The sequence below is a fragment of the Nuphar pumila genome, chromosome 15 (assembly GCF_984573655.1).
Source record: "Nuphar pumila chromosome 15, dmNupPumi1.hap1.1, whole genome shotgun sequence".
Taxonomy (NCBI): Eukaryota; Viridiplantae; Streptophyta; class Magnoliopsida; order Nymphaeales; family Nymphaeaceae; genus Nuphar; species Nuphar pumila.
This window is the reverse complement of record NC_143263.1, coordinates 7,815,974-8,392,689: the sequence shown is the minus strand read 5'-3', so window position 1 is coordinate 8,392,689 and position 576,716 is coordinate 7,815,974. Positions and strand designations below refer to the sequence as shown.

The 576,716-nt window shown below is 37.6% G+C and overlaps 13 protein-coding genes, 2 long non-coding RNA genes and 4 pseudogenes across 23 annotated transcripts; 10 read left to right on the top strand and 9 right to left on the bottom strand.

Moving 5' to 3' along the window:
• The first annotated feature begins 2,277 nt into the window (after window positions 1–2,277).
• Window positions 2,278–3,879, top strand: LOC149814376 (uncharacterized). Its single transcript, XM_089989949.1, has 2 exons — window positions 2,278–2,427; window positions 3,241–3,879. Exons 1-2 carry the CDS (start codon window positions 2,278–2,280, stop codon window positions 3,877–3,879), a joined length of 789 nt encoding a protein of 262 aa, XP_089846075.1.
• Window positions 3,880–7,901: 4,022 nt separating this feature from the next.
• On the bottom strand, window positions 7,902–8,552 carry LOC149814375 (uncharacterized). The gene has a single exon (XM_089989948.1). It carries the CDS (start codon window positions 8,550–8,552, stop codon window positions 7,902–7,904), a length of 651 nt encoding a protein of 216 aa, XP_089846074.1.
• A 10,972-nt stretch (window positions 8,553–19,524) lies between these two features.
• LOC149814374 (uncharacterized) lies at window positions 19,525–26,787 on the top strand (annotated as a pseudogene). The gene is made up of 6 exons (XR_016428047.1): window positions 19,525–19,623; window positions 22,060–22,232; window positions 22,427–23,218; window positions 23,336–23,422; window positions 26,100–26,328; window positions 26,548–26,787. The product of XR_016428047.1 is annotated as an uncharacterized LOC149814374 (transcript).
• Window positions 26,788–91,080: 64,293 nt separating this feature from the next.
• LOC149814373 (uncharacterized) lies at window positions 91,081–92,202 on the bottom strand. Its single transcript, XM_089989976.1, has one exon. It carries the CDS (start codon window positions 92,157–92,159, stop codon window positions 91,446–91,448), a length of 714 nt encoding a protein of 237 aa, XP_089846102.1. The 5' UTR covers window positions 92,160–92,202; the 3' UTR covers window positions 91,081–91,445.
• A 31,904-nt stretch (window positions 92,203–124,106) lies between these two features.
• LOC149814372 (pentatricopeptide repeat-containing protein At2g03880, mitochondrial pseudogene) lies at window positions 124,107–126,428 on the bottom strand (annotated as a pseudogene).
• An 11,180-nt stretch (window positions 126,429–137,608) lies between these two features.
• Window positions 137,609–139,564, bottom strand: LOC149814371 (UDP-glucuronate 4-epimerase 1 pseudogene; annotated as a pseudogene). Its single transcript, XR_016427847.1, has 2 exons — window positions 139,335–139,564; window positions 137,609–139,250 (listed from the first exon to the last, which is right to left on the bottom strand). The product of XR_016427847.1 is annotated as a UDP-glucuronate 4-epimerase 1 pseudogene (transcript).
• A 34,475-nt stretch (window positions 139,565–174,039) lies between these two features.
• On the top strand, window positions 174,040–178,323 carry LOC149814370 (serine/arginine-rich splicing factor RS31-like). 2 transcript variants are annotated; one of them, XM_089988263.1, is made up of 6 exons: window positions 174,040–174,187; window positions 174,874–176,816; window positions 176,953–177,065; window positions 177,148–177,386; window positions 177,757–178,008; window positions 178,112–178,323. In XM_089988263.1, exons 2-6 carry the CDS (start codon window positions 176,669–176,671, stop codon window positions 178,140–178,142), a joined length of 783 nt encoding a protein of 260 aa, XP_089844389.1. In that variant the 5' UTR covers window positions 174,040–174,187; window positions 174,874–176,668; the 3' UTR covers window positions 178,143–178,323. The 2 variants fall into 2 exon arrangements, with proteins under 2 accessions (XP_089844389.1, XP_089844390.1); XM_089988264.1 differs by having other exon boundaries at window positions 174,047–174,187; window positions 174,874–175,011.
• Window positions 178,324–199,674: 21,351 nt separating this feature from the next.
• Window positions 199,675–201,777, top strand: LOC149814369 (uncharacterized). The gene is made up of 3 exons (XR_016428059.1): window positions 199,675–199,848; window positions 200,069–200,185; window positions 201,542–201,777. It is a non-coding gene; the product is annotated as an uncharacterized LOC149814369 (long non-coding RNA).
• A 183-nt stretch (window positions 201,778–201,960) lies between these two features.
• Window positions 201,961–202,722, top strand: LOC149814368 (xylan glycosyltransferase MUCI21 pseudogene; annotated as a pseudogene).
• Window positions 202,723–207,335: 4,613 nt separating this feature from the next.
• LOC149814367 (protein MIZU-KUSSEI 1-like) lies at window positions 207,336–208,113 on the bottom strand. The gene is made up of 2 exons (XM_089989946.1): window positions 208,096–208,113; window positions 207,336–207,743 (listed from the first exon to the last, which is right to left on the bottom strand). The coding sequence occupies exons 1-2, from the start codon at window positions 208,111–208,113 to the stop codon at window positions 207,336–207,338; spliced, it is 426 nt and encodes a 141-aa protein (XP_089846072.1).
• Window positions 208,114–229,337: 21,224 nt separating this feature from the next.
• LOC149814366 (xylan glycosyltransferase MUCI21-like) lies at window positions 229,338–231,733 on the top strand. The gene is made up of 3 exons (XM_089989142.1): window positions 229,338–229,943; window positions 230,034–230,105; window positions 230,265–231,733. The coding sequence occupies exons 1-3, from the start codon at window positions 229,742–229,744 to the stop codon at window positions 231,515–231,517; spliced, it is 1,527 nt and encodes a 508-aa protein (XP_089845268.1). The 5' UTR covers window positions 229,338–229,741; the 3' UTR covers window positions 231,518–231,733.
• A 19,907-nt stretch (window positions 231,734–251,640) lies between these two features.
• Window positions 251,641–272,652, bottom strand: LOC149814365 (protein FAR1-RELATED SEQUENCE 6-like). The gene is made up of 3 exons (XM_089988980.1): window positions 272,552–272,652; window positions 269,156–271,493; window positions 251,641–252,152 (listed from the first exon to the last, which is right to left on the bottom strand). Exon 2 carries the CDS (start codon window positions 271,457–271,459, stop codon window positions 269,204–269,206), a length of 2,256 nt encoding a protein of 751 aa, XP_089845106.1. The 5' UTR covers window positions 271,460–271,493; window positions 272,552–272,652; the 3' UTR covers window positions 251,641–252,152; window positions 269,156–269,203.
• Window positions 272,653–281,676: 9,024 nt separating this feature from the next.
• ATG18B (autophagy 18 B-like protein) lies at window positions 281,677–312,062 on the top strand. 2 transcript variants are annotated; one of them, XM_089988979.1, is made up of 11 exons: window positions 281,677–281,925; window positions 282,051–282,124; window positions 283,440–283,513; window positions 284,573–284,682; window positions 294,376–294,467; window positions 296,198–296,310; window positions 308,233–308,352; window positions 308,439–308,584; window positions 310,468–310,581; window positions 310,683–310,751; window positions 311,763–312,062. In XM_089988979.1, the coding sequence occupies exons 1-11, from the start codon at window positions 281,822–281,824 to the stop codon at window positions 311,881–311,883; spliced, it is 1,137 nt and encodes a 378-aa protein (XP_089845105.1). In that variant the 5' UTR covers window positions 281,677–281,821; the 3' UTR covers window positions 311,884–312,062. The 2 variants fall into 2 exon arrangements, 1 of the variants encoding a protein (XP_089845105.1); XR_016427911.1 differs by having other exon boundaries at window positions 281,681–281,925; window positions 308,439–308,573.
• Window positions 312,063–313,957: 1,895 nt separating this feature from the next.
• Window positions 313,958–316,680, top strand: LOC149814363 (uncharacterized). Its single transcript, XM_089989941.1, has 4 exons — window positions 313,958–314,242; window positions 314,758–314,857; window positions 315,369–315,434; window positions 316,623–316,680. The coding sequence occupies exons 1-4, from the start codon at window positions 314,038–314,040 to the stop codon at window positions 316,678–316,680; spliced, it is 429 nt and encodes a 142-aa protein (XP_089846067.1). The 5' UTR covers window positions 313,958–314,037.
• A 1,867-nt stretch (window positions 316,681–318,547) lies between these two features.
• ABCA1 (ATP-binding cassette A1) lies at window positions 318,548–516,988 on the bottom strand. Of its 5 annotated transcripts, none has more exons than XR_016428135.1 (41): window positions 516,771–516,988; window positions 516,551–516,630; window positions 510,156–510,327; window positions 509,494–509,576; window positions 509,194–509,410; window positions 508,071–508,342; window positions 507,489–507,549; window positions 493,116–493,202; window positions 470,078–470,310; window positions 469,841–469,955; window positions 469,666–469,755; window positions 462,914–463,128; window positions 462,702–462,814; window positions 453,783–453,889; window positions 453,173–453,235; window positions 433,367–433,453; window positions 428,398–428,496; window positions 428,133–428,317; window positions 426,648–426,702; window positions 426,464–426,535; window positions 401,585–402,295; window positions 401,281–401,459; window positions 376,663–376,873; window positions 372,905–372,988; window positions 356,506–356,547; window positions 356,307–356,403; window positions 355,962–356,089; window positions 355,768–355,872; window positions 354,124–354,264; window positions 353,301–353,567; window positions 353,072–353,207; window positions 333,086–333,165; window positions 332,877–332,984; window positions 332,616–332,766; window positions 331,326–331,462; window positions 331,156–331,230; window positions 330,756–331,053; window positions 326,564–326,697; window positions 319,164–319,211; window positions 318,997–319,085; window positions 318,548–318,835 (listed from the first exon to the last, which is right to left on the bottom strand). XR_016428135.1 is itself a non-coding variant. In XM_089990662.1 (41 exons), the coding sequence occupies exons 1-40, from the start codon at window positions 516,858–516,860 to the stop codon at window positions 319,004–319,006; spliced, it is 5,721 nt and encodes a 1,906-aa protein (XP_089846788.1). In that variant the 5' UTR covers window positions 516,861–516,988; the 3' UTR covers window positions 318,548–318,835; window positions 318,997–319,003. The 5 variants fall into 5 exon arrangements, 3 of the variants coding, with proteins under 3 accessions (XP_089846788.1, XP_089846789.1, XP_089846790.1); XR_016428136.1 differs by having other exon boundaries at window positions 319,164–319,222; window positions 330,756–330,965; XM_089990662.1 differs by having other exon boundaries at window positions 319,164–319,222.
• Window positions 516,989–524,857: 7,869 nt separating this feature from the next.
• On the bottom strand, window positions 524,858–529,710 carry LOC149814361 (serine carboxypeptidase II-3-like). Its single transcript, XM_089989940.1, has 8 exons — window positions 529,512–529,710; window positions 528,769–528,876; window positions 527,719–527,996; window positions 526,674–526,922; window positions 526,409–526,524; window positions 526,159–526,251; window positions 525,641–525,746; window positions 524,858–525,031 (listed from the first exon to the last, which is right to left on the bottom strand). Exons 1-8 carry the CDS (start codon window positions 529,663–529,665, stop codon window positions 524,858–524,860), a joined length of 1,278 nt encoding a protein of 425 aa, XP_089846066.1. The 5' UTR covers window positions 529,666–529,710.
• Window positions 529,711–549,562: 19,852 nt separating this feature from the next.
• LOC149814360 (protein BPS1, chloroplastic-like) lies at window positions 549,563–550,627 on the top strand. The gene has a single exon (XM_089989938.1). The coding sequence runs from the start codon at window positions 549,563–549,565 to the stop codon at window positions 550,625–550,627; it is 1,065 nt and encodes a 354-aa protein (XP_089846064.1).
• An 11,136-nt stretch (window positions 550,628–561,763) lies between these two features.
• Window positions 561,764–572,256, top strand: LOC149814359 (short integuments 2, mitochondrial-like). Its single transcript, XM_089989153.1, has 8 exons — window positions 561,764–561,975; window positions 562,437–562,541; window positions 563,572–563,649; window positions 565,617–565,758; window positions 565,870–565,940; window positions 571,234–571,330; window positions 571,517–571,701; window positions 571,900–572,256. The coding sequence occupies exons 1-8, from the start codon at window positions 561,799–561,801 to the stop codon at window positions 572,155–572,157; spliced, it is 1,113 nt and encodes a 370-aa protein (XP_089845279.1). The 5' UTR covers window positions 561,764–561,798; the 3' UTR covers window positions 572,158–572,256.
• Window positions 568,965–574,261, bottom strand: LOC149814358 (uncharacterized). The gene is made up of 3 exons (XR_016427935.1): window positions 574,126–574,261; window positions 573,671–573,854; window positions 568,965–569,149 (listed from the first exon to the last, which is right to left on the bottom strand). It is a non-coding gene; the product is annotated as an uncharacterized LOC149814358 (long non-coding RNA).
• Window positions 574,262–576,716: the final 2,455 nt, after the last annotated feature.

The following is a 576,716-nucleotide window of genomic DNA, read 5'->3' as shown; positions in this document are numbered from 1 at the left end:
TAAACTGTGTTGCCTATTGGGTGTATCCCCTATTTGATAAAGTGCAGAAGTTGAAGGTTATCTGATTAAGAAGAAAAACACAAAAAAACAGAGTTTTTTCTTTCAAATGCAATGAATGCCTGCCGTAAACATGGGCAAAAAAAAAGGGCTTAAAAGGGCAAAGACTAGAGGTTTAAATGCAAGGGATGCCTGCCCTAACATGAGTGCATGACCACAAAAAATAAGGGACAAATTACACGTAAAAAAGAAGTCTAGGCTCAAGAGAGCATGTTGGTTTATTTGTGTCAACTTTTTTGAGTTTGACTTGGGTGATCTAAAATGGTTGGCTACTTTTCACGCTTATATGTCTTTATGTGCAGATGTTGGTGCAGATATACTTGTGTAATTATGTATGTGCTTAATACATCAGCTTATGCACCATAGATGACAGATGCTGTTTGGTGACCAACCTTTCCTATGGACTCGTTCACCCAAAAGGAAGATGAAGCATTTGCTATATGCAGAGATCATGAAAATGAATGAGAGTTATATTTATGAGTACTGCAGCATTGATATCACATTAGATAGCGAATCTTGGCACTTATAGATTAACACCATATACACCTTGATTCTGATGTTGAAAGGGTAGGTTTCTGACACTTTTTTCAATACAGTATGAACTGTCTGATTTTGACAGAAGCTTAGAACCCCCCCATATTGACTCAGAGAGCAGCCAGATCTTTGACAGGTTCATCTTTAAAACAGTGGGAGGGTTGAAAAAAGCCTTGTGATACAGTGGATTTATGGAGGGGCCCAGCCAAACTGCTCTCATGAGGGCTGCTGCTACAATGGACTGTCATGTGGATGGTGGGAAGCAGGTCACTTTTGGTAGAAAGAAAAGAAAATTTTCGAAAATTGGAATATAATGTCTCTGAATTTTTTAACATGAACTTATGTTTTCAAGAAAACTGTCCAAGAAAGGCCTCCCTTTAGTATTATCTTTTAACTCAGGTTATATCATAAATCAAATTATGATTATAACCTTCCTAATCAAATGTTAAAGCTATTTACCCTTTAGGATGAATGTGCATCTTTCAACTCCAATGAACAATACAGTTGACAAAAAAATTCATGTTTTTCAACATGAACGATGTTAATCAGAGGTAGGGCTGGTAAATGATCCGAGCTTCAGTTGATCGGGCTTGGCTCATTAGCTCCTCATGAGCTGAGCTTGTTACGAGCTGATTATGAGATGACCCAGTGTCTTAAAAAAATATTTTTAAAGTGTTTTTTAAAACTTGATAATATATAATAATATATATGTATAATACATATAATATTAAAATATACATAATGCATATATAATATGTAGAACGAGACTACACAAGTCGAGCCGAGCTTGCTATATTTATGCTTGGCTCATTTACCTAAATGATCTGGCTTGTAGCTCGGCTCCCAAGCTCAATTTCTAAGCTGGCCCAAGCCAAACAGCTAGCTGCTTGTCCAGTCTCCCAGCCCTAAATCAGAGGATCCATTTTGACAGTTTTTAAGAAACTTATGATCCACATCAGGAATTCCAGAAAAACGAGACCCATTTTTTAGATCAGTGGCAAAAGCTTGGTCCTAAATGAAATTTCTCCTAACAAAAATGACACGTTCTGTGGGTTCCACTTTGGTAGCACTAGTTTATCTAAACATTGGAGCCGTTCTCCACCATCCACCCCTTTTTTTTGTTTTTTGTTTTGGTGTAGCGCAGGCTTTTGGATCAGATTCTTTTCTGTAGTTAAAAAGGCATCTGCAGAATGCGTCATCCGTGATATAAATTACACGAACCTGCAGATGGATGGAATTGGCCACTCCCACCTTATTAATTGAAAATGACAACTACCACCTTATTAACTCAAAGTATCAAGAATAAATAATGGCTACAATGAGCACAAGAATATAGTGAAGTGGATTCATCTTTTTCATCAAATCCCCCTCCACCACAATTAGACCCAATGTTTTAGTGCAAAGTAGCACACTAGTTTCCAACTAAGCTACCAAATTGCCCACAATTTCTTTCTGTTTCGCAATGATAGGGTTGTCAGATTGTATCATGGGCATCAAGATAGCATTTGGATGCAACTTCTCGTCCAAGGTCTTGGAACAGGACACCATGTCGGCACACACACACACACACACACACACACACACACACACATATATATATATATATATATATATATATATATATATATATATATATATATATATATATATATATATATATATATACAAAGGGTTAGAGAGAGAAAGATGGCGAAATTGTTCATCAAGCAGGCTGGCTTGTATGCAGAGGCCCGGCCAAGTTACCCACCGGAGCTTTTCCTCTTCATTGCATCAAATACACCAAATCATGGCCTGGCGTGGGATGTAGGAACAGGAAACGGTCAAGCTGCTGTGTCGGTAAGCATCAACATCTATGCTGCCTTGCAGACTTCCTTACTCCGTGGTCATCTGCAGATTGCTATATGAAATTCAGTTTTTTTTTTATGGGTCATGGAGATTGATATGGGATCAACCTCTTCTGCAGATGAACTGTGGTGCCCATATCCAATCTCTACTTATGTACTGAAAATGGTGCTTCTAGGCCATGTTTAGTATGGATAAGGATCTCTGCCCTCTTCTGTATTTTGGAAAACAAGTTTTGGAAATCATGTTGGTCTTGTCAATATTTTGTTCTATCTTTGAAGATGGAATGATTGCAACAGAGAGGGGCACTTGATAATGCAAATCTGCACTCTTATCTTTGAAGATGGAATGTTTGCAACAGAGAGGGGCACTTGATACTGCAAGTCTGCACCAACTGTTTGAGGCCTGCTCTTCTGTGCAATAAAACACTTGGTTCCACATATTTCTGTTACATTGAGTTGCCTACCAAGTTCTAAACTTGTGTGGCATTGAAACAAATACATTGATTCTGTCTAAAACCCATTTTGTGATTGTATCTGGTTTTAGACCTTTTAGGTTGAAAGTTACAAATCATGATGGCAACTATGTAGTCATCCGAACGCATCATTTCTAAGATGGGTACCATCCATGTCAAAAATGGATAATGTGCTCATTCCACTTGTGGTGAGGCAGTATCTGCTGAGAGGATCATTTGTTTTGCATATGCAACTTTCCAAATTGTGCTGCTAGTGGTAGCATAGATCATTAATATTACCCTTATTAGTTTTTTTTTGGGGGTTTCACTTTTTGCTTGGTTTTGTTTTCTAGCTTGCTGGGATCTACAGGAATGTGGTAGCCACAGATACTAGCCCCACACAGTTGGCCTTGGCACACAGGCTGCCCAACATAAGGTACCAACTCACCCCACCTTCAATGACCCTAGATGAGCTCACCCAGTTGGTGGCCCCGCAGTCAAGTGTTGACCTCGTGACTGCGGCCCAGGCCATTCATTGGTTTGACCTACCAGCCTTCTACAAACAAGTCAAACACGTCCTTAGAAGACCAGGTGGAGTGCTAGCTGCATGGTGCTATACTAAGGCACACGTTAATGATGCTGTTGATGCAGTCTTCCAGCGTGTTTTTGAGAGGTCCATACCTTTCTCAGCACCCGAATGCAAGCTTATCAATGATAACTACATAAATCTGGACATCCCGTTTGACCCGATCCAGGCCGAAGAGCACACGGGTCCGTTTACTTTCGAGGCCGTAAAGATTATGGATCTGGACATGTATCTAACATATATACGGTCATGGTCCGTATACCAAAGCGCCTACCAGAAGGGGGTTGATCTCTTGAATAAGCAGGTGGTGAGGGATTTTGAGAATGCATGGGGAGTCAATGAGATCAAACCGGTTAGGTTTCCTGTTCATCTCAGGATTGGTAGGGTTGGAGGCAACCATTGCTAGGGATGTATAACATGTTTTTTACTTGTATTTAAGTTAAAATGGTGCTTAATTCGTAACTGATGTTTTTGGAGTGAACGTAGAACAATTTTCCATGCCTAATAGATGTTGGTTTTGCCTTCAACACAATCTGGTACGTTCGAACTCATGTGAGTCCAAACACTAATCTGATTCTGAGGTGTGGGTACTGGGTCCAATCGGACTTTTCATAAGAAAACCCATACCCAAGTCCTATAAGGATTACATGAACCAGACCGGGTAAAATAATATATTTTTTCTTTTTTATGAGGATCCATATACTAATCGGACCCATTAGATCAGACCCGATTTCTAGTCAGACCTCCTTCTTTATCACCAAATTCTGACCCTATAGGGTTTGGTAGGGGTCAGGTCGGGGTCAAACCTGACCCATTGGCACCCCTACCTCCTCCGCATTCAAAGACATGGAATTGGGGTGAACTCTGCGTATATGAGGGATCTCATTTGAAGCTACTCAGGTTTTGGTGTGGGGCCCATGCCACATTAACAAGTCTCACACTAATGTTGGCATTTGGTTGTTCAAATTACTGTTGCAAATATTATGGGAACCCAGCAAGAACATGTAAGGCTCTGTTTGGGAGCTCGTATTGGGAATGGATATGCCAAATCCTAGATTAGGGAAATATGGGATTTGAGAGCTACGGTCTTTGCCAAATCCTACAACTGTTTGGTAAGCCAAATCCCCTCTCATCTCATGTATTTTCCAACTACAGTATCCCAAGCAGCGGAGGTTGAAGGGGATTCTGTAAACCCCCCATGACGTGCTCTCCCCAAACCAACCCCCAAACAGAGGCCATTTGGTCTTCACATCTCCCAGTTAAGGAGACATATGGGGTTTGTGTAAATGTGGGTATTTGCTTGTGACCTGTGAGGCATGTGAAAAAATTAGAGACTATGCAACAGGAGCTTAATTGCTAGTACTTTTTATAACCTTATAAAGACAAAGAATATTGCCTGGATCTTCTTCTTTTTTTTTTTATAGACGCCCAGTATAGGCCCTGAGAGAGGATCCTAGCTTCGGAGTTTTAAGCCTCCTGGACAACGACCATAGGTATGGTAAGCTGATCCAGCATGACCAGGTCTTCTATCTCAGATGCGGAGTAATAAATTGAAACAAAAAAGAAATCATCACTTGTTCTTTGTAGAACCATCGCTAGCAGACTTTCCCAAAAAGTTCATTTGTTGTGGAGGCCTTTCTCCATTGGCAATCATACAAAAGGTGATAATATAAATGCACACACACACACACACATTTTAATTTTTACCGTTTCATTAGGTGATTTTAATAGATACAGTAGCATATGAAAACTAATTATATTTCCTTCAGAATTGAATAGCACATATAACAAGCTTTTATTTGCAGCAGCTTTACATAAGAAGTTTACATTATTGATTTGCTTTTTAATTCCTGCGTTTAGTTTAAGTAGAAAAACTTGCTTATATATCTTGACATTAGCTTTGTTTTTTAGCCAATTAGGGTTAAAAAAGATTGAATTAGACATCATCTACCTAGGAGCATAACACCTGATATGATGGAGTAAATATATCCAATTATCAAACACACACACACACACACACACACACACGTTTGTGGCGAAATGCGACACTAATTCCACAGATTATATAATAATAGTCCATTGGCTCAGAAATGAACTTGAAGGAATTTATGTATAAACTTCATGATCCATGTTTTGTTGTTGAATGGTGGTGGCATGTTTTGTTCGCTTGTATCACATTCTGATTTGTTTTGGATTACATAATTTATAAAATGTACAATGCCATACCTCATGGGATGTGGTGGCAAATATCTAACTCTTTGCGGCATAGATCACATGGATTGTCACCATGTGGAAGCATGTTTGGGTGCCACTAACAGGAAGCCGGTCTTGCTGCGTATTAGTAGGGAGTGCAGAGAATGGATGAAGCTAAAGCTTGGTAGTTTTTTTTTTTTTCTGAAAGGCAATTTGAGCTTAGGCAGACCCGTACCAGATTCCATTCAAGAATTATAAACAGGTACAATTGCTATATGGAGCCCCTATGTGGGGACACTCTTGGGGTGGTCTTTCCATGATTTGTGGACACGCCCATTTGCAAGTTTAGCTAGGAATTTAGCTATGTAGTTCGAATTATAAAGAGCTCTTTTGATGCCATTAGTTGGGGAAGATACCATGGCAGCTAACTAATACCCCCACCCTTCAGAGGGAAGAAACCAATAGTTCAATCTGCGCCATCGAGTAGCAGTCTCACTGGGTGACTTTTGCAGAATCTGGAGCACACTCTCACTGATTGATATGATACCCTCATGCTGCATTTGTTGTTTTCTCTATTGACGTTCTTCAAAAATCAGAGCATTCCGACATTTCCACAAAAACCAAACGATCACCTGAAAGGATCTTTCCCAACTCTATCGCACTAGCTTATCAGAGAGTCTAACGTTGCACCAGGAGATTAAATCATGTTTTATATTCCCTAAAGCAGACCATCTAACCCCCAAAAAATTCGTCACACATCTCCATAGCTGACGACTGATAGGGCAGAGCAGTAGGAGATGAATTGCATCTTCCGTTGCTTCGCCACAAAGATAACACCGATTGGGGGAATTGAATTTCGAATTTATGCAACCTGTCATGAGTCGGAAGGCGACCCCTCATAAGCCCATCTCAATGTCAGAACTGCTCGTGGATGGTTCTTCTTTGTTCTAATGAATCGCATCTCCTGAATCTTCTGGACCCTGCTGCGAGTTGCATCCCAAGAAGATCTGACTGAAAATTGCTTACTTGGCAGCCATGAGACTTGGTCCGCTGCGAGCGGATCCCAATTCTGCGAGTTGACCATTTTCTTAACAGAATCTGAGACCTGGAGTACCGATTCAATGAGTCGGCAGCCCAGGAAATTGTTAATATCAATATTATATCTGACAGTAATCCATCGAAGACTGTTGTACATGATCTTAGTTGTGTTTGGCGGTAACTAGTGAATAAGTAGGCCCTGAGAATACCAAGGGTCATACCAAAATTCGACTGTAGCACCATTGCCTAACGACCATATGATTAGATCATGCACACTTCAAGCCCTGATTTCTACACCATGCCACCCATAGGAGCGGCGGTTGGGCTGTGTTGGAACCCACAAGGATTCCACCCTTAGATGCTTGCGGGTGATCAGTTGAACCCAGGGGGGACTGAAGGTCCTTTAGCACTTTCCAAGCTAATTTGATCAAGAAAGCTCTGTTGGTGTCCCCCATTCTCCGCAAACCAAGGCCCTTTATTCACCAGGGGCACATACTTTATCCCATGCTAGATAATGGGAGTGCTGGGAATCTGAAGTACCTCCCCAAAGAAAATGGCATAATGTTTTTTTCCATACACGAAATGACCGAAGTCGGGAGCATAAATGCACCTAACCAATATGATGGTAAGAACTGGAGAACCGCTTTGATCAAAACAATGCGGCCCACCATAGATTTATTTTTTCCAGACCACTTTTCCAAATTAGATCTAAATTTAGACATGAAGGGTTCACACATTGTCTTACTCAAACGACCATGAAACAGAGGTAATCCAAGGTAAGTGATCAGAAGCTTCTTGTTATTCCAACCGCTTAAGTGGGCAATCATTTCTACCATCTGAGGAGGCAGGTTGAAGGGGATAAAAATTGATTTCTCCTTGCTGACCTGGAGAACCGTGGCTTTCTCAAAAAATTTAAGGGTTTCCTCTAGAAACTCCCAATCAATCTTATCATATGCCTTAGCCAGGTCCGTTTTGAAGATGATCCTTTTCATCTTGCTAGAATGCAGTGAGTCGACCAGCTAGTGAGCCAAGAGAATGATGTCCTGAATGCTCCGACCCTTTAGGAATGCTTGTTGGTGTTGACTTATGATACGCTCTAATATGCTCTTCATCTTATTAACCATGATTTTATAAACGAAGTTGCACAACCGGATGGGGCGAAATTGAGCCAAACTGGTGGCACCCTCTAACTAGGAATCAGGGCAATGTTCGTGCAGTAAGAAGCTTACCAGTTTGGAAGAAGTTCTGAATGGCTCTCGATGTATCCTGACCCACGATGTGCCAGTAGTGGTGGGAAAAGCACCTCGGGAAGCCATCAGGGCCGGGGGAGCTATACCCATCGAGCTCAAAAACTGTTTTTTTTTTAATCTCCTCCCATGAAACTTCCTTCAAAAGCTCTTTGTTTTCCTCCAAAATACCAGGGTTGCTTGAGCCTTCAAGATAAGAGACTTCCCTGTTCGACTTACTGAATAGCTCAGAATAGAATCTGACAGCCTCTTGTTTTAATTCCTCAGCCTCATAGAACATGGATCCATCGTCTCTAGTGAGAGACGAGATGCGATTACGTTCAATATTTCCTTTGTAGATATAGTGAAAAAAGGTGGCGTCTCTGTACCCTTCCTTTAACCATCTGCAACGAGACTTCTGGCTCCACATATCTTCCTGAATTTCCTGAAGGGTTTTGAGTTCATCTTGAAGCTCAAGTTCTTTAGAGATGCTTTCATCATCACCATTCAGCATGATATGACAGGTGTTGCCAAGTTCGACAATGATGACTTTGATGCGACTTGCAATATCGTCTAAGGAGGATCTCACCCATCTAGTGAGATTTTTTTTAACAACTTCCATCTTGGTTACTAGAACATACATGAGGCAACATCTGACTGACATGTCCCAACTATTCTGAATCTCAATTTCACAATCTTCCTTCTGGGTCTATCTTGACAAGAACTTGAACGCGGACCTTGATTTGGAAAACGTTGCTGCCGAAATGAGTCTGTTGTGATCTGAGATTTTCGGGATCAGCTTACCAGATGAATTAGAGAAGAGCCCCACCCAAGCCTCGTTAACCAAACAACCATCAGTCTACCCGCCTTGAAGCCTGCACCGATCTGTTTGTTGTGCCAGGTGAAGCATGCATTTGGAATTGATAATTCTGTCACACCGCATCTCGCAATCAACTCGTTGAAGGCTTCGATGTCTACGTGCCCGTATTGCGATCCAATCTAATCAGAAACGCTCCTGATGGAGTTCCATTCTCCAGAAAGAATCCAAAGCATCTCTCTGGGGTGCAACATCAGCTGGGACCATAATTCTGAGCGTCTCCAGGATTCATTGAAACCATATAGGTTCCCTTTTTCAACTAGAACCGTAAAAACTTGCTCAGATTTGAACATGACCTCTACTTTAATACGGCATGCATCCCACATACAAATTTCTGAAGCTCTGATCATCCTCGCAATTCCCCAGCATTTTAAATCCAGGGAATTCCGATTAAATTTGGTGAATCTTGCTACCTGAGATTTTAGTCTCTACCAAGAAGGCTAAATCAACACTTTGGTTCTTCAAAAGGTCCCGCATTTAATGTCAGGCTCAACGGTGGCCTAAACATCTAATATTTCAGGTTAAGAGATTCATTGACAAGATTCGGGGTAAGAAAAACAACCGCAGGTCATCAAACCTGTCTTGTTTTGGGGATGATGGAGTCGCCATCTCTCTCTGCAACTTTTTGAAAACCCCTCTCATCTCCACCGGCTCTGACGCACCCCCTTTCTTTCCTTGTGAATCTTGTGAGTCAACACCCTGCATTTCGTAACAGACCCCATTGCTGATAGAGTGGTTTTTTCGTGATGGTCCGACCTAAACCGACTTCTTCCAATATATCTGCCACGAGTTGTTTCAGGACGATGGGGAACCCCTGCGCTTTTGGGCCCTCCGCACCCCTGTCCTTCTGGTTCACTTGAGACAGGACATCCCTATTCTCCCCTTGGTTCGGTCATGGATGGGAGCGGCGAGAGAGACTTTAACCGTCGGCCACCCTTGCGACTGATCTTCTTCTGTTTGCGAGACAGGTTTTGGGTGTTTATTGCAGGAGACTGTGGCATGAGAGATCGATCTGCACCTGATACAGTAACAAATTGAGTTTTCATAAACGACTTCCTGCGTGTGGGAACCGCCTCCCTCCACCTCTATGGTCACTAATGACTTCGGCGTAAGGTCGAGAGGAATTTTCATGCGAAATGACGTTGTTCTTTTGTTTTCTTATGCATATCAGTTTCGAGGAACTCCCTACCCAAAGCAGCAGAAATACACATAAAGATGGATTTCGACCATATTTCAAGCGGTAAATCTGGTAGTTGGAACCAGATAGGGATTTTGGTCTGCACCTCTAGTTTGATAGGTGAACCCGGCCGGCCTCCATCGATTCGTAGCGAGGGTGAGTCCCGCCACCCTCCAAGCACTTCTTCTGGTAATTTATTACTAGGAAATGAGCCCCTTGTGGCTTCGCTAATTCAAACTTGTGAAATATGCTCAGCAAGCTGAACGTAGCCCAGTGTTCATGTCGGAGCTGCTCATATAGGCTCATTAACTAGTAATAAATTATAGAATTCTAATGATTTATAATCAATATATTTTTTCATATATTTCAAATCAATTAAGCAGTGTCTTGCAAGGAATAGGTTTAGAGTTCAAATCCTATTGCTTAGAGCTTTGAAACAATGTACTTATTCTTTAAATGAGCCAGTTTGAACTTAATTTCTAAAGGAAACATTAAGTATTGGATGTCAGCAGGTGCAGTCCAAATTTTATTATTTCCAATATAGAAATGAATATTTGAAAACTAGTCATCTTGAATTCGGCTTATCTAACAGGGGCTTACCATGACCTTGTACTTCGCTTGGCTCGCGATAAGTATGAGTCAAGCTTGAACACTCTCTCTCTGTTCAGTTTGTTTGGCTCATTTGCCGTTATGGCCACCCCCAAAACCAGCATTTCTTTGCTGGTTTCAATGCCAAATTCTTTGCAGCAAGTCATTAAGGCGTTCAATTAGAATGGTTTCAATTAAAATAGTTATTCTTCCCCAAACAGTTTTTTTTGTTTGTTTGAATTATCTATGGAAGAACCCCAACATCGCCAATTGCATGTGGCAGGCCTCCGATTGGTAACCTTGGGGCATGTTTGATGGCTTGTCCATTAAGTTATGAAACAGAAGAACAAAACAAAACGAACATAACACTGGTTCTGTTCGTTATGATTCCAATATTTGTTTATACCGTGAATGCTGTGTTTCAATTATCCGTTGTTTGATGATGATGTGCGGACAACTTGAACAATTATGGATAATGAGTCGGATTACTTTGTTTTGGATTGTATGACCCGAACCATCCACCATTTTACATGTTTTAACAAGTTTATTATGAATTTTTGTCCCGAATATGGATTCCATTTTGTCTGAAATCATGGATTTTTGTTTCGAATATGGATCTCGAATTGGATCCAAATACCAAAACATAAAAAAATGACTTAATTAAAAAAATGTGATTCAAAGCCCTAATCATAGAAAATAAAAATAAAAACACCAATCAAATCAAAGAAAACCCTAATCAAAATAACTATAAAAAACCTTAATTTAAAATCATATTTTTTGAGAAAAGGGTAATTTGAGAAAAAATAACAATTCATATTTTTTTATATACAAACCAAAAACACCAAAATAAATATTCATATTCATTTTATATAAAAACCAAGAATAAAAAATGCAAGAAAATAAATCATATTCATATGTTTATACCAAAAACCAAAATGAAAGAATTCATATTGATAAAATAAACCAAAAACCAAATTGCAATATATTTATATGCAAAGCAAAAATAAAAAAAATAAGATAAGAATTTATATTCATATTTTTATAAATAAATCACAAAAACCTAAAATGCAAGAAAATAAATCATAAATAAATAAAAAAAACCTTAAGTATAAGAAAAATAAACCATAAATTAAATATCTAAAACCCTAATTAATCAATAAAAATAAAAAACCTCCTAATCAATGAAAATCAAAGAAGTAAAACCATAATCAATGAAAATAAAAGAAAATTCTTAATTAAAGAAAATAAAAAAAGCCCTAATCAACATATAAGCACCCAATATTAACTTGAAGATAATACCCACCCAATATCAACCTCAAAATAAATTAAAAAAAGAAGAACAAGAACAAAGAAGAATAATAAGAAGAAGAAGGAAGGGGAGAGAGAGAGGAACGAAGCCTCATCATTGCCCTCACCTCTGCCAGCCGCCCCTCAGCCTAGCGGAAACACCATCTGCCCCTCCTCCCATCTAAACGCTGCGCAAGAGAGAGAGAGAGAGAAGAGCGCTCCCGTCAAGGTGGGTCTCATTTGTTTTTAAACTTTGTTCTCCGTCCATGTTCATTTCATAACATGAGGGGTGGAAAGGTGTTTAAGCAATTTTCTGGATGCAGCGGATGGTGTTTCGTACGTCCACGACATCCCACGTTTGTTAAAAAATATGATTCCATCGCGGCGTCCCACGCAACGCGCGATCAAATAAACCCTTGAGATCCCCATGCCCACTAGGGAGTGCACCCAACAATGGCAAGGGACACCACCTATGGGTTTCGAACTTGTGACCTCTCGTCAACTTGGTGACATTCACAAGTCACCCCTATCAGATGAGCAGAGCCCTTTTGGGCTTTTCCCCAAACAATTGATAGAGAAAGAGAGAGCTAAAAGGCACAAAGCTTTTGCCTCAAAATTGTTTTTTGTTTTTTTATTGGTAAGCTGAGGTTAGGCAGACCGCTACCAGTACAAAAGAAGAAGGATATTACAATGTAATCACAGTGAAAGTAACCAGCAGGATAATCAAGGAGTCGTATTCAAGGTTGGGAACCAATCAGGTGGTTTCTCCTTCCATACTTTGTCCTGCAATATGCAGCCTTTACCAGCTAAATGTCTGACTGTGTAGTTGCACTCTTTATCTACCAAAATGCATTGGATTTTGTCAAACCTCAATAACGTGCTTATCAGTTCTGGATCCATCCACCAGGCATTACCTTTCCCTTCAAGAAGACAATTAGTAGCCTTTACAATATCTCTTCTCGACGATTCAATAACTTTTTCCTGAACATTCACCGATCTTAAAATTTGTTTCCAATTCGCCCATTCCCTCGGGTGAACTTGATGACCCTTTGTGATCCATCCCATGGCCAGGTTATCCCCAGAGGAATTCCTCATGTGAAAACCAACACCCCATTTCTGGGTGAAGATACTATAGATGTTTTTTATCCACCCTGACTTCGGAGGTTGCCATCTTCACGCATACACCCAATTCAAAAAAATGAAGTGATTACACCCTTTACCGACCTGAAGTGCTTTTCACGAAGTCTTGTTGCATTCAGGACAGATTGAACTATCTTGGTCATGTTTGATGGCTTGTCCATTAAATTATGTAACATAAGAACAAAACGTACATAACACTGGTTCTGTTCGTTCTGATTCCAATATTTGTTTATACCGTGGATGTTGTATTTCAATTATCCGTTGTTTGATGACGATGTGCGGACAACTTGAACAATTATAGATAATGGGTCAGATTACTTTGTTTTGGATTGTATGACCCGATTCATTCACCATTTTGCATGTTTTAACAAGTTTATTATGATTTTTTAGCCTGAATATGGATTCGATTTTATCTAAAATCATGAATTTTTGCTTCAAATTGGATCCAAATACCAAAATATAAAAAATGGCTTAATTAAAAAAAATGTGATTCAAAGCCCTAATCATAGAAAATAAAAATAAAAACTCTAATCAAATCAAAGAAAACCCCATTCAAAATAACTATACAAAACATTAATTTAAAATCATATTTTTTGAGAAATGGGTAATTTGAGAAAAAATAACAAATCATATTTTTTATATACAAACCAAAAACCCCAAAATAAATATTCATATTCATATTCATTTTATATAAAAAACAAGAATAAAAATGCAAGAAAATAAATCATATTCATATATTTATACCAAAAACCAAAATGCAAGAATTCATATTGATAAAAATAATTCAAAAACCAAAAACCAAAAACCAAAAACCAAAAACCAAAAACCAAAAACCAAAAACCAAAAACCAAAAACCAAAATGAAATATATTTATACACAAAGAAAAAACCAAAAAAATAAGATAAGAATTCATATTCATATTTTTATAAATAAATCATAAAAACCTAAAATGCAATAAAATAAATCATAAATAAATAAATAAAACCCTAAAATACAAGAAAAATAAACCATAAATTAAATATCTAAAACCTTAATCAATAAAAATAAAAAACCTCCTAATCAATGAAAATCAAAGAAGTAAAACCATAATCAATGAAAATCAAAGAAAAATCATAATTAAAGAAAAGAAGAAGCCCTAATCAACAAATAAGCACCCAATGTTAACTTGAAGATAATACCCGCCCAATATCAACCTCAAAATAAATTAAAAAAAAAAGAAGAACAACAAAGAAGAATAAGAAAAAGTAGAAGAAGAAGAAGGAAGGGGGAGAGACAGAGAGAAAGAGAGAGGTAGGAGCCCTCACCTCTGCCCCTCCTCCCATCTAAACTCTGCACAGGAGAGAGAGAGAGAGAGAGGTGGGTCTCATTTTTTTTTTAAACTTTGTTCCCCCGTCCCTGTTCATTTCGTAACATGGGGGGTGGAAAGGTGTTTAAGCAATTTTCTGGACGCAGCGGATGGTGTTCCACGCGTCCACCGCATCCCACATTTGTTAAAAAATGTGATCCGGCCGCGGAGTCATCAAACAACCCCTTGAGGTTCCTCTGCCCACTAGGGAGTACACCCAACTTTGACCTAACAGCAAGGGACACCACCTATGGGTTTCAAACCTGAGACCTCTCATCAACTTGGTGACATTCACAAGTCACCCCTACCAGATGAGCAGAGCCCTTTTGGGCTTCTTCCCCAAACAATTGATAGAGAAAGAGAGAGCTACAAAGGCACAAAGCTTTTGCCTCAAAATTGTTTTTTGTTTTTTTATTGGTAAGCTGGGGTTAGGCAGACCGCTACCAGTACAGAAGAAGAAGGATATTACAATGTAATCACAGTGAAAGTAACCAGCAGGATAATCAAGGAGTCGTATTCAAGGTTGGGAACCAATCAGGTGGTTTCTCCTTCCATACTTTGTCCTGCAATATGCAGCCTTTACCAGCTAAATGTCTGACTGCGTAGTTGCACTCTTTATCTACCAAAATGCAATGGATTCTGTCAAACCTCAATAACGTGCTTATCAGTTCTGGATCCATTCACCAGGCATTACCTTTCCCTTCAAGAAGACAATTAGTAGCCTTTACAATATCTCTTCTCGACGATTCAATAACTTTTTTTCTGAACATTCACCGATCTTAAAATTTGTTTCCAATTCGCCCATTCCCTCGGGTGAACTTGATGACCCTTTGTGATCCATCCCATGGCCAGGTTATCCCCAGAGGAATTCCTCATGTGAAAACCAACACTCCATTTCTGGGTGAAGACACTATAGATGTTTTTTATCCACTTTGACTTCGGAGGTTGCCATCTTCACGCATACACCCAATTCAAAAAAATGAAGTGATTGCACCCTTTACCGACCTGAAGTGCTTTTCAAGTCTTGTTGCATTCAGGACAAATTGAACTATCTTGGTCATGGGTGTCCCTCCCTCTTCAACAAGGATTTTATTCTCCATTCCCATATGCATCGAACAATAATCCGAAAAGCATTAATCCATGCTGCCTGAAGTTGCTTATATTTTTTAATTTTCGGTGACCACACCACTCCAACGCTTCTCTAACACTGACTCTGTTAGGATACTTACAACTACCAAAGAGTCTCACTGTCTTCCTCCAAATAGTAGAAGCTATGCCACAATTGAAGAAAATGTGTTCAGGGGACTCCTCATACTTCCTACAGAAACAACACCAACTGGCCAAGTGAAACCTCATTCTTTGCATCCGATCCATAGTTAATAATCTGTCTTCACAAGTGAATCTCATGGCAAGGGCCGCTCTAGGGGAGTGATTATAATACACTTGGACAATGGGAATGCAGAGCCCTTCTCCGTAATAGCTTCCCATGCTTCCTTGGAAGTAATTGCATCCTTCTGCTGCCATTTAACTTCATCTGAACCAGCTTTCTTAATTTGAACTGCCACAAATTCCTTTAGTTGACCTGCTACTACCTGGTGAATGTCTTGTAAGGATCTCTCAACACAAGAGTCATCAATCATATCCACAGCCTTAACCTCCCTAATGCGTCTCATCTCCTCGACCGTAATATTTCTCTCAAATAAACAGATTAGAAAAACAATGTTTGCACCAAGGATCGAACCATAACTCGATCTTTTGGCCATCCCCAATAAACCATTTTTTTTCTCTTCCTCAAATACTCATAAACTCTCAATGATGCTTCTCCAACCCCAAGAGCTACCTCTAGTGTTCCATCAAAACCAAATTGACCCATGATGCTATTTAACCCCAACTAACTGAGTCCAGTAGTTTATCTCTTTCTCCACTAACGATCATATATGCCACTTGTACCGCCCCCTGACTCCCGCTCTTTGGCTACCGCCCCCCTCCTGCTCTCCATCGACCGCCCCCTCCCTCTCTCCAGTTGCCGCCCCCTCCTTCCCTCTCTCCGATCGTCGATTGCCCCCTCCTTTGCTCTGCCTCTCGTCTCCGACCCCCTTCCTTGCGGAAGCCGGCGACTGAAGCCGACGATGGCCACCCAGCTCGGCGACCCATCGCCTCCTCCCCTGTCAACTCCCTCTCTCCGGCGACCGCCCCCTATAAGATCTATTGTTTGGGTCAAGATTGGATCTGATCGGTACTAGATCAAATGTTTGGATCTAGTAAGTTGACACATACCTTGATTTGATCCAGTAAAATATTATGAATATAGTTAAACATATATGGATCTAGTTTGATCCAGATTGGATCCGATTGAGTGATATCCCCAGATATAGAATATGCATCTAGTTTGATCCAGTTTTGATATTGGATTCAGATGAGTGTTATGCCCGGATATGAGATATGGATCTAGTTTGATTCAGTTTTATGATGGATCTGAATGAGTATGGATTCAAAATTGATATAGAGACAAATCTAAATATATATACATATACTATATGGATCTAGATTTGATACAAGTTTTATGCTGAATCTGGATAGTATCAGGTCAGATATTTAGATCTAATAATGATATATATCTTATATGGATCCAAAATTTACACGGTTAGATCCAGATAAGTAGAATACTGGATGTATAATATGGATCTATTGGCATTTGAAATATATGGTTTCAGATATGAATTTGGATTATGGTCAAATCATGCAAGATCCATGGTTTTATGGAGATTCATTTTAATATGGATTGTGTTGGACTTGATAGATAACATCTCAAGTCAGATTTGGATATAAAATTTTATAAATCCAATAAAATTGGATATATATATGATTCTGGTAATGATTTTAAACTTAAATGTTCAAACTTATTGTCAGATTAAAGCCTTGGAATTGGCTTATCATATTTGGCATATCTAAATGATATAATGGATATGGTGCATATCCAAATTGTATTTGGGTATGAGATTTATGACTTAATTCATGATAAAAAAATAACCTAGTTTGCAAATAATCTCATGATAGGGATATATCATGAAGGAAAAATCCAACTAGTGTATATAAAACTACATGATATCATGGATTAATGCAAATATTGCTTAAATATAATGCATTGGAAAAGTAGGAGTGAAATTATAATTTTACACATGCATGTGAATATATTTATGAGTATATAATGATAAATAATAATGTTGGCTATGGTATGTATAAATGCATGAAGGGATATTTTATTTTTTCATGCATAAAATGCTAGATGATGTTGATCAATTACATTTATAACTATTTGGATCCGGATATGCTGATTTAAAATGATCAGTTAGTGATCAACATGTGATAATGTACATGGAAAGTGAAAGTATTTGCTATGTTTGGCAAATCATAGATTTATGAATTTAATAAATTTCATATTACTCCACTAGTGTGCATGCCTATGGTATAGTCATAGAAGAGTCAAAGAACACTATGACTATGTGAAACCCACATTATAATGCATTTATCTTTTATCTATAGACTGCATGACTTAGTATACAGTGAATGATGAATACTTGAAATTTATGACATGATGAAAAATAACCTAGTTTGTGAATAACCTTAAGATAGAGATATATTATGAAGAAAAAATCTAACTAGCATATGTAAACTTCATAATGTTATGAGTGCAATACATAATGCATTGGTTAAGATAAAATATGGGTGTTTGCCCCATATGAACAAGTGAGAGATGTTGAATCTTGGTATAGATCCAGTGTGATCAAATGGGTCTCGCATGGAATCCAATGACCCACTTAGTGGGTCATTAAGATATGCACCACTAGGATAATGGTGGAGCTCATTACACATTAGATTCCCAACATGTTTGAAAATTCAATGAGATAGTTACGCTAGATAACAGCTACCCAGGGGAGGTTAAATTCTCCGGCCCCTGCTTCTGCATACAACTGAAGAGGTTCAAAGATCCCCCTGATGGCCGTTAATCAATTTTCAATTTTCAATTTTCAATCCTCAATACTCTTCTCCCATCATTCATAAGAATAAAAAATCTCCGCTTCTAGTGGACTCTGATTTTGGTGGCCAGCATTCTGATCAGTCTTCTTGCTGACCATCCTCAACTCTGGCAGTGGTTTCCGGCCAAGCTTTTCTTACTCGGACGGTTACTCATCTTCAACCAACCCATAACGGCCCATCTACTCAAGTGTTGCTACGTCTACCATTTCGGGAGCCACAAATTTCGAGCTCAGAATGACCGAATGACCAAGATCATCTTTCTTTCATTTTCAACGCATGCAGCCACTCAGATAAAGAAAATGTTGTTTATGTAGAAGATACTTCTCTTGCTATGGAGTTGCAGAAATCGAAAACTCGAAGGCGATACAAGTCTGGAGCCTTTGATGGTGGTTGGACCCCACTGAGAGTCTCATCAGTCGATGTCCTCAAGTCGGTCTGCTCGCCTTCAACACAGCCGTGGACTGGGTATTACAACCCCAACAATTTCCACAGTTTCTGATTCAGGTCAGTTGGGTATAACCAAGAGTGGCTCTGTGGGGGTTACCAAAAGTCCTTATGAAGTTAATTATACTACTTTGTTAGATATGAACCAAGATTAAGTTCCTTCTTTGTAATTATGTATAGTTAATTTTCTGATTTCTAATAAATTGGTAGGGGTCTGCCTAACCCCAGCTTTCTCTGTAAAAAAAAAGAATAACTATCTTACCTGAAGGAGCATCCACTCGATCTCTTGATGGCACTAACTGTAATACTGACGACTCCATGCACACTTTCGGCGACCCACTATCCTCTGTAATTGCAAGCTGATGAGATTCAGAACTATTTGTCTCTTCATCGGCCCTAGTCATATCTTTAATGACATGCATGTCCTCAACACTATTCATGAAAACCCTCATCTCAGTAGTCATCTCTGTAACCACACTCCCAATAGCCTCAACCTCCATATCCTCCACGTTCAAGATGCGAACCAATAATTGGATGTGTTTGGGCCTTTAGAGCTGGACTTTAGCCTCCAAACCTTCTTAGGTTTAAATTGAGTCCATCCATCATCTACCTTCTCCTTGCCAGCATCCATAGTGACCTTACTCTTGATGCATGCTCCATTAATGTGACTTTCCTACTCTATCTTTTGCACTAACACCATGGCTCCTTCAATCTCCACTTCTATAACAGGAATGGGATCAAAGGAGGTTGGCAACCCTATACACATCCTTGAGAATAACACACGATCAAAGCTCTTGGTAATAGCATTGATATCCTGCAGCTTCCTCCCCAAATACTTTGCCTTTAACCGAGTCAAAAATTTAGTAAAACTCTGTCTGGGCTAAACTTGGCCGAGACAATGCTTTTACTCGATCGAGTCAGCAGAGAATCGACCGAGTCAGTAGGGTTTTGTTGGGACTCGCCTGAGAGAGTCTCATCTACTTTTTTTAATAATGACTAATTAAATGCATTTAAGAAGTTTAATTAGGCATTGTCCCTTACACCCAATTAAGCACTCACTTTTAATGACATTTTTTTTCATTGCATGCAGTTTTTATTTTTTTGTAACGAGAGTTACTTTCTTAATTAAGTTTAACAAAAAATGTCCGTACTGTCCTTATAAAATGAGACAATTTTGAAAATGTCTCTAAATTTGCCAAAATCCACTTCATGCCCAAAATTTTGATTCTTAACTTTTTATGACATTTTTACCGTTTGAATAAGCAAACCTGTTGATGTTCGTGCGGTAGATACATATGCTGGATGAAGCTCGCAATATCTCAATAAGGAGATTTGCATAAACATTTCACAGACTTGATGAAATTGGCATAAAAGAATCTGTGAACTTGGCAAAGTTGAATCTTATCAAAGTTGATTTGCATATCAAATGCACGCATTTTTTGAGGTTCACGAGCCTTATGTGAACCTTCTAAAATTTTAAAGTTTTAGCTCATTAGTATATTTATGAGAGTCCTAACATTTGTGCAGACATTATGAAAACTTTAACTAAAAGCTCACTTAAAGTCAAGACATATGTCTACAAATGTTTGTATGACATTCAGAAATATGTGTTGTGAATATCCTTACCTTTGCATGTTTACATTCACATATTTGCAAAAGTCATGACTCTCATGTGGATACCAAGTGAACCTCTTTTAACTAAAAACTCACATAAAATCTGGATGTACATTCACACATATGTATCCTGACTTTCACAAACGTGTTGTGAATCTTCTTTCCTTCACATGTTTACTGACTTAATGCAGGTTTGTGTCACATATTTGTGATATGAATAAGTAAGCACAAGTTTTGCTCTTTGTAAAAGTTGAATCAGTTATTTGAAATTGTGACATGAATCAGTTATTGTGTGAAACAATGACATGGTTCTCAAGTTATTTTTGCATATTTAGTAGCTTATTATGTTTTTTGTTTAATTCAATTTCATATGAGGTTTTGTTTTCTTATTTTTTTCCTTAATTTGATATGCCTCTATACTTGGTGTTTTTCTTTTTTTATCTTGTATTATAGAGATGGCTATGAAACAATGGCATAATTTTTAAAATATTTTTGTATTTTTAATATCCTATTCTATTGTTTTTGTAATTTGATTTCATGTGGGTCTCTTTTGCCAACTTGTTTATTTGTATTCTCAAATTTGATTGTGTAGGAGATTATTTATCCTTTATTATAAAGATGACGAGTGAAGAAACTATCATCGAGGTAGAAACTGCAATGAAGGAACCAACTCCTACTTCACGATCAAAGAAAGATGTAGGATATATGCATGCTACAAAAAGGCCATTTAAATTTGCTCTTTGTCATAAACCTTGTGTAATATTATGAAGTTGTTCTCTCTTGAATACTATTTTTTTTCATAAACAATATCCATTGAGTAATCCTTCATACTATGTGGTACTAAAGCGGGTTCATACGTGGATAGACATGAAACATGGTTTGTAGCCAAGAGCATGGGTTTCCAATATAATTCACAAAAAAACAACATTACTATGATGAGGTTGAGATATTGCGATCAAATAAAAAGCTTCAGACATATTTACTGAAAAATGAGGCTTCAGAAAATAAAATTTTTGCTGCCAAAACAATTGATTTGTTTGTATTCACAATCATATCTCTCATTCAGAAAGCATTTAAAGAGGAGGTTATTAGTCAGTTATTACAGTATGTAAGAAGCCATTGACTTTGGATTCCTCGATAGTTGCTAACCTACAGGCCTGGAGGACATAGTCAGCTATAGTGGTAATGTTTAGATGCACTACAAAATCAAGTAATAATAGATACGAAGTATTAACTATGGCGACTGAAAATCATAGTTAAAAATAGTTATTAAGTACGGTTTCGTAAAAAAAGTCACTAACTAATAATGAATCGTGAGACTCTTAATTATGACCCTTAAACCTTTAACTACAGTTTTCGATCGTAGTTAATAATCCTGCCAAATTTTTGACGAAATAGATAAAAATAAAATATTAACTATAATTTCTTAAAAGTCAAATAATCATAGTTAATACTCCCACTAAACTTTTAACTGCACTCTTTATATTATTAACTGCCGTCCACAGCCATAATTAATACTTTGATACTTTCCACCAAATTTTTTTCGAAGCTGTTAAAAAAACCCTTTCCCTTTTTCTTTCTCCTCTCCCTCTCCCACTTGCTCTCCTTCCCTGGCTGAGCTCATTCCCCACCCGCGTTGCCAAGAAGTCACTACGAGAAAAAAGTGCCTCGTCTCTGCGTGTGTCTGTATTCGCCCTCATCCCTCGTCTCTGCGTGTTTTCCCTCTCTACGCCATCAATGATCGAAAGAGAGAGTTAATTCTATTGATCGTCTCCTCCTTTGCAGAGATTGAGTAAGATTCTTCCTCCATTTCTTCTTCTTCTTCTTCCTCCTCCTCCTTTCTTCGACTCATCATCAACATCATTTGCTTCTTCCTTTTTTCTTCTTCTTCCTCTTTCTCCTTATTCTCCAAGTCTTCTTCTTCTTTTTTTCTCCTTTCTTTTATTAACATTTTTTTGTTTCCTCCTCTCACGTCTCCTGCGTTAGACTAGGCCTCAGGATCCTGTGCCACGAGGGCCTCGCCGGCCTCTATAGGGGCTTCAAGACCTCCCTCATGGGGACCATCCTAGCCTGGGCACTCTACATGACTTCCCTCGAGATCACCAAGAGCAACGTCGCGGTCGGGATGAGCATCGTTGTGGCGGCACAGCTCGTGTGGACACTGGTGGACATCGTGAGCCAGCGGCTGATGGTCCGAGGTGGGAAAGGGTTGAAGACCAAGTGCAGGGGAGGGATCAATGCCTTCTGGACGATCCTATGTACGAGCGGATTAAGGGGCCTTTATAGACGGTTCGGGATGTCCATCCTCACCTACGCCCCTTCCAATGCGGTGTGGTGGGTGTCCTACTCAGTGACGCAAGAGGGGTTAATTTCTTGTACAATAAGGAGGAGGAGGAGGAGGAGGAGGAGGGTGGAAGCCTGGTTTGAAGGCGGCGGTGGTGGTGCAGGGGATGAGCATGGCCGTGGCGGCAGGGGTGACCGCCCTCATAACCACGCTCTTTGACACCATAAAGACGAGGCTGCAGGTGTTGGATGGGGAAGAGAATAGGAGGTTGACGGTGGGGCAGACGCTCAAGAACCTGGTGAAGGAAGGTGGATGGACTGCCTATTACAGAGGGTTAGGGCCGAGGTGGGCTTCAATGTCCTTATCCGCCACCACCATGATCACTACCTACGAGTTCCTCATGCATCTATCGGCTAAGAATCTGGAGAGATCGACTTAATGAGAAGATTAGGATAGGATGAAGAAAAAAGAAAGAAGTGAAAGAAGAGTTTTATGTAAGTTCTTCCATTTTTTTTTTACATCGCTTGCTTCATTTGGGCTTCTCCCCATCTGTTAATGTAAACATCAAATCATCTCATTTTCCTCTTTCTCTTTTTGTTTTGTAAATTAAGCGGGTATTCCCCATGAAGAATGTTTCCCAACCTCCACCAAAGCATGCTTTTGTGCGGGTCAATTCAAGTCGGGTGCAGCTGGAAGCGGTAAACTCCTTGCTTCCTCTTTAATTCTTTATTTACTAATCGCATATGTTTAGTTTTCTTGTTGATCTAATCTGCTTGTGAGCCATTATATTTTGTGCTTAAGTCTCTCATTTGATGAATGAAATGAAATCTTATTGCTCATCCATAGAGCATCACTATCTTTTATTGTAGACAGGCTTGCCTTTTGTTTTTTTCGAGAATAAGATACACAAGTTTGCTTTATTGATGAACATAGACTGAAAGAGGATGTTCATTTCTTATTTGGTGTTTACTCGTAAAAAGAAAATTGTTGCCTTCACCATCTATATAAGGCAACAAATAGCTTGGCCATTGTGTATGACTTGTTTGCTCTTTTTATGGTTATAGCCTAGGAAAAGCGTGGTGATTCCTTTTCTATTGCTCTTTCTATAATTTTATCATTATTTTGTTTGTCATAGGTTTCTCTTTCCAATGTGCTTCGCAGCTTCCTCGGCAACAATACTCTCTCTCATTGTGTCTCCTCATCACTATGGTCTTGAATTAGAGTTAGAAATTTTGGGTTTTGCATGATTCATTTTTTTCTTTGATTTCATGGTGTATTTGATGTGAATAACATGAATTTTGAATTGAATATCATCGTGGCTGGATTTTTACTGATTTAGGATTGACTTATTTCATATTATTTCCTACAAATTTTGTGCCTTTCTTAATTGATATCAATGATATGATGTTTGAGTACAAATATGAATCTTTGATACTTCTGTTTAATATAGGTAAATTCTTTTATGATTTTTGCTCTTTTCTGTAGTAGTACTGGAAGTGCCACTATATATATAGAGGGATTTTTCATGAACATCGACTACCGGTGGTTTGCTCATATCCCGTGGATTATGGGTGTGCAACGTTGCATCACCTTGCCATGAAGAAGAAAAAATTCTTTACCGTTGAATCAATTTTTTTCTGTTAAATGTTTTTGCTTCTTTTTTGTTTTTGAGCTCTTTTTCACGTGCACACATTGGTGTAAACTATCCAAACATGGGCCAACACTAGGCTGCAGGATTCATGTTATAGTTGTGCTTGTATTTGTAGGCTTTTGTTTTTATTTTTTCTCTTTCATAGCTTGTTTTCTTTGAAAAAGACTATGTACATATGCGATTGAAAAGTGTATGATGCCTGACCTTTTCCCTCAAGATAAATGTCCTAACCACTAGGAAGGGCCTAACCATCAGAGAAAGGAATTTAGACAGAGAGATGAATGGTCCAACCTTGACCAGTTGAGTCTTTGATTTCTTGAACATGAATTGTGAGCTGAGTGACCAAGTCTGGACAATTTCATAACAAGCCAAGCTCATGCTGCTTTTGAACAACTGATCTCATTGATCGTCTTAAAATTGTTTACTCCCATAAGTAGGATCTAATGAATCCACTACTTTCTCTTTCTATACCCAGGGCATTGAAAACTCGCAGAAATATCCCCAAATATGGTCTTATCTTTCATTCATCTTTTATTGGTTGTGCTTCTGCTCGGAACACGGATCACTTGTTTTGATACCTTGCAAATAAGTGTTTAATTGCATCCCGTATAGACTGCTTTTCTGGTAAGCTTTTACTTGTATATTATAGTTAGCCTTGTCTCTGTATAATGTTTTTCAAAGTTGTTCCATCCATAGTATTGGCTGACATTGACCCATGTAAATAGAGACCAACACCAACATTTTTGGTGAAAAACTCCAAGAACAAGTCAAGGCGAGGTTAGACTTTTATGACATTGATTTGTTGCTTGAAAGAATGTTGATGTGATGAAAGCAGCGATTGATAGTGCACTCAACCAAAACAAGTTATGTTACACATGCAGGTTATGGCTGTAATAAAAGTACCATCAATTATTTTAGCCGATACTAGGTCTCATATGCTACTCAAGAATTGTTAAGGGTAACACACAAGATGTGTTTATGTCCTCTGAACCTCACAAGAATTATCATATCAATAGCTTCCTCTCTAGTTTTCTGCACTTGCTTACCTTTCATGACTCTTTGTGCCAGGGCAATGCAGTTAAATGAGAAAGAAGCATAGGTTGTTCTGGAAGAATACAGGGGTCCACAATATGAAATCAAGAAGAATATGACCGTATCATGTCTGACAAAACCATGGTGTAGATGCTTACACAAGCGATTCTAAGGACTTGAGATAGATGCTTAAATGTGCTGTAGAGTAAAATTCTAATTCTCTTCTGCTTTATTCATGTAACTTCATGGATTCTTTTGCTTAAGAACTATCTTATGACATATGGAAATTTTAAAACCATGTCATAGACAGTTGTTATTCAGTTGAGTTCTACTTGATATTGTGTTTTTGTTTTATAGCTGCTGGGTTGAATATCCTTCGTGAAAACAATATTCTTCATTGTGATCTGAAGCCCCGGGTTGGTTGTGATGTTTTACTTATTCTATGACTCATGACTTGATCAATCATGTGCATTATGTTACGAAAATGCTTTTTCAAGTATAATTATTGGTTAATTTGTAGTTGTTGATATTTCTAAATCTTGTTTGTGTTATTCTCATGGACATATCTACCTTGTGCTCTCATGATTTTTGGTGTACCATTTTCAATTTGACTATAGTATTCATGTGGTATTGATGAACTAGTATCTTGATGAGCATTGTAGTGATTTAACCTTTTTTGGGTTAACTTTCAGATGTTGGGTGAAAGTCTTTTCCCTCTTGTGGAGCACCTGAAACATGACCATGCTGCCAAAGTGACTAACATGCTACTTGAGATGGACCAGCCGGAGGTGCTGCACTTGTTGGAGTCTCCAGAGGCCTTGAGAGCAAAAGTTGTGGAGGCAATGGAAGTCCTGCGGAAAGTTCAGCAGCAGCAAAGAACCCCCCCAACTGATCAGTTTGCTGGGTTGCTATGTCACATAGGTGCGGGTGTGGATGCAGCAATGCGGCACTTTGAAAAAACTTGGGTGCGGGGGTGCGGGAAGGATATATATATATATATATATATATATATATATATATATATATATATATATATATATATATATATATATATATATATATATATATATATATATATATATATATATATATATATATATATGAACTTGACTAGGGTTAACTGAATCTACTTTTGGATAGAAATGGACCTCGGTGTGGTTGACTTCACGTAACACAAAGGAAGCTGTGTCCAAGTGTTGTACCTGCCTGGGTGCGACGCGGGTGCGGTGCCCTGTTAGAAGAGTTCGTGTGACATAGCTGGGCTGTTTTGGTTGTCTTTGAATGACTCTAATTTCTTGAGCATGGTAGGTTGTCTTGGCTAATCTTACATTGCTACACTTCAATCTAGTCATCCTTGAGCAGACATTTTAGTAGCTAACTATTTAGGGATCTATTTGCTTGCTTTTGGATTATTTTTTTCTTTCTTTTTGATCATTTTAGATAAACATTGCATCTAGTTGTTGCTCAAAGTTTTGGATTGAGTATCCAGAGATTTATATTTGCTGGTTATTTGGTATTTGTCTTTGTTTATGCTTTTGTGGATTTCTTTACATTTTCATAATTAAATATTTGTTTTGTTGACAAGGACGACATGTACTGTGCCATTTGGTAAATGAATAACTAAAAAAAATATCATTAATCAATGACTAATGTTATTAACTATGGCTCTTGGCCATACTTACCATTAACTACGTCTACCAGCCATAGTTAATGTTATGCTCATTTACTACAGCCATATTCACTATCGCTCAGCCGTAGTTAATGGTATTAGGCACAATACCATTCACTACAGCCATTGGCTGTAGTTAAAAAGTATTTACTACAGTTTTTTTAGCATTAATTACAGCCAACGATCGTAGTTAATAGTACAAAATTTTGTAGCGATGGAGAAAGAGAGGGTGAACACCGTGAGGGCGAAAGAAGAACCTCACCAAGGGAAAGATGTCAAGGCCAAGGTAGAAGAGAGTGGCGAAGAGAGAATATCTGCCTTGATCAAATAAAGAGGTCAATATTGAGGTGGAGAGTGAGGTTGGTAGTGAGAGAGTAGAGGGGAAACATCAATGGAGAGAGGAGGCAAAGGATGAGGTGGAGAGTGAGAGTATGGTTGGTGAGAGGGTACAAGAAGTATATGATCCCATGAAGAGATCATGGACAAATACTTTCTAAATTTGTTGATACAGGCAATAGTAAAATATGTTTGTGAGTTGTTTGGAATCAATTTTAATGTTATATTCAATGATTAAATTTTGATATGTGAGTACGTGTGAAGTATGCTTGTAAGATAATCAATTCGAATATTGCAATTCATGACCATATATTCAATAATTGATGTGTATGCAATAATAGGTTAGTATTTTGTTGATGTGTGCAGTTCTAGAAAAAACACTCTTACACTAAAGTTTTAGGTGTTAGATTAAAAGGGTCTGACCTTTATTTATAGGTTTTTTGATAGATTGTAGACCCTGAAAACTAGATTGAATAGATATTTATATTCAATTATTTAGATATAGGTTTTTGGTTTTATGCTAAATTATAGAGCTTTATTTATAGGTTTTTGGTTGTGAATTTTGATTTGATTATATAATAAAAGTGATTTTTATTGTGTAAGAATACTAACTGTCATGGGCTTACTTTTTCAATAAGCCAGTGCAGCGTGACAGTCCTTTTCTTATCGTCGCCTTTCTATTGCTCTGTCAGAGGCATAGAATGCTTCACAAACTCGCGACATGCTAAGTTGCCCAATCTGGCCAGCCTAACTGCCAAAGGTCGCATACCAACACCTTTCCATGTGCTGAATCATTTTCATTAGCCCTGCGCATCACCTTATGCGCAACTGCCTAGTGAAAGCTGATCAAGCGCATTTTCAAATGCGTATTCTATGTATTTTATGCCACTTAATACGTAGTCGTCCCATACCAACTATCACTTTTGAAAGAGACTCAAACTTGCTTTAGCCTTGCGTGCCATGGAGCATATTACGACTTCATGCACACGACACAACAAAATCTTGCTACCGAAGGAACAAGACTTTGCGACCTCTAATTCGAAAACCAATTGATGATTGAACACCAAAGCAAAGAGCACCACCCAAACTCATTCACCAGTGCCTAGGCATTCACTCGCCTAGCCCTGAGTCACCATACTCGGTTGGAATCACCTAATGTGATGCTTGGAAAAATTAGTCCTAACCCACACGCACCCCCGTGCGTCCAACCGCTACGTGTGAGACCATTGCAAGTTGAGAGGTCCTTAACCAAATCTCCAAAGGAAACATCCCTCGATCTACTGACACTGTTTAACCAAACAATGCTCTATGTTTGTGTCGTCATACTGTGATGCACTAACAATGATACTGAATCCTATCGTGTGCCATGCTACCATCGCATGCCAACGATCAAGCCAACGCACACTGCGTGTTCTTACATTTGCATTTTTTACTCAGTCGAGCTTCACATTGCAACTGCTCCATTCTGAAAGATCGGTCTGAGACATTCTTCTCCACCCAAATCATTGTCGTCCTTGGCAATGCTGGTGCAGGTAAGAACACAGTCTTCACTGATATGTCAGTTTCTCTTTGTACTTATCTTTGGTTTACTCTTTTTCTTCAGCCTACTCAACTTTTTCTGGTTTACATCCACCATCGCCACAACTTTTAACATGCCAAGTCTCATTCCTTTAATGCATCTTCGATCACTTAGACAACGATCTTCTGCTTTATCAACATTGAGTATTTTCTGCTTGTGAGACTTCAATGCAATTTCATACACAAGCAGATCATCTTCGCTTGCATGACAAACTTGTCGTCTTCAAACTCATGGCAGGGGTGCCTTCCAACCCCAGCAAGGGCAATTTCAAGCTCTTCGTAGTCCTTACAGAGAAAGATGACCACCAATGCGTGCCACAAAGATATCAATTTCTTTAAGCACCAACTTGCAGTTTTTCAATGGTCCAAACTAGTCCTTAAGTAGGGGATGTCTTCTTGTATATCACCTCGAAGTGGTCCTTCAAAGTATCTTCCTGGGCACTCGTCCTCACAAGGACACCTTGGCCCTGCAACTCTCCTCCCGGAGCCAGCACACTGTAACTCTCATCAAGAGTTAGCAAAATGTTTTCGCAGGAACCGATGAGCCACAAACAACTTTTTCGCGCACACAATCCATAGATGATATGCCAACTCAAGGGACAAAATCAAGGAGCATTATGCTAAACGTGGGCACTCCGCTAACCCACAATCTTGGGAGAATCTAGAAGTTTAGTTGAGTCTTTCATACCCAAAGGTGCAAATCCATCCAGCCGAATCCAACATGCATTCTTTCTATGCACAAGTCAAACATCACGCTCCACCTGCGAGCCTAATGCACAACTGGTAGAAGTCTCTGACTTATGTACGTTTTCTTAGTCAATTGCTTTGCGTACCACCTTGTATGCAGCTGCTTAGCGAAATCTAATCAAGTGCATTTTTAAATATTTTTTCTATGTAGTTCATACCGCTTAGTGCATAGCCGTCTCATACTAGCTATCACTTTCGAAAGGGGCACAAACTTTTCTTAGCCTTGTGTGGCATGGCGTGTATTGCGACTCTATGTGCACGACACAACAAAACCTCGCCACCGAAAGAACAAGACCTTGCGGCCTGAGTCGAAAGACCAATTGATGATTGGACACCATAGCGAAGAGCACTACCTAGACTCATTCAGACTCATTCGTCAATGCTTAGGCATTCACTCGCCTAGCCTCTAGTCACCATACTCGGTTGGAATCACCTAATGTGATCTCTGGAGGAATTAGCCTTAACCCACATACACCCTCGTGCATCCAACTACTACGCGTGAGACCACTGCAAGCCGAGAGGTCCTTAACCAAATCTTCAAAGGCAACATCATCTGATCCGCAGACACTGCTTAACCAAACAACACTCCACATTTGTGCCACCATACAGTGATGCACTAATGACAATACCGATGCTATCACATGTCATGCTACCACCACACGTCACCGATCAAGCCAACACACAGTGTGCATTCTTACACTCAATGCATTTTGCACTCAGTACCCATTCCGAAAGATTGGTCTGAGACACTAACATTGTCTACTTTAATTATTCCTTTAATTGAAAAATATATAATTAAATTTTGGTGATTAGAATTGTATATAATTGCATTAAAAATTATGATTCTTAAAAAAATGATTTTTCATGATAATTTTTAACTCACTATCTGAAAAATAAATACAATATGTGGCATGTGTGTTGTGAATGTTTCGTTCTAATCACTAAAATAAATCAATTTTGGTGTTAGATTCAATGAATGATGTGTGATATGTGACTGATTTCATGCAAATTCTTGTTAATGTGTGCAGTTGTAACTAGCCTATTAAAATAAATCAATTTTAGTGTTATATTCAATGATTGATGTGTGATATAACTAATTTCATGCAAATTCTATTGTCGTTATAAGATACACAACCACGAATAGCAGAGGACCCGCAATGTTTGTCACATTGGTTCTATTGGTTCCAAGCATATGAGTGGTTCTTAACACTATCAAATGATGTTGGGACTGGTTGGATCAAATGCAACCAATTCCTAAAGGTTGAACCATGAACTATTGGTTTTACTCTTGTAGATTCTATGGTGTAATTTTAAAATTTTGTAACGAACATGTTTCAATTATTTGATTATGAGTTGGCCATCACCTTGAAAGATGTAACATACATCACATGATTAAAATGCTACAAAGAGCCAATAAATGCACCTTGGTTTCAAATTTTCAAGTATGAATGTAAAGTTTTATTGGGAGCATGGATGCATTCAAAGGTGATAAGTTGAAAATGTCATAATTAAGGAAGACATATGACAATAACAAAATGAGGAGACTGAAGGGGAAGAAACCTTGTGTGGTAGGGAAGGTTGATTATGGTTTGAATCAAATCAATTTTTGAAATTGATTTTGACTCAAAACTCGTGGTGTGATATGAACCTAATTATAGTCTGAACAAAATTTGTACATGATACAAGTGAGTTGGATCTATATTGGCACTATGATATCTAATAACGTTTTATAAAATTGCATATTACTTTATTGCATATGCTTATGGATAGCCCTTGTTTGGTCCTATAATATATGGATTTATTGTGGTTTTAAAATAAGTATAATGGCATTCAAGTTTATTTAACTTGGTTATGTGAAACTATGAATGTTTTGATGCATGTTTAATTTTGTGTAGTTTCTTATTCCTCTTATTAAGTGAATTCAGAGATGGATTCGAAAAAGTCTAATGCTAGATATGTTGTATGGATTCATTTTAAATTTGAAACCTAAGGATATGGATTTGGACAATAGTCATATTCTATGTAACCCATGGTTTTCTTGAGCTATTTAAACTTGCATGAAGACTCATTTTTTACTATGAATCATATTGAATTTGATGATAACATCTCAAGTCGGTTTTGGATATGGACTCTTATAAATCCAATAGATTTGGATATAGTTTTTTGTTAGCATACTCGCAGTTTAACTGCTTATTATCATATTTGATAAAATTAAAGACTTGAAAAAGAACGAGCTTATAATGTTTGGCATACCCAAATGGTAATAAGACAAAAAAATAACTCTCATTGATTATGGATCTGGTGCATATCCAAATTGAATATGGATATGAAGACTTAAGTTTTATTACTAATGCATATTGCTTATAGTTTGTGATGTCTTAATGCACATATTGCTTAATTGCAATACGTTAGAAAAGTGGGAGTTGAATTATAAGTTGCATATGTATATTGATATTTATTTGCAAATGATGATAAATAATAATCATAAATCATGTTTCATGTAGTTTGCTTGTATGAATGCATGAATGAATGTTTTTCATGCTTTAGAAGCTTTTTGTATGGTGTGCAACATGGTTATATTCATGTTTTTAGTAACTATTTGGATTTGAATAATTTTATCCAAAATGATCAAGTAGTGGTTAACTTTATGAGAATGAAAACATATTGCATGTGATGATAATGATGATGTACATGGATAGTGAAAGTACTGTCTATGGTGAAATTTTGAATAAAGAGAGTATTTACTATATTTGATAAATCATAATTTATCATAAATTCATAGTACTCCATTAGTATGCATAAAGACTTTGTGCAAGGTTATTAGCACATGATGATATCATAAAATATGGTCATGAAAGAGCTATAAGAATTTTATAACTAACTAAGAAAATGTGACCCGAGTTATAAAGTATTGGAATGAATATGACAATCTTCTGATATATGTACAAAATAATTTACCATGGTTTACTCTTGAAATATAGCTTGCATAATTGAGGATATAGCGAATCGTAAAAATTAGAATTTCTTTTCTTGCATGTTAAGTGTTATGATTAAAAAAATTGATGTGATGAGAAACCTGTGTGGTTAAGTGAAATGAGTGCATGAAATGATTATGATGAAAAAAAATCAACCTACTTTGTGAATATCACATGATATGGATATCATGAAGGAAAAGTTTGCCTAGTGTATGTAAAACATCATAATGTCACAGCTAAACCTATATTATATATGAAAATAATCATGGTTCATATAATGATGAAAAATGCATGTTGGTATGTAATAAATAACTCAGATGTGTGAAAACCTTATACTTGCAAATGAGTGATGAAAAAATTCACATAATTATGTGAGAAATAACTCATAGTATGAAAGAAAAATATCTTACTTAAATATTGATATAGCCTAAAGAATTGTGCAAGTTTATTTGGTGCATGTTTTATCTTGAAGTATGTTTGTTTGCCTCGTATGACCAAGTGGGAGATGTTTGATTCATGTAACGGATCCAATGTGATCATAGGGTATCACAAATGGAAATTTAATAGTGACAAAATTTTGGGGGTCCATACCTCACAAGATACCCAACACATGAATGAAAAATATATGTTTAGAGTTTGGAACTAAAACAGCTACGCCAAGGGGGAACTATTTATCGCAGCACATACACTAAAAAAATTTGATTGTCACAAAACAACCCTAAGAAGGCTGTTTTTCAATCAACCATTGGCTTCTAGCTTTTGTCTCTCTGGTTCTTCTCTCTCACTGCACACATCTACAGTCAAGTAAAACCAATAGAAAGTTGGCCTGTTGTTAAAGTGCCCATAAGGGCTCTGCTTATCTAGTAGCAGCTCATAAGCATCACCAAGTTGAAGAGAAGTTACAAGTTACAAACCCATAGATGCACGTCCCTTGACATAAGGTCAATGTTGGGTGTACTCCGTGCAATCACATTGCACAAGAGAAGTGTGCTGCTGCACCTGGCTACCCTCCATCTCTGAGTACAGCCTGTCAGCTGTGGGGCCCAACAGTGAGATGGAGGGCAGCAAGGTGCAGTGGCACACTTAGTATGCAATGTGATTTCACCTGTAACCAAGGGGGACGTGGGATTATTTTTACACCAATGAACTTGCAAATAAGTGAGGTAGTTTTCCTCGGTTATCTAAAAAAGAAAGTCTTTGTATAACTCTGAAATTATTTTTGGATCTTGTCCCATGGTTTTGCTTTCACGTTCATTGGATCTCCTCAGTGATCATACCATTATCTTTATTTTTGAGACCATATTTTTTGGATAAATGCGACCACAGTTTGTGATTTCTTTACTATTTAGACTTTGTTCAATTTTAATATTATTCATCAAGATTTCTAAATATATTTGCAAAAGAAATATCCAAAAATCTTATCTATGGCACTGCATAGAAAATTGCAAAAAAGGATGATACCCAGATGTGTCCAAATGATATTCAATGTATTCGATGACACAATGGAAGCATCTTTCTTGGTAACAGAGAACCCAGATAGAGATGTAAACACTAGGGATTTGGGTTGGATATCTAACTGAACCATAATTCAGTTAGTAAGATTTAATTTAGTATGCTTGCATCCAAATCCAAACCCGAATCCCCGCTGCCACTCAAATTTGACAAGATCCATCCAAACCATGTATATGTAAATTCCCATATTAGATTAACTGATTAAGACATACCTCAATCTGATTAACCTACATCCTTCTTTAAAAAAAAACAAACTGGTTAACCTACATCCAACTATACCGGACCCAAGTCCGATCCCGAATGCCAGGGTGCACAAGTTTTAAGCATACTGAATTCCTAGCAAACAGTGCTATCCTCACCCTACCATGTAAGATTCTCTTTCATGGGTGTGGAGTGAATTTAAGCCTCTGTCAAGGTGGTTAAAACCCATCTGGTACAGCCATGCCACCCCTATCTGCATGAGGTTAAGAATAATACTGTCATTGCAGTCTGCCTATATGTACCATCCAAGCCAATATGAAATTGCTATGCTTGTAATACATCATGTACTTGGATGAACCTAAAATAAGGAATGGGCTCACCATATTCATGACACAACCCAGCTCAGGCTCTGCCATGTACTTGGAATTCAAGTGCATGTACTGGCATAAGCTTTATTAGGCATGGCCAACTAAGCTCATATAAATGAAGAGGGTGTGGAAAGAGAAATACGCTACTAGGACTCTTGTGGACCTGCCAAAGCTTTGATTATCCTCTAGAAATTAAGAGAGGAGATCCAGTGATCCAACCAAGCGCCATGCATCCAACCGGGGCAGGGGAGGGTGGGGTCTGTGGCAACCAGTCATTGGGCCAAGTACCTTTGCATTGGATCTGTTATCACAAATTAAAGGGGAGTTGGATGTCACCCAACTCCCACCTCCCTCTCTATCTGCAGAATTGAAACTTCACACAAGAAAGATGGGTGGCCTAATCTCCTAGCCTGTTAGTAGGATGGTTGGATAACAAAAAAGACGACCAATTATCTTCATAAATGTCCACCCCTCCAACCAAGGTGAGTGGATGGATTCCTTGGAGGCTTGCTCATGAATCGGTTGCAAATGTCTCATTTCGAGATGAGAATTCTTTTCAAGTCCACCCCTCATAGCATAGGGAGGGAGGGCCAGGCTGGTAGGAGTTTCTAGAAACTGGTGCCAGTCCCATGAAAGGTGCTTCCTTTCAACGGGAAAGACACGATAAGCTGTCTTTTGTACAAGCGATACATTTTCATATGAAAATGGGTTGTTTTGCGCAAAGTTACCACGAAGCGAAATGGATACGGGAAGCAATGCGTGAAAGTGAGTGTTAAAAAGTAACATGAAGCGTGAAGCGAGATTTATTTTGGAAGTGATTGTCTAAGCATGTGAGAAGCAAAAACAAAAGCGTGAAAGAAACGATTTGGAAATGAAAAAGATGTGATAGGGAAGCAATTTGAAAAGCAAGTAGGAAGTGCGCTTCTCACAAATGGGAAGCAGGTTTCCCTTGGGGGAAGCATGGTTCTTCCCGCTCCAGAAGCTTGTTTTCTCCTTTAGGAAGGCGCTTCCGGTAACTATGGTTTTACCACAATGAGTGAAAAAAACACACCTGGGCAGAAAATGAAATGCCCCCAATGTGGGCCTGTCCTCCCCTATGGGGTTTTCACAGGAAAACACCAACCCACCCTCGTCGCGGGGGTAAGCTTCCCTGAGGGAAACGTGAGCTCCACGTGGGGCACCACAGTTTTCTCGGTGGGTGTGCCTTTCATACCAAAGGCACTTCCGGCCATAATGGTATGGATAGGTTACATTATCATGCAGTGTCTCTGTGCAAGCAAAGCCTAGATGCATTTCAGTAACTCCAATCTAGCTGCAGGTCCACTCTAAAAATTAGGGACCACAACTAGGGTCTGGTGAGACCACTGATCAAGAACCCAGTCCCTAGACCAGAAAGGCTTTTGGTAAAGTGACTTGATTACCTACCTCAGTGGAAGTACCTGAAGAGAAGGCTTGGTTCTAAATTTCCCTGTTTTAGTTTAACATGAAAAACAAAAAAACAAGTCACGAGGACAGTTTGGTTTGAGCTCTTGTTAAAAAAACCATTCCAAATATGTTCATTGTTGATGTAACTAGCCTTCATTTAGGAAAATAAGTGGGAGAGATAGGTGATAGATACGGTCACAAGGACTCGGCACACCAGGCTAGGTGGGTCAGCTTAAGGCATTCAAGTTAAACCTATGTAGACCCTAGCAATCCAACTGACGCAACTGGACCGCTGGGATCAGTCCACATCCAAGTGAAAATGTTGACCAATCTTAGCCGTTGATTGGATGGCTGGGATTAAATGTAGGATGGTACCCATCCTGTGTCAAGTGATGGGATCCTTACTATAGGTTTTCACTCGATAAACATATTTACAATGGGGCTAACCATCTGTTTGCATACAGCCACCTCAAATAAATCTCGTGATGCATGCCATGACACAAGATCAACACATGCACTCTTATATGATTCATAACCCCACACAATATAGTTTTGAAATTAATCTCAACCGATTTGGTAGGCAAATACAGTAAACGGATATGCATTGTACTTGTTTGACAAAATGCCCTAATGAGCCTGCAGACATAGGAAAATGAAGGTAGTGTGCTTTCAAAGTGTTATGCTTAATGATGTTAAATGATACTTGGTACATAATAGAATTGGCCAGCAATTAGAAAATTAGCAATCAATAATTGTCTCCTACCCTATCCTTTGAGTTGTCATGGTTATGTACTGGTTGGCAATAGTTAACTAGAGACAGCCACCCCAATATTTTATTATCCATTTAGAATTCAAGTGCATCTTGAACTTCTCGAGTGGTTGTTCAAGCCACTGATGTTGGACATTCTTATGTGGTGTATTTTTGGTACAAAGTATGTTTTTGGATTCATTTGTATGTTGAAGTAAAGGATTAAGAATCCCAAATGTTTCACAGTTTCATTCCGTGCAAAAGTAGAAAATGTGTAACATGAAATGGTCAAGCTTTAATTGCAAAAGGTTTAAGTCTCTGTTTGGATGACAGGGGCCTCAAACCAGGTTTTGGCAAACATGGTTTGCGAAAAAACAACCCCATATGGGCTGTTGGGTGACCAAAAACCTTTTTTCAGGTCTTTGGTTACAAAAAACCAATAAAAGGGTCAGGCATTTTCCGGCCAGCCACCTGCCGGAAAATGGACTGGCCAGTGTTGCCCGACAAGATGACATTACATCATGACCCTTGCTTCGTTGCTTGAAGGGCTAACAGGCCAGTTGGTTGGCATACCGACTGTGGACATAAATGTTTAATCACAAGGCACAAGTCCAGGGGGGACATGGATAATGGTTTGGCAGGGTACTGGATCATTAATTTAACTAGTTTGTTACTGGATTCTATCCAAGTCCTAACCATATATCCAAATTCAATGTGACTAAGCAGGCTTGAATCCATCATCCTAACATTCAACTTGGACTCTTTTAATATGCCTATCAAGGCCAGTGGTTATGCCCCCATCACCGCAATCAGAACCTACTGGGTCTGGTTTATCTACAACCATAAGTTCATCTTATGTCACTACTGTAAATAGTTGGGAATAAAAACACAGTTGTTTTCAGCACACTACCTCCCCTAGCTCAAAATGATCATAGATGGTGGCTAGAGTACCAACTTGGCCATTTTCATTAAGGGTACGAGATTCCAGTTCTCATGAGATTTAAAAAGTGAATCTTACTTGCACAACACCCCAAAAGCAACCAAGAGTAAAAAGTGAGTTGTGCACAGCACCCCAAAAGCAAGTTTTTGCAAATGAGACCTCGTGAGATTCCACTTGTGGTGAGATTTAGAAAGTGAATCTCATTTGCACAGCACCCCACAAGCAACCAAAAGTCCCCTAAGAGTTTAGGATTGGTGGAACCTGGTGAAGATATATCTAATTTTACAAAACATTTTCTTTATTGGAAGAAATTTGACGGAATAATTTTTTTTATATCAATCACTACATGTAAACATGTTATTGAACATCCTCCAAATACATGACCAGTCATTTTTCCTTGTACATAAATCAGACGTGTAATATGCAAGTAAACACACACTAAAAAGCTGATCATTTTTCATCCTGCATTATCCATTCAATCAGCAAACACAGAGGATTTGATTGAAAACAAATATTGAGCCAAATCCCACTTGAGAACAACATGCTAAAATATTTGCACCTTTCTTGGCTTCTAATCTTCTTTGAATGCATATTTTCACCAATCCTGCAAGTGCAGAGAATAAAGATATGAACCCACAGACATTTGTTGTAATAATAAACCAAACCTGAGAAAAAATAAAAGGTAGAGATACCTTTCTGTCTATTTATTGAATAGATGACCTGAAGTTTATTAAGAGATGTTATATAACAATCAGATCATGTTATCTTTTGTAGGAAAATAGAGTGGAGAATACCAAAAAGTGCTATTGAATCATTGAGCTTACAGTGTTAGCAAGATACAACGGGTGTGTGTATATATATATATACACACACACACACTACACACAGCTTAAGAAAGAAGAAATGATTACATAATCATTATCTCTAATTATTTTCACATTTGTTTCTTGAATGTCGATAATCAAGGAAACCGTTTTCCTTGATTATCGATGTCTATCTTCACATTTGATCGATGAACGATAATCTGATTATTGAAGTTATCTTCACAAGATAGTTAATATTCTTCATATTTGACGATATTGTTTTCCTGTTACGAGTTACACATGCACATTTACGTGTATCTCGTAAACTCTTTTACTTTCCCTCAAGTTAGAGAGTGCAGATTAAGGATGCCCAACTTGGTTTTGAGACGACAGAAGTGATCGGTGCCGAGCACCTTGGTGAAAAGATCTGCATACTGGGAGTGTGTGAGAATAAAAAGTGTTTGAATTAGACAACTCTGAATTTCTCCTGTATGAGGTGACAATCAATCTTGATATGTTTAGTGCGCTCGTGATAAACTGGATTTACGACAATGTGAAGTGTTGCTTGGTTATCACAATACAACATCATGGGTTGAGAATGATTAATGCCGAAGTCCATCAGGAGGTACTTGATTCATGTGAGTTCGCAACATGCTAGGGCCATGGATCGGTACTCAGCTTCGGCCAATGATCGTAATACGGTGAATTTCTTTTGTCTTTCAAGAAATCGTGTTGTCCCCAATTATGATGCAGTAACCAGATGTAGATCTACAAGTCATCGGGTAAGAGACCTAGTTGGAATCACAATAACCCAACACTTTAATCTTACTAGTGGACGACATTAAAATTCCTTATCCTGAGGAACACTTGATATATCGAAGGACCTGTATGACAACATCCATCTGAGGCTGTCATGACTGACTACTGAACTGACTTAAAATATTGACTGCGAAAACAATATCAGGTCGGGTTATAGTAAGGTATACAACATTAGGTCAGGTTACAATAAGGTATAATAACTTACCCACTAGGCGCCTATACGATCTTGGATCCTCCAACAAAGCTCCATTGTTGTTACTGAGTTTGATATGCGGTTTCATGAAAAATTGGCTTGGCTTGACTCTAAGAAAACCCATGTCCTGCATAATATCAAGAGCATATTTTTACTGAAATAAAAAATACCATTTTTAGATCTTGCAATCTTAATGCCGAGAAAATATTTTAGTTGTCCAAGGTCCTTCAATTGGAATTGTTGATTGATGTAAAAATTAATTTGCTCAATGTATGTAATATCAACTCCTATAATAATGATGTCATCCACATAAACTAGAATAAAGATATGTGACTTATTAGTAGTCTTTGAAAATAAAGAATAGTCAATTTTAGATTGGACGAAACTTTCTTGGAGTAGATAGTGTGAGAGCTTGGCAAACCAATTTCTAGAAGATTGTTTAAGTTCGTACAAAGATTTGTGTAACTTGCAAACCTTACACTCTCCCTAAACAGAAAAACCTGGTGGCAAGTTCATGTACACTTTTTCATCAAGGTCCCCGTGGAGAAAGGCATTGTTAACATATATTTGATAGAGATGCCAATTCTTTATTGCTGCAATAGCTATTAAGCATTCACTACAAGAAAAACGTTAATTAGCAACATAAATTTGCTACGAAAATAATCCGTCATAAATTTACGACGGATTAGCTAGAGAAAACTAATCGTCCATAAAATTGGAATTACTTGCAGAATTAGCAACAAAAAAATTCTGTCTCAAAATCCATCGCTAATTAGCAACAAAAATATTCTGTTGCAACTTTACGACGGATAAGCGGAAAATTTTTTCTGTCGCTAATTTGCAATGACGTTTGAGACAAAATATTTTCGTCATTACTTTTCGATATAAAACGGCCAACTAGGGTGCAAAATTCTCCCTCCCTCCCTTCCCCCCCCCCCCCCCCCTCTCTCTCTCTGATTAGCCCCAAATCGACTTCCCTATGGGGAAGAGGGTGGCCTGTACTGTAAGAGAAAGTAAATAAAGATATCACTTTAAATCGAGTTAAAAATGTATTTTCATCCTTTATTGTAAATTTGATGTGTTTTATTTGCTTAATTTGATCTTTTTGACAAAGAAAAGTAAAACGGTCATTTCAATAATTTACGTAAATAAATTATTATTAAAATATTCAATTTAATTGTTTTAATGATTCACAAACTCATTTAAGCATTTTTGAGGTGTTTCAAACTTAATGAAAGATATTTTAATGGTTCTCAAAATATTTTATTAAAAAAGATATTTGGTTCATAAATTTGGTTTGGAAACATTTTAATTTAATAGAATATCAACTTTAAAATCAAGATTTTGTCTAAAATAGGATTATTAATCTTTAATTAAATTAAATTTATTATTATTATATTTATACTTGATCCATTTCATCATGAAAATCCCGGTTTAAATTTTAAATGACTTTTGTTTGCATTTTTTTAATATATATATATATTATCATTTTTTTTCTTGTGATCTTTGGGTCGGGCTCGAACCAGACCCGAACTGGGTCCGAATTGGACCTGATAAAACCCCCCATAAAATCCTAATGCGAGCCCCTTTCTTTCCCTTTCTATTTCATCCCTCGCACGCAACCGCCACCCGTCGCCCGAGTTCTCTTCTTCACCTCCTCCTTCTTCCCTCACTCCATCTCTCTCTCCGTTGTGTGCTGTCGCCAAGAGCCCTGTCTGCGGTGCCACCTCCTCTCTCTTCTCTTTTGACTTTCCCCGTCTGTGGCCTCACCGGAGCAGCGTCGTCGCTGACACCCCCAATCGACCCCTCTTCTCACCTCCTTTCTCCTTCGTTCCTTCTCCATTCGAGAGTCGGCCTGAGGGCACCTCAGTTGTGAGTCGTGTCATTGCTGAAACCTGCAACATCGCTTCACCATTTCGGCAATTCCCTCTCTTTCGAAACCCTCCACCACTGACACCGAAAATTGGGTGAGCCACCACCGTGAAGTGTCAGTTTGGACGCCTGTCAGAGACCAACGTGGTTGTCACCATTGTGACCTCCTCCTTCTTCCTTCACCATTTGTTGATCGGTCGGAGCCACAACGCCGCCATGACCACCATCGTCTCCTCCTCTGTTTCCATTTCCCCTTTTCTTCTTTTCCCCTTTTCTTTCTTGTGTTGTTCTAGTGTCTCCCCTTTGTCCGAACGCCGACTAGAGGCCGCCACCATCATGACCCACCATGACACCTTCTCCCCTTCCCCGTTCGTAGTCGGATGCCATCGTCGTCAACCATCGCTAGAGCCGCATCGTCGCTGACACCCCTGCTTGCTGAAGGGCACCACCATTGCGGGCCCTCACCGACCTTCCCTTCCTTTCTCCTTCCCTCTTCCCTCATTTCACTCTGCACCACCGTCGTAACCCTCACTACCTTCCCTGCTTTTGGTGCGTGGCTACAGTTCTGTGTTGTCGTTGACCACCCTCGCCATCAGTTCCTCTACTTGCCGGACATCAGTGCTATACCATTGAGAGGCCCAACTTTTGTTAGGTAACTCGTCCTCTCTTTATGCATTGCAGATGAAGTTTCTTAAACTTCTGATAGGGTTTACACATTGGGGATACTGAGTCCCTTTTTCCTTTTGATTTCTGAGAACAAGGGTGGATCTCTATAAGCAACTTATGAAATCCATTTTGTTGTTTATTCCATCCGTGATCCTAAACAGACCAATTAATTGTAGTTTTTGTTTTCTGGGGGAGATTTCACCGACCTGGGTAGAACCTGAGCCACCGTAGGTGGCTTGACCTTTGTTTTTGTGGGAAGAATGGCCCCAACCAGGGATTTTATTGCTTCATAAAATGTCATTTAGATTGTCCTTCTGTCCTTAGCCGCATGACCCTAATCAGGGTTTTCTCGAATGTTTGCATGTTACCCTCTTAGAAAATCGAAGTCCCTAATCGATCATGATCATTTTCTTTTCGAGCTGAATTGTATATATGCGCTAGTTTTGAATTATTGTTTACTATTTGGCTGCTTTAAACTTCCGTTGAGTTTGTTTTTGCTTCTGTGTTTTGGTGAACGCCTCGTTTGTGTGCCAATTCTCAACATTGAGAATCATGCAGAGCTGTTGTTGCGGACAATAAGGGGTATCCTTTGCGTTGTCAGATTATGTTTTGTTCCTTTGGGTTGGTTTTGGTTCCAATGAGTATATATTAAGTTGAAATTGATTATCTCGATGGTTGTGTCATCACTAGGGCGATGCACGGGGCAGCATGCAGCCCATGGACCTGCACCATACGGTTGTTCAATCTGTTTTGGACTTGTTAGGGTATCACTTCGGGGTTTCGCAAATCGGGTTATCGAAGTTCATTTTTGTTTATATCGTTCATGTGCGAGATCATATCTAGATAAGTTGGTAATTGTGTGTGCAATTGTAGCGCTCTCTCCTTGTGAGAGGGACGAGTAGATTGCGTTGTGTAGCACTTGCATTGGACTTTTAGGACATCGAGTTTCATTTTACTTTTTGTCGCATAAAAATGTAGGATTCCTAAACTAAAATTTTAGAATGTTATTCATGTTGTATAATAAGAATCTAAATGTTATAAATTGCATTGTATTGCATATATAAATGTGCATTGCAGGTGCATAGCAGAGCAAAATGCATGATATTTAATGCTAAGCATCACATGCGGCTTAAAATGCCATGCAAAAAGAAACAAGAAAAATGCAAATACAAAAGCATGCAAATCGGGTAAATATTCGTGGTAAGTGATGCAAGCGCATCACATGTTATTTACTTTCTTGGATGCAATACTTTTCTGCTCACACACTCACTTAGTTGTGGATATGTATGACTGTTTTGCTAGAGTTTGGATATCATGCTGAACATGATTTGAATGTATGAGAATAGAAGTGCTCTTATTTTTGTAGTTCGGAGACCGTGCTAGTCATCGTTGTAGTTAGTAGGATATTGGATTATGTTTGTTGCAGGTACATATTTGACATTGTTGTGATATGAATGATTGAATGTATTGCAATGTTTGACATGACTATCCATACTTGCATGAAGTTATTTTTTATTTGATTATGCATTTCACATAAAATTGTATTATGAAAACATGCTTAAAATGAATGTATTGTGTTTGTGAATGCAATTTCATCTTTCTAAATATCCTTGTGATATATGTAAATATATTGTGATGGTATTACACATGACAATATTGAATTATCAATGCATGCATAATGGTTCGTGGAATTATATTTTATGTTAAGCATGTTTGTGGTAGAGATGAGAAAATTTTTATGCATTAACTGAAACAAAAAAATTATTCATCAACAATCACCAAACAAGAATTTCTAGCAGATTTGTAAACCACAACAAAGTGTTAACCAACTCAACACAAGCAACAAGCAACAAGCAAAATGATGATTTTATGACCTACAATATACAATGAGCAAGGAAGGGAGGTCGACCAACCCTCTTTCTTTTTGCGCATTGGGCTGCAAAGGCAAGCCCAAGGCCTTACCTTAGCTAGACCCAAACCCATTATAGGAGTGGTGAGCCTAAGGGGGGTGTCCCACCTTATTTTTCTCTCTCTTTCTACTATCTCTTATCTCTCTCTCTTCTTCTTTAAGCATTGGAGAAAGGTTTCAACAACTATTATAGTTGCTACAAGGTGCTACATCTAGAGACGAAGGCTTGTAAATTGGTCAAAAATTATTTTTGAGGTAGGTACCTCTATCGTATAGGCTTTAAAAGATATTTCGGGTATATAGAGAATGCAATATTGAGTTCTAAAGTGATCCATGGTGGATCAACCATAAAACTAGCATAAGTGAGTTTCTAAATGTCCATAATGGACATGCCTCATACCTAAGATTTTCAAAAAAATAATTTCTTTGAAAACCTAGGTTTGTTTCTAGGATTTACAAAAATGGTTTTGGAAAAATCATGTAGTTGTGTAGAATATATGTAAATCGGTTTCAAAAATGTTTATTTATTGATTTATGTACATGTTTAAATGATGTGAATGAGGGTTTAAATAGATCTAAAAAAATAATTTTATTAAATTTTATGTTTGTGAATGAAAAACATGTTTTTTTCCAAAGACATAGTTTGAGATCTTGGCAAAAATGTATATTGAGTTATAATTTAATATACATAGAGATTTCTTTTATATGTTACAACATTATGTTTGCCTTATGTATGTACCATGCTTACAAATTCATGATGTGCTTGAATGAATGCTTTCATAAAATCTGAAAATTTACTACATGTTTATATTTTTTTAACTTATCGATGTTGGTAGAAAAATCATAACGCTCAAACAATTCAGTTTTTTATGAAACACTTTTACGTGAATCATGTAGACATATACACAATGTATCAGTAAATAAGTTTTGATCATAAAGTCATTCTTAGGAGGGTTGTAGCTTCTGCAACATGAGCCAGCGAGAGAGTCTGACTTGTGAGCACAAAAAATCAGTTTTATGAATTGTTCTGCTGATGTATTATTAGACAATTTGTAGAACCTATACAAAATAATTAAAAATTTATAACTCTTACCAATAACTAAGTACCAGTACTTCGGTCTGGTGAAGAATAAATTAAAAAATAATGGCAATAATTTTTACCGCAATAATGAACTTTATTAAAAGCTAACAGATAAAGCATTATAAAAAAATAGAGAAAATTATAAGCAAAAGGTATCGAATCATTGTTTCTTCTGATAATAGAATTTTTTACCTGTATAATTTGATCGAAAGATGAGTCTGTCTGTGAGTTTTTACAGTAAAAATATAATAGATTTTTCAAATCCGTCAATTAGAGATGTTAAAGGAACACGTGTAACCGTCACTGGAAATTTTGTACAGACCTATGGTGCTCTCTGTATATCATAGCAGAGCTTCGACTTCTTTCTAGAAATGCACGATTTCCAGAGTTCACCTCATGATTATCTTCCCTAAATCCATTTTTTCTGGCCAACATCTTTCCGGTGAGCCAAGCCTGAAGTCGCCAACCAGCTTGTTTCTGCTTCAATGTCTTGATTGTGTTGGCCCTGTTCTTGATTGGCATCGTTGTGAATCTCTAATCCCAGGGAGTTTGCATCTTATCAAACCGAAAAAGATGCGCCTGATGAAGTTGTGTACCCACACCCACAACATACCCAATCCAAATGCATTGGAGCCGAGAAGAGATTTGAGTTACATTGGTCCCTCTGGAATGCACACCATAAACAATTTTCCATGCCTATTACATTGGAAGTTGCACAAAACACACACCACCATCCACTCTCCTCCGGCTTAAATCTGCTCGCAAGTTGCGCCAATGCTGTCTACTTAGTGCTCCCAGGCATAGATTCCTTACCGACGACCGATTTCAATCCTCTAAGGAGATGCCTTACATCTTCCCAAAGAAGCCCCCTCGATTGAACACATCTAATCAAAGTAGGCAACCATTACTCTCTGAATTTCCCCCGGTCTCTCCGCAAGAGGAAATCAATACGTGGCAGAAACCTTATATTTACGTCTCTTGACTGTTGCAAATGGAGCCCTTCAACCGACGCTTCAATCTTATCGACATCTTCGTGCTTAAAGATCCAAAATTGAATCCTTTTCCCCGCTGATTGATTCCACCAGATCATTCTCACTCCTTTGGCCAATGCAATATCATCCACTGAGGTTTCACTCAGGACTTCTGCATGTTCTTTAAGCACTTTCGCATATCTCTTTCTATGATTCCCCCTGATATCAGCATCCTCCTTAAACTCATAGCGAGGGGTCTGTCGATAATCTTTATCATTCTGTCAATATGGTTCTAACTGCACGGTAATCCTTCCTTGCACCATCTTGAGACGATGGCGATACAAGTTCAGTACATTCCCATTACCTATTTCCCCTTCCAAAGCAGCCTCCATCACTGCGAAGCAGGTTATATGTCCCCCCCCCCCCAACAAGGTAGTTAGCTACATCTCATGTTCGGGGGTCCCAAATAACATCACATATGTAAGCATGTGTGTCTCGTATCCTCATGTTTGTCAGCATTAATTAGCGTTGGAGTTTGATGTGATTGCAAAGACTTAAGTACCCTCTCTTCCATTGGTGCAAAAAAAAATAACGATTCTTGAAAAGGAGTGGTTGTAAAGACTTAAGTGCCCCGAAAATGATTATTTAAGACCCAGTCTCTGTACTGCAGGATTATCTGAGAAAGAAATCTCTCCTGGAGGAGGTCATGAACATCAACCCTCTCACTCTCTCTCTCCCTTCTTTTTATGCTTCTATGTACATCCAACAGAAGATCTTACATTGCTCCATCAAACACCGACTGACCTGCACATTGACTGTTGTGGAGCCTGATTCAGAGTTTTTACCCTTACAGAATGAGGGTTTGGGGGCTCATCCCAGCGTGGGTAGCATCATTCAACTAAATGAGTTGTATATCCTGATTCAGAGTTTTTACTCTTACAGGAGAGGGGTCTGGGGGCTCCTCCCAATGTGGGTAACATCATTCAACTTGAGGAGTTGTGGAGTCTGATTCAAAGTTTTTACCCTTACAAAAAAAGGGGGTCTGAGGGTTTCTCCCAGCGTGGGTAGCATCATTCAACTTGAAGAGTTGTTGAGTCTAATTCAGAGTTTTTACCCTTACAGAAGGGGGGTCTGAGGGCTCCTCCCAGCGTGGGTAGCATCATTCAACTTGATGAGTTGTGGAGTCTGATTCAGAGTTTTTACCTTTATAGGAGGAGGGTTTGGGGCCTCCTCCCAACGTGGATAGCATCGTTCAACTTGATTCGTTGTGGAGCCTGATTCAGAGTTTTTGCTCTTACAGGAGAAGGGTTTGGGGGCTCCTCTCAGCTTGGATAGCATCGTTCAACTTGATTCGTTGTGGAGCCTGATTTAGAGTTTTTGCTCTTACAGGAGGGGGGTCCCACAATGAATCAAGTTGAACAATGCTACCCACGCTCGAAGGAGCCCCCAAACCCTTCTCCTGTAAGGGCAAAAACTCTGAATCAAACTCCATAACTCTTCAAGTTGAACGATGCTACAGTGAGTGTGCAGGTCAGTCGGTGTTTGATGAAGCAATGTAGGATCGTCTGTTGAATTGCAATCATACAGTAGTTCTCATATTTTCAATTCTCTCTCTCTCTCTCTCTCTATATATATATATATATATATATATATATATATATATATATATATATATATATATATATATATGTATATAACACCCCATAAAAATTGTTTTCATCACATAATTTTTGCAACAAAAATGAATATTCTCAAAACAAGTGATATTTTGAAATGTCAGATTTTCATGGTATTGTATGGTCTTTTGCAAATAATATCGTTGATACTGGTAACACGGATTTAAATACTGTGATCAACAGGCTTGCTTTCATTGATAAGCAACATTTGTTTTTTTTACTCAGAGAAACCACCCCAAATTGCAGAGACCTAGCCACCTGCCGTACTTAGTCTGAGGGCTTACCCCTCGACCCCACGAAGTCGCCAAGCTTCTGCTTATGCAGGGAGGTGATGCCCATGGGACTTGAACCTAGGCTTCCCATCAAACGTCCTAGGCTCCATCCCACTACACCAACCCCCTTGGGTCTATTGATGAGCAACAATTATTGAGCAACTCAAATAGCGGAGGTGCATGCTTTCTTCTTTATATTTTTATCTATAATAACATAGCAAACTTATTTTCCTCAAACAAAAGAAAAAAAGAAAAAAAAAAGTGAGCCTGTGCCTTGGATTTCTCATGATCTTTGTAGCACTATCTTTTGCCCACATAATTCCTTATTAATTGTTCTCTATTGGGAAGTCTAAAAACTAAGTTCATTGCCACTCAAAAAACGTTTTCTCCAAGTTCCTAACAACCTTACATTCGAGCTAAAAATCAGTACAAAGTAGAGCCCTTAGTCGTGTACACCAGGCTGAGCACACAGTCCCAGTCCAGGATGTGCCAGGTTTAGACTGCTTCAAACCCTGTAAGACCTGAGCCAGGCCGATATACACTGTCGTACATTGTGATCCCGAGCCTATAAGACTCAGGCCAGACCCGAACCTGATAAGCTCCAGGTTGGACTGTTGATGAGGCTCTAACGGCCCCGATTCGATTACATATCCAAAAATATATCTTGGGAATGGAAGGATTCCCAAGATTTTTTTTTATGACGAGGACCCTCACCGAAGCGAGGGAAAACCCGGGTGGGATCCATGACCACCCTGCCTTACGTGGCCTACCTATGAATCCTAAGAAATTTATCTATGTTTTCAAGGTAGCATATATCTTGGGAGTGCAAGGAAATCAATGGCACTTGTTGGATGGTAAAAATAAATAAATAGAGGGTTGCTGTGTAGTTCGACATCCACATATATATATATATATATATATATATATATATATATATATATATATATATATATATATATATATATATATATATATTGGGTTGTTGTGTGGAGGGAAAGGGGAACCCCCTTGGAATTTGATCTCAATACCCCTCTGATTATGATAGTGCAACCTAACTATCTATGTCATTCAACCCTGCTGTCTTAGTCATATCAAAGTCGTGACCACTTCTCTAAAAGTTTGCATATTTTTCTATCTTTTGAAAATTAGTTATGCATAATGTCAATGATAGCCTAAAGTACTTCCATCATTTTCTTTTAGATAATTCAAGGGAAAATCCTTCCATCACCCACCGCACCTTGGCTGGTCTCCGGTTGGTAAAACCCTTAAGGTCCTCCCTGCCCATCGAGAAGTACACCTAGCTTCAACACCACCCGTGTGTTTCAAAGTACTCCTATCTCTTTGTTACAAAACTTTGGTTCAAACGTTGCACCCAAGCAGCAACTTTGGTGGGCAAGGGGGTTGGCTGAAAAGTTTAATGCTATTAATACATTTTTCTTTCATTCTTCAACTTTTTCTTTAAAAGGCAGATCTCTTTCTTTAGAGAAAAAAACACGATCAAGTATCCACAAGCAAGGACGAGACCTAAACTCATACACAAGTAAAACCGGTCTAACATATGATCTTGAATTGAGGAATCATTGAATCCAATCTAAGAGAATGGACCCGATCTAAATATTTGGAGTAGAAGTGGATCCAAACTGAAGTCTTTAAGAATGCCTCATCTCCCTCTAAGCTGCCTCTAAGATAGCATCTGACATTTTAAGTTTTTATTTTTTATGACCAAGTTCCCTGCTGAAGCAGGTAGTCTCTGATGGATCATAAATCGGATCACACAGTTTCACAATCGTCATCATGATATAAAACACGAAATAAATCAAGGAATAGATCAGTGTAATTAACATGATTAACAGGCGACCGAAACAGTAACAGGGAGCAAGCATGACATTTTCCGCATCAGACCAAAATCCAGACGTAAGCATATAAACAAACACAGGCACAGAACATAAAGAAAACAACATGTTTAGAATATGCAGCAGGCTAAGGCGTACTAAAGTACTCCCCTTAGAGAAGATTCGCCCCCACATACTGTGCAGATCAGGGTCCGGCGTCCTTCCCCCAGGATACAATAGCCACGACGAACCGAACGGTGCACTCCGGCGGATCGTCCTTCGAAAACAGCCTCTTCTAACCACAGTTGCAGAACAACCACAGTTGCAGAACAACCCCTTTCGGGATAACTCACAGGAAAAAAGAGAGAGAGAAGGGAAATCGCAGAATGCTCCTTCAGAAATCGTCTGTCTCAGTCTCTTCGTAACCCCACCCCTGACCACGCTTTTATAACCCACGAACGGTTATGAAACGTGGAAGGAGCCCGTTACGGAATCCGAGGGGACGTGATCCGTTAACGGTCTTCGAAAGATCGAGACCCGTTATGGAATCCGAAGCGTCATAACGGGCACGGAATACGAAAAGTCGTGACCCGTTATCCATTCCCATAACCCGTTACTGAATCCAAATCCAAAGAAACTTTGGGTAAAAAGATACTTGTCTTGATTGGATATGGCCATAAAGGGCCAATTACCCGAACCCGAACCCGAACCGGCCCGGCGGGCGAGCGCGCGCGTGTGTGGTGGTCATCCCACTCTATTGTTCTCAAGAACAAGTGTATGAGTTCTCAAGTGGCTTATAAATCCCACAGAAAACTCAAGCACAAGCAATGTGGGACTATTCCACCTAATCAAGACCACTTCTTTCAAAACAGCCCAGTTTCTCTTTTGAATTCTCTCTATCATCCTTCTTACACCTAACAGTCTCTGGGTGGGGTCACTGGCACCCAAGCCCTTGTGGAGCCCACCAGTTTAAATGCTTGAAAATGGTTCGTATGGTAAGGCATCAATCTCTCCCCAGCCCCACGACCTGAACTAGGGTTTCCCATGTTGGATATCCCCTCCAAAAAATTGCAAAATCTGTAAATTATAACGTATGGTGGGGATAGCCCATTGGGTCTCACTGTACGAATTGTAAGAAGAAGTGACACTTGGACCCCAAAGATAAAGCGTGACGTTGGATTTGATAGGTGAAACCTGGCCAAGTTCATGAACTCAGATATTTGTGCTCATAGTGGAAGACGTTGAACATCATGATCACAACCTTGGTCATAAATAATAAATGTAAGTATGGGCATGCAACGAAAAGCTAACATCCGATGCATATGTGATGCAGATTGAGAGCGAGACGCTATAGGGTTCATAGGGTCAATTTGGATCCATTTTTATTATTTGGTTTTGTGTAATGATTTAGTTTGTATTTTAATTTAGGGTCTTGTTTTGAATCTTATTTCATATATCAGATTCATATTTCATATTGATTCTTGATTATGATTTTTTTTTTTCAATAGGATTCTGTTTTCAAACAAGTGATATCTCATTACTAGATGTATTGTAGTAATTCTGCCAATTATTAATGAAATATTCTCTTGCCTTTCTTTCAAAAAAAGCAAAAAAGCTAACATCAACCAACACCCATAGATTTAAATACAACGCAGGTGCCCACATTTCACACCACTTTTTTGGTAATCGATCAAATTTACTTTACACACACATGCAGAGACTTGAAGATAACTTGTGATGATTTAAAACTTTACAATTTATAACTATACAAAAAAAATACCAATATGAAGCCCCAACATGAAAGTCTGTTGTTAGTAGGGTTAGGAAACGAGATGAGGGGCTCGACTCACAAAATAGGCCGACAACCAATTTTCATCTCGGTTCCGCTGGTAAATGATAAAACATTATATATATGTTTTATATGCATTTGGCTTGCAAGCAATAAGTTTAGAATTCAATGCCTATTGCTTACAAGTTTGAAACAATTACTTATTTTGCAAATGAGCTAGTTTGAGCGTGGCTAGGATTTGGGTCTAAATTACATTGTTTTTAACTTTTAAAATATATATATTTTTAAATGAGCTTGCTCATGCTCCGCTCATTTAGTTCAGACTTTTCGTGAGCTCGAGCTTAGCTCGACTCAACATAAGACGTAAGCCAAGCTTGAACACCTTTTAGACACTACAAGAAAAACTCTAATTAGCGACAAATTTGCGATGGATTTTTTCCGTCGCAAATTTGAGACGGATTAGCTAGAGGAAACTATCCATCGCTAACATTTGAATTATTTGTGGAATTAACGATGGACCAAATTCCATCGAGAATCCATCGCGAATTAGCGACGGATTCACGATAAAAATATTTTGTCTCAAACTTCGTTGTAACTTCGCGACAGATCATCAGCATAAATTTTCTATCGCTACTCCATCGCAAATTTGCGACGAATGCAAGACAAAATTTTGCCATCGCGAATCCGTCGCTAAATTTTTCGTAAATCCCTAATGCGAGCTCATTTTCTCTTTCTGTTTCATTTGTCGCCCGCCTGTCGTCTGTCGACCTCCCGTCACCCGCCGCCCACCTCTCGTTGACCTCCTGTCGCCCGCCCGACCGCCGCCCACCTCTCGTTGACCTTCTGTCGCTCGCCTACTGCCCGTCGCCCGCCCGCTGCCCGTTGACCGCTCGCTGCCCTCCTGTCGCCCGACGACCTCCTCTATCGACAATCTTTTGTTCCCTCTCCCATTTCCGGAGGGCCGACGACCCCAGCCTGCGATGACCCCAGCCTGCCGACAGGTAACCCTCCCCATTTCCCCTATGCTGGAGCCCCCCCTAGACATCGATTAAAGATAGAATAAGAAATAAAATTGAATCATGAAAAGCTAAGGTCGTTATCTTAAGCTAGAAGTAAAATTTTGGTAAAGCATGCTCTCACTACAGTAGCACAACATTTTATGGGCATTTTTTCTATCCCAGCTTCAGGTTTGGAGAAAATAAATCAGACCCTTAAAAAATTTATGGGCAGGCCATGTTCACAAGTCGGGTAGAACGCCCATTAGTTGGGAGCTCTTCACAATGCCACTGACACATAGGGGACTTGGGATCAAAGACCTACGACATTTTATTGATCAAATGATGGTGGTTGATAGCAACAGAAGAGGGTATGAGAGTTTTATGATGCAAATACAAACTTCAAGAATCGCTTTGGAAAAGGTTCAAAATTGTTAAGTGAAAGTCGGGGTCTGGATTTTGGAAAGGGTTGGCAAAGGTACTTCAGATGTTCTTATAAAACATGAGAGTGGAGGTGGGAAACAGAATGAGCACAAGTTTTTGGCAAGACACTTGGGTTGCAGAGGCTTCCCTAAGGCACACGCTTCTGAACTAGATTTCAAACTTTCCAGAACTACAAAACTCTTGAAGACCCCCTCACGTGGATCTAGGGATGCACACGAGCCGAGTTCGAGCCAAGCCTGGGTTGTTCGAACTCGGTTTTGTTCAAAATAACTTTGTCCAAGCTCGGAACAGAGCTTGTAAGGCATTGTTCGAATGCTCAGTTTCGAGCTTGAGCTCAGCAGAGCTTAAACATGACTTATTAAAAAAAATTGAGGAGGGATTTAATCCTCTGACCTCTTTAACATTAACCAAGGGACCTACCATTAAGCCAAAACATGTCTTCTCATTATTATTACTAAAAAAATTCTATGCATACTAAAAATTTTCATCGAAAAAGGTGCAAAATGCGAGATTTAATATAGACTAATGCCCTACCCTTTACAGCAACAATACAGTTATGATTTTTTTTCAAAGATATTATATATATGGAGTTTGCAATGAACTGAGACTTACCAGGCTCGACAAGTCGTTCAAGCTTGACTCGATAGCTCGTCTAAGCTTCATACACTGGTTCAAGCTTGACTCATTTATGAAGTGGACGAACCCAAGCCAAGTTTTAAATGAGCTGAGACCGAACCAGATCAATTCGGTGTGCATCCCTAAATGGATCCTTGATTTTGATGTCGTGTGGTGGATCTTCAACATCTTTAACACACCTTGCAAGCTCATCTCTCCTCGGTGAGATTTAGCTTGGTTCTAAGAGCTTCAAAACATCTAATGGATAGAGGCTTAGTCAAAATATCAGTTAATTGTTCTTCTGATGCAATAAATCAGACTTCCAGCTCAAACTTCCTGAACGAAGTAAAAATCTATTTCAATGTGTTTCATGAGATTATGGAAAACTGCAGCAAGATATGTTGCTCCAAGATTATCACACCATATGATTGGTGTCTCTTTTTATTCAATATGCCACTCAAGTAATAGAAATCCCAACTATGTGAGTTCAAAAACGACTCCTACTAAGGCTTTGTACTATGCTTCATTGCTAAATTTTACAACAATTTGTTGTTTTGATGAATTCCAAGCTCTTTCTATCTCTCCCAAGTGTGCAGTCTAAGCCCAATGTTTGGCGGACTCTCCATTGAAAAGGGGGTGGTGGGCATTTCATCTTGGATCTTTTTTGTAAGTTTTTTTTAAAGCTTTAGGACTTTAGGGTTTTTTAGATGTTTTTGCTATTAGCAATTAGGTTTTTTATTTTATTTTTGCAAATGAAAAGAATGCAACATTTGCTTCTATGTTTTTATTTTCAATCAACATTAAATATGATTGATGATTCCACATACTTGATTTTAGTTAGAAACAAAAAAGTTTAGGTTTTTTAGTTAGCATATATATATATATATATATATATATATATATATATATATATATATATATATATATATATATATATATATATATATATACACACACACACGTGAATGATGTTTGTTTAGGATTTAGGTTTTTGATTTATTTTAATTTTTTAAATAGAATCGGTCATGGGTATTTCATTAGGTTTTATGGAGTTTTGTGCATTTTTTCAAATTAGCATTTAGGTACTTAAACACATGCTTGATATTTTAGGGTTCTTTTTCAATTAGTGTGTGCGTATATATATATATATATATATATATATATATATATATATATATATATATATATGATGTTGATTTAGGATTTAGGATTTTGATTTAGTTTTTATATTGTAAACAACATGAACCATGAATGTTCATTAGGTTTTAGGGTTTTTTGTGTTTTTTTTTTCAATTAGCATTTTTGTATTTTTGTGTTTTCATGTCAATCAACATGAAACTTGATTCTACATGCTTGATTTTAGTTACAAACTTAGAATTTTAAGTTTTTTTAATTATTATATATGTAAATTATATTTGTTAGGATTTAGGTTTTATATTTAGTTTTTCAATTAGCATGAATATTTAATTAGGTTTTAGGTTTTTTGCTTTTTTCAATTAGCATTTAGGTGTTTGATTTTGGTTTTTAAAATGAGGTGAATATTTAATTAGGTATTTTAGTGTTTTTATTTTTAATCAACATTAAGCATGATTCTGCATGCTTAATTTTAGTTAGAAACTTAGATTTTTTTGTTTTTTGTTTTCAATTAACATATATATGTGAATGATGTTTGTTTAGGATTTAGGTTTTTGGTTTAGTTTTTATTTTTTAAATAGCATGAACCACGAATATTTTATTAGGTTTTGGGTTTTTTATATTTTTTTTCAATTTGTGTTGAGGTATTTATGTATTTTTTCTTTTTAATCAACATTGAACTTGATTCCATAGGCTTGATTTTAGTTTTATATATATATATATATATATATATATATATATATATATATATATATATATATATATATATATATATATATATATATATATATATATATATATATATATATATATATATATGATGTTTGTTAGGATTCCATTTTTTTATAGCATGAATATTTATTTAGGTTTTATATTTTTTGTGCTTTTATTTTTCCTTTTCACTAAGCATTTGTGTCCACCCTAGTTTGGATCTCCCCCACTGATTCAGCACCATCAAATATGTAGAAACACCACAAATTTAAATCTCGGCCATCTCACTCGTCATGGGCAATGAGCAAAGACTACTTTTTTTTTGTTCGAGATAACTCAAAAAGAAAACAGCCTCACTCATGGGACCTATGGTTTCGAACTCGTGATGTTCTGTCATTGGTGACTTTCACGGGTGGCATCTGCCCACCTGATAAACCAAGCTCTTGTGGGCATCACTACTCTTAGTTAACCAGTGGATTTGCTACCAAGTGGCACATATCTACGTGCATAAATTATTGGTTTTCACAGGATTTTCATTAACAAGATAAACAGATTTGCACATGTCAATAACTCCAAGATGAATGCAAAATGGGAAATGAACAGAAAACTATGACAAGGCCAATCATCTTTTTGGAGTGAAGCCTTCATTATGCATGTTCTCTAAGCAAGGGAATGGCAACGTGGCAATGTTGGCATACACAAACCCTCAAACTTATGTCCCAAATCTTAACCAATAGAGAACAAAAACCCCATAAAGAAAAGGAAGAAAGCAGAGCTGCTAATGGTATTCCTTGCTTCTTGGTCTTAGATGAGTTCCCCTCCACTTGACAAAGTCAACCCAATAAACAAGAAACTAATAATAACAACAATAAGTCTTTTCAAAAAGAAGAAAACCAACAATAATTTTATCATTAATTGTGTATCACCACTGAAAGCAAATGTTGTTATATTGTTTTCATAGTAAATTGTTACCAACCATAGCAGAGCAGAGCAGAGAAGAGCAGACTAGAAAAGAAGGTGATTCCCACAAATTCCTAAAATGGGCAGGAGGGAAAAAGTGAGTAAATGATACGGAGTTGGCCAGAAAACTAATTAGTTAAAAAGATTCTCAGCCAACGAGGTGGTAGGAGTGCAGTGAGATAGCACGCACGTAGGGATGCCCTTTCTTGTGCCTTCACTCTCTCTACATCACTTGTTTCACAGACAAAAAGAAGGGAAAAAGACGAATAGAGAGAGAAAGGAGGGATGGTATTTTAGGAGTGTGTGGTGGATGGTACGGCTGCCTTCTGGTGGGGCTCGGTCTGAGCGAATCGCGGCTCACATGGCTCGAGGCGTTTCGAAAATTGGGTTCATTGTTATTAATGAAAGGAAAGAAGAGAGAGAGAGAGTTTTGGTGAATTAGCTGTGGTGGTTTTCAATGCTGAGGAGCTTGTCTAGGGCTTTGTACCGTCGATTCCTAGTGATGCAGATCATTGTCATCGGATGGAACTCAGTGGGGAGTTGCCGTATGGTCATGGAACTCATATAAGCATGCATGAGACCAGCTATCCAATACCACATGAGGCTGGCCAAGCCGTTTGACCTTTGTGCTCATATGCTCGTGGTGCCCCTGTATGCACTCATTAGAACTGTACCAATCACTAAATGGGGGCGTTCGATTGCTGGATGCACTTGTCCATGACACACTCATCTCAGACTAGTGCGTCCAGGATAAAAATGTCCTGGTAACCGAATTGGCGTTTGTCCGGGTAGCTACCGTGACAAATCAAAAGTATTATTTGTGGAACACAGCCATTCCTCATTTGGTGCGGGATGCAGAGGCGCAATGGTCCCTGCTGTACTGCCAATCAAACGCGCCTTAAAAGATCAATGTATACAGCCCAAGAAACTAAGCACTTGGTTTACCAATTACCATTGCCCTTTCAGCTGAAGCAAACGGAAGCTTGACGACTCCTTAGGGTCAATGGGTAAGCCTTCTGAGTTTTACGTTGACAGAACAACGATAGTAAGTACGAAAGACTGAGCCAGCGTGACTAAGTCTCTGTGCTTGAGCCTGTTTTTCTGAGTAAAGTATCAATAAAAAAAGTGTACGGGCTGCATTGATCTCCTCATCCAATCTATGTGAGGCAGCATCCTATGATACCAACTCCCTACCACAAAATTTAAAATCAGATTTAGAAAACCCATAAAAAAGGAAACAGCAGAGCTGTTTCTCTCTCTATAATGGTCATATAAATTCACAGCCTTCGGACAATCTCTGGAGAGCGCCGCTTTTTCGCTGACGACTCTGCTTTCTTTCTGATTCCTATTTTCAAACATTTCCTCACCTTATTTGACGCCTCGGTAAAGCAATAAATAATGTCCGGATCACAAGAGACCCACCCCTTCTCTCGCTCTCTTCTGGGGATGGCAGTAGAAGGGAAGAAAACGGGGTCCCGCCCCGCCGTGTTTGTTTGGACCAAGGACATGTAACGAAGATGGAGGCGGGGGATGAAGGTTAAAATCAAAACCAGTCTAGAGATGGAGCCGGGGATGGACTTACGCTCTCCCCCCTCTGTCCCGATCTCCGCCTTGTCCCGTCCTCAATCCTGCTAAAGATGACAATGGACAGAGGGGGAACGGGTCACCACCCAGACTCACCCTGTTTGGACTGGAGATGGAGAACATGAAACGAGGATGGAGGTTAAAATCCAAACCCGTGCAGGAATGAAGGCAAGGAAGGATGGAGGCAGGAATAGAGGTTAAAATCAAAACTCGTGCAGGGATGAAAGCGAAGATGGAGGTCCAGATTTTGAGACAGGTGGGGGGTAGAGACCTTGTCCCCTCCCCTGTCCACTGACATCCCTACTTTCTTCTTTCTAATAAGAGCCAGGATCAGATGCCATCACATGGCATACTTTGAATGTGCCCTGGTACAAAGGCACACTCAAAGTATGCCATGTGATGGCACCTAATTAAAACTAGGATTGGTCATGACTAAAAGTTATTAATATTTTATTGTCTAACCCTTGTTTTAAAAATAAATCGTATACTCTTATCCAATGAAATTGCATTACTTGGTCTTATTCAAAGTTTCAGAAGCCAGGGACATAGTTGACATTGTTTTTTGAACAATGTTGTCAATATCGGTGCGATTACCTTGAATAGCTTATTTTTTGATAAATATAAAAGAATTTAAAATTAATTTTTAATATTATTTTAATGGTTTTAACACGGTCACGTTCTGATTGACACAATATTTTTTAATTATTTTTTATCCGATTCACTTGAGAATTAGTATCAGCCAATTCACCTGAATCGTTGGCCAAACCATTTGATAGCCTATACGATTTTCACAACATTGGTTTGAACAATTCGTCTATGACCCCAGCAGAAATGGGTGGGTCCGGATCCGAATCTGACTAATAGGTGTTGGGGCTGGATCCCGATTACATATCAACCATAGGAAAAGCCATACCCCGGTCCGACCAAGAGTAGGTAAATCAGACCCGGCTCATACTCAGAAAAATAATATCCTTGTAATTTTTACATTGAAAAATTGTGGATCTTAATCAGAATAGGTTGGATACAGATCTAATATGAAATTTCATAAACCATACCTCGTCGGTATATTAATCGGATCCTATAAGTCTAACATGAATTCTTAATCAAACCTCCTTCTTTCATACCAAACCCGGATCTAGTTAGACCATAGACAGGTCGGGATCAAGTCATACACGACCCTTGATAGATCTAGGAATCACTGATCTTTTCTAGCATAGAGATTCATGAGCTTGGTCACGTTGAGTACCACCTCCACATCCACATGTATAATGACTCATGGCTTTTAATATCATGATTGGGCTAGGATTAGGGGTGTCAACGATCGGGTTTGGTTCGAACTCATGTGGAACTAGACTTGGACCAGATTTTCAGGTATGGTATCTGATCTACTATAAGGAAAACCATTCCCGAACCCGATAAGAACTACATGAACCAAACTCGGACCATACTCGGTAAAACCATATTTTTTTATCATTTTTACTTTGAAAAATTGCGAGTCTTAATCGAAACTCAGGTCGGGTCCGGTTCTGGTATAAAATTTCACAAACTTTAACGAGGCGGGTCCGGATAAACCAGGCCCGTTGACACCCCTAGCTAGGATAGGTTGGAGGTTGGCACTTTGATGCAGTGCTGCAAGATCGTTCTGGAAACCTGCATATTTGATACCAAAACCAAACTACTAACTATATAATATTTAATTTTTTAAAAAAATTCATTAAAAATAAATTAATTTAAAGAAATTGAAAAACAAAAACTGAATAACAACGGGGGAGGGGGGCTCCGCTTTGGCTGGTGGGAGCAGTTATTGCACATCACTTGTTCAAAACCCAAATGATATGGTTGTGTAACTGGTAGGGGTCTGCCTAACCCCAGTTTGCCTATTTAAAAAAAACTGAAAACTTACTTGTAGCGTCAACTTCATCTCTTGAGAGTACCTAATTATACTTCTCATTTATTTAGAAACAAGAGATTCTAATTCTGATAAGTTATCTAATTACAATAAACTTTTAAATTGTAACAAACTTTTAAATTCTATGTATGGATCAGATATACAGACCCAATACCCGCTACATCTTGAAGACCAAGATATAAAATAAATAATCCAAACAATAAAATGAATCCTATCGACTAGGAACGCATCCAATCTACATCAGCTAGATATCCAAACAATAAAATGAATCCTATCGACTAGGAACGCATCCAATCTACATCAGCCAGATATCCAAAACAATAAAATGAACCACCAGAATGAATCCAATCTACGTCAGAAAGATACCGGACCCATTGACAGCCCTTTCAATATCCAGTCAAAGAATGCAAGGAAAAGCCCATCGGATAAGTAAGATAGATTGTTTAATCATCTTTATTAGTGGGGTTCGTTCCTGCTAATTGTGTATTAAAAGAAAGAAGATGTACGGAATGTCTTTATGTAACTTTATAGTAAACAATATCATCCATTAATAAGCATCGATACCATGATTTTTTTAATACGAATGCATCCATTCTTTTATTAAATGATACCACGCGAGATCTAACGTGTTTGCAATCCCAAGGTGCACAGACAAAGAAGGGAAGGGCTTCAAAATGTGCACCCCCCCCCCTCTTGACAACCGAGTGAATGACCCTCAATTCTTATTTTAATTAACTAATAATTACAATCATTACAAACACTTATAACCAGCATTAATCAATTATCAATGAGTAACCAGTTACTACTTAGAAGCAATTTTTCTGTGTTTTTTTTTTTCTGTGTGATAAGATTGGTGAATGTGTTGTCACTGATGAAAGAACATCATGCTACAATCATGACCATTAACAAGAATAATTACAAAAAGCTCCTAAACTACTAGTTGTTTACAAATCGCCATCTAACATTTTTCTTAATGCAATTAGCTTCTCTGCATCTATGACCCCTTCGCCCTAGGTTCGACTCCCATTGAGTGTGTGGGTGCCTTTTACTTGTGGGCTTTATAAGGGCTTGGGTGTCGGTAACCCCACCACGAGGTTTCCTGCTTTAGAGGAGAACTTTGTTATAAAAAGATGAAAAATAAAAAAAAAAAGCTCTCTAGGTCGACCTAAACTCATTGAGTTGCCCAAAAGAGTTTAGCTCATCTGGTAAGAGCAACTTGTGAGATTTGCAAAGCCAGAGGTTGAAGTTGGGTGTACTCTCTATAAGAGGCATGAGATGATTTGTTTTACAAGAAAATGATAAAAAGATCATTTTATACTTTGGCGGATATATATAAAAACCCAAAGACTCAAGTAAATCATAGATCGACTTTCTAGAGGAGAAAACTCTGCAGCTAGGACCCTCACCAGGGCCTATGCTGGGTGTGGGCTCGTGCAGGGAGGTGATGCCCATATGAACTGAACAATGACCCCCGTACCAAGGCCCATCCCCACTACGCCAACTCCCCTTGGGGCACATGAGCGGATAATTGAAATGAATTCAAATCAAGTATGGGGTTTAATGTAATAATACAAATGCTAGGTGAGTTTATGTAAATAGTTGAAAGGTTTGGCAGCCTTTTTGCAAATTCAAAAAATAACCACCTACATTTGTTCATTAAACCGTGTGATTTTCAAATGAGCCAATAGGATGGAGATTGAACAACAAAGTAAATCTTTCGTTGCATGTAGGGCTAGTAATTTAGACTAACTAACCAAACTGGGCATGTTTGGTCTCAGCTCGCTTACAAGTAAATTGAGCTTGTGACTTGGCTGGTGTTCGTGTTTAGCAGAATCGAGTTCGCCCTCAGCTTGTCTTTGAATTAGACTAGCTGAACACCAGTTGGGTCGTGTAAAAATATATCATGTTATTTATACATAATATATTTTATATTATTACAGTTAAATTATATATTATATATTATATTTAATAGTGCATATTTTATTTTTTATTTACTCGAATAAACCACCTTAGGATCAAATACCTAGCTGTGCTGGCTTTGCCTATTTTTCTTTTCTTTTTTAAGAAAAAGTATTTAAAATGAATTAAACATGTAAAAAATTTACAGCAATAGCGGGGAGTAGTGAGAGACCACTCAATGTGGATTACAAAAAAAAAATTTAATGCGAAAATTGATATTAAAAGGTATTAAGAGTGGTTGTTATTGCTTACCCAATAGCAATCACTAATGTGATTGCAGTAGATTATCGAAGGCCACTTGAAAAAGTGGTTGTTAATACCTATATATCAGCAACCATTTGTAATGTCGCTATTGCCCACCAAATAACAGCCATTTTTTAAAATCGCTTCTATTGCTACCTATTCTTGTAGTGTGGCCCAAAACACAACTTGACGAATGTGCATATCCAAAATAAGTGCACGGCGCATAGATACAACTTGTGTAAAGAGTGACATCTATAGGATTTGAACCTAAACCACTTGCCTAGCTGCTTAGGTCCCATCCCACTATGCCAAACCCCTCTAGGGTATATATATATATATATATAATGCATTTTTTCATATATTATATTTAAAACGAGCTCTCTAGAATCAGCTGAGCTGAACACCCTGTGCTCATGAGTCGACTATATGAACCGATGAAGAATGACAAGCCAAACCAAGCCGAGTCACGAGCTACTTGGTTCATTTACCAGCTCTAGTTGCATGGACCAACCAAGGAAAATCTCAGAAGGGAATAATTACCATAATGAAAATCGGGAAACGCACAACAAAGACAAAACGAGCTCTAGTTGCATGGAGCAACCAAGGAAAATCTCAGAAGGAAATAATTACCATAGTGAAAACTGGGAAAATGCACAACAAAGGCAAAACGAGATAAATAGTGGAGAGAGAGAGAGAGAGAGAGCTAAAATCACGGAAGAGAAAATGGTGTCTTGGTGTTTGTACGGACGAGGATATGGGTGGGGGCCCAACACAACCCTCCAATAATTTTTTCCAATAATCAATTATTAATTTCAATTTTGTTTTTGTCGATATTTTAGAAATAATTAACTTTGCATTCGGGTTAAAAAAACAATTCAGGAAAAGTGACACGCCCCATCACATGACTCCAATCGTTTAGATCCTTCCAAGCAGCAGACAGAAATATATATATATATATATATATATATATATATATATATATATATATAGAGAGAGAGAGAGAGAGAGAGAGAGAGAGAGAGAGAGACTCACTCGCCCCCGCCCCACCACACACACACTGGCACGCTCGAAAAGAGTGCTCTCTTCATGGGGGTTGTGTAGTAGTGAGGTCCACAGCCTTTTTTTGCATTTTTAACGTAGCAAAGCAGAAGAAAGGCACTGTCATGCAATGTAGAAGCTATGGACCTTTCAGTTTTTCATGAGGAAAAAGAAAAGAAAAGAACACAGGCCGATCTTAAGAGAAAGGACAAAGCACATGCGATTTCAACCTTTTTAAAGTTTCTCACTGCAATAAGAATCACTCTCCCATTTGAATGAGAGAGTGATTCTCATTTGGCCCCAAATCTCATGCCTAACCAAACAAAAAAAAAAGATGGTAGGTATGAGAAACTGAATCAAATATGATTCGGTTTTTCTCCATCCGTGAGATTTGAAATCTCAGGTTAAATGTGTGATTTGTAATCACATGATTCAAAATCACACGATCACATACTTTCCCAAAAATGTGAGTGTTGGAGTAGAACCCCAACGTTCTTCCCAAAAGTGAATGGTAGACGTTGCAGCATGGTGTAGTTCGCCAGAATCAAGATTCCGACGAGCTCCACTTCTCACCCAATGACTGAACATGGGCTCTTGCTGGCAAGCCCCTGTTTTGGTCTCCATTGATCATTGTCGCCCCTGACTCGGCCTCGCAACCGCGGAAGAAAAGAGTCAATGACCTCCTGTTGGAGTCTGGACCATCCCGATGTAATTGTGAGGCTTCAGTGTCTGGCCAATGTCTTTTTTTTTAAAGAAGATATATTGATGAGCATATAGGATCACAGTAGGTCCATAGTCCGGTGTGATGAGGTATCACGCCCACTATGACAAGTATAAAAATAAACAAAAATACGAAGGAGACCCCAAACAATCTGATACGACCAGACCCAGCAAATTGGGGAAAAATGAAAAAAAAAACATAATATAGGATAAGAAGCATGGTCCAGATCAGCGAATCGACCCCTCAAATCCGTCATAGGAACGCTCGATTCCCCCCGATGCATTCAACGGAGTGCTCAAGCTATTTATAGTGGGCCATGTCGGAAACTTCCTACCTCAACTTGCCCAAAGTGGATGTACAATCACTAAAAGGATGAGGGTCAATAGCGATAACTCTTTTCTAGTGAGACAAAATCTCATCGCTATTGATAAAGCAATAATGACAAAATTTTTATCCCCGCTAATTGATAGCTAATAGCAATGACATAAATATCTCGTCATTACTACTTTACTACGGTCATGAATCTCGACATTATTAGCTTATTAATAATAGCGAGTTAGATATTCCCTCGAATGCCTTGCCCCTGCACATGTCTCACCCTTATAGGTTTTACTTTATAACGATGATAGTTATAGTGTTGTTATAGGATTTCAATGATAGTTATGTCACCGTTATAGAGTTTATAAATAACGGTGAGATTACTTGACCGTTAGATATTGTCGTTCAAACACTTTATGACTATATTTAATGACCAGTATATCTTACTATTATAGATCAATAGCGGTGATGATGTTGCCCTTATATAGTTTATAAAAGGGGCCCGATAAGCCCTTTTCATATTTCTCTTTGTCTCTTTGTGATCTTTCTATTTTTTCCTCTCTAACACTCCACCCGTCGAACCACCGTCAACTGCCTCTACCCAATGCTAGATTTTGGCCACCCTCCATGGAGCTGCTATTGTTCATCCCCACCCTTAGGTCTGCTTCCTCCCTCACTCGAATCCCTCTCTCTCTAACCCTCCACCTGAATCCCTATATCTCTAATCTCTTTCTCTCTCTAACCCACCACCCATCAAACCACCTTTATAGGTATTTTTTGTTAGAATTTTACTTTGAGATTTCATGCTTGATTTTAGTTAGAATTTCAGGGTTTTGTTTTTTTTTAATTAATATATCTATGAGTGTTGTTTGTTAGGTTTTAGGAATTTGATTTGTTTTTTTAATGACATAAATGTTGAGCTAAGGTTTTAGGTTTTTTTGTGTTTTTTCTATTTTTTTATTTTATAATTGTTTGTATTGTTCTTCTTGGTCAGAGTTCTAGAACCAAATGTGAGTGCACATTAGTTAGTTCTACCATGATTGAGTTATATAGTTTTTATTGATGGTGGTACCTTTGAAGTTGTTGCTTGATGGTTGGATGTGTTTCCACGAGGAGTTGTATGCAGGGCTGGCTGGCCTCATTGAGATTTGAATATATATATATATATATATATATATATATATATATATATATATATATATATATATATATATATATATATATATATATGTTAGAACCCTCTTAATGTTGAAGTATATTTTTGTTTCATAATCCAAATAGTATTGGACACCCACATATTTTCTGCTTCAATCTACTTGAGATGCAAATTAGAGTGTTTTGGAATATGCTTCTTCAGAAGTGATCTTCCTTTGGTTAATAGCAGGCATTAAAGAAAAATTTGGCCAATAGAGCAAAATAGACAGTCCTACGTACTAGTGGATTGTCTTTATACCTCCAGAAGTATCATACGAGGGTAAGTTTCTTATTTTATAAGTTTATTTTTTTATATAGTATAGTGCTAAATATGTTCGATATAATAAATTCTTAATTTGTTATTTGAGGATTGAAATAGATGGGCAGAAACCAACGGTGAGGGTGTTCTACAAAGAGATGCACACCTATTCAAACTGCAAGACATTCATCTATAGGGAAACAAAAGACACTTTTATAAGTAACTCACACTTTATAGTGCCACATTCATTCATCCTATATTGTTTGTTCTATTAGTTACTCATAACCATTTATGAATGACGTGTAGACGAAGCTGCAATCTATGAAAAAGGAAAGTTCAATATCTTTTTTATAAGGAGGTTTGTCGATGATGCGGCGAGATGCCTTTGCCAAGATCTTCGAAAAGTGGTACGAACATGTGAGGGGGATGGGTGAATTTGCCATTCTATCTAAACCATCATCCTGTAGCTAGGTCTAAGTTTCAGAACTATTTTCTCAGCTTAAGACGATGCAAGTAGAGCTTCAACAATTAAGAGAAGAACAAAAAATGAACCGAGAAGAACGAGAGCAAAAAAGAGTAGAAATGAAGCGAGAAAGACATGAAATATAGCGAGAAAGAGCAGAAAGAGAGCAAAAAAGATAGAAAATAGAGCGACAAAGAGAAATAAGTAGGAAGTTTATGGAGGAGATGCAAGCCTTTATGGATGTGCACATACAGAACCCCCCCCCCCCCCCATCTTAAATCCAAAATTTTCGGAGTTATGTAGCATTTAAGTAAGAAACTTGACACTATTGTGTATTTTAACTCATTCTTATTACTTATATGTGTTCACACTCTTGAAATTTATGTGTTCTTTTAATGTGTTTGACAATTTTGATTGTCTCTTTTTGCAAGGATGGGCTGTTACTATCCTGGTTTGTGATCTCAGAACTATAAGATGTCACTCTCTTTAATGTATTTTGGACATATGAAACTTTTTTTTAATCATTTTTTTGTAGCCAAATTTGAATAGAATTTTTTATAAGCTTTGTATATATGAATACTGTTTGTGAATTTTCAATTCTTATGAGCTTTTTTTAATCATTTTTATAAGCTTTTTATTTTTTCATTTTGCTTGTGGAAAAGTCCCCAATTCGATCAATCTTCTTGTTGGTACTTATTAGTGCTAAATTTTTTACTGAAACTATTTGTGATGTTCCTTCATTGTTTGAGTTTTGATGTATACTAATTGAGTGTATCTTTCAATATGGTTTCTTCTTTTTTTTTAGTGTTTTTTGTGGCCTTCAGAAAAAGTGAGATGCATCCTCGGTGAGTGTGTTTGAAAATTGGTTATTGATGTGATGAATTCTAGCAAGCTGATTTTTTTGTTTTTGTTTTAGAATTGTGTTTGTTCATAGCAACTGGATACGAGTGGTTTTAGCTCTCTGTTAGTGTTCCATCATTGAAATTTCAGTGTTATAGCATGGTAGCTGCAGTAAAGACGAAAAAATGTATCCATTTTTTTCCATGTGTTGTCAATTAACAATCATGCTTGGTTTGCTTTTGTTCATGTGAAAAAATATCAAAATAGTGTTTGGTTTGTAAAGAGCTTGTTTTAGTGCTTCTGAACTCTGAAGAACGTTATGTAGTTATTGTGGTGCCAAGTTATACAATTGTAGGTTTGTGTTAACTAGTATATTGGCACTAAATGGTTGTTTGGTTCAATATTATTGAAAAGAATATAGATGTTGCTCTAACTTGGTAGAACACATGGCAGTTGTCCTTTGTCTCATTGCCTTGTTATTCCCTTTTGTTTTAATTCTTGTTTGTCATTGATTCTTTGCTTGCCTTTTGGGCCTTGAGTAATCATTGTAATGCTGAATCTCTTTGTTGTAATTTTTTTTTTTGAAAACAAATTTTTAGTTTTTTATTTTAAGGTTTATAGTGTATAACGATGAGATCCATGTCTTGCCGTTATAGGCGAGATCCCTGTCTCACCATAGTCTATTCCAGCGAGTTAATTATTCCTGTATAGCCTATTACAGCTAGTAGGGATCTCACTGTGATAGGCTATATCGGCGAGAATAATAACTCTTTGTTATAACCTATACGTAGCCTATAACAACGATCCAAGTATCTCACCGTTAAGACAACCTCATCGTTAAAGATTGCCACACCGCTATTGGTGTTCTCATTTTTGGCAAGATTGTTCGCTATTGTTGGTTCACCCTTTAATGGTGAACTATAAATATGATCATTATTACTCAACAAAGGTCATTTCTTTTTGGTGACTTTTCGATGAGAATTCTTGCCATTATAGGCCTATAACGGTGAGAAATAGGGCAATAATGGTGAGATATATCGCCACTATTAATCTGCATCCTTATAGTGAATCATCAAGTAGTCCCTTAAAGATGTGCTTATTGTGCTCAGTCCACATAAGCCTTCACGCAAATAGCAACCAGATACACAGATGTCAATGGTGACATTCAACTGAATGGTAGCACGGGTGTGGCTCACCAGAGTACCACCTCTAGCAAGTTCCACCGCACCTCTGTGCCCTCCCTCTGATGAAGGAGGGGTTCATGCCATAGAGCCCCTCATTTAGTTTTTGTTTTTTGTTTTATTTTTTATATTTTTTGTTGTTTCTCAACCAACCGTCTAAATGGCATCATGAGTGGAGCTCACCGGAGTACCACCTCCGGCGAGCCACCACACATCTTCCATGACCGAAACCGAGCCTCATGCCAGAGAGCACCAATTCCAGTTTTGCTATTTTTTATCTTGTTCTATGTTTTTTGAGATTTCGTTAAACAAACATGATAATTGGAATCACATGAGATTCTAAATCACATGATTTGAATCTCATGAGGTTTTAAATCTCATATGATTTACTTTAACTTATGAAAAACACAACCAAAACATGCTCATATAGAAAAGTGAAATGAGAAAAAAAAGCTACACATTTTACTTCCAAATATATTTTTTGTTGCACTACAAGAAATCTGCAGATTAGCGACAGACGTGATCCATCGCTAATTCATTGCAAATCCGTCGCTAAACAGTTTAGCAATGGATTAGCGATGGATAACTTTCATTGTAATTTCCTAGTCGCTAATTAGCGATGAAACATATATGTCGCTACTTCCGTCACTAATTTGCAATGGATTAGCAAATGCCATGATCCGTAGCGAGTTTGTCGCTAATCCGCAAAGATTTGGTTTTACGATAGATACACATCCGTCACTAATTTCGTCACTACTGTAGCGACGGATTGTAATCCATCGCAAAACATCGGCTGATTCAGTTTTGCAATGAATAAATATATGTCCCTAATTCGTCGCTAAATTGGAGGTCGTTACTAATTAGCGATGGATATTATCCATCACAAAAATTAAAAAAAAAATTGTTTCAAATATAAATATCGAGAAAAAATTTCTCGTTATACAATTTATATAACTTGTGTATAAAAAATAAAGTACACATAAAAAATATAAATACAAAGTAGGTAAAGCAAATTTAACACAAGTTATAAGTGAAACAAAATTAACAACCCAATATAATCCTCGCCAAGTTCTAATTTGTTACAAGTGAACATATACAAAGAGTTTCGTTCGAAACAAATTCAACAGATGAAGCTAATCCTCGCCAAGATTTTGAGCATCGTCCTCTTCATTGTCTTGATCTGCCCCTCCATCCATGCCTCCATTAGCTCATTTACGTTGATCATGTCCAACATCCTACAAGAGAACCGAAATGTTAGTCTTGATAAACAAAATATAATGAAATAAATTATATGCAATGCACCTAATCTAAGGCAATCAAAGTAACATGATTGAATGACACATAGACTAACAATAAAGTGAAGGACAGTAATAGAATTCAGAGGTTGTCAGAAAAAATTTATAGTGATGAAATCATGCTTATATGTGTTCTAAGGTTGTCAAAAAACTTCCATAATGATTCAATTATGCATATATGTGTTATAAGGTAGTCAAAAAAATTTCATACTGATTCAATCATTTATATATTTGTTCTAATGAAGGCTGACAAAAAAATTCATAGTGATTCAATCATGCAGTTATGTGTTCTAAGGTTGTCAAAAGAATGTTATAGTGATTCAAGCATGCATATATGTGCTCTAAGGTTGTCAAAAAAACTTTCATAGTGATTCAATCATGCATATAAGTGTTATAAGGCAGTCAAAAAGTTTCATAGTGATGAAATCACGCTTATATGTGTTCTATGGTTCTGAAAAAACTTTCATAGTGATTCAATCATGCATATATGCGTTTTAAGGTTGTCAAAAAAAATTCATAATGATTCAATCATGTATATATGTGTTCTAAGGGTTGTAAAAAAAAAATCATAGTGATTCAATCATGCATATATGTGTTCTAAGGCTGTCATAAAAATTGTATAGTGATTCAATCATGCATATATGTGTTCTAAAGGTGTAAAAAAAATTTAGAGTAATTCAATCATGCATATATGTGTTCTAAGGTTGTCAAATAAACTTTCATAGTGATTCAATCATGCATATATGTGTTCTAAGGTTGTCAAAAAAAATTATAGTGATTCAATCATATATATATGTTCTAAAGGTTGTCAAAAAAAATCTATAGTGATTCAATCATGCATATATGTGTTATAAGGCTGTCATAAAAATTGTATAGTGATTCAATCATGCATATATGTGTTATAAGGCAGTCAACTTTTTTTATAGTGATTCAATCATGCATATATGTGTTCTAAGGTTGTCAAATACACTTTCATAGTGATTCAATCATGCATATATGTGCTCTAAAGGTGTCAAAAAAAATCATAGTGAATCAGTCATGCATATATGTTTTCTAAGGTTGTCAAATAAACTTTCATTGTGATTAAATCATGCATATATGTGTTATAAGGCAGTCAAAATTTTTTTATAGTGATTCAATCATGCATATATGTGTTATAAGGCAGTACAAAAAAATTTATAGTGATTCAATCATGCATATATGTGTTCTATGGTTGTCAAAAAACTTTCATAGTGATTCAATCATGCATATATGTGTTATAAGGCAGTCAAAAAACTTTCATAGTGATGAAATCATGCTTATATGTGTTTTAAGCTTGTGCAAAAACTTTCATAGTGGTTCAATCATGCATATATGTGTTATAAGGCAGTAAAAAAACTTTCATAGTGATGAAATCATGCATACATGTGTTCTAATGCTAGCAATAAAAATTTATGGTGATTCAATCATGCATATATGTGTTTTAAGGCAGTCAATTTTTTTTTATAGTGATTCAATCATGCATACATGTGTTTTAATGCTAGCAATAAAAATTAATAGTGTTTTAATCATTCATACCTGATGGGCACCAGAGCTCATGTTGAATGCAGATTAAGTTTTCTTGTACTGAAAAAAGCTGCATAACTCATTATGTTTAACGTCGAAAATTACATCATGTAAAAAGTCACGCACTGTATCCTTAACAAGCTGGCAGACACCATCCCAAGAATTAGCAGGGTCAATCGGACGCTGAGAGTTAATGCTGACGTAAAAAACGCTGAGAGTCCTTGCTAGAGTAGAGGAGACAACGACTGGTGTGGTGTTCATATTACTCCCAAACTCGAATACACGACCCTTTTTGGGTTCACTGGTTGCAGTCACCTATGCTGCAGGATCAAAAGGCAGATGTTGAGTGGAGTCATCGCCATATCGCTCTACCATTTGCTGCTCGTATGACTCCTACAAAGTAATGATTACAGTATGCATTAATAATTAAGAATTATAATATTTATGATAATGTAATTCATGGTAACTTGTATATTCCAATGTTCATTAATACAATAAATACATACTATTGTCGCTCTCACCTCCTCTGATACAAACTCTCCCGTGGTCTTACGTTTATGTGTTTCAACAAATACATCATTGTAAGGCACAATGTCTTTTTTTTTGGGCTTCCTGTAAGGTTAAATAATAAAAAAATCAATTACAAAGTATGCAGAATTATGAATAAATTTGAGAATATATATATATATATATATATATATATATATATATATATATATATATATATTGATGAGTTACCATTTTCTTCTAGTGGCTCCCAAAAGTCATAAAACCACCTGTGTGTAGATGGGCATCGGGCATCGTCGCTCGATTTTGTGCAGCCTTTGTTGAGCGGTTTCAAAATTCATGGCTCGCCCACTTATCAACATTGCATCTTAATAATCTATCCTGATAGCAGAAGGGTTATGACTCTTCCACTGCTGTGGATCATCTATCCCACCAGCTGCTTTTTTTGTTGCAGTCTTCATATTGTAAAGCATATCGACAAATCGACTGACAACCACCTTCTATCATACTATCCTTGCATCTTACTCCTCCTTCGCAGTCGCGAAGCGATTCAATGCCTATAAATAATTTCATAAAGTTAGTGCACATGACTATAACAAAAAATTAAATATGAAACACATTAGCTATGATAAATGATTGTATACCATGAATGAAGACCATAATCTTTCCAACACCTCCTTCGAGTACTCTTTTCATTGAGCGACTGATCCTGGTAGATGCTGAAGTAGTGACTTCATAATTTCTTGTATTACTTCTTGTAGCTCGAACCTCGCACTGCACATGAATTTATATACATTAATAGTTGACTATCGATACACATTATCGACATACACTATTTGAATGAGTCATTGTGTGTCAGACTGAGAAGACTCTGTTTCTGGCATTGTCTCATGATGTGTATGAGTAGCTGGTGTAAGTGGGTCATGTGCAGGCAAAACATCATCTAAAGAACAATAAGTTAGAAATTCACATAATGTACATATAAACTAATCAACTGTACATTTATTTAAATGATATACCTATTGAAGCATTGCGTGAAGACGAAAGCTAAGACTGACTATCACTGAGCTGAGATCCTATAAAGACGATTAATAAGTAACAATTTTTATATTAACATATAAGCAAAAACATAATGAATTCTTATATTTAAATATAACACAAAAACATCTACCTAATGATGTCCCACAACCTCCACTTAGTCCTCGACCATTGGGTGTTCGACCACTGTGACCTCCATAAACCATATTCTAACAAATAAAAATGTTATTTGGATCAGTTATATAACTCTTGATTTTAGCAAGTTCTTGTCATGATCCTATCATGTTTGGTGATTGTTGATGATCAATTTTTTTGTTTCAGTTAATGCATAAATTTTCGTGCATGATCCTATCATGTTATGATTTATTATATATGCTACATGCATGATTCACTTTTTAACATGTTTGCATACATGGTTTAATCTCAATCATGCTTAACATAAAATGCAATCATAAGAACTATGATGCATGCATTGATAACTTAATATTTTTATGTGCAAAACCATCACATCATATTTACACTCATCACAAGAATATTTAGAATGATAAAATCACATTCATTAAAACAATACATTAATTTGAAGCATGTTTTCATGATACAATTTCACATGGAAAGCATAATCAAATTGAAAATAATTTCATGCAAGAATAGATACAACCACATCAAATATAACAATACAATCACTCATTCATACCACAACAATGTCAAACATGTACCTGCAATAATCATACTCCAATATCCTGCTAATTACTACCATGACTAGTCTGGAATCCGAACTTCAAAAATTAGAGCACTTCTATTTTCATACATTCAAATCATGCTCAACATAATCTCCGAACTCCAACAAAGTAGTCCTAGATATCCACAACTAAGTGAGTGTGTGAACAAAAAAGTGTTGCATCCAAGAAAGTAAATAACCTGTGATGCGACAACAACACTTACTCACCACGGGTATTCACCCGATTTGCATGCTTTTGCCTTTGCATTTTTCTTATTTTTTTTGTATGGCATTTTTAGCCGCATGCGATGCTTTGCACTAAGCATTGCACAATTAGCTCAACTACGCACCTGCAAAGCACAAATATACAAACGAAAACTCGGTTTCTCCAAATAAAAAAGGAAACTGATCCCACAAATCAAAGAGGAACAAGGACTCTCTTTCGAGACAGGAAGGGGGCCAAACACCTCGTGGAAAAAGCACAACTCATAGCCATAACGGTGCTAGGTACCAAAGCCAACCTCACTCATGCCCAAAGTATGCATAGCAGGCTTGAAGCTCCCCGCACTAGCCGACACAACCGCCAAATGAGTGAGCAAGCAAGCCGGGGGCACAGGCACGCTGAACATGAGAGAGGGGGAGCGCAAGGAGCTGGGAGGGTCTCGCCCTCCCCTGCCACAATAGGGAGGCAGAGAATACTGGCAGGGGCTTTAGCCCCTGCTGAACTGCCATGGCTGCCCACTTGATGGAATACTGGCAGGGGCTTTAGCCCCTGCCAAACTGCCATGGTTGCCGAAAAAGACAGACAGGCAGGGCTTTAACCACTGTTGGTCGACAGGAAAGAAAAAGGAGGACAAGAAGAAGAAGACACGCAAAGAGGAAAGCGGTTACCTGCGGAGGTGACTGGCGTCACGGGTTACCCGACAAGGGTCGTCGGTGAGAGCACACGAGGGAGGCAAGTAGGCAGCCGACAGGGTTGCCTGCATCGATCCTGGTAAACAAAAGAAGAGGACGAAGGAGCGGGAAGCAGTGTTGGTGGCGCTGTCGCCTGGCGGCGGGTCGGGAAAGGCGACGAGAGGGAGAGTGCTCGGGGGTCGTCAGCAGTGGCACACGACGACAAGAGAGATGGAGTAAGGAAAGAAGGAGGAGGTGAAGGAGAGGGGGGGGGGGGACATGATGAAACAAAAAGGAAAAAGAAAGGGGCTCGCATTAGGGTTTTATGAAAAATTTAGCGACAGATTAGCGACGAAAAAATTCTGTCGTAAACACCATCATAAATTTGTGATGAAAAAATGTTGTCGCTCATCCGTCGCGAAGTTGCAATGGAGTTTGAGACATAATTTTTTCGTCGCTAATTAACAACGGATTTTGAGACAAAATTTTTTCGTCGCTAATTCTACAACTAATTCCAATTTTAAGAAATAGTTTTCTCTCACTAATCCGTCGCACCTTTGCGACGAATTATTTCTATCGCAAATTTCCATCGCTAAATAAAAATTTTCTTGTAGTGTTGTTTGTACCACCTCGTTAATTCTCAATGTCCGTGGAGGGAAAAGATATGTTAAGTGCAACATCAAAGGGTGTTGTAATCTCCCCTTTATGGTTACATACATTAAAAGAGAAGTAAAACTGTATATAAGTTCTCAACCATAATATGTATACTTTTTGTTTGCTACTTACGTGCCTTTTCGTGAACATGAATAGTGATGAATTTTTAAATCTTCTTATCTGATATTATTTTCAGATTAAACCATTTACAATATACTGGAATAAGTTTACCTTGATGATCATAAAAAACAACTGTTTTTCTGCTTATTTTTTCCCATTTTTTCATATTTTTTCTTTTTCTTATTTAAGTGTATTGTTAGCAGAAATATATGCCATCCTGTTATTGTTGTAGGGCTACCCGCTGCCCGGATTATCCTTTAGTTCACTTGCATTTATCATCGTAATAACCACAGAGAGAGAGAGAGAGAGAGAGAGAGAGAGAGAGAGAGAGAGAGAGAGAGATTTATCATAACTTTTTTCAACAACCAAAAGAAAAGTTGCTTTTGTTACGAGGTCCTCCACTCGAACTCACGTTCTCTACGGTGTTCTCATATGACTACTTGTTTAGACCACCATGAAGAAAATTTATTAGTATGTTATGATTTCGTAGCCACACTATCCCTTGTCCCCAAGCAAATGACGTCTAAAATGATCTTTGGAGATGATAAAAAACAAAAGAAAACAAAAATATCACCCGCCTGATATTGCCCATCTCCCCTTTCGTATTTATGCTATTTTTGTTTTTTTGGTTGATGATTGTATTCTAAAAAAGATTCAATTTAGAGTTCTAATAATATCTCTCTCTCTCTTTCTTTGCTCTTAAATTTGAAATGACAAAAACACCCTTGATGTGTTTTTGTTTTCTAAATAGTTACGACCACCAACAAAATCCACTACTCATTAGACAAGTCATATCTAGGTGAACCATGCTAACCCTAGTCTCTTTATTCTTATCCCTTGAAAGAATCCACGTTAATCATAGTCATTAAACCAACTATCAACCTCATTAGACCTTGGGTCTTGGAGTACGTGTATATCTAAAGACTATGCCTTTGATTTCTGCCATAGAAAAGCACACGATCAATTAATAAGGTTCACTGGTTCCCCAAACATGATCATTTCTTCTCAATAAACATCAAATAACCTTTTAAACAAGCACCAACTTACAAAACAAATTAGCCAAACTCAACACCAAAATCCAAGAAGCCCATGGTCATATGTTCTCAAGAGTCAAGACAAAAGGCCCTCAATAGCCCTTTAACACAAGAACCACCACCAAGGATCATTTCCCCCACAATCTCTTTTTGTTTTAACATTTAAAAAAAAGAACACCAAAAGCACTATGATGATGATGATGGTAGTAGTAGCATGTACCATGTAAATCGAATGATAGATATCATTAACGAAATATGGATTCTCTCTCTCTCTCTCTCTTTTACGCGTGCGTGTGAGAAGTAGGGGTGTTGGTGTGGGCAGGCCTCCCTACGTCCACAGAGGGGCAGCTGCAGGCACCAATATATTTTTCCTCTAATTATTTTTTTTCTGTTTTATTTCCTCATTTCCATCCCCCACCCTCCCCTCCCCTCCCCTCCCTATTATTCTAATTCCAATTTTCTCTTTTCTTCGTGGCTAGATAGGCAGAGTGCAGAGAGAATTTCAGTCACTCGAAGCAGGAGAGAAACAAACCGCGATATTTTCTCTCTCTCTCTCTCTAAAGCCCGGCCCCCCTAAGCCTAGCAGTGGCTGCCTCAAGGAGACCCGGTCTCGACGGTGGTGCCTCCGACTGGCTCCCCACTCTCTCCGACTCGAGAATCGCCGGAGATCTCTGCCTCGGCTTCAATGGAGGACTCGGAGGAGGATGGCCTAGCGCCACCACTCCCACCACTGCTGCTGCTGTTGGTGGTGGTGGTGGTGGTCATCATAACACCTCTAGTGGTGGTGGCAGTAGCGGTAGCTCTAGGCCCTTTCACCAACAAATCATTAACTACAACAGCATACCCCTACCCCTCTCCCTACCCCTCCCTCCCGAGATAAGTATGCTCGGCCTCCGCGACGTCTTCCTCTTCCACTCCGCCGATCCTCAGGCCTCCATTTTCCCCGTTCTCCCGCAGCCGGTGCTGCCGCCGCCGCAGCAGCAGCAGCCGAGCACGGCAGCGTTGCACTCGCTGCCGCAACAACTAGCTGCGATACCATGTGAGGACAATGACGAGAACGATTGGCGGAGAGCGGCCGAGATCCATCTATGGCACCACAACCAGAGGGCGGTGGCCGGGATGCCGATGGAAGCCGTCGGGGGAGGCGCCACCACCTGCCAGGACTGTGGCAACCAGGCCAAGAAGGGCTGCAGCCACCGGCGGTGCCGTACGTGCTGCAAGAGCCGGGGGTTCGAGTGCGCCACCCACGTGAAGAGCACGTGGGTGCCCGCGGCTCGGCGCCGGGAGAAGCAGCATCTCCTCCACTCCTCCGCCACCACCGGCAAGAAGCCCCGGCTCGGCTCCTCCTCCGCCGGGGCCGCCACCGCCTCCCTCACCTCCACTTCCGCCACCACCCCCTCCCGCAGCTTCGACACCGGCTCTAGCCACCAAGGTGAATTTTCCTTGCCCAATTCTAGTTTCTTCTTCTTCTCTTTTCTCCTTTGATAATATCAAGCTTGTGGGGATGTTTCTTCCACCTCCTCTTCTTCACGATGCCATTATTCTTCTTTGTTTTCTCCAGAAATGGAGATGGGAGGGGGTGGATTGCCGGGGCACGTCACCGCCCCGGCCGTGTTCAAGTGCGTCCGGGTGACCTCGATCGAAGACGGAGACGACGAGTACGCTTATCAGGCAGCGGTGAAGATTGGCGGGCGCGTATTCAAGGGCTTTCTCTACGATCAAGGCCTGGACGATTCATCTTCGTCGCTTCCCAATCTCTCCGAGCTTCATCTCGGCGATCTTGGTGGTGGTGGTGGTGGTGGTAAGAATGCGAATGCTTCATCTTTGTCCTCAATTCTCGACGCTAGCGATGCTTACGCGGTCGCGGCAGCAGCCGCGGCCGCCGCTGCTGCGGCTTCTTCTTCCAGCGGGATGCTTGGTGGTTCGAATTATGGCAACCAGATGAATTGAAGTTGGTGGGTATAGCAGAAACAAGAAGAATTAGAGGAACCATGATGATTGGTGTTACACTTTGTCAAGCATATAGTTTGATATAGATAGATCCGTAGATTAGATTGGTAGATAGATGATCATGGTCATTTATCGTCTGTCTAGTGTGCTAGCATGCATCCATCCTTGTTGCCATTGTTTTCTCCACGAGTCTGTGTAGCTCTCTAACGTCTCTAAGATAAGGCAGGTGCAGGTCTGGTCGATAGAAAGGTTTCGCTTTCTTCTCATTTTTTGAAATGGGGGGTGGTTGTGATTCATGGAGGGAGATTTGAGTCTTTGTTTGGAATCCTCAAACATATAATAATCATCGATTTATGATAAGTTTAAGAGAGTTTTATCTTCATAAGACTGTACCTTGCTTTCTTTTTATCTTTTGTTGGGCTCAAGAAATAATAATTTTCCCGTGGTTTGCATTTATCTGTTCCATTGAAATGACATTGGTTTGATATATGGAGCAAGATGAACAGTAGGAGACGATTGGGGTTGTGTGTGTGTGCTGGTGATTTGACACATACCTGCCGGTATAGTACACGTCTCTTCCATTGGGGTGAGGAGGTGCATTGCTAGCACGGTGTTAATGAGTGCTAGCATCCTTTGCTTTTTTTACTTTTGTTTGTGGGACTATAGTTGACAGATGAGTCAGACGGCGCCTTGGCTCTCATTATTGTTCTTATTATTGTCATTCTTTTTTTGGTTATCTTTTTAGTTTCCGTGGCATTTTTTGCTTTTGGTTTCCTTTCTTCGTTGGAACTCTTTTTCCTTGCTGGTTTTGATGGTTGAGTGTTTGAAAGAGACCGGCATTAGAATGAAAATAGTTGCTCATTCATGCCACACTTATTTTTTCTTCTTCCCCGATACCTTTTTTTCCCCTCTTTCTCTTTCATTGATTGATGTTCTTTATGCCAGTGTTTTGTGCCAATGAAGTTACCTTTGACTTATCAGCTCTTGAAGGTATGCCATGAAATTATTTTGTTGCTTTACTTTTGCCAAATTCTTATTAAGATTAAATCCATACAAACCTCCTTTGGATATCTGTGCTTAAGTTCTTGTTTATATCTTATTCATACTTTTGTTTTATTGTAATACTGATTGATCTTTGTTTTGTTGGTTAATAGTGCTTAATCTTTCTTTAATGTTGATCATTCTTTATATTTCATAAAATTTGACGTATTCAGTTAAATTGTCTATCCTCATTTGTTCATTTTTCATGTTTTCCCAAAAAAAATCAGATTATGATGAATCCATTGCTATGGGATTGGTGTTTTTGTAACCTAGTTGTGCCAAGTACTCATGAGTCTTGGGTGTTTGATTGAGGGCATACTGGCATAGTGACTTTACGTGTCCTAATGATGCAACTTTATCCAAGTTGTTGATGACATAGATCTTTTCTTTAATTTCTTTAATCAACTTATCATGGGAGATGATACGCCACCATTTTGCATTGAGTTGTTATCACCTGTTACGCTAGAGGATTGATCTATGTTCGTATTTAAGTGCTATGCTGTTAAGGCTTCTAGAGGCATATGTTTTATCTCATCCCATTTGCATCATACTTTCATTTGATTAGTTGGTGCTAAATGAGTTTTGGCACTTGATTTGGCTTAATTTATTATTTGATTAATCATGTCATGATCAGATAGATTCTTACAGATGCAAATGATGCTCTTAATATATAGTGTGACAATGGTTGACATATTTGATTATAAATTCATTTTAAAATACAAAAATGTGTGTGGTTTTTTGTATTTCCGTTTTTTATTATGTAAAACATATATAATTAAGGTAAACCTCACTTTTGTCAACGTCCTTGTTATTGTAAATCTTCCAACTATGACACATTTTGATGTCCATATCTTTATAATATGGTTCTTGATGTTCTCTCAGTTCTGCATATATTTAGGAATATGAACTTGTAAATGTTCTTTTTACTCTTTATTTTGACCTTTTGTTTTTTGGTTTTTTTTTTAGAGAGATTTTGTTGTTTGATTATTCCTTTTATGAATTTTACAAGTATGCAGTTGTGCATTTAGAAAGTGATTTTAAACAACACGTACTTGTCTTTGGCTTTTCAAGAAATTTTCTAAAAGAATTAGACTGGGTTTTTATGATGTCAAATTGTGTAATGCTTGAAAGAGATTTTTTTTTCTTACAGAAAAAAAGAAAGAGAAAACATTTCTGTTTGCATTATAGATGAAATTTAAAGAATTATATCACGAAAACATGAAAGCCAACCTGACAAGTCATCCAGAACTCGGTGTCTTGAAAATATGGCGGCTAGAGGTAGATATGAAGCAAGGCAAAAAAGACGTATTACCAAGAGGGGTTTGATGATCAAAGGTACGGGAAAGAAATTACAGATGCTAAGATGGAATCACTTAAACTTGTTCTTCAGTAACTGGATACTTCGATTATATTGTGATCTTTAGGGCTTGATTTCTTTTTTATTTTTTCAAATTCCCAGTTTCTATTATTTCTTTTGGCATTACATCGTACCTTAAGGACTGTCGCAGACAATATGATCTACTAATGCAACAAAGAATGGATTAGGATGGATATGAGCTTATTAAATTTTTTTATGATTATCCATAACTGCCTTTTTTATTTACTTGGGTTTCTTGGACATCAATTCAGGGATTTTGAACAAGCCTTTTATTTATTTAATGTGTTAAATGGAGTCGTGAAACCTCTCTAAACTCTTCTTCAGTAATTTGTTGCTTAATTTTCATTAGTTTTTCTACAGTATAGCAAAGGATCAAACACTTGAGGGCTTCAGTCTTGTCATTTGTGTTAATTTTATTAGTTGAAATTTGTTTCCTTTTCTTTTTCATGATATATCTGGATTTTAAAAAGAGTGGTTTTAGCTGTCATTAGTATAATTTGATTCTTTTGAACACATGGACATGATGTATCTAAAAAGAGTTTGTTACTAACTTGGCTGAGCTAATCTGAATTTTATTAGGTTCCTTCGATTCAGACTATCCCTGTAAAAGTTTGCCTGATGTTTAGACGCTTTTCAGTTTGAATGTATTAGTCAATTACAAAGTAGCAGAGAAAACATAAAAAAATACGTTGATATTTTATGGCTACAAAGATGTAGGCCTGAGTAAGAAATATAACCACTTTAGTTGATACATGAAGATTAATCGAATTCAACCTACTGTATTAATCGTCGTGCTAAATATAATATCACTTTAGTCGTGTCCTTGAATATATTCTGCCTTGGGGGATAAATATGTTCATGTCTGTGCTGTTAGACAGACTTTTTCTTCATGTGCACACATTTTACTGATAGAATGAACAGCAAACCACTCATGAGTGCTCATGTCTAGATAATTCAATGCACATCAGTAGTTGTTCTGAACAAACCAATCATTCAAGGTACCCCGTGTATTAGCTCTCTGATGAAAGTGTTGATTTAGCTACTTGATAGATTGGGCTTTGAGTGCCACAAACACACTGTTTTTTTCTTATTATGCCTGCATAGCTGGGACTGCTTTATAATACATCCTATCTGTTCCTCTCACGAAGTTGAAACCAGAAAACAGTCATTCAGTGCAAGACATGTTAATAACTTTAGTGTCCTCACTTTGGTACTAATTGATAGTAAATAGATGGTTATCAGTTTTTGCAAGATTTGTTATTAATTTGCTTTTGTTTAATAGGTTTTTGACTTCTGTTTTAAATCCTAATATCCTATCATTCTAATTTCAAGACATGCATATTTCTTATTCAGGGTGGCTGCATTATCCTTGGATTTTTATTTTCCAACTTGTGCTAGTCAAAGCTTTTGTTGAGAACATTTTTCACTTCGTATTTTTCTCATTTGTTTTTCATATGATGCACTTCTTTTATCTTAATGCCCGTTACTTTTAGTTGCGAATGCACTTGTTCTTCTCCTACTTGCGTGATCTATGCTTTGCAATTGTTCTAAACATTCTGCTGAGCAATTTTTGGCATGCGTGCATGCAAAAGATCCAGTTCTCCTATAACGGCATTTATGCAAATCCGAAATCGATGAAATTTCTTACTTAGCATGGTTTGTCCTATACCAACTTCTCATAAGTTCTATCTCTGATTGCTGTCTATAATTTTGGTTTCGAGGATTTCCCAGAGTATAAATTGGCTACTTGTCTATATTGTCATGTTTATACTGAATTGCAACTCTCATGCTTGCTTTCAATCTATTTTTTGTTGGATGAGTTTCATTCTTGACAATTCTGTGTGAACTACAATGCAGTGTATGATTTGTTACTGTCTTGTGTATTACCATTAATTTCCCCAAGTCGATTTGCCCATGGGATGGAATTAAATCAATCAGCCTAGAGTAATCAGATCGTTGTTTGTGAGAACTGGCTGGGTATTTATAATAACCATTAAGAACATCTGAATCGGCTGAGCCTGATGTAGATTCAGGGTCCAGGATCAGTCCAATGCAAAGCAAGTCCTAACCATGGTCACAAATATCTGTGATATTCCAAGAAATCATGATTTCATGGTGACAAATGATAAAATTCTGATAAAATTGTGATATATATTTTTAAAATACTCTTGATTTCAAAGTATCATGATTTTATATTGAAATGAACATGTTTTCAATTTGATTTTATGTATTTTATTATTTTTCAGAAACCTGAATATGTTGATGTTTTGGAGATTTGCTCAAAAATTTTAAATTATTGTGAGGTTGTCATCGCAAAAATCCTGATACTCCGCTCATCTGGTAGGGTCGACTTGTTATGACGGGACGTCACAAGTTAGAAATCCATGGGTGGTGTCCCTTGCCGCAAGGTGGATGGGTGGGCAGCGGTGACCTCAAGGGTTTTACCAACTGGAGGCCAGCCAATGTCTGGTCGGTGATAAGGGTCAGGAAAAAATCCCAATACTGAGATTGGTGAAATTGGTACCAACTCTCAAGTCTAAGATTCTTGGCAAAATAAAAGGCGTTTGTGATGTTTGACAGTCACCATCATATAATAAGATCATTGCATTTGAAGATGATGGTGATCATGATAATAAGTTTTTGTTTTTGTTAATGCAACCATGTCTAGAACCTAGACTCCAAATGTAAAATAGAATGACTATAGGTCTTTGTGCTATGGACTGAAACAATTTCTTATTTTGAGAAGGGTGTGTTGACTTGTATTTTGGGGTAAAAGTGTAACTTTTAAAATCTATTATTGAACAAAATTGACAAAAACACTAGGGATGAGGGTCATCACTGATCTTGTAGGGTGGTAGGAATTCCGCCTAACATGAGCTTCCCTGTCAAAAGGAGAGAAAATGATGGCCATTAATAGCATTAACGGCAAAAGACCTGCAACAGTTTACATGACACACAATATGTTACAAATATGAGGGGGTGTCACAATTCAACTGTGAAAACGAGATAGCCATCTTTAAGAATCAAAACTTATCTAAAAACGTTTGTGTCATTCAGTGAAGAGCAATCAATGTTGGTTAGAGTTTCTTATTTCTAAAAGGCTACTTTTTTCTACATAAGGTGCACTATTTGTTATCCTTGATTTGATATATGTATTATTCAGTGTTTCTACTTTCTTATGGACCGTCCAGGTCACGAATCTATTCCTACATGAGCAAAAGGTCAAGGCATATCTTCCAAACTCTTGAGTGGCATCTTCATCAATAATATAATCAAGATAAATATTAAAAAACCCCAATATGTAAGGGCTTTTCACATCCATCTTGTTAGACAAAAAGCTTGATTTGCACGCGTTTGAAACTCCTTGTGATTCTTGTGTTTTCTCAACTTCCTATGATTGTAACTCGCAATTACTTCCTTGAGCCGGGTGAACCATATGAGAAAGTTCAAAGTTGTGATTGTAATTCTCACTTGAGAATGCTTCTCCATTGAATCTTGTGAAAGTTGGTCACAAGACTGACCTAGTGACTAGCAATCACAATTGTTGGATTCTCAGCTATGATTGTTCATCCCACTTGTGACCGAAGCAAACATGCCCTAAATGATCCATACGGAACCCGTTCATATGCATTCATATGAAAAGACAGGTCTTAAATGAAAAAATGGGGCCCATCATAGAGCCACATGCACCGATCGTCTTGCTGCATGGTATGTTTTTTCTTCATGTCCTGCAGGAAAATGGCTCTTTTGCCATGAGAAAGAGCTTGATTTTACGGAAACAAACGTGCCGTATTGAATATGGATGCCAAGGGCCAAAACAAAATTCTCGAATCGGGAATTGAATTTCAATGCTACAATCCAAACAAGCTTTAAAAGAGTTGCAAAATCCATAGATTCCTAGAAACGATGAATCTGAAGTAGTGCTGTGTTTGATGTAATTTAAAGTGCCTCGGTAAGTATGTTCAATGCTATAGAGATACGGACATCAGCCAACCCGTAACAGCCTGGATGTTATCCAGTGAGCCTGGGATACCGAAGGGCTTTGCATGTGAGTGCTACTACTATTATTTCAAGGGAGCTTGGATCACGCTATTGACTTTTTTTGCTGAAGTTGTTTGTTACAATGTAGTTTTCTTGGAGGCATCTACCTTGAAATATGCATCACCAACCAACTCTTTTCCAGCAGCCTGTAATTCAGAAGCACATATCCCAATACTGAAATACCAGAGAGAGATTCTGAGGTGCAGATGTGCTCATCAGTAGTTTGCAGGGATAGGAGAGTTTGGTAGCATCGTCCAAGTTGTGCGTACGAAGACAGAAAGAGTGTATATATATATATATATATATATATATATATATATATATATATATATATATATATATATATATATATATATAGAGAGAGAGAGAGAGAGAGAGAGAGAGAGAGAGAGGGGCATGGTGCACCCCTTGTCCTCTTCAAAATCTCCATGTTAAATATGTTTTTTTGGCAAATCTAATCATATGAATGTGATCTTCATAGTTGAAAACATATGAATACTCTTAGATCAAACCTTTTTGACGTGTATATAGGATTTTATGAGGTTCCAAAAATCAACGGCTTTAAAATTTCTGAATTTTTTTATTTTATAAAATCTTACTGATCAATTCCAAGAGTTTATTCATATGTTTTCAACCATGCAGATCACATCCGTATGATCGGATTCTCCAAAAAACACATTTAACGTAGAGATTTTGAAGGGGAGAACAAGGGGTGAACCGTTTTTTGGTAGTCCATATATATATATATAAAGAGAGAGAGAGAGAGAGCAAAAATCAATGATGGGATTTGAGCTTTTCGAGGAATGGGAATGTAAGGATCATCCTTGCCTTTTGTTAATGCTCAGTAGCAGCAACCCCTATAAAAATTTTCCAAGTTCAACTTTCCTACCAGCGGATAGCATCATTTAGATGTTAGAATAGGTCTACCCTACAATTGATGAATTTCCTCTTCTTTTCGATCGAGTCAAAAAAGTGAGGCCTACAAGTTGGCTAACTTTTGAGGAGTAAATCATATGCCTCTTTAACATTTTTTGCTTCAAATCCAATCACCCACTGTACCCTTCTGGCCTTCTCCATAACATACATGCTTATTATTCTCTCTTATAAAAAGTTGGAAAAATCCATTAGGAAGATCCATTGTTAGGCATCACTGGAGAAAGGAAAGTAGTTTCTAGGCCATGGTTTGAAAATTTCACTACATTAGGTGTCAAAAGAACTCTTTGACTAGGGTTTTTTACTTTTTTTTTTAAATTTTTTGCTGTCAATCACCCAGGGAATCCTTTTTAAAGGGTTACAAAACCTTTTCGCGACCAAAAGTTTGGCCATGGTTGATGCTTGAAAGGATACTCTTGGTTTCTCTCTCAGTAAATTAAGTCTCTTTGAATTGATGCATGGAGAGATACTATTCGTTCCACTCTTTCGGTACTCTCGAGTTAGTGCACCATTTGATGACTTGAGAGTCAAGCTACATAGATATGAAGAAGGCCACATCTTTGTTGTACATCACCTCCAAAGTATAAAGGAACAGAAGCTGCTTATTTTAGATGGCTCTAGAAACTCGAATTTGTAGCATCCAGCCCAAATGGATGCCTTCATTCCAGGAAATGAAAAGATCGATGAGAAATATCTGTCATAAGACTTGAAAATATGAGGCATAGAGGATAAAGATCCCAAAGATCCAATTCCTAAAGCCACTGAAAATCAATATTTCAAAGCCTAAAGGAAAATGGCATGGCTTTTATTTATCCTTTCATTTTCTTTTGGAAATGGATTCTCTCTCTCTATTCAAAGTTTTTCATTTTCTTTTGGAAATGGATTCTCTCTCTCTATTCAAAGTTATGGAAGCGATAAATTGGCAGTTAGCTTGACTCCAGTAGAGCAGGATTACATCACCCATTTGTTTCCTTTTTTTTGTTTTTCATTTGGTGCTATGGTAAACTTGTAATATAGGCTGCCCATTCACTTTTGAAAGATTATTTCACCTGCAAACCAAACTGTACATAATTTATGGGGTCAATAAGGAAAGCCTATCTTAGGCCTTAAAGGATGCTATGATGTCACAACATTAGCTTTGCCAAACTCCTGGCAAACATGGCGACCCCCACCCTACCACCCGCAGGCATGGTCTTACAAATGGCAAGAGGAAGATTTCAAACTTGATAAGTGTCAAATCCCATCTGGCCTAACTGCTTTACACCACTTGCACATCTATGTAGACATGAACAAAGGCCTTTTATCATAGGGAAATAGGCATTCATTGTTGTATTTGGCCTGTTAATAAGTATTATTGGCTCCGAACTAACATCACCTTCAATCAAAACAAATAGCCATAAAGCATGGGAAAAGACTCACCACGGTAGCTTACATCCATGACTTCAACTTCTCTTGAAAATTTCTTATTCAGAAAAGCCTAATAAGCACAGGTTACACTTTATGTGCTCACATGTTTCCTTTATGGAAAAACTACTTTCTTCTCCTCTTTCTCCTTTTGATGAAAGGATGGTGTTGGAATCTTGTTATTTTTGGTCCTATTTTTTCTTATAAATTTTGACTGTTATGCATGCTAAAGAGTGCCAGACACTTTTGCTTTCCCTCTTGGGAGATACGGTCACCACAGTCTCTGCCACTCTTGTTTAGGTTTTCCTCTTGTGATTGTGGAATATGGATCAATGTTGTCAATATCGTATCAGGTGAATTTGGCCTATTCTGATTCGAAGCTGAATCGGCCAACTTTTATTTAGAAAATAATATGTATCATAAAATATTAAAATAATATTACAAATATATTTTTAATCTTTTTTTTTTTTAAATAAACCAAATCAGCCCTGAGATGGATAACTTCTTTGTTGATAAACGTCACAGTCCACTGATCCCATGTCCATTCAGCATCCACACACCCTCCAATAGGTGAAATATGTTGCCTTTTTTACAAAACTCATGCATGGTTCTGTTCTTAGTGGGTTGCGGTGGTTTTCTTTTGAAGGATGCACCAACTAGTAGAACTCATTGAAGAAAATTATACCATGGTAGCCATTCATTTAATGAAAATTAGGTTTTTCTTTTTCATAACAAGGGGAAACTACGGTTCTGATGACGGGGACGGGGCCTGGAGAGATGACCCACCCTCAAGCAGTTTTAACCCTTTGGCTCCGAGGACAGACGAGGTGATTTGACAAAAATACAAATTTTTGTGTTTTGAAATCACCACTGTCCATCATTTCAATCACTTCATTGTAAAATGATGACATCAGCACTTTTTGGTAGACCCCACTGAGAATGGTGGTGATTTCAAAACACAAAAAATTGTGTTTTGTCAAATCACTTGATCTGTCCTGCTCCCCCCTTACCCACTAGGGAGTCTACTAGTTCGACCTTGCAGTAAGGGCTGAGTATCACCAACGCAGGAGCAGTTAGTGCACATCACCTTGTGTTGAGACTTTTCAAGTTTGAAACCCATTGGTATAGTTGTATAATTGGTACGGGTAGGACTAACCCCAGTTTTCTCTCTCGAAAGGAAAAGGACCAGTATCAAACTCTCTAAGTCCTTCAGCTTGAATGCCTTAAGCCAATTCACTTAGAAAGGGGTATAGAGTCCTCATGGGTGGACACAAAAGGTTGTTACAATAGGAATGCATAAATATAGTAAATTTTATGTTATCGATTGGCCTCAATTCTTCATCAAAGCTTCGATCCTATCATCAAATAACGATTCAATGAATATAGTTTGGCTGAGGATCTTTAAATAACGATTCAGTAAACAAGTGAACTAAAAATTGTTGGTGAATCAATCAATTTTAGGTTCACCTTTTTTTTTTACAAAAAAATATTTTATTAAATGCAGTCATAATACAACAGCAATTCGTCTATTGTAAAATGATAAACAACAAAACAGATTAATGGCGAAAAAGAAAAACCAGAAAACCATAACAGCAAAGATAGCAGAAAAAAAACAACAGAAAGACCGTGAGTGGCTTGTTAACAACTATAGGATTTGCTGCTCTCAATCCATTACAGGTCCTATTCAGGCCCTGCGTGCTCTACAGAAAATCTCCCATCTCAAATGCTGCAACAGCTGACCTACCCTAGAGCTCTCATTTTTGGAAATATATCTATTGCACTCAAACCAAATAAAATACCAGGCCGTCAATACCTAGCATCTCTAAACAAACCTCCATCTCATGTCGTTAGACTTGAGGGAGTCAGTAATCAACACGTGTCTAGGGAATAAGATATCATTCCAGGAGATGTTGAAGTCATCCCATGGGTGTCGAATGATCATCTTCGAAAATGGGTACTCCCAAAACAGGTGCCCAGTTGATTTTTCATGGGAAAAACAAAGGGAACGCCTTCTGGCCAGGTGGAAACCACACTACTGTAACCTTTCTTCTGTCAGCAATTTTCCATGAACAATTAGCCAAGGTGTGAGTGAACCTCGCAAAGGTAACCCTCACCCTATAAAACTTATTTTGTCATTCAAATAGGGGAAGGGGAACCCAATGCAGTGTTGAAGGAGGTGTCAGAAAACTGACCATCATGTGTCAAGGTCCATCTAATCTCCTCATGAAGATTGGATAGAGAAAACATACCTAGGTCCGACGTAAGGGTAATCCACTATTGCAACGCCTCCTCATAAGGATTCCTCCTTAAAACTAGGGGTGGCAATCGGGTCGGGTTGGCGGGTTGGCGTGTCAGCATACCTCAACCCGAACCCGACCCGTTTATTAAACGGGTCAGCTGTAGCAAACACGAACCCGACCCGTTTAATAAACGGGTAACCCGACACAACCCGCCAACCCATTTAATAAATGGGTTGGGTCGGGTAAACGGGTTTTCAGGTTCGCGGGTCAGATTGGCGGGTCGGGCAGACAGGTTGGCAGGTTGGCGGGTTGACCCACCCGCCTAACCCGTTTATTAAACGGGTCAGCCGGGTTGGCGGGTTGGCATACCCCCAACCCGAACCCGACCTGTTTAATAAACGGGTTACGCGGGTCGACCCGTTTATTAAACGGGTTGGCTAAAGCCCAACCCGAACCCGCCTAAGAGGCGGGTTGGCGGGTCGTGTCAGCCCTACTTAAAACCACAGTCCAAATGGAAGAATTAATATAGCCAAAATCCCTTACCTTGCTAAATTTGCAACGTGCCACGTGATACAAATATGAAAAATCATCTCGAAGTGAAAACCCAAAGCACCACTTGTCTTGCCAAAATAAAGTTGGTGATCCATCACCAACATGTATTTTAATGAATTGACAAAAAATATCAATGACCGACATTTCCCCGAATCACCATGCCACTTCAAACTTTCTGACCAATTCCACGGCCACTCTCCCAAGTCATATTTTTCTAAAAAGACAATGGAAGGGATACCCTCTTTTTAGTAAATGAGTCATACCCATTTAGCAAGTAAGGCCAAATTAAAAGAGTGGGTATCATGAATACCCAATCCCCCCAACTCCAATGGCTTTGAGATATCCTTCCAACTGACCAAAGCCCTTGAACTACTTTCTAAGTTCTCCCTCCAAATGAACCTTTGAAAAATCTTGATGAACCCAATTATACCCGATTGAACTATAATATTTTTTATATTTACACAAAAAGGATCAGAGACCTAGCTGTGTTGGCTTTGCTTGTCGTACTTATAACAATCGTTGTCCTAGCATCGTCAAACTTTGTGGGTTTATCCCTTGCCCCCAGGGAGTCACCATGCTTCGGCTTACCAAAGGTGTGACGCCATGGGATTTGAACCTAGACTACCTGCCTAGCAGCCTAGGTCCCATCCCACTATGCCAAACCCCTTTGAGGCGAATTGAACTATGAATTGGCTATGCCAAACATATAGGATGAATCATATATAAATTTTGATTATTGGATCTATGCAAATCTCTCTCTCTCATGGTACTGAACTACCATAACAACTTATCAGTAGACTTATGCAGATCAAGCCTCTAAAAGCAAAAAGTGACCTTTGGAATATATCTATTTTTTTTTATTCACTATTTTCATATGCCAAAGTTGATTCCAAGATTATATTTTGGGCTGTTTTAAGTTGTCTTGATGAATTGTGAGCCATCTATCTTTCGCCATCTTGGAAACTAAATCTTATGGTATACGCTAGATATGGTTAAACTTACTAACATAGCAAGTAAACCATGTTCATTATATCTGCATGGTTAGATCTAACACTTGGTAGCTAACCCCGTGCAAAAGTGTGCACCAACGTATTGTATTATAGTTTAAAGTCAGAATACATAATATATATATAGCCAAAATGGCTTATTACCACAAAAGAGACGATATCTTACACATGTGAGAGTTCTTGATATAGTATGTATGTATGACTCACGAATATGGTTATCGGTATAACACGGAAAAAAAATTTGCCAACAAGAAGGAAAACCAAAGCGGGAGAAAAAAGCGATTGAAAGTAGCCATGTCTTGGTACGTCTCCTTTCTCTTGTATAAGACTGCTCGACCACATTCCCGTGACAATTGAGGTAACACAATTAGATTGTTATACCAACTCGTTTCCTCTTTGTTCACTTCATGATAAAAGATGATCTATTTTCTTTCAAGATAATAATTAGATTGACAAATTCAAACTAAAGAGAGAAGTTAACACAAATAAACTTTGAAATTATTGGAGGAATGCCTATAATAAGTGACCTCCATAACTCCAGAATTCTAAATAATTACACCATCTCAAAGTTCAAGCAAGTTTTTTTGTCTTCCATTAACAATTGAAGAAAAAACCACTAAAAATATATCTGTACCAAGTTAAGCTCATATTCGCATTCCCAGACAAAAACCCCATGATACAAAAAAAAAAGAGAACAAAATCAAGATAAGTTGCTGTGCAGAGAGAGAGAGACATTATCAATAATTTGCTCTGGTACATCTCTCCATATGTCTCTGTCTCCGTTCAAAGACAAACCCTAAGAAGGAGGCATAGGGAGACCTACACTTACAGCTACTGCTGCCCTTATTCTGATTATTATGGTTAAGGCCACCCTCCCTGATGGTCTCCAGCTTAGGCGACCAACCCTGGCTCTTGGAGCCCACCAGCATGTCGTACTGCTTCTGCAGCTCCGGCGAGCTGCACAGCGACCCTCCGGCGGCGGCCGAAGACGGCTCGCCGCCCTTCCTGAGCACCCCAACGATGAACTCGGGGCAGACCTTGATGGCCCGCCTGCCGTCTGATCCCTTCACGTACTCGAACGGACGGTCGCCGAGGCTCCAGATGTTGCTGGTGGTGGTGGTGGGGGAGGAGAGGGAGAAGAGGGAGGAGGCGGAGAGGATGGCGGAGTCGAAGCGGTCAACGGGGAGGACGAAGTAGGTGTGGCCAGGCTGGAGGACGTCAGAGAGTGAGACGGCGGGGACGGGGCGGCCGATGAAGAAGGACTCCGCGTTGTAGACGTTGCAGTCGGGGAACTCCACCATGACGGCGTTCGCCGGCTGGCTACCCGACAGCAGCCTCGCCTTCCCGTCCCGGAATATCAACCTGACGGTGGTAGAGGAGTCCAATTCCGGCGACGATGCACCGCTGCCGCTGGCAGGCGGAATAAAGCATGGAGAGATAGAGTTGCCCATGTGGGTGACGGGTGGTGCTGGTGTTGCTGATGGCAGAGAGAGAGAGAGAGAGAGAGAGAGAGAGAGAGAGAGAGAGAGAGAGGGTGTGGTTTGGTGGTCTGTTGCTTTGTATTTGCCGGCGAGATTTGGCCTGAAATTGGGTTATATAGGGGGAAGGGTGAGATGCAGGAAAAAGTCCTAGAGGTTGTGTCAGTTTAATGAGAGGGTCGGTGGTCAGGGTAGATTGCGTTGAATGGGTTCTGGTTGATACGAGAGAGAGAGAGATGCATGATCAGTAGTAATATAATCCACGATATTCACAATTTGGGTCGTTAATGACGTATATATATATATATATATATATATATATATATATATATATATATATATATATATATAGAGAGAGAGAGAGAGAGAGAGAGAGAGAGAGAGAGAGAGAGAGAGAGAGAGAGAGATTAAATAATGGTGTTTGACTTTGTGAAACTTTAACGTGATGTTTGGTAAAAGACTCAAGACTAATCGGTGTCCAGAAGAACGTGAGGAGTGAAGCAGCATAACGTGGAAAATTGGCTTGCATGTATGTCATGCAAGCCCTTGACATTTAAAAAATGTGTCTGCTTCTTTGACCAAAAATTGGACTTGGCTTTAAATTGAATCGAGTTTGGTAAGACATTAGATCCGAACAATTGACACCTCGTTTTTTGATTCAGATAGCTGAGTAAGATCTAAGATCAATTCGGATTTCCTTAAACAAATTATTTTCGGGTTCAAACCCACATTTCATAATCCATGTGCGCATTCAAATAAAATTCAGTTCATTTGATTTTTTTTTTTTACATGTAAAAGCTTGTTTCAGCCTTCTCTTACAATATCCAGTATCACCATATACATTTTGAAACTGGATTCATCCCTACTTCATCGGATCTCATCCTGATTTGAACTCGTGATCCAAATCTATTGAAAACAATTAGGATTCAGATTCGGTTCAAGCATAATCCAGCTCATATACCATCTGTTTGCCCCTAGTGTCAGACCCCATGTATACTCTACTATTTTTGTGTAATGAAAGTTGATGAATTGGATTAAAGGATCCGATGCTTATATAGTATGGACATGCAATCATTAATGATAATATACATTTTTTCTATTTTTATAATACTAAAATACTTTGTCTTAGATAAGATAGAATTTCATTGTCGATATAAACGTATATTTTATAATCTTTTTTTTTTATCCTATGCATGGTATAAAAGAGGATTCAACGTTTATTTGTAAGATGAATTTAACAAGGAATAAATTTATTTCTCTTTTTGTTTTTATGTATTTAGGAAGTCTTCCTTAACAGATTCAAGGAACGCTTATGGATTAAAAGGAAGAAGATGGTATTCTCGCTCTTCTTTGGAGAAGATGGTACTCTGTACTGGCACAACGACTGCGCCAATAAATACTTTTACTGACACAAAAGCTGCGCAGTAAAAATCCAATTTCTTGTAGTGCTTGCTACCTCTGATTTTCGACATAAACGAACACTGATCCCATCATTTGAAATAGGATGGATTCCATCATACATTCAATCCTAGCCATCCAACAGAACCATCTAGCCGTTGATTGGATGGCTAGGATTGAATGTATGATGGAACCCATCCTATTTCAAATGATGGGATCAGTGCTCCTTGTTCTTGGCTTAAGTAGTTCAAGGTCTATTTCAAACTGAATATTGATCCAATTGGTCCAAATTACTCCTGGATCCGCCTCAATCAACTATACTATTTTAATGGACTAAGACCCCTATATGTTTATGGAAAATTTGCATGTTTAAACTTTTGGCTCTTAATCAGATCTTTCGATAGACTAGCTATAGTTTATAAACATTTAAATCAGATCTGACTCTGCTAGTTATTCGCCTCCCCTTGGCCCCACCAATCAACTAATCAGATGTAGTTTGGTGTGTTCAGATCCCAATATCAAGAGGTTGGCGTTGGGCCTGGTTAGGTCAGACTCAGCTTGTTGACAGTCCTAGATGGCAGGCAAATATCTAATTGTGCCAGTATTTGATGCATCCATACGTCTTAGCTTATAAATTCAAAACAGTTTATTGAAAGATGAGGTCTGAATACCATTTATTTGAAAGACAACAGCTATATTTCAACCAGTCATGTTTCTATGATACAAAATATCATGTTCCAAGGAATCTCTTTTCCGATTAGGGAAAAAAAACCGCATGTTTGTTGGTTGCTTGTTTGATCATCTCTTAGGATGAAATATACTCAATGCTTGTTGGTTGCTTCTTAGAGAGAGAGAGAGAGAGGTGAGGGGGCTGTCAATGGGTGGGGTTAGGGCCGGGTCAGGGTTGACCTGGACCAGCCTATATAACTAATAACCGGGGTCAGGTTTTGTCGGGTCCCAAAAATAGAATCCCAAACCTAGACCTGCATAATTTTAGAAATTTATTTTATTAAAAAACATATATTATACTTGGGTCGGGTCAGGTACCAGGCAAAAATCATGACCCCCTTGCATCTTTCCATGCCCATACTTGGGAATTCGGGCAGGTTGAGTACCCGATACAAATGGGACCCGTTGACAGTTTGGGTATAGTTTTTTCAATCATTTCTTGCATTTGAAATTGGATTGAGCCTGCAGTATTTTATGGAATGTGTAGGCAGAGGATAAGGCATTAAGTATCCTGTGTCTCTTCTTTTGAGAGTGAGTTTGTTGATCTTGCCAAACATAACGAAGTTTATGAATTCAAAACACAGTTCTCCTATAGCACCAGTCAAGTTCATGAACTCATTTTTGCTACCTAAACATGGTTTTCTTGAAGAAAATCAGGCCGTTCCTGAAACAGGAACACAAACTCTATGGAGTCCAAGAAATCGGCCACTTCAGCAATATGGTAAGATAAGATAAATATTGAAATATTCCCAAGAAAACTTGGAATTTCTCAACATACCAAATGTAAGAAAAGGGATATTGCTCTCTCTCTCTCTCTCTCTCTCTCTCTCTCTCTCTCTCTATATATATATATATATATATATATATATATATATATATATATATATATATATATATATATATATATATATATGGAATGAAAACCTTCCCAATGAATTTTTTTTGATATTTTTTTCAAAATTATTACCGTACAGATGTGTTCAACATGATTGATTTACTATAAATTGAAACTTGGATCATGAATTTTGGATAGAAAAAATAGTATTTGGAGCCTCAAAAAATTATGAAAATTGTACGCCGTTGATTTTGAAACTCATAAAAACCTATCCATGCATCGGAATCAAATGCTTCAAGAACCAATTCCTATAAAAACAAGCATACAGATCACATCCGTGCGGTCAGAATTAAAAAAAAATATCAAAAATCCAATAAAATACCCATTAGAGAGGTTTGGGAGGGTTTTCCATTGGGGAGGTTTTCATTTTCCTTCATAGCCGTTGATTTTGGATCATAAAAAAGAACTGTATGCAGGTCAGATTTCGGCGATCCAAAAGCCGATTCCCACTAAACAAAACCTATAGATCACATCTACGATGTTAGACCGTGTAACTTAGACGTAAGAAAAAATACTTAAAACTATGATTTTTGAAGGGGCCTAATGAGATCTAACGAAAAACAAAAAGCCTAAGGAACACATTACTATATGTATATCAATGAAAATTCATGATACAAATTAACATAGATGTAAGAAAAAGGATAGTTGTTATTGATGAACAAGTTTATGTTGGAGTCACCCACGTAATGTGGGCGTTACCCAAATTAAAGGACTCCCATGAAGGTGTCCCTATCGAATAAACTTCACGTTTTTGGAAGGGAACAATTATCATATATAATTGTTCCCTAATAAAGATTTACATTATATAAACGGGTGTCAATGAGAAACCCATATCAAGAGAAAAACACAATAAAAGGGTTAAGGAAAAAATTACCTATTTCTGAGTTTTTCGACTAAAGAGAGAAAGAGGGATCCTACTCACCGACTGCTGAAGGAGACTTCGCTAATTGGAGAGCTGCAGTCCGACTGAGGAGCGAAGCTCACCTTGTTCCAACCATTAGAGCCAACCACCAGCCATCATCTGATTCTTCGATGGCTGCCTCAGGTATGCTCACCCTTCGCTGTGGTTTTGTTATACGCAGCAAAGGATCCCAACATTGGGTTATGGGCCCACATCCCATACCGCTATGTGTGGCTGTACTTTATACCCATCTGATGTTGCTTTTCCACAGTTAGGTCCATGTTCGGCTACAAGGCGTCGACGCCTCCCCCCTTGAAGAAATCGAACCTATAGGATTCGTGGAGAGAGATGCATCACTGTGCTAGACACTTTCTCTACCGAGTTTCGGGAATGCCCGACGTTATGCCAGCCATTTCTCGAAACACCCAAATCGAAGATCTTACTGATCACCGCCGGGTGTTTTCCTTTCTTCTGCGAGGAGCCTTCCAGAACCACCATCGACTGATAGCCATGAAGAAGGCAACCAGTCGATCTTCACTGGTAGTGAAGATCGACCGGCCGGTCGTGGTCGCTGGCTCCCGATCGTCGCCTGTTTCGGTTTCCCTATCGTGACAGATCTCTGCCTTTCTTTCAGGGTCGGCCAGAATAGGGTGCAGTCCACCCCCATTTTCCGTCTGCAACAGAAGTCGTCGGCCTCTGGCCGCTGGCAACATCTTTTGGCGACGAGGTTTTGAAAGGAGGCAGCGGCAACGATCTTTTAAAAAGAAAGAGAAAGACTGGAGGGTTACGGATTTTTGAAACCCTAATCCAGAAAAAAGTGGATTTTTATAGCTTCAAGTCGGGTCCATATTTGGATTCAGACCCGCCCCACCCGAATCGATCCATAAGGATCAACTGGATCGGGTCTATTCTTTGAGTGAGGGATCCAATTTTTTCAGAAACCTAGACCCATGTCATTTTTCGGATTTGGATCAGTCCATAACTGGATCCGAATCCAACTTATCTGTACTGATCCATAAAGGTTCTTTGAATTGGATCCGGTTCTCGGGTAAGTGATCCAAAATCCTTGTGACCCAGACCCATTTTGGTTTTTGGATTCGGATCGGGTTTATGAAACCCAATTTAGGGTTCTGGATCTATACCCGATCCACTATTTTTTTTGGATTGGATTACTGTGCGGATCCGAATCAGTTGACCAGTACCAACCCATAATCGGGTTGGATTTGGATATGGGGTTGCGAGTCTCAGAACCCGAATCTGAATACCTATGAGTCTTTGGATCGGATCCGGGTAAGCTGGATCTGGTTTTGTGTGTGATAGATCCAGAATTTGGTTAAAACCAGATTATATGATTCTGGATCTGACAACATGACAGAACCGGATCCACTACATTGTAACAGTGCCAGAACCGTTTCAGCCAGTTCATATTGTTTCTGGACCGATCCGGCTTTCTCTGGAACTGGTTCTTAGTCATCTAAGACTGGTTCACTGTTGCAGAGACTGGTTTAGACTATTACAGACCCGGTTCAATGATTTTTTGAGCTGATTCAGAGTCTACATGACTGGTTCATTCGGTTTTAGAATCAGTTCAGGGGGTCTTTCAACTGGTTCATTCAGTTTTAGGACTGGTTCGTGGGGTTTTTTGACTGGTTCATTCGGTTTTAGGACCAGTTCAAGGATTTTATCGCCAGTTCATATGGTTTTAGGACTAGTTCAAGGGGTTTTATCGTTGGTTCATAAGGATTAAGAACTAATACAATTAATTAATGACTGATTCAAGCCTTTATTTCACAAGCTCATTATATGGATTATTGTTTTTCTTCGGTTCACGGGCATAAACATTAAGTTACAGCATGTTAAAAGCTTTATTTTTATCATATTCATGCATTTTATTTGTAATTATGCATGCTTAAATGAATATATAATATTGGCATCAATGACAGCTAGATGATTTAGTGAATTCATGTCACCAAAGTAATTGAATACACATATGTTATCAAATTTTTGTTCTATCATGTACTTTTAGCCGATATGAATAACAACAAACAACAACAACTACGCCTTCATCCCAAAACAATTGGGGTCAGCGATATGAACCAACAAAGAAAATCATTATGGGTCTTCCACATGAATCCTTCTCCTCCATTCATTTCTATCCAATGCCATGTCCTCGGTGAGGTTCAAAGCATTCATATCCTTTTTTATCACCTCCATCCATGTCTTCCTAGGCCTAACCCGACCTCTTTTAACTAATATTTTTAGCCGATATGAATGTTGTACTTAAATTCATGAAATGGTAAACGACTCAAAGAAAGTTTTGTCGTGTTTGGAATTTAGATAGGGTAAAATGAGGCAAATGTGTTGAGATACATCGCACATGTGTATCCAAAGGTACCATATGTTGATGATCTAGCTTTACATGAACCTTAGTTTTACCAACTATGGTCGGTAGGCGTAGTAATTACGTGTGTCAAAACTCTTACCAAAGTAGGACTCCGATGACCCCTACACTCGCCCAAAAATAAGCATATTTAGGGCTTTTATTTATTGCTTTTTCCATCAGGTTTGTCTTGTACATGCTTTCTTTTGATACATATCTTTTGTCATGCAGTTTCTAGCTCTATGATTCGAGATGGCTTAAGTTCTATTCATTTTCTTGATGGATCTAATTTTAGTGATTGAAAAAAAACTGTCTTTTTCATATTAGGGTATATGGATCTAGATTTGACCTTAAGAATGAATGAGCATGCTGCCCTGACAGATCAAAGCACTGTTGAACAAAAGAGTACTTTTGAGAAGTGAGAGCGCTCGAATAGACTTAGCATATTGCTTTTGCAATCTAAGATGAGTAAGAATACTCGTAGTGTTATTCCATAATGCAGGATAGTGAAAGAATTTTTGAGTGTCATTTAGGCACAGTTTGTTAGTTTCAATAAGGCCAGGGCCAGTCCCTAACGTCAAAACTCATAACTATAAAATATTCTGAAGGGGGTAATAATCGTCAGCACATTTTAAAAATAAGGAATATAGCATCTCAGCTGAATGACATAAAGTTGACCATTTCTGACTCAATTCTAGTGCATTTGATTTTGGCGCCCTTACCTTTGGAGTATGGACCTTTCAAAATCTCTTATAACACACATAATGATGAATGAATATTCAATAAACTTATATTCAAGTGTGTTGAAGAGGAAGAAAGATTGAAAGGAGAGAAGGTGCAAAGTGCACATATGACTTCTCATAGCTCTAAGGTAGGACCAAAGAAGAATGCATTTAAGAGAACTGCTAGGAAGAAGTTAGCAGAAGATAAGTCATCTCAGAGCAAGCAACCTGATTCTGCTCCCATAAAATATTTCTTTTGCAAGAAGAAGGGACACAAGAAGGCAGATTGCATAAAGTATAAGAAATTGTTAGAAAAGAAAGGTAATTTATTAATTGTTTTTTATAAATATAATTTATTATAAATTCCTGAAAATAGCTGGTGGATTGACTCTGGTGCTACTGTTCATATTTCCAACTGTCTACAGTCGTTTTTGAACAGAAGAGAATCAACAATGCATGAAAAGAGCATTTATTTAGAGAACAAGATGTGTTCGCATGTGAAGGGTGTTGGGACCTGCAGGATCACTTTAGATACAAGCATAGATTTGGATCTTCATGATGTCTTTTATATTTCATCATATAGTGAAAACTTAATTTCAATTTCAAGATTGGATAAATTTGGATATTGTTTTAAATTTGAAAATTCCAAGTTATTCATTTACAGAAATTCTATTGAAATTGGTTCTGCATTAGCTTACGATGGTCTGTATAAATTAAACATAAAGATCTAAACTCAAGAGTCTTTGACTTCTAAATACGCATTGATTGAGAATAAACGTAGCATGATTAATGATAAATCATATATGCTTTGGCATCGAAGGTTGGGTCATATCTCTGAAAAGAGAATAAAGAGACTTGTAAATGAAGGAATCTTGAAATCTATAGATTTTACCGACAATGACCCGTGTGTTGATTGCATAAAGGCTAAGCATACAAACACATATAAAGATGGTGTCAAACGTAGTAGTGAGATGTTGAAGATAGTCCATACGGATGTATGTAAACCTTTTACCTCTTGTTACATAAGCAAAAAATATTTTGTCATATTTATTAATGACTATTCACAGTATATGTATCTCTACTTGATTTACGAAAAATCTGATGTTTTTCAGATGTTTAAGAAATTTAAGAAGGAAGTAAAAAAACAAATCGAAAAAGTTATTAAGATAGTCAGGTCTGATAGAGGTGGCAAATATTATGATAGGTGTACTGAGATGGGGCAAAGGGAAGGACCATTAGCGTAATTTCTTAAAGAGGAAGGCATCGTGCCTCAATATATCATGCCTGGTAGTGTCTACACTAATGGTGTAGCTGAAAGAAGAAATTATATGCTTAAAAAAAATGGTCAGGGACATGTTGAATTATTCAACACTTCCCATGAAGTTATGGGGTGAAGCCTTAAGGACTATTGTACATATTTTGAATAAGGTTCCTACGAAATCTGTGCCTAAAACTTCCTACGAGTTGTGGATAGGTAGGAAATCATCACTATCTTATATGAACATATGGAGATGTCCTGCAGAGGCTAAGTTGTATAACCCCCACATTAAAGCCTTTGATCCAAGAACAACCAGTGGATATTTCATTGGTTATCCAGAGAGATCAAAATGATACAAGTTTTATTTCCCATCTCATTCACCACAGATTATTGAAACGGATAAGGCAAAATTTCTTGAAGATGATTCAGTTAGATTAAGTGTACTTCAAAACCTTGGTTTTAAAAAAATACAGGATTCAGTTTCATTGCCTATTAAGAAAAACACTGAAAGATACCATATTATTATCCCTAATGATGATGTGGTTGATCACCCGGTTGTTGATGCGTAAATCCAAAATGAACCTATTGTGCATAATGCAGAAGAGCACGAACATGTTCAATCTGAACCTGTAGAATGACCTGTTTAGAGATCCACAAGAATTAGGAAATCCGCCATACATCCTGACTATGTGGTGTACCTCCAGAAGCATGATGATTTCATAGATATAGATGATGACCCGTTGACTTTAATGAAAGTTGTTGAAAGCAAACAATCTTTGCATTGGATAAAAGCCATGAAAGAAGAGTTGGATTCTATGGCTAAGAATTAAGTGTGAGATCTTGTCGAGTTACCTAAAGAAGTAAAACTCATACGGTGTAAATGTGTCTTTAAGATAAAAAGGGACTCCAAAGGTGACATTGAGAGACATAAAGCAAGAATGGTTGCTAAAGGATTTACCCAGATGGAGGGCATTGACTATAATGAGACATTCTCGCTTGTCTCAACTAAGGAGTCAATGAGGATAATTTTGGCCCTCGTAGCTCATTATGACTTCGAGCTACATCAGCTGGATGTGAAAATAACATTCCTCAATAGGGATCTGAATGAAGAGGTATACATAGAACAACCTCTTGGTTTCTCTAAAGATGATCGTTTGGTTTACAAGTTTAATAAATCAATATATAAACTTAAACAAGCCTCTCGACAGTGGTATAATAAAATTTCCCAAGTCATCATGACTTTCGAGTTTACAGAAAATATTATTGATCAATGTATATACCTTAAGAAAAGTGGGAGTAAATTCATTATATTGATGTTATATGTGGATGACATTTTGCTGGCAACCAACGATATAAAGTTATTTACAGAGACAATATAGTTTCTTGGATCACATTTTGATATGAAAGACATGGGTGAGGCTGCTTATGTACTTGGCATAGAGATCCACCGAGACAGAGCAAAAGGCTTTCTAGGCCTCTCCCAAAGATCCTACATAAATAAGGTATTAAAGCGATATGGGATGAAAAATTATTCTCCTGGTACAACACCCATATCAAAAGGTGATAAATTTAGCCTAAAGGATTGTCCACAGAATGAAATTGACAAAGCACATATGAGTGTTTATCCATATGCATCAATTGTTGGCAGCTTGTAATACATGCAGACTTGTTCACATCTAGATATTCCTTTGTAGTAGGGATGCTTGATAGATTTCAGTCTAACCCAGACATATTCCATTAGAAGCCTGATAAGAAAGTCTTGCGGTATTTTCAAGGAACAAAATACTATATGTTGACATATCATAAGGTTAATCACCTCGAGGTCATTGGCTACTCAGATACGGACTTAAGAGGATGCCTTGATAGTAGAAAGCCTACTACTGGGTATGTCTTCTTACTTGTTGAGGGAGCGATCTCTTGGATGAGTGGGAAGCAGACGACCACTGTTGCTCACACCATAGAGGCAGAATTTATAGCATTGTACAAGACTACTTCGCAAGCCATATGGTTGAAGAACTTTATATCACTGTTAAAGGTGGTTGATTCCATTGAGAAGCCACTGAAGGTCTACTGTGATAATGAAGCTGCAATGTCCTTTTCGAATAAAAATAGAAGTACTACGTCATGTAAGCATATGAAATTAAAATACTTTGTTGTTAAAAAAAGGACAAAGAATCATCTAGTGCATATTGTTAATATTGGTACCAAAGAGATGATTGTTGATCCTCTTACTAAAGGGCTAGCACTGGGATTGTATTCCGAACATGTATTGAGGATGGGCTTGTTAAACTCTTTTTGACATATGCATATGAATAAAGTGATCACATACAGATTTGATTCTCATTATGGTTGTTTATTGTTAATCTCATAAGGATTAAAGATTTAACTTAGAATCTGTAAAATAGATTTTAAAGACTAATCTATTCATCATGCAATTCCCATAAGGTATTCGGTCGAGGGTTTATCGCTGAGACAAGTGGAAGAATGTTGGAGTCACCCACATAATATGGGTGTTACCTGAATTAAAGGACTCCCATGAAGGTTTCCCTATCAGATAAACTTCACATTTTTGGAAGGAAACAATTATTGTAATTGTTCCATGATAAAGATTTACATTATATAAATGAGTGTCAATGAGAAACCTGTATCAAAAGAAAAACACAGAAAAAGGGTTAAGGAAGAAATTACCTATTTTTGAGTTTTTTGACTAAAGAGGGATCCTGCTCACCGACTGCTGAAAGAGCCTGCGCTCATTAGACGGTTGCAGTCCGGTTGAGTTGCGAAGCTCACCCTGTTCCAGCCACCAGCGTCAACCATCAGCCATCATCTGGTTCTTCGATGGCTGCCTCAGGTACGCTCACCCTTCGCTCTGGTTTTGTTATGTGCAACAAAGGATCCCACCAGTTTTCTCATAGAATCCCTTTAGGTAGGAATTTCACTGCATCTGAACATAATGCCCCGTAACAAGATTTCACCGAATAACACCCATCCGAAGAGTGCTTCCAAATGATCTTATCATTTCAATCCCGCATAACAACATGAGAGGAAAGTGTAATGAATGAAGGTTGCTCATCAAGTGCAACATGTGAGGGGGTTCTTCGAAAATCAAAGCACTAACTGTCATGCTGGGACCACATTGACAACCGAGCAGTTTGTGCCAGTCACTACTTGAAAGAGATTACATGTTCTCTCAAGGTCTAATCCTCCAACAAGACATCCCAGAGCCTCCGTCACCTAAATCCACTTTTATGTATTCCATAAAAACGGTAAAATCAAAATAAGTCATTTCCAAAAAGGTGAGTCATTTTTCCACCTTGTGTCTTGAACCCATTGCCATTGTCAAACTTGTAAGCCAAGCATTTTGCCACCATGCCTTCACTACAATGATGAGGGTCAATAGCATTGACTCCTTTCTAGCTAGAAAAAAATCTCATCGTTATTGATAAAGCAATAACAACAAGATTTTTGTCTTCGCTATTAGCCTCATCAATAATAACGGGTCATGAATCTCACTGTTATTGCTCTACTACGACCATTAATCTCGCCACTATTAGTTTTGTCAATAATGACGAGTTGAATATCCCCTGAAATGCCTTGCCCCTGCACACATCTCGTAGTTAAAGACATATGCATGACGACAAGATTCTCTGGCCATTAGATATTACCGTTAGAACACTTTAATAGCCAAAAGATCTCATTGTTATAGATCAGTAACGGTGAAATCTGACTCTTGCTATTATAGGGTTTTACTCTATAACAATGACAATTATGTCGTCGTTATAGAGTGACGTTAGTGTTGTCAAAAATGTGTCTCAATGCGCAAAAAGTGTGCCTCGTCTTAAGGCAATGACCTTATCTAATATCCAAAGAATTTCACCATTATAGATCAATAACAGTGTGATATGACTAGCACAGTGATAGGGTTTTACTCTATAACGATGATAGTTATGTCACCATTATAGAGTAAAGTCAATAAAAAGTTTTTGATGAACCCTTTTTATATTTCTCTCTCTCTCTCTAGCATTGTTTGTTTAGATTATAGAGTGTAATAACTGAAGCTTTGAGCAGGTTTTCATAAATAGATGATTGGGTTGAATCTGGAACATCGTCTGGTAACCCATTCTCCCTTCCGTAAATTCTCAGATGCCTCAAATATGTTTCAGTAATTTTATGCCAATCCTCCACCAACAACAAAAGGAAAACCTTAGCTCAACATTTCGCTTTGCATTCCCAAACCCTAGATCGGAGGAACATAGGCTAGAGAGATAGAGAGGGAGGCAAATATGGTGAAGTTTCTGAACCATAACAAGGCAGTGATCATACTGCTTCATGGTTTTGGGTCCCCACGTTATCAAGGTCTATAAAAAATTCAATCCTTAGAGATCTGGTTTTGGGTCCCCACTTTATCAAGGTCAGTAAAAGATGGCGTTGGGTTTGGAATTGTTGGATCTCTTCTGCTTGGTGGTAGATTTGGAAGGAAAGAAATTATAGGTTTTTTTTGGAAAGAAGCATGACGTGAAATGTGTAATCCTGGCTATACAATCAGACATGTTTCATTCGGCTCATGTTGTTTGGCCCAATCAGGATCACTCATGGATTGGATCTGGGTTACTCGGTCCATTTCTTGGAAGGACAACATTTTAAATTTTCTTTTATAATTTTTTCTTTCCAGGTTCAGTAATTCCTGTTGTATGATGATTCTACATCGTCTATGCTTCTGGTTCTAATATAATCTTTATCATTTATCTTCAAATAAAAAATACTTTTGTTGTTTCTTTTCTTGTCCTACTGTTTGTCTTGTTTCATATGTTGCTCAATTGTTTTCTTCTATTATTAGTTAACACATAACTCTATCATGAGTTATCGTGTTATCGTTTGGTGGTTACAACATGTTATCGAATAACTCATACTGAGTTATCGTCCAACTCCAACTCTTAACCATCGGCCTACATTTGTGCATCTAGATCAAGATTGTTGCTAATGAAGATCTTTGTAGAATATCATACTCTTCTATTTCTTGTTATTGTATATTTTGTAATACATTGTAGCTTATCAATGCAATATGAGAAACAACATTATCATTTTTCCAGAATTATCATTTTCCCTGTTTATCAATTATTGTTTTCCTGTTTTTCCTTTTATCATGGTATCAGAGCAGGGATGTTGATCTTGTGTGCTTCCTCGCATCTGACTTGTTGATTTGGTCAGTTCCTCACACGTCTCTTTTCTCTTTTGTGCTCTATCTTCAATGGTGTTGAATAGCATTAACAATGTGATAGCCTCATCGGAGAACACCCAAGAATTGATGCTTAATCCATTTTTTCTTCATCATTCAGATAATCCAGGGATATCTCTAGTTTCGCAACAGCTTGTTGGAGACAACTACTCAATGTGGAGTAGGGCTATGGTTATGACACTAAGTGCCAAAAATAAAATAGGTTTCGTTGATGGATCCATCGCAAAACCTGATACTTCATCACCAAATATTGTCATATGGGAGTGATGCAACAATATGGTGCTATCTTGGCTGCTTTACCCTATGCATAAGGATCTCGCAACCAATGTCATCTATGCCCAAACTGCAGCTGAGGTATGGGTAGAGCTCCACAAAAGGTTTTCTCAATCTAACGCTCCCAGGATATATCAAATCCAACAGGTGATAATCAATTTTAAGCAAAATCAATCTCCCATAATCGTGTACTTCACCAAGCTAAAAGGTCTATGGGATTAGATGTCCACTTACATCGAGATCCTACCATGCTCATGTGGAGCCATGCGAGTTATTTAAGACCTCCAACAGCGTGAACGACTCATCCAATTTTTGATGGGCCTCAATGATAGTTTCAGTGCCATCTGGAGTCAATTACTCCTTATGACACCCTTACCGAGTATATCCAAGGCATACTTGTTGATCATCCAAGAGGAGCGGCAACGCGACCTTCGCCTTATACCATCACATGCACCAGCTACTGCAACAGTCGATAGAAATAATATTCATGTCAAAGTTGATACACCAAGGACAGGACAGATGTGCCCACGACCAAAATGTGATCATTGTGGTTGCCTTGGACACATCAAGCCAAAGTGTTATTATCTTCATGGTTTTCCTAGTCAGCCAAGAGGTCCTCCCAAAGCTCAATTCAATAGTCAGACTAATGCTTGTGTTTCCACTATAGAACCCCAAAAACCAGTTTCAAGTTCATCTCTTCCTAAACACACCCAAGAACAATATGATAAAATTATGGCCATTATCAATCTAAGTAACCAACCAAATCCATCCATGGCCAACTTTGCAGATAATATACCCACATCCTCTATGTGTCTGTTTGCATCTTATAGTTGGATCATAGACTCAGGGTGCCTTCAATTTGCTGACTTCACAAGTCTCTTTACAGTCTCAAACAGTCCTCGTGGAACTGGTTTGCTAAGCTTTCTTCCTATTTACAAGGAATTGGTTTTGTTTAATCGAAAGCTGACTATTCTTTATTTTCCAAAATAGGGGATGGTTCTCACTTATTTCTCTTGATATATGTAGATGACATCGTTATTGTAGGTGATAATCTCAATCAGATCTGTGCCCTCAAGGAGAATATCCATCGACAATTTTGCCTTAAAGATCTCGATATTCTCAAATACTTCTTAGGCATTGAAGTGGCTTGCTCTCAATCCAAAATTTGTATATCTCAACGCAAGTATGCTCTAGATGTCTTGGATGTCATGGGCTATCTTGGTTCTAAGCCATGCTCTTTTTCCATGGAGCAACATTCGAAGTTCAACAGTACTGAAGGTTCGATCTTAGAAGACCCGAGCATGTTTCGTCAGTTGATTGGTAGATTAATCTATCTCGCCATTACTCTCCCTAACATCACCTATGTTGGCCCAGGTAAAGTCCCATTAGGCTCAACTAAACTTGATTAGAATCTAATTGAGTTATAAATTTTCAGCCAGAGCCCAGTTCATATTGAGCCAGGCACCCAATGTCTACCTATGCTTGAGGTCCCTCCTGCCCACCAAAGAGTACAACTAATGCCTAGTTTTAGTCTTACGGCAAAAGATATGCACCTATGAATTTTGAACTCATAATGCCCTGTCAACTTGGTGGCCGTTCTCCAGTCAACTACACACTCCTCACATGGATGCCACCCTCCGGATTCTGCGCTATCTTAAAGGCACCCCAGGTCACGGCATCTTAATAAATGCATCCTGCCCACTGGATATTATCGGATATTCCGACTGTGATTGGGCCTCTTGCTCCATCACTCGTAGGTCCACCTTTGGGTATTGCATCATGCTTGGCTTGATCCCAATTTCCTAAAAGCCTATGTAATAGTCCACTGTCTCTCGCTCTTCTACAAAAACCGAGTATCGTTCCATGGCTCTCGTCACTTGTGAGCTTATTTGGATCAAATCCCTACTCTTTGACTTCGGCATCTCTCATCCTCAGCCCATGACTCTATTTTGCTATAATCAAGCAGCTCTACATATTGCAGCCAATCGCGTCTACCATGAACGCACCAAACACATTAAAGTTGATTGTCACCTTATTCAAGAGAAAATTCAAAGTGGGCTCCTTACTACTCAGTTAGTTCTGACTCACTCCCAGTGTGCCAATATTTTTACCAAAGCCTTGGGCAATGCACACTTATCACTTTCGAAGACCAAGTTGGGCATGCTCAATCCACTTGCTCCAACTTGAGGGGGCGTATTAGTTAACACATAACTCTATCATGAGTTATCGTGTTATCGTCTGGTGGTTACAACATGTTATCGGATAACTCATACCGAGTTATTGTCCAACTCCAACTCTTAACCACCGGCCTACATTTTTGCATCTAGATCAGGATTGTTGCTAATGAAGATCTCTATAGAATATCGCACTCTTCTCTTTCTTGTTATCGTATATATTGTAATACATTGTAGCTTATCAATGCAATTTGAGAAACATCATTATCTTTTTTCTAGAATTATCATTTTCCCCGTTTATCAATTATCATTTTCCTTTTTTTCCTTTTATCATATATTTTCAAAGGGCCTTTTATCAATCCGTCTATTCAGTATCTTTAAGTTTAATTTGCGGTAGCACAGAGAGATTTTTAAAATAATATTTACACTTAATTTGCCAGGATGGACACTTTAAAAAAAAAAGATCATAGGATATGAATAGGGAGTGGGAACATCATTGGTTTCTATCAATGTAGTGTAATACATTTAGATAATAGATGAACTAGCCTCTTGAAAAAAATTAAAAACTGAATGTAAGTGAAGAAACAAGAGAACCTCATAAATACCAGGGAGCTTTGTTGACATTATTTGAAGTTTTGAACTCCACATTGTCATATATATCATTGTGAAGAATTGCATGAGAACTAAGGTTTCATGATTGTGCTGATTATTATATTTTTTTGTTCATTTTTCTTGTTTGTTTTGTTTAAATTTGTGATATTTCACTTGTTTTTTGTTGTGTTTAAGTTGAAGTGGGCGAGATTGTGCTCTGTGGAAATTTTGGATAATTTTGTTAATAGTGATGTATTTTTACAAATGGTGCAGGAAAATCTTGTCTTCAGACGAGAGATCTCAATTGGTATTTTTATTGCCCTCAAAATAGAAAATATACAAATGGGCCTTAGAACAAATAGGGTGGCATCCATTAATTTTTTGTTTTTTTGCAGGTTTATAGCCTATAACGGTGAAATCTCTGTCTCACAGTTATAGGAGAGATCTTCGTCTCGCCATTATAACCAATAACAGTGAGTCAATTCTCTCTGTTACAGTGGCGAGCCAGAGATCTCACCATTTTAGCGGCGAGCTAGGGGTCTCACTGTTATATCCTATCTTGCCATTAAAACAACCTAGTCATTAAAGATTGTCACATCGCTATTGGTGTTTTCAGTTCCATTGAGATTCGTCACTGGTGTTGGTTCACCCTTTAAAAGAGATCTATAAATTTCTTAGTTATAAATCAACAAAGGCCAATTTTTTTCGGTGACTTATCGAAGAGAATTCTTGCCGTTATAAACCTATAGCGGCAAAAAATAAGGCAATAACGGCGAGATATATCGCAGCTATAGACCTGCATCATTGTAGTGCTTCTTCTGTGCATATCACCCACCACCACTTAATAAGAAAGGCTATGTTGGTTCAGTGGATATCCTGTATTGCAAGCCCACCTATTTTCGTGGGTAACAAAATTGTTTGCCAATTCACTAGACTTTTTGAATGTTCTTCCTTTTTCTTGGCCACAAATTTTTTTTGAATGTTTTTTGCAATCTTCTCCGTGTTTTCTTAGGCATCACAAACATAATTGTAAGGTGTTGCGCTATGGTGACAAGTATTTGTTTAACCAATGTAGTTCTACCCGCAAGCGAAAAAAACTTTGCAGACCACATGTTCAACCTTCCATTTACCATATCTTTCACTCCTGTCCAATATCGGTCTCTTGACACACCATGATGCATCAGAATACCTAAGTATTTTAAGGGTAAGCGCCCCCTTCCACATTCAAAGATACATGAAGCCATGTCTCTAAAAAAATCCACCATCTTCATTGAAAAACAAAGGCCCGACTCTTGTCCCCATTTATTTGGGGTCCTACTATTTATGAGAAACAACATAAAATCAGCCAAAGGATTTGAAATTTTCTTGTCTCTTCATTAAAAATTGTTGATACTCTGAAGTCTCTTATATATTAGTGGTAGCTGCCGGACCACTTTTTGAGCCTACCACAAGCCTACCAGGCTTTGAAAGGATTTTTCTTAATTTTTTTAAAATCTGACCATACAAATGTGATCTACATTCTTGATTTTATAGGAATTGACTCTTGGATTGCGTTTGATTACTACACCCAGTTAAGTTTTTATAAGATTTAAAAATCAATGATCTACCATTTTAAAAATATTCAATAATTAAAAATCATATTTTTATCAAAAAAACATGATCCAATATCATTTCTTAGAAAACCAACCATGCCGAAAACATCTGCAGGGTCAGATTTGCAAAAACATCCCAAAAACCCCTATTCACTGGTAGTAGGCTGAGGGTCAGGCTCAAAAGTAGCTACCACTTTTCCTATATATATATATATATATATATATATATATATATATATATATATATATATATATATATATATATATATATATATATATATATAATAGTGCGTAGGTGCTTGAACATTAGGTACTTAACACATACTTGAGCATGCTGGCGGTCCATCGCGCACTTGATGAATGGCCAGTGTCAGAAATAAGTTTTTCGCCAAACAAGCAATAGCTGCAACAAAAATCATCACTAAATGTCAATAGCAGCCATTTTTGACGCTGCTATTGCTCATTTAGCCATAAAAACTTGTTTTGGTGTTTATTATTTTCAAAAGAGTGATATTTCCTTGTACCTTAAATAAGTGATGCTTGGGATGATCTTGCCCTATCGCCATATATACTGATAATACATGAAAGGGACACCCTATCGAGGGATCTCTTAACTGATCCCTTATGTGCTCCCACAGTGTTGCATAGGCCCCACAGAAACAGAACGTAGACGGTAGACCCCACTCAAAATGCTGTCGTAATTAGCCGGGGCACATAAGCAGTCAGTTAAGAGATTACTAGGTCCTTCATTAAAAAAAAAGAGATCACTAGGTCCCAAGTTTATACAGTGCAAGTGGCTTTCCGTGTTGGAGCTTGCGAGTAAAAATGGTTTAGATGAGTTAGAGCTGATGCAGGGGTTGCAAAGTGAGACTGCTATGCACCAATGACTAATCTGTGGTGAACTAATATTTAAGAAAATTAACGGAAAAAATAATTGCCAATAATCAATCCAACTTTCCTAAAGAGTCACTGTAATTGCTACTTATAAGGAAAAATATATAAAAGAAACCCTAATTTTAATTTGGATTCAAGATAGATTCAATATTCAATTAAAATCTAAAATTTAAATATAAAAATACTATAGCAAAAATCCATCTGAATAGATCATGTAGGTCCATGTCACATCTCGCTCCCAATATGCACAAAAAACCACAAGAGAGAGAGAGAGGTTTGAACAGTTCACTTTTGATACTTTAAAAGTGGACCATAAGGGACCCTGGGTGACAGCCTAGTTGGAACGGGCCTCGACTGTTAGATGGGCAGTCAGGGTTCGATTCCTGTGGGCGTTATTCTCCTTATGTAAGTCGAAGCCGGTGGCTCCCTTGGGTCAAGGGGTGCGCCCGGGTTTAAACTCTTCTGGGGTGGTTTTCCCGTTCTTATATGGAAAAAAAAAAGTGGACCAAAAAGGCTCTGCTCATCTGGTAAGGGCAACTTATGTGCACCATCAAGTTGACAAGGCATCTCGATTTCAAAACCTATAAAGGGTGTCCCTTGCTGCAAGGCCGAAACTGGGTGTACTCCCAAGTGAGCAGATGGGACCTCAAGGGTTTTACCCACCGGAGACCAGTCAATGTGCAGTCAATGATCGGAATGTTTCTTATTGGCTTAGCCAAAAAAAATGCGGCACCTTTCAATTTTTGCATGATAAAAGTTGGATAGAGCTGTTTGAGTTTAGAAACAAAGGAACAATAATTCAAAATATCAACCTTACAATGGGTGTCAATGCTATGGGTTTGAACCAGTTTTGCACATGCATCTTTGGCCACAATATATGGTAAAAATGTAGGCTATATATGGCCTATATATAGCGATATATCGCCATTTGCTTCAAAACCAATAATTTTTTCAAAAAATAGCTAGGTATAGTGATATATCATGAGAAGTTTTGAATGAAAACCACGATATTTTCCTTTCTTTTGTTTTTTTCCAGATTTTATCTTCCAAAAATGATCTTGGTTTAAGAAGAGGCTGATTTTTAAGGTATTCATTTGGGAGGTTCATAATTAATTGATATTTTGTCTTCCATTGTTATAAAAGGTAATTATTTTTTATTTTCCCACTATTATCTTTATTTGTTTTCGTTCTACATTTTTCTTTTCACTTTATGGGGTTCGTCGTAGTTGGCAGTTTAGTCTTCTTAATTTTGTGCAATTTTTTGCAGACTTCACTCTATTTACATTTTTTTTCCTCGTCATTTCTTTCTGTTTAAGCCCAAATTCCTTTAATTCACAGTATAATCTAAATTTTCCTTTGTGCGTTCCAATATTTTGATAGTTTTTATTTTTCATTTCTGTTTCAATTAAACACTTTCTGCTGCAGTGAACATTTCCTTCTAAAAAAACATACTTTTGCAGTTTTTTTCTTCATCTTTCACTTGGGTTTGTGTATAAACATTCTTTCTTAAATAAGATTAATTGATAGTTGCAGTTAATGAAATTAAATTAGTGCCTCAAATTTACTAATTTTCTTGTATTTTTTTAATAGTAACTAAGTTGCCGGTAAATTAACGATATATATATATATATAGTCGCTATGAGATATGAGTGGCAAACTTGTGACCATTCTAAACTGCCGGAGATGGTTGATACGAATATGTGAGAAAGAAACTTAATTGGAAATAAACAGTTATGATAATGAAAGGGTCGCCAAGATTGAACTTGGAAGGCTTCTTTTTTGTAGTGCATATGAATTTCTCAATTTCCATGGCCACTTCATATTTGTTGATGGGAGAAAACAATTGGTCATCGCATTTATCATATGGAAAGTCTTCATGGAACAATGCACTAGTTGGGGGACTTTCTCTCATTGTTTTTTTTTTAGAGATCTTTAAAGACACACTTAAAGTTTTGGCATTAATTAAAAACACACCTAAATTTTGATATTATTAAAAACACACCTAAATTTATGTTTTTTTAATCAAAAACACAATTCCGCCAATTTAAATTGAAGAGGGAACATATGGTGGGACTAGGGATGGCAGTGGACCGGGGAAAAGTGGGGCCCCGCCCCTTCCCGCCCCGTTTGGACCGAGGATGAAGGGTATGAAACGGGGATGGAGGTGGGGACGAAGGTTAAAATCCATCCCCGTTCGGAGATGGAGGTGGGGATGGACTTACACTTTTCCCTGCCCCGCCCCGTCCCCGCCATGATCCCTGCCTAGCCCCATCCCCAGTCCTTCTAAAGGATGGCAATAGACTACGGGGAAACGGGGCCCGTCCCGCCTCATCCCCATTTGAACCGGGGATGGAGGACATGAAACGGGGATGAAGGCAGGGGTGGAGGTTAAAATCCATCCCCGTGCGGGGATGGAGGCGGGGATGGAGGTTCTAATCTTGAGACGGGGTGGGGGTGGAGACCCTGTCCCCCGCCCCGGTCCATTGCCATCCCTATGTGGGACCGATATATTTAACAGCAAATTAATCCATGTTTTCATATGAAAACTGGGCCACACCTCCCCCCTTAAGGAAGCACTTTCCTGCACCGGCATGCCATTCATGGGAAAATTGATTCCCATGGGACAAACGCACCAAAAGAGTGCTAATCTGACGACGTGTAACCTGAATTCTTCATCACTGGTGTCCCTAATTCCACTGGTGTGCTTGGATTCTAAGAACTCGGTATCAATTCTACTAAATTCCTATTCATGGCTAGAAAGCAACCAAGGGTTTAATGAAATTGGTTTCCAACTGCACTAAATTCCTCAAATCCAAACGCAACCTTGGCAGAGAAAATGCCACGCTAGCTGTATCTCAAAGGTATCACAACCATGTAGGGGAAACCTTTTTTCTGTCCTGAAGTCACCTCTCATTTACATCATATACAATGGTAACCTTTTTTGGATTTATAACCTCAAGAAACCGCACCCGGCACAAAGACCTGGTCATGCTGGCTCAGCCTGCCATACCTATGGTCGTCATGCTGGCAATGTAAAACTCCGAAGCTAGGACCCCTGCCCCTGGGGCCTATGCTACGCGCTGGCTTGTGCAGAAAGGCAACACTCATGAGAATCGAATCTTGACTGCCCCTCTAGCAGCCAAGGCTTCCACCCCACTAAGCCAACCCCCCTTGTGGCCATATGATGGTAACCTGCTGTAAGTAATTCTTCAGATCTCCTATCCCAACAGGCTTTATCAAATAGGTGTGGGCCCACTTGTACATGTTAAATCGAAAGCCGGACTTGGCTTGACCTTGTAGACCTAGGCCTTTAAAATATTTTAAAATAGTTTGTAGTTTTAAACTATTATGTTGTACTTGAGTTTTAATGCATGAAAATATTAAGTGAACGCGACAACATGATACAAAGGTTAAATTTTGCTTTGAAAAAGATGACATAAAATCATTACCACTATAAGTTATCATGGCGCATGTTACCGAACCATGATAAAGCGATACTCTTTTGGTTTATAGATATCTAATCTTCAAAAGCAAACAATTAACTTTTGAATATAACGTTTGGCATGTTCTGTTATTATCTTCATATGTTGAAATCAATTTGAACATCATTCATTGGGCCATTCTCAAACCATCCTGATCTTCATGAATTATGAAAATTGATTTCTAAACACCATGAAAATAATTCATGCTAAACAGTTCTGTACCGTAAGATCTAACATTTGGTGGTTGGATTTATGCAAAAAAATAAGTGTACCACCATGGCTCATGACCGCAATATATTTCCTTATATATTTAAAAAAATGTTGGCCATAATCAACTATACTGTGCTCTCTAGTAAAACCCACCATATGTGTGTATGTGGAAAAGTATTTGCCAACCTCATGGGTAAGGAACCCCTTAGTTGGAACTCATAAAGAGAGGTTATTTGGACCAAATTTGATCCTATAGATGTGTATCAAAATAATATAAATCAACACTTTGATCATATTTTCTCAACCTGAAAATGTGATTTTTTGAGTGTTGAAAAATCATAATATTGTAAGACATTGATTTTTTTAATCCATGGAAAATCTGATATATACATCTGAAAGACATGATCCAAAGGCCAGATTCTAGGAAACCCAACATATAGATCGTGTTTGAGTTTGAATGGTCAGATGTGCAAAAAAGATATATATACCATTAAAAGATGACATTTTTTGAAAAATGTATGGTTACTTCTTTGAGTCTTTTTATAGGTATTTTAGTCATTTTAATGTCGTTTAATATATCTAATGTTAGATACAACTATTTTAATGATATATATATATATATATATATATACATACATGTTTTTTCACAATGAGGTTCCTTACCCATGAGGGTAGTAAACATTACCCTTATATATAGGGTTAATGTTTGCTAAAATCAATTATGCCTATAACTGATTTAGCAAACACCAATTTTCTTGTCTTTTTGTTTGCTACCCTCATAGGTAAGAAACATCTTGGTATTTTTTGCATGTCTAACCTTTCCTAAGTGATCTACATGTTTGGTTTAGTAGAAACTGGCCTTTGAATAATTTTTTTTCAATGTATACGTCAGAATCTATATGTGACCGTGCGCCCATCGACCAGCACATGCCAGTGATGACAAAGTAAAGTCGAGAGAAAGCCACCAGAAACTTCTTTTCTCTTTCCAGAGCAACTAACAAAGTTGATACAGCAGACTTTGCCAGAGCACCCCTCTGCAATGGGGATAGTCGGATCATTATGGAAGGTAAAAGAAGCAGTACACCACAATCCTTTGATTGCTGGATCTTCCCTCTCACTGACAAAAGCACTGCTCACAGCAAGGCCTGCTGCCAACGAAAGCGGTTCAGCGGGGCCATGAAAGCCGTTTTTCAGATCGTACAAAGCCTTGCTGCTGCTGAAAAAAGCAGAAGGTTTCTGTTCTGAATGAATGCTTTCATGAACATATACGTATTGATGACTGTAGTAACTAGTTTGCACCCAAAGACTAAACCATTATTGTTCTGCTGCCATGAGTTTATGATGAGGGGCATTAATAGAATTCAAAGAAGTTTCAAGGAGCAGATGTTTGGTAAAAATCCAACACCTTTGCATGTGGCGCTTGACCTTATTTGCCAACTTTTTTGGGCAGATTGAGCAATCGTACATTTCCTTTTTTTTTATAATTACTATTCTTTGTGAACCACTGTCGCCCAAAGGCAGTAGATATGATTAAGATTACAGCCAAGATGGATGGTCATGATTAGTAGCACCATTTTCATCCATCTTACGATGGATGTGGGCCATGTGGCTCATTTCTTATGTACAAAAAGTATCCCATCCTTTGACATATGGCGATCCTAACCGTTCATCAGAAGCATTTAGACGGTTAGGCCACATTCAGGTGAAAATGTGAACCAGTCTTAGCCGTTGATTGGACTGTTAAGATTGAATGTAGGATGGTAAGATTGAATGTAGGATGGAACCCATCCTATGTCAAATGATGGGATCCGTACTCCATTATGTACAGTACTGTTCTAAACAGCGGGGCTGCTTTTGAAAACGGTATTCTATGTTTAATTATTTTTCATTTCCTGCTACAAGGTCCGAGACTCTGAGGGCTCCCTTATCTGGTGGGGGGAGACTGTAAATGTTATCAAGTTAAAGGATGTCACAAGTTCGAAACCCACAAGTCTGGGTCAATTTACTGCAAGAACGAATAGGTAAGTGTGACCTGCGGTTTTTACACCAATGAAATTATGGGTGAGCAAGGCGATCTTCTGCAGCTATCCAAAAAAAAAAATGTATTCATCTGGTGTACTCCCTAATAGGTAAGGAAGACCGGTGGGTTTTACACCAATGAGATTATGAGTGCAAAAAAAAAAAAAATCATTCCCCACAGTGTGTTGCTTATGCTCAGGAAGGCAGCCAACCATCTTGACATTTCTCGAGATGGGTACAGTGTCCATCTCCAGATACTTTGAGATTGATGGTCAGCAGTAGTGGAGTAAGCATGCAGAGCTCCGCTGCATAAAAAATTACCTCGCACATAAAATGTTGAAACTCTTCCCTTTCCACTTCAGTATTTTGCAAAACAAAGATAACTTCTAGAAGGGCGTTAAATTTCATTGTGGGCAAGGAGCCGTTTTGGATGACGCTCAAAAAGAGGTTTTGGAAACTTTTTTTTATCCAAAACTTCATTTTGACGATGTTTGGGTGATGTTGCTATCAAAAATATCATTTTCAAAATAGTTTTTTGAGCCACTAAAATGAAGTTTTAGAAAAACGAGTTAGATCTTTTTTTCATAAAGATAATTATTTTATGGGGGGTTGGCTCTCTTCCATCGGCATCCCTTACTTTTCGGTCTCATTGCAAGACTGTTACCAAATACTCCCCTTCTATTTTTGGCACTGATTTGGCCATAGTTTGGCCGGAAAATGAGAGAGATGTAGTTACTTCTTCACCATGTTTCGACGAACATATATTTAACGGCCGCACATGTCACCCTTAATAATGCTGTTATTCATCAATAACGGCGATATTTAATGGCTGTTAAATATTGCCGTCAAAAGTATTTTAACAGCAATATTTAACAGCCACGTATGTCACCGTTAAAGACAATATATAACAGTGATATTTATTAATTATCGTTAGAGACATATCTTTAACGGCCACATATGTTCACCGTTAAAAACAATCTATAACTGTGATATTTATTAATTGCTGTTAGAGACATATCTTTAATGGCAAAATATAAAGTTGCTGTTATAGATAGACATATCTATAACCGCGATATATAAAGTCTTTATTGTGGCAGTTCAACTCCGCGACATTTTGTATCGTCGTTAATGAGTCACCGCTATTGACCCATATTCTTGTAGTGATAAGCGTCGACAAAGATTTCATTCCTTGAGTGTGGATTGGATGAGAGATACAGGATAACCTATCAGAGGTCAATCCATCTATTTAACGATTGCAAATTCATGAGGGATAAGGCAAACAGTGTGCGGGGAGTCTGATCAGCCGATAGCAATCGACCATTCTTTTAGGGATATAGTTTTGGCACGTGACTTTCATAGGAAAGGCTCCAAATGGGTCTTTGTGAGGTGCTGCTGGTTCTTGATAGCTTGGAGGGCGAATTGGCTTGAAAGAAAATGTTCCAAGCCGATGATGATACAATAGGAGCCCAAGGCAAAGAAGTAAATTTAAATGACCTGAATCAGATTTGACCTGGATTGACCTCCCCAAGTTGGGTCGTCCGTGAAGATGAGAGGATTTTTTGGGGTCTGTTTTAGTTTATTTTATTTGCACTGCTTCAAGCTTGGCCTTGGGGTGACACCTCGTCCTCCTTTATCCCTATGTATGTGATATGATTGTTGATTTTATGCTAATGAAATGAATGTTTTCTTTTAAAAAAAAATATCAGAGGTGAGCCTAGGTGCAACTTAGCGACAAAAGCAAAACTCGGTTTCTTACAACAAAAGCAAGAAAGCTGGTGAGCCTTGATTTTTCAGAACCCAAATGGAAACGGAGACACCCATCATTATAAAGCTTTATGAGAAGCTCACGTCTACGAAATTCAGCCCTTGAGTGTGGATCAGGTGTCAGAGTGATCTCTGACGGTACCTGTTGCTGTTCATATATAGATGCGATAAACGGCAAACACTATGGTTGGACTCAGCATCCCCTAGATCGGTTCCACTTTTTTTTTTTTTAATTGATGCCCTAGATGAACGGCATCTAGAGTTTGCAAAATGAATGGCTGAAAGATGGTATTTTGGATGTCCTACATCGCATGGATGAACGGCATCAGGGTGATCTCTGACGGTTTGCTCTGACCCGATATGCACTCTCAGCCCTTTTACCTATTCTCACATGGACTACTACATGCTACTTTGAGGCAAAAGCAAAACTCAGTTTCTTACAACCAAAGAGCTAGTCAACTTTAATTTTTCAGAACCCAAATGGAGACACCCAACATTCGGAAACTTAACGAGAAGCTCACATCTTCGAAATTAAAGCTTGTTTCTCTTGATAAATCAAGTTGTTTTGATATTTTAAATATAGTTTTTATCTTAAAAAGAACTATACTTCCTTTTTAGAAATTGAGCTCTAATAAAACCTACTTATATGACCACCGAGGTGGTATCCCATGTGGTAAGCGGGGTCCTGTGCCAAGGCTCAGGTTCGAATCCCTCTGCCACATGGGGCTTAAGAGATATCTGGTAGGGGTCTGCCTAACCCCACATCGCCTATCAAAAACAAAAACCTTACTTATATGACTACTACTGGTAAAAGGTTAAAAAGATAACATGTAAGTGAGACACATTTTAATTACTAAAAGCATATATTGTAATTATTTTTATCATGTCATTTTTTTTTATTTTTACTCGGAGAAACCACCCCAGGTGCATAGACCTAGCTGTGCTGGCTCAGCCTACTATACTTACCGTCATTGTCCTGTCAGTGTAAAACTCTGAGGGCTTACCCCTTGACCCCAAGGAGTCGTCAAAGCTTCGGTTTACGCAGGGAGTGACGCCCATGGGATTTGAACCTAGACTGCCCATCAAACAGTCTAGGCCCCATCCCACTACACCAAACCCATTGGGTCTTTTTTATCATGTCACTTGCTACATGCTTTCGTTGTCGATTCCCAGTAGTTCTAGCACTACAAGAAAAATGTGGATTAGCGATGGACGCTATCCATCACTAATCCATTTAGCGATGGATAACATTCGTCGCAATTTTTTTATCGCTAATTAGCGACAGAACTAATTTGTCGTTATTTTCGTCGCTAATTTGTGACGGATTAGCAAATGCCATGATTCGTCGTGAGTTCGTCGCTAAATTTGGTTTTGCGATAGATAAATATTCATCCCTAATCCATCGCTAAATTGGCGAAAGATATTAGCGACGGATATTATCTGTCACTAATCCGTCACAAAATTAAAAAATTAAAAAAAAATCCTTGCTTTTTCTTTCTCCTTTTCAGTAAAATTTCGAATCTGACCGGGCATCTTGGTCTTCTTCTTGTTCACCGCAAGAACTAAAGGTAGATCAACGATAGGAATCACGTCCTCCAAATCCCAATTGTAGAGTCCCTCCCGTGTACTCCCTTAGCTAACAGTAATAGAAGCCATCTATCTAGATACCGTATTTACATTTAAATGGATCACAGAAAAATCTGCCATTTCTATACACCAAAACTCTCTCTGATCAAAAAAATATTTTCAAACTTGAGAAGGAAAATAAAAAATAAAAAAATTGATTGCTACAAAGCATGCATCCAACGGGGGTTTGAAAGAGGGGACACACTGTCAGAGAAACACCGGGCTGGAATCTTCTTGTTTCAAGCGTCAACACTAAATTTTGACGAGTAGGCGCTGGGGGGATTGGAGCTGGCCGGAGAGTTGGGGGTGGAGCTTACGGCGATGGCTGAGACGGCCTTAGATGCTACATCAGCAACTGATTGAGTGATTGACCGAAAAATCTTGGCCTTTATCTGGCCTCTCCTCGACGGAGGGTTCCAAATTTTCTTCCTCCTCTCCACATTGGAGACGAGACAGGGATATGACTCCTCTTCTAGCACCATTAAGAAGTGGACATCCTCTTCTGGTTGTCCTCGTCCCTGCACCTTCGACCTCCTGCAGTTCCTTCCCTCCACTCTATTCGCCTCCACCACCGGATAAACATGCTCCCCAAGCTTCAACGCTAGAAGCCCACCGCCCTCCGCCTCCTCAGCCAGAACTCACTGCCGCTTCTCTGCCTCGCCCTTACCCTCATCCAAAGATGGTGATATACTTATAGCGTTGCCGCACATGGATTGCCAACGTGGCAACCAATATGAATTTCGACTACAAATTAGCGACGAAAAAAATTCCGTCGTGAATTAGAGACAGATTTTGAGACAGAAAAAATCCTTCGTTAATCTGTCGCTAATTAGCGATGGATTTTGAGATAAAATTTTCCGTCGCTAATTATCGACGGATTTGCGATAAAAAAAATTTCGTCGCTAATTTCGCAACTAATTATATTTTTAGCGACAATTAGTTTTTTCTAGCTAATCCATCACAAATTTGCGACGAAAATAATTCGTCGCTAATTAACATTTTTCTTGTAGTGTAGCCTCAGGCGGGGTGCATTGCTTTTTGCACTTATGACTGGAAAATGAACTGAGTTGCTCGTGGCTCCGCTTGGTTGTGCTCGCATAAAGCTAGTTCGGACTCATCAAATGAGCTCGACGGCTGAACAATGAGCAGCTCATGTAGTGTTAGCGAGCCAACTATGAATAGTCGATGCCCATCTTGGGTTGGCTCGTTTGGTAAGTTCATATAGAATTTATGCATGTTTCATTACAAATAGGATTGTAGCTCAAATGGGTCTGCATTTAGGTGGTAAGTTTGTAGTTCCATTCTCACTGTAGTATCTTGGAATAAAAAGGGGCTCTTACGAGCTCAAGCAGTACCTTGCTGTAAACGAGCCGAGCCCAAACAGTCGGTGTTCGGTTTGTTCCCCTTGGTTACCAGTAGGGGTATCAATGGGCCTGGTTTACCCAGACCCGACCTGAACCAAACCTTATAAGGTCAGGTGATAAATGATAAGACCCGAGTCCAGAACTGAAGGTCCGATTAATACATGGACCCGGGTATAGTTTGTGAAATTTTATACCAATCCTGGACCCCACCAGAGTCTGATTAAGACCCACAAATTTTCAATGTAAAAATGATAAAAATTATGGTTTGACCAGGTCTGGTTCATGTAGTTTTTATCAGGTCCGGGTATGGTTTTTCTTATAATGGACCCGATTAGACTCGGGTCTGGACCTGATACCATACCCGAAAACTGAGTCCATGTCTGGTACCACCTGGGACCGAACCAAAGCGGACCTGTTGACACCCCTAGTTACCAGCCCTAGCTAGTTTCACCCACTTCTTATTCTAGCAACTATTCAAGAGGATGATGCGAGAGGGGCTGTTATCTGTGAGTACGGATGCATTGTTCACAAGCATCTCTCGAAAAGAAGATATCCCAAACTACAAAAAAATCACTCCCATAGCAAAAGAGTAGCAGCTGTGTTGCCTATACTATTGGATATCTTTAGAGCTTGCTATCATGCCATTTTGAGGAAATGGAAGGATATTAAGCCTCCAAAGAGTCAAGTCCAGGATGTTTTAGATCTTGGACCGGAATAAGACCAGAACCAATACCCAGACCTGACTGAATTAAATTTCACCTGGGGAAAAACAAACAGTAAACTAAAATGAGCTAAGTTAATAGTTTAGGACATTTAAATGCTAAAGGCCATTTCATCTTATTCACTATGCTTTCACAATTTTACATTGCTCTAAGTTTTATTTTTTTTTAACTTATTACTCGAAGAAACCACATTTAGGATCAAAGACCTGGTCACGCTAGCTCTGCCTGGTCGTCGTCTCAAAGGTGCAAAACTCCAAGGCTAGGACCCTTGCCACCAGGGCCTACCGGCGTTGGCTAGCACAAGGGGGTGACGCCCGCAAGAATCAAACCTTAACCACTCGTCCCATAGACAAGGTACAGCCCCACTTGGCCAACTCCCTTGGGGCCTACATTGTTGTAAGTTATGCAACAAAACCAAAGAGAAACATATGCGGTACAGGATAAGAGAAAAATATACAACAATGTCATCTGAAAATTGCAGTTTGCAACCAGGTTATCTTTGAAGCCCCAAGGGGTTTGGCTTAGTAGGAGGGGCCTTGGCTAATAGATGGGTGGTCAGGGTTCCATTCTCATGGATGTCAGCCCCTTGCATCATGTTCCTTGCTCATGCCGAAGCAAGGCGACTACCTGGGGACAAGGGGTGCACCCCAGGTTTACACCATAGCTTAGCCAGTGCAACTAGGTTTCAGATCCCAAGGGTGGTTTCCCTCTTCCTCATGAGAAAAAAAATGTTATCCTTATTCAAAATGCTTCGGCAAATCATTTTGAGCTCTCAAAATTCACTCAATAAGATCTATGTAAACGTGTAAAGTTTACATTGGTCATGGCAACCAGTATTCTTTTTTTTGGTGAATCTAACCTACAGAGGTGATCTACATGGTTTGTTTAGTGGGAATCAGCTTCTGGATCGTCCAATCCCAACATGTTGGCAGGTTTTTGAAAAGCTTCAAAAATCAACAGCACACAAATGTGTTAATCGAAGAGAAAACATGACCCAAAAGCTGATTCCTAACAAATGGACCATGTTGAACACATCTATAAGGTGGGATTGAGTTAATGGAGCTCGTGTCCTGTCATTATTAGAAAATATTGCTCGCCGAACTTCACAATAAAATGAAAGTCATACAGCTTAAAAATAATCAAATTCGCGCTCCAGAAAAAAGCCAATTAGATCAGCTTAAAAGATGAGCTGGAGACAAATCTGAGGCTCAAAGAATCTAGAGTACCAGATTCACACTATACTAGGCTAACTGATGAATTCATATTGGTGAAGAAACAATACATATTGAACGCTGCCCTTGCTGCAGCCTGCATGGACTAGAAACTATCTTAATTTGTCCACATCTCTATCACAATACAACAGCTACAAAAAGTACTGAGAAAAAATATCCATACAAAAGTAACGAGATCTGGCTCCTTTCAGTATTCCTGCCTGTATGAGGACATGCTCATAACATATTAACCAAGAGGATCAATCAAGAAAAAGAACCAGAATAGAGATTTGAAAAGATTGTATACACCGTCTGCAAGCAATGCAATCTGTGAGGCTTATTTTGCTTTCTGAACGTGATCCCATGAATTAATGTACAATCCTGTATAATACAATATATGGAAGTTCACATATCTCCACAAAACTGTATGAACTTGAACTGAATTCTGGTGCCCATATGCATTTCTTCAGCAGAGACTGTCACCAGAAATCTCCGCATGAGCATGAGCCATCCATAAAATGGTGGTAGCGACGGGAATCCCTTATTATGATCTCCCTATTCTTCACCTTAGATATAGCTTTAGTTGCCTGGTGGCAATCTCCACATACTCTCAAGTTCTTAAAAATTCTAATGGTGGTACCTGGCGGCGTATTCATGAGCCCAAACACAATGGCCAATTTCTCACTATGGTGAGACAGAATTTCTTTCTTTCTTTCCTCATCCACATTGTGCAATGCATATTCTAACTGCGGAACATATCCTGAATCTTTTATCACTCCCATCAAGCTTCCCAATTCTAAAGTGATTTCAGGTATTTGGGGATGCATCCTGTCCTCTGCGAAGAAAACATGGGTCTTGCCCTTTACCCTCAACCAACTCTGGCCCGGTTCTTTTCTCACCCCATTTATCTTCATCCACATTCGGGCCTTATTGACATCTTCCCATCTCCCCACAGCAGCATAAATGTTTGATAATGATATGTAAGTTGCAGGATCATTTGGATTCAACTGCATCATCTGCTTGGCAGCATGTTCGCCGAGCTCTATGTTACCATGGACGTTGCAGACCCCAAGCAATGTCGACCATATCAGTTCATTAGGTTCAAACTCATTGCTCTCCAACAGTCTCTGGACTCTGTCAAGATGGCCTGCACGGCCAAAAAGGTCAATCAAACAGGCAAAATGATCTGTGGTTGGTTGGATGCCATGATTATGAGTCATTGAACGAAAATAGCAGTACCCCTCATCTACCAGGCCGCGATGGCTACAAGCAGAAAGAACTGCCACAAAGGTGATATGGTTAGGCTTCAAATTGGGGCACTTCAACAAATCCTCAAAGGTTGACAGTGCAGCTTCAGCAAGTCCATGTTGAGCCAGGCCCATGATCATGACATTCCAAGAGACCAAGTCACGCTCTCGCATTCTATTAAAAACTTGACAAGCATCCGATATAAATCCACTCTTCGCATACATGTCAATCAATCCACTAGCAACAAATACATGATAATCAGCACTAGGATCGGATTTAATGATGTGACAATGGACCTGTTTTCCTTCTTCCACAGAAGCAAGACCAGCAGAAGCACGCAGAAGACTTGAGAATGTATAGATGTTGGGCTTCAAACATTCATCTTGTCTAAACAGCATGAGGACATAAAGTTGCAGAGCTTGATAGCTCTCTCCATTTTGACATAGGCCCGTGATCATTGCTGTCCACAAGACTACATCCGGGTAAGATATCCCTCTAAACACTTTGCATGCATCATCTAAACACATGCATTCAGAGTACATGTTAACGAACGAGCTCGCAATCGATGAACTATAACACAACCCAAATTTGACAACTAGTCCATGTAGCTGTTTTCCATGACACAAATCTCCAGTCCCCTTCAAAACTGCGGTCAGTGTGGATTCATCAGGTTCAATACCCATGCACATAGCCTTGTGGAATACCTTAAAAGCATCCATGCACTTATCATTTTCCACGCAGACGTGAATAGCCACATTAACCAGCATAACATCTGGTTCATGAATTTCATCAAACACCTGGTGTGCTTCATCTATCCATCCATAACTCACATAACCTTCAAAAAGAGCTCCACCAACAAACGTATCAATCTGCAAACTCTGCTTCAAAACCAATCCATGAAGTTGCCTGCCCAAGTCCGGACTACAAGAACAAGCTCTAACAAAGCGCCCGTAAGTCACACTATCGGGTTTCACATCGGAGGCACGCATTCTCGACAGAATTCTCACCGCTTCCTCCCCCACCACCTTCTTCGAAATCAAAGCATTCCATGAAGCAACAGTTGGATCAGATATCGCCGCAAGCGCCCGCTCCGCACATCTCAATTCCCCGCACTTCGCGTACAAATCGACCACAGACGTCCCGACGAACAAATTGGATTGCAAAGACGATTTCACGACGTGGGCATGAATCTGTTTCCCCAATTCAAGAGCCGAGATCCCCGCAGAAGCAGTAAGGCCGGCCGAGAACGCGAACTCGTTTGCTTCTGCCGAGCTTTCGAGCATTTCCACAAACAGGAGGAGGGATTCTCCGAATTCTCCCGCCCGATTGAAGCCCGCCATCATAGACGTGAATGCCACCACGTCTCTCTCCGCAATGCCGTCGAACACTCTGGCTGCGGCATCGATAGAACCGGTTTTCGAATAGAAATCGACCATGGCGGTGCCGATAACGGCATCTGAGCTCAATTCAAACGTCTTGATGATGAAACCGTGCATCTGCGTCCCCAATTCGGGGTCGTAGAGCCTGAGACAGGACGTGATCATGGCTCTCATGGCGGATGGAGAAGGTAGTCGTTCTCCGGAACGGAGCACGTGAATGAAGAGATTGAGGGGTTCCGGAAATAGGGGTTTTCTCGGAATTGGAGAAATGGGAGGCGAGTTCCATGTTTGAAAGGAGAGAGGGGATGTTGGTGATGGTTTTATTGGGTGGTAGCGTTGCGAAAGAGAGGATTTATGGGGCTTCGCTCCTTGTTGAGGTCTGGAGATGGTGAATTCTTGTGCAGAGAAGGAATTGGTCAGGTGTGGCTGATAATGGGATGAGAGAGAAGCCATTCAAATGGTCTCTGGGGTTGCAGATACTGTGCTGGTTCCAGCACAATACGGAAGGGTTCTGAGTTCTGACTTAAGGGGTTCGGAAGGTGGATCCCACCCGAATCCAAAATGAAAACACTTTGGATATGGACTAAAATAGGCTCCTTGCTCTGCTTTCATACATTTCATAGAGTTTGCAAGCTTGGCAATCCTTTAGGGACGTGTAGAAGTTTGAACAGATATTTGTCCAACCCAAATTTATTAGTTGGACCCGGAAAAGATTGTAGATCCGATTGGAAAAACTTGTTAAATTCAGTTTCTTAGTTTGTTTACAGCTGAATTTGAATTTGTTTCTAGATCTGATTAGATTTTACTCTTTAACATGTAAATATGAATCTAGTGGGTTCATTTGATTGCATACACATTTTTCTCTGATCTGAATAAACCGTTTGGATCCGGTATCGGGCCGAATCTAAGTGACAAGGAAGATGATATTCTAAACAGTACATAACATAATGAGGGCTGTTTAAATCTCCATTAGAATGGAAATATAATGAAAATTACATGACTTTATCCTTATGAGAAATATATGGCAATTTTTATTATTGTAAAATTGAATTTAATGGCAATACCTTAGAGGAATAAGTTTGATTTTTTTACTTTTTTTTTACCATTATCATTAGGATTTGTTATAAGTACGACTAGAGCAATAGCGTGGATCCATCCTCGTGGTGGGTTTTGATTATCACCTACATCCCTGGTCCATTCTTCGTTTGATGTCCTCAATCCGCCCTCAAATAGGGCGTGTTTGGATGGATCTCCATTTTTTTCCAGTACAGGATTTAAATGGTCCTTCTTTAAAACCCTTAGAGAAAGGAGAGAGGAGAGAAAGGGGATCCATTTTTAAGGTTAGGAGGTAGGAACTTAGGGTTAGATATATATATATATGATTTAAATGTCATTTTATAATATCATAAGAGTATATTAGTAATTTCATTAACGGGATGAGGCAGGGCAGGGGCAAGAGTAAGTCCATCCATCCCTGCACGGGTTTTGATTTTCACCTCCATCCCCATTGCAAATGGAGCGGGTTCTGACGGATCCCTATCCCCAAGTCTATTGCCATCCCTAAGACTAAGTTTATGATTAGCCCTTGACTTGCAAAAATGGCCATCATATATGGTTAGCTCGACTTGCAATCATCTTTCTGGTATCGGGACATCACATTAGGGATGTAAATGAATCGGATATAGTCAAATATCTGATTCGAGTAAGAATATTATTTTCGGATTTGGATCCTTTAAGTAAAATTTAAATGTGCATTCGAGTCATATGTGGATTTGTTCAATCGGATTACTTTCGAATTCATATTAGTATTTTAATTTGAATCTAGAATTAATCTGAATCAAAATCCAATCATATTTTCTACATGTAAATAGCTTGTTTTTCTTCTATATTTTTTGGATCCAATATTATCACTTGAATTTCAAATCTCGGTTCCACTCTTTTGGGACATAGCTGAGAGGCTAAGGCAGACCACCTCTAAATTTCACCATGATGAACAAAAAAAACTATTATTTGATGTGTTAATTGTGAGTCATTCTAATCAAAGTAAAGTATGAAAAAAAAGACTGTATTGTACAACTAATTTGACCTGATTTCCTAAAAATCCTACAATTTTTTATATTCTTTCGATGTCCAAAATCACAAATATGTGACATTATTAGGACCCGTTTACCCTTTGCAACTGTAAATTCTTATTGCGATAAAATTATGCTGCCTGTTAGCTAGGTCCAACTTTCACTTAAATCCAGAATCACGTGTTTTTTATGCGGAACTCGCGAACTCACATAAATTTATTTGTGAATTTTTGGTGAAACTGAAACCATCAAAATCGTGCATATCCTATACTTTCTCATATATGCCAATATTTCACATAAATATATTTGTGAAACTCCTCTAGCAAATATCCTACTTTTTTGCATTTACTTTCCGAAATCACATAAAGTTATGTGTGAAACTCTACTCAAAGGGAAACAACAAAATCACAAATCTCCTACTTAAATATTTGCAAAAGTTTTATTATGTGTTTTTTCTTAATATTTATGATTCTATCGAATCATTATATACTCATTTTTTATTTGAGGGTTTCTTCTTCACATTTGTGTTTGCAAAAAACTTCTCTGTAGAACCCTTTCAACAATTCCTGCATTTTGAGGAGGTTAAGGTTTCATCCTTGTGATCGATTTCCCCATCTATAGGTTCGAAAGGTGAGTTTCATGCAATATATACATGTGTATCCCCATGTGTATTTATGTTTAATATGGCAACCTACAATCAGGGGTGTGAACGAATCCAACTTGCGATCATTAAATATCCCCAGGTGTATTTGTGTTTTGTTGTTGCTATGCATTTTTTTTGAATGTTTTCTTGTACTGCCATCGACTTCCCAGCCACCAAACTTATCGTTTAGGGTTTAATATGTTTACGGTTTTTTTATAAAAATATATATTATTGTAGATGATTTATGATTGTTTGCTTGTCTTTTAGTTAAAATTTGTTATTCATGTATTGGTGTAATGGGGCTAAGGTTCACTGTGCATAAGCATCGAAAGGGCTAAAGTACAGTATAGTAGTTGTTGTAGGCAAACAATGATGGCATTTGAAAAGGCTAAAGTATGCTATTGTAGGTCTGATTGTACTATTTAGAAAACTATAGTGGTCTCCAAAAATATTATATTTAAGAAATTTAGCGCTTTGATGTTTCATAGAACCGAATATGTGGCATACTTATTGAGCCTCTGATATAGTTATTCTCCAAACTTAAATAAGCAAGAAATATGAATAGATGTTGAAGATGATGATAATGTAAAATCGATGTTATTTAGTGATGATGTTTACTTGAAAGTATGTAAAGTTAATGAAATAGCAGTTGATCAATGAAATAATGTGAATCTTGTGGAGAATGTATATGTATTTCAGGCACCATCTATCGAGCTAAGTCCTTTGCTAATTATTCAAATATCACAAACAATTGACGATATTGATATTGACATTATACATGATCAACGGATCACTGCAAAGGATATTAAACCACGTGGGTAAAGAAGTGTCAGTGATCTTCATCGCAATAATCTGACTAACATGCAGCCTTTTAGGGCATACGACAATGCTAGGTACAAGTTATAATTTTGATGTAATTTATGGTTGAGATGTAAGTGTGATAATGAATATGATATTTTGATGGTTAATCTTAAATATTGAAAATACAGGAATGATGTAGGCATGAAAGCAAATAAAGTGATAGATACAATGAATTTTGATTTAGTTGGTGCAACTAAATAATCAATTAATGGTAACAGTGATCATGTTGATAGTGAACAATCAAATGAAGAGTACACCATATCGATAAGTGAGGATGAAGACATTGATGACATGGGATAAATTAAGATGGGTTAAAGTGATGCACCAATGACATTCAAGAATGTGAACCCTTGGTTCTCGTTTAATGGGTTCTCATACAATGAAGAGTAATTAAAAATTCTTGAAGCAGAGATATCTGATTTGTATGAATAATTCTATAATGAAAGGCTTAATGATTGTGAACAATTTCAATGGCTATCAACACACTCAAACAATCGAGAAATTGCGTTTAGCAAAAGGTTTAATGATCTGCAGCATTGGCACGAGTATTTGAAAGATCATGTGATAAAAAATAATTATAAAGTAAAAATATTAATGAGTTGCAATAATAGAACCAATGTCATATGCATGAAGAAGAACGTTCATAGGACAGTTGATTGCCCCAAGAAGATCTATTGTATAAAGGTACGTGAATCATGTTTCTTTCAAGTGAAGAGGTATAATAGTGAACATACATGTGGTGAATCACTAGACAACCTTGTAGTGAAGAAAGAGTATTCCAAGTAGATTTCAGGTGTTAACTTGAAGATAACTCTAAGAAAAATCATGAATGACATCAGTCGTAAGGAAGGTATGAAGGTTACTTATAAACAAGCATGGCATGGATAAAAACACACTAAGGTTGCATTATATGATTCAATCAAAGAGTTGTTCAAGATTTTTTTCACCTATTTGGATCATTTGATGAAGGCTAACCGATGATTGATAGGATATATTATGATCGATCGGAAAGATCAATTTAAGTATATATTCTTATCCTTTCGACCAAACATCGATGGGTTTTTAAAAGAATGCCCTCTAGTTCTTATGGTAGAGGACACATTTCTAAAAGAAAGATATGCGGGTATATTGTTATTGCCTCATACTATTGATCCTTGTGGTAAGATATTTTTGAAACTATTTTCAGTTATTGATAAGGAGTCCAATGATTCATGGATATGGTTTTTAGAACGTCTAAAACACGAATTTATACACTTCGATGAGTTTAGAGAGAGGAGTATTGATAGTTATCTCATATAGATATTCTAGTTTAAAGTATGTTATCCCTCACATATGACTTACATGTCATGTTGGATTTTGCATGAAACATTTGACGAAGAACTTTTTAAAGAAATTTGGTTCACTACTCAGTGCACTTAGGTGGAGTGCAGCTCAAGCAGCCAGGAAAGAATAATGCAATTATTTTCTTAACAAAATTAAGAAACAAAGCATAGATGCATACAATTATGTTGTCACTGACTTGGAATCGAAACATTGGGATAATTGTCACTTTTCAATGAGAATATGTGATTGTTTAACATCTAATATAGCGAAGAGCTTCAATTCGTGGATTCTTGTCATACGTGACAAGCCCTTAATTCTACTTATTGAAAAAGTTTTGCCTCATGCTGATGAAACTTTTTTAGAAATGAGAGATTGTAGGGCAGCATATGATAGGCATTGTGGTGCTTAAGGTAAAAAAAAAGTTAGAGGAACTGAAGAAAAAGCACAACAAATACATGTGCAACTAGTGTATTGACTTTGACAATGATAAGAAGCTCACGATCAATCTCAGCCACAACCGATCTCACGGTTACAGTGTTGATCTTCAAAGGCGCTTGTGCTCTTGTAAAGAGTGACATATTAGTGGGATTCCTCGCGAGCGTGCGATCACATACCTTTTGTATGAGGACAACCTACTAGAAGATTTCTGCGATAAGTTCTTCACAGTTGAATAATATCGAACTGTATATAATCAATATCCATTCTTCTCAATGATGAATAATGTCTTACACATTGCTCCACCTATTCTTATAGTTGTCTATCTACCAAAAGTGGTTCACAAAATAGAGCGACCTAAGGTTAATATACAGATAACAGAACACAAAAATATTGTGTCATACAAGTGTAGTGTATGTGGTGAGGTTAGTCATAACAGGCGGAAGCATGAATAACAATATGTATATGTATATAATGTTGTTTAATTAATTGCTTCTTTGTATGTATATCTAGTGTTATTTAATTAATTGCTTCTTTATGTATAGATCAAGTATTTTTTAATTAATTTTTTCTTTGTGTGTATATCTAGGTAGTTTGAGCTATATAGCGTACATGTTCTTGCACTACAAAGTTATTCAAACAGCCCGAAGTTTGAACAATAATGAACAGTCGGTCGTACACCAAGTATAAGCAATAGCTAGGGTTCATGTGTAGGGATGGCAGTGGACCGGGGGACAATAGGGCCCCGCCCTGCCTCTCCCCATTTGGACCGGGGATGAAGGGCATGAAATGGGAATGGAGGCGGGGATGAAGGTTAAAATATATCCCCGTGTGGGGATGTACTTATGCTTTCCTCCGCCCTGCCCCATCCGCGTCTCAATCTCTGCCTTGCCCCGCCCCGTCCCCAATCCTTCAAGGGATGACTATATACCAAGGGGAAACGGGGCCCTGCCCTGCCTCGCCCCCATTTGGACCGGAGATGGAGGACATGAAATGGGTATAGAGGTGGGTGAAGGTTAAAATCCATCCCCATGCGGGGATGGAGGTTTGGATTTTGAAACGGGGTGGGGGTGGAGACCTTATCCCCCACTCTCGCCCCGATCCACTGCCATCCCTATTCATGTGTGTATATTTGATATTAATCATATATAATTTATTTTGTTGTTAAGAACATGTCAATAAGAAAGAAAAACTATAAAAAAGAACACCCCAGAGCTTAAAGAATATGAGTTTGGCAAAGTAAGTCTCTTGATAAGTGATATAAGTGTTAGTTTTGCACGTTCTTTTGTTTATTTTTGTATTACGTTTGCACGTTATTTTATTTGTTCTTTTGTTGCCACTAGCAAGATTCGTAGAAAAACTCCAACTGGTTCATAATGAGGATAGAAAAAAAGAAAAATTGCCAAAGACCGTTTACCTTATCTCATTTTTCTCTCTGAGTCCAAAAATGAAGTTTATATTATTTTACTACTAATTAATACAAAGTAACTGGTAAACCTTGTTTGTTCAAAATAAATGATCGCAACTAAAGGACAGCGAGGTGGAGCAGCTGACTAATAGGAGAGCAATGACATCATGCATCATTTCGTTGATACTAACAAGGTATGTTTTTACACGACTTTGCACAATGACTTACAAATAAATTTTAACATGCACAATGATGATACACTAAATTTATATTGCAGCTCTTAATTCCTTTACACTGGAGCATCGAGCATTGAATTTTTTGAGAAGTGAACATGAAGGAAAAGGACTTCAGGTTGTATAATTCTATGTTAAACATATGTTTAGCAGATAAAAACCTCAAACAAATAGTACAATAACAAAACTTAATAATGTATTCACTTTTTTGTGTATGTTTATTATCTTATTTTTGTGCATATGTGTTGCAGGTTTTTTTTTTAGCACAATTTGGGTTTGACTGTTACAAAGATTGGACAGTGCAGACCATGGAAGGTATTACTTAACAAGAGAATGAGTAATTACTTTGCATTTTTTTGTTAACTTATTTCATACATGTACATGTTTTTACTTGCTAGATGTTACACTTTACAAGTATGACTGTGGTATGCATTTATATGTCAGTTGTTCACTAGTTTGAAATGTTCGTTGTAGTTAGTTATTACTAATAAAGGGTTATTTTCAGCAAGATGTTACGGATATAAGGAATCCTATGATCAAGTTCTACAAGCACATGAAGGAAAGGACTTCTAAGAGTGCAAAAAGCAATAAAAAGACCAAGAAATCAGTTAGAGAGGTGTCAAAAGAGTCTGTCCAGCTAGTTGAGTTGTAAACAATTATGCACTGTTGTGATAGATCAAGTTAAACTTATATTTGTAATTGGATGAATTAAGTTAAACTTTGTAATTGAATGAATCAAGTTAAACTTTGACTATAACTTTGTAATGAAGCCCATGTATTGAATGCAACTTTGTAATTGTTAAACTTCAAGCTATCTGAACCAATTGTATTTAGTTCTATGTTAATCATATTGACTTGTCTATGCATAGAGAAACAGTTTTGCAAAACTATCAGATTTTTGCCAATCAATAGGATTTTCATAAATATACTTCATGAGATTTCAAAATTTATATGCGAAAAAGTATGATATATGCAAATGAGTTAAAAATAGTTGCTGGAAGGAAAGTAGGTTGGAGACCACTAGTTGGGGACAAACAATAAAAAAAGCTCAAAATTATGCAAAAATAAGTAGGTTGGGACCACAACAAGTTTATATATGATTAGAGAAATCTTCAAAAAATAAGAAATATCACATATCGGTCATAAGTTTACAAATATTTAAGTATGATATTTACAATAAAAAGAGATTCACAAATAACTTTATGTGAGATCGTCCAGTATATGCAAATAGATATTTGTAAATTTAATGGTAAGTAGTAAGTGAAGTTTCATAGATAAATTTATGTGATTTCTGAAAGTATATGCAAAAAATAAAATATTTACGAATTTAGTAGTAAGCTTCACATAAATTTATGTGATTTTTAGAAGTATATGTAAAAAAGTAGGATATTTGCAAATTTAGTGGTAAGTAGAGTTTCACACATAAATTTATGCAAAATCGTGAAAGATATGTGAAAGCGTAGGATATTTGTGATTTTGGTGGTTTTAGTTTTACCGAAAATTCACAAATAAATTTATGCGAGTTTGTGAGTTTTGCATAAAAAACCTGTGATTCTGGATTTAAGTGAGAGTTAGACCTAGCCGACGGGCAGTATAATTTTATCGCAATAAGGTCTCAATTCACAGTTGTGAAGGGTAAAAGGGTCATAACAGTGTCGAATATTTATGATTTTGGACATCAGGATAATATAAAAAATGATAAGGTTTTAAGGAATCAGGTCAAATTAGTGGTACAATACGGTCATTTTCTGAAAAATTAATGGCAATAGTTCGGGCATAAAGGATGGTGGTTCACACGTGGAAGGACAGGCTCAGCAAGCGAGGAAGGAGGGCAACCATCTGTTATCCTTCCACTGCCGAGACTAAGATATGCAATTTTTCAATGTAAAAAGTATAAAACTCTAGTTCAGCCACAAGCTAGACCTCTCCCGCTAGACTTCCTCTATGGATGCTCGGACCATTACCTGGGACTGCATATGACCATACAACGAACCTGGGTCTGTCCCATTTGTTAGTATGGTGCACGTAGGGATGCCAATGGTTGGGTTAGATGTCTAACCGAATCTGAATCCACTTAATCAGATCCAATAATGGATATAACATCATATTAATAATCGAATTTGGATTTAGTTTAGAGTTTTGCATCCTAATCCAAATCCGACTAGAGTGTCTGCATAAGAATTACATGTAAGCTGCACAGTTGATTGAATCTGGGATCCAGCGATAACTTTTTTTTTATTCGAATCCTTCTTTGTCCTACCGCTGTTAATCGGACCCTATTTGTCCTACCTGAATTCTTAGTCAGACCACCTTCTTTCTTGCCAAAATCAGATCCTATTGGATCCGGTACGGATCAGCATCTGTCATACCCTATCATGGCTATTGTGTACAGATCCATCTAAGAAAATTATATCTAGTCGTATGAAGAGCTGTGATCATCATGAATTATTACAACTCCAAATATCCAATATAGCTTAATATGGGGAAGTTTTAATATTTAAACTCAACCATGAGAGATGATCGCACGTGTGACCAATCATTGCATTCCCCTGATTTCTTAGATCCATTTAGTTTAGGGTGTATTTAGATGTTTGGAATTGAATTGAATTTCAGGAACTTAATCCTTGTAAAAGAATTCCAATGCACACAATGTTAGGTTGGGCATGGTGTGTTCAACTCGAAGGATTGGAGATTGAGGAAATTGTGTGCATGCTTGTATATATGTGTGTGTGTGTCTTGTGTGCGCAGGAATCTTAACCAACAGCAAGGGGCCAATTGTCTGTTGCAAATTGGACAGGTTCTTTCTCAATGAAATCTGGCTGGATCAAATGGATTAGAGAACTTGATTATTGGTGTTTCAAAATAATTGAACAACATATTTAGTACCAAGTAAACAAAGAAATATCAAAACCAATTCATTATTGCTGGTTACATGTGAAAAAGAGAATATATAAAAGTATCCAAATTTACAACGCATCTTACTTCCAAATTAGTGCTTTTACAATAAAAATAATAAAAAATAATTAAAGGATCTTCTCTAGATGAGCATCTAGCAGACTAGCTTCCTTAGAAGGAAAGGAATCATGTTAGATACAGCACTAACTTAGAAATGAGGTTTCAGAGTTGATGTATTCATGACAATCAATATATAAAACAATATTGATACAGTTGTAAATTCACTCACCAAGAACCGTGGTTCATTGTTATGCAGATATGAGATAACAATTGATCCTTCACCTGGCTTTCAGATTAGGTATGATCAAACTGAACTCAGCATGGAGAATCTCTCTGAGAGAGAAGAAAGGAATATTAGATAGGAACCATTATGGTCTAATAATATGATTCATGAACATTTAGCCCGAATGAAAATTTTGGGCTCTATTATATGAACGATTTCTTTTGGTACCCTTGTAACCATGTCTGTAACGGTCATATTGTAGCAGAACGCCAAGCATCTGTCCCCAAGACTGGCCAGAGATTCCCAATGTTTTTTGTCCAGTTGTTTACTACCGTTGTATTGTTTTTGTTTCTTTTTCTTTTTCTGTTTCCTCCCCTTCTGATGATGACGTATGACACCAAAAACAGTTTCAACATCACTAACAAGGCAAAAATACAGACAGAAAGAATCATACAACAGAACAAAAGATCAGATCTTATACCGTAAGAAACAAAGTTATCAAGACCGTTTTTGAGTGGTAGCAGAAGACCGCAATCTAGAGACGAGGAACAAAGCAATATATAATTGTATTGTGATCCCATTCAATTGATATGAAGGATCAGTTCTTGGTTTAGGAAAGAGTACAGTGACTTAAGAGTGAGCTATGATGGCATCACAAATCGATAGAGGTACTTGACTGATACCACTTGAAGCCCCAATTAAGCTTGAGTGGGCCGCTCAGGCCATCACATCAAGGGGTTTGTCTCATAGTACCAATTCAAATCTCAGCCATACTCTGCTGTTGGTCCCCTTCCAATTGATTTATATGAAAAAGCCAACAAAAACACACATGGATTTGAATTTTGAAGTCATCTACCAGAATACAACTCAAGTCGTTGCAATTGCATACCATCTGTCATCATTACAATGCTTACCTTGTAAGGAAAGATACTTATTCCCCATGAATTTCTTGAGAAAAAGCAATACCAAAAATCTGAACATGGTGTGACCCCCATCTTCTCTCATGGTACCTCATTCCACATCAATATGATTCCTTACACATGATAGTAGAAATAACAAGGAGAAGAAACCCACCCACCCACCCACCCAAAAAAAATCCAATATTTATGCTTTATACACCAACTATACAGAGTATGTATATGATGTACATCCTATGACAGAGAAATGCACACGAACCAAATTAAGACAGAAGACCCACAAATTGTCATAGGAAGCAACAACTGTTTGCACTAAAACCAAGTGTATAAATCGAGAAGGAACACAAGAAAATGAAGTAATAAAGAACAAAAAAAAGCAAAGAATCTTTATCTAATTCAATCAAGAATCCACTTCCTTTTGCCATTTGCTATTGTGGATGTTTGCTGCTATGGTAGTGATGGCGCAGATTATTCCTACTGTTATATCCATAGTACTCCAGGTACCACTTCACAAACTTCTTCAGGCCGGTGTGCAGATCAGTAGTGGGCCTGTAACCGAGCTCGAGACTCGCAAGCGTTATGTTTGCATGGGTGAAAGGCACATCCCCATTAGCAGGCATCTCCACCACATTCCTCCTCGCCTTCACTCTCAGGTGGCGCTCCAGTATGCTCACCAACATGGGCACCCGAACAGGCGACGTGTTCCCCAGATTATATATCTTGTAATTGGCCTTCCCCTTCTTCTTCCCGCCGCTTCCGGTGCTCTTGCCTGCCATGTCGAGGGCAGCGACGCACCCGCGCACTACATCATCAATGTAGGTAAAATCCCGCGAGAGTTCCCGGCCATCCTTCCTCTGATAGACCACAATCTGCTTCCCCTGCAGAATGTTTCGCGTGAAGAAGAAGTAGGCCATGTCTGGCCTGCCCCAAGGGCCGTATACAGTGAAGAACCGAAGGCCGGTGATCGATAATCCATAGATATGGTTATAGACATGAGTGATTTCTTCACCGGCCTTCTTCGTCGCTGCGTACAGACTCGCCGGCTGATCGGTTCGATCAGATTCGGCGAAAGGGACCTTCGTATTCAATCCATAGACCGAACTCGACGATGCCCACACGAATGCCGGTTGCGGGTTTGCCGACTTGCAGGCCTCCAGCAGGGTGACTAGCCCGGCGACATTGCTGCGAACGTAGGAAGACGGATTCTCGATCGCGTAGCGGACGCCCGCCTGTGCAGCGAGGTGTATCACATGGGTGAAGGGGACGATCTCGAAGAGCTTAGCGAGGAGGAGGGCGTCGTTGACGTCGCCCTCAACGACGAAGACGCCGTGCTTCCTGAGCTCAGCCTGGCGGGCGCGCTTGAGCGTGGGATCATAGTAATGGTTGAAGTTGTCGAGCCCGACGAGGCCATCGCCGCGCTTCTTGAGCGAGAGGGAGACGTGGGTGCCGACGAATCCCGCGCCGCCGGTGACCAGAACAACCAATCCGTCGCTTCGCTTCCTCTGGCACGACTTGCTCACCTGTTTCTCCCAATCGGGTCCCCATAAATGCGGTTGGACAACCAGAGTCTTCCGCTCGGGCTTCTTAATGTGGGTGGGCGGGGAGAAGTGAACGAACGCCTCCTTGGTCAGGACGAAGAGAATGGCGGAGACGAAGAAGAATAAGAACCAGAAGAGGCACGGGGAGGAACAAGAGGCGACCGACCGAGTGAATTGGCGGGCGAAGCCGTGATGCGTCCTGTCGATCTTCACCTTCCCCGGCGTCGACGGGAAATTGTCCTGCACGGAATGAGGCATCTCTCTCTCCCCCTCTGCAGGATCAGACTCGGTGTGGTGGTGGTGGTGGTGGTGGTGGTCGTGATGGTTATGCCTCTACTCCCCAAAATGGTGGTTCAGTGCGAATCCGGTTGATACCCACTTCTCAGATCTGCGCGAGGAGCAAAACCCATCTCAGGTTTCTCGTTTGAACCCTCAATTGAGACGGTGGTCGATGAGAGAGAGAGACACTCACGGATTTGTGCTCCTTCCTTCTTACGGAATCTCAGCGGTTACCATATTGATGGACAGCGTTGCGGCTTTCTCTGCGAATGATCGATCTGCATTAATTGATCGAGTAGCAGAGGAGAGATGCAAAGCGCCCATATGGATGCTCCTCGTCGTTCATGGAGGGAAGAGTCCTCTCTCTCTCTCTCTCTACAGTGTGAAGAAGGGAAGAGTCCAGTTCAGTAATGAAATTGGGAATCTCTCTCTCTTCCTTCCTTCCTCTTCCTCTGGTTTCGCCATTTTATAGAATGGACTGGAGAGATTGAAATTTGGAGACGCTTCGTTGCTTCCATGGGACGAATCCTATGGGGCCCATACCCCCTTTTTCTCTCTCTTACGTGTATCTTTATTTTCCCATACCCCTTTTTTTCTCTCTCTTACGTGTATCTTTATTTTCCCATACCCCTTTTTTTCTCTCTCTCTCTCCCTCTCTTACGTGTATCTTTATTTTCCTCAGACTTTCCTATCCAGTATCCATCTATCGTATTCCAGATTTACAGGAAAAAACGCGGGATCATTTTTTTGTTTTTTAGGATAAGTTTTGGAGGAATCATTAAAGTCTAAAAGCACAAATGAAGATCTCTCAACCGATAATGGACTAAACTTGGGTGATATTATTGTTAATCACGTGCTAAGGTGCGCCTAGCATGTTGCTGGGTTTTGTAAAAGTGTTTGGTGTGCAAATTATTAAGATTTTTTAATGATGCAATGGGGAGTTTTTTTTTTCTATAATCTGTGGCCAGATTATGAGGTGGGTCAATTAATTAATTAGCTAACAACGCTTATAAAAAAAAATAACTAACTAGGAAGAAACCAATTATATCAACTATGTGTATAACTTTTCACAGACAACCGAGTATGTAGTAGTTGTTTATGTTGTGTTTATTCAAAATTCATAAGTGGATTGCTTGTGCTTTAAATTTCACCATTACAGTACGGGCTTGGAAACAATCCGACCCTCAAAAGAATGTCTGCAACAGGAAAAAACTACTGCTTATCATAAAAATTACCACTGGGCTGCAACTTTCTTCGACTTTCCCAAGCATAGCAAACAGCCGATTCACTTTCCATGGTGAAAATTTGTTTTTCTTTTGCTAGGCCAAGGGAAGTACCTCTCTCTCCCCAAAAATTCACTAACCGCACGTTGACAGGAATCCGGTTGGTAAAAGCCTTGAAGTTCCCTGTCTATCAAAGAGTACACTCAGTTTGAACCTTGCACCAAGACACTCTCAAGGGTTTCAAATTCATGATATCCTGTCATCTTGATAAAGTTTCAAAATCATAGTTTCTAGCGGAAGCACGCTTCTAAAGTGGAAAGCCCAAGAAAACTCGTTTCTCGTTTATAGGAAGCGCAGAGTTGTGAAAGAGGGCTGCACTTGACGATTCATTGCATAACAGTGCAAGCTTCGACCTCAGGTAGGGATGGCGGATGGCAGTGGACAGGGGCAGGGCTGGGGGACAAGGTCTTCACCCTTGCCCCGTCTCAAAATTCTGCCCTCCATCCCCGTCTCCATCCTTGCATGGGTTTTGATTTTAACCTCCATCCCGATTTCATGTCCTTCATCCTCTGTTCTAACGGGGTGAGGCGGGGCAGGGCTCCGTTTTTCCTCAGTCCACTGTTATCCCTAAAGAGTATTTTAACATTTTACTAACGGGGATCAGGGATCGGGGATGGGGCGAGGCGGGAGAAAGCATAAGTTCATCCCTGTACGGGTTTTGATTTTAACCTTCATCCTCTGTCCAAACACGGCAAGACAAGACGGGGCCTCGCTTTTCTGCGGTCCACTGCCATCCCTAACCTCGGGTTCGCTGTTCTGCAAGCGCCTTACAAAAATGACCAATGGGGGCTCGGCTTATCTGGTAGGAGCAGCTAGTGCACGTCACCTTGTATTGGAAAGTTTCAGGTTCAAACCCCAATGGTATAGTTGTATAACTCGTAGGGATCTACCTAACCCCAACTTGCAAAAATAAAAAAACTACTGTCAAAATGAACTTTAAACCCATGTAAAAAATTTCACCCCCGCTTGCTATATATATATATATATATATATATATATATATATATATATATATATATATATATATATATATATATATATATATATATATATATAAAGTCAATTTGTTGTTGTGGAGTTTCCTTTATCCTTGTGCATTGTGGTGCATCCTAGATGTCCTGATTACGTAGAGAATGACGGCAAACTGCATAGAGTTGAAGAGCTCAAAAGTCTATCACCTTATGGCCGTTCTTTCTTTTAGCACCCATATTAGATGGGCAATTGGGCATCGGGTCTGGTATCCAATGGGTAGCTGATACTCAATCAGAAACGGGTCAGCTTTGAGCTATTCACTGAAGTGCCGGATAGATATTGGACCCAACCTGGTTCAATCAGTAAACAGGTAGGTGGACATAGGGTTAGAAACTGACCCAACTCAACCCATTACTAATCAGGCTTAAAGGGCCCAACTTGGACCCAGCCTGATAAGTTTTGGGCCAAGCTCAAACTGAACAAGAGCCAGGTCCGGCTTTTAGCGAGTCACGACCTGTCGGACCCTTAAAGGTCCCCCGGTTGAGTACGGGAAGTCGAAATTTGACCTCAAATTATTTTATTTTGGAAAGGATATTCCACTCATCATACCTGATAATTTTTTATTTATTATGTTAATTTCACTCCATTATTCTATTACGCATGTAGTTTTCTTATATAAAGTCAATTATCAGTAATATCTAGTGGTTATTCTTTAATAGTAACAGGTAGCATTATTAACTTTGGAAGAAAGGAAGGCCATGTTCTTAATGATTATGTAAGATTTGTGTGCTTGGTCAGAACAAGATTCTAAAGGATGTTTTTTTTAATAGAATAACATTTTATGGTAAAACGGAATGGGGGAGTGAAGATGCAAGTTCAATTCTCTTAAGTGAGTATAAAAGTAAAGTTGGCTTTATCATGTCTTATCACGATAGCCATCATTGATAATGTCGACCAACACAAAGATGTAGGTTTTCTTGTCTCACAAGCTACTTATAAGTGAAAAGATAGATGCAATATTATAAGCTCTAAAATTTTAACTCAAAAATAATAATAATATTTGTTTTATATTTAAAATTAACAACGAAAACTATTTAGTAAAAGATCGGTTAAAAAGATTTGGTGGGTTCAAGATCTATCGGATCATACATTTAATTAAATTGAATTAATCAATTGCATAAATAACTTAATTTAGTCTCATGAATTTAAAATAATATCAAAGTCCATAAAATATAAAAAATAATAAATTAATGTCTATTCTAAAAAATGCTCAAAAAAAAAGTTTAGCTATCGACCTACCGCAATATCCCGCCATTGCATAGCATCTTCAATCAATACCTGCATATAATTTTTGAGGTCAGTCTCACCAGCCCTAGTAAAAAGTATTAAGCGAACACAAGTAAACTAAAATCAATATACATAAAAGATACTCCAATAAATTTGAACATTATTTGAGATAATTATTCATTTCAAATGTACATGACAGTTGCATAACAAGATTAAATTTCAGGAACCAATAATAATTTTATGCATAGACAGATAAAAATGCATGCACTTATCAATGCAGAACAGTGGATCTTTCATGCTCACAGATAACAAATCTATCTCAATGATTCATGCTTCATTTAGGCACTTTGATGCATGATTCAATGTCAATGTCACTTTCATGCCATGCATGCTCATTGTACACATTTACATTCATTCGTTCATGGGCATCAAATAGTATTCATACCATGCATGCTCATTATACACATTCATTTGTTCATGGGCATCAAATATTATTCATACCATGCATCTCTACATCATTACATGTCATACACACTTTAATGCACATGCATTGAAAATTCACTACAAACATTCATTCAGTTACATAAAATGTCAATTCACGCGATGCCATGCCTATTCAAAGCTTAAAATATACATTTTAGACCATTTCAAGTTATAATCACATGCACAATTGTCCTTCGTAACAATGCATATTCATCAATGAATTCATACTATGCATAACTAAGCTGGTCCCCCATTCGATTCAAAACCTAATCTGATTAGGCAAATAGGCAAGAAAGAAATTCACGTATGCAACTGGTTAAATCGCAACGCATAATTTGCACAAACATGTAATAAAATCATTTACATACAAAAGGTCATCATCAATACTCACCGCTTGACTATGCTCTAGCTTATACAAGACTCGACAAAGTTGCCAAGGATTTTTACAAAACCATTATTTTATTATTTTAAATTACACATCGTTGATCAGTCTGGGAGCAACCAAAGACTAATCCGAGTTGGTTTTGCACTCATCTGCATGACTGATCTATGTAGGGATCAGTCTATGCATTCGTATATAGATTTTCTTTTTTTTTTTTGCCAATCGATTTAGTGTTTTTTTGTCTGAATTGATATCGACTCCTTCGGATCGATAGATATACAGGTTCAGTTAGTACACATCCAAAGTATGTTCATGCATACAAATCTTAGCCTACGGGTATCGGATTAGAAACACTACCTCGCAAATGTTGAAAAAAATAAACCAGGAACACCACGACCCGAATTCACACCCTTCTAACCTGAGTGGTGTTTTCTTGTCCAACCACCGCCTGTAACCGATCCCTTAAATTAAATCACGTCGAGGAACAGAGGATGAAAAAGAGAGAAAGTGAGAGGGAGGAGAGAGAGATCTATTACAAAAATATTCCTCCGGTGATATGGTGTCACCACAGTTAGAAGAAGGATGTAATAGAACTTCATCTAATGACAGACCAATATGATCTATTGAGAGAAGGGTCATTAACATGTTCTCCCTCCATTGACTTGGGCCTAAACGTACAAAGCAAGGGCAAGTTATCCTGAAATCATTTCACGTGCAGAGATCCCTTCTAAAATGAGCATGACACCAGGGATAGTCAAGCCACAAATATGTATATTCACTAAAGTAAAAAAAAAAAAATCTTTCTGTAGTCATTCATAAATAATCTTGGCAATGATTTGCTGAGAGAATGATAGACTTTGTTTATTCCTTATGAGAGCTGAGGGAAACATACACAAAAAAAATAGAAATGAAAAGAAATACATCCTAACAAACAAAAGAAAAAAGAAAATAAAGAAAATGATTTTGTATCTTTCCTACGCAAAAAATGATATGATAGCCACTCATTTATCAAACTTTTCAAAATTCATGATTTTGTTTTTTTATTTCAAGTCCTAAAATTCTAAGCTTATTTGGCCATTTTAGTGAGGTTTAAGCATTTTTTTTTCAAAATTCTAATTTCAAGGTTCTTTATTACCTTTTTTATTAAGTTTTAGGATTTCTTCGGCTGGCCTCAAAGTAGAGGTTTCAGCCATCTAGAGGGTCTACTAGGGTGGGACGGCCCACCCTAGGGATGCCTCTTTCCAATTAATCTAACTTAGAAAAATAAACAAGTTATCATATTAATACTGAGTAGTCTTAGTTTTTATTAGGAAACCTTTAAAATTCCTATTGACTTTAGATTTTAAGAGGTTTTTCTTAAAATTTTCAGATTTTTTTTTTACAATGCAGGAGGTGCCACATGGGATGGGCCCACATAAGAGATGTCCCACCCTATTGGACTCCTACAATTCCATAAAATTTGGTTAAGTTTCAATTTTCCATTCCACTAAATCTTTAATTTAGATTTTTTCATAGATTTATATTTTGGATTTCAAATCCAATTGAGAACCAAATCCAAGTTAAGTAAATTATACCATATCCATGCCCAATTACTAGAAACCATATCCAAATAAAAATCCAAATTCACATTAAATTTTACTCAAATTAAATTAAATCTAAATTAACTTTGAATATAACTTTAATTTCAAACCCTAATTCAATGATGATTCTATATGCATGTACATGCCATCTCAAGTTGGCATTAATTAAATTTCTCAATTTCATCCAAATTAAATATAAAATTTATATTTTAATTATTTATTAATTAGCAAAAATTACAAATATTACATATTAAGCACCTGATCACCTTCCATACTGGGGACAGAGCCTGTCAGTTGTGGGCCCAAGGCTTGCGATCAGGTGCTTAACGCACAAATTTTGTGCCATGTGATTGCACCTGATCCGAACTCTACTTATAGGAATTAGTTGTTGTTGAAGTAGTGGCAGAATTTTTAAAAGAGAGGCACTCATGGTCTCAAGGGATGCACAATCAGGTTACAACTCTTTCTAAAAAATAAATGAGTCGAGCTTGAACAAGGGTTCAGACTCGGTACACGTAAATGTGACAAAGTTGAACAGGCAATGCAGATCGGATAAGCTCAGAAAGCTTGCTTAAGCTCAGTTCACATAGTTATATAAAGAATTAAATTATATATATATGTGCATTTTATTCTTAATGTGGTTATAAAGAGATGTCTTTCTTTACTGAATAAGTCGTTGGTCATCTTGAAATTGGCATGGGTTTGAATCCCATTGTTTTCCTTTTTTTCTAAAAAAATCATTTTACACAAATTTTAAAAAATTTTAAAACCTTTTTAAGTTAAAGGTGTTCAGCTCGAACTTGAGCTCAAGCCGATCCCAAGCAAAGGTTGTTCAAGCTCAGCTTGAGCTCGATGTGAGATTGAAAAATGAAATTTTCTTCTTGAGGCGCCGAGCCGAGCCAGCCCAAGCTCGAGTCAAACCCAGCTTGTGTGCATCCCTAATGGTCTCTAGTATTGGCAAGTGATATTTATCCTTATTAATTAAACTATGAGATGTAAATTAAAGTTTGTATTATGGAGGAAAACTTTTGTTCTATAATGAGGAACCCTCTCAGAGAACTGGGTCACTTAATAGGCCTGCCTACAAATTATGGTGGAAATCTTTAAAGAGAGTTTAGAAGTCAATGATTTGGAAATGTAACGTATGAATTATAGATCCGTTATGGAGATTAATGAGTGACTATGGTTGAAAGTCAATACAATCCTGCTATTAAGTTTTACTAAAAACTATCCTACCATAGGACAAAAGCGATATGTTTCTAAATACACTTTATAATTTACCAAAGTCTGCATGATGGTATTAAAATGTTCATTTTAACCTTCACATGTGCGGACCTCACGAGGATATGCGAATTTTTCTTGTGACAGAAATTTAAGTATTCTAAAAAAACACAAAAAAAACAACCGTTCTCGACCCCCCATGACATTAATTTCTAAATATAGCTTTAGATAAGAAAATCAGAAACAAATGCATTATTGCATATATTAAAAGGAAAGATTTGATAAAACCAATTTGACATCCCTAAAAATAAACAAATTTGTTATAGCTACGTACGTCATCTGATCCAAATTCAAACAGCTTACTTCCCTAATGCCTATAATCTGAATCCAGAAGACACCTAACAAGTAACAATATCTCTGAAGTTAAACGTCTGTGTAAATGCAAAGAACTTTGGAGGCAGTTTTGGACAATGTTGTCAGTATCGGAATCAGAACTGTATCGTTTGGAAAACTATTCAGGTGAATCGGCGATACCGATTCTCAAGTGAATCATTCTTAATCGGCCAAAAAATAATTAAAAAATATTACGCACAGATAGTCAAGTGAATCGTTCTGATTCTCATGTTATTAAAATAATTTTAAGCTATTTTTTACATTTATTAAAAAATATCCAATTCATGTCAGTATCGATTTTCTGGTGATACCATATATATATATATATGCCAATTCAGGCACCAACACTGACAATACTGGTGTAGTAGGTCCGATCAGGTGATATGTCAAAATACAAAATTTTTGTGTTTTGAGATCACCAGCATATATATAGTCTTGATCTTTGTGTAAGCATGACATCAGCACTTTTTGGTGGGTCCCATTGTTTGTACGTTATGAAGGCTATGGACGGTCGTGATTTCAAAACACAAAAAGTTTTGTGTTTTGACATATCACTTGATCTCAGTAGGTGACTATCTTTACCCAAATGGTCCTATGCCTCAAGACAAAGTAAACAGGAAGGTTGATTCATGGAAAGAAAATACTCCCCCTTTACTAACTACATAATAAAAAGGAAAGGCATGGAACCCACCACCAGCACCTTCTCCCATAATTTGTCATCAATCATATGAACTTAGCAGCGGCCTTCTTTTCACACACACCAGCCAGGGTTGGTCGCGTGGCTAGCAGGGTGGTTGTGAGGGTGATGAGATGAAGGTATCGGATCAAACCCTGCTGGTGCATGAGCCAAGTGGGCCACATAAGGAAGGGTGGTTGTGGGTGCCGCCCTCAGGGTTTTCCTAGCTTCGGTGAAGATTCCTTATCAAAAAAAAAAAAAAACTTCCTGGTAGGGCTGGTATCGTTTATAGCAAGCCCTTGCTCTGACTTGACATGTCTGGCTCATGCAAGCCAAACTGAGTTCAAGCTTGTACTTGCCCGAGCTAGACGAGCCAAATCACAAGCTGGCCCATTAAATAAAAAAAAAAACAAAATCTTTTTCTATAGGGTTCACTGAGAATGGTAATCCTATATAATCTCATCTAAACAAGTGTAGATGAGCCCAATCAAGTCCAACCCAACACCTGTTGTTCATTGTTGTTCATGTTCAGCTTGGTTGTACTATGTGCTATATGGCTTGGCTCAGCAAGCCAACTTGACAATCGCAAATGAGTTTCAAGCTATTTGAACTGACTCAAGCCACAAACATGAAGCAACTAGGTTCGTTTATCTGCCCTATTTTTATTCAAGAGTTGATCTTTAATAATCAATTATGTTGAACACATCTACAATATATATGTTGCAGTGACACGCCAAATGAGCTCGTGTCATGGATGACATGTGTGGACACAAATTCGGATACGTTTGGGCATGCGACAAGTTGATGACATGCTCCAAAACTTGTCTGCTTTGTTTTGGCGAAGAAACCGCTCTAGGTGCATAGACCTAGCCGCGCTGGCTCATCCTGCCATACTTACTGTCTCTGTTCATCTCAGCCAAGGAAGTCGTCAAGCCCCTGCTTATGCAGGGGATGATGCCCATGCGCTGCATGAACTCTGTTACAGCAAAAATTACTAAAAAAACTTTTTTTTAAAGGCGGGGTTAGGTAGACCCCTACCAGTTATACAACTATACCATTGGGTTTTGAACCTGCAACTTCTCAAACACAAAGTGACATGCACTAGCTGCTCCTACCAAACAAGACAGACTTTTGCTCTTTGTGAGTTTGTGAAGGGCCTCAACCGTACAGAGAGAGAGAGATGTTTTTAAAGTCATGATATGTCATCTTTTTAGTTTTTAATAAATCTGACCATTTGAGAGAGAAGGTCCATTGGAAAGAGGGACAATTAATCCCACCTCCCAATATATATTACAAAAATACCCTTGTAAATAGGCAATGTGAAATATTTTATAATAAATATATTATATTGATATAAATGATTTTATAATTATTTATTAGAAAACACAAAATGAACTTTAACTTAAATGAACAATACACCATTTTTTGTCAATGTAAAACATTTTATTATATATAGATATATACTATATCTCAGTGTCATACTTTTTCAAGATTTTATGAAATAGTATCATATAAATATACATTGTATGTACTCGTATCTTTGTGACATAGCTTCTAGATTGAGTCAAAATAATTTGCATCAAATATATACATCGAGTGAGGGCACACGACTGAGAAAACAGGTTCAAGTCATCCATAACATCACACTCTATTGTCATAACCCATTCTGATATCTCACTATTGCAATTCTTTTGATTAAGTCTGATCTGATAAATGGATTCAGCATGGTCAATTTGATAAGATTTGAACTTTAATGAAGAAATATGATTTTTGAAATAATAAAACTTTTGGTGCTTTTCCCATTTTTTTTTAATTGCTGAGAGCATGCATGGTGTCACCCCTTGCGCAAGCCGAAGCGTGGCGCTGCGACTCCCTAGGGGCAAAAGGTAAGCACACATAGTTCTACGCTTTCAGGACAGTGATCATAAGTACAACAGGCATAGCCAATGCAGCTAGGTCTATGATCCTTGGGGAGGTTTCTAAGTGTAGATATAAAAAAAAATATGGAGCCTCACTAAATTAGTCATATAGATCACATCTACAAGATAAGATTTAATAAAAAAAAACTGCTTCAAACAATGAGATCATGTGGTGGGTATGATAACGGGGTATGGATGACATTAGGGATGACTGGTTCATTCAATCACTTAATTAGTTCATGTCATTGACTCTCTTGACATGATAATGCAAATGTTTGAAGACTTTGGTGCTTGATTTGGTAGATGGGTTCATCAATTTGACGAGACTTGATCCTTAGTTTGTGTTTCTTTATGAAAAAAATGTAATTCTTATATTACAAGACTTTGGTGCTTGATTTTGATTTGCTGAAAATCCTGCACATAGGTCGGATTTTCGTTATTCAAACGCCGATCCTTAATAAATGGGCCATATAGATCACATCTACAAGGTCAGATTTAATAAAATCTGCTTGCAATAATGAGATCCTAGACAGGGTAAGACATTAGGGATGATTGGGTTCGTCAACCACTCATTATTTTCCGTATTTTTTTCCAGTTATTTTCAGTTTTCTTACATAATTTTAGTAATTCTTAGGCAATTCGAAGTTGAGTGGATCTTTCTTCTTAAATCCAATCTGGGTTTTTGAGGTCACGTATGAGAAGAAGACTTTCTATATATTTTTCAGGAGATATAAGAAGTCTTCTTCTCACACCTGACCTAAACCCTAGATTGGATTTACGAAGAAAAATCTATACTCTTTCAACAGAGAAAGTTGGGGTTAGGCCGACCCTACCAGTTATACAACTATATACCATTGGGATTAGAATTTGCAACGTCCCAACACAAAGGGACTTGCACTAACTGCTCCTGCCGTACAAGCTGAGCCCTCGTTCGTACGAAGGAAAATCTGGTCAACTACGAATTACCCATGAATTTCTAAAATTATGTAAGAAAACTGAAAATAACTGAAAAATACAATAAATAAATAAATAAAATGAGAAATTACTGATATTCAATCTCCACTGAACTGCTTAACTATATGGATCTCTCATTTATTTATACATGAAGAGATTCTAATCCTATAAGATTAAATTTCTTATTTTGATAAAGGTAAATTAAGAAGTAGCTTCATCTAAGAAAATTACCAAATTTGGATTTGAACCCATTATACAAATTCAATATCCATTACCAATGATCCAAAACAAAATATATGGATCTAAAATGATCCAATGACCTGGTTCGTGATTCATTCCTACTGCATCAATACAACTCGAGAATGAATTATTCAAATTTACGAACAAAAAATCCAGCATTCTAGAGTTTAACAAACCGCCTTTAATTTTAATCTCAACTTTCATTGTAGGATGTCTAAATGATAAAAAAAAAACATGATCTCATATCATACTTTTCCTTGTGATTTTTTCAATGCATGCTTTGCTTTCATTGAAATTGTCAACAAAGAAAAAGCAGTTAGCACTGGCCTTCAATTTTCCCTTTCCTTGTGAGTATTTTTCTTCCCGGACAGCTTCTAGAATTAGGGATGGCAGTGGACCTGAGGAAACAGGCCCCACACTGCCTCGCCTTGTTTGGACCAGGGATGGAAGACATGAAACGGGGATGGAGGTTAAAATCCAAACCCGTGCAGGGATGGAGGCGGGGATGGACTTATGCTTTCCCCCGCCCTGTCTTGTCTCGATCCCGCCCTGCCCCATCCCAATCCTTCTTTAGGGATGACAATGGACCGAGAAGAAACAGGTTGCGCCCCATTTAGACCGGGGAGGACATGAAAGAGGGATGGAGGTTAAAATCAAAACCCATGCGGGGATGGAGTGTAGGATTTTGAGACGGGATGGGAGTGGAGACCTTGTTCCCCGCCCCCGCCCCGGTCCACTGTCATCCCTATCTAGAATATGCCAATTGCATCACTCATGTTTGAACAATTCTTAGTTGTCACTGTTTTGTATGTTTCAAGGTCCAAGTTTTCTAAGATATTAAAAAAAAAAAAAAACTGCTTTCGTAATTGGTAACCACCTAATCTCAAGTTAGTTTCTAATTTTTTTGAAATTCAAAGTTGAAATAATATATTGAAAAAGATGTTTTTTCAACATAGAGAATAATTCTAAATTTCAAGCACTAAGAATATATGGAACCATACCAAGCTAGATCCGACTAAGGGTAGTCGAATTTAGGTCTGAATTTTAAATTGGTAATACAGAATATGACAGAAAAGGACGGAAACAAGGGTCTTACTTCTAAAGAAATAGAAACAAATATGTATCTAGATCCAAACACAGATCCAACAAAATATATTCACTCGAATCTGGATATGGATTCAAGAAGGTTTTGAGCAAAGGAACAATGTCATAAGCAATATGTTATGGAAAAAAATTACATGTCTGCATTGCATGGGTTCCACTGTACTCGAATGTGAGCCCAATTCAAATCGACGCCATTGAATCTGTGCCAGGACTTCACTTATGACATTGCTTATGTTAGTATCACCTCTCCCTTGGTTTTATTTGTGTTAGTCACCTTGGAGGCAGTGCAGGGATATCAATGAGTCAGGTTTGTATTGGGTTCTTGACCCAACCTGAACCCAAATCAGGGTAAAAATGCCAACCTTACAATTGTTTGAGTCAGCCTAAACCCGACCCGGGCAATATGCAGGTCAGACTTGGGTTATGATTTTTGTTGGATAATCAACCTGACCCGGCTTGATCCGAGTATTTTATATGTAATTTTGTTGAAAATAAGCTCCTTAAGTTATATTGATATGCACATTTGATCTTTCATTTTCTTGACCCGATAAAATTGGAATCCAAAGCCGAATCCAACTGCTAGTTATCTGGGCAGGTTTGGTACACCCTGATGGGTCGAATGCCCAATTAGGGTATCAACGGGTCGGGTTTGGTTCGGACCCAGGTGAAACCAGACTTGGACCAGATTTTCGGGTATGGTGTTGGGACCGGACCCAACTTTAGGTCAACTATAAGAAAAACCATACCTGGACCTGATAATAACTACATGAACCAAACCTGAACCATACCCAGTAAAATCATAATTTTTATTATTTTTACATTGAAAATTTGTGGGTATTAATCGAAACTCGGGTCAGGTCCGGGTCTGGTATAAAATTTCACAAACTATACCTGGGTCTATGTATTAATCGGACCTTCGGGTCCGGAGCAGGGTCTTAATCGGGTCTTCTTATTTATCACCATACCCGGACCCTATAGGGTTTGGTTTGGGTCGGGTCCGGGTGAACCAGGTCAGTTGACACCCCTATGCCCAATCCATTGACAGCCCTAGGGCAGTGTGACAAATATCTGAATTTAAAAAAAAAAGTGAAAAAAGCTATTTTACCCAGCCAAGAAGAACATAATATCAGTGGAATTTATTTTTACATTTTTTTGTGAAACGCATTTTTTATTTTTTATTAATTTTACTTTCATATTTTGAAGATAAAAATACAAGAAAATAAAAAAACAAATTTTCAGAGGAAAAAGATTAACGTTATTTTCTCAATTTTAAACTTTTGTCACCATACTCGGGGGATGTTCGGGCTCGACTAGTTTACAATTGGATTGAGCTTGTGGCTCAGCTCGTGTTTAGCTGAGCCGAGCTTGGGCTTGGCTCATCCTTGACATTCCATGTTATTTATACATGGAATATATGTTTTTTTATATATACTATACTTAATATATATATATATATATATATATATATATATATATATATATATATATGAGCTCTCACGAGCCGACTCATTTAAGCTAAACGATCTGCTCGTGGCTCAGCTCATCAATTATACGAACGATCATGAACGAATTCATGACTAGCGGAACCGAGCCTAGTCACGAGCTGCCTGAATAAAAGACCATTAGCATGAATAAGATGGATATAAAAAGGCGCAAATGGATCTATTTTGATTGGATCCTTGTTTCGAATCTATCACTGTATTTTTGGATATGGATCTCAAAATAATATCTGAATCCGCATTTGGGTTTCATTGAGAACTTTCTAATCAATCTTTTTAATTTTTTTTATCAGTGTTTGTGGTGGAATTTATGTTTAGATGTGGACAAATCCAGTCTGTTTGTACTTTTAAACAAAGAACTTGTTCCCAGCCTTTTTTATTGGATCCCATATGCCATATAAGATTTGGATCATGATTCAACTTTTACCAATTGGAACTCATTTGGATTTACACATGGATCCATATTTATTTTTAAAAATTGGATGCAGGTTCGGATCAATGTGATCTAACCTGTTTTAACCGCCAGTGGGTTAGGATTTAAAATACAGATTTAGGTAACCAGAATTGTATAGATGGGTCTTGGACCCACTATTAGGCTAGAACCCCAGGAAAGACCAATAGGCAAATTTGGTCAGGCTAACGCCTGGTTGAAAGAAAATATAAGAAAAAGTCAAATCCAGTCTAACCCAGCCTAATGCTAGGCGAAGTGCATGCGGCATCAGGCCCGGTTTGGAACTCATTAAAAATGGGCTTAGTCATGAGAATGAAACGATTGGGCCAGGCTCAGTTTATGCCTGGAGTAGGTGAAACCAAGCCCAACTCAACCTTGTCTGATCTCCTATATGCACTTTCAAAAAACCACAATATTTTCAAAATTTATTAAATTTTAGTATATCACATTTTTGTTGTAATATTAATTCAATGATAGCGCCTTTTTTTTTTTGCTAGGCCAAAGGATAAAACAATTTCATCCAACCCTAAATTGATTTTCAAAACAGGAATCAGCTGATTCCGATTCTAAACCAAATCGAACTGAATTGGCCAATTTTTAACCAAAAAATGACGTGTCAAAAAAATATTAAAACAATATTAACACATTAAAAAATAATTTCAATTATTTTAAAAAGTATTTAAAAATAAACATAATCAGCTTGATTTTACATTGATTTTTTCGTCAAGATACGATACTAACAACATTACTTTCATCATCAATTGCACATTGGCAGGCCTCCGTTTGCTAAACCATTTGAAGTCCCCTCTAACAGGGAGTACCACTTTCATCACCACAGCTTGCACATTGGCCACTAGGGATGCAAACGGCTCGGGTTTCGGATCCCAAAATACATTAGGGAGTCGGGTCTGTTCGGATCCAGGACAGCTAAATTTTGCAAATTCCTCTTCCTAGATCTGCCCCACTTGCTACCCTATTGGTAGGGATGGCAGTGGAGCGGGGGAAAGCGGGGCCCCACCCCGCCTCGCCCCGTTTGGACCGGGGATGAAGGGTATGAAACGGGGATGGAGGCGGGGACGAAGGTTAAAATCCATCCCCGTTCGGGGGTGGAGGCGGGGATGGACGTGCACTTTTCCCCGCCCCGCCCCGCCCCGCCTCATCCCCGTTTGAACCGGGGATGGAGGACATGAAACGGGGATGAAGGCGGGGGTGGAGGATAAAATCCATCCCCGCCGGGGATGGAGGCGGGGGTGGAGGATAAAATCTTGAGGCGGGGCGGGGGTGGAGACCTTGTCCCCCGCCCCGCCCCACTGCCATCCCTACCTATTGGTCTCTCTCTCTCTCTCTTTTTGTAGGAATGTAGATTGCCACCTTAGGGTAGCATAGGTCGTTAAACCAATACTAGAATTAGTTGAAACCACACCATCCATGCCAAAAATACTTCCAAGCTTTTCTCTTATGTTATTTACTTGGTGTTTTTCAGCATTCTCTAATATCTCCCATTGTTAACCAATATCCAAATAAGAAAAAGCAAAACAGTACCGAACACTAAAATAAGGACGTTGGTATCATTGTGCATATGTTTTTGAATTAAGAGTACCTTTGCTTCTTTTGTTGGTATTAAGTGGTCCACTTGTTGTTGGCTTCGTTGGATATTTGCCTACATATGCAATTTTATAATTTTCGTCGTTTTGTAGTTTAGATTCCTTGGCACATCTAATCTGATTTAAGTGTTCATCTTTATCCTATTTTTTTTTTTTTTTTGAGAAAACATCTTCAACCTTTTGTTGGTTAAAACATCTAAACGAATCCATTTATCAAGAAAAATTTGGTTAATCTGGGACTGATTTTTCTGGATAAATGGCGTTTGGGGCAACCACCTGTCCTGAAAAGTGGGATAAACTGGGAAATTGCAATGTTTCGCCTAATGCATATTTCCAGCTTGACCCACTTGTATGGATGGATTATGAATCCACACGGAACACCCCCGGACCTAACTTCTCTCAATGTTCAAAATTAAAACCTGATGTTTCAAAATTGTGAAGCCCACAAAAGGACTTTGAAAATTTGTGTCAAAGCCCATTTCTAAATATTTTCAAAGTCCTTGGTACTCTCAAAGGAGAGGACAAGCCTAAACAATTTGTTTACCATTTGCATAAATCAGAAAATCCATGATTATCTTGTCTGACTTAAGTTTCCTGACCTAGTTCTTTAATAAATTTGAAAAAAATAAGTTAAACTGAAAATTTTTGGAAATTTTCAAAAATTAATCTCAAATTTCATGAAAAAAAAATTATATTCTACTATTTCTAGAAACAATAATTCTTAAATCCTATCAATTATATTCAAAATCCAAACAAAAGGAATTATATTAATTAAGAAAACCTGCAGTGAAATCATTTTGGACCCTTACCTTACCCTATTGGCCTTTGACTGGCCGTTTTGCAAGCCCAAAAAACCCTTTGTTGGTAGCTGTTGGGTTGGGGCCTATATATACCCTAACTCTCTCACATTCTTCTCCATCGGTTCTCAAGCTCTCTCCTTTCTTCCCTCTTCCCTCTCTCGCGATGCTCTCTCTCACAAGCTCTTTGCTCTCTTGTGCTCTCTAGTTTATACGAGCTCTCCTTTTCTATAATGCTCTTTTTGTCCCTCTCTTTAGTAGGTTCAGACCTTGACTTTGTCAAGGATTTGACTAAGTTGAGCTTAGGTCTACTTAACTTAGTCAAGAAGCTATTAAAGTTGCTCTGTTTCACCCAATGCAAGACGTGATCTGGCCCTATCGAGTAGGTAAAAGCTCAGTTGTATCTTGAAAGTAAAGTTGCATGAATACCCATTACACCAAGGACTTAACCTTAAGTGGGGCAACTAACACTTGAAAAATAGTGCATGTAACACGTGCCTCCGAGCTGGTTCAATCTGAGTTGTCTTAGCCACTAAGTGAATAATTCCTCAACAGAACTAACCATGAAGCAGTAACCTTTAAAAAACATTTTTGTTGATTTGCTAAAAAAAATAAAAGATTTTTCTGCATCATGTTTGGAGAAAATGAAGAAAGTGAAATCCATCAACCAGTATGGAATCATGTGTAATAGAGTACCAATTATGCGTTGTGCAGTTGACTCTTTTAAACGGAGGCTTCTGAAACATGCATCAGGAACAAGAGCTTGATCAAATTTGTGGCAAGATAATTCATGAGTGATTCTGTTCTGGTTTTATATGTGTTAACTATTATTCTTTGTAATGGAGAGGGCCAGCTAGACAATTAGAATTGGTGGAGGAAAGGAAGCATATTATGCTTGTGCAGTTTATCTTGGAGTCGAGTTTTTTCACAAATGATGCACTTCTTTTTGTGAGGGACAAGGATATGATAATGGTAAATTTCATTTCCTTCAAATGCAATAATTATTGACAAATTGTAACAAACTTAGCTAATTAGTACTGTTATTTGTGATAAGAGTAACTTCGTGCCTATGCTTTCATTACTCCCCTATGATTAGCTTCAAATGCCTAAAAAGGGTACGTATCTTAGATCTAATTGCTGTGCAAACAATTTCAGCCTTTCCTTTAGCTAATTTTGTATGTTATTCAGTTGAGCTAATACATCTTGAATCTGTATAGAGCACACACACACACACACACACACACAGACACACACACTATGTATTATGCACTTAATCTTTTATGGCTTGTTGTCTTCATTTTTTCTACCCATTCTAGGACTCTACAAATTTTTAGAACTTTTTATTGCTCATGTCATTCTGATTTGAGGTAAAATAAATGTTTGCAGTTATGGTTAGATGAAAGTGTCACCTTTTATTCCTTTGAAAGAAAAAAAGAAAAAAGAGAATGCCACATGTTATTGTTAGAACAGTTTTATTCCTATTTGAAAATCATGATTCTATCATACTTCATAAATGAAATCCATGGATTTGGTAATAGTTAATCCTTATGTATTTCATTTCAGATAGGCTGATGAATTACGCTATGCATCGTGAAAATTGGGATGATCATAATAAGCTTGGCATTGTTGTCTCTTATATTTGAGCTATTTTCTATTAATATGTTGAGAGACTCGTATCTTTTGGTTCGCGAGACTTCCATTTCATTATATGTGAACTTAAATTGAAGAAACAATTTTCTCTAAATCTTTTAGACATAGCAAGTGACCTTTGAATCATGAGTTGACAAAAATCAGAGTGTGCCTATCATGGGAAAAAGATGCAAGAGTGGTTTTCATGACCAAGAACCCTCGCTGAGAACTGGGTCACTTAATGGGCCCATACCCCTGCGAGATAAACCCTGGGTGGGGTCATCGACACCCAACCCCATGGGGAGCCCCTCAGTTAAAGGCACCCGCATACCCGGTGCGAGTTGAACTTGGGACGAAGGGGTCAGCACCTTCACCCCATGCCCCCTACCACCCAAGCGACCTAGGCGGGTGTAAAAATGCAAGATGGTCGATGGGTTTACTGTTTTATATTTGAATCGGATGCCCAAAATATAGTAAGAAGAAAAGGACCAGCATAAAAAATAAGCCTCATCTGAAACATCATACTGTTTTCTAGTTAAGGAGTTCTGTCCAAAGTTGTTATTCCATTTTCCCATTGATAGGTGGTTATTCCAAAGTTGTTCTTAATAGGTAAAATGACCCAAAAATGAATTAATTTGCAAACAGGGATTATCAAACAAGGATCAATTATCAAACAAAGTCCAACTTTGATAAGTAATTTGCAAGCAAACAAAACAGTAAAATGACAGAAAGATTATGCATTAGTTTGCAACTCAATAAGCAAACTGAAGGGTGTAGAAGTGACCCATTGTCATCCAAAATATGCAAGTTTCACATTTCTGCTTCTGCATAATGGTGCTCATCAGCATACTACATTATCAAACGAGGAACTTTTCCTTTTTGGTATAATAGCAAATTCTCTTTAACTCCTTGTATTTTTAAAATTTCGACAGAATGGATCTCTACAACGATCAGAAAACATCATTGCAGAAGAAGACTTGAGAAGGGTGAATAAGTGGTCTGGATCTAATTGGCATGGGGCATGACATGCATTTCTATGCTTCAAGAGAGTGCACCCTACACTATGCAGCATCTTAGAAAAATTCTTTGTACTTTTAGATCATACCTTGAGCATCTGCTACAAAACATATCATTTTCATAATTTTTACTCGGAACTAAAAAATGAACTTCATACCATAGGGGGCTCCGGTTGTCTGGTAGGAGCAGCTAGTGCACGTAACCTTGTGTTGGGATGTTGCAGGTTCAAAACCCAATGGTATAGTTGTATGACTGGTAGGGGTCTGCCTAACCCCAGCTTGCCTTTCAAAAAAAAAAAGTGAACCTCATAAAACTTTTAAAATCATAGTAAATAAAAAGGAAAATGATCACTGTTAACATTCATAATCTACGCTGATTTGCATACATGAGAGTTGATTCTTTATGTTGACTTCATATTAGGCCAGTTCTCCACCCACATATGTGCATATCTAGCAAGCATTGAAGCAGTTGCTTCTTCTGCAAGTTTTTTCATAGGCATGAATTGGTAGACGATACAATAAAATCTGCAACTTTGAGAAAGTGACCAATGTGATCATCCAGAAAGCAAGAATAGAACCAGAAGTTGTGGCCCTGACTGAATGAATGTATACATTAGTTCAGGATGCATAGAAATGAATTGAGTACGGTTCAATAGTCAAAATTCTCTAGCATACCTAGAATTTGGCACAAAAGGGTTTCGGTTCAACTGGTAGGGTCTACTTGTGAATCTCACCAAGTTGACTGGATATCATGAGTTCAAAACTCAAGGGGGCGTCCCTTACCGCAAAGTCAATGCTGTGTACTCAACGATAGACAGGAGCAACTTCAAGGGTTTTACCAACCGGAAGCCTACTAATGTGTGGTCGTTGATGGAGTGATTTTCCTTTGGTCTAGCCAAAAGATTAAAAAAAAATGCCTGACATTTTGAGGCCTATATGAAGGGATGTCAATGAATTGGATTTTATCAGATATCTGATGGAATTCAATTCAGTTTAGTTGCATTTGGTAAGTCAAAAACAATATATGACTATAATTGGATGCAGATATAGTTTTGATTTTTTGCTACCGAATCCAAGAAATATCCAAATTTGATGGATATCTGAATCTGTTTACATGCAAAAAAGAGGATTTGATACGAGCTTGTCACCATCCGAGGGCCTTTGGGAGCGATAACTCAACTGAATACTCGAAGCAGAGACTAGGTAATCCTTCATGTTTCACTCTGAGAAACAAGACCGTGCAAGAGAGAGAGAGAGAGAGAGAGAGAGAGAGAGAGAGAGAGAGAGAGATTTACGTTAATTGAATATGTTCCAGCGTTGCTGCCAATAAAACATAACATTTAAAAAGAAAAACTATAATAGGCATGCATGGACACATTTTATCTAGCAAAATCAACATATTCAATTAATATGAAATTAATGAAAGGTAATTTAGGTGCCATTTGGTTGGTTAGGCTTTTTTGTAAGTGTGAATGACAATTTCTTCTGGAAAATGATATAAGAACCAAATAAATTTAAAATGTATGGAGTATTATTTGAAGTGTCGCATAGCTTTGAAATGAGTTATTGAAAATAACAATCACTTGTCCGGTAATAGTCAACAAGTTCTCTTGCGGCGGTGGGGGAGATGCCAAACCGTACGTCGACATGTTTTCTGCCCTTTCGATGCAGTGCAGGGTTGGTCTTCTACCGTCGACCTGATGAAGGGGACTCTACTACCGTCGAAATCGTTCCCAATTTATTTTGGAGTTCTCTTAAATTTTATTTAGATTTGATGTTTCTATTTTTTGCTCCAATTGAACCCGTCTTTTGGGTTTGGATGTTAGTATTTGATCTATTTAGTTTTAAAGAAGTTAGTTGGGTTTGTACGAATCAAGGTCTAGAAATTGTCGCTGGTCCAAGTCTAGCTAAAAATTCACACCCAAGAGAAGATCCAAATTCAACCAACAATCCAGATCCTGAAGTGAAAAACCCAATCAACATAGGAGTCACACATGCGGATATGGCAACTCAAGTGGTGGATCAAGAATAGGTCTGACTCAACACAAGTATCAACTTTCTATAAAGTTTTCAGAATTGATATGGCATCTCCGGCATGTGACATGTGTCAATATCAGAACAAAGTAAAACAAGCCAGTGGGACCCACAAGAAGAGAGTCTCCCCCTCTCTAAAATGTCTCATATTTTTTCTTACAAGTGTAGACTCCAATTAGGCCTATTTAATTGTGTTATGATTTTAAGAAACTATATTTAATTAAGAGTCCTATTAGGACAGGACTCTAAACTTTCTTTTTTAATTTAGTTCTTATTATCAAGTACAATTCTTTTTTTGACAACTAGAGGGTATTTTGGTTTTATGAGTTAACTTCAGTTTAAGAATTAAAATTGGACTTTATCTCATGCTCCAAATCTATAAATAGAGGCTTGAGAATCGTTTTATGATTATTAAATAATTGAATTGAAAATTGATTATTAAATCTCTCTCTTCTCTCTCTCATTTCTATGATCCAAGTGAAGCCAGGCCTCCATAGGCTCGTTGTTATCCCTTTTGAGTCTTTGCAAGAGCCTAAGCTCTTCTAGCTCCTAGACGCCATCGAGAGGTGTCATCCTTCTCAATAATTTGACTTGGTGCTGCTCTCCAGCAGTGATTTTGTTGGTTCAGCTCCTTACTGATATTTTTAGAGGTATATCAGAGGTATAGTTAAGCTAACACAACCTTTGAAGCCTATTTGAACCATCCCACAACCCGAAACTATATGAATGCCCAAAACCACACCTATCGAGTGAGGTGGTTCGTGTACCAAGATAGTTCTAGCTTATGGAACCAACCTACACCTATCCTAATGTCCTAGCTAGGGATGGTATAGACCGACAGAAAATGGGGCCCTGCCTCGCCTCACCCAGTTTGTACTAGGGATGGAGGTTAAAATCAAAGCCCGTGTGGGAATTAATGAAGGCAGGGATGGACTTACACTTTCCTCTGCCCCACCCCGTCTCTGATCCTCATTAGTAAAATAACTAAAATACCTTTAATGATTTAATAAAATTTTATGTGACTAACTTATATATTCCTAATTTCTAAGCTAAAACTAAAATGGCCCTCTCCTTCTTTAGGTCGATGCTTCTCTAGTAAGCTCAACTTTCTGTCCTTTTGGTCAGCGCGGTCAACCATTCGAAGATTCAACATCTTTCTTTAGGGATGACAGTGGATCGGGAAGAAATAGGGCCCTGCCCCACCTCACCTCATTTGGACCGGGGATGTTGGACATAAAACGGGGATGAAGGTGGGGATAGAGGTTAAAATCAAAACTCGCATGGGAATGAAGGCGTGCGGGGATAAAGGGTAGAATTTTGAGATAGGGCAGGGGTGGAGACCTGGTCCCCGGCATTTGCCCCGGTCCACTACCATCCCTAGTCCCAGCCTCTCTTTAGACTTCCTTCCATATTCCTATAACCTCTCCTAACTTAACCAATCGTAGAACCCAACTACCCAAAACAAATCTACTCGATTTAGTAGTTTTGTTCCATTTAAACTATGTGACTGTTCCACACATTTTTCAGCCCCTTCACGTGTTCCAGACCGTAACCAACTATCGTAGGCTTATGAATACATCCCTGGATAGATACTAGAGCCCATGGTTTATACCCCAAACCTTTGAGTTCCAAATTCCAAATATCCAAATTGTTGATTCCCGCCTATAGCTTGCAGCCAACGTGTGCACACAGCCCATAACTCACAGATCCCAAATTGCATACCTGACGCAACAAGAGACAACCTGGGTGCTCTCCATCCATAGGCGCTAATGAATATCATTGTTCTTCAAAATATACATGGAGACTCAACCATATCAACAACAGTAACAAAATCCTATCCAAGCTCTCCTTCTTGTCCTCATCGTCTTTCTTCCTTAGCTTGTATTTAAAATGTTGTTCCTTTCCATTGATGTGGGGTTCCCTACTTATCTCTCTACTTTTGTTAGGTCTCTTTACAGGGAGGCTATTGTTTGCAATGACTTGACTAGTATATATATATATATATATATATATATATAATAAGCCAGGCTTGACCCAATTAGCCCACAGACATAACGGCCGGGCTCTGGGCTGAGGTTTATCCAACAGGTCGGCCCAAATCAGGATGTTGGCCCAACCCATCAATTTACGAGTTGAGCTTTGACCCAGCCGATTGGGTTAACAGCCCAGTTGGCACGGTCCATTAGTGGGTTGGGTCTTTTGCCCACCATTAGTTGTTAGTCTCTTAACTGCATCATTATTACAGTTAATAATGAAGTAAAATATGTGAATCCAAGATTTATTGAGGTAAATAGGATAAAAAAAATTGAACCATTGAAAATTTAAGAACCATTGAAATCCTTGTGATTTAAGGAGTTGTAAGTACCTCTCCTTTTATCAGAAGAGTTGCAATTTGAAATTTTTGGTATTAGAAGATGCTGGCTCACAACCCACACTTACGCTTCTCTCCACTTCCCTTTCCCAAACACACTCCAAATCAGTTTAGAACATGGCAGTCAACCGTCTCCTACACCCTCACAACTCCTCTAAGACCCTTCTCCCAAACAGAGTCAAAATGATTACGTTGGGTTTCGGGTGGGGCCGCTTGCGAGTTAAAACTTCACACACCATCGTGACCACGACGCCTCGTGTTCTGTGGGACCCACCTCCGAGTGTTACATACAACGTTATTTGAAGTCGAAATTTTTTTAAATTTTTTTTAACTTTTAATAACTTTTTCTTTTAACCTTGTAAAATTGTTTGTAACTGTGCTTATCTCCTCCCTTTGTTTTTGGATTGGCCTTAGCAGGTTGCTAATGAAAGCAGATCAGGTCATGCTGAACATGAGCTTTTTTGCTCATGCCGACATCGTGGCCATCCGATTTGCATTTTAAAAAGTCAAAAAGTCAACAAAACAACGTGGCATTCATCCAAAATGCAAACAGACGGCCACGATGTCGGCATGAGCAAAAACGCTCATGTTCAGCATGACCTGATCTGCTTCCGTTGCTAATTGATAGGAATGTGGGAGTCATTTCGTTTGTCAACTTTCTATAAGAATGAGAGAAGGGCGACCAGTGTTGTGAGAGGCGTACGCCTCAGAGGTGAGGGGCACGCTCAAGGTACTGAGGCGTGCTGTGATGCGCAAATTGCCCCTCATCAACCTCCAGAACCCCCTCCTTCATCCCCAAGTCTTCCTCCTCCGCCCGATTCGTCGGTTGTGCTAACCCCAAGTGCCGGTGGATCCACCGCCATGTGCCGGCCAACTGCTCCTCCGCCGCTCCCTGCCTCCCCTCCCACCGCTTCACTTCCATACCAGTTGTGAGAGGCGTAAGCCTCAGTACCTGAGGCGTACGCCTCAGAGGCGACACGCAGGCTCAACGCCTCGCTTGGCCTCATCGCATTTAACAATCTTGAGGGCGACACAGTGAGGTGCTCTCTCTACAGAGTGTTGCCAAAAAAGGACCGTTGCCTGCAATATTTCAAAAAGTGTGCTAGAATTATTTTATATTTACATAAAAACTGTTCTAGCATGTTTATTTAAATACAATGATTTTTTTAAATTACAAAAAGCATGTTATATTGTTCTGAAAATTGCAGAAACAATGTTATGGTACTTTTAATTTTTTTTAGTGAGCAACATGCCTCGTCTCTCTCTCTCTCTCTCTCTCTCTCTCTCTCTGGGTTCCCGTCTCTCAGGTCAGGTCCCTCTCTTTTGTTGTTGTTGGCTCGCTCGGGTAACCGGTTCATTGTCCTGCGCCTTCACCCTTGGTGGAGGATTCATCTTCGTTTCATGAATCTTTGACTCGAGGCACCACTGGGTTCTGTGGTTCCTGCGGTGCTAAGTCAACTATCACTACAACAAAATAGACTTGTAGTGACAGACTTTTTCGTCACTAAAGGCCTAAAGATCTATCACTAAAAACCCCAAGCGCAATCACTAAATGTTTTAGTAACAGGCCAAACCGTCACTAAATAAAATAAGGTTACTTCCATCACAAGAGAGTACCTACAGCGATGGCTTTGGCTGCCATTATAAGTCTTTGCTTTGAAAAACAACACTTCAACAATAGTGACTGTTTCAGCAGAGCTAATAGGCTTTTTTTTGCAAAAAACAAAAATTAGATTTTATTTATATATTTTATATTTATGTTTTAATATATTTATATTTTTGTATTTACATAAATAGATAAATATATTTTCATAAATAGCACGCACAGACACACGAGGACTTTCATCTTAAAAGAAAATGAACGGATCAATCAATGTTACACCATGTCCACACGCAAACGCCTGCACACAGCACAAAATAAAAACAATTTTATCCCAATGCTTACAAACTCATTCTAATGAAGCATGACGGTTGCTGATACATGTAGTACAAGTTCCTTGCTGCTGTGGCCACAACGGGAACCGTGGCGAGCATCATATTCGAATGCGCCGATGACAAATTCTGCAACATGATCCCGTTGTTGAGGTACCCAATGCTGTTCTGCTGGAAACCAGATGTTGAGGAGAAGTCAACGGTTACAAGGGCTTCAATGTTAGAGGGGTTGAGGAAAGTAGATGCACTATGACTCAGATCTGCTCATGTCAAAGTTTGTTACAACATTCAGACCTCTGAATTTAATAGCTGCAATATCATAAGACTCAGCTACTTCTTCCTAGGTACCTTTTGGATGAAATTTCCAAAAGAAAAAAAATAATAATAAGGATAAAGCAATTGATGTGAATTGTTGTGGCATTTTGAGCATGATATTATACTTACAGAGAAGAAAGCTTCTGATGCCCTATTATAAGGATAAGCAATTTTGGTGCATCTTGAAGCAAAGGCAGTGGGGCTTCCCCTTCTGAAATTACAATAACAGATGATTTACAAAAAAACACCTTTGATGCCAACAACAAGCAACATGACAATTCTATTAAGGTGAACAAAAGTACAATGCCTTCTAACCTCAGTTGGTGTCCCGATAGAAAATCCATTTGGGAAAAGGTTCAGGAAAAAGGACACCTCTTGCTCTAGTGGGAAAAGAACAATAAAAAGAAGTCAGCAATCTACAAGAATAATTGGACAGAGTTGGCGCATATATTTATCGAACCCCACCTGGATCAGCTGGACACACTTTAGAACCATTTGATAAAACTGAATGATCAGCATTGCCATTGGCCACAACAGAAACTGAAGACAGCAGACAAAAACAAATATCACAAGGCCATTTAGAATTGTCAGCATCATCACAACACCAGTCTGTCGAAAATGAGGAAACAAACAGTGGCTCAGAAAAAGGCACAATGTCGTAGAAACTTTCTTAAAAGAAGATTTCTGGTTAGAAAATGGATGGACACAAGTCCTGCTTGGAAAACATTTCGAAGCTAACATATGTCAAAGTGACTTCACAGAAAAGAAAGAGAAAAGGAATTTAAATTTTTGGGACAGCATATAGACAAGCACGAATACTACCACCCCTACAGAAGTAACTGTATTGTACAAATCAAAAGATGATTTAAGCATATAAAATGTGAATATGCATCAGAAAAATAAAAAGTATTAAGCCATTGGCAGATCAGTGAACAGTGAACACTTTCTTGCCTAAGTAGATCATTTTCTCTTAGAAAGTCTGAAAGCAAGTGATTCATTTTTTCTTGTGGTAAAACAACATAAAATTCTCATGCAGAATTGAAGAAAATGCAAAGCAAGGAAGAACTTACCTAAAAACTAATAAGTGACACCACTCATTTATTATGGATAATGCTTTTATATGGACTACACAATCCATCAAAGTTTGAATAAGAAAAATAAAAAACAAAACAAAGAAAAAGAATTTATGAGCTTCAAATATGTTGGCAAATCTCATCTAAATTGAAAACAAATTATGAAATTAAACATTTCTTGTTGTTAAATGTAATTGCCTTACAGCAAGCCACTGAGCCATCAACATATCGTTTAATTCGAAAAACCCATTTGGAGTCAATGACATTATAATGAGGTCAAAGAGGAATGAGGTGCCAAGTATGATTAGGTTGGAGCGCGTTAAACTCATCTTGCACGGTCGTGCGCCACTTGAGATCAAGATTAGCCTGTTTAAACGAAGTAGGTTTGAGTGAGTAAGACAAAGCTAAAATAGGCAAGGGAGAGTGAATAGTGGGTAGTGGTGAACGCACGAGGTTTAAGAGAGTTGATCATAGAGCGAGTGATCATGGGGTGAGTGTGATCAGATGGAAGACTAATGAGAGAATTAGAAATAGAAGAAGAAAAGAGCAACGACGAAGAAGAGGCGGGTGGGTCAACAACAAGAATTTGGAGCACAGGGAAAGAAGGGGCAGTCGAAGCAGGAGAGACAGGGATATCAGGGGGAACCATCAGAACTGGAAGAAGTGGTTGATGAGGATCAAGAGGAGGTAGGACAACGAGCTGAGAAAGACCACATTCGAACAAATTAGGTGAGGAAGGACGAGTAGAGGGAAAGACTAGCTCAAAGATAGATTCATCAAAGTAAACATGACGAGAGATATAGGTGCGGTTTTGAGAGGGATCAAAGCAGAGATAGCCCTTATGTCAAAAGGCATAGCCAAGAAATGTAAAAGGAGTAGTTTTGGGCTGAAATTTAGAGATATGATAAGGGGTTAAAAGCGGATAGCAATGAGCACAAAAGACATAAAAGTGGTGATAGTCGAACGGTTTATGAAAAAGAAGTCCATACGGGATTTTATGATGTAGCACTAAAGTTGGAAGATGGTTAATAGTGTAAACAGTTGTGTGAAAAGCATCGACCCAGAAGGAATAGGACAGAGAGGAAGTATGTAACATGTTGAGTCCAGCTTCAACAACATGCTGATGTTTGCACTCAATGAGCTCATTCTGTTCTAGGGTATGTAGGCATGAAATCCAATAAAGTATGCCATGGTCTCGTAAAAAAATTTCAAAATTATGACTGGGAAATTTGCCTTCATTATCAGTTTGAAAGGCACGAATGGGGATTTGAAGTTATTTTTCATTGACAGGCTTGAAAGACTTAAAACACTCAAATACTTGAGACTTAGCATACAAGGAAAAAAACCATGAAAATGAGAAAAAGCATCCACTATGAGGAGATAAAAACAAAAATCCTTTGCAGGAAGAGACTAGAGCAGGTCTCCAGACATCGGCGTGGAGAAGTTCAAGTGAGGATGTCGTAGAAGGAAATGAGTGACCAAAAGGAAGTTTATGAGTTTTGCCAACAAGACAACTCTCACACACTTTTAATTTGTTGTTTTTATTAACAGAGATAACATGACTAGAGTTTAAGTAAGAAATGATCTTCTTGTTTATATGTCCAAGACGTTGGTGCCATATATCAAAAGATGCCACTTTGTCTGCATATGCCGCCACTTGCATACGATCATCATATTTGATTAGATAGAGTTTCGCGCTAGATTTCAGTCCCTCTGAGATAAATCTTGCATGTCTGACGGTCTTTGACAAGGAATTCAAAGATAGTGAATTCAAAAATATAATCATTATCTGCAGTAAATTGACTCACAGATAAAAAGTTATTCGTGATATCAAGAACATGAAGAACACTTTTTAAATCAAAGAGCCATGAGATTTCAGAATGAGATTATTGGTGTGGAAGATGAGAAGCATCTTACCATCGCCAACCATAATTTGCTCTGCCCCATGACACTATGATTTATTTGAGAGTTGTTAGTCATCCATGGTTAGATGCTTCGTAGCACCAATGTCAGGGTACCAATAGTAATCAATGGATTGCTGAAGAGACATGGCAGAGAAGGCTTTAGGAATATCCCAACAAGTTTTGGCAATATGTTTGTGTTTTCTATAATATTGAGAGGTGATTGCCCCATGACCACCTTGAGTTGGAGTAATTGGGTTGCTATTGGATGAGTTTAGAGAGAAATTTCTCCCTTGACCCCTACCACAGCCTCGATAAAAGTCGCGGCCACGACCTCGACCCTCAAAGGCAAAGAAGGCAGTTTGTTGAGGTTTGAGCATTTCAGGAGGCTTGGCATGAATCAGAAGCACACATTTTTCCTAATTAAGAAGCAAATCATAGAGATCTGCAAAGTATACAAGGCTGGATTAGTGGTCATGAAGGTCACAAAACTTTCATATTCGAGAGGAAGATCATTCAAGGTTATTTAAACTACTTCTTCACCTTCTATAGGGTGATTGGCGGTGGCAAAAGAATTAGCTAGAAACTTTATACAGTCTAGATATGACAGCATATCTAAACTTTTTTTCTTAATGAAAGTTAATTAGGTCTTTCTTCAGAATCATTAGTCTCAAAGGAGATTGAGATCCATATGATTTTTTCAGAACAAGTGAGGCTTCATAGGCTGTTTTTGTTTTCATGATTTGACCAAGAACAATTTCAAAAACAGTAACTTTAATCTAGCTGAGAGCCAGCTGATCAAAATGAACTCAAATAGGATAATTTGGATTCTCTATTTTACCTGTATTTGTTGTGGCAATGAAGAGATCTGGTTGATGAGAAGCGACATCGACGAACTTGAGGAGATCATGGCTAATCATGATCGATTTGAGTTGTGATCTGCACAACAAGTAGTTGTCTCGATTTAATTTTAACAAGACAAGGCTTGCGATAGCATTCCACTGGGTCATAGGAAAGGAAAAAGGCGACGAGGAAGCCATTGAATACTCATTTAAGCTCGATAGCTCTGATACCATGTAAGAATAAAGAACAAGATGATAAATTCAATTTTCACTCTCTTGTCTACTGAGAAGATCAAGTATTCTATTTATAAACATAACAGTGTTTACAATGTTTAGAATAGTAGACTTACAAGGTTAGACATGATCATAAAACAACTAACAAATGCTAGCAAACGATAGCAATTATTGTTTTTGATAACTTTTATAAAAAATGATAATATTGGATATACGGTTGGCTCACAGTACTCCTGATCGAATTCGACTTCTTGTAACTTCATTTGAGTTATCTTTCCGAACTTCATTTGAGTTATCCAAAACCTGTGTGGCCCATTTGGTTTTTGAGAAACCGTTATCATTAGGAGATGTAATCAACACAGCTTACCTGTCACCTATCTAGGACTGCCATTGGATTCGGTAAGGATTGATGTTGCTCGATGGTGCCCCCTATCATTGATTATTGAGCGTGTTTCCTCAAAGCTGCCCAATGGTGCCCTATCTGAATCCCACCACTGCTGGTTCCTCTCCTTTTCCTGTCAGCTGCATCTAGTGTTTGGGTCCAAGAAATTCATCTGGCTTCTTTCTTTAGACAAGGTGCAGGCCCAGAACAACCTAAACCTGCATTGCTGGGAATGCAGTTAGCCAGCTGCTGCGTTTTTTGCAGATCTCCTTTCATCGTTTTTGGAAAGGCTCTTTCTTTCAGGGTCTTTTCCAGGCCGTTTGGAGACTTCTTTATCTCGAGTTTCATGAAGCCTCAGGGTTCTGAGATCTTATTATTAACTTTAAGATTCATGTTAAGGGAAGGTGCTGGCTCTTCTCTTGCTTCTTGCCCCGGCACGTCTTCCTGATGGTGGGCCGGAAAATTGCCTTCCAAGATTGTGTTTGGCTGCTACCCACTTTCACTGATTATTTGTCTTTATTATAGCATTTGCTGGTTTGATTTTCATTCACCAACGATATCCATCTGATTAGTTGTTGTCCATGTACTTTGCTGTGAGACCGTTTTGAGATCATATTGAAATGTTTTCTCCTATTTCAAAACAAAAAAGCTCTATTTTTTGTGATGAATACCCCCGTATAGAGATGGCAGTAGACCGGGGCTTTGGTGCGGTAGACAAGGTCTCTAGCCCCCGGACCCATCTCAAAATTTTGCCTTTTATCCTTAGTCCATCCCTCTCTCTAAATAACTTTATTCATATTTTAAGAGAAACAAGAAGAATATAATGAGAAAAAGGGTTTGGGGTTAGATATATATATATATATATATATATATATATATATATATATATATATATATATATAGATTTTATAATATATAAGAATATATTATTAATTTTATTAACGGAGACAGGAAGGACAGGGGATGGGGATAGGTCGGACTGGGGAAAAGAGTAAGTCCATCCCCTCCTTCAACCCCACACAGGTTTTGATTTTCACTTAAAGGACACGGGATGGGGATAGGTCTGAGTGGGGAAAAGAGTAAGTCCATCCCCTCCTTCAACCCCACACAGGTTTTGATTTTCACTTTCATCCTTGGTTCATTCCCCGTTTTATGTCCTTATCAGAGGGATCCCCATTTTTCCTGTTCCACTGTCATCTCTACTCGTAGTTATGTCACAAGGACATGTTATTTTAGTATTTTAATACTTTTTTTTTATATTTTAGTAACATTTCAATAAAAATACACTTTAAATAGTAAAATACGAAAAATGAGTATATTTTATTGATTAAAATTTTAAAAAATGTGTCCTTGTATTCTAGTTTTGAAAAAATATTCTAACTTGAGAAACAAACCCTCATTGCGTGTCAATGTATTCTCGTATCATTTATGTGACCTAATGTACATATGCTTGAGTTTGGTCGTCTGACCTTAATCCTAATAAAAATTATCATGTCAAGGTCCTTTTTTTATTTCTTAAAAATGCCATAAAGTTGCAAAAGTTATTTAATGAATTTTAAATCTTTGTGCTTTCAGTATTTCGGATCTGAAAATATAATCCAAACATAATTTTAGATATTTGCTCTTGCATGTTCAGACTTTCTGGATTAGGATATGAATTCCCATACATTTGTACTTTTTTTAAGATAAAAGATACATTTGTACGTTTTTTTAGATTGAAGATACATTTGTACTTTTTACAAGTAAAATAGTTATTTTGACCATTTTCTTACTTGATCCAATATTATCATATCATATTCAGATCTAGATTGAGCTGTTGTATCATATTTAATTTAGATTTGCATCCAGATTTGAATCCGATGTATACAGATTCCAATTTGCATCTACTATGAACCAGACGGCATCCGACCCATCTGCTATGTATATGAATCTAAGTCAGAATATTGAGCAATACATTTGTATTTTTTTATTTATAACCTAGGGAAACTGCACCCGAGCACAAAGACATGGTCACTGTCTCAGCAATGCAAAACTCTGAGGTTAGGACCTTGGCCACACGCGGTAGCCAGAAATTTAAACTAGGGTGGGCACAAATAGGGATGCACACGAGCCAGGTTCAAGCCGAGCTTGGGCTAGCTAGGCTGAGCTCAAGAAAAAGAACTGAAGCTCGGCTCTAGCCCAACTTATGCCTGGGATCGGCTCGAGTTGAACACATAAAAAACTTTTCTTGCCCACTAAGGTAACACCTTTTTTTATGATTACGAAAAGAAAAATAGTATAGATATATAAAATCTAGTTTTTTAATATAACTATGTGAATCGAGCTTAATCGGGTTTATCGAGCCTAACCGAGCTGGACTACCTGATCAAGCTTGGCTCATGTACATATACCGAGCTTAAACATTTGTTCAAGTTTGGCTCATTTATTATTCGAATGAGCCCGAGACGAGCTTAAACAGGTCCAACCTGAGCTAGCTCGGCTCATTGTGCATCCCTAGGGACAAACATACAATTAAAAATTTTATTAATAAAAATATACTAACAATATGTTTTAAAAAAAAATCAAATAGTTTTTGTAAATCCTAACAAACATTTAAATCCTAATTAAATATTTATGTTATTTGAAAAACCAAAACAAAACATTTAAATCCTAAAAAATCAAATATTTGAGTATTCGCTAACCAAAATCAAGCACTCTTTGAAAGGATTGGTTTAGGGAATTAATGGAATCATGTTTAATGATAGTTGAAAAGAAAAATAGCAAAAAAAAAAATTAGAACCCTAATTGAATGTTCATGTCTTTTGAAAAAAATCCAAATCAATACCCTAAATCTTAAAAAGAAATACAGATTTATGCCAATTAAAAAAAAAACCTTAATATTCTAACCAAAATCAAGTATTTATTATTCACAAAAAATACTAAACCTTAATTAAACAATATTCAGACTATTAAAATAACTAAAAAAAACCTAAACCCTAACAACCATCATAATTTGTACATTATGCCTATTGAAAAAAATGAATACCAAACAAATAAAAATATCCATTTTATTATTTCATTTTATCTATAAAGCATCTACCATTTCACAACCAATACCAAGAGAAGCAAATTAAAAATGGGAATCAAATACTAATTTAAACAATCATAATTTTATATGCTAATTGAAGAAAAACATAATAAAAAACCTAAATCAAATGCTAATTTAAACAAAAGTTATAAAAAAACCTAGCCCTAATACAAAACTCACAAAGAAGAAGAAAAAGTCATGTCGCTGCACTAAAGAGACCGTCAGACGATATATGGCTGGACACCGGGCACCAACCAGAGAGAGAGAGTGTGTGTGTGGTGTGGAGAGTCGGGGCTTGGGCTTGGGGTGAGGGTGGGGGCACAATTGTGCCCTGCCTTTGGATCGGTTCTGAGTGGGCTCTGCCTAGGGGTGGCAATCGGGTCAGGTTGGCGGGTTGGCGGGTCAGCATACCTCAACCCGAACCCGACCCGTTTATTAAACGGGTAACCCGACACGACCCGCCAACCCGCTTATTAAACTGGTTGGGTTGGGTAAACGGGTTGGCAGGTTAGCGGGTCAGGTTGGGGGGTCGGGTTGGCAGGTTGACCCGCTTGCCTAACCCGTTTATTAAACGGGTCAGCCGGGGTTGGCATACCCCTAACACGAACCCGACCCGTTTATTAAACGGGTTCGTTTTTGCCCAACCCGAACCCGCCTAAGGGGCGGGTTGGTGGGACGTGTCAGGTTTTGCCACCCCTAGCTCTGCCCCGGGGCCAAACGTTTCTGAAATTCCAAATGTGAATCAAAGGTTTCTTAAAAATTGTCAAACAAGAACCTCATGTCAAAATCCATCAGATTGTAAAAACGTGATTCTTTTTTGGTTTCCTATATTGTCCTTAAAATTAAAAAGTACTCGTTCATTCAAAGAAAAAATAAACAGGGTGAACTTTAAATGATAAAGGTCATTACTATAATTTTGACTTATGATTTAACCTGAACGGACAATAATAAATGCAGGACATTGTTTGACAGTTTTTAGGAAACGTTTGCCCATATTTGAAATTTTAGAAACGTGTGACACATTTTTAAAATTAAGGGCAAAAGATTGGGCCGAAAATGAAATTTTCCCAAATTACAAAGTACCCAACTCCACCCGAACCAGAAAGTCCGATTCAATTAAGTTCGAATCTTGATCCGTACAAACACTAACCGTTAGCGTTAAATTTTTTTGACCCCCCTGTCAAATTTCTTCCAAGGCGTCAACGAATCTCTCCTCCCCCCTCTCTCTATAAAAAGGTAGGCTCCTATTCGTTGAGAGGTTTAGGGTTTCTTCTTCGTCATCGCAACGCTTTTAGGTATCTTCGTCCCAAATCAACTCAGTTACGTCTCTCTCTCTCTCTCTATGGAGGAAGGATTGTTGTGGCGGTGCGAAGAATAGTTGCGGTACTCAGTTTCTTCTGTCTAGGTAATGATTCTTCTTGTTCTACTTCTCATCTCTACGGTTTCGCGGTATCGATTCCGTGATCTAGCGCTTTTGGGCATTATTCTCACCACCACCGTTGCCTATCATTTTGTGCTCAGATCCTTTTATTGGATCCGGGGTTCTATGGTTTTCATCGACTTAACAATGATTACAATCATGATTTCTTTGCTAGATGTCTTGCACGTCGCTTTTTTTTTCTTTGTGTATATTTTGGTCTGCAAACTCTTCATGGGAGGGTGATGTTTGGCTTTGCAACGTTGCCGTCGTTATCATCACCACCACTCCGCGACCATTATCACTACCTTGATTTCTTAGCGTCACATTTAGCTTTTATTGGAGAGTTTTCTTGCTCACCATTCAAGCACCCCCCTTTTGTACTCCCGCATTTTCAAGTTGTTCAGATCGAGTGGTTGTGTTCTATATTTTGGGGACTTTTCTCCAGTAGTCGGGTCGTTCTTTAACAGTTCGTTTTCTATTAGTTTTTTTTTTGGTCCTTTATTTTGATTGTTTCTATTATCATCAATTTTGTTTATTGGAGCATTATATCATCACCATCGCGAGTGTCTTGTGTTTAAGGGTAGGATTAGGCAGCATCTTCGGTATGCTTTCTCATGATACAACTATTTTCTTCTTTTATTTATTGCATTCTTTTGGCTCTTGGTTGTTAGGTGTTGTGGCCACCAATTTGGAAATATCAAGGATGCGGCATCTGTTCTGCGGCAATCTTGAGTATGCCACTCGCCAATCTGAGCTCCAGAGGCTATTTTCCAAATATGGAAGGGTTGATCGGGTTGACATGAAATCTGGTATTTTTTTTTTGTTGTTCAGTGCTTCAGCAATTTCCTGCAATGATATTTCTGGCTCCTACAAGATTTCAGCGTTTTTTTGCTTTGGGGGATATGCCCTTAACATTTTGCGATTTAGTGAATTTCACCTATATGATGTGATGTCTATGATGAAATTTCAACTCAAGAAGAAGGAACATGGAATGAGTATCTTCCAGTTTAAACAACATAGTAATGGGTCCATGGTATCTGTGATGAGTATGTAGTCTTGATTTTTGGCTTTCTTTTTCCATGAATATTTGCATGGGGCCAATACCATTTCTGCACACTGAATTCACTAAATCATGTTTTTTATTGCCAAAGATGACAACATCACTTATTTGCTACCTCAAAAGATTGGCTTTCTGCCTGTAAAGATATCCATGGACAGAGGTAATTTGGTAGTTTTATGGTTATTGAAATACCAAGTGTGAAAATGGTGTCATTGTGATAGATTTGTGTTAGGATGATGAAACACAATAGATTTCATGCTGCCACTTTCTTGGAAGTCTTCTTTGTGCTTTCGGTGAAATATTGGACATCAGTTTTGTCTTTGAAGTTTGTGGAGCAATCCATGAGTTTTTTAATATGTTTGAAAACAGGCATCGGGTGTAGTGTGGTGTCCAAGCTTTTTTAATATGATAGCATCAATATGGTAGAATCTAATGTTAAATCATTATCTACGACTAAAGCTATGATTATTGTGCTTCTACTCTTGGTTTTTATCTCAAGAGATTCATTTATAGAGAAGTTCACAACAGACACAGTCCAGGAATATATGTATTACAGTTATTGGGTCCAGTTTGGCTTTTACTTTGTGACTTTCTAATTAGAACAAATTTTAAGTCATTTTTGCATTTGTTCCTTCCCATGATTTGGTTGTTTCATTTATATCTGTTATCGATCTCTGCATCATTTTTCTGAATTCCTATATGGGTGGTTCCTTGATCTGTTAACGGGGCCGTTTAAAGGTTTTTGTCTGTCAAGTTGTTGCTTTGGTTTTGTATGGTGTGGCCAACATGCTGAAATTATCGGTGGAATTTTTTTTGTGGTCCATGCTGTTGGGACAGAATCATTTTTACTATGATTTCTTCTCCGACAGTAAGCTTGTTTTGGACTTATGTTGGCAGTTTAAGATGTGAGTCACCTATGATGAATTTCCTGTTCATGTTTTTTTTTAAGTGGATGCCTTTAGGAGTGTATCAAGTAGCAGGAATACAAAATGCTTTCTGTGACAATCAAGCTGATAAAGATGATTGGTGATTTTACATTTTAGCACAGTGAGGGTGTCTGTCATGCGGAGGAGATTGCATAAGCTGCACTGTGTATCTGTGTCTTCTTTGTGGTAGAGAATGACATCTGATTAGAGAACTATTGCAGTTTCTTATTCAGGACCTCTATATTTAAATGTTTGTTCTGACGCAGGGACAATTAATGGCAATTTATCTCTCTCTGAGTGTATCAACTTCCATGCAAAACCTTCCATACCAGAGCAATATATCCTTCCTGCGAGCACATCAGCTTCTTGCACTCACAACAGACATTGTACACTATCCTCACATGATAACCCATTGTCCATCTTTTGTACGACTGCATTATGTAGACATGACATTTTACAAGTACGAGGAATCCAATAATCATGCCTACCGTGTGCTTGCTGCATGAATGGGGAAGCCTGTGCAGCAATGAGCTCATATTGGATTTAATTTTTATGCTATCATTTAGTTTATCCAAAAGCCTCCATACATGCCATCCTTTTGTCCTTCAGGCCTTCTCATGCCTATCAGGTGTTGTATACTTCTTTTTTCAATTTTGCTGGAATAAAAAGGTTCCTGATTAGGCTATCAGACTTGATCATGTCTACTGAATAGGTGATTGTATGTACTAGTGATGCTCTCTCTAACAATCTTGTGCTCAACACAGGATTTGCGTTCATTTATTTTGACGATGAACATGATGCTGAGGATGCTATTCGGGGTCTTGATGACACACCTTTTGGTGATCATAGGCGCCGGATATCTGTGGAGTGGGCGAGGGTAACTATCTTGACAATCTATCTGCTCCATTTTATGTTCGATATGGCTTAGTTCATTTGTATTTTATATAATTATTTTTCAGCAAGGTGAGAGGGGGGGCCGGCATCGTGAGGGCTCCGGTCCCACAGGTTTAAACATGAGGCCCGCTAAAACACTCTTTGTGATTAACTTTGATCCTATTAATACAAGAATTCGGGACCTTGAAAAGCATTTTGAGCCTTATGCAAAGGTCTTGCATGTGCGGATTCAGCGGAACTTTGCATTTGTGCAGTTTGAGACACAAGAAGATGCAACCAAAGCTTTGGAGGCAACCAATGGGAGGTACTTGGCCTTGCAAACTCTCTTTTCAGTGTGATGTTTCACTGCTGCTTTGTTAATTACTGTTCAAATAAAAAAATGCATATAACTGCATGGTTTGCTTTATAGGTATTGTAGATTGATATCCAAATCACTTATTTAAAGTTGTCTGAATTTTCCCTCCATTGGTTTGCATATACGTTTTGCACTTCCCTTGTTATCTTACGATGTGTTTCTCTCCCTTTGTCATGTCTCCACCATACAAAGCTGCTGTTTCTATTTAATGTTTGAGACCTACAGTTTTAAACATTCTTACTGCAATTATAATTTCTTGTCATCCTGAAATTCTATGATGCTTTTCTTAATTTTTCTTTCCTCATTTTGCGGACTCCAGCAAAATATTTGACAGCGTGATCTCAGTTGAATATGCACTAAGAGATGACAGTGAAAGAGATGACAGGCGGGACATTCCCAGGAGAGATGGTTACGGGAGGCGCGAGAGCCCATCTTATGGTCGCCCTCCCAGCCCAGGTTATAAAAGACGGCCAAGCCCTGACTATGGCAGGGGGCATAGCCCAGTCTATGACAGATACAACGGGCCAGTTTATGATAGAAACAGAAGCCCTGATTATGGCAGATATCACAGGTAAGGGTCTCCTTTCTCTCTCTTTATGGTTTCTCATACCATGGTTATGCTTAGCACAGAATCTTTACTATTGGCTTTTTCTGTATGGTTTTATTTGGTGCAGTCGATCGCCCATCCAAAGGTCCGGGACCTAGAGATCTCTACGGTCAGGTGGAATGTGTGCTGGTTTTTCTCTGAGTATTTTAGGAAGGATAATTGTTCAGTGCTACTGGTCTATATTCAACCTTTTCTTCACTTATTTTGCTAGATTTATTGTTTGTAAAAATCTAATCACCAGTAGAGTGTTTTGTTTAATCTTTTGGTCTCCTTTTATCATTTGCGTTGTCATTTTCCTGGATAATCTAGTCATGTCATTCCTGGAAGAGCGTTGAGAATTGGTAACGGTACTTGTGCATGGTTTTGGTGGAAGGGGATGTGCATGTGCGGATGTAGCAACGTTGTAAATGAGTGTATGTATGTTGCCCATGGTTTTTCTTTTTAAAGATTAAAAAGCTGTGATTTATTAGATTCCTACTAGTACAGAGAAGATTATAATTAGGGATCACTCATGGAGGGAAAGCAAGTCAGATGGTTTATCCTTTCAGATTCTGTTGTCTCCGGCCACAGCATGAGCTGGGTCCAATTGCATATAACTCCACAATGTTAAGGAGTTTTGTTTAGGAGAGTTTTTCCTATTCCATTAGAACTGGATCTACCCCCTAGTGTTATTGTAACTCTGCTGAGTATATCAATGTTTTATTGAACATGTGGACAGAACATATCTAGAATTTCTCCCCAAAATTCCCATTCTCTGCTGCAGTCCACACTGAGGTCCATAAGTGCACAATGGACGTGTATCTTGGAAGTCGCATACATAGCTCTAGTGGGCTTGGGTTTTAGAGTTCACTGGTGTTGAAGGTGGTTGATCTTGAGTTACTAGGCGATGGTGCATCTGATTTCCATGGTATTGTTTTCTTGGAGTTCATTGGTGTTGAAAGTGGTTGATCTTGAATTGGTAGGCGATGGTGCATCTGATATCCATCTTACTGTTTACTCAAAAGCACAATTGAAGCTTGCCCTCTGTTGATGGTCACATCTGCTGGTGTAGAGTGAGGAGGGATGGCCACATTTGCCTGAGTTTCGGTCTTTCATTTGTCCCTTGCCTGTCTGATGCCTATTGACTTTGCAGAATTCATATGGTGCTTTTGGGATATCTTCACAATGCAAGGATGCCTGGGTGATTCAAAACTGTGAAGGCAAATATCTCTCAGATGCCTCTGGTCACAAACTTTATTTTCAGTCTGTTAATATGAGCATTTTGCATTTGATTTGAGCTTGTCCCCAACAGCGAAGTTAAGGAACAAATTTGAATGAAAACATTCATTGTGGGGTTAGGTCGGCTGCTCAGGATCAAGTATATGTAACTTGATCAAGAGAGCAAATTGATGGCTGAGAAACGAAGTTAAAGGTTCATTAATGACCGGTATGCATACTAAAGGAGGTACGTTTCTCTTGGAGATCTTCCTGATTCTTTCATTCCTGAAAAACACTAAGAGGTTTGTCTATTTTTTAATATTTCTGTTACCACGCTGGAGTGACTTGGTAATGTGGGGCTTGTTTCTGTTGCCTGATACGAGGCTTATGTGTGCAGCCTTGGGAGGGCTATTGGTTTGGAACATTTTCATGCAACAACCAGGAGAATCATTGGTATGACATTGGATCTGTGATTTGTTTTTTTTCGATACACAAGGTAGTTAATCCCTCTAGGGTTTGAACTCGAGACCCCTTGGTCATGATAGTGCCACCTAGGGGTGTCAATGGGTTGGATCTGGTTCAGACCCAGGTGAGTTCAAACCCAGACCTGTTTTTAGGTACTGGTATTCGGTTTGCTGTAAGAAAAACCATACCCAGATCCTATAAGGATTACATGAACCAGATGCAAACAACGCAAAACTTGATGCTACGTTCATAGATAATGTCTTGCTGTAAACATCTTATGTTTTTTTACCTCTATATCAATCGCTGGCACCGGTTGGAAGTTTATTAGAACTAAGGTCTTCAAGCTTGCAAATTGCAGCCTTCGATTTTATTAGGGAGTCAACTCCCACCAACTCCCCTCCTATGGTAGTTGTAATATCCTCAAACACATCTGCCGGCCATAGTTCCGGCGATAAAATCCGCTTTGGAGGCTCCCATTGATTCGTCACAAACATTCCTCCCGCAACACTCCAAAGCCCCTTTCTTGGTGATGAGCCTTAGGTGTTCATTAGACTCAACGGAAATTAGAAATAACCCCTCCCTTGGAGACGAAAAAATCAGCCTTGGCATGGATGGTCATAAGGCCTTGAGCGATACTCTAAGCCCCTTTCTTGGTGATGAGCCTTAAGTGTTCATCTTTGTAACCAAAGCCTGACCCTGTAGGATATGGTACGGGACTGGATCGGGTCATACCCAATCCTCTGATACCCCTAATCCTCATTCAAGCTCAGACATGAGTGATAAACCCCTGTCCCTTCATCATAAATTTATACGTGAAAGAACCTAGTTAGTTTTATATCATTAGCAAATCCAGATAATTTCAAATTCCTGTACTTGGCTCTGGTTACAACGAGAAAGCTGGATGGTTAGGTGGTAGGGGTATCAATGGGTTGGGTCTGACCCGGACCCAACCCACACCAAACCTTATTGGGTCAGGGTCTGGTGATAGAAAAAGGAGGTCCGATTAGAAACCGGGTCAAACCCAAAGGGTTCAATTAGTATGTAGAGCCTAGTATAGTTGAAATTTCATACCAGACCAGGTACCATGCACAAGGATTGGCCCAAACCCACCTTGAAAAACGTATTTGGGAAAAAGTCAAGGGGTGAACTGTGGGTCGAGCTTATGGCTTAGGACCCCCAAACCCTAGGCAGATATTTCACCAAGTCCAGGGTAGAATATGAACGACTAAAAATTTTGACCTTCGTAAAGAGGCCCAATCAACCCCTGGATTGGCTGAAGGTTTGCAAACCAAGAAAGAAGGTTCTCATCGAGTTTGAAAACAAGCTCGCCAAACTTACCTCCTTACCTTCTCAAGATCCTTGTATTCCTTCAAGGAGCGTGTATTCAAGGCTCAACGGACCCCTTACAACTTAGCACACCTACTAATGTCCTATCATGATCATGTTGAGAATGGCCAAGGCGTCAGCCTGAAAATCAAGATGATCGAGGCTATGCTCTCTTGGCCTAAGCCCGCACCCAAGGGCCTTGATAAGATACCTTGGAACCATCATGGATTGTCAAGGAGGTGAAGTGAACAAGGGAATCATTGTTTCCCCCATGAAAGCAAGGTTGAAAGAGAACACTTCCGCTTGGCCGAAAGAAACAGAGCTCGCTTTCGAAGAACTCAAGCGAGCCATATGAAAGACTTTGGTGCTCACCTTGTCGGGAGTGTCTCAAGTGTGTGTTGCGGACATAGTGACAAAAGTTTAAAACTACAATTTCTCGGTAGTGAATTTCTAGGAAGATTTTTAACTTTTTGAATATTTCTTGTGTTTTTTCAGCAAATTTTAGAAAAATATTAAAAAATCAAATAAATTCTCAAAAAAAATAAAAATGTAAAATTTAAATAAAAATAAACTAATTTAATTTTACATGCAAAAAAATATAAAATCTATTTTCAATCCCACTAACCATATCTAAGAAGCATCAAACATCAAATATGTGAAAAGTATAAACTAAATCATCAAATATGTAACAACTAATAAGTATCAACTATCAACTAAACCAAGAAACATCATATATGTAAGTATCAATTAAAACCATCAAAGATCAAAGATGTAAGAATCATCAATTAAATAATCAAACATTAAGTATCAATAATAAAGTATAAAAAACGAAAAGAAAATTATCACAAGTTCATAAGAAAACAAGCATCATAAATATTCAAGTTTATACAAAAAGATTATTCACTTCCTATTAGCTAAGAAATCAAAAGTGTCTTAATCAATTCCTTGGCCTTCAATGCTTTCATCCTCCTCCTCATCATATTTCATTTTCTCTTCTTCATTTCTTTCTTTAATTTAGCCATATGCAAATGCATCAATGTCTTCATATACAATAGAGAAAGAATCTTTTGCTTTTTTTTCAACTGAAGTCTTCTCATGCACAGATGCACTAAATCAGTAAGCGTTATTGGCTCAAGACGGTTTTTCTTTTTTATATGTACTACTTCAAATGCACTCTAATTTATTTCACATGCACATGCACTGCATGGTTGACTAACTATTTTAATTGCTATATTTTGTAAAATAGGAACATTTGCGCCACTAATTTTCTACCATATTCTTAATAAAAACAAAAATAAGTAATGAGAAATTGATAACATATTCTAAAGTAAAAAAAATTATAAAATGCAAATCCAAATTAAATCTTACATGGATGTGCAGTATGAAGAAGAGATATTGTAATCTCATTAAAGATCGTTAGATCTTTTGAATGATAATAAGTCAATTGTGAAGCAAGTGCATCATTTTTATCTTCCTTATCAACCATCTTTTTTATCATTTTCCTTCAATCTTTTCATGATTTTATTGTTCATCTTCATAAGACTATTATAAAAAAGTTATAGATTTAAATACCCAACAATAACATATAAGTCACTTCTCAAGTTGACCTCTCATCTACCATCAACGATATCACATATTCGTAAATACTTATCTACTTGTCATTTATAAAAACTTTTGTTTGCTCATTTAGCACGATATATGCCTTTATACAAATAACCTATGGTAGAACTATCCCCATCTACTATCTTCAAAAGTTTTATAAATGATTTTGTTGTTGCTATTATTTCTCTTTTATTTTCTCAAAACTTCTCTCCTTGTATAATATTAGTCACATCTTCTCTTTCTCCTTCTTTCTTAACCTTTTCTAAATTTCTTCATTCAAAATAAACAATTAAAAACATCAACTCATCTTTCATTTTCAGTATAGATTGCAAACATAAAAAGTTAGTAGCAAAACGAGTAGCCTCAGGCCTTTGTATCTTTCTATCATTTGTATAATTTCTCATAAGTTATAAAATTGATTGTGATTTGTACATGAAGCTTGTAATCTTTTTTTTATCCAATAATATATGAGAGAAATTAGACAATCTATCACAATTTTTAAGCATTAAATCAATACAGTATGCAACACAAGATTATACAAAAATATGAAGGTATCTTAACTCAACTACAACCCTTTCTTTTAAATAATTTGAGTCATTATCTGTCATAAATTAAACCACTTTATCTGATCCAATTTTTTTAAGAATAGTTGATATATACTCCTTGATATATTCACTAGTTTTTTTCCTTTTAGCACATTTAGATTTCAAAAATATTGAGTATTTAGAGCATGAGGCCAAAATATTTATATGTGAACAATTTCTCATGCATGTCCATACATCAGACATTAAAGTGCATCATGATATAGACCGACTTTTTTACCTCATCAACAAATGTTACAACTTGTCCTTTTAGGTTTTGAAATCATGTTGCTCTAATTAACACTACTAGGAAAGGTATAACCAACTTCATAATTTGTAATGGCATTAACCATCTCTTTAAATGTATCATCTTTAACTAACCTAATTGACAAACTGTTCATGACAATACATTTCGCTATACGCATATTTGCATGTTCTTTCTCTTTTTTTATAAAAGCATTTATGGTATTTCGTTGATCTAATGAACTGAAACTTAACATATGAACCATAACTATAACTGGAGAAGTAGAAGAAGTGCCTATAAAAGTAAAATCTGAGCCACTTTCAGTAGGAGACAAATGACTTGTGAGTTTTGATTTTTTTTCTTATGGCTTAGACTCCAATTCATGAATTGAAGCTAAGATGTTTCACATCTGACATTACATGCTCACATATACCATCTCTATTTGGTATGCCCGCAAGATGATACTTAAATCATAGTATTCTACTATTAAATTATATTTTATAATAGTTGCAACGTAATCGACCATCTGATAGTAATAATGCATCTTTAGGTCTCTTCATCTTTTTTTCTACATAGAATGGCTTAAAATTAAGTGTTTAATAATAGATTCAATAATATTAAATTAAAATAACAATGCTGTAGAAAATTCACCATATTAAAACAACCCTTTCAGAATCGACCAGACCTAAACATTTAAATCCACTAAATGCATACACCCTATCTTACACAGTTAAAATTAATACATGTGGCGCGTAAACCGCAACCCCTAAATCAAGATATTTTAATGAATGAATATGATTCAAAGTTTTATCACAACAAATAAGGTTCACATTTAACATCAAATAAAAATGGGTTTTTCTCAACAAGGGAAGCTCATAGATACTTATCGTTCAAAAGAATTCAGGTGACACTAATCATTTTTCACCTTAATTGTCGACATAGAAATGGAAATGAAGAAGACATTCAGCACAACCCCACAAAAAAATTACTTCTTGTTGTACCATTGGAAACACGTGAAAGAATAGGATTCCAATGTCCAAACTACATCTAGATATCATTTTCAGTTACAAATTTTCACAGTCAAACACCAACGAATTAAATTGTCCTTCATTATAAGCCTGATTATACAAGCATTTTCACACTCAGACACCAAAGCATACACATCTTCATCGTAAGCCTGATTATACAAGCAGAACATGGGAAGCAAAAAACACATTTTCTCTGCTTTTTTTTTTAAATCATCGTAAGCCTGATTATACAAGCATTTTCAGTCACACACCAAAGCAAACACATCTTCATCGTAAGCCTTATTATACAAACAGAACATGGGAAGCAAAACGTACACATCTTCTTGAGTTGTTTTTAGTTTTTTTTTAAAACCATCGTAAGCCTGATTATTCAAGCAAACAAACATCAAACGAGCCTACGACAGAAAAACATACAAACATCAAATGAGTCACACATCAAATATCAAACACGAATTATATTCTGCATGCTATTGCCGAAAAATTGCTAAATGCATCACCGGAACCCCGGAATCGTTGATGCCAGTGGATGAAACCCCTCTGTAAAACCTCCACTGACTGACTCACTCATCGCCGGTGAGTCACTATTCGCCAAAACCGGTGACTGAGTGAGTTAGGGAAGAGGGAGTGAGAGAGAGACGAAAATGAGGAGAAGGGAAGGAGCGAGCGAGAGAGAGAGAGAGAGGTGCACCAGTCTGGTCGACGGTGGCAGATTGCCGCTCGCTGCACGATGCTCGCTGAAACTCCTTCACGTCAGCAAATGGAAAGGAGAGAACTCAGGGAAGCTCGATAGGGTTTCGGTAAAGCAAAACAAGTAATACTCATTTTGGATTTTTGAAAGAATGGTGGAAAACAAAACAAAAAACATGAAAAGTGATCCCAAAAATATCGTGAGATTTAACCATTGTAAACTTTTAAAGTTGTTCTCGCATTTTTTTGCAAGATTTTAGTAAATCTCACGATATTTGTCATCATGGTTGCGGAGTCTGATGGGTGTGACATCAGAAGAAGGGCTCATTCAATGCTAAAGGACCACTGAATGGTTTTCGAAACCCTGCCAACCGTACCAAGGCCTCATCCTTTGAACGTAAAAAAAATGAATGTCTACAAGTTGGCGTGTGGGAAAAGAAGACCAGAATCTCGTGGGAGGCACTATAAGAGCTCCCAAGATTTCTGATCAGTGTGCCTCAATCCAGCTTCAGTTAAAATGGGTGTATTGACTCTAGAAGTTAGACATGAGAGGTTTCAACCAATTGAAAGTTGTGCATATCTGATTGAGCAAATCGAGTCGGTCCTTGTTGAGAGGGTGGTGTATGTTTCCCCGATGATTCACTGAATCCCACGTCTGTGTTCGGGGCTTTGAATGAGCACCATGTATACAAGCACATGGGGCTCGTATTCCCGTATATGTTGACATAACTTTGCATCGGACTTTGGTGTTGTTGCAAAGACTTAAGTACCCTTTCTTGCTATTCTTCTCATAAAGTGATGGTTTGAGAAAATGACAAAAATGTCCTTCATTCAAAAAAAAAAAAAACAAACAGTTCAAAAAAAGGACAAACATGTCCTCCATCCAAAAAGTCGAGGATGATGTTGACTCTTCAAAGTCTTCTTCTTCTTTCTCCGTAAAACACTGTAAAACCCTCTCTCTTTCTCTAGAGAAGAAATCAAGGGAGGATTCTTGAAAAGACTTAAGTGCCCCAAAGATGATTATTTCAGACCCAGTCTTTGCACTGCAGGATTATACGAGAAAGAAATCTCCCCTGGAGGAGGCCATGAACATCAACCCTCTTACTCTCTCTCCCCCTTCTATTTCTGCTTATGTGCACATCCATTAGAAGATCATACATTGCTCCATCAAGCACCGGCTGACCTGCACATTGACTGTTGTGAAGCCTGATTCAGAGTTTTTAGCCTTACAGGAGGAGGGTTTGGGGGTTCATCCCAGCGTGGGTAGCATCATTCAACTAAATGAGTTGTAGATCCTGATTCAGAGTTTTTACCCTTACAAAAGAAGGGTAAAACCTCATCTCACTCTCTCTCCCTTCTCTCTCTACTTCTGTGCACATCCAACAAACGATCCAACATTTCTCCATCAAACACTGACTGACCTGCACACTGACTGTAGCATCGTTCAACTTGATGAGTTGTGGAGCCTAATTTAGAGTTTTTGCCCTCACAGGAGGGGGGTTTGGGGGCTCCTTCCAGCATGGGTAGCATCATTCAACTTGAAGAGTTGTAGAGTCTGATTCAAAGTTTTCCCCATTCATGTTTTAAGGCATTTAGATCTCATGTTTGAACATCCACGCATGTGCAGTTTGCTTTCATCATGTTCAATTGCTTTCTAGATTATATTTTGAATTCTGATGCATTTTAGATCTATCGATTTGTATGTAACCAGAGCTCATTTTAATCTGAATTTTTTACTGCAACTTCATGCATATGTCTTCATGCTCTCCACCAAAAATCAGATCATTTTGAGTTTGTTTGGCCCACTTTAAAAATCGAGATTCAAAACCTGCTCTTTTGCACCGTCAGGATTTTAGCAGAATCAGGACCAACTTGTGGAAGTGATTTCTCCCTAACCAGAGATGATCTTTTCAATCCGTAAAATGGGTTATTTTTTAAATTGAATCTAGTTTGTTCATACCAAATTTCAGCGATTTATATGGTGTTTTCATACCAGTTTTGGGTAAAAAACCATAACCCTGTCACCCTGTGTCATTTTTAACGGCTCAGATTTTGATCCATTTTGTTTGAATTTTATTTCCCTAATGGGAGATCATTTTTCAATTTTGTAAAACGGGTTCTTTTCGTTTATGTGTCTAGTTCATCCCTGTAAATTTTTAGAATTTTTCATGGTCAATTACTATTTTATTTTGATTAAATACCAGAACTTTGTATCCAGATTTTATAAATGTTCTGATTTTGGCCCCCATATCATGACTGTTGTAGCACTTTTTCAACAAATCGCTATTTGATTGGCAATATTCTTTAGCAAATCGTTGTTATGATTTTTTGGGGTCTCTAATGAGGCTCTACTATGTTTTGTAGTATTTTTTGGTCTCCAACGAGCCTCACAATGATTTATAGTGTTGTCCGGTCTTTTAACTATGATTTATAGTGCTTTGGGGTCTCCAACGAGCTCCACAGTGATTTGTAGTGTTTTTCGGTCTTTTAACTACGATTTATAGTGTTTTCGGGTCTCTAACAAGATCCACAGCGATTTATAGTGTTGCTGGACCTCGCTATAGCGATTTGTAGTGTTTCTCGCTAAACACTACATCGATTTGTGATACAAATCGCTATCCGAATCAGGACCAACTTGTCAGGGTCATATCTCCCTAACCATATATCAGATTTCAAATCCGTAAAAAGTGGTGTCTTTGTTATGAAATCTAGTTTGTTCCTGTAAATTTTCAGCGATTTATATGGTCATTTGATACCCATTTGGATCTAAAACCAGACCCCTATCAGTCTGCCTTATTTGAGTGACATAGGTTTTTATTTCATTTTGTAAGAGTCATAATTCCTCAACGGAAGATCATTTTATAAATCCGTAAAAAGGGTTTTTTTCTTCTATGTGTCTAGTTTATATCTGAAAAGTTTTATAACTTTCTATGCTCATTTGATATTTCAAACCTGTTAAAAACCAAGATATGTTATTATTCCCTTTTAACAGAGTGGATGGAAGTTAATTATAACTTGTTGGAGACAAGTCTCGGTTTTTAACAGGTTTGAAATATCAAATAAGCATAGAAAGTTATAAAACTTTTCATATATAAACTAGACACATAGACAAAGAAAACCCTCTTTACGGATTTGGAAAATGATCTTCCGTTTGGGAGATATGACTCTTACAAAATGAAGTAAAAACCTATGTCACTCAAATAAGGCAGACTGATAGGGGTCTGGTTTTAGATCCAAATGGGGTACCAAATGACCATATAAATCGCTGAACATTTATAGGAACAAACTAGATTTCATAATAAAGACACCACTTTTTACGGATTTGAAATCCAATCTATGGTTAGGGAGATATGGCCCTGACAAGTTGGTCCTGATTCGGATAGCGATTTGTATCACAAATCGATGTAGTGTTTAGCGAGAAACACTACAAATCGCTATAGCGAGGTCCAGCAACACTATAAATCGCTGTGGATCTTGTTAGAGACCCGAAAACACTATAAATCGTAGTTAAAAGACCGAAAAACACTACAAATCACTGTGGAGCTCGTTGGAGACCCCAAAGCACTATAAATCATAGTTAAAAGACCGGACAACACTATAAATCATTGTGAGGATCGTTGGAGACCAAAAAATACTACAAAACATAGTAGAGCCTCATTAGAGACCACAAAAAATCATAACAACGATTTGCTAAAGAATATTTCCAATCAAATAGCGATTTGTTGAAAAAGTGCTACAACAGTCATGATATGGGGGCCAAAATCAGAACATTTATAAAATCTGGATACAAAGTTCTGGTATTTAATCAAAATAAAATAGTAATTGACCATGAAAAATTCTAAAAATTTACAGGGATGAACTAGACACATAAACGAAAAGAACCCGTTTTACAAAATTGAAAAATGATCTCCCATTAGGGAAATAAAATTCAAACAAAATGGATCAAAATCTGAGCCGTTAAAAATGACACAGGGTGATAGGGTTATGGTTTTTTACCCAAAACTGGTATGAAAACACCATATAAATCGCTGAAATTTGGTATGAACAAACTAGATTTAATTTAAAAAATAACCCATTTTACGGATTGAAAAGATCATCTCTGGTTAGGGAGAAATCACTTCCGCAAGTTGGTCCTAATTCTGCTAAAATCCTGACGGTGCAAAAGAACAGGTTTTGAATCTCGATTTTTAAAGTGGGCCAAACAAACTCAAAATGATCTGATTTTTGGTGGAGAGCATGAAGACATATGCATGAAATTGCAGTAAAAAATTCAGATTAAAATGAGCTCTGGTTACATACAAATCGATAGATCTAAAATGCACCAGAATTCAAAATATAATCTAGAAAGCAATTGAACATGATGAAAGCAAACTGCACATGCGTGGATGTTCAAACATGAGATCTAAATGCCTTAAAACATGAATGGGGAAAACTTTGAATCAGTCTCTACAACTCTTCAAGTTGAATGATGCTACCCACGCTGGAAGGAGCCCCCAAACCCCCCTCCTGTAAGGGCAAAAACTCTAAATCAGGCTCCACAACTCATCAAGTTAAACGATGCTACAGTTAGTGTGCAGGTCAGTCGGTGTTTGATAGAGAAATGTAGGATCATTTGTTGGATGTGCACAGAAGTAGAGAGAGAAGGGAGAGAGAGTGAGATGGTTGATGTTCATGGCCTTCTCCAGGGGGAACTCTTTGTCTCCCTTGATTTCTTCTCTAGAGAGAGAGAGAGAGGGTTTTACAGTGTTTTACGGAGAAGAAAGAAGAAGAAGATGATGATGAAAAGTTCAAATAGACATTTTTGATGGCTCAGGTTTGTTTCGTTGGATGACCATCGGGAAGAGCCCCCAAACCCTTCTCCTGTAAGGGCAAAAACTCTGAATCAGGCTCCACAACAAATCAAGTTGAACGATGCTATCCACATTGGGAGGAGCCCCCAAACCCTCCTCCTATAAAGGTAAAAATTATGAATCAGACTCCACAACTCATCAAGTTGAATGATGTTACCCACGCTAAGAGGAGCCCTCAGACCCCATTCTGTAAGGGTAAAAACTCTTAATCAGACTCCACAACTCTTCAAGTTGAATGATGCTACCCACGCTGGGAGGAGCCCTCAGACCCCCCTTTTCTGTAAGGGTAAAAACTTTGAATCAGACTCCACAACTCTTCAAGTTGAATGATGCTACCCACGTTGGGAGGAGACCCCAGACCCCTCTCCTATAAGGGTAAAAACTCTGAATCAGGATCTATAACTCATTTAGTTGAATGATGCTACCCACGCTGGGATGAACCCCCAAACCCTCCTCCTGTAAGGGTAAAAACTCTGAATCAGGCTTCACAACAGTCAATGTGCAGGTCAGCCGGTGCTTGATGGAGCAATGTATGATCTTCTAATGGATGTGCACATAAGCAGAAATAGAAGGGAGAGAGAGTTAGAGGGTTGATGTTCATGGCCTCCTCCAGGGGAGATTTCTTTCTCAGATAATCCTGTAATGCAGATACTGGGTCTTAAATAATCATCTTTGGGGCACTTAAGTCTTTACAACCACTCCTTTTCAAGAATTGTCATTTTTTTGGCACCAATAGAGGAGAGGGTACTTAAGTCTTTGCAATCGCATCAAACTCCAACGCTAATTAATGCTGACAAACATGGGGATACGAGACACACATGCTTACATACGTGGTGCTCTTTGGGACCCCCGAACATGAGATGTAGCTAACTGCCCTGTTCGGGGGGGAACATATAACCTGCTTTGGTCCTTGTTTATTATGTGTAGCACCGTACATGACAAACAAACTTCTTTGTGTACATCATTTGCCATGGTCGAATACTAGGGACTCATGCCCTCTTTGTCGATGTGCCAAAGGCCTTAAATCGCTCAAGGCTACCTGTATCAGTGCATGGTACTTGAGCAAGGGGGTCGTTGGGATCAGAGTTGCATAACATAAGCATCGAGGCTTGAGCTCAAATCTCAATGAAAGCACCTTCAATGAGAAAGTGTGGTTCATAGTGTTTGGATCAAACCTAATCACTATCTCTTATCGAACCCACCACCGACAATATGAACTATCTCTTCTTGAGGCTCACAAATGTAGACAACTCGTGTGTTGAAAGGATGCATGGGTGCTGAGTGGTGTTCAAGGATAGAAGATAGTCTGTAAAACACTAAGAAGGATCCTGCTAATGTTGGAGATTGATGACAACATTCGTAGCCAACCCTTTCCTAGCGAACTAGGCAATTCTCAAGGGAAAAGAGATGATATGGTCCAAATTCTAGAGGATCTTGCTTGAACAAAACAAGCCTACATGTTTGGTTGGTCTAGTTGTCTCCCAAACCGTAGTTAGGCTGGGTGGTTGCCTACCAAGCTCACCAACACACTCATCCTCACACAATTCCAATATGCCACAGTTGTCTTCTCTAGGTTTTGCACTACACCCGAACTTCTTAACTCGTTCCTAGAAGACATGGCATAAAAACTTTTCAATAGCAAAAGAAAACTAATTGAGGAACTTAATAAGATAGTTGGATCAATTAGAGTCACATAATCATAATCGAGGGCTCTGAAAATATGAACTTGTTTAATTTTGCAATTTTTCATGTTATACCGGCTAGAGTTTTATGCCCTTCGTCATATATATAGCCACCTCCTTTGAGAGTTGAGTATGAGAATTTTCGGGTGTATTAGGGATTAGGGATTTGAGAGCTCTTTATCTTGCCATTTTATTCACTCACATCTTGCTAGTGAATTTTTGCTCTTTCACCCGTGGACTAATTCAAATTTTGACTTGGATGGTGAAAAGCTCATTTAAAATCCATTTTTTTACATGTAATCGAAATTGGATATGCATCAAATCTGCATATCTATCGGATTTGCTAGCACAAACACAAAATTGCATATGCATTTAATTATAATCGGATATGGTTTCAGCTTACCAAATCTGACTAAACAAAGTCAAATTCGATATAAACCTTAAAATATCATTTATAGATGCTAATGCAACAAGGGCACCCACTTGGGCTCCAAGGCCATAAAGGAGGGAAGCCCAAGGGTCCATGCTTTTAAAGGGCCTTGAAGGCCTCTTGAAGAGGGGAGGTTGACCTCCCTAGTGGGTCCCACAAGGCCAACCAACCTTTAGAGGGGATATGGGTTCATATCAATCTACTTCATTGAATCTGAATTTGATTTGTTAGGCACTTTATTGGATCTGGGTCTCAAATGTGAAATAAGGTGATGCCCCACACCAAATGAAGTACTTAGTTGAGGATGATGCAAATGTTGACGTGACAGCTTAAGGGTCGGTCTCATAGCAGGAATCAGGTCCTCAACAGTTGCTTCGCCTTCAAAACTTGAATTTGGGTCTTTCTTATCTTAAACCAGATCTTCAATATGTGGCTTTGTAGCAATGCTTGGATCCACCCAAATCCCTTAATATAATGGACCTGGATTTTATTATGCCTTGCTCATGTTATAAAACTAATCGGAGAGCATTCACATGATTCAAAAATAATTGTAACTCAGAAATGTAAAGTTGTACAGTTAATTGTTAATTTCCATAATTAACCTCTTATGGGTACCCGCAGTTTGACTACGTCGAGATAGATGAGATCATTCAGGAGTTTATTATGCTTAAGTGTTTTAATAACCCGAATAATTATATGAATCAAATTCCTAAATAGGTGGTATAATGACCGATAAAACTCTCCTAAAAGCTTAAATTTCAGGATGTATCTGACTTCTGCAGAAGTTGTAAGATCTACCCACCTTAGACAGAAGAAGTAGACTGGGTTCCCTAACTCTCTAGGGCGAGGAACCATCGAGCTATTGCCGTTTGTATCACGTTGGGCATACACCACCAACACACCAGAGTTTGTACCATCTACCCTCTCCAAGGTAGCACCAGAACTAAATGGACATCAACCTTATTAATTTAGTGTTTATGACATTGTTGTACATGCCTCATTGGGCAACTAGGGTTTCGAGAACCCATATATCGCATCAGGGTACAAAATGTGTCTACCATTATGATAAGAACACCAACTACACCAGTATGGTTATAAATTTATTATTTTATGGTATATTATGATCACCTATCTAATGTACTTGAGGTGTCAAAACACTGATGAGGTCTGGAAATAAGTCCTAGTGCAAAATCGGATGTTCATGCACTTTACTCAATAATACTATCTAGGCATACATGGAGTACCCCGTTGGTCCAATTCCACCACCAACCCAACTCATGGACGATCACACAAGTGTACTTGGTACACAATCACAACATGGTATTGGCTTAACCCATAAACACATTTCAAGTGCTCATATGGCACTATCAAGGTTCTATTGAACCCACTATGAGTTTTTGCACATTTATTAATCATGCAAATGTCCACACTATAGAAATTATCAAACACATGCTTTCATATTTGGGAATGTGGTTATATGCGAAAAAAGTACAATTCAGTGCAAAACAATAATTGCATGCTCTGTAACATCTGCTATTTTTTTGTAGTTAATAAATAATTAAAATATAATTTTTTAATATTTAATTTGAGTGAAATTAAGATTTTATTTAATGTCAAATTAAAATTGAATTTACTTGTTAAATTGAATCACTATTGAAGTAGGATTTGAAATTTGATTTAGATTCAAAGTTAATTTGAGCTTAATTTACATTTAGAATTTTAAATGCAATTTAAGATTAATTTGGATTTGGGTTTTGGTAATTGAGTTCAGATATGTTCATGGGCTGATTTGGATTTCTTAATTGGGTTTGGATCCCAATTGGATTTGAAACCCAAGAGAGAAACCCATATGAGAATTAACCCTAATTAAGCAATGGAATGAAAAACTAAAATATGCTAGGTTTGATAGAAATGTAGGAGTCTAACGGGCTGGACGTCTTCCTATGTGTGTCCAACACATTGAATCTCTTACATTTCCAAAAACAGAGAAGAAAAGAAAGAAATTAAAATCAGAAATTTTCCTAAGCTAAACCAAAGAAAAATCCTTAGGGTTTCCTAAATGGATTTTTTTTTAAAACTATCCTATTTTAACACTAAACTTAGATAATATCTAAGCTAAATTTTGGAAAAAAGCCACCATAGGGTGGGACGTCCCACCTTAGTGGGCCACATAGACAATGGCTGGAACCTTCTTAGGAGGCAAGCCATTATAGATGTATGTATGTTATGGTATATCCTAGGTAATATAAGGTTTAATCTATACAAAAAAAATACATTATATATATATGTATATAATCAAGGAAAACTAAGGAAGATAATTAAAAGGGTTTTGGAAAACTTTTTGAGCTGGATTTGGAATTAGAAAATGGAAAGTCTTCGGGAAATAAAAAAAATATATAAATAGGGAAGGAGTTCACGCTCCCCCTCTTTTCTTCTATTGCTCTTTTCCCTCTTTCCTATTCTCCTCTCCCTTATTCTCTCAACTCCCTCCTTCCATCTCTCTCTTCCAACATGTTGTTAGAAGTCAGCTTCAAGTAGAGAGGTAGCTGGACAAGGAGGAATCACCGCAATCTGAAAAGAGGTGTTTAGTGTGAGCCTAAGACTAGCAGGTTTGGTGGTTGCGGTTTTCGATTTCAGTCTGTTCGACACTTTCAAGGTAGAGGTTCTAACCTGATACCCGTACACTAAGGCGTGTATACATGAGCATACTCTAGTGGGATACAGACTGAACCCGTATATCAATCTTAATGTATGAAGTAATCAATATCAGTTCATACCCATAAAGCACCGAACTGGCAGAATATATATATATATATATATATATATATATATATATATATATATATATATATATATATATATATATATATATATATATTTGTGTGTGTGTGGATCGATGCGCATGAGGACCCTTTGCTGGGTATGTGTGTGAACCGGCCTGATACAGGTATTACTTGTCCATTTAAGAATCAGGCTAGTTGGATTCCAACGGACTTTGATCAGTCCCTGCTAGTGTGTGTGTGTGTATATATATATATATATATATATATATATATATGTGAATTTGAAATTAAGAAATCTATCTTTAGACATCATTTGAATCAAGAACTAAATTAGAATCAATGTTCAAAATAATACAATCATGCATAGACCTCGTATTCAAATCTTAATTCTCATCCTATTAGATTTGTTACCCTATTAACAGTCATGGATAAATCAGATTTTGAGAACACATGGAGCTCGAAAGCAAATATGTATAATCGCTATTTTGTGACACAAAAAAATAGGAATCATATTGATGGGAAATCGATTACATGTAATGTCAGTCATGTATAGACAAGATACAAAGATTTTGATTAAAGATCAATACACACGAAAAGATCTCATGACTAACATACATCATAACTCATTAAATAATAATCACAAATATTTAGATCTAGAATCCAACTTCGGAACCTCATTCAGTTAAAATTATTGCTCATAGAAATTGGTTATAGTTTGACCAAAAAAATTCATGAATAGCATTATTAAAATCATGAAACATCAAAGAAATGAATGACTCGATGTGTATCTATAAAAATCGTGATGAAACACCCATCAATACTTAATTTTCTTTTGAACAATCATACTAAGTGGGCAGATCTTACATAAAAAATATGTTTCATCGTATCCATAATAGTATGATTCATTTCACCACCATTGTGCCATCGATCTCACCAGTCACGATGGATCAATGCACATAGGGATGTACGTCCAACATGGCCTTACATATTGGTCTGTCATTTACGAACTGTGGTTCAAGAACCCCAACCTTGTTGAAGATCGAGAAACCAAAAATCTTGTCCATGGGCACTAGCATGGCTTACACATGTGCACCTTTCACGAACACCAAACTGTGTAACTCCTCCAATGGAGTCTCTCACATAAAACTATGTGAGAGAGAATTAGAGAGAGAAAGAGGGAGAGAGATAGAAAGGAATTGAGAGGGTTGGGCGCGTGAGGCGATCCTCACACCAATTATGGAAAGATGAGGGGCACACCCCCTCTTCTTGCCATTTGGTGCCCTCACTCAAAGGTACGTCTTCCTTAAAAAAAAATCCTCTTCTTTCCTATTTGTTTATCTTTTCTCATCTTTTTTTTTCTTTGTATTCATTTTCATATAGAGAAAAAAGGAAGGTCAATCCACAAATTTTCTTTCTTTTTTGTATTTTTACTTTTTTCAAAATAGACTTTGCCAATAAATTAAGTACGAGGGGGCCACTAGGGAGGGGCAACCCTCACTTACCCACATTAATTTTTTTCTTACTTAGTTTCTTTCTTTATTACCTATTTTCCTTTTTGTTTTGTATTAATTTAGGTTTTATTTCCCATAAATAGAGAAAGAAGGGGAATCAACCCCACCCTCTAAGGTAGGTGGGTCCCACTAAGGTTGAACCTCCTTATCCTTTATTCATAAATAAAAATTATATTTAATTTCTTGATATCCTAATCAAAATTTTGATTTTGGTTTCCTATTTGATTTTGGATCCCAATTGGATTGCATTTAATTTGGATTGGCTATGATTCAAATCCAATTTTTGAATGGATTTCGAATATGTCCAAGATTCATTATTCAAACACCAAATTCAAGGTGATTGGATCAGATCCAAACCACTTCTGTAATGGATTCTGGATCTACCAGGGATTCAGATCCAAACATTAAATCCAACCATTATGGGATTCAATTTATGGTTGAATTCTTTGAACCTTTAATTTTATTCGAGTATAAAAATATTTGAAACATTTCATTTTCTTCAACATATGTATATCAAAATTTGAGCTCTGAAAATTGAATAAGAACTCTTTTATTGATTTGATAAAGCATTAAAATTTTATGGGTTTTACACTCCAAGCTTAAACCTCTCCTAAACCCAAATCTGGATATGTTGTGATATCTAGAAAATATCCTTTCTCATAATTTTTCTCTTAGACCCCACCTACCTAGACTTGTAAAATTCCTTAACCAACCAACCAAAATTCGGATCCTAATTCTTTCTTGTTTAGGAGAATTAAATTAAGTTGTAGACATGCAAATTTTGACCAAGTTATTTCATATCATGAGTCGCGCACCAAAATCCAATATTTTTGGTATATTTTAAGGTTTTACAAATTTCAACTACTTTTTTGGCCTTCAAAATAACATCCTCAAGGCTTTTGTTCAAAATAACTATTAAACTAAAGGTTTTCATCTTTTCAACGAGCCAAAAATTAGGTTGATACAACATTGAAGTGAAAAGTTATAACAAAAATAAGGTGACTTATTTAGTAAAAAACCTACTTTTTGGGGTTAAAAACTTGTTTTTAAGTAAGTTCTACTTTGAACAATTTTTTGTCCTTCAAATCCATCGAATCTCGTTCTTTAATTAAAAAGTTGAGGATGTTAGCTTTTCAAGGCAATAAAAATTACCTCAAACTGATATCTGGATAGGAAGTTATAATTGAAACAAGTTAACCTGTTGGATTTGTTTTTGTTCAATTTTAATAACGATAAATCATTTATCATTATTACTTTCATGAATTGTCACTATCACTCTTGGGTAAAAATATAACAACAAATCATTTGTCGTTAACTCTTTGTTGTGTTGTTAACTCAAGTGTCAATAACTCAGTTGTCGCTAACTCATTTATTGTAACTCATTTGTCATTAACTCTCTCAACGTCAATTCATATCGATAGCTTCAAAATTGGTGTCTCTCCTATTTTTGTTCATTTTTTTTACAACCCAAGTTGTCTTCTCTCTTAATGACATTTATTAAAACCAAATTTTATCCCCTAATCCTCTTATTGAGATTAAATTTTAGCCCTAGGTTTGAATTATTTTGATTTCAAGCATAGATCTTGTTCCAAATCTCTGATATGTAACATATCCATATCCACTTCAAAACTTATAAATACGAGAGCCATTGTCCTTATTGAAATGATCTAAAATTAAACTCTCAAGAAATTCTTTTATGGCTTAGTGTAGGGTCTAGATCACCCAACATACTTCTTTTTGAAACTCAAACCTAGTCGAAGTGTTGTCTATGCTCTCCCACGCTCAATGTCTGTGAAGAGAGGGCTACTTAAGCTCGTGGTAAGTTTGGTTTGCTTATATCAATGCTTATTTAAATTATTTTATGTATTTTATAAGTTTGGATTATTTTAATTTCTATATATTTGTTGTTTTCTTTTATCTTTTTTTAAAGTTGTAAGAGCTGTAATGTACGAACACTTTCAGATTTTTTTTTTATAATTTGGACAGATTTAGTTTTGCAAGTCCCAGGGTCATAAAAACAATATGACCAAAGACCTAACTGTTTTGGCCAGATCGGGAGTGTAAAAAAAAACTTGGAAGGACCACCTTCCCGACTGGCATCCTCAGGTAGAGGGAGGCATTTTTTGATGTAATATTGTCATTTGTAAATTTGTACTGCTGGGGTCGGCCTAACCTCAGTTTGCTTATCAAAAAAACATAAAAAAAAATCTTAACGCTTCTAGGTAAAACGTGCCATTATGATGAAACAATTCCTTCGTTTTTACACAAATGGTTGGGAAGACGTGATAACAAAATGTATAACTGTCTACCTTAACTAGTTTATTTGACCAAAAAGGAACTGTACTAATACACAGATCATCATTGGTGCGAGTAGTTTGAATTCCCTTAACTCATATAATATCTCTATTCATGCTTGAACATTACTTGAATGACGAGATAATCCGAGTGTGTACGCCATCCTGCTGATATATACGATTTGATCATTTTTTATTATGCAGTCAACTCCTACGTGCTGTAAAGATGTTGATTGCTGAAAAGAATAAAAAGCAGAGCCTCTTGTGTGGGCGTACACCCCTTTGCTGATTAGATAAGAAAAGTATATATCTAGAGAGAGAGAGAGAGAGGGTGGCGTCATAATTATTAAAATTCTAATTTCCAATGAAAATGCAGAGTGTGAAGAGAGGGTTCAAGGAAGCGCATCCAATTGGTTGCATGTATGATGCAAATTGCCTACTTGTTTATGACTGACAACTAATAATGATTTTGACATTAACTAAGAGGAATTATTATCTGAATACACATAAATTTTGTTAAAAAGAGTGGTTGAAAATTGAAGCAGCCAAATTCATTCAACACGCTGAACGTTCTGCATGTCAAAAACCGTGCATGGTGCCCCCTAAAACATGTACTAGATTATGAAAATGCCCTCCTTGCCTGGGAATAAAGCATGACATTTCACACACCACCCTATTGTAGTTTATTTAGTAAATTCCATGAAGCAGGCCCTGATTGACCCACAAATGGGAATTAAAAAATCTCAAGAAACTCACTCTTTCTCTCTCCATAGGTGTTTCACAATATATATGTAATGAAAGTACTCAACAACTGAATTTGTTGGGAGTTTGCTTTCCGTATAGGTCATGTATGAGCATATTGCCCATGAGTCTTCTTTAGGGTTACATGTCAACCTTTGCATAATATATATTCCAGGCTTTAGCTTCCTTCCCCCTTACTGTTGTAGGAATGGTTCATTTGGGGAGAATTCTTCCGAGAGGATGGAAGAAACCAAAGGTCATCCCACCATCCTTTCACAAAGGCAAACTGCACAGAGCTGCTCGTTCCATTTTCATTCTCATCATCATATCTTGTGCTGCCTTCTCAATCCTGCAACTCTTCACCCTTCCCCATGCAGACTTGGGTATTCTTCTCTCTATATACTGCCATACCTTTTCTTCTTTTTTCGTTTATTACACCAGAAAACCGATGGCAACTGGTCGAAAAAACTGCCATGCTGGATGTCCTGCCAAGCAGCTCTTCACCCTTCCCCATGCAAACTAGGAGTTTATGTTATTATGGATTCTATTCAATAAATCAGCACCTGTTTTCCCATTAATTTGTTTTCTTCCATACCATTGCAGGAAGAAGGGAGCAGATGGGTTCACTCAAGACCCACATGCCTGTCAAAGAAAAACCCATGAAAGCTAGCTCAGAGGCCAAACTTCCTCAGACCACATATTGTTCTTCTATCATAGATGGTGAGTGATAATAGAAAATATTTTGAGATTTAAACCACCTGAAATTGATTTAGAATTCCAGGAACTCTCTCTCTCTCTCTCTCTCTCTCTCTCGATATATATATATATATATATATATATATATATATATATATATATATATATATATATATATATATATATATATATATATATATATATATATATATATATATATATATATATATATATGGTGGTTTTGTATCTTGGTAGCTTACGTTGGTACACTCTTGTTTGCATAGATCTAGCAACCAAATGGTAAATCTAACCGTACAGATGTGTTTAGCATAATTTATTTAGTATATGAGAAGGTTTTACCATGTTTAATACACCAAATGATTTTAGTTTTGACTGTTCACAATTCTTAGAAACAAGGGTGGTTTAAAAAATGGTATATAACATCATATTTGAGTCAACTTTAACACATAAAAATAATAAATAGATTCTGCTAAACTTGATCCAATGGTTAGAGTTTACTTTTGAAGCTTATATATAAGAAAATTCTAGGAATTTTCTCATTGCTAGGAAACCCCATAGGGAATTGAAGTGGTTAAAAACTTAGAACACATCATCTCTATGGGCATGACTAGGTTCTTTAGATTCAAATTACCACTCCACATTACTAAAAGGGTATTCTAAGATTGGCATGCAATAACTCTTCAGAGCTGACTTTAAAGCCCCAAAATAAAGGTTAAAAGAAAAGATTAGAAATTTCAGCAGCTGAGATCATTTAGAATTGCATGACAAAAACTTTTAACATCACCATTAGCATTATTATTATTATTGTTATTATTTTTATTATCAAAATGCTCTATAATGCTTATGGTTTGGGTTGGCAGGAACTCAACATGGTATACAGGCTCTAATACGCCTATCTAAAATAAATAAATAAATAATACATGCTCTAATGCCCGGTAGCGTCCTAGCTGTTTTGGGCCATTTGATGTCTGATGGTAGAATTCTAGTATGTCAAGAGCAGATCAGGACATATTTTATATAGTCCTTTTGCCTCTAATTCCAAAATGGGCCTCACATTTATGAATTTCCTGATATGTGCTTCTGATTTTTCAGAAACTGCCAAACAGAGACCTACTGTTATCATGTTACAAAATTCAGAAACCTCAATTTACACGATGAACATGGATTTGAGGTCTCCTATTTGAAAGTTTTCAAGAAACCTACAGCCCATATAAGGAAATTCATAAAAGTGAGTCTTAGTTTTGAAATTAGGGACCAAAGGTTGGCCACTAAATAAAATTTTCTCAAACACTTTATATTTATTTGTATTGTCATCATTTGTGTCACATATTTACATGCTTCCATCCAAAAAAAATTTAGGTACTCAAGATTCAAAAAAGGATGGTTTTCTCTGCTGCGATCGTTCGGATTACAGAAGTGATGTTTGTTACATGAAGGGTGACATCCGTACATCTCCTCGATCATCTACCGTTCATCTCTATCACTCCGGAAGCACGATACTCAATGAGGAGAAAATAAGGCCTTACACTAGAAAATGGGAGAAAAAATTAACTGAAACCATTGATGAGATCAAGTTAATCCCGGTCCCAATTACGCGCAATCGCCACCGTTCTTCTTGCCATGTCAAGCACAAAATCCCAGCCGTTGTCTTCTCAACCGGTGGGTACACTGGAAATGTGTACCATGAATTCAATGATGGGTTGATCCCTCTGTACATAACCAGTGAGAGGTTCAAAGGCAATGTAGTTTTTGTAATTCTCGAGTACCATGATTGGTGGATGAAGAAATACAGCCCCGTGATCCAACGGCTCACGAAGCACCAGATCATCAATTTCAGTAAAGATAAACGAACACATTGCTTCCCCGAATTGATCTTAGGGCTGAGAATTCACGATGAATTGACCATAAACCCAGGCTTGATCAAGTCAAGGAAGAGCATACATGACTTCCAAGCAGTCCTGGCACAGGCATTTAGCCCGTACAGGAAAAAACCGGGACAGAGCGTGTCTCGGCCGAGACTCACAATACTGACTCGGAAAAAATCGAGGGTCTTGTTGAACCTGAAGGAAATCGTGAGCATCGCTGAGAAAGATGTGGGATTCGATGTCGAGATTCTGTGTCCGAAGAGGAACTCAGACTTAGGTGAGGTTTACAGGGTCTTGCATTCTTCCCAGGTGTTGGTGGGGGTTCATGGTGCAGCGTTGACCCATATTTTATTCATGCAACCCGGTTCGGTTTTCATACAGATTGTACCATTGGGTTTGGACTGGGCTGCAGAGACATACTATGATGAGCCTGCTAGGAAAATGGGTCTGAAGTATTTTGAGTACCGAGTCGGTGTCGAGGAGAGTTCTTTGTCTAATGAGTACAATCGCAGTGATCCAGTTCTGGTTCGACCCGAGTCGGTCACTAGTAAAGGATGGTTGGAGACTAAGAGAGTCTATATGGACAAGCAAAATGTTAAGGTTGATCCCATAAGATTCACAGAAGTTCTCACTAGAGCTCGGCTGCATGTTGCAACATTGAGTAAAATCTTATGAACACCAACATATCAGGAAGTAGAAACCAGGGAATTCATGAAGCAAAGGTCATGAATTGGTCATGATTAAGAACATACCAAACATGCCCTTAAGAGTCCAATAGATTTTGCATTATTTGGTTGATTAGGTTTCTTGTAACATATTGTTAATAGCTTAGTATTGTAGTCATAATCACCATCACCACCATCGTCATTATTTTGTAACAGTAATTGTTTTTTATTGGGCTGGTATTTAGAATCAAGCCCTTGCATAGTTAATGTTGGAATTAATATAATAACAGTTGGGTTCCTGGAAAAGATTTTTGTTGACAGTTTTGTGTTTAAGCATTATGTCTTTTGAAGACAACTAATAGCTGCCATTAATTTTTTTTTTACTGTATCAGGTGCAATCGCAATGTACAAAATGCATGAGCCGCTGCATCTGATCACCGTTAATTTTTCTGACACAGCCTGTGAGCTGTGGGGCCCGACAGCAAATGGATGCTAGTCAGATGCAGCGGCACATGCAGTTTGTGCAATGCGATTGCACCTAATCCAAATATGCAACACAATAGAAAACATACTGTGGATTAAATTATTTTAATAAGAAAAAAATGACGCTTTTTAAGTATTGATGAAATATGAGCTCCAGATATTTTTTTTTCATATGTTTTATAAAGTCTTGTCTAAACATAAAATAGTTTGTCGATTTAGTGCCTGTTTTTCCCTAAATAAAGTGCAAAGGTTGCATTCAAAGTGTAATGTACAAAAACACCAGCTTTAGTCCATTCTTGCACATGCCAAGTGAGGTCTTATAAGGTTGCTCAGGAGGACCAAATTCTCTCTCTCTAGAGATGCAAACATGCTAAATGGATTATCCAACTTTCCTGATGTTTCTTTTTTTTTCGTGATTCAGACCCATAGATGTGTTCAGCATGGTCGATTTGTTAAGAAACGATACCCAGATCATGTGTTTTGGATGTCAAAATTTATATTTATAAAGATTTTTTACCATTGATTTTTTGAACCTTATAAAAACTCACCAGTCAGAATCTGATTCCTGTAAAATCAAGTATCTAGATCACATATGTATGACCCGATTTAAAAAAAAATGCAAAAACCTGAAAACCTTATTTAACATGTTTTATTAGCATATTTCATTTATCATGTTTGCATCCCTTTATATATATATATATATATATATATATATATATATATATATATATATATATAGAGAGAGAGAGAGAGAGAGAGAGACCATCCAACGGCGTTCTTTATCTTACAATTGAGTTTTTAGTTGATCAAACTTTACATATTGGATTTTTATCATTCATTTAGTGAGCAAGATGTTTAGATGTGTTTTTGAAATTGCTAAAAAACCGACGGCTCACATGTATTGTAAAGTTTTAAATGCATTGAGTTATCAAATTTTTCACTTTTTGAAAAACATGCTTACTGTAAAGTCTTTGTGTAAAGCATATTTCTTACTAAATAAATTATAAAGAACAAATATATGAAGTATAATCCATAAGATGCTAAGAAGGGTAGTTGTCTAATCGTCATTGGTTATAGATTTTGGACCTTCCTTTGGTTGGACGGCCCCGTTGCCTACATATATATGTGTGCATCGTCGAACACCCATCTCGTGTGATCAACAGTGCTAATTTTTTTGCACTACAGAGGTCTTTTGTTGTGGTCACGATTGTCGCTAAAGACTTTCCTTCTGCCAAAGTCTTTAGCGGTGGTCAATGACCACTTGCTAAAGACACTTAATCTCTACAGTTGGTGTGTGATTGCACGTCCAACCCTTTGTCTAATTTTTTGGTGTTTGACGTTACTCCCGCCTGTGTGTGTGTGTGTGTGTGTAGAGAGAGAGAGAGAGAGAGAGAGAGAGAGAGAGAGTAGAGAATAGGTGGTTGAACAATTAGGTGCTTGTGATGCATGTTTGATGGGTTTTTCTGCTCTTCCAGTATATTTTTTGCAGTTTCGATCCCATAAATGTGTTGGGCATGGTCGATTTACGAGGAATCCATACCTGGGTTATGTGTTTTCGATGAAAAAAATGATATTTGGATTCTCAAAAATTTATAAAGATTTTGGACCGTTGATTTTTTAACCTTATAAAAACCCACCCATGTGTCGGAAGCTAACATTTCAAGAGCTGATCCCTATAAAACCAATTACATAGATCACATCTTTATGATCAAAATTTAAAAATGAAAAAAAAAGGACCTTAAAAACCTATCAAGCACATATGGCAAATACCTACGTGTGTGTGTGTCTATATATATATATATATATATATATATATATATATATATATATATATATATATATATATATATATATATATATATATATTCCCCTCTGAGATCATAACGCTAACCTGCATGGCTTGTGTTTTTTCAGGTGGATCCCTACTGGGTCCGATCTGATCTCTCATGACATGAGTTTTATGTCAATTTGTCAAGTAGGGTGGACCTGGGTCTACGATGATCAGCTTGTGGGTCCATTCCCATCGAGAAGCCCTATAGGTTTTGGTTGGCTTTGTGCTTGACAAATTGGTCCAACAGGTTCGTCTTAATGGATGGTTGGACCCACACTGCAACCACCTATCTAGGAAGCCGGCACCCTAATCCTTGGTGGGATCTACATCACATAAAGAAAAGCTCAAATTATATGGACCCTTAGATTCTCAAGATGTGTAGTCCATAATAAATAGGCTGTCAAGAACAGACACATTATATCAGTAGTGCCCACCTAAATATGAGAGAGGATCACGTAGAGGCACCTCACAATCGGAGGCGCTTGGATGTTGTTCATCCTAAAATTGAACGGCACCCATCAAAACAGTGAATATTCTCATTGTGAGCCGTTCATTTTAAATAATTCTTATGTTGTCCATCCAAAACATTAACAATATTGGAAAATTGAGTAGGTATATTTGAGTGATGGGCATTTTATTTGTACAGCTTATAACTTGAGATCAATGACATCCAGTGTTTGGAGGAGCGTGGAGCTTGATATAAATCCGTAATTTTCACATATCCAACTTAGTGATAAGTGAGCTGTTGCGGCCTCTACTCATAAGGTGAAGGTCTGAAGGCGTTAGTCTATATGCAGTTTATTTTAAAAGTTAGTTATGTAATTTTACCTTAGACTCTTTGTTATATTCAATGACAATGGTAGACTCTCTGTACCCTTTTTATTTGAAGGAGACAATCTGGTTCTTATATTGTATCTCAATCAATAAAGAAAAATGCTCAGTGTGATTGCCAACTTAGGTAATTCTTACGCAAAATTTTTATTTTTCGTGTATGATTGTTTTCTTTTGTTTTTTTGGAGTTTTGATTTTTTCAATCCATCGGTAGTTAGAAGCCTAGTTCCCTAACATTCATAACTGCTCTAATGGCATTATGACTTGATCCCATCTCCTAAAAAAATTAAGTTTTTTTATCACAAGCATGTCAATCTGCTTTGCAGAGCATACCTTGTTTTGAGAGTGCATTTGACTGTTGAGTTCCATACTAATTAGTGAATGGACCAAGGAAATTATAGTTTTCCCATTGCCTTTATCAAACATGAGTCAAGACTGCAAAAATTCTTGGATTCTCTGCATATTTCTTCTAGTTACAGGAAATACAAAGCTATTCACTACCCAATGATTCAAAACAAGTATTCTGGGTTATCATAGTAACAACCATTTAACAAATAACAAAAATGAAAAAAGGGGGTGCAATTTCATCCAACCTCTGTACCAGATACTGCAATCCCACAATAGACAATCCAAAATCCAATGAAGAAAAAGGAAACAGAAGTACACAACAACCAAACCAAAAATCTACAATTTTTATAATTTTATATTTCAAGAAGAAAATGAATATAAGCATACTGATTGATGCCTGTATCATATATTATATTACAAAACAGCATCCCAATCTTTTTGTATATGGAGAAATCCATCTTACACATACAAACAAAGAACTTCTCTAGAACACCAATAACCCTTTAGCCCTCTTCAGACCTTGTCCTTTCTCCCCCAACATCCACACACAGCAGAACACAACAAAACTACTAAACTACAAACAAAATCACCACTCGCTAACAAAAAAAAAGAACAAGCAAACCCTCAAATGCCCACAAGAGCTCTTTACACCTTGTTAGTTTGATCAGCTTAAGGCATTCAAAGTTGAAGGACGCCACGAGTTCAATACCCAAGATGCATGCCTCTTGATGCATAATCGAAGTCAACTGAAACTTCTCCCTGGTGGACAGGAAGAAATACTCATAGAATTTTACACTGCTAACATCAAAACAGGGCAATGAGGGGTTGAAGGTCCTGACCCTGACGTTTTAATCCCGGATGCGGTTTTCCCAGGCAAAAAAAAATCCCATCCTTAATTTACATCAGCCACCATAAAACCCTCATTAAACCAACGGGTCTCCGCTTGTCTGGTAGGAGCAGCAAGTGTACGTCACCTTGTGTTGGGACGTTGCAAGTTCAAATCCCAATGGTATTAGGGTCTGCCTAACCCCAGTTTGCTTTTAAAAAAAAAAACCATTAGACCCATGATTGTACAGAAGAACAAAGAGAAATTTACTATTAATTAGACAAAAATTTTTTTTTTAAAATAATCATATTCTAATGAGAAAAATGCTCAACTCAGGGCCACCACCCCGATCAGGGTTCATCATGTAGAAGGCCTCCGAGTAGCAGCTACCAACCACCCTCTCGAACCTAGCCCTCATATACATGAGCTCGCCACCCTCACAAACCAAGCCGGGCAGCACCCCAGCCCCAACAGACACAGCACGCAGCAAGCCCAGCACCTTCAGCTCACCCTCACCGCACTCCCTGGATACAGTGTACACAGCCTTGCGCCTGTTGCAGTACATCCAGAAGGGCTCGCCAAACAGGGCCTTCCTGGGGCCCGTCTCGAACTCCAGGGCAAGCCTCTCTAGCCCAGAGGCCATATCCTTCACAACTGAGCTCGTGGGCATGGCTAGTTCCAGGACGAGGGCTGGGTCCGAGCCTGACTCGTCCTGCAACACGATTCAAAGTTGGCGTGGCCCTTGCCGTAGCCTAAGAGGGTACCGGTGACTCTCGCCTGGACAAGGTGGGCCACCACAAGTTGGCAAGCCAATATGTGTGTATATGTATATATTATATAGTTTATATTAGGTAATGTATATAATGTAAATTTTATAACTTTTATATATATATATATATAATAGAATATGATAAAAATCAAGAGAATTAAATAATAAAACTTAAGATTGGTTTTAGAAATAAATGAGCTGGAACAGAAGAAGAAAGATTTAGAAGGTTTGAAAGTTGAAAAATAAGGTGGGCCTCCACAAGTTGGGTACCGGTGACGGCAACATGGGAGAGTACACTCTGATCTGACCCCATCTCTAACGTAAATTGATTGTTAGTTGTCACTTGCTTCTTATGGAAAATAAACAAATAATTAAATTGGTTGTTCTATGTGTATAGTGATGGAGTTATAAAACAAGTAAAAGAAAAAAAAAAGGAAAAGTAAAAGTGTGTGAACTGTGCAAGACTAGGGAACAGTGATGCACGAAAGCAGCATTACGCACGATGGGAGCTCATCCAGGAAATTACGAAGTTTTAAAAATAAAAGTCAACTGGAGGGTGTGATTATGGTCCAGTCGATATGATAAAATTAACTCATGCTCTAAGGTGACTGATTTGGAAATATATTTGCCACAGTGAGTTGGTACAGTTTCTTTTAGGTAAATCCCACCCACTAAATATGTTTTACATACCGAATTTGATACGCCACATAAGTTTATCTTCAGGGCATGTGGCTTTTTTCTTCTATATTTTGAAGATCAAAGACCTATCTGTGCTGGTTCAGCCTGTCGTACATATGGTCTTGTCCGGACAGCCTGTCGTACATATGGTCTTCAAATACCACGGTGATTTAGGAACGTGTCAAAGTCCTTATTGCTGAATTCTTCTCCTTATCATTGTGAAAAAATTGGACGGAGTATCAAACTTGCTTTTTCACTATATTTTTAAAAATTTTGAAAACAATTGAAAGCATCTGGTTTCTTAACTAGAGGAAACAGCTAGGAAAACTTGAAAAATCATCAATCATTAAAAAATAGTACTTATATCCTTCCCTTGATGGAACAGGCTCCGGGCCCCAAAAGATCGACATGTATGATCTCTAGCGGAGCACTAGAGACATGTTCAGATCTGTCAAAAGGGAGCTTATGCATTTTTCCAAACATGCACATAGAACACAAAATATAGTTATTATCATTCATAAAATTTAAATAGTTATTTTGCTACAAAAAAGATAAGGTTTTATGTCCTGGATGGTCGAGTCTAGCATGCCAAACTTGAGAAGAAGAAAAATTTTCAGCTGAATATGTCATTAGATTTGCATTGTCCTTATGCATGTGCATCGGCTATACATACATATCTGCCTTAATTGGTCCACTTTGGATTATTCTCCCTTTCTAACCATCGTTCACGTAAAATTCATGAGGGTGGAACTCAAAAAAACATTTATGATCTTTGACAAATTTAGAAACTGATATCAATTTTTTTTAATGCTAGGCGCATGCAACACATTTTTTAAGAGCAAATAATCATGCTTAGAGGGTGAGAAAACATTACCAATGCTTGATATAGGTAGACTATTGTTATTTACCACCACAATCCCATATGAGCCACTATATTCGTCTTCGCTGGACAAATTTGCATCCTTTGGTGTCATATGATGTAACACTCTACTATCGATGTATTAATTTGAATATGTCATGTTGTTTAGAGCCATTGCCACAAAATCCCTGAGAATATCTTAGCATTGCCAGGCGATATGATTTTTCCTTTCGTAGGATTGGCAAGGAAACAGGGAAGAAAATAAAAAAAAGGGTTTTTAACGTGGTTTGAACGATGGAATGCCTATGTCCATGATCCTCATACTCTCTCTACTAAACTCGTAAGAGGGAGGTTCCTTTAATATTAGAGATTACAATCAAGGTGGAGATCTTTCCAAATCATTAGATCCCCAAATCATTAAGCCACATTTTTTGCTCATAAGAATTACAAGGACATTTTATTTCCTTAACCGATTTCTTGACTTTAACTACCTTATCTTTCTTCTCTTGCCTGATTGTCAACTTTATCTTTCTGGATAGAGGTTGATTGAAGATAAGTCTTGAGTCATTTGGTTCTTAAGCTGGATATGGACCATGCTGATTTTGGATTGGGACTGGATCAGAGACTTAGATGGGGGTATGGGTCTTCTTCGGTTTCCTGGCTGGTTCGGTTCCATCTACTTACCTATGTCTACTGCAGCACTGCAGAAGGATCCTTGCTTCTCTATGGAGGCCGGTAATTGAGCACATAAACTCAAAGTTGCAATCATGGAGAGCTAAATACCTCTCCTTCCCTAGGTGTATCACTACGATTAAGCACGTTCTTAGTGCCAGGGGCGGCTCAATCGAAGTTTAGTCCCTAGCCAAAGCCTCCAAACGAGGCCCTAATTTTCTTTTTCATTGTACATAAAAATTCTATTATTTATTGAAGGGGTTGCATCTTTTTTTTCTTAAATTCTTAATATCCTCCATATTTACTAATTTTGTTTTATAAAAAGGGAGTTCTAATATTTGTTTTATAAAGAAGGGAGTTGCATGTGCATAAAAAATCTTGGCCTTAGACTCCAAAACAAGATGGGAGTGACAAAATTAAGAATAGACATAAATTTGGAACCACTTAAGCATTCCTTTGTGTTCCCAACATTTTTGGAACGAACAAATTCATATGGTGGCATTACTCTAAAAAAAAAATCACATGGCGGTATTATTGGTTAATTATTTTCCCTACAATGTTTCGGCTTGAACAACCATACCAAAGACTCTGGCTATCAATCAGATTATTCCTCATTGCAATTGTCTGGTAGCACTTCTTTCATTTTAACACCAAAGCATGAGAGATGTGTTTTTTTTATTAAATATCCTAAGGGACAGAAAGGACACAATTATTATGATTCAGTAACTGAGACTACGATTTCTAAATATGTATCTTTTGCAGAACATCGTTCACGCTTTTCATCTAGTTCAATGGAGATGTCTAACAAAATGGATAGTCTGTTTCTTGTTCCATGTTTATTTAAAGAAAACAATTCTTAGTCTAATCATGAACCTTCTAACTGAAGCAATATTTTTCTATAATAAAGAAAATCAAAAGATGGATGACTTAGAATTGGTCTCAATTCCTCTCCTACCAATAGTTGGCAAACATTCCAGCATACATTAGTTTCTCAAGGAAATTATTCTTCAAGTAACCTTATATTCATATCATATAGACATAGCTACCACCTTTCATGCCTAAACCATAATCTTAAACAGTTGTGCATGTCACAAGTAAATACAATACCTTGACTGCCAAGACAAAAATACATGGCCATGACACTTGAAAGAAAACACAATGTTGATATCAAAGGACATTATATTTCAATAGCTTATACCAAGGTTATCAAAAGGAAAGTAGAATAAAAAATTAAAAAAATTTATGTAGGAAGAGGAAGCAAAAAGTGAAGGTCATTTAGGTCCATGTGAAGAGGGAAGCAAGAAGTGAGTAATGAAGCTTTTATTTTTGTTCTGATATGCAAGCTAGGGCACATAAAGTAAAAAAGAGAAAAAGTTTGTCATGCTATATGAAACTATTACCTTTCAAGACTTTTTTTTAGTTTTTTATTACATGATTAAGAAACAAGTCACGTATATTAATTATAACAACAACAAATAATATAAACATTTTGAATGAGATAAATGAGTATTTTACAGGTTATTTTTGTTCTGATATGAAACTTTTATTATAAACATTTCAAAATTTTGGAGGCCCCTCCAAAATAAGAGGCCCTAGGTGGTGGCCTCAAATCTCAAAGATGCCAGCCGGCCCTGCTCCATGCTATTTCATTTACATTCTTCTTCGTGGATTTCTAAGATGCTGAGACAGTTCCTTTGGTCCGGAACGAGTGATAAGCTTAGAATGAACCTTGCCTCGTGGGATGTTGTTACTCTGCCCTTAGATCGTGGATGCTGATGAATATTGCATTATTATCACCAGCCACACCTTTTTCATTTCCTGAAGGTCAATTTCTCTATGACCTGAGCTATGTACTGCTGCTGTTTACATGGAATTAAATAAATTGTTTTCATATCCCTAAGAAAAAACGTTGGGGTGCAGTTTCTTTGGGTTATAAATAAAAAAACCTCTGACAGATGCAGTTCATCCATGCAATGAACAACATTCAAAATACTATGGTTTATTACTTTATTTTTTCATGAGGAGCGGAGAAACCACCCTCTGGATCAGAGACTTGGTCTTGTTGGTTAAGCCTGCCGTATGGTGTAATTCGTGGCCCACCCCTTGCTCCTCGGGCGTGTTTGCTTCCAAACAAGCAAATTACATAATCCTCTTGCCCTGACATCCATGAGAATGGAACCCTCACCACCCGTTTAGGAGCCAAGGGCCCCACCTTACACTACACCAAACTCCTTGAGGCTATTCAAATTAAATACTATGGTTGGACTATGCGTCTCTTAGATTGGTCCCCACGCGTTTCTCTAAGCTATTGATGCCCTAAATAAATGACATCTAAAGTTTGCAAAATAAATAGGTGAAAACAGTGTTTTTTTATTTACAGAGAAAGCTGAGGACCTGTATCTTTGTGATATAACCAGACATGCCGTTACTGAGATTGCTCTTATTCATTTACCATGTGTTGGAACTGACTAATGCATTTATCAACACCAGTTCTTTAAATCATGCCATTTTGTATTCATCTTAACCATGAATAAAGAGAAGATACGGCTTTGTCTAAACAGATTTTCATTAGCAGTAAAACCATTGGACAAGATACTGGGAGGCACGTTATTATTATTATTATTATTATTATTTTATAAGCAAGCTGTGATTAGGTAGACCCCACCAGTTATACAACGTACCGTTTGGTTTTGAACTTTCAACGTCCCAACACAAGAAGCTCTTAGTGTGCCGGTTGCTGGGCCCCAAATGATAATCATTCTCTCTCGGAGCAATCTTGTCCATCTCTCACGTGAAAGCAAATGTGATAACATGCGGCAGTGGAATTCAAATCGGGACCTCTTATTGTGAGCCACATGATTTCAAATCACATGAGATGCAATCCTTACATGTCATGAATATCTTGCTATATTATATTCTGACCAAGAGATCTCCTAGGATTGAATGTATGATGAAACCCATCCTATTTCAAATGATGGGATCCATTTTCAAGGGCCTCAGCAACTCCACACCCTTGTGGCATTGCCAAATCATTCAAGGACAACCCTTACATTTTTTTCTTTTAGGGCCTGTTTGAAATGTGTAGTTGAGATGGGCGTTTATGGAGTTAATGCATTTGAAGAAGTGGCACCTGCTAAATCCTGTAACCACCTAATCCATGATTTAGTGTAAATACAAAGGAGAAAGGGCCTCACTTCTCATCTCAAATGCATAAACGCCTAGCTTAGCGCTGAAATTCCAAACAGAACTACCAAGGTAGACCCTTGGGATCACCAAATGCATAAATGCCCATCCCACCGAGATTCCAAACAAGCTCTTAAATTTTCTAAGAATTAGTATTTGGAGTAATGACTTTTGTTCATTACTTACCATCAGGGGCTCCACTTGTCTGGTAGGAGCAGCTAATGCACGTCATCTTGTGTTGGGATGTTGCAGGTTCAAAACCCAAGGGTTCTGCCTAATCCCGGCTTGCCTTTCAAAAAAAAAAACTTTTGTTCATTGCTTAGTTTGCAAAGTGCTTGATTTTATGAACCACAGTAAAATATGAAGAGGAAAATAGTCCTTCTATACAATGCATGCTCGATTCACAATAATCACCTTAACCCAAAATTGAGACACATGCTCAGTGATGTAAACAGGTTGGATTCAAGTTGGATCTGGGTCCAATATATAGTCTGATACGACTTAATTGGACTCAGATGAATAGAGTCTCTATTGAATTTGAATCTGATTAGGGGTAGCTTGGATCTATATTTATACATAATTGAGTTGGATCTTGTTGGACTTGAATTGGGATTTTGATTTGAATGCAAGATTGCTAAAACAAAATTTTAAGTTTGGGGTAAGCCCACGGAGTTTTGCACTGCCATGACAGTGATCGTAAGTACGATAGGCATATCCAGCGTGGTTAGGTCTTTGATCTTGGTTGGGGTTTTTTTGTGTAAATATAAAAAAGAAAAACAGAAAATGAATGTACTATATGACAAAATAATGTGTTTTTGAAAATGCCCCACAATTTGCCAAATGTGTCAAATAGACAATATCGCAGTCCTTAATTTTTTTTATCGCTTTTACCCTTCGTAGGTGTGAATTTTCAATTTTTGCACGTTATGACACTAAAGTAATACACCCACGAAACTCATCAACAAAATCACATCTAAGCTTGAGAAATTCCAAAAAAGATTGTGAAATTTCATACAATTTACAAAACTCGTGACGAGTATCGCATGAAGTATTGTGAAAATTATAAAATTTATGAAAGTTCGATAATTGCAAAATTACAGACGAGTATCGCATGGAGTATTGTGAAATTATGAAAATTTATGAAAGTCTGATATTGCGAAATTTCTTATTAGGATCACACCTATATTGCAAAATTTTGTCTCATATAAATGATGCTTCATTTTTCATTCCTTTTTTTATCCGGATGCCCTATTTTTACAACACATGGCATTCTTGTGGTCCCCAATTCTTTCGGCGACATTTTGACAACATTCAAGCAAATATTCTAGTGGGTAGTGACTTTGCAAAAATCCTTCATAAACGACGATTCATCAGTACTTTTTTGGTTTTTTCGGTGTGAAAAAACATTGCCTATAATTTTTTTCAATTTTTTTGTTTTGTCCTATATAAATATGCATATAGTTACTTGTTTTTTTTATGTTACTTGTCAATATTTGATGATTTTATCAATATTTATCTCTGGGAGATTGGGGTTAGGGTTAAGTATGCACAAGCATTGAATAGAGGTTGGTTGTGTGATGTATTGTGGTTTATTATAGATTATTGGTTTTCAAAGTTGTTAACTCAGTGATACATTGTGTGGTTGGTATATGCAATTACAGTGAAGGCTGAAATGATATTTGTAAATTATTGTAGCACTAAGCAACCCCTTTGAAAATCTATAATGGTCTCTAAAAACAATAACTATAAGAAATTTGTAGCATTAATGTTTTATAAAACTAGATATATAGAAGAGTTAATTGTCTTCCAGTATAAGTGCATTCTAAAAATAGATAGTGAAGATACATGGATACATCTCTTGGAAGACAATAATGTTCAGTCAATGTTATATAAGTGTAACATTTACTTAGTTGCTAGTAAAGCTACATGAATTAACAATGTTTGTGAAGTTAAACAATTTGAAGAATGCATAGTTAAATATCAAGTGAAAGTCTGAAGTGATGTACACGAATGAAATGATGAAAATCTTATGAATGTTGTGCATCTATCTCAACCACTTGCTATTGAGCTCACTCCTAAATGAGTTGGCTCGTAGCTCAACTTGTTTAACTCAATTTTTGGGTTGAGTCAAGCCGAGCCGAACGACGAGCTGCTCATCTCGTTTCCCAACCTTACATGTGATTGGCCTATGTCACATAGGCAGGCACTCGAGCAAACCCTAGATTTAGTTCATAACATATGGTGGTGCACTGTTGTTTAAATGGACCTAGCCACCAAATGTTAGATCTAATTGCATGGGTGTGTTTAGATTGGTTTATTTACTATATTAGAAGTTTTTATCATGTTTAATACACAGCCATATGTAAGTTTTGAAATGGTAAAAAAAAACAATGGCTCCTGATTCATAAAAATAAAGGTAATTTAAAAATTGTAAACAGGATATGTTAAACATGATTCTAGGGTTTGCTTTTGCTTTTGGATCTTGGATGTATGCAAATCAGGTGCAGCACTATAAGTTATGGTGTATATATACATATAGTAATGATACAGTGCTCCCCGAGCACCTACTCTCTAAAATAAAAGAAAAATACAAAACAGCATATTATGCACAATGAAATAAGCTAATTGAAACAGTGCTAAATAGGTTTTTCAGATTTTTTTTGTGTTTTATTTTTAAAATGTGACCGTACAATTGTGATCTGCGTGCTTGAGTTTATTGGATCAAACAGACGAACGTGAGCGCACTAGGTGATGTCTGCTTGGATGCCTCGGCTAGGATTTCCGAGAGAAGCAGGAACTTCGTACGACGCCATAAAAACCAGAGTCCATTCTGTCCTTTTGCGAACCGGAAAGAGAAGTAAATGTTGACAAACAAAAAAAGGGTTGGGTGAAAAATTGGCTTGCTTTACGAGTAAATAAAAATATGCACCTTATTCCATGACCACATTCAAGTAAAAAAGTAAAACTCTCTCTCTCTCTCTCTCGTGGAGGGATGCACACGGGCAGGGTTCGAGCTGAGTTTGGCATGTACAACTTAGACCCGCCCAAAAAAATATGTATAGGCGATCCGCTCAAGCTCGTCGTGAACTTGAATGAGCCGATCGCTTAATTGGGTTGAGCCCTAGTCAGTGTTTCGCACTGCTGCACAACCGACCAAGCTAACCCGAGAGCAAAGGGGGGTAGGGTTGACTGAGGGGCGAGGTGCATGCATTGGAGGGGCCAGGACAGGGTTTTTCGGTCAGAGAGAGAGAAGATGGAGCTTCTAAGAGAGAGGGACGGGGCTAAAGGAAAGAGAGGGACGAGGATAGGGCAGACGATATTTTTATAATTAATATATTTTATATTATATAAAATATAAATAAGAGCTGAGCCTTATCGAGCTCAGTAGGTCGATCAAGCTCGGCTCGTTTGCTCGGCCAAGCTTCAAAGCTTAGTTCAAGCTTGATTCATTTATAGGATGACTCGAGCCTGAGCCAAGCTTTACCAAGCCAATCTCAAGCTGAGCCCAAGAGTCGGCTCGATTTGTTGTGCATCCCTGCTCTCAGGTTATGTTCGGGAGCCTTGCAATGAGATGGAAACACGGTTTCAGTGTGTTGCCAAAATATCATTTTGTTATGTGATGTTGAGATATGAGTTGCCAAAAACAAATATTTTTTGGGGACCGTCTTTCCTGAAACCGTGTTTCCATCTCATTGCAAGGCCCAACGCCATTTTTTTTTGGGACTGGTCTTGGGAGCCGTACCACTGGAAAGAGAAGTTTGTCGAGTTTATGAATAAAAGAATGAAAATATGAAAAATTATTTAAAATTTTTGGAAAGCTAGTTATAAAATCGCATTAAATTCATGACATACTGGAAATAAATGATAAGTAAAACTATACTGGAAATAAATGAAAAGTAAAACTATCATGGTGTCAGATGAATTTCATGCTCTCTGAATTTATTGCAATAAAATCACGAGAAATTCAATTTCTCGCCAATATTGATGGCATGGTTTCGCTTGATCGACTGTATATATATATATATATATATATATATAACAAGTAACCAAAAAATTTGGCATACATTGTCACTCCTATTTGATCCATGTTAATATGCTCATAGTAAACACTTGGCTCACTTCTAAGTTCATGTTAGTTTCTCTTTTCCTTTTTTTCTCTTTCGGATTTTGGTGAGGGAAAAGCTTAAGATAAATTAAAATTTGCTTTTTAGAAATTTCCCCTTAAGGATTCGAGTTTGAGACAACGTAATTAGGGTGCAATTCTATTCAATCTAACAAATCTCAGCATGGGATTTTCTGATTGAGAGAAAAGCTTGCAATAAATTAAAATTTGTTTTTGGAAAATTCTACGAAAAATAGCCTATATAAAATGTTAAAATATAAGAAGACATATAATTAAAATTAATGAAATATGAAAAACTACAAAAGTGTTGTAATCTTGTCTTGATAAATTTGCAATGTTTTAAAAAACGGGCAATATCCTGAAAAAAATCAGGAATTGAGACATGTAATTAGTTTTTCAAAATATCATGTTAAAATTGGTAGATTTTATAAATATATTGCAGATAATTGTGACTATGATTCTAGCATTGCAGACCAGCTATTCTCATTTGAATTTTTTCCACTGCAGACTTGTTCTAACAGAAAATAATTATGTTGTTTGTTCCCTCACTAGGATGGAAGCCACTTGCTTCTCCAAGCTTCGATAAAACAGTTGAATAAAACAGACATAACACATGTTTGGTTTATAACATGAATAATTGTACTTGTCCAATGTTTGTTTCATCGGACAATGTTGTGTTCCTTATGTCCAATTAATGTTTGATTGCTTATTGTGCTGACAACCTGAATACACATAGATGATGGGTCAGATAACTTTGTTTCAAATCGTACAAATCAATCTGCCCCACCATATGAGTGTTTGAACATATTTATTATGGATTTTAGCCTGAGATATGAATCCCAGATTGAATCCAAATACCAAAAAATATCAAATTTATGTATACATTACGGTCGATTATCGATATACACTATTCGAATGAGTCTTCTTGTGCCAGCCTGAGAAGACCCTGTTTCCTGTGTTGGCTGTTGACTTGTGCGATCAACTGGTGTAGGTGGGTCGTGTACAGACGCAACATCATCTGTAAAAAAATACATTAGAAATTCTCAGAATGTGCATTTGAACTAATCAAGCATCTAATTAGTTATATGATATACCTATCACAGGAGCCCGTGAAGATGAAGGTTGAGCCTGGCTACTACTGAATGAGCGACCACTATAACCTCCACGAACCATATTCTAACAAATAACATATGTCATACAATACATTCAAATAATTCACATCAAGTATTACAATGCATTCAAGTCATTCACATCAAGCATTGCAATGCATTCAAATAATTCAAATCATTGACATCAAGTATTGCACTAATTCAAATCATTCGTTAATTGCATAAATTATAATACATTCAGATAATTGAAATCATTCACATCAAGTATTACAATGCATTCGAATCATTCGTATCAAGTATTACAATACATTCAAATAAAATTTTTAATCATTCATACCAAGTATTGCAATACAACTCACATCAAGTATTACAATGCATTTAAATAGAGGTTTGTAGTATAAGATTTTGCTCACTAGCTTGAGAATTCTTCCTCGTCATTAGTTTGACTTTCTTCTTCTTCTTCTTCTTCTTCTTCTTCTTCTTCATTGTTTGCCCATCCACTTGGTACATCATTTGGATCGCATTCCTCTATGAATGTTTCATCAGCCAATGGAGATATGACATGCATATCATGCGCAACATCGTGACCATAAGCGAAGTCACAGACATCATCTGATTGATAGTAATCACTGTCTTCAGCTAACTCATCTTCCTGTAACTGATCATACTCGGGGTATAGTTTGGATTTCACCTTGCAAACTGCCCACCATTCATTTCTATCTGACTTTTTTATACTCGGATATGAAGTATAATAAACTTGTTGAGCTTGCGAGGCTAATATGAATGGTTCATATGTTTCAAACCTGGATTTATGATTCACCTCCACAATGCCTGAAGCTTTGTCGAGTCTTGTTGCAGTTGGATCAAACCAATGACACTTGAATACCGTAACCCTGTTATTCATGCCTAAGTAAGTCAACTCCATTATTTACTCTATAACACCGTAGTAATCATGTTCATTTTCACCGTAGCTGCTACCCTTGACACACACGCCACTATTTATCGTTGATTTGTTTATACCGTAGTCTTTTGTATGGAATCGATAACCATTTACGATATACCCGTTGTAGCATTGCACAACTTTGGTCGGACCATTTTCTAAATCACATATTACTTGATCTTTAACATCACCATTGCGAACCTACGCACAAACATAAACAATGATTGTGATAACGATCAATTAAGTAACTTAGTGTTGTTTATAAGTACAAAATTTATGTTAGCTTCTTTACCAACTGTTTCAACCACTCCACAAACTTAGTTTCACGTTCTTTTTGTACTTCTGCATCAGTGAGATGTGAAACTTCGTTTCGCAACTCCAGATCAAATCGTCTGCAAACCACAAATACTTATATTACCGAGTCATTTATCCACATATAGAACATAAAAGGATTTATAATTGAGTTGCATATACATATACTTACTCGATGTATGGGTCGATCGCTGAGCAATTAAAAAGAATATAGATGTGTGCAGAATCTTGCTCTCGATCTGTCAATAGCCTTGATCGGCAACTACCAAATGCATGCCCAAGTGGTTGAAATATCGACAGTTTGTCAGCTACAGTTACTTGTTCTCCATCATCGTTACGGGGCAGGCATGTGTAACGTGTTGGAATATGAGGTTCGAAGTACATAGATGAGAAATTTGAAATCTCTTCTAAAGTGTACGCCTCACAAATAGAGTCTTCTACTCTTGCTTTATTACGAACCTTTTTTTTTAGGTCGAACATGCATCTGACAAGAATATACATTTCAAATTTTAAATATCTGTCATTAAAGAGACAAATATAAAAAAACATATACCTTTCAAATGGGTACATCCATCGATATTGCACAGGGCCACCAACCCTTAGTTCATATGGCAGATGTATGATCAAATGTTCCATAACATCGAAAAATGCTGGCGGAAATATCTTTTCTAACAGACAAACAATGGTGATGACAGAGTCCTCGAGATTCTTTACATCTGATACAATGACCTCCGATGCGCACAATGTTCTGAAAAATCCGCTCAACTCAGACAATACCCCCCATATAGGTTTGTCTAACATATCATGGAATGCTAGGGGTATCAATCGTTGCATAAAGATATGACAATCATGGCTCTTCAACCCATATAACTGTCCATCGTCAATCTTCACAGCCCGAGCAATGTTAGAGACATATCCATCTGAAAATCTTAGTTGTCTCAACCATTGACATACATGTTTTATTTGATCAGGTCCGAGCACGTACTTCGCCTTTGGTTTTAGTACTTTGCCATTATACTCTTTGAGTTCCAATTCTGGTCTTTTACATATTAATTTTAAATCCATACGGGCCTTCGGATTATCCTTCATTTTTCCTTTAATATTCATTACTGTATTGAACACATTATCAAACACATTTTTCTCTACATGCATCACATCCAAATTATGTCGTATCAATAGGGTCGGCCAATACGGTAGTTCCCAAAAAATAGATTTTTTCGTCCAATTGTGTTCCTTCCCAAATCCACGGAAGGGTGTAGGACTGCGGGCATCTGTTAATACATCTGGAAAGTATCGCAATCTTCTTAAAATCTCTATGCCAGACAATCTTGAGGATGGACCTTCCGTTTCAGTTGTGCCTGCTGTAAATGCATTCTTTTGATGTCGGAACGGATGATCGTTGGGTAGAAATCAACGATGGCAATCAAACCAGCAAGGCTTCCTTTCATGCCTCAATCTAAAAGCTTTGGAATCCTCCATGCAGTACGGACAAGCCAACCTCCCATGTGTGCTCCAACCAGATAACATACCATATGCAGGGAAGTCACTGATTGTCCATAGAACAGCGGCCTTCATGTTGAAATTTTGTTTTTTGTGGGCATCATACGTGGTAACACCGTCATCCCACAGTACTTTTAATTCATCAATCAATGGCCTTAGATATACATCAAGATTTTGGCCAGGTGAGGTCGGACCAGAGATCAACAGAGACAAGAAAAGATTTGGACGTTTCATACACAAGCTTGGTGGAAGGTTGTATGGAGTTACAAATACTGGCCAGCATGAGTATGGAGTTGATCTACCCCCAAATGGATTAAATCCATCTGTACATAGACCGAGTCTAACATTTCGCACTTCCATTGCGAAGTTCTGATGAGTACGATCAAAGTGCTTCCAAGCTTCAGCGTCAACAGGATGCGTGATCTTGTTTTCATCGTGTCGAACTTTATTTGCATGCCATCTCATGTGTTTAGCTGTCTTTGAAGACATATACAATCGCTGCAATCTAGGAGTGATAGGAAAGTAGCGGAGCGACTTGTATGAAACTTCCTTTGATCTTGTGCTACCATTGCCTCTTGTTTTTGGCTTGAACCGAGGATGCCCACATGACGGGCATGATATGTCGTTTTCATGCTCCTTGAAATACAACATGCAGTGATTTGGACAAGCATCAATCTTTTTGTAACCCATACCTAGAGCGTTGACCATAACTTTCGCATGATAGAAATTTTGTGGCAATTTCTCATCTTTAGGCAACATACTCTTCACAATCATGCACAAACGGTCAAAACATGATTGACTCAAATTATACTCGGACTTCAAATTCATTAGTTGAAGAACTGCAGACAAGATAGTGTGACTCTCACAACTGTTCCAAAGTAGCTCATCAGCATCTTTAAGTAAATCATAAAATCTACTAGCTGCATCGTTTGGTGATTCTTCATCTACGGCAGTTCTTACATCACTAGAACTCATAGCAGAACCCAGTTCTGTTCCTGCAGCATCAAATATCAAATTCGTATATGGATTATCGTGCACCACATTCACCTGTGCATCAAAATCGTTTCTAAATTCTTCTCCATGAAACGTCCAGTTCTGATAATCACTCACAAAACCCTTCCTGTATAGGTGATGTCTAACGCCATGAGGTTCTATAAATCGATTATTCTTACAAATCTTGCTGGGACACCTAATCCGACCTGTGGGATCTACCGTACTGACACTCGTCGTTGCAAATTCAATAAAACTATCGACACTATCCATATATTCATGCGATAACTCATTGTCCACTATCCTACGGTACATCCATTCACGGTTTGCAGTCATTCTGTCGTATGATGTTACGAATAGTATCCTAACGAATTAAGAAAAAAACAATCAGAATGCTACGATGAAGAAAATATCAAATTTCTCATGCAATATACTATGTCAAACAATAACAAGAATTTTTATGCATGCATTGATAACTTAATATTTTCATGTGCAAACTATTAATGACACGATACAATCATTTGAAGCATGCTTTTATTATAAAATTTCACATGGAAGTCAAAATCAAATTGAAATTAACTACATGCAAGCATGGATACAATTACATCAAACATTGCAATACATCATAATCATTCATATCAAATAAATGGAAAACATGTACCTCCAGCAAACACACTTCAATATCTCACTAACTACTACCATGCTTAGCATGGACTCCGTACTCCAAAAATAAGAACACTTCCATATTTCTACATTAAAATCATGCTCAGCATGATCTCCGAACTCCAACAAAGCAGTCATAGATATCAACAACTAAGTGAGTGTGTGAACAATAAAGTGCTGCATTCAATAAATTAAATAACATGTGATACGTTTGCATCACTTACTCACCACGGGTATTTACCCGATTTGCATTGTTTTTGTCATTTACTTACCACAGGTGGCCGAGCACGAGTTGGTTCTGTTGAAAAATCTGCACAAAAACAAAACAAATTAAGTAACAAACTAACTAATCATGAAACACTAACTAAAAAAATTAAAACAAATTAAAACAACTCTAACTAATTGAAAGAAGAGAAAAGAAAAATAGTATATATGTTAAGTCAAATCTAACTAGAAGATGCTAATTTAACAAACCAGCTATAACATGTTGAACCAGTCGACTAACATAAAGTCATAGACAATTTCTAATCTGAACTACTTAGCAAAGGAATAGTAAATCAATCAATTAGTTTACTAGAAAAGATGTGAACTCCGTTTAACCACCACTATCATAAAGAATTCAAATAGCCCTAATCTAACTAACTGATTGTGAGAACATTAAATATCAATCTATCTAAGAAAAATATAATTATAAAAGACTAATAGATTGAAATACTCTAACTAACCAGATTTCAAGAAAACAAATTGAAGTAAAACTAACTACCAGTAGACATTAACAAACTAACAAATTGATAAAAATTTATGAACTACTCTAACTAGATATAACTAAAAAATTGATAAAAATTTATGAAATACTCTAACTAACCACAGTTGATTAAATCTCAACCTAGCCAGTTGATTTCGATTTGAATTTTTTTTTTATAATTTAGTCATTATAGTTGTTGATTAAACTCAAAATAATAAATCTTTTGCTACGATTTTATTAATTTTACAATTGTTGGGTTCAATCACAATAGTCTATTATATTTTAGCAGTGTGGTTCTTCATAATTACAGTCGTTTCAAATTTCAGCAGCTTGAATTGTAGTACCGTTGTTATTCTTTTTATTTCAACAGCAGTAATTATTTCTAATAATTACGATCTGATTTTAGCACAACATAAAAGTATTAATTTTTTTTATTCAAATCAACATGATTTTCAAATACAACAATTTGTTTTCAATTTGTTAGTTTGTTTTCAAATTGTTAGTTTGAAAGCACGGCAGGGGGTTAAACCCCCTGCCTTTCCGGCAGAGAAGGGGGTTAAACCCCCTGCCGGAAAGGCAGTTCCGGCATGGGGGGTTGACCCCCTGCCGTGCCTTTCCGGCAGGGGGTCGACCCCCCATGCCTTTCCGGCAGGGGGTCGACCACCCCTGCCAGAAACGCAGGGGGTCGACCCCCCCTGCCGGAAACGCAGGGGGTCGACCCCCCCTGCCGGAAAGCACGGGGAGCGGCGGCTGGCGAGGTCGCCGGTGGCCGGCGTAGTCGACAGCAGAGAGGGGGAGACCTGGAGCGAAGCTCGGGGGCCACTGGGTCGCCGGAACTCAGAGCGGAGGCGAAGAGGTGGCTGCAGGGAGGATCGTCGGTCGTCGGCGGCTGAGGACGCCGGTTGCGAGTCGCCGGCGAAGGGGAGACAACACCTCCCGGCAGCAGCCACAGGGAGGAACAGCAGGGAGGAGGAAGAGGTCGGTGGCGGGTCGCCGGTGCTCGGGGTCCCTGGCGCAACCGCTAGCCAAGTAGGGAGGTCGGCAGCGAGGATCGTCGGCGAGGCGGCGGCGGCCGAACGGTGGCGAGAGTCGACGGGCGGCGGGCGGGAGCAATACAGCGAAACAGGAAAAAGAGAAAGAGGGATGGGATTAGGGATTTACGCGACATTTAGCGACGGCTTAACTACGGAATGTTTCCGTCGCTAAGCCGTCGCTAAATCAAAATACAAAAAACGCGACGGACTATATTCTGTCGCTACGCCGTCGCTAATTAGCGACGGATTAGCGACGACAGAGTTCCCTCTCTAAATCCATCGCTAAAATGGTGTTCTTGTAATAAAAAGTAGCGACAAAAAATTTTTCGTCGCTAAGTAGCGACAGATTAGCGATAAAATTTGTTTCCTCGCTAATCCGTCGCGAATTAGCGACAGATTCTATCTCTAGCTAATCTGTCGCTAATTAGCGACGGATTTTTTCCGTCGCTAATTTCTGTCGCTAATTAACAATTTTCTTGTAGTGGTAATTTGAAGAAGAAAAAATCCTAATTTGAAAAGCCATAATTCAAGCACTAATTTTAAAGCCCTAATAAAAATCTTAATTAATTTGAAAAGCCCTAATTTGAAACCTTAATCAAATCTTAATTTGAAACCATAATAAAAAACACTAATCAAATCAAAACCTAATTCAAAAACCCCTAATTTGAAATCTTAATTTGACCACTACTTCTAAAGCCCTATTCAAAATACCTAATGAAATCAAACCCCAATTCAAGAAGAAGAAGAAGGGAAAGAAAGAGTGAAAAAGAAGAAGAAAAGTATGAGAGAGAGAAAGAGAGAGGTGGTGTCATGATGTTTGACTTTTTTTTCTTTCAAGTGTCTCCCTCATCCTTCTGGGGGGTAGAGGGGGAGAACAGCAAAACACCATTTTTTGATGCGGCCAACATGTGTTCTGCATGTCTGTTGCGTCTAGTGTTTATCTGTAATGGCATCCTATGCGGAACACGGAATCAAACAACCTCTTAGGGCACAATTGCATGCCAAAGAAAGGTGCTCCTCGTGGAACAATGTCCCCCCACCCCAGACTTCATTTTCACTGAAAAAAAAAAGGTTCCCATTGAAAAAACAAGTTTTTTTTTCCTTGCAAAAGGAGATTCTCGTATTTCAATGAGAGGCTCGCAGAAATGCATGGCGCCCCATGCCGACTTTCTGTAACACACAAACATGCCTTGGGAGATCATATCCGGAAGAACCAACCTCTTGATTGGTTCCCAACCATAAATTCATTTTTTTTTTCTTTGAAAGGCAAGCTGGGGTTAAGCAGACTCCTACCAGTTATACTACTATACCATTGGGTTTTGAACCTGCAACATCCCAACACAAAGTGACGTAAACTAGCTGCTCCTACCAGACAAGTGGAGCCCCTTTTGGTCCAACCATAAATTCTTGCTCGGATTGATTATGTCACTGTACGTTGGTGTTTGCCTAAACCCCATCTTACCAATTTATAAAAAAACAAGAAATGATTCTAGCTACTCCTGAAATCGTTTATTCAACCAAATTCATGTTGTTGGCTTATTGAACATTTAACCTTGGCAGCACCATCGATAAAGAGGAGGTTAACTAGTCGAATCTTGGCTAGGTTTTGGTCAAAGTTGGTGTTGTAAAATGGCATTTTTTTTAACTTGAAAAAAAAAAGACTATGGTGCTCAATATATTGAGAGAGTTGACAACAGTAGTACATCACTTTGCAATTATTATATGGTGCTTAAATTAATCATGCTTGTTAACAGCTTTTTTTTTTTCATAACTGCTGGTTAACATCTTAAAACCACTTTTGACTATTAGCTTGAAACAACCTTGATTTTTTTTTTATGATGAGAACCCTAAGAAAAACCCCTGGTGGGGCCCCACGACCATCTAGACTTACTTGGCCCACCTCTGAAAGCTACGGACGCACCGGTGATTGAGATTATTCCTTACAAGGTGTGATTCATGAAGATTACTTCACCCTTTGGAAAATCAACGATGGTATTGTGCATCAACTTGCACCTTGTTGAATCTTATCCTGTAGTACAAGCCTATGTCACATGGACAGGATACGTACAGGGGGCTTGATATGAGTTCGTGACACGAATATATATGCAATTTTTTTTTAAAACAAAAAGATATGGGGACACAAACCTTTCATTTTTTAATTGATAAAATAATGCATTTTTAATATTTAAATATATAAAAATAAATATATTATTAAAATTTGAATTTTTTTATAATATAAACATATTATCGGACATGTCATGATCGACCATAGTGACAAATATTGCGAGATTTACGAAAATCTCTCTATAGTATCGCGAGAAATTGCCTGAAAGTTTAAAACGGCAATTTCTTGCAAAATTTTTAAAATATTGTGAGATTCATGAAAAAAACATAAATACCATAATTTAAACACGATAATTACGTTTTAAACAGCTATTTATTGTGAAAAAACCATGTATTTTTTATTTTTAAATAATTTTTATTAATATTTTCTTCTAAAAAATAATTTTTATATTTTTTTAATTTATTTTTTTTATTACCGAGATTTTGCCAAAAAAAAGTAAGATTTATGAAAAATTTTCAATTTCTCGCAAGTTTTTGAAAAACGAGATTTTGCGCGGATAAAAAGGTTTGTCACTATGGTCATGATACGCCACATGGTGTTGTGTCCCCATACTTCATAAAGTTACAACGTGTCCAGCACGTGGGGGAACGCTTTTGCAAACGAACATGAGCTGATACATTGAATCCCTCTCTATCTACAGGGAATCGATCTGCAGGGAAATAAATCACTTGTGCTTCCATTGGGGACAACCTGGCATGCAAGATCATATAGGGTGCGGAGCAGATCCAATGAACAGGCCCGAGTACTTTACAAAGTGGCTGGGTTCGGGTATTGTCAGGTCAGGTACCTGGCAAAAATCATAACCCAAACCCGGTCCTCATATTGCTCAGGTCAAGTGCCCGTTTCAAATCCGACCCAATGACAGCCCTAACGAATCATGCGTGCCCCTGTGATGTAGGTACATGACAGTGACAATGGATGACATAGGCTGATATTTGAATAATTTTGCTGAATAATATGAGACAATACTGGGTCCTGCCTGCATTCGATGACATGTTAAGGGCAGCTTGTCATTGAATATTTACATTAAATATGGTCAGTAGTTGCTCAGCAGTAAGAGTGAATGAATTTAACTTTGTTCCCCAAAAAGAAAAGGAGTGCATGAATTTGGCCAAGTTTCATTAAATATCTGAATATGAACTATATAATAGGGGAACTATGACCACCATCAAGCCAAATTTGTACTGCCAAATATTGTCATTTTTCATTTGCTGCATAAACATACCCTCTGACTACAACTTTGAAGTTGGGACCTTGAAATCCATGAACTTCACCAGATTTCATGTGGTTATGCCTAAACAAATGCCCTTAAAACTAAGAAGGATAGGATCACTATAACCTCAATTAAGAAGGTAACATCCATAATTACTTTCTTACCTAGTGCTGGATCTTGGCAAACATCACCAAGTGATTGATTTTTTTATTCCACCCACATAGTAAGATGGCAGGGATGAGGGAATTTTATCACATGTTTTCCTGCATATTAATTCCATCATCATCCTTCTTTACATTAGCATGATAAAGAATATGAAATCTTCCTCCCCTTTTCACTCTTAATAAAACTTAATGACAATTAACCAAAAGGCCATGATTGCCACTAAAGCTTGGTCAAGCACTCAAACTGATATTAATAAGACCTTCATCATTCCTTCACAAAAAATAAATAAATAAATAAATAAAACCTTTACAACTTCAAGTGACAAAACTACCCATATGGTCAACGCTATATTGTCATATTTTATTAAGAAGGTTTCATGATGGCTTTCTTAAATTGGGAAAAGTCAAGCACCCCAAAACACCTGATGGAGAGGCCTTCTTAGGTGGGTCAGAGTTGGCATCAACTTGGCAAGGTTATTATGTTGGTCTGACCAAACCGAGCCCAACCTTTAAAACTGGAGCCCTAGGCACGGATCTTGACAGCAACCAGGCTGGAAGCGTGTCAAGGGTCAACGCCCAGGTAGGAGACTTTTGTTTTACACCTTGACCAATAGCAAAGTAGGGAATATCATTAGAAGGGTCATAGTGGTGCAGTGAATTGCCATTTGCCAACCCATGTCTTTTGTTTATCCCTTTTCTTTTTGTTGGAAGATGGTTTTGGAAACCAATGAGCGTTGTTGTATTTTGTATCACATTGACATCATTATATTGCCGTTGGATTGAGACTGTTGAACGCCCTTTATTTTGACAAAGAGCAATCCGTAATTTATAAAAACTTTTTTTAATATTTGTTGTTTTTTTAAACAAAATCACTCTAAGTTACGTTTAAATATATCTCTCACTATATATATATATATATAACCAAATCTGACCTCAGAAACGTGTTCAGTACGGTAAAAATTAGTAGGAATTGTATCTTTCCTATGTAAAAATGAGAATTTTTTTAAAGGATCAAAGTTGTGACGTTGCAAGCCATTGACTTTTCAACTCCTGAAAAATCTATTGTAAACGATGGAGCAACGTTATCAAGGGTTGGTTTCTACTAAACAAACAAAACATGTGGATCATATCTGGAAGATTACCTGCGCAAAAAGAAAAACTACAATTTTTAAAAAATTAAGTAGCAAACATTTCTATCATAAATAATATATATATATATATATATATATAGAAAGGGGAAGAGAAAGAAAGAGGAAGGAAATGGGGTTCTAAGCTGGCATAGCCTGACAAGCATTTGACTCCAGCATTGAAACAACCCATAGGAGCTTTCAACACGCTTCCTCATATTCACCTTCTTCATTATGCTTTATTATTCTGACCACAATCCCAGCTCTTACGATCAAATGACCAAAATATATTCTCTCTCTGTCTCGCTTGCTTGCTCAACAAACAAGGAAGCCACAAACTTGAGATTCTCCTCTCCCTGTTCTCTCTCTTTCTTACTCTTCGAACAAGAAACCAACAAGCTGAAAGAAGCCCACATTCCATTCCTCCTTCCCTTACCTCCCTCCCTCCCTCCCTCTTATCTTTGGCTCTGTCTCTCAAAGAAGGGGGTGAAGGCAAAATAGTAAATGATGGTTCATCACCACAGGAATCACCCGCAGCGCAAGGGTGAAGAGCCCTTGTCAGAGTCACAAACATTTTTAGGGTGTGGAAACATGTACAGAAGAACAAAGCCAAGGGTCCTCTGGCTCTTCACTCTCTTCTCCCTCATCTCCTTCAGCCTGGTGTTTGCTCCCCGCCTCCTCGGTGGCTCCAATTTACTCTTCTCCCGTAAGCCTCTTACCTTTTCCCCCAAACACCATTTTCCTCTCCTTCTTTTTAAGAAACAGCGCTCACCCATTTGCTATTTCCTGCATACAGGTGTGGAGGACACATTCCTTGATGAAAGAGAGAAGAGTTTAACCCCTTCTTGCCCTTCCATGCTCAACAATGGTATTTCCCTTTCCTTCTCTTCTTCTTATATCAAACACTGTGGGCTCTCTCTCTCTCTCTCTCTCTCTCTCTCTCTCTCTCTCTCTCTCTCTCTCTCTCTCTCTCTCTCTCTCTCTCTCTTGTGATTGGTTTTACAACAGGAATGTCTTCATTGTGCAGGGACTATGTGTTGTGACAGAAGCGGCTTCCGTTCAGACATTTGTTCTATGAGGGGAGATATAAGGACCATATCTTCCACAAACTCAATCTTTCTCTACACCGGCTCCAGCAACACCACTGAACAAGAAGAGATGATCAAGATCAAGCCATATACTAGAAAATGGGAAACAAGTGTTATGAACACCGTTGATGAGCTCACACTCATAAAGACATCAAGCTCCCCTCAACACCATCACTGTGATGTTCATCACTCTGTTCCTGCTATCTTCTTCTCAACAGGGGGCTATACAGGCAATGTCTACCACGAGTTCAATGATGGAATCATCCCTTTGTACATCACTTCTCAAAGCTACAACAAAGAGGTGGTCTTTGTCATCTTGGACTACCACAATTGGTGGATAACCAAGTATGGTGACGTACTCTCCCACCTCACCAACTATTCACCCATCGATTTTACAAAGAGCAAGCAGAGGCACTGCTTCTCGGAGGCCATTGTAGGCCTCAACATCCACGACGAGCTCACCGTGAACTCGTCGCTGATGCGTGAAGATCCGAAAACCGTAGTCGATTTCCGCAATTTGTTGGATGATGCATACAGGCCTAGAATCAGGGGGATACGCAAGGAAGAAGGTAGGCGAGAGGACGAAGACGAGGCCGGGCAGAGGCTGATTTTTAACCCCAAGTTGGTGATCATCTCAAGGAGAAATTCAAGAGCACTTCTGAATCAGGAAAGCTTGGTGAAGCTCGCCGAGGAGATCGGGTTCGAGGTCGAGGTGTTGAGCCCGACGCGGACGACGGAGCTCGCCAAGATATACAGATCTCTGAACTCTAGTGATGTCATGGTGGGTGTCCATGGTGCAGCCATGACCCACTTCTTGTTCATGAGGCCTGGAACTGTGTTCATTCAAGTGGTGCCATTGGGTACAGATTGGGCTGCCCATACTTACTATGGTGACCCTGCTACCAAGCTTGGTTTGAAGTACATCAAGTATAAGATTCTGCCAAGGGAGAGCTCATTGTATGCACAGTATGATAAGGATGACCCTGTGCTGACAGACCCACAATCATTGACCAAGAAAGGGTGGGAGGTGACCAAACGTGTGTACTTGGATGAGCAGAATGTGAAGTTGGAGTTGAAGAGGTTTAGGAAGAGGTTGTTGAGGGCCTACATCTATTCTGTGTCCAGAAGCAGAAGGGAGAAGATGGTCCGTCTTGCTTCTTTGAAGCCACTGCCTGTGGTTGGTATGAGTTGATTAATTAATTTATTTGTTTGTATTTTTTAAATCGTTGGTGATGGTGGTGGTGGTGGTTTTGGTTGGTAAACCTGTGTTTGTTATATGGGTTGGGAAGAGAGGAAAGGAGAGGAATTACGTCAGAGGGAAGGAGGGGAATTACGTGCTCTGTTTTGGTGTAGATAAGAAATTCAGAGTGCATCTCCAATTAATGTATAGAATAATACAAATTGTATACTTCCATCTTAAGTACCTTTCTGTTGTATTTCCTTCTCATTCAGGAACACCACAGTTGAGAATTTTTATTGGATGTTTGAAAAGGTCTTTCTTTTGCTTCTACGCAATTCCAACGTGTGTGTGGATGAGAGAGAGAGAGAGTTTTGAAATGGGATTAATTTGCTTCAAAATTGAGCATTAATTGGGAGAACAGGAAGGGTAGGCATAAGGCAGCGTTGGGATGGCATCATATTGTTGCAGGAAGGGTGGGGCTACGAAAACCATTTTGTAAACTAGAAAATCCCCCATGGTGATTGTTTCCCAATTCAATTTGGTTGTTGGAAATGGTGAAAGTTAAATGTATTGTTGGTTTAAAATGGAAAGGGCATGATGCAGGTAATGGCATGCCAAAAACTGTAGGCCCATTATCTGACATGATCCGGTGATCAAGGTACGCGGGTCGTTAAAATGCAACACCTGAGGGATTCAAACGGATCGGATCCAGATCAGCTAAATACATAGGAAGGTCATCGGCACAGCCAAAAAACATAAAAATGGCATACTGGATACTGTTTGCATCCCTACATGTCCTCCCTCTGTCTTCTTTTGTTGCTGTTGAGGTGGCTGCTGCTGCTGATGATGATAGATGATGAGTATGCTCATGTTGAATCTGTTGCATCATCGGTTGCTGCATTTAAGGATAAAATCTGATAAAGTAGCTTTTCTGACCACAATGCAAACATGCGCAAATCTCTGAGACAAGGCTGTTCTGCATGATGGGTTACGATGTTCTTTACAAGTCGTTAAACATACCAGTGGTTTTGAAAATCGCTAACCAGAATAACTATTTTCTTTTGAAATCACTAAACAGAGAGCAAATTCCAAAATTTGCTAGTTTTCTTGAACATAACAGCCATTTTCTTCCAAAAATCTCTACACTTAACGGCATTTGATGCATGGGGGGTGGCACGGAGGGATGAATGTTGCATTTTGGGGGTCCAAGTACTTTGCTAAATACTCAAGTCTGATCACTGAATCTGCTCTCTGTAAGGACAATCATTGATCCATTGGAAAGATTATTCAAGAAATAACAAGGCAAACGGTTTAAGATTGTCAAAATCAAAGTATTCCTATTAATTCAAAGTCAAATTTCAGTTTTTAAGGTTTTAGGTTCCTTTATTGTACTTTTTTATTTTGAGGAATGCATGCTTTAAGACCTTTTCTCATTAGGTTCCTCGCTAAGACCCTTTAAAATCATAGTTATAAGTGTTTTTTGCTTGATCCCAACTGATAAATGTGTTTATCACAGTTTAATCATAAGAAAACATGTATTAGATTTGGTATTTTTCATGCTCAGTTGTGTTTATATAGAAATAAAAAATAAAGGCTGATACCACTATAAAAATTGATGATAAATAATTATTCAAGTTTTTTCATTAAATCAATTTGATCCAAAGCATGTTTTTTAGTCATCTTTTTTTCAAGTGTAATTCAGCAAGAGGCATATACTATGACTGCAACTAGGACTAGTAGTGATTTCTTAGTTGTACGAGGTTTACAAATTACAAGGTTCAGTAATTTGATACTCTTCTTAAATAAGAATAAAATGTTATATGCATGAATTTGATCATTCACTTTTCACTTTTTTTTTATGACAAGGAACCCTTGCCGAAGCGAGGAAAACCCGGGGTGGGGGCCCACGACCACCCTGCCTTGCGTACCTCTCATTCCCAAGTTTAGAGCTTTTTAGGCCTAACCAAGATTTGGATATAAATGCTTGGACCCAACTTAGGCTCTAACCTGTTCCTTCTACCAAAAACTTCTCTTCAGCTATTCCTCATTTAGAATACCTCTCTAATTTTCTAATTTTTAGGGGAACTTGGCAGTTCATCATGGAACAAACCGCAAAATGATAAACGAATAAAAAACAAAATAAAAATATTAGAAATAAAAATGAAAAAATATATTATGTTTTATTAAATCTTTACTTATTTGGTCACATGCACACGTGCACACACCAACAAACTGTATATGCACACATACTACTAGGCTAGAAACCGAGCGAGTCGAGCTTGAAGTGTTTAAGCTTGGCTCATTCGCAAGCCAAGCCAAGTTCGAGCTCATAACGAGTCCGAGTTCAATCTGGCTTGTCTATAGAAAAAATGCATGTAACCAGGGGCGGAGCCACATTGTGGGGAGGGTGCCCTGACCCACAAAAGCTCCCCAAAGGGTTACAGGTCTGGGTGAGCAGTGCCCACCCTGACCTGTAACCCCCACTGCCAAGAATATGTAGCTCCCTCGGTAGCCCTCTGGCAACTGCGCCAAGAATCCGGCTAAGGGATGGCCGTTTCTTGGCCTACCACGAATCCGGCATCCCCAAAGAGGCCGCCAACTACAAGATCGTCTTCACCCATGGCTTCATGGGTTCCTGACTCGATTTCTTCAGGGCATTGATGGTAGAAAACCAACAAGAGATTTCATCATCTTTTTCCCTTTGTGTTTGTGTTTGGTAATAAAAAGAAGTGAATTGAAATTCCGGGAAATCATGGGAGAGTTGGCGTTTATGTGTTGTCTTACGACAGAACCGGGTATTTTATTTTGGTTTTTCAAATGACATGAATATCTAATTAGGTAGATCTATGTTGTTTTTTTCAATCAACGTTACATGATTTCATGAATGCATTCCTGATTTTGGTTGGAATTTTGTAGGTTTTTTGCTTTTTTTTAATAGCATATCTAGGATTTAAGGTTTTAATTTGGGTTTTTTAGAATGACATTAATGTTTAGCTATGGTTTTAGCCTTTTAGGGTTTTTCTATGTTTTCTTTTCTAATTACTATTAGTCATGAATCCATTAATAATGAATGCTTTATTTTGGTTAAACTATCAAGTGTTTTTTTATCAAATAGCATAAGTGCATAATCTATGATGTTTTTAGGAATTAGTGTTTTGATTTGATTTTTTTAAATGGCATGAATGTAATTATGGTTTTAGGATTTGTAAGTGTTTTAAATTTATTAATTAGTATTAAGCATGAAAATGAATGTTTGATTTTTGTTAAATATTAATGTTTTTTATCAATTAGCATAGATGAAAGATCTATGATTTTTGTTAAGATTTAGGTTTTTGATTTGCATTATTTCACATGATATAAATGTCTAATTAGGGTTTTAACCATTTTCTCTGTTTTTTTCTTTTCAATTAGCAATAACAATCAATCTATATTTGATTTTTATTAGGATTTTAGGGTTTTCTTTGTCTGTTTTTCAATTAGCATTAATCATGATCGCTTGTTTGATTTTATTATAATTTCAAGTTAATGTTTTTTTTTTTGCATGATTTTTTTATTTTTATTTGCGTTTGTGCCTGCCCTAATTTACATGTACCATTTGTTTAAAATATATTTCTTACTACCTAACAAACTTATACGAGTCTAGCTGAGTTGAGTACCTATTTTCATATTGAGCTTGTGAGCCTATTTTACGTGTTTAAATGAGCTTTTTATGAGTCGAGGCACAAGCAGCTTGACTTGCTTCCATCCCAACATGCAATATTCAACTGATTGAAATGACTAAAACATCTTATATATAAATCTGTAGGTATGTTGTGTTCACCAGGTTTTGGTATGCACAGATGTGTATCTACCATGGACTGTCGATCAAATAGTCAAAAAATCCACACATATGTGATCTACATGGTTGGTTTAATCAAAAACAGTTTTTGAATCATGTGATTGCATGCACGAGGACTTTTTAAGGGCTTCAAAAAATCAATGGTCCACAATATACCAACAATTTTATGATTAAAACATCCTGATTTCACTTTAAAAATGCATATGATCCAAGTTGTGTTCTTTGGCAAACGAACTACCTCAAAAACATCTCTGGAGTCAGATTGAGTGAGAGAGAGGTATGGAGAAACACCTGAATGAGCAGAATAAGTTCAATTCAAAGATTTTAGTTGTTAAAGCCAATCAACCCCATACTTGAACTGATTTACTTCAGTACTTAAGCAACATGGACTTGAATAGTTCAAGTCTAGTCAGTCTAAATCTCACTGTTATAAACTTGGACTTCAAAGGGTGAAGCAATCCTAGGCCAAAATTATCTCAAACCTTGGCTTGCAACAAAATAGTAGGAATGGTTTGGTACTTTGAATTGAAGCGACTCAATCTCTCCTCCCTCCCCATCCAACACAGAGAACAGCAGCTGTGGTTGCTCCAATAGGTGCACTTGTGTAATTTAAATCAAGGAGCAGCTGAAATAGAACTCTTTCCACCAGACATGCCATGAAAGGAAAAAACAGAGAAAGACAACCAAGTTATGGCCAACACCACATGAAGAGCACATGTAACTCTATGCAGTTGAAGGCGAAAAAATTGGGGGAGAATGAAAGATGCAGAACTAAACAGGCCATCGTCCAAACAATTCATCTTTGAGAATTGAATCTATGTTGATAGTTGAGTGGTCTGTCTTTCAAAAACCACTTGACTCGAAACTGGTCACCATGTTTCTGACATGAAACTCCTGAGGCAGGAAAATGGGAAAATCGGTTGACATCAAGTGATTCATAGATCCAGTGTTCTTAAAAAATGCACCTAATTACCTTCGGTCAAGCTTGTTCCAGTCCTTGCATCACAAACAGCCTACGCATTAACGTCTAACTAATGAATTTATGAAGAGCTTTTTACATTATGATCTAAGCGTTAATCTTTGGATTATAAAAAGCCTCTTTAGCATAACCTGTTGCAGCTAATATTTCATTTGATCATTTCTAAACTTCCATTAGCTTTTCATCTGATTTTGACCACCCGCTTGCACCCCAATTAACTGAATGTATTTATCAGCCGAACATAATCTAAAATCATAGACATAGCCTGCACATCTCATTTATTAATTGTGTTCTACACAATAAGCATGAAAAAATAGACAATGAATGAGCTTTGACTCACTTTGTTGATGTAAAATGCTTTGGCACCCCAATTCCCTGAACCTTTTTATCAGCCTGTCACAATCAAACAACAAAGATAAGCGGCCTGCATATCTCATTTATTTCTAAGTTTCTAACAAATAAGCATGACAAAAAGAGCCAATAAATGCACCTTGTTTCACTTTGTTGATGCAACAGATACTGAAACCACATCCGACTGGCCAATATATACCATGTTCAATGTGATCGAAGATATTTTAGTTGCTAACAGTATCTAATGATTGCATTGATATATGTTCCTGGAGTTGACATATACATGTGCAGCAGACTGCTGCTTAGAAACTGCCAGATGCTGGAGCGCTCAAATAGATTGCATCTATTATACACCTTACTATATGCAGCGAAGTGCTCAAGTGACTTCAATATTGGACCCTCTTGTGCATGTGCGGCAGTGCAAAACTGGAACATATGCAGCTTACTGACTAGAAATATTTTAACCATGATATTGGATGCTCTTGTTGCATCCAGTATTCTTCTCTGTACATCAGATTCCTTTTTCACTCTTTCACTTTATGAATGAAACTGTTGATCTTGTTACAGTTGTTCATTACAAAAGTCCATGACCATCTTAGTCAGCCCTTAAGCTCCAAACTACTATTTCTTGAGACTAGAATATGGCAATTGTTTGGTCTTCACTAAATGGATGGAGCAGGTCTGACATCATTCTAGATATCATTAAGCCATAGATTCTTTAGTTTGCATGTCTACAACATTGGAACTCAATAGAGGTAGGAGGTCAAGCTTTCTTCAGTATGGACTAACTACTGTTAAGGTGGATGTATTCTTCTATGTATATATATATATATATATACACGTATGTATTCATATTAATATAATATTATATATATATATTATATTATATTTATACATAATATAATATATTATATTTATATATTTATATGTAATATATATATATATCTTAGACAACCTAGGTTGACATCTTCTAGTCATTGGAGAGGGTGCCCAATGGCTAGATTTCTAGCCGTTGGACCCTTTCCAATGGCTAAAAGGGAATCTCATTTTCCCTCTTCTCTCCTTTAATCTCTCTCTTTTCTCTCTTTTTTGTGTCTATATATATGGGTGGGTAGGTGCCTTTGTAAGGTGAGAGAGTGATAGGTAGATTACAAGTTTTTGTGTGTTTGAGTGTTTGTAATTTTTTATTTCTTTTTGTATTATTTAATTTCATACTTAATGAAATTATTCATTTTATAATTCTTGTATTCAATTGTTACTTCTATAGTGAGTGTGTATTCAAATTCATTGTATTTTTGGTTCTTGGTATCCGTTCCAGAGTGCATCAAGATTTGTGTCATTTTCATGACATGGTATCAGAGTGAGGCATCGTGGTCTTGGAAAAGATTTGTATGGTATGGATTCAAGGTCTTCGCATTCCGGTATGTATCTTTTATTATTTTGGTTTCATATAGTAGGTATTTTTAAAAGATTATATTAAAATGTTTTGTTTTGAAATTAGAATTCGCTATTTTTTTTATATATAAAGTATATGTTTTAGATTATGAATATGTAACTTGAAAAATTATATTTTACAAAAATATGTGATTTCTTGTATTCTTATATGTCTCATGTTTTTCAAAAATACTAATTTTTTATGTTGTATTTCTCCCTTGAATGTCTCTTAACATATCTTTAAGCTTGTTCTTATGCTCATATATGTGTATACATGGCTTATCCTTGAGATTTTTAGTGTATCATGATGTTTCCTTAACAATTTTAATCATGTGACCAAGCATGATTTTTTTTTTGTGAACTTAAGATTATGAATCTTAGAAAATGTTCGCATAGTATTGTCTTTAGTGATAACATGGATATCTCCCATGAGTTTATAAGGTCCTTCTATCATTATGTGAATGTATTATTCCATATATGTTTTAGTGATATTGCATTTTTTGAAAAATATCTTATTGAGTAAAAATTATTCTCAAGATTGATAGCTTGTGTTGTGTATAATGTTGATTTAAGGAATTCTTGCATTATATTCCTAGGCATATACAATAAATAGTCTCCATGATTACTATTAATGGGATAATTATGGTTTGTCTTCATGTATCCAAATCAGAGTTACCGGAAGCGCCTAGCTAAAAAGGGAAGCGCGCTTCGGAAGCGCGAAACGTCGCGCTTCCGAAGCGTGGGGGGAAGCGTCCCCCTTTTTTGGGAAGCGCGCTTCCCTTTAATGGGGGACGCGTTTCCCTTTAATGGGGGACGCGCTTCCCTTTAATGGGAAGCGCGCTTCCCCAACGCTTCCCCCTCGCTTCCCCCACGCTTCCCCCACGCTTCCCCCTCGCTTCCCCTGTTTTTTCAAATTTTTTGTATTTTTTATTTTTTATTTTTATTTTTTTTGCTTCCCCCTCGCTTCCGAGACGCTTCCTGGGTCGCTTCCGAGACGCTTCCTAGGTCGCTTCCGAGACGCTTCCCGAATCGCTCCTAAGTGGTCCCACGCTTCCCCGCTTCCTAAAATTTTGAAAGTGCCTCGCTTCCCGCTCCCGCTTCCCGTATCGCTTCCCGCTCCCGCTTCCTCAACTGGCAACCATGATCCAAATGCATGTTTTAATAATTTTGAACATATTATGCAGTTTTGTGTGCATTCCATCTTGAATAAAGATTATATTTTTTAGTGTTCTTTTAAGCTCCTAAGTAGCTATTGTGCTTATGTCTCTTTCTTTTTGAGTTTGTATTTGCCTATTGTTTGAAGTGTGCGAATGGTAATCTCTATATGTTTGTTTCCAAGTGTCTCACAATAGACTTATGATTTAGATCTAACAAATTAAAAGCTTTTTTTTAATAAGATCATATATATTGTTCTTGTCTCCTTGTTGAGAGTTATTGGATCTTTTGTATATAATGTGCCTTAGTGCACTTGTTCCTTGATTGGTGGATTTATAATTTCATTTTGAAGAATTCTCTAACTTCATCTCCTCTATGTAGATTGCTTATATTGAACATGATTCTTGTTTGCTTATTCAAGGTTGTAAAAATTGTCATGTGACATATTGTTGTGCATATGATTGCACTATATTCATTCTAAGATTTCATCTCTTTTATTAGATTTTGATTTGAAACTGTCTTTTCAAATCAGTTTCTTCTTTTTATAAACTCACCTATTTGAAAATTGATTTTCGTGAGTATGTATTGCCTTTTTATGGCATTTGGATTGTCCGTTACTGAATTTTATATAATGCACCATTTGTTGTTGGCTTTATTGTTATTGGGTCAGGGTTAGCCATTGAGGTGAGTTGTGTGTGCACCTCATGTTATATTAATAATCTAGATTCTCAAGTTTATGAGTGATGTGTTGTCATTTGCCTTGGGTCTAATTGATGGATGATTGGTCTATAAACTGATTGTTGTTGGAAATCCGAGTTAGTCGTTGTGCTGAGTTGTGTGCACCTCATGTCATCTTGTCAGTTTAGGTATGTATCTAACTGGTAGGTGATTGACCTCGGTTTCTATTACTGTATTTTATCACTCATTTGTTTATATGGCTATCGTTACATTATTGAATGCTTAATATCTTATTTTTTCTGTGATGGTAGTTATGTTTTTAAAACCATGTATTTTCGAAAGATTGTTAAAATCGTTATTTTTATTCTTCTTGAGGACATTAGTTTGTTTTTCATTACAAGTTCTCTTACCTCTTATGTTTTTTTTTGTTATGTCTTGTATCTAAGTGTCATTATATATAGACAAGAGATATTTATTCATACGTTTGTGTGTTTGTTTAGCCCATAAGTGGCATTGAGATTATACTCTTGTTCTAGTAGATAATACACTTATTTTGAGTGTCATTATATGTAAACAAGAGATGTTTATTCACACTTTTGTATGTTTGTTTAGCCCATAAGTAGCATTGAGATTATACTCTTATTCTAGTAGCTGATACATTTATTTTGAGTGTCATTATATTTAGACAAGAGATGTTTATTCACACTTTTGTGTGTTGGATTTGCTCATAAGTGGCATTGAGATTATACTCGTGTTCTAGTACACTTATTTTAAGTGTCATTTTATATAGACAAGAGATATTATTCTTCAATGTGATGAGTTATGTGCACCCATTGTACTTTTGATCTAGTCGTTGATACACTTGTTTTAAATGTCATTATATGTAGACGAGATGTTATTTTATCCCTTTAGTGGCGTTATGATTATGCACTTGTTGTAGTCATTGATACATTTGATTTTTAAGAATTGAAGGTTTGTTGAGGTGATTGCTTGTAGTGGGTCGCTAGTGTTAAGATTTGCAAATATCATTTATTGTGTTATATGAGATTTTTAAATCTCTTCATAATTTTTTTAAACTCATTTGCTCTTGTATGAGAAATGATTATTGGAATATTTGTTAAAGATGACGTGATATGGTTCTGGATTTACATCTGGTCCAGATCCATACTTTGTGTTTTGTGTTTCTAATTTACACATGGGCATATATTTGTATTTTGTATTTAAAATCAAAGACATTATCGTCTATAGTATTTTTGTAAAACACTATATAAACACAACTTTTCTAGGTCACGATATTGACCTATTCTATGTAGCAACCTCTTGTCTTTCTCTTTCTCTGTTGAAGGTTGACGTGGCTGGAAATACAAAGTCTGACATGGTATCAGAGCAAGTTAAACTGATCCACGCTCACTAAGGTTGGCTTCATATTTCTTCTCCCTTCTTCTGTCTATCTTTTTCATTTTCTTCTTTTCCCTTCGGTTTTACGTCAAATCTGAATTTCAGATCTGGGCTTTCTCCATATTCTATTGTTTTCTCCATTCAGTCTAAGGCAGATCTGATCATATCAGATCTGGTATTGTTTTCTTTTCAGATCCATACTTGAATCACGTCAAACCTCTAATCGTTCTTCTTACTCTAATCATTTTTCTTGTTCTCACAAAACCAGATCACGTCAAAACTGATTTGTTCTCTCTTCTATTGCCTCAATCGGTCAAATATCCTTTCTTCTAAAATTGTTTCGGTTAAATATCCTTTTCTTCTAACATCATTTTCGTTATTCTCTCCTAATCTCTTCCTTATTTTTTTTCTTATCCAGACTGTTGTATTTCACAACAGAAGTTATGCATCTCATTGTTGTTGGGTCGATTATTTTTTTTTACAAAAGACGTCATTTTTTTTTTGGAATCTCGTAATCCATTGTTCTGAAAGGCGTCATAAGGACATGTGTTGTGGTTCTGGTACATAACCAGAACTAATATTTCAAAAAAAAAAGGCACGGGATCCATACTCCAAACGCATCAAAAAGTTTGTAATCCATAATTAAAAAATATGGATTCGTCCTCTACTTATTCTGGCCTTTCCTCTAGCTTTCTGAGTCAACTTGTATCTGAAAAACTCAACCATTCAAATTTCTTGACTTGGAAAAGACAAATAATTCCCTTCATACGAAGCCAAGATCTTTTTGGTCATATATATATATATATCATTCATAATACCTGAAATAGGTATTTTTGTAATTTCACCTTTTGCACATATTCTCCTTGGAATATTGCTTGTAATTTCTTTTTATTTTTCCTTTATTCTTATTTTTCTTTTTCAAGATTGCAAATCACACCACCTTGGGGGGCTCCCAATAGAGTCGTTGGGGCCCCCCATGTGGCTCCTCTTGCATGTATAAATAGGGATGTTCTCCCCTTGTATTTAATAAGCTTGAGAGTCTCAAGCATTCTCCTTTTTTATTGAAATACATGCCTTAGTGCATGTTTGCTATTTTTACGCATTTGTGCGTATTTGTTCAAGTGTTGTGTGAGTGCCTTCGTGCACATCTTTTATAAAGTATTTGTGCTTGTATGTGTATTATCTCTTCATAGACATCTTCACAATATAAACACAGCTTTTCTAGGTCACGATATTGACCTATTCTGTGCAACAACCTTTTGTCTTTCCCTTCCTCTGCTGAAGGTTGACGTGGTTGGAAATACAAAGTCTGACAATATTTTCATGCATTTTGCATTTTGATATGCTTTAGTTGCATGATTTGTTCCATGATTAATTGTCTTGTGTGTTTTGCATAAGTTTGATTAATGCTTTCTAAGCATTTGTTAATGCATGATATATTTTTTTCACCATGTGAGTTATTGGTGTGTATTTTCATTTTGTATTCTCTTCGTCCATAAGTAACCACTATCGTATTGATATCTCATTGTAGCCTTTATGGCATTTCTCTAAGATATTGTTGGTTTCATTAGTTAGTTTTCTAATCATGTGTTTTTTAAAGTTTTTTTTTTGTTATCTCTTAAAATTGGTCCATAAGTGACCTTTTTAGTTGTATGGCTAATATTGCTTCTAAAATGAAATTGATCGATGTGTATTTGACTTTTCTTAATTTAGTAATTAAAATCATTTTTTATCTTTTGTTGTGTAAAAATGATTTTTTATTTATATTTCTTTGAGTTATTTCTTCATAGTATTGATAATGTTGAAAATTCATAACTGTTATGCATTAATATGCCATTTGTGATAAATATATGTGTGCATGATTTTCATGAATGATTAAAGTGGTTAATGACTATCATGTTTGAAATTAATGATTTTTCAAAATTAATTCTTACTGTAAATAATTTTGAAAAATACTAAATCAACTTATTCAATATCTCCTATATATTGTATGTTTGTGTGTTTGGCCATCCTCTCATTATAATATATAACTAATATAGTTATCCTTTGAAATCTTCTTATAATATATATGTGTATAGTTGGGATGTTTTTGTTAGCTCTATTTACGGGTTTTCAAGAATTTATGATATTGAAGATCCTTTGTGCAATTAAGCATATAATTGAGCACCCCTTAAAGAAGCACCAAATGGAAGAACTTGGTGCAGTCTATGAAGACATTTTATGTAATGGGTTTCTTCTTTTGTAATTTCAAACTTACAGATATATGTATGTATATATATACATATTAATATAATTTATATATATATATATATACGTATATATACATAATTTATATATATATATATATATATATTAGTAAACCTAGGTTGAAATCTTGTAGTCGTTGTTGTTCGACCCTCTCCAACGACTAGAAGGGAATCTCCTTTTTCGTCTTATCTCCTTTAATCTCTCTCTTCTCCCTTTTTTGTGTCTATATATATGGGTGGGTGGGTGCCTTTTTAAGGTGAGAGAGTGATGGGTAGACTATAGGCTTTTGTATGTTCGAGTGTTTATAGTGAGGTTATTTGTAATTTTTTATTTTTTTGTATTATTTCAATTTCATGCTTAATGAAATTATTCATTTATACATTTTGTATTCAATTGTTACTTCTATGGTGAGTGTGTATTCAAATACATTGTATTTTTTGTTCTTGGTATCTATTATGGAGTGCATCGAGATTTGTGTCATTTCATGACAACTGCAATGTTCAGCCTTATCCCTTAACCCTCCAGCATGCTTCCATGTAATTTTGCATTTAGTTTTCAAACTTCTGTTACACGTCATTATGAAATTGCTACATCTCCAAGCAAAGCATCATATGAAACCTATGTCACAGGAATTCAGCCAACCAGGTGATGCACCCATGTCGACGTGACACAATGCAGGTGCGTGTGCGGGTGCAACACCCAGTGCGGTCAACCCAACCCTAGGTGCGGTCAACGCACCCAGAGTCATATATATCCAATTTTTTTATTTAAAAAAAATTTAAAAAAAATCGCCCGATGAAATGGGCTTGAAGATTAGGGCAAAACAATTTTGCCCTCTCTCCTCTGTCTCCCAACATTGTTGAGCTAAGAGTCTGAGACACCTCGACGCCGACGATGCCTACCAGCTGCTATCGTTCGGTGAGCGTGACGCTTCCTCTCCATCTCCAAGGTATGGATTCTCTCTCTCAATCTCTCTCTCCACTCGTCTCTCAATCTCTCGGCTACCTCTCTCTCTATTTTTTTCTCCATTTTCATATTGTGTGCCTCTCTCTCTCTCAACTCAATCTCTTTCCTCCTTACTGTGTACCTCTCTCTCTCAATCTCAGCTAAACAAACCCATTTTTGAAAAAAAAAAAGTTACCTATTTTAGGGAAAACTCAATTTGGCTGGCTCATTTTCTTAAAAATCTATTTTTTAAGAGTTTTTATCTATAAAAACTATGTAATATAAACATTATACATAATATACATAGATATATTACACATAATATGTTTGTTGAGACGTTGCAAGTTCGAATCCTAATCGTATGGCCCGTATGGGGGTCTGTCAAAAAAAAATGCTGCTTTAAGCAGCCATTTTGCAAAACATGCTTGCCGAACTCAGTTTTCACAAGCCCAGCCAAGCCCGAATTGAGTTTTCACAAGCACAGCCAAGCCAAACCGAGTTTTTCCTGTGACATATGGTTGCTTATAATGTGTATTATTTGTTGATGACTTGATGTTGGATAATTTTAATGTTATTACGGATTTTGTTACTTAAAATTTGGTTGAATGTTTATATTTTTATTACTAACTTACTACTAGTCTACTATTTTATTATTATTGTTAATTACTTAGATATTTTTAACATTTATTATTGTTACTAGTTAAAAATTTAGTAACATATTAGTCTACTGCCTAAAAATTGTTAAAATTTTGTTACTAATTTACTAGTTAAATACTTAGATAGATCAAGTTGCATTAATGTTATTGTTATATATTTTTCTCGTACCTTTCAGTATTTATTTATACGTACGGTACTACTAGTCTACTATTATATATATTATTGACCTTGCACTCAATATTTTCAATCTTGATTGTGTGAATAATTGATTTTAATAGAACATTTTTTTTCAAGACAAAAATGACGGATAAAGGGAAATGACTAGAGTCATCCTCATCCTCATATGTGAGTTCTGCTACTAGTGTTGCTAGTAGTTGTAGTGGGAGTGTTGATTCAAGTTCTTTAGCTGCAACATATGATGATGGGGGGGGGGCACTATAGGAACATGTAGGTAAGCTTGCAAAAACTGGAAGAGGTGGTGAAAACAATAGATTTCGATGCAAGCTCTGTGAAAGAAATTTTGTTGGGTCTTACACAAGAGTTAAAGCTCATTTGTTGAAGATACCAGGACTTTCACGAACCAATGATGAATAGAGGTACTAATTGCTCTCTTAGTTTTTTATTATTTTTTATTTTTTTATTTAAATATAATTGTATTTAACATTTTCAAATTGAGTTTGTAATGCAGACAAGAATCATTCAAATTTTGAGATATAAACCTAGAATAGTGTGACTTAGAGGGAGAGCAGGATTCCAACATTACAAACATGGATTTATCTGAGCTCAGTCTTCCTTCTTATAATGCATTTGATGATTAAACAGAAAATTATTAGGACCTCATGGTCATATACATTGTGTAGGATATACTTTTGGTATATAATTATGAATTGTTTACTTGTTTTGTTAGTATACTACATAATTTATTTCTTTTCTGCTTTACTTATTTAATTGTTTCTATAATATATTTAGGCTGATTTAATTGTGGTGTTAGTTTTTATGATGTAGAATAGAATTGTAGATTGTTAATTTGATTTATTTCATGCATGATAATGAATTGATTTGATGATATTATGATAATTGTTTTTTATTTCATTAGTGTTACTGTTGTTAACTGTTAAAACTTAAAAACTATATATATATATATATATATATATAATTTTTTATATTTTTGCCCTCCCGCACCCGCGCACCCAAGTTTTTTTAAAATGCCGCATCGCCGCACCCGCACCCATGTGACATAGTATGAAACTCATGGCAAACACATCATTTCAGCTTGAATCATCGGACTTCTTTCCATGTGCACAAAGACAATGCACAAGAATTAATAGAGAAGCATGATCCACAATGCTGTCCAACTCTGCTATAACATAGGAAGCATCCATGTAAAAGCAACCTGTCACCCCAAGAAGGTCACCATATCAGATAGATCTCACCCGATTTTCACTCTACAGGGATCTAAATGAATTGTCTGCTCTCTACAAGTAATACTTTATAATCCTTCCTGCAAGCCCCATTTTAGTTACCAGTGAGAATATAATATCCAGTTTTGGCTCTAGAAATCACAAAGGAGAACCTTCACTTACTGATGTTTAATCATCTTATATTGCATTCAGAGATTTTCATGTTTGATACTGTTGTATTACTACAAACAATGCATGATATATTGGTGAATCAATTAGCTTTGCATCTTATGTCAAACTTGTGATTCAAAACTGCCAAGTTACCTACACCAAGAATAGGATTGCTGTTTGGTGATTAATTCGGATTGGTAATTAATTCAGTAAGACAACTTTGACAATGAAATGTATCAGATGATAGGATGACACGTTTTCATGGATACAAGATCTTGGTTCATAGAGAATGGTTATTTATGGTTGGATGGTGTGGTTGCTTGTTTCCCATTCATTTAGTGGAGAATGCAGTCCCCCTTTTTGCAGTTCAGCATTGAACCATAGAATAGCCCTCGATGATTTTCCTCTCACTCATACACAAGCAAACTGTTTGTTTTAAATCTTCTCATGATGTTACCATCCCACATCCACATCTATGTGATGTGCATTGCACATAAAACAGGCACAGTTTTGGATCCCAATGATATAAAATACTCGGCCTTTTTCTCATGTTCTGCCTTCTTCTCCACCTACCTACCAATGTTTCCAGCAAAATTTTGACTAGTAAAACACTAGATGATCCGAGGCATCTTCACACACAAAGAACTGTCATTTGCATAGAGATTTTTCAATTTACACACCCATGACAAAGGTCCGGGTTCTATACCAGCATTGTTTATGTATTGGATTCTTTATTGTTGAGGACCCAAAACCCAACAGGGTTAGAAGAAAACACAACCACACGATTCAGTCATAAAAATGATAGGCATCAATAAGGATTCCATGACTTCAAGATATCTTATCAAGTTGACCTCATTATAAGCAAGAAATAATCAATGTAACACACAAACAAACTCACACATGCAACAATAGAAAAGAGACACCACAAAACAAAAGCTCATATGTCCATGTAAAGAACTTCCAATATTGGAACATGAAACATAACAAGATAGTCCATGGCATGCCATCATATTCATACCTACCAAGCTTGAACATATACATCAACATCCAGAAAGTAGAAAGGAGCATTTACAACAGCAAAACTTGTAAATGTGTGAATTCGAACAGCAGGATACAAAACATGCAGGGATAGGAAGAATCTGTTCTGGCAGCAAGCAGATCATGCTATTTCCATTGCACAAGGCTTTCGACGTAACCAATATCAGAGTCGCATCCATCATGCCATTCAATCTCATCATAATCAGAATCATAGTTCTTTTCATGTTGGTGATCATAAACACGCAAGAATCTCTTCTTCTTGATCGGATATGCAAGAATCCACCTGATTTCACGATCGGCCAAGGGAAGTACGGAAATCCGCTTCCATTGTAGTTCCTTACGAAGCGGTTCGCAGCGTAAACTGCACTCCTTGATCCAAACCTGGTTGCCGTAGTCGTTCAACAACCACGACACAATCATTGAACAAGAAGCACTGAAGTACAGCAATTGCAAGCGCTCTTCTCTGTTAATCAGGCTTATGTTAAAGCTGCGCAGGCAGTCATCTGATGCTCCAAATTCAGGGAACTCTGGATACGATATCGCCCGGAATTTCTCCTTGCCGGTATCGAATGCAACTATGTAATCCGAATAGCTACTTGCAGGGTTCAACAGGGAGTAATCCTCATATCCAATGCATAGATCCATTGAAATAGCAAGGTGGGTCATGCACAATATCGGCACTGGTCTTAACTTCATGGCAAACACCAAGATTACGCCAATTCTCGCCAATTCCGGAAGTGATGATCAAAGACTCAAAATGGGTACCTGCCCAAACGAGGAGAAACAACTTGTATTGCCCGGAGGAGGGATCGCGAACGAGTTGGCAGATCTTTACGGCGGAACGGGCGAGGTTCAGAGAAGGGAGATCGATTTTTCGCCTTAGAGAGAGATTGATCACGCTGTAGACGCATCGTTTTCTTGTTGGTGCTCGCTCTAAGCATAGCAATCCGTGGAAGGATGATCGATTACTGGAAAGGGGAGGAGGCGGATTCAGTGGCGAGGCCCCTCAGAAGGGTCCGGTCTCTCCAACCGAACACGAGGAACTTCTTCCTCAACCGGTTGACGAAGATGGAGCCTTCTTCCTTGGACTGCTTAAGGTGGGCGTCGACGAAACTCTCGTCGTCGATTGAGGAGCACCATGATTTGCATACGCACCTGAACCTCAGAAGCGCGCGAACGGGGAGTCGGGGCAGAATCTTGTCGAATATGAGGTCCCAAGAGAGGGTGGCGTTGAGAAGCAGAGTTCTCTTCTTCCTTTCAACCATCCTACTTCTCATTTTCCCGCTCTCTTTGATGGTCATCCTCTTCCTTCTCCTACTCTCTTTAATTGCTCATTGAGTGTGCGTTTTCTGCTTCAAAGTATTCCACGGAATCCAAAATTGTGGGGGTCATTTGAACGACGCTCAAAATTGTGTTTTTGAAGACCATTTTGTATTGAAAACGTTATCGGTTTATCATTTTTAATCAAAAACTAGTTAAATTTTAGTTATTATCGTGCTCAAAGGGTTGTGTTGGAATTCATATTCATACCCCTCCGTCCCTCTCTTGTCATCCACCCTTTTTGCACTTCTCCAAGACTATACGGATGTCAATTTGTCAATGGGTTGGATGTAATCCCACATCCTGCCCAAATCCAAATCAAATTAGTCGGTAAACAAATTTGGATATGATTAACAACACAATCCAGATTTGGTTTGAGTCTTTCATCCGAGTCTGAATCTGAATCTGAATCCGGCTAAGATTCAAATCCGACAAAATCTGAATCTCATTATGTGTAAATGTCGGATTTTAATGGATCTGGTTTTGGTTTGTCTGGTCCCAGCCAGCTTTGAATCAGAATCTGGATCTGTTTATGTCAGATCGATTAGGTCAGACTCGGTAATGGCTATATCCAACCCAGTCGCATCCCTGCCCAAGAACCATGGCCATGAGTACAATGATTTAGTTAAAAATATAAATATAAATTTGTCATCTATGCTTGATATTGAGATAAATTTAAAATTAATTTTCTCAATAAATTATTCACCAAACTGGATTTTATAGTGTGTTCCAGGCAAGACCGTGTTTCGAGTTACATGGTGATGTGAACGATTTCTTTTTAGGCTTGTTTGACATGAAATTGAAAACCAAGTCTAGTGAACTCAGCCCACAAGGGCTCTAATCATCTGGTAGAGGCGACCTGTGAATGTCACCAAGTTGATGGGACATCACAAGTTCGGAACCCACGGGTAGGACCCTTGTGCAAGGTCCAAACTGGGCGTCCTCTCCAGTGGGCAGGGGGGACCTCAAGGGTTTTACCAACTGGAAGCCGGTCAGTGATGGGGGGTTATTCCCTTGGATTATCCAAAAAAAAATTCTAGTGAACCTAAATTCTGGTCTAACCTACTGTGGATGTGTATGGTCTGGGCTCAGCATGGATGTAGGTTAAACTAAGCACAGTCTGATCCGATCTGGCATAATCTAATGGGAGTGCCCTAGCTAGGTCCAGCTCCATCTCCTTATGCAGCCATGCCCATCAAGCCAAAAATTATAAATAAATAAACTGGCCTCCTAATCAAGTTCGATTATTTGAGATGTTTATCATATTAGGATTTGAACCTGATTTGAATTTGGAAGTCTTACCAAACCCGAAACGGATTCTGTTGGATGTCATTTTCTTGTCATTTTAGGGAACAAAATTTATTTTGTTCCATGCAATTTACCAAAAAGGGTTCTGCATCCATGAATGACCTTTGAATTTCATTGTCTACGACCATCTCACTCCTATGGATCATCGTAACCAAAGATCAACTCTTAAGCATGCAAAGCAAGGTTAATGATATAATAAGCCCAAAGCTCACAGAAAAGCTTCAGTGTGGATTACGGGTTCGTGGAAACAACGAGTCCATCATGCGTTCACCCTTCATCATAGTGCAGCCAACAGATTGTCTCAAGATGGTGGTGATTGGATGGATGGTGTTTGTTGCCGGGAACAAATCCAGAAGCAAACTGGCCTAAGAATTAGAGGTGTCAATAGAATCTGGGCCAGACCCAAAGGATCTGATTAGTATATGGTGCCAGATGTGGTTAGTGAAATTTCATACCAGACCCGGGTGCAGCCCGAGTTTCTATTAAGATCTGTGTTTTTTTCAATGTAAAAAAGATAAAAAATATTATTTTACTCGGTATGGATCGGGTTTGGTTCATGTAATCCTTATAGGACATGGGTATGGTTTTTCTTATGGTGGACCCCTTCGGACCAGGTCCGAACCTGGTACCAGCACCTCAAAGTCAGATCCGGGTTCAGTACCTGAGTCTTGAGTCCAAACCAGATCGACCCGTTGACACCCTACTAAGAATTATGCTCGATCTGCCTTAAACTACATTTTGGCTCATGTGACCTAAAGAAACTGACACTGAAATCCACTGTCAAAATTTGGTGAGAACCCAGTTTGTCTGATTAACTAAACATCCAGTATAATAGATCGAGATAGGTCCATCTCCAAGCAACAGGAGTCTCTCTCTCTCTCTCTCTCTCTCTCTCTCTCTCTCTCTCTCTCAAAGGTGATTTTCAAGATCTGTAGATCCAAGTGCAAATTACACAACTGGAGCAAGTTAAGATATTACCAATTTTCTGCAAATATAAGGTGGGCCAGCATGAGTATCATGTTGACACATTCAGACAGGTCCATAGCCGCATACATCTGCAATAAGTCGCACCTAAACAGTGTGGCATCTGAAACTGCAAAATTTTATTCTTAATGTCCAGAAGATACTGGAGATGCACGACAATCAATAGTCTGGACAGGAGTGATCGCCTCGCATAGCTTCTAACAACATGATTGAGATTAGTGGCCATGGTATAAGCCAGAAAAATATGAACTTTCATAAACATCCACATTAATCTACACAAAATATTCCAGGCCTGAGTTTGAGAGTTTCATACATACATACTATCACATGTAAGTCAGGACCCAAAATCGTACATGCCAAAACTTCTATTTTAAAACCTATTCTGTTGTTGAACAACTAGCTGTCCTAAATTAGGGGTCATGTATCTTCAACCTTTGGCTCAACCAACCTCTTGAACCAAACAGGGTCCCTGTTGTACATCATCAGAGGTACGAAATGCAGCCATGAAATGGTTGTGTACTCTATCTAGGATAGGTTTCACTTTAAAGGGTTGCCATTTGCCAAGCACATGAGTTGCAGTGAAAGCTACTTACTTTGGAAACAGATGCACCTCTGTTTTCTTTCTTCTGCAACTAGAAGTGATGGCATCATCCATGATCTCATCGTCTGGATGAAGTCCTTCATGCCCAAGCAAAGATTGCTCAGGTCACCTTCCTGTCAAAAGCACCACCCTAAATATGTTTTCTGCAAATGGAAACCATCATAGTTGTTGCGAGTTTATAGCACTTAACGAAGCATGTATCAATAGCAACACTCATTTCAATTCAACACTTTGAACAGAGCTTCTGTGCAGAATGAGAAAGCAGATGATAACTTGAAATTGTCAACAGTAGACAAGACGTTAGTAGTAAGCAAACTATGTGGTTCCATTAATCCATCCATCCATCAAATATGAATCAAGGCTTAATCATGACTACTACATTGGTCAGAAATAACAAGAATATAAAAGGAACCATAAGATAAAATTACCTGCCTCATATTTCAGATCTAAAACAATGATTCACAATTTTCCCTCATTTTTTATTTCAAAAAAAGAAACTTGACTACATATATAAATGCTGGAGGTGGCCAACCTGGACAGGTATCCCGCATTATAATGCAAAAGTATAATCAGTCTGCTGGGCCCTTAGTATAACGGCAGGTCCTAATCTACATGAGTTGATACAGGAGAGGATCTGAGCCTCGCTATGTATTTTGAGCCCAATTGTTGATCCCCTCCCTTCATGTATGGCAGTGTAACTAGGATAAAATTGAGGGCCCAATGAAGATGTGTTTGCTGCACTCTTTCCAAATCACCAGCCAAAGTTAATAACCACCATCTCCAAACCTTTACCATTTTCAATTCCTAAACAGTTTCCATGTGCCTAGAAAGAGGCCCTTGCAATTGTACAGCTACAATGGAATATCCCCCTCTTTCAGCCATGTGAAAGCATTGAAACAACCAAAGGGTAATGAGCAAAAGACTAGGTTCTTGATGTTAGTTTTGCAACCTGCAGTTCGTTCCACGTTGGAGAGCTGCAAAACAGAGAGAGATAGAGAAAGGGGAGAGAGGTTTGGAAAAAACCGATACCCTGCTGTGTATGGGTCGGCTGCTGTGTATACCTTTATGCTAACATGAGATTACAAACAAAATTAGGGTACTAGAATACCCTTTTTACAATGATCAATATTACATAATGCCATTAATGAAGAAGTGGGTGTCACGGGTCTGGATGTTCAGATCCATGACCCGTAACCAGAGAAAACACTTTTTTTCACCCTCCCTCAAGTTGTGCATGATCTTGAATCATGAACAACTTGCCTTTTAACGTCCAAAATCTGTCTTTAGTCAATCCTTTTGTAAATATATCCGCCACTTGATCTGTAGTTCGAACAAATTCAGGCTCAATCTCTTTCTCTTCTACCTTTTGTCTCACAAAATGCTGGTCTATTTCAATATGTTTGGCACGACTGTGATGAATTGGATTAAAAGACATACTAATGGCACTCTGGTTGTCACACAACAGAAGTGAACGAGATATCGATTCTCCTACTTCTGTCAGTAGATGTCTAACCCAAGTAGCCTCAGCAGTGGCGGCTGCCATTGACCTGTATTCAGCCTCTGTACTGGATCTGGCAACAGCCTTTTGTTTCTTACTACTCCAAGAAACCAAATTCATCCCAACAAATACACAATAGCCAGATACTGATCTGCGTTCATCTGGATCTCCCGCCCAGTCCGCATCAGAATAGATAGTGATCTCTTGTGCACTTTGCCTATTTGTCTTTCGTTTATATATGAGACCATCCCCAACCGTTCCCTTCAGATATCGTAGTATTTTTTTAACTGCTTCCATATGCCCTTCACATGGGGCATGCATAAACTGAGAAACTTGATTCACCGAGTAGACTATATCAGGGCGAGTAAAAGTGAGGTATTGTAACATACCCACTATGCTACGGTACTGTGTGGGATTATCAAATGGATCTCCATCTTGAGAGCTAAGCCTTTGATGAAGAACGCTAGGAGTGCTTAAAGGCTTGCAGTCTTTCATACCCGCTTTATTGAGAACATCAATAGTATACTTATGTTGAGTGAGAGTCATTTCTTCAGAGGAACTGTCGACTTCAACTCCAAGAAAGTACCGTAGTTTGCCAAGGCCCTTCATTTTGAACCTCTAATTCAAGTGATGTTTGACTTCTTCAATGTGGTCATTGGAACTGCCAGTGATGATGATATCATCCACATATATCAACAACAGAGTAATTGTGTCTTGGTTCTTAAATATAAATAGAGAGTGGTCAAGAAGAGATTTCTTAAAACCATATTTGTGTATTTCAAGAGAAAAGCTGTCAAACCAAGATCGAGATGCCTGCTTCAATCCATATATCGCCCTTTTTAGTCTGCAGACATATTTTGTAGGATTACCTTCTGCGTAACCAGTGGGTTGTTCCATGTAAACTTCTTCTCTCAAATCTCCATGAAGAAAGGCATTCTTCACATCAAGTTGGCTAATGGTCCATTGGTGTTCAATAGCTAAAGAAAGTATGACCCGGATTGTCCCCATCCTCACCACTGGACTAAAGGTTTCATCATAGTCATGTCCTTGCTCCTGTGTAAAACCTTTGGCTACAAGTCTCGCCTTGTATCGCTCTATAGTCCCATCTGGTTTATACTTTATTTTGTACACTTATTTCGAACCAACAACATTTTTGTCAGGTGGTCTTGATACGACATCCCACGTACCACATTCATGTAGAGCTTCCATCTCCTCATTCATTGCTTCAATCCATCTTCTGGAATTTGATGCTTGAGAGAACGTTGTGGGTTCATCTTCTTTATTCAAGGCTGTTAGAAAGAGTTGAAAATCTAATGAGAAATTTTCATAACTGACCCACCTTTCAATTGGATGGCGAGGACGTGTGGATCTTCTAGTATCAACAATGTTGGATGTTGAGGATGTGTCCATGTCTGAATCAACTATGGTGGGTGACTCTCTTTCTCGTCGAGTATAGACAAAGCCTCTATATCTTCCTGGATTCAAAGTTGAGTCTGTATTTTCATGATCAATCATCCCATCAGTAGACACAGGTATCTTATCCTTTTGAGTGCAATTTGAGCAAGCATCACTAGCTCCTGCAAGAAGTTCATAATTCAACCAAGGATAGTAAGCATGAACTTCATGTTTTGATTCTGAAGAACTAGTACATTGACAATCAAAATTCAATTCATCGAAGATGACATTTCTTGATATTTTGATGCGCTTGCTCCCCGGATCATAGCACATGTACCCTCTATAGTCATCGGCATAGCCCACAAACCTGCACTCCAAAGCCTTGTCCTGAAACTTATGTCTCCTTGAACTGTCAACATGAACATAGCATAAACAGCCAAACACATGCAAATCATAGTAGTTGGGGTGAATACCAAAAAGAGACAAGGAGACTTGTTTTCCAAAATAGTCATGGGCAATCGATTTATCACATGAACTGCAGAATGAAAAGCCTTTGTCCATAAAGTGATCGGAAGATTACTATCATGCATCATGCTCATCGCACTCTCAACAATATGGCGATGCTTTCTTTCAGCAATCCCATTCTGCTGAGGTGTGTGCGGGCAAGACACATTTTTCCTTATCCCATTACTTTGAAGAAAGTTAGTAAAGTCAATGGAAGAGAATTCACCTCCTCCGTCACATTGGAAACTTAGGATGTTTTCAGAAAATTGGTTTCTGACAAAGGAATGGAAGTTACGGAACAACTTGAAAGTCTCAGATTTATGTTTCATGAAAAATATCCAGGAATAGCGAGAATAACTGTCAACAAATAAAAGATAGTATCTAGTTCCAGACATAGAAGCAACTGGAGCAGGCCCCCAAACATCAGAACAAATAGTCTCAAAAGGTCTTGAAGCTCTTTTATTGATAGAATGAAATGGCAAAACATAACTCTTACATAAGAGACAACTAGAACATTTGTTGTCATTTACATTTATTCCTAAACTTGACTTGGGAATGAGGTTACTTGAAACAAGCTTTTCAATGAAATTATTACTGCAGTGACCTAGACGACTATGCCAAAGGTTTGGCTTATTGATTTCAGAGACACTAAAAACGCAGGTAGGATTTTCAGAAGACAACGATGAGTGGAGCTTCAAGTTTGGGTCTGCAAAGCGAATATGTGCTGAAGGATCTTCTTGAAAAACATACATATTGCCTTACCGTTTTCCTCTAGCGAACGTCTCCTTCGTGCAGAGATCCTTAACAAGAACAGAAGAGGGAGTAAATTCAACTGAGGCTTTGATATCATCAACAAGTTTAGAAACTGAAACAATGTTTTTCTTGATATTAGGGGCATAAAGAACATTTGAAAGATTGATGGAAGATTCGGGCAAGGGTATGATGGAGTTTCCAATATGCGAGACAGAGTGGTGTGATCCATCTCCAGTAACTATACTACTTCTACCAATGTAAGGAACAAGTTTTAGGAGCTTACCTGCATCACCAGTAACATGAGTTGCTGCGCCAGAATCCACATACCAAGTGCCTTGCTCATTTTGTTTCAGATTCAATTCTGCTAAGGCTGACAATAACAACTCTTTTACTTCTCCGTTGGTCCTTGTCTTGTCTGTGCCTCTTTTTGCTTCAGTTTGTGCTGATTTTCCTTTATTTAGGGGATTGAACCAGCAGTTAGCTTTGATATGCCCCCTTTTATTACACAGAAAGCAAGTAGAAATTGGCCTCTGTCTTTGTGGGTTGGTATATGAGTTGGGTGTAGGCAATAATCCACGACTTCCATGACCACTTCTACCTTGTGCTCCTTTTCCCTTGATATCATAGTTTCCTCGTCCTCGTGCATAAGTAACCCCTGTAGCAAGAACTTCTTGTGCCCCAGCATGCATAGATGATTCTTCAGAAAATCCCTTTAGATTCATCTCATATTGTAACAACTTTGCGCGCAGATCTTCAAAATTGGGCAACTCAGGTAAACATAACAGAGAAGTGACAATCATATGATAGTCGTGTCCCAATCCATTGAGGGTTTGTTGTACCAAATCTTTATCAGAAACTGTACTTCCAACAACTGCTAACTGATCCGTGATAACCTTCATTTTGTTCAAATATTCCATGATGGTCATGGAATCCTTTCTTAACATTTGAAATTCTCTTTTAAGAAACATAATCCTGGCCTGAGAAACCTGTGAGTATGTCTAAACAAGTCTGTTCCAAAGTTGCATGATAGTGCAGTCATCTGGAATGGCTACAAGAACCTCTTGTGAGAGTGTTGATGTAATATAAGCAACAAGCGCTTGGTCTCTTTTCATCCAAGCCACAAATTCAGGATTTCTAACATATACGGTAGTAGATTCCCCTTTGTTGTCCCTTTCTTCTTGTGATATGAACTCAGGAGGAACTGGAATAGATCCATCTAGATGTCCAGAAAGATCCTGACTCCTAATGAAAGGTATGATTTGCCTCTTCCAAGTCAAGAAGTTACCATTATTTAATTTTTTAGACACAAGTTGGCTGAGGAAACTTAAAGAAAGAACTGACTGGCTAGGAAGGGAATTCATGTTTCACAGAATGAAGTATGTATTCAGCACAATCTGCTTACACCTGCAGTCCTTTTTTTTTTTGCAGGAACTAATTCAGATTGCTGATATGAAACAGAAATTGAATGTCAATCAGATTTCTGATTTGTATATGAAATGGAATATCGGATATGAAAATCCAAAAAAAATCAATGAGAATACGTATTCCTAATGTATCGGCTTGTTAATGGCTGAATGAGGAATCTGGGCTGAGTCACTCAAGAGACAAAAATAAACAGTGGCTAAACCAAGGTTCGGCCACCACCGAAGTAGGAGAAAAGGGAACTGTAGGGAGAAAAGTAATGAATGAACGAAACATGAACAAAAAAAAATAAATGAGTTGGCTGGGTGAGGAAAGAAGGGGATGAATGAGACATGAATCCAAGGAAAAAAAAACTGAGTTATTTGGGTCAGTCGTGAGTCCCAGAAACCAGAAAAAAAAATCTGAGTTGTCTGGGTCAGTCGTGAACCAAAAAAAAACTGACTGGGTCAGCCGTGATTCCAGAAAGAGGCGAGAAACAGACTGAGACTGACTGGGTCAGTCGTGATTCCAGAAAGAAACAGGAAACAGATGTAGGATGAAAAGAATGAGACTGACTGGGTCAGTCGTGAATCCAAAAAGAAAGGAAAACAAGAACAGACGTACCTTTTTTTTTATTTTCAGACTTTGGAAGAGGAAATATAGGAGAAAAGGATCTTCAGACGTGCCTTTTTTAATCGATCCCAGTTTCAGCTGAAGCGTGGCTCTGATACCATGTTAGTTTTGCAACCTGCAGTTCGTTCCACGTTGGAGAGCTGCAAAACAGAGAGAGATAGAGAAAGGGAGAGAGAGGTTTGGAAAAAACCGATACCCTGCTGTGTATGAGTCGGCTGTTGTGTATACCTTTATGCTAACATGAGATTACAAACAAAATTAGGGTACTAGAATACCCTTTTTACAATGATCAATATTACATAATGCCATTAATGAAGAAGTGGGTGTCACGGGTCTGGATCTTCAGATCCATGACCCGTAACCAGAGAAAACACTTATTTTCACTTGACTCTTTAAGTCACCAAAAACAAAGCATAAGGTGGCTCACAAGAAGGTTTCTTAATGGATAGTGGTTTGTGTCTTTGTGATATACGACAATAGCTGAGGTGAAGCATCATGGATCCAAATAGCCTTTTTAAGGAGGTGAACCAGCAATAGTTCAATATAGTAGTTAACTGGAAAAGATCCATCTTTCATCTTCTTCCAAACAATTTCAACTTCTGGGTTACTAGAAGTTTAAAACAGCCTCTAATCAACTTTTCCTATGCTAAGAAGTTCTTGAAGACTGCATCAAATTGTAATCCACCATGTCATCCTCTGTACACTATTCATTTACTTTTATCAGTTTATGTTGTTGCTGATGGTGCAAGTGGCCATAAATCCATGCAATTCCAAAAGAGATTGTTCCAATCACCACGTAACCCTCAAATATCTAGTGGTTAAAATGTTAAATTTACTTCTTGACCTTTTAACGCCTTTCAAGAAGGCACCCAAATCCTTTCCATAGAACCTCTTCCTCTCACGATGCACTCTCTCCAAGAACAAGGTGCAGTGGAGAATCCATACTTTGTTTTCATAGTTGTCTCTTCCCTGCCATTCACTGCCATCTTGAGATAAAAGCCACTGCTGAATTATCAATTCATGCCTTCTAGTGCCTAGTCCCCTCTTGTTAAAGGGAAGAGTAACCAAGCTCCAATTTTCAAGATGTATACCATTTTCAAGTCCACAGATTTCCTTTTTGAAAGCCCTTCATTTATCCTTGGTGTTGGGCGTGTTGGGCCTAGGCATAAAAGAAGTGCAGATAGGAACATACCTGTTAAAAATGAATATATATATATATATAACTAGATTGTAACTAGGATTAGATTTTTTAGTTTTTTTGCTTTTTAGTTTTGAACTAGTCAACATAGGGAATCATTCTCTATGAGTCTCCTTCTCATTGTGTATAAATATGAGGCAAAGCCCCTCTTCAATGCATGCTTCTTGCATGGTCTTGATCAATAAAATATTATTTTTTATTCCTTGTGTTTGCCACTGTAGTGGGTGTTTGTGTGTGAGTGCATTGTGGCTTGTGAGTGTTCTTTTGGTACTTTGGTGGAATTTTTTGAGTGTCCACCTTATTCTCTTGGTGAATATATTTTGGAGAACCTTGTTTCCTTTCATGGTATCAGAGCTTGGAGATCAAGCTGATTTTTGGTGTTTTGAGAAGCGTGTCACTCAAGATTTTGAAGAGATAAAGTCTCTTTTTGCAAAATTTTGTGCCCTCTTGGTGGAGTGATCGTGTGTTCGCGTTCTTCATTGGAGTGGAGTGCTCGTGTGTTCGCGTTCTTCATTGGAGGTGCTCTCTTGGTGGTGGAGTGCTAGTGATACTTTTTTATTATCTCCTATCTTTTCTTTCTCTTAGCCCTTGTAAGCATGAATGACAATGATAATGTAACCTTAAAACCCATCAAACTCAATGACACAAATTTTGTAACATGGGCTTCAATAATGAAGCATTTGATATGGGAGAAAGGGTTACAAGGATTAGTGGATGGGTCGGATTTGAAACTCAAACTAATCATTACTAAAATAGAAGGAGAAAAGGAGGTAACTCTTATGGAGGCGAAAAAAACAAAAGTTATGGTCACGTATGAGAAAAAATGAAAAGAATGGAAAATGGGGCATGCCAAGATTATGTCTTGGCTCATTAGTAATGTTGATATCAAGAAGTGCTTGAGTCTAGCTAAATTTGAACATGCAAATAAAGCATGGAACTGCCTCAAGAGAATGTATTCGCTTAAAGATATTGCTCATATTTGCAACTTTCAAGACAAAGTACGCACTATGACTCAAGGAGAAAAAATTATTAAAGAATATTTTAGTGAGTTGTCCGACCTTTGGAATGAGTCGGCTCTTCTTGAGCCACAATGGCATTGTTCCGAAGACATAAAACTCCATCAAAGACAAATTGATGGAGACCATTTCTATCAATTCATCAATGGTCTAAGACCGAAGTTTGAGTCTACCAAATCGGCTCTTCTTCATAGAGGGAAAGTTTCCTTTTAACCAGCGTAAACTGGATTTGGGAAGTTCAACTAGCATAAACTGGATTTAGAAAGTTCGACCAACGTAAATTGGATTTAGGAGGTTCGACCAGCGTAAATTGGATTTAGAAAGTTCGACCTGCGTAAACTGAATTTAGGAAGTTCGACCAGTGTAAAACTAGATTTAGGAAGTTCGACCAGCGTAAACTGGATTTAGGAAGTTTGACCAGTGTAAAACTGGAATTAGAAAGTTCGACCAGCGTAAACTGGTTTTAGAAAGTTCGACCAACATAAACTGGATTTAGGAAGTTCGACCAGCGTAAACTGGATTTAGGAAGTTCGGCCAACGTGAACTCAACTATTATGGAGGTGGTCTGGCTAAGAAGATTGTTGGTTGACATGGGCGTTCAGAGTAAAAGAGCATCATGATTGTCCTGTGACAACAAAAGTTCAATCTATATTGCCAGCAATCGGACCTTCCACGAACGAACCAAACACATTAAGATGGACTGTCACTATTGATCTTTCTTACGTTACTTCAGAATATTCACTGACAGATCTCTTCACCAAACCTCTCGTTGCTCCTAGATTCCACTTTCACTTGGATAAACTTTCGGTTATCCAACCGTAAGTTTGAGGGGGAGTGTTAAAATATATATATATATATATATATATATATATTTATTTATTTATTTATTTATATTTTTTATATGTATACATTTACATACATATATATATGTATATAGTTATATGTAATATAACTAGATTGTAACTAGGATTAGATTTTTTAGTTTTGAACTAGTCAACATTAGTTGACTAGTCAACATAGGGAGTCGTTGGGCTCCCAACGACTCTATTTAGAGTCGTTGGAACTCCAACGACTTTCTATGAGTCTCCTTCTCATTGTGTATAAATATGGGGCAACAAAGCCACTTTGTGTTTGCCCCTTTAGTGGGTGTTTGTGTGTGAACCCATTTTGTAGCTTGTGAGTATTCTTTTGGTACTTTGGTGGAACTCTTTGAGTGTCCACCTTGTTCTCTTGGTGAATATATTTTGGATAACCTTGCTTCCTTTCAATACCAATCAACTACAACAGATTACCTCATTCAGTTTGATCATAAACTTCCTGGAAATGTGTTGTCTTCTTTAAGAGGATCTAAAGCTAAATTCCCGGTAATCAACTCAATCAGATATGCAGAAATTCATGGAATAAAATATTTAGAGCCTTCTCTTCATTGCCTTTTAATCATTTTACCATTGCAGAATTTTCGCGTCCTTTACCAGAGCTTATTGTTTTCTATTCCTATATCCTTGTAATGAGATATTGCGGAAATATAAAGAGTGCATACAAGCACTTACAACAATGAAAAAGAGACAATATCACAAGTCCACAAAGGGACAATACAAGCACAAGCCTTAAAGAAGGCAACAATATAAAAAGCCTCTTATTGAGAAGAGAGAGAGCTCTCAAGAATGAAATACATACAAGGGGATCACCCCTATTTATACAAAAGGGAGAGGAGAGAAGGGGAGGCAAAATGCCTCAAAAGGAGAGCCCAAAAGGGGGCTCCCATGGAGTCGTTGGGAGCCCCCAACGGTCACATCTGTGACCGTTGGGGGCTCCAACGACTCTATGGTTGGAGCCCCTTTTAGTCCTCAAAAAATACAAAAAAGAATTCTAAAAAGTAAAAAAAGAAAATTACATTTTATGAAATTCGAAAATAGTTGTTTTCTAAAACAACTATGTGAAATTACAAAAATACCCCTATCGGGTATTGATGTAATATACAGTATATATATATATATATATATATATATATATATATATATATATATATATATATATATATATATATATATATATATTAGATACATTTTAACACCCTCCCTCAAACTTTACGGGAAAATGACGGAAAGTTTGCCAAGAAGAAACATGAAGCGAGGAGCCGGAAGAGCTTTAGTGAAGAAGTCCGCCAATTGATATTCTGAAGTGACATAGGGAAGAGCAATAGTTCCTCGCAAGAATTCGTCACGAACATAGTGGCAATCCATTTCAATATGTTTTGTACGCTCATGAAAAGTATGATTGCTCGCAATATAGATGGCACTCTTGTTGTCGCAACATAGCTTTGAGGCTTCGGTAATATCAACTCCCATGTCTTTAAGCAAACTGCGAAGCCATACAAGTTCCATTGTCGTGGTTGCCATAGCCCGGTACTCAGCTTCAGTGGATGATAGTGAAACTTTCTGCTGCTTCTTGCATCGCCAGGCAATCAAAGAGTCCCCTAAAAAGACACAAAAACCAGTAGTTGAGACTCGATCATTGGGATTACCTCCCCAATCTACATCAGTATAAACAAGAAGATTCAAAGAAGAAGAGGATAGAAATAGCCCTTTATTGATGGTATTCCGAATGTAGCGGATGATTCGGAGAACGGCACTCATATGCACAGTTGTAGGAGCATGCTGAAATTGACTAACATAGTGAACCGCATGAGTGATATCTGGTCTGGTGATGGTTAAATAGGTAAGAGACCCAATGAGTTGTCTGTAAGGTGTGGGATCTTTCAGAAGAACCCCATCCTCCAACCACAATTTGGCATTAATAACCTCGAGAGTCTCTACTTTCTTATCATCAGAAATCCCAGACTTAGAACATATATCCGCAGCAAGCTTCATCTGTGACAAAATATATCCTCTAGGAGAATATGCAACTTCAATTCCAAGAAAATATCTGAGAAATCCTAAGTCAGACATATCAAAATTATTTTTTAACATATTTTTAACATCAATAATACTATTTTGATCATTCCCAGTGATAATCATATCATCAACATAAAGCAACAAAATTACGATACTAGAACCTGCATGTTTAACAAAAAGAGCAGTGTCAGTATAACAAGAGTGAAATCCTAACTTTATCATGATATCACTGAAACGATCATACCAAGCCTTAGGTGCTTGTTTAAGGCCATACAATGCCTTCAAAAGCCTAAGAGTTTGACCTTGCTTAATATTTATTCCGGGTGGCGGGTCCATATAAACTTCTTCACTTAAACTTCCATTTAAAAAGGCATTTTTTACGTCAAGTTGATAAATAGGCCATTTTTTGGTTGATGCAACAGCTATTAAGGTCCTGACACTAGTCATTCGAGCTACGGGAGCGAATGTTTCTTCGTAATCAATGCCATATTCTTGGGAGTATCCCTTAGCAACTAATCTAGCTTTATATCTTTCTAAAGAGCCATCGCTTTTGGTTTTAACTTTGAAGACCCAGCGACAACCAATAGGTTTTTTGTGTGAGGGTAGAGTAACTATTTCCCAAGTATTGGCCTTTTTTAATGCATTAAGTTCAACTTGCATTGCTTCAACCCAATGAGGTATCGATTTAGCTTGATTATAGTGTGTTGGTTCAAAATAAGAATGTAGGGTTATCAAACATGCCCGATAGTTGGGAGTTAAGGAATCATAGGATACAAACCTATTTGGGGGTATTGATATTCTAGAAGAATGCCTAACTTGTGGTTCCTCAGTGGATTCCGAAATGTGAGAGTATTTTTCGAGGGCACTAATAGGATTTTCTTGATTTCTTCTTGAGTAAACATTTATATTGGTATCACTATCATGAACATTTATATTCAAATCACTATCATTTGAGGGAGTTATGTCAAGAGGGGATACCTCATGAGAATGATCAATGTTTTCAAGAAAATCTTCTTGTATGTCATCAATAAGATCATATAAGAATATATAGTCAATTTCATTTGTTTCTTCTAGTTTATCAAAACCGTTTTCTTCTTCTAGAAATGTTACATCTTTTGAAATATATAGTTTATCATTCTTAAAATCATAACATCTATACCCTTTTTTATTTTCACCATATCCTAAAAAAACACATTCAATTGCTTTTGGAGATAACTTATCCCTTTTATGTAATAGAATAAAACATTTGCAACCAAAAATACGAAGACGATTGAAATCGGGTGAAAATTTAAAGAGTTTTTCATATGGAGAAACATTTTTTAACTTAGAAGAGGGCATTCTATTGATTAGATAGGTTGAGGTTAGAACGGCTTCGGCCCAAAACTTCTTTGGAATATTTCTAGAAATAAGTAATGTTCTAGCGGTTTCTATAATGTGCCTATGTTTCCTTTCCGCTAGGCCATTTTGTTGGGGAGTCCTAGGACATGACTTTTGATGGCAAATGCCATTTTGGGTTAAATAGTTTTGGAATTCATGAGATAAGTACTCGCCACCGGAATCGGATCTTAACATGGATATGTTACTTTGAAATTGATTTTGAACTTTTTTATGAAAATCTTTAAAGAAAGCAAATACTTCCGATTTATGACTAAGAAAATAAATCCAAACATACCGAGTAAAGTCATCAATAAACGTAACATAATATGAATAACCCCCTTTAGACATAACCGGAGAGGGCCCCCACACATCCGAATGCACCAATTCAAAAGGCCTTGATGAAAGAAAAGTTCTAGTTGGAAATGGAGTAGACTTCATTTTTCCAAAAATGCAATCTTTGCAATTAATTTCTTTTTTCTTACAAAATTTGTTTCCAAAAGGAAAGAGATACATTTTAGAATAACTTGGATGACCAAGTCTTTTATGCCAAGTTTCCATGCTTTTCTCTTGGACATAAGAACAAAAAAAGTTTGTAGGGAGATTAAGATGGTCCATATAATAGAGGTCTCCCTTTCTATGGCCTTGCCCAATCCGCTTCCCGGACCGGAGATCCTGTACAAAGCAACCATTAGATGAGAAAGATATTTCACATCCATGGTCGGCAATTTGAGAAACCGAAAATAGGTTTAAATTTAGTTTGGGAACAACTCTTACTTTTGGAACACAAAAATTTTGTGAATCTTTAAAAGAGCCAATACTTGAAATTTTTAAAAAGGTTTCATCGGCCGTAGAAACACAAGAGTCCTTTGAATTGTTGTAAACATCAACAAGTGCATTTTCATGAGGGGTCATATGAAAGGAAGCTCCGGAGTCAAGGATCCAAGAATACGTACCGGGTGAAGATGATGAAGCAATAGCCGCACCCGATGTGGAGGAAGAAACCTTTAGCATTTGTTGGAGAGCCATAGATATTTGTCCAAGAGTTTCTTTGATGTCATTGTTCTTGCCTTCATCTTCTTTGGTGGTGGTTTCCTCAAGAGAAGCCACTTTAGGCTTGAAAGTTCCAATAAGCTTTGGACAAGTGGGTTTAATGTGACCCGGCTCATTACAATAATGGCAAACAATCATTTTTCTTCCTCCATTGTAGTTTCCTTGTTTCCCAAAATGAGGAGGCTTATAGGTTCTAACATTATTACCCGGTTTTGATACGGCAAGGACTTCATCGACATGCTTACTCATGCCAAGCCTTGTCTCCTCTTGAGTGATTTCGGCAATAGCATCCTCAATGGGAGGAAAAATAGATCTATGGAGAAGTGAAGATCTCACTTGCTCAAATTCGGGACGTAGCCCAAAAAGAAATTGGAACAATCGCTCTTGTTCCATTTGTTTTTGCCTTAAATTAATATCTTCCATAGAAACCCATTTTGGCTCCAAGAGAGCCAATTCATCCCATAGTGGGTTTAAAGCACTATAATAGTCTTGAATGCTAGAATCACCTTGCTTGGTGGTTCTAATCTTTTCTTGCAAGATCCTTTTGGGTATACATACCCTTCATAAAGGACCAAGCCTCATTGGCTCTACGAAATTTAGCTATATTAGCACATACCTTAAGCTCCACATTGTTCATAAACCACGCAAGGATTTTTGCGTGATTGCTTTCCCAATCTTCAACTTCCTTTTGATGACTTTCAATGGCCTTGAGGCGAGCATCTCCTTCAAGAGCCTTTTCTTGACCTTCTTCCATCTTTGTGAGCATAAGCTTAGGTTCCGGAACGGTACCCATGACAAAACCCCAAAGCTTCTTTCCTTTGAGATTATTTTCCATTGCCGATGCCCACATCATATAATTCTTTCCATTGAGCTTGAAAGATAGGTCAATCTTTGTCTCCATGATGATGCCAAGAAGTGAGAAGATATCCACTAAATATGAAATACACGAACCACACTTTTCCTTCAAGAATCGAGTGGCTCTGATACCATGTAATGAGATATTGCGGAAATATAAAGAGTGCATACAAGCACTTACAACAATGAAAAAGAGACAATATCACAAGTCCACAAAGGGACAATACAAGCACAAGCCTTAAAGAAGGCAACAATATAAAAAGTCTCTTATTGAGAAGAGAGAGAGCTCTCAAGAATGAAATACATACAAGGGGATCACCCCTATTTATACAAAAGGGAGAGGAGAGAAGGGGAGGCAAAATGCCTCAAAAGGAGAGCCCAAAAGGGGGCTCCCATGGAGTCGTTGGGAGCCCCCAACGGTCACATTTGTGACCGTTGGGGGCTTCAACGACTCTATGGTTGGAGCCCCTTTTGTGATATAAAAAATACAAAAATTAAATGAAAAAAAGAAAAAAGAAAAAATACATTTTAACAAAATCTGAAAATAGTTGTTTTCTAAAACAACTAGTGAAATTACAAAAATACCCCCATCGGGTATTGATGTAATATACAGAATATATATATATATATATATATATATAAGATACATTTTAACAATCCTTTATCAAGGTTCACATCCAAACACAACCCTGTCTTGAGGGCAAGACAAGGGAAAAGTGCGGAAGATTTGCAGGTGTGTTGCCTTGCCACTGCCAGTTAAACACATGTAAACCAACAATAATTTCACAAGGCATGCATGACAAATTAATATTCAAATGTCTCTATGCAAACAAAACAGAACAAAGGAAAAAGTCATATTCACATCAAATAATTGAGATTCAAAAGTTTTGCTTCCACTGCTGTCTATCCATTTTGTCATGTCCCTGGTTCCCTTATTAACAGAAGCATCACTTTTATGACATATTCCTTCACAGAATCAAACATGCAAAAGAACACAGCAGATAAATTGGACAAAGGTTCGCATATGCTCCTTTGTGGACAGATTCAACTCTTAGTAAGGTCAAGATCTATACTTTTCATATTAAAGCATTTTGTGCTTTCAGCACATCATGTATCAAGATCTCTATGTTGCACATTAAAGCATTTTCTGCTTACAGCACTTCATGTATCTGCATATTTCATTTCATCTTTGCCATCCACTGAAAATTACAAGCATATGCTTGCTGCAAACAAGAAGCACATGGAAGGAAATTTTTCCTTTTATATGAATCAGCTCATAAATGTTAGATTCAAATTAAGCATCAAAATCAGGTATTGAAGGAGAGATAAATATATTCAGCAAAACTTATAAAAGAACAGACCATACTCCATGCCGGCAAAAAGAATTCCTTTAAAACACCCACTTAATATTGGCTTCCCTTTGTCCACTAACAAAGACTACCAATGTTTTCTGTATCAATGAATTCTCCCAGATCTTACAAAATAATGTGGCTGCCAGCAGTCCCAAAATGGATTGGGTTGGGTTTGAAGTTTGAACACAATGCTGATCTACTAATAAAAGCTGTATTAGGGTTCAGACTCTGATCAACCCTATCATATGGAGGACTGTCTATGCCAAAAAACCAAGTGAATATCATAAATCCACACCAAACCCATAATCTCATATTCAATTTATAATAATGCGCTAAAAGTCAGACTGATCAAACTGATCATATTGATATGAGATCAATAATAGATTATGCATATACTTAATTGCCAGCTCATAACAAAATATAGTGGCACAGACACTTTGCTAATATCCTCTTCCCATCAATTCAGGTTTGGATGTCTGCCCATGCATTAGATTTCCCACCCAGCTGGGCTAGTCAGTTTGGATCTTCCCAGGGAACTGAATCTGAATTCCAAGACCAAGTCTTGCTAGTGTCACTCAAAGCCAGTCAGCATCTAATTAAGATCAATGCTTCTGTTTCCAGCATCTAGGTTATCAACCAGGAACCCGACCCAAGTCCAACCATCAACACTTCTATATATGACAATGGCAATCACTACAAAGGCACAGTTAACACTCTTGAGATATAAATAGCAGACATATGCCACAGCCACACACAATCAAGACAAAATGCAGGTGCTTCACCCCTTGAATATGATCTTATCAAGATCCACTTCATCAATTGCCTATTAGCCAAGTTCAATGCCTTGAAGTTACAAACCAAATATAAACAATTATTCCCTAAGGATGCAGAGAAAATTTTGACTTGTAATGAAATGAAAAAAGTTTGAGTATCATTTACCTGGTTCTGGCAGAAAAATCCTTCATGGTGTGCGTAACCACACAATAAAAGAGCTTCATTGATATGCAATCAAGATCCATGTTTGAGAAAGCAAGATTTATTTCTAAAATTATTTCAAGAATAGCAGCACCATTGAAGGTAAAAACTCAACAAAGAATTGACAGCCGATGTCATAATAGTCACATTGCTTTAGAGAATATTCAATATTGACTGAATGTAGTGGTTAGGACAACTATTGTAAGTAATAATTACGTAGTAATATAAAACTGCCAAGAGCTTACCACCCTGCAAAATTTTCTTTTTTGACCAGGTCTCCAATATTTACAGCGTCAACGCTTCTTATTGGTTACACCTAGCTCTCCACCAGATTTATGCCGTCCTCCTTTCACATGACCTTGTTTCCATGCCTTCGAAGGATCTCGTAAAACATATGCATTCATTACTGGGGTTGTATTACCTCCAAAGTTCTTGCTGTGTTTGCTTTTATTGGCAGCATCAGCACCATTGTTGTGTGTTTTACCACCTTTTGTGTAAGAATTACCTGCATCTTCACCCACGGCGAGAATCTTATCCATAAGCTCTGTCATTCCTTTAACTGCAACCTCATATCTATCTGCAGATAATGAACCCTCTTCCACAAGATGAACAAACCGCTGGTATAAATCATCATATCCTTGAAGTGCATCCGTTGGCATCACACTATTAGAGCGAGTATGCAAGGCATGAATGCGCTTGAAATCCTTTCTCCAACGTGTGATAATGTAACGATCTGGGATCTCATTCACACCTATATGGTTAAGAACATATAACACATGCCTGCAGAGGATACCTTTATATTGGAATAAGCGGCAAATGCATTGGAACTCAATTTCAGCCTCGTTTGAGATGACTTCGTAATCCTTGACACCAACCATGTTGCCATGCTTGTCAAAAATACGTTCTTTGAGTGTATATATTGCAATTTGAGCAGCAGTCCTAGTTTGGTCAATATTGTAGCAGTTGAAAGTGCCATATATCTCCTCCTGGAATTGTGTAAATATTCCTCCTGTGTACACTTTCGCAAGTTGGCTTTCACAATAAAGGCGAGTCTTCATAATTGGTATTGTGTCATATGATTCGAAATCAGCCTGAGCCTCTCTCTCATAACTACTCTTAAGAGAAACCTCGGATTTTTCAATGAACTCCTTCAAAGTTGTCTTCTGTTGCACATAACCATCAAAAAATGTATTGACACTTTCACCACGTTGGATAATGGACATTCCTGCATAGAATGTGTCCTTTACAAAAACTGGCACCCACTGATGGCGAACTTCATACAATGAATTGAGCCACTCATTATGTTCAAGTTGGAAATCTTCAATCAATTTTCTCCAAGAACTTTCAAATTCATCAACCCTCACACTATCATAAACTGCATTCTTTAAAGCTTTCTTGATTGCCTTATAATCAGTTAATCCTTCCAATTTTGATGGAACTTTTTTCAAGATATGCCACAAACATAGGCGATGGTGTGCTGCAGGAAAGACTTCATGAACTGCTACTTGTATAGATGGACAATGGTCAGTAATAATAGCATTTGGAGAACGTCCTGACATGCAATTCAACCATGATTTAAACAGACAAATATATGATTCTATTGTCTCATCTGCAAGTAAGCCACATCCTAGCAACACAGATTGTCCATGGTGGTTTGTTCCAACAAATGAAACTAAAGGCATTTCATAACCATCTATCAAGTATGTTGTGTCAAAAGTAATTACGTCTCCAAAATACTCATACGCTGCCCTGGACCTAACATCGGCCCAAAACACATTCCTCAAACGTCCTTCACTATCAAAGTCCATTAAGTAGTAGAAGCCTTTGTTCGTGGACTGCATGTGCTTAAAGAACCATTGGATTGCCATCGCATCACCTTCTTTAAGTTTTAAATGTTTTCTATCTTGCTCCTGGCCAAAAGATAAATGTGCAGGACCTTCTGCATCTATGGTTGATGTATCAAAGGAGTGATTCACTTTATTTCCTGTGCCATAGTTCAATTTAGCTTCCTTCTTACCTCCAGACTCCAAGCGTTTATGTGATCTATAGAACCGTGCCATATGTGGAGAACATACATGGTTGTGTGGAAGGTGGAGATCGGTCACCACCCACTTCCTTGAAGAATTTTGCTTAACAACTCGCATTCTTGCCATACATCCAATCCTTGTTATTGGTTTTGAAAAGGTGGTTATTTTTCTTGTTGGTTTAAAACCTTCTTTGTTGCAGCATATAACCACACGATTAGTGTCATTAGTGACCTTCGAACGGCTTGTGCATTTTATTCTAGTGCCAAATCCAACATGCCTAGCATAGATATTGTAGAATTGTTCTGCTTCTTTGTAACTATCAAAAGTCATTCCAAGAGCTGGTTCAAGAAATGGTGCTTGATTCATATCCCCACCGACCGAAATAAGGTCCTTGTAGATAGGCTCAATGGTTGTACCATCTTGGGCTGCTTCAATAGTACCAGGGTCCACGCTAGGGGGCAACGTACTGGAAGTGTTTTGCTCCCCTTCAACAACGACGGTGCCCATGTTGTTAGATTCCATGATAAGAGTGTTTCTTGTTACGTTTGAAGCAAGCCTGCAAATTCAAAGGAAACATGATTAACAACAGCATATGCTTTGAATTGCAAGCATGCATGATTCAGTAACACGGTATCCCCCCGGAAGCACCTCAAATTCAAATAATGAGAAAGAAAATTTGAAGACAAACAAAATTGCCTACTTTGTTTCAGGGAGAGGAAAGGAAAAGAACATGCATACTTGGAGAAGGGGCAGTGAGAAAACAACCAACTCAAACAAAACAAGAACTGGAGTGTTCATTCCAGAAAATTGGGAATTGTTGGGTGATACAACTCAGTTTTCTTGATGAGTGGGTGCAGAGTCAGACAGAAAAATCTACCAATCATTAAGGGGGGAGGAGAAGAGTTAATTCTTGGCCGGAAAAACTTTCAACGAAGTATCAGATTCCTAACAAAATAACCAAACAGAAACGCAACCAAAGCCAATGGTTGCGAGGTACTCCATTCTCGTTGCTGTATTGTGTCCCATTTATGCTATTTTCTTTTAAAATATGCCAGAATTTAGCAGCTTAGCAGTGTGACATAGGTTGAAGACCCACAATGGGAGCTCACCTACCATTTGAAGATTATAAAAACCCTAAAAGATAGTGAGCAATATAGTAAACTCTCGGTAGGTCGAAACTCCCCACGAAACCGAAGAAATACTGTGCACAATGAAAACCCTAAAATCAACTAGACATCTAAAATACAATGGTGATTCGAAAACCCCCCAAAAAAATCGAAAAACCCCACTTTGAACTCAGATGTCCCAGAACTTAAAAAAAAATCAACGGAGCACTCACCAAAATAGGATCTGAAGAGAAAACCACGAGGAAACAAACAGAAACGATCCGAAATTCCATTCCCCATGAAAAGAATCGATAAAAAACGATGTATTTTGAAAAACAGTGAAACCCAAATGAACTTCACAGACGATTTTGCAAAAATGATTCAGAAAACCACCAAGACAACTTGAAAAAAAAAATATTAAAATCCAAAACCCCCCAAACTCGATCTTTGAAAGAGTCCCTCAAACAAAAACTACGAGAAAAGAAGAAGAAATGCGTCAGGATCTTACCGAAACAAAGGAAATTTGCAGATCCCGATATACCGAGACGGCTGCTTGCTAGAGAGAGAGAGAGAGGATGCCCTAGATTTGGTGGTGGTGAGGTCAGAGGTGACAACAAGAAAAACACAAGATCAAGCCATCGATTTGAATGCTGCCACAACTACAAAGTCAAGGGACCCTTGAAAATTTACGGAAAAGGTTAGGGTATATTTTGAAAAAGTCAATCAGAATTATAAACGTGGCATGCGTATTGTGAAGAAAGTCAGGAAGAAGTACATTTTGCATGTGGCAATAATTTAGTGGTGGCTTAACCGCCGGACGCACTCGGTCAGAGAAATCGTTTCTTTTCGACTAGCCGTTTGCCGGTGCCATGGCGTCGTCTGATTTTGAATGCACCTAAAGAACAAGCACTTCAGGAAGAAGATGGAGATACAACAACAACAACTACGCCTTCATCCCAAAACAATTGGGGTCAGCGATATGAACCAAAAAAGAAATTCATTTAGGGTCTTCCACATGAATCCTTTTCCTCCAATCATTTCTATCCAATGCCATGTCCTCGGTGAGGTTCAAAGCATTCATATCCTTTCCTATCATTTTCATCCAAGTCTTCCTAGGCCTACCCCGACCTCTTTTAACTAATATATTTTCTCATTTCTCCAACCTTCTAACTGAAGCATCATTAGGCCTTCGCCGAATATGTCCAAACCACCGTAAACGATTCTCTCGCATCTTATTTTCAATGGGTGCAACACCTACCTTCTTACGTATCTCCTCGTTCCGAATCTTATCTTTTATAGTATTTCCACACATCCATCTAAGCATCCGCATCTCAGCTACACTCATTTTTTGAATATGATGTCTCTTGGCAGCCCAACATTCCGTACCATATAGTAAAGCGGGTCTAATAGTCGTCCTATAAAACTTTCCTTTCAATCGCAATGGCATTCTACGATCGCACAGCACTCCAGTTGCACTTTTCCATTTCATCCACCCAACCTTTATCCTATGATTTACATCTCCATCAATTTCTCCATACTTTTGAATGATGGATCCCAAATATTTGAAATAATCATTCACCGGTATTTCTTGCTCACCAAGATTCACTACACTCCCATCACTACTTCGTTGCTTACTAAACCGACATTCCATATATTCAGTCTTACTCTTACTCAACTTAAAACCTCTAGCTTCCAATGTCTGTCTCCATAATTCTAACTTAGCATTAACCCTAGCTCTAGACTCATCAATCAAAACAATATCATCAGCAAACAACATACACCACGGTACATTTTCTTGAATTGATCTCGTAAGCTCATCCATCACTATCGCAAATAGGAAAGGGCTTAAAGCAGATCCTTGATGTAACCCAACCGTTATTGGAAAATTGGTTGTCACCCCTCCACAAGTGCGGACATTGGTTACTACTCCTTCGTACATATCTTTAATTATACTAATGTACTTGAGAGAAACACCTTTCTTCATCATTGTCCACCAGAGAACATCCCTAGGTACTCTATTGTATGCCTTCTCCAAATCAATAAAAACCATATGCAAATCTTTGTTCCTCTCTCTAAATCTCTCAATAAGTTGTCTAAGAAGATGTATAGCTTCCATAGTTGATCTTCCAGGCATAAAACCAAATTGATTCTCCGATATCATGACAACCTTCCTCAACCTAGACTCAATCACCATCTCCCAAAGTTTCATAGTATGACTCATGAGTTTTATACCACGATAGTTTGTGCAATCTTGTATATCACCCTTATTCTTATATAAAGGCACCAAAGTACTCTTCCTCCACTCATTAGGCATCTTATTTGTTCGCCAAATCAAGTTAAAAAGATTTGTCAACCATTCTAAACCTTTCTCTCCCAAGCATTTCCAAGCCTAGATAGGTATACCATCTGGGCCAACTGCCCTTCTTGATTTCATTTTCTTCAAAGCCTCTGCAATTTCTTTCTTTTGAATCTTGCGCATGAAGTCACGATTAATCTCATGAAAAGGAATGGAGAAGTCTCCAAGATCTTGAGCATGACTATCATTAAATAGCTTATCAAAATAATCTTTCCATCTCTCCTTAATCTCCTCATCTTTGACTAAAACCCTTTGTGTTTCATCTTTGATACATCTAACCATACCCAAATCCTTCGATTTCCTATCTCTCATCTTTGCAAGCCTATAAATATCCTTCTCGCCTTCTTTGGTATCCAACTTGTCATAAACCTCCTTATATACCTTAGCCCTCGCGTTTCGAACTACTTTTTTAGCTTCCTTCTTTGCTATCATATACTTCTCCAAATTCTCATTATCCCGACTCTTACTTAGATTTCTATAACACTCTCTTTTAACCTTAATAGCTAATTTGACATCCTCGTTCCACCATGATGTATCCTTACCTAGTGGTGCACCGCCTTTAGACTCACCCAATACCTCCTTAGCCACTTTTCTCATGCCACCCGCTATCTTATTCCACATTGATTCTGAATCCTCCTCGAGACACCAATCAGCTTCCTTAACTACCTGCTCTACAAACATTCTTTGTTTAGCTCCTTTCAGTGCCCACCACTTAATTCTAGGATCTATCCTATGTCTATCCCTTTTGCGGCATTGTCTAATTCTAAGATCTAAAATTAAGACTCTATGTTGTGCAACTACACTTTCTCCCGGTATAACCTTACAATCAATGCAACAACCCCTATCTCTCTTTCTAAGTAGGAAAAAATCTATCTGACTCGTATTAACCCCACTTTTAAATGTTACTAGGTGAGACTCCATCTTCCTAAACCAAGTGTTTGCTAAGATCATATCATAGGACAAACAAAAATCTAAAATCCTTTCTCCACTTTTATTTCTTTCTCCTATACCATAGCCTCCATGGATACTCTCAAATCCATCCCTACTAATGCCTACATGTCTATTATGGTCACCGCCGATGAAAAGCTTTTCTCCATAAGATATCCCTTGTACTACTCCATCTAAATCTTCCCAAAATTGATGCTTAATGGAATCATCTAAACCTACTTGAGGTGCATAAACACTAATAATATTAATAATATCTGTACCTAACACTAATTTAATAAGTAAAATTCTATCACCCTTCCTACGGACCTCAACTACATTATCTATAAACTGACGACTCATAACAATCCCTACGCCATTCCTATTTCTATTTATTCATGTATACCAAATCTTATATCCCCAAGGTTCTATCACTTTAGCTTTCTCACATACCCATTTGGTCTCTTGAAGACATAAAATATCAATCTTTCTCCTACACATACCATCTACTAACTCTACCAACTTACCAGTTAAAGACCCTATGTTCCAAGTGGCTAACCTAATTTTATGGTCTTGGACTAACTTCTTTACCTCCACCCGTCCAACAAAGTGAGGGAACCCTTGCCTATTTGACACCACACCCGGGCGCCGGTGTGACGCGTCGCTTCTGGGCGACGACCTAGCAACCCTTGCCCATTTATCACTGCCTCCGGACCTAGAGAGTACAGCGCGTCGCTCAGTAGGGAACGCCCCAACGAAATTCTCATATTGGTTCATTTTCATAGGATATGACAAAGTTTTTATGCTGGCTGTCACAGGCCTACCGCAACCCTCCTCCTTTATCCGGGCTTGGGACCAGCAGTGTATAACTAAACAGTTATACACAGGCGGAGTTGAAGAAGATGGAGATGGTCCAAGAAAATGTTTCGCGATGAGTTTTTCAACTTAAAAAACAAGTCCTCACAGATTCTACTGCCACCTGCAGTACATGAATTTTATATTTTCTAATTTCAAAGAACCATTAAAATCCCATAGGAGGTTTGGCGTAGCTGCATGGAACATAGGCCGGCTAGGCAGGTGTGGTCTAGGTTCAAATCTCCATGGGCACCCCTTACCCCAGTCAAAGCGTGGCGACTTCCCGCAGTCAAGAGGTATTTTGTAGGATGGTTTTTTTAAGTAATGAGACTCGACTTTGTACTCTAACCAAGACTACCGAGCTCCTAACAGCATGTTTGGATAGAAATGCCATGGTTACTCGTGGCTTGGCTTTAGGGGTGTTAATGGGTTGGATTTTACTCGAATCCGACCCGTACCAAACCCTATAAGGTTAGGGTTTGGTGATAAACAGGAGGTCCGAGTCAAACTCAAAGGGTCCGCTTAATATATAGAGCCAAGTAATGTTTATAAAATTTCATAACAAACCTAGGATGGGCCCGAGTTTCCAATGAGATCTGCAAATTTTCAATGTAAAAAAGACAAAAAAATGTTATTTTACAAGTATGGTATGGGTCGGGTTTATGTAATTCTTATAGGATCCAAATATGATTTCTCTTATAATGGGTCTGATGGTACCAGCATCCCAAATCAGGTATGAGTTTAGTCTCACATGGGTTGGAACCACACCCAACCCGTTGGCACTCCTACTTGGCTTGTGTTCGGCTCTTAAAAAGTTCATTCATACTCGTCAAATAAGCTCAGCAAACGGATCAGAAATGACAAGTGTTCAACTGAACTCAACTCATATAAGTTAGATATAAGCAGTAATAGATATATTTTAAAGAGGTCATTTTTTATGCAGCGGCCGCTGAGGACCATCCAACTCGACATTTTTCAAGATGGGCACCACACCCATCTCAAGAAATGCCAAGATGGGTGGATGTCAAGCAGGTAGCTTCATGCCCACCATGCAGCGACCCTGCATAATATGTGAATTCTATTTTATATTTTGCTTGCATAGTGCTGTGTGAAACAAATGACTGAATTGTTTGGCTTGCAAGTAATAATAGGTTAAAATTAAAAGCTTACTGCTTTCAGCTTTAAAACAATGTTTTTACCTTAGATCAGCTCATGTTTGTCTCAAGTTCAAATCCTATTACTTTCAGCTCTGAAATAATAATCCTCTTTTCCTTTAAAATGAGCCAACATTTCCGCTTGTTTAGCTGCTACTTATCAGTAGCTGTAGCTTAGGCTTAGCTTGTAGCTTATTCAGCTTATTTACTAATCATATCTTCGCAGAAGATTGGGCCCAAGTTGTTAAAATCAGTTTGAATTGGCCAATTCAGATCGAATCGGACTAATGACGATTCAAAAGACGTCGATTCAAATAGTTTGAATTTTTTTAAAGGGCTTAAAACAATTATTTATAATTTTTATTTTATTTGTATTTTTTAATGACACGAGTCATCTGATGGTAAAAGTTGTGGATTAAAAAACTGTTTGATTCATAAGTTTTTATTAAGAAATCATTTTACCTAGTAAACCTAATTTTAACAACATTGATTGGGAACTAATACGACTATCCTGGACCGAGCTTTCGGAATGGGACATATGCAGTGCAGAGCTCTATCGAGTGAAAAATATAGGAATGCGCAGTATGCGTTGAATTGATCGATGACGTATGGTGATAGCACGACACACGATAAGCAACAATATTGTCATTAGTGCATCGTTGTATGGCAGCACAGACGTAGAAAATTGTTTGATTAAGCAATGCTAGCAGATCAAAAGATGTTGCCTTTGGAAATTTGGTTAAGGACCTATCGTCGTGCAAGAGTTCTCATGCGTACTGGTTGGACGCACGGGGGTGCTTGTGGGTTATAGTTAATTCCTCCAGGGATCACATTAGGTGGTTTCAACTGAGTATGGTGACTTGAAGTTAGGCAAGTGAATGCTTAGGCATCGGTAAATAAGTTTGGGTGGTGCTCTTTGTTATGGTGTTCAATCATTAACTGATTTTTGGACTCAGGGTTGTAAGGTATTGTTTCTTTAGTGGCAAGGTTTTATTGTGTCGTGTGTATGGAGTCGTAATACACTCCATAGCACGCAAGGCTAAGGCAAGTTTGTGCCCTTTTAAAAGTGATAGCTGGTATGGGACGGCTATGCACTAAGCTGTATGGACTAAATAGAATTCACATTTGAAGATGCGCTTAATCAGCTTTCGCTGGGCAGCTGCGTATGAGGTGGTGCGCAAGGCCAATGAAAATGATTCAGCATATGAAAAAGTGTTGGTGCGCGGCCTTTGGTCGTTGGGCAGGCCAGACTGGGCAGTCTGACGCATTGCAGGTTTGCGAAAATTTTTATGCTCGTGACAAATTGGCATTAGAGCAAAAAAAATCACGCAGACCTTGTTGTTCATTGTGTGCAACACTGAAGCGGACAGTGATGGTTTATCTTGGTTACACAATTTTGCGCAGCTGAAGTGTGGTTGACTGAGCACAGAAAGCAAGATATTGGCAGATTAGTATGGGTCATCTTGTCGATGATAAGTAGAAGTGTAAAGTTGTTGTTCAATTGGCTAAGAGAACGTAGATAAGCCAAAGATTTTTACCAATTGTGTGTTAGGCTTGCAGGTGGAGCATCACGTTTGCCTTGTACATATAGAGAATGCATTTTGGATTCGGCTGGATGGATTTGCACCTTTGAGTATGGAAGACTCAACTAAACTTCTAGATTATCTTCCAAGATTATAGGTTAGCGGAGTACCCATGTTGAGCAGAATGCTCATTGTTTGGGTCCCTTGAGTTGACAGTTTCTCTATAGATTGTGTATGTGGAAAAAAAGATTGTTAATGGCTCATCTATTTGGTTCCTGTGAAAACGTTTTGCTGGCTCTGAATGAGAGTTACAACGTGTTGGCTCCAGATGAAAGTTGCAACATTGGGCCGTGTTGCCTCATGTGCAGACAAGTGCCTAAGAAGATGATTTGAAGGATCATTTTGGGGTGTTGCGCAAGTAGACATCCTCCACTTGTGGACTAGTTTGAACCATTAAAAACTGCAAGTTGGTGCTTAAGGGAGTTGATATCCCTACGGCACGTGTTAGTGGTCGTCTTTCTAGGTAAGGACCATGAAGGGGTTGAAATTGCTTTTGTTGTGGTTGAAAGGTACCTCAACCATGAGCATAAAGACGACAAGTTTGTCGTGCAGGCGAGGATGATCTACTTGTGTATGGGATTGCACTGGGCTCCCACGAGCAAATGATGCTCGATGTTGATGGAGTGGAAGACCGTTGTCTAAGTGATCGGGGGCACATTAAGGAATGAGACTTGATGTGTTAAAGGTTTGGACGATAATGGATAAAAACCAGAATAAATTGAGTAGGGTGAAAAAAAAAATAAACCAAAGATAATTACAAAGGGAAACTGACATATCAGTCAAGACTATGCTCTTACCTATGCCGGTATTGTCGAGGACGACAATGGTTTGGGTGAAGGAGAATGTCCCTGACCGACCTTTTGGAGTGGGGCATTCACAGTGCGGAGCTTTATCGAGTGAAAAATGCATCGAGTGTAGGAATGCACAGTACGCGTTGGCTTGATCGGTGACGTGCGATGATAGCATGACACACGATAAGCAACAATATCATCGTTAGTGTATCCTTGTGTGACGACACAGACATGGAGCATTGTTTGATTAAGTAATGCCAACATATCAAAGGATGTTGCTTTTGGAAATTTGGTTAAGGACCTCTCAGCTTGCAAGAGTTCCCATGCATAGTGGTTGGACGCACGGGGGTGCGTATGGGTTAGGGTTAATTTTTCAAGGATCATATTAGGTGGTTCAAACTGAGTATGGTGACTCGGGGCTAGACGAGTGAATGCCTAGGCCCCGACAAATGAGTCTAGGTGGTGCTCTTCGCTATGGTGTTTAATCATCAACTGATATTCGGACTGGAGGCCGCAAGGTCTTGTTCCTTCAGTGGCAAGGTTTTGCTCTGTCGTGCGCATGGAGTCACAATATGCTTCATGACACACAAAGCTAAGGCACGTTTGTGCCCTTTCGAAAGTAATAACTGATATGAGACATCTATGCACTAAGCAACATGGAGTAGATGAAATTCGCATTTGAAGATGCGCTTGATTAGCTTCCGTTAGGCAACTGCGTATGAGGTGGTGGGCAGGGCCAATGAAAATGATTCAGCACATGGAAAAGTATTGGTGTGTGGTCTTTGGACGTTGGGCTGACCAGACTAGGCAGTCTGGCACATTGCGGGTTTACGAAAAATTCTATGCCCGTCATTATGCTAGTTTAATATTTTTTTTGCATGTTTTGCAAGGAGAAATTGTAGCCTGGGGTACCAAAACTTAGTCACCGTCCTCAAAGGTGTAAAGCGTCGTGGCTAGGATCCTCTCCCCCCCCCCCCCCCCCCAAGGGCCTAGTCTACTGAACCCAAATAAATCAATTCGGATTCAATTGGATATCCATCCGGAATCCAAACCTTTTACGTTATTGGCTAGAATCCTACACTTTAAAGCGCAGTCACAAATATCATTTTTGAGAAAATCCTGCCAGTTGCGACAAATACCAACGGGGGCTCTGCTTAGACATTGGTACGGTGGAACCTTGAGACGTTGCAAGTTCAAATACAAATGGTATGGTTGTATAACTGGTAGGTGTCTAGCTAACCCCACCTTGCCTATTAAAAAAAATTTCTTGCGACAAATTAGAATTTATTTACTTTCCCATAAAAAACTTGGGAAAATGTCGGTGCATTGAAAAATTTATAAAAAATACAAATACTATACATAATAATGTAAACAACATAAAATTATTCAAATATTAGAAAAAACCAGTTTTTATTATGTTTTTTTATGAGGTGTTTCATGTCTAAGTTAATACGATGTTTTCAAAATAGACGATACTTTAAAACATCTTTTTTTTTTGGGGAATGTATCGACGTCTGAAAATAACATGTAAAAATCACTATGTTTTTTCAAAACATCGTTAATATGCCGCAGATTTAAAGTTAACTCAGTTGTTTTAACGTTAAAGTCCAACGAAAAAGTAACTTGGGTACCACCCAGGTGGTATCCCATGTGGTAAGCGGGTCCTGTATCAAGCTAAAGGCCCGGGATCGAATACCTCTGGCACTTGGGGCGGCTAAGCCCAGCTTGCCTTTAAAAACAAACAAGTAACTTGGGCAACCAACCACGGCAGGAGGAAACGGAGCGAGTGGGTGAGAACTGTTATGTATATCAGTTGATTCTTAAACTTGCCCTCGTGTCGTGTCACTTTGTATGATATTTTTAATAAAAAAAGCACAAAAATGGCATGTCTCGTGTCCTATTACACGTGTCCATGTGACATGCTGTTCTCAGCCGACCTCATCGTTTTAACCGTTGCTGTCTCTTTGATTCGATGTGTATCAATCGAACCGATCTATGAGAATCCACGGAAAGGGTGGCGTAATTCTTAAGGTATGCGACGTGGATGGATAAAAAACAGAGGCTAACGAGCAAGACGACCACCAAAAAGATCGCAATTCAAGAGAATTCGGAGCTATGCATGACACCAACTCTTCTTCCTCTTCCTCTTCCTCTTCTTCTTCTTCCTCCTCCTCCCTCTCGACCCAAATCCTCTCTGCATCTTTTAATCAAGATGGAAGGTACCTTCTATCTCAATCTCATGAATTGCTGAGTTATATGAGAAAATAGTGAGACCCCATTTCGTTTCGAGTCTGGAATTTTCTTGTTTGATGGGTTTTTTATTCATGGCGTGGAACGTTTTTAGCTGCTTCGCAATCGGAACGACGGAGGGCTTCAAGATTTTCAACTCAAAAAGCGGGAGGCTTTGTTATGAAAGAGGTTGGTCTCTGTGATTTTGGAGCTTCGATGCTTTTTTTGTAGTGCTGTATTAGGCCCTCTGTTTCTTCCCTCTGTGTATTTGTTTTATTTGGGACATAGTCTTCTGTCTATTGATTCTGTTGGTGTCTGCGTAAAGTAGGAGAGATGCCCACAATGAGGGACTTTTGTTTGTGTTTCCGATTCATGGTGTTTTTATTCACACGTTGATGAGGCGGCTTGTTTGTGGAAGTTTAATATGGCTTTTCTTCTTGGAAACCCGTAGATGGTGGTGTTGGAGTTGATTCACGGAGTTGCCATCACCCTCTGCCGTTTGGGTGCATTTGTATTTGCCAAATCCGGGAGATGGGATGGGAGTTGGTCCTCCCATCTCCTAAATCCAGCTACACCCTGGAGAGAGGGTGTAGTTGCCAAATCCGGAGGCTCAACCATCTTTAAATATTCTCAAAAGATGGTCTTCCCATCTCCCAACGTCCTCTTAGCATTAAATATTTGCTTCTTCCTTCTTGGGCGCTCTTATGTGTCAATTTGGCAGTTGTACTTGAGAAGAATATGATCAATGTAGTCAAAATCTTAAAAAGGGCTCCCAAACAAATAAAGGATTTGAGAAATCCTGTAGCTTCCAAATCCCGGACTTGAAAAATCCAGGATTTGGCATCTCAACACCAAATACGGGTTTCCAAACTGTGCATATTTCTGTTGAATGCTTTTGTGGGGTGAGGGGGTGAATGCATATATGTTTCAGTTTCACTTAAATTAATTTTGGGTGTTTATGAGATCTGTTTTGGTGTTCACTAGATTTGACCGATGCACCCTTTTAATATGTAGAAAATTGAATACATTATGGTTGAAGTATTGATGACTTTCTAAAACAAATCATTGTTATATTCAATTCATTGACAGCCATTAGATGTAGTTGCATGTACTTGCAGTTGTTGTCAGCCGATTTCCAAGTTTGAAATGATGGTTATATTCATCGTGACTTCAAAAATATAAGTTTCCCCCCCTTTGGGAAATCCACTTCGAACCAATCACCAAACATATCAAATTCCAAATTAACGACAAAAGTGAAAATCTGTTATTGTTTCAAACAAAAGGTAACAAAAAAAAATGTTAAACTTATGGACCTTTGGAATGTCCTCAGTGATAGAACTGATGTATTTTTAAATTTGAAGAACTATTGATTCACTTAGTTTGAGGCTTTGAGCTTCATGGGCTGATATTCACCATTAGCTTCCTTTATCATTTATGACCAAACTAGAATAGGTTTTCTGATTAAGGCATGTCTAATTGACATCTCATAATTTTTCTGTACTAGAATGTGGTGCGCTATGCATTGTGGAAATGCTGTATAGCTCAAGCCTTGTTGCTATTGTTGGTGCTGGAGAGCAGGTAATTTTTTTTTCTTGCTCATAATTTTGCTGCAGATCAGTGTTGTGAAAAGCGTTGAGGAGTAGCGAGGCGCTCGCTCCACCAAAAACTGAGGCGAGCCATAAGCCTCGAGGCGTAAAGCGTAAGCCTCAAATAATTTTTTTGAAAACTTTAAAAAAATTATAAAAAAATATCTAAAAATACAAATAAATAAAAAAATACTTTATTGATGAAATAACAACCAATAAGAAATAAAAAATCTCAAATAACTACTAAAAAATATGAGATTAACATATAAAAGTAACTAAAAACTGATTACATAACTGGAAAATATATGAGATTAACAAAAAAAAGTTAAAATATACTAAGAAACTGATTACATAACTGAAATAACTGGAAAATATATGAGATTAACCTACAAAAGTTAAAATATATGAGATTAACATATAAAAGTAACTAAAAAAATGATTACATAACTGAAAAATATATGAGATTAACCAACAAAAGATAAAATATACTAAGAAACCGATTACATAACTGGAAAATATATGAGATTAACCAACAAAAGTTAAAATATACTAAGAAACTGATTACATAACTGAAATAACTGGAAAATATATGAGATTAACCTACAAAAAGTAACTAAAAAACTGATTACATAACTGGAAAATATATGAGATTAACCAACAAAAGTTAAAGTATATTAAGAAACTAATTACATAACTGAAAAATTTACGAGATTAACCAACAAAAGTTAAAATATAGTAATATACTAAGAAACTGATTACATAAAATAACTGGAAAATATATGAGATTAACCTACAAAAATCTTGTTGATCATGTCTCAGAAATCTTGTTGTAATTTTTTTTTTGTGCCTCAGGCTTGCACCTTGAGGCACAGAGGGCAGCACCTCAAGGCGAGGCATGCCTTTTGTGCCTCAAGGCGCGTTTTTGATAACACTCCGCAGATATTTCAGGAAACATTTTGTTTATACACTTTAGATTTCTTTGTACAATTGTTGTGTAAAATCTTAATTTCTTGGCTTAATTTATCTATCTTTATCTCATTCAATTTGACAGCCATCATTATCCCCACGTCGTCTTTGTCTACTCAATACAGTAAATGGAATTGCTCTAAGAGAGCTGAACTTTTTGACTTCGGTTCTTGCTGTTCGCGTAAACAAGAGAAGGTGACTTTCATTTACTGCTATTGTCACCCTTTCATTTTCTCTTAGATTTTTTGAAAACTGTCTCAACTTGTTCTTAACAATCTATATGCACAAGAGTTAAGATTACTGTGAAACATGTTTAAGAGGTAGGAAGCTAAGCAATGATTGCGATAACTCTGAAGTGGAAAGTGGGCATTTAACATGTGATGTACGTTGCTATATTTCTAGGAACTGCTAAAGACTTGGTCCAATATATTTCCTTTGTCTTTCTTAAACAATCATTCATATTCATTAATCATTCTTACTGTTCTTCATGATCACTTTTAGTTTCACGTATTGGTCATCTGAAAGTAATGTACATGTTGGTGTGTTGCTTATCATTACAGCTCTATCCTTCTCTCTTGTTTTCCTTAGCATAGTTCTGTGATAACCAGGGTCGGCTGGCCTCTTTGAGATTTGAGGCCACCACCTAGGGCCTCCTATTTTGGAGGGGCCTCCAAATGTTGCAGTTCTTGTGCTGCCGCTTCACCAATTCCTCTTCCTTTCTTTCTTTCTTGAGAGAGAGAATAAAAAAGCAGCCGCCGATCTTCCATCTTATGCTTCGGAGAGAGAGAGAGAGAGAGAGAGAGAGAGAGAGAGAGAGAGAGAGAGAGAGAGAGAGAGAGAGAGAGAGAGAGAGAGAGAGAGAGAGAGAGAGGTTTGGTAAAGGGTATCGTTTCCCGGTCGCTCTCCATTGCCCGAAAATGGCAGAACCAGCAGCTCCGGCGACTTGTCCACGAGTATCAGGTCTCTCTCTCTCTCTCTCTGTGTGGTGTTCCCCGACACCCACTTGTCCAAAAAAACTGGGAACTGTTTGGGATGCTGAATACAATTTATCCAAATTTATCCCAGGTTTCTCTATAAGTATGACACACCCAAATGTGTATTTAAAATTAAATCTCCAAGATCTGATTAAGAACAATTTGGGATTTATTACGTTAGGTTTTTTTTCTATTTGGTTGCTTCGTGGGAGTGATCTTCCTCTTTTTCCCTCTTGTAGTTCGTCAATCTTTTCAGGGTGATTTGTTTCAATTTTTTTCCTACATTGAGGAGTAATTTGGGAGCTTATTGGGAGGGAGGAGGAGTTTCGGAAAAGCAATATCTCTGGAAATCTGGATTTTGTTGTACTCTACAGTGGGATATCCTATCTTATCATGGTTCTCTGGATAAATGGATGCATCTGAAACAACCTCCTCATGATGAAAGGAATGATTAAATAGCATAGAATCAATAAGGAATTGGAAGGACAATCCACATAAAATCACAACACCATAGAAGTGTTCTTCAAATCCTGTTGCATAATTCTATCGTTTCTTGATCTTCCATGGTTTTGTAGTTTGCTTATTCTGGGGAAGATGGACCTGGAATCCATTGGCATTTATACTTATCCAGGGAAGTGGGATAAGTAAGGAAGTTGCATTTTGGAGCATAATACAACTTTCCAGATTATCCAGTTTTCTGGTTGTGTGTGTGTGCATCTGAACAACTTCTTGAGGTTTTCCCAAATAGATTTGGTTGGTGGTGTTTTAGGTGCTCATTCTGATAATGAATGGAGTCCAGTCAGACTTGGTACTCTTTTTGGGAGGCCCTCCCAGGCAGTACCTTCCTAGAAGGAACACATGCCTAGTAATGGAGGTCAGAACTTGTGCGCGGGGCACAGGTTGTTTTGATTTAATAAGGCTCATAGATGGATTCAGCATGCCCAAAATAGTGAGGATTGGTTTTTGAATCATGTTTTTTCGATGAAAAACACAGTTTTATGACCTAGAAAAGTATCAAACATTGTAAGCCATTGATTTTTTATGCTTTATGAAAACCTTGTAATGAGATATTGCGGAAATATAAAGATTGCATACAAGCACTTACAACAATGAATAAAAGAGACAATATCACAAGTCCACAAAGGGACAATACAAGCACAAGCCTTTAAGAAGGCAACAATATAAAAAGCCTCTTATTGAGAAGAGAGAAAGCTCTCAAGAATGAATAATATACAAGGGGTTCACCCCTATTTATACAAGAGGGAGAGGAGAGAAGGGATGGCCAAAGGCCTCAAAAGGAGAGCCCAAAAGGGGGCTCTCATAGAGTCGTTGGGAGCCCCCAACGGTCACATTTGTGACCGTTGGGGGCTCCAACGACTCTATGGTTGGAGCCCCTTTTAGTCCTCAAAAAATACAAAAAAGAATTCTAAAAAGTAAAAAAAGAAAATTACATTTTATGAAATTCGAAAATAGTTGTTTTCTAAAACAACTATGTGAAATTACAAAAATACCCCTATCGGGTATTGATGTAATATACAGTATATATATATATATATATTAGATACATTTTAACACCCTCCCTCAAACTTTACGGGAAAATGACGGAAAGTTTGCCAAGAAGAAACATGAAGCGAGGAGCCGGAAGAGCTTTAGTGAAGAAGTCCGCCAACTCATATTCTGAAGTGACATATGGAAGAGCAATAGTTCCTTGTAAGAATTCGTCACGAACATAGTTGCAATCCATTTCGATATGTTTTGTACGCTCATGAAAAGTATGATTGCTCGCAATATAGATGGCACTCTTGTTGTCGCAACATAGTTTTGAGGCTTCGGTAATATCAACTCCCATGTCTTTAAGCAGACTGCGAAGCCATACAAGTTCCATTGTCGTGGTTGCCATAGCCCGGTACTCAGCTTCAGTGGATGATAGTGAAACTTTCTGCTGCTTCTTGCATCGCCAGGCAATCAAAGAGTCCCCTAAAAAGACACAAAAACCAGTAGTTGAGACTCGATCATTGGGATTACCTCCCCAATCTACATCAGTATAAACAAGAAGATTCAAAGAAGAAGATGATAGAAATAGCCCTTTATTGATGGTATTTCGAATGTAGCGGATGATTCGGAAAACAACACTCATATACACAGTTGTAGGAGCATGCTGAAATTGGCTAACTGAGTGAACCGCATGAGTGATATCTGGTCTGGTGATGGTTAAATAGGTAAGAGACCCAATAAGTTGTCTGTAAGGTGTGGGATCTTCCAGAAGAACTTCATCCTCCAACCGCAATTTGGCATTAATAACCTCGGGAGTCTCTACTTTCTTATCATCAGATATCCCAGACTTAGAACATATATCTGCAGCAAGCTTCATCTGTGACAAAATATATCCTCTAGGAGAATATGCAACTTCAATTCCAAGAAAATATCTGAGAAAACCTAAGTCAGACATATCAAAATTATTTTTTAACATATTTTTAACATTAATAATACTATTTTGATCATTCCCAGTGATAATCATATCATCAACATAAAGCAACAAAATTACGATACTAGAACCTGCATGTTTAACAAAAAGAGCAGTGTCAGTATAGCAATAGTGAAATCCTAACTTTATCATGATATTACTGAAACGATCATACCAAGCCTTAGGAGCTTGTTTAAGACCATATAATGCCTTTAAAAGCCGAAGTGTTTGACCTTACTTAATATTTATTCCGGGTGACGGATCCATATAAACTTCTTCACTTAAACTTCCATTTAAAAAAACATTTTTTACGTCAAGTTGATAAATAGGCCATTTTTTGGTTGATGCGACAACTATTAAGGTTCTGACACTAGTCATTCGAGTTACGGGAGCGAATGTTTCTTCGTAATCAATGCCATATTCTTGGGAGTGTCTCTTAGCAACTAATCTAGCTTTATATCGTTCTAAAGAGCTATCGCTTTTAGTTTTAACTTTGAAGACCCATCGACAACCAATGGGTTTTTTGTGTGAGGGTAGATTAACTATTTCCCAAGTATTGGCCTTTTTTAAAGCATTTAGTTCAACTTGCATTGCTTCAACCCAATGAGGTATAGATTTAGCTTGATTATAGTGGGCCGGTTCAAAATAAGAATGTAGGGTTATTAAACATGCCCGATAGTTGGGAGTTAAGGAGTCATAGGATACAAACCTATTTGGGGGTATTGATATTCTAGAAGAATGCCTAACTTGTGGTTCCTCAGTGGATTCAGAAATTTGAGAGTATTTTTCGAGGGCACTAATAGGATTTTCTTGATTTCTTCTTGAGTAAACATTTATATTGGTATCACTATCATGAACATATATATTTGAATCACTATCATTTGGGGGTGTTATGTGAAGAGGGGATACCTCACGAGTATCGTCTATGTTTTCAAAAAAATCTTCTTGTATGTCATCAATAAGATCATATAAGAATATATAATCAATTTCATTTGTTTCTTCTATTTTATCAAAACCGTTTTCTTCTTCTAGAAATGTTACATCTTTTGAAACATATAGTTTATCATTCTTAAAATCATAACATCTATACCCTTTTTGATTTTCACCATATCCTAGAAAAACACATTCAATTGCTTTTGGAGATAACTTATTCCTTTTATGTAATAGGACAAAGCATTTGCAACCAAAAATACGAAGACGATTGAAATCGGGTGAACATTTAAAGAGCTTTTCATAGGGAGAAGCATTTTTTAACTTAGAAGAGGGCATTCTATTGATTAGATAGGTTGAGGTTAGAACGGCTTCGGCCCAAAACTTCTTTGGAATATTCCTAGAAACAAGTAATGTTCTAGCGGTTTTTATAATGTGCCTATGTTTCCTTTCCGCTAGGCCATTTTGTTGAGGAGTCATAGGACATGACTTTTGATGGCAAATGCCATTTTGGGTTAAATAGTTTTGGAATTCGTGAGATAAATATTCGCCACCGGAATCGGATCTTAAAATAGATATGTTACTTTGAAATTGATTTTGAACCTTTTTATGAAAATCTTTAAAGAAAGTAAATACTTCCGACTTATGACTAAGAAAATAAATCCAAACATACCGAGTAAAGTCATCAATAAACGTAACATAATATGAATAGCCTCCTTTAGACATAACTGGAGAAGGCCCCCAAACATTCGAATGCACAAATTCAAAAGGCCTTGATGAGAGAAAAGTTCTAGTTGGAAATGGAATAGACTTCATTTTTTCAAAAATGCAATCTTTGCAATTAATTTCTTTTTCCTTACAAAATTTGTTTCCAAAAGGAAAGAGATACATTTTGGAATAACTTGGATGACCAAGTCTTTTATGCCAAGTTTCTATGTTTTTTTCTTGGACATAAGAACAAAAAAAGTTTGTAGGGAGATCAAGATGGTCCATATAATAGAGGTCTCGATTTCTATGGCCTTGCCCAATCCGCTTCCCGGACCGGAGATCCTGCATAAAACAACCATTAGATGAGAAAGATATTTCACATCCATGGTCGGCAATTTGAGAAACCGAAAATAGGTTTAAATTTAGTTTGGGAACAACTTACTTTTGGAACAAAAAAATTTTGTAAATCTTTAAAAGAGCCAATACTTGAAATTTTTAAAAAGGTTCCATCGGTCGTAGAGACACAAGAGTCTTTTGAATTGGTGCAAACATCACTAAGTGCATTTTCATGAGGGGTCATATGAAAAGAAGCTCCGGAGTCAAGGATCCAAGAATACGTACCGGGTGATGATGTTGAAGCAATAGTCGCACCCGATGTGGAGGAAGAAACTTTTAGCATTTGTTGGAGAGCCATAGATATTTGTCCAAGAGTTTCTTTGATGTTATTGTTCTTGCCTTCATCTTCTTTGGTGGTGGTTTCTTCAAGAGAGACTACTTTAAGCTTGAAGGTTTCAATAAGCTTTGGACAAGCGGGTCTAATGTGACCCGACTCATTGCAATAATGACAAACAATCATTTTTCTTCCTCCATTGTAGTTTCCTTGTTTCCCAAAATGAGGAGGCTTATAGGTTCTAACATTGTTACCCGGTTTTGATACGGCAAGGACTTCATCAACATGCTTACTCATGCCAAGCCTTGTCTCCTCTTGAGTGATTTCGGCAATAGCATCCTTAATAGGAGGAAAAATAGATCTATGGAGAAGTAAAGATCTCACTTGCTCAAATTCGGGACGTAGCCCAAAAAGAAATTGAAACAATCGCTCTTGTTCCATTTGTTTTTGCCTTAAATCAATATCTTCCATAGAAACCCATTTTGGCTCCAAGAGAGCCAATTCATCCCATAGTGGGTTTAGGGCACTATAATAGTCTTGAATGCTAGAATCACCTTGTTTGGTGGTTCTAATCTTTTCTTGCAAGAAGTATGATCTTGCAAGATCCTTTTGGGTATACATACCCTTCATAAAGGACCAAGCCTCATTGGCTCTACGAAATTTCGCTATATTAGCACATACCTTAAGCTTCACATTGTTCATAAACCACGCAAGGATTTTTGCGTGATTGCTTTCCCAATCTTTCACTTTCTTTTGATGACTTTCAATGGCCTTGAGACGAACATCTCCTTCAAGGGCCTTTTCTTGACCTTCTTCTACCTTCGTGAGCATAAGCTTAGGTTCCGGAACGGTACCCATGACAAAACCCCAAAGCTTCTTTCCTTTGAGATTATTTCCCATTGCCGGTGCCCACATCATATAATTCTTTCCATTGAGCTTGAAAGATAGGTCAATCTTTGTCTCCATGATGTTGCCAAGAAGTGAGAAGATGTCCACCAAATATGAGATACACGAATCACACCTTTCCTTTAAGAATCGAGTGGCTCTGATACCATGTAATGAGATATTGCAGAAATATAAAGAGTGCATACAAGCACTTACAACAATGAATAAAAGAGACAATATCACAAGTCCACAAAGGGACAATACAAGCACAAGCCTTTAAGAAGGCAACAATATAAAAAGCCTCTTATTAAGAAGAGAGAAAGCTCTCAAGAATGAATAATATACAAGGGGTTCACCCCTATTTATACAAGAGGGAGAGGAGAGAAGGGATGGCCAAAGGCCTCAAAAGGAGAGCCCAAAAGGGGGCTCCCATAGAGTCGTTGGGAGCCCCCAACGGTCACATTTGTGACCGTTGGGGGCTCCAACGACTCTATGGTTGGAGCCCCTTTTAGTCCTCAAAAAATACAAAAAAAGAATTCTAAAAAGTAAAAAAAGAAAATTACATTTTATGAAATTCGAAAATAGTTGTTTTCTAAAACAACTATGTGAAATTACAAAAATACCCCTATCGGGTATTGATGTAATATACAGTGTATATATATATATATATATATATTAGATACATTTTAACAAACCTGTCTATGTGTTGATTCTCACTAAGAAAAATATGGAGATCGCATCTGTAGGGTTAGTTTCATGAAAAATAACAAAAAGAAAAAAGAAAAGAAAAAAGAGGCATTTGTACCTACAAATGGTTGTAGCAAATATGGTCCCAACAATAAATTATGCACCATGTAAGTCTTAAGTAAATAATTTATAACAGATTAACAATGAACATTATATAATAGGTAATTTGGTTTGTGTGCATGATTACCATAATATATATGATTATTATATATGTATAATTTCATTTTTCATCTTTTGTTTCTTATTAAGTAATTATCATATATATATAATCAAGTGTTAAATTATTATTATTATATATATTATAGTATCAGATTTTCAGTATTCAGCTTTTGTCATAATATATACATGTGTGTGTATTGTTAGATCCTCTTTTGTTTCTTATTGAAGAAAAGAAAAGAAAAACAACAACCAACAACATTATATGTTATTTTATTTTTATTAAAATTTCATAAATAATATAGTTTTGAGAAAAGGATAAATTTAGATGGAAAACAACAATCAATGTCTATTCATTCTCTCAATCTTCTATCAAGGCATTTTCATCCAACATATCTTCAAAACAGCCCGTGTAAGAAAAAAAGAGAAGAAGGAGAAGACGAAGAAGAAGAAGAAGAAGCAAAGAAAGAGAAAAAAAAGAAGGGGAAAGGGGATCAGGTGTGCCCTAGTCAGTCTAGACCCTTCATTTTTTTTCTTTACTTTTATTGAAAATAGGTCAAATGGAGCCTTTAACCCCTATTTGACCTCTTACACAACTTTAGGATGAAAGTGTGCCTCAAGGCGTATGAGGCGCATGCTTCACCTTATAATGTGCCTCAAGGCTTGCTTTTTGCACCTCGATGCTCGTTTTTAATGGCACTGACTAAAAAATAAAAACCAAGCTTTTCTAGTTTTTAGATACCAATCAATGAACGATCATCAACCTTTCATGCAAAATTCAATGAAAAGAACCCAAAAATCTGTTTTGGACGATTATCATAATCCCAACACAGAAAACCAAAATCTTCATGATGATTGAATGATCACAACAAAGTCATTGTTTCTCACGTCTGGTTGACAATTAGACTTAGAAGGAAAATAGTGTCTCCCATTTACATTACACGATTCACAAAGTAAATATATAGAGAGACTTTCTTCTTTCCTCTTTTGATCGAGTAAGGGAGGATTGGGACAAAGACTTAGGTCATAAATGAGAAAATTTATAGGTGATAAAAAAAAAATTAAATGATAAGAGGAGGAAGAGGGAACATGGAGATATAATCCAGAGGGGGAGGGTGTGTGTTGTAGTAGAGAGAGTTGATATGAGCTCTTAAAAAAGAAATGCACTTATTTTTTCTTTTACTGAATGGTAGGTGTATCTTATTTAATAGACTGTTGTTCTTATCCATTTTAGTTAGAGATTTCACGTGCAAATACAAGTGATATACAACTATAAATATAATATACCTGATAATATGTGTTAAATATCAAAACATATCTTTCCGTGGTGCCTATGATTCTATATGGTTTTGTTCTTTAGCATCTCTCTCTCTCTCTCTCTCTCTCTCTCTCTATATATATATATATATATATATATATATATATATATATATATATATATATATATATATATATATATATAGAGAGAGAGAGAGAGAGAGAGAGAGAGAGAGAGAGAGAGAGAGAGAGAGAGAGATTCTTTGTCGCATGTGTTGCATCTATATTGACATCATTGGTAAGGGGTCCTAAGACTACTCTTAAATCTAGGTATTAAGACTAAGGGCAAGAGGTGGTGGCTGCTTCAAATATGGTGGTTCACCTGGCTGTAGATGAATAGGCAGACATTTAAAAAACACTTGTACACTCTCTATATTGATCAATTTTAGTTGAGCTGTTTGACATAATGATTTGCATTCTAATGGGTGAGAAATAGATATAGGTTAGTGCATATGATTTATATTTCCCAATGGATTCAGGTTTACCGAATTTGTTAAATGATAAACATAAGATTGTTGTTGTCACAAGTAGAGTACCTTGTTTACCATAGGCATAACTTGGACCACATTCATGTAACCACATAATTAAGAATGTTGATTCTCTAAAATGCATTGTGACTCTTACTGGCTTCATTCAATATCATAGATTTTTTTTTTATTGGTTAGGTTGTTGGTTTACATGTCTTAAAGTTTCACAGGCTTGGTAAAAGTCTAAGGTCCTAAGGAAAATTTCTTGCAACAGAACCGAGGTGATTAGACCCGTGTTATTGCTTGTCTCTATTATGAGAAACCTATTTATCATCTAGTTGTTTAAAACAACATTGATGTAACGGCATAATTGCTAAGCTTTCTAGAAACTTTATTAGTTTTGCCTCTCTCTCTCCATATTTATTCTCTTGCAATCTGTCTCATATTTTCTTTTATTATATATATATATATATATATATATATTTGGTTCTTGAATTTAAATAGTTTCTTTTGGTAATCTTCTGGTAACTTTAATTTCTTATTCTGATTGGTCGTGCAATTTGTCTGCAGGCTGATTGTTGTATTGCGGGACAAATCATACATCTATGATTCAAACAGTCTTTCAATTCTGGACACAATTGATACGGTTCCAAATCCAAAAGGTAAACAATAAAAGGAATCCTGATTCCGGAAGGTTTTTTAAATAAATAAGGATCACTTCACTTTATGTTATTGTGAACTATATTTTGGTTGTATTATTTTGATCACATGTATCACTGGTAGATGAGCTGAGTGAGCTGTACTTTCCATGTTCTGGCTTGACTCATTTAGTCTTTGAGCTAGCTCAAGCCAGGCGTAGCTTGCCTCTGAGCCTAAGTTGGCACGTTTTATAAAAGATATGAAATTTCTAGATATGATTAACTTTTGAAAAATATGAGTCAGATGATTGATCTTTCTTTCGAGACTGAGCCCCATCAGCCATTTACTTTACAACATTTTATTTGATATTCATATTTATTGATAACCTCTACATGTACACACAACACACACCCACCCACACACATACACAGATAGAATTAAGGGCATCTTCCTACAGTGAATCAGGTGAAAAATAATGGGACACGTGATAGCGTGCCACATGTACGCCTATGGTCTCTAGTGGCGCTTTTGAGTGCTACTAAAGGCCTCCTTTGCGCACACATAGTTGTTCGCCGGATCTGGGATGTAGGCAGCTATATATATATATATATATATATTGTCATGAAATATGCAGAAAAACAAAAGCAAGAGCCACAAAGGGCTTACAATAACACAAACACAACGTGCACATGCATAATTCCACCGTGGGATAATACATTGTGCCAACATAGGCAATACAGACAGCCACGAAGGGCAATACCATGCATTAAAGCACAAAAACAAGACAAATAAATAACATTTTATTCATAATATACTCACAAAGTGAGTTAGAATGCTTTTATAAGAGCATTACATTACAAAGGAAAAATCCCTTATTTATAAGCACAAAAGAGAGGAAGGGATACAAAGGAGGGGTCATAGGAGGCTGTCCAGCTCGCTGTTGGACTGCCTCCAACGGCATATTTATGACCATTGGGAGCAGTCCAACAGCCAGTTGGACTGCCCCAACAGTCCTTTGACTGATAACAAAAATAAAATAAATAGAAAAATAAAAAAGTAAAACGGCAATGCAGTCCCTACTGGACTCCGCCTATTACATCAAAGGAAATGACTGAAATACCCCTGATGGGTATTTCAGTTTACATACAAAAAGAATATATATATTCACATATATATAGAACTATATATATAAATATATATTTTACAATATCTTATTAACATGATCCAATACATTTTAACACACACACACACACATATATCTCTTAAGAAGCCCATACAAGTCGAGCGGAACCAAGCAGCCCATATTCAAGACTCAGCTCATTAAATATAATGAGGTCTAGCTCATTTGTGGTTCAACAAACTAGTTTTATTATCACGAATGAGCTGGGAGAAGGCTGAGTTAAGCCAAGTCATGCATGGCTCAGTTCATTTACAAGCCCTAACTTCATGTTATCTTGCAGCTATATGCTCTATCTATAGTTGATTCATTGACTTGTTATATGTTTTCTCTTGTGAAATCTGCTTTTAGGTTTTTCTTTTTTTTTTTAACTCTTTTCATGATCGTCTTCAATTAATTCTCTTCCTTATGTGCCAAGAGATGGTGATAAGATTTTAGTAGCATTTGCATAGGAGGGAAGCCAACAACTCCTGTATTCTAATTTAGCTAAAATTTTGAAGGGTTAGACATATTAGCATAACTATGACATTTGGCATTGGTACTAGTTGCTAACTATGCTACTGTTGCTTTTTTCAGGGCTATGTGCTTTCTCTTCTAGCTTGGATGGATGCTATTTGGCTCTCCCAGCAAGTACAAGCAAAGGATCTGTGTTACTATACAATGCAATGGAGATGCATTCACATTGTCAGGTTGGTGAATTTCCTTCAAATTAATTATTGGTGGAACAATCTGTGTAAGCTTATGTTGCACTTTGTTTCTGCCACCCAAGCTCTATATCTCAACCTGAGTTCTTATATCTTCAAATTAGTTATTAATATTGTGTATATATAAGCTCATGCTTGTAAGTGTACCATCCATTAGCTTTATATCTATACTTTTGATGTGCTTGGTAGCAATTGTTCTCACATTAATGTTGGACTATGGTGTGGATGATTCTAGATGTGATTGGTTAGTTAGGCAATGGTAAATTGTTTCCCTACCAAATAAACTTGCTCCTTGTAAAAGGACTTGTACTAAATTTTATAACTATGCTATGCCCTTTATTTTGCTCTATACTAGTTAGAGGAAGCTTTTTACTTTATCTATTATCCTTCATCTGGTAGTTTCTATGCTGTTGTCATTACCACTGCTTGTGGATGTGCAAGGATACAAAGTCATTGAGTTAGTTATGGGCACATATTCTTAGAGCACTTGAGGAAATGAAATTGATTTTTGTCATAGATATTTTGCGAATCTCAGGGATATTAGTCAAATGTTTTGAGAACTTTTTTTTTTCATTTTTTATTGTGCTTATTGGTTTCTTCTATGATATATTTAGTTTTAAACTGATATGATATGAAATTGTACACTTATGACAGTGCTTTATTGTACTATTTATGCACCATTATATGTTTGTGAATGTCAGATCTAAGTGGGTTTGGAGACCAAATCTGAAATCCAAACAGTTAACAAGAGGGTTTCTAAGGTATCAATTTTTGCCACTTGGAGAATCAAAAGGTCATACTGAGACTTGGAACCTGGTTATTTAAAACAATTTCAACAAAAGTTCAGTTTAATCTACCGAATGAAAGCAGCTAGATCCTGAGTTCTATGTAAAGAACTTGGTCAATCTGTCAGCCTTGTAGCACTCTTGTCATGGAATTACTTAGGATGCTTAGTTTGGGTTTTGATTGATAATACAAATAGCAAATGAAATTGAATATAAATAATAAGTCTAAATACCAGGTAGGCTTAGTCTACTTGGTAAAAATGTCCTTAAATGGTTTTCATTTGTTTTCAGCCCTCAAATTATCTAGACTGCTCTGAATGTTCATTTACTTGCTATTTGAGTGGTAATGAGAGAGATGCTTGCGATCATGCATGTATTCTTTCTTTAAACTTCTCTTTCTTCTTCTTCCTTAGGTGAACGGGTTTACAATGCTTTGGTTGGATTTATCTTAGAGGAAACTTGGTTTTAGGATCTAGACAGGAATTGCACGCTTGATTGGTCAAACCTCTATCTGGGTTGAATCTTGGCTCTGTTTGGTCAAATAAGGAGACTGCACTTGGTTAATTAGTACAAGGGTTTAGGAGGTTAAATCTTGAGTCTTTAACTTTATAGATCATTTGACTAGGGGGCTGAATTTGAGAGAAACAAGAGCATCTAGAAAAGGGTTTTGTGGGAACAAAAGTGATAGGCAAATCATTCTAAGAAACAATGAGAAGTGAGAGGGTGTTTTAAAAATATGAAGATTGAAGGTTTTTTGCAAAAGGAAAGGAGATGGGATAAAGGGAAGGGTCTCAGTTTTGTAACTTGGTAATGAGGGGAAGGACCAGTTTGGGTCAATTATCTGATTGAATCCAAATTTGCTTAGTCGGATTCAGTAGGACATGAGATCCGGTGAATAATTGGATTCAAATTATGTATGCACTGTTGCACCCGAATCCGATTCCAAACCAAAACCAAATCTGCATACGTATAATGTATCTGATAAGCTACTTGGAAGTTGATTCAGTATTATATTTTCTCATCTGACTCCAATTCCAATTAGGTGCAGCCCAATTTGGCTGGATTCAGTTGTTAAGTATTGTATTTTTTCATGTATGTATATATATTATATATATACATATGTTTGTAGAATAGGTAGTTAAGGAAGCTGATTGGTGTCTCGAGGAGGATTCAGAATCAATGTGGAATAAGATAGCGAGTGGCATGAGAAAGGTGGCTAAGGAGGTATTGGGTGAGTCTAAAGGCGGTGCACCGCTAGGTAAGGATACATCATGGTGGAACGAGGATGTCAAATTAGCTATTAAGGTTAAAAGAGAGTGTTATAGAAATCTAAGTAAGAGTCGTGATAATGAGAATTTGGAAAAATATATGATAGCAAAGAAGGAAACTAAAAAAGTAGTTCGAAACGCGAGGGATAAGGTATATAAGGAGGTTTATGACAAGTTAGATACCAAAGAGGGCGAGAAGGATATTTATAGGCTTGCAAAGATGAGAGATATGAAATCGAGGGATCTGGGTAAGAGTAGATGTATCAAAGATGAAACACAAAGGGTTTTAGTCAAAGATGAGGAGATTAAGGAGAGATGGAAAGATTATTTTGATAAGCTATTTAATGGAAGTCATGCTCAGGATCTTGGAGACTTGTCCATTCCTTTTCATGAGATGAATCATGACTTCATGCGCAAGATTCAAAAGAAAGAAATTGTAGAGGCTTTGAAGAAAATGAAATCAAGAAGGGCAGTTGCCCCAGATGGTATACCTATCGAGGCTTGGAAATGCTTGGGAGAGAAAGGTTTAGAATGATTGACAAATATTTTTAAAAAGATTTGGCGGACAAATAAGATGCCTAATGAGTGGAGGAAGAGTACTTTGGTGCCTCTATATAAGAATAAGGGTGATATACAAGATTACATAAACTATCGTGGTATAAAACTCATGAGTCATACTATGATACTTTGTGAGATGGTGATTGAGTCTAGGTTGAGGAAGGTTGTCATGATATCGGAAAATCAATTTGGTTTTATGCCTGGAAGATCAACTATGGAAGCTATACATCTTCTTAGACAACTTATTGAGAGAAATAGAGCGAGAAACAAAGATTTGCATATGGTTTTTATTGATTTGGAGAAGGCATACGATAGAGTACCTAGGGACGTTCTCTGGTAGACAATGATGAAGAAAGGTGTTTCTCTCAAGTACATTAGTATAATTAAAGATATGTATGAAGGAGTAGTAACCAATGTCCGCACTTGTGGAGGGGTGACAACCAATTTTCCTATAACGGCTGGGTTACATCAAGGATCTGCTTTAATCCCTTTCCTATTTGCTATAGTGATGGATGAGCTTACGAGATCAATTCAAGAAAATGTGCCGTGGTGTATGTTGTTTGCTGATGATATTGTTTTGATTGATGAGTCTAGAGCTGGGGTTAATGCTAAGTTAGAATTATGGAGACAGACATTGGAAGCAAGAGGTTTTAAGTTGAGTAAGAGTAAGACAAAATATATGGAATGTCGGTTTAGTAAGCAACGAAGTAGTGATGGGAGTATAGTGAAGCTTGGTGAGCAAGAAATACCGGTGGATGATTGTTTCAAATATTTGGGATCTATCATTCAAAAGTATGGAGAAATTGATGGAGATGTAAATCATAGGATAAAGGTTGGGTGGATGAAATGGAAAAGTGCAATTGGAGTGTTGTGCGATCGTAGAATGCCATTGCGGTTGAAGGGAAAGTTTTATAGGACGACTATTAGACCCGCTTTACTATATGGTACAAAATATTGGGCTGCCAAGAGACATCATATTCAAAAAATGAGTGTAGCTGAGATGCGTATGCTTAGATGGATGTGTGGAAATACAATAAAAGCTAAGATTCGGAACGAGGAGATACGTAAGAAGGTAGGCGTTGCACTCATTGAAAATAAGATGAGAGAGAATCGTTTACGGTGGTTTGGACATATTCGGTGAAGGCCTAATGATGCTCCAATTAGAAGGATGGAGAAATGGGACAATATATTAGTTAAAAGAGGTCTGGGTAGGCCTAGGAAGACTTGGATGGAGATGATAGGAAAAGATATGAATGCTTTGAACCTCACCGAGGACATGACATTGGATAGAAATGATTGGAGGAGAATGATTCATGTGGAAGACCCAAAATGATTTTCTTTGTTGGTTCATATCGCCGACCCCAATTGTTTTGGGATGAAGGCGTAGTTGTTGTATATTTTTTATGTAGAATGTATCTAGGTTCTTGTGTAAATATTTTTTCTTGTTTTTTGTATTTATTTAGGTTAGAATGGGCAGTTTGGTCTTTTTGACCAACTAACTGTAATGCTTTGCATTGATTCACTCTTACATAGAACAAAACACCTACTACCGGGCTAAGGAATATCGAGAGTGGATAGAGGCCTTGAAAACTAAATTAGATGCTTTAGCAAAGGCCAAAACTTTGAAAATTCAGGAATTACCTCTAGGAAAGAAACCTTAGAGAGATACAAAACTAGGTTAATGGCCAAAAGGTACTCTCAAGAATGGGCGGTAGTTAGAGGAAACCTTTGCACCCGTAGCACATATCACTATATTTAGTACCCTAATAGCTATAACATCAATTAAAAATGGGCTTATTTACCAAATGGATGTTAAAAATGTGTTTCCAAATTGTAACTTAAAGAGGTTTATATGGAGGTTCCACGAAGATTAAGTATTCTTAAGGGTAAGATTCTTCATTTGTGTAAGACGTTATATGGTTTTGAAGTAGGTACCTAAAGTTTGGTATGATAGATTTAGTGGCTTAACGTTAAAGCTTGAGTTTAGATCATGCTAACTAACATTGCTTAAGAACTCCAATGCAAGTAATATCATTTTATTGTTGTATGTGGATGATATGATCATCACCAGAGAAGACAAGAAGGGAGTGAATGATATTAAGCTAGTTCTTACAGAAAATTTTGAAATGACTAACTGTAAACACCCCAAATTTTCCACATCCATTCTCAAACAACCCCCCTCATGCAGTGCCAACCTTGTTAGGTCAGTGTAGGAGTCAAACCCTGAGTCAGTTTCAGAAAATCACCATTTTACCCATTTTCACTAGGAAAATTACCATTTTACCCCTAGGTCATCCCAGACCCCAGTCAGTCGGAGTCAACCAATCTCATTGGTGAGTTCAAAACATTTAGAATATCAGTCATTTCAAGCTCATTTGAAATCATAGTGAGAAAGCCATTTTCATTTCTGACCATTCCTGCCAAAATGGGATCATTTCTTCAGAAATGAGCTCATTTCTCACTCAAATCCAAACAAATTGTCTTTGAGTCAGTCATTCCCAGTCAGTCATGTTCCCCAGAGTCTAACTTGAGCTCACCAGGAGTTCAAGTGCTCCAGTTTCAGTTCAAAACCATTTCCAAGTGTCTAGGAGCCCATTTTAGTCCATTTTAGCTCTTTCAGCTGAAATTGAGCTGAGTTCAGTCAATTGAGCTAGTGTTCAAGCTTTGATTTTAGTTCATATCAGTATTACTGACCTTTGTTCTAGCTCAAACCCAGTTCAGGTTCGTAATTCACTTCACTCTAGTGATCATTCCGTACCATTTCTCTAAAAATGGCAACTTTTCTTGAAAATTCAGTCGGAAAGGTCAGTTGAGTCAGTGCCTGGTCAGTTCATTTGAGTTCTGAAACTCTAAAACCCAGCTCAATCTAGCTCATCTCAGTTCAATCCAGCTCGAACCCCAATTTTTAGTGTCACTCTGACCCAGTAGAGTCCCGAAAACCATTTCTTGAGCTATTTTGCAAATTTTATCAATTTTAATGCTTTTTAAACTGGTACAAGTGTCAATCGGGGTGTGACATCCAAAATTCTTTATTCAAGGTTAGCATTTCGCATAACATTTCATGTCATTTCTCATCATTTCATATCATTTCTCAGCATTTCATAACATTTCATCACATTTCATTTCATTTTCGAAGTCCAGAACTCCAGCTTTATAAATTTCAATCCAGATTGAGTTTTAAAAGTTTTCAGAAATCAATTTCAAACCTCAGGTTTCCAAAATTGACATTTTCACCCCGGGAGTCTAAATTTGGAAATATTTTCTCAAGAAAAATAATCTGGATTTCTTTCAAAATCAAATTTTCAAGTTCTACACTGAATTTGCTTCGCAACGAGCTATTAAACTTCAAAATTCGCGATCGTTTCAAAAACTGCCAAAAATAGCTCGTTTCGTTTGGAAATATTTTCTCAAGAAAAACAATCTGGATTTCTTTCAAAATCAAATTTTCAAATTCTACACTGGATTTGCTTTGCAATGAGGTATTGAACTTCAAAATCCGAGCTCGTTTCAAAAACTGCCAAAAATAGCTCGTTTCGTTTGGAAACTTTTTGAAAAGACTATTTTACCCCTCTAATCATCAAAATGAATTTCAAAATCAAAATTTGGACCCGCTCTGAGATGGCCCATCCATTTGCATTCTCTTGTTTTAATTTATAAGAAAAGAAAAAAAAATTATCTTTTTTTTTATTTTTTTGTTGTTTGTTTTATTTTATTTTATTTATTTATTTATTTTATTATGTTATTCTTCCTAAGGTGGGACCCACAAGGTGGTCACCCAAACCTCCAGCCCCACTTTCCATTTTTTTTCCCCATGTTTTTCTTTCCCTTTTCCTTTTTCCCTCCTTTTCTTTCTTTCCTTTTCTTTTTCTTTTTCTTCTTTCTTCCCTTTCTTTCCTTCTTCCCTTTCTCCCTTCCTTCCTCCCTCTTGCCCAGCCATTCACGTAAAGGCTGTTTCCCTTTCCTTCCCTAATTAAAGCTAAGAACTTAGGGAAAGACATAATCTTCCCTAAGTTAAGAAAACCAAAAAAAAGAAAAGGAAAAAGGGAGTTACGGCTGCTATCTCTCCCCATTCAATTCTCTCTCTCTCTCTCTTTTGGCTGCAGCTATCCTTGGCTGCAACTCTCAGCCATTGAAGCCACTTTGAAGCACCATCCTCACCACCACAGCTACTTTGAAGCAGTCTTCAGCATCATTGGCAGCTCCCTTCCAGCCTTCCTTCAGCCCATCTCAAGGACCTCCATCACAGCAACTTCTTCCAGCCAAGGCAGCAGCCACCGGAGTGGAGAACCAACCAGCAGCCACTCCTCTCACTCAGCACCTCCCTTGGCTGCTACAGCCACAACAACCTTCAACCCCTTGTAGCAGCTGCAGCCGCCACACAAGAGATCAACTACAGCCCTCCTTGAAGGCGCTGCCATCTCCTCCATCGGTTCCAAGGTCCTTGCTCCAGCCAACAGCCACCATCTTGAAGCTGCTGCCACCTCTTCAACCTTCTTCTCCATTAGCAATCAACACCATCCAAGGTAAAACCCTTGTCTTCAATCTTGGTTTTGTTAAACTCAAAAGATGATCATGATATGATAAGGTCTTTCGTATGATATTTTCATGAATATAATCTGAAAACATTTCAAAAAATTGGACTTAGGTGATTGAATATTTCATTTGTGGATCTATGAAGACGTAAGACAGATTATTCATGTTCATGATATGTGAGTCAAGGGACCCATTCAATGAATGGATCGGGATCCCACTCACCAATATCCAACATCAAAACTGATCATACCCCTGTCATTTATCATTTTATTTCCGTTATCATAGAGTTTTTATGTTGTATTTAAAAAAAAAAAATCACTTTCATAAGCATTTAATGTAGTTTTATTGATATTTAATTTAGGTTTGATTTATGCATTGAGTCCAATTATGATCTTATGTGTAATTTCCTATTAAAAAAATCAAAAAAATGCATATTAGTCTTAGTCATATGTCTTTGGTCTACTGCCGAAAATTTGATTCAATTCGGGTTTCGGAACCTATCTAAACTGATCAAACCCTACATCGGGTTTTCTGTCTTTTTGAACTTCTAGTTTCTTCTTTAGCAGACAAGAACCTCCGGCACCACCCTCATGGGAAATCCAAATCGTCCTCCAAAAATCACAGTAGATTCATGATTGAATCTACTAATGATCTGGAAATTTTGAGGTTTTTCCAGTCAGTTTTGACCTCTGTAAAAAATCGTATTTCTCAGACCCCTGGGAAAATATCGATTTTCTTTCGTCAGGGTATAGACAGACCTTAATGCACCAAGTCCATCCAATCTATAACCCTTCTGCAAAAACTTTCAACACGAAAGTTGTTCATAACATAATTTCCTGTCATTTCCCAAAATTTGGGAATTTTTAGATCTGTTCCAGTATTTTTCCCGGATTTTCTATTTCTGTCTAACAGATTCTAATGTCCAGAAATCTCAGAGATTTAGGTCTCTGATAACAGTATGGCCTTTTCCAAACCGTAACCCGAATCCTAATAGTGTCAAAATATCAAATCTTCCTCTGTTTGTTAGGGACATTTTCCCACAATTTCAGCCATTTTCCCATCTGTCTGCCATTTTTACCACATTTTCTACCGAAACCTGTCTGTTTCCTTCATTTACTAGAGTCGCCGGATTCCGATCCGACTTGCCGGAGTGGTACAGCTCCGACCATAGGTCAAAACCAGAAAGTGTAAAAGGCAAAAATCCTTGCCTTACTATCATCTGTCATCCCATAAAATTTGGGAAATTTTTATGGAAGTTTGATATCCTAAATCCCCTTTAGAATCAATATTTTAGGCAAAAATCATGAAATTTAGGGTTTTTATTTGAATTTCCATATTTAAAAATACAAAAAAATTAGATTTTCGAGCTCCATTCTATTTTTAGGGTTATTTTAGGTGTCCATGCCAAATTTGGTTTAATTCCAAGTTCATTTGCTCCATGTGTTAGTTTATCTTTAAATTCAGAAGCGAAAATCAAGCGAAAATCAGGTTAAATTCGATATTTTATGATATTTTCGCCATTTTAGGGTTTTTATCATGTACATAAGCATGTAGAATCATATTAGGGTTAATTTTAATCTCCTTTGCATTTCATATTTTTCAATTTTGCAAAATTTATTTCAGAAAACCCTGGTTTCAAGGCCATAGTCTTGTTATTGGGGGTATTTTGGTCATTTTGACCTAAATTTCGAAATTTCAATTTCTAATTCTCTAAAATTTCATGCATATCATCATATTTCACCATATTATGTTTGATTTATTTCATTTGATTTTCAAATTTCCAAAATTTACAAAAATTCTTTCAGAAAACCCTGATTTCAAGGTCATCAGGGGTATTTTGGTCATTTTGACCCCAATTTCGAATTTTCAAGTTTATTTTCGAAATTTATTCATTATTCATCATGTTTATATCAAAGGGGGTATGATTTTGGGTTTATATCTGAATAATATCCGATAATTTCTCATATTTTCGGATAAATTCAGAAAAACCTACATTTTTGTGCTAACCTTGTTTTCTAGTTTTGCAGGAACATTCAAGAAAGAAGACTTAGATTTTATTTTCTTTATTTCAATTCAATGTAATCTCAAATGTAATAATTTGGAATAAGAGTTACTTTTCTGCTTAGAATAGGGCTGCATTGCATATAGTTTAATTTATGCAAATTTTAATATGTGATGTATGATTCATGCACATTATTTCAAATCCACTATGGTTTACACGAATGGCACAAGCTTTTATGGAGTTTATAAACTCGGTGGGATTCGTATTTATGGCCATAGTCAGAATACGAAGAAAACCAAGATTTATGATCTTTATATTAGCCACATTCAGCCTACACACTTAGGCTAACTTCAAAATGCACTGCATTTATCAAAGTTTCAAAAGGATTTCCCAATTCCTCAATGAAATTCCCTTTTCAAATTCATATTCATTCATTTACATCATTCAAATTGCATTATTGTCAAATTCATTTTCCAACTTCAATTTCAATTTCAAAAATTCAGTTGTCTCAAGAATTTCCAAGTCTTTCTCAGGATCTGATTTTCTCAAAATTCTGAGTTTTCAAAAGAGATTTCAAAGCATTTCCAAAGTTCAAACCAAGATTCTCTAATGTTTTAAAATTCTCAAATTTCAAAGTCTCAAGTTTTCAAAAAGATTGATTTTCTCAGATTTCTCATTTTCCTGAGAACTCAGTTTCCTGAGAATCCATTTTTCATTTCAAAAGTCATTTTCCAATGAATTTCTTAGATTTCTAAGAATTCTCAAATCCATTTTCTCAGAAAAGCAATTCCAAATTTCAAAATCGATTTTCCAAAGTTCAAATTTTTCTGAGAATTCATTTTCAATCCAATTTCTGATTTCCAATGAAATTCAATGATTTTCCCAGGAATTCAATTTTCAAGTACTTTTTCAATCATTTTCCAAGCATAATTCAATTTTCCAAAGCAAACATCATATTTTCTCAAACTTGCATTATTTTCAAAATTTCATAGCACAAGCCTGATTCTTTGTACATTCTAGGAAAATAGAGCATAATTTAGCTATTTGAGTCAAGTTAGAGCCCATAATTGATCCTTGGTTCAATTACCCCTGGTAAAGGTGCCAGGAACGGTTGAACCTCGTACCGACAGGCGGATCCCATTCCATGGAATTTTCCCGCAAATTTTCAAAACGGAGGCGAGTAAATTTTCAAAACAATTTTCAAAACTTTGGTCGAGTTTGACTCGCGAAATTCGTTTCTCTCTCGCAAGGGAGGGGAGAAAAATTTTGCGATGATAACACTAACTTGGGTTATTTGCGTTATTTTTTAGGTATTGAGGTTGCAATTTTCCCATGTGGATATTTGTTATCTCAAACAAAGTTTGTTGTAGATATCATTGTTAAGTCTAGAATAACTAATGATAAGGTGATTGAGACTCCAGAGATGATAAATGTCAAGATGAAGAGTGATGATGGGGAACCATTGGAGAACCCTACTCCTTATCGACAGTTAGTTGAAGCTCTTACGTACTTATCGATCACCAGACCTGACATTGCACATGAAGTTTATACAACAAGTCAGTTTCAGCATGCACCTACTTTAGTTCATATGTGTATAGTGAGATATATCAAGAATTTCATCAACAAAGGACTTTTCATGTCCTCTACCTCTGGCTTAAATCTAATTGCATATACTGATTCTGATGGGGGGTGATCCAAATAATCTTCGCTCAACCACTGGTTTTTGTAGGTTACTCCTTGGTTTAATGAAAGTATAAGAAGCGACATAAGGTGTCATTCTTGTCAACCCAAGCGGAATATCGAGCTATGACTTCTACCACTTCGTTGCTTGTGTGGTTAAGACAACTATTGCAGGACATGGGAGTTCATTTGATGGAGCCTTCAAGGTATGTTGTGACAATAAAAACACAATCTATATCACGGGCAATTATACATTTCATGAGAGAACAAAACATATGCAGATGGATTGACATTATGTTATTAAAGAGTTCTTGAAGAAGACTTTCTCTACCCTGTGTGAATTCAAAGCATCAATCGGCAGATTTCTTCACCAAGGCTCTTCCATCCCCTAGATTCCATTTTCTCCTTAGCAAACTTTTAATGGTGACACCATAAGTTTAATGAGTGTTAAATAATATATTTTCTAATGTATGTATATATATACGTATTATATGTATATACATATATTATATATATTATGTAGAATGTATCTAGGTTCTTGCGTAAATATTTTTTTTGTTTTCTGTATTTATTTAGGGTAGAAGGGGCAGCTTGATCTTTTTGACTAACTAGCTGTTGGAGCTCCCAACAGCTATATTTCTAGCTGTTGGGAGCTCCCAGCAGCTAGTAGGGAACTCCCTCTAACCCTTACTCTTTGTATATATATGGGATTTAAGTCCCTTTCTCTCTAATTTATTCTTCCTGATGCGTTTTAAGATTAATAAAATATTATTTTTTATTTGTGAGTGTTCTCTCTTGTGTGCTTTGTTGCACTTGAGTTCTTGCCCATAAGTGGCATTTTAGGACTTCCTTCTTGGACATCATTTCATTTCATGAGTAGTGCCTGCATCTGAACCAAATCTGACCTGCTTACACCCCTAGGTTAGGTATCAGCTTCACTCAGAATTTGTATTTTTTTTCTTTTTCCTTTTCTTAGCATGATAGTTCACATTTACAAGGTGCTTTATATCTATGGCATTAGGAACTATCTTGGTTGGTTTTGATTGTAGTTGCTGATGCATATTTGGTTTTTGAAAAACAGATAGATGCTCATCAGTCGCCATTGGCTGCTCTCATTCTTTCAGTTGACGGTGTATACATGGCGACAGCTTCTGAGCAGGGAACCATAATCAGAGTTCATCTTGTTTCACAGCCAACAAAGGTATGTAAACTGAGTTGCTAATTTCTATTACTTTATGCTTGTTCTCATTTTCTTAATCTTTGGTGAAAATATTTTTCCTGTAACAGTCATATAGTTTTCGAAGAGGGACATACCCATCAACTATCACCTCTCTGGCATTCGGACCATCAAAACAAGCTCCAGATTTGCTCGTTGCAACCACCTGTACTGGTTCTGTTCATGTTTTTTCAATTGGATCAGTGGTAAACCGAAGGTTCAATCTTTTGGCTAGATTTAGTTATTTTTTGTTTGACAAGTCCATTCATTGCGTACTGTACATTTGTGTTTCATTTTCCTTAGCATGTTTGTCTATCATAATTATGCTTTCTACTGTCTTTTTTCACATTTTTTAAGGAATAATATTGATGCTTCAAAGTATTTTTGCCTTAAGCGTATGAAATTTATTTATCAGAATGATTAGGTGGCTTTCACGAATTTAAGTTCTCCTTGGTCTTTAGTTTTGATTTAACAGACTTCTATTTACTTCATGGGGTTTCCTATATGAGGGGAATATAAAATTGCAGTGCAAGGCATCCACTAAATAGCATAAAGAATTATGGGTATCATGTGGCTTTGGTAAGCTTTAGGAAACCCACCACATCTTTTGACCCTACCAAATTTAGGAATTCTGTGGTGCTTAATTAATTGTCACTGTGAGGTTCACTCAAGTAGTGAAAAAGGCATTGGAATTCATGGTAGCTTCATATCTGCTTTCTTCATGAGTTTATAGAATACCTTGGTTGTCTAATTAATGTGTGAAGCTACCGTGGTGTGTGTGGTGAGCTTGCTAATGTCCATCAATGGCTGTGAAGGTTAAGGCCAGCTCTGTGTATGCATGTATGCACATGTTTTGCCATGCACAACCTCTCAATTTGCAATGATGCAGTTCATTGGATGCTAGGCCTACCCCTTGAGATTTGTTTGGTAATGTATATTCATTATTTATATGGGATCGATCACACCAATAAGTTGTGGTATTCATATACCAGAGAAAAGTGTCCTATTTACAGTAACATTACCCTGAAAGAAACCCAAATTTTCTACCGACTCATCAGTGCAAAAAGTAATCAGATCTATGAAAATATAGAATGAGCCAAGATAACTTATAGTGGTCGAAAGCATATATGTGATGTATGTATGTAAAAATATGTATGTGTGTATGGCATTTAAGTTGATCAAGGCGTAGGCTGGTGCAAAGGTAGTTTGATTTAAAAAAAATTAAAAAATAAAATGAGAAGACTTTTGAGCTACAATGTCACTATTTTTTTCCTCCTTTGAGTTAGGGGTTTCTACCTCTTTTTTAGAAATGCAATGCACACTAGATGGAGTGATAAATGTCAGTGTTAAGGACTTTTTTTGATATTAAGTGTTAATGACTAAAAGGTGGTTTCATCCTTTTCTCATCCTAGTATTAGCTTCTTTTTCTTTCTACTGTTGAAAACTTCATTTTTAGGGAAAAAAGTTTAACCTTGTTGCCATTATGTATTCTTTTCAACCTTAAAGTCCTAGTAACCATTAGATAGGACCGGTTTTAGCTTGTGTGTGTGTGTACATCTGCCCATGTGTCTGTGTGTATACTTTGAAACAAAAACTGGCTGTCCCTTTTAGATATAATGATCATATTTTGAAAGAATTACAAGTTTTTCCTTTTTGCATAAGTCCAGTTTTGCATCAGAACCCTTGATGCACCTGTCTTTAAGAAATGCAGTTTTTTCTATATTTAAGGTCTAGGGGAATAGGTATCATCTTATAGTCCAAGGACATATAGTGGAATGACATGTCAATATTATTCTTTCTTTTTGGAGACTCATTGTCGTGTAATACTATTGACTGCTACTGTAGAGGCACAATAAGTTTTCACAAACTCTCTCCCTCATTTTCAGCATCTTCAATATTCAGAACTTGCATTCCTTCATGTATTTGTTCATGTACAGGCACTCATAAGCATGCATGCCAGATGTAAGATGCTCATGCTCACATTGATAGAGAGGTTATGCACATATTTTCTTGAGTTTCCCGTGTTGAACCTACTTGTGAACTTGTTTGTTAAGGATTAGAAGAAAAAAACTCAGAAAAGAATGGCCCTTGATTTTGCAGAATCAAGAGATCAATCAGCCTGCTCGCAACAATAATTCCTGACAGGATAAATGATGTCCTGGATCCTGGTTATCACTTTGTGCTCCAAAATGCTATTCCAGCTGGTGTTAAGAGGTACAAATGAAAGGGTTATTTTGTTTACATGCAAGTTTGTGTCAGAAGTATCTTCTCTCCATGTAGCCATCTTAGTGTGTTGATTAGATGCACTTCGGCAGCTGTGCAGCAATCCATAACATTGATGAAACTGTTGGTGGTTCTTCCCTTACACCCCTTACAACTTGTAGGTGAGTTTGGATATGATGCCATTGCATCAACCTTTTTCTTGTTTTTTTTTTCTGAAATTTTATGATAGCTGGAGTAGGTGCAGATGCCTCAATTTCTGATTTTCTCACTCTGGATTCCCATGTGATTCTAATTTGTATCAAGCAGAAATTTTCCCAAATTTTATAGAATGAATGACAGGGTTAAGAACACAAATGAGATGTAGACTAGATCTATGAGCACAAAATATAGGGCTTGAGTCCACATTAAAATCAAATAGCAAAAAGAATGATTCCGAGGTTCAAAAACTGCAAAGAATCAAGTCTTCCCTTGAGAGTGAAAAACCTAACAGCGTATATATATAGTAGGTGTTAGCTGCCTACCACTTTTCTGGCTTACCGCCAACCTACTGGCCTTTTGAAGGGGGTTTTCCATGTTCTTGCTAAATCTGACTGTACAGATGTGTTCTACATGCTTGATTTTATAGGAATGAACTCTTGGATCATCCGATTCCGACACACAGGTAGTTTTTATAATATTTAAAACTTGGTCTAAATTTTTTATAAATATTCAAGGCTTAAAAAATCATGTAATTTTATCAAAAACATAATCCAAGTGTTGTTTCCTAGCAAATTGACCATGCTGAACATATCTACAGGGTCAGATTTGTAAAAAACAACCTGAAAACACATGTTGGCTCACGATTTACACCGCCAATTTTCAAACGTCATAAAACCTACCCACCCATCAGAATCAGACAATGCAAGAGGCGATTCCTTCAAAAGCCTGAATGCATGTGTGGTCAGATTCGAGAAAAATATGAAAAAAAATCCTTCAAAAGCCTCATAAACTTGTGGGATTGTAGGCAGCTACCCCCCCCCTCTCTCTCTCTCTCTCTCTATATATATATATATATATATATATATATATATATATATATATATATATATATATGTGTGTGTGTGTGTGTGTGTGTGTGTGGAATTTTACATTTATACGTGAAGTTCATGCTTTTGTTTTCTCCTGTTTGACAGGGCATCAATTTCCATCATCTCATTCAATGGCTATTTCCAGGAGTACAGCTTAACTGTAGATGAATCTGGCGCTTCCACGTGGAAGTTGGAGCGTGAGTTTAATTTGCTGACAAGGCTATAATATAGTATTGGATATTATATTTTTTCTCTACATGTACATATGGTGGCTTAATGTTAATAACACATGTTTTTGCTTCTGCTAGTAGTCTTTGTTAGGATTGTTTCCTTTATCTGCTTAAACAAAGGTTGCCTGTGATTCTGTGAATTCCAATTTCTGTTGATTAAGAAGTTCTTTAGAGATGGTCTTGCATCAAATTTTAAGTAGAGTTTTCATGGGCATGGATGGTGCCGATGAATTCCAGTTAACTTTCTTCAGTCATTTTCATCCAAGAGAGAAAAGTTATGCAGAACTCCACTTTGAATGAGACTTGTGAATAAATTCAGCAGTAATGGTAGAATCTCAGCATTCTGAACATACAAACTTGGTAGTTGGTCGGTGGTGGAGGTTGGTTTCATTGGAAAGTTAAAAAAATGCTAATTTCGAATTATCTTTGCGAAATAATGAATCTGGACTTTGCTACTTCAGAATTTTCTCATGAAATGGTTTGCTCAAAAAGCCTAATTTCAGCACACAGGTTCTCTGCTCATCTGGTAGAGGCAAGTTGTGGATGGCACCAAGTTTGATGGCCGTGACCACTTCGACATCCATGGGGGGCAAAGCGCGCATCCCTTGCTGCAAGCTTGAAGCTGGGTATACTCCCTGGTGGGCATGGGGGTCCTCGAGTTTTACCAACCGGAAGCCTGCTGATACGCAATAGGTAATGGAGGGTTTTTCATTCGCCTAGCGAAAAAAAAACAGGAGCTTAATTTCACTGTAAAAATATTTTGTAGTGTTAATGAGCTACCCTTGGAGAAAATTGACAATTAAGTTCTGTGTGTGCTCATGCGTGCATGCTGCCTCCACACACATATTCTTGCTCATACCTACAATAGGCTACTGTCACGCAGCTCTCAAGTTTGACTCTCGAGATTGGATTAGGTGAGCTTGCTCATTAACATAGTTGCAAATCTTATTCTTGGGTTTTTCTCTGCAAGGAATTTATTTTTTACAAAATATTGGGAAAATCTTTGTAGATGCAAAAATACAAAAAACTTGAAACAGAATTAAATTTAAAGTTTGAAATCACATTAAAATTGCAATAAGGTCAATGATATATTAATTGTGAACAATAAATTGGAATGTCATGATTTATTCTAGTTCTCTTTTAAAAAAAAATATTTTGCTAAAATTTCAATAAATAAAAAATACTGCTGATATTTGTGATTATGCTCGTTAATGCATGGGTTTGGCTGGGATTCGGTGGCCTTTCTCCTAACCGTGGTGTTTCCCCACCTGATTAAACTCAACTTCATGAGTAGGGACGCGAACCTCCTGGATGTAGGCATTACTGAATGATCTGATATTAGTCTGGATCCAGATTTGGACGGGATTATTTTAGTGTAATAAATAAAATGGATTATTTTACACAAGCAAGCTTGTGTTGGGTTCGTCTTGTCTAGACACAAGCCAAGCTTGAGCTTGGCTTGGCTAAACACAAGCATGAGCCGAATCAGAAGCCCAGTCAACTGGTAAATGAACCGAGCCTGAACATGCCCTGTTCGGCGAGCCCTAATTGGAAAACAGACCCAAATTGAGACATGGTCCAAATCTATGAGCACACCCGGGTTGTCCCTTTTCAAGTAATGGTCAACTAAGTCTGGAACCGATCCAAAATGCAGCTAAGACTTAAAAAAGCTAATGGTCCATCGGATATGGACTCACTCAAGGCTAAGCGGTCAAAATGATGGCCGCATCCTAGTTACATGTGCTCGGCTCTCATGTGATGACTGCTCTTGATCTTTTGGATTATGTCATACGTGTGAAGGCGTGCCCCCATATCTCAAAACACGTGAAAGCCTGCACCACCATTGGTTCCAAAACAAAAAGGGGGGCCCCACAGCAGTTTACAAAGACCAAGCTGAGTCCAGCCACCGGTAGGGAGAAACAGAAACAGAGCATCTTCTTGAAAATTCCAAACAAGTCCCTCTGCTGCACCCCATTGGGTAGGAGATCAAGGTTCAATACAAGAGCAAGCCATGACCCTATAGGAGGCCTCTTGACAGCTGCAGTTTTCTTCTTGGCCGCCAACGCAGCCGACCTCCGGCAGCAGGAGATGCTCCGAACATCCCGCAGATGCTTTCCGGTGAGAACTGCTAATGCTAAACTGTGGCTTTCATGGTTGGCCTGAGAGTCATTGGTGCAGTTTCACAATCTTTTATAGGGGGTGATGGGAGGCCCGCCAAGATCCAGAGGCCCAAGTCCAAACCTGCTGAATCATGTACCGTAAAGTGCGTCACTACGTGCATCCGGGATGGTGCTGGATTACCTGGAGAAGGCCCTCTAAATGCTAGAAGGTCTTCTTCGGTTCTTCCTATTGCTGGTATTTGGAAAATATAATGTTTTAGGCATGATATTTTTAAAAGCCGATATATTGTAGAAATGTGACAGTTTTAAAATGTTGCCTGTTTTGAAAATATCGCATTTTGATTATGCTGTTAATTCAATAAACTAATTTGTAATATTTTGTCTTGTTTTTCTTAGTGTGTTTTTTGGATAGTCCAAGGGAACCTTTACCTTCACTAACCGCACATTGGCTGGCCTCTGGTGGTTGAGGTCTCCCCTGCCCACTGGGGAGTATACCCAGCTTCAACCTTGTGGCAAGGGAAGCCACCATGGGTTTCTAACTCGGGACGTTCCATCAACTTGGTGACATTCATAAGTCACCCCAACCAGATGAGCGAAGCACTTGTGGGCTTTCTTGGTGTGTGTGTGTGTGTGTGTGCACTTGATACTTTCAGAGTTTTTCTGACAAAAACCAGTTTTTTGAACCATTGCGAGATTTCCCGCACCAAGTTTTTCTTGTGAATGAGATTTGTGACATTTGGTCCCATGTAGGGATGCAGATGTCTCTCTTGGTTGATCCAAATTGGAGCCTGAATTTGACAAGAGTTTTGATTCAGATAAGAATCCGAACTACAGACCATGATTCTGGATTGTAAATCAGGTTGACAAATAATTTTACATGTGAAAAGCACAAACATATTGGATTTGATTAGAATTGATACAGGGATCCAACAGAAAATAACAACCTGAATCTAAGTCTGAATTAGGAAAGAGACCGACCAAAATAAATCCAAGTCCAATTTGAATACACATTGAGATTCTATTTTGGCACCATATTTGAACCTAATGTGTTGGATTCGGATCACAGGTCTGGTCAAACCCAATCCATTTTTTCTCGCATCTGGTCACATTGGGATTAGGCTCACTAAGCTACATGAGAACTAATATTATAGTAAACTATAGTGCATGTTATGGATTGGCCTGTCTGAGTTGGGTTTGAGTTGAAACTTGGGAGCCCCAATCCAGTCAGCTCTTTGTTGGACATGGTTTGACTGGGTTGCAGCCGGTCAGCGCAATGGGCCAGATCATTGTTCACACCTAGTAAAGACCATTGTTTGAATTCATAAAACTGGAAGGACAAGTAGGAGTATATATATCTAAAGGGATTTCCCTCTTCTTTGCACTCCTCTTGTGGCATTCAAACAAGGATTCAGAAGACGGCAATATTGGTAATCATCTAAAGCTCTCACAATAGACCTCTTTGCTTTTAATTCTCTATTATTACTTGTTTTTTTTTAAGATAATCAGAGAAAATCACCTCACTCACTTGCAAGCTCATTGGTGTAAAAACCCCAGGTCTCCCTTCCTGACCAGGGAATATACCCAGTTTTAGCCTCGCGACAAGGGATGTGCATGTATGAGTTTCAATTCCTGACATTTCCTTCAGCTTGGTGACATTCACAAGTTGGCCCTACCAGATGAGTGGAGCGCTCATGGGCCTTTATTATTACATTTAACCACGCATATATGTAAGACTTTGATAGAGTTAGTTTATGATGCATCCCAAAAGATAACATTGATGGGCCTACCTGGTTTCATAGCTACCCAGACTTACCTGACCTAGCAGGCCTGCTGCGTCTGGTGCTCCATGTATCGTGCCTTATACAACATTGTATAACGGCTTGACTCCCACAGACTCAACCCAGTTTCTAATTGAACCATTTAAGAACGCCACATGTATCCGGATTGACATAAATCTGAACCTGATGGCACATATGGTCTGTCGTCCTTTTAGCATAGGGAACAGGTTCCAAACCAGATCCATATTCGTTTAGGTTTGGCCAAAAGAATTTAGACCCAAATCAATATGGACTCTGATAGAACCAGAACCAGACCCAAACTAAACCACCCTAGTTTGTTCATCCTCAAGACGAATGGCAGCTAGATGACCCTGAAAAAGAATGCCACCACTTCGTTTGGGCCCTTTTCATGATCAGATGAACAGCACCCCTGATAGGGATGCCAAGAGTATGGGTTTGTTTCTGATATCCAAATTAGTTTAGCGGATTCAGTACTGATTTTATGGATCTGATCAGTTAATCATGTCAGATGTGGCTTCAAATTATTGCCTCTGACTCTGAATCTGGTTGGATCCAATAAGTTCCATAAAAGCTTTCTTCATGTAAAACTAGTCCGGATATGATTAGGCAACATCCGATTATATCAAAAGCGAGGGTGCTTACAATCAAAGCAAATCTGACCCAATTAGATCCCTAGTCCATTAGCCTGTTAGTCCTACAGTAGTGACCCTGCCAGGCCATTGACACCGTGGACCAGGGTCAGCCCAATGTTATCTTGATCAAGTTTGACCCGTGGACCTTCCAGCCTGATCCATGTCTGTTTTTGGTGGATTTCAGCTTGATTGAATGCTCGGATATCTGCAATCTCATAAAGGATGGAGAAGATGAAAATTGATAACCACCTCACCCCATTTGAATCTTGTTTCTTTTGCTAACCCCAGTTCATGTGATTGGCAATTAAGGTTTTATCTTAATATTCTCTCTTTAAAAATGTTGGGCCTTCTGTTATGCTTCAACCATTGATGTTGGGCATCCAAAAATGCTGAAAATTGAAAATATGTTAACATGATTCGATATTACAATATTGTAGTAACATTAAGTTTCAATCACAAAATTTTATACCATGCTTCATTTGCTACATATAGCTGAAAATCCATCTGTTTGTTATAGCTATAAAAGGTACTCTGTTTTGAGAGAGAGAGAGAGAGAGAGAGAGAGAGAGAGAGAGAGAGAGAGAGAGAGAGAGAGAGAGAGAATTGGCAGAGGGCATCGATTTTGCTTTTAATTTTCAAGGGTTCTACACTGAGTTTTGTTGTTTTCAATTTTCTTTTGTTAATTTCTATGTATATAAAAGTAGTTTTGTTCTGCCTTTTCAAGAAAAAAAAAGTAATTTTTGTTGTCTTTAAATTAGATTTAGTTTTCAGTGAATTCAAGTTCAACAAAGAATTACATATAAAAAAAACCCATAAAAACTAATAATTATTTAGCTAATTAATCATGATTTCTTAGAGTGCTCATTAATCACCATTAGCCATAGAGTTGAACGGCAAGATTGGCCGATTTTCTTCCTGATTAATCACAATTCAAAGATGACGATGGTTCATGAATAATTACCGTTGACGAGGAGACCTCCTATGGGCAAGACTGTGTCTAGGGCTTAGAATTTGCATCACACAGAGATCAACCAAATCAAATAAGACTTTTTACAGATTACAATTATCATCATCATTCTTATCCTTCTTTTTCTGTTTCCCACCATTAGATACAGTTCGATCCGGATCCATTTTCTCCATTACAATTATAACATCAAAGCGCACTTGCAATCAAAGTTCGATCATAATTGGGTACATAACCAGACTTGCAATTAGCTAATCAGATCTTAAAGGCCCCCATACCTACTGAATTCAAGTAATTTGTAATTGGTTGGGTACCCAACCTAGATCTGATTCAGATATCCGTAGTTTGTAATATTTTAACCAGATCCAGTTACCTAACATGAGGAGATACAGTGCTTTCCAAGATATGAACCAACCGAAGTTCAAAACCCAACAAGAGGTCAGGATTGGGAACATAATCAACTTCTATGTTCCAACAAAAAGTTCATCGAAAGATTTACAGAAGACTTGTTTCTTTGTTCTTTTTAATTAAAAACACACCTAAATTTTGATAATAAAAACACACCTAGACCTTTTCATGGTTAATAAAAAATCCAGGGTTTACTTCCATCAAAGTTGCTGTTAAATGTGTACTATCATTCCCAAAAGTTAGTTGTGTTTTTTCGTTATTGCCAAAACTTAGGCGTGTTCTTAATTTTTTTTCAAAAAATATATTATTTTGAAGGTAAATCAGTAACTCTATCATTTTTTTTTCTTTCCATGACAGAGATGGGGGAATTAGGGCCCTATCCCTTTTTACAAACAGCCTTTAAGCCAACCCAGACAGGCCAGAGGTCTGTTCAAATTACCAGGCAGGCAGTCAACCACCTGTATACCAGTGGGTTTCAAACTTGCAACGTCCCATCACATGGTGACTTGCACAAACTGCTCCTACCAGATGGTCGGAGCCCCCATTGGTAGTAACTCTATCCTGTTAATTCAACTTGGGTTAGTGATAACCCAAGTGAAATTGATGGAAGTGTGCTTTTGATTAACAGGACAAAATTTAGGTGTGCTTTTGACAATATAAAAAACATTGCAAAAACTTTAGATGTGTTTTTGAAATTTTCCTTTATATTTTTTTCCCTTTGAAGAGCAAGTGAACTACACAATGAAAATTGACGTATATAATTATATGCTGTTGATAAGAAGTTAGTTGACAATATTTATAGCCCAAAACAAGTCTGATTTTCATATTCTTTTCATATATACACGTCATCTCGGTGCAAATATTATGCTTTTCCTTTCTGCTTGTACATTCAATGTAGGATAAGTTTACAAAAAAAGGGAAACAAACCTTGACTGCTGCTTTCTGTAGTCTGTATACTGTTGGAGACTCAGACTCGGGGCCAAGTTAAAGTGGCATAAAATATATCTTGATGTGAATGCAATTTTCTGGAAAACATGGAAATATGCATTAGTATGAATTGCAAAAGACCGTCATGGTGAGCAGATAAGTTGTCTCCTAGAGATATAGAGACCTCCAACAAAGGAATGCAATTCCAAAAACTATCATGATCAAGTATTAGGACTCATGCTTAAAACCAAATACCAACCCAAGATTTATGAGTTTCCAGCGAAGTGATTGAAAATTGTCTCAAGTGTTGACTGGCTAATACTATACTCTGACATTTCGAGTTTGTTCCTGTTAAGATGATTCTAGTTTAGAAGTATACAAAGATGAAGGCAGTAAATGCTGAGTGGTGAGGCAAGCTAAACATACCTGTTTCGCTCCAGGTGTCCAAAGATTTCCGCCAGAGATGAATCTTCTCTATATGGCAACTGAGAGCAATTCTACATCAGACACCTCAAGAAGCAAGAAGAAATGCCGAGGCACACAAGCATGCAAAGATACAGACAAGACATGCACACACGCTGGACACAGGTGACGCAAGCATGCTGCTGCATGGTACATACTTACAGAAACAGTTTTTGCCATGGATTTTTTTTCTATCAGGAACAAAGAAGCATCTTAACAGACTTGTACAACCAACAAAACATTTCTAAGCAAACATTCAAAATAAGACTTTAAGATCTGGTTCAGTTACAACTTAACTGTCACATGGATACACCCGCAGATACTGGGAAACAGCTATTTCTATGAAGTTTTCGATATGACTATATAAGGGGACACACGACAGGGGCCAAAAGAGAATATCCGTGTGACATAGCCACTCAAATAGAAATATCTGTCATGTAGAAAGAAAAAAAATTGGTGGCCCTAAAAGCCAACTTTTTCTAAATAATAGATGACATAAAAACCCATTGCATTCAAAAATTTCTAAATTTGCAAAAAGGGAATGCATAAAGCAACCCAGCACACACCGAGCATACTTTCTAGCCTGCATTCAGATGCACTGTATTGAAGCACCATGTAGATTGCACTTGACAGCACTGTGACAGATGTCAATATCCTTTTTTTTATCAAATTCATATATCTTGTGTCTCAGCATACTTATTTCAGGTGTTCCCTTTACATAAACCTATTTATCAGGTCTGATGTCACCTAATGCAATTTAACGATTGTTCTCCATCTGATTTTTATGGGCATACCTGTGATTGCTCAAACATTCCAAGCATAAACAATACCATACTAATTCTCCAGTTCTCCATTATCCCGAACATTAAAGGCATTTAAGTTGTTTGGTTGTAAAAGGATGGAAATGAAACTTGAATGTGATTGATGCCCGTTTCTTTGACAAATAATCAAGGTCAGTGGCAAGGCATAACCAGGACTGACCAGCATTAGTTCATTTCCAGGGGTCATAACTGTCACGGGCTGGGAAGCGAAGGCCCCCGTGACGTAGCTTCGGGCAATCGCACACCGAAGGCCGGCCCTTTTAGCACACAAGCAACGCACAACACACGCGCACGAGCGGAAGCAAGAGTACGCGTATGCACAAGCACAAGAGAGAGAGAGAGATGCAAAAAGCTTCTTTATAGATACTTGAAAGCAAAGTACATCAAGAGGGGAAGAGAGGGTCCGAATACACGGGGTACTTAGGCCGTAAGGCCTTGTGGGGCACTCTAGAGTGCCAAAGAGGTATATACATCAGAGCAAAAAGGTGAAAAACATGGCGGTCCGGAACACGCTCCCCCGCCTAAGTTGGCGCCGTCCTCGACGCCAATTGTTCATGGTAGCCTTCTACAAGCTTTCGATGCTGAAACATGCTGCTAGCTTTCTCCCAGGTGGCTTCACATTCTGGCAATCCTTTCCACTGCACTAAGTACTTTTTGACTTCCCCTAGATAGTTGTTGGAATGGTTGAGGATGATCTCTGGATCTCTGCCTGGTACACTAACTGTTGAAGGAGCTCGTTGCGGGATCGGAGCACGTTGAGGTATGCTCCGTTGAGGATCTCCTTCATCTTCGTGAAATGGCTTCAGGTTGCATATATGGAATACCGGGTGCACTTGGAAGTTTGTTGGCAAGTCCAGCCGGTACGCCAAGTTTCCCACACGTTTGATAATGGTGAAGGGGCCATCATACTTGCGAATAAGGCCTCGGTGGTGGCCCCGAAAGATAGCTGTGCGGTCAGGAAAGAGCTTGGCCAACACTTTGTCTCCAACTCGAAATTCTGCTGGGCGACGCTTCTCATCTGCCCATTTCTTCATGCGCTTGGTCGCCTTGTTTAGATATGCCTTTGCCAACTCTGTCTGATCTTGCCAGTTCCTGACAAACTGGTATGCATAAGGTGCTTTTCCGCGTCCTCGCGCAGCAAGGGAGTGCGGAGTCTGCGGCTGTTGTCCAGTTGCGACTTCAAATGGACTATGACCGGATGACTCGCTCTTTTGAAGGTTGTAGCAGAATTGAGCCGCATCAAGTAAATCAACCCAATCCCTTTGGTTGGCACTGACAAAGTGCCGCAGGTATTCCTCCAGCATGCCATTTATTCTCTCTGTCTGTCCGTCGGTTTGGGGGTGGAAACTTGTGCTGAAATGCAAGTTCGTCCCCATTAAGCGAAACACTTCTCGCCAAAACTTGCCAGTGAAGCGTGCATCGCGATCACTGACGATGCTCTCTGGAATTCCCCAATGCTTAATTACGTTCCGCACAAATAACTTTGCAGTATCCGCGGCTGAGCAAGTGGCAGGGGCAGGCACGAAGATAGCATACTTCGAGAACCTATCCACAACCACATAAATCGAACTGCAGCCTTGTGCTTTCGGCAAGCTTACAATGAAGTCCATGGTTATGCACTCCCACGGGCGACTAGGCACAGGTAGGGGCTCCAGTAGTCCACCCGGTCTCTGATTGATGGGCTTGTCTTGTTGGCAGATCAAGCAAGTCCGCACATAGGCATCTACGTCATCGCGCATCTGCGGCCAGTAGAATGCACGTTCCAACAATGCTAAGGTCCTCTGTTGTCCTGGGTGACCCGCCCAAGTGGTATCATGGCACTCGTGCATCAAGCGCCTCCTCAAGGTATCTTGTCGCGGAATATATAGACGATCGCCTGCGGCGCGGAGCAAACCATCCTCTAGCCAGAATCTCCGCGTCTTTCCTTCCTTCACCAAAGTGATCAATTGTTGAGCTATTGGGTCACTTTTTGAAGCTTCACGCACTTGTTCGAGAAGATCGCTCGTCGGTTGACTCACACTGTCATCCCAGGTGAGCAAAGCTGCAAGTTCCGCCTTTCGACTCAAGGCGTCGGCCACCACATTGGTCCTGCCTGGTTTATACTCAAGGACCATATCGAATTCTGCCAAGAAATCCTGCCAGCGTGCTTGCCTTGGACTCAGCTTCTTCTGAGTTTGGAAGTAGCTTGTCGCAACATTGTCAGTGCGCACAACGAATTGTGATCCCAAGAGATAGTGTCTCCATGTGCGGAGACAATGCACGACCGCCAACATCTCACGCTCGTGCACCGTGTATCGACGTTCAGCGTCGTTCAACTTCCTGCTTTCAAATGCGATGGGATGTCCTTCTTGGAGCAACACCCCACCAATAGCAAAGTCAGACGCATCGGTCTGCACTTCAAAGGGTTGCCGACAGTCAGGCAACTTTAGCACTGGCTCCTCTGTCAAGGCATGTTTTAACCCATCAAAAGCCTTCTGGCATGCATCAGACCATAGCCATGGTCTGTCTTTCTTCAACAGATCTGTGAGCGAAGCCGCAATCTGTGAGTATCCCTTGATGAAGCGTCGGTAATAATTTGCAAGCCCCAAGAAAGAGCGCAACTCAGGAACCTTAGAGGGCGGCTCCCATGCTTGAATAGCTTCAATCTTCTTGTGGTCCATTTTGAGAGTGCCGCCTCCCACAATATGCCCCAGAAAATGGACTTCCTTCTGGCCGAATAGGCACTTCTCTCGCTTGACATACAATTCGTGGTCCTTCAAAGTCTGAAACACAATCTGAAGGTGCTGAACATGTTGCTCCATCGAGTCGCTATACACCACTATGTCATCCAAATAGACGACGACAAACTTGTCGAGGTGCGGGTAGAAGATCTTATTCATTAGGGTCGAAAAGGTAGCGGGCGCGTTTGTCAAGCCAAAGGGCATGACAAGGAATTCGAACGCCCCATATCGCGTTACACAAGTAGTCTTTGCCTCATCCCCTTCTGCAACTCTCACTTGCCAGTAGCCCGATCTCAAATCCAACTTAGAGAAGACCTTCGCCTTTCCAAGCTGATCAAACAAGTCTGCGATCAAAGGAAGCGGGTACTTGTTCTTCACCGTCATTTTGTTCAGTGCCCTATAGTCGACGCACAACCGCTTCGACCCATCGTGCTTTGCTTGAAAGAGCACGGGCGCTCCAAAGGGAGCTTTGGATGGTTGGATGATTCCTGCTTCGAGCATACCATCCAATTGCCTGCGTAATTCTTGCAGCTCAGGAATTGCCATGCGATAAGGAGCCATTGCGGGTGGCCGTGCCCCTGGTATTAATTCAATCTGATGATCTACCTCACGCCTCGGAGGTAGTTTCTTCGGCATCTCGGCGGGCATAACATCACCGAACTCCTTTAATACTGGCGCTAAAGCCTCTGGGACATCCGCGACTTTTTCTACCTCATCTGTAGCACGGATTGTGACAAGAAAAGTCTCGTCACCACTTTTCATGCCTCTCTTCAACTGGAGCGCAGACACGAAATGCTCACAAGGCTTTCCTGTCATCGCAGTAACCATGCAGGGCTGACTCTCACTCTCAAAGCTGACAACGTTGAGGTGGGGCATCGGCACTGCCCTGTTGCTTCTCAAGAATTCCATCCCGAGGATGACTTTAAAATCATCCATGGGTGCGACTGATAGCGCAATCCTTCCTGACCAGTTGTGGATCCGCACTGGTACATCCCGAGCAACGCCATAGATGGCTTTAGCCTCTGAATTAACCGCTTTCATGCGGCTCTCTTTTTGTTCCCACTGTAATCCCAACCGTTCTGCTTCTTCACGCGAGATGAAATTGTGCGTGGCCCCCGTGTCTACCAATGCCTTGGTAAGTCTTCCGTTGAGCAAAAGTTCCAAATACATCAATTCTTTGCATACCGTCGGTTCCACACTGGTTGTGACCTTTACTGCGTTTATCATCTGCATTGCGCCAACTGTTGGCGCCTCTGCAAGTTGATCATCTTCCTCGCCCTGAACAGCATTCGCAACTCGGGGTGCGCGGTTATCTCCATTCCCTTGACCGCGGTTTCTATTGGGACATGTATCCTGCCAATGATCCCCGTGGCAGATGCGGCAGTCACGGCGACGATAATTACCACCTTGAAAGTTATTCCAATTCTGATTATTATTTTGGCCATCTTGACGGCCATGATTCTGCTGGTTTCCCCGACCAGCATTTTGTCCTTGGTCGTTTCTTCGATTGTCCCTTCGATTGTTGCGATCATTTCCCTGCTGTCTGCCTTGAAATGCAGGGTCATTCCTATCCAGCTCGGCAAGTTTCTCTGCAACCGCAAGCGCCTCAGCTAATGTTGCGGGGTCATGCCGAATAAGTTCTTGGTTTGCCCATCCTTGCAACCCGTTGCCAAAGTAAAACAACCGATCCTCATCATCCATTCTCTCCACTTCCAACATTATCGAAGAGAATGCCTTGACATAGTCATGCACTGACCCTGTCTGTTTTAATGCCAATAACCTTTTGCGGGCCATTTTCTCTTGATTTTTAGGTAGAAAGTAGTCTCGCATTTCCTTCTGGAGGTCTTCCCATGAGACTATAGCAACCAATCCACGTCGAACATCACCTAAGCGACGTCTCCACCAAAGGGTCGCTTCATCCGCAAAGTACATTGTTGCGGTGCGCAGCCTATCAGCGTCCTCTTCTATCCTCGCAGCTTCTAGAAATTGGTCCATCTCGTAGATAAAATTCTCGAGATCCTTTGAGTCCCGCGTGCCTTTATACTTTGCAGGCTCAGGTAGCCTGTAACGTGGTCTCTCCACATATGTCGCAACACCGCCAATCGGGGCAGTTCTCAACTGCCGCTCTAACTGTTCATTCTTTCGTCGAACAACATCCAATTCAGCAGCCATGATGTTGAACCGACCCAACAAATCATCAAATCTGGTGGAAAAGTCCCCCACCGAGTAGTTAAGTTTAGTGGCAAGACTTTCCACCGAGTCTTCCACTCCCTCTACTGCTGTCTTGATCTCTGCATTGAGATCTCTGAAAGCAACACAAGTTCCATTAACCAACTTCTCCATGTTGGTCACTGACCCAGTCAGCTCCGCCACATCGCGCGAGATGGCTGACACCCGATCATCGGCCATGAAGTCTTCTTCAGCAGGAACCATACTGCTTGAAGGAGTCATGGCAATCTTCTTCGGCGCCATTGTCACTCCCAATGTCGACAAGGCTCTGATACCAACTTGTCACGGGCTGGGAAGCGAAGGCCCCCGTGACGTAGCTTCGGGCAATCGCACACCGAAGGCCGGCCCTTTTAGCACACAAGCAACGCACAACACACGCGCACGAGCGGAAGCAAGAGTACGCGTATGCACAAGCACAAGAGAGAGAGAGAGATGCAAAAAGCTTCTTTATAGATACTTGAAAGCAAAGTACATCAAGAGGGGAAGAGAGGGTCCGAATACACGGGGTACTTAGGCCGTAAGGCCTTGTGGGGCACTCTAGAGTGCCAAAGAGGTATATACATCAGAGCAAAAAGGTGAAAAACATGGCGGTCCGGAACAATAACTATGCTCGTTAAAAACTATGCAACACGTGCCACAAGGTGAACATTTGTAGTCTCTCTCAGAAAAAAAAACAGAACATTTGTAGATGTCCCATGAGCTCAAAGCCAATTCAGATGGCACCTTCCACCTCAAACAACAGGGCAACAACACCACACATACGCTACACATGGCACTTGTTTAGGGTGGCCTAAAATGCAGTATTGAAAAAGCTGTGAACAAGACCTACTTGGGGACATGGGATGAGTGGAACGTGCATATGTGATCCCTCAGTATTTCCTTTTGTCAACGACTCCACGTTAGACGACTACAAGAGTTTCTCTTGCTCACCAAACACCTTAAAATGATCCCATGAACATATCACACATCAACCCATTTTGATTCACAGGATGTTTTTTTTTTGTTTTTTCTTTCAAAGAAGTATGTTTTGAGATGTTCAATCCCCCCTGGAAATGACTTGAACCTTAATCACTGCAGCAAATTACCGGAAAGAATATCAAATATTTTCATATATTTTCAAGCTATATATGGTTATAGAAGATGTTCAAGAAATAAATGGGACAAGTTCTATAGCTGGAATAAAAAATGAAACAGATTTATAACTGAAGAATTAACCAAACAAAAAAGAAGGTATACTTCTACAGCGGATATACAAGGGCGTTAGTGACAATGAAACAGTAAACTAGGAAGACCAGTAAAGGATACTGAAAGAAAAATGTCAGCATATTCGTGACTTCAGGAACTTGGAGAACCTGATCAAACGTATGTCACATGGATAGGGTTGTAGATATCAAGGTACAACCATTTTTGTGAAAGTTTTCAAACAGATAATATACAAAGAGGCATAGTACAGGAGGAAAAGTGGATTATCTGTGTGACAAAGAACCAAACTGTTCACTGATACAAGGTAAAGACAGAAGAAGTAACAATATGGGAACATTACAACCACCTTATCATGAAATTCCAAAAGAAATAAAACAAGGGAAGCAGATACCTGATATTTGATATTCAGTCCATTACACCCTTGAAATGTTGCTCCATGAAATGTGGAAAGGATAAATGAATCAATCAGTGAAAACTTTTCTTCAGCCAACCACCACTCTGAAAATATTCTTAAAGGAATACCGCCTATTCATCCATCCAGAAAACAAGCAAGAACTTTAAATGAGTATATTTAACAATAGCTTCTAACTACATTTACAGAAAAGTGGGGAGACATGGAAAAATCTATTATACATCTTGACATTGGAAGGATCACTGCATATGCAGCAAAACATCAAAGTTTGTGAATTCACTTTTACAGTTTGTAGTTGAAATAAGCCAGACAACGATGTTCAGGAAAAATAGCTCAGGAATTATTCAGCATGGACACATGAATTAAGGTAAAGAAAGAAGGAATGACCAGATGCACTCCTCTTTTGGTTGAAGATAACTGGCTAACCATCCACTCCTTTCCTATGTACAAAATCTAGGATTTCTCATAAATGAAAAAGAGAATAGCATTCAACATATCCATTAGTTGCATTTTATTGCCTTCTTACCTTGGTCTTTAGCTGCACAGTACTGGACTAAATTCCACACTAGACAGCCTAATTGTTTTGTTTGAAGAAAACCAATAATTTCATATCATGATGGTGCCACCATATGAAAAAAGAACACCAATATAGACAAATAAAATAAAGTACTCATGCAGGGCAACAAAAAACAACATACCTAGCTCTTCTTTTTCACAGTATATGTCATCCTATGAAAGGGAAAAGGCAAAGAATACCCTTAAGGAGATAACAAACCAAACAGAAAAGGATAAACATAAGCATATACTGGTACATTCTAACACCCTCCCTCCAGCTGGGCCAAAATGTTTCTCATTCCCAACATGCACAAGACTTTCAAGAATCCTTATTGACCCATGACTTTAGCAAATGTATCCACTAAACAGGTTTTGCAGTGTCACATGCACATTTTGAACCCATTATCTTTAAAATTCCCATACATGAACTTTGTCATCTGAATGTGTTTTGCCTACTATTAGTATTAATGATTGTTGGCAACATGATGTTAAAATATAACTATATATATAAATATATAAATGTATACAGTTATGTAGTAGGAAATTCCCATGAGGGGCATTTTGTTACCCTTGTAATAGTTTGTTCACTAGGGACACATTTGACTTTTTGTTTTATTATTATTTTTTTATTTTTAATATTGTTATCTTTATTTAGTATAGGGGCTCCTCAAGGCCATTTCAAAGTGTATATATAGGGGTTTGTACCCGCTCCTTTTATAATGCTTTTCTTAAGCATTTGTTAGAAAATAAAGACATTTTTTATATTGTTGGTGTTCTATTTATTGGCCTTTAGTATCCATTGTATGCACTTTTGTGCTTGTACTAGTCAGGAGTAAAGAATTTAATAGTGCTATAAAAATTATCGTCAAGAGATGATGGGGTCTTGTGCCCTTGCCATATGTTTTTTGTAATTTGGCTTAACTATATGTCATAGTTGGCAAACTCGGTGAGTCAACTCGTGACTCGCCCAAGTTGTCTCAGATTGGGTCCTAACCAAGTTGAAAAAGTATAAAACTCAGTTTAAGACTGAAGTTGGCCAAGTCCAAACATTGACTCCACCAAGTCAACTAAGATTCGGGCGAATTGATCATTGACTCACCCAAGTCTTACTTTGAGATATAGCTTAAAGTTAAAGGTCTTGTTTCACATTAAAACCATTAAATAAAGCAGTTAAGGCTTTCAACTTCCCAAAACTGATTTTAGAAAACGTTTTAACACTTTCCAATCAAGGATTCCTTTAAAAAGGTTTTCTATTCTTGGTGTTGGTACTTGGTGGATGAAAGGCAACTTTATTAGCATTCAATATGGCACATGCCCATGCATGCGCACGAGAGAGAGAAAGAGAGAGAGAGTAACCAATTAAATGATAATATATAATACATTTTAAATACTATTACTCTCATGTGGTTAACTATCTTCATTCCTGACTAGTACCTACACTTAATATCAACATATAAACAAATAAAGTTTAAATATCCATGAAATTAACTACATGTAATTGAATACATTCAGAAAAATAAGTAAATTAAAACAAACAAATATGCAGATCAGTATACACGTACAAAATTTATTCTTAGTCCAAGAAGGCATGGAAGGCTACATTTTTGGCCCACAAGGTTCTTAGGAATTTCTCTGAGAATGGAGCTCATTGAAAGAACTGAACAATTCGGTTTTGATTCTCATCCACAAGGTGCCTGGGGCTTTGGACATCTCTGTCTTTTCAAGCTGATTCCATTGTTGGGACAACGTATAAGATTTTGGTGAAGAACTTGCCTGATATGTTGAAGAATGTACTGGGATCCTTAATTTCCTACAGTCAGCACGCCTTAATTCTGGAGCAGACAATTCAGAATGGCGTAGGATCATTAGGAATGAAGTCATTCACTTTGCACAGGCTAAGAAAGAACAAGATTCTTGCTTAGGATCAAGCTGCAAAAGTCCTTTGACTCTACAAGTGAGGGGCTTCTTTTTTTTATTTAAAGACTATGGATTTCGGTGCAGAGCCAAAGATAACTCTGCCTGAAAGGGGTGTTAGGTAAAGGATCACTGTTGCTCTTTAATATTGCTGGAGAAGGCCTTTCTTTCTTTTTCTGTGAAACGCTACTTCAATTGAATTTTCTGTAAGGCTCAATCCTTACACAGGTTTACCATCCGTATCATCTTGTGCTTGCTAACAATATTTTGGTGTCTAGAGGGACCTCTAGAAACATGACTGGCATTTAGGACCTCCATGGAAGTTTCAAGGTTCAACATCAATGAGAGGTATAAAGACATGCCCAATGCAACTCACTGCCATTTTAACTTATCATTCATGTTGGATGCTAGTAGGCCATACTCATCTCTCATCGAATTTTTTTCTTTGCAATATATATAAGAGGTAAGTATGGCCTAGCATTCAACCAGAATGATAAGTTACAATGGCCAGTACACCGGTCATGTCTTTATGCTAAGGTTGTTTAAGGAGGTACAATCAAGACTTAATGGAGTTTCAATGAGGATATACACCCTTGGTGGCAGAAGTAAATTTTTCTGGCAGGGGAGGCTACTAGTATTAAACATGCACTACAAAAAAGTAGCCATGCTTTTGTGATGCCGAAAAGCATGGAGAGAAGATGAGACTATTTAGATCCATCTTGTGGGATAAGAACTGGGGTACCAAGAAGCCAATTCTAATCTCTTGGAGGCAAGTCACTTTTGCCTACGAGATTTGAAGGTTTGAGCATTAAAGATCTACATTGATGAAGTAAGTTCTCCCTTCAAAGTAGTGATGACTGGTTTTCACAGGGCGTATGGCTGGTTCACAACCTTTATAACAAATCTACTTTTTAGTATAAATAACACAAAATATAAAAAAAGGTTGTACTCATTAGGTACATAATTTCTATTTATTTTCCATTAATGTTTTATTTTAAATAGGATCGGTTGTTTAGATGTACTGTTTATTATTTGTCTTTAATTAACAACATGCTCCAATTTCTACAAATAAAGGTGGAACCATGGAAGTATAGGCTGAATGGTCGGCCATGAGAATGGCTAGTGACTAAAGTTGAATAACAGTTTAGACTTCAGTGCATGGAAGGGGTTGAAGAAAAAATCCCTTAAAATTTTCAAGAACAAGGTGAGAGGTTATGCTTGGGGGGAACTTATGGCCTCAATCTGGTTGACCACTGGGCGATGGAATGCCTGTTCAAAGTTTTTTTTCCTCTTTCCACGTTCTGTTGAGATTTAGAAATCACAAGGTGAAGGGTTGCTAGTTGGGAAATGGTTGCTGAGATGTGCCAATGCATAGACCTTCAAATTCACAGGTTGATAATAAGAAAGCTCAATGAAGTAGCTAAGCAGTAGTACGTGGAGTTGTGGAGGACTATCTGATGTGGCAAGGATCCCATTTGGATATGTGTGCACACCCAATAGGAATAACACTTCAATCAGACAGAGTATTTGACTAACCAAAAGTAACTAATATAGATAAAGTACTTGACAAACTTCATAATATTCAGTTTACACAAGATGACCAGGAAGAAATTTATCTGGTGGTTTTCCATGAGGTAGACTACGTTAAACTGAAAAAGAAAAAGAAGATATTCTTGCAAGCAAGAAAGCAATAAGATTGTACCATCGCGAGCGAGCTGTTCTGACAATTGCTCACCGAAGGCACCATCCAAAACTAATTTCCTGGATAGAAGGGTCCTAACACGGCCTTCATTTCCAAGAAAACGTCCAACAATTGAGATCATTTCCTGTGATAGACAGATTTCTGAAACATCTGCTGGAACAATTAAATCATTCCCCCCAATACACATTTCAAGATCAAGAAGTAGCCCCCCTGGATGACAAGGTAAATCAGAGAGAATCGCTTGAATTTTGCCGCAAAGATTGTCCAACTCACACGTACTAACATCAGTTGGCCTTACCTATTCACAAGTAGAATGGATAAAAATGTTTGAAAAATATCTGCACAAAAATTAAAGGCATATGCGGGTGCTTGCACATATTAAAAAATTAAGAGCATATACCTCCAATTCAAGATGATTTCCAAAACGTGTTTTCAGATGCTGTGGGCTTCCGATGCATTGAAGCCTACCCCCGACCTTGAAAGATTAAGTACCAGTATAGGATAACATCAACAACAGCTAAGAATAAAAAAATCAGTTAAAATTTTACCATTATCCAATTCAAATTTTACCATAATCCCAATTCTTGTACAAAGAGCTTGAGCTTCATTCATGCTATGAGTTGTCAGGATAACAGCTGTCTTTCCTTGTCGTGTTGATAAATGAGAAATGACATCCCACATGAACCGCTTGGCAATTGGATCCATGCCTGTACACCAATGAATACAAGAAAGCTGATTGCCAATAGCAGGAAGAAATATTTTGGACATGAAATAACAGTATCATAAATATTTGTTTCTAGATGTACTTTGTTCGCTACAGGTTTAGATATAAAATAATTTCTTTTTTCAATTTAATGAAAAACTAAACGTCAAGAAAGTGGGATCAACACAAGGATGCAAGAAACATATTAGACATTTGACAAAGGAAACACTTTAAAGAAAATAAAAAATAGCTGCGAAAACAAGACATGGTTGACCATGGGAACATCATAGCGTAATATGCCTCTGCAATGGCAGAAAACTGATCCAACGCCCTATGATCAGTCAAATAACTGTACTGTACAGACCCCTTAGATGTGTTAAGGTATAGGGAGTTTACCACATGATACATCCAAATATGGGAGATACACCCCGTGACTGGAAACTTGATTTTTCTATTCCTTTGCTTAACATATATTTTCTACAAATTCTGACAATTTAGGCAAGATGTTTTTAGTCTATGAGGATCGTCTAGTCCCAATTTCAAGTTCTGTTTAGGGTTGAGTTTCTCCTTTTTACTCCACAGTAGATACAAATCCTGTCTATATTCCTAATATAATTTATCTGAATTCAAATTGATTCCTTTATTGTTTTGTCCAGCTGAAATGACATTTTCAGTGCAGGCTGATATCTGTCAAAGGTTTCTGCTGAAAATTATGTCAATAAGCATAAAGTCGGGCTGTATATATTATGTAAATTTTACATGCACATATTTCTGCATCATCAGACTACCTCTTCTAAAGAAACTTGACTGAAATACTTGCTCCAGTAATTACAGCAAAGCCAATTTAACGCTTATTGCCTTCTTTGTGTTCATAGGCTCCACTTCTGTCTAGATTTCAAACATAGGGTTTATAAAGTTCTTTCACCAATCAGGAAAATGATACTTGTATGAGAAAAAAACAACAGTATTTACCATCTACAGTTGTCACATAATCAGATTTTATCTATCATTACTTTCTAGAAAAAATTAGTAGATTATAAAAAACATTAAAACAGAAAAGGAAACACTTAGAGAAAAGGACCACCCAAATCAGTTAAAATGTGTAAGAACCAAAGAAATAAAAGCTATGAGATTTGGAAACTGATGACAGAATAAACCTGCTGATGGTTCATCTAGTATAACTATAGGAGGATCACCGATCATGGCAATAGCAACAGACAGCTTTCTCTTGTTTCCTCCACTTAGAAAACTGGATGGTTTGCTAGAATGTTTCCAAAGATCAAACTCCGTCAACTTCTCCTCAACAACCTATTATATGCAACTATAAATAATAATCCATTCATACAATGGCTACTAAATGAATAGAACATGAAAAAACATCCAAATACAAGGACTAAACTAAATGAGAGAGTCCTTACAGCATTTATTATATTGCTAGGAACACCTTTGATTCTTGCATAAAGTTCGAGATGCTCTTGAACAGTGAGAAGTTCCAACAATGCATCAAATTGGGGGCAGTACCCAACCTTATAAGAAACCATACAATAATAAATTAATTAGTTTGTGGTGTCATCATCTTGTGAGAACTGGACACAAAATTATAAAATTGATGAAACCTATTTCCTACATTTTGACGTGCAGCTTTGGGGTTTACACAAATGTCAATGCCAAAAATATATGCTGTTCCATCAGTTGGGCATTCTTCACCTACATGACAAAAGATGAACTGTGAAACAGTCACCACAATTCAAAAATCACACAAATAAACAATATCATTTGTACATTCTTCCTTTTCATTTCCACATAAGAAACACATTGAAGGGAAATTGAATATCAAGGAGTTATTATTGTATTCAGGATAAGATCCAGAAAATCCACTATTCTTAGAAAAGAAAAGCACCTATCCATGAATGAAGGTCAAGTTCCTTGAATTTACTATAGCTCGAAGCTGGCTTCTATAAATGATTTGATAATTGAGAAATGACAAAAGGAAAATGGCAATGTTTATCTTAAAGTGGAGGCATGTTGCATGTAGGAGAAGTGCAGACAAGTCTCTAGAATTGCAAGAAAGCTTATTTAAAGACCCAAACATACCTCCAAATGAGAAGGATGTCATGGTTTCCTTAATGTTTAATATACGTGTACACTTGAAATTATAGTCCTAGGAAGATGATGAATCAGTACATATATTGGAAAACATATTACAGAGACAAGCAGAAGTCCTGCTCAATGGCGAGACATTTCATTGTTGATGCCACCTACGATTGAAGCCTAGGGCTGCTCCATGGAATGACAATAGGGTTCATCTTTCCTATCACCCATCAAGAGTACTCCAAATACTAACATACAAAATTGGCCAAAACAGCCTATAACCGCCTGCTAATAGAGTGCTTTTGGACTGAAGTTAGCCTAAGCCAATGTTGTAGATGGTATATCATGTTGAATGACACTCCCTCCCATGGATTGTAAAAATGGGGAATTGTTGCGTGTCATATGAGATGACGCTATACCATATGATATAATCATCATATTGTTAAAATATGTAATCTTTGTACATATATATATATATATCTATCTATCTATCTATCTATCTATATATATATATATATATATATATATAAACCGAAATACCCATCAGGGGTATTTCAGTCTTTTCATTGGATAGGCGTCAGCCCATTAGGGGATGACATTTTATTTCTTTTTGTATTTTCGTTTTAGTGTTTTTATTTATTTTTTGGACTTTTGCATTTTGTCATAAAAGGGACAGCTCATGTAGCTGCCCCAAAGGTCACAAATGTGACAGTTGGGTGCAGCCCCAACAACTACATGGGGCTGCTCCCTTTGGCCTTCTCTTGTATTATAAATAGGCCCTTTTGGACTTGTATTCTAATAACTCATTTTTTAAGTGTCTATATGCAATAACAAATTTGTTAGACCCTTCTGTGGGTGGTTTGATGATTCAATCAAGTATTCTACTTGATTGAAAGTGTGTTCTTGCATGTGTATTGGATTCAATCCACTTCATTACATGGTATCAGAGCTTTGGTGGTCCAAAAGCAATTTTTAGAGGAAAGATCGTGACAATATCAAGAGGAGGATCGTGAGTTTAGCGGATACAACAATTCGTAGATTGTTTCATCGAGAAGCGTGTCATCTCTCAAGCAAGTCTTGTATTACATTTATTTATTTTTCTCTTCTCCCCACTCTCTTTCTCTAACCTTTCTATTCGCATTGTAAAGAAATAGAGAATGAGAGGGAAGTAATAGTCTACATTCCCATACGCCTAAACGATACAAACTATGTGATGTGAGCATCCATAGTAAAACACAAAATATGAGAAAAGAGACTATGGGGTTTGGTGGACGGTAACAAAAAAGAGCCTAAGCTCATTCTTACAAAAATTGAGAATGAGAAGGAGGTAGCTCTTTAAGGAGAGGAAATGGGCAAAGCCGTTTCCGACTATAAGAAGAAATGGAAAGAGTGGAGTATGGGTCATTTCAAAATAATTGAATGACTCATCAATAGTGTGGACATCCACAAATGTTCTAACTTAGCGAAATTTGAGTTCGCTAGTGATGCGTGAAAATATCTTAAAGACATATATAGTCTTAAAGATATTGCATACATATGCAATGTTCAAAACAAGGTGAGAGTCATGACTCAAGGATAGATGAGCATTAGGAAATACAACAATGCTCCCTCTCTTCTTTGAGATGAATTGGCTTTTCTTGAGCAAAAATGACATTACCCCCAAGACGTAGAACTCCGTGAAAATCAAATTAAAATAGAGCATTTCTATCAATTTATTAATGGGCTTAGACCCAAATTTGAAGGTACCAAGTCGGCACTCCTTCACAGAGGAGGTATTCTTTCCATAGTAGAAACTCTTGAAGAATTGACTATAGAGGAAAATAGATTGAGAAAGCCTTCCGTTGTAAAAGATAAAGAATTCGTGCTTGCCATGTCAAAGCCCGGTAATCATACTAGAAGCTACAAACCTCCTCATTTTGTAAAAAATGAGAATGGGAGAAACCCCAACAACGATGAAAGGAATGACAAGAGGGGTGATTATGAATACAAAAAAGGTGAAAAGATAATTTGTTATCATTGTTATGAACCGGGACATATCAAGCCTTTTTGTCCCAAAAGAAAGAAGGATGATCATAAAAAAGACAAAAGAGTTGCTTCGGTTGAAAGAAGTGATATAGACGACTCCAAATGCATTAGCTCGCTCTCTTTGGCCCAACTAATAGAGGTGCTACAACACATGCTTAAAGCTCAAGCTTCATTTTTTTCGGGAGCGGCCATATCTACAAGTGGAGACCATGGTAAGACCTCTTGGATCCTTGACTCCGGTACTTCTTTTCATATGACACCAAATGAGTCAATATTGTCCGAATGTAAGTTTAACCCAAATGATTCATATGTTTCAGTTGCCGATGGAACATCCTTGAAAATCAAAAGTTTTAGGATTTTTCAAAAACATCAAATCCTTCATATACCAAATATTATAGCACCAAAATTAAATTTAAATCTTTTATCCGTTTCTCAAATTACGAACCATGATTGCAAAATATTGTTTTCATCTAATGATTGTCTAATACAGGATCTCTAGTCCGGAAAACCGATTGGGCGAGGCCATAGAAGAAGAGATCTTTATGTCGTGGTCAATCTTGAGTTACCAAAACAACTGTTTTGTAATTTTGTGAAAAAGAAAGACATAAAAATTTGGCACAAAAGACTAGGACATCCTAATGTGACCAAATTACACTTGTATCCATTTCGTTCAAATTATAAAGAAAGAGATTTTGTGTGTAAAGATTGCATTCATGGCAAAATGAAGTCTTTGCCCTTTGGACCAAGACATTTTATAACTAAGAATCCATTTGAGTTAGTACATTCAGATGTATGGGGACCGACTCCAGTCGTATCCAAAGGAGGGGTATCCTATTATGTTGTGTTTGTAGATGACTATAGTAAACATTCTTGGATATTTTTTCTAAAACAAAAATCGAAAGTATTTGAGTGTTTTAAAACATTTCATTATTATATTAAGAATTAATTTAAAACTAATATTAAAATCTTTAGAACCGATAACGGGGGATAATTTGTGTCAAAAGAATTTGAAAATTATCTTGGCCTAAATGAGATTTTTCACTTGTTTAAACTGCTAAGCATGATAGAATTGCTTGTTATGCAATTGCTTACAGTTTGTAATTTACGCACTACCTATATCTTGTGATTAATATAACTGTTGTCGTGAAATTGCTTATATCTTATGATGGATGAACTGTTTATTTTGTGTTGGTTGACGGCTTATTGTTCGCATAACCAATTGCTTATATTAGGGAAAATTGCTAAGTCGCTTAACTCAATTGCTTATACTAGAGATACTTGTTCATTTGTATAATTTAATGCTCATTGCTAGAGATAGCTCACTTGCTTGAAGTAAATCATCTAATCATGCTAGTTATAGCGTATTCCTTGTTAAGATTGCTTATTTCAGTTTCACATTGTCTCACTTGTGCACCTACCAGTTTTTCGTGAAACTGACCCATTTTATGGGCACAGGTCATGATTAAGTCTGTACGGACTGTGATGACATGATGAAATCAAGATGAGACTCTTTCCCTGACGTTTCGCTCCTGAGGACACTTCGGTAAATTTGCATAAATGCTTTCTTGAAAACTCCTCCTTTGTACAAGTCTTAAATTATTAAAAAGTGCATTTCAGAATCTATTTGGTTTATTAAATGTACAAAGTTTCAAATCTGTTGCGAAAGAAAGTTTACGCTGTAATGCGCCCATGGTCCATTGAATTGCTATTTCAAATACCATTTTCCGCTTAATTACTATTTAAAAACTCTGATAAACGAGTGAATACAAAGCTTTTGAACTTTTCATAAAAAGTTACAAGTCCTGAATTTTGTGGAATTACAAAACTTGTAGAGAGCATGTTTAGACACTAATTGCGTAAGCATGATGTGCTACATACTTCACAGAATTGCAAATACAAGTTATGCACACACACCACACGTAGTTGTAGATATCTAGGAGTGCTATGGTTGCCTATATGTTTAATTGATTTGAGTGCAAGATATACTAAAAATGTGATACTTACGCTAAGTATCAAAAATAGCTATAAGCCAATGTACATTGAATGCAATGCAATGCGAAATGCAAATCCGGTAAATGCCCATGGTAAGTACGTGGTGCAAATGCATCACCCAATAAATTTATTTTTATTGTATGCAACACTTTTCTGCTCACACACCACTTAGTTGTGGATATCTAGGATTGTTGTGATTGTTGTTCGAAGATCATGCTGCGGATGATTTGAATGTATGAGAATAAAAGTGATTTTCTTGTCGTAGTTCGGAGATCATGCACGTCATGATTTTAGATAGCGGAATATGGAGTGTGTTTGTTGCATGTACATGTTTGAGCATGCATTTGTGTGAATGAATGTTGCATAAATTTATGTGTTTGACATGACCATATTGAAAGCTAGTGTGAAGTAATAATTGTGTAATCATGCACGAAAACATGAGCGATAGAATCATGTTCATAATAAGATTATGCAAATACCATTATGCATGAACTGATACGTCCTGTGCTCTCATGAACGAACCATGAATTGTCTCAATGCTATATATATATATATGAGACACATTATGCATGAAATACTAGTTTTGCATATTGATTCATGTGGTGAAACAATGCATATATGACTTGAATCCTGTATACATAACTCGAACAACGTAGGAGTTACATATGTTGATGTTTAATTGCTTCGTATTATGAAATGTGCATGTTCACGTATGCATGCATAAAACTCATGTTTTGTTTACGTATGTTTCGATGTTCAATTTACGAAATGCAATATTCTTTTAGGCGATGATATGATGTGTAGGATAATATGCTTCTTTATATGATTTAAATGCCACGTGATATGAAATTATGAATACATGCGATAAATGTTTAAGTTCAATAGTGAACTATGGTTCATGAAACCTTATTGGTTAAATGTGTGAATTTATAATTTAAGTGTCATATGAAGTGATATATGATGTGGTGCATATTGATTGTATACATGCTTGTACCCGTGTTGGTGGCTATCGACCCTAAGAGTGGTCAATTGTATTGATGCATGTGATAAAGTCAGGGGTTCCGGGTGTTCAAAACTTTCGTCTGAACATTGATCAACAACTAGTTTGGGCTCAACACTTGGATATACTAGTTCAAGGCCACACTGCTGCAGTTGTTGAATGGGGCACGCTTCCGAACGACGTCCCTTTGGAACAAAGGGAAAGCCCCTGCCTCGCTGGGGAAAACCTCCCTTCCGAGCAATGGTTGCAACAAGGGGGATTCATAGGGACAAGGCCTCGCTGGTTGATGCGCTCGACGTAGGTATGTCTGAAGCGTGGAAGTCGCGTGCGCAGAAACGCGCGGTGCACGGGATGGCCGACGCAGCAAAGGAGGCTTGCTGCGCACTGGGGTGCGCGGCATGACATTTTCGTTGGTGAGGCATGCGGTAACAGTGCGAGAACAGGGAGGAGCCTGCACGTTAAGGCGTGCAGTATGGGAGCTCGCGGTGGAGCGTGAGCGGTTGCACGGGGCGCAGAGGGGAGTCTGCGTGGGAGCGGAAAGGATCAGTGCGATTGGGCGTAGAGGTTACCAACCAGGTTGCTGAGGCGCGCAGTGAGACGCTCGGAGGGGTACAATGTGAGACAGCGAACAGGGGGGCGCACGGGGGTACGTGGTGTTGTGCGGGATGCGGGAAGGCCTGTGGGGGAGCAGCTTGCTCGTGAGATGCACGACGACAGGGTGGAGGTACGCAAAGCAGCTTGCGTCCATGGGAGGTTGGGAGAACCGCGCCCAAGCCCAAGGCCCTTACAACAAGTTTGCTGTGAAGGGGGTGCCGACCCAAGAGAGGAGGCCGGAGAAGGTGACGAGACAAGTAGGTCCAGCAAGAGGAAGCAGAGCAAAGAGGAGCGAGAGAGAGAGGGGGGGAAGCAAACAAATATTTCTTTTCATATTCCACTCTATTACAACGGGGGAGGCTTTATAGGTCTAGCATGAGCGGTCCCCATAGCTGGGGTGCCAAAAAGGAAAAAGGAAAAGACAAAAGGAAATTCCAACAGTTTCCTGACATGCGTGCACTTGCAGGCATCGTACCCTGGCGCCGGATCGTGCGCTAGTGGTTGGCCACTAGGCCCTGCAGCGTGCCTACCGCAGGGAGGTGGTGTGTCAGACGTACGGGCATGGCCTCCTACCACGCCTAGCATATTCTTTGTGCCAACCGTGCGCTGAGGTGCGCGGCGTGAGTGTTGCCAGTTCACGTGGGAGTGTATCAACCCCACCATGGCTTGCCCTCAAGACAAAAATCTCGAATAGTCCCGTCGGAGCTCATTCTCCCAGATCCAACTCGCCAACTTGGTGCCTCCGCTGTCCCATTTGATCAAGTGCTTCTTTACCAATAGTCCTTCGCGTCATAGCCTTTTAGTCTTGAGGATCTTTGTGGGTATTGGGGTGTCGTCCTCTGGTGGAACCTCGATGGTTGATAGCGGGGTTCTAAAAAAAGGCTTCAACCTTGAGACATGGAAAACCGGGTGGATCTTAGCCTCTTGAGGCAACTCAAGGAGGCAGGCCACCTTGCCAATTCTCCTCCCAATACGAAACAGGCCGTAATACCTTGAAAGCAGCTTAGTGTAGGGTTGCCCGAAAAGTGTTTTCTGTCCTCTTTGAACTCGCTTTAGCCATACCCAGTCACCTTCCTCAAAGGTTGAAGCCCGAAAAGTTTCGATCGAGTCGTCCCTTGTCGTAGATCTGCTTCATCCGCTGGTGTGCTTAGGCAATGTTGGCCTTGAGGATGGTTCAGACTTCATCTCGGGTTCGGAGCTTTCGGTCGACTTCTAATGAGTGAGCACTCCCATGCTCGTATGAGATGATGGAGGGTATCCATATAATGCTTCAAACGATGTGATGCCGATGGCGGATTGAAAACTGGTATTGTATGCATATTCTGCTCATATGAGATAGGCGACCCACTGTGAGGGTCGATCGCTAGTAAAACACCGCAGATAAGTGGCAAGGATATGGTTTACTACTGTTTGTCCATCCGTTTGAGGATGATTGAAAGTTCTAAACCTGAGCCGAGTGCCATTTCTCTGAAAGTATTATTCCCATAACTGATTCAGGAAGAGCGGATCACGATCGTTCACTATGCTTTTGGGTAGACCATGTAGCTTGACCACGCTTTCTAAGAACGCGTCCAATACTTTGTGAGTGGTGTAACTTTTTGGAAGGGCCACAAAGTGCACATATTTAGTAAATCGATCTACTATGATGAAGATCGACTCCTTCTGTCTGGACGGTGGTAGAGCTTCAATAAAATCCATGGATATATCTTGGAATAGGCAAGGGTTGAAGCAACCCTGGGGTCTGATTCACTCATACTTGTTGGCTTGACAAACTGGGCACTCTCTTAAACTTCGCAAGATTTGCACAAATTTTTAACTCAACATTATTCATGAACCATGCTAAAATTTTAACATGCTCACTTTCTCAATCTTCCATTTTCGAGAAGTCAAGAATAACTTTCTCTTTTTCTTCTTCATTCAATGCTTTTTCCTCATTGCCTTCAAACTTGGTTAACTTCAATTGTGGTTCCAGAATGGTTCCACACACGTAACCCCAAAGTTTTTGTTACCTTTGAGGTTATTTTCCATAGCGGCCACCCACATACGATAATTGGCCCCATCTAACTTAAATGAGAGGTCAATTTTGGCGTCCTTGTTGGCCATTTAGAGAAAAAGAGTTTAAAAGCAAAAGAGATGAGAGATATTACTTGACAAGAGAGGATCCGATGAAGCTTTAACAACCAAGGCTCTGATACCATGTAATGAAGTGCCGAATAAGAGGAGCGATATCTCCAAGAGCAAACAAGAGAGCACGCACATACGCAAATAGTCACTAATGGGCAAGATTACAACAAAAACCACAAAAGTGGCAAAACACCCAAAAGAAGAGAAAAAATATATTTCACTCAAGAAGGCTTCAAAGAAGCATGCTTTACAATGGGGGAAAACCCCTTTATTTATAGACAAAAGAGGAGGCCTTGGAAGGGCTCCTAGAGGGACGTTGGAGCCCTTCCAACGGTCATAAATATGACCATTGGATGCTCCAACATCCTTCTAGGGGGCCCTTTCCAAGGTGAAAAAGAAAAAGAATAAGAAAAGAAAAAAGAAAAAGGGAAAAAAGAAGAAAAGAGAAAAAGAAAAGGAAAAATACAAGTTGCATGAAAATGTAAAAGGACTATTTTACCCCTAGTGAGTATTTACAAAAGAAGTATATATTTATATAGGTAGATAGACACATAGACATATATATGTGTATGTGTCATAATCTATATATATAGATATATATGTATAACATATTTTAACAGCCAGTTCACGTGGGAGTGTATCACATGTATCACAATAGTGTTCACTGGATATGGTACCCGTTGAAGAACTGTTCCCAAAGGATTCTCTGTGAGGGTGTGCATGACTAGATTAAGTAATCTGGTTAGAACGGTAAGTCTATGTGAGAAAGTGCATTGTCTAAGAGCCGGTAGCCCGCGAAGACGATATATTCCTGTGAAGAAGTGCATTGTTCAAGACCAGGCAGACCATCCGTCTAGTATGGTAACTCCTTGTGTGGTTGTACATTTTTCAGACCAGGCGATTCAGCATGGATCTTATGAATATTTATATGATTAAATAAAATATTATGATGAATTGTGATAATCTTCTGAGTTGATTGAGATATCCAGTTATGAATCTATATATTTAGATTTTCTGTTGTTGCATGATTATATATTTAACTTAGATGTGAGAATCAGATCCTTATTGATTTTAGATCTTAATATGATGTTATGATTGTGACGCTTATGTTAACGTATAGGTAAATGACACATCATACCTACAAATGACTAGCTTTGACTTATTAGGTGAATGATACATCACGCCTACATAGTTTTATTGCAAATGATTGCATTATAATTGTCTGAGTAAATATATCATACCTATGTATCATGATTGTTGTGTATCATGAATATCTAACTAAATTACTTAGAAAGTATGTGCATGTGTTTCATGCTGGAATGGTCAAATGTGATTGGACTTATTGTTTATAAGAATTATAAATGCATATGAAAATAATGCAATGATCTTAGATGCATATATAAATTTATGCGATGACTTGTATGACTTGAATGTATATAGATTATGCTTTATTATGTGAGTTAAGGTTGAATAGAATATTAAGTGATGAAATGTTTTTCAATGTTTTATGTTCGAATGCTTAAAATAAATGACTTATAGGACGTTGTTCCCTTGTCTATCACTTGACGATTGATGAATAATATATCATGTCTTTACCTTTAAATGTTTGATATGTTTTATTTAAGTTTGAGTTTGGGTTGCTTTACTAGACTTTAGCGAGTCTGACCCCGTTTTATGGAGGACAGGTAATGCAGGTAAAGATGACGAGCAGTTGGAGCGAAGGACTGGTCAAGCTGCATCCTCGAGGGTCCACTCCTACCTTGCGATCTTGGTAGACATGATTTTTTCATTTTAAGTACTTGATCATGTAGAGACTGAACTATTTTTTTTATACTCTAATTTGAAATAAAATTAAAACTCTTTATATTTAAGTCTTATATTGTACGTAGTTTGAAATGTGTATATCCCGTACATTTTGATTTGATTGTTATCTTTAGTATAATCCTGCCCAAAGTCTTAACCATTTTTTAAAATTGTTTCTGTATTATAAGATCTGATTTACTTATACTTATAAAAAAAATTGGTCTCGAAATTTCAATATTTGAACAATAATTAAGGTTAAAATTTTAAGGGCGTTACACGGTGTGAGGGTAATGAACATCAAAGTGCTTTTGATATATATTCACAAGACATCTCTTTAGAAGATCAAGTTGAAGAAACCAAACCTAGGCGATCTAGGAATAGTAGACCTAAAAAATTTGTATCATATGATTTCTTTTCTCCAAATTATAGAACTTGTTTAATGATGATACATTTTTATCATGAACCTTCCAATTTTAAAGAAGCTAAGCAACATCCACATTAGGTTGATATTATGAGACTTGAACTAAAAGCACTCCACAAGGCTAACACTTGGACCATTGTAAGTCAACCATTAGGAAAAAGAATCATTGGATGTAGATGAGTTTATAAAGTCAAAACCAAAAGTGATGGGACATTAGAAAGATACAAAGCTAGGTTGGTTGCTAAAGGATACGCACAAGAGTATGGAATAGACTATGGAAAAACCTTTGTCCCAGTTGCTAGGATGACCAGTGTAAAAATCTTAATAGCTTTAACATCTATTAAAAGCTGAAATATCTATCAATTAAATGTCAAAAATGCATTTTAAAATGAGAATCTTTGTGAAGAAGTATTTACGGAGCCTCCACCGGGTCTTAAAATTGATAAAGAAAAAATTCTTAAACTTAACAAAGCTCTTTATGGCCTTAAACAAGATCCAAAAGCTTGGTGTGATCTTTTTAGTAAAGTTGTTCTTGCTAATGATTTTACCTCTTGTTACAGTGACATCGTTCTATTTGTTAAGTCTACAGAAGATCACATAACTATTTTGTTATTATATGTTGATGACATGATCATCACTGGGAATGATAAAAAGGGCATTGAGCTTATTAAAAATATTCTTAAAAACAATTTTGATATGTCTAACCTTGGATTTTTAAGGTATTTTTTTAGGGATCGAAGTTGCATATTCTTCTCGGGGGTATGTTCTGTCTCAGATGAAGCTTGTATCAGACATTATTGTTAAGTTTGGATTAACTGACGAAAAGAAAGTGGAAACTCCATAAGTAATCAACGCTAATATGAGAGCCAATGATGGAACTCCTTTACAAGATCTCACTCCTTATTGTCAACTGATTGGATCACTAACATATTTGTCTATTATCAGACCAGATATTACTCATGTTGTTCACAGTGCAAGCCAATTTCAGAATGCTCCTACTTCTATTCACATGTATGTTGTCATGAGAATTATCATATATTTAAAGGAAACTATAACTAAAAGACTATTCTTATCTTCCCCTTCATCTCCTAATTTGGTTGCTTATACTGACTCTGATTGGAGGAGTAACCACAATGATTGTATTTCTACAATGGGATATTGTATTTTTCTTGGAGAATCATTAATCTCTTGGAGATGTAAGAAACAACAGAAGGTGTCTCTCTCTTCCACAGAAGTTAAGTATCGAAAAATGGCCACCCCCACCCCCACCCCCACCCCCACCCCCACTAAACTTGTCTGGTTGAGAAGTCTTCTCAAAGATATGGACGTCTTTTGATCTACTCCTTCGAAGTTGTGTTGTGACAATAAGAGTGTTATCTACATTGCTAGCAACTACACCTTCCATTAACGAACAAAGCATATAGAGATGGATTGCCACTATGTTCGAGACAATTTTTTACAGGAGACCATTTGTTATCATCGCAAAATTTTTCCCCTCCCTTGCGAGAGAGAAACGAATTTCGCGAGTCAAACTCGACCAAAGTTTTGAAATTTGTTTTGAAAATTTACTCGCCTCCGTTTTGAAAATTGGCGGGAAAATTCCGTGGAATGGGATCCGCCTGTCGGTACGAGGTTCAACCGTTCCTGGCACCTTTACCAGGGGTAATTGAACCAAGGACCAATTATGTGCTTTAACTCGACTCAAATATCTAAATTATGCTCTATTTTTCCTAGAATGCACAAAGAATCAGGCTTGTGCTATGGAATTTTAAAAAAAATGTAAGTTTGAAAAAAATATGATGTTTGCTTTGGAAAATTGAAATATGCTGGAAAAATGATTGGAAAAGTACTTGAAATTGGGATTCCTGAGAAAACCATTGAAGTTCATTGAAAATCAGAAATTGGATTGAAAATGAATTCTCAGGAAAATTTGAACTTTGGAAAATCGATTTTGAAATTTGGAATTGCTTTTCTGAGAAAATGGATTTGAGAATTCTTAGAAAATCTAAGAAATTCATTGGAAAATGACTTTTGAAATGGAAAATGAATTCTCAGGAAAACTGGAAAATATGAGAAAATCGATTTTCTGAAAACTTGGGATTTTGAAATTTGAGAATTTGAAAACATAGGAAAATCTTGGTTTGAAATTGGGAAATGCTTTGAAATGTCATTTGAAAACTTAGGATTTTGAGAAAATCAGATCCTGAGAAAGACTTGGAAATTCTTAAGAAAACTGAATTTTTTTGAAATTGAAATTGGAAAATGAATTTGAGAATAATGCAATTTGAATGATATGAATGAATGAATATGAATTTGAAAAGGGAATTTCAATTGAGGAATTGGGAAATCTTTTTGAAACTTTGATAAATGCAGTGCATTTTTGAAGTTAGCCTAAGTGTGTAGGCTGAATGTGGCTAATATGAAGATCATAAATCTTGGTTTTCTTCGTATTCTGACTATGGCCATAAATACGAATCCCACCGAGTTTATAAACTCCATAAGAGCTTGTGCACGTGCCATTCGTGTACACCATAGTGGATTTGAAATAAATGCACATGAATCATACATCACATATTAAAATTTGCATAAATTAAACTATATGCAATGCAATCCTATTCTAAGCAGAAAAGTAACTCTTATTCCAAATTATTACATTTGAGATTACATTGAATTGAAATAAAAAAAATAAAATCTAAGTCTTCTTCTTGAATGTTCCTGCAAAACTAGAAAACAAGGTTAGCACAAAAATGTAGGTTTTTCTGAATTTATCCGAAAATATGGGAAATTATCGGATATTATTCAGATATAAACCCAAAATCATACCCCCTTTGATATAAACATGATGAATAATGAATAAATTTCGAAAATAAACTTGAAAATTCGAAATTGGGGTCAAAATGACCAAAATACCCCTGATGACCTTGAAATCAGGGTTTTTTGAAAGAATTTTTGTAAATTTTGGAAATTTGAAAATCAAATGAAATAAATCAAACATAATATGATAAAATATGATTATATGCATGAAATTTTGGAGAATTAGAAATTGAAATTTCGAAATTTAGGTCAAATGACCAAAATACCCTCGATAACAAGACTATGGCCTTTAAATCAGGGTTTTCTGAAATAAATTTTGCAAAATTGAAAAATATGAAATGCAAATGAGATTAAAATTAACCCTAATATGATTCTACATGATTATGTACATGATACAAACCCTAAAATGGCGAAAATATCATAAAATATCAAATTTAACCCGATTTTCGCTTCTGAATTTAAAAATAAACTAACACATAGAGAAAATGACCTTGTAATTAAACCAAATTTGGAATGGACACCTAAAATAACCCTAGAAACATAATGAAGCTCGAAAATCTAATTTTTTTGTATTTTTAAATATGGAAATTCAAATAAAAACCCTAAATTTCATGATTTTTGCCTAAAATATTGATTCTAAAGGGAATTTAGGATATCAAACTTCCATAAAAATTTCCCAAATTTTATGAGATGACAGAGGACAGTAAGGCAAAGATTTTTGCCTTTTACACTTTCTGGTTTTGACCTATGGTCGGAGCTGTACCACTCCGGCAAGTCGGATCGGAATCCGACGACTCTAGTAAATGAAGGAAACAGATAGGTTTTGGTAGAAAATATGGGAAAAATAGCAGACCGATGGGAAAATGGCTGAAATTATGGGAAAATGTCCCTGACAAACAGAGGAAGATTTGATATTTTGACACTATTAGGATTCGGGTTACGGTTTGGAAAAGACCACATTGTTATCAGAGACCTAAATCTCTGGAATTTCTGGACATTGGAATCTGTTAGACAGAAAGAGAAAATCCGGGAAAAATAATGAAACAGATCCAAAAATTCCCAAATTTTGGGAAATGACAGGAAATCATGTTAGGAACAACTTTCATGTTAAAAGTTTTTGCATATGAGTTATAGATTTGATGGACTTGGTGCATTAGGGTCTGTCTATACCCTGACAAAAGAAAACCGATATTTTCCCAGGGGTTTGAGAAATCCGATTTTTTAAAGAGGTCAAAACTAATTGGAAAAACCTCAAAATTTCCAGATCATTAGTATATTCAATTAAGAATCCACTGTGATTTTTTGAGGACGATTTGGATTTCCCATGAGGGTGGTGCCAGAGGTTCATGTCTGCTAAAGCAGAAATTGAAATTTCTGGATGACAGAAAACCCGATTTAGGTTTTGATTTGTTTGATAGGGTTCCGAAACCCAAATAGGTTCAAGTTTTTGGAAGTAAAACAAAGACATGCAACTAAAAATATCAAAATTTTATTTTGGATTTTTTAATGAAAATACACTCATGAAATAATAACTAAACTCTGCATATAACTGGAAAATCTATGATTCTAAGTTAATAAAAGCAAGATAGTAAAACAAATAAAATAAATATTAAAAACTAATCTAGATGCTATCTTTAAAATATGAAATCACATGAAATATGATGATAAAAAAAAATAAAAAATAAAATAAAACAGCAGGGGAAATCCGATCCTCTTTAATATTGGCTAATCGAAATGGGGGATCCGATCCATCAATCGGATGGATCCCTCCATTCGGTACAGCCTTAATCAATGCTATAGCCTCAGAAAATTACCTTTGTAACTGGGTGAATCCGGTTTTTGAACCGGATTCATGCTGGAATCAGAGAGGAAATTGTAGTAGTAAAGGGGCAAAGGCTTACCTCATGGCCTTGCTACGGCGAATGAAGAAGATGGCGCTGGATCGACTGGAGCAAAGGGAAAGAAGGTGGACTGCTGGGCGTTGGAATGACTGCAAAGGAGGTGCCGGCTGTAATGACTGTAGCTGCGACTTGAAGAGGATGGTCACCGGCTGGGGAAGACGTATGGTTCCTTGGTGGAGCTAGAGCCATTGATGGATCGGCTGGACGTGGCTGCAACAAAAAGTTGTGGCAGCAATGGAGGTGTGGTCGCCGGCTTGGATGTGGAGCAACTGCTGGGCATGGAGGAGGAGCCGGCTGAAGCTGCCAAGGAGGTGGATATGGTCACCCTGGAGGAGGCTCTTGCTGTTGGTGGCTGCAAAGCTTGAAGATGGTTGGGTGTCAAAGACACCAAGAGAGAGAGAATATGAGAGAGAATAGGAGAGAGGCGTGAGATGGGAGAGAAGCAGCCGTAAGTGGCTTCCTTTTTTGCTTTTTTTGGTTTTCTTAACTTAGGGAAAGATAAAATCTTTCCTAAGTCTTTCTTGATTAATGAAAGAAAGGAATTCACGTAAATGGGTTGGGCAAGAGGTAAAGGGAAGAAGGAAGAAAGGCAAGAAGGAAAGAAAGGGAAGAAAGAAGAAAAAGAAAAGGAAAGAAAGAAAAGGAGGGAAAAAGGAAAAGGGAAAGAAAAAATGAGAAAAAAATGGAAAGTGGGGCTGGAGGTTTGGGTGACCATCTTGTGGGTCCCACCTCTCTAAAATAAAATAAATAAATAAAAATTAATAAAAACAAAAACAAACAAATAAAAAGAAACATCTTTTTTTTTTATAAAATAGAAAAGTAAATGAATGGGCCATCTCAGAGCGGGTCCAAATTCCACTTTTGAAATTCATTTTGACGATTAGACGGGTAAAATAGTCTTTTTAGAAAGTTTCCAGACGGAACGAGCTATTTTTGGTAGTTTTTGAAACGAGCTCGGATTTTGAAGTTCAATACCCCGTTGCGAAGCAAATCCAATGTAGAATTTAAAAATGTAATTTTGAAAGAAATCCATATTGTTTTTCTCGAGAAAATGCTTTCAAACGAAATGAGCTATTTTTGGCAGTTTTTGAAACGAGCTCGGATTTTAAAGTTCAATAGCTCATTGCGAAGCAAATCCAGTGTAAAACTTGAAAATTTGATTTTGAAAGAAATCCAGATTATTTTTCTTGAGAAAATATTTCCAAATTTAGACTCCCGGGGTAAAAATGTCAATTTTGGAAACCCGAGGTTTGAAATTGATTTCTGAAAACTTTTAAAACTCAATCTGGATTGGAATTTATAAAGCTGGAGTTCTGGACTTCGATAATGAAATGAAATGTGATGAAATGTTATGAAATGCTGAGAAATGATATGAAATCATGAGAAATGACATGAAATGCTATGCGAAATGCTAACCCTGAATGAAAAATTTTGGATGTTAGACCCCGATTGACACTTGTACTTGTTCAAAAAGTGTTAAAATTGACAAAATTTGCAAAAATGGTTGAAGAAATGATTTTCGAGCTCTGCCAAGCTAGAGTAACACTGAAAATTAGGGTTTGAGCTTGATTCAACTGAAATGAACTGGATTGAGCGGGGTTTTAGAGTTTCAGAACTCAAATGAACTCAACGGACACTGACTCAACTGACCTTTCCAACTGAATTTTCAAGAAAAGCTGCCATTTTTAGAGAAATGGTACGGAATGATCACTAGAGTGAAGTGAAATACGAACCTGAACTGGGTTTGAGCTGAAACAAAGGTCAGTAATACTGAGGTGAACTAAAATCGAAGCTTGAACACTAGCTCAATTGACTGAACTCGACTCAATTTCAGTTGAAAGAGCTGAAATTGACTAAAATGGGCTCCTGGACATTTAGAAATGGTTTTGAACTGAAATTGGAGCACTTGAACTCCTGGTGAGCTCAAGTTAGACTCTGGGGAACATGACTGACTGGGAATGACTGACTCAGAGACAATTGGCTTGGATTTGAGTGAGAAATGAGCTCATTTCTGAAGAGATGATCCCATTTTGGCAGTAATGGTCAGAAATGAAAATGGCCTGTTCATTGTGAGCTCAGATGAGCTTGAGATGATTGACATTCTAAATGTTCTGAACTGACCAATGAGCTTGGTTGACTCCGACTAACTGGGGTTCGGGATGACCTAGGGGTAAAATGGTCATTTTCCTAATAAAAGTTGGTAAAATGGTGATTTTCTGAAACTGACTCGGGGTTTGACTCCTACACTGACCTAACAGGGTTGGCACTGCACGAGGAGGGTTGTTTGAGAATGAATGTGGAAAATTTGGGATGTTTACACCATTCAACTACCTTATGTTACTTCAAAGTACCATCTAGCGAACTTCTTCACCAAAGCCTTACCATCGCCTCATTTTTACTTTCTCCTTAGCAAACTCTCGTTGATCTCACCGTGTGTTTGAAGGGGGGTGTTAAAACATATAAACATTATATATATACCTATATATATAGAGAGACATATATACATATATATTTTATAGATATGCCTGTGTCTATATATATATAACCACAAGGGGTAAAATAGTCTTTTCACATGTATATACGCATATCCATTATATATATGCTTTTTCAATTTCTTTATTTTTCCTTTTTTCTTCATTTTTCTTTTTGTAATGAGGGGTCTACCATAGAGTCGTTGGACCCCTCCAATGGTCATAAATATGACTGTTGGAGTGGCTCCAACGACTCTTTGTGGAGCCCCTCTTTGGTTCCTTTTTGTGTATAAATAAGGGGCTTTACCCCACTATATTGTAAGCTTGTTAAAGCTTTTCTCAATAAAGGTTTACATATTTTTTAGCTCTCTTTCATATTGTGGGTGTTAGTAAATTGCCACTTTGTAGCCTATTGTATTTTTGCCCATTAGTGGCCTATTGTTTGTATGCTTGTGCATCTCTTAGTCACTTAGTGACATTATTTCTTTTCATTAGTATTTAATTACAATAACTACACACAAATAAAGGGGGGACACCCCTAAATATATACAAGAAAAAGGAGAGGGAGCCATTGAGAGCCCCCCGCACTTGGAGTCATTGGTGAGCTCCCAACCATGGTTGCCAGTTGAGGAAGCGGGAGCGGGAAGCGATACGGGAAGCGAGGCACTTTCAAAATTTTAGGAAGCGGGGAAGCGTGGGACCACTTAGGACCGATTCGGGAAGTGTCTCGGAAGCGACCTAGGAAGCGTCTCGGAAGCGACCTAGGAAGTGTCTCGGAAGCGAGGGGGAAAGGAAAAAAATAAAAATAAAAAATACAAAAAAATTGAAAAAAACAGGGGAAGCGAGGGGGAAGCGTGGGGGAAGCGCGTCCCCCATTAAAGGGAAACACGTCCCCCATTTTTGGGAAGCGCACTTCCCAAAAAAGGGGGACGCTTCCCCCCACGCTTCGGAAGCGCGACGTTTCGCGCTTCCGAAGCGCGCTTCGGGGAAGCGCGCTTCCCCTTTTAGCTAGGCGCTTCCGGTAACCCTGCTCCCAACAGTCATATTTATGACCGTTGGGGGCCCCAACGACTCCAATGGTAGGGTCCCCAATGCATCTCAAAAAGAAAGAATAATAAAAAGAAAGAAAATTGAAATGAAAAATAAGTTGTTTCTAATAAACAACTTATTGTGCAAGTGAAAAGACCAAAATACCCCTATCGGGCAATACAAAGGAATTATATATATATATATATATATATATATATATAACAATTGGTATACCAAGAAAGTAACGTCAATGGTTGTGAATTTCCATTAATGTCCCGACATTAGGTGAAGATTCCTAATGTTTCGATAGGTGGTGAGGATTCCTGATATCGGCCAGGGAATAAGTGTGTAACCCATTAATTAAAATGCAAACCGTGTGTTAAGCTATAACTGGGAACTGCCTTGAACCTCAGAAACTTTACCCGTTTTTAGTATCTGCGGGTTTGTAATAAAGTAAAAATTAAATTTGTGTGCATTTAATAGAGACATGTATGCAAAAGCAATTTTGATAATTAACTTAAAAAGTTATTTATGCATGTTGCATTGATTTATGCATCCTTAAATGTTTAACATTAATTTCATGCATCTCTAATGTTTGGTATGTTTGATTTAGCATGAAATTATTGAATACTTGCTTGAACTGTTTAGATGGTAAGTTAGTTCTAATGATTTGTTGCCTGTGATTTCCTTTTAAACTTGTACTTGATTTACTTTATGTTATTTTCTTACTGTTGAAATTTTAAAGGATCTCGTACGAGAAGTTCTTACCCATTTTCTAAAAATGTTTTTTAAGCACTGAAGCTCAGTGACGAGGGACCTGGAGGACTCGAAGTTCATGGTTTGGTGGCCCAGGTTCTGATGTGCACAAGATGAAATATAGTTGATTTTGAATTTATGAACATCTCTTGATTTATTTGATTAAATAAATGAAGTTCAATTCATAGTTTAAATTGACTCTACGTTTGAAATGGTTGATAGAATGGAGATATTAAATCTGTAATGCGCCCCTGGTCCTTGGGAGGTTTTCCGCAATTGTTTAAAAAAAAAAAGAATCCGCATTTTTTCGAGGGTCAATTTGGGATCATTACACTATGGCTCTACTATCATATATCCTTTTTCTAGTTAATCATACAATGTGAATATACTTATATGTGATAAGTTTAAGCACATTGCTTCTTCAAAAGACCGAAAAGGGAGTATTATTCAGTTACATCTAGATTCAGCAAAAAAAAGAAAAAGAAAAATGTTAAAGTTAAGCAGCAAAAAATGAAAAAAAAATTAGAGCAATAAGGTTTGCACAAGAGTGTTGAAGCTTAACTAGCATCATGAAATTGAAACATTCTATTACCTGATAACATTTGTAATGTTGTTGTTTTTCCGGCCCCATTTGTTCCAAGAAAGCCAAAACACTCTCCTTCTTGAACAGCAAAGCACAAAGAGTCAACAGCAACCTTTGCATGATCTTTCCTTCCCCCAGGATACACCTAACACCGCAGATTGGGGACTAGAACATCAAGGAACAGCAGATCTTTAAACAGTTAGAGATATAACATCATTTCATATGTGGAGGAAACTACCTTGCGGAGATTAGATAAGCTGATTATACTGTTTTTGGCTGCACCAGAGAGGACTCTCTGTCTTTCTGCTTGAACATCTATGTCCTCATCAAACTCACACTTGTAACATTCTAAAGATGACCTCAACAAAGGCTCAAGTGAACTCTCAGGGACATCATGCATGAATCCTCTTACAATTTTTCTCCACCAACTTGTTTCTTTGCACAAATCCAACTTGGACCAAGGCAGAAGTTCAATCCCAAGAACAAACGCAAAGTAAATGATACTCTGCTTTAAGAAAGAATAAAAAATGATATGATCACCACTAATTTTGCGTTACACATGAAGACAAAATTATGAAATGAGAGTTGCTACTCCCCCCCCCCAAAAAAAAATAAAAAATAAAAAATAAAAATAAAAATAAACAGCAGGTCATCAAATAAAGAACAAATTTCAGTTCTCAACTTAAAACCAATAATACATATAGATGAATAATAACAAAAAGCAGAATAGAGGAGAATAAAAGCATTCATATGTGAACATTTCTTAGTGACTCATAGACCATTCAATTCTTTAATTTTTTAGCATTTCATAATTGTTTCCATCTTCTATCGACCCATCATTTTGCATGTCCTGTTTCATTGACAATGCAATATGATTATAAAAGAACTATATGATATGCAGCGCTTCCTCATACACTAACAGTATATGCAGAACAATTGCATTTTCTTCCTATTGCATTAAAATTCTTATCCATATAAGCAGCAAACCAGGATGGCACATTGTCTAAGAGTATTACAACCATTTATGAATGAATAATGCAAAGAATGAGATAGAAAGTGACCTCTAGTCCCAAATAACAGAGAGAAGCACCAGTGACATTCCAATCTAAGATTCCTGACCCAAGCTTTATTCCTTGTCTGCGAAGAGCAAGTGAAGCAAGCCCATCCGCCAAGCAAAATCCAGGAGATAGCCTAAAAATTTTCTGGCACAAATAGAAAGACATCTTTGGTGATGCGTTTTGTAAGATAAAAATGCACTCTTTTGTCGATAAAGATTGGAAAATGTTTCTCAAAGAGAAACTAAGCATAACCAATTTGGTTATCAGCATAAAATAAAGATCAATCAAAACTACCACAAGGAATTACAGTTGGAATGAAAAATAAGAATATTACAAAAACCAAATTTGAAGATATCATCAGAACACTGGCAAATAGAATGCTCAAAATGGTTCCAGAAAATCCGGTTCAACCAAGCAGAAAGCAAAGTAGAATTTTCATTGTGTGAAAGCCTAATTTAGGGCACTTAGGTGCACTGGACTTAAAAGGTCCCGATTAGTCCGACTAGTCCCTGCCTAGGCACCGAATAGTTCTCAGCTAGGCATAGACATGTTTTTTTCCTTGACCATCTATACATATCTACTCTTATATATACATATATATATACCCTTTTTCGTTTCAGATATATGCATATATGTGTGTGTTGAATCTTATATGCTATTGTAAATTTCATGTGTGTTAACCTTTTTCTTTATCCCAACTAGGCCAACTAATCCCAGGTGCTGCCTAGGCACCGACTAGCGCTTTTGACTACATAAAGACCTACAGAAAAAATGATCCACTAATGTGAATTTTCAGCTGCCTACATATACAATAAAGGAAAAAATAACTATAATAACTCTCAATTATAGAAAGATGCATAATTATTTAATCAAAGATCAGACATTATTAACCATGATATAAATGTAAAAGCAGATATAATGTTGTTGAAGAATCTGTTCAAGATGGCCTATATAAATTGTAGCTTACAGATTTCATTGCAAGTTTATCGCTCTCATACCATATCTTCAGATACAACATTCTTAATGGAAAGCTCCAAGAAAATGGCCATAGCATGAATTCCACAGTGATATCTGTTTGACATACTAGAAAAACGTCTGTACAGCAAGAATAAAGTTATGTGGTCTTAATGCATGAAGTTTCCCAATTGACACGAAAATCCATGTGATCATATAAATCACTGAAGCATTACAGCAACTCTTATGTCAGCTAGTAAATAAAATGAATATAAACTACTCAAATTAGCTTTCGCTTGATGAGGTCTATGAATCAATGACAATGAAATACAAATAGGAAACATGAACTTGCCAATATATCATAAATGGGCAGCCAATTGGATAGCATCAAACAGACTGCTCCTTGAAACATTTCCATGCATAACTTTGAAAGAAAATATGAGTATGTGCTGGCCAATCCCTTTGTAACCCTTTTTCCAATCTTTTGAAGATCACCAAGCCAAATCTGTTGAATACTATTTTTTCCTTATAATGTTCTAGTGACAAGTTAAAATAAATGCACATAAAATCACTACTCTGGAGTATCATAGAACAACATGATATATATAAACATGAATAAAATTGTAAAGAACATTTGGGCATCAGATCTTCCAATAATAACTATGAATGTCCATGATGAGACAGTAAAAATACCTTAAGAAAAATATTTGCACTTTTAGTAGCTTTTATGAGCCCCATTATGAATGATATTACCATAAGAACAAGTCCACTGAAGAAATGAACCAAGAGGACCATGTTCTGCATAAAAAGAGTAAAGAATAAAATAAGCAACATTGTATACAAGATTGGCCGAATTTGTTGGAAATACAGAACATCTGAAACAATGCCTGTGCCACTGAATGATCTGAAAAGAAAAAGGTAAGGCAATATGTTGAAGCAGCAACTGCTAGTCCATACTCCAAAAACAAAAATACTGTTGGCCAGAAAGAACCAACCCCAATAAACTGATCAAGGCCTGCAAAAAAACATGAATCATAGAAATTTAATATATTTCCCAAAGGTTATTATAAACTGACAAATGACAACTACAAGGGGATCTATATCCCATATCGTATGGCCAAACAAATAACTGATTTGCAGAAATAAAAGAAATAAAAGGAGAGAAATTGTTGTGAAAGATACTCCCATAATACAGAAAGAAAGAGAGAGGTATAGCAGTTTTGTTATCATACCAAATACTGTAAAGAGAATTATTGCAAGAGAAGTAGGAAACAGGAAGCTGATGAAGTCCCAAATATATGTAGAAATCCAATATGCAAGGACAGACACCTGAATGTGGGCATGACCAAATGCTTCAAAACTAATGAAAGAAAAATACTATCACAAGAAAATATATAAAAAATTATAAAACTGTACAAGAAAAGGTTTTACCCCACTGATAAGTTGTTGGTGCTTGGCCTTGACTTCCCGTTCCTTCATAAATCAACAAATGATTAAGAAAAAATATGTACTCAAAATATATAAAATAAAAATATGAATTCTGCAATGAAAATATCATGATTATCGTTATAATATTGAAATATTTTCAATATGGAAATATTTCAAAATTATTGTGATATTTGAAATCATTTTGGTTTTAGATTATTGCATGTGATCTCAGGATCATTCTTTAGCCATAGTTTATTTGCTTATTATTATTTTTCTCTAAATGAAGACTGTTTTCAGTTTCTGGAGTTGCAAAGAGAAGCAAAAAAAGACAAAGTAGAAGAATAAGAAAGAAGTGAGCACTGTGATCATTTCATAAATTGAAATGCATAGTAAATGATGTGCAAGAAAGGTACAAAGATTGCTTAAAGAATTCAAAGGTTTACATCTGACAAACATTATCAAAAGAAAGATGGCTGATCCTTTGATGATCTTTGAAAGGATTCAGAGAAAGAGCAGTTGAATCTATCTCTTTCGCCCAAAAGCAAAGATAGATTGAATAAGCAAGTGGAGAAGCATACCATAAAACAAGTAGAAATAAAGAAAGATGTCAGATCATAGAAAAATCTTGATCATCTAAGATTTAAGAATTCCTTCAATTATTTTTCTTCTAAAATGTTACTTTTTTATAAGCTTCTAACATATTTAATTCATTTTCAAACTTCTACTGTCAATTACATTTTCAAGCTTCTAATTTGCCCAAGTTTCTCTGGTGGGGTTTAATCACCATCATTACAAGCTATGTCACATGGGTGTGGGTGCGGGGATTCGGCACTTCCAAAAAACCCGGGTGCGGGGGTGCGGCAGGGGCAAAAATGTAAACACACACACACATATATATATATATAAGGGGGGTCCGGGGGTTCCCCCCGGTGCGGGTCCCGCTACGCGGTCAGTGGGCAGGGGCGCCCCTGGCGGGGGGTTATAGGGGGGGCAGCGCCCCCCGCCCGCCCCCCCCCCCCCCCAAGAATTTTTTTTTAAATTCCGCAACCCATTTCATAGGGCATTTTTTTTAAATCCAAAAAAAATGGACCAAAATGGCCCTAGGTGCGGTCAACGCACCCAGGGTCGGGTTGACCGCACCCGCGTCGAGTCGAGTCGACGCGGGTGCGGCACCCTGCTAGCCAAATCCCTGTTACATAGATTATAAGTGTCCACATGCATTATGTGGTTAAGGTTCAAAAGATCATCGAGAAAACGATAATACAAGACTTACTTTCCATCAATCTGTTCATTTGTTTCTCATGAACAATCTCAACCATATTGTCAAGCATAGAATATGTAATATCTCATAAAATTCGTAGGCTCGATCTCTTTTTCTTCAACTTTTTGTCTTACAAAATGTTGGTCGATCTCAATATGGTTAGCACGACTGTGATGTACTGGATTGAATGACATGTTGAGAGCACCTTGATTGTCACACAACAAGGTAGAGTGAGAGATCGTAATTCCCACTTCAGTTAGTAGATGCCTGACCCATGTGGCTTTGGCAGTAGCTGCAGCCATGGATCTATACTCAGTGTAAAACCCGTAATTAAAAAAAACAAATTATCGGACCCGGGCCGGGTCGGGTCCGGACCCGACCCGGGCCCATCGTCGTTAGGGTTTTTAAAAAAACCGACACAAGGGAAAGGGTTTTGAGAAAAACCCTTTCTCCTGTGCGCCGCACCCCCCCCCCCCACCGCGCCATCGACCCGATAAGGGAAACCCATCGGGGTTTCCCCTTTTGTCGCCCCTCCCCGAGCTCTTTAAGAGCGTTGCGGGAGGGGAGGATCGATGCCCCGCCCCCCTTCTCGTTCCGTGCAGGCGACAACCTCGCTGGCAAACCTACTGACGCCTCCTCCTGCTGGTTCGATCGCCGCCGCCGCTGCGACCACCACCGGCGATCCGCCCCTTCCAGGTACGCCGTCCCTCCTCTCTTCCTTGACCTGCGTAGGGGGTCGGCAGGAGGCTAGTGGCTCCTGCCGCCCCGATCTCTCTCTCTTCGGCAGGGATTTGTCCCCCTGCCATCGTCCTTTTGCCGGACGGCAGGGGCTCAACCCCTGCCGATTCGCTGTCATCGGCAGGGGTGCGACCCCTGCCGTTTCAGTGCTGTCGGCAGGGGCGCGACCCCTGCCGCTTTAGTGCTATCGATAGGGGATATCCCCCTGCCGATTCGTTGTTGTCGGCAGGGGCTAGCCCTCTGCCGCTTCAGTGCTGTCGGCAGGGGCGCGACCCTTGCCGCTTCAGTGCTGTCGGCAGGGCTCGCCCCCTGCCGCCTCGCTGTTTTTGACAGTGGCTCATTCCCTGTCGCCCCGTTGTCGTCGGCAGTCGGGGGATCACTCCCTGCCGCCTAATCCTACCATTGCCCCCGTCTCACCATTAATTATATTAGCATAATTGAATATTTCACACTCTTGCAGATTTTTGCAACACGTCCCGTTCGTGTTCCGCAGCCCGACTCTCGTATTATCCTCACGCGTAGGCGTACGCAGCTGCACGACATCCCAAGGTAGGGTAAAGTCGCACAAAGGGCAATAAATGAACCTATTTAAGTTGAAATAATTAAGATGCCCATGCTAGACATGCTTAGCGTTATATTGCTTTTGAATTTGCGCATTATCTTGTTTGTATGCTCATGGGTCGAGGTATAATTTCATTCTTCGATCATCATTTTGCATAGTTGTTTATGAGTTTGAGGTGTGGTTTCGTACTTCGTGCAATACCTATGCTCTTGTTTGCTTGCATATATTTTTGCCTGCATGTTTCCTTTGAGTGAGGTACGACTTCGTGTCTCATGTATTACTTGTGACCTCATGTGTTTGCCTATCTAAGTGGCCATGGTATGATTTTGGTACCTCGTGTACTACTTATGTGCTTTTCCCTCGATGTGCGGCATCGCAAGTCGAGAGTTGCTTGTTGTCATGTTATAATCTGCATATGCTCACACTTATGGTAAATATGTACTTACATAAATGTAGTCTTGTGCCTAACCGGATTTCAGTTGTTTTCAAAACACTAGAAGTTGCGCTTGTGCGCTATAGTTCTTTAAAAGCGAGTTTCCTTCTGCCAACCCAGTGCTCTTCAAATTGCACAACTTTTGCAAAGTTAAGTTTTAAGTCTCGCAGGATTTCGAAGTCACATTTGGGCCCTCCCAAGTCCACACACTTGGGAGAAATGTTTTATAACCTTGATTCAAGTTGCGGCTCAATTTAAATAACCCCGATTGGGGGCAGGAGCCTGTGATCGAGTGAGGTTCTGTTGAAGGACCCATTCTTCATTTATTAAACTTAGTGTCGCGTGTCGTGCGAATCATGTCGATATTAATATAAATTTTGGATGCAAGATTGATAGTGATGTGCCTTGTGTGAATTGTGGCTTTTAAGGATGAATCGTGCCAAATGAGCACTCCTATATTCGTTTGATCGTTATGAAGTTGTGTGTTGGGTGTTCCTTTTGAGAAGCCTACGCACCCCCCTTTTTGGTGTAGCGTACTTTTAGTCATGCACGACGTGTTAAGTACTTTGTTGATCGGACAAGAGATCCGAGACGACCTTGTGTCATGAAATATGCAAAATAATGTTGAAATGAATTCAAGACTTATCTTGCCAAATTGTGTTGTGTTACTTCTTATGCAGATAATATCTGTTGGGGTTTCTTTGGTGAAACCATATCCCTTTTATCGTAGTCGTACTTTTGACAAGTACGTCGTCTTACGTTGCGATTATTGGATGAGAAGGTTGTGGCCACCTTGATGAGTGCAAATAACAAAATGTTGTGATCACCTAAATAAGTGATGTTTCCGCCTTCACCGGCAAGATACTCGAGTTAGTCGAAAGACCAGAGTATGTAGAATGGGTCTTCAGTTAACTACCCCTGATGTACTCATTAAAACCGCTGACTCCTGTCAAGAGAGAGGACAGGAATGTACAAAAACTTCGATGGACAGACCATTAATGGCAGTTACGAGCAAAAGACTCGACTTCCCCAGTCATCAGAGTTAGGGGAATGAGACTACCATAATTATCCTAGGTGGTAGCTCTCCATGTTTGGGATGCATCCATTGTTTATGCTGCTTTGAAGATTTCTCTCTTGGTCACCGACCGTCCCCTTAGGTGCGGACTCAGTCAGCTATCCGGGTTATCATAAAATACATAGCATAATAAACCCCCGGATCAGTCTAGGCTGTTTCTGTAAAAGTATCTCCAATAAGATACTAAGATCAAGACCTTAATATTCTTGATAATAAACCTACCACGAATTCACAATAAGAACACTTGTGCACAAAGGCACAACTCACAAATGCACAAAGGCGTAAAAACAATGGAATCAATTTATTGAGCACTTGGGCTTTGACTCAAAGCCATAAGAAATACAAAGGGGTGAAACCCCTATTTATAACAACACAAGAGAGGCCTTGGAGGGGCTCCACTCATAGACGTTGGAGCCCCTCCAACGGTCACAAATGTGACCGTTGGAGAGGGCCCAACGTCTATGTTAGTGGCCCCCCCAAGGTACCTTTTGGTACATTACATAAAAAATAAAAAATAAAAAATAAAAGAGAAAGAAAACTAAAATAAATTACAATCACATTCATAAATTGAATGTGCGTAAAATAGAGGAAAAGACTAATCTACCCCTACGGCTAAACAAAATAGAAATATATATTTTATATATAATAAGTAGATACATATACATATATATTAATATATGTATATGTATTACCTTATATATATAAAATATATATATTACATTGAATGATTAGGTATATAATTTAACACCCCCCCTCAAACTTAGGGCAGGATGACCGAGAGTTTGCTAAGAAGAAAGGTGAAACGCGGAGCACACAAGGCTTTAGTGAAGAAGTCCGCCAATTGATATTCGGACGTGACATATGGAAGGTCAATGATCCCTTTGAGGTACGCCTCCCGAACGTAGTGACAATCCATCTCTATGTGTTTGGTCCGCTCATGAAAAGTGTGATTTTTAGCAATATAAATCGCACTTTTGTTGTCACAGCAAAGCTTGGTAGGCCCTTCAATAGTGATCCCCATGTCTTCCAACAACTGATGAATCCAAACAATTTTCATGGTAGTACTCGCCATGGCACGATATTCCGCTTCAGTTGATGATAGAGACACCTTTTGCTGCTTCTTGCATCTCCATGAGATTAACAAGTCTCCTAAGAAAACACAAAAACCAGTGGTGGAGTGACGGTTATTTGGGTCACCTCCCCAATCAGAGTCAGTATAAGCAATCAATCTTAACTCAGAAGAGGAAGACAGAAAAACCCCCTTATTAATAATGTGCTTTAGGTATCTTACGACACGTAAGATAGCACCCATGTGAACAGAAGTTGGTGCATGCTGAAACTGACTTGCCGTATGCACCGCATGTGAGATATCTGGTCTGATGATACTTAAGTACATCAACGATCCTACTAGTTGCCTGTAGGGAGTAGGATCAGAGAGAGGAACACCATCATCAATCTTCATTTTAGCTCCCACTATAGCAGGAGTTTCACAAATTTTATCATCTGTAATACCTGACCTGTCAATAATCTCAGATGCAAGCTTAGTTTGAGACAAAAAATATCCTCTATGAGAGTATGCTACCTCAATACCCAAAAAACAAGTCAAGAAGCCTAAGTCAGACATTTCAAACTTATCCTTTAAAATGGATTTTATGCTTTTAATTCCTTTAGAATCGCTCCCAGTTATAAGCATGTCATCCACATAAAGTAGCAGAATAACAATCCCTGCATTAGATTTTCTAACAAACAAAGCAGTATCAGTAAAGCAGGATAAAAAACCATTTTCTAACATTACGGAGTTAAACCTATCATACCAAGCTTTGGGAGCTTGTTTTAAATCATAAAGTGCTTTCCGAAGACGAAGCACTTTTCCTTTAGGAGACTCCATTCCAGGAAGAACATCCATATATACTTCTTCGTTTAGATCTCCGTTTAAAAATGCATTCTTAACATCCATCTGATAGATGTCCCATTTATTGATTGAGGCAACGGTTATAAGACATCGAACGGTGACCATCCGAGCAACCGGGGCAAAAGTCTCCTCATAATCAATCTCATATTTTTGACCATATCCTTTTGCAACTAAGCGGGCCTTATATCTCTCAAGGGACCCATCACTCTTAGTTTTGACTTTAAACACCCATCTACACCCTATTGCTTCCTTGTCTTTAGGGAGGTCTTGAAACTCCCATGTCTTTGCTTTCCTTAGGGCTTCAAGTTCATTATTCATAGCGACTATCCATTCCGGACATTTTCGTGCTTCCTCGAAATCCCTAGGTTCTATGTAAGAGTGAATGGCGCTTAGACATGCTCTATATTTCGGTGAGAAGGACTCATATGAGATGAACCTAGAAGGGGGTCTTCATGATCTTTCGGTCCTACGAAGATTTTCTTCACTCGAAGGGGTAGACTCACTATCATATCTTTCGAGGGCACTTCTAAAAGTATTTCTATCTCTATGAGAGTAGGTTATAGGATCTCTATGTGATTCTTCATTGATGTGTTGATGAAGTGTTGAGAAATCAGAATGAGTTTCATTATTATTCAAGTCATTTTGATTTGTTTCATCATCACTAGTATCATCATCTTCAGTTAATAAATCAAACAGAAAGGAATAGTCTATATTCTCGTCATTAGTTTCAAGTTTTTCGAAACCACTAATATTTTCCAAGAAGCTTACATTTCTGGAAACATATAGTTTATCACTTTTAATATCATAACAGCGAAAGCCTTTATGAGTTTCAGAATAACCAAGAAAGGCACAAGGAATGGCCTTAGGGGAGAGTTTGTCATTTTTATCAGTAAGGACAAAACATTTACATCCAAAAACCCTTAACTTGCTATAATCAGGTTCTTTTTCGTATAATTTTTCAAATGGGGAAATCTTGTTCAAGTTTTTAGATGGAAGTCTATTTATGAGATAGACGGAAGTAAGGGCGGCCTCCGCCCAAAGTTTTTTCGGAATATTTTGAGAAATGAGCAAAGTTTGTGTGGTTTCAATAATATGCCTATGTTTTCGTTCAGCCAACCCATTTTGTTGGGGGGTTTTAGGACAAGACTTTTGATGGAGAATTCCATAATTTTCAAGATAGCTTTTGAATTCATTGAAAAGGTATTCGCCACCCGAATCGGTTCTAAGAATTTTTAAATTTCCATTGAATTGATTTAAGACCATCATATGAAATGTTTTAAAAGTAAAAAAAACTTCATGTTTATGTTTAAGAAAATATATCCAACTAAACCTAGTGAAGTCGTCCACAAAGATAACATAGTAAGAGAAACCTCCCTTAAATATCACCGGAGCCGGACCCCATACATCGGAGTGAACGATTTCAAAAGGTTTTGTTGTAAACATGGATCTTTGAGGAAAAGAAAGACTTCTCATTTTTCCAAGAATATATTCATTACAAACAAAATTTTCATTACAAAGATGCTTAATAAAAGGCAAATAAGAGATTTTAACAATGTTGGGATGACCCAATCTCTTATGCCATACATGAATATCTTTGTTTTGAGCAACATTACAAAATTGATTCTTGGGAATTTTAAGAAAATCAACATAGTAGAGGTCTCCTCTCCTAAAGCCTTCCCCAATCAACTTCCCGGACTGGCGATCCTGTATCCAACATTTATTAGAAGAGAATTTTATATCGCAATCATAGTCCGAGAGTTGAGAAACGGAAAGTAAATTTAAGTTTAGTTTTGGTATAAGACGAATTTTTGGGATAAAGAAGTCTTGTTTTTCAAAATTACCCATTCCTTTAATTTCAAGAGGTGTTCCATCCGCCGTTGAGACAAAAGATGGAAGACAATTTTTAGAATAATCAGAAAGAAAACAATGGCTTGGAGTCATATGAAACGAAGCTCCGGAATCAAGTAGCCAAGATGTCTTACCGAGAGAGGAAGAGGATGACATAGCGGCTCCAGAAATGCCTCCTTTGAGAAGAGGTTGAAGAGCATCCATAATTTGATGAAGCGAAAGAGGTTCATTTGATGTCGAAGGTCGTTCCTCCGATTGGGATGCTAAAGCCGCGGCAAGAAATTTCTTCCATTTGGGACAATTGGGTTTGATATGCCCCGGTTCTTTACAAAAATGGCAAGTTAATTTGCTATAGTCTCTCTTGCCATATCGATCATTTTGCCCTTGATTTTTAAAATGGGGCGGTTTATAAGTCTTTAAATTATTTCCGGGTCTTGACACAGCATTAACCACTTCATAATCACTTTGAGAAGGTGTAGCAAGGATGCTTGGGTTATTTTTACTGATCCCCATACATGTTTCCTCACCACTTAGCTTGGTGATGACATCTTCAATAGAGGGAGATGTGAAAGCGGATAGAAGAGAGGACCGAATTTGCTCAAATTCGGGTCTAAGACCATTTAGGAAGTTGAAAAATCGATCTTCCTCTAGTAGTTTGTGCCTTAATTCAATAGCTTCTCCGCTCTATTTTGGTTCGAGCATGGCAAGCTCGTCCCAAATAGATGATAATTCGGCAAAATATTCCCGAATAGATAAATCATTTTGTTGAAGAGTCAAGGCTTTCTTTTAGAGATAGTATTTGTGAGACAAGTCCCTTGAAGTATACATTTTTTCAAGGTACAACCAAGCTTTGGAGGCCCTTTTAAACTTAATGATGTTGGCATTGATCTTGGTTTCAACGGATGAAAAAATCCAAGACAATATTTTGAAGTTCTTCATTTCCCACTCATCATGCTTTTTGGAATATTCTTCTAAGGCCTTTTGTCTATCTTCACCTTCAAGAATCTTAATCTCTCCTTTCTCTATAATAGAAAGTTTGGGTTCGGGTTCCGATATGGAACCTTGAACGTATCCCCAAAGGCCTTTCCCTTTGATATGGGCTTCCATATTGCCGGCCCAAACATGGTAGTTCGAACCACTAAGTTTAAACCCAAGGGAGAAGTGGGAGTCTTTTTCACCCATTAGAGAGAAGAAAAGATAGAAAATAATACGTACCTTAACGGATTTTCAAACTTTTCTTGACAAAAGTTGCTTCTAAAATATTACCCGAAGCAAATGATTTACTTCAAAACTTCACTAGCTTGAGGGCACGTTTTTCGAGGTACTTCACAAGTGACGAGATGCACGATCCTCCTCCTTTCAACGAGGCTCTGATACCATGTAAAAGTATCTCCAATAAGATACTAAGATCAAGACCTTAATATTCTTGATAATAAACCCACCACGAATGCACAATAAGAACACTTTAGAACACTTGTGCACAAAGGCACAACTCACAAATAACTCACAAATGCACAAAGGCATAAAAACAATGGAATCAATTTATTGAGCACTTGGGCTTTGACTCAAAGCCATAAGAAATACAAAGGGGTGAAACCCCTATTTATAACAACACAAGAGGGGCCTTGGAGGGGCTCCACTCATAGACGTTGGAGCCCCTCCAACGGTCACAAATGTGACCGTTAGAGAGGGCCCAACGTCTATGTTAGTGGCCCCCCCAAGGTACCTTTTGGTACATTACATAAAAAATAAAATAGAAAGAAAACTAAAATAAATTACAATCACATTCATAAATTGAATGTGCGTAAAATAGAGGAAAAGACTAATCTACCCCTACGACTAAACAAAATAGAAATATATATTTTATATATATAATAAGTAGATACATATACATATATATTAATATATGTATATGTATTACCTTATATATATAAAATATATATATTACATTGAATGATTAGGTATATAATTTAACAGTTTCTAGAGTCGTGCCTTGTGCGTACCCGCTTGGCCAGTTAATATCGAAACATAATTTAAATCCGATCACACAATGTGTTCAGTTATGCACGTATGAAAGTTATAGGGTACAACAGGTTCAATACTTATGGAATTGTGTGTGTGGTTGATGAAACATTGTATTTTGCTAGTTAACTTTCTTGTGCAGTGCTTTGCTTGTAATAGTTAGCTTACTTGTGCCAGTAAAATGCTTGTAATAATTTTAGCATTGTGCTCATGATAGTTACTCTGTGAATCTGTTGAAATTAAATTGTTATATAATTGCCTGTCTACTTGACATATTCTGCTTAATTATGTTCAATATTGTCATGTCTGTGCACCTACCAGTTTTTAGCGAAACTGACCCATTTTATGGGCAGGTAATGGATAGGTAATACAGTCTGCGATGGCACGATGGCGTGATGAGGTCAAGATAGAGCTCTTTCCCTGACGTTTCGCTCCTGAGGACATGTTGGTAAATTTGGTATAAAGTGTGATTCAAAATTTCTCTTTTATTAAACCGTGAGTTAATAAAAATTGTTTTAGTAAGCTTCTTCTTGGTTTCAACAAACGAATTCTCAATTATTGAAACTCCATTTCTAAACCATTTGATTTTAATGGTTGTGTGGGATTTGACAAAGGAAAGTTTACACTGTAATGCGCTCAAGGTCCATCGACTTGTTGTTTTAAAAATATCATTTTCCGCTGAAGTACTATTTAGACTCTGATAATTGTATGATTTCAAAGCTTTCTAAACTATTCTAAAAGTTACAAGTCCTGGATTTTTGGGGCGTTACACTCAGCCTTAGTGCTTGATCTAGCGACAACCTTTTGTTTTCTACTACTCCAAGAGACTAAATTTCTTCCAATAAAGACACAATATCCTGATATAGATCTTCGTTCATCTGGATCCCCTGCCCAGTCTATATCACAATATACAATAAGTTCGCGCTTATTCTTCCAAGACGACTGTGGTGAATATATCAACCTGTCCCCAATGGTCCCTTTCAGATATCTAAGAATCCTCTTAATCGCTTCCATATGTCCAGTATGTGGTGCATGCATAAACTGAGACTCTTGATTGACTGAATAAACAATATCAGGACGAGTGAATGTGAGATACTATAACATCCCTATTAGACTGCGATACCTAGTGGGGTCCTCATACGGATCTCTATCATGAGTGCTAAGTTTTTGGTGAAGCACACTTGGAGTTCCTAGATGCTTGCAGTCTTTCATACTTGTCTTGCTGAGAACGTCTACTGTATACTTGTGTTGAGTGAGGGTTAAACCATAAGCCTGATTATCAACTTCTACACCAAGAAAATAGCGCAAGGCACCAAGATCTTTCATTTTGAACCTCTGACCTAGTAAGTTTTTTACTTCTATGATGTGAGCTTTAGAGTTTCTTGTGATGACAATATCGTCAACATAAATTAATAGTAGGGTGATCACATCCTGACTTCTGAAAATGAATAATGAGTGATCCAATAGAGAACGTGAAAATCCATGTTTTTGAATCTCAAGCGAGAAACTGTCAAACCAAGAACGCAATGCTTGTTTTGGATCATAGATAGCTCTTTTTAGCCTGCACACATGGATTTTATAATTTTGCTCTTGATATCCAGGGGGGTGTTCCATATAGACTTCCTCCTTCAAATCCCCCTGCAGAAATGCATTTTTTACATCAAGCTGACTCGGCTTCCATCCATGTTCAACAACCAAGGAAAGAATAATTTGAATCGCCCCCATTCTCACCACCAGGCTGAAGGTCTCATCATAGTCTTGCCCTGCTTCTTGGGTAAACCCTTTTGTCACCAGTCTTGCCTTGTATCGTTCAATAGTTCCATCTGGCTTATACTTTATTTTGTAGACCCATTTGCATCCGACAACATTTTTGTCAGGTGGTCTGGGAACGATTTTCCAGGTTCCACATTCATGTAAGGCTTGCATTTCATTATTCATGGCTTCTACCCATTTGGTAGAAGTGGCTGCCTGATAGTACATAATAGGTTCATCTTCCTTATTGAGGACAGTTAAAAAGAGCTGAAAATCCAAGGGGAAGTTGTTATAACTGACCCACCTATCAATAGGATGTCGTATGCAATTTGATCTTCTGACCTCAAGAGTGTGAGAGGAGGTAGGATTGGCTGCTGGGGCGCAATTTAGAAGGCTTGACGTTGTCGTTCTCTGTCTAGAATAGGAGATGCCCTTGTATCTGCTCGATACCGATGATGGTACTTCTTCCTCATTCTTGATCCCGATGTCCCAGTGGTCTCAAACATTTCTTCTTCTTGCTGCACACAATCTGAAGGACAGACTTCATTGGAACTAGCAAAAAGTTCTGAATTCAGCCAAGGATAATAAGCTTCAGTTGTGTTAGAGGGCATTTTCGTTGTGCCAACTCTGTGATCAAAATTTTGCTCATCAAAGACAACATTTCTTGAGATTCTGATGTGTCTGTTGATAGGATCATAACACCTATATCCTTTGTAATCGTCTGTGTATCCCACAAATCTACACTTCTGAACCTTGTCCTGAAACTTGTTTCTCAAGGACCAATCAATGTGCACATAGCAAACACATCCCAAAGCACGCAAATCATGATAACTAGGATGAGCTCCAAAAAGGTAGTAGTAAGGAAACTTATTTTCCAGAACAACCATAGGCAATCTATTTATCACATGTACGGCAGAATGAAAAGCTTCTGTCCACAGATTGATGGGAAGGTTATTGTCATGAAGCAAAATCATGTTACTTTCAACGATATGCCTATGTTTTCGCTCAGCGATCCCATTTTGCTGAGGGGTGTGTGGACAGGACAGCCTTCTTCCTATCCCATTATTTTGGAGAAAAGAAATAAAGTCACTAGATGAGAACTCCCCACCTCCATCACATTGGAAAAAATTGGATGGACTTAGATAATTGATTTTTTACTAAGGAAATAAAATTTTGGAACAAAAGAAAAACTTCCAACTTATTTTTTATGAAATATATCCAGGTGTATCGAGAATAGCTATCTACAAAGATTAGGTAGTATCTGCTTCCAGATCCAGAGGCAACTGGGGCGAGTCCCCAAACATCAGAACATATTATCTCAAAAGGTTTTGAAGCTTTCTTATTAATGGAATGAAAAGGCAATACATGACTTTTGCATAAAAGACAACTGGAACACTTCTGACTTTTCTGATCCCTATTGAGACTTTCTTTTGGAATGAGATTATTAGAAACAAGTTTCTCAATAAAATGACTCCCACAATGTCCTAATCGACTATGCCATAAGAAAGGCTTATTACATTCAGAAATACTAAAAACATTTGCAGAATAGTAGGAACACGACTCTAATGAAGACTTCAAATCCAGATGAGTAGAGCGGACAAAATGACATGGAGCTTCTTGAAAGACATACATATTGCCTTGTCTTTTTCCTTCAACGAACGTTTCCCTCGTACGAAGGTCCTTGACCTGCACAGAGAAGGGAGTGAATTCAACTGAAGCATGATTATCATCAACAAGTTTAAAAACAGAGAATATTTTTCTTGATGTTGGGAGCATGAAGGACATCAGAAAGTTCAAGAGTAGAATGCGACATGGGAATGACAGTTTTTCCAACATGAGAGACGGGATGGTGGGATCCATCGCCGGTGACAATTTTACTTTGGCCAAAATAAGGAATAGGGTTAGAAAGTTTACCTGCATCACCAGTCACGTGAGTTGCTGCACCTGAGTCAACAAACCAAGTGCCTTGATCATTCTGCTTTAATTTCAATTTTGACAAGACGGATATCAACAAATCTTTAATCTCTCCACTGTCTCTGATATTGGTGGACTTTCTTTTGGGTTCTGTCTGTGAAGCCTTTCCTTTATTTTCTGGATTGTGCCAACAATTCGCCTTGATATGCCCCCTTTTGTTACAAAGGAAGCAAGAGGGAATGGATCTTTGTCCCTATGTATGAGTCAACATATTTGGGGTGGGAAGCAATCCACATCCTCCGTGTCCACTTCGCCCTTGTCCCCCTCGTCCTCGATCGTAAGTCACCCCTATGGCAAAAACTTCTTGGGAATTTGTATGAACATGAGTTTCTTCAGAAAAACCCTTCAGAGTCATTTCGTACTGAATTAATTTAGCTTGCAACTCATCAAAAGTAGGAAGGGCAGGCAGACACAATAGTGCGGTGACGATCATATTATAGTCGGGTCCCAATCCACTCAGAGTTTGTTGCACCATATCACTGTCACTCACGACACATCCTATAACTGAAGTTGATCTGTGATAGTCTTCATCTTGTTAAGATATTCCATGATGGTCATAGAATCTTTTCTCAGTAGCTGAAATTCCCTCTTGAGAAAAACCATCTTCGCCCGTGAAAATTGTGAATACGTCTGAACCAATCTCTCCCAAAGTTGCAGGGCAGTACAATTGTCGGGGATTGCAACAAGAACCTCTTGAGACAAGGTAGAAGTGATGTATGCAACTACTGATTGATCTTTCCTTTCCCAGTTGAGATATTCTGCATTTTTGACATACATAATTGAACTCGCCCCTTTATCATCTTTATCTTCTCTCGTAACAAATTCTAGCAGGACTGAAGTGGTTCCATCCAGGTGACCTAAGAGACCTTGGCTCCTTATAAAAGGAATGATTTGTCTCTTCTAAATCAAGAAGTTAAAGGTGTTTAACTTTTCAGAAACGAGTTGATTGAGAAAGCTTGAAGAAAGACTCGATTGAGAAGAATAAGAATCCATGGAGAAAGTAAATTTAACAAGAGTGTTCACAAAGTGCTCAATCTTCTGCCAGGGAAGTTTGTTGATTGCCTTTTTTTTTTGCGGCTGAGTAACCCTTAAAACTGGCGATCAGAGATGGTCAGATTTAAAAGGGAATCAAACCTAAGTTTCCCCTTGCACTTTTATAAGATTTGAGATTGACGTAATGAAAAAAAAATTACACATTGAATAAGAGTATTAATCTAAAAGTATTTTCAGTTGTGACAGCGAGAGGACTGCAAGAGGAGACACTTGAAAAAAAATGAGAATCAGATTAAAAAAAACGCTGTCACACAGCAAATACGAACAACAAAGAGGGCTTAATATCTCAGATCTGACGCAACTTCATCGTCAGATCTGGATACGCAGAGTAGATGCGTAGAGGGGAACATGCAAAAACAAAACAGATCTGGTGCACCAGATCTAAAAATACCAGGCGAAAGGGAAAGATGAATCGGGGTTTCACGTGAATGGGTGAATCGACTTCAGCGATTCACGTGAAACAGAATTTTCCTCCTTTTTTTTGATGCACAGGATTTACGTGAATAATGATTCACGTGAATATCAGACCCACGTGGATATCAGACCCCCGTGAGACGTGAATTCACCAGAGAGGAATTAGAAAAGAGAAGGAGAAACGAGAGATAGAAAGAAGTAAAAGAAACTGAAGAAGAGTAGAAGACGAGACAAAGGAGTCCTCAAACCTCTGATCGGTCGGTCGCACCTTTTGGAAGCCTCTTCAACCCTAGATGGATCTTCGCTTTGATACCATGTTAGAATCTTCTTTGGAACCTGTGGAGAAAAGAGAAAGGGGATAGAAGAAGAAATGGGTTGCGGCTGTCACGATTTCAGTAAATGAAATCATGACCTAAACATTGTATTAATATGCTTAAGTGTACAGTATGGGTCCGGATCTGGTATAATGTCCAGACCCGAAGGAAATGAAATAAAAAAAAACTATACATACAATGGACTCAGGTCTTGATATCCAGACCCGTACGCCTAAACACACTTTTTCAATATCCATACAAGGATAAGTGCATGCACTATCATCAATATGCAGAAATCATAATAAAACCATCATACTTCAATCCTATTACCAAATTCTTACAGCGAAACTAAAAACGGAGCAGCTATAGTACACTAACATCATTAGCAAGTTGTAATGTGCATATGCCAGTGAGAATCATTAAGGATGGTGGTGACCCATGGTGACATCTTTTTGGGCCACCAGTGGGGTCTACATCTATACAGATCATTTTCACAAATATCATATTTTTATTGGATATCCACACAAGGATTAGTGCATGCACTATCATCAATATGCAGAAATCATAATAAAACCATCATACTTAAAGCCTATTACCAAATTCATACAGCAAAACTAAAAACGGAGCACCTTTTTTTTTAAGTAAACCATAACTATAGATAATATGGAAAACAGCATTTTATTAAAGCTGTGAAGAAAATAATTGCATCATTACTATTAGGCTAAAAAAGGGAAGGGATCAGGGATTTCTTTTCTCCCTTGCAAAATGAAAATAACTAAAATGATAGTTGGCACAATCCATTAGTTCCTCCAGCATGATGAAGGAACTAGTCACGAATTATCATATCAAACCGGGAAAACATCCATCTTAAAAATTTAAATTTGTTACACAGCAGAAACTTCACAATTTCAGGGATGAAAGTAGGCAAAGAAAGAAATGCAACATGCGAGGAAAATGACAAGGCCACCGAACTTTGGAGTTTGATAGACTATGCATTCCAGATTTGGAAAATGGATATTAGATAAATACTCTCTAGACACGTACCTTTACAATAGCAACTGCAAATGATGCAGGTATAAAGGAGAAAGCAATATTAATGATAATGGCAGCTGAAAATGCATCCAAATCCTACAAAATAAAAAAGAGAATCATGTCCATCCCAAGATAGTTTCCAATGAAATTTAGTAATATAAAAAACTAATTTTGCCTGAATAAGACTAATGGACAAAATAGATATATTAAAATTAACAAAACTAGATAATGGAGAAAATAGAAAAAGAAATAAAGAGTCAGATCAAATGGCAGAACCTATAAAGAAAAGAGAAGTCATATAGACAAAAATAAAATAAAATGAAGCAGCATCAAGATCACATGATAAAACGACCCTATTTAAAATTCTCCTATGAGACAACGTTTGAGCTTGGTCAAGCCTGATAAGAATAGACTTGTGTGTGTAGATAGGGATATTCTGTCTTTTAATGATCTGTATGTTACATCTGCAACCAAACATGTAGATCACATTTGGAGGGTTAGGTGTGCAAAAAACATTTAAAAATTACAGATATTACAGTTTTTTACTAGGGGGTTCCTTGCTCACGAGGGTAGCAAACATTAATCTCGACCAACAAAGGTAATTTTGAATGGTGTTAGCATCAAACAACCAATGAAAGCCTTTTTAGTGCCAGATTTAATTTTAAATCCAACAACCCCAAGAAAACTCTCTCTCTCTCTCTCTCTCTCTCAACACCATCCATTGCTCTCACCAGAGTGCCACCTCCCACGACCATCGGTCGCCTACAGTAGAGCGCCACCTCCCACCAACATTTGTCAGCCCACCCTATGTAGTCAAAAGCCCCGACTAGGCACCGACTACTTTGCCTAGTCAGTTAGACGTAAGTAAAACGCCTAGGCTTTGCAATTCCTAGGTAGGTACCTTAAAAGGTACCAATTTTGCTGACTAGGCACCGACTAAGGCACCTAGTCAGCAACTAAGCTGCCTCCGCCTATGCACGAGGGCAATTTAGCCATTTATTATTCTTATATATATTGTTATTTTTTGTATTATATATAATTATATATACGTGTGCGTTTTTGTGTGATTTGTTCTGTGAAATCATGAAAACATGCTTATATATATATATATATATATATGTGTGTGTGTGTGTGTGTGTGTGTGTGTGTGTGTGTACTACTTAGTTTTTGGGATTTTTTCTGTGAAACATTGGAAGTATATGTGTGTGTGTACAATTATATATATGTATATTCTGGTTATGTATATTAATATATTTTGTGAAAGCATGTGTAATTTTGTACTTATGTAATGAAAACATCTTATTAGTAAAAAAAACTAAACATATTTTTATGTATATTTTGTGTACATTTTAAATTTTAATTGGGGTACCGACTAATCCGACTGGTCCCACCTAGTCCTCGACGAGTCTTTTTAGGGGTCTACCAACTAGGCACTGCCTAGCGCTTTTGACTACATAGACCCCACCAAAGTGTTGCCTCCCACCACCATCCTTCCCACGCCGGACCACCTTCCTCTTCACCACCTAATGCACAACCATCAGAAGGCACACTACCTTAGTGGGAAAGAAGAGCAACAAAAAGACAAAGTAGTTGGTGGTGTGGAAGGATGGAGGAAATAGAGGGTGGGTGGACGAGAGGTTTGTTGGGAAGGATCTCGTGAGGAACTACGAGCACGAGTGGAGCATGCACTAGTAGAGGTGGTGGTGTGAAAGAGGGAAGGTGGTGGTGAGGGAAGTAATATTTGGTCAAGTGGAAGGATGTGGATGAGGAGAACATCAATTCAGAGAGCTAGGGTTTCAGCAGCCTTAGCAAACATAAGAGAGAGAGATTCCGCTGGCGTGAATGAGCTAGTGGGAAGTGCATCGGAGTCCAATGGTCTTTGTTTGCCAGGGTTCCGGTGTAGAGAGAGAGAGAGAGAGAGAGAGAGAGAGAGTTTATGAAAGGCTGGTAAGCAGATTCAACATTAAATCTGATGGCCAGCAAGCGTTCGTTGGCATTCGACGCTAAAGGCGTTCGAAGGTATGCTGGTCTCTAAGAGAAAGTGATGAAAACATACTAAATGGATTTCTATGGATCTTTCGACGCTTTTTTTGCAATTCTGGCACCATAGATGTGTTTGGCATGGTTGATTTATTAGGAATGGACACCCAGATCATGTTTTTCTATGAAAAAAATGATATTTGGACACGCAAAAATTTATGAAGATTTTAGACCGTCGTTTTTTCAAACCTTATAAAAACCTAACTATGCATTGGAATCAAACACTCCAAGAGCTGATCCTTATAAATTGAGCATGTAGATCACATCCGTACGGTCAAAATTTAAAAGTAAAAAGATATATATGGGTTAATATTTGGTATTATTGAAGGCACAAAACTATTGAGTATAATTCAACTTCTTTTCTACTTTTTGATTTTTTTTATAGATCATACCATATGGATATGATCTACAGGGTTTGTTTAGTATAAAATGAGTTTTGAATCATGTGATTTTCACATGTAAGTAGGATTTCTAAGGGATTAAAAAATCAATGAACCACAATGCACTACAATTTAACAACTCAAAAAATCATATTTTCAAATCGAAAAAATATATAAACCAAGGTTTGATCCTTAGCAAACAAACTATGCAAAACATATCTATGTGGTCAGATTAAGTGGATAAAGCCCGAACCTATATTTCCAGCTCAACAGTTTTGTGCCCTAACGAATAGGTTTTTATAAGATTTCAAAAATCAACGGCCTACAATTTTCATAAATTTTTGAGGCTCCAAATACCTTTTTTTCCATCCAAAATGAATCAGGCTGAAAACATGTGCACTTAGAATTTCAAAAAACACCAGAAATCTGAAAAAATGTTTCATTTAGCACCATGCCATATTTAGCAAGGATCCTGTATCACACACACACACACACACACACACACACACACACACACACACACACACACACACACACACATAGGTGATCTTTTGAAAATATCATGATAATATAGCTGTAAATTCATAAAACATTGTTAAAGGGAAAATATTCTGATATTTTGAAAATATCAGAAATTTATGTATATCACGAAAATATCACAATATTATCATTTATTTTACTTTTTTACTTATTTTCTAAATCTTAAATATGCTTCTCTTCTTTCTTTTAAATTTTTTACTTATTCCATTTATTATATGTGTATGTTATTATCTAAATATTTTATTTTCCTACTTATTTTTGCTATTTTTATATTTTTTTATAATTATAAGTACCAAGTTTTTCCTGAGATTTATCAACTAAACCTAAATTATCACAAGAAATTGCCTTGCAGAGATAATAGACAAGACCGTTATTTTTGGATATGATATATATAGGGAATAGCAAACTCTATTTTTTTTTTGTTTTTTGACTCTATTGGACCCCACGGATGTGATCTACATGCTACATTTAGTGGGGATCAGCATTTGGATCACTGGATTCAAACACCAGAGCAGGTTTTTCTGGCTATTGAAGAATAAAAAGGCATAACTGCATCAAATGATCCAAGGGCCAATTCCCACTAAATCAAGCATACCGCACATCTACAACATCAGACTGAGCCAAGACAGCTTGCATCATCAGATTCCAGATAGATTGTACATACAAATGATTGTATCAAATATATATATATATATATATATATATATGTGTGTGTGTGTGTGTGTGTGTGTGTGTGTGTGTGTGCATGCATATGCACGTATGTATCTATGCATGTATGAATTCAAGAAAGAAGGTAATAACATAACAGACATGATGCTGTGAGCGTTGAGTAGCTGTCATCGGCAGTGGATGGTTTCGAGTACGAATAACCATATTTTTGTCATGCATAGCAAGTCCCAAAATTGCGTTATTCACTAAATTGATGTAGGTTGGAGCTGCATGCTGACAGGAACAGTTGTGAAGCACAGTATAACCAATGCTCTCATCCACATTTTGTTCATCCATTAAAACTGCGCCATATCTTGCAATTGTAAACAAGAATCAAATCAGAATGTGCACAACAAGGGACTCAAACAATGAAGAAAAAGAAAGAAGAGCTGGGTAATGCAGAAGAAATATTTGACAAGAAAATCAACCTAATAACCTGGGAACCAAAAAGGTGCACAGTATAGCTCTTGTGATAATAGAAAGTTATAAATCACAATAGCTTCTAGATATATCAAGGGTACAAAAATAATAGATACAATGAAGCTTCATGCAATATGGGAAATTCTGCATGAATTTTGAGGGCCTTCCTGACATTTATTCCTTTAACATAATGAATTTGAACTGACCCTGTTCTCCCCCCAAATGGAAAAGCAAAATTTGTCTAGATTTAAGCATCAAGAACGATAAAAATACATGCGGTATGCATGCAGAAATTTGCAGACATGTTTAGGGATGCAGAAAATCAGATTTAAGTATCAAGAACAATAAAAATACATATGGAATGCATGCAAAAATTTGCAGACATGTTTAAGGATGCAGAAAATCAGATTTACGCATCAAGAACATTAAAAATACATGTGGTATGCATGTAGAAATTTGCAGACATGTTTACCCCTTAAACCCATACGATTTAAGTCATGCTAAACCCTCGTTCTATTGGAAAAATAGAACCTGTACCTTACTGCTGCAAAAACACGAAAAGAATAGGAGGAGGAGGTGGAGAAGGTGATGCCTTTCTCTTTCTCACTTTTTCCTCTCTCTCTCTTTCTCTCTCTTCTTTTTTCTCTCTTTCTCTTTTTTTTTCTCTCTCTTCTTTTTCCTCTCTCTCTCTATTTGACGTTCTTGGGAGAGGGAGGCTTAGCCTCTCTCTTTATAGGAGTCTTCTAGGGAGTGATGCCCAACCTTTTAATTATTATTATTATTTTTTATAGAGTTCTACTGGACAGAGAACTCTTCTCTAACTTAACTACCCCCTTTTTAAAATATATATACATATATATATATATATATATATATATATATATGTGTGTGTGTGTGTGTGTGCGTGTTAAAGTTTTAACTTCATATTTTTATTTAAAGGATTTATAAATGGGCTATGGGTCGGGGCTGGACCCATGACCCAAATACACTCGGATTTCAGCCCATATATATATATATATTCATGGATATTGGTCAATATGGATCATGGACCCTAACAAGATCCATTTTGGCATCAACCCATTTATTTGCATATATGTGTACATGGGTCTTAGTCAATATGGAAACTCGACCACATCCAGATCCATATTGATGTCAAGCCCTATATATATATATACGTGGGTCTTAGGCGATATGGATCCTGGACCAGGTCCACATCCATATTGACGTCAAACTATAATATATACATGGGCATTTTTGTCGATATAGATCCTGGACTAGGTCCAAATCCATATTGACGTCAACCTATATATATATATATATCTATATATATATCTATATCTATATATATATATATATATATATGGATCTCATCAATAGGCCCTGGACCATGTCCAGACCCATATTGATGTCAGCCCATATATAATAATTTATTATTTTTAATTTCAGACATAAAATATAATTATTGAATTAAAATTTGTATTTACAAACTTGAAATATAGGAAAAATTATGAGATATTACATGTTGCCTCCAAAGGAGGATACACTTATAATGTTATTTTTGTAGATGATTACTCTCGCTATACTTGGATATATTGTTTAAACTAGAAAAAAAAATCATCTCGGACCCGGGTCGGATCCGGATCCGACCCGGATCCAAGCCCCCGTGAGAGGACGGCTATCGGTAGGCCGTAAGGGCCTACCGAGCGGCGCCCGCTCCCCCTTTTCCTGCTTATAAATGAAGCAGGCGGGAGGGGGGGAAAGCATCGAAGGCTTTCCCCTCCCCGTCGCCTCTCCTCTCCCCGACGCCCCTTTTCCCCCTCTCGGCTCCCCCGATTTTCCCTCTTCCTCTGTCTCCCCCTCCTCGCCGTCGCTGCGACCCGCCGACACCCGCTAGCCACCTTCGTCTGACTCCGCCGGCGACCTCCAGGTGAGTCCCCCTCTCCCACGTCTTCCTGTTTCATGCGTGAGAGGGGCAAGTGTTGCAGACAGTTTCAGTTATGGATTAAAAAGAAAAAGAATTACAACCTTAAGCTGATATGAATTGGGGATATAGAACTACAGATGCATGGATGCTAAATACAGACATTTTCAGAATTACGATAAAATGCCAAACATAAATTTTGTTAGAGGACTTCACCGGAAGTATTCTGCTGCAAACAGTAAATTACCTAAACATGCTTAAGTACTGCACCATGAAGCAGACACAAAATCTGATAATCAAGGATTTGACACCAATATGCTGTTTTCACCTAACGAAATTTAGACATGTACTGCCAACAGTATTCACCTAAACATGCTTATGGACAGTTAGAGGAAACAAATACAGAAAATCAGATTTGGTAAACTCCACAAAATAACATATTTCTCAAGTATTAAAATTGTCAAAATAATGTGACATCTTTAAACTATCACGCACTTCTGATTAACTATGTTAATATGGCAACTACGCAAACTCCCAATCTACTATTTAAACATATTACAATTCTGATCAGCCGTTTCAACCTTGAAGACAGGCAACTAAATTTTTTTTTGACCATTCACAACTATAACAGAACCATGAACTGTGTGGATCAGATGCAAACTCTGAATATTTTCAAATAGCAATCATTGTATGTGTCAAATGCTAAAGATTTAACCTACTTCGACCTGTAATGCATACATGCATTGAACCAAATGGGACTGCACGTATTATCTACCAACCAATGATATTGCATACTAAAGTTTCCTCGTTAAGCAATTGAATTCCAATATGCTTGTAATATTAACAGCAGGAACTCATAAAGAAGAAATCGATAGGCATCATCCCATCCGGTCGCATGTTCAACAATTTAGATTAATGTACACCACAGTTATCTAACTTTATTAACCGTGTACAGAAAGGTGAGTGATCCACCAAATTTTTAAATGGTATATCTAATAGTGATTTTCCCTTGGAATTAGACATGCTTCGGTCCACAACCTCACACCCCAAATACACGACAGGCTAAGCCCTCTTAACAGGAATCGAACTCCCTTGGCAAAAATCTAAAATAAGCCCTTAACTGAAAACAAAACCCCCTTTTTTTTCATAGAAACACCCAATGAAACCCTCAAATCATGCGATAACAATGTTTCTTCCTTGACAGACCCATCATAACCGGATGCAATCAACACCGAGCAATAAAAGTGCAGAGTTACTACTATTTTCCGGCGAAGGGGTTGCGTCAACCACGAGGGGAGGTCGTCGGCCTGGACAGCACCACCACTAGAGAGGTCGGCTTCTCCCAACAAAGCTTCGAGCTGCAAGCCAGAGATCGGAGGGTGATCCGAGGGTTAGAGAGATAGAGAGAGAGAGAGAGAAAATGGGATAGTGAGAGAGGGAGAAAGAGGGGTTCGAGGGTCCACCTTTTGTAGGAGGGTGGCCTTCCGAAAAGTGTTAAAATGTACCTATTATATATATATACATATATATATATATATTCTGTTTATTACATCAATACCCGATAGGGGTATTTTTGTAATTTCACAGTTGTTTTAGAAAACAACTATTTTTTCCTTTTTGATCAAATGTAATTTTTATTATTTATTTTTTTATTTTTATTTTTATTATTTTTGAGGACCAAAAGGGGCTCCAACATAGAAGTCGTTGGAGCCCCCAACGGTCACAAATGTGACCGTTGGGGGCTCCCAACGACTCTATGGGAGCCCCCTTTTGGCTCTCCTTTTGAGGCCCTTTGGCCCTCCTTTTTCCTTCTCCTTCTCTTGTATAAATAGGGGTGATCCCCTTGTGTATTTTCATCTTGGAGAGCTCCTCTCTCATTTCAATAAGAGGCTTTGTATATTGTTGCCTTCTTAAAGGCTTGTGCTTGTATTGTCCCTTCGTGGACTTGTGATATTTTCTCTTTTATTCATTGTTGTATGTGCTTGTATGCACTCTTTATATTTCCGCAATATCTCATTACATGGTATCAGAGCCACTCGATTCTTGAAGGAAATGTGTGGTTCGTGTATCTCTTATTTTGGTGGACATCTTCTCACTTCTTGGCAACATCATGGAGACAAAGATTGATCTTTCTTTCAAACTCAATGGAAAGAACTATATGATGTGGGCATCGGCAATGGAGAATAATCTCAAAGGGAAGAAGCTTTGGGGTTATGTCATGGGGACCGTTCCGGAACCGAAGATTATGCTCACAAAAATGGAAGAAGATCAAGAAAAAGCTCTTGAGGGAGATGCTCGTCTCAAGGCCATTGAAAATCATCAAAAGAAAGTAGAAGATTGGGAAAGCAATCACGCAAAAATCCTTGCGTGGTTTATGAACAATGTGGAGCTTAAGGTATGTGCTAATATAGCTAAATTTCGTCGAGCCAATGAGGCTTGGTCCTTTATGAGGGGTATGTATACCCAAAAGGATCTTGCAAGAGCATACTTCTTGCAAGAAAAAGTTAGAACCACCAAGCAAGGTGATTCTAGCATTCAAGACTACTATAGTGCCCTTAACCCACTATGGGATGAATTGGCTCTTTTAGAGCCAAAGTGGGTTTCTATGGAAGATGTTGATTTAAGACAAAAACAAATGGAACAAGAGCGATTGTTTCAATTTCTTTTTGGGCTACGCCCCGAATTTGAGCAAGTGAGATCCTCACTTCTCCATAGATCTATTTTTCCTCCTATTGAGGATGCTATTGCCGAAATCACTCAAGAGGAGACAAGGCTTGGCATGAGTAAGCATGTTGATGAAGTCCTTGCCGTATCCAAACCGGGTAACAATGTTAGAACCTATAAGCCTCCTCATTTTGGGAAACAAGGGAACTACAATGGAGGAAGAAAAATGATTGTTTGTCATTATTGCAATGAGCCGGGTCACATTAGACCCGTTTGTCCAAAGCTTATGGGAGCCTTCAAGCCTAAAGTAGCCTCTCTTGAAGAAACCACCTCCAAAGAAGATGAAGGCAAAAACAATGACATTAAAGAAACTCTTGGACAAATATCTATGGCTCTCCAACAAATGCTTAAAGTTTCTTCCTCCACATCGGGTGCGGCCATTGCTTCGACATCATCACCCGGTACGTATTCTTGGATCCTTGATTCCGGAGCTTCTTTTCATATGACCCCTCATGAGAATGCACTTAGTGATGTTTGCATCAATTCAAAGGACTCTTGTGTCTCAACGGCCGATGGAACTTTTTTGAAAATTTCAAGTATTGACTCTTTTAAAGATTCTCAAAATTTTTGTGTTCCAAAAGTAAGAGTTGTTCCCAAATTAAATTTAAACCTTTTTTCGGTTTCTCAAATTGCCGACCATGGATGTGAAATATCTTTCTCATCTAATGGTTGCTTTGTGCAGGATCTCCGGTCCGGGAAGCGGATTGGGCAAGGCCATAGAAAGGGAGACCTCTATTATATGGACCATCTTGATCTCCCTACAAATTTTTTTTGTTCTTATGTCCAAGAAAAAAATATGGAAACTTGGCATAAAAGACTTGGTCATCCAAGTTATTCCAAAATGTATGTCTTTCCTTTTGGAAACAAATTTTGTAAGGAAAAAGAAATTAATTGCAAAGATTGCATTTTTGGAAAAATGAAGTCTATTCCTTTTCCAACTAGATCTTTTTTCTCATCAAGGCCTTTTGAATTGGTGCATTCGGATGTTTGGGGTCCTTCTCCGGTTATGTCTAAAGGGGGTTATTCATATTATGTTACGTTTGTTGATGACTTTACTCGGTATGTTTGGATTTATTTCCTTAGTCATAAGTCGGAAGTATTTACTTTCTTTAAAGATTTTCATAAAAATGTTCAAAATCAATTTCAAAGTAACATATCTATTTTAAGATCCGATTCCGGTGGTGAATACTTATCTCACGAATTCCAAAATTATTTAAGCCAAAATGGCATTTGTCATCAAAAGTCATGTCCTAGGACTCCCCAACAAAATGGCCTAGCGGAAAGGAAACATAGGCACATTATAGAAACCGCTAGAACATTGCTTGTGTCTAGAAATATTCCAAAAAAATTTTGGGCGGAAGCCGTTCTTACCTCAACCTATCTAATCAATAGAATGCCCTCCTCTAAGTTAAAAAATGCTTCTCCCTATGAGAAACTCTTTAAGTTTTCACCCGATTTTAATCGACTTCGTATTTTTGGTTGCAAATGTTTTGTCCTACTACATAAAAGGGATAAGTTATCTCCCAAAGCAATTGAATGTGTATTTTTTGGATATGGTGAAAATCAAAAAGGGTATAGATGTTATGATTTTAAGAATGATAAACTATATGTTTCAAAAGATGTAACATTTCTCGAAGACGAAAACGGTTTTGATAAAATAGAAGAGACAAATGAAATTGATTATGTATTCTTATATGATCTTATTGATGACATACAAGAAGATTCTCTTGAAAACATAGATGACACTCACGAGGTATCCCCTCTTGACATAACACTCTCAAATGATAATAATTCAAATACAAATGTTCATGATAGCAATGCCAATATAAATGTTTACTCAAGAAGAAATCAAGAAAAACCTATTAGTGCCCTCGAAAAATACTCTCAAATTTCCGAATCTAGGAACCACAAGTTAGGCATTCTTCTAGAATATCAATACCCCCAAATAGGTTTGTCTCCTATGACTCTTTAACTCCCCACTATCGGGCATGTTTGATAACTCTACACTCTTATTTTGAACCAACCCACTATAATCAAGCTAAATCTATACCTCATTGGGTTGAAGCAATGCAAGTTGAACTAAATGCTTTAAAAAAGGCCAATACTTGGGAAGTAGTTGATCTACCCTCACACAAAAAACCTATTGGTTGTCGTTGGGTCTTCAAAGTTAAAACTAAAAGCGATGGCTCGTTGAAACGATATAAAGCAAGATTGGTTGCTAAGGGATACTCCCAAGAATATGGTATTGATTACGAAGAAACATTCGCCCCCTAGCTCGTATGACAAGTGTCAGAACCTTAATAGTTGTCGCATCAACCAAAAAATGGCCTATTTATCAACTTGACGTAAAAAATGCTTTTTTAAATGGAAGTTTAAGTGAAGAAGTTTATATGGATCCACCACCCGGAATAAATATTAAGCAAGGTCAAACACTTCGGCTTTTAAAGGCATTATATGGTCTTAAACAAGCTCCTAAGGCTTGGTATGATCGTTTTAGTGATATCATGATAAAATTAGGATTTCATTCTTGTTATACTGACACTGCTCTTTTTGTTAAAAATGCAGGTTCTAGTATCGTAATTTTGTTGCTTTATGTTGATGATATGATTATCACTGGAAATGATCAAAGTAGTATTATTAATGTTAAAAATATGTTAAAAGATAATTTTGATATGTCTGATTTAGGTTTTCTCATATATTTTCTTGGAATTGAGGTTGCATATTCTCCTAGAGGATATATTTTGTCACAGATGAAGCTTGCTGCAGATATATGTTCTAAGTCTGGGATTTCTGATGATAAGAAGGTAGAGACTCCCGAGGTTATTAATGCCAAGTTACGGTTAGAAGATGGGGTTCTTCTGGAAGATCCTACACCGTACCGACAACTCATTGGGTCTCTTACATATTTAACCATCACCAGACCAGATATCACTCATGCGGTTCACTCAGTCAGTCAATTTCAGCATGCTCCTACAACCGTGCATATGAGTGCGGTTCTCCGAATCATTCGCTACATTCGGAATACCATCAATAAAGGGCTATTTCTATCCTCCTCTTCCCCTTTGAATCTTCTTGCTTATACTGATGCAGATTGGGGAGGTAATCCCAATGATCGAGTCTCAACTACTGGTTTTTGTGTCTTTTTAGGGGACTCATTAATTGCTTGGCGATGCAAGAAGCAGCAGAAAGTTTAACTCTCATCCACTGAAGCTGAGTACCGGGCAATGGCAACCACAACAATGGAACTTGTATGGCTTCGCAGTTTGCTTAAAGATATGGGAGTTGATATTACTGAAGCCTCCAAGCTGTGTTGCGACAATAAGAGTGCCATCTATATCGCAAGCAATCATACTTTTCATGAACGTACGAAGCATATCGAAATGGATTGCCACTATGTTCGTGACGAATTTTTACGAGGAACTATTGCTCTGCCATATGTCACTTCAGAATATCAGTTGGCAGACTTCTTCACCAAAGCTCTTCCAGCTCCTCGGTTCATGTTTCTTCTCGGCAAACTTTCCGTCCTTCCCCCGTAAAGTTTGAGGGGGGGTGTTAAAATGTACCTATTATATATATATATATATATATATATATATATATATATTCTGTTTATTACATCAATACCCGATAGGGGTATTTTTGTAATTTCACAGTTGTTTTAGAAAACAACATTTTTTCCTTTTTGATCAAATGTAATTTTTATTATTTATTTTATTATTTTTCTTTTTATTATTTTTGAGGACCAAAAGGGGCTCCAACATAGAAGTCGTTGGAGCCCATGTGACCGTTGGGGGCTCCCAACGACTCTATGGGAGCCCCCTTTTGGCTCTCCTTTTGAGGCCCTTTGGCCCTCCTTTTTCCTTCTCCTTCTCTTGTATAAATAGGGGTGATCCCCTTGTGTATTTTCATCTTGGAGAGCTCCTCTCTCATTTCAATAAGAGGCTTTGTATATTGTTGCCTTCTTAAAGGCTTGTGCTTGTATTGTCCCTTCGTGGACTTGTGATATTTTCTCTTTTATTCATTGTTGTATGTGCTTGTATGCACTCTTTATATTTCCGCAATATCTCATTACAAAAAGGAAGGAAGCTTTCCCCTCCGGCGGCTGCGGTTTCCCTCCCCCATCTCCCCCACTCTCAATGTGTTAGGGTTCAAAAGAACCCTAACCTGTGATTTATCGAGGGAGGGGGTTTTCCCCCCTTCCTATTTTTATCGGGCAACCCCTATCGGGTTGCCCCTTTATTTTTATTTATTTTTTATTTTTTTAACCCCCACTCCTTTCCTTTTGCAGGGTGTGGGCCGGGTTCGGGGCTGGGTCCAGGTCCGAACCACGACCCGCGACGCTGGATCCGGGGATTTTAAAAGCGTGGATCCGGGTCGCGTGAATAACAGTGGATCCATGGGTTGGATCCACTTGGGTCCAACGATGGATTCGACAAGTTTATTTGCTATTATACTTTAATACCCATATATATTTTTTTCTTTTTGGATCCAGGTAACGGATCCTAAGCCCAAATCATGCTAATTATAACATATGTATATACGCACAGTTTTTAGGTAATTGTATAAAATTTGCGATTATTACAGCTGTGGCCTTCCCCACCCAAGCAAACAGGGGGGCGTCTCCTCCTCCACCGCCTCGGGTCGAGCCAACAGTTTTAGGCAAGACCCCAACTCCGTCAGAGCTTCATATGCTAGCCTCCGTAATGCCGATTGTTGTGCCCGAGTCTCCGACCATTTATGTTTCGGACTCGGATGTGTCATATTCTCCATAATACACGCCTGCTACTCCTCTTTACGGGGAATATCCTTCGAAGGATGACGATGATCTCCCATTTACCCCCAAGCGCAATTTTAGACGCACAGGGAATAAGAGGGAATATCTCTGTCAGTTCTTTGGTCCCGTCTGAAGGGAGTCTTGGATGTTAAGAGTTGGTCTGGGTCTATATACTTTTTGTACTAGACTACTCTCATTTTGATGCTTTTGTATCGGCATTGCCGAATATTCTGGATACTTTATACAAAAAGGGATGATGAAATATATTATGTTGCTTGTTGTTTTAGTCGTAAGCTTAACTTAGTTCGTTGTATTATTTTCAAGGATGAGGAGAAGTTCGAATGAAGATTCCGCCGACGAATGGTCTGAGCAAAGGGGATTCGTGATGGATACCCTCAGCACTTTGGCCGAGACGATCAAAAGTCAAGTCGCCACACAAAGAGAGTGTGTTCCTACAGATTCGGGGGTCACTTACGAGAAATTCTTAAAACTAGACCCTCCAACTTTCTTCGGCAAGGTAGATCCCGACGCCGCAGAGCAGTGGGTCCAAGAAATCGAAAGGGTGTTTCTGGTCCTTTCGGTTTCCGATGAAAAGAAAACTTTATTTGGGTCCTTCCGATTAAAGGACAATGCTAGAGTTTGGTGGGACGCGACTCGGAAAAGGCATTTCCCGAATGCAGAGGTCATCCCATGGGATGCTTTTAGGTGTGTGTTTTACGAAAATTACTTTCCTCCTCATGCGAGGGAAAAGAAAAAGGCGGAATTCTTGGAGCTGGGTCAGGGCAGCTTATCGTTGGGCAATTACATCGCCACGCTTCAGCAATTGGAACAATACTGCCCTACTCTTTTTGAAAGTGAACGCGAGCGAGCAGGCAAATTTGTCCGTGGCCTAAAGGAAGGACTCAGGTACCGGGTCCTTTCAAGCATGCCCGTGACCTTCTCAGCAGCGACCCTCTTAAACGAGGATTGAGAACGTTCGAGAGCGGCACAGGTTAAAAAGTCACCTGTATCTGGAGGTGACCAGAAGAAAGCACAGTCTCATGGTCAGGTGCGGCGACCACCTTTTCCCGTTAAGTCCGAAGAAGGGAAGCAGCAAGGACTACCTGCAAAGAGGCAACACCAACAGAATCGCCCACCGCCTCGATGACCCGCGGGGAATGGATGCGCTAGGTGCAAGGGATGTCACGTCGGACAGCCATGCCCCTTGGATACGGGGGGTTGTTTGTATTGCGGTAAAATGGGTCACTACGCTCGTGATTGTCGCAAAAAGGCGGTCGATGAATTCAGGCAGTTGGGTGGAGTACCTCAGTCTCCTCATCAGCAACAGCCCCAACCAACGTACCAGCAGCAGCAGCAACCGCAGAGCAGCGGAGTGAATAAAGTCCCAGGGCGAGTCTACGCCACTATCGTCGAGCAGTTGACCAAAAGAGAACTCGTACAAGGTACTCTCTTAGTTGTCGACCATGCTGTTTTCGTTCTTTTTTATTGTGGTGCTACGCACACCTTTATTTCGACAAAATTTGCGGCCCAGTTGCAATCGCCTGTTCTGCGCTTGCATACAGCTTTAAAAGTATATAATCTGTTGGGGGAGAACGCTAGTTGTGTGACGTTTATTCCTGATCTCGATGTGGTAATTTCGGATCGTCTTTCGCCTGCATGCTCCATCTTGTTGAATATGTCAGAATTTGACCTCATTTTGGGCATGGATTGGCTGTCCCAGCATCATGCCAAAATCGTTTGTCGCCAGGGCAAGATCACCTTCTCCCCTCAGGATTCTTCGAAAGTGGAATTTCGAATTCCTCGACCCATGCAAGCAAGCCGGATGATTTCAACCCTTAAGGCTCGTAGCTTCATTTGCAAGGGTTGTCCAACTTTCCTCATCAACGTCGTTAAGTCGGACCCTACGCCTGCGCTTATTGATACCCTAGATGTGGTTAGTGAGTTTCCAGATATCTTTTCCCAGAAGTTGTCTGGCCTTCCTCCGCCTCGTGAGGTGGAATTTGGCATCGAATTGTTGCCTGGAATTGCCGCCATATCTAAGGCCCCATATCGGATGGAATCTGCCGAGCTCGAAGAACTCAAAAGGCAGTTACAGGAGCTTTTAGATCAAGGATTCATTCGTCTAAGCGTATCACCCTGGGGAGCTCCTGTACTCTTCGTGAAAAAGAAGGATGGAACCTTGAGGTTGTGCATAGATTATAGAATGCTCAACCAGGTGACGATTAAAAATAAGTACCTTTTGCCGCGTATTGAAGACCTTTTTGACCAGTTGCAGAAGGCCAAGATCTTCTCCAAGATCGATTTGAGATCCGAATACCACCAACTCAGGATCAAGGACAGCGATATCTCAAAAACAGCTTTTCGCACCCGGTATGGGCATTATGAGTTTACAGTTATGCCCTTCGGTCTTATGAATGCTCCTGCTGCATTCATGGACCTTATGAATCGAGTGTTCAGACCGTTCTTGGACATCTTTGTGATAGTGTTCATTGATGATATTCTCGTCTACTCAGAAAGTCGGGAGCAACATCGTGGGCACTTGCGCATCGTTTTAGAGACCTTAAGGAAAGAGCAGATCTTTGCGAAGTTTTCCAAGTGCGAGTTTTGGCTCGAGGAAGTAATGTTCTTGGGCCACATCATTTCTAGCAAGGGTGTCTCTGTAGACCCTTCAAAGGTTGAAGTTATGCTAGACTGGCCGCAGCTGCAGAATGTCCGTGACATTCGAGGTTTTCTTGGGTTAGCAGGATATTATAGGCATTTTATCCAGGATTTTTCAAAAATCGCTTTGCCTATGACTCGGTTGCTGAAAAAGGAAGCCAAATTCGTATGGGATGATCGTTGTGAGGCCAGTTTTCAGCTATTGAAGGAGCGTCTTACGACTTCCCCTATCTTGGCTTTGCCGTCCGGTAAGGGCGGCTTCGTAAATTATACCGACGCTTGCGGATCGGGCTTGAGAGGCGTTCTTATGCAGAATGGAAGGGTAATCACGTATGCATCTCACCAGCTTAAGCTTCATGAGAAGAACTACTCAACACATGATCTCGAATTAGCTGCCGTCGTTTTTGCTCTAAAGATTTGGCGTCATTATCTATATGGAAAACAATTCGAAGCGTTTACCAACCATAAGAGCCTTAAGTACCTCTTCTCCCAAAAAGAATTGAATATGCGACAGCGTCGCTGGCTTGAATTTTTGAAGGACTATGATTTTTCCCTTTCTTACCACCCGGGCAAGGCAAATGTGGTTGCTGACGCACTCAGTCGCAAGTCGTTAGGGGGTTCTCGCTAATGTATTATCAACAGGTTGGAAGTTGCTCGAAGACCTTGCATCCTAGAATCCATTTTCTGTAGCACCCGGTCCGGTGAGGTTGTCGAATTTGGTAATTCGACCTGACCTGTTCCCCAGGATCGTTGCCAGCCAAAAGGGCGACTCTCGCTTTGAAGAGTTTAGATCGCAAGCTTTGTGTGATGGTTCTTCTTTCCGCATGGGGGAAGGAGACAACGTTTGGCTTGGGCAGCGCCTTTGGGTCCCAAATGACCCCACCCTGAGGAGTGAAATTTTAACTGAAGCCCATAAGTCGAGATATACCGTCCACCTGGGGAGCACAAAGATGCTCAAAGCCCTGCAGAGGAATTTTTGGTGGAATGGCATGAAGAAGGATGTGGCCGAGTTCGTCTCAAGATGCCTCATCAGTCAGCAGGTAAAGATCGAGCATCAGCGGCCAGGAGGAACGTTGCAACCCTTGGATATCCCAGAATGGAAGTGGGAGGGAATCGCCATGGACTTTGTAGTTGGCCTTCCTAGGACTCGACGAAAGCACGACGCGATTTGGGTGATCGTCGATAGACTCACCAAATTAGCGCATTTTCTACCTATCCGCCTCGGCCAGTCTCTTGATAGCCTGACTGGTCTTTATATCCGCGAGATTGTAAGACTCCACGGTGTTCCGGTTTCTATTGTTTCTGACTGTGATCCCAGATTCACGTCGAGATTCTGGGGGCAGCTCCAACAGGCTCTAGGCACCAAGCTGAGTTTCAGCTCGGCTTTCCACCCTCAGACTGATGGTCAGTCTGAGCGGACTATTTAGACCCTGGAGGATATGTTGCGGGCCTGCATGTTGGAGTGGAAGGGTGAATGGGATTCCTATCTCAGTTTAGAGGAGTTTGCGTATATTAATAGTTTCCACGCTAGTATCGGCATGGCTCCCAATGAAGCTTTATACGGAAGGCCATGCCGATCGCCTATGTATTGGGATGAAGTAGGAGAAAGAAGATAGGAGGATCCTCTTGTACTTCAACATTATTCGAAACAGGTGCGAATCATCCGGGATCGTATCCCTTCAGCTCAGAGCCGGCAGAAAAGTTATGCCGATCGTCATCGTCGAGAGCTCGTTTTTCTAATAGGAGACATGGTGTTCGTCAAGGTTTCTCCAACCAAGGGGGTTTTTCGTTTTGGAAAGAAAGGGAAGCTAAGTCCCCAGTTCGTTGGCCCTTTTGAGATTTTGGATGGCATCAGCGAAGCGGCTTATCGCGTAGCGTTGCCTCCCCAATATGCACAGATTCATAACGTCTTCCATGTATCTATGTTAAGAAAGTATGTTCACGATCCTTCCCACATCATCAAGTTTGACGACATTCAGATTGATGAGGATATGAATTTCGAGAAAAGACCGATAAAAATCATCGATCGTCGCGATCGGGAGTTGAGATAGCGAGAACAATACCTTTTGTAAAGATCCGATGGCAACATCATGGAATCGACGAATGTACTAGGGAACCTGAAGCAGATATCAGGGAAAAGTACCCAGAGTTGTACATTGAAAAATAATATTAATGAAAATTTCGCGGACGAAATTTGTTTAAGGGGGTTAGGATGTTAAAACTAGAAAAAAAAACATAATCATCCCGGACGCGGGTCGGATCCGGATCAGACCCGGATCTGAGCCCCCGTGAGAGGAAGGCTATCGGTAGGCCGTAAGGGCCTACTGAGCGGTGCTCGCTCCCCCTTTTCCTGCTTATAAATGAAGCAGGCGGGAGGGGGGGAAAGCATCAAAGGCTTTCCCCTCCCCGTCGCCTCTCCTCTCCCCGACGCCCCTTTTCCCCCTCTCGGCTCACCCGATTTTCCCTCTTCCTCTGTCTCCCCCTCCTTCTCGCTGTCGCCGACGCCCGCTACCCACCTTCGTCCGGCACCGTCTGACTCCGCCGACGACCTCCAGGTGAGTCCCCCTCTCCCACGTCTTCCTGTTTCCCGCATGAGAGGGGGGAGCGAACAAGAAAACACAAGAATTAGGCATTGAAAGAGACCACGTAGAGTTCCAGATAGATTTGTGCCATATGAATCCTTTGAACCTCACTATAGAGCTTGTTTAGCAAAAAATTATTCATACTTTGAACATTTCACATATAATCAAACAAAGGACTATCCTGAGTGGCAAAATGCAATGAGTGAAGAAATTAAAGCCTTAGAAAATTCTCAATAGAGTGTAGATGGGTATTTAAGGTAAAAACTAAGAGTGATGGATCTCTTGAGAGATATAAGGCTCGATTAGTTGCAAAAGAATATAATCAAGAATACGAGATTGACTATGAAAAAACTTTTGCCCCTGTTGATCAAATGGTCACTGTCCAATGTCTCATTATCGTTGCCTCAATCAACAAATGGATGTTAAAAACGCCTTCCTAAATGGTGATCTGAATGAAGAGGTATATATGGATGCTCCACCAGGAATGGAGACTCCCAAAGAGAAAGTGCTTCACCTTCGAAAAACACTTTATGGTTTAAAACAAGCCCCCAAGGCTTGGTATGATAGATTTAACTCTATAATGTTAGAAAATGGTTTTTCTTCCTGTTTCACTGACACTGCCTTATTTGTTAAAAAACCAATGCAGTGATTATTATTCTACTCTTATACGTGGATGATATGCTTATAACCAGAAGTGATTCTAAAGGGGTTAAAAGCATAAAATCAAATTTGAAGGATAGGTTTGAAATGTCTGATTTGGGATTTCTAAGTTATTTTTTGGGTATTGAAGTAGCATACTCTCATAGAGGGTATTTTTTATCTCAAACTAAGCTTGCCTCTGAGATTATTGACAGGTCAGGTATTACGGATGATAAGGTTTGTAAAACTCCTGCTATAGTAGGAGCAAAAATGAAGATTGATTATGGTATTTCTCTCTCCGATCCCACACCCTACAGACAACTTGTAGGATCTTTGATGTATCTGAGTATTACTAGACCAGATATCTCTCATGCAGTTCATACTGCAAGTCAGTTCCAACATACACTAACATCAATTCACATGAGTGCCATCTTGCAGGTCGTAAGATACATAAAGAACACACTAAACAAGGGAATATTCTTATCCTCTTCTTCTGAATTTAAATTAATTGCTTATACTGACTCTGATTGAGAAGGTGACCCAAATAACCGTCACTTCACCACTGGTTTTTGTGTGTTTTTAGGAGACTCACTGATTTCATGAAGATGTAAGAAGCAGCAAAAAGTGTCTATATCCTCAACAGAAGCTGAATATTGTGCCATGACGACTACTACCATGGAAATTATATGGATTCATCAGTTATTAGAAGACATGGGGATCTCAATAGAAGGGCCCACCAAGCTATGCTATGATAACAAGAGTGCAATATACATTGCCAAAAATCATACTTTTCATGAGCGGACTAAATACATTGAGATGGAATATCACTATGTTCGGGAAGCGTATATGAAAGGAGTTATAGATCTTCCATATGTAACTTCAGAATATCAGTTGGCAGATTTCTTCACCAAAGCATTGTGTGCTCCGCGGTTCAATTTCCTCCTTGGCAAACTTTCGGTCATCTTGTCCTAAGTTTGAGGGGGGGTGTTAAATTGTAATTCATAAGACAATGTATTAGTTGTAGGGGTATTTTAGTCATTTTTATATTTTATGCATATGCATGTTTTTTAATATGAATGTAATTCCTCTTTATTTTTTCTTATTTTTGTAATTTTTTTTTCATTTCTTGTTTTTGTTCTTTTATGTAATATTTTTGTACACAGTCAGTGGCTGACTGTGTACAGTGTACAACAATCATCCACTGACTGTTGTACACAGTTTAAAAAGATAGACATTGGGTTGATTCCCAACGTCTCTAATAAGAGCCGTTGGGAATAGCCCAACGACTCTTTAAGTGTGTTTATAAATAAGGGCTATGTGAGCCCATTGAATATAAGTATTACACTAAGGAGTTGTCTCCTTAAGCTTATAAACACTGTGCATTTATTGCACTTCTTTTACGGTGTAAAGCTTATAAACACTGTGCATTTATTTTGTGTCTTAGTATTTGAAGTATCAAGTTATTTGAAAACTTGATTATTTGCAAGGATTCTTCACAATGGAGTAGGTAGAACTCTACCTTATCCTTATTCTATTTTAAAGTTTTTTTTAAACTTTAAATTCAAAATGGTTTTAAAATTGCCATAGATGGATTTCAAATCCATATTTGGATCCAACCTGGACCAGATCCTAGTCAATATGGATCTTGGACTATGTGCAGATCCATATCAACTTGGATCAAATGGAGCGGATCCAATCCAGAAAAAAGTAAAAATAGAGGCAGATCATTTTTTAAGAACATTATTTTTGGGCAAACCGTAACCCGATTTTAGAAAAAAAAAAGCACCAACATTCTTAGAGATGTATCTAACGGTATACTTACCTGAATTTTGCCTAAATTTAACCTGAATTTTACTCAAATTTTGCTCGAATTTAAAGGTTAAAAATAAAAAATTTCTCAAATATTAATTCTCATTTTGGTTTTGCCAGTGGGCCCTAGGCCACGCCCAGACCCAGCTGACGTCACCTATCTTTAAAGATATTTTCCATGATTTTTATCATATTCATTAAATACTTAGCCAAAATTTCATAATTTTTGAAGTTATAAATCATGGAAAAACACACGAAAATACAGTTAATGATGAACCTCGATCCGACATCCAGTATGGTGAGTCTAATGACATTAATGGTGGACCTCCAGTTATCCAATATGAAAGAAGAACTGGCGATAGACATCCAAATAACTTAGAACATTATTTTAACATAGAAAACCAAGAACCAAGCACTCTTAGAAAATACGTCATAATACATAAGCCTCCAGATAGATTTGTATCCTATGAAAACTTTGCTCTTCAATATAGATCTAGTCTTGCCAAAATATTTTCTTACTTTGAACCCTCATACAACCAGACCAAGAATTGTCCTGAATGGATAAGTGCTATGAATGATGAAATACAAGCCTTCGAAAAATAAAAAAACCTGAGATATAAAAAGTCTTCCTCATGGAAAGAAGACAATAGGTTGTAGATGGGTGTTTAAAATGAAAACCAAGAGTGATGGAACCTTAGAGAAAAGCTAGACTAGTGACCAAGGGTTACTCTCAAAAGTATGGTACAGATTATGATGAAACTTTTTCTCCAGTAGCTAGGATGGCTTTTGTTAGAACTCTTAAAGTTGTAGTTGCCATTAGATGTTGACCAATTTACCAGATGGATGTCAAGAATGCCTTCCTCAATAGTGAATTGAAAAAAGAAGTTTATATGGATCAACCGCCTAGATATGAGGTTCCTATTAGTAAAGTGTTTCACTTAAGGGAAGCCCTTTATGGTCTGAAAAATGTGCCTAAAGCCTAGTATGATCGATTTAGTTTTGTTATGATTGACTTGAGATTTACATCTTGTTATACTGACACTACTATGTTTATTATGAGATATAATGCATGTATGGTTATTCTTCTTCTCTTCGTTGACGATATGATCATCACTAGAAAAGCCAAATAAAGAGTTAGTCTTACTAAGAATGTTTTGAAACAAAGCTTTAAAATGATTGATTTAGGTTTTCTTAGATACCCTTCGAGGATTGAGGTTGCATATTTTGCTCATGATTATTTTATAACCCAATCCAAGTTTGCTTTCAACATCATAGACAAGTCTAGAATTACATATGAGAAAATGGTGAAAATTTCAGAAGTGATAAATGCAAAAATGAAGATAGATGATGGCACACCTCTGTACGATCCTACTCCTTACCGCCAAATGATTGAGGCTGTCATATATTTGACCAACACCAAACCTGATATTTCACATGTTGTGCATACAACTAGTCAATTTTAGCATTCCCCTATGACTGTGCACATGAGTGTTGTTATCAAGGTTTTAAAACCCAGTGACTCGGGACTCGACTCGTTCTTTATTGACTCGTGACTCGGCGGGTCAACTCGGTGACTCGGACCGGGTTTTGTTAACTTTTGATTTTAAAAGAAAAACAATATATAATTTGTCTCAAACCATGTTTTTCAGTAAACAAGAGATGTTTTTTGGCTCCATGCAGAATCTTGGGTTGAACTGAAATAAGGAGATCGTAGCATGTGGATAAATTGTTCATTAATGAGCAATAAGTTGGAAATGTGGAATGAAAGAGCACAATTTATTCCAGTTACATAGATGCCTTTATGCATTAAAAATGCACATGCCTATAAAGAAAAGAGAAATTTTTGTTGGATGTGATAAGGCAAGGTGAGGACAATTGGTTCTGATTAAAGGGGGGTATAGTCTATATGAGATACAAAGAAAATATGAAGTCTGAAAGGACAAGAAAGAAGCACCAAGTAGATGTTGGAACTTGGAACTCTATGGATGTTAAGGCCAAAGTTATGTATGACTTTGTTCCAGTTTCTTGTCTATTATGCCTTCATAAAGATGGGGCAAAGAGGAAAGGTGTGAGGAGAAAACCAAATTCTTCCTTGTTATATAGTCATGTTAGTAAAGTTTAAAGCAAAATATTAATTGCATTTATGCAAAGAAACTGCAAAAAATATAATTGTGTAGAACATAATAAAAGCAGCAATCTACTTGATCATAAAATATTAATTAGTTGTTGTTGAATCTGAAGATTGTCCTGCCTGATGCTTCTAGAAATAGATTCATATCCAATAACATTTACCTTAGATCATAGTCACATATTGTCTTCTTTACATATTGAAGACATTAAGAAAGTAACAACAATATTCTCAATAATATTACAATTTTTTTTATTCTGAAATACTAAAAAATCAAATTTTAAACATTCCAGAACTCGCCCGAGTCAGGCCGAGTCAAGCCGAGTCAGGCCGAGTCACAGCCGAGTCTTCGCAGACCGAGTTTAGCTTGCCGGGTTGACTCGCTGGAGGGCCGAGCCGAGCCGAGTCAGCCGAGTCACCGAGTTGACTCGGCGAGTTTTAAAACCTTGGTTGTTATGCGTATCATTAAATATTTACAAAATTTTGTTTCTAAAGAGAGTGTTTTATCTTCCCCCTTCTCAATTGAATTAATTGCTTATACTGACTCTGACTGTAAAACCCGTATTTTTTAAGGATTATTAATAAATAAAGAACTCATTTTTATCTCCAAATTAGAAATGTGTTTCTAGCTTTTAAATTTCATTTATTTATTTATTACATATTCATTTGTTCATTCAAGCCAATCAGGATATAATTTGCATTTATAAAACTATTTTGGGCTATAAATCACTATTTATATATATATATATATTATATTTAAATATATTTTTTATGGATTTTGTAAATTATTATTGTGTATTTGTGTGTTATTTGGCTCTTGATAATGATTTATAGGGTAATTTGTTATTTTTGGCTAATCTTGTTATAATTGACATTTTTTCAGTTTTTGGCATTTGCGATCGCACAAGAAGGGTTTGTTGTATTGCTTGGGTAGCGGTCTTGCGGACTTCGAAACTCCTCGGTCTTTTGAGTTTTGATTCATTGTTCTTCACATTATTAAGGTAATACCTTAACTAAACTTATAGAGAGCATGTTTAGGCACTAATTGTGTAAGCATGATGTTGCACTGAATATCTAAATGAATTGCAAATACAAGTTATGCTCACACACTTCACTTAGTTGTGGATATCTAGGACTCTTGTGATTGTAGTTCGGAGATCTTGCGTGTCATGATTGTAGTTAGTGGAATATGAAGTGTGTTTGTTGTAGGTACACTTGTGTGTGGGTTTGAATGTCTGTGCACTTATGAATGTATAATATGTACGCAATGTGTGTCATCATACTTTGGTTTGTGCATACTATGTTGTTTTGTGTGTTTGTATGAATTTGATACATGGTGCATATATAACTACTATGGATATGTATAAGTCGTGTTCGATGCATATTGTGAATGTTACATATATTGTCTTATCATATGATTGACTCATTTATTCTTGTATAGAAGAAAGCATGCGAATGTTATAAATTGTTTTAAACTTGTATGTCTTGTTTGCTTGAGAAATATATGCGTATATATGTGTATGATGTACGGTAGGATGGTCAATGAGATTTTGACCAACCTTTACACAATTATATCTAAGGTGATATATCGATTCATGTGATTAAAAATGCATATGACTTTTATCGTGTGTGCAAATCTCGAACTACGTAAAAGTTATGTATGTTGAGGTGTAGTTGCTTCGTATTATGAAATGTGCATGTTCATGTATGCATCCATAGAACTCATGTTTTGTTTACGCATGCTTCGAGGTTCAATTTACGAAGTGCAATGTTCTTTGCGGTGATGATACGATGCGTAGGATAATATGCTTACATATGATATGATTTAAATGCCACGTGAAATGAAATTATGAATGCATGCGATAAATGTTTAAGTTCAATAGTGAACTTTGGTTCATGAAGCCATATTGGTTAAATATGTGATTTTATAATTTTAATGCCATATGAAGTGATGTATGGTGTGATGTTTTGATTGTATACATGCTTATGCCCGTGTTATGGCTATCGACCCTGAGAGTCGTCAATTGTAGTAATGCATGTATCACAATAGTTTTCACTGGATATGATACTCGTTGAGGAACTGTTCCCAAAGGATTCTCTGTGAGGGTGTGCAATGACCAGATCAGGTAATCCGGCTAGAGCGGTAAGCCTCTGTGAGAAAGTGCATTGTCCAAGAGCGAGTAGCCTGCGAAGACGGTATATTCCTGTGAGGAAGTGCATTGTCCAAGACCAGGCATATCATCCGTCTAGGGCGGTAACTCCTTGTGAGGTTGTACATTTCCCAAACCAGGTGATCCAGCGTGGATTTTGTAAATCTTTATTATGAATAAATGAAATGTTATCATAAATTATGATGATCTTCTGAGTTCATTGAGATAGCCAGTTATGAATCTATAGATTTGGCTTTTCTATTATAGCATGATTATATATTGAACTCAGATATGATAATCGGATCCTTATTGATTTTAGATCTTGATATGAGGTTATGATTGTGACGCTTATGTTAGCGTATAGGTGAATGACACATCACGCCTACAAATGACTAGTTTTGACTTATTAGGTGAATGATAAATCACGCCTACATAGTTTCATTGCAAATGATTGTCTGAGTAAATATATCACACCTATGTATCATGATTGATATGTATCATGAATATCTAACTAAATTACTTATAAGGTATGTGTGTGTTTCACGTTGAAACGGTCAAATGTGATTTGACTTATTGTTTATAAGAATTATGAATGCATATGAAAATGATGCAATGATCCGAATGTCTTAGATGCATATAGATTATGCTTTATTATGTGAGTTAAGGTTGAATAGAATATTAAGTGATGAAATGCTTTTAAATGCTTTATGTTCGAATGCTTGAAATGAATGACTCATAGGATGTTGTTCCCTTGTCTATCACTTGACGATGGATGAATAATATATCTTTACCTTTAAATGCTTGATATGTTTTCTTTAAGTTTGAGTTTGGGTTGCTTTACCAGACTTTAGCGAGTCTGACCCCGTTTTTTGGGGGACAGGTAATGCAGGTAAAGTATGTTGAGTAGTGAGAGCGAAGGGCTGGTCCAGTTGCATCTTCGAGGGTTCACTCTTACCTTGTGATCTTGGTATTCATGATCTTTTTGTTTTAAGTGCTTGATCATGTAGAGACTGAAATATTGTTTTCATGCTCTAATTTAAATGAAATTAAAACTCTTCATTTTTCAGTCTTATATTGTACGTGGTTTGACATGTGTATATCCCGTACATTTTGATTTGATTGTTATCTTTAGTGTAACTGTGCCCAAAGTCTTAACCGTTTTAAAAATCGTTTCCGCATTATAAGATCTGATTTACTTATACTTATCAAAAAAAGAATTGGTCTCGAAATTTCAATATTTGAACTATAATTAAGGTTAAAATTTTTGGGGCGTTACACTGACGGGGGAGGAAAACCTAACGATAGACGCTTAACTATAAGTATCTTACTCCTTACTTTCTCCTCCCCACTCAAATTGTTTTATCTTACTCCTTATTTCCTCCTCCCCACTCGAATTATTATCAACCGAAGTTGAGTATCGTGTCATGGCCACCACAACATTTGAAATTGTGTGGTTGAGAAGATTATTGAAAGACATGGGGTGGATATGCAATCGCCATCAAAGTTATGCTATGATAATAAAAGTGCCATCTACGTAACTAGCAATCATAAGTTTCTTAAGCGCACTTAGCATATTGGGATGGATTGCCACTATGTTCGTGAAGTACCTGAAGAAGACCATCCTGCCCTATATAATATCGGAATTTCAGTTGGCCGACTTCTTTAGGAAAGCTCTCTCTTCTCCCCGGTTTCATTTTTTGCTTGACAAACTTTGTGATTACACCGTAAGTTTGAGGGGGAGTGTTAAGCTATATATATATATATATATATATATATATATATATATATATATATATATATATATATATATATATATATATATATAGGTAGGTAAATACCCATTAGGGGTATTTTGGTTATTTCAGCCCTTGTAATAAGTTGTACCCATTAAGAGCACATTAGTACTTTTACTTTATTTTTTTGTTCTTTTCTGTTTTTATAAGGACTATTTGGTCAAATACCAAATAAAGTTGTTGGGTTCTTTTTTGACTAGTCAATATAGAGTTGACTAGTCAATAGAGATGTTGGAACAGTCCAACAACCACAACTCTATTGAGATTACCTCTTGTGTATAAATAGGGGCCAACCCCCTCTTTTTTGTTTAATGCTATGTCACACGGACTCGGCTAAGGAGGTGCCGCACCCGAGTCGACACGCCCCGACACGGGTGCGGACTCGGGTGCGGCTTCGGACTCGGCCCGGACTCGGTCAACGCCGAGTCAGACTCGGTCAACAAGTCCAGGCCGAGTCCGTCCACATTTTGGACTCGGTCAACTTTGACCGAGTCCAAAAATGTCCTTAAAAAACCAATTTTTTATATTTTTATTTAAAAATATATATAAAAAAAGGCACAGTGCAGACTGTGACTGTGCTGCGTGACTGTGACTGTGCACAGTCTGTGCCTGTGCACAGTGCTGTGCACAGTCACAGTCTGTGACTGTGCACAGACACACAGACTGTGCTGTCAGCTGTGGCATTTTAAAAATAAAATAAAATTATATATATATATATATATATATATATATATATATATATATATATATATATATATATATATTTTTTTTTTTTTTTTTTTTTTTTGCCGAGTCCCCGTGTCCAAAAATTTTAAAATTGTGCCGCACCCGCACCCATGTGACATAGGTTTAATGTTTTCTCAAGCATTTCTCTCTCAATAAGATACTATATTTTTGTTCTCGTTGTTTGGCTCCTAAGTGGCTTATGTGATTGTAATCTTGTATTGACCCGTAAGAGGTCTTTCTGTTATTTGCTATTGTGTTCTTGTAAGCCCATAAGAGGCACTCTCTTATATTACTTTGTCTATTTCATTACAGTGGTCAGGAGTAGGGAACTTTAATTATTTAAAACCAAATGGTAATTTGGAAATAAACAAGAAGCACTAGTGATCATAAACACACCTTGACTGGTAGGATTCGTTCAAGCTTGTTATCAGATATTCACTCATAGACAAAAGTGATGGTCCTAATCTTGGCCCTGCTACTTCAATAGCATCAAAGAGAGCTCTCTCCGAATTAGGAAATCTGTAAGACCTCGGTTCATACTTCTGAATCCACCCCCTTGTAACAAATGATGCCACCTGCACCTCAAAAGCAACAAGTATCAGAGAAGTCGAAACTCTAATATAGATTAAAAAGGCGAGGTATAAACCTACATTTAAAGCAATAAAAGTCTAACAGAAGTTACTTCAGAGAAGAAACAGACCTGCCTAGATATGTCCTTGGAAAGATTAAAAGGAATAGGACCACCACCACCACCACCTTGTAGTAGTGGATTAAAATGAGATGTTGTCAGGGTGACAGAAACCATATCAGGATGCGGCTTTAACTTAAGAAAAAGGAGACCAAAAAACAAAAATAGTGCTGGAATAAGAAGCTGAAAGATAATTGTCCTTCTATCTCTCCGCACAATCATCGCTCTCTTTATGAGAAGAGCCCTCAAATGTTGGCAAAACTTGGAGCTTAGGATACTTCCACAGCCACAGCATAGTAATTTAAATATATTTAAGAAACTAAGCAAAGTGGTGACGATCAGATTAGCAAGAAAAGCCAGTGCAGAAAAGATTTTTCCAAGAGGCACCGAATAACCCCATAATAATGGCTTCTTGTTCAGGTTTTCAAGTGTAAGACAATGATGAGAAGCATCTGGAGGCATCCATCCATCTTGGTTATGAGTTTTATCAAGATCAACAGGTTTAATTTCATCAAAATCACATCCAGCAACTCTTAGGAAAACTTCCTCCAAGGTTGTAACAGAGATACCAAAACTCTCAATCCCAACATGAGCTTCGTCATTGCAACTGCTCTTCTCCAGTAAAACACCTTTCTTCCTTATGCAACTTTCAATTTCCATAAACATGTCCTCAAAGGATGAAGAAGATGACAAGGGAAGTCTAAAGGATATCTCAGTGCCTACCTGCATAATCCATGCACATACAAATCAGTGATCATCAATACACGAAAAAGAAAAGAATCAATGGATTGATTTCAGAATAAAAGCTTAAAGCAAAGATATTCACTTATAAGCAGAAGAAAAAAACATAGGTTAATATAGGCTCCAACAAGTCTGAGCAAAAGCAAATTTGAAAAGGCCGGCTAGAAACCTCAAAAAACCACAGCAAGAAAGAAATCATAAGGAGTTATTGGATAACCAATTTTACAAGAAAGCACTAACAATCATCTCTTTGTATTAAGGGTCAACATTTTTAGAAAACAGTTATTAGTTAAGTAAGAAGTGACACCACAAAAATAGCATTTCAACTTTAAATAGTACCAATTTTTGTCTCTTAAAACATGCCAGTAACTTTCATAGGATTACAAACCTAAAAATAAATTGTTGAGAGAGAGAGAGAGAATTGGACTCACTTTTTTAAAACCATTCTTGGATGGATTACAATAAATATTAACAGTTTATTAACCTAAATAAATAAAAGTTTGATAGATGATAAATCACCTAGAACAACATATAAGCAAATGCTACTGGTAAATTGTAATATCGTGTGTTTTTACACTTAGTTAAAATCAAAGATTTTTGAAATTTTGGCCAAGTGTTGTAAAAAAATCGATAAATGCTTGATTTTAGGTGGCGTCAATTGAATCTGGGTCTGGCCCATGTCTCATTGAAAAGACCTAAACGAGCCAACTGAAATATAATAAAAACTTTTATTTTTTGACCTTTAAAATCAAGCAAAATTCGAGCGAATTTCTGGTTAAATTCGGAAGCAAAATTCAAGTTATACATCGTTAGATGCACCTTAAAATTCTGAGTTCAACGATATTTTATTTTTCTGAATTCGGGCTACGGTTGGCCCGAAAATTGCATTTTTTCAAAAAAGACCTGTCTCTATGGGATCGAGTCTGTGTTGGATCGGACCGGATCCGATCCGTATGATCTAAGTTAATATGGATCTAGACTCAGTCCAAGACCTATATTAATTAGGATCCGATCCAGTTCAAGATCTATATGGATATTGGATATGGATTTGGATATCGAATTTGGATCCATATCCAAAATCTAGGTCCAATGAAATTAAAGTTTTAACTTCAATATACAGGTTTAATTTAAGGAAAAGTCGAAGTTAAGAAGGCTCCAAAAGAGATAAGACACCCTCTGAAACTTTTTGGATATTTATTATTTAATAAATAATTAATAATCAAATAATTAAATATTAAATAATAATTAATTCTGAAATTTTATTTATGATATGCCAGAGTTCTACATCGGTAGAACTCTACGTAAAATTAGAGATTCTAGAAGAGCCCACATGTAGTAAAAAGTAAAAAAATAAAGTAATAAATTTGCTAAAAAGTGAAAAAAAGGTTAGCGATAGACCAAATGGGTGAGAATCTGGAGAAGGACATCACCCTCTCTCTAGAAGACCAAAAAAAAAACAAAGAAAATATATAAAAGGGTCTAACTCGCCCCTCTCTAGATTTCATTTTCTAGAGAGAGAGAGAGAGAGGGAAAGAGAAAAGGAAGAAAGAAAAGGAAAGGAAAAAAGGAGGAGAGGGATCTCCTTCCATTCCGGGCATCCGACGTATATTTTCAGTCTTTTTTCATCTTTGATCGTTGGTACGGGTTCCTCTCTTGATTTGAACGGGGAGAAATAGCCTAAATTAGGTTTACGTAAGTTTCTTTTTTGTGAAAAAGAAAAAGAAAGGAAGGAGAAAAATCTAATTTAGAATATATATATATATATATGTGTGTGTGTGTGTGTGTGTGTAATGCTAAATCAACCATTTATTTTTTGTTATGGCATGTATTCGATTTTCTGACTTTGTGGGTATAGCTAAACCTATCCTACTGTCCATAGATCTGGACAGATCAGTCCCACTATGCATATAGATAGATCAGGACAGATCTAGCCCACCGTGTGTGTGGACAGATCTGTCCCATCGTACCAGTGGACAGATCTGCATATTTCTTTAGTACGCAGATCTGGTCCAGATCTACCAATTTCTTTTTAGGTGCACGCGAATCTGACCAGGCCTGCCGCATGTATATATATGTATACGTATGGAGGATTGACCGTGCATCGTCTGGCATGTAAGAGTCTAATTTGGACCAGATCTGGTCCAAACCAGACCTGATGCTAATTTCCATCATAACTGAATGCATTCTTTATTTTTCTTTATTGCTGTCATGTAGATGTATTTTAAGTTGACATAGTGAATGTATTTTTTTTTTAAGATTGTTATATTGGTTGTCTTTTTTTAAAACAGGGATGACTTCGGGTGATTGGTCAGACCTGAATACATGTATCGGGTGCTGACCAGACACCAGACCCAGAAATATAGCTATTTCGGGTGACTGGTCAGACTCGAATACGTGTTGTATCGGGTGCTGACCAGACCTAGAAAAATAGCAATTTCGGGTGACTGGTCAGGCCCGAATACGTGTTGTATTGGGTGTTGACCGGACCCAGAAATATAGCTATTTTGGGTGACTAGTCAGAACTGAATACGTGTTTGTATCGGGTGCTGATCAGACCCACAAAAATAGCTATTTTGGGTGATTGGTCATACCCGAATACGTGTTGTATCAGGTGCTGACCAAACCTAGAAATATAGCTATTTCGGGTGACTGGTCAGACCCAGATACGAGCTGTATCAGGTGCTGACCAAACCTAGAAATATAGCTATTTCGGGTGACTGGTCAGACCCAGATACGAGCTGTATCGGGTGCTGACCAGACCCGATAAATTGATGATTTTGGGTAGCTGGTCAGACCTAGATACTAGTTTTTTGGTGATGACCAAACCTGATAAATTGAGAATTTCAGGTGGCTGGTCAGACCTAGGTACGAGCTGTATCGAGTGCTGACCAGACCCGATAAATTATGGTTTTCGAGTGGCTGGTCATACCCAAATACTTGTTGTATTGGGTGCAGACTAGATCCGAATATATGTTGATTGGATTGTTCACTCAATGATGTGACTTTAGTAACTCTGCATGTTATTTCTTTGTTTAAATATGCCTCAATAGCGTAATTCTAACATGTGTTTTTGTATATATAGATGTATTAAACACATGATCGGTTTGGCTCTTGGTGGGTTGTTATAGGGCAGAACAAGGTTGCACATTTATGTGCAATATTGTCTGTTGTCTACTGCTTTGGCAGCATGCTTGAGAAACATGCTGCCAATAGCCCGCTAGTGTTGTCCCGTGTGCAGAGGCAGCATAGCTTCGGGCTCGATAGTTATGTTTTGTATCCAGAGCATGCCCGAATTGGCAAAAATGTTTATTGTTTACATATACTCATAAAATTGAATGTCATGCTGGCATTAACATGCACATCATGGACAGGTAATTTCTGAAGTTATATTAATATTGCATTAAAATGATCGTGTGCATGTTATACATGAGATAAATCATGAAAGAAAAATGCATGTTGTAAATAAGTGTTCAAGTGCATATGCAATTTGTTTTATAGGTACATTCTTGTTGTGTATGAATGAATGTGCATTATGGACATGTTTGAATAATTGTGTAGTTACATGTTCACTGAGGATTTTTGCATAAGATGCATCGGTGGTCAGGTGTGAACCACTATATGTCATGCAGGCCACGAGCATGTGTTGCTCTAAAATTTGTATATTACATTGCAAAATTCATTTTGAAATTATTATCTTTCTGAATTAATTACACTGTTAAATATTGTAACGGGCCAAGGTCCTTTGCTGTGTTTTGCATATTGATTTGCAAAATGAATATTGTGTAAAGAATTTTTCTTTTGATAAAAAAATAAAAGAAAGAAAACAGTGTAATTAATGTTTCTTCCTAGATGTCCCTTCCACAAAGTGAGAGTCCTGGATGACAATTTTTTGGAACCGTGAGGATACTAAAAGTCCGTGTAAGATTGTTGTAAAACCCCATTTAAAAAAAAAAATCTGTTTGGACCCGGGCCGGGTCGGGTCCGGACCCGACCCGGGCCCCTTTTTATTTAGGGTTTTAAGTAACCCGAGCGTTCGGGCGCCGCAACCCCCCCCCCCCCCTTTTTCTTTCCCCTTCGCGTGCGGGCAAATTTGGGAAACCCACCAGGGGTTTCCCCTTCTGATTTTCCCCTGCGACTTTAGAGAGAGGTTGGAGGGCGAGGGGAGTCACGCCTCCCTCTCGCAGCCCTCGCTCCCCCCCTCCGCGTCGGTCACCTCCCTCGCTGCGCCCTGTCGCCGACGCCGGCCACCGCTCCCAGGTACGCCATCCTCCCTCTTCTCTTCTCCTCCCTCTTCTTTTCCTCACCCCCCCTCGCTGTCACCTCGCCGGGAGGCCGGCAGGCGGCGCACAGCCCTGCCGTGCCCTCCTGCCTCTCCGGTATTCATCGAAGGGCCGACAGGTGGCCTGCAAGGCCCCTGTCGTCCCTTCTTCCCTCTGGGGGTGCGCCGGAGTGCCGACAGGGGACCAATGGCCCCTGCGACACTCCCTCTCCTCGGTGGGTGATAGGGAACCGACGGGAGGTCGGTTGCCCTCCCTGTCACCCCCGTCCCAAGCCCTCACTCTCTCTGGCAGGGGTTAGTCCCCCTGCCACCCCTCGATCATAGGTAGGCAGGGGCAGTGCCCCTGCCGCTTCATGGTTCCCGGCAGGCAGGGGCTAGCCCCGCTGCCTCTAAAGTTTTGGCGCGCAGGGGTTGTGCCCCTGCCGCCTTCCTGTTTCGGCTGGCAGGGGCAATGCCCCTGTCACCCTTTGTCTTGATCGGCTGGCAGGGGCAATGCCCCTGTCACTCTTTGTCTTGCTCGGCTGACAGGGGCAATGCCTCTGTCGCCCTTGATTTTTCTCGGCTAACAGGGGCTATGCCCCTGTTGCCCTTAGTTTTGCTAGGCTGGCAGGGGCTCGTCCCCTGCCGCCTCTTGGCTTCTGGGAGGGCAGGGGATACTCCCCTGCTGCCCCTTGATTCTCGGCACGCAGGGGCTTGTTCCCCTGTCCCCCCCCCCCGTCTCGAGCTTTCTCCCTCACTCTGTCGGCAGGGGCTAGCCCTGCCGTCTTTTGGCTGTCGGCAGGGGCTCAACCCCTGCCGCTTCTGGGTTGCTGCCGCATCGATGCTACAGGCAGGGGCTGGTTCCCTGCCGTCTCGTGCTGGCCCCCTGTCGCCTCGCTGTTTTCGACAGGGGCTCTGTCCCAGTCGCCCCACTGTTGTCGGCAGGCAGGGGTTTGCCCCCTGTCGCTTTCCTGATTTCAGCCAGTAGGGGCACACCCCTATTGCCTCTCTCTTTTCCTGTAGGCAGGTTTGTTTCTTTTACTTTCCGCATGATAATTAACGTAGCACTGTTGCAGACCTCGCATCGGACCCCTCGCTCTGGCTCCGCGGCCCGAGCCTCGTATCATCTACACGCGTAGACGCACGCAGCTGCACGACATCCCGAGGTAGGGGAAAGTCGCACGAATAGTGTGTATGAACAAAATGAAATAAGACTTCTGAGATAGAATAATTATTTTGCATATTTGCGACTCTGAAGAAATATTTGTTGATCCATGTTTTACTCTTTGTGATTCTTTTATTTCATTATATAAATCCTCTAGGTAGACTCATTCTAGAAAGAATCAAATAGTTTACTTGTCATGCCTGTTTACGTGTACGAGTGCTTAACTCATAATTGTCTATTATGCATGCTTATTCCTTTGAAACTGCATACTTGAGCTAGACTTTGTGAAGAGATTCAAAACCACTGCAATTGTCATTATAACCGAACCTTAAGGCAGGTACAATATGAATTTTATGTAAGATCATGGAGGGTATTGAAGGGTGAAATCTATACTTTACCGAATTTAATAATATCGGCCTCCACAAGCCAATTGCTCAGAAAAGCAAAACATGTCATATAGGAAACAAAAGAATCATAAACCATTATGTTGCCCTCTCATCGTAGTTGTACCTCTAGGAAGGTACGATCGTACTTTTGGACAAGTACGTCCCATGTGGGTTACGATGGTGGGATGATGAGGTTGTGGCAACCTCGATGAATGCTATTAGCAAAATGCTGAGATCACATAAAATGGTGACCATTTCGCCTTCACAGGCAAGATGCTCGAGTGGGTCTAATGGACCAGAGCATGTAGGATGGGACGGCGGTTAAGAAACCCCCGTCGTACCCATCCGATCTTCACGGTTCATCAAGGGAGAGGATGGATGGTACAAAGACTCCGATGGACAGGTTGTTAACAACCACCCCACGAGCAAAAGACTCGGTTTTCCCCAGTCATCGGAGTTAGGGGAATTGGGATTACCATAAATTATCCTAGGTGGTAATTCCCAGGCACTCCTGCAGAAGTTGGATGCATCCATGGGCCACGAATGCCTTTGGGGATTTACTCTCTTGGTCACTGACCGTCCCCTTAGGAGCGGACTCAGTCAGCCATCCGGGTTAATGAAAACACCTGACATAATAAACCCCCGGATCGGTCTCGGCTGTTTCTACGTTTCGCGTCTGTGCGTACCCACAGGCCAGTTAATATCAGAACTTAAAGAATATATTCAGGAATAGATATAGATAACTGAGACTTACACTGCTTCTCTTTGCACTTATTACATTTGCTAGAATAGACTACAACTGCTTTAATTGCTTAAATATCATAACTGCTTATCTCATGAATGTCCTGTTTTATTTTCATTCTACTTATCTGTTCGTGCACCTACTAGTTTGTTATGAAACTGACCCATTTCATGGGCAGGTGAGGAGTAGGACTTCACTGGCGGCCGATGGCGTGGTGCAACGTGGATCAAGATTCATTTTCTTTCTGCTGGCGGCTTGGCTCTGGGACTTTTTGGAGTTTTTTTTTTCTTAGATTTATTGAACGTTGGAATAAAAGGCTCATTTTGTAATAAACTGCAGATTTTAATCGATTGCCTTATTTCTTAAATTCCTTTAAGATGTTGTACATGTGAATGATGGTTTTTCAGCTAACGTACCCAGGATTGTTGACTTGTGTTCCTTTCTAAATGTCTTCCGCTGTTGTTTTTAAATATTAAACTTTAAATCTTTGAAAGGTTTTTCGATAAGGTTTTCGAAATCAAATTTTGGGGCGTTACAATTGTACCCCTGAACTCGATATAGTGGTTTACCTCCCGGCCACAGTTTTAAGGAGTTTCTGTCACTTTGCCAGGGAGTGGTGTGCATACACAACTGTTGTTATTGCTATACCAAGAAAGTGACATAAGTAGATGTTGATTTTCTTGTTGTCCCGACATTAGATGTTGATTTCTAATGTTCCGATAGATGGTATTGATTCATAATATCGGTTGAGGGTCACGTGTGGAACCCAGTAATAAAATAAAAATTGTGTGTTAAGCTACAACTGAGAACCTATCTTGAATCTCAAGAATTGTTGTGCCCGTTTTAAGTATCCGCAAGTTTTAATAAAAAGTGAAACTAAAATTGAGTGCATTTAATAAGGACATGCATACAAAAGAAAACTCCGATAATAATTTAATAAGTTATTCATACATGTGCATTAATATCATGCATATTTACTGTTCTGCATTAGTTCATGCATCCTTACCTGTTCTTTCACATACGATATATTGTTGTTGCATGATAATGGTTCTCAAATGCATGAATGGTTATTTGAATTATGAAATTGTTGTAGTTATGTTCCTCTAAAAATATTATATGAATTTGATTTATGCTTTTCTTGCCCATTTGAATTGTTAGAGGAATTCGTACGCAGGATCTATGATTCTAACCCTGTGTTCTTTATGTTTTTCAAAGCCTCTAAAGCCCAGTGATGAGACCAACTGTCATAGGGAGCCTACGAGGACTGCGTGACTGCTTTGACATTTTCTTTGAGACAGTATGACTCAATTTTTATTGATATTTATTTTATTATTGTTCTTAAACTTTAATTTTGTTGAATAAAGTTATTTTAGTGGGTTGATGGTTAATGTAAGATCCCTTGTAGTTTGGATTGTATTATGATTGTAACGCCATGGATCTCTGGGTATGGTTTCCACAATTGTTTAAAAAAAATCACTTTTCAACGGGCATGAGTTGGGGTTACATAAATAGTTAGGATTTGGAATTAACAAGGTAAATTCAGGTCATATGTTAAGTAGATCATGGTGTATCCTGGAAAAAATCTAAGTGGGCCAAGGTCAGTGCTAGATGGTTTCAATAAGATCTAGGTGGACATGATGTCTCTCAACATTCAAGGTCAAGTGGATCCAAGTTTATTCTAGCAAGCTCAGGAACAGGAAACAAATGGGCCCAAATCAAAGAGGTCATATTTTTAAAACTTGGATAGATGGTTTAGTAGACCATAACCTCTCCTGATCAAGATTAAACTTTGATATTTTGCAATTGTCAGATGGTCGAAGCTCTCACTTATCTTACAATCATGAGGCCAGACATTGTGCACTATCAACCAATTTCAACATGAAACCACATATGAAAATATGAGTGTCGTTTTGAGAATAATTAGGTACCTTAAGGGAACTACTATTAATTGGTTATTTTTGTCACCCTCACCTTCTTTAGAGTTAATTGCTTATATTGATTCATATTGGGTGGGAATCCGAATAATAAGGACTCAACAGTTGGTTGTTATGTGTTTTTAGGTGACTCTTATTTCATAAAAATGTAAGAGCAGTAGAAGGTGTCACTCATGTCGACAAAAAGCAAAATATAAAGAGATGGAGACTACTACTTTAAAGATCGCATGGCTCAAAAGGCTTCTTGCAGATATGAGTGTGCATATAACTAAACTATCAAAGTTATGTCGTGATAACAAGAATATCATTTATATAGCAAGCAACAGTATTTTTCATGAGCGCACCAAACACATAAAGATAGAGTATCACTATGTTCGTGATGAATTTTTAAATAACATCGTATTGCTTACTTATGTTACTTTTGAATGACAATTGGTGGATTTCTTCACCAAAGCTTTGTCGGAATCACACTTTCATTTTTTTACTTAGAAAACTTTTGGTTATTATGGGTATTTTTATTTGTCGGGCTCACACTTTCATTTTTTTACTTGGAAAACTTTTGGTTATTATGGGTATTTTTATTTGTTGGGCTCACGCAAGTTTTGGGGGGAGTGTTAGAATACAAATTTACTTATGGATATTTTTATCATTTGACTAGGTTGCATATAGGATTCTTTTTGTATTTTTTTATTCTTTATTTTTCTGTATTTTGTTGTATTTATTTTTCTATTTTTATACCCTTTTCCATAAGGGTATTTATGTAATATAGCTAGCAAATTGCTAGCCGTTTGAGGGGAAGTGTTAGAATACAAATGTACTTAGGGGTATTTTTGTTATTTTACTAGGTTGCATAGAGGATTCTCTTTGTATTTGTTATTCTTTATTTTTCAGTATTTTTATGGTATTTATTTTTCTGATTTTATACCCTTTTCCATAAGGTTATTTATGTAATATAGCTAGCATATTGCTAGTCGTTGGGATATATACCAGCTGTGAGCCGTTAGAGAGCTTGTAACGGCTAGTTCAACTAGCTGTTAGAAGCTCTCATAACAGCTAGTTCATACTGTGTAAATATAGAGGCTTTAAGCCTCTCTGTAGGTATGCTTTTGCAAAAGGCACTTTGTAAGGAATTTAATAAAGATTATTTATTTTTATTGTGTGTGTGCATCCTTGAGATATTTGGGGATTCTTTTGGGGATTTCTTGGATTCAAATACCATTTACAGTCCCCAGTGTCAAGGTTGAACTTGAGCACATAAGCATCTATTCCAAGTCACGTGTTGTGCAGGGCCTAAGAGGAAATAATCAAAAGGAAATTTATGTGGGGTCATGTTGGTTTCACATGATTAGATATGGAAAGAACCATATTAGTGTTAAAATATATGTATACATGTATGTATATATATATACATAGTTATATAGGTAAATACCTTATAGGGGCATTTTAGTTATTTCTAATACATGTAATAAAACTGCTTTTTAACAGTTTATTTTTCCTTCTCTTTTTTATTATTTTTGTTATTTTATAGAACCATTGGGGCCCTATGGTCAAAATGACCATAGACTTGTTGGGAGCTCCCAATGTCCCCTTCCTCTCCTTTGTGTTGTATACATAGAGGTGTGTTCACCCCCTATAGGGGCATTTTAGTTATTTCAAATACATGCAATAAAACTGTTTTTTAACAGTTTATTTTTCCCTCTCTTTTTTATTATTTTTGTTATTTTATAGAACCATTGGGGGCCCTATTGTCAAAATGACCATAGAGTCTTTGGGAGCTCCCAATGTCCCCCTCCTCTCCTTTGTGTTGTATATATAGGGGTGTGCTCCCCCTTATTCTTTTATGTTTTTTACTCGAGCATTTCCTCAATAAAGGCCAATATTTGTTACTCTTGTGTTTGCCCTTTGTTGGTTATTTGTGTTGTCCCATAGTGGACTTGTGCTTCAGAACATTTGAGTCGGATCTTGTTAGCTCTTAGTGTCATTGGCTTGTGCATCTGCACTTTTGTGATTGCAATCTTGTAAGCCTTTACTGGTATTGTTTTGATCACTTCCGTTATTTCATTACTACATGGTAGCAGAGCCATCGAGTTATTGAGGAAAAGTATCTTCAAAGTGATCGTGTATTCGTGGTGATTCAAAGTAAGAAAAAGCTTCAAATGTGTGCTTGCACATTATTTCCTCTTCCTTTTTTCTTATTATCCCTCTCTTCAAGAAAGGAACATGAACATAAAATCGATATCTCCTTTAAGTTAAATGGCACAAATTATATGATGTGGACATCTGCTATGGAGAAAAATCTCAAAGGAAAAAAACATTGGGGGCATGTCATGGGCACCATCCCGGAACCAAGCTCACAAAAAGAGGACATCAAGAGAAAGCCTTACAAGGTGGTGTCAAAGTCATTCAAGACCATCAAACTAAGGTAGAGGATTAAGAAAGTAATCATGCTAAGATTCTTGAATGGTTTATGTTATGAACAATGTTGAGCTCAAGATATGTACCAACATTGTCAAATTTCGTAAAGCCAACGAAGCTTGGTTCTTTTTAAGAGTATATATAGCCAAAAAGACTTTGCAAGACAAGATACGAACAATCAAACAAGGTGAAATGAGCGTTTATGATTATTTTAGTTCTCTAGGCCCACTATGGGACAAATTATTTCTTCTTGAAGCCAAGTGGGTTGCTAGTGAAGATGTGAAGCTAAAAAGAGAACAAATGAAAAAAAGAACATCTTTTTCAATTTTTACATGGGCTTAGACCCGAGTTTGAGCAAGTAAGATCTTCTCTCCTACATAGAACTAAAGCTCTTCCTTTAGAAGATGTGGTTGCCGAAGTTTGCCAAGAAGAAATTCGTCTTGATATGGTTAAAGAGGAGATAAAGTATTGGTCGCCTCTAAACTCGGCAATCATGTTAAATCTTATAAGCCTCTACACTTTGTGAGGTAAAATAACTATAATGGTGGGTATAAAAAAATCATTTGTCACCATTGTCATGAAATGGGACACATAAGGCCGAATTGTCCCAAACTGAATGATTCTTTCAAAAACAAAGTAGCATATGTTGATAAAACTACAACAAAGAAAGAAGAATCCATTAGAAGATGACACTTTTTCACTTGCCGAACTATCAGAAGCACTCCAACAACTACTTAAATCCCCATCAACCTCAGGGGCCACGATAGCATCTTCCTTTCTTCCAGTATATATTCTTGGATCGATAACTCGGGAGCTTCTTTTCATATGACTCCACATGAAAATAGTCTATCAAATGTTTGCACTAATGCAAAAAGTTTTTATGTTTTTACCGTCGATGAAACATCTTTGCAAATTAAAAGTATTGAAACCTTAGATTCTTCTTAAAACTTTTGTGTCCTAAAAATTAGAGTTCCAAAATTAAATCTATTTTTTTTCTCGGGTTTTCAAATATTCGATCATAGATGTGAAATTTCTTTCTCATCTAAGGGTCGCTTCGTGCAGGATCTCCAGCCCAAGAAGCGGATTGGGCAAGGTCATAGGAGAGGAGATCTCTACTTCATAGAATCTTTAAATCTCCTTTCAAAATCATTTAGTACCTATGTCCAATACAAAGACACTAAAACTTGGCATAAGAGAATTGGACATCAAAGCTATTCAAAGATGTATATTTTCCCATTTGGGGAAAATTTTTGTAATGAGAAAGAATTAATTTGTAAGAATTGTATTTTTGGAAAAATGAAAGCTATTCTATTTTCAAATAGAACATTTGTCTTTAAAATACCTTTTGAATTAGTGTATTCCGATGTTTGGGGGGCCCTCCCCGGTTATATCAAAAGGAGGTTATTCATATTATGTTACATTTACTGATGATTTTACTAGATATGTGTGGATTTACTTTTCTAATATCAAATCCGATATTTTTTCTTATTTGAAAGAATTCTACATGATTATTAAAATCAATTTCAAAGTAATTTACTTTCTTAATATCAAATCCAATATTTTTTCTTATTTTAAAGAATTCCACAAGATTATTAAAAATCAATTTCAAAGTAATATTTTCATCCTTAGATCTGACTTGAGTGGTGAATACCTATTAAATGAATTTCAAAGTTATTTAAAACAAAACAGGATTTGTCATAAAAAAATCTTGTCCAAGAACTCCTCAACAAAACGGACCAGCTGAAAGAAAACATAGACATGTTATGGAAGCCGCTAAGACCTTACTTATCTCTAAAAATGTTCCAAAGAGATTTTGGGTCGAGGTCGTTCTAACATCAACTTACTTGGTAAATAGAATGCCCACATCATCCCTTCAAATTATTTATCCATATGAAAAACTATTTGAAAGAACTTCCGATTATAAACGTTTGAAAATTTTTTATTACAAATGTTTTGTCCTTTTGTATTAGAGAGATAAATTATCTCCAAAAGCCAATGAATGTGCCCTCATGGGTTATGGAGAAAATAAAAAAGGCTTTAGATGTTTCGACTTCAAGAATAACAAACTTTATATTTCTAAGGATGTGACCTTTTTAGAAAATGAAAATGGACTTGAGATAACTAAGGAAAAAAAAGTAGATTATAACCTCTTATTTGATTTCTTACTATAAGAAAAATTAACCCCTTGTGATGTTTCTTCGAACGATAATTCTTTGAGTAATAATGGTGATAATGATGGGCATTCTAATGTTGAAAATCCTGAATCAAGTAATACTAATATTATTGATAAACCAATACAAGTCTATACCATGTGTGAGCAAAGAAACCCTCCAAGTGCCTTAAAAAAATATATACATGATTTCAAACCTCACTTAAAAGATCCAATTGTGTCTTTATTCCACCTAGTAGGTTTGTATCATATCATACTTTGACACTAAATTATAGAGCATGCTTAATAGCTTTACATTCCTATTATGAACCATCACACTATAATGATGCTAAAAATATTTTGCATTGGGTTGAAGCAATGAATGTAGAATTAGATGCTCTTAAAAGGGCTAATACTTGGGAAATAACTTCATTACTCTTAGAGAAGAAAGCTATAGGATGTAGATGGTTTTTTAAGGTTAAAACCAAGAGTGACGGGACCCTAAAAAGATATAAAGTCTGGTTAGTAGCTAAAAGATATAAATAAACCTTTGCCCCAATAGCTAGAATGATTAGTGTTAAAACCCTCATAACAGTTGCTTTAATTCAAAACTGGCCTATATATCAACTTGATGTTAAAAATATTTTTCTTAACGGAGAATTAAGTGAGGAGGTTTATATGAACCTACCATCGGGAGTTAGTATTAAAAATGGTAAAATTCTTAAACTAAAAAAAGGCCTTATATGGTCTCAAACAGGATTCAAAGACCTGGTATGATAGATTTAGTAGTGTTGTGTTTTCTTTGTGTAACGCCCCAAAATTTCAACTTGTGATTTTGAAAACATTATTGAAAAACCTTTCAAAGATATAAAGTTTTCACTTTTAAAAAACGACAACGGAAGACATTTAGAAAGGAGCACAAGTCAACAATCCTGGGTACGTTAGCTGAAAAACCATCATTCACACGAACAACTACTTAAAGGAATTGAGGAAATGAGGCAATAGATTATTAATAAAATTTGTAGTTTATTACAAAATGAGCATTTTCTCAAAGTTCAATAATCTAAAGAAAAACTCAGAGCCAAGCCGCCAGCAGAAAAAAAGAAATCTTGAGCCATGTTGCACCACGTCATCGGCCGCTTGTGAAGTCCTACTCATCACCTGCCCATGAAATTGGTCAGTTTCATAACAAACTAGTAGGTGCACGAATAGATAAGTAGAATAAAAATAAAGCCGGATATTCATGAGATAAGTAGTTATTATATTAAAACAACTAATACAATTGTAATTTATTCTAACAAATGTAACATGTGCAAAGAGCTATTATTTGAAGCACTTCAAGCAGTGTAAATCTCAATCATTTACAACTATTCAAAAAGATATTCTTTAAGTTCTGATATTGACTGGCTTGTGAGTACGCACAGACGCGAAACATAAAAACAGCCGAGACCGATCCGGGGGTTTATTATGTCAGGTGTTTTCATTAACCCGGATGGTGGACTGAGTCCGCTCCTAAGGGGACGGTCAGTGACCAAGAGAGTAAATCCCCAAAGGCATTTATGGCCCATGGATGCATCCAACTTCTGCAGAAGTACCTGGGAGTTACCACCTAGAATAATTTATGGTAATCCCAATTCTCCTAACTCCGATGACTGGGGAAGCCAAGTCTTTTGCCCGTGGGGTGGTTGTTAACAACCTGTCCATCAGAGTTTTTGTACCATCCATCCTCTCCCTTAATGAACCGTGAAGGTCGAATGGGTACAACGGGGGTTTCTTAACTGCCGCCCCATTCTACATGCTCTGGTCTAATAGACCCACTCGAGCATCTTGCCTGTGAAGACGAGTTGTCACCATTTATGTGATCTCAACATTATGCTAAACCTCACCATCCAAACATCGTAACCCACACGGAATGTACTTGTCCAAAAGTACGATCGTACCTTTCCTAGAGGTATGACTACGATGAGGGGGCAACAATTAATGTCTTGTGATTCTTTTGGTTCATACATGACACGTATTGCTCTTTGAGCAATTGGCCTGCGGAGGCCGACATTATCTCATTGATATCTATAAGGTGTTGATTGCCCACTTCAAGGTACTTCATTACCTCTCGTAAAATTTATATCGTACATGTCTTAAGGTCCGATTACAAAAGCAATTGTCATGGGTTTCTCTCTAGAAATGAGTCTACCCATAGAGTTTACATTAAGCATGCAATTTCAAAAGAATAAGGATGAGGAAACGCAAAATAGACAATCACAAGTTAAGTAATCCTACAGGTAAGCATGTATGCCAAATAAACTATTCTATCACAAAATCCTTATATTTTATTTCATTTATACAAACTCTCCGTGCGACTTTCCCCTACCTCAGGATGTCGTGCAGCTGTGTGCGTCTACAGGTGTAGATGATACGAGGGTCGGGCCGCGGAGCGCGAACTGGACACGTTGCGTAAATCTGCAAGAGTGTGAAACATTCAATTATGCTAATATAATTAATGGTGCGACGGGGGCAAGGGTAGTATTAGGCGACAGGAGACCTTAGCCCCTTCCTGACCGAACAATAAATGGCAGGGGCCTGCCTGTCGGAATAGTGAATGGCAGGGGCCTCGGCCCCTGCCTGATAATGAAGCGAAGGGTAGGGGCCTCGACCCCTGCCAAACAAAGCAACGTATGGCAGGGGCCTCGGCCCCTGGCTGACAAACATTGGATGGTAGGGGCCTCGGTCCCTACCTGACAAAACAGCCAACAGGGGCCTCGGCCCCTGCCTCACGAAAGCGACAAGTGGCAGGGACCTCGGCCCCTGCTTGTCTACACTGAATGACAGGGGTCTCGGCCCCTGCCAGACAAAATAATAAATGGCAGGGGGCTTCGGCCCCTGCCAGGTGAAACAGAGAACGGCAAGGGCCTCGGCCCCTTGCATGACGAACAAGAAATGGCAGGGGTCTCGGCCCCTGCCTGGCACAATTATAAACGGCAAGGGCCTTGGCCCCTGCTCGTCAAAATAGGGAATGGCAGGGGCCTCAACCCCTGCCTAACGAAATAAGGGATGGCAAGGGCCTCGGCCCCTTGCCTGAAGAATCGATGAATGGCAGGGGTCTCAGCCCCTGCTTGACAGAGTCACGGCGACACAAAAAAAAGGGAAAAAAAAGAACCTCATGGCACAGGGGAAGCGGGAGGGTGAGACAAGGGGATGGTCGACCTCTCGTCGGTCGTCCGAAAGCCCATAGGGGAAGAGAGGGTGCCGCAGGGGTGACTGGCCCCCTGCCGGCTTTCTGACAACCCCAAGAGGGATGGGGGGGGGGGGGGGGGGAGACGACAGGGGCCTATAGGCTCCCTGTCGACCCTCCGATGGTCACAGGGGGAGCGGGAGGGCGCGACAGGGGTTGTGCGCTGCCTGTCGACCTCCGGGCAAAACCCTTAAGAAGGGGGAAAAGAGAGAGGTGAAGAGGGAGGGCACGACAGGGGCCATCGGCCTCCTGTCGTGTCTTCCGGCGAGATGATAGAGAGAGGTGAAGGGAGAATAAGGGCGTACCTGGGGAAAGGATCGTCGGCGTCGTCGGTCGACGGTGCTGCCGCGCTCCGGGAACAAAGGGGAAGGTCGGCACGAGGAGAGCGAGGAGGAGGAGGCTCGAGAGGGAGGCGTGCCTCCCCTTGCCCTCCTGCGGTGCTCTTAAAGAGCTCGGAGGGGGGGGGGGTAAATGGGGAAACCCCGGTGGGTTTCCCTAATCCATCCGAAATCGCAGGCGGGGTGCGGCGCTCGGGAAGAGGATTTTCTTAAAATCCTCTTCTCGAGTCGGGTTTTTTTTAAAACTCTAACGAGGATGGGGCCGGGTCGGGTCTGGACCCGGCCCGGGTCCGATACTAATTATTATTTTTTTTTTTAACGTGGGTTTTACACTTTGGGTTTTCATTTCTGTTATACTGACATTGTTCTTTGTATATAAAGTACAGGTACCAAAGTAATCATACTTCTACTTCACGTAGATGATATGATAATTACAAGAATTTAGTGATATTAAAAATATTTTGAAAAAAAAAATTGACATGTCTTATTTGGGTTATTTGAAATATTTTCTAGGCATTGAAGTTGCATACTCTCCCCGAGGGTACATATTGTCACAAATGAAGCTTGTTGCTGACATTTGTGCAAAGTCTGGAATTTCATATGACAAAAAAATAGAAACCCTAGAAGTGATCAATGCTAAGTTAAGGTTTAAAGATGGGACTCTCCTTAAAAATCCTATACCCTATCGTCAGTTGATCGAGGCACTCACTTACTTACCCATCACCAGGCCAAATATAGCTTGTGCAATTCATTCTATCAGTCAGGTTCAGCATGCTCCAACCACTGTGCATATGAGTGTTGTGTTAAGAATTATCAAATACATCAAGAATACCATCACTAAAGGGTTTTTCTTATCCTCTTCTTATTCTCAGGATTTATTTGCTTATACTGATGTTGATTGAGGAAGAAATCTCAACTACAGGTTTTTGTGTATTTTTAGAAGATTCTTTAATTTCATAGAGATACAAGAAGCAGCAAAAAGTATCATTGTCCTCAACTGAAGCCGAATATCAGGCAATGGCTACGCCAACAATGAAACTTGTATGGTTGTGAAGTCTTCTCAAAGATATGGGAGTAATCATCTCTTCTTCTTCGAAGGTGAGTTGTGATAACAAAAGTGCAATCCATATTGCAAACAATCATACCTTTCATGAGCGTACCAAACATATTGAGATGGATTGTCATTATGTCAAAGATGAATATTTGAGAAGAACTATTACATTATCGTATGTCACATCAGAATACTAGCTTGTGGATTTCTTCACCAAAACTCTTCCTGCACCTCATTTTATTTTTCTCCTTAACAAACTTATGATTATTTCACTGTAAGTTTGAGGAAGAGTTTTAAAATATATGTATATATACACATATATATACATATATATATAGTTATGTAGGTAAATGCACTATAGGGGCATTTTAGTCATTTCACATGTAACAAAATTGTTTTTTAATAGTTTATTTTTCCTTCTTTTTTTATTATTTTTGTTATTACGTAGAATCATTGGGGGCTCTACGGTCAAAATGACCATAGAGTCATTGGGACTCCCAACATATTGAGAACTCCCAATGGTCCCCCATTTCTCCTTTGTGTTGTATATATAGGGGTGTGTTTCTCCCTATTCTTCTATGCTTTTTACTCAAGTATTTCCTCAATAAAGGCCTATAATTTTTACTCGTGTTTGCCCTTTGTTGGCTATTTGTGTTGTCCCATAGTGGACTTGTGCTTGTGCACATTGTGAGTGTGATCTTGTTAGCCCTTAGTAGTGTAACGACACCAACTAATCCTCGTAAAAATAGTGGATTTTTTTAAACAATTGCGGAAACTAACCCAAGGATTTGGGGTCTCACAAATTTAATATACCAAACCACAACTAGACTGTGCATTGAATCAAAAGAAAAATAATCAACTTTATTAATCAATAAATAATGTCAAATAACTAAAACAGAAAATCGTCTATCACAAGGAGTCACTTTGTCATAGAACCCAGAACTAGTGACATAATCAGCTAGCAAGTTAACCTATCACTGAGCACCTGAACCTGCAAAACAGTTTTTTAAAACGGGTAAGAACCAAAGTCCTTTATACTAATTCCTCTAAAAATTCAAACAGTAAGGAAATAACATGAATAAAATTCATGCATAATTTCAGAGAAATATTACTACAACAATTTTCATAATCAACTTACCATTCAAGTATTTAAACAAGTATCATGCAATAACAATTATCGTGCGAAACAGAATAAACATGAGTAAATAAACTAATGCAGAACAAAAAATATGTATGAATAACTTAAGTTATTTATCAGAGTTACTTTTATATGCATGTCCCTATTAAATGCACACAATTTTAGTTTTTACTTTTCCTTAAACCCACGGATAATAAAAATGGGTACAAATTCCTGAAGTCCAAGTTAGGTTCTCAGTTGTAGCAAAACACACAATTTGTATTATATTACTAGGTTTCACACTTATTTCTCGACCGATATTAGAAATCAATACCATTCATCAGAACATTATAAATCAACATCTAATGTCGGGACATTAGGAAAATCAATATCTACTAACGTCACTTTCTTGGTATATCAATAACTATAATTGACTCAACACCACCACCCCCAGGTAAAGTGACTGGGTCTTCTTAAAACTGTAGCCGGATGGGGTTCAGGTGTACAATCACATACGGAGTTTTAGAATCCTCACGTTTTTTCTAAAACCACCATCCAAGATTCCCACACTGTGGAAGGGACATTAAGGAAGAGATTAATTATATTGTTTGATCTCTTTTACTTTTTTAAACAATCAAGTTCTTTATATAAGAACCGTTTTGCAAATCAACATGCAAAACCCATTTCGGGCCCTGGCCCACATAAATTTAATAGTACAATTAATTTTTGGAAAACCAATAATTTTCATAAATAAATTTTGCAATGCATAAATTAAAATCAACAACATTGGAGCAACATATGCTCCTGGCCCACACGACCCAATAGTGGTTCACATCTGACCACAAAAGCATCTCAAAATGATTTATGCATCTTTCGCAAAATTTTAGTGAATGTACATTCAAACACACAACATGAATGCACATCAAGCCAATTGCATACACATGCGAACAAATGCTTGCAACAATTTATCATGATAAATTCCATGCATAAACACTCAAACATGCACATGATTATATTTATACAAACATCAATATAAACTTCAGAATTTTCATGTGTATGATATACACATTTGCAATATGATATTCGAATGCATAAGCATACATAACCAAATCCAAAACATATGATGGGATGCAGAATCCTGCAGTCAACATAAATGCAGGTCTCAACATAGCAAAACTATTCAGAATCAATATCCAACACACTGTCAGTCTGATCAGATTGCAAACATCCAACATAATCGGTAGTCTGATCAGATTGCACATGCTCCAACCGTGGCCAATCTGATCGGATTTCACATGCAAAACTGTGACAAATCTGATTAGATTGCATATGAGCAACAAGTGGCAAATCTGATTAGATTGCATATGAGCAACAAGTGGCAAATCTGGTCCAGATTGCACACATGCGAAGAGTGGCAAATATGATCCGTTTGCACCTGCGCAATCAGTGGCAAATTTGATCAGTTTGCACACATATAACATGGTGGCAGATCTACTCACGGTACCGAATATATCATGTTGGCAAATCCAAAATCAGTCATCAAGAATAACATGCACACAAGTCTGACAACAGTCAACCAATAACATACTACTAAATCGGCAAGCCTGATTACAATGCCAAACATAACTTGTATCTACACGTCTGATCAATATCAAAACAAAAAATATGCAAGTCTGGTCCATGCATCAAAATAGCATGTTGCCGAGTTGATAACATTTAACCAACATAAAATACAATTAAATCTAATAATGGTCATTCTATTGACATAAAGAAAATCTGGTAACAGTCAACATAATAGCATAAACTTAGATTCGATAACAGCCGAAAAAAATGCTTGTAATCAAATCTGATATCAGCCAACACAATAACAAAAATCAGATTTGATAATGGCCTACCAAAAATACTTGTAATTAAATCTGATATCAGTCAACACAATAACAGAAATCAAATTTGATAACTACCCATCAAAATAACATGTAGGCAATGGCAGACCAACATCAAATTAGCATAACCAGATTGAATAACAGTCCACCAACATGGCACGTAGGCAAATCGGCAGACCATCATCAAATTAGCATACCCATATTTGATAACAGTCTACCAACATGACACGTAGGCAAATCGGCAGACCATCATGAAATTAGCATAATCAGAAACTGATAACAGTCAATGAATCCACGTGAAATCAGTTTTTATAACAAGTATCAAGATAACATAAAACCATATTTGATAACATCTAAAAAACATTTATCTACAGCAAGTCTGATCAGCCTACACTCACACGACACGTGGGTCAGTCTAATAAGACTGCACCCATGGGCAATTTGATAAGATGTTGTCAACATCAAGAAACATATAGGAAAGACTCGTTCAAACATTGAAATAACATATAAGTATATCAGCAAGTTTGATAAGACTGCCCACGAAAGCATATAGGCAGATATGATCAGACCAGAGTTACCAAAGCTTCTTAGATAGGTGCGAAGCTCGCTTCCCGGAAACTCGCTTCGGAAGCATGATACTCCTCGCTTCCGAAACTTGATGAGAACCTCGATTCCCCCACACTTCTCCTATGCTTTCCAAACACTTCATTTATTCATTTTATATGTTCTCTTACTCAACTTTTCATGTTTTTTATGCGTTTTCTCTCACTCTTCTCACTCACTTCCATGTGCTTTCTCTAAATTGGTAATCATCATTTTTAGATTTTGTTAAAAATTTAATTCTTACACTAAAAAATCATGAAATTTAATATTAGTCACTTTTATTTTAGTTTTTATTTGTGTTTCATTACTATTCACATTCAATTATTATATTTCTTTTTTTCATTCCTCGCTTCCCGCTTCCTATACATTTTAAAATGCATCGCTTCTCTCTTCCGCTTCCCGTATCGTTTCCGGCTTCCGCTTCCTAGTCTGGCAACCTTGGATCAGACTGCCTATATGATGAAATCGGCAAGCCTGAACTAGATCAAAATTGATCCCCAAACAGTATATATATATATTCAGCATAGAAGGCTAAATAAAGAAATCGACATGCAATTCTTATGATGTGCAAAATCCAAGAATTAATCAAAGTTGAACACATGCTTAAACGTGAAAAATCAATGGCATGGTTAACATCAAATCAAAAATACATGAAATCGTGACTTAATGCATATTTTTATACATGTTTTTTAATCAGATTTCCCATCCAAACTTATAGATGAACCATGCTTAAAACTAGTTCTCCACGTACGAATCTAGAGAGGAACTCGTACCTTAATTCGGATGTGAAAAAGGATCGGAAAAAAAAGTTGGATGTTCGATGAGAATGCAGGATTTCCTCCTCTCCTTCCTCTTCTTCTTCCTTTCTTATCTTCCCTTTATTTTCCCTTTCTTTTATTTTTCTTTTCTTTCTTTCTCTTTCTCTTTCTCTTTCCTTCTCTCTCTCTCCCCAACGAGTTGGGCTCTCTCGCTTTCTAACTTGCTCCCTCTCTCTAGAAATATGAGTTTCTAGAGAGAGGGGAAAATCACCCCTTTTTACACTATATTATCCTCTTATTTTTATTATATTATATTTTATTTATTTTTTAATTAACTCCTTATCTAGAGGGCGATGCCCCCTTTAAAAAACTCTCTATTTGAGAGTAGAGTTCTACCTACCAAAGGTAGAACTCTACCTCTTCTAGATAATACCTTTTATTATTTATTTTATTATATTATTAAATATAATATTTTATGGAGTGTTCCAGAGCGTGTCGACTCCCTCTAGAAGCCTTCCTATAGTAGAGTTTTACTCCATGTAGAACTCTACCTACCCAATTTAACTTTTAAATTGATTTTAAAGTTTGAAATTGGCCATATTTGAATTTCGAATCCATATCTAAATCCAAGATCCAAATCCATACGAATCCTACCTAAACCAGATCTTAGTTATTATGGGTTTTGGATTGTGTCCATATCCATATCAACTTGGATCAAACAGAGTGAATCTTAGTCCGATCCAATCCAAAAAAAGGTAAAAGTAGAGGCGGGTCATTTTTGAAAAATGCGATTTTCAGACCAACTGTAACCTGATTTTAGAAAAATAAGGCACCAATGTTGTCAGAATTATGAGACGCATCTAACGGTATACTTACCTAATTTTCACCTCCGAATTTCGCTTTCAAATTTTGCCTAAATTTAACCTGAATTTCGCTTGAATTTAAAGGTAATTGTCTCATTTTGGTCTTGTCAGTGGGCTCTCGATGTCACCTATATTTAAAGATATTTTCTCACGATTTTTATCATTTTCATCAAATACCTAGTTAAAATTTATAATTTTCGAAATTAAAAAACATGAAAAAACACACGATATTACAAGTGGCATTGGCTTGTGCTTGTGCTTGTGCACTTTTGTAATTGCAATATTGTAAGCCCTTAGTGGCATTGTTTTTATCACTTCCGCTATTTCATTGCAATTAGTTCAAGTAGGTTGGACCTAGTTGACCCTAGTCATATTCAAGTCATATGTTGGCCAAGCCCAAGGTGGGTCATGAAGGATCTCAAAAGGCATCAGGCTAGATTCAGGATGAGTCCATGCCCATCAGACCGATGCATATTAGACATAAATGAATCAAATCTGGAACAGTTAACTATGAGTGAGCAGAGTACCAAAAAACAATTTACCATTTTCATTTTTTGTGATTAAATTTCACAACAAATGACGCAAGAAAGCAACTTGATCATCATTTCAAATAACAGAGAAAAAACTCAAAACTACAGCAAGAAACCGAGAAAAAGTAGTTTACAAATATATCCAAATCAAGTTTGCCAGGTAGGCAAGCAGAATCAAGATGCTACCAAGAAGCTGAAGCAGAAAACAAGGATTTTCTAAATACATGTGATACAAGCAGCAAGAAGCAATTTGGAAGTTCGTTGGATTTCAAAAGCAAAGAGATTCAAAACTGAGAATTAGTACATATTGCCCCCAACATTAACTAAGTGATTTGAAGTGAGAAACAAAAAACATCTAAACATATGGAAGTGCACTTCCCAGAAAGAAATTTAAATGTTCACGCCCCTAGAAGTGCTTAAGCAAGCTTCAAAAGCACCTTGCTTCCTACTTAAGGAGCAAGTTTCAAGAATGCAAGCTTCCAAGTACATACAGATGCTTTTGATAAGCATGATTCAAACATCACCTAAGACATAATACCCTTTTTTAACCATGAGCAGACACTGCATTCAACCTGAAATACCCATTAATAATATAGCAGAAAAAACTCAAAGAAACTGTATAACATTACAGCCTTTTTGCAGCACTTCAAATTTTCCACAAGTAGAAAAATATCTATCATATTTTCCAATTAAATAGAAGCTGCAGACAAAGGGAAAATAGCTTATTACATCACTTAGACATGTTGCAGAAGGCACATGACGGCTAACTATGTCACTGGCTGCATGTGCATCAGGGGTACTCTGAAGAAATGCAACAAAGGATCCCAAATAAGAAACAAACAAATGTATAACCCCCAGGAATTTAGTGAATGACATTCAATGTCGTCAAGCAAAACTAGAAATATTAACAAACCTTTACCAAAGTAAGTGTATAGCCAACCCCATATCGATGCTTCAAGAAAAGAGAACTGTGATATCATAGGAAGTACATGTCAAACAAGGCATCACCAAACCAGAGCAATTATTCATTGTATTCTTCAAAAATAAATATACTTGACCCTTATCCATAAAATGGTATGCTAGAATTTTAAGTTGGTGTGAAAATATGTATTAGTTTGGGGAAGTTATGGAAAAAACCATGCTTGTATCAACTAAGCAATTGAAAGCAGAGATTAAAAAGTTCGATAATTTACACAAGAAGGCACTTGAAAAGATAATGGTGAATTTTCAGACATGATTAAACTTTAATCATGCATTCATGCAGAAATACTCATTAACGAATATTCACAATCTCTTAAATAGCAAAGATGGAAAAAATAATGAATGCATACATCTTGAGGCTGTAGTGTTAAATTGCAAAAATACCATATGCTATGTGAAATCGATTGAATAAAAAATGAATATATATATATATATATATATATATATATATAATTAACTACCTGAGATTTAGAAGTGCATTGCTTCAACAAATGGATGCATTATTATGTTAGACAAAAATGTCATGACCTGGTATTTCTTTTAACCTTATTCACCAATTTTCTGCTCTAGATACCAATCATTGCTTTCTTGTTTCTTCAGATATACATTTGCAGCTTCAGCTAAGTAATTGAGCACTAAAAAGCAACTACATATGTGCATACACAAACTCTGTGTGTGTGTGTGTGAGTGTGCGCGCGTGCAAAAGCAAATACTACAGGGAAACATCTTTTAACATGATACATGCTTTCGTTTGATGATGAAGTATAACCTAAGTAACATGGACAAGAACATACTTACAGAGACACATTTCAGAGATGCTTGGTTTGACAAGAGGGTTTTGTTAAACTAAGTCGCAGGTTCACAGATGATGCATGGGTCACTTTGCATATTCAAAATCCACAATATAAAGGAAGGAAACATGAATGCCATGTTAAAAGTGCAAATTCTTGAATGATCAGTCAACAATAAATAAGAAATATAACTTGAAATCTGAAATGAATAATCAATGGCAAGTTTTAAAGAGCAAAATCTACAAAAATATAAAAGATTAATACCAACATTAGGGAGACAATGGCCACAGTCCGGTATAGAAATGTGGTCCCTGAATTGTGGCATGTCCACTGTCAATGCCAGTTTCATGACATACAGACATGAGATATGCAAGATAAAGTAATGTCTGCATGAGGAGTACACCATTCAAGTACATGTATATATTTAACAGGTACAGCATGCTAAATACATATGAACAGAAAACATGTATGCATTCAATTGTTATGCACAAAGTTTTTCAAGGAAAATGTTGAAGACAAGTATTTTCACTTAGAAAATCAAAACATATTGCATGCCCATTAGCGATGATTATCCAATTTGTTCAGCAATAACACTGCAATCTAGATTGCTACAGCCAAATAAATACCTTCCACAGCAACGCAAATGACCATTTGACATGATAGCAATACGATCACCTAGCACATCTGCCTCATCCATTGAGTGTGTTGTGAGTAAGATTACCCGGCCCTTCTTAATTCTTTTGAGTAGTTGCCATGTAGAGCGCCTAGAATATGGATCCATCCCAGTAGTAGGTTCATCAAGAATAACCAACTGAAAATGCAGAAAATGAATTGGAATTTACAAAATAAATGAGCATAACTATATTATGACTGTGCTGAAGCCATAAATACCTTACTATTTCCTATAAGAGCTATTCCCAGTGATAACTTCCTCTTCATACCACCAGAGAGTGCTTTAACAGCAGTATTAGGTTTATCAACCAAGCCAACCTGCAGAAAGTATTAGAACTAAAGTAACATATACTAGAGAAATTGAGAGTATTCACAATACAAAGGTTTGGAACAGCTGCAGTTTCTAGGATGAAAAAGACACAATGCAGTTGTTTAAGGAGCACAGAAGAAAGGTAGGATAGACACGCAAAGTTGAATTATGCAGATGAGTTCTTGCCATGAATGATGTGAGGCACAATTTTATAAATGTTTGTATGCCTATAGCACTTCTAATCTGACTCAATATGTTATTTTTATTTTATAATTGACTAGGTTCAAATTTTCATCCCACTTACCCTTGACAGCCAAGAGGCCAAATTTCACAGGACTGTTTGCCTTTTCCCCATACTTCCAAAAAAATTGAAAAACAAAAATAAAACTGTGAAGGAATCACAGTTAGAGAAATCTGATTAAATTACTTGTATTTCCAGAACAAAAAATTGCTCCCTTTCCCAACTTAGCCTCAACATAGCTTTAGAATTGTTTTCCTTTTACATTATTTTGTTTTTTGCTATTGTTTATGTGCTTATTCTTTTCAGAGCAAAGCCCATGAGGGCTCCACTCAGCTGGCTAGGGGCCCGGCTTGTGACATCCCAAGTTGAAGGGGCATCACGAGTTTGAAATGGGAGTGTGCATCCCTCACTGCATGGTCAAAGCTGGGTGTATTCCCTGGTTAGCAAGGGGGGGCTGGGGTTTTACGCCAATGGATGCCACAAACAGAGCATGGGTCAATGGATTGTACCTTCTGGCAAAAAATTGACAGTTTTCTCCCCAGCTATCGCAAAAAGAAAAGTCCCTTTTGTTGAAATGTAATATAGTATTTCATGTCACTTTTGTGCTACCCCTCATAAGTGTACGTATCTTTATTAATAGGGATACTTATGCATTTTTACTTTAGTTAGTTGTAGAGTCAACAAGTTTTGTTTTGTATTGTAGCTAAGGGCACGTCCCTTTAAAGAGGTGTATTCTTTTCATTCTTCTCAATGAAAGCCTTGTTATTACTCTCATTTCTCTTCTCTTGTGCTCCATATCTTCTCTCTGTATTGATATGGTATCAGAGCCACATCATAGATTTAAAATGATTTTCCTTCTACATTATTTTGATTTTTGCTATTTTTTATGCGCATAATCTTTTCAAAGCAAAGCCCATGAGAGCTCCACTCATCTTGCTAGGGGCCGTCTTGTGACATCCCAAGTTGAAGGGGCATCACGAGTTTGAGACAGGAATGCACATCCCTCACTGCAAGGTCAAAGCTGGGTGTATTCCCTGTTTAGCAAGGGGGGGGGGGGGGTTACGCCAATGGATGCCACGAACAGGGCATGGGTCAATGGATTGTACCTTCTGGCAAAAAATTGACAGTTTTCTCCCCAGCTATCGCAAAAGAAAAGTCCCTTTTGTTGAAATGTAATATAGTTTTTCATGTCACTTTTGTGCTACCCCTCATAAATGTACATATCTTTATTTATAGGGGTACTTATGTATTTTTACTTTAGTTAGTTGTAAAGTCAACAAGTTTTGTCTTGTAGTGTAGCTAAGGGAACATTCCTTTAAAGAGATGTACTCTTTTTATTCTTCTCAATGAAAGCCTTGTTATTTCTCTCTCATTTCTCTTCTCTTGTGCTCCATATCTCCTCTTTGCATTGATATGGTATCAGAGCCATGATAAAAGTGCCTTTGGATTGCAGTATTTGCCTTGGAAACCAAGAAGGAATGAAAAGGGAGAGGAGAGAGAGAGAGAGGAGCACGTTCTTCTTGTTGGAATCGGCAACCTTCCTGTATGCTTTTCACAAGCTGCACTAAACATCATTAAGTTTAAGTAGGTTTCACAAATCTTTTACAATGGCAAAACTACCCTATGTTAGTAATGTATATTACATTACAATATAACATTCACGTGGACTATATGGATCCTACTGGATCCATATCTGATCTGTATTCTAACACCCTCCCTCAAGTTGTGCATGGGATTGAAACATGTGCAACTTGTTCTTCAGATACCAAAACCAGTTACTTGTGAGACACTTGGTGAGCATATCAGCAACTTGGTTTTCTGAAGACACATAAACCGGTTCAATCTCTTTGTCTGCTATTTTTTGTCTGATGAAATGTTGGTCAATCTCAATATGTTTAGTCCAACTGTGATGAACAGGATTGAACGCAATTTGTATAGAACTTCTATTATCGCACATGAGGGTTGAACTTGAGATACTCTCTCCCATCTCTGTAAGTAGATGCCTAATCCAGGTTACTTCTGCTGTGGTAGCTGCCATAGATCTATATTTTGCCTCTGTGCTAGATCTTGTCACAACTTTCTATTTTCTGCTACTCCATGAGATAAGATTGTTTTCAATGAAAACACAGTATCCTGAAACAGACCTCCTTTCATCTGGATCCCCTGCCCAGTCCGCATCTGTATAGGCCAATATGTCATGTTTCGGTGCTCCCCATGAAGATTGAGCATAAATGAGTCCATCACCCACCGTGCCTTTTAGATAGCGAAGAATACGTTTGACGGCATCCATGTGACCAGTCTTTGGTTCATGCATGAACTGAGATACTTGATTCACAGAATATACAATGTCTGGTCTAATAAAGGTAAGATACTGTAACATGCCCACCAAATTGTGATACTTGCTTGCATCAGGATAATACTCACCATCACAAATGTTGAGTTTTTTATTGACAACACTGGGTGTAGGCACAGGTTTGCAATTTGTCATTCCTGCTTTGGCCAGAAGATCAAGAGTGTATTTGTGTTGAGTTAATGACATTTTCCCATCTTTCCTGTCCACCTCTATACCAAGGAAATATCTTAGTTCTCCAAGGTCTTTCATCTTGAATCACATACTTAGTAAAACTTTAATTTGTTGAATATGGTCTGGAGCATTACCAGTGATCACTATATCATCGACATATATAAGTAAGAAAACCACAGTGGTTTCATCCCTGTATATGAATAAAGAATGATCTAGTTGGGAACGAATAAAATTGTGGTTCTTAATTTCTAAGGAGAAACTTTCAAACCAGGACCTGGAGGCTTGCTTTAAACCATATAATGCTCTGGTTAATTTACACACATATTCTTTTGGGTCTCCTTCTGCATAACCTTGAGGTTGCTCCATGTAGACATCTTCCTTCAAATCTCCATGAAGAAATGCATTTTTGACATCAAGCTGACTAAGATTTCACCCATGTTCAATAGTCAGGCCAAGGATAATACGAATGGTTCCCATTTTCACCATTGGGCTGAAGGTCTCATCGTAATCTTGACCATATTCTTGGGTGAAACCTTTGGCAACGAGACGTGCCTTGTATCATTCAATATTACCATCCGATTTATACTTAATCTTATATACCCATTTTGAGCCAACTACATTTTTATCTGGGGGACGACCAACTATCTCCCATGTTCGACACTCATGAAGTGCCTCTATCTCCTCATTCATCGCTTCAATCCATTTGTTAGATTGAACAGCTTGAAAAAACCCAAGTGGTTCCTCATGTTTTTCAATCTTGGATAGAAAGATCTGAAAATCCATAGAGAAGTTATCATAACTCACCCATTTTTCAATAGGATGCCTTATCCTGCTTGATCTTCTTGGCACCTTTCTGGATAATGCTAAGAACATTGGATGGAGAAGTTTTGGAAGATCCTACGATATATAGATAATTGGTTGGGAGTTTGATTTACCTAACCATTACCATGCTAGATATATCATATGTTGTGCATGTTAGTCGATTTATGAGCTCACCAAGATCAGTTTATTTGGCTGCAGAGCTAAGGATAGTTAGGTATGTCAGAGACACCATGCAGTATGGTATGTTCTTCTCCTCATCTACTTCACGTGAACTTAAAGCATGTTGTGATGTTGATTTCTGAGGATCTACCAAAGACAAATTATCTACATTTGGATTTTGTGTGTTTCTTGGAAGCCTCATTGATTTCACAGAAGAGCAAGAAACAACAAAGAGTAGTTTTATCCACTAAGAAACTGAGTATAGGTCTATGGTTCAGATGACAGCTGAACTTATATGGATCAAATGGTTATTGAAAGATCTTGGTGTGGACATTCATGAGAAAACTCCTCTCTATTGTAACTATGAGTGTCATTCATATTGCCGAAAATCCAGAGTTTCATGAGAGGACAAAGAATATAGAAATTGATTGTCATTTTACAAGACGTACTTATGAGGATGGAATTATCTCCCATGCATGTGGGAACTAAAGAACAAGTTGTTGATGTGTTCACAAAGAGCCTTTCTCCTTCTCACTATAGAACATTTCTTAACAATCTTGGAATGATTCTGTTGGCATTATCTTAAGTTTGTGAAGTGTTGAAATGTAATATAGTTTTTCATGTCTCTTTTGTGCTACCTTTCATAAGTGTAAATATCTTTATTTATTGGGGTACTTATGTATTTTTACTTTAGTTAGCTGTAGAGTCAACAGGTTTTGTCTTGTAGTGTAGCTAAGGGAACGCCTCTTTGAAGAGGTGTATTCTTTTCATTCTTCTCAATGAAATCCTTATTGTTTGTCTCTCATTTCTCTTTTCTTGTGCTCCATATCTTCTCTTTGCATTGATACCTTTCAGTGTCAAATCCATTCGGCTGCATATTTGACCAACCAAAAATACAAAATAAATTTAATGATTTTCTTTAACCTTATAGCTAGAAAATGATCAATAATGATTTTTTCAGATAGTTTTATTTGGTCTTTGATTTTGCATTACTTAATGAAAGATATCACACTCCAAGACATTCATTCTAGAATCCTAGGGTAATTTTCCTTGCAATACAGCAAAAGGTATATAACAACAATCCCATGCATGCACATAGTAAATATCTCCCATACAAAATGCAACAACTAACTTCTTCAATCATCAGATTGACTTCATGTTCTAGCCTGTCGTCACTGACTCCTTTCAAGATGGCAAACATTTCCAGATGTTCCTTCACCTGCAGAAATAATATTGAATAGCATGATATTTTTGTGATTGCAATACAAAACAACATAAAAGATGAATGCAAACAATAAAGAAGTTGAAGATACCAGTGTGTTACCATTCTTTATGAGGTATGTCATCATTTTGTCTTCTTCCCTATTATATGGGCAAAGTAGCATGTCTACGCATTTGAACTCTTTCCTATTTGTACATCCCCATTTTTTTGTTTTCAAAAGTCACCATATTAAATTCATTTGCTGGAAGATACGTAGCATACAGGACTATAACCAAGTTGCGTATTTATTCAGTTGCATATGCATATGTCATAGGAATTGTGAGCTAACAAATGTAAGGCCTTTTCAAAAGTTAAGAAAATTAGCACTATCTTGAAACTGCAGGGATTCCTATGATGAATAATGTCTTAAAAGTTTGAACTTGTATTGTTCATGATATTCTTGTAATTAAATCAATTAACTAAAGGCAATACCTATTTTCCTACGACTGGTGCCAACCCAGATGATACTACCAGCTAGTCATGTCCATGTCCGACACATGGCAACACTAACCAAGACTCCAAATTTTAGTGCATTTAGTGTTCAATTCCTCATCATAAACTTAAGAAATGTAATATGCATTTTACCAATGTGTGTATGCTACCCTCTCTAGATTGTACATATGTTTACTGTAGAAGGGTATTCCTGTAACATAGCTTTACGCATTATAATCAACCATAATTACCGTAAAAGGGTCAAAAATGCTTTTATGATGCTGAGAACAAATTTCTTTCTTTTCATATCAAGGAAATAGATAGCTTCCTTGAAGAAACTCAACAGCAATAAATTTGATTTCGATTCTGGATTCTACTGAGTTAGCCTAGTTGGAGGTAATACTCTAGGTAGAAGAGAGAATATCTTTCAAACAAACGTGCTTACATTTCAATTATTTTCAATCAACTATAATTTTTATTATATTGGCAATATTTTCAAGTTATCCTGACATGAAGTGAGAGTTTGATGTCCATTTTGATATATCCTGGCGTTGTTTTATCTCTTTTTAGAACTTGATAACGGGAGTTTTCAAGATCCTTCTCTTCTTGTTTTGATCTGAGCGCCTAGGTCCTCAGATTCGCACACTTCCTTGTGTTCCCCTCTGTCCCACCATAGACAGTTCCCATTTAGGGTAAGGGTTAAACCTGAATTGTTTTTGCAAAAGGTCATCTGTTTTAAAAGCCATTTAGTCTCAGCAATAAGACGCCCAAGATCAATCTCTTTTCAAGCTTTAGGGAACCCCTATTTTATTCCTTTTGCAAACCCCTCTCGGATTTATTGTGCAAAATCCGAAAGTTCCATCATGATTTCTTCATTTGAAGATTTTGTTTCTCGTCCCCTTCAAGTTAAGAGTCAAGCCTGAACACCGTTCTTCCACAAGGCATTTTTCGTCCCCTTCAGGTTAAGGGTCAAGCCTGAACCTCGTTCTTCCACAAAGTATTTTTCATCCCCTTCAAGTTAAGGGTCAAACCTGAATCTCGTTCTTCCACGAGGTATTTTTCATCCCATCTAGACCAAATTGACCCTATAAAACCTAAAAAAGACAAAAATAAAAGTAAAAATAAAATAAAAAGGGCTAATGAGCCCCTAATGGGCACATCCTATTACAAAGGCTGAAATGACCAACATACCCTTAATGGGTATTATATATTACATCAACATAATATATATATATATATACACAACTTAACACACACCCTTAAACTTACGATGTGATCATTGAAAGTTTGTCAAGAAATGAAATCAAGGAGAAGAAAGCACTTTTGTGAATAAATTAGTCAGCTGAAACTCCAATAATACATAAGGCGGGATATAATAGTCTTCTTAAGGTAATCTTCGTGAACATATTGGTGTTAAAATGTAAAACTGTACATATATGTATATATAATAATATTATATTATTATTATATATATATAAATACATTTTTAATTTCTTTCTTTTCTGTATTTTTTTCCTTTATTTTTATTTTTTGTCTTTATGTCATCTAGTTCAGTTTGAACTAGAATGACTGTTGCTAGTCAAGTCCTGTCCAGACTTGACTAGCAATAGAGCTGTTGGACTGACACAGTCCAACAGCTCTATTAGAGCCGCGGAAGTACTAAATCTTGAGGAAAAGCTGCCTCGGTTTCCGTGCCCGTTTGCAAAAGTGTTCGCCACTTGAAGAGAAGTGTTTTATCACTTTATTGGAGAAGATTTCACATCTTGTTGTATTGTTTTTTTTTTCTTTCTTTCTCATTTTTCTTCTTGTTTCTCTTCTATCCCTATTCTTTCTCTCCTTGTAATCGATGGATGACAATGATAAAGTCACCATCATGCCTATGAAACTAAGCGATACGAACTATGTAACATGGGCTTCAATCATGAAGCACCATATATGGGGAAAAGGCTTATGGGGGATTGTGGATGGTTCCGATTCGGAACCTAAGCTATCTCTTACTAAAAAGGAGGGAGATAAAGACGTCCCTCTATCGGAAGAAGAGAAAATCAAGGCTATTGCCTCATACGAGAAGAAATGGAAAGAATGAAGAATATCTCATGCGAAGATAATGTCATGGCTTATCAATAGCGTTGACATTAAAAAATGCTCAAGTCTTGCCAAATTTGATCATGCCGATAAGGCATGGGAATACCTTAAGAATATGTATTCCCTTAAAGATATTGCACACGTGTGCAACCTCTAAGAAAAAGTTTGAATGATGACACAAGGAGACAAAACTATTCGTGAATATTACAATGGGTTGTCCGAACTTTGGGAAGAACTTTCCCTTTTAGAACCAAAGTGGCATTGTGCCGAAGACATCGAGCTTCGTCAGAAACAACTCGATGTTGAACATTTTTACCAGTTTATCACTGGATTAAGGCCGGAATTTGAAACCACTAAATCGGCCCTACTTCACCGGGGAAAAATTCCTTCTATTGTTGAAACTATTGAAGAGTTAACAATGGAAGAAAATCGTCTCCGGAAAGGTTCTTTAAAAATTGAAGATGATTCCGTTTTAGCCGTGTCTAGACCAGGGAATCATGTTCGATCATATAGGCCTCCTCACTTTAACCGACAAAATGGTGACTATGATAAGAAGAAAGTTATTTGTCATCATTGTCATGAACCGGGACACTACAGGCCACAATGTCCCAAACTTAAGGAGCTGAGAGAAAAAAGAGCTGCAATTGCTGGATCGGAGCCTAAAGATCAGGATGCACCAGTTTCCCTGACCCTACTCCTTACAGACAGCTTGTCGGGGCACTTTCCTATCTATCCATTACCAGACCAGATATAGCACATGTTGTTCATACAGCAAGTCAATTTCAACATGCTCCTACTTCTGTTCATATGGGAGCAGTCATGCGTATTATCAGATACATCAAGTCCTCTCTTTCACGAGGACTTTTCTTATCTTCCTCCTCTTCTCTTGATTTAATTGCATATACTGATGCTGATTGGGGAGGTGATCCCAATAACAGACACTCAACCACTGGCTTTTGTGTCTTTTTAGGGGAATCATTAATCTCGTGGAGGTGTAAAAAGCAGCAGAAGGTATCTCTCTCATCCACCGAAGCTGAATACAGAGTCATGGCAACCACGACCATGGAAGTAGTTTGGCTCCGACGACTGCTTGCTGACATGGGAGTTGAAGCAACAAAGGCTTCACAAATGTGTTGTGACAACAAAAGTGCGATCTACATTGCCAGTAACAGAACATTCCACGAACGCACCAAACACATCGAAATGGATTGTCACTACGTCAGAGAGGAATATCTACACGGGATAATTGATCTGCCATATGTCACTTTAGAATATCAGTTAGCAGACCTCTTTACAAAGCCTCTCGCTGCTCCCCGATTTCACTTTCTCTTAGACAAACTTTCGCTCATTGTACCGTAAGTTTGAGGGGGAGTGTTAAAATGTAAAACTGTACATATATGTATATATAATAATATTATATTATTATATATATATATAAATACATTTTTTATTTCTTTCTTTTCTGTATTTTTTTCCTTTATTTTTATTTTTTGTCTTTATGTCATCTAGTTCAGTTTGAACTAGAATGACTGTTGCTAGTCAAGTCCTGTCCAGACTTGACTAGCAATAGAGCTGTTGGACTGACAATTGGCAATCCATTTCGATATGCTTGGTTCATTCAAGAAATGTGTGATTGTCTGCTACTTAGATGGTGCTTTTATTGTCACAGCATAACCTTGAGGGTGATTGCATATGCACCACCATGTCCTCCAAGTCTTTTCAACCACACGATTTTAGATGTCATGGTAGTCATGTCATGTTGCTTCTTGCATTTCTAGGATATCAACGAATCACCTATAACATGAAAAAACCCATAGTTGAGCGTCTATCATTAAGATCTTATCTCTAGTCAGAGTCAATATATGCAGTTAATTAGAAAGAGGAAGACCAAACAGAAATTCTTTAGAAGCAGAATTTTGTAAATATCGAATAATGTGCATAACGGCACTCATGTGCACAGTTATAGGAGAATGTTGAAATTGGCTTGTTGTATACACTCCATGAGAAATGTCAGGTCGGGTAATCGTTAAATAAGTAAGGGCCCAAATCATCTGCTGATAAGAAGTGGGGTCCTTCAAGGGTGTCCCATCATCGATCTTCATCTTTGCATTGACAACTTTAGGAGTATCCATCATCTTTCCACCTGTAATGTCAGACCTGTCAATAATCTCAATGTAGATTGAGTTAAAAAATAACCACGAGCCGAATATGCTACCTCAATAACTAAAAAATATCTAAGGAAGCCTACATCTATCATTTCAAAATTTTGTTTAAAAATATTTGTTATAAAACTAACTCCTTGTTTAGCTCCTTTAGTAATGATCATATCATCAACCTAGAGAAGAATAATAATAGCACCTGTATCAGATTGCTTAACAAACATAGCAGTGTCAGTATAACAAAACTCAAAACCAAATTTAACCATAACAGAGCTAAATCTATCATACCAGGTTTTAGGAGCATGTTTTAAACCATTCAAAGTTTTACATAAATAAAGAACTTTTCCTATTGGAATTTCATATTCTGGTGGAGGATCCATGTATATCACCATTTTAAAAAAGCATTTTTGACATCCACCTGATAGATATGTCAGTTCTTAATGGCAACTTATAAAACCCACAAAAAATTGTTTTGGATCAGACCCGGGTCGGGTCTGGACCCGAACTGAATACCCCACCCCCGTGTTTTTATAAAGCAACTGAGGGGTTAGGGTTTTCTCATTTGAGAAAGCCCTCCCCACCTCCACCGCCTGCCCTGGTCTCTCCTCCCATCTGACCTCCAACCGACGGCTCGCCGGAGCGCCGACCCTCTCTCTGTTACCCTCGTTCACCCTCTCTCTGTGTTCGCCCTTCTCCCCCATGGGCACCTTCGGCGACCCCACCTCTCGTCTCCCTCTCTGTTGTGATTCCGACAAGCCGTCGACGACCCACCGCCACCACCTCCAACTCCGGCAAACTTGACCGACACCCCCGCATTGCCTTCTCTCTCCCTCGTGCATCTTTGTTTCGACAGGAGCCCCGACATCAGAGCTCTCTTGCTTGCCTCTCCCCCTCCCTACATCTCTCTTCCTCCCTTCCGCTCATGTGCCAGCACTAGACGCTGGCGAATTTTTCCCTGCACATCGTCGCTTTCGCCTCCCATGGGTAACCTCCCTCTACGTGTCTTCTTCTTCTTTGTCTTTTTCTTCTTCTGTTGCTTCTTTTCGCTTTTTCGGCAAGGGCAGCATCCCCCTGTCGCCTGTGTCTAGTCAGCAGGCAAGGGCTTTGCCCCCTGCCTCTTGGTCTTTCAGCCGGCAGCTGTGTTTTCTCTTCAGGATAGGCAGGGACGCAGCCTTTGTCTCCACCCCCCTTTTTATTCTGGCAGACCAGCAGGGGCGACGTCCCTGCCGCCTGTTGTTTTTCGGTGAGTCGGCAGGGGTGAAACCCCTGCCGCCTGTGTCTACCAGGCAGTCAGGTCGGGGCGAAGCACCCCTGTCGCCTTTGTAAAAATCGTAATTTTTCGCTACCAATTTTTGTTTATATTACAAAATATTTCGAAATATGCAAATTGGGCCTGAGATCCACATTTCGGATCTAGGACCCATAAAGGGGTAATTATGTATAAATGGTATCAACCATGATTTAATAATAATAATATTAATTTTAAAAAATTAAAAAAGTTAAGTCGAGGATCCACAGTTGGATCCATTTGGATCCAACTTGTGGATCTATGTCGTTTAGGTAAGACGCACCCCAACTCAAGGTCGGTTTTCGGGTCTCGGGTCCGGACCCGGGTCGCGCCCTGTGTAACAAAAACACATAAGGGTAAAAAGGCAACCCGATAAGGGTTGCCCAATAAATCTGAAGTAGAGAAAAAAAAAAGAGAAAGGGGTTAGGGTTCTGAGAGAGAACCCTAACGAAAATCGCATGGGGAAAAAGGGAGGGGCTTGAAGCGCAGCCGCCGGCGGGAAGATCGGCTCCTATTTTTTTGCTAGTCTATCCCCTTCAAAAAGAGGGGGGGGGTCCCGAGATCTCTCTCTCTCTCTCTCTCTCTCTCTCTCTCTCTCTCTCTCTCTCTCTCTCTCTCTCGTGCGCACGGCGTGAAGGAGACGCAACCTTGTTCGACAGCAGGGTCATCGGAGGCGGAGATATCAACCCCTCACAGTGAGCAATCGGGGTCGGCGAGACCAACCTCACGTGATTGCAGCAGCCACCCAATGCCGAACAGAGGTACGGGTCCCCTCTTGTGAAAATAAATGAGAAATCGAACCCTGGTTCAATGTTGTGCTCTTTTCTTTGGATGGGAACCCTGAAAATATATATATATATATATATAGTCGGTGGCTTCAGTTGATGGTGGTAGGCAACAGGCAAGGCGCTGCGTTAGTTTTGGCAGGGTCCCAGCTGACCCAGTCGGCTGGGTACCTGTGCTTGTCGTGGCAGGGCCAAGGTAGGCCCAGCCAACTCAGCCAGTCGGCTGGGTACCTGTGCTTGTCGTGGCAGGGCCAAGGCAGGCCCAGCCAACTCAGCCAGTCGGCTGGGTGTTAGCTTGGGGCCTCAGGTAAATCAAAAACAAAAAAGGGATTCATTTTCAGTAAGAGTTATCGTCGGCTCCTTCTAAGTGAGTTCGATGGATGCTAAGGGGGTTCCTAGTTCGACTGTCATGAACGCAGCAGAACAAAATTTTAGTGTTGTAACCTGCTGAGTTTCTTTTTTTTGTGATGTTCTTAGTAAACCTGCATGAAGGCCGTGTATTTCTTTTGAATAAGCAATTGCTTAACCGATGGCTGAATATATTTAGGTGTTATCGATTTAATATACAGATTTTAGCAAGTTCTGATTTTTTTTTCTTGTTAACTTCATACTGTTCAGGTAATTTCCTGTTCTGAGTATATCCCCATACCTACATTAGTGCATGTTCTAAATTTTTATTACTCAAACTGTCATGTGTTCCAAATTGTGGATTGACACATGTTAATGGGGATAACATACCAACATGCTATGTAGAATTGAGTTAAACTGGACACACAACAGAAGGAGAAGGGATGTTCCAAGCACTGAACATCCTAAACAGCATGTATGCCTACCACAATAAATTCCTGTTTTGGAATTGGAGTTGCATTTGTTGATCTTCCCCAGAATCATGTCCGTTGTTGTATTTTTTATGAGAAGCTTTGGAAATGAACCTATGGCATGGAAAATCTGAGTCATCCTATCCATATGGCCGAAATGTAAGAAAAAAAAAGGAATATGATAAAATAAAACTATAAATAAACCAATACATATGTCTCGTAGCAGGTGTTGTATCTGTATACTTCTGGACTTTGACGAATGGTAGGGTTTCAGTGATGTGCATGCTGGAACGAAATTTTTAAATGCCTATGACTAAACAGGTCTGTATGATTAATTGTTCAATTGTAGTGTTGACTACGTGAATAAATTGGGAGCATGTGTGAACTCCAAAATCTGGGGATTTTAGGGCATATGTATAATTGTTGAATATCTACATGTTGATGGTGAATTCACGCATTTGCTGAAATTATGCATTTATGTTAAGTCTGAATATTGAGTATGAGCATGTATCAAAGGTGTATACTGAAAAGAAATCATTTCATTAAAAGAAAATATTTCATTGACTGTTGAGTATTTACTTAATGTTTCTATGCATTGATATGAATTCTCATCTTCAAGAAAAGTATGCAAATGCTAAATGATTGAGGTTTCATTTACCATGGACATGCATAATAAACAACTTTGTTCACGCACCCACCCACCCACATGGAGTATGCCTTGACATGGATATTTGTGTATGGATGTAGGAAATACACATGACAAAAAAATACATGTGAGGTGGGAAATTACATGCTTATGATTGACTTTGTTTTGTACGGGTGCACGTGCATTTGGCACAATAGTTTGATGTTATATAACATATCACTTTGGTCTTGTTGTGTGATGCATCGATGGCTTAATGGATCATCATCGGCCCTGAGAGCCGTGGACTTGGTTGTTTTTCTTATATGTTTAATTGCATCACTTAAACCACACAAGTTGGTATGGCACACTACTACATTGTTTCCTGTTGTCCTCACGGGCTGGAGTCCCGTAAGGGTCCCCGCAAGGGAGGATGCGGGTTTTCACTTTACTTTTGCATATAATGTTGCAAACTTAAAGAATTGACTTTAATAAAAATATAAGAAATAAGAATAGTGCAAATTATGTTTTGTGATCTTACGTAAGTAGAATGAAGATCCTGGAAATCCGGTCTTGGGGAGACTTTGAGGATACAAAACTCTGTGTGCTTAATTTTGGTCCCCTAAACCCGATATTGAGGTTCCTTCTCATGGCCACGATTTTAGGGAGAGTCCGTCACTTTACCCGGGAGTGGTGTGTTTGTCACAGCTGTGATTGTCTATGGTACCAAGGAAGTGGCACTTGTGGGCGTGGGGTATCCCTTGTGTACCCGACATTAGATGTGGAGGTCTAATGTTCCAAAGGTGATTCGGTCGAGGGCTAAGTTAAAACCCAGTAATAAGATACAAATTGTGTGTTAAGCTACTCTGGAAACCTAACTTGACCTCGGGGATCTTACCCGTTGGGTGTATCCGCGGGCGATGGTAATTAAAAAGAGAAACTTAAATTGTATGCATTTAATAGGGCATGCATATGGAAAAGGGAACTTAAATGAATGCTTTTGAGTTGTTTGAGTTCTCTTCAATAGAAGCCACTTTTTTCTTAGAACAATCGAGTCTAAGATGTCCCGGTTCATTATAATGACGACACATTTTTTCTTCTATCACCATTGTTGTTATAGTTGCTTTTTCAAAAGTGAGGAGGCTTATATGTCCTCATATTATTGCTCGGTTTAGATACCACATGTACTTCATGAATATCATTTTTTAGAGCCAAACATGTTTCCTCTTAACATAGATCGGCAAGAATTTCACTAAGTGAAGTTGAATCCCTATAAAGTAGGGATCCTCGTAGTTGTTCAAATTCGGGCCTAAGCCCATAAATGAATTGAAAGAATTTTTCTCCCCATTTGTTTTTGCCTCATAGCAATAACACTTTCTTCCCATTGGGGTTCAAAGAGAGCAAGCTCATCCCGTAGAGGAGATAAAGTGCTATAGTAATCTCTAATACTCATATCTCCTTGTTTGGTTGCTCTCACTTTTTATTGCAAAAAGAAGTATCTAGCACGGTCTTTTTTAGTGTACATTCCTTTCATGAAGAACTATACTTCATTTGTCTTCTTTAATTTGAGTAGATTAGCACAAATTTTGATTTTCACATTGTTCATAAACCATGCCAATATTTTGGCATGGTTGACTTTCCCAATCTTCAACTTTGGATTGATATTCTTCAATGGCCTTGGATTTTTCTTCGTTCAAAGCTTTTTATTTATTTTCTTCTTGTTGGGCTTCAGTTGAGGTTCTGAAATCGTACCACATACAAATTTTCAAAGTTTTTTTTACCTTTGAGGTTGTTTTCTCTTGTAGCCGCCTATATTCTATAGTTAGTCTCATTCAATTTGAATGAGAGATCAATCTTTGCATCCTTGTCAGCCATTATGGAAGAGAAGAAAGAAGGAAGATAACAAGTGTGCAAAATAAAAGCACACAAAAAATAGAATAAAAGAGAGTCCCAAGAGTGCTCAATCACATAGGGGCTCTGATACCATGTAATAAAACACTAGTGCAACGACAAATGCACTAGTATACAAACAAGAAGCCACTAATGAGCAAAATACAAGCCTCAAAGGGCTAAGAGCAAATCACACATAATGAGATAGAATCCTTAAAAGTAGTGAGAGAATATTATTGAAAATGCTTATGTGACCGTTGGGGAGCTCCCAACAGTTCTTTTGGGAGGCCCCTTTATTACCCCTTAAACAAATAAATAAAAAAATAAAAAGATAAACAATAAATGATTACAAAAAAGTCCCTAGTGGACATGCCTATTTACATGTGAACAAAAAGATTAAATTGCCCCAAGTGGGCATTACAAAAGGAAATACACAAATACTTGATATAGATATATAATCCATATATACTTTAACACCATCATCCATTGATATGGGTGACAAAGAAACTAACGAGCCATGACTTTTTTGTTATGGCCTTTTTGGATTTTTTGACTTTTTCATCTTTTTGATAAGCTTGTTATTGGTTAACTTGATAGTTGATACTTGGTACTATGTTTATGAATGCTTTTCTATATTTTTGTTTTCTAGAATTGGTGTTCGTGCATTCTAACTTTTGATTGCATTCACGAAGCAAAGAAGAATATAGGCATCCAAACTATATTTTTTTGTGTTTACTTCTTTGTAGTTTGTATATCAAGTTTTATACTTTTATTGCATATGTAATAAATAATTGATTTAATTTTTTTCCGGGCAAGGGAGCACCAAGTTTTAGGATGTTAATGTTAAAGATTTTAATTTGGAAGGAGATCATGACTTGAAAACTCAAAACATGAGATTAGAAGATCTTGTCCTTTCATCATCCATTGAAATGGGTAATAAAGAAAATGGTGAGCCATGACTTTTTTGTTATGGCCTTTTTGGATTTTTGGACTTTTTTGTCTTTTTAGTAAGCTTGTTATTTGTTAACTTGATAGTTGATACTTGATACTATGTTTATGAATGTTTTTTTATATTTTGTTTGTTGAGTAATTGTTAGGTATTGCTGTCTATTATCTATTTATCTTAAATTGTTATTAGCATGTTATAATTTGTTTCTTAAATGTTAATTTGTTAGTTATAGCTTTACTTGTTATTGAATTTTGATTCTTTGAATAAAAGTTATTTGCCGGTTACTAGTTTAGTTGGTTATTAAATGTTAAATTAATTTATGTTGTTGTCTTGTGGGAAAAATGGATTTTGATTTTTTTTAATTTATTTTGTATTTATGTGATATATATATATATATATATATATATATATCAATGTGTCCCCATACCCACATTTTTTAAAATTGTCATGTCGTACCCTCTACCTGTACCCATGTGACATAGCTCAGTTGAGTTGATAAGTAAAGCAAGGTTGGCAGAAGACAAGAAGCAGGTGGACACTCCTATGGAAGCTAATTGCAAGTTAAAATATTCAAATGGTGAACTTCTCGATGATCCTACAGTATACAGGCAATTCGTAGGGAGTTTGATTTACTTGATCATCTCCATGCTAGATATTACCTTTGTTATGCATGTAGTGAACCAGTTTATGAGTGCACCTAGATCAACTCACTTGGCAGTTGTGCTGAGAATTATTACATGTATTAAGAGCACAATGCATTATGCACTATTCTTTTTTGCTTCATTTGCATTAGAGCTGAAAGCATATTGTGATGCAAACTTTGGAGGAGTATTTCATGATAGCCACTCTACCACTGAATTTTGTATATTCTTGGGGGACTCCTTGATATCTTGGAAGAGTAAAAAGCAACAGAGAGTTGCTTTGTCCACAGCGGAAGCCGAGTTTCGTACTATGGCCCAAGTTACAGTAGAGATTACAAAGTTAAGATGGTTATTGCAGGGTATGGGAGTTATTGTAGAGAAGGCTATTACCTTGTATTGTGACAATCAGAGTGCTATTCATATTGCCAAATATCCGTTTTTTCATGAGAGAATCAAGCACATTCAGATAGATTGTCATTTCACCCATAGAGTCTATTTAGAAGGAATCATATCGTTGTCATACGTTGGAACCGCTAGTCACAGATTGCGTCACCAAAAGTTTGTCCTTAAGGACATTCCAATCATTTTTTTTCAAGCTTGGGATGATTGTGTTATCATTACCTCAAGTTTGAGGGGGAGTGTTAAGGAATGTAATATACTAATATGCATTTTACCAATGTGTGTATGCTGCCCTCTCAAGATTGTACATATGTTTATTGTAGAAGGGTGTTTTTGTAACATGGCTTTAGGCATTATAGTCAACCATTTTTGTCTTCTTATGTAACCCTAAGGAGACGTCCCCTTCTATGTTGTAGTTTTTCATTCTTTTGAACCTAATGAAGTCTTGTGGGTTATTCTCTCACTTTCTCTTCTTCTCTGTTATGCTTGCCCTATCTTTATGCTCGTGTGATATCTTTTTCAGTTTTGAACAGATTTTTATGGTTAGTTTCATTATTTTATTCAAAGTTACAAACATCTTGATGACTTCATATTGACCACATCTTCAGGGTTTTATTTAAATCATGGAATAAAGTGCGACCATTTTGTTGATTAATTGCATACATTACATTACTAATTTGTTACAATTTTTTTGTAATTCAATGTTTAGAAACCCTATATACACATCAAACACGCACAACTCTCTGGTGCAGATGTGCATGTAAAGAGTCTTACACACAATCAAGTCTACAAACAACTTGACAAAACATATATTCACCCAATATGGTAAACCAAAATAGCATACAAAATGCTCCACAGCACAAACATAAGAATAGTGCATAAATGCACTTGAATCTGAATATGTAAGAGGTAAAACCCTCTACCTTTATGTTAAAATTACAATGGGCAGCATGCCCTTATTTATAGAGAGATTACATGAGAGGAGCTATTAAAATAGCTGTTGGGATAGCTGTTGGGCTACTCCCAACAGCTCTAATTAGATCCGTTGGGAGTAGCCCAACAACTCTATTCAAACAGTCAACATTTTGACTGTTTGACAGAACCTGACAAAAAGGTTGTTGGCTGTTTTGACAGCCCAACAGCTCTAGTCAATTATGACTGTTTGACAAAAAGACAAAAAAATAAGAAAGAAATAAAATTACAAAAATAAATAAATAAAAAAGTATTACAAGAATATAAGTATATACTTTAAATATATAGTTATATACATATATATATACATATACATACTCTTGTATTACAAAAAGTATGTATATATATAAATATATATATATATTCAAGTATATACATATATATGTTATTTTCTAACAGTCTCCCTCAAACTTATGGTGAAATCACCGAAAGTTTGTCAAGTAAAAAGTTGAATCTTGGTGAGCATAGTGCCTTGGTGAAGAAGTCAGCAAGTTGATATTCTGATGTCACATAGGGAAGATCAATAGTCTTCTTCAAATATTCTTCACGAACAAAATGGTAATCCATCTCTATATGCTTAGTTCTTTCATGAAACGTATGATTTCGAGCAATGTATATCGAACTCTTATTGTCACAGCACAATCTTGTAGGATTCTGAAGGTGAATCCCCATATCTGAAATCAGTTGTTTGAGCCACACGACTTCCATAGTAGTAGTTGTCATTGCTCTATATTCAGCTTCTGTAGATGATAATGACACCTTTTGTTGTTTCTTGCACCTCCATGAAATCAAAGATTCACTTAGAAATATACAAAAACCAGTTGTTGAGCGCATGTTATTTGGATCTCCTCCCCAATCAGCATCAGAATATGCAATAAGATCTAAGGAGGAAGAAGAGGACAGAAAGACTCCTGTATTTATAGTGCCTCTGATGTATTTAATAATTCTCATGACTGCACTCATATGAGCTGATGTTGGGGCATGTTGAAATTGACTGGCTATATGTACAACATGGGCTATGTCTGGTCTTGTAATACTTAAATACATAAGAGATCCCACTAGCTGTCTGAAGAGAGTTGGATTGTCCAAAGGAACTCCATCATCGGCTCGCATTTTCATTCTGACAATCTTTGGAGTATCAACAACTTTATCATCTGAAAGTCCTGACCTGTCAATAATATCTGAAGCAAACTTTGTTTGTGACAATATGTATCCTCGGTTAGAGTATGAAACTTCTATACCAAGAAAGTATGTTAGAAACCCAAGATCTGTCATTTCAAAAGAATTTTTCAAAAACTGTTTTACTTTCTTGATTCCCTCCTTGTCACTACCTGTAATTAACATATCATAACATATAAAAGTAAAATTATAATATCAGCAGAAGAGTTCTTGATAAACAAAGTTGTATCCGTATAGCATGGTTTAAAACCATACCTTGTAATAACATTGTTAAAAGTATCAAACTAAGCTTTAGGTGCTTGTTTAAGGCCATATAATGTCTTTTTTAATTTAAGCACTTTACCTGAAGGAATTATTAATCCAGGTGGAATATCCATATATACTTCCTCATTGAGATTCCCATTTAAAAATGCATTTTTAACATCCATTTGAAATATATTCCAATTTTTAATAGCTGAAATAGCTACAAGCATTCGAACAGTAGTCATCCTGGCAACAGGAGCAAAACTTTCTTCGTAATCTACTCTGTATTCTTGATAATATCCTTTGGCAACTAGCCTGGCTTTATGTCTTTCCAAGGATCCATCACTTTTGGTTTTTACTTTAAAAACCCATCTACAACCTATTGTCTTCTTTCCTATAGGTAAATCCAGAATTTCCCAAGTATTAGCATCTTTAAGAGCTTCTAATTCTATGTGCATAGCTTTTATCCATTCAGGTAAATTTTTTGCTTCATTGTAACATGAGGGTTCAAAATATGAGTGGATAGCTATAAGACATGCTATATGTTTAGGAGAGAATGAATCATAAGACACAAATTTATTTGGGATTCTTGAGGTTCATTCTGATCTACGAATAGTGGTTTGTTTTGAAGGAATTTCTGATGCTTCAAGATTACTTTGATTTACACCTTCATTGAATGCATTTTGATTTCTTCTAGTGTATACTATTGGTTCAACTGTTGTTCTATTTTCAATAAGAGGTTCTACATAAATATTTTCATCATTAGACAATAGTTTGAACAAGAAAGAATAATCAGAGTTTATGTCTTCCGACATGTTTTCTTCAAATCCACTTTCATTTTCAACAAAATTAACATTCCTTGAAATGAGAAGTTTATCATTTTTGGTATCATAACATTTAAATCATTTTTGTGTTTCTGAATAACCAATGAACGCACAGGAAATAGCTTTAGAAGATAGTTTATCTCCTTTATCATTTAAAACATAACATTTGCAACAAAAATTCTCAGTCTTTGATAGTCAGGTTGATATTTAAATAATTTTTCAAAAGGAATTTCATTAGATAAAGTTTTGGAGGGCATCTTATTTATAAGATATACTGAGGTTAATGCAGCTTTAGCCCAAAGATTTTTTGGAACATTTTTAGCAATAAGAAGAGTCCTTGTAGTTTCCATAATATGTCTGTGTTTCCTTTCTGAAATTTCATTTTGTTGCGGGGTTCTAGGACATGATCTTTGATGTAAAATTCCTTCATTTTCTAAAAATTGTTTAAACTCATTTGACAAGTATTCTCCTCCAGAGTCAGTTCTGAGAATTTTCAGTTTACTTTCAAATTGATTTTTAATCATGTTATGGAATGTTTGGAAGGTTGCAAATACATCTGATTTATACTTAAGAAAGTAAATCCAACAATATCTAGTGAAGTCATCAATAAACACAACATAGTAGGAGAATCCGCCTTTAGAGGCTACAGGAGCAGGACCCCATACATCCGAATGAACTAATTCAAAAGGCATTGAGGAGTAAAAAGTTCTTTGACCATAAGGCAAGACTGTCATTTTACCAAGTAAACATTCTTTGCATTCAAAATTATCTTTACAAAGATTCTTGGTAATAGGTACAAAATTTAATTTTCTTATATTTGGATGCCCAAGTCTATGATGCCAAGTCCGTATGTCTTTTGTTTGGGCAGTGTTGCAAAATGATTCCTTTGGAATACAAAGAAAATCCATATAATAGAGATGTCCTTGCCTAGAACCTTCCCCAATCAATTTCTCGGACTGGCGATCCTGCACCCAACATTTACTTGATGAGAAAATGACATCACATCCATGATCCGAGATTTGAGAAACAGAAAGTAGATTAAGATGAAGTTTTGGTATAAGTCTTATTTTCGGAATATAAAAGTTGTTATGTTTTGACAAATCATTTTTAAAAATTCCAACACCCTCTATTTCCAAGGCAATACCATCGGCAGTGGAAACAAATGATGCATTTGAATTAGGTTGACATTCTGATAGTATAGATCTATGTGGGGTCATATGAAAAGAAGCTCCTGAATCAAGAAGCCAAGAGCACATAACAGGAGTAGAAGAGGTTGAAATGGCCGCTCCTGAGGTAGATCCTTTAAGCAGTGGTTGCAATGCCTTCGTCAGTTGAGATAATGATTTGGTGAGGTCTTTGAGATTCAAAGTATCTTCATCTTGTTTTGATGGTACAGCCGCAACACGCTTTTCTTGAGGCCTATATTTGTATCTAGGACATTGAGGCCTAATATGACCGGGCTCATTATAATTATGGCAAATGATTTTTTATTCTCCTCGATTCTTATTAAAATAAGGAGGTTTATATGGCTTGATATAGTGTCCTGGTTTTGATGCGGCAAGTGCGCAATACTCTTCTTGACCATTGCTAGAAGTAGCAAGCACACTAACATTTTTACTCATGTTTAGCCTAGTCTCTTCTCCACTAAGTTTAGTGAGAATCTCATGAATAGGAGGAGGTGATGAAGATGATAGCAAGGAGGCCCTTGTTTGTTCAAACTCGGGTCTCAAACCATAGAGAAAAGCGAAAAGTCTCTCTTCTTCAACTTGAACTCTCCGCATTTCTATACACTTTCCTTCCCATTTGGGTTCAAATTCGGCAAGTTGGATCCAAATGGAAGATAACTCCATAAAATAATCTCTTATATTCTTATCTCCTTGCTTAATATTTCTAACTTTTTCTTGAAGATAATACTTGTGAGTCATATCTTTTTCGGTAAACATACCTCTAAGATATTCCCATGCTTCATTTGCCTTTTTGTAACACAAAAGGTTTGAGGCAATTTTTGTCTCAACTCCACTAAGCATCCATGAAAGAATTTTGGCATTTTTCATTTCCCATTCATCTAATTTTTTGTAGTATTCTTCCATGGCTTTGTTTTTTTCTTCAAGACTAGTCTCAACGTCATTTTCACCTAACGTAATTTTGGGAGTGGGTTCAAGAATAGTACCTCTTACAAATCCCCACAAACCTTGACCCTTGATGAATGTCTCCAAGTGTCCCGCCCAAATGTTATAGTTGCTTCCTTCAAGTTTGAATGGCGGAATGAAGTTGGAGTTGCTTGTATTGTGCGGAAAAATTCACCCACGATAAATTCAAAGAAAAAAAGGAACCACCAATCACGAAATAGAGAAGGCACGCTTTACGAGGCAGCTCACCGGTTGATCATACACCAAACTCTGATACCATGTAAAGAGTCTTACACACAATCAAGTCTACAAACAACTTGACAAAACATACATTCACCAAATATGGTAAACCAAAATAGCATACAAAATGCTCCACAGCACAAACATAAGAATAGTGCATAAATGCACTTGAATCTATGTCACATGGGTGCGGGTGCGGGTGCGACACGGGTGCGGCACAATTTTAAAATTTTTGGACACGGGGACTCGGCAAAATATATATATATATATATATATATATATATATATATATATATATATATATATATATATATATATATATATATATATATATATATATATATATATATATATATAATTTTATTGAGCTTGTTGAAAACATTTATACGGTATTGACTTTTCCTGTTATGTGAGATTTTTGTGATTCATTTTCTCAAAATTTACTAAGTGTGTTAAATAATTTCTAGTTTAAAATATCATGGAGATGGAAGCCTTTTTATTAACTGAAACATTCTTTTCTTTAGGTATTGGATTTCTTCAATAGTCGCATGGATGCACAAAATGTATTTATTTTATTTTATTTTTAAAATGCCACAGTGTGACTGTGCACAGGCACAGTCCACAGCACTGTGACTGTGCACAGTCACAGGCACAGTCACAGACTGTAAGACTGTGCACAGTCACACAGTCACAGACTGTGCACAGTCTGTGACTGTGCACACTGCACAGCCTGTGACTGTGCACAGTCACAGTCTGTGACTGCAGCACAGTCACAGTCTGTGCCTCTTTTTATATATATTTTTTTAAATAAAAAATATAAAAATTTGATTTTTTAGGGACATTTTTGGACTCGGTCAAAGTTGACCGAGTCCAAAATGTAGACGGACTCGGCCTGGACTCGTTGACCGAGTCCGACTCGGCGTTGACCGAGTCCGGGCCGAGTCCGAAGCCGTACCCGAGTCCGCACCCGTGTCGGGGCATGTCGACTCGGGTGCGGCACCTCCTTAGCCGAGTCCGTGTGACATAGACTTGAATCTGAATATGTAAGAGGTAAAACCCTCTACCTTTATGTTAAAATTACAATGGGCAGCATGCCCTTATTTATAGAGAGATTACATGAGAGGAGCTATTAAAATAGTTGTTGGGATAGTTGTTGGGCTACTCCCAACAGCTCTAATTAGAGCCGTTGGGAGTAGCCCAACAGCTCTATTCAAACAGTCAACATTTTGACTGTTTGACAGAACCTGACAAAAAGGCTGTTGGCTGTTTTGACAGCCCAACAGCTCTAGTCAATTATGACTGTTTGACAAAAAGACAAAAAAATAAGAAAGAAATAAAATTACAAAAATAAATAAATAAAAAAGTATTACAAGAATATAAGTATATACTTTAAATATATAGTTATATACATATATATATATACATATACATACTCTTGGTATTACGAAAAGTATGTATATATATATATATAAATATATATATATATATTCAAGTATATACATATATATGTTATTTTCTAACAGTGCACACCACTTATATCATTATTCTTACATTTTCAGGTAAATCTGAATGCAAAAATGGATTTATCATGGCTCATTTGCTTTAGGACCAAAAATTTTACACATTGAAATGTATTTAAACAACAAAAATGAAAGGTTTAGATTGCACTAATTTGTAACTATAAGCAAAGGTCTTTTACATATAATTTGTTAGACTAAATGAACCATGCTAAATCCATATGTGAAGTCTTATGTACTTGAAAATGCGTAAGTAGATGTAGTAGCACTTATCTATACGCTATGCTCATCCACACCGAGTATCAGTCTATATATAATCCACGTATCTAGCCTTTTAAGCCTCAATGTGTGTGTGTGAGAGAGAGAGAGACTCTAACTCCAAGGTACCTTGTTGTAGTAGTAAATATGTCTTAAACTGGAATAAAGAAGAGCATAGACTACATTATATACTACAAATATATATCAAAAAATATCCATTCACAGAAAAGGATTAAGAGTTGCTTACAGTCAATTCAGAAAATAGCACATCATTTTGTGGGCATACACCAAGCTCCTTTCGTATTTGATTCTAGCACAAGAAAAGGATGACAGAAGTTTGAGAATATCCCAAATTTGAGAAAAAAGAAGAAATGAACTTATATGAATAACAAAAAGCAATCATTCAAGAGATATAATGGCCATATGTGAATACATGTACGGGAAGAAACATTTCCACTAAAATCAAATTGCATGATGTGCAAAAAGCATTCCAGAGAATTTTTACCTCTGATATCTATGAATATAGAATGTCAAAAGGCCCATATTTCACATTTTGAGATTAAAGTGTTCAGGGTTTAGAAACAAACACAGATTTAGGAGAGGCATCAAAATAAGCAAGCTATCATAGACATCACCATAAAGGCACACAATATTCACAACCAAAAAAAAGTTTAAACTAGCAAGAATAACAAACAAGTATGACTTAAAAGTCAAGTGTGAGTCTAATGTATTCTGATCACTGCAAAAACTGCATGCTCAAACAAATGTGCCTAAAGCAGAAGAATTAGATTCAATTGTTCTGAATGACTTGTGAAGAAGTGACCATATTATTAAGAACCTGATACTCATTCAGTTACCATGTCTGTTCTAATATTTTTCCCAAGCACAACAGCGTCACCAGAGGTTGGAGAAAGAAGGCCAACAAGCATTGATATTGTTGTGCTTTTGCCAGCTCCATTATGACCTTCCACATTACAAGAATACGGATCAGCATCATTTATAATAAGTATCCCAGTTGTAGAAGAAAATTGTGAAAAATAAACCATCACTAACATGCAAACATAGTATATCGCAATTAATATAAAGAAACTGGTAACATATGATTTTTGTCAGGAAATTTTCAAAGAACAAAAAAGAATACCACCTAAGTAACCAAAAACTACCGAAATTGATTTTTCTTTGTGTGGCGAAAGTAGAACCTAACCAAATGAAATACCAATGTGAGCATTTAAAAAACACTAAATGTTGCAAATAGCTCAAGTTACTAAAACAACTAAAAGTGAACAGAAAGAGGTGTTATTGTTCATATACAATGTATCATCTATGCCTGTCAGTCCACAACATGCAAATGAATAAGCAAAGATGGGACTAAGCTTAAATCTCACGAACTTTGAGCCCAAAGCATCTGTCAAGATTCAATTCACCAGGGGTTACAAACTCCTATATTTATCCAAATATGAGAGCTTGATTTGGCCTCCGTCATCACGCACCCAAATCCAATTCATCATAAGGAAAAAATTTGAAAGAAAAAGACAAATAAAAAAGATAGTTGAGCACTCTCACTCTCCATTTTCTCTCCCCAGTCCCCTCAAATAGTTGCAATGGATGCCTTAAATTATTTTGTCTACTCACACACACATCCCACATGAATATCATCTTCAAGTGCAACTTCTTGAATAACAACTAAATCATTATGATTAAAAACATCTAACAGCAAATATAAGTTGCCAAGTGAAATGTAACATAATTGATGACAAATTTTAAAGGAAAAAGAAAATATAAAATAACTAATCAAGATCTTAACAAGAAATAGATAAGGATACAATGTTGACCACGTCCAACACAAGGTTGCCTGTGCCCATGAAGGGTGGGTGTGTCGAGTGTGTTTTCTGCTGACAAAGGATACACATGATAGGTTTCAGTGTAACCTAGTTTCTACGATCACAATTAATGGTTAATCACATTTAATGACCACATTAAATATCAATACTTTTACCCAAAAATTCCAATCCAACTCATCCCAAGTCTAGTCAAACTGCAAATTGACAATTTCTTTCATCAACTTGGTGGAGCTCTTTGAAAGGAAATGGTGATATTCAAATATCACCACCAAAGTCCACAAAATACACAAGTGGACAATCAACAAGAGAAACACTCACAATGGAGTTTACACACAAAACCCTCAAAGGGGTATTCTCACAAAAGAGATACAAAATATTATTTTATTAATCAAAGAAATGCAACAAAATGCATTACGACAAATGAGGGATTTCAACCCTTTTTATACACAACATGGAACGCCTAAGAGACGTTGGAGCAGGTCCAATGGCTCTCTATTTGACTAGTCAACATTATGTTGACTAGTTCAAATAGAACTAAAAAAGCTAACTAAAAAGAAACTAAATCCTAATACTTAGTTACAATATATATATATAGGTGTACATACATACTAATATATACATATGTATCTATGTATGTACTGTAATATCTTATATTTTTTCATGATTTTTAAAAGTCAAAAATGTAATTTTTGAATTATATATATATATATATTTAAAATTGATAAAATCATTGGAAAATGATTTAAATAGAGGTGACGTCAGCTAGGTCTGGACGTGGCCAAGAGCCTACTGACATGAGCTAATTGAGTTAAGTATAATTTGAGAAATTTTTAGTTTTTAACCTTCAAATTCGAGTAAAATTCGAGCGAAATTCAGGTAAAACTCTGGCAAAGTTCGGAAGCGAAATTGAGGTATGACCACCGTTAGATCCACCTCGGAACGTAGATCTCGTAGGAGATCTGTTTTCTCTAAATCGGATTATAATTGGCCCGAAAAATGCATTTTTCAAAAATGACCGGCCTCTATTTTTGAAGTTTTTTCTGGTTTAGATCGGATTGGATCCGCTACGTTTGATCCAAGTTAGTATGAATCTGGATCTAGTCTAGGATCCATATTGATTAGGATTTGGTCCAGATTAGATTCATTTGGATTTTAATATAGATTTAGATCTTTGATCCAAATTTAGATCCAGAATCCATTCATGGCAATTTTAAAACTACTTAAAATTTAAAGTTTTAAATTCAACTAACCTTTAAATTAAAGTAAGAATGAGGTAGAGTTCCACTTGGGGTAAAACTCTACCCCATGAGACCTTCTAGAAGGGGGAATCCTCCCTGGAATATTCTTTTAGATCATTAATTAAATAAAATAAAAAATTAAAAGAGATAAAATCTAGATGGATAAGAGTGTAGAGTTCTACACATAGTAGAACTCTACTCTTATAGAGGAGGATCTAGAGGGTACGTCAACCCCTATCTAGAACACCTTAAACAAATATAAAAAGGGGACTAGAAGGCCTCTCTCTAGAATTCATGTTAGAGAGAGAGAGAGAGAGAGAAAGAAAGGAGAAATCGTGTGAGAAGAATAAGAAAAGAAAGAAATCGGAAAAGAAGAGAAAAATAAAATAAAACATCATCCATTGATTTTTTTTCTCTAGTTTTCGATCTACGAATCAAGGTATGGGTTTCTCTCTCAATTCGCACGGAAAGGAATATGTATAAATTAATTTGGCATAGTTTTAGAGGAGAAATAAGGAAAATATGATTTCAAGGCTATATATATAGTTAATTTTCATATATGTCAATTTCTCTGTTCAAGCAAATCTGAATATATATATATATATATATATATATATATATATATATATATATATATATATATATATCAGGTTTGACAAGTTCTCATGTTCATCCAATATGAAGATATATATGTATATATATATATATATATCTAGATTTATTGAATTCCCATGTTCATGCATACTAAAAATATATATGTATATATATTCTCAGATTTGTCGACTTTCTTGAGCATGTATTTGAAAATATACATGTGTTTCAGATTTTGTCGATTTTCTTGGTTATGCATCTAAAAATATGCATGTAGTTTAGACCTGAAATTATGCATGTAATTCAGATTTGTTGATTTTTCCTATTTATACATACTGAATATATACATGTGATTCTGATTTGCTGATTTTATTGCTCATGCATATTGTAATATACATGTAGTTTAGAGAATTGATTTTATTTGTTCAAGCGGTTATAATATGTTGGCTGATTCATGTACATGAATCATCCCAACTGATTATTATCATGTACATGAATCATACCAATTTATGTTAATATATGACTGGCGATCCATGTACATGGATTTTATCATGTACATGGAACAGACCAGTGGTTTCTGGTCAATGTGCATGAATCTGACCATCAATTATATTTTTGTTTCAGCAGTTATATTTATTATTCAGTAGTTATTTTTAGTTCAGCTGTGTACATGTTTTGACATGTTTGGCCAACCCATGTACATGAATCTAATCATGTTCATGGATCAGACCAGTTGTTAACACATGCATACGCATGTCTGGCCGACCCATGTACATGAATGTGATCATGTATATGAATCAGCCTGGCTGGAATATGTTTACTTTATGAGTGGTTGATCCATGTACATAGATCAGACCAGGTATTGTTATGATGATGTTAATGTCTGGCTCAGCCCAGCTGAATTTAATTCATATCTGGCCGACTGTTTACTTATTTTTCTGCCCAGTTGAATTTAATTATGTATGACTGGCCCATGATTTTGATCAGGTACATCGATCAGCCAGCTACTGATATGATTATTTTTAGTCTGGTCGATCCATGTACATGATCAGACCCATGTACATGATTTTGATCATGTACATGGATCAGACCAGTTATGGATATGTTGTGAGTAGTGGATACATGCACATGATTTTGATCATGTACATGAACCGAACAAGCTGTGGATAGCTTTCTGATGGTCTATACATGTACATGAATATGATCATGTACATGAATCTGACCAGCAGTGGGTAAATTTCTACATAGCCGATTTATGTACATGAAGATGATCATGTACATAAATCTGATCGAAAAGTGTGTTTTTATTTGATACATGAACCTGATCCTAAACCGATCAGTTTGCAATTGTGCATATCACACACATGAATCTGAAATTAATTAGATGTTTGCATGACTGTGATCATATGCATGTTTGATTGATTATATGCATGAAATTGATCATAAATGGTAGGGTCTGCAAGCACTGGGTTCGCATGCGTATGTACTTGGCATAATGTACATTCTTTTTGTATTTTGAATATGCATTGTGAACATATTGGGAAACTGTGTATGTGTTTCAAGTCCACTGAAATTTTGCAATTTGCATAAATTACTTTTTAAGATATGTTAGTAATTATGTGTGAACCACTGAAGGCATGTGTAGGCCGGGAGCATGCGTTGCTCCAATGTTGTTGATTTTGATTATGCATTGCAAAATTAATTTCTGAAAATTATTTGTTTTTTAAATTTAATTACATTGTTAAATTGTAAAGGACAGGGCCTGACATTGTTTTTGTATGTAGATTTGAAAAATAGTCCTTGTGTAAAGAACTTGGAATTGATTTGAAATGGTAAAAGAGACCCAAACAATGTAATTAATATCTTCATTGATGTCCCTTCCACAGTGTGTGAATCCTAGATGACGGTCATAGGGAAGTGTGAGGATACTAAAACTCCGTTGTGATTATGCCCCAGAACCCGAATGTGTGGTTCACTTCCCGACCACGGTTTTAGAGAGTTTTCAGACACTTTGCAGGAGGTACTGTTGTTGAATCAATTGTAGTTATTGGTATACCAAGAAAGTGGAGTCAATGGTTGAGGATTTTCATTGATGTCCCGACATTAAGAGAGGATTACTAATGTTCCGATGGAAGGTGAGGATTCCTGATATCAGTCGATAAACACGTGTGAAACTCAGTAAATAAAATACAAATGTTTGTGTTAAGCTATAATTGAGAACTTAACTTGAACTTTAGGAATTGTGCCCATTTTGAGTATATGCGGATTTAAGGAAAAGTGAAAATTAAATTTGTATGCATTTAAATAGGGACATGCATGCAAAAGGAACTTTGATAAATAACTTAATAAGTTATTCGTTCATGTGCATTGAATCATGCATATTTTACTGTTCAACAGTAATTCATACATCTTTACATGTTTGATTCTCCATGATATTTGGTTGAATGCTTGAATGGTAAGATAGTTATGGTAAGTTATTGCTTGTGATTTCCTCTAAAATTTATGCATGAATTGATTTATGTTATTTCCTTTAATGTTTGAATTTTTAGAGGAATTTGTACGAGGACTTCGGCTTTTACCCATTCTTTAAAAACTGTTTTACAGACACAAATGCTCAGCGATGTCTTGGATGAGGTAGCTGGAGGATACGAGACTTGTGATGGTGTTTGGGTTCTGACCAGAAGGCATGATTTTGATATAGTCGATTTTGATATTCTTAGACTTTTTGACTTTTTGAGTTAATTAATAAAGTTGATTTATTACTTCAAGTTGATTCAATGCATAGAACGGTTTGTGGTTTGATATATTAAATTTGTGATGTGCCTCGGGTCCTTGGGAGGTTTTCCGCAAATGCTTTAAAAAAATCCCATTTTTTTTCGGGTCGGTTGGGGTCATTACATATACATACAATTTAACACTCCCCCTCAAACTTTATGGCTGAATAATTGAAAGTTTGCCTAAGAGAAAGTGAAATCTAAAAGCAATGTGAGGTTTGGTGAAGAAATCTGCCAACTGATATTCTGAAGTAACATAGGGAAGATCGATAATGTCTTGTAGATACTCGTCTCTTACATAATGACAGTCTATCTCAATATGTTTAGTATGCTTGTAAAAGGTCCAGTTACTGGCAATGTAGATAGAATATTTGTTGTTACAACACATTCATGATGCTCCTATAATCGGAACGCCCATATCAGCCAACAGTCTTCTGAGCCAGACCACCTTCATAGCGGTTGTAGTCATTGCTTGGTATTTTACTTTATTTCAAGAGAGAGAAACATTTTGTTGCTTCTTACATCGTCGTGAGATCAATGATTCTCCTAAGAAAACACAAAAACCTGTGGTTGAGTGTCGGCTATTGAGATCATCTCTCCAGTTAACATCAGTATAAGCAATTAAATCTAACATGGAATAAGCAGACAAAAAAAGGCCTTGATAAACAGAAGACTTAATGTATCTATGTCATAAAGTCAAATCTATTTTTTGAATATTACAACATAACATATTCATGGGAATTTGCAAAAAATCTATGTAATATAACATAACATATTCTTGGTAATTTGCAAAAAATCCATGTAATATAGGTCTCTTTCCCTATGGCCTCCCTCAATCAGCTTCCCTAACTGGCAATCCCGTACCCAACATCCATTAGAGGAGGAGACATTACATCTATGATAATATATTTGTAAGATAGATAAAATATTTAAATTTAATTTAAGAATAAATCTAACTTTTTGAATAACAAAAAATTTTGAATTTTGAGAAAGTTTTTTCAAAATTTCCTATGCCCTTTATTTTAAGAGCTGTACCATCCATAGTAAACACACTGAACACACTTGAGTTACCACGATATTCAAATAAAATGTTACTGATATGTATCATGTGAAACGAGGCACCTGAATCAAGAAGCCGAGGATTTTTACCAGGACTTGAGAAGGACGAGACAACTGCTCAAGTGGATGAAGACGCTCCGTTGAGAAGAGGCTAAAAAGCTTCCATAAGTTGAGCCAGGGACATGCTTCCAACAGATGATTCTTGGGTAGGGGCAATGTCATTTGGAATTCTTGAGGAGAGCTAATTGAAGTGGCTTTCTTCTCAAAAGTCCCAAGTTATGTGTCCAAGTTCGCGACAAAAGTGGAAAATAGCCTTATTTCTATCATACTCATTTCCTTGTCTTCTATAGTATGGTGGATTATAAGTACGTATGTAATTCTCCAGTATAGATACGGCAAGGACCAAGTCATCCTCATTCTTAATGGAGCATTTTTTCAACATATTTTCCTTCATAATTAATTCTTCTATAGTGTCTTCAATTGAGGGAACTTTCCCTCGATGAAGAACGAATTTGGTGGATTCAAATTCTGACCTCAATCCATTAATGAATTGGTAAAAATATTCCGCATCTATTTAGTTTTGGCAGAGTTTTATATCTTCGAGACAATGTCATTTTGATTCAAGAAGATCTAACTCTTTTCAAAGCTCGGACAATTCATTATAGTATTCTTTAATACTCTTATACTCTTGAATCATATTCTGGATTTTGTCTTGCAAATTGCACACATATGCAATATCCTTAAGATAATACGTTCTCTTGAGATAATCTCATGTCTTATTTACATGTTCAATTTAGCAAGGCTAGAGCACCTTTTTATATCAAAACTACTAATAAGCCAAGACAATCTTGGCACGCCCCATTCTCCATTCCTTTCATTTTTTTATCATAGGTGACCATTGCCTTGTTTTTTCAACCTCCGTAAGAGGTACTTCCTTTTCACCTTCTACTTTGGTAAGGACTAGCTTGGGTTCCAGATCGGTCTCATCCACTAGGCCTCATAACCCTTTTCCCCATATGAGGTGCTTCATAATTGAAGTCCATATTATATAATTAAAATCATTGAATTTTATGGGTTTTATGGTGACATTTTCATTGTCATCCATTTTTACAAGGGCTGAAGGAGATAGAACGAGAAGAAAAGAATAAAGAGGAAGAAAGAGGAGTAAGCAAGGTGAAGGAAACGAGCACTCCACCACCAATCTATCACTTGAAAAAGCACAATCACAATCTCATGAGCCACAAGCACTCCACCAAGTAAGCACCACCAATCATTAACTTGAAACTTCAAAAAAGCACAATCATGATCTCACAAGCACTTGAATAGGAGTTACAAATGAGCTTCAACACTTTGAAGCTTTGAGCGGCATGCTTCATGATGCACCAATAAAAATATTCAGCTTGATCATCAAGCTCTGATACCATGAAAGAAAATAGTGATATTCAAATATCACCACAAAATACACAAGTGGACAATCAACAAGAGAAACACTCACAATGGAGTTCACAGACAAAACCTTCTAAGGGGTATTCTCACAAAAGAGAAAAAATATTATTTTATTAATCAAAGAAATGCAACAAAATGTATTACTACAAATGAGGGATTTCAACCCTTTTTATACATGACATGGAACACCTAAGAGACGTTGGAGCTGGTCCAACAGTTCTAAATAGAACCGTTGGACCTGCTCCAATGTCTCTATTTGACTAGTCAACATTATGTTGACTAGTTCAAATAGAACTAAAAAAACTAACTAAGAAGAAACTAAATCCTAATATTTAGTTACAATATATATATATATATATATGTGTGTGTGTGTGTACATAATATATATACATATGTATCTATGTATGTACATACAATTTAACACTTTTTATATCTGCTCATGGCCCTAAAACAAACTTTAACAATGAGAAATCTCCACATGGTCGCCCCCAGCTTGCCTATCGAAAAATTAAATATATAACAAACTTTGACAATGAGAAATATGTAATTCATGATGAATTACAATGGCAAACAAATTTTGACCTATACAGGGACTGTTGTCAATTCTATAAGAGTAGCTTTGAACAACAAAAGTGAAAGCCATATCTGCATTTAATTCCTGATAAGCGAGCTGAAAATGAGCATTTTTGCATGCTATTATATTTGTATTTTAATCACACACAACCACTAAAGAAAACCAAACTGATGGCAATCTTGCAGACCAGTTTGAACTGAAAATAATACACAAAAATAGATGGGATAAGGAAAATTTAACAAGATCAACACACCTAGAAGTGCAAGAATCTGATTTTCATACAACGTTAATTGCAATGAGCTCACAGCACAGCATTTCCCCTTTTTGGTCTTGAAAACCTTGCGAAGATTCCTAATCTGAACACATCTATAAAAAACATAGAAAATGAGGAGGATGTAAACAATTTTTCTGTGTCAAATAGAAAATACTTTAAAGAATATTATGTCAAGTATTATAGCCACGTACCTACCATCAACCTCTTGCTTCCTCATGTCCAAGCTTATTGGCTCTATAACAGGATGGTAACCACCTAAAGATTCCACATCAGTGGTTCCTTTACTTTTCCCCTCGTCATTGAAATTCTCAACCTCGGGAACAGGATTACACAATTCCTTGTCCCAGAATCTCTTGGTAAATAAGAAGTTCCATCGATAATGCACTCCATACTCCCTAGGAAGAACCTAATTGATATGCCAAATATAAATGCGGAATAAAGAGCTGCAAATGCCTATCGCTCATAAGATACAACACATGACAGGTGTACCAAACATGTGCCAACTAGTAGGATATGGAAAGCATATATTTCCACATTGAATCTCATAAACAAAGCAATGAAACACATAGAATAAGAAGAAATGCAAAAAAAGATTTCATTAAGAACAGTAGTGTGTCCATCTCATGATGGCTAAACAGCTTAAATGGATGCAAAATCCTGTGATTAAAAGATATGTAATCGACGGTGTACAAAATGGAATCACTGCACCTCGCCTGAGTCAAGACATCTTGTGCCTTGTGGCATTGCACAAATGGCTCCAAGGTGCATGCCTCGTGAGCACATGCACCATGCCTTGAGGGGGTGCCTCAGCTCTGAGGCATGCACCTCTTTAAAGGATGGTTAGACAGGATCAAAGCATCAATTCAACCATAAACTGAAATGTTAAAAAAGAAAAGGTATTATAAGAAAGAAAAAGAGAGTACAGTAAGAGACATAGGAAAGGCTCAAGTGGAAAGGAGGGTTTAGGGTTTCCAGCAGCCTTCTAACACCCCAATGACTCCTCAAAAAAAGATTCCAACAAACTTCGGTGGCTTTGACAACCTTGGACCACTTAACTTGCTGTGACTCCAGATATATAATTTTTTCCTTTTTTTGAAAAGGTGCAAAATCTGTCATTTAAGGGAGAAACCCCATTTACAAGATGAGGAAAAACATCTTGATCTTATGCCAAAATTTTATTGTTTGTGCCATTCTTTTGCTCTTCTCTGCATGCACATTTTGCAAGATATGCACAACACACACTACATATACAGGGTACACACTATGGATTATAAAGTGATTATCTTGCATAAATTCTGGTGTATGTATTGTCTGTACTGCAAATTAGAGAAATTAAAAACTTCTAAATTCCTTTTCTTTTCTTTAAGTTACTCTAATTTTTAAAATCTTGTCCACTCTCAAGTTTAGATATGACAAAAAAGTAAAGCACCAGCAGGAGAATAACAAAACTAAAATTTCAATTCCAACAAACAGCCAGTACGTGAGGGCATGTACATCACAATCACTGATCCCAAATAACTAAGGGTGGCATTTCTAGAATAAAGGACAAACTGACCGGCAAAATAAATTTTGTGAGGCCTTGTCCCAATGTTGATGAGCATACAAGGGATTTATTTCACATGCAAGCACACAATGAACATATAACCACTGAAGGGATAAGCCCCCTTAATGATTCAGCAAGTGGATCTAAGGAATGATTATGAAAGGCTGGATTGAAATGTATTGATCATGTTATGGTTATTTATCGGTCATTCTTCCTTAAATATACATTCATTTCTATCAATTTCTTCTGTAATCATCTTAATATTTATTTGCAAGGCTGTGTGTTAGGCTTTGAGGCATATTCTTCATGAAGATTTGTCAGAACAATGATCCAGACAAAACTAGATTGGTGGAGACAATTAAAATTGCAAAAGAAATCTCAGTCACAGTCTTCAAAAGAAAATGTATGAGCTTTTCCATCTTAGCAAAGTTTGTTACGAATAGACGTGTTGACAAGTAGAGGTATTTTAGTCTTTCAAGTTATAACAGAGTATACCTGTATATGTTGAATTTGAGCAAAGGTATTTTTGTACATCAAAATAACTTAATATAAGAAGAGGAGAACCCTAATCCTGTGGGACGTCCTCTCATTCTCTTGGCAGCCATTCTATTGCAAATTTCTCTGCAGGTTGCACGTCTTCTCGTGGTATCAGAGCAGGTTCGAGTATAAGCCCTCATCAAATCAAAAACTGTTGATGAACAGCATCTACTTCTTTCAAATACGTTAAATCCTTTTCTTCTTCTCCTCTTCTTTATTCATCCAATCAGATCTGAACCAATCTATTCCAGATCTGGTCGTGTCCTTTCCTCTAGAGTCCTAAACCTGTTTTCTTGATTAGATCGAAATCATAAGTCGAATCTGATCGTTTCTAATCAGATCTGATTCATATCAGGTCTGATTTTTGTTTCTGATCAGATCTGATTCATATCAGGTCTGATCTCTGCTTTGTCTGTTTTTTCCTACTTTACCCTGTTCACCCTGATCAGATCTGAATCATAACAAGATCCGATCAGACTCTAATCAGATCTGAGTCCATATCAGATCTGATCTCTCTCTAATCATACTTGAGTCCATATTCTTGAAAGGCAGCACTATCGTTCCAAAAAAAAAAAGGGAAAAGGAACGACTATAAAAAAAAAGGACCGTGATTCAAAAAAAAAAGGAAGCTGCCATTGCTGACATCATTCCTACTTTCTCTCTTTCGTCATTTTCTGATTTGATTCATTTGTTGATTTACTTTTGATCAGATTCTTTCTTTCGTTATTCATTTGCTGATTTACTTTTGATCAGATTCTTTCTTTCGTTATTTTCCGTTCAATCTCCCTGTGTTACAATGTCTTTCCAAAATTCCAACATCAATTCCTCATTCCTTAATCAGCTTGTTTTTTACAAGCTGGACTCCTCAAACTTTATAACCTGGAAAAAGCAGATTATACCGTTCATTAGCAGTCTTGACTTGTTGGGGCATCTTGATGGGACTCTTCCTATGCCTGATGAATATGTTGCAACCTCAGATGCAAAATAAGGGCAGTCAGCTACAAAGAATCCAGCGTATTCTGCTTGGAAAAGAATGATCAATCTGTTGTTGCCTTTATTACAGCAATTTTATCAAAGGAAGTCTTACTGCAGGTTTCAACAAGAGTTTCAGCTTGCGAGTTGTGGCTCACACTTCACCATTGGTTCGAGCAGATTTCTACCTCAAAGATCTATTATTTGAAAGGAGAATTTGTTGAACCGAAACGTGGAGATTCTCATGTCATTGAATATCTCAATCAAATCAAATCTATCACAGATCAATTAGCTGTTATTGAATCTTCCATATCTGATGAGGATATTTGCATAAAGACCATTAGGGGATTAGGGCCTGAATATAACATACTCGTTACCATGTATACTGGCATAAGTCCCCGACCAAACTTTGATCAGCTCCACAGCAAACTTCAGGAACATGAAGTGATGTTTCATATATCAGCCAATGTCAACAAGGAACCAGTGTCTTATCAGCATGAAGTTCTTTTCACATGGCATGCCAAACCAAGAACACCAGAATCAAGTAAAGGTAGAGGCAAACAAAACGGGCGCGGCTCAGGTGTCATACCTACTCCCTCAAGTCCCAGACCAAATGGCCTCACGTGTCAGATATGCGGGACACGTGGTCATACTAGTTCAGATTGCTACTGGAGGTACGTGTCTTTCTATCATCCGCCTGCAGTTCTCATCCCTGCACGTTTCAGAGCCTTAGCAGCTACTGGTCTTCCTCCAAGACCATGTGCACCATCATATATGGCTCCCGGATATATCACACCTCGATCTCAAACATCAGCCTATCCTCCCCAAGTCGAAGCCCATGATCTTGACACTATGGGTGCTGGTTTCCACAACTTAAGTGTGAACCAAAATCCTCTTGCAAATACTTGGGCAGCACCAGTCAATTCATTTTCTCCATGGACATCAACGAGCAACACATCGGGGGCATCACATAGGCAGCATTCTGACACTTGATACCTTGATTCCGGGGTTGCACATCATGTGATTGGCGATTCAAGTAAGGTTCTTAATGAAGTTTCTTATCATGGCATGGGTCGAATAGTCACTGGTGATGGAGGACACCACCACATCACTCATGTGGGGACAACAGTTGTTTCCACAAGTTTTGTCATTATACATCTCCTAAACACTTTTTTTGTTCCCGGTATTAAACTTAATCTCATTTCAGTTGCTCAACTTTGTGATCAGTCTAAATCTTACATTTCCTTTACCCTGTCTTCCGTTTCTGTGAAGGACCTTCACATGAATCGAATGTTCACTGAGGGAAGGAGATGTGGGAATCTCTATGTCATCAGTGAATCTCATCTTTTGTCATCCTTTAGTCCAGTTTTTATGCCTGCTGTTGAGAGTCAGAATAAAGAAGCTAAGTTGTGGCATGTCATTGCAATTTCAATTTTCTTAGTGTTTTATGTAATAAGAATCTTGTTTCCTTGAAAAAAAAGATTTCCATAACTTCATCCATTTGTTCATCCTGTCAAATTTGTAATAGCCATGAGCTCTCCCTTGGAAAATATAATAAAAGATCTTTTTTTTCCTTTGAGTTAATTCATATTGATTTCTGGGGACCTGCTCCCGTTCTCTCTTTTTCTAAATCCCGATATTATGTTACCATTATATGATTTCAGTACATATACTTGGATCTTTTTTCTTAAATTTAAGGATCAAGTACTTTCTACATTCCAAAGTTTTAAGAATTATGTTGAAAATCACTTTTTCCGCAAAATCCTTACCCTAAGGATTGATGGTGTCACATCACAATTTCTCCGTGATAATGGCATCTTGCATGAGATGTGTTGTCCTAAAACGGCAGAACAAAATGGTGTTGTTGAGTGTAAACACCGGCATATAGTTGAAACCGCCCTTATTATGATGGTTGAGTCCAGCCTTAGGACTGAATTATGGACAGAAACATTTCATACTGCCACTTTTCTTATCAATTGAATGCCTTTGGCAAATCTGAATGGTCATACGCCTTAATCCTTGATGTTTGAGGAAGAGTCAGATTATTCGCACATTAAGGTGTTGGGTGGAATATGTTATGTTCACATCCATAAGACTCTTCGAGACAAGTTTGCTCCAAGAGCAATAATCTGCCAGTTTGTTGGTAACGATGATGAGTATAAGGGCTATAGATGCTTTGATCATGTTTCTTGTAAACCGATCATTTCATGAGATGTTTTTATGAGAACAGGATGGAAAATTGCAGCATTGATTCTAACTGTATTTAGTCACATAGATTGACTGCCTTTTGGCCTTCCTTCCATGATGCCTATGCCAGCGAAAATAGCATTTCAACACATCAGTCTGACCAAAGGCAGTGTATACTTGTGCCTACCGATAGCCAAGGCAGCACATCGTAGATACCCCAAGCTGAACATGTTCACTCTTCTTCTAATCTGTTGTTACACCATGAGTTCCCTCGGTTTCGAAATATATACAGCAGACGCAAACAATCTGCACCTGAGAGAGGTGACATGCATACTGAATTCTATTCATAACCGAACTATATACAACCCAAAATAGACGTGTTCACAAGTAGGGGTATTTTAGTCTTTCAAGTTATAACAGAGTATACGTGTATATGTTGTATTTGAGCAAGGATATTTTTGTACATCAAAATAACTTAATATAAGAAGAGGATAACCCTAATCCTGTGGGATGTTCTCTCATTCTCTTGGCTGTCATTCTATTGCAAATCTCTTTGCAGGTCGCACGTCTTCTCAAAGTTATTGTCTTAGCTCGAAACAAATTTATGGTCATCTTGCCATCCAATCGATAATGAATATGCACGAAGAAAGTCTACATACCAAAACAAAAAGTACAGTTTTCTTAATTAAACAAGGCCTCTTTTTGAGTTTTTAAGCATCACCATATTGATCGCTACCTATTTCCAGAATACCATGGCTAAAAAAGGATCCGAGAGCAACCCATTTTGTTGAAAACCAGGGATAATTTGGACCTTAGAATTTGGATGCACGATAAAATGTTCTAGTGACTGGAATCAGAGGGGACTACCCATCCCAACTGCTCATCCGAACAGATGCCGAATCCCTAAAAGCTTCCAAAACAAACTCCAAAATATCCATGTTCATATATTCATTCATACATACCTGAAAGCTTCTTCATTTTTTTTTCTCTCAGAGAAACCGCTCCAGAATCAAAGACCTAGTCACGCCGGCTGCCGTACTTACGGTTCTTCATAGATACATACATATGTAGTTTTCCATCCCTATGCTGAAAATATTCTATTCTAGCACTAAAATGGACTGAAATCAGGGTATGGCCACCCCTACCAGCTGATGCAATCCATGCCCAATCCATCCATTCTAGCGTCCAAAAGCTTCCAGAAAAGGTCTTCACACAAATTCTACAAGATGCAGCTTTAAGCACACATACAATTATACAATAAAAAACATAATCATATTTATGCATGTATAAATGTCAGTCTCACTGTACATGTGAGTTACTTTTAGCAAAAAATACTGAACTGAACTATGTTTATAAACAGAAAAATCATCGACTACGAAATACATCAAATAGCAGACATTAAAGGCAAAAGGACTTTTCAAAAGGCTTAAAAAACGTAAAACAAATTTATCAACAGTTAGAAAACCTTATGTTCTAAAGGGTGAATGCTTGAGAAATGCAATAACAGTTCACAAACATCTAAGAATATTCAACAGAATGAAAATTATAGTTATGGCTTCACCTGCAAGTTGCACAAAAAAGATCAGTATTGAAAATCTGGCACAATAAGTTAATCTGCGATAGCACAAGGTCATAACAGTAATATTTCGCCTATAACACAGAAATATTCATAAAAAATAGAACTAAATTTTTTAAGAGAACTACCTTGTCCAGGTATAACCCAATGACACAGTACAAAACTGAATCAAGAATAAGCATGCAGAGGCAGATGAGAAAATTCACTCCAGATGAAGCCTGCACGTTAGCAGCAATAAAGCCTTGAGAGTTATATTTATCAGCAGAACGATTGTCACACTGGATTTACTTTAACATAACCTACCCTCCAAATGTTGCTCCAACGAACTCCAACATGTGCACGCTCATAATCAGCGAAGTTCACTGTTCCAAGTGCAAAAGCAGTAGGAGAAAGCAAGGATGCCATGATCTTCAATATCCTAAACCAAAGAAAAAGAAATGAAAAGAAACAAGACCAACTCACAAATTTCCTTTGTCACTAACGAAAAGGACAATTAGAGAAGAAAATTGAGTATAAGCTTAAAATTAGATATACACTAACATGGGAGTAGCAGGATCATTGACTGTGTAATAAGGAAAGAATGCTCCAAGGAATGATAGAGTCCCCACTGCCACAGCTGTTTTTGCTCTTGAGAAGAATGTCGAGATCAGAAAAGAAAGCATGATTGCACTATACCCAAACAAGAAAAAATATGCGAACACCACAGTTTTGTCACTGTACTGAAAAAGGGTGCTCATTGTGCAGCAGGTGATGATTGCTGCTGACACTGCAAACTGTACCCAAAAAAACAAATATAAGGGATCCTTCTATAAAGATTTCTAAACACTGTGCATTGGAAAACCTGAAAAGCACATTAAGAAAATGTCTTTCTCAGATCACATGCAGACACAAAAGCAAATAAAAATGAAATGCTGAAAATCTGAAAAGCATATTAAAATTATTTCTTTCTCATTACACATATACATACAAACAGAAAAAGAGAAAGCTATCCAACATGGATACTTCAGCATGCGCAGCATACCCACGTTGACTGTAAGATCTCGTGTTTTCAGATCTTAGTCGCTTCATGAAAACTTGGAAATTTGGCTGTCTGGTAGGAAAATCGTTTGAGGCTCGAGTTTTAGACCAAGGTCTTAGAGTTTGGGTTTAACCCAAGTCTTAGCATCAGGGTCTAGGCAAGCCAATCGAAGTGTGGCAAAGAGTTTTAATTTCAACCTTTAAATTCAAGCGAAATTCAAGCGACATTTGGGTTATTTTCGGACGAAATTCGGAATTTGATATTCATGTAATATATCATTGGATGCGTCTCGAAATTCTGAGTGCAATGGTATTTTACTTTTTCAAATCCGAGTTTGGGTTGGCCCAGAAATCACGTTTTTCTAAAATTTTAGCAGTTTGTTGGAACGGATCCGAAATTGGATCGGATTGAATCCAAGGTGTAGGATCCAAATTTTTATGGATTTGGGTCCTAGTTAGGTCCTATAAAAATCTGGAGTTGATATAAGTCTTAATCCAAATCTTGTATGAGTATGGGTTTGGATCTTGGATCTTGCATCCGGATCCGATCCAAAATCCAAGCTTAACAATTTTTATGACTCTAAATTCAGCTGGGAGCTTTAAATTGGGGTTATTATCATATAAAAAGTCTCTAGGGTCAACATGACCAATTTTGGGAACTTTTGAATACCTATTAATAAGTAAATTCAAAAAAATATATTTATTAAATTAATGATTTTTATTAATTTCGGGAATAGAGTTAAGAGGGTTTAGGGTTAGCCCTCTTCCCTAATTAAAAAGGGTATAGAGGATTCCATACCTTTTAGGATTAGGAGGTCAAATAGTCAACCAAATGTTAATTAGTGAAGGAGTCTAAGAAGTTTTGGAAACTCCCTAATGTGGGAGACCCAAATCTGGAAACCCACTAAAGAGTTTTCAGCTTTAAATAGGAGAAGGAAGGGAGGGGCGGCAGCCCTTTCTCTTTCTTTTGGCTGGAAAAAAAAAAAAACAGGAAAAAGAAAAAGAAGAAGAGAGAGAGAGAGAAAGAAGAGAAAGCAAAGAAGAGTGAAGGAGGTAGAAGAGGAGGTTGGAAGCTTCGAAGCTCAGCCCACACGCCCTCCACAGCCTCTATTCTCCTTTGTTTTCCAAAAAGGTACGGGTACTCCTTCTTGAAACGAATGAGAAATAGGGTAAAGATGGGATTTTCCATGCATCTTTTGATGGAAATCCATAGAGGAACAATGGACCTTCGATTTCCATCGTTATCCCGTTTCGTATAGGCTGTATTTTTGTTGTTCCAGAAAAAATATATATATATATAGATATATATATATGATATACTAGGGGGCAGTTTTGCAAAATAGGTGTTTTGCTGTTGTTTTTTACAGCATACACAGGTCCAATCTGGACCTGTGTACATGTTTTGGACCCAGCCGACAGGGTTGGCTGGGCTGGGTATCTTCTTTAAAAAGAAAATTCCAGTTTTGTGGGGTAGGTGGTGCTGCTGTTGTTGACAGCATACACAGGTCCAAACTGGACCTGTGTACATGCTGTTGGACCCAGCCGACAGGGTCGGCTGGGGCAGGTGTGTGTTCTCTAAAAGAAAAAAAAAACAAAGTTTTATGCAGTAATAAAAAACCAGTTTTTGTGGGGTAGGTTTTGCTGTCGTCTTTGACAGCCTACACAGGTCCAAACTGGACCTGTGTGTATGCTTTTGGACCCAGCCGACAGGGTCGGCTGGGCTGGGTGTTTTCCCCTTTTACAAAAAAAAAAAAAACACATGATATTTTTAGCAGGCAGTTTTGCGTAAATAAAATTTTTATGCTGTTGTTGTTGACAGCATACACAGGCCCACACTGGGCCTGTGTATATGCTGTTAAGCCCAGCCAACAAGATCGGCTGGGCTGGGCAGGGTTGTAACAAAAACATTTTAAAAAAAAAATCAATTTTCTTGTAACAGGTATGCTGTTATTCTTTTTGACAGCATACACAGGCCCAAACTGGGCCTGTGTACATGCTGGTGGACCTAGCCGACAGGGTCGGCTGGGCTGGGCATTGTCCCTTTCAAAAAAAAAAATATTTACGAAATCTGTTTTTTTTTTTTGGGGGGGTTCGACTGATTGGTTGGCTGGCTGGCAGCCGGCCGAGTGGCGCTCGGCTGACTGCCAGCTGTTGGCTGAGCCGACAGGCCCAGCCAAGTGATTGGCTGGGTGCGGTACTAGTTTTGGCAGGATCGGGGCAGGCCCAGTCGACCCAGTCGATTGGGGACTGACTTGGAGCCTTGGGCATTGGAAACAAATTTTTATATATGTATTTTTCTGCATAGTCGGGGTTTTCTTGACAGCCTACACAGGCCCAGCTGGGCCTGTGAATGTGCTGTCAGGCCCAGCCGACAGGGTCGGCTGGACTGCGCTGTTAGATACATAATTTTTCTCATGTGGGTATTGTAGCCTGCTAGTGACATAAGTGTGTTAAATTATGAAAACAGGGCTGGTAGCGATTAGTAAAGTTAGGATTTTAAATCTCTTACTGCATGTTAAACCTTGGGAATAAGTCATGTACCTGAAATTTTAATTTCCACATATGTTAGGCGTTGATGTGGTTCATATGTGTGTTGGAATATGCTTACACCTTACTCCATGACAAAGTTGTTTTGAGTGCTTACCTAATGATGGACTTAACAGGTGCGGTTGCATATACATAAACACATAAATGCTCTTTTGTTCATCTCATTACAATTCATGATTAGAACCATATATGGTGATAATTGCATAAAGATGCATGCATGCACATACCATGCATATGCGCAAGAAAAGGGGGTATAACATAGGTTGTGTAATTTGCATATGGGAATGTCATATTTCATGTTTATTATCAATGGGTTAATTTGGTACATATATGACTATACCTTGCAGGCATGTTAATACCACTGCATACATATGATTATGATTCTTGCATCAGTGCTTCGGTGATCATAATGAATCATCGAGGGTTTGGTAAACCCGAGCTGTGGAATTGTTTTCCCTCATTCATTTCAATGCATTGCAAAGATCATGCTTTATTAATATTTCAGCTTTATTGCATTGTTCTATATGTTTCCACAGGCCGGAGTCTTGTGATGGCTCTCGCGAGGTAGATGCGAGCTTTTATTTTTCTTTTTGCATATGATGTTGCAAAACCTAAGAAATTAATTAAAAAGTAATAACAAAGCACAGTGTAATATACCTTCTGGGATCACCCATCTGGAGAATGGGGATCTTAGAAATCCGGTCTTGGGGAGACTGTGAGGATACAAAGCTCTGTGTGCGTAATTTTGGTCCCCTGAACTCGATATTGAGGTTCCTTCTCCTGGCCACGGTTTTAGGGAGAGTCCGCCACTTTACCCGGGAGTGGTGTGTTTGACACAGCTGTTGTTTTTTTTTTGTACCAAGGAAGTGGCACTTGTGGGCGTGGGGTGTCCCTTGTGTCCCCGACATTAGATGTGGAGGTCTAATGTTCTGAAGGTGATTCGGTCGAGGGCTAAGTTGGAACCCAGTAATAAAATATAAATTGTGTGCTAAGCTATCCTGGGAACCTAACTTAACCTCGGGGTTTGTACCCGTTTGGTGTATCTGCGGGCAACGGTAATTAAAAAGGGAAACTTAAAGCTTTATGCATTTAATAGGGCATGCATAAGGAAACAAAAGACTTAATGGGAGATAATAAAATGATTCATGCATTTTTCCTGTTATGCATTAGATCATGCATACTTTAATGGTTTCCTTACTCACTACATGAGGGTAAGTGTTGAATGTTTAATTCTTGTTGCATGCTGAAATTTTAGTAGATGCTACTGCTTTACTGTCTTTGCATGCTTAGCATTTATGATTATTGCATGAATAAATTCTCAAATGCTATAAACTGTCTTGTATGTATTTCCCTTAATTGTTGCATGATATCTCATCTTGACTCTTTATCTCACTTGTTTCATTAAGAAGTAGTTGTGCTCAGGATTTCGATTCTGATACCCTACTTCATTGGTTTTTCGCAAGAACAGGTGATCAGTGAAGTCGACAGCTACTGCGAGGGCGCGAGAGTCACAACGAGTTTTGACAGTCTTCTTTGTGGACAGAGTGGCTCTTTATTTTGGTTTTTCAGTCTAGTGTTCTTGTTATTTGCTTATTGTCATCAGTGGTTACTTGAGTCAGACACTTTATTTTTTAGATTAGTTTTTTTAATTCATGAATAAAGGTAATGGTTGGTTATGGATGTTAATTGCAAGTTCTTTTGTGGTTTGTGGCTATCCAGTTGGAATTGGAACTGTGAGGACCCCGGGTCTCTGGGAAGTTTTCCGCACTGTTTTAGAAAAAAAAATCCGCATTTTCAAAGGGGATGAGTTGGGGTCGTTACATTGACACCAAGACTTCAAGGTGCTAGTGCTGGCATATTGAATTTCAAAAGTTACTGCCTATAAAACTATGAAATTTAGAAGGAACCACACTATAAATTGTGGAATTCAGTGAGTTACTCACTTAGTAACTTTTCTGGAACTATGGAGTCCAGGCGTAACTACATTGTAACTTGTAGATTTTAAAATTTATTGCATTAGATGGTAAGTTTTTCATGAACAATTGTTTACATTTACTTTTACCTATTGTGGAAAAAAGAAAGAACACAAATAGTTTAATATTTTACTAATTTTTAAACCATAAGGTTCTCATCCACTTGTGCCATAAAAAACACTTTAGGAAGGTCCTCCCTATATTTATATATATATATATGGTGGTTTTGTACCATGAAAAACTTGCTTGTAAACTTGTTTATATGGAACTAGCCACCAAATGGTAGATCTAACAGTACATGTGTTTAACATGATTTATTTACTATGTTAGAAGGATTTATCATGTCTAATACATCATAAGATCTTACTTTTGAGAGTAAAAATCAACAACTCACGACAATCTACAAATGGTATAAAACATCATATTTCAGTCAACTTTAACACATGGAAATAGTATCTCAATACATCATCCTTGGACTTCCTAGATTTGATCATGGATTTTAGCCTTGTTTCTTTCATACAAACTGTGGCCAAAATCTCATGTAAAGGTGGAAGCTCCTCTTGTTTTTTGTTTCGGTGGATGATAGATACTCGAACATGTTCAAACTCGGGCTTAAGCCCTCTCATAAATTGAAAAAATTGCTCACCAAGGATTTGATTTTTTCTACCTTGAGCATCATCAATGGTATCCCAAATTTGGTCCCAAAGTCTTTTAAGAATATCATAGTACTCTCTAACACTTTTTCACCTTGCTTGCAATTGTGAATCTTATCTTGCAAGTCTTATTTATGGGCACCATCATGTTGAGTGTAGGTTTGTTTGATATAAACCTACACTTCATCGGCTCTCTTAAATTCCAATATATTTCATAAGGTTCTTTACACATACTCTCCATAAATAGGGATAGAACCTAGGCATGGCCAAGGTCCCATGCTTTAATAGCCTTTTTTAGTCTAAGATAACTTTTTTTCTGGACATACTTATTTGCTTTTAAGACCGATATCATCCTCTGCTTTACAACCGGTCTCAAAAGGCGAAACCCAACTTCTGGTTCATTAGGTCGGGATATGATCACCCTACCTTCTCTACACAGGATTCTAGCATAGTGTTCATGCAACCAATCCATACCTAATATGACATTATATTCGGTCATATCGAGTAGGATTAGATCTGGAAGCAGTATTTGTTCCACTAACTTAACTTGTATGTTTGGCATGTAATTTACACATAGTTCATTGAATCCGATGGGATTATAGACTACTAATTCATGCTTCAATGATTCGGTGGGTGCTCTAAGCTGTTTAGCAAAATTAACCGAGATGAAAGAATGTGTTGCTCCACAATCAAAGAGTACTAAGGCAGCTTGTCCGGATATGAGAACTGTACCTTGGACCAAATCTCCCTTCGGTAGTTCTTCTGTTGAGGTCGCATAAACTCTCTCAACCATCTTCTTATGATTTGCTTGCTGAGGTGGCGGTGCTTGTGGTTGTGGTTGTGCTTGTTGGCCTCCACTTGCTTTTTTCGCATCATCTGCCTCTTTTTTGCGTCACTCCCTGATGTAGTGCTCTAGTTTTCCGCAGTAAGGGCAATCGCCCGTCTCCCGAGGGCACTGCTGTCCCGGATGGAACCGGTTGCATTTCTGGCACCGCTGGTCTTGTGTCTGACCCATCTTGTGCTCTCTAAAATGCCTCGATTTCTTGGCGTGTGGGTTAAACTTCTTTCCACCAAACCTCTTCTTGAATTCTAGCTTTTGCACTCCGACGCGATTCTTCTGGAACTTCTGCCCTTCCTTCCATTCATCCTCAAGCAAGGTAGCAACCTGAGTTGGTGACATTCACCAATACAGGTTAGAGAATTTCCTTTCTAAAAAAAAATCAATTATGTAATAGTTGTTTTACCTGAATGGCCTCGTCGAGGGTTTTTGGCCCTCGTGTATATAGGCGGTTTCTGAGTCTCGCTTTTAGTCCTTGTGCAAACTTCATCACCCTATCTTCGTTTGTGGTATACGCATTTGGGCAGTAACGCTCCATACTATGAAATCTTGTGATGTATTCCGCCAACGTCCCTTCTCTTTGTTGTAGGTCGAGAAATGCATGCATCTTCTTGGTTCTCTTGTGCTTCGGGAAGTAAGTGTTGTTAAACACCTCCACGAATTGCGGCCATGTCACGGGTCCATTCTGAAACTTCACTGCATGGGTGGTTTCCCACCACTTCTCTGCATGCTCCTTCAGGCAATATGTGCCAAAATCTACTTGTCGTTCGGCCGAAACTTCCAACACTCGGAAAATCCTCTCTATTTCTCGCAACCAGGACTCTGCTGCCTCGGGATCGGTCTTTCCTACGAACGCAGGTGGATCCATATCCATGAATTTTTTGTACGACATGGTCCCGCCCGCATTCGATTTGTCCTGGGCTACTTGTTGTAAGTTAGTGCCCATTTGTTGCATTGTTGTCGCCTGTTGGTCGACCACTCTAGCCAGGTTTTGCAAAGTCTCAAGGATATCGTTGCACATGTTAGCCCACGCCATCTAGTTGGCATAAACATGTTTATAAAATAAAAAAAAATAGCGTTATGGTTGTTCTATGACTTAGTGATTATCATATACATGAATAATGTTAATTATGGCTAAACTAATCATAAGTTAAGTGAATACATTAAATTATATACTTACAGAGTGATGGCAGGTCGTCGAGGTTGTCATGATTACTACTTTTCTGTCTAGCTCTGATACCATATTTGTAACGCCCCATTTAATCTTAATGTAAATCTAACTAGAATTTTTTTTTTAAACATTCAAATAGACAAATAGGAAGCTACATAGATCTTCAATCATATTCCATCATAACAAAGTTTATTACATCCGTTTAAAATCCAGAATCATAAAACAGAGAAGTAGTAGTGCCATGGCGGCCTCGACGAAGCCGCCGCCCTCACTCTAATAGTTCATTTATAGCTTCACCTGAAAACAGTAAACCACAAATGAATCAGACTACCACTGTCTGAGTAAGTGATACAGTGAACAAGTATGTGTGAGCTATGATTTGCCATTAATTTAATACTTATGAAAAAAATACTTTTATTTCTAATTCTATCATATCTAGTATGATTTCTAAATAAGTGACCCTATGATTTCAAATTTCTAAGTCTTTGTTCAACTTGAGCTAATACCTTTTTATTATTCATTATCAACTTTATTATTTATGTTATTTATTTCATTATTAACCCTGTGGGTACGGACAGGCATTCGACATCGTAGCGGACCGAAATTATACGGGGGTCTATTATATCATAACCCGTATAACTAGCCGTACGGATACCCAAAAGAGGCACGGTGCTCAACCGAGAGAGATCCCCAATTGGCAAGAACTAACATTGGATGCACCCATAACTCTTCTGCAGAAGACTTGGACCCACCACCTAGGACTCACTGGTGGTCCTAGTCCCCTAACTCCGAGGACTGGGGACCGGGTGAGAGGCCTCGCTCACACAACACAAGTATGTCCCACGAAGTGTGTACCACCCACTCTCTCCAAAGTGGACTATGGGTCGGGTAACACACGTTGTGATCCAGTGTACCTAGAACCCAAGAGTCCAGTAACATACATCGTCGTGGTGTATCTATAAACCCAATGAGAAACCGGTAACATATACCTTTTTCGGTATACCCAGTTCTCGCATTCATTATTTTTCTTTATTTTTTCTCATTCATTTTATGCTCGGCTGACTTGACAAAGAATTCTTCTGTCAGTTAGTTCTTTAATTTCTTATCTTTCTCATGGCATATAACTCAAAATTTTAACTTGAGTTATACACACTATAGTCATAATTTTTATGTCTTTCTCGACATACAATTCGAACTCCAGCCTGAGTCGTACCACACTGGAGTCATGATCCACGGTTAGCCACCGTATGTATACAGTCCCACATTCCATTGCTACAGACGTTGGGCTTAGTCCCAACCTCAGTACCAGATAGTTTTAAGTGGAAATTCCACAATCCCCGCCTATCAACGATTATTCAAGGTCACGGTGGGACTCAGTTATGCTGAATCCGGACATGGTCAACCCATTAACATTAAACCTGGGTGTAGCCACCACACCAATCTTGCTGCTAACGTAGACTGTTACGAAAATGAAGTCGTACACGATACTTCAAATACAAGGTTTTGATGATGAACAAGTGAATCAACTGCATTTCAGCTAAGGCAACGAAGAAAGATGACAAGAATTGAAGAATTCAATGAAAAATCTTTGAAGACTAGTGTACAAATGTAAAATTCCTTAAAAGTCTTAGATTCTTGTAAGAGCCTTACATAGAGTGCATATTTCGATTGCATTTCACCTAAAAAGTATTTAGAAAAACTTTTCTAAAACAACCCTTCATGAAAATCATTTTAGAAAACTCTTTACTTAATTTTTCATGTTTATTAGTCGACCAATAGTGTAAAACCCGAATTTTTAATTTAAAATATGCAAATTGGGCCTAGATCCAAATTGCAGATCCAGGACCCATAAAGGGGTATTTAAGCTTAAATAATAGAGTTATATTAAAATAATATTAATATTGGTAATAAAAGAGAAATATACATATATATTAAGCGAATTCGAGGATCCACTTGGATCCAACTTGCGGATCCATATTTTTGGGGGTTAAAATTTTATGTATAATGTGAGATTCAAAATAAATAAAAATTTTTAAGTTTTTAAAATTTATCCGAGGATCCATAGTTGGATCCATTTGGATCCACTTGTGGATCCATATTGTTTTGGGGCCGGGTTACGGGTCCCGGGTTCGGACCCGAGCCCCACCCCATGGCAGCCCTTTTAAGAGAAAAGGGCAACACGATAAGGGTTGCCCGATATTGCGTAACATAAAACCAAGAAAAGGGGAAGGGGGGGGGGGGGGGGGGTTACGCAGGGTGTAACCGACCCCCATCTCGGCATGGAAGGGGGTCTTGGCCGATAAAAGGAAGTGGAGAGGGAGCCCTCTCCACTCAGTCCCCCATCTCTCTTCACCCGTCTCTCTCTCTCGCTCGGTGCGCGCATGTCGGAGGAAAGGAGGTCGTCGGAAAGCTGCGACAGCCAGCAGCCATCAAAGGCCTCAGCGAGCATCCCTTCACGGCAGTAAGGGGGTAACATCATTAGTTTGCATCTCTTCACGACAGCAGCCTCCAGCCACCGAAAAACCACCGTATAAAGGTACGGGGCTCCTATCGAATCTAGGTGAGGGATCGAACATGGGTTCGATCCCATGTAATCTTTTGAGATGAGGGTCCATGGGAACCCTGTTTGCGTAATGCAGGGATTACATGTGTCCTTTGAAATTGTTTTTTTGTGTTTGTATAGTTTTAAAAAAAAAGAATCGATTTCCTATTTGCTGAGACCCGGTTTTGGTTTAATTTGATTCCAAATTGGGCATCGTATTCTCGGGATTTAGTTCTTGGGTTTGGAATCGTGTTCTTGGTTTAGGTCCACATTCATTTACTGAAAAAGGGGGATTCGGCTGCCATGATCAAAATAAAATAAAATTTGATTTGGGGGTTTTCGATCTTGGATCCAAATGGAAGATTTGGTGGATAATCTTCTAGAGCATTTTGTTTCTATGTTGGGTAAAATGTCTAATTTCTAATTATAACAATAACCAATCTTGAATAAATAGCTGTTAATTTTTTATTTTGACTCTAGTGTGTGAACAATTATCTTTACCTTTGTAGCCAAGTTTTCAGTTGGCTGCCGTAGACTATCTCATTAGAAGATTTTGTTAACTAGTTTGGTGTTAAGCACCGGTAGAACCCATTGAGCAATGTACTGATAAGGCTAAGTGCGCCACTGATTCTCAGGGCGGATGGTGTAGACCTGTCATCCATCGCTATATCTGGCCATAGTGCACAGACTTTTCAACATCATATGTCTTGCTTTTCTAGACAGCAGTTCCTGGTTTCTCAATAACAGTAGACCCCATACGCCATGGTTTTTGCACTAAAATATAGTGGAGGGTGCATTCTTATGCGTGCCTGGCCATTTCTAAAAAGTGAATGTCTGGAAGTATGGGTTTGATTTCAGCTCCCATAGGCTAACTAAACTTCAGCAGTTGAAAGTTTAAACAATTCAGTTGTCTTATGGCCTCATATCCTTCCAAACTTAAATGAACATGGGACTTGAATCATCTCATGCAAGTCGATGCTCATACACACAAATTTGCAGCCATTTGAGTCGAGAACATATTGTTAGTTGGGCGTCTAACCCTAAGTTTCCACTTGACTGTTATCAATCAGGTTTAATGGAAATATGTTCCAGATTTTAATAAATATGGTATATGATATAAGCCTTGATATGAATAAAAGGGAAATATTAGAACATATACGCACCTGCATATAGGTGTCAAGATCAGGTTGGAATGTTATCTCTAAGAAGGTTATGTAACTGTTATGGTTATGATTTTGGCGCTCATGAGTGTGAACATGACTCGGGTACTGGTTTTCTTCTTGAACATGTACGCTTGATTAATATGTGAAATTGCACATGTACACTCACATTCAAAGGAAATGTGCATTGGTTAATACACGTATATGATGTAGCTACCAAACATAGTGAAAGTGCATATGGTTGAGTAATTACATGTACATGTTTGGGTTTATATTTGCATGAATATATATGCTTTTGGCATTTTGGCCTAGTGTTATAAATGAAACACTAATTTGGTTTTATTATGTGATGCACCGATGGCCAAATTGGACCATCATCGGCCTGGAAAGCCGTGGGTTTGGTTTTTCTTTTATTTATGTTTTTAAAAGCATCACTTAAACCACATAAGATGGTTTGGCACATTACTACACTGTTCTAATGGTTTATACGGGCTGGAGTCCCGAATGGGTCCCTGCAAGGGAGGATGCGAGGTTTTCACTTTACTTTTGCATATGTGTTGCAAACTTAAAGAAATGGACTTAATTAAAAATATAATGAATAAGAACAGTGTAATATACATTCTGGGATATCTCATCTAGAGTATGAGAATCTTGGATATCCGGTCTTGGGGAGACTATGAGGATACAAAAACTCCGTGTGCTGTAATTTGGTCTCCTGAACCTGATATTGAGGTTCTTTCTCCTAACCACGGTTTTAGGGAAAGTCCGCCACTTTACCCGGGAGTGGTGTGTTTTGACACAGCTGTTGTTATGGTACCAAGGAAGTGGCACTTGTGGGCGTGAGGTGTCTCTTGTGTCCCCAACATTAGATGTGGAGGTCTAATGTTCCGATGGATGGTGTTGTTTCCTGATATCGGTCGAGGGCTAAGTTGGAACCCAGTAATAAAATACAAATTGTGTGTTAAGCCACCCTGGGAACCTACTTGACCTCGGGGTTTGTACCCGTTTGGTGTATCCGCAGGCAACTGTAATTAAAAAGAGGAACTTAAGGATGTGTGCATCTAATAGGGCATGCATATGGAAAGATGAAACTTAAATGAAAGATAACAAAAGAAATCATGCATTGCACATAATCATGCATTTTTCTGTTATGCATTAGATCATGCATGTTTGAATCATTCTTGATATCATGACATCATTTGGTGGTAGCATATGATTTACTTTGTGAAATCATGCTGAAAGGTTTGATTATTTAGTTCTTGATATATGACACTGTTTTACTGTTCTTGACTGGTAAGTATATGCAATCATTGGTAGTTATGGATATTTGAATGTTGCAAATCTAATATCTGCACTCACTCAAATCACTGCATGAAATCTTATCCATGTTCTTTCTCTCACCTGGTTTCTTTAGAAGTAGTTGTGCTCAGAATTTCGGTTCTGACACCCTACTTTGTTGGTTTTTCACAGGAAATGGTGAACAGTGAAGTTGGACATGCATCTGGGGATGGATGAGTTATACTTGAGCTTGTCAGCTTCAGTAGAGGACATAGTGGCTCTTTCTTTTGTCTTTTAGTTTTTTTAATTTCTGCAATTGTTACTTTACTTTCAGTTGAAGAAAACCTTGTCTTTGAAATTTTCTTACTCATTAATAAAAGAGTTTTAGTTGGTTGATATGGATGATAATTGCAACTTCGTTTTGGTGGTTGGGCTATCCAATGGCAAGTGGAACTGTGAGGACCCTAAATCTCTGGGAAGGTTTCCGCAACTTCTAGAAAAAAAAATATTCTGCATTTTTAAAGGGTCTGGATTGGGGTCGTTAACTCACCAATCGACCAACCTTTTCGCTCCAAATTTTCTAAGCAAAAACGTTATTTTTTTGTAAATTTAGTCGACCGGACAGAATGTCTGTTTTCTGAAAAATTTAGCAGCAGTCGACTGAAGGTTTTATCAGTCGACCGGACAGAACGTGTGCTTTTAGAAAAATTTAGCAGCAGTCGACTGAAAGGTTTTTCAGTCTACTGATGATATTATCAATCGACTAATTTTGCCATTTTTCTGTAACTTTTAAAAGGCGTGTCTTTTTCATTTTTCAAATATTTTGATTGTTCAAAATGGACTGTTTTGACACCCTTCCATACCCTCAATGTATGGAATCTTTCAACTATAAATATGAGTGCATTCCACACTCAAAAACATCGAATTGAATAGAATCATATTGAATTACATTGAATTATTCTTTGCTTCTCACTCATATTCGTTTTCTCACTCACTTGATATTTTCACTCCAGTTTTTCACTCAAATTCTTTTGAGAGACATTGAATTCGTGAGTTGAGTATTTCAACAACCTCAAAAGCCAATTGCATTCCATTTGCATTCATAAAAAGGGCTTGTAGGTTGATTGTAAGTTTGGTTAATTATATTTTTCAGTAAAAAGAAAAGGACTCCTTGGTTTAAAGGAGTTGTCTGCTTTCAGTAGGTTTGTTACTGAAAGTGAGACCGGATTTGGTCTGTACGTTTGTTAATTTATGTTATATTTTTTTTTACACTAAATTTTAGGTTATTTTCTAATCAGGTTCTACTACTTCCTTTTCGCAAGATACCGAGATAGAAGAAAAGAAAGCTAATTTCTTCGTAATGTTTTTTGCAGACTCACACACAAACGTTTCATGGTAATATGCATAAGTAAATAGGAATAGTACACCTACCTCGTGAAGATGCAAATCTGAAAGTAAGGCGTTCTTTCTTGCGAACGCCCAGTATCCTTGCGCAAGCTCCTCGCCGGAATCAATGCCGGCAAGCAATGAAGATGAGCAGTCGCCCAGCTGGTTGATAGGGGAGGCTTGAGAGAGAAAAGGAAAAACTTGAGAGAGAGGAGGGGCGAGTTTCCAAAACTCGGTTTTGTAACCCTCCTTAGTTTTCATTTTTTTTTAACTCCCCTCCATTTCGGATTCCCCTTAGCCCCACTCATTATTGCCTTCATAAAATTTTCTTAAAACTCCTCCCTTCCATTTCGAAATGGTGGAAGGGAGGCTCCTTTCCTAACTGGACGGTTGGGCTTCCAATGAGGCCCAACCGTTCAACCCCCTATTTTTTAGAAAGTCGCCCCTCCCCCATTTATGTCCACATTGAGTTTTTTTTTCGAATTCCAAAAAAATTCAATAAAAACCATTCTTTAGCAAAAAGGTATCTCTGGCACACTTGGGGGGGGGGGGCTTTTGAATAAGGTTCTTCTCACTAAGAGACAACCACCCTGACCACTGCTTGTTTCGTTGCATAACCTTGCAACGTTATTTCATTTATCTCCTTCCAGCGTTATTCCAAAATCCTTAAAAAGAATGCTTTCACACGTTTTTTTTTCCTTAGTCCAAGGTTTTGAAATTGGATTTTAAGTGGGTTTCGACTCCATCCAAGATCTAAATCCATATATTGTATTCGAATCCAAATACTGGATCTATTTGATCCATTTGGATCGACTCTACATCCTTTTACCGTATCCATTTCCAAGAATTATAATATTTATTTATTTTGATAATTGTCGAAATTTTGTGGGTTTTACAATAATTCCTTTAAGGGAAAGAATAAAATACATTAAAAAGAAAAACCCTAAAGTGTCTCGTAGGAACACCACTAATTACATAATGTATAATGACCAAAATGCCCCTAATGGGTTTCACTTATTACATAAAGAAATATATATATATATATATATATATATATATATATATATATATATACACACACACACACACACTTTACCACTTTAACATATGGAAATAGTAAATAGAACATGTTAAGCATGATCCAAATGATACATTTTGCATTTGGAGCATAGACCCATGTAAATCAAGTTATGGTGGTATGTATATATATATATATATCAAAATCACCAATATTGCCAAAATATTAAAATTATCATGATATTATCAGCTATTTCAAGGTAGTCCATAATATCAAGAACATATCGTATCTGCAAATTATATTTCTCGTGATATTATCTTGAAAACTGCGTCTGTTTTCAGATTTTGCTTTTTTTTTTAACTCAATTTTATTAAAGATAAAATTTTGGAAAAAATACTGTAATTAAAAAACCTTGGCCTCAAAATTTGGTTTGATTTGGTTCAAAAAACAAATCAAAACGATGAGTTTTGCACATTTCATGATCTTTTTTCAAAAGATCTTGTTTTCAAAAAATATGAAAAATGAAGGATTTTAAAAACAAATAAAATTTACTATTAATTTTTATTAATAAGAATGGAATGATTTCAAAAAAAATCTCGACTATTGGGTGAAATTTGAGAAAACCGCAAATCGAGTGTCACTAGGGAATGTTTCTAAAAAAAGGCATTTTGGGGATTATTCAAAACTTTAGAATATGGGGTTTTAAAATGTTTTAAAGGGTAAAATAGGAAATAAAAGTAGAAACGTATTTTAAGGTTTTTAAAAGGGTATTTTGGGGTTTTTTGTTAGTTGTTAGCTGCTAACTTAGTTGCTCATTTATCAATTCACCTTGTCTATTTTAAGGTCTTTATCTTAGTTTTCTTTTTTTCTATTTTCTGCATTTTACTTATTTTTATAATTTTTATTTAATTTTTGGTATATTGCCGAGGTATTCCCTAGATATTCCCGAAATTTATTAACTTTTGAAAATCTCTCCGAGAAATACCGTTGCCGAGGAATTACCTTTAACTATACAGGTGACTGATATATATATATATATATGCAGACAGACTTTACAAGGTTGTGATCTTTATCTGATTCCAATATTTACTAGGTGCAGACGTGAGCATCCTTAAGAAGATGAGCAATATCCAAGAGGATCTTGAATGGTTTAATGAAATCTCTTTGTATGCACTTGGACTGTCCAGATTATCAAATATAAACCCATTATACCTATACCCCTTTTTAGTGCATGTATTCCGGATGCTTATGATAAAATTTGATTCAGTTTTAGTTTTGCTTCAACTAAAATAAGCACAGGCACAAGCATATGAATGTAGTATGTTGTGTAGTGCAACACCAAGACTTTGCACTGATGGTGGAAACATGGTTGTGCAACACATCCGGACATGCATATGGATGTGTGCACCACAAAGATTGGTATAAATACCTCATTATTCATTCATTTTATAATAAATTTAACCATGTATTCATATACTCTACAACAACCTTTTATAACAAACAAATTTCACTACTAAAATATATTTTAAAGAAAGATAAAAATGAATAGTGCTGATTGTACCAAAATGTACCTGTAAAAAGAAGGTTTTTCAAATCCAAATTGTAAGATGAAAAACATGATTTCTACTGAATGAACCATGTTAAACTGGCCTGTACAGTCTGATCTACTTGGCAATGCATGAGTAGGTGAGATTGCACTCGCAGATACCATATTGCACATCTGCAATGCATGCATGTCTGCTCATATTTTCTTAAGATGGTTCACGAAACCATGTTATTCAGCTAACTACAAATATAGGTCATAGCAGCACTGGCTCAAGTAGCACTGCAAAGCCATTAGCAAGATGCCAAACTGTCTTCAAAGTCATGCAAGTTCTCTCGTGCAATTGAAATGCAAAAATACTGCAACAAGCCAACTCCCAGCAAAGCCCTGGGGGCGAGGGTCCTAGCCTCAGAGTTTTACAATACCGGAAAGGCGACTATGGCTCCAGCCCGGGTGCAGTTTCTTTGAGTAATAATCCAAAAAAAAAACACTTAAAAACAAAGAGAATTGCCATGTGGTGGAAAAGTAACCCAATAAACATCTACCCGGAAAGTTATATTAGCCCCAAAGCATATGAAAAATTTCCTGGAACGGTTAAGAATGAGTGTCATGTTAGAAAATAACATATATATGTATATACTTGAATATATATATATATATATATTTAAAATATATATATTTAAAGTATGCACGTATATTCTTGTAATACTTTTTTATTTATTTATTTCTGTAATTTTATTTTATTTTTCTTATTTTTTTATGTTTTTTTTGTCTTTTTGTCAACAGTCATAATTGACTAGAGCTGTTGGGCTATCAAAACAGTCAAACAGTCTTTTTGTCAGGTTCTGTCAAACAGTCAAAATGTTGACTGTTTGACTAGAGTTGTTGGGCTACTAGCCCAACAGCTATCCCAACAGCTCTTCTCATGTAATCTCTCTATAAATAAGGGCATGCTGCCCATTGTAATGTAATTCAAGGATAGAGGGTTTTACCTCTCACATATTCAGATTCGAGTGCATTTATGCACTATTCTTATGTTTGTGCCGTGGAGCATTTTGTATGCTATTTTGGTTTTACCATATTGGGTGAATGTATGTTTTGTCAAGTTGTTTGCATAATTGATTGTGTGTAAGACTCTTTACATGGTATCAGAGCTTGGTGTATGATCAACCGTGCATTGGTGAGCTGCCTCATAAAGCGTGCATTCTCTCTTTCGTGATTGTTGTTTCTTTTTTCTCTTTGGATTCATCATGGGTGAATTTTTTCCACATAATACAAGCAACCCAACTTCATTCCGCCATTCAAACTTGAAGAAAGCAACTATAACAATTGGACGGGACACTTGGAGACATTCATCAAGGGTCAAGGTTTGTGGGGATTCGTAAGAGGTACTATTCTTGAACTCACTCCCAAAATTACATTAGGTGAAAATGATGTTGAGACTAGTCTTGAATAAAGAAACAAAGTCATGGAAGAATACTACAAAAAATTAGATGAATGGGAAATGAAAAACGCCAAAACTCTTTCATGGATGAGAGAAAAATCGCCTCAAACCTTTTGTGTTATAAAAAAGCAAATGAAGCATGAGAATGTCTTAGAGGTATGTTTACTGAAAAAGATATGGCTCACAAGTATTATCTCCAAGAAAAAGTTAGAAACATTAAACAAGGAGATAAGAATGTAAGAGATTATTTTATGAAGTTATCTTCCATTTGGACCCAACTTGCCCAATTTGAACCCAAATGGGAAGGAAAGTGTATAGAAATACAGAGAGTTCAAGTTGAAGAAGATAGACTTTTCGCTTTTCTCTATGGTTTGAGACCCGAGTTTGAACAAACAAGGGTCTCCTTACTATCATCTTTATCACCTCCTCCTATTCATATCTTTATCACCTCCTCCTATTCATGAGATTCTCACTAAACTTAGTGGAGAAGAGACTAGGCTAAACATGAGTAAAAATGTTAGTGTGTTTGCTACTTCTAGCAATGGTCAAGAAGAGGATTGCACACTTGCCGCATCAAAACTAGAACACTATATCAAGCCATATAAACCTCCTCATTTTAATAAGAATCGAGGAGAATCAAAAATCATTTGCCATAATTGTAATAAGCTCAGTCATATTAGGCCTCAATGTCCTAACTACAAATACATGCCTCAAGAAAAACGTGTTGCCGCTGCACCATCAAAACAAGATGAAGATACTTTGAATCTCAAAGACCTCACCAAATCATTATCTCAACTGACGGAGGCATTGCAACCACTACTTAAAGGATCTACCTCAGGAGTGGCCATTGCAACATCTTCTACTCCTAGTATGTGTTCTTGGCTTCTTGATTCAGGAGCTTATTTTCATATGACCCCGCATAGATCTATATTATCCGAATGTCAACCTAATTCAAATACATCATTTGTTTCCACTGTCGATAGTACGGACTTGGAAATAGAGGGTATTGAAATTTTTAAAAATGATTTGTCAAAACATAACTTTTATATTCCAAAAATATGACTTATACCAAAACTTCATCTTAATCTAGTTTCTGATTCTCAAATCTCGGATTATGGATGTAATGTCATTTTCTCATCAAGTAAATGTTGGGTGCAGTATCGCCAGTCCGAGAAATTGATTGGAGAAGGTTTTAGGCAAGAAAATATCTAATTTATGGATTTCTTTGTATTCCAAAGGAATCATTTTGTAACACTGCCCAAACAAAAGACATACGGACTTGGTATCATAGATTTAGGCATCCAAATATAAGAAAATTAAATTTTGTACCTATTACCAAGAATCTTTATAAAGATAATTTTGAATGCAAAGAATGTTTACTTGGTAAAACGACTTGCCTTATGGTCAAAGAACTTTTTACACTTCAATGCCTTTTGAATTAATTCATTCGGATGTATGGGGTCCTGCTCTTGTAGCCTCTAAAGGAGGATTCTCCTACTATGTTGTGTTTATTGATGACTTCACTAGATATTGTTGGATTTACTTTATTAAGTTTAAATCAGATGTATTTGCAACCTTCAAAACATTCTATAACATGATTAAAAATCAATTTGAAAGTAAACTCAAAATTCTCAGAACTGACTCTGAAGGAGAATACTTGTCAAATGAGTTTAAAGTTTAAACATTTTTTAGAAAACGAAGAAATTTTACATCAAAGATCATGTCCTAAAACCCCACAACAAAACGGAATTTCAGAAAGAAAACACATACATATTATGAAAACTACAAGGACTCTTCTTATTGCTAAAAATGTTCCAAAAAATCTTTGGGTTGAAGTTGCATTAATCTCAGTATATCTTATAAATATGATGCCTTCCAAAACTTTATCTAATGAAATTCCTTTTGAAAAATTATTCAAATATCAACCTGACTATGAAAGACTAAGAATCTTTGGTTGCAATTGTTATGTTTTGAATGATAAAAGAGATAAACTATCTTCTAAAGCTATCCCCTATGGGTTCATTGGTTATTCAAAAACATAAAAAGGATTTAAATGTTATGATACCAAAAATGAAAAACTTCTCATTTCAAGGAATGTTAATTTTGTTGAAAATGAAAGTGGATTTGAAGAAAACATGTCGGAAGACATAAACTCTGATTATTCTTTCTTGTTCAAACTATTGTCTAATGATGAAAATATTTATGTAAAACCTCCTGTTGAAAATAGAACAGTTGAACCAATAGTATACACTAGAAGAAATCGAAATGCATCCAATGAAAGTGCAAATCAAAGTAATCATGAAGCATCAGAAATTCCTTCAGAACAAACCACTATTCGCAGATCTAAACGAACCTCAAGAATCCCAAATAAGTTTGTGTCTTATGATTCATTCTCTCCTAAACATAGAGCATGTCTCATAGCTATCCATTCATATTTTGAACCCTCATGTTACAATGAAGCAAAAAATTTACTTGAATGGATAAAAGCTATGCGCATAGAATTAGAAGCTCTTAAAGATGCGAATACTTGGGAAATTCTAGTTTTACCCATAGGAAAGAAGACAATAGGTTGTAAGTGGGTTTTTAAAGTAAAAACCAAAAGTGATGGATCCTTGGAAAGGCATAAAGCCAGGCTAGTTGCCAAAGAATATTCTCAAGCATACGGAGTAGATTATGAAGAAACTTTTGCTCATGTTGCCAAGATGACTACTGTTTGAATGTTTGTAGTTATTTCAGCTATTAAAAATTAGAATATATTTCAAATAGATGTTAAAAATGTATTTTTAAATGGGAATCTCAATGAAGAAGTATATATGGATATTCCACCTGGATTAATAATTCCTTCGGGTAAAGTGCTTAAATTAAAAAAGGCACTATACGACCTCAAACAAACACCTAAAGCTTGGTTTGATACTTTTAACAATGTTATTACAAGGTATGGTTTTAAACCATGCTATACTGATACAACTTTATTTATCAAGAACTCTTCTACAAGTATTATAATTTTACTTTTATATGTTGATGATATGTTAATTACAGGTAGTGACAAGGAGGGAATCAAGAAAGTAAAACAGTTTTTGAAAAATTCTTTTGAAATGACAGATCTTGGGTTTCTAACATACTTTCTTGGTATAGAAGTTTCATACTCTAACCGAGGATACATATTGTCACAAACAAAGTTTGCTTCAGATATTATTGACAGGTCAGGACTTTCAGATGATAAAGTTGTTGATACTCCAGATATTGTCGGAATGAAAATGTGAGCCGATGATGGAGTTCCTTTAGACAATCCAACTCCCTTCAAACAGCTAGTGGGATCTCTTATGTATTTAAGTATTACAAGACCAGACATAGCCCATGCTGTACATATAGCCAGTCAATTTCAACATGCTCCAACATCAGCTCATATGAGTGCAGTCATGAGAATTATTAAATACATCAGAGGCACTATAAATACGGGAGTCTTTATGTCCTCTTCTTCCTCCTTAGATCTTATTGCATATTCTGATGCTGATTGGGGAGGAGATCCAAATAACATGCGCTCAACAACTGGTTTTTGTATATTTCTAGGTGAATCTTTGATTTCATAGAGGTGCAAGAAACAACAAAAGGTGTCATTATCATCTACAGAAGCTGAATATAGAGCAATGGCAACTACTACTATGGAAGTCGTGTGGCTCAAACAACTGATTTCAGATATGGGGATTCACCTTCAGAATCCTACAAGATTGTGTTGTGACAATAAGAGTTCGATATACATTGCTCGAAATCATACGTTTTATGAAAGAACTAAGCATATAGAGATGAATTGTCATTTTGTTCGTGAAGAATATTTGAAGAAGACTATTGATCTTCCCTATGTGACATCAGAATATCAACTTGCTGACTTCTTCACCAAGGCATTGTGCTCACCAAGATTCAACTTTTTACTTGACAAACTTTGGGTGATTTCACCATAAGTTTGAGGGAGACTATTAGAAAATAACATATATATGTATATACTTGAATATATATATATATATATATACTCTTCATAATACAAGAGTATGTATATATATATAACTATATATTTAAAGTATGTACGTATATTCTTGTAATACTTTTTTATTTATTTATTTCTGTAATTTTATTTTTTTCTTATTTTTTATGCTTTTTTTTGTCTTTTTGTCAACAGTCATAATTGACTAGAGCTGTTGGGCTGTCAAAACAGTCAAACAGTCTTTTTGTCAGGTTCTGTCAAACAGTCAAAATGTTGACTGTTTGACTAGAGCTGTTGGGCTACTCCCAAGGGCTCTAATTAGAGCTGTTGGGAGTAGCCCAACAGTTATCCCAACAGCTCTTCTCATGTAATCTCTCTATAAATAAGGGCATGCTGCCCATTGTAATGTAATTCAAGGATAGAGGGTTTTACCTCTCACATATTCAGATTCGAGTGCATTTATGCACTATTCTTATGTTTGTGCCGTGGAGCCTGTTGTATGCTATTTTGGTTTTACCAGATTGGGTGAATGTATGTTTTGTCAAGTTGTTTGCAAACTTGATTGTCTGTAAGACTCTTTACATGTCACTCCTACCATCTATCCACAAAAACAGTCTTCTGTACGTAGAGCATTTGATCATAATCAGAAATGAAATGCTGAAAAATACAAGACATATAGTTACCTAACATATTGTGGTAATAAAGAATAACACTTTCAATTTACTTATTCAAGCTTCTAAGAAATGTGTAGAGAACAATAAAAAAACTATGAACATATGCAGCAATGCTTGTAATGACACTAAAAGATTGTTGAGTGCTATAGTACATCTAACCCAAACAAATTTGAATCTGAACAAACAAGAATGCTTGCACAATTTGCTGCAAAAAATGTTTTATATATTTGAAACCGTCATACTTAACAACCCAAAAGGATAAGGAAGAGACATGGACAATAATAACTTGCACAAATGTTTAGAAAAACAGGCAACAATAATCTCATAGTTACAACTGTCAAAGAGAAGGATTTACTTGGATGGTGTATGTTATAAGCCAAGATAGATAGAATATCTCGTCCCTAAGGCCCATCATTTGAAGACCTTCTCTGACCTTTTGCTCCTGGTAGATTTTAGGAAAGGTATACATATGCAACAAACAAAATAATCCAATAGACAAACAGGTTTAAGTGAACTAAAGGAATATTCCAGCACGCATGAAAATGATGAAATATGCAACAATAAAATCAAATAATGCTGCTAAAACAAAATAAAAACAAAAAAGGAACTGATGCTATAATGCCCATGCAACAGGTACAAGGGAAATGAATATCCAATACTATCTGGTAGAATATCAAGCATTTTATTCTATTAGCGATGTCTTTCGGACAGCAAAAGTGAAAGGCCACATTTTAATATAATTTTGATCATGGTATCCCACCACTTGCTATTCCTTTGGAAAATTTCCAGAATATGTAGAGATAAATGTGCAATTGTCCACTTCAATCTTCCCAACTTCAGAACTGCCTGTCAATAAAGGGGATGAACAAATTCCTTTTTTTTTATAAGGAAAGTGAACTTTCATCAAAATAAAAGGGGTGAGAAATTCCCAAAGAGAAACGCAGCAAAGAGAAAATAGAAACACTATAAAACTATGGGGGCTAACCTCCTATGCTTCTAGAATCACACCAGTCTAAATCAGTGTTGGGCCAGGGTTCACGTAGAAATGAACTAATACTTGTAATCTGGAGTGGATCACAAAGAGAACTATTTTAACCACCATCAAATATCTTAATTTTCATTCCAGCCAAGTAAACCATCATGTTGTTATATATATATATATATATATATATATATATATATATATATATATATATATATATATATATATATATATATATATATATATATATATACAGTTATGTAATAAGCAATGCCCATCAGGGCATTTTTGTCTTTTTACCCTTGTAATAGGGAGATGATAGGAAAGGATATGAATGATTTGAACCTCACCGAGGACATGGCATTGGATAGAAATGATTGGAGGAGAAGGATTCATGTGGAGGACCCAGAATGATTTTCTTTTTTGGTTCATATCGCCGACCCCAATTGTTTTGGGATGAAGGCGTAGTTGTTGTTGTAATAGGGTCTGTCCACTAGTCACAGATTTGTCTTTTTATTTTATTATTTTATTTATTGCCTTTTTTAATTAGTATGGGGCTCTATGGTCAAAAGACCATAGAGTCGTTGGGAGCTCCCAACAGCTCTTTGGAGCTCCCCAAGGCCATTCAAATGTGTATATATAGGGGTGTTTACCCCCTTCAATGTTAATGTTTTTCTTAAGCATTTGTTAGACAATAAAGATATTTTTTTATGTTCCTGGTGTTCTCTTGGATTGGCCTTTAGTAGCCATTGTATGCACTTTTGGGATTTTGTATTTTTGTATTGGTGTTGCCCTTTGCATTGTTCCTTAGTGGACTTGTATTTATGCTTAAGTACATAGCATTTTGCATTTCCGTTTGTTTCATTACAAATGAACACCACCACAACATCAGACCTGCTTCCTTTATTGTCTCTTCCTTTCAGTCCATAAGCCTATATTTTTTTTTTTTTGGAGAGTAAAATAAATAGTTAAGCAACAAGGGGTCACCCAACATAATACAAAACAGTAAGTTTAAGAGAAGAGAGACCATTGCAAGTTACAACGGATTGTTATCTAGAAGTGTGAAGATGTCCGTTGGAAATTGTCCTGCACATAAAACAGACAAGAGGAAGAAGAAGATAGAAAGTTTGGAACAGAATAGTCGACCCCCTCTCCAGGGTGACATTTTTGTATTTATATAATTGTGTGTGACATATTACAACATTGCCCTTTTGTTGAATACACATGTTCTATTATATGGATCTGGATCCGGATCTTATGTGATCCAGTATAATCTTAGCACGCCCCCTCAAACTGAGCATGGTGGAGAACCATGGAAAGTTTGGACTTCAAATGCCAATGTCGATTTTCAGTAAGAGCCTTAGTAAAAAGATCAGCTACTTGGTCCTCTCCGTGAATAAAAAGTGGTTGGATTTCTTTAGCCTCTGCCTATTCTCTGACAAAATATTCATCAATTTCCATGTGTTTCATCTTACCATGCTGAACAGGATTGGTGAAGATGGCAACAACATTGCGATTGTCGCAATATAATAAGGAACTTGAGATGGTCAGATGAAGGTTGAATAGAACATGTTTAATCCATGCAACTTCGTCGGTCACTGCTGCTATAGCGCGATATTCCAGTTCTGTACTAGAGCGGACAATAGTTTTCTGCTTGCGGCTGGCCCAAGACACAAGACGGGATCCCAAATACACTCCATAATCGGTGACAGAACGATGGGTGGTAGGATCATGAGCCCAATCTGCTTTAGAGTATGCAACAAATTTAATGGACACATGAGTGGAACTGATACAAGTCTAAAATATATAAACATATCGGAAAGAGTACCTTTAATGTATCGGAGGATTCGTTTCACAACTTCCATATGCTTTACTTGAGGTTTATGCATAAATTGTGAAACCTAATTCACTGAAAAAACTAGGTCAAGGGGAGTAAAAGTCAAGTATTGCAGAGCCCCAACAATGCTGCGATACTTTTCTGGCTCCGAAAAATCTGCATCATCGAAAGATGGAATGCTCAATTGAGAGTGAACAGCCATGGGAGTATGCATTGACTTACATTCTAACATCTCACTGCGTTGTAGAATATCCCGAGCATACTTATGTTGTGATAACACCAAACGATCTGGTTGTTGGTCTTCATGTACTCCCAAGAAAAAACAAAGCGGCCCTAAATCCTTAATGTGAAATTGTCGATGAATGATAGACTTTATTTATTCAATTTTTGCCCCATTGTTCCTTGTAATAATTATCAGATTTTATATCTGATACAGCGTCTACAGGAAACAGGGCGAGAGAGAGAGAGAGAAACCAATGGCTGGGGCGGCTCACAATGCTCGACCTCCAAGCCCTAACCATTTAATATAAACAGCAAATATACAACTATCCTTGTAATATCAGAGATATTACAAGGATGCCATTAATGATAGTAAAATAGCATGTGTTTCATTAACATACCATGCGTATGGATCTGGATCCAGATCCATACACAAGCTATATTTTAACACCCTCCCTCAAGTTGTACGTGATTTTGGATCATGTACAACTTGCTCTTCAATAGCCAAAATTGACGTCCTGTTAACCCCTTGGTAAACAAGTCTGCCACTTGATCTTCTGTTCGAACATGACGTAGTTCTATCTCCTTCATCTCGACTTTCTGCCGTATGAAATGTTGGTCAATCTCAATGTGCTTTGTTCTGCTATGCTGGATAGGATTACATGCAATGTTTATTGCGCTTTGATTATCACATAGAAGAAAAGATCGAATAATTGTCTCCCCAAGATCACTCAATAAGTGTCTAATCCATGTGGCTTCTGCCGTGCCTGCAGCCATCGATCTGTATTCAGCCTCTGTACTCGATCGTGCCACTGCCTTTTGTTTTCTGCTGCTCCAGGACACTAAATTGTGTCCAATATATACACAATATCCAGAGACAGATCGTCTCTCATCTGGATCCCCTGCCCAATCTGCGTCTGTATAAGTGATGAGTTCATGTCCTCTATGCAAATTATCGTTCTTGCGATAAACAAGTCTGTCTCCTATAGTTCCTTTTAAATAACGTAGAATGTGCTTCACAGCTTCCATATGACCCTCCGTTGGAGCATGCATAAACTGGGATACCTGATTGACAGCATAAACTATATCAGGTCTGGTAAAGGTCAAGTACTGTAACATTCCCACGAGACTTCTATACATTGTAGGGTTGACACAAAGATGACCATCTTCAGAGCTCAGCCTTTGATGTAATACACTAGGAGTACTGACTGGTTTGCAATTCGTCATCCCGGCTCTTTCCAGAAGGTCAAGAGTGTATTTTTGTTGCATGAGTGTCAATGTGTCTTGTTGTCTGTCAACTTCCACACCAAGAAAGTACCTCAACTCCCCTAAATCTTTCATTTTGAAAGTTTTCATTAAAAACTGCTTCACGTCTTGCACATGATTATCTGAACTCCCAGTGATCACAATGTCATCAACATATATAAGAAGAAGTATAACAATGTCTGCCTTTTGGCAAATAAAGAGTGAGTGATCCAAAGAGCATCTTCTAAAACCATAACTTTGAATTTGCATAGAGAAACTTTCAAAACAGGAACGGGACGCCTGTTTCAACCCATACAGAGATTTCCTTAGTTTGCACACCCAGGCAGTAGGATCCTTCTCGGCATAACCAGGAGGTTGCTCCATATACACTTCTTCCTTTAAAGTTCCATGCAAAAATGCATTTTTAACATTCATCTGGCTAAGGCTCCAACCTCGATCGACTGCTAGGGATATGATGACACGAATAGTACCCATTTTGACTATCGGACTAAAAGTTTCATCGTAGTCTTCACCATATTGTTGTGTGAATCCTCGAGCAACAAGTCGTGCCTTATATCTGTCAATGCTTCCTTCAGGCTTATACTTTGTTTTATAAACCCATTTTGAGCCAACTACATTCTTTCCTTCTGGCCGAGGGACTATTTCCCAAGTCTGGCATTCATGAAGGGCTTCCATTTCTTCATTCGTAGCTTCAGTCCAATGACGGGATTGAAGAGCTTGATTAAAACAAGTGGGTTCAGCCAGTTTTGTGAGCTGAGACATAAACAACTGGAAATCAAGGGAGAAGGTCTCATAACTCACCCATCGTTGAATAGGATGCTTAATGCGTGACGGCCTTTGAGCCGGATCATTGGCGATGCTTTCCACATTCCTCGGCTCTGTATTTTTTTCCCGTCTAGTGTATACCTGCCCAGAGAAGCGTTCTACTGGGGGTGGCTCTACTGGAGATGATTCAACATGTATTTGTGAGTCATTCAACTCCCTACTGAAGCCGAAGGAAGGACAATTTGTCTGACATGTTTCTCCTGTATTAGCAAAAAGATTTGCGCTCATCCATGGATCATATACTTCTAATTCTCGAGATGGCAACGCTGCAGAGTCATTGACCTGAAAATTTTGTTCTTCAAAAACAACATTTCTGGAGGTCCTAATACGTTTTGTAGTAGGATCATAGCATCGATAACCTTTGTATTCATCTGCATACCCAACAAATCTGCACTTGACAGCCTTGTCCTGAAACTTATTTCGCAGAGATGAATCAATATGTACATAACATACACAACCAAAAACACGCAGCTCATCGTAAGAGGGATGTTGCCCGAATAAAGTATAATAGGGAGATTTCCGATCCAAAAGTGCCATAGGAAGACGATTTATGATATAAACAGATGTGTGAAACACTTCTGTCCAGAGACTAACGGGCACATTGCTATCATGTAACATGCTCATCGCGCTCTCAACAATATGCCTGTGTTTCCTCTCTGCAACCCCATTTTGTTGAGAAGTATGAGGGCAAGAAGCCTGTTGACTTATTCCTTTATCCCGAAGAAAGGCAATAAACTCGTTCGATGAATACTCTCCTCCACCATCACATTGTAAATGCACAATATCACAAGCAAACTTTGTTTTGACCATCGAATGGAATTCCCGAAATATTTGAAAAACTTCATGCTTGTGTTTTAAGAAATATATCCAAGTATAACGGGAATAGGAATCAATAAGGATAACATAATAACGACTGCCCGAAAGAGAAGGAATAGGTGCGGGTCCCCAAACATCAGAACAAATAATCTGAAATGGCTTTGAAGCTCTTTTATTTATAATATGAAAAGGAAGAACATGACTCCTGCAGAGTTCGCATGAGGAACATCTATTATTATTATCAGAAAATAAACATAAACTAGACTCTGGAAGGAGACCATCAGATACAAGGTTTTCAACGAAACCTCGATTACAATGTCTCAAACGACTATGCCAAATATCTGGCTTATTGCAATGAGATGAATTAAAAACTGCCAATGAAGGAAAAAACAAAGACTCTGAAGGCGAAGACATTGAAGAATGCTTGGACGACTTCAACTGGAGGACTAGGACTGAATACGAAGATACTGAAGGGATCTCCTTGAAGACGTACATGTTTCCTTGTCGCTCCCCCTTAGCGAACGTCTCCTTCGTTCGTAGATCCTTAACATAAACAGAAGAGGGAGTAAATTCGACGGAAGAATTCATATCGTCAACAAGTTTAGCTACAGAAACAATGTTCTTTTTAATATTAGGAGCAAGAAGGACATTGGACAAGTGAAGTGAGGACGTTGACATAGGGATATGTGCATTGCCAGTATGACTAATGGAGTGATAAGTTCCATCTCCTGTAACTATACTACCTTTTTCAAAATAAGGCAATAAATGAGATAACTTACCCGCATTACCCGTAACATGCGTGGCGGCACCTGAATCAACATACCATTCGCCTTGTTCATTTTGCTTGATCGTCATCTGTGACAATGCTGATAACAAAAGTTGTTGCACATCTGTGGATGGCCCTTTTGTGTCCACAGCAGTAGCGGATTTATTTTCAATTTTGTTTATTTTTCCTCTATTTTGTAGATTGAACCAGCAATCAACTTTCACATGTCCTCTTTTGTTACATAAGAAACAAGTGGGCACTCTCCTCTGATTCCCTGTGTTAAAACCCCCTGAAATATTAGGTGTAGGCAAGATACCACGTCCTCCTTGCCCAAAACGTCTGCGGCCTCTGCCTCCTTGATGCCCTCCATTCCATCGTCCAAAACCTACAGAAGTGTCCATGGCCAAAACTAAATGAGGACGAGTTGATTCATTTCCTTCTGCCCTTTGCTTCATAATCATCTCATGCTGGAAAAGTTTCGCTTGGAGGTCGTCAAAAGTGGGCAAGTGAGGAAGGCATGATAAAGTTGTAGTAAACATGTCAAAGTCAGGACCCAATCCATTGAGGAGTTGTTGAACTTTATCTTTATCTGCAATAGCACTTCCAACAACAGCCAATTGATCAGTAATACTCTTCAAGCGGCCTATGTATTCCATGACTGTCATGGAGCCTTTCTTCAAACTTTGAAATTCATTTTTTAAGAACAGAACTCGGGATTCTGATATCTGAGAGTAAGTCTGTGACAGCTTACTCCACAGATCCGCCGCAGTGCAATCATCTGAAAGAGTAACCAACACTTCTTGAGAGAGTGTTGACGTAATATAAGCAACTAAAGACTGATCTCGCTTCCTCCAAACTGTATACTCTGGATTCTTAATGGAAATGGTAATTGTGTCACCTTTCTCATCCTTGGTTTCCTGCAAAATAAGTCGTGGTGGTATAGGAACTAAACCATCCAAATGTTCATCGAGATCCTGACTCCGTATAAAAGGAAGGATTTGCCTTTTCCACGTCAAAAAATTAGAATGAGTAAGTTTTTTTGTAACAAGCTGACTCAAGAAATTGGCAGAGGGACCGGATGATGAAGACGAAGAGTAATCCATATCAGTAGAATAATGAATAAGCAAACAAGATGAATGAAAAGAAATAAACAGATTTTGGATCACTTAATCAATCAGTAAAACTGTAATAAGGCAGATACTTGTACGACCAAAAATGCTACACAAAGAACACTAAAACAGCAATGAAGAAAGGAAAGGAAACTTGTGGAATCAAAACTGGTTTGAAATAAAGAGGGAACAGCAGTCGGTGATGTGTAAAAAAAAAATTGGAACCAACACAGATGATAGAGTAACAAAAAAGAGAGAACTTAGGATGAACACAGTCGATGAGTACGCTGAAGGAGGAACACGCTGAAAGGAGGAACGCGCAGTCATAGATTTTATATCTGGTACGCTGAAAGTACCAACTTTCAGAAGGGGAAACTGGTACGCTGAAAGTACCAACTTTCAGAAGGGGGAAATCTGTTGTTTTATATCTGGTACGCTGAAAGTACCAACTTTCAGAAGGGGGAACTGGTACGCTGAAAGTACCAACTTTCAGAAGGGGGAAATCTGTTGTTTCAGAACTTCTTCACGCACAGGGAGTTCTGTTGTTCACGCTGACCCCATCTCAATGAACACGCTGAAGGAGGATACGTTGTTTTAGAAGGGGAGATCTATTGTGAAGATACGTTGTTTCAGAAGGGGGAAATCTGTTGTTTCAGAACTTCTTCACGCACAGGGAGTTTTGTTGTTCACGTTGACCCCATCTCGATGAACACGTTGTGCTCTGATACCATATCAGATTTTATATCTGATACAGCGTCTACAAGAAACAGGGCGAGAGAGAGAGAGAGAGAAACCAATGGCTGGGGCGGCTCACAATGCTCGACCTCCAAGCCCTAACCATTTAATATAAACAGCAAATATACAACTATCCTTGTAATATCAGAGATATTACAAGGATGTCATTAATGATAGTAAAACAACATGTGTTTCATTAACATACCATGCGTATGGATCTGGATCCAGATCCATACGCAAGCTATATTTTAACAATAATGATGTCATCCACATACACTAAGACAATAGTAAGATCAGATTTATCATGATGAACAAAAAGAGAGTAGTCACAATGGCTTTGCTAAAAGCCAAAAGATCGAAGTTCAAGGATCTTCACACGAAGAGGACATTCGTTATCCAATCCATTTGCCTTGTTTAACGCTTTTGTTTCAAATAAAGTTAATGTTTGGCACAATCGTCTTGCTCATTGTAGTCGTGGTTTTATTAAAATATTAGTCTCTAATAAGTTTATTCCTGAATCTAGTTTAGAGTGTGAATTGGAGTATTAGAGGAGGAACTATAGCCAATCCAGGTATTTGGAGTTATGAAGGTGTTGCCGAGGCACGCATTGTATTTTTTGTTAGTGTTATATGTCCAAGTTGTCAAATTGTGAAGAGTCATGTTCTTCCTTTTAATTCTTTGAATGGAAGAGCTTTGAAACCTTTTGAATGCTTCTTCTTTCGATAGTCATTATTATGTTTCCTTTATTGACAATTTTTTTTGTTATACGTGGTTATATTTTATAAAGCATAAACATGAAGTGTTCAATATATTCAAGAAATTTCATGTGTTAGTCAAAAATCAATTCTCTATGCTTGTCCTTGGAGGTGAGTACTCTTCAAAGGAATTCATTACTTATCTTGAAAATAATGGAATCAACAGAAGAGCATCTGAACCTTACACTCCTCAACAAAATGGCCTTGCAGAAAGAAATCATCGTCGTATTGTTGAAAGTGCCCCAACAATGTTGCATACCGGAAAGACTCCTTTGTGTCTTTGGACAAAGGTTTTTCACTCAAGTGTTCATATTATAAATATGTTGTTCATCAAGATTTTGAATTACAAGTCTCTTTATTATGCCTTGTTTGGAAAGCATCCTAATTATGATTCTTTACGAGCTTATGGGTGCAATTGTTATATTCATATAGATAAGTACCCGAGAAATAAATTTGAACTTGGAGTTAATATTTGCAAATTTGTTAGTTATGATGGCAATTATAAGGGATTCAGGTTCTATGATATTTAGAATAAATGTATTTGTATTTCCAAAAATGTGGTATTTCATTATAGTTCTTTTGAGTTTGATTTCAATACAGAACAAGTTCAGAAAATAAAGGAGGGCAACGTCGAATATTATCAGACATTGTTAGATGAAGAGTTGTTTTCAAGGCCTAATGATGTTTCTACACCATAAGGAGTTTCAGCGAACTACAGTCAAAAAAAATAAACTTATGAAGAAAATGCAGCTATGGATGGGAGATATAAAATAGGTCATGTCTATATCATAAGAAATAAAGGGGCAGATGGTTTATAGTTGAGGAACAAAGGAAAACATGGGAAATACTATCACCCAATTTGATGAAGTGGTAACACAACCATAGTTCAGGACAAATAGGGCCAGACATCCTATTGAAAGGTTGGTAAGTTATGAAAAATTTAGCATAGATCATCAAGCTTTCCTTATGCAAATAAAAAAACAAGAACCAGTTACTTATTCCCAAGCCATCTAGAATAAGAAATGGATTGAAGTCATGAATGATAAAATTAAGGCATTACATGAGTGTCAAACATGGAAAGTAGTTGAAAAACCTTCATATAAGAATATCATAGGGTCAAAATGGGTCCATAAGATTAATTATAAACCAGATGGGACTATTGAAAGGTATAAGGTCGGACTTGTTGCAATGGGCTTTACTCATGACTATGAGAAAAAATTCAATCCTTTGATGAAAATGGGAACAATACATATCATCTTAACACTAGCAGTAGATTATGATTGGGCTCTAAATCAACTTGATGTTAAGAATGTATTCTTATATGGAGACTGAAAGAAGAAGTCTACATGGAACAACTACAAAGATACAGTGAAAATGATCCTGTGGAATATGTGTGCAAGCTTAAGAGGGCAATATATGGGCTAAAACAAGCCTCTCGTTCATGGTTCGAGAGTGTTTCTCTAAAAATGCAAATACATGGATTCTACAGATCTTCACTTGATCATTCGTTGTTCATTCACAAAGGTAAAGAATATATGATTGTTTTGCTAATATATGTGGATGACATCATTATTACAAGAATCTCAGATGAACATATTCAGGAAAAAAAGAAATTTTTAAACAAACGTTTTAAGGTGAAGGATATTAGCCAATTGAAATACTTCTTGGGAGTTGAGGTTGATAAAAGGAAAGATGGTTTGGTCCTGACTCAACATAAATACATTAGAGATCTCTTACGCAAAATAGGTATGTATGATTGTAAGCCTTTATTAACACATGATCCAAGTACATCAGCAGTTAAGTGTTAATGATGGTGAGTTATATAAAAACATTAATGAGTATCGGAGTATTGTGGGGATGTTGCAATATCTCACTTTCACCAAACCCGATGTTGTGCATGCAGTAAACCAAGTATCTCAATTTAAGCATCAACCAAGAACTACTCATATGGAAGCAGTGAACTGAATTCTAAGGTATTTGAAGGGAACCTTAAATGATGGATTGTTTTATAAGAGAAGAGATCAGAAAGAATTTTATCATAGTCATGGCCTATTCAGATGATGATTGGGCAGGAGACCGAGATCAATTTGAGGTTATTGTGTATTTGTTGAGGGTAATTTAGTTTCTTGGTCAAGTCGTAAACAAAGAGTCATAGCTCAGACAAGTACTGAAGTCGAATACCGAGCTATGGCAGCAACTGCCTTAGAATTGACATGGATAAGTATTTATTGAAATGAACTAGATGAAACAGTCCCTAGGTTAGTTTTATTCTGTGACAATCAGAGTGCTATCAAGATCTCCTTGAATCATGTTCATCGACCAAGCACATAGAGATTGATCAGCACTTTATCAAAAGCAAAATTGAAGATGGGGAACTTGAAGCAAAGTTCATTGGCTCAGATATCTTCACGAAAGGCTTGATAAAGCAAAGGTTTTGGTACTTAAAGTCCAAGTTGTCCATGATGATTACCATGTACAACTTGAGGGAGGCTATTAAGAGATAGCGACAACTGGATCTGAATATTGGATCCAGATCCAAGATCTAAGATTCAGATCCAATATTCAGGCCAGGTCCACCATTCAAGAATTGACGTCTTTTGCTAGCCTGTTTATGTAGGTTTCCTATTTGTATAAGGTTTTCTATTTGTGTAAGGTTTTCTATTTGTGTAAGGTTTCCTACTTATGTAGGTCCCTTATTTGTACAAGGTTTTCTTTTGAGTGTCTCTCTTATCTAGAGAGTTGTTGCATCTGGGAAGGTCTGTATTTCATATTCTATAAATAAAGGAGCAAATCACACGATTTGCCTATTGGGAATTGTAGGATCAGAGAAACAGCAACCCCCACCTATAATGTCTCCCATTCTTCTTCTTCTTCTTCTTCTTTTTCATAGTTGTTTTGGACACACACAGGTACCAGATTTATTACTCCACACCACATACCAAATTTTCCCCTTCTTCGTATCAAATGCCAACAGCAGTGATCTTAAGTCTTTCATGTCTTCACTGATACCATTTATGTCATGCCTAAAAAAGTGCAGTAGTAGTCTGGAAAAAGTGCACTCACCAAATAGACTACTTTCCTCTTCCTTACAACATAAGCAACAATGATTAGCCAGCTGAATTTTCAACATTCTTCAAATTGTGCAGGGTAAATTCCAATCGCCACGACTTGCCATGCAAAAGGCTTTTCCCTAGAGGAAGGTCCTAAACCCCAAATAGCTTTGCAAGGCAGAGGATCAGCACCAGCAGGCAAGAGCAAAACACAGGAAATGACTGAGAATTGACCCCCCAAAGTTAACAGCCAGTTGACTGAATCTTCAGCTACAGATGGTTTCTAATTTTGCAGTTCCTTCAGCAGTTCAAATCATTCCTTGATATCTCCACACTGAGGAGACATTCTTTAATTCCACCTCCCACTGACTAACATCTCACCACAACTCAGCAATCTTTGCATCTTGAAATCTCACCAAGTTACATATTCCAGGGAAGGTCACCTTCAATGGATGATTTGCAGTCCATTGATCATTTCACAAGGATAAGAATCCTATGGTTATTTGTCCAATTGTTGTTACCCCCCCCCCCATTCAACCCTCCGGTCAGACCATCACATGAAATAACTGTTTTGAAAGCATGGACAGACCCAAAAAAAAGTGAACAGCAACCTCCTCCTCAGCTGTGAAGAATGTGTGCATATTGATAAGTGAAAATCTCTTCTTTGAAGATTCTGCCATGCATATTGATTAGGGTGATTCCCCAAAATGACTTTGTTTGGAAATGGTTGCAGGCTAGGTTCCAATAAAGGAGCTCTAATAGGAATTCACTTAGAAGATTCATTTCAAATTACAACTCCACGTAATGTCGTCTTCTTCCTCTTTTAGGTCCTAAGGACAAATGCCCTTCCTTAGAAGCCTGCTTTCCACAAAAGTAGGGAGACACCTCAAAGTTGCATTTGGTCCCCTAGTATTCAACCAGCAACCCATAATGTACATGTCTTGATTATAAGCTTAAGACTAGACTCCTCGAAAATAGCCAAATTGATGTAACCTGCATATGGCTCTGACCAGAATTTAGTCTTAACTCCTTAAACTCATCAAAGACACTAACCCAATCCTTCCAGATTAAAACTAATTTCCAAAGTGAGTTGGGTGTCATGTGAGAGATGACCAACGGATTTGATCCTTGTGAAACTCATGAAAATGGATAGGATGTTCCTCATATCTTCCAATGGCACCTAAGGAAGTAGTGAAAACCATGGAAACCAGAAGCTTTGACAATCACATCAAAAATCACCTCCTCCATCTCGTCAATGTTGAAAGGCCTGTCAAGATATCTTTTATCCTTGCATTAGGGCAGGGGACCAGATTCTATCAATAATGCACCTTGAACCATGAAATCTTCAGTGAACTAGCATGAATAGCCCACTCTAATAAAATTATCAATGAATTATTGTAGTTTAACCTAATAACATTTATTCTCCATCCAGAAGATGCCTTGAAAAAGACATGGGTATTCTAAGCCAAAGTAAACCAAACTCTTTGTTTTAGTACTGTGTTCCCGAAAATTCAACCAACTCGTCAAGAGTTTGTTCATTCTTCCATTCACTTCCCCCTTGAGTTTCAAGTTATTGCAAAACAATCTCTCCTGTACAAAGGAAAGATCTTTTTCCCGAGAAGAAATGCCACTCAAGTAGCTCTTGGATCAACACTTTCAAACGTATAGAAAACTTTATTTGCCACCTATGAAGCATGCCATCCTTCAATATAGACCTTCTATCCAATCTCTTATCATTTACTTCATTTTTAATTGTATGAAACAGGAGCATCCTCATCTATTTCCCCTTTATTGTATTCTTTTATATTGTTATACTATTACAAGTATGTTCCTTCAATAACAGCCTTCTATCTTATCTTATCATTCACTTTATTGTTTAATTGTATCCAACAGGAGTATCCTCATCTATTTCCCCTTTATTGTATTGTTTCATATCATTATACTATTAGAAGTGTGTTTGGGAATCGTTTTCTATAGCAAAATATGTACAGATGGGAGATTAATCCCATTGGAGATCCACCAGTAACATATTGCCTTCAAAGAAAGAAAATCATCCCCAACGCAAGGACAGAGGAAGGAGACAAAACAGATTGAAATATTATTAAGCTAATTCCTTTATATTAGCATCATATCTTCAACTAGTACCCCCAAACAATAGTAGAAGGAAGCACTTTATTTCAATCACTTATTTAAAGAAAGCATGAACTCACATTGGAGATAGGTAACTAAAGGCGGAATGAAACAGCTGGATAGTTAGGTCACTCTATCATGACCAAGGGATTATGGGTTCAAATCCCATGGGGGTTATCCCCCAACCAACTATGAAAAAAGAAGAAGAACAGAAAACCAAGTCTAGAACTTCACATACCTTTTCAAAGACAGAATAGCTGATTAGTCGAGACACTGGGTAGAGGAATCCTAATAAGTACCTGTTCAGAGGAAAAATCAGAAAATCAAGAAGTAACCTGATGATAACATGCCACAAAGTGGAAATGCAGATAGCCAAATAAGCACATAAAAAATAAACAAACTGCAACTTGTATATTAGAAAAGCTAAGTTCATAAATTTAAAGTTTCCACTTAATACACACAATGTGGTCGGTAAGGGAATCAATCTGAACACTCCTTGAAAAATTAGTCAAATCAATTACCAAAAATAAGAACCCAACTGAAAACAGTATATATCATAAAACATTAATCCCAGAAAAAACTAAGAAAAAAGCACATACAGTACATAAAAAAGAAACAAGCTGCAATTTGTATATTAGAAAAGCTAAGTTCATAAATTTAAAGTTTCCACTTAATACACACAATATGGTCGGTAAGGGAATCAATCTGAACACTCCTTGAAAAAATAGTCAAATTCAATTACCAAAAATAAGAAGCCAACTGAAAACAGTATATATCATAAAACATTAATCCCAGCAAAAACTAAGAAAAAAGCACATACAGTACTCCCATAACTCTTTTAATGATGGACTGGAACTCATCATCAGTATATGCACGAGTAGGGAATGGAACAATCCTTATAGTAGATGGACTAAATCTTGTCCAAGGATACTTGAAACGTGATTGATGCACAAAATTTCCTAGTGACTGCCATCTTTCATCCTGTGCAGTAACTCCAGAATCATAGCCTTCAGAAGAGCCTCCATATTTAACAGAATCAGTCAGATTAACTTGAGATGAAAATATTATCAATGAATCCATGACCTGCTGCAGCTGAAAGAAATAAACACAAATGAAAACCAACATAAGCACAAAATTAAGAAATTCATGCAAGGGTCCACCAGCAAACAGGTATCTTAATACTGACAAAAATGAACTATGAATTATTACTCATCTTAATACTACTAAGCAAACATAGTTTTTCACTGGTGTGGCAGTTCTTCGATATTTGGTACCAGAACCAGAAAGATTTTTAAAATGGTAGGAAAAATTGAATGTTTTTTTAACTTAGCATGAGGTAGGAAAATTTGAATATTTTTTAACGTAGCAGGACACCTGCCCATGTGAGGCGACACCTGGAAAAACCTGCTGGCTCAGACTTAAGAAACTTTCGCAAGTATCATGCTGCTCATCGCCAAACTAGTGCTGTTCCATGACAAGAATAATACTCCATAGAGATACATATAAAAGATAAAACAAGAGTGCAGGAGTTATGGCCTCTAGAGAAAAGAAAGGAGAAGAAAGATAAAATGATGCAACATATAAGAAGCCAAGCAGAATGGATGATAAGTTCACATAAAAAATTCTATCATCCTCCAGAAATCATGTGCAATGCATTGCCACTTTCCTTCTGGTCTGTCATGGTCAACGCCAATATTAAATAGCACACATGAAAAACTGAACAAATTTGTAGGAACTATAAGGAAAAGGCAAAAATATGTGGGGTATGATGGGTCAAGAATATGAGGCAGTGGATAAGTTCCACAAAAAACTTTCTTCAACATATTTCAAACCAAAAAAAAAAAACAATAATGACGTAAAGCAATTGCGATGAAATATCTCTAAAATATTCAATAGATTAGGTATAACAACACACACACACATGGGAGAGAGAGAGAGAGTACTGTTAAAAAACCACTCAAGCCATACTGCATGGTTGGTACAGCACTGACACCCAATTCCAAATCATTGACATAAGGACCATTAGTGTCCATGATAGTTTTGACATCAGGGAATCCAGAAAATGCCCAAGAATGGTTGAGTCGAATACTATAATCATATACTTGTGGTCCATTTTCATGAAAAATGATTGCCCCTTTGATTTTTGCATTCGAACAATTCCTGCAAATGAATAAAAGAAGTAAAACTTGGATCCAGGACATTTTCCATCACAATCTTAATTATATGATTAGACTTTCACTTACGTGATTAGGCCCCATTCACCATAGTGGTTTGAACGTATGTAGGTTTCTAGCTCAAGTTCATCCTTGTAAAGTCGTCCGACAATCTAGGAGGGGAAAACGAAAAGCAAAACCAATGTAATTGCCAAAATAAATAAATCAACAAAAGTCACAGTAAAAAGGTTTTCATGAGCCAAACCACAGTCAAATCAAGATAATTAATAGACAAATTTTTCCTTTCAACCCAAAGCATAAAGATCATTTTCCTATTTTTTTCTTCTTCCAATTTATTTGGTGGAATATTGAAGAAGGTATCCCGATCTGTTTCTTCTCGATTCGACTTGAATCTCAGATCAGTTTACCAATTACCAACCATTGTGTGTAAAATGAATAGAAACAAAATAATCATGGTTTTATTGGTTTCATGAGTACAAGAAAAAACATGTAAGAACACATCAAAACTAAGGATTTCCGCCTCCATAATCCCCATGCTTTTAAATTGCTTCAATTTCTTTTTTTAGTGATACATTAGAAAGCGTGTAATAAAAATGCTTCAGGCATGCAGCAAGCACATAATTGTATAATCAAGCACCAAAACTACAGAATTACACATGCCTATACACATTCAAAGAGTTAGGGAAAACATTCTTGGGGTAGAAGATGGGATCACAGGAGCAAGCTTCTACCTTCAGAAGTGGAAACCTTAGCGACAAAAACTTTAGCATATTCCTTGTCTCCCTTGTATCTGGTGCGAAAGCTAAGTGCTCACCATTTGCCAACAACATTTTAAGAAGTGTGTCAAAACTAGGAGATAGACCACCAGCCCCTACTTCAACAAACATGCCCTTACGAATACATCTGGAGAAAAGCAAGATAACAGAGCAAATACATTGTGTGAACTTGAGATACAGACAGTTAGAAAACAAAGAAACCAAACAAGGGTATTTTATCAGCTTTAAATATAAACATCAAACCTACTGCCTAAACAGAATTTGTGAACTAAACTGTAATCCTACAACATAAAGCATTATGCAACTTATAAACATTAAGAATTCATGGTTCAAATTTATTTTGTCCCAGAATACCTATCAAGATACATGGATGAAAATTTCTGAAGATGAAATTCAAAGGATAGAAGTACATTAACACACTAGATACATCAATCAGAGTTATCTGATATAAAGGGTAGGCTTCTGTAGGTCATGCATTTGTATTCAAATCCTTGCACAACTACAAAAGCTTGTCTTCACATCTAGACATGCTTGAAACATATCTTTGCAATAAAGTCAAACAATTAAAATATCAGAAGATTCAGAACAGTCATTTAATTCATAAGAACTTTAAGAACAAAAGTTGTACAGAGTATGTTTGCCTTTTATACCTCGTCTTGTTATGTTATACACACACATGTATGTATAAAAATAGTGTGAATGTATCTGTGAATGTGTGCACGTTGTAAGAAAATGAATTTCTCAGAAGATGTTCACAAAATCACCAAAAAGTGGACACAAAATATCAAAATGAACACACAAAGAACCACAAATAGGTTCACTTACAAACACCCATAAAGGGGGGACAAGAACAAAAGATAAAAAAAATAAATATTTTTATTGATCTCAACACATGCAAGAAGCATACATTTGTAGTGGGGCTTGGCCCCATATTTATAGAGAAGCGAAGGAAGCCATAGGGAGTCGTTGGGACCCCAACGGTTCCCTATGTTGACTAATCAACATGTGTTGACTAGTTCAAATGCAACCAAAAAAAAAACTAACGAGAATATACTTAGTTACATTTTATATATATATATATATACAGTTTTTAACACTCTCCTTCAAACTTACGGTTGGATAACCAAAAGTTTGTCCAATAGAAAGTGAAATCTAGGAGCAGCGAGAGGTTTGGTGAAGAAATCTGTCAATTAATATTCTGAAGTAACATAGGGAAGATCAATAGTATCGTGTAGAAATTTCTCTTGTACATAGTAACAATCAATCTCAATGTGTTTGGTTCATTCATATAAGGTCAGGTTTTTGGCAATGTAGATGAAACTTTTGTTGTTATAGCATAGTCGTGATGCTCCTTTACTCTGAATACCCATGTCAGCCAGCAATCTCCTTAACCATCTCCTTAACCAGACCCCTTCATAGTGGTTGTAGTCATGGCTTTGTATTTTGCTTCAGTTGATGAGAGAGAGGCTTTCTGTTGATTCTTGCATCTCCAAGAAATCAGCGATTCACTTAAAAATACACAAAAACCAATGATTAAGTGTCTGCTATTTGAATCACCTCCCCAATCAGTATCAGTATAAGCAATTAAATCTAAGGATGAAGAAGCAAACAAGAAAAGCCCTCAAAAAAAAAGTTTTAATATATCTAATAATACACAAAATTGCTCTCATATGAACAGTGGTAGAAGCATATTAAAATTGGCTTGCTGTGTGAATTGCATGTGCAATAGGGATGGCAATAGACCGAAGCGGGGGCGGGGGAAAAGGTCTCCACTCCTACTCCATTTCAAAATTTGAACCTCCATCTCTACGTCTATCCCCGCACGAGGATGGATTTTAACCTCCATCCCCGTTTCATGCCCTCCATCCCCGATCCAAATGGGGGCGAGGCGAGGCGGGGCCCCGATTCCCCTCGGTTTATTATCATCCCTTAGAAAGATTGGGGATGGGGCGGGGCGGGGCGGGGCGGGGCAAGGCAAGGATCGGGACGGGGACGGGATGTGACGGGGCAGGGAAAAGCGTAAGTCCATCCCTGCCTCCATCCCCGCATGGAGATGGATTTTAACCTTCATCCTCGTTTCATGCCCTTCATCCCGGGTCCAAACAGGGTGAGGCGGGGCGGGGCCCCGTTTTCTCTCGTTCCACTATCATCCCTAATGCATAATGTGAGATCTCGTAATTGAGAGATATGACAATGCCCCGACAAGTTGTTTGTATGATATGGGATTTTCATGTGGTTCTCCATCATCAATTTTTATTTTGATATTAACAACTTCGAGAGTGTCAACCTTCTTATCATCTAAGATACCAGACTTGTCAACAATATCTAAAGCAAACTTAGATTGAGTTAGCAAATAATCTCTAAATGAATAAGCAACTTCTATAGCAAGAAAAAATTTAAAAAAAAAACAAATCAGTCATTTCAAAATGTATTTTAAGAAATCTTTTAATGCGTTCAACTCCCTATTTATCATTGTAAGTGATAATCATATCGTCTACGTAGAGGAGAAGGATGTTGCATCAAAAATCTTAACAAACAAAGTTGTGTCAATTAGATAGGATTGAAATTCAATATCAAACATAACTTGACTAAACCTATCATATCAAGCCTTTGGTGCTTGTTTAAGATCATATAGGATCTTGTCTAAACGAAGAGCTTTTCCTTTAAGGATAACTATGTCAGGCGATGTTTTCATATAAACTTCTTCAGCCAAGCTTCCATTGAGAAAAGCATTTTAACATTCATTTGATATATATGCCATTTTTTCACAAAGGCAAAAGTTACTAATGTCCGAGTTGTTGTCATTCTAGCAACTAAAGCAAAAGTTTCCTCATAATCTATTTCATACTCATGAGAATATCCCTTGGCAACTAATTGGCTTTGTAGCTTTAAAGAGTTCCATCACTCTTAGTTTTAACCTTATACATCCATCGACAACCTATAGGCTTCTTTTCTAAGGGAATGTCTTGAACAGTCCAAGCATTCGTGTTTTCTAAGGCATCTAATTTCACTTTCATAGCTTGTACCTACTCAGAATGTTCCTTTACTTCAGCATAGTTGGAAGGTTCTATATAGGATTGTATTAATGCAATGTAGGCTTGATACTTAGGTGAAATGACTTATAGGACACAATTTTTTCAGGGATTATTGATACTCTAGATGACCTTCTGGTTTGTATCTCTTCCTATTTTTCATTATTGGTATACTTTTCAAGAGCATATGGATGTTCTAAATTACCACGCCTGAAATATTGAATACAATCTTGATCTTTATGAGATTATTTTTCCCTTATCACATCACTTTTAACTTCTTGGACTTCATCAATATCACAATCGCCAATCATTGGAATTAAATCCAATAGAAAAGAATACTCGTTTATTTTTTTAGTTTTCTCAATTTCAAAAATACTTTTTTTTTCTAAAAATGATACATTCCTTGAAACATATAGCCTTTTAGTTTAAAGTTAAAACATTTGTAGCATTTTTAATTATTTGCATATCCTAAAAAAATACAAGGAATAGCACGAGGAGAGAGTTTGTCATTTTTGTTAGTAAAAACAAAATATTTACATCCAAAAACCCTCAACCTAGAGTAATTTGGGATTTGTTTGAAAAGATTTTCAATAGGAGATATGTTTTTTAAGGAAGAAGATGATATTCTGTTAATAAGATGAATTGCAGTTAATGTAGCTTTAACCGAAAAAAATTTAGGTACTTGTTTTGTAATAAGTCCTTATTGTTTCTATAATATGGTTATGCTTCTTTTCAGCTAAACAATTTTGTTGAGGGGTATAAGGACAAGATTTTTTATGTGTGATACCGTATAGGTCTAGGTAATCTTTAAATTCTTTTGATAAAAACTCTCTTCCTAAATCAATGCAAAAGATGAAAATATCAAACTTCAAACTTATGTTTAAGGAAATAAATCCAAGTGTGTCTCGTAAAATCATCCAAAAAAATTACATACTACATAAACCACCATTTCATATAACAGGTGCAGGTCCCCACACATCAAAATGTATTAACTCAAGTGGTCAAGAAGAAACAAAGGTTCTTTCTTGAGATGGTAATTTATTCATTTTACTAATAATACAATTTTCACATGTAAAATTTTCAAAATTACAAAAAAAATCATCTTTGAAAAAAATTGAATCTTGGATATACTAGGATGGTCAAGTCTCTTATGCCATATATCTAATTCCAATTTCTGAACATTGCAAAAAAATATATTATTGGGTATATCCAAAAAAATCATGTAGTACAAGCCTCATTCTTTATGGTCTTCCCCAATCAGCTTCCCTGACTGGCGATCTTGCACTCGACAACCACGAGAGGAGAAGGAAACATTAAATTCATGGTTAGATAATTGAGAAACAAATAAAGATTTAAGTTTAATTTAAGTATATATCTAATTTTTTGAATACAAAATCTTTTTGAGTTTTGAGAAATGTTTTCAAAAATTTCTATTCCTTTTATCTCAAGAGATATTCCATCGCCAATGAAAACATTTGACCCACTTGAGTTATAACATTCGGATAACATATCACTATTTGGTGTCATATGAAAAGAGGAACCTGGGTCAAGAAGCTGAAAAGATTTACAGGGATCAGATGTGCTGAAGGAAGAAACCGCGGCTCCAGTGGATGAGGATGCTCCTTTGAGTAAAGGTTGAAGAGTCTCCACTAATTGTGTTAAGGACATGTTTTCAATAGATGGTTCACTTGACTCTTGTGGAGGTCCAAGAGAGGCAACCTTCTTCTTGTAAGGTTTCTTCAATTTAAGACCATATATTTTTATGTGTCCCAGTTCACGACAATAGTAGCAAATAACTTTCTTTCTTTCATACTCATTATCTTGCTTCTCATCATTTGGCCTTTCATAGTGTAGGGGTTTGTAGGTACGAACATAGTTTCTCCTATACTCCTTTGCAACCAATAAAGTTGTATATCTCCTTCGAGTGTGACTTCATTTTCGAGATCCAAACACCTCAAGGTGTAATGATCATCAAGGAGAGGATGGAGGAGGTCGCAAAGCAACATACAGGATGAGTCCAATAAAGCACGCAGAATGGCATGTGGTTTCTGAATTGATAAAGAAGGAGCAGTCTTGGCTATGTAGTCAAAAGTGCTAGGTGCCTCCTAGGTGGGACTAGTTGATCAATTAGGAACACAAAAAAAAAAATAAGACAAATAGAAATTTATAATCATTAATTTTAATAGAAAAGATGCATTAAACATGTAATTAAAAGACATAAAAGAAATTATAATTATAACTATATATATTCAGCAATAAGCAAAGAAAATATACATTGTGTGTGTGTGAATATGTATTTAACAATCAGTACAGCATACATATATCTGGAAAATATATACAGTAAATATGAAAAAAAAAGTCACAAGAAATCTAATATATATATATAAGTTTTTTTCTTTTTCTTTTTCTTATTCTTTTTCTTTTTCTTTTTCTTTTTCTTTTTTTTTCCTTTTTTGGGGGTGTTGTTGATGGACAAAATTCAACCCCCTTTAACTCAAAAAGCCGTAATTAAAAAAGAAAAAAGAGGGAAGACGACTAGTTGGGGACTAGTCAGTCGACCAGCACTTAGCCAACTAGGAAGCCTAGGCTAGATGCTAAAACCAGGATACTACACAAGCTGCTTCTTGCAGCCTGCAGGGTGTACCTTTTTCCCACGGTTCCCTGTAGACAAACAGGACCCCTTAAGCGGGCAAAGCAATTCCGGAAACTAAACAACGGCCAACAGCTAGCAGGTTATATGTTACGAAGAAACCAAATACAAGTAGGTATGTAGATCGTACCAACAGCTACTGGATGATATGTTACAAAGAAACCAGATACAAGTAGTTACGTAGATCGTACATATCTATATGTGTGCGTGTATGTATGCATGTATATGTCGTATATACTGAATGCACATGTATGTACGTATGCTTCTATATGTATGAACGTAATACATATGCTATCTCAAAGAAGAAACTGGATACAAGTGCCAGTACGAGCTTCCGATTTCTTCATTAACGTAATGAAACATCAATACCAACAACAAAGTCGATAAGCCACTAAAATTCAACTCAGTTTGGGGTCATAGTCATACAACCAGCAACCAAGAGCAATTCGCGCATAACCAACTTCAATCATTCACTCGCACAATAACAACGTTTCGATTACCAGAAACACAGACGAACAGTCAAACAAAACACGTAAGAATTCCACAGGACATAACAAAAACACCATTGTCAACAAGCAACGGGCCACCAAATTGAAAGAAAACTCCATAACGAGCAAAAGGAACAAGAGACCCATCACGATCAAAAGAAAGAAAGCAGAAAAACTCACGGCTGGGTGGGATGTATCTCGGTATCAACCCTCGTCTTCACAGCGATAAGCAGAAGCATGACGATCGTCGGAAGGAGCACCTACAAAAGTGAGAAAAAGAGCACAAAAACCCCAGCACTCTCAGTCCAGAAGCAACATCACCATCGGAAAGAAACCCTAATTCCCCAAAACCCTAGACGAAGCAGAGAAGAATGTGATGGTCGGTGGGAAAAAGCCGAACCTCGGCCGCAGTAGTTAATGGATGGCGACACTTGAGCAGCCAATTCTTGCGCAGAATCGCCTTGAGTTGTCGACGAGAGCGCTCGTCCATCTCCGCCCTTTCTTCTTTCTCCCCCCCGCCACTCTGAGAATCCAAACGGTGGAATCTAGAAGGAAGAAAATTGAGAGAACAGGAAGTAGGAGAGAGAGAGAGAGAGAGAAAGAGATATGATTAAAAAAGAGAAGGGAAAGTTGAAGATCGGAGGGCCGACGGTGGGAAAATAGTTTCTGAAATGAGTTTCACGCCTTCGTTTCGCGGGTCGCGTCATGGGAAAGTCGTTGCATTCCCCGTTTTTCTACCCGCGGGACTTTGGCAACATTCACAAATCTTGTTCGCGGAATCTTCGCGCGTTATTTTGAAAAAAAAATGAATTAATGTCACGTTAAATCATGAATTTCCAAAAATGTATTTTTTTACAAGATCGTGTTTTTTAGATTCTATAAACTTTACATGTATTTTTGGGTAATCTTATTTCTTTCAGCTCTAAAACGATGTATTTTTTCATTAAACAAAACATCTTAAACTCGGCTCATTTAACTCGGGTTGATTACAGGCTCGAACTCGGCTTGGCTGACAACAAGAATCAACCAAGCTTGAACACTTCAAGTTCATCTTGTTCAACTCGTTTACCAGCAGACTATGTCCATTTCATACAGGTTAAGTTGGGATCTTTTAGGCCCAACTTAGATTAATACCAGCAGACTTTCGTAATTCATGTATCCAAAACAAATTCAATAAGGATTTGCCTGTCTTCGGATTAAATATACCCGTGCCTCGGCTAAGGGACACCTTAAACTTAGGGTTGAAAACCGTTCAGATATGGGCCGATTCATAGTTGACACAACACTAGTGGATCCGATCCGACTTTTAATGAGTAGGTCTTGTCCTAGATCTGGATCCGACTCAACACGCATGGTAGAATTTCAGACCCGAATATGACAGATCTATCCCCTTTTCTATTAAGATGATTTTCACGCGAAATAGATAAAATGGGTACGGCAGCCCTGGTTCTGACCCTATTTCATACCTGTATATTTATTCATTCAATTTTGACCGAGACCCAACAATACTTGTTTTTTTTTGTTGCTCATATTTGACCCGAAATACCTTCCATCAGGTCTGACCCACTTGCACGCTACACTTTCTCATAGGTCAGGCTCATACTTGAAGTTTTCAACGCTGGCACAATGGAACGGAAATTTTCATTCAACAACCAACCTTGCATGTTTGTTTTGGTGGCAGGTGAGAAAGTAGAATACAAGGTCAATATTGTCATTTACTTTCAAAAGATTAAAGGTACAAGCAACCACCTGTGGCAATCACAACCACAACTTTAATTTTTTCATGTCCTTCTAACCTTGAAAAAACATATTGAGGGATGGGCATCCGGCACGGGTGACCTTAAGAGCTGGGCCCACCGAGCTTTAAGTGCAGTCTCCGGTTTTGGCCCGGTTCTTAACGTACACGGGTTTGAAGAGCAGTTCATGGCCTGACTCATTAGCTCAACGGGCGTGGGTCAGGTCCCAAATCTATTTGTAAATAGTAATAATTAACAAGTTTTCATACACTCAATTAATTATCTTTTTAGTTTTCATAAAATTAATATTATTAATTAAGTAAATAGTAATAATCACCAAGTTATTGTATAATAATTAATATTTTTAATTTTCAAGTTTCGGCCCAGTACCTAACAAACCAAAACCTAAAACCTTAGCCCAAACTCGGCCTATGATGGGCTGAGTCGGCTTGACCCATCAGACTGCCAGGTAGGAATGACAGTGGATCGGGAAAAATGAGGCCCCTTCCCGCCTCACCCCGTTTGGACCAGGGATGAAGGTTAAAATCCATCCTCGTGTGGGGATGGACTTACACTTTCCCCCACCCTGGCCCATCCCCGCCTAGCCCTGCCGCGCCCCATCCCCACCTTGCCTCGCCCAGCTGCCCCATCCCCAATCCTTGTAAGGGATGACAATAGACCGAGGAGAAATCAGGCTCAGCCTCTCCCCCTTTGGACTAGGGATGAAAGACATCAAACGGGGATGGAGGCAAGGGTGAAGGTTAAAATCCATCCCTGTGCGATGATAGAGGTTCAGATTTTGAAACGGGGCAGAGGTGGAGACCTTGTCCCCCACCCCTCCCGCTGTCGATTGCCATCCCTACTGCAAGGCCCGTTGCTCACTCCTAATTCTGATTTACAATCACTAGTTTCAAGACTCGCACGGCATGACAAACATGCACTTTTCTGAAATTCCTTCTATGCGCCATAATTTTCTTAGAAACTGTCCTATGCAACCACATGTGAACATCCCTCTTTTGAAAAATTGTGATTCTTGTTGGTTTCCTGTATTGTCTTTTGAAATAAAAAAATACATGAAAATGGGTTATTTAAGAAAAATGAGAAAAACCCACCGAACTTTTCATTCATTTACTTTTACAGGCATAACCTTTAAGATTTTACAAAAACCCATCTAATTTATAAAAATAATTCTCAAATACCTACTTTTACAAACTCAGGTAATGGTGGCCATCGGGCAGGGCTGCTCCCAACAAGCCCCATCTATTAACTGGGTCGACCTTAAAAAGACCAGCCTGACCTAACCCAAGCTTGGGCTCAGGCCTCAATACGGCCTTCTGGCCACATGTCCACCCCTAAACTCAGGTGGGCTTACTCATGGTTAGATAACATAAAATTACTTAGTTACCCTTCTCTTTTTTACGATCCATTTACAAAGGATATGGTCAAAACAGAGGGTCTCTCCCTCGTCGACTGCTAAGCTTGAGTCCTCTTCTTGCCTATCATCGAAGTTGTTTGTATGAGCACCAGATTACCCTCTCTCGCTCTCTACTCAAGGGAAACTTTAAAAGTCAACAGGATGGTAATGGACTAATAGACATTAAGTTTGATCCAAACGAATATCGGACGAACTGTCTGAGCCTTTCAAAAAGTTCTTTTGGTAATTTTAAGAAATTGGTTTAAAAATTGGATAACGAAGCTCATATTTGGATTCTGATATTAGATTCAGATCCGAACTCGAGTCAAATATATAAAATAAATTTAATTTCAGTAAAATCTGAGAAATAAACTGGAATTTAAATTTAAAAGTGACTCAATTACTCAAAAAAAGAAAATATTTACATCATTTAAAAAAAATTTTTGAGGTATTCACAATTAGTTATTCCAGGCTTCCAACTCTGGCTATCTCAAACGATCTAATCAAGGTAGGAATAAGAGGCATCTTCTTCCTTCTTACTTAATCCAAAGAATTATCTCGAAGAACCAAAGCTAGAAGTTACTTCTTTCTTCAAATGGTTTAAAAATTTTAGGCACGGTTGCAGTAAGAGAGATTTTTTTTAAATGTAAATTTTTTTGGCATCTAAATGCTTTGAAAAAGTGAAAATATGATTATATTTCATTTAAGACAAATAACGTTGTTTTATTTAATTACGTTATATTTTTTAATTATAGAAATACCCAAAATTGCGATGCTGACAACAAACGAAGTTTGGTACTTTTGGTTTGCACCATGGTGGCAAGTACTTTGCAAATTCTTTTGAAAGAGCCACAAACAAAATTAAACAAACTAAAAATTACAATTTATGTAATAAAAATTTAGAACAACTTGACAATTATAAAAACAAAATTTATTCATCATAGTTTGCCAATCACAATTTTTGCGGCATTTAACATGGTGACTGAAGCAATCTTTTGGTGATATTTTCAAAATGTTGCCGACATTTGTCACTATAGCTTCTAACTGGGATACATTATCGCTGCTTAAAGACTTTAAAATGCTCTCAGAATAAATTGGGAAAATCTGGTTTATGTTGGTCAAAGTCCACTGTTTTATTTATCATAAATATATATTACGCAGGTAATTAGGTAAAGCTGGCTTGACACATGCACAAGGCTTGGTAAAAAAAATATCTTGTTTTAGAAGTCGTAGGGCTAAAATAATTCCACATCTAGTTTGGAACTGTGGTCTAATCTTGGTCGTTGGTTGGACGACTAGGATTGAATGCAGGATGAAACACATCCTATGTCAAATGATAGGGTTGGTACTCGACATGTCTCATTTAGGATTCAATACGGCAGATTTCCCTGCATACATATAAGAAAAAAACAAATGAACCATAAAATAATTATTTTATTATAAAAAAACAAGCAATTTGCTGGGCAAACCAGCCATCTGTTTGCGATCCATTCTTTCAATGATCATTAACTGTCACAATGAACTAAGTTGATAAATATTGATGGAATACTAAAGTATTTCGCTAATCACTTGATACAAGTGCATTTGTTCATGATCATGGTTTAAATACATTTTTTTTATGAACCCATAAAAATATAGGTTATTATGAGTGGTGGTTCAGGTTAAAACAAGTTGTTTTAGCCTTGTATTTTTATTTTTATTTTTATCAATATAAATTGAGAAATTTTGGTTGGTGGAAGGTACATTTTCTCTTCTCTCTTTTGTTGTTGTTACCAAGTTATATTTATTATTTATTACCTATATTTGGGTTGAATAGTAATGTGAGGTCGGATAATACTTAATATAATCAGCTTGCAAAAGCCATAACTTTGCAAACATATGTCAAAATTTCATATTTTTTCATGTGTTAAAAAGCTTATTCAATTCTCTAAATTTTGTCCGCCAAAAACTAATTCATCTTTTATATTTAAAATTGCATGACAATCAAATGGTTTCTATTTTAGTAGATTTAGTTGCTTATTTAAATAAGTTTGATCTTAATTAAAATCATGTCAATGATTGTTGATTATATATAATTACATATTTTTTATAATTACAAGTATAAATTATTTAAAAATTGATCAATCTAAATATGCTTAGATATTTTAATTGATTATTTATGGTCTCTTATATTGATTTATATTTTCAATTTGACCATGAATATTTCATTTGCATATTTAAATTAATATGTCATATGAATAATGTATAGAAGTATATAGTCTCTCTCATTAGTATGAATATTTCAAATAAACAAGAATAAAAAAATGTGATTATTTTTAATAAAAAATATCTTGAACCAGATCTGCGTCTCTTGTTGTGGTTTCTGTGTTCAGATCAGACATGAAAATGACATGGTGAAAATTTTGGATGATCTTTCTGCACTGTAGTTTTTGCCATTGTATGCTCATGATATTAGATGGTTATTATTTTGGTTTTGTAACTTTCACAAAGCTTGCCTAATTCTTGTAATTGCTATTCTGAATGCAATAAACCGATACGCAAGATATGGATGATGTTATACACAGGTCTAATGCTCTTCTTTTGTGATAATTGCAGTCGAAGCCAAAGGTATTGAGAATTTAGTAATCATAGGTTCTGGTCCTGCTGGCTATACAGCAGCAATTTATACAAGCCAAAGGCTGGTACACCCTCGTGAGGTGGTACTAGTCCAGCTATTTTCCGGTCAGTGACTTGCCAGAAAATGGCCGGCCATTTTTTTTTAATTTTCCCTTTTGCATGTTTTTGTAAATTTTTACTTTTCGGCCAGCCACTGGCCATTTTCCGATCAGTGGTTTTGTTTATTTTTTCATTTATTTTAAATTTTTGTCATTTTCCGGCCATCCACTGGCAGGAAAATGGTCGTGCTGTTGTTTCCCTGTCCAGGAGGCATCAGGCTGGCCATTTGTGGCCAGTGACTTGTCGGAAAATGGCTGGGCCTATTTTTTGTTTGATTTATTTTTTCCTGTTTTTTTAATTTTAGGCCATTTTCCGGCCGTGCACTGGCCAGGAAATGGCGGATGTTGCGTCGTTAGCATTGAGGCATCAGCCCGGCCATTCTCTGGCCAGGGGAAATGGCCGGCCTATTTTTTTTTTTTGGTTTTTTCCTTTGTTTTATAAGCTTTGAAAACCAAAACATAGTTTTTCAAGGTTCGTGTCATCTAAAACACCAACAAAACCTGACTTTTGGCAAGCCAAGTTTGTCAGAAACCAGGTTTGAAAGCAAAACCAGGTTTCTAGAAAACCTGGTTTTGTCTCATGTCAGCTAAACACAACCCAAGCTTGTCAACTACCAACTATAAAACGGATCTAGATCCGATTCAAAATGCATGGCAGAATTCTGGATCAGGATATGATAGATCTAACCCCATTTGCTATTGGATACATAGAAAGCTGGTCAAAGTGGGCTCCAGCTTTTCCAACCACCTACCACTTTTGTGTCCATTCATACGTCCATGACCACATGGGCTGAACATGCGTGGCAAATCCGTGCCCATTCCCATGTCTTTTACATGGGAATGAAACAAACGAGGCCTTAGAAAGTGTAAAGTATGGAACCTCAGGCACCTGAAAAAATATGATTCAAGTTGGTTTCATGTACTGTCTTTTGAAATTAAAAAATACTTATTCATCCTCATAAAAATGAAAAGGGTTGAATGTTTTAACATATGATTATGAAGGTTTCTTCATGTTTTCATTAAATACGAACGTGCATGTGTTTAACATGCTTGATTTTATAGGAATAGGCTATTGAATCGTCTGATTTTGACGCAGGTAGGCTTTTATAAGGTTTCAAAATCAACAATCCAATTTTTTTATAAATATTCAAGGCTTTAAATGATATTTAAAAAAGAAAATGATTCAAGTATTGTTTCCTAGCAAATCGACTATATCAAACACATCTGCAAAAGGCCTATTCACTTGCAGTACACCAGAAAAGTGGTAGGCAGCTACTACTTTTCCTATAGGTAGAGCTTTAATTTAAAAACAAGCCCTGGTAGAATTTATCATGAGATTTCAAAACCTTGCAATTTTTTTTGAAAGAACCTCAGGCAAAATTAATTAAACAAATTAAAGTTACAATGTGTGATAAAAATCTTGAAAATTTTGAGAACTATAAAACAAAATGTATTCATCATTGTTTTGCTTATGAGACATTTAAAATGGTGACTCCATATTTTCGAAATGTTCGTGACATTTGTCACTATAGCATCTAACCGGGACACATTATCACTGCCTAAAGATTAAAATGTTCTCAAAGTAATGTGGAAATCTGTCTTATGTTGGACAAAATCCCTTGTTTTATTTGTCATGAACGTATATTATACTGATGTAGCTGGCTTGACAAGACCAGGTACAAAAAGGATCCCATACTAGCAGTCGAGCTGATGCATATGGACGGCTAGGATCAATAATCCACATATATTTGAGAAGTGTAGTCAAATCTGGACATTGGTTGGGAGGCTAAGATTGAATGTATGACATCCTATGTCAAATGATGGTATCGGTATACCACAAGTCTTGCTTAGGATTCAATATGACAAATTTCCTCACATACTAATAAGTAGGGGTGGCAATCGGGTCGGGTTGGCGGGTTGGCGGGTCAGCATACCTCAACCTGAACCCGACCCGTTTATTAAACGGGTCGGCTGTGGCAAACACGAACCCGACCCGTTTAATAAACGGGTAACCCGACACGACCCGCCAACCCATTTAATAAATGGGTTGGGTCGGGTAAACGGGTTTTCAGGTTCGCGGGTCAGGTTGGCGGGTCGGGTTGACGGATCGGGTTGGCAGGTAGGCAAGTTGGCGGGTCGGGTTGGCGGGTTGGCGGGTTGACCCACCCGCCTAACCCGTTTATTAAACGGGTCAGCCGGGTTGGCAGGTTGGCATACCCCCAACCCGAACCCGACCTGTTTAATAAACGGGTTACACGGGTCAACCCGTTTATTAAACGGGTTGGCTTAAGCCCAACCCAAACCCGCCTAAGAGGCGGGTTGGTGGGTCGGGTTGGCGGGTCGTGTCAGAAATTGCCACCCCTACTAATAAGATAACAAACAAATGAACCATGAAATAATTATTTTATAATTAAAAAAAGCAAGCAACTTGATGGACAAACAGCCACCCGTTTGACATCCAATTCTTTCAATGAGCATTGTCTAACCATTTCAATGAGTGCAGCACAAAACAAATGCTAATGACAAATTGCCCGAATAAATCTCTGTAAAATCTAAACTAACTAGATGTAACCCATTGAGACCTAAGGTCCAAATTCCCCTCCAAAGAATTATCCTACGGCAATCAACTAATGAGGAACCTAGTAATCGAATCAAAGATGGGGAGGGGTGTCCCTAGAAGGAAATGCTTGATGTAAGAAAGAGCTCTGCCTGGCTGATAACTGGGAACCTCATGCCCTGCTCCCCTTATAGTCACAAATGTTAAATTGCCCTGATAAATAAATGTATATCCTCCAACCTGCAACAAAAGTTAAGAGAAAAAGGGGCATAAAATCACCAATCTTGGACAAAATGATAGAACACACTCTCTCTCTCTCAATATATGTCCATGCTAAATGAAATATGCTAAATGGGTTTTTTGGCTCATTTGGTATTTTCTTCAAGGTTCCGACCCCATATATGTGTTGAGCATGGTTGATTTACTAGGAATCCACACCCGGATTATATGTTTTCGACAAAAAAAATGATGTTTGGAGCCTAAAAATTTTACAAAGATTTTGGACCATTGATTTTTCGAACTTTATAAAAACTCACCCATATGTCGGAATTGAATGCTTCAATAGATCATATGTTTTGGATGAAAAAAATGATGTTTGGAGCCTAAAAAATTTACAAAGATTTTGGAACATTGATTTTTTGAACCTTATAAAAACCCACCCATGTGTCAGAATCGGGTGCTTCAATAGATGATCCCTATAAAATCAATTACATAAATCACATCCGTGCGGTCAGAATTTAAAGATAAAATGAAAAAAGCTAGAAAAACCCATTTAGCATGTTTCATTTAACATATTTCATTTAGCACAAATGTATTACCCCTTATATATATAACTTTAGCATACCATACCTCTTCATTGAAGGCCCAAGGATACCATGGTGTAGCAACTGGCAATTTTAGCTGGCTTAGAGAATACCTTGTTGATGTGACGGGCACCCTAGCATCGGTGTCCCCACTGTACCAAGAAAAATGGCGTTAGAAAGTTGCCTTCTTCAGTGACATAATGGAAAACAGAGTGACTTGTAGATTTCTACAAACAGTTGTGTCTGAAAATAACTATTTCACTCATAGCTATTTATTCAATCAATGAGGATGTTTAATTATGGTGAAAAACTGGTTTTTGGAGTTTTTTTTTTTTTAATCTGATGGTACCTATGTGTTCTATATGTTTAACAATTAAAAATAAGTAGAACATATCTAACATGAAAAATACATTTCCAAAACCTGGAAGTTTTGATTTCATGTTGGTGGCAGTGAGCTTTTGATGTATTTAGATTGACAACTATGGTTTAACATATAAAGCATGAATTTACTCAATATAGAATAAATTGAGTGAACAACCAAAAAGAAAACTTTTCCAAGCTTACCTAAACACCCAAACCCTAATCCCATTCTCCATGAATTCTTTAAGAAGAGGTAAGACTGTCTCCGCACTATCACTCCATTCACTGATCACATCACTGCAATTTTCACAAGATGATCACTGCCAATTAACAAAAAAATTGATTGGGGAGGAGAGAGGGACCAGATTCAGTGATCGGCCAAGTAGCTTGTGCGGGGACGTGGCTATAAGTGAATGGGCTGAGTACCTTTCAAGGTAATTGGTTTCTATAGTACCTGCAGGCAGACCAGCGCCATTCGAGTCCGGTGACGTTGGCATGAAGGGCTTCTTGTACACTTGGCAGATTAAGATAGTTGTCCACATAGTCATCAGAGCAAGGGTCGAAATTTGCCTAGCCAAACACAAAAGTCATTGTTAGTGACATAAGAGAGAGAGAGAGAGAGAGAGAGAGAGAGAGAGAGAGAGAGAGAACATAAGACAGACAAAACGGGTGCACGCAGGAGCCGCTGGCCCAGAAGAAAGAGAGAGAGAGAGATTCACCAAAGAGTGTTTCTTTGTAGAATGACCATGACATAGTGGAGCATAGATGTTGTATACATCAACATTTTCTATAAGCGTCCATGCTGCATTCTGTGCCTTGTTGCACTCGTCATCTTCTTGGGGGATGTGGGAGGGATAGCAATTCTCATGGATGGACTGGATGGTTTCATCGGATATCATTGCATGCGTCCAAAAGTAGTCATACATCCCCTTGTCATCACTCAAGTCATTCAGCACACCATTGCCAATCTATAATTTCGAGCATAAAAAACAAGTAAAAATTAGTTTGGACGAGAGAAAAGTATTTCTCTAGCTAGCATCACTTTTTATTATCCACATCTGTTAATCATGCTTGCTGATTAGGGCTGGTAAATGAACTGAACGAGCCGAGTTCGGCTCGTGAACCCGTCATGAGATGAGTAGAGCCGATCACAAGCTGGGTCCTTTTCTAGGAAAAATGTTTCTGAAGTGTTTTTTCATGTATAAAACCTAATATGTACATGCATAAAATATAAAATATATTTATATATAATAATGTTATATAAAACAAGCTTATACGAGCCAAGTCAAGTGGAGCTTCCCTGTTCATACTCAACTTGTATACCTAAATGAGTTGACTTGTAGCTCAGCTAGACGAGCCCATTTTACAAACGGAGCTGTGCCCAACAGCGAACTGCTCATCTCCTTTACCAGCCTTATAAACTGATGACAAACTCATTTAGACCAAGAAGCAAAAGTTAGTCTTCAGAGGAGACTTCACTGACGAACCACTATCACTAACGAGAGAGAGAGAAGAGAGAGAGCAATTCTGAATTCCAAAGTTAGAGAAAGCAGTGACCTAACAACAGGGCCCTGGCAAGACCTCAAGTGCCTTTCTCATGATGCTAAACTTGATATTTTTTTCATTGCACATCATGCTTTTTCTTTTAACAAAAAACTTTGCATATTCAATCTCAAAAGCTTCCATTAAAAGAGAAATCTCAAAAGATATTGCATGTACCTAGTGCAGCCTTTCAATGGGGAGGGAAAACAGAAAAAGGCTTACACTGATTCCTTTGAGGTTGATAGTGATAGTTCTCTTGGGCCACTTGTTGTTCTGGAGGATGGTATGAGCCAGTTGAGGCACATAATGCCCTGCATAACTCTCTCCTGCAATGAAGAAATCCCTGCCCTTGAAATCTGGAAACCTCTCCAACCAATTCACAAGAAAAGCATAATTATCCAAAGCTGTATGTTGATCTCCATTGCTGCTATAATCTTCTGTAGTATTTGAATAAGAGAAGCCCACTCCTGCTGGCGATTCCACGAACAAAATGTTTGCCACTGTACATCATAATGGAAAGAATGTGAATTAGTACATAGAGAAATATATTAAAGATCCAAATTCACTTTCAAAATTCAATCTGTTATATGAGAAAATATATGGTGGTTCTGAGCCATGATACAGCCATATGGTGTGTTTGTATGGATCTAGCCGCATAGATTTGTTTAACAAGCATTATTAATGTTTAATATACCATCAAGTTCAAATTTTGAGATGGTGAAAGACTGACAACTCAACTTATAAATATATAAGTCTAAAAATCGTCTAAAACATCATCTTGGAATACATAGTAAATAGAACATTAGAACACGCTATAACGTGATCTAAGAGAGAGAGAAAGATTTGAACCCTTTTTTTTTAACAAGTGTCTCCAAAGTGATAGCTTAACACGAGGCATTGAGTTCCTCGGGTATAATCTCATTTGGTAAAATGTGAGAAAAGTTGGGGCAGAAGTATTCCTGAGTGTGTATGGAGAGGAGATCTAGTGATCTGACCCAGTACTTTGTAAGATACTCGGTCCTATCAGTGGATCCCATGATTCCACCCAGTTGGAAGGAGGGGGCAGTATGTGTGTGTCTCTTTATCCAGAAAAGTGAGTTAATTTGGAAGATTGCTGGATTCAACATAAAAAAATTGTATTCAAACGCAATATGTCAAAAATCAGTCAATGTATCTTTGCCACATATACTGAATATCCAAATCTTCCCCATTTTAACTGGGTGCACACAAAAAAAAACAAAAATTAACAAAGAAAAAAGTGGTGAGACGTACCATTGTTCCAAGCATACTTGTTTCTGTAAAGAGTTTGGCCATCACTAACAACTCTAAACGGTCCTAGTTCTTCCATGGCTCCAAAACCCAAAGAAGAGCATCCAGGGCCTAAACATATTCAATTTCATGCATCAATATAGGCACGCCACACACACACAGGAGAGAGAGAGAGAGAGAGAGAGAGAGAGAGAGAGAGAGAGAGAGAGAGAGAGAGAGAGAGAGAGAGGATCCTATCGTCTGACATGATGAAGCAGGTTATATGTTTCCCCCAAGAACATGCAGGTGGGTGTTCTCGGGTCTGAATGAGTGCCACTTATGTAAGCACGTGGGGCTCATTTTCTCATGTGTGTCTGCATCACTTAGCATCAAAGTCCGGTGCATTTGCAAAGACTTAAGTACCCTTTCCCGCCATTAGCACCATGAAACGATGTTTCAAGTAAAGGACAAAAATGTCCTCTCACCAGAGTTTGCAAATAGTTAAGTACTCTTTCCTGCCATTGGCGCCATAAAACGATGTGTAATTTGTGTTCCGGGGAGAACACACAACACCCTCTCCTGACATGATGAGAGAGGAGAGAAAAAAGATGCCCTCTGACATATGTTAGAGGATCTTATTTTGATCCTAGCCATCCAACTGATGCATATTGACCGCTACGATTAGTTCACATCTAGGTGAAAATATGGACTAATGCTAACAGTTGATTGAACAACTAAGATTTAATGTAGGATGTATCTGAAATTACCTCCATTAAGCCATAGAAGAAGAGGTTTAGACCGACTGTTGAATCCAACAGCTTCCACAAAGTAGTAAAAAAAGGCTCGCCCTGCGTCTTCATCCACTGTGACATACCCAGCATACTGCTCAAAGTCTACATTAGGCTGCCCTGGCAATCTCATAATCCTGTCTTTCTCCTTCAATCCTTGTTGAGAATAGACCTTCTTCTGAGAGAAGAGTGCTTCCAAAGTATCCAATTTGGCATCTTTAACAGCACCCCAAGATCTTGTGTCGACCTTCCCTTCTCTCTTGGCTTTCCTAAGGCGATCAAGTGCATGCGTCTGGCGACCTTCGCATGTGCTCGAGATCAAAGAGACCAAAACCAACAAAATAAGACCACCATTGATGGTTTTCCCCATTGCTGCTGCACTATTAGGGGGCTATACGGTGACTTACACGACCACTTTGTGAAACTTTGCTATGGTTTGCTTTGGTATCTCCTGTATTTAAAGTGGGGTTGTGAGGAAGAAAATTGCTGATTTTGTATGGCTTGGTTTTTAGTTATGGTAGGTGTCAATGATGTTGCCGTAGATGAATAGGTATGACTTGTAAATGTAAAGAGAAGGTAATTGTTTTGAGTTATCATGTATCAGGATGGGATATGGTTCTCTGTTCGGTTGGTTTATCAAATTGGCAAGTTTCAACGAACCCTTGCGTTTGAATATCTGTTCCGATTTTTATGGCGAGGATCCCCATTTTCTCTCTCTGTTAGAATCAGGTTGGTGAATTCCAATCTCCATAAAGAAATATTTGAGTGAAGGTTGGTATCTTTGTTGGTAATCTCTCTCTCTTTAAGGATCAAGAGTTACCATCTGGTTACCTTTTTTTACCATCAACAAATAAAAATAAAAATAAAAATAATTTGCAACCTTTATGGCTTGATTATATCCAAATCAATTAATAAAAAACAGGTAGACATTGATAAAAGAGAAGAATTGATGGTAACACGACTTTGATCAGATCCCTCTTGATCCACCTATTTGTTATCCGTTTTTCGGGTAGGCATCCTACTTGCCATCCTGATCAAAATGACTATCCGGTAAAAAGGAGCCCCAATTAGGCGATACGCCACATCACTGATCATCACTATCCGTTGCCGTTACTACTGCTGTTAGGGTGGGCCCACCTGAATGTGCAAACGGCGAAGATCCCACTCACCATCCATCCATGGCGTATAGCATATCACCTGATATCTACTCTATCCAAAACAAGGAGCCCAGATTAAGTGATATGGCATATCACCGCCCATTGGTGAAACGGTAGTCACCATTAAAGGTGAAAACGGGTTGTATATGGTCCCGGTCATGGTATATCCAGATTTGAATCTGATTAATGGAAAGTAATTCTGAATCTGAACTGGGTTTCAAACTAAATCTGATTTAGAGTTGAATTTGGATCCAAACTTTTGGGGTTCATTTGTTTCGTTCCCATGAAAGGGAAAGTTCTTTCAAGAATCTTTACAAAATTCTGCCAGCTCAGCCTTTCCATCCATGAGAAAGCTTTCATAGGGGGGAGTTATAAAAGTGATAGGTGGTGAGAAAAACTGGGGCTCACTTGTGCCATCATGGCACTTTCCCACCATGATTTGATATTTGTTCCATTCATGGTGGGAAAGTGATGTAAATCCAGAGGGTTCCATTTTATGATAAATTCTACGATTATATCAAGAAAAAATTGAGAAATACAAGAAATCGCTAAAAATGCAAAAATTAACGCAAAAGCAAAGAATAAATCAAAATAACAAGAAATACTAGATTCAATTTCAATTATGGATTCTCCGCTTCTAATTCTAGATCTTTCTTATATTTATAGGAGAAGACTTCTAATCCTAATAGACTCCTTAAACTGATAACCTTCTAAAAGATAAAACTTATCCTCAAGAAACCTCAATATTGGATCTAAGATCCATTACAAAATAATTCAAATATTAAAATATGCAAACTAAATATCATGGATCTCAAATGATTAAATAAATGAAGTGGACCCAGATATGCAATGCTTCGCTCCTGATCTATTTGATCCAGATCAATGGAAAGGTAGAGAAGATAACTACGGATGGTTCAGAAATCATGTTTTGAGTTTTCTCTTATATTTTGAAGTTGATTTAATAAGTCCCATTCAGCTTATGGAGTATTGTAAAGGTCAAGTTGCATATTGTGGACCCATAACTCGAACAAAAAAGTGCAAGCAGGATATAGACTTGAGGGCAAGTCTTCTCCAACCGAGGGATAATGATGTAGGAGCAGAGCGATGCATATCTAGGTCCACTTCATTAATTGAATCATTTGAGATCCATGAATTTAGTTTGCATATTTTAGTATTTGAATTATTTTATAATGGATCTTAGATCCAACATCCAAGTTTCATGAGGATAAGTTTTATCTTTTAGAGGGTTATCAGTTTAGGCAGTCCATTAGAATTAAAAGTCTTCCCCTATAAATATAGGGAAGATCTAAGATTAGAGTCAGTCAAGTTGAGAATTTATAATTGAGATTGAATCTAGTATTTCTTGTTATTTTGATTTATTCCCTGATTTTGCATTAATTTCTTGCGTCTTTTAACGAATTTTTGTATTTCCCAGCTTTGTCTAGATATAATCGTAGTGGCTAGAATTTATCATAAATCAAGCCCTCTCAATTTACATAAGAAAGGTAGTGAAAAAGATTGCCAGCTCAACACTTTCCAATGAAAGTTGCATGAAACAAACAAGCCCTTAATGATATTGCTAGATTTGTTAAAATTAAAATTGAGACTTTTCACGCAGTGTATTTGATCGAGAGTTAAATTTAAACTTGTAGAAAGTACTAAATCTGAATATTTGTTTATTTCTCTTTTTGTCTAAGCCAAGGAAAAAGCCCTCCATCAATATTGCACATTGGCAAGTCTCTAATTGGTAAAATCCTTGAGGTCCTTCCTGCCAACTGAGTATACTCATCTTCTATCTTGTGGCAAAAGACATCCCTCTGGTTTCGAACTAATGATGTCCCATTGATAAGGTTGGTAAACAAACTGAATGAGCCAAGCTAGATGTTTTAAATCGTTCAGGGTACACCATTGCTTGGGCTCAGCTTGTGAGCTCTTCACGTATGAGCCGAGCTTTGCAAACTGATCACGAGCTTACTAATTTAAAAACATGTTTTTTTCATTATTTTTTAAGCTTGATAATATAGAAAATATATATAATATGTGCAAATCGATATAATATATGTGTAATACATGCATAAAACATATATAATATGCATATTATGTATGTAATATATGGGTTAAGATTTGCTATAGTCGTTTGTATATGCAAACAACCTAGCAAATGGGGTGAAATCTTCATATTTTTTCAGAAAATGATTGTACTGTATGCCAAATATGATGCATTTTTCAAAATGCCTTACAATTTTTGATATTCTCTTCATGTCCAAAATCATAAATATTCGATGTTAAAAAAACCTTTTTACCTTTGCACATGCAATTTCCTAAATATATGTGATTTTTTCTCAATTATGTGACTATTTTTTGTAAAATAATCTCTATTCTTAGATCTGTATCTCTCTAATCTGACATAAAAAACTCAAATTTATATGGTTGTTAGAAAGCTGAGGCATAGGTCTGTAACTTTCTTGTTTTGAGTTAGAACAAAAAACCTTCTAGGGTTTTCATTTTTCATTCCAAAACCGTAATAGAAGCATGCTATACAGACTAGAAGATGCATGATTGTGCCTTTTCTGTCTATTCTATGCTATTATCCAACCACATGCGCTAAAAATCAAGAAAAAAAAATAATAGAAATAGATTAAGACGTTAGCTTTTTAACGCCACTAAGATCGCCTTGATATGATGAACGGTTGAGGAGAAACATCCTCTAGAAGATAAACTGTCTGGTTGTTCAAGTCTATAGAGCATGCTTCTATTATGGTTTTAAAGCTAAAAAATAGAAACCTTAGAGGAGTTTTTGGTTTTGACTCAAAATAGAAAAGTTATAGGCCAATGTCTTAGCTTTCTAATGACTATACAAACATAGGTTTTTGACGTTTGAGTGGAGACATATATATAGATCTAAGAATAGAGATTGTTCTGCACAAAATATATATGCGATTTTCACATATATTTTTTGTGATTTCCTCTTAAATATATGAAGAGTTCCTCCTATATATATGATTTTTCTTCTAAACATAAAGTTTTTGCATATATTTTTTGTAATTGTTTCTTAAATATATACAAAGTTCCTCCTATATATGTGATTTTCTTGTTATATATGTCATTTTTTCCTAAATATATGTGATTTTCTCCTAAATATATGCAGAGTTTCTCATATATATATATAATTTTTTGTTCATAAAAATCATATATATTTAGAGAAAAAATTATATATTTAAAAGAAAATCACATATAATGAAGAAAAATCATATATATTTAGGAGAAAAATTGCATATATAAGAGAAAATCACTTATATTTAAGAGAAAATTGCATGTTTAAGAGAAAAATCACATATATAGAAGGAAATCATGTATATTTAGGAAAAAATTACATATATAGGTGGAACTCCTCATATATTTAAGAGAAAATTGCAAAAAATATATGCAAAAATTGCATACATATTTTTTGCAGAAGAGTCTATGTTCTCAGGTCTATATCTATCTACTCCGACGTCGAAAACATGCATTTTTACAGTCGTTGAAAAGTTGAGACTCAAAACCCAAATTTTTGACATCGGATCAGAGAGATACAAATACGAGATGAAAGACTGTTTGACAAAAATAATTACATATTTAAGAGAAAATTCACATATATTTAGAAAATCATGTGTAAAAGGTAAAAAGATCTTTTTAAATCCAAATATTTGTGATTTTGAACATGGGGAGAAGAGCAAAATTGTGGGCATTTCAAAAAATGCATCATATTTTCCGTATAGTACAATCATTTTCTGTTATTTTTTCCCTCACATTTAACACCATAGGTGTGATTTACATGTTTTGTTTAGTGATAACCTGATTTTGTTTTGCTGGAATCCGTATACAATTTTTTCTAGTGATAAAAAAATCAATGGCTATGAAGGCATCATTTTTTTTTTTACTCATAAAAACATGCATTACATGGTCCAAGAGTTGATTCCTACTAAATCGCTAACGAGCTGCTCCGCAAAGCAGCGGGAGTATGCTGAACACATCTATGAGGTTAGATTGTGTCAAAACAATTTGCATCGTGAGATTCAAACTAGATTTTAAGTACAATTGTTTGTACCAAATACAAACCAATAATATACATAAAATATATAATATATAAAGCAAGCCTATACATGCCCAGCTGAGCTGAGCTTTTCATGTTCGTGCTCAGCTTGTTTAGATATCGTTTACGGGGTAGCTTGGTTCCCGAGCTCAAATTTCGAGCCAAACTGAACGATGAGCTGGTCGTCTCATTTTTCAGCCCTACCCATTAACTTGGTGACGTTCACAAGTTGCCTCTACCAAATAGTGCTCTTGTAAAACAGCAGCATTCCCTATATTATCGTGAGATTTTAAAATCTTGTTGCTTTTGAAAAAAACTGTTATATTATTGTGATAACCGAGCTTACTTTTATTCAGCAGGGCAGATGCAATCTAGATGCTTGGTTTTATAGAAAAAAACTCTTGGATCATCCTATTGCAATGATCCAATAGTTGATTCTAAGCAAATGGACCACGACAAATGCATTTGCTGGGATAGATTTGCAAAAAAAAACTTTATTAAAATCTTGGTTCATACCAGTTTACACACACATATATATATATATATATATAATCACTTGAATATGAAAACTAATGTGTGAACTGCGATTTTCATGAATTTTTTGTTCTTTCTCTTGAATCTAACCATGCAGATGTGATCTACATGCTTGGTTTTATAAGAACCTCCCCTTGATTAATCTGATTTTGATGCATAAATGAGATTGTTTAAGGTTTCAAAATCAATGGCTCATAATCTTCATAAATATTTAAGCATTCAAAAATCACATTTTTTCATAAAAAATACTAGATCTAATAGTTGATTCTCAGCAAGTTCACCATGCCATGAACATCCACATGGTTGGATTTGCAAAAAAGGTATTGAAAATGCCCATATTTCTAGTTCTCATATTTTCAGTTCTCATATTCTAGTGACTCTCTCTCTCTCTCTCTCTCTCTCTCTCTATATATATATATATATATATATATATATATATATATATATATATATATATTATAGTGTGCAACATCTTACTGATATTCAAAGGCGTAATATACTATTCATATTGCATTAATATCAAGAAATTTTTTTGATATATTTTTGTTTATAATATTTTTCCATAAACAGATATTTTCTCGAGAACTTAAAAAAAACATGAATTTTCAAAATCTCCCGAGATTTTCTCTAACCGAGAAATTATCGGGAACGTTATTTGTGACTATGTTTTAAGATCCATATCCGAGCATAATTTGTCATATTCAAATCTAAAGTCCGACCTAATCCAATCAATTCGCACCCTCCTCACAATCTAACAGTCGCTGTCAAAGTTCATCACTTCCTTCTTGTTGTTTTACATAAAGAGTATTACCTGTTACTTCCCCATCTCCCCCTTGAACGCATTACCATCAGGTGTCCTCATGCCGTTCATTCATGTGCTAGAGCCACATCCAACTACCTTTATTACGTGTTCAATTTTCAGTGGTGATAGGCAGGTAAGCTCTAATGTGTAGTGGATGTGCAATACCATGAAACTGATAAAATGGACTTCTCTTTCATTAAATAAAACGTTTCACTTTATTGAGCCATACATCTCTCTTTAAATGTTTAATTTACTAAAACCTCTTTTATCTATTATGATGATGATGATGATGAACCCTAAAAAACCCGACCACTTAATGGACCCGTCCGGCCCACCCTCATAGAGGCAAACCCTGGGTAGGGCCCATGAGCACCCTGCCTTATGTAGCCTACTTTTGAGAGCTTAGCCTACTTTTGAAAGCTACGGACACATCCATGTGCCAGCAGGGTTTAATCTGATGCCTTCATCGCAACGACTTCACAACCATCCCATTGGCCATGCGGGCAACCCTGGTCCATACATCCTTCTCAAACTCCTATCCTAAAATTGTGAAATTCTGCGAAATCTAAATGCATTTATCACTTCCTTTAGAGTCGTATTAATTTACCAGAATTTAAAGCCCTTGATTCTCATTGATCATTAATCAACAAATACAAAACCAGTGGAATTGCCTTAAAGAACCGTCCAAGTTGATACTTAATGAATCAGAAATTTTAATAAATTCAAAATAAAAAAATGTTTAAAATAGCCATAACTTGTAACAAAGTCATGGGTGGCATTTGTGCAATCGAGGAAACATGAGAAAACCGAAAGAAAAATGAGGCTGGGAAAATGAAGTTACACAGAGCCAAGAAGATGAATCTGATGGAAAATTTAGGTGATGAAAATTCAATAATCAATGACCAACATAGAGAAAAACAGAATGAAAATAATAAAATCTCTTACCAACTCTTTTCTTGGACCTTCAATCCGTCAAACTCATTTAATATTGGTAACATATGGGTTAATATTTGCTACAATCGATTGTACGTACAATTTAACAAAACTTTTTTGTCATGTCTTTGTTTTTTCTTTGTTAAATCTAACCCCATAGATATGATCTACATGCTCCATCTAATAGAAATCAATGTCCCGAGCACTAGAATTCAAAGTCTGTATAAGTTTTTCTTGTGATACAAGAATTTACTGCCATAACATGCCAAATTCTGATTTTTTTTTCATCAAAAAAATACAATCCATTGGTCAATACCCACTAAATCCAGCATGCATGGAGCACATGCACTAGGATAGATTATGTCAAAATGATTTTTATCATGAGATAATTCCAACTAGATTGTAAGTACAATCGAATGTAGCAAATATATATCCATAATATATTGCCGTTTTTTCATCGACGTAGAAGTTATGGAAATGGGCACTAGATTCTTCCACAGCAATAGGTAACAAGGATTCAATGTTTGCCCTCAAGGTTTCAAGCACCAACCAGCTGTTCACTTGAGAGGAATGGATGACTGTAGGCATCTATACCTAATTAATGTTTCTCCCCACGTAGTGCATTAGGAACCCAATGGCCACAGGTCAGGTTGGAAACATTTTCCAACCCTGTTAACAAACAATTAATTTGTTTGATCCAGTCGCTACGGGCCACGGCTCCATGCATGGACCAGCAACAATGCCCATACCTAACAAATCAGGCAAGTTAGAGGAGATTATAATTAACGAAAACTGACAGATCCTGTACGTCAAAAATAACACATTTCTGAAAATGACTTGTAAATTTCACAATGGGTTCAATGTCCAAATTCATAAATTTTTTGTTATAAAAGGACTTTTTTATATTTCATACAAGCAAATTTTCTTCAGATTTGCGAATTTCCTCCCAAATATACAAATTTCATCCCAAATATGTGCATTTTCTCATAATTATGTGAATTTTCTTCCGCACATTTGTGAATGTCTTATGCCCATATGCAATTTTATTAAAATGAGGCTCACACATTTTTGAGGAAATTCCTAACCATGAGTTGCAAAGGTCTCCAAAGTGTGCACACTTTTTTTAACTAAATACTCCCACATTTGTGAATGTCCTGACCTTGTGAATATCCTCACACATTTGCAAATGTCCTCCTGCCTGTGCCCCTTATGCAATTTTAGTAAAAAAAGTTTGCACATTTTTGAGATATTTGCAACTCATAGTTGCGAATGTGGTACTGGATTTGCTAATGTCATGTCAAACAAAGGGTCTCCTACCTGGTATTTGCAAAAGCCCTACTAAAGGTAAAAAAACCTTAAGCGGTGCTTCTGAAGTGCCGCTAAAGCCTTTAAGAGGAAATTCACAAAGCTGAAGAGAGAAAGCACATTCATCGACTACCAGCAGTCGGCCAAGCTCCACCGTTGGCAGCCTCCGATGGAGGTAGGTGGATGACCCGACCCTAACCCAGCCTCTCCATCATCCTCTTGTTACCGGCCCTCTTTCTCCTCCACCAGCCACCCTCGTTCTCCTAGTGTTGGTGAGGGCAGGTCGGGCAATGGACGTCGGCCACCCACGACCAGTGGCACTCTTGACTGCTTGCCGGTGGCTTGACCAGTGCTCCTCCAACCGCAGTCGGTCCCCTGGGAAACCTTCCACCCACACATCCCCTTCATCTTTTTTCCTGTTTTCAAAGCCCATCGCTAGCATCAGCACGTTCGGCGACTTCCTGCCAGATGGGGCCGATTGGCGGAGGCCTAACCCATTGGTGCCTCCCCTCACTGTCAAAGTTGTCGGCTGCAATGATATTGCGATGGTGGTAGTGGTAGTAGCAGAAGACCTACAGTGAGGGACGTGCCACTAGTGGGATCCCGTTCGACGTTCATTTGTCCATCAAATCCTATAGAAAGTCACCACCCTTGCCTGCCGAAGGCGACGCCGGTGTGGATAGAGATGTGGTGGAGGTGGGGGTTGCCTCCTCTATCGTTGAATTGCGGCAAGTTGTCAGCAGGCCCACCGCTGATGATAACACCATTGTCCCCCATCCGTCGGTGCTCTCTGACCGTTGGGTGGCCACTGGCCTGCTGGCTGCACCCTCATGGCACCCCCTCCCCCCTAACGTCAGTCAAAAGGGGCGCTAGCGTGCCCTATCGAGGGTGAGGAACCCCCACCCGATGAGACGGGTGCGAGAACCAGTTAATGTATGAACCAATTTCTTCTTGTTTCATTCGGGTGGTACGGTTCTGGGTGCTCTGAACCGAGCTACATCCATTTGGTCTCGGTTCTAGGGTCCCAGTTTCAATTTTTATGTGCTAAAACTGGACTCTTGCCCAAACATATCTCTTTATAATCAGGTTTGGTTTTGGAGTGCCTCAACATCATTTGGAGCAAGAGGTTCATATCACATGCTCATGGACTTCTTCATATTAGATCAAACCAACCTTAGAATCATTCTATTCATTTGATCCAAATCGAGACCCATGTAACTACAAATGATTCATAAAAAATATTTTGGGCTTTCAGCACATCAAGACAATTTAGACTACTCAGTTTGTGCACCTGCAACGATATCTATTTTCATATTATGGGCCCATAACTCACAAGGTGTTGCAAAATTAGAAGAAACATAAGAGGGATCCAGACTTGAGGGCAAGTCTTCTTCAATCTAGGGAGAATGATGCAAGAGCAAAGCAGAAGACCCGAATCTATAAGGATCTGTTTAGATCCACTTTGATATTTTTGATTTTTTTATCATTTAGATCATTTTTAGTATTTGGATAATTTTATGAATCTTGAATCTCATATTCAAATTTTATTAGATTAGGATAATTAAGAAAAAGTTTATCAAATTAGGTAGTTTACTTGGATTGAGATTTAGGATACCTTATCTATAAAAAGATGAGAGCCCCATGCAGAGAGAATTTTAGGAATTGATGAAATTTATTATTTTATTATTCCTATTTCAGTTAATTTACTATAATTTTATTGATTTTTGGTTTATATCTTGTAGTTTTTTGCTTTCTTAGATAACCCCGTAGAATTTTCTCATAAATCAAGCCCTCTTAATTTACATCAGGAATCCACTGCTAGTTGCACCTATCAAAGTTCAGGCAGAAGCAGGTTAATAGAGGGTAGTATTATATGGAGAAAAAGAAAAAGAAAAAATATCAAGAGGCATAAGAAGGTTTGATCTCAATTTAATGCCACTGGATCAGGTGCAATCACATTGCACACTTTAGTGCACTGCTGCACCTGACTGCCAGCTGACAGGCTGTATCTCAAAGATGGACGGCAGTTAAGTGCAGTGGCAGTCCAAAAGTGTGAAATGTGATTGCATCATGCAATATGCTTCATTTTCAAGAGTGGCTGATGTGGTTTCCAATCAGCCTATTGCACCCAAAATAAAATCTTAATAAACAAATGTCTGTTAGGTGGGAAATGTGCTAGTCAAGTCTCATTTTGATTAGCTCCCAAGTCAGGTTCGGGCAAAAAAACATGATTGTAGGTATTTTTTGTTGAATATGAACATGTAGATGTGTTCACAATTGTTTAAGCAGCATGTTTTAGCATGTTTTGAATCAAATCAATTTACCAAATAATTTATGATCTTCTATCATAAAAGTTTAGCACAATATGAACGGTTGATTTTTCACTCCTATAAAAAAAACACATATGTGCATGAAAAATACCAAATTGAATACACATTAACTAAGTAAACTATAACAAACACATCTATCGGGTTAGATCAAGCAAAAATCACCTACAACCACATCTTTTGCAGAGGCATGTGGTGTGAGTTTTGGAAAATGATTTTTAAAACGATATTTTAAGTAAAAACAATGTGAAAGCAGACACCAAAATAAATAAAAATCGGCTCACATGAGTGGTGGAGTCTGGGTCGATCTCAGGGAACGAGAAATATTTTGTATTCAAGCAAACAATTAACTACTCTTTATTGCCTTGAAAATAAAAAATAATTAATTAAATAAAAAAGAGTGTTACCTTATGTAGAGGGCTTAAACAAATAAATAAATGATTTTATTATAGAACCAATTAATAAATAAAATAAATAAAAACCTAATCTAAAAGAAGAAAAAAAGTTTTCAGTGCTTCGAGTCTTTAGTCTCACTTAACATGACTAAATTTAATAAAGAACCAACATAACTATCTATTCCTAAATCGGTTAAATTAAGGCTAATTAACTAAAATGATAAGTGACTTGAAATGACTAGTTATGATCTAATTGCTGAAAATAAAATTTTTGGAATTAAAAATTACATTAACTAATCAATAAAAATTGAGAATAACTAAATTTACTCTATTTGGCTGAATAATAAAAATAACAATAATAAGACGTTAGTGAGCTACTTGCAATAAAGAAAATGCTACACTATATTTTATTGATTTTTTTTCTTTTCTTTCTTTCAAACTAATAATTAATCTAACTAACTAAAACTAATCTAATACTTAATAAAGGTTTAATGGCAGATTTGAACAGTAAACAAAACAAAAAACTATGATCTATTTGATGCCAAAAAAATATTTCAGAAATCACGCAAGATGCTAACTCGACTAATTAGTAAAAAAAAAACTATTCACGTGATAAAAAAATTAATATTAAAACTATGATGCAGACTAACTCTAACATAGATCTAACCTAAACTTAATTAAAAAAAGATGTTATGTTAGATCTACCGATTTGACTAAACTAAATTTATTCTATGCGTAATCAAGCAAAATGGCTAATCTAGATTAAGCAAAATATATATTATTAAAGTTTTTGTTTTTTCAGATACTGAATTTAAACTAATCTAATCTAAATATGATTAATATGCAATAATCAAACGAAACTACGTGCAATGCTATGATTTATGATATGCAAAAACTAAAACTATGATAAAACAGGAGAGAAGAAGCAAACTGTGATTTACCTCCGATGGATGGGTTGAGAAAAAGAAGGTGGTTTTTTCGTTGAGCAGAGCGTATCTCTGTCGATCAAGGCAAGAAGAACCGACGATAAAAAAAGATCAAAAGCAAGACGAATAAAAAAGCGAGAAAAGAAAATAACAGAAAAGAAGCGATTGAGAACGAAGAGGAGGAGAAAGAGAAGAGGTCTGCATTTTTTCAAGAAGAAAAAACGTGGAGGTGTGCTGGAAAAGTTCTATTTATGATAAAAATTTAGGTTTACACAATTTTTTTAAAAAACTCCTTTTGACTTTCCTAATTTTCAAAACAGTGCTTCTGAAAAAATATGTTTCACAAAAATACCTTTCCTAGACAAAATAAAATATTACTTAAACACTCCTAAGCTAACTAGAACGTTAATTAAAAATCCGTAAACTAAATAAAATATTGAAAATAGAAAAATATTTAAAATATACAATTTTCTTAAATTTTTTATTTCAATGCGGTTTCTAGAAACTGATGACAAAAAAGGGTTTTTAATGCAATTTTTATATGAATCATGCATAAAATAGTATGAATAAAATATAAAAATATATGTATGATCAACTTGCTGACTAAAGGGGGTTCCACTTGTTTGGTAGAAGCTGTTAGTGCATGTCACCATGTCTTGGAACATTGCAAGTTCCAAACCCAATGGTATGTTGTCTATCGGGTATGCCTAACCCCAGCTTGCCTATCAAAAAAAATATCCCCTGCTAGAGAATACAAATTAAAAATGGTGATACTGCATTTTATGGGTAGATACATATCCCATCTTTCCTTGAAATAGTTGATAAGCATCATCGGCCACGTATACAAACTCTTAATTCAAAATGTCATTTTCACCAGGTCAAACTCAACATTGTCCTCGTCACTTTAACCGAAAGATCCAAACTTCCTTGGCGTTGAAGACTGTTCTTGGGCAAGGATCAGACAGACCAACATTGGCTGAACAAGCTATCTTATTTATGAATCGTGCACGGCAGACTAACCCCCAATGCATCCACGTTCCTTTGATCACGTGTTGATACATTCAATTCAAACATATAAATTCAAAAGGAGAAGAAAAAAATCCTTCGAATTTTTTTTTCTGCTTAAAAAAAAAGGAGAAAAAAAGAAAAAGAACTGCAAAAATGAGATATGACGAACTATGACATAATTAAAGGTCTGTTTGAATAGTAAGACTGATAGGGAAAGATCGGAGAATTATATAGTAGTTACGAAGGATCATGGTTTGCAATTCCCACATTGAGTTGTTTGGAATAAAAGAATTGGTGGAATTGTGAAAATTTTAAGGAAATACACGCCGTTCCTTCACAAAGGGCACACTAGTGTGCCGGGGACAGTACTCCACATATTGTCCAGCATGAAGCCTCTGTCTATGCAAACGAAGTCCGACCACCCTCCATCAAACTTTTATTTTGATGAAATCCCATTGAGAAAACGGGGTTCTTTCCCTAAAGTGGAAAGAAGCTCCTGAGTTTCAACAGGAGATTACGGGGCCCACAAAGTCCCTTGCGTTCCCACAGAATCCATGAGGCTTGGTATGTTTGGTATGAGCATTTTGGACGGTTTATTTTTTTTTAAAGACTAGCTGGGGTTAGGCAGACCATTACCAGTTATGCAATGATATCATTGGGATTCGAACCTGAAACCTCCCAACACAAGGTGACGAGAACTAGCTGCTCCTACCAGACACGTGGAGCCCCCCGTTGGTGTGACGGGACGCTGCAAGTTCGAACCCCATTAACATGGGTGGTTGATCCCCAGCTTTTTTTTGATAATATATTAATCAATAAAAAGGTAATACAATTACTCAGCAAATGATGGCTGTCAATCAGTAACACAAAAAACCAGAGATGCATAAAAGATAGGAAAACAAATCAACTCTGTCGGACCTCAACCTAATCTCAGCAAAGCTGAGCGCTAAAGGACAGCACATACATAGGTGACCTGGCCAGAGCAAGTGAGCTCGAATCTCAGCTATCCAGGTGAACTCTGCAGCACGAATAGGTGATGTAAACTTAAACAGCATCTCATCAGTGAAAACGGGACCCCATCTTATCATTATAAAAAAAAAAACAAAAAAAACTGATGTCAAACTGAAGTTTTCAATCCTTTCCTTATCCGTTTCCCTTGAATTCCCTATAATAATTCCTACCAAATACGGCCTCTTGAACGCGGAGGGAATTGGCGGAAGTGATTTGAGAGAAAATGAAAAGGAATGAGGGAGAGGGTTGGATTCTTTTTCTTGCTTGGGAGGAAAGGGTTTAGATAACAATAGAGTAGAATAAAGTCAAAAGTTTCCAAAAACAACGGGCCATAAATTTTGATGATCATCAGACTTTTCTTCTCTCTGACCAGAAATGCCAAAAGGGATATGAAAGAATAGTTAGAGGTGGATTCCATGGGTACCTTTTTGTTTTCTTATTTGACTTTGGAAAATGGTTGATCCCTAAAAATGAGTCCCCTCCGGCACTTTGCAACATCTCTTTTCAAACAGGGCCATATTGCAATTTACGTGTGATGTCAGGATGATTTTATGTTGAGAGAGAGAGAGAGAGAGAGACCTAAGCAACAAAGCATAATGACCATCTCCCCTAGGAAAATAATGCAACCTTCCCTTCCCTATCCCATCAAGAAGATCCTCAGTTATCATAACCTATTTGAACCCGTCACAATGTCACCAGGCTTCAAGATGAGACCTGAAAACCAAAAGTCCTATATGTCTACCTTGTATCTGTTTCCTACTACCTTATTACCTGCAGTTCTTAATTATATATAACACATTAGTTTCAAGTCAGGCCGATGAGGACCCTAGGTGGCGCGATGCTAGAAAAAAGAAAATTAAAGACTTAAAGAAGAATCATACTTGAGAGTTAGTTTTCACAAAAAACGATCAATATGTTATTGGATGCAAATGAATATATAAAATAAAGAGGAGAACAAATAATTTTTTGGAGAGGTACAAAGCCATATTAACAGCCAAATGCTACAATAAAATATTTTTTTTTACTATTTTGAGACATTTAGTTCAGTTATAAAACCAACTACTATCAGAACAATAGTTTCTTTAACAATCAGTAATAGGTGGATGATTCGCCAACTTGATGTGAATAATGCTTTCTTGAATGATCATCTTATAGAGAATATTTTCACAGATCAACCTTATAACGCATAAAAAATTTAGAGACTTAACATTTCACTATTTTATTTTAAATACAACGGGAGTTGTTTTAAAACATAAACTTGCTCTAATCTTCATGCTGAAAAGTAAACCGTAACAAATATTTCAAAAACATTTTATTATATTGAATGAATATCAGAGTTTATACAAACAAAAAATACAAAGACTCGAATACAGTTCAAATTAACCTAGCCTATATCTAAATCAAAGTTGAGTCCTTGCGTACTATAGCATCCGCCTATTGATCTATGTGAACCTAATTTTTTTCAATAAAAACAAGTTAAACAACTTAATGTCAAAGTAAGTATTGCCAAACCTTTATTCGGTCTCTAGTATGGGCAAATTATGACCTAATTCTCATAGATAACATCACACATATCAATCGAACATATCTCAATTATATATCTTTTCACAATCACAACATACTATGCATTCATTCACAATCTCTTAAACTGAAATGAATCTAACTAATTATAATGATTATTGTCACTAGATTGGATGGGGCCGACCACATCAGAGATGACTTGAGCATCAAGTGGATTTTCAAGGGAGATTTCACTGAGCCCAATTTTGGGAAACCACAATGACTGGAGTAGACTTGTCAGACATATTTGGTGACTCATCTTGTTTAGTGGGTTTGACACAAGAAAATATGTTCTCATAAAAAACATGACGTGAAATAAACATTTTCCCAGTAGAATCCTAGAAACTTTAATATCCATGATGTTGACTAGCATAGCCCCAAAAAACATATTCATCTAATTTATAATTCAGGTTATGATGTCTATATGATTCCAGACAGGAAAAGCACACACATATAAAAACCTTGATAAACTTATAATTAGGTTCAGATTTAAACAACTTTTTAAGAGAAGAGACATAACCAATGATTTTCGACGATATTCAGTTTATAAGATAAACAACAGTAAAAAAACATAATTCCAATATTTTGAGACAATATATGCTTGGGTTATAAAGGTTAAACTAGTTTCTACAATATGCCTATGTTTTCTTTTACCAACACCATTTTGTTTATGAGCATGTGGACATGAAATTTGATGTCCAAAGTTGAATGAACTAAAAAATTTAGATAGTGCTTGATGTTCTCCTCTCCAATTTGAGTTGAGATGTTTAATTTTTCTTTCCATAATAGTTTCAACATGCAATTTAAAACGTTTGAATATTTTCAAAACATCGAATTTATTTTTAATCATGTAAATCTGTGTATTTAGAATAAGCATCAATAAAAGAAACATAGTATTTGAAACCAAGAACACTAGCAATGAGAGTTGGTCCTCACACATAAAAAATAATAATGCTTAATGGTCCTTCAACTTTATTGCTCGTATTATCAAAGGGAAGGTGATGACTTTTTCCCTATTGACATTTTCTATACAGCGAATTATAAACTGAATCCAAAACTGGCAAACCATGCTTATTTATAACTTGATGACCTAGCCTCTTATGCCAAATGTCAACATGTGTCCTTTCCCCATTAGAGTCTCTAGAATTGCTCTTTTCTTTAAATCCACCTGATATAGGCATTGCTTATTTGTTCCTTGAAGAAGGGTTTTTCCTGATGTTAGATCCTTCACATAGCAAACATTTGGGTGAAACTCAAACATAACATTATTATCTCTAGCAAATCTATGGATAGATAACAGGTTACGAAAAATCTTAAGAACACACAACACCTCGTTTAACTTTAAAATCTTAGAAGGATTCAAAATAGAGGAAGAACCAATATGAGATATATCCAAACCTGAACCATTTCTAATATGAACTGAATATTCTGAATGAACTTATAGATTATTCAGGTCACTAGTCACATGATCTGTGGCCCTTAAATTAGGGTACCAAATATCATCACCGGCAATAGAGCTTCCAAAAGTCATTATTGCAGCATGAAAGGCATTTAAAACATTTGATTGATTTAAGTTTTGATGACACTGCCGAGCAATGTGGTCAATCTGGTCACATGGCCGGCAAATTGCATGGTTTCATTGAACCCATTATTCCTCTTATACTGCCTATTATAGTTGTTAAAACGTCCACCATTATTCCTTCGTCTACCATGATTTTGATAGTTTCCGCTGTTTTGTCACCCTCTGAATCCTTGATTTATATCTTGACTTTCATCAAATTGCTAGGAAGTCATGTTAATGGTGGGCGTGACCTATTCACAAGAAATCTCTTCAAGATTGGCAAGATGTGTCTCTTGAACAATTAACAAACAGGGTCAGATCTAGTCTCTATAGAGATTTTGAAATGAAGCATATTCGCTTGGACGACCCTTCAAGATTTGCATAACAAGATCTTCATCATTGACAAACCTTGAAGCAATAGACAACTGATGAGCAATAGCCTTTACTTTTTGAATATATTCATCAATGGAGATTTGAATTCTTTCTTTAGGGATCTTGGAACTGAGACTTAAGTTGCAAAATTCTTGACTGAGAATGTGAAACACATAACAAGATCTTCATCATTGACAAACCTTGAAGCAATAGACAACTGATGAGCAATAGCCTTTACTTTTTGAATATATTCATCAATGGATTTGAATCCTTTCTTTAGGGATCTTGGAACTGAGACTTAAGTTGCAAAATTCTTGACTGAGAATGTGAAACATATGACTGTTTTAAAGCTTTTCACACATCATGTGATGTAGATATGCCTATTATTTGACTGAGAATGGGTTCAGTCAAAGAATATATGATCCAACTAAGATGAAGTTGGTCATGCCTCATCCATTCAACATATTCTGGATTGAGGTCTTGAGGTTAGTTGACTTTCTAAGAACAGGTTTCGATCCGTTCATATAGCCTAATATATCATAGGCTTTTAATATGAGAATGAACTGAGATTTCCAAATAAGATAATTTTTTGCCGTCAATTTGATGGACAAAAAATGCTGAAGCGGGGTACTGAATAAAGATTTTGTGGGTGACATACCATAGAAGAAAACAAACTTGCACAGGGTTTAACATGGTTCAGTTGAGAACCAACTTACATCCACGTAAGGCACTCTCTCTCTCTCTCTCTCAAAACGTGAGAGAGATGCAGGGGCTTCTTTTATTATTTAAATATTGACCCTGAGAAGGTTCAATATAACTGAATTTCTTAGAAGCATTACAATTTTGAAAACCTGAAACCTTATCTCTATCTTTTGTGGACTTATCTGTCCACATTTATAAGCATTGTGATGGATAGACTTGAATTCAGAAAGACCCCTGACAGCTTGGCTTAACCGGATAGATAAGGCAGCCGGAGGAGAGAAACTCGACCTTGACAGGGAGTCCTGATCAGTCATGGCCTTCTCTTGAGGATTTCCATCAGTGATGGAAGTGGCATTCTCTTGAGGAGTCCCAGATGACTCAATATCTCTAACAGGATAATTGGCTAAGCCCAATGAATCCAATTCAAGAGAGAGAGAGAGAGAGAACTGAATCCTTACATTTTTTTTTAACACCAATTGGGCGAGGACAAGACACGTTGGATCTTAACAGGGTATGCATGCCCAGCCCACACTAACCAAAATGCAAATTGGTAGGACTACTGATTTGAAACTGGATCCGGGCCATATTGTCTTACATGAGCAGCACATATCCAAACTGGGGTTTGATTCAAAACAAACAGTGAATGGTCTGAGGAAAGAAGATCCAAAATCTACAACTAATGATGATCAAATTGACTCATGATCAGATCTTATATATTTATATTATTTATCATTTATTTTGTAAGAAATATGTTTTACATGAAAATTTTTACAGTAACTAGAAATGTTTACAAAACATCCACTATCCATGACTCATAATGCATTTAAAATTTTAAAATACAAAGTGTTATGGGCAGGAAATTTTTATTGCTTTAAAAAACATGTTTAAATGTACACAATTTATAATTTAAACATGAAACTTATTAAATAAATAATAAAAATCCAATTATATAATTTAATTAATGAAAATACAACCGTTAGATCAGAACTGTCATTTTGTAGATGTTCTTTAGTTGAACGGTCTTAATATATATATATATATATATATATATATATATATATATATATATATATATATATATATATATATATATATATATATATATAATGAAAACCTACAGGTGCTAAATGAAACATTATATATTCTTTGACCGCAACCTGTTTCGGAATCCTTCGTCTCTACGTCACCTAAGCTCACCATCTTAATCCTATAACCTCACCCTAGTTAAGTCCCCACAGCAGCCCGCTGGTTTATCAAACCACGCACCTCTCAGGTTCTCACACAACTTTTCCTTTCTCCATATAAAAACACATCACCTCTCTCATCATCTCAGTCATTTTTGTCTAATCCCTTTCTTTCTCTTACATGCATCGTTTAGAAGAAGGGCGTTCTTGGATATCCAAGCACCTAAAGATAGGCCTCCACCACCACCATCATCACCCTCACAATGACAACCGCAAGCTCAAGCCCCCCTCATCCACCCTTCAAACCTACGATTCAGCCTTATCCAACGGCCTCTCCCTGCTCATACATGCTGCCGAGTCCGAGCCGGCCACCCTCCTCTTGGCTTGGGCTCATCAAGCACTGGTCTTCCTGATCAGCACACACCATGGTCTCCACACCCTTGCGGGTGAGATAAGCCACCCCTTCGAGAAATGGGGTTTCAGTCTTACTGATGAATACCTAACCGACACGCTGAACCTTCTTGATCTCCTAAACTCTCTCTCCCGCAATCTCTCTCTCATCTCACAGCACAGGTTTCCTCTGCTACTCAATTCTGACCCTTCTTCAAAGGCACCAACCAATAATGTGTTGCAGGAATGGTTGGCATTTGCTAGCAAATTTGCAGCAGCAGGTGTAGAGAACGAGATACAGGAAGAGAGACGCGAAATTGCGAAAGACAAGACGCCGGAATCCGGCGAGGAAGAGAAGGTTTTCAGGAGAGCAATGGAGGGTGCAAAGAATATAAATTTGTTTGTGGTGAAGATATTGAGTTGCTGTTTCAATGGGGATGTGGAGTCCTTGTTGGACATGAAGGTGCCATCTGGGTATTCGTGGTCTGTGGGCTTGATGAATCTGAAGATGAAGATTTGTGAGCAGATGCTTAATTGGAGGGCAAGGAAGGATGGTGGTGGTGGTGGCGTCTTCTTCCAAGAGGTGGTTGATGTGAATGAATGTGTGAGCCGTTTATTAAGTTATATATCAAGTAAAGAAGAAGAAAGTGAGGAGAGATCACAGAGTGTTTATGATTATGATGATGGTAATGATGAAATGCTTTTGTTGAAGACATTGATGGAAGACATGAAGGAGAGAGTTGAGGTTCTAGGGAGGTGTTTGGATGCTTTGGAAGTGGATGTTGACAGATTGTTTAGCCTGGTTTTGCGTGCAAGGATTGAGTTGCTTGATGCTCTGAAGAGAAAGGATGCTTGATGGTCATCAGTTTTTATTGAATTGGCCAAAATGTCATTTGCTTTTTTATTTTCCCTCGACTTGTAAATACATAATTTTTTTTTTAATGATTAACAAGTTCGTGAAGACAAGCTTTTGTAACCACAATCACAAATGTGTAGGTAGAACCATCTGGGGTTTGGAGTTCTGAGACAAATTCTCAGTCATACACATAACAGCAACAATCACCTGGAGGCAATCTATTCTCCAGTTTGTAAAAATGGTTTTGTTTTTTCTATTATAACTGAAGAAATCTCACAGAGGCGCGGAGACATAGTCGCCCTTGGGGCGGCATAAAACTCCGAGGCTAGGATCCTCGCCCCCATGACCTATGCTGGCGTCGGCTTACGCAAGGACGTAGCACCCGAAGGAATAGAACTACTGCTGCCCATATGACAGCCCAAGCCCGCTCCAACTATGCTAACCATAGAAAAAGATGGAAAGCGGAGGAACAGCATCCGATGCGTTTGGATTTGTGGAATTGGAGTCCCACTGCAAAAGAAAAGCAGAACAGAGAATTTTGATGAAACTGGAGTCCGGTTCCACCCAATTCTGCTAATCCAAACATACCCTTAGAAGCTTTATGTTAATATCACAATAACTTTTCAAAATAGGGCTATATTTGTGACATGGATCTGAAGTTAATCATGTTCATCAGGGAAGGAATAGGGTCGGTAACCTTGAAATGAAGAACAATAAATTAACCGACTAACGATCTGAAATAAAATCGAACTATTGCAGACAGATGGACTACAAGAATGCTAACTGTTTTTTCTTGTTCCCATTAGTTGAGCTGTCCAAGCATGTTAATCACCAAATTTAGATCGAGTTCTCCATTCAAATGAAAGAGGGGAAGAAGCCAATCGATAATTGATAAATGATTTGAATAAAGTCCAAGTGGTTGAAGAGACAATAGTGAATATCCTATTCCTAATTTTTGAGAGATTCATCTGTGAAAACAAACATATATTTGCTTTCCTTTCAGGCCCCTGTTTGGAAATTAGCAGTCCAAGGTAGCTGGGGAAGGAATTTGTGAATTTGGTACTTCCCACCTGACTGTTTGAGAGCACCGTCATGAATCCGGCCAGCACTTTCCAAATCCATTTTTTAAACTGTTTGGATGTTTGGCTGACGTGGATGGATTTCATAGTTCTTTCTCTGTTTCCAAACTGATATTAAAAATATAGCAAAATGCAATTATCTACTGTCTACTAGTAATGAAGGTAGTAATTCTTCAAAACCTACTAGTAATAGAAAACTAATGAAGACAATAATTCCTAAACATAAAGAAGCAGTCATCAAGTAGATGTTTGAAGGTACAACAGTCCTAAGACAAATAATCCAACAACAAGTTTTGGGGTTGATCATGTTCTTCCCTTTGTGGTTGTTCATTGGCATCATTCCCTTCTCTATTTCTTCTAGAATACACATCCTTCTTTGAAATTTCCTGAAACATCATATGCATGAACGACAACATTCTGCCCATTGCTACCATCATGCTGGGAATCAAGAACAGATTCTGCTGTTGATGAAAGAGACTACTCATCACTAGGGTTGCAAACGGGTCTGATCTTTATCCAATTTCGACCCGACCAAATAGAATCTCGGCAGATATGGTACACTGGAATGAGATCTGTTTAGAAAACGGCGGGTTAGAATCGGACAAAAAAATGGGATCAGATTGGAGTTTCACTTTTTTACAAAACTGGTAAAAAGAAAAGCACGGTAATGATGACTATACATGACAATGACTGATATGACATGATTGTTTGTATATATACTTTTTAAATCAAATAGTTTTTATATTACCGTATAGGCTGACTTTTAGAGGCCTGCTGTTGTAATTAATGGTCACTGACAACTTTGGCCAGTGGAGCTAATTACCCAAAACCTAGGCTTTACATAGGTTTTGCGGATAAGTTTCAACGGAAGCCGCATCTTATTTAAATTTTTTATTTTTGAAATAGTTTATTTTTTTTTGGATTTTTAAAATTTTTTATTTTTTACTTTTTAAATTTTTTTTTTTTTACAAAGAGACCGTCATTTTCTGAGATGGACGTTAAGAGAGAAACCTTTGTGTGATTTTTGTCTGTTGAATATATATTAGTCACATTTATCTGTCTGGCTTCAGGTTCTCCAATGAAATTCTTTTTCTTGTACCCTTTGCCCTCCTTTATAACATATCTAAGGTATTAGAGGCATCAAGCAAGAACAATTATTATAAATGAGCGCTTGTGTTACAAAGATCATCTTATTGATGAAAGACTCTTATCTCACACTTTTCCCCGAGAACCAGTCTCCTCTGTGGTGTAGTTGTTGTTCAACTATGGTTGTTCTTCATTCACCAACAACTTTTCACTGTCTATATGATTTTGGATGATATGCTTCAAGATGAAATAATCTTCAATGTCATAACCCATAGCTCTGTGAAACCAACAGTACTTAGTTGGGTTTTTTTTCATTTATTTGTGCCGGGTTAGACACCTCAAAGAGCTTGACTACATCATCCTGTTATAGTAAATTCAGGACCTATGACTGAGGCTGCTCGAACTTGGTAAATGTTTTGTCTCTAGTCCACTTGAGATTGCCTGCATATTCATTTTCGTTTTGCTTCTTTGGGGTGACCTTATGGTTACCTTCCTTTTGTCTTTAATCATCATTTTTCGAGAGTTCGGTCGTGAGGTTCTCACAATGTTGACCTGACATTGTTGTTCTTTAGAAACCCATCATATACTCCTCTCTTGATGCCTACCTCAAAGAGGATAACCTTCTTGATGAGTTCGGAATATGTTTCAACTTAAGTCTTGCTTATCATACTTCATAAAGGTTGAGAGAAGCTGTCCATCAGGATGACCAGTGCATGAAAGTATGAAATCAACTTCCTCATCCTGCTAGTCATAGACTACCATCGGTTTATGAACTCATGGGAACCTTCATCTTTCTTCTGCTTCAAATCTTACAACTGATTGATGGTGGAAATGACCTCAACATTAAATCTGAATTGTTCCATGAACATATTTATGATATGCTTGAATTCTCTTATGTTCTAGAGGTTTAGGGTGATAAACCATTCTGATGCTTCTCCTTTTAGACTCTTGGAGAACTAATTAAATAGCCTCCTATCATTGTTTTGATATTTGACTATACTTTTCATGAATAAGGACAAGTGAGTCCTTGGGTCCCCCTTTCTACAGAACTTTAAAATTTTTGGAAGGGTCTCATTATCCTCATCATCGTACCTCTTTCGATAGGAAGTTATCTATGAAATATTCTTTCTGATCCATGTCTATGTATTTCATCCTCGAGGTTAGGCTTTGTACCATGTCTTTCAGTGATTTGATCTTTTTCTCCTCCTTAGACAATATGGTTTAGACTAGATGGGGTGACCTGGATCCGTAGACTCTCTTCTCCATATTAGATACTTGGGTTTCTCTCTATTGACTGTACTCTCTGTCATCTTGCGACTTCAAAATCCGTCTGATCATTTTTTTGGTCTCTCTACCAGTCTGTGCCCTTTTACATTATGATTTGTGGGCTTTTCTAGCTCTTTTTTCAGCTTGTGCATGTTCTTGTCCCAACTTTTATTGGATCTTTATAATTTTTGCCTAAATCATTTTCATATTCTGTATTGCTTGTGCCAACACATCCCTTTCTTTAGATTGGACTTTGAAATGTGAGGTCCTAGGGGTTCGTCTCCTTCTGGACTCACCTGTTCTAGAGATACCTGTCTCGTAACCCACATGAGAGACTTTATGAGACTCGTGAGGGTGTTCTTCTTTAAACCAAGCTTTGAAATATGAGATCTTGAATTCATCTTTTAATAGACTTATATGTGCTAGAACTACCTGTCTGATAACCCATTTGAAGAACTTTATGAGATCGATGAGGGTACCAACGTAAGCTGGACTCAAGGAACATCAAAGCATTTTTCCTTTTTCGATCGTTTATAGACTCATCAGGAATGTCTGTATGGGTCCTTTATTCAGAAACTTTATCGAGTATGATATTTTGCATTATATAGGGTGGCATCTCATACGTAGGATTATCAAGAGGTTATTCCTCTAAGATGGATTAGATTGTGAGTTTGCAGGCTTTTGATCGGGTATGCATTATATCCCAAATAATTGGTCCACACATACCTAAACAAGTAATCAAGAGATTTTCAAAATAATGGGTATCCTAGAAAGCTATATCAACTGATTTGTGAGGTCTCTTCAGGTTCTAGAATTTCAAGGTTCTCTTCCGGGTCTACACCGATATATCCAAGCTAACAACTTAAGAGTACTAGTGTGTAATATTCAGCTCTAATGGTACCACCACCGATATACTTAAGCTAACAACTTAAAATTACCAGTGAGAGATCTGAAGATCCAAATGATAAGACAAGAGATTTTTGAAAAATTTTGCAATAAAACAACTCTTTTCCTAAAAGAAAAAATAATAAAAATAAAGAGTATATAATGAGATCTAGCAATGTCTCAAGCAAACCCTATCTTGTTTGGGGTTGTATTTTTCTATTTTCTATGTGACATGTATTTTCTTCAGCAAGTACTTCTAAAATATGATAAAACATAAACTTGATATGTATGCATGAACCTAATGCAAATCATATATTTGATATTAAAAAAAATAACAAATAAGAGCGACAATCTCTTCAGGCCCCACCACCTGAATTGGTGGAATTTCTTCTAGATAAAAAGAAACTAAGAGAAATGGGCTCTCTCGCTCTCTCCTCTTAATACAAATAAAACGTTTAAGTGGTACTAACTATGTCATTGTAAAACCTGTAAACTTTTTATATTATAAATAAATAAAGATATTAGCTTTATTCTCGAGTTAGAAATATGTTTCTATCTTTTAAATATCAATTATGAGTATTTTATCTGGTCAATTTTTCTTTTCTGACCAGTAAGGTTAAAATAGTTATTTCAAAAATGATTTCAGACAAAATATTGTTAAAATATTTTGATTGTCATGAAAACTAATTGTTTTAGGGAGTCACAAACTCATCTTAGTGTTTTTGAGCTATTTTGAACTTAAATAGATGCATTACGATGATTTTCAGAAAAAAATCTTAAAAAGGATATTTTGGTCATAAAATAATTTCTGTAGAATATTTTTAATTGAAAAAAATAATAATTTTGAAAGTACTAACACAAGAGACTATTTAGGCTGTCACTATCTCGTATTAACAAGAGGGTTTAAAATTTGTTTTGGAAAAGAATTAAAAATCTTATATTGGACCCGGAGTCCATATGGGTTGGACCCAAATGGGTAAACTCAAATTAAGGTTTTTATTGGTTATAAATAACTAAACAAATATTACATATAATTATACTTAGAAATTTTAAAAAATTTGTGTTTATTTTAATTTTGAATGTAATTTCTTTTTATCATTTTTTAGGGTCTAGGTTGCTTTTGATAGAAACTGGATCCAAATTGGACCTGGTTTGAGGGAGCACATATGGAGTTTAAGAGAGACAGGGTGGGACCTACTAGGGCACCCACCCCCCTCTATTTCTCTTCCTCCTCAAACCACAAGGCTGACACCCCCTTTGCTCCAACTGACGCTCTATATACTTTTTCCTTTCCTTCACGCAGCTGGCCCCATTCCCGTCCTCTTCTCTTTCTTCCTCACTTCACCCCAACTTAGCTGCCTGACTTGCCGAAACACATGCAGCACAGAGCCGCGGCTCTCTCATTTTTCACTGGTGGACGACCACCCACGACCTTCCTCTTTCAACGGGAGACCAGGGCCACAACCAGAGGTCCCCTTGCACCATTGTCATTTTGAGTAGCATGTTTTATCCTCCCCTTCCCCCCCCCCCCCCCCCCCCCCCCTCCCCATTTTGGTGAGTCTCTTCCCCCTTCCCTCCTCCTTCTCCTTATTTTCCCTTTATTTTTCATTTTTTTAGAGTTTATGATTAGTCGGTTTACTGATTTGGGGGTTCTTTGGTTTTTCTTACACCATTATTGCATGGGAAACTGTGTCCCAGCATCTTTGTGCCAACTTCCCTCATACTTGGTGTGATTAGGTAAGTTTCTATACCCCATCTCCTTTTTTCATCTTATTTCATCAATTTCAATATGGATTTCACTAGTTGATTTGTCTAATCAAGGCTTATTTGGGGTTTATGCATTTTCTCCTACATTGGGATGCATGCCTAGCATATTAGGCTCGTTTCTATCCCACCAGCGTGCTAGGTAAGTAATCCTTATTGCTACAGTGGTTTTCTTTTTTGAATCAAAGCTCTTATTGTTGATTTTTCATTAATTTCATTTTCCTTGTTTTGCATGCCTGATTACCAACATTTGAAATCACATGACACCCCTATCAACCTTGACAACATGAGTCTCTTTTGTTTAGCCACATTTAAAATTTTCATTTTGGATTGAGTTTATAAGAAAATTTTATATTTTTCTTAGAATTGGGTGCCTCGATCTTTGTGCAAATAGTGTGGGTGTGCTTTGGACAACTTGCAAACCTGTGGAGATGCTCAACACAACTGTCCAACCTCGGTTCAGATTTGTTAGTATATTGTTTTATGGTTTTTCGTTAATTGGGTTACCGATTTGTATTATAATTTTTGTCATTTTTATGTGGATAGACATTTTGACACCTCCTCGTTATTTGTGTAACCCTGTATTGCTCTTCATCAATGAGAGAATGCCCCATCTGAACTATACTTACTGTTTTTACTTGGTGTTGTACACACACACTAAGTGTTCGGTGAATTGCCAAAGAGGCAATTCAATGTAGAGTTTGTGAAACCCCTCAAAGTTTTGGGTTTTACCATACATATATTTCAGATCTATGAAGGTAAGATCCCTTAACTGAACTTGTAGAGAGCATGTATAGGCATTAATTGTGTAAGCAGGATGTTATTGCGCTAAATACTTGACTGAATTACAACTACAAGTTATACGTACATACTACACATAGTTGTTAATATGTAGGGTTGTTATGTATACATAAGTTGCCCTATATGTTTAACTGATTTGAGTGCAAAAAATAAAAAAAAATATGATACTTATGCTAAGTCTTAAAACGACTACAAGCTTGTGTGTATTGAATGTAATATAATGCAATTACAATAATTTATTTTAATTGTATGCAAAACCTGCATGTACACACGCGACACTTATTTGTGGATATCTAGGATTGTTGTGATTGAAGTTTGGAGATCATGTTAAGCATGATTTGAATATATGAGAATAAAAGTATTTTCTTGTTGTGGTTGAGGAAATCATGTTCGTCATGATTGCAGTTAGCGGAATATGAAGCGTGTTTTTTGTAGGTACATGTTTGAGCATGCATTATTAAAATGAATATTGCATGATTGATATGATAACATAATTAAATTGAATTACTTGTAAGAAACAATATTTTTGTGAAACATGTCATGTATGTTATGAACAAATCATGCACGGAAGCATGTGTGATAAAATCATGTTATGATAGGATTATGCAAGTATCATTATTATGGTATGTTACATTCCGTGCTCTCATGGATGAACCATGATTTGTGTGAATGCTATATATATAATGTGTGAAACACATTATATATAAAATGTTTGCTTTGTATATTGATTCACATGGTGAAAATGTATATATGACTCGAATCATGTGTGCATAACTCAAACTACGTAGGAGTTACGTATATTGAGGTTTAGTTGATTTGTATTAAGAAATATGCATATTCATATACGCATGCATATAATTACAAGCTTTATTTACACATGTTTTGAGGTTCAATTTATGAAATACAATGTTTCGTGTAGCTATGTTATGATGTGTATGATGATATGCCTTTGTATGATAGGATTGAAATGCTACATGATGTAAAATTATGAATACATGTGATAAATGTTTAAGTTCAATAGTGAACTATAGTTCTTGTAACCTTGTTGGTGATATCATACATGTGATGTAACATATGATATAATATATGAAGTGATGCATATTAATTGATGCATGAAATGAGATATGTGATGGATCTTTTTGAGATCAATTGAATGTTCAAGCCCAAATAGTGGCTCCTAACCTTGAGTTTCATTCGATTGAGTTGATATGTGTTGGTGACCTAAAGTGGTAACTTAAAATCTTGTGATTTGCCAATTGATTGTATACATGCTTGTTCCCATGTTGGTGGCCCTAGACCTAGTAAGTGGTCAAGTGTATTGATGCATGTATGACAATAGTATTCATTGAATAAGGTACCCATTGAGGAATTGTTCCTGAGGGATTTTCTGTGAGGGTGTGCATGGTCGGATCAGGTAATTCAGCTAGAGCGGTAAGTTTCTATGAGGAAGTGCATTGTCAAAGAGCAGGTAGCCCAAAAAGACGGTGTATCCTTATGAGGGGGTGCATTGTCCAAGACCAGGCAAGCCGATGTCTAGAGAGGTAACTTCTTGTAAGGTTGTATATTTTCTAGAACAGGTAATCTGAGGTAGATCTTGTAAATCTTTGTTATGATTAAATAAAATGCTATGATAAATTATGATGATCTTTTGAGTTTGTTGAGATATCTAGTTATGAATCTATGAATTTGACTTTTTGGTTGTAGCATAATTATATATTAAAATTAGATGTGAGAATCAGATCCTTATCGATCTTAGATCTTGATATGCAATTACGATTATGACTCTTATGCTAGTGTATAGGTGAATGATACATTATACCTACAAATAACTAGGATGATTTAATTGGTGAATGACATATCACGCCTATATATTTTTGTTGCAAATGATTGCATTATGGTTGTTTGATTTGAATATATCACATATATGCATCATGATTGATGTATATCTAACTGATTTACTTAGTAAGTATGTGCGTGTATTTTACGTTGGAATAATCAAATATGATTTGACCTATTTTTTATAAGAATTATGAATGCATATAAAAATGATGCAATGACCTGAATGTTATATATATATATATATAGGCGATTGACTTGTATATCTTGAATGCATATGGATTATGCTTTATGATATGAGTTAAGGTTGGATAAAATATTAAGTGATGAAATATTTGTAATTGCCTTATGTTTGAATGCATGACTTATGAGACAATGTCCTCTTGTTTATCACTTGATGATTGATGAATAATATATCATGTCTTTACCTTTAAATGCTTGATATGTTTTCTTCAAGTTTAGGTTTGGGTTGCTCTACTAGTCTTTAGTGAGTCTGACCCCGTTGTATGGGGGACAGATAATGCAAGTAAAATATGATAAGTAGTTGAAGCGAATGACTGATCAAACTGTATTATCTAGGGTTCACTCTTACCTTACGATCTTGGTAGACATGATCTTTTTGTTTCAAGTACTTAATCATATAGAGACTAAACTATTATTTTTATACTTTAATTTGAAATGAAATTAAAACTCTTTATATTTAAGTTTTATATTGTACGTGGTTTCAAATGTATATATCTCGTATGTCTTGTTTTAACTTTTATCTTTAGTATGACCCCACTCAAAGTCTTAATTGTTTGATAAAATCATTTTCATATTATAAGATTTGATTTACTTGTAAAAAAAATTATCTCAAAAATGTTATATTAAAAAAATAATTAAGGAGGCATTACGGCCATACATTTCTTAAACTTTATGGGAAGCTTGGTATGCATTTTTTTTATGCTTTCAAAACCTTGTGAGAAGCTTGATTCACCAATACAAAGTTGAACTTTCATGGAGGGAAGCTTTCTCTCTTTTATGATTTTGAAACCTTGTGGGAAGCTTGCTTCATCGAAACAAAATTGAACTTTCAGTAATATTGAAAGTATTCTCGTGTTAAAAGAATTTAGTTTTTAATTAATTTTATGTAAAACCTACACGTATGATGGGTATGATTGGACAAAAAGTATAAAGATGCATTAAAGTAACGAGGGCTCCGGTTGTTTGGTAGGAGCTGTTAGTGCACGTCACATTGTGTTGGGGCGTTCAAGTTCAAAACCCCATGGTACCTTGTATAACCGGTGGGAGTCTGCTTGCATATAAATAAAAAAAATCATATTATTATTATTATTTTTTTAATATTACTTTCATTATTGCTTCTTATTTGTTGGGACCTAGAATATTCTAGTCGATGATGATCGCTATTCTCACTGATGTTTATCATAAGATTGCTCTTAAGTGAATGGTCGGGGACAGATTTGGATTGGATCCATCCCATCTTCGCCGGCTGTCCTGCCCTTCTTGTAATGCTCTTTATTTTTTCTGTTTATCATAAAATTTAGTTTTACCCTTTCTCTAAAAAAAACACTTTTTGGACATTAGTCATAGCTGGTGGCACCTACTTCTCACTCTGGTGTCTATGGTGCGGACAAAAAAGGTCGGCATTTTTTTCTTGTAAACTTTTGTAAAAAGGCAAGGACTAGCCCGCACTTTCACGCCATCAATGGGTCGAATGTGTTGGGTATCTAACCTGACCCAAATCTGGACAATCAGATCCAAGCATAAAAAGTGGGGACTCAAAACATTATTTTGGTCGACCCAACTATTATTCAGGTGAGGCTCCAGCCATGTTTGTAGTTAGACATCAGTAGGTTTGGTAATCGAGCCAATCGAACCAAGTAGAGGGTGTTCAAGCTTGGCTTATTTCTTGTGTCGATCTGAGATGAGCTTGAGCCCATGAAGAGCCTGAGCTAAACTAGCCGAGCACGAGCCAGCTCATTTACAAAACATTATATTTTTCAGATATGAAAATAATAGAATTTGGACCCTGTACCTTTAAATCAAACTTGAATTAGCTCATTTACAAAATAAATAATTGTTTCAAACTTGTAAGCGAGAGGATTTGAACTCTTCATGAACCGAGCCACGAGCAACTCATCTCGTTTCCTAAACCTAGATATCGGCACCAACCTAACAATACTCAACGATTTTACATGTATTTTTAAGTAATAATACATATTAAATTATACAAATTAGGTCCGACCTCTCATCTTCTCGACTTGACACAAGTACATAACCCAAATCTGGACCGAACAGTACATTGGGTGGGATTTGGGTGACCCAAACGAATCAGATATCCGACCCATTGACAGCCCTAGATGGGGCGGCCTTTGGACATGCCACTCTCTGTGCTCCCATCAAAATACTAAAAACCAGAGAGAGAGAGAGTGGTAGAAGTCGGGGAAGAAGGTGATGGGGTGGTGGAAGTCGGGGAAGAAGGTGGTTAGTGACTCGGTGTTTTTGGGGATGAAGGTGGGTGGCGGTGGTTCCCCCATCAATTGGTTCCCTGGCCACATGGCTGCCGCCACCCGCGCCATTCTCAAGCGCTTGAAGCTTGCCGACCTCGTCATCGAAGTCAGAGACGCTCGTGTACTCTCTCTTTCTCTCTCATTTAGAAAGAACTAAACCAAACTAATTGCTGGTTTCTGTTGCATTTTCCCGTTTTGTTTGTTTGATAAGAGAAATAAAAGCCTTCATTTTTCTTTATGCTTAGGGAAGACCTCCCATTCAATTTGTCATGGGGGATGCTTGCTGCACAATTGTTACTTCATTGACATGTTGGTTATTAACCAAGACTTCTCTATTTTTTAATGCTTATTGAATCTGACAAGCTACTGTTTGCTCAATGACTCCTATTATGTTACTTGGGCTTCACGTTTATTTGAGAATGGTCGTCGTCTGAATTGTGTTTCAGTGATTCAAACTTCGTTGCTTGGTTTTGTGAAGCCTGATGATACAAAAAAAACCATGTTGGTGTTTATGAAATGATGCTAAATATGAAGGCATAATGTATCGGAAGTAATGTTGAAAATTGCTGTTTATTTGGACAGATTCCTTTGTCGTCTGTGAACGAGGATCTTCAACAGGTTATTTCGCGCAAAAGGCGTGTTATTGCTCTCAATAAGAAAGATCTAGCAAATGCAAACATAATGCAGGCAAGTGGTTGTTTATTTATGCAGTACTACTAGACGTAGATGATGTATAGGAAGTTTGATCAAACGACTCGGAATATTAGTTGCTCGTAAATCTTGCCGTCATCGTAGATAGCTTTTCATTCTATGCATGGAAAGTAGTGTCGGTATTACCTTCATCCACTTTGTAGTTACTTGCTATTCAGAAGGATAAGTGATAGCCTAACATGTATCTTACAACAAAGATGGTAAGTAGAGATCTTCAGTCCAGCAGCTGTATAACCATTATTTAAATGCTTTTCGTTTTTGAGACTCATGTTATCTTGAGTAAGCTGAAAGGTGAATTTGTCTTATCGTTCGTCAGAATTGCATGTTTTGAAAATGTTTGATCTATACTCTGGTGCCAGAAAACAAAAAGGGATGCATGATTTGATTTCAAACTGAAAAAAAGATTGATGCCCTAATCGTACCTTTTTCTTCATATGTAGTTGAATTTACCAAAACCAAACTCTTCTTAAGCGTTGTTGTACCTAAGTAATCGTTTGAACTGTTATGTGGTGAAGGAACTTCTGGTGCTGCATTATTTCTACATAGTATACTGTTACATTTTCGAAAGAAAATCTGGATGATTTTGTCATTTTAATAAAATTTTCACCCACTTACATGATATTCCGGAGCTAATTCTAGCTTAACATTGTTAGTCTTTTGATTTGAAAAAATTAGAGAATATAGTGCAATATTGCTATCTCTCACAAAAGCATTTTAACCTCATTTCTGATAAAATGCATTTTGCTTTCAGATTTTGTATCTGAGTGTAATGTTACCCTTGCTCATATCCCAGATCTCTTCCTGTGTTCCTACATATGGGCATAATAGGTTTAAAAAGTCAATGTCTTTCTTTTGCTTGTCTCTTTCAGAAAAAAAAAGACTTCTTTCTTTTGCTTAAATTTTTTTGGATGGATACTTGCTGTCTATCGTTTGATGTTTCTGAAGCAAATTTCAGTTCATATTCTTATATGTGAATATCACAACTTTTCAACTGTAATGTTTGCAGAAATGGATTCAGTATTTTGACACGTGCCAGCAAGACTGTGTTTCTATAAGTGCCCATGATAAAAATTCAGTCAAGAAGGTTAGTTGTGTTCATCTTCATAATCTTGAATTTTATTACATTTCTTGAAGATTGTGCATTGTGGTACCTAAAGTTGCACATCCTTTTGTATAGTACCAGTTGGACTCTTCATGAGTTGGAAAAGGAAGTCTATATGCTGTAAATATTTAAATTATTTCAAGTACTGTTGGCATGCCTCTTCCTCAGCATTATAAGCATTCTCTTCTACCATACATACAGTCAAAGAGAGATCCAGACATGGTCATGCATTCAATGGGCATGGTCAAACTTATCTTGGATTGGTTTCTGCTGTATGGACCTAGAATATTCTTGCCATCTGGGCAGTTTTCTCCCTCCTAACTATATTTATTATTTTCTTCGGGCATGTTTACTCACACTTTTTGTACATTTGAGATGATATCCTGTCACTCTTCTCTCCCTATTTTATTTCTTATAAAAGCTTCTATATTTCCATTAGTGAGAGAGGGAGGGTGGGGGAAGAAAAGAAAAAGGATGCCATCAGCTTTATCATTACAATACTTGCAGTGGTTGTACAAGAATAAAGAAGCTCTGGGATTGAGATCTATTTATATGCTTCTCTTGGGGTTTAGGTTTAGCCTTTATCAAAGTCAGCATCCTTTGTCTGAAACCAAGGTGATATACCCTGCTTACTCGTGTTGGGAGCTTAATGCATCACATGTGATTATTATTAATGAGCACACCCACTACCTTTTCAAGATTGAGTTATGACTGAGCTACAGTTTATATGCTGGATTGTGTTTGTTGGTGGTTCATATTTTGAAAGGTTTTGTGGATCATAACTGACCAAGTTATGGTGTAGGAAATGATTGCCATATTCAAACTTCTCTTTTAAACTTTTTACAGGAGAATAAATTATTTACATTATAAAAAAAATCATAATCAACAACAACAACTACGCCTTCATCCCAAAATAATTGGGGTCGGCGATATGAACCAAAAAAGAAAATCATTATGGGTCTTCCACATGAATCCTTCTCCTCCAATCATTTCTATCCAATGCCATGTCCTTGGTGAGGTTCAAAGCATTCATATCCTTTCGTATCACCTCCATCCATGTCTTCCTAGGCCTACCCTGACCTCTTTTAACTAATATATTTTCCCATTTCTCCATCCTTCTAACTGGAGCATCATTAGGCCTTCGCCGAATATGTCCAAACCACCGTAAACGATTCTCTCTCATCTTATTTTCAATGGGTGCAACGCCTACCTTCTTACGTATCTCCTCGTTCTGAATCTTATCTTTTATTGTATTTCCACACATCCATCTCAGCATACGCATCTCAGCTACACTCATTTTTTTAAATATGATGTCTCTTGGCAGCCCAACATTCCGTACCATATAGTAAAGCAGGCCTAATAGTCGTCCTATAAAACTTTCCCTTCAACCGCAATGGCATTCTACGATCGCACAACACTCCAGTTGCACTTTTCCATTTCTTCCACCCAACCTTTATCCTATGATTTACATCTCCATCAATTTCTCCATACTTTTGAATGATAGATCCCAAATATTTGAAACAATCATCCACCGGTATTTCTTGCTCACCAAGCTTCACTACACTCTCATCATTACTTCGTTGCTTACTAAACCGACATTCCATAATCAACAAATGAAAAAAAAATTCTGGAAAAACACAAATGGAGCAAAACATGTTTGAAAGAGGAAAAGATGTTAAAATTCTTTTTGTTCTTATGTTTTTTCCAAAACTGTGGTTGTTTTTTGGAACTTAATATTTATCTTTGCTACATGAAATTTATAAAAGCAAATCTGACTCGTAATAGCTTTCTATTGAAGAATGTTTTGATGGTGATTGATAGCTCAACCTATCTCATGCATTAGTCTTTGATCTTTATGACCACCTTTATCATTTATAAATTTCCTTCTTGTGTATCATAACAGTTTTAAGTCATTCTTAAAGTTGTTAGTTGTGATGTATGAAGCAAAGCTGCTAGCTTTAGTGGAGTTCAAACTAAAGGAAGTTATTTCAAGGGAACCTACACTTCTGGTGATGGTAGTTGGTGTTCCTAATGTTGGAAAGTCTGCTCTCATCAACTCCATACACCAAATAGCATCATCTCGATTTCCTGGTATGTTGACATCTTTCTTATGGATGAAACTTTTACCTTACCACTGTTCGTGGGTGTATGGTGTAAATGAATTTGTTGCATAAAATAATATGTTTTCCCTAAATTTCATAGTGCAGGAAAAGTTGAAACAGGCAACTGTGGGACCTCTGCCAGGGGTAACTCAAGATATTGCAGGATACAAGGTCAGACTCTCTTGTGAGTTGTATCTGTGTTTTTGGGGAAGATAAAGAACCACAGCTAATTGCTTTCTTGTCTCTCTAATATATTCTAGTAGGTGCAGTCAGCTTTAAGAAACACTATCATACTGTGCTTAAATTCAATATTAAAGATAAGATAAATCCTGAATTTTGGCAGCTTAATGATGGCTTCCATACATACATGGAGAGAGCACTCTTTACTCATGCATCTTATGGCATGAAATAAGCTCTCTAGTGTTATTCTTTCTATACCTGTTCTGATGAACTCAAAGTTTGGTTAGCACCTCTCATTCGTGGAAGTTGCAAATTTTCCCTTTCATAAAGTCTCCAAATTTGCAACTGTATTCATTTACTTAATGCTGTGATAGTCTTTTGGAACACTTGAGTATTCTCTGTTTAGGGAAACCATTCACTGTGATGATAAATTTAGTTCTGAAATTACTAGTAGCTTCAACCTGTACAGCTTGCATTAATGTGAATGTAATATTCCTTGTTTCATTCACTTAAGGCATTAGTTAAGCTCCCTATTGTGGTCAAAGTAAATGCATATTTTCCTGATATTTACATAAAATCTTGCAATATACTGAGGAATTGCCTTACTGGGATATTGCTGAGATCAAGTAGTGGTCACTATGGTACAGGCATTTATAGAAGAGACGCACAAGTCAAACAAGATAGCTGGATTGTATGGATTCACATTATCCTAGCCTAGGGGTCTTGGGTTCGAATCCAAGTATATCCTTCAGCTTGGTTACAAAAAAAAAGGGAGGGACGTCCTCTTCCACAATCTCCTCAAACTCAAGAAACTTAAAAGAGAAACCATCAGACCATGGAAACAAAAGAGTGAAAACAACAGTCCAAGTAAGCTTCCCTTGCCTGAGCTAGTGACAGTCATTCTTGATATGGTTGGTCCCCATGTAAACTCTACATCATTGGCAATAAATGATACTTTACATGTACTTGGTCCTCACATGAAACATGCTCTTGGCAATGTAGATGATGATTGTGTTATAATAACATAAATAATGATGTTTTCATCAACAGCCAAGAAGATCATTGTCGAATATACATTCCTATTGGGATGTGAAATGATTTGGACCTGCATCTGGATATACCCGATCCATATATGTGTTTGTATTGTTTTATTTTCTTATTTCCTTATAAACCTTTTTTTGTAAAATCATGTGTTTGTATCAACATCGGTATTCTCATCATGTAAGGTATTTGTGTTGAATATATAAAGGAAAAGGAACAGAACACGACCCACATTGGGAATCATGTATTCACAGCAGCCCTAACTCTCTTATCATCTTTTTTGTCTTGCTGAATAGTTCTGGAACAAACACAAAACTCACATGGTATCAGAGCATGTGAGTTTATGGGACTGGTTGTCATCGATCTAAATGACCATTGAGATCATCACGTGCTGCCCTTTTCTCAAAGTATTTTCTCTTCTTCTTCAAATATCCATCGCCTTATTCCTCTTCTTAATCGTTCTCCTCTTCTTATTTCTGATTATTGTTATTATTGATTCCGAATCGCTATTTTCTTCTTCCTCTGATAGTTGTCCCATATATTTTTGGGTTTTCTTGTCTCTCTCCTAAAATTGTTCCCTATATATCATTGTCTTGGGTTTTCATCTAGTTTTCTCCCATATTATATCTGGTTCCTATTGTTATTAGCCAATTTCTTTGGGTTATTTTAGGTCACAGATTGGTTTATCATATTGTTCTCGGGTACATTCTTATACTTCGGCATTAGATTTATTTTCAGATTGCTTCAATCATCTGATTGAATATTGGGATATTGCTGTTTATTTGCTGAAGATTGTGTGATTGTGAAGGATCTGCAAAAAAAAATGCAGACCAAGTTGACAGATATTTTTTGGTATTCAATTATTTTTGGTGATTGATATTTGAAGATTTGATCAGTTTTGTTTCGTGTCCGTGCTTCCCGGGTCTTACCCGTGACTACTCTTTTCATTCAATTCGTGTAGTTTTCCTTATTTGTTTTCTTTGTTTTCAATGGACCCGAATTCGTCTCAATCAGCCATTTCGTCCAATTTTTTAAATCAACTCGTTTCCGAAAAGCTGAACAATTCCAACTTCCTTACCTGAAAGAGGTAGATTACTCCTTTTATTATGAGCTAGGATCTTGGTGGTCATCTGGATAGGTCGGTACCCATCCCACCAGAATTTTATTTTCAGGAACAAAAAGATGATAAAGGGGTTGTGGTGTCAACAAAAACCATTCGGAACCCTGAATTTGTCAACTAGATAAAGCGAGATTAGGCCTTGATGGCATATATTACCTCTAGGGTTCTACCCTTTCCCAAGAGGTGTTAATTGGGGTCCTTGATGATGGCACAACATTGGATTTATGCACTAATCTTGTCCAAACCTACTCTCAAATTTCAGAGGCGAGGGTGATGTACCTGAAGAGGGAATTTGAGAATCTCAAAAAGGATTCATCCATGTCAATCTTGGAATCTTTCAACAAGATCAAAAGCATCACATATTAGCTTGCATTGGTTGGGTATGAAGTGCAAGAGAAAGACAAGGTTCAACAGGCTTTATCAGGATTCGATCCTGAATATCATGTATCTCCACCACACTACAATATGTTGAGAAGCGTCTTACTTAGATGACTTGAAATCTAAATTGCTTCATTATGAGATGTCGATGAAAGGAGCATCCGAGGATTTAGAGAAGCCTAATATTGATTCTCATGAAGTGCTAGTTATCAGTACCTACTTTAGTCGTGGACAAGGAGGGTACCGAAGAGGCCGTGGCCGCAGACGTGGTAATTAGGGAGGACATGGCTTATTGCCACTCCTAACATGACGCCTTCTACAAATATAAGTTTCAATAGAGGCATCCTATAACACCCCAATCCGGGACTTCTGGAGTTCGAGTTCGTGGGTATCACTTTTAAGAAAGAAATACCAAAGTAGCACACCAAAAACATGACACCAAATTTTTTTTCGTAAATAAACATCATTAATTAAATTCAAATAAAGTAAATCCTACGAAATCCATAAAAGCTACATCATCCAAATGAGGCATCACCTCTCAAGTTCAATAAATAAAGGAAAAAGAAGAAAAACTACTCTGCTGAAAAACAAGGCCACTTACATCCTGAAGAAGGCTGACAACGTCTTAACACCAAATTTTGTCTCTCAAGTCATTTAAAACCTACATTTATAATAATAAAAGGGGGTGAGTATACAACTCAGTAAAAAACAAAATATAAGCATAAATAAACTCAAATTACAACTGTAGTGAGCTCTAAGTCCCTGGTCTTATTTTAATTTTCGATCAAACTCACACACACGTTTCTCGTAAGTTATCATCATCTCAATACTAACCACTATCTATTTCAGCTATACCGGTAATAGCTTATTGTGGGCGTAGCAACCCGTGTAGAATATCCCAATTTTATGGTGTTGGCCAGACTATGAACCTCTCTCACTCAATCCACTGCAGTGTAAGACCCCCGATAACGAGCTGACAAGTCAGAAGTCTAGAGCTATACCTGTCCCATGGTTTTTGTGGTTCATGCTACATCTTAATCTATTTTAGAGTCCCAAATTCTCTCGATAGAACCCTAAAATTTTCTAGGACATATGCATCTCATGCATTCACATGAACTCTTATTCGAGTTCATTTTCACTGTCTCCTGACAGTGTTCTCAAGGGACATTCTCATTCAAGTATTCTCAAGAGATAAGTCCTAGGGTTCTGAGGTTCACCAAATTTTTAAGCATGCATAGATGTAGCCTCCCTACATCTATAAATCCTGAGGACCCCAATAGTGGCAACTCACACGCTGACGGCCATCAGATGACCATTTCCACCATCTTCTCAGGTGATTTATGGGGTTCTAAGAATGCTATAATATTTCAAGTACAATAACACTTTTATAACTATTATGAGACTCAAATCTTATCTCAAGAATTTTGTTCTCATGCATGTATTTCTAAGTTATTCACAACTCAAGTTTGCATTTGATCTAATATATAATAATTTAATACATGCAACTCATGCTGAGATATATCATATACATGAAATCATTTATGTCATTTAGGACTAATTCACATGCTATCATGCAGTTGCGAACTCACTAGAATTCAATCATAATTTCAAGCAAACATGATTTCATGTGGTTTAATTTATAAATGCGTCATCGTACAATGTTTTATTAACTAAAATACTTATAATTTTCCTTACCTCTAATGCGAACGTTGGACTCTAGTCTTAGTCGAGTCTGATGTGGCTCTAATAATAGAGTATGATCATCACACAATCATGTTTACATTAATAAACAAGCATTATCTATATATTGTCAAAATTATCAAAACACCCCTCTCAAGGTGGTCTATCAGACCTTGATTTATGTGCCTCTGGTTTGGTTGGAACCATAAAACCCAATGCAACAAACCTCACTCAATTCTGAGTTTGGGGTGTAAAGTTATGCTCATTTTACTTAATTGGATATCGGGTTATACACAAGGGTAGTTTGGTCATTTCACCCCTATTGATTTGACCCGACTCTGCCTAGGTCAAACCAGGTTCGGTCTGAGTTCATAATACTAGGTGTATTGAACTTAGTCTTGAGCCAACTGGGTTTGGGTTCAGACCCATCCAAATTCTCTAAAATTCGTCTTGGATCCACTTACTAAATGGTGTTGATCCATATCCAGTTTGGTGTAACTGAACTGGTTCTGTTTTGTCCTAATCAAGCACCAGAACTGATCTAGTCCAGAACAGCTTCGATCATATCTAATTCTGATCTGGATCCAGACTCAGTTCTGATTTGGATCCTGAACTAATCCGTCTAATTTCAGATAGGATCCAAATTTGGTTCTGATCTGGATCCAGAACTGATTCATCTTGTTGGTAAGATCAATGAGGCTTTTGGGCATCAAAAGAATGAAGGTAGATTTTTTCTCTTGAGAGGACAAATTTAAACAGTTGTAACCATGGGGGATTGATACAAAGCTGTCCATGAGCAGATCTTCTGGTAAATGATGTTTTCTATATGGGAGTTATTTGGCTATATCAATTGGAAACTATATGGGGGATGCACTTTCTTTATGGTTTGTCTCATGCTGCTTTTCATGGGAAAAAAAGTCCCATTTTTTCCCCTTTAATTGGACAATCTTTGTGCGGCTATTCTCCTTCTCATATTTGTCATCATTGCATTCTTCAATCAGCACCTCTTTGTTTTTTCCTTTAATCTGAGTTTTGAGATTGATCATGCACAAATTATTTATGCAGATTGCGCACCAACCCAGCATTTACGTTCTTGACACACCAGGCATACTGGTTCCAAGCATTAAAAGCATTGAGACTGGCCTAAAGCTAGCCCTAGTAGGTCGGTAAATCATTATGTTTGAATGTTGTTTCTCCAACGTCTGCAATTTTGGTGGTTAATACGATGCACTATTTTGGTACTGGCTAGATATTTCAGAGAGTTTAGCTGCATTCATTAGGTCATTTTAATCATTGGCTTGGGAAGAGAATAGGAACGAAACCCATTGTCTTAATCTGAAACTTGTAGGGTCTGTCAAGGATTCTGTAGTAGGTGAAGAACGTCTTGCTGAGTACTTTCTAGCAACTTTGAATCTAAGGGGAGTGCCCCTCCACTGGAAAGCAAAGGCTCGTTTGCAATGTTTCAATGATGAGAAGCTCGAGACTAACAATCGAGATACTTCAGTGAAAAAGAAAACGTCCAGAGAGACTTACGTAAGTATCATAAAATGCTCTTTCCATAATTCCTCCATGGTGAGTTTTAAATGGTTGCATTTTTATTTGCAGACATTAAAATATTTAACATACTCTTTGGATAACAGCTTTGTACCAAATAACACTTCATGTTGTCCACTTCTGAATCATCGAGAACTGCATTTAAATCATCCTATCTCGCTATTTTTTTCGGTGCAGGACATGGTCATCGAAGTTCAGAGGGCACTGTATACAACATATAGTGAATTTGAGGGCAGTTTGGAAGCAGAAAGTGACTTAGAATGCTTGATTGAAGATCAGCTCATTTCTCTACAAAAAGCAATGCGGATCCCTCAGAAGGTGGGAGTTGAGGCTCGTTGTATGGTCTCCAAGAAGTTATTGGCTTTATTTAGACTTGGGAAACTTGGGAACTTCACTCTTGACATTGTCCCAGATGTCTCTAAACAGAGTTCTTGAATTCCCTAGTTTGCACCATGCTTGAACTTGTAAATATGGCAGCTGTTGTCTCCAATTGGATTTTGTATGCTTATTTGACAATGTCATGATTTTTGCTTGTTGAATATAGTCAGTCACTCATTTGTGATTGCGGCAACAAGATTCTTCAAACAGAATTGTTGGTCACATAACAGGGAGTTTGAGGAATCTAGCTGAGCAGGCCTTTCCATGGTAATGGCCCATATGGGAGATGCATCAAGATGCTGGAATTTTGCACTCATGACAACATTCATGTAGACCTTGGAGTGATTAACTTTGTATACTAGATTTAAAAGATGGTTACTACTGAATTGGCTAAAGCATGAATGCAGTATCCAGGGTTTGATAAACCCTCTACATGTACGTGTGCTCATCTTGCCTTTTTCTACATGGGCGCTTTACATTGTGGGCCTAGTTTCGCTAAGGCTAAAGAGTACAAGTCTAAATGAAACCAAAATATTCTTCACCAAATGTTGAGGCAACGAGTGCAACAGGATTTCATCAGGCAAAGTTGCAAGTTCAGGATCCCGGACAGGATGGAAGCAACAAGGCTGTGGTATCTTTTATGAAGCAAAGCGTCACACGAAAGAGGCATATTTTTAAGATTTAAGACCAAACATTAGCTCATAATATCTAATCCCCAAGCAAACTATCAAAGGACACCTTATATATATTAATTATCTTTGGAATCATTTGAAAAGCTACCCTAAAGGAGGAGGTAGAATTAGTTATAACATGATTATTAACATTCTGAATGCAGTGAATTTAATCCACTTTGTATTGGTCTTATTAAGGCTGGGAAACAAGATGAGCTTCTCATGGCTGGGCTCATGTTCGGCTAGTAAAGGGCTTGTTCGAACTTGTGAAACAGGCTCGACAAGCTCAAGCATGAACAACCAATGTTTGTCTCCTTTCCGGCTGGCCCGAGCCCCGCCCACATATATCGTGGGCCAGGTTACAGCCCGGTACCTAATGGGCCTGGGCCTAAAATCGTGGCCCAAACCCGGCCCATCGGGCTGCCCGTCCCCCACCCCTACTTTAGTGTGTGTATATATATATATATATATATATATATATATATATATATAATGCTTCAAATATCATCATACCTAAAGAGAAGTCTCAGCTGTCTGATTCTCCCTCCACATTCAGGCCTCCTATGATGTATTAAAAAGGCAATGACATCATATTCCACACGAGGATAAAATGCCTGAGATGAAGGGCACTTTACCATAGTCTTCGTAATAGAATTATAAATGACTAAACGTTTAGGAATGCAAGGTCTGATGTAGTCAAAGTTACTAAATTTGGGAAAGTATGAACTTGACAAACAGAGTTTTGTTTGCAAATATCCATTGCATATGGAACACCTCCAGTATACATGCTCAACAAGACAAGATACATCCAACCAGCATTATTTTACATTAAAAAAACTCCTTTTCGTTAAAATTTGTCAGCTAATCTGCTAAAATCTTGAAAACAAAAATTTATATACCTTGACATGGATCATTGGGACAAAATCAACCATTGTGATACATAAGCACAGCATTAATTTCTTCATCTCCCTCCTGATGACTAGAACACTGGGAAGAAGTGGGCATCATTCTTGTAGGCTTACAGCACCAACCAGAGTCGCAACTCAGAATATTTTAGGATTCAGTTCCTATTGTTCACAGCACCTACGAAGAAATGATAGATGGGTGCAAATCAATAACAAGATGAGATCCAACAGATATAAATAACAGATTCAATGCAGAAATCAATAGCAAATCACTGTAAATCATGTAATAGAATCCCATCTCAATGAGATCCAAGGCGGGCCACAGAGAATGGGAGTGGCGCAAACGGAGGGCGGGTCGGATCAACGATAATAGGAACTGTCGGTTGGGAAGGATGAAGACTTTTCCTAGTAGTGGGAAGGGAAGGTGGGTTTTTAGAGAGAGAGAGAACCTCAGGCTTAAGGGTTCCGCCGTGTGTTCCTCCGCCGCCGCGCTTTCAGCAGGAAAGAGAGGGAGTGGGAAGCTGAGCGATAAAGGGAAAAGGGAAGAGAGAGGGAGGGGAAGCGCGGATGGGGATGAGAGAGAGAGGAGAGAAATCGGCTGCATAAATCCGATAGAGTCTGGCTAAACCCGACGATACGGGTTTCTATGTATATATATACGAAAGGAGGTATAATTTAGTCTTTTTTTCGTTTTTAATACTTCTGGCGGCCGTTTTGAACCGCACGCGCGAAATGCCGCATTTTTTTCGTTTTTCACTTTTAGCACGGTTTTGAAATGCCGCTAAAGACCTGTTTTCTGCACAGGACTTTCAGAGGCGGTCAAGACTGCCGCTAAAAGTAGTTTTTTGCGCGTAGTTTTTTTTGGCACCGCATGCGTGATCAGCAGTGCAAAACAATCCGATTTAGCTTCGGATTTTTTTTTTGGGGGTAGGACAATACACCCTACTATATATTTATATATAGGGTAACTAAAATATATTTACTAGTATGAACCAAGATTTCCAGAGTTTTTTTGTTTTTTTGTTTTTTTTTTAAATTTCACCAGGGATGTAATGTTGACGCTTGGTTTTATAGAAATAGACTCTTGGATCATCTTATAAGAAACATCTTTTAAGGGTTGAAAATCAATGGCTTACAATTTGCTTAAATATTTATTTATAAAAAATCATGTTTCTTGATATGATTACAATGATCCAAAAGTCAATTCCTAACAAATGGGTCACGTTGAATGCATCAGCATAGTTAAATTTGCAAACAAACCTACCAAAATCTTGGTTGGTAAACATATTATAGTTTACCTATGTATATGTGTGTGGAGAAGTGAAATATGAGAACTAGCAAAATATGTAAACCGGTATAAACCGAGTTTTTCATAAGGTATTTTGCAAATCTAACCCTTTCAATGCATTGGGCGTGGTCCACTTGCTTGGAATAAACTATTGGATCATTATAATGGGATCAAGAAATGTGATTTTTTAATTGTATATTTATACAAATTCTGAGCCTTCTATTTTCATGCATTAAAAGATCCTTCATATAGGTCATGATTGGATGATCAAAGAGTCTGGTTCTATAAAACCATAGATCTAGATCGCATCCGTATGGTGAAATTTTAGAAAAAATATAAAAACCCTATGGAAAACTCGATTTATATTTCACATATTTTAGTTACCTTTTATATATATATATATATATATATATATATATATATATATATATATATATAGATGAGAGTAATGGGTAGGTGCTTGACACTTTTCTTGCCTACCACCAGTTTATAGGAGTTTTCATATTGTTTTCCAAAAATTTGACTCTAAAATGCATGATCGATTTGCTATGAAATCACACTTGGACCATATTTTTTCAAAAAAATATGATGTTTTAAGTATTATTTTTTTTAATTATGAATTGTTGATTTCAAACGATCCAAAAGTTATTTCCTATAAAATCAATCAGCACATCAGCCAGATTTTAGAAAAATAAAAATAATCTTTCAAAAGTCCGGTATGAACAAAAAAAGGTAAGCACATGCCCATTTCTCTTTCTTTCTCTCTCCGCACCCAAAGGGTTAATATTGACTACTAATGAAGGTACAAAACTAATGAGCTAAAAATCATAAGTGCAAGTTTATCAACTCAATCTAACCAACCACATAAAGTGGTTTGTTTGCTAAGGATCAATCCTTGGATCGTGCTTTCTAGTATTAAAATGTGATCTTTTGAGTTATAAAATTTTGGCACATTGTGGGCCATTGATTTTTGGACCCTTTTAAAGACCTAATTACTTGTTATAATCACATGATTCAAAACAAGTTTCTTATTAAACAAATCATGTAGATCACATCCTTAACATTTGATCTACAAAAAATTAAAAGTTTTTGAAGAAAAATTGATTTCTATTAATTAGTTTTGTACATTCATTAGTAACCAATATTTATATATATAATAGTTTATATATATACATATATATTATATATAAATATATGTTATATAGGCCCTGCCCAGCCCGACCCAGCCCAATTAGAACCACGGTCCTAACAAGTAGGCCATGGGCTGGGGTTTTCCCAACGGACTGGCCTGAACCGGGCTGTTGGCCCAGCCCGTCAATTGACGAGTCAGGATTTGATGGGTCCGGCCGATTGCCCACCCCTATTCCAGCCTAACCATTTTCTAGCAGGGTCAAATGAGCAAGAAACATGTATGGACACCCTAAACTCGAACCAATTTATCATTGTTGAAGATTTTCTAAAAAAGTATAGATGATATTGCATCAAATATGATTTGCACGTGGATCGTTAATTTTTAAAGCTAATGAATAACTTTCTTGTATATTATAATTACGTGATTCAAAACATATTTCTATTAAATAAACCACACAACCTACATAGGCCTACATACATCATAATTCTATTAATATTTTTATGAAAGATTGATGATAAAAAAAATCATATATATATATATATATTAATTTAAAACAAATTATGATATATTTTAATTTAAAATATATAATTAAAATTAGTGAGCAAATAAAACTCCTTTTA

Excerpts from the sequence above, each read along its gene's own strand:
- LOC149814376 (XM_089989949.1), top strand. The coding sequence starts at position 2,278 with ATGGCGAAATTGTTCATCAAGCAGGCTGGCTTGTATGCAGAGGCCCGG. Across the intron at positions 2,428-3,240 it reads ACGGTCAAGCTGCTGTGTCG|CTTGCTGGGATCTACAGGAA; the intron begins GTAAGCATCAAC and ends TTTGTTTTCTAG.
- LOC149814375 (XM_089989948.1), bottom strand. The coding sequence starts at position 8,552 with ATGGAAGTTGTTAAAAAAAATCTCACTAGATGGGTGAGATCCTCCTTA.
- LOC149814373 (XM_089989976.1), bottom strand. The coding sequence starts at position 92,159 with ATGGGCAACTCTATCTCTCCATGCTTTATTCCGCCTGCCAGCGGCAGC.
- LOC149814370 (XM_089988263.1), top strand. The coding sequence starts at position 176,669 with ATGCCTACCGTGTGCTTGCTGCATGAATGGGGAAGCCTGTGCAGCAAT. Across the intron at positions 177,066-177,147 it reads TATCTGTGGAGTGGGCGAGG|CAAGGTGAGAGGGGGGGCCG; the intron begins GTAACTATCTTG and ends ATTATTTTTCAG. Across the intron at positions 178,009-178,111 it reads GATTATGGCAGATATCACAG|TCGATCGCCCATCCAAAGGT; the intron begins GTAAGGGTCTCC and ends TATTTGGTGCAG.
- LOC149814366 (XM_089989142.1), top strand. The coding sequence starts at position 229,742 with ATGATGGTTCATCACCACAGGAATCACCCGCAGCGCAAGGGTGAAGAG. Across the intron at positions 229,944-230,033 it reads CTCCAATTTACTCTTCTCCC|GTGTGGAGGACACATTCCTT; the intron begins GTAAGCCTCTTA and ends TCCTGCATACAG. Across the intron at positions 230,106-230,264 it reads CCCTTCCATGCTCAACAATG|GGACTATGTGTTGTGACAGA; the intron begins GTATTTCCCTTT and ends TTCATTGTGCAG.
- LOC149814365 (XM_089988980.1), bottom strand. The coding sequence starts at position 271,459 with ATGGAATCTAACAACATGGGCACCGTCGTTGTTGAAGGGGAGCAAAAC.
- ATG18B (XM_089988979.1), top strand. The coding sequence starts at position 281,822 with ATGCATGACACCAACTCTTCTTCCTCTTCCTCTTCCTCTTCTTCTTCT. Across the intron at positions 281,926-282,050 it reads TCTTTTAATCAAGATGGAAG|CTGCTTCGCAATCGGAACGA; the intron begins GTACCTTCTATC and ends GAACGTTTTTAG. Across the intron at positions 308,585-310,467 it reads GGATCAGTGGTAAACCGAAG|AATCAAGAGATCAATCAGCC; the intron begins GTTCAATCTTTT and ends TTGATTTTGCAG.
- LOC149814363 (XM_089989941.1), top strand. The coding sequence starts at position 314,038 with ATGGTTGGCCTGAGAGTCATTGGTGCAGTTTCACAATCTTTTATAGGG. Across the intron at positions 314,243-314,757 it reads TTCGGTTCTTCCTATTGCTG|GGATGCAGATGTCTCTCTTG; the intron begins GTATTTGGAAAA and ends GGTCCCATGTAG. Across the intron at positions 315,435-316,622 it reads TTCAGAAGACGGCAATATTG|CTTGATTGAATGCTCGGATA; the intron begins GTAATCATCTAA and ends GGTGGATTTCAG.
- ABCA1 (XM_089990662.1), bottom strand. The coding sequence starts at position 516,860 with ATGGACGAGCGCTCTCGTCGACAACTCAAGGCGATTCTGCGCAAGAAT. Across the intron at positions 507,550-508,070 it reads AAAAGAGTTATGGGAGTACT|GTACTTATTAGGATTCCTCT; the intron begins GTATGTGCTTTT and ends TCCTCTGAACAG. Across the intron at positions 469,956-470,077 it reads AATGATCCTGCTACTCCCAT|GATATTGAAGATCATGGCAT; the intron begins GTTAGTGTATAT and ends TCTTTGGTTTAG.
- LOC149814361 (XM_089989940.1), bottom strand. The coding sequence starts at position 529,665 with ATGAGATTGCCAGGGCAGCCTAATGTAGACTTTGAGCAGTATGCTGGG. Across the intron at positions 528,877-529,511 it reads TCTTCTATGGCTTAATGGAG|GCCCTGGATGCTCTTCTTTG; the intron begins GTAATTTCAGAT and ends GAATATGTTTAG. Across the intron at positions 526,252-526,408 it reads TGGCGCTGGTCTGCCTGCAG|TGATGTGATCAGTGAATGGA; the intron begins GTACTATAGAAA and ends TGAAAATTGCAG.
- LOC149814360 (XM_089989938.1), top strand. The coding sequence starts at position 549,563 with ATGCATCGTTTAGAAGAAGGGCGTTCTTGGATATCCAAGCACCTAAAG.
- LOC149814359 (XM_089989153.1), top strand. The coding sequence starts at position 561,799 with ATGGGGTGGTGGAAGTCGGGGAAGAAGGTGGTTAGTGACTCGGTGTTT. Across the intron at positions 563,650-565,616 it reads ATAAAAATTCAGTCAAGAAG|CTGCTAGCTTTAGTGGAGTT; the intron begins GTTAGTTGTGTT and ends TATGAAGCAAAG. Across the intron at positions 565,941-571,233 it reads AAGATATTGCAGGATACAAG|ATTGCGCACCAACCCAGCAT; the intron begins GTCAGACTCTCT and ends TTATTTATGCAG.